At 43.7% G+C, this 500,839-nt stretch overlaps 2 protein-coding genes and 2 long non-coding RNA genes across 6 annotated transcripts; 3 read left to right on the forward strand and 1 right to left on the reverse strand.

The window, feature by feature from the left end:
* Window positions 1-62,839: 62,839 nt before the first annotated feature.
* Window positions 62,840-229,173, forward strand: LOC113876652. Its single transcript, XR_003506550.1, has 4 exons — window positions 62,840-63,056; window positions 130,996-131,071; window positions 214,377-214,514; window positions 228,260-229,173. It is a non-coding gene; the product is annotated as an uncharacterized LOC113876652 (long non-coding RNA).
* ZFHX3 (zinc finger homeobox 3) lies at window positions 220,339-464,359 on the reverse strand. Of its 3 annotated transcripts, none has more exons than XM_027516108.1 (10): window positions 464,039-464,359; window positions 385,385-388,176; window positions 380,039-380,535; window positions 321,198-321,429; window positions 263,994-264,101; window positions 246,600-246,733; window positions 246,246-246,446; window positions 236,674-236,776; window positions 230,039-235,474; window positions 224,322-225,979 (listed from the first exon to the last, which is right to left on the reverse strand). In XM_027516108.1, exons 2-10 carry the CDS (start codon window positions 388,128-388,130, stop codon window positions 224,322-224,324), a joined length of 11,115 nt encoding a protein of 3,704 aa, XP_027371909.1. In that variant the 5' UTR covers window positions 388,131-388,176; window positions 464,039-464,359. The 3 variants fall into 3 exon arrangements, with proteins under 3 accessions (XP_027371912.1, XP_027371909.1, XP_027371910.1); XM_027516109.1 differs by lacking the exon at window positions 464,039-464,359 and adding an exon at window positions 408,060-408,536; XM_027516111.1 differs by lacking the exon at window positions 464,039-464,359 and having other exon boundaries at window positions 220,339-225,979; window positions 385,385-388,130.
* LOC113876653 lies at window positions 246,017-250,522 on the forward strand. The gene is made up of 2 exons (XR_003506551.1): window positions 246,017-246,290; window positions 246,579-250,522. It is a non-coding gene; the product is annotated as an uncharacterized LOC113876653 (long non-coding RNA).
* Window positions 463,952-479,541, forward strand: LOC113875338 (spidroin-2-like). The gene is made up of 5 exons (XM_027513663.1): window positions 463,952-464,217; window positions 464,531-464,940; window positions 474,040-474,477; window positions 474,788-475,164; window positions 479,293-479,541. Exons 1-5 carry the CDS (start codon window positions 463,952-463,954, stop codon window positions 479,539-479,541), a joined length of 1,740 nt encoding a protein of 579 aa, XP_027369464.1.
* Window positions 479,542-500,839: the final 21,298 nt, after the last annotated feature.

A 500,839-nucleotide genomic window follows, 5' to 3' on the forward strand; every position in this document is an offset into this window, starting at 1 on the left:
ACTCCGAGGTTGAGGTAGTTCAGGGTAAGGATATGGCCACACTGCGAGTCTTGTGGTATCCTAGCTCCCTGACCAGGGACTGAACCCAGGCCCACAGCAGTGATAGTGCAGAACCCTAACCACTGGACCACCTGGAAATTCCTAGGATATGGATTCTATACCCACATGTACTTTCTACTACCCACTCCCCTTGCCTATGACTAACATCAGTTAGGACTCTTCTGGTCATAAGTGACCAAAACTATTTTGAACTGGTTTAGCAAAATTATACAGGGAAGAATTGTACAAAATGAAGATACACTGGAAACTTATAAAGGTCTTTCTCATTATCTCTTTCCACAGGCCAGCTTAGTTTTCTATCATCACTGCAGTCTGCCTTTTTCCACATAAAGAAAAACATGGCTCCTATAGTTAGAGAGTTGTACATTTCACAGCTTCAATAATGGTACTTTAGTCCTAAATTCAAAATTATTAGGGGAGGTTCTCATTGACCTAATTAATGAGTCATGTGTCTATCCCTAGACAAATTAACTTTGCCTGGGTAGGTAAGGAACTGTGTCCAAGCTTGGGCAAATAGTCCCTAAACTACACATCTGGGACCAAAAGTCATGTTAGGCATATGAATGGGGAGAAATTTTTCCAGAAGAGATATGCTGGACACATTATCCCACAGATGTTTCCTACCCTAAAAAAAATCAAATTCTCTAGAAAAAATGCATATTAAAGGTTATTAATGTTACTATGCATTTTTTTTCCTACTGAACTAAAAACAGTGACAACAGAGAAAACAGAACTGATCTCATTTTATTTGGCAGTTCTACCAACTTAAATGTCTGCGGGCAATGCTATAACTCCTGGGTTTATTTGTTTATATCCTCTCTTGTTCCAGAAAGAATTTAAGCCAACTCAAAAAAAAAAAAAAAAAAGCATTATATAATGGCAGAACATAAATTAAATGTGACACAAAAGAGCGAAAAGCAAGGGTGGAAACAAAATGGAATCATAAATAATGTATTCTGTATTGCAGAGATACACATTCACTACAGGTAGATTATAAAGTTTTATAATAAGTTTCCTAATAACTAGCTGAGTTTTCTAATAACTTCATCAGTTACATAATTCTTAATTATACATTAGGCAATGAACCAATTCTTTTGTTGTTGCTCAGTCACTAAGTCGTGTCCAACTCTGGGACTGCAGTCCACCCCATGGAATGCAGCATGCCAGGCTCTTCTGTCTACTACTGTCTCCCAGAGTTTGCTCAAATTCATGTCCACTGAGTCAGTGATGCTATCTAACCATCTCATCCTCTGTTGCCCTCTTTTCCTTTGGCTTTCAATCTTTCCCAGCATTAGGATCTTTTCCAGTCAGTCAGCTCTTCACATCAGGTGGCCAAAGTATTGGAGCTTCGGCTTCAGCAACAGTTCTTCCAATGAGTATTCAGGGTTGATTTCCTTTAGGACTGACTGGCTTGATCTCCTTGCAGTCTAAGGGACTCTCAAGAGTCTTCTCTGGAACCACAATTCAAAGGCATCAATTCTTCGGCATTCAGCCTTCTTTTTGATCCAAGTCTTACATCTGTTGGAGAAGGAAATGGCAACCTACTCCAGTACTCTTGCCAGGAAAATCCCATGGATGGAGAAGCCTGGTAGGCTACAGTCCATGGTGAAGAGTTGGACATGACTGAACGACTTCACTTTCACTTTTCACTTTCATGCATTGGAGAAGGAAATGGCCACCCACTCCAGTATTCTTGCCCGGAGAATCCCAGGGACAGAGGAGCCTGGTGGGCTGCCGTCTATGGAGTCGCACAGAGTCGGACACGACTGAAGTGACTTAGCAGCAGCAGCAGCTTACATCTGTACATGACTACTGGAAAAACCCGTATCTTTGATTATATGGACATTGGTCAGCCAAGTGATGTCTCTGCTTTTTAATACACTGTTTAGGTTTGTCATAGTTTTCCTTCCAAGGAGCAAGCGTCTTTTAGTTTCATGGCTGCAGCCACCATCCACAGTGATTCTGGAGCCCTAGAAAATAAAATCTGCCACTGCTTCCACTTTTTCTTCTTTTATTTGACATGAAGTGATGGGACAAGATGCCATGACCTTAGTTTTTTTAATGTTGAGTTTCAAGTCATCTTTTTCACATCTCTTTCACATTTTTTTCTTCTCTTTCATGCTCATCAATTGGTTCTTTAGTTCCTTTTCATTTTCTGCCATCAGTGATATCATCTGCATATCTGAGGTTGCTGAAATTTCTCCCGACAATCTTGATTACAGCTTGTCAGTCATCCAGCCCGGCATTTCACATAATGTATTCTGCATAGAAGTTAAATAAATGGAGTGACAATACACAGCCTTGTTTTACTCCTTTCCCAATTCTGAACCAGTCAGTTGTTTCATATCTGGTCCTAACTGTTGCTTCTTGACTCGCATGCAGGTTTCCCAGGAGACAGGTAAGATGGTCTGGTACTCCCATCTCTTTTCCAGTTTGTTGCAATCTACATAGGCAAAGGCTTTAGCATAGTCAATGAAGTCGAAGTCTTTGCAAAACTCCTTCGCTATCTCCATGATCCATCAATTTCTTAAGAAGCATAAAATCCACACTTATATAATGTACATGTGCACCTCATATGTGATCAGAAAGGGTCTTCTGCTAGAAATCCTCACTTACCCTCACTTATATTCTTGATGTCTCTCCTCATTTATTATGGACAAAGAGCTACCTTTCTATGCTAGCAAGGGGGCAAAGTGGGAGAGTTGCCACTTTAAAAGTGTTTGGTGATATGGCTCTGAGGAGAGATTTAAGTAAATAGATGATGCCAACTTTGAGAATATCTGGGAGAACATTCAGGCAGAGGAACCAATAATAACAAAGCCCAGAAAATGGAGCATGCTCAGCATGTTCAAGGAAAAGACAGTGTGTCTGGAGGAGAATCAGTGAGGGATAAAATGGCAGGATGTTGAGGTAGAACCAGATATGCAGGGCACTCTATACCATGATGAAGACTGGCTGCTACTCTAAGCATGAGGGGAAACCATTAGAGGGTTTTGAGCAGAGAAGTAATATGATCGACTTTGATTTTAAAAGGATGACTCTGGCTGCTGTGTAGAGAAAGACTTAGGAGGTAAGAGTAAAAGAAAAGAAACAGGTTAAGAAGTTACTAGATAGAAGCTAGATAAGAGATCAAAATATTTTTACTAAGGGAGGGTACTAGAAGGGAAGAGAAATGGTCAGACTCGGGATATATTCTGGAGGTAAACCTGACAGCGTTTGCTGATAGATTTAATATAGAGTGAGGGAAGACTGGCAGTTGAAGAACAGTGTCCTAAAGTTGATGAAAGTAAGATTGGCTAGTATACAGTTCTAAAGTTATTTCTCGACAGTAAGAGATAAAAAATATTAACTGTAAAATAGGGAAATGAATTTTGTGTAACTTGAAAACTCCTCCCTTAACTTTCCTTTAAGGCCTCAACTGCTCATGTACAAGAACAGAACTGTTGATCACTGTAGACAATATTAGAATAAATTTTAAATACACTTCTACTAGTCTTTCAGAGTGCCTTTTCATGCCCTGCTGCTGCTGCTAAGTCACTTTAGTCGTGTCCGACTCTGTGCGACCCCAGAGACGGCAGCCCACCAGGCTCCCCCATCCCTGGGATTCTCCAGGCAAGAACACTGGAGTGGGTTGCCATTTCCTTCTCCAATGCATGAAAGTGAAAAGTGAAAGTGAAGTCGCTCAGGTTGTCTACTTGAAAGTTATACAGTCATGTCCGACTCCTAGTGACCCCATGGACTGCAGTCTACCAGGCTCCTCTGTCCATGGCATTTTCCGGGCAAGAGTACTGGAGTGGGGTGCCATTGCCTTCTCCGTTCATGCGCTAGTGTTGCCTTTTCTTAAAAAGAGCTACACAGTCATCCCTCAATATCCATGGAGGTGGATATTACTTCAGGTCTCCCATGGATACAAAAGTCCATGGATGCTCAAGTCTGCTATAAAATAGCATAGTATTGCATATAATCTACACAGATCTTCCCATATACTTTATTATTTTTAAAAATATTTACTTATTTGGCTGCATTTGGTCTTAGATTGGGCACATGGAGTCTTTGTTGTGTCAGGTAGGATCTTTTGTTGCAGTGCACAGACTCTTCAAGTGTGGTGTGCAGGCTCAGCGGTTGCAATGCAAGGGCTTAGTTGCTCCACAGCACGTGGGATCCTAGTTTTCCAACCAGGGATGGAACCTGTGTCCCTTGCATTGCAAGGTGGATTCTTAACCAATGGACTACCAGGGAAGTCCCCAACATACCTTAAATCATCTCAAGATTACTTATACTACTTTGCAATGTAAAAGCTATGTAAATATTAATAGTTGCAGTATGTGGCAAATTTAAGTTTTACTTTGTAGAGCTTTCTGAAATTTTTTTCAAATATTTTTGATCTGTGGTTGGTTGAGTCCACTGATGCAGAACTCACAGATACAGAGGGCAGACTGTAGTGCAATGAAATGGCTAGGTCTACCAGACCAAATCTTAAAAGTTGATGGGACTAGAGAATTTCTAAGCAGGTCTTCTACATTAAATTTGACATGTACTGGTATTCCTAATAATAGAATTGATAAAAAGAGGAAAGAGGCAGTGAAGTGACAGTTAAAGAAATTATCATCTTCCAAACTGTTTGACAGACTCATCTTGTAATTTGGAAGTGAAGCACTTGCCTTCAAAGGGAGCTAGGAAAGAGCACGGTAAAGGTAAGCAAATAAAATAGGTACTTTATCTAGAAGCATATCTTTAGCATGTTGTCTAAAACTGTAGTTTGATTAAAATGGCTTTTTAAGAATTCCATATCCCAGACAAACAGAAGCTCAGAGCATTTGTTTTTAGAAGATTTGTACTACAAGAAATGTTAAAGGAAGTTCTTCAGGCTGAGGGAAATACCAGATTTACACAAAGAATGAAAAGCTTTGCAAATGAAAAATTGTATGGGTAAATATAAACTACATTTTTTTCATATCTTAATTTCTTTAAACATTGTAAAATTGGTTTATAATATGATATAAAGAAAGTTTAACAAAAACAAATAGAAGGGGTGTCAAATTATATGTGATATAGTATATTATTTGAAGGCAGACTGTGATAACTTGAAGATGAAATTACAAATTCTTGACTAACCACTGAGAATAATAATACAAAAGATACGGATAATTAGCTGAAAGAGGGAAAAATCGTATATTAAAAACTATGAATTTGAAAGGCAGGGAAGGAAGCCAGAAAAAATACATAAAAAAGAAGAGGTAAGACAAATAGAAAACAAATAGCAATATGGTAGGCTTAACCCAAGACTTATTCAAAATTAAATTATCAATAAATGTAAGTGGACAAAATATTCTCATTAAAAGTCAGAAACTGTTAGCCAATAAAACACACAAGAACCAATACTTATAAGGAGCACACATTATAAAAATACAGATAGATTACAAGTAAAAGAACAGTAAAAAAAAAAAAATACCATGCAAGAATTAAGCATAAGTAAGCTAAATTGGTTATATTCAGATCAGACAAAATAGACTTCAGAACAAGGAATATTATCAAAGAAAGACATTTCATAATAATAAAAGATCAATTCATTAAGATGACATAACAATGGTAAACATGTATCCATCTCTTAAGAGAGCTTCAAAATACATTTCTAAAAACTGACATAAATAAAGATATAGACAAATCTACAATCGTAAATAGAGATTTTAATATATCTCTTTATTAATAGTTGATGAGAATATGAGACAAAAAATGAAATAGAAAACTTGGAAAACCAAACTGACCTAATTAACAATAATAGAAGAGTAAACTCAAAAATTACAGAATATATATTCATTTCAACAGAAGGAATGCCCACCAACTCATAGGTTGTGTCTCAATGAATTTTTAGAAATCACATAAATTTCAAAAGATTGAAAATATACAGTTTGTCTTGTGACCAAATCAAATTATAAATCAATTACAAAAAGATAATAGCCAGGACATGGAAGCAACCTAGATGTCCATCAGCAGATGAATGGATAAGAAAGCTGTGGTACATATACACAATGGAGTATTACTCAGGCATTAAAAAGAATACATTTGAATCAGTTCTAATGAGGTGGATGAAACTGGAGCCTACTATACAGAGTGAAGTAAGCCAGAAAGAAAAACACCAATACAGTATACTAACACATATATATGGAATTTAGAAAGACGGTAACGTAACCCTGTAAGCGAGACAGCAAAAGAGACACAGATGTATAGAACAGTCTTTTGGACTCTGTGGGAGAGGGAGAGGGTGGGATGAAATGGGAGAATGGCATTGAAACATGTATAATATCATATATGAAACGAATTGCCAGTTCAGGTTTGATGCATGATACTGGATGCTTGGGGCTGGTGCACTGGGATGACCCAGAGGGATGGTACGGGGAGGGAGGAAGGAGGGGGGTTCAGGATGGGGAACACGTGTATACCTGTGGCAGATTCATGTTGATGTATGGCAAAAACCAATACAATATTGTAAAGTAATTAACCTCCAATTAAAAAAACAGAAAGATATCTCAGAAACCCCCATGTACTGACAATTAAAACAACGTATTTCTAAACAACACTTACGTCAAATAAGAAATTACAGGAAAATCATAAAATATTTTGAAATAATAACAAAAATAACATATCAAATATTTATGGTGCAGCTAAAACAGGGTTTAAAGGGCAATCCATAGCTCTAAGTGCTTTAATTGGAAACAAAAGATTTACAATCAATTAAGCTTCTATCTGAAAAAGTGAAAAAAAAAGCACACTAATTTAAATAAAAGCAAGCAGAGAGAAGGAAATAATAAATATATGAGTGGACATCATCAAAATAAAAAAACAGCAGTAAGACAGAAAACCAGCAAAATACACATACATTTTAATCTTGTAGTTCCTAGATATATACATATAAAATCATCAAGTAGTAATAGCCATCATACAGAATTTATAATTTAAAAAACCTGAAAACAACTTAAATGTTAGAAATGAAGGAACTGCAAAGACATCTATATAACAGGGTTGTTCAGTGGTAAACAATCTGCCTGTCAATGCAGCAGACACAGGAGATGAGGGTTCTGATCACTGGGTCAGGAAGATCCCCTGGAGTAAGAAATGGCAACCCACTCCAGTATTCTTGCCTGGAAAATTCCATGGACAGAGGAGCCTGGTGGGCAGGCTGCAATTCATGGGGTCGCAAAGAGTTAGACACAACTGAGCATGTATGCAACACAATGCAATTCTGCCTAAACAATCTGTATAAAATTTCATTTGTTTTTTAATGTGGCAACTTTTTAGCAACTATTGTAGTATGATCTGAGATGTCTGAATTTAAAGAAGCAAGGTAAAGAATAAAATAAAAGGAATACTATGTGTAGGTGTATGCTTTTTAAAGAATGTGTGTATGTGCATGTATTTTTATATATTTACATACACATAAAAATATCTTGGAAATACACACCAGAAACTGGTGATTGTAGTTGCTTCTGAAGAAGAGACCTGAGTGGTTTGAACATAAGGGTAATGTTATGTTTCACTCAGGACTGTTTTGCCTCTTAGAATTTAATACTGTGGAAGCATTTCCTATTCAAGTATAAATATATATATTTTTGGCCATGCTGCGTGGCTTATGGGATTTTAGTTCTCCAACCAAGGGTTGAACCCAAGCCCTCGGCAGTGAGAGCCCAGAGTCCTAACCACTGGCGTACTGGGAGATTCCCTCCAAAATATTTTCAGTTAAAAAAAAAAAAAGGTAATAAATATCCTGAAATAATAAACAAGGAAAAGAAAGGCAAGAAGGATTGAAGTCAGAAGTCCTTGATAGGTTACAGATTTGACTTTCTATATATGGAGTCTCCTTTGAGGAAACAGGCCATTGTTTAGATAGGATAGTCAAAAACAAACAGGAGCTTCCATGGCCTTTTCTCTTTACCCTTATAGTTGTGCCTAAAGCAAGCATGGAAAGTCCTTTGCTATATACCTAAAGGGATTAAAAAGATACAAATGAACAAGCTGTTCATAGAAGTCTCTATTTAGTGATAAAGTTGCCCAAATTCAGGCATCTTTCTTTGAGCCTGCCGATTCCATCCAAGGTTCCATGTATCCTTTGCTCTGGGTCTATGATGACTTACCTGGTGGCTCAGATGGTAAAGCAATGGAGAATAAAAGGAATGGTATACTAATTGTCTCATGACTACATATATGGTGTAGTCACAAAAATTAACAGTCAGAACTACAATTGTGGTGTTTTCACTGTGTCAAGAACCCATATAAAATACTTTTCAGGAAGTAAAATAAAAACATTGACCTTTCCTTGTATAAAATGTGTAAATTCTCCAGATTTTAAAATTAAAGTTACCCTCTGTGTTCAGAAGTATAGGAATAGTGTGACTCTACATATAGTTCTCTAAATAGCCAGGTTCTATTTTATCTTCTAGAATAACTTCACATCTCTGATTACCTTCTTCTGAAATAACTTTTATTTTTAACTGAAGTACAGTTGACATAATCAAAAGATTTTAGCATTACTGACTCAATGGACATGAAGTTAGGTAAACTCCAGGAGATAGTGAACGGCAGGGGAGTCTGGCATGCTGCAGTCCATGGGGTTGCAAAACAATAACAAAAATGGATGTATCAATACAATTTACAAGTGTACCATATAATGATTTACACTTTTTAAAGGTTATACTCTATTTCTAGTTATAAAATATTGGCTAAAATGCCTTTGTTGTACAATATATCCTTGTACCTTATTTTATACATACCAGTTTGCACCTTCGTCTCCCACCCCCATACTGCCCTCCCCCTTTCCTCGTCCCTCTGGTAACCACTAGTTTTTTATATTATGAGTCTGCTTTTTTTTGGTTATGTTCACTAGTTTGTTGTATTTTTCAGATTACACATATAAGTGATATCATACAGTATTTGTCTTTCTCTGTATGATTTTCTTCACTTAGCATCATGCCCTCCAACTCCACCCATGTTGTTGCAAATGGCAAAATTTCACTCTTTTTTATGGCTGGATAGTAGTCCACACAAACACATCTTCTCTATCATTTTCATCTACTGACAGACATGTAGGTTGCCTCCTTATCTTGGCAAGTACAAATAATGCTGCCAAGAACACCAGGGTGAATGTATCTTTTCAAAGAGCATTTAAATATTTTTTAAATTACAGGATAATTTATTTACAACATTTTGTTGGTTTTTGCCATATAATGTGAAGCAGTCATAAGTATACATATATCCCCTCCTTCTTGAGCCTTCTTCCTACCACCCAATCCCATGCCTCTAGGTCATCACAGAACACCAGGCTAAGCTCCCTGTGTTAATACTTCCCACTAGCCATCTATTTTACACATGGTAAAGTGTATATTCCAATGCTACTCTTTATTTGTCCCACCTTCTCCTTCCCCTACTGTGTCTACAAGTTTGTTGTGTCTCTATTCCTGCCCTGCGAATCAGCTCATCAGTGCTATTTTTCCAGATTCTATAAATATGTGTTAATATATGATATTTCTTTTTCTCTTTCTCATTTACTTCACTCTCTATAACAGACTCTAGGTTCATCCTTCTCAGTTTGACTCAGATTTGTTCCTTTTTATGGCTGAGTAATATTCCATTGCATATACATACTACAACTTCTTTATCCATTCATCTGTTGATGGACTTCTAGGTTGTTTCCATGTCCTGGTTATTGTAAATAGTGCTGCAATGAACACTGGACTACATGTGTGTTTTTATTTTTTAACTGGAGGAAAATTGCTTTACAATGTTGTATTGGTTTCTGCCATACAACAATGCAAATTAGCCATATTTATACATAAATCATCCCCCTTTTGAGCTCCCCTCTCCTCCACCTTCTCACCCTTCAAGGTCATCACAGGGTGCCAGGCTGGGCTTCCTGTGTTATACAGAAACTTCTCATTAACTATCTATTTTACACATGGTAGTGTATATATGTTGATCCTACTTTCTCCATTCGTCCCACTCTTTTCTTCCCTCACTGTGTCCACAGTCCATTATATATATCTGCATCTCCATTCCTTCCCTGCAAATAGGTTCATAAATGCCATTTTTCCAGATTCTACATACATGTATTAATATACTATATTTGTTTTTCTCTTTCTGACTTATTTCACTTTGTATAACAAGCTCTAGGTTCATCCATCTCACTAGAACTGACTCAAATGTGTTCTTTTTTATGGTTGAGTAATATTCCATTATATATATATAATGTATATATATATATATATATATACACACACACACCATATCTTCTTTATCCATTCATCTGTTGATGGACATCTAGATTGTTTCCATGTCCTATTGTAAATAGTCCTGCTATGAACACTGAAGTACATGTGTCTTTTACAGTTATGGTTTTCTCAAGGTATATGCCCAGCAGTGGGATTGCTGCGCATATGGTAGTTTTATTCCTAGTTTCTAAAGGAATCTCCATACTGTTGTCTATAGTGGCTGTATCAATTTACAGTTCTACAACGGTGTAAGAGGGCTCCCTTTTCTCCATATCCTCTCCAGCATGTACTGTTTATAGGTTTTTTGATGATGGCCATTCTGACCTGTGTGTGGTGTACTTCATTGTAGTTTTAATTTGCATTTCTCTAATAATGAGCAATGTTGAGCATCTTTTTATGTGTTTGTTGGTCATCTGTATGTCTTCTCTGGAGAAACATCTCTTCCACCCATCAAATGAACATTTTTGTTTTTTCAGATATATATCCAGCAAAGGACCTGCTGGGTCATATGGCAGTTCTATTTTTGTTTTTTGAGATACCTTTATACTATTTTCCACAGTGGCTCCACCAATTTACATTCCCACCAACAGTGTATGTGGGTTCTCTTTTCTCCACTTCCTTGTCAGCATTTGCTATTTCTTTTCTTTTGGATAGCCATTCTGACAGTCGTGAGGTGATATCTTGTTGTGGTCTTGATTTGCATTTCCCTAATAATAAGTGATGTTAAGCATATTTTCATGTGCCGGTTGGCCATCCATATATCCTCTTTGGAAAAATGTCTATTAAGATCTTCTGCCCACTTTCCAATTGAGCTGTTCTGTTTTTGTTTGTTTTTTTTTTGATGCTGAGTTGCATGAGCTGTTTATATAACTTGGATATTAACCTCTAATCAGTCATATCATTTGCAAATGTTTTCTATCATTCAGTAGGTTGTCTTTTTATTTTGTCAATGATTTCCTTAGCTGTGCAAGAACGTTTAAGTTCAATTAGGTCCCGTTTGTTTATTTTTGCTTTATTTCCTTTGCTTTAGGAGACATATCCAAAAAAATATTGCTATAATTTATCTCAAAGAGTGTTTGGCCCTTGTTTTCCTCTAAGACTTTTATAGCTGCCAGTTTCACATTTAGTTTTTAAATCCACTCTGAAGTTTCTTTTTTAAAAAAAATATGGTATTAAAGAATGTTTTAATTTTCTTTTTCTGCATGTTCAGTTCAGTTCGGTCACTCAGTCATGTTCGACTCTTTGCGACCCCATGAATCACAGCACACCAGGCCTCCCTGTCCATCACCAACTCCCAGAGTTCACCCAAACTCATGTCCATCGAGTCAGTGATGCCATCCAGCCATCTAATCCTCTGTCATCCCCTTCTCCTCCTGCCCTCAATTTATCCCAGCATCAGGGTCTTTTCCAATAAGTCAACTCTTGGCGTGAGGTGGCCAAAGTACTGGAGTTTCAGCTTCAACATCAGTCCTTCCAATGAACACCCAGGACTGATCCCCTTTAGGATGGACTGGTTGGATCTCCTTGCAGTCCTAGGGACTCTCAGGAGTCTTCTCCAACACCACAGTTCAAAAGCATCAATTCTACAGCGCTCAGCTTTCTTCACAGTCCAACTCTTACATCCATACATGACTACTGGAAAAACCATAGCCGTGACTAGATGGACCTTTGTTGGCAAAGTAATGTCTCTGCTTTTGAATATGCTATCTAGGTTGGTCATAACTTTTCTTCCAAGGAGTAAGCGTTTTTTAAATTTCATGGCTGCAATCACCATCTGCAGTGATTTTGGAGCCCCCCAAAATAAAGTCAGCCACTCTTTCCACTGTTTCCCCATCTATTTGCCATGAAGTGATGGGACCAGATGCCATGATCTTTGTTTTTTGAATGTTGAGCTTTAAGCCAACTTTTTCACTCTCCTCTTTCACTTTCATCAAGAGGCTTTTTAGTTCCTCTTCACTTTCTGCCATAAGGGTGGTATCATCTGCATATCTGAGGTTATTGATATTTCTCCCGGCAATCTTGATTCCAGGTTGTGCTTATTCCAGCCCAGCGTTTCTCATGATGTACTCTGCATATAAGTTAAATAAGCAGGGTGACAATATACAGCCTTGACCTACTCCTTTTCCTACTTGGAACCAGTCTGTTGTTCCATGTCCAGTTCTAACTGTTGCTTCCTGACCTGCATATAGGTTTCTCAAGAGGCAGGTCAGGTGGTCTGGTATTCCCATCTCTTTCAGAATTTTCCACAGTTTAAGGTGATCCACACAGTCAAAAACTGGCATAGTCAATAAAGCAGAAATAGATGTTTTTCTGGAACTCTCTTGCTTTTTCGATGATCCAGTAGATGTTGGCAATTTGATCTCTGGTTCCTCTGCCTTTTCTAAAACCAGCTTTAACATCTGGATGTTCACGGTTCACATATTGCTGAAGCCTGGCTTGGAGAATTTTGAGCATTACTTTACTAGCGTGTGAGATGACTGCAATTGTGCGGTAGTTTGAGCATTCTTTGGTATTGCCTTTCTTTGGGACTGGAATGAAAACTGACCTTTTCTAGTCCTGTGGCCACTGCTGAGTTTTCCAAATTTGCTGGCATATTGAGTGCAGCACTCTCGCAGCATCATCTTTCAGGATTTGAAATAGCTCAACTGGAATCTTCTGCATGTAGCTCTCCAATTTTCCTAGCACCACTTATTGAAGAGATTATCTTTTTTCCATTGTATATTCTTCTTTTGTTTTAGATTAATTGACCATAAGGGTGTGGGTTTATTTCTGGGCTCTCTTTTCTGTTCCATTGACCTATGTGTCTGTTTTTGTGCCAGTACCATGCTGTTTTAAATACTTTAGCTTTGTAGCATAGCCTGAAGTCAGAAAACATGATTCCTTCAGTCCTGCTTTTCTTTCTAAATATTGTTTTGGCTATTTGGGATCTTTTGTGTTTCCATACAAATTTTTCAAAAATTATCTTTTCTAGTTCTGTAAAAAATGCCATTAATTTTCATTTCTTTTTCTTAATTAATGAAAATTTCTTTCATTAATTTTCTTTTCCTTTGAAAGATGTGTATTTGTGTTTTTTGTAGTTTTTTCTTTTAGTTGATTTCTAGTCTTATAATGTAGTTGGAAAATGTGCTTGATATGATTTTGGTTTTCTTAAATTTACTGACCTATCCTATGAAGCAATTAACTTTTGGGGGCTGTAGTTTAAACATCTTTTCTATTTTAATAAACAGAAATATGAATTCTATCATTCTTGGAGCAGCATATCTTATACAAGGCTACAAAAACTGAATTACTATCTAGATAAATCTTTGCATAAAGCACTTACACTTGTCTTATCAAAATCACCCATAAAATAAATAATCCTTGTTTGACTCATTTGTTCTAACAGTATCATTAATACAGAAAAAGTGTTGTGATAGATGTCTTAGTATTTAAAATTTATCTTATGTTTAAAGTTCTCCTTGAAGTACTCCTTTTAAATTTCGCATTGATTTCCTTCACCCATGGGTAAATTATTACACTGTTTTCAGGAAGGACAAAATTAGTCCTTACAGTTATACAAATAAGCATGGATTAGTAGGTAACAAAAGCAAATGTGCATCTATATGTCATTTCCTGAACATGGGTTGATATTCAGCTCTAAGGAGGAGGCAAAACATCACTTGAATTTGTTTAAACTTTGAAAAAGCATAAATCCATAATTAGGGAAAGCTGAATGTGACTTATAAATGAATCAAGAAATTCTTTAATTTACTTCCAGTCATTACAATTATCCAACAAAAAAAGTGACTATTTATACCTTTCTTCTCTATCATCAGTGTCAAAGCTAAAGTGAAAATTTATATGTAAAATCATGCTGATCTTAATTTGGGGGACTTGGAATATACTATGTAGGTTACATTTTATTTGTTTATCATTTATTTATCCTGTCCAAGTGTTTAAGAAATGGGGCTATGGGTAAATCAGGCAAGAGTCAAAGATGCCTAAAATCAATGGCAGCAAAATTTCACCTCATTGAGTTAGAGTTAAAATAATTAACTCAAATACGTCTCATAGGAAATGGAAATGTCAGTCCAAAACATACATGATTATGCTCAAATATATTCCTTCATTTGAAAATTTTATACCTTCCTCTCCCTAGAGCTTTCTCAAAGAGAAAAACAGTATGAGTTCCAAAGATGTAATGTTTTAGTGAGAACCCTGGAGAAAAATAAGAATGACTAATACTGTAGGTAGAAAGACCTTCTTTACAGACTACTTTCTACTAATATAATAATATTAGAGTACTGTTTTAATCAAAGACATCAAGGCTTTTACATTACAAAATACAATGATACTTTATATTGCTAACAAATATATAAACGTGGTGGAAATATAAAAAAAATGTATAAGAATCATAACACTGGATTTGTGAAACGCTAGAGAAGGAGGGAGGGAAGAGAATGAGATAGGAGAGGAACACAGTTGGAACAGTAATTGTATTTATAATGTGTAATTGTAGGAGAAAGAGCAGCAGTGGGAAATCAGCCATAGTGCTAATACTTTGCAAAGCTGGGAATAGGTTCATAGGTGTTCATTACATTATTCTCTATTCTTATCTGTATATTTAAAATATTTCCCAATAAAACAAACCATTTCCAATGGCAACACAAGAAGTATATGTAATAAATATAACAAAATATATAAAAAATTTATTAAAAATTATTACTTTGTTAACAGACAGTAAGATATAAATGGAGATAATAGCAAATGCTTAAAGACAGAAAGGTTATATATTTTAAAGAATATAGTTCTCTCCAAATTAATCTTTAAATGTAAAACAATTTTTTTTAATGGTGAAATATTTTATATTTTGTCACAAGACACTCAAATCAATAAATAGTCATTGTTTTATTAGCCATTGATGTAAAACAATTTCAATAGCCTTTTCCTTGAATTTAACAAGTGATGATAAAATATATATAGAAAAGGAAAGAGCAAAGAATGGCCAATATATTCATGAAGAAGAACAAGTTAGGGGGATTCTCCTACCAAAAATCCTCTCCCAAATACCAACACTTATTAAAAGCCAAGATAAAGATGCAATAGTATAGGGACCAACAAACAAAAGAGAGAATTCATAAACAGACCCACTGATTATAAAACTTCACTTATAACATAGCTGGCATTCATGATCAATGAGAAAAGGTTAGACTAATCAGTCCTGCAATGGGGCAGTTGGGTTTCAGTATGGGAAAAGGTTAACCTGGTTTTCTGTTTCTCGCCATATACTGAAATCACTGCCAGGTAGATTATAGTCCGAAATGTGAGAGACAAACTACAAAAGTTTTAGACGTCAATTTGTAAAAACATTTTTATATTACACTGGGAAAGATTTCTTAAACAAAAGACCAAAGCACTATTAAAAAAAACAAACATTGATAATTGGATCACATTAAATTAATAACTTTCATAAATCAAGGCACAATTAAAAAAAAAAAACAACTTTAAAAGTATGCCATAACCCAAGAAAAGATGTCTGTAATATGTCAAAATTCTCCAAGCCAGGCTTCAGCAATACGTGAACTGTGAACTTCCAGACGTTCAAGCTGGTTTTAGAAAAGGCAGAGGAACCAGAGATCAAATTGCCAACATCCACTAGATCATCGAAAAAGCAAGAGAGTTCCAGAAAAAGATCTATTTCTGCTTTATTGACTATGCCAAAGCCTTTGACTGTGTGGATCACCTTAAACTGTGGAAAATTCTGAAAGAGATGGGAATACCAGACCACCTGACCTGCCTCTTGAGAAACCTATATGCAGGTCAGGAAGCAACAGTTAGAACTGGACATGGAACAACAGACTGATTTCAAATAGGAAAAGCAGTACGTCAAGGCTGTATATTGTCACCCTGCTTATTTAACTTCTATGCAGAGTACATCATGAGAAACATTGGGCTGGAGGAAGCACAAGCTGGAATCAAGATTGCCGGGAGAAATATCAATGACCTCAGATATGGAGATGACACCACCCTTATGGCAGAAAGTGAAGAAGAACTAAAGGGCCTCTTGATGAAAGTTAAGGAGAGTGAAAAAGTTGGCTTAAAGCTCAACACTCAGAAAACAAAGATCATGGCATCTGGTCCCATCACTTCATGGCAAATAGATGGGGAAACAGTGAAAAGAGTGTCTGACTTCATTTTTGGGGGCTCCAAAATCACTGCAGACGGTGATTGCAGCCATGAAATTAAAAAATGCTTACTCCTTGGAAGGAAAGTTATGACCAACCTAGACAACATTTTAAAAAGCAGAGACATCACTTTGTCAACAAAGGTCCGTCTAGTCACGGCTTTGGTTTTGCCAGTAGTCAGGTATGGATGTGAGAGTTGGACTGTGAAGAAAGCTGAGCACTGAAGAATTGATGCTTTTGAACTGTGGTGTTGGAGAAGACTCTTGAGAGTCCCTTGGACTGCAAGGAGATCCAACCAGTCCATCCTAAAGGAGATCAGTCCTGGGTGTTCTTTGGAAAGACTGATGTTGAAGCTGAAACTCCACAACTTTGGCCACCTCACGTGAAGAGCTGACTCATTGGAAAGGACCCTGATGCTGGGAAAGATTGAGTGCAAGAGGAGAAGGGGACGACAGAGGATGAGATGGTTGGATGGCATTACTGACTCAATGGACATGGGTTTGGGTGGACTCCGGGAGTTGGTGATGGACAGGGAGGCCTGGCGTGCTGTGGTTCCTGGGGTCGCAAAGAGTTGGACATGACTGAGCGACTAAACTGACTGAATATGTATACCTATACATCCAGCAAAGGATTCATATTCAGAATATTTAAATAACTTCCAGAAATCAATCCATATTGCCAGTGGGAAGTCAGTGGACATGATTCAAACAGAGACTTTAAATGGTTTGCATTTCTAGGCCTGGGCTCTATACTCCTGCTTTTTGCCATGGAGGATCACATTATTTGGTAATCGACTGGTGCCAGAAAAATGGGAGAGACAAGGGCTATACCTGAAACTGAGCTATAGACGGTTTATTTCAATCTCCAGAAACCCACAGACATGTCTGGTGTTGAAAGGTCACTGCTTTTTAGGTGGTTTGATATAAACACTAGTGTGAAAATAGCGAAGACAAAGTGAAAACTGTCAACATCCAGGTGATCCTCATTCCTTTTCCTTGTTTATTTTCCTCACAGAAGTACTTAAGGTTAAACTACTATATATTTTACGTCTTTGTTGATTGTTTGTACCCCTGCCTACAGAAACGTACATGCACAAATGCACACAGATAAAAGCTCCATGAAGGAGGTAATTTTTGTCCATTTTGTCCATCAGATCACCCCTGATGGCAAAGGATCTGGCACATAACAAGTATTCAACAAACATTTGCTGAATGAAGAAATAAACAATACAAAGTTCCGGCATTCATGAAACTTATATTTTAGTGGGAAAAGCCAGAGAATTAACAAGAATTAATGAGTAGGAAGACATGTACTGTGGCCAGGCCCAGGATAGAGATGATGGAGACTACGAGGTACATGCGGTATCTTCTGAAGGTAGAGTCAGTAGGAATGACTGACTTAATGGATGTGGCGTACAAGAGAAGGGGACGCATCTGGAAGCAGGATAAAAAGGAATCAAGGATGACCACTTAGTTTCTGGTCTGAATAATTTACCAAATGGTAGCTTCATTAACTGAGTTGAAGAGGAACAGTTATGGCGTAAAAGATATCATGAGCTCTATATTATACATTTATTGATCAACTCCTCTATATAGGGTTGTGCTACACGGATGACACAGGTATCTTGTTGTGAAGAACACTTATGCCTTTGTCAGTTGCTAAATAGAATCAACAGTTTTACAGCTATCTGTATAATACTGGACTCAACTCAGACGAAAATAAATGCATAAAATAGTCCATGTAAGATGTTATTAGTCCCTTTCCTTCTTTATTAGAAGAATACTGGTTTGTTCTTTTGGTTTAGTTTCGTTGAGACAGCTATGTGACCAGTTAAAAATACTTATTTCACATACTATTTATGATTTTTAAAAAGGAGAGGAGAAAAGAACATATATTTGAATCATATACAGTTTTTAAACTTCTAGAAGGATAAAAAGACTATTATCAATGGTTACCTGTTTTGGGGGGGGAGGGGGAGGAGGGATGTATATGAAGTTGGAAAATGAAGGAGATGTGATTTGAAAGAGAGATTCTCACTAATATACCTTCCTATACTTTGATGTTTTAAGTTTGAGACTGTATTGTCTATTAAAAAGTAGAAAAAATAATTTTTTAAAATTACTCACCTTCCACAGTATATACCACATCTTCTTTTGTGGTGTATGTGTGTATACACACACACACACATTCACATATATACACTATGGAATACAAGTCAGCCATTAAAAAAAAGAATGAAATTTTGTCATTTTCAATGACATGGATAGACTTGGAGGGTATTATGCTAAATGAAAGAACCCAGACAGAGAAAGACAAAGACTATATTTTATCACTTATATGTGGATATATAAATATAACAAAAAAGAATAAGAATCACAGATACAGAAAACTAGTGGTTACCAAAGGGGGAAGGAGCAAGACATAGAGGATTAAAAGGTACAAAACTATTGTATGTAAAATAAATAAGCAACAAGGATATACTGAGCAGTACAAAGAATATGGCCAATATTTTATAATAATTATAAATGGAGTATAATCGTTAAAAGCTGTGAATAAGTATGCTATATACCTGAAACTTATTTAATATTGTGAAGCAATTATACCTCAATAGTACAAAAATACTCACTTCCTCAGGTTCCCTCCCAACTAGGAGTGATCATGTGACAGTACTGGCCAATGAGATATAAATGAAAGTCCCTGAGACAGAGGGTGAGATGGTTGGATGGCATCACTGACTCAATGGACATGGGTTTGGATGGACTCTGGGAGTTGGTGATGGACAGGGAGGCATGGCGTGCTGCGGTTCATGGGGTTGCAAAGAGTCAGACATGACTGAGTGACTGAACTGAACTGAGGACAGTTTCACGTTTTTGATAAACACAAGCCAGATGAATTTTGCTCTTTGCTATTTCTCCTTTCTTTGTACTTAGGATGTAGATATAATGCCTGCAGTCGGAAGAAGTATTTTGACTGGAAAAACAAGAGCTTCACACTAACAATGGAAGAAGTGTGAACTTCTAAGAATAGATAGAATTAACATCATTGCAGGCAGATTCTTTACCATCTGAGCCACCAGGAAAACTGGATTGGGTAGCCATTCCCTTCTCCATGGGATCTTCTGATCCAGGGATAGAACCTGAGTCTCCTGCATTTCATGCAAATTCTTTACCATCTGAGCCACCAGGGAAGCTCCATGGTATTAAGTAATCATAATTTCCAAGTCAAATAATTTACCCATTTCAGTATGTGTCTGTTTTGCTGGGTTCTTCACATAAGCAATGTGTAAATGTCTTTACTGGTTTCTTGTCTTATGTAAGTCATGGAAAGACACTGTGAAAAACAAAGGTCTGAGGATCTAAAGAGAGTTCTGATTATTGGTCATATCTAACCATACCCTTTAAATATAGCTCAGGATTTGGTTTAAAATCACTCTGTTATTGCATTTTTAAAATAAGCATTGCAGAATAATTTTTATTGGAAAGCCTCAAGTCTTACTATTTTAATGTAGAGGAACAGTTTAAGGTGATGACAATGAGGATATATTTTAAGATGAAAATGAAGATATTTTAAGAGTTAGGCTTGTAATAAGAATTATTAAGTTCAAGTTTGATTTCCTATTTTAAATTTCCTTTATAGAATGTTATCTTCCTAGAGCACTTATAAGAGGAGAAAATGTTTGTGTTAGAGACATCATTTCAACCCCTCTCTGCTCTGGAATTAGGTATGTTATTCAGTGTAACACAGAGTTTAGTCCTTCTATTTATAACACCACAGATATAAAAAGAAATACTTTTGAGAAATAGAACTAGCATAAAAATCAAATACTGCAGTGATAATAGGCACATTTCCTTCCAACTAAACATAGAAATAAATTTTATAGTAAAGATTTTAAGTCATGTTTCTGATGTAAACTATCACATGCAAAAACTTCAAGAAAACTGAACTGATGAAGAAAATTTTTTAAAATATTTGGATAAGAAAGAAAAGTAGAAGATTCTTACTCTGTTCTGAGTATGATTGCTTACAATAGGTTGATCTTAACTATTAAGACTTGTCTGTGGAATTCATTTTGATGAAATTGACCAGATAATAGCAAAAAGTTTGGAATAAGCAAAAATTCTTACTTATTCAGGAACATATATTATTTCTGTGCTGCAAGTAGTCATATCAAATGAACGCCAATTGACTTAGGCAATTTTGGAGAAGATTTTTATATCAGAACTTAGACTGGTATGTACAGCTTTGAAATCACATGTTCTTGGAAATAAAAATAGATAGTCAAATCCAGACAGGCTTATAATCCAGGGACTTATTTAATCAAGATTTACTGATATGTAAAATATAGTCAATCCAAATTTTATTTCTAACAGGAAAAGAAAGACTAAATTCAATAAAAAAACATTTTAAAAGCGTGATCAAAATGTTAGAAAGTAGTAAAAGTTTATTAACTAGGAAATGAGCGTTCTCTAAATAGTTCTTTGGGGAAGGATTTTGTTTTGCTGATTGTGTTTTTCTTAGGCTTTGTGGCTAGGAAGATTTTCTTGGCTGATTAAGTCACATGTATAGACTGACCATCAGCTTTTGGAAAAAGCAGTACAAAATGCTCTAAGACTATTTGATTTCCTTTTGATAAAGCCACATATATAAGAATCGAAGTATAAGATTTGGTTAACTAAAGTAAATAGTCATTGGGGGAAAAAAAAGTACATGCCTATAATTATCACATCTACGATGGATGACAAATCCTGAAAACAATTTCATAGATGATAATACTCACTATATTTCTGAGAAAATATGAATGATATACATTGGTCATACATTCCATTCTTCTAAATGTATTACAGATTCTTAGATTTGGTACTCAAAAGGAATATACAATAATGCTGAAGAAAAAAAAATATCAAAGAATTCTAATAGCCCTTCTAGGCCACCTTTCCACAGAAGTTCCAACCTATAACCTCTGAAGCAAAAATTACTATTAGACTCAACTTCTACACTTTGGTTTCTTAGTTTTCTTTATTTCAACCTAAAACAATTGTCAATATCCTTAAGATCTGTAGGGAAAGAAGCAATCAGAAAAGGTACTTTAAGTTCCAATTTCAGTCACCTCCATGAGAATATTGAGAGAGAGGTCACATATTCCTAGTTAGTACCCTTTCACTCTTCCTAGCTTTTCACTTTCATGCATTGGAGAAGAAAATGGCAACCCACTCCAGTGTTCTTGCCTGGAGAATCCCAGGGACGGGGGAGCCTGGTGGGCTGCCATCTGTGGGGTTGCACAGAGTCGGACACGACTGAAGCAACTTAGCAGCAGCAGCAGCAGCAGCAGCTTCCTGAGTAGTAAGTGAAAGGACACAGAAAGGTGCATTAACTCTTCCTGGCCGCTTGGGAACTATTTGGTATACAGCTATGGAAAGGCACTAAATGTGCCCTTTAGCGCATGGCTGACTGTCTCAAGTCACTCAAGCAATTGAGAGAAAACTCTCTATTGCTGTTTAACATTATGTACTAGATTTTGCTGCAATTTTAACTGGGTCTATGCAAAAAGTTTTAGGAGGTGATATTCAAATGGAAATATATATACCATAGGCTCAGAAAATAATACCGCTATTAGGCAACCATGAAGCTCAAAATTCTATTACACATTGATAATGCAGTCTTCTTCTCAAATGTTTTCATGCAAAATGAGACCATTTGTTTAAGCCAATTGTGACACTGACTTTTAAAAACTGAAGAGGATGCGCATGCACACATACACACATGCATATATGTATAGACACACATTTATATGACATCCAGTTTAATATAGGTGAAATGGAGTAAGTAAATATTTCATAAAGCATTGAATGTATATACAAATGTGATTAGAAGACACAGAATATGAGATCAAATATCCATCTTAAAATTTAACTGTTTTGGTAGTTAAAACTGTAAGAGAAAAGCAACATTGTTTTACACTTAGAAACCTGTTTCTAATCAACTGAGCTACTCCTATGGGGTCAAATAAAAATGATTAGCTTATTAAAAGCATAGCTTTGCTATTTAATAAGCAAAAATGATTGAAAATTCTGTTCCAGATCCTGATAATTTTAGTGTTTCTAGTTAAGCCTGCAAAATTGCATTCATTATTAGTGTCTAGATTCATTAACAATTCAATTTATAGATATTAATGCTTATAATGCATGCTTCGCTTGCCAAAACTTGAAGAGAAATTGTTTCAATTAGCTTTCATGGATCATGAATCCTACCGGCTGGGTATTTTTAGACAAAAGATACAAACACATCCCCAAGCAATGCTAATGCACAGCTGGGACTCATGTGTAAGGTCACTTGAGCTAACAGTTTAAAAGGAAAAACAGTAAATGAGTTTTACCCAGATGAGCAAGACAGGAATAGTCTTCTATTTTCAACCAAATATTTGAAAGGCATATACACACCTTGAGAAAAATGGCAACAGAATTATTTGCTTTTGTGATTTCTAGAAGATAAAATCACTGGAGAGAAATTGGTAATCTTAACTCAGCAAGCAGTAGCTAGCACATAAGACAATGTAGGAAGCCTCAGTGATCTTAAATCATTCTTTTGTAGGAAAGAAAGGGAATCTCTGGGTTGTCTCAATCTTAACAGAAATACAAATTCTGTCTCTTGCACAAGAGCCATGCTCTAGGTAGAAGAATAAAAAAACAAACAGATTTATGTCCCAAAAGATCTAGGCAACAATTCAAGTTTAGAGAAAATTATTAATTTTCCACTTCATTTTGGGCAGCACACAACTAGCTCAAAGTTGCTAATTAATGTCAATAGCAAAGGGTACCCTTTAGGTAGAAGAAAATTTTTGGACGATTTCCACCTCCTCCAGGTACGTTTCTCTCACACAAATCTTCACATAAATTGACGACAGCAGCCTATCCTTGCACTTTTCACTTACTGTAAAGTAGTGCAGTGTAGTGTAGTGAAACCTACCATAGCATAACACCGTATCTCCATCCCTATGTGGGCTCTCATTGTTCGTAGCTTGGTATTTAGCAGAGTATGAAGACAATGGGGTGACTTTCACCTTAAAACGAGATAGTTCACTTGTCTTCAATGAAATGAAATGCTGACTCACATCACATACTTTCCTGAGTGCCTCAAGAACAATTCCAACTCCCTCAAGCATCCCTTGAGAGAAACTTGGAGAAGGTTAAACTAGTAGTATGAAACAAAAATTAGGTTTGAGAAAACCATGAGATTCCAGAAAAATGATGAGACACTAAACTCTATGAACATTAATGTCAGAAAAGCACATCTGGGAGAGAGAGTATAAACTCTTCAGGAACATTTTAGATGAGAAGGTATGAAAAGATGTAAAATGTCTCTTCTAAAACTAACTGAACTTTGGATTAAATATTTGATATTGGTCTGGAGGAACAACAAATACATGTCTAGAACAAATGTTCATTTCATTATTATATTTCTTAGCCTTAATAGTGTTATAATATCTCCAATGACAACTGGGAGTCTGCCACAAAAATCACCACAAAAATCATTACTGCCACAAAAGACACTTAATAATACTCACAAATATAAAGATTAAAATCTAGATTTCAGGAAAAATGTATACATAAACAAAGGGAAATATGATTGTCTCTGGAAAGTTATAAAAACTAATGTATGAGAATGAATTAAAGGATGATGGGAGAAAATGGAAAAAGAATTTAGAGGGAAAAGTAAAAATTTCAGTTTCTGAAAGAATAATTTGGAGAAAGATCTTAAAGCCTGATAGAAAAAGGACTAGGCTAAAAGCAGTGTGTTTAATACATGGGAATAAACACAAGAAATAATGATGTAACCTATTCGTTTATTCAGTCAGTATGATTGCAGAAACATATAAAGTCCATTTCCCACACTGCCAAATTAATAAGTAAATTATTCCTGAAAAACTACAATTTATTTTTTAAGCCAAATAGGTTATTTAATAAGTTAACTGGCCCAAATGCACACACACAAACTCACATATACCCAAAATGGAATGACAAGGGCCATGGCCACTGATGAAATCATTAGCACTACCACATTACTATTCAGGCCTATAATTCATTCTTTAGTATTAGAGTCCATAGGGGCCTGCTTTGCTTTGCCACACTGAAAATAGAGAACAGCAGGGATCCCTGTTACAAGAATATCACTTCCCCATTCTTTCATAAGCTTCCTCCAGCTTTTAAGTGCTCTGATTATTCTTCTGTCTCTCTCTGGCTAACCTATTACTTAAGGTACTTCTTCCACCCTGCTCCTTCCATACCTCTGTAATGGATGTAAAGGTCAGTGACCCCCTCAGGAATAGTAGTATTTTCCGTAAGGAGCGTGGTGAGGTAGTCATGGGATTCCCATTACTGTTAACAGGGTTTGAAGGCTATATTCCTTTACTAAAAATCCAACCCAGGCTTCTGATGCTGAGAATTATGTTTAAACATAATCTGTACTACCTACAGAGCCAATGGTTGTAAGACAACAAAGGATTTTTAGAGAATGACAGTGTACAGCAGTAAATATAACCAGGTATACAGATGATCAGAAATCCAAATGGGCATATATATTAACATTATGGAGCAGTTTGTGAAAGTGGCTAAGTGTAGAGGTCTGGAGCTAACTATATCCATAATTTTGAGGAAACCAATTGGGTGGTGGGGTGACAGTTTATACTATTTCACTCATGAGATAAACATTTCAGCGCTTTTCCTATAATGACTTCCCAAAGGAACAAAAAGGAAATTAGTTCAATGTAGTGTTATACAGAACAAATAACATAAATATTACAATTCCATGAAGGCAAGCATACCATCTTACTCACCAGTGTACACCCATGGTCAACCTTAAAATAATGCCTGCCACATAGTACACTCAAATATTTGTTGAATTAATAAATTACTCTTCACAATGTGGCCTAAGCTGCTTCTTACAGAAAACAAAATAGTAGCTTCTTTCAAAGGTTGTGTGAGGATTAAAAGAAACCAAGGAGTAATATGATAACCTGAGGGGAAAGTGAAATCTGGTAAGAGGTATACTCAGACTCTGTACTATCTTTGCAACTTTTCTGTAAATCTAAAGTTATTCAAAAATAAAAAGTTCAGTTAAAAAAAAGTATCAAGCAAAACACTTGAGCCAGGCATCAGATATTTGGCTGGTATGATCAACAAGTGTTTCCTGATCTTCCTCACAACATCACCCATTCATGCAGAGGAATCAGGAGCATGCTAGTGATGTTGACCAAAAGGACTAACCAACCAACTGACAAATCACAGTAGAGATTTGCTGGCTTTATTTATTTGTTGGTTAGTGCCTGAAACCTGTGAAGTAATGTGAAACTTGCTCAGTCGTGTCCGACTCTTTGTGACTCCATGGACTGTAACCTGCCAGGCTCCTCAGTCCATAGAATTTTCCAGGCCAGAATACTGGAGTGGGTAGCCTTTCCCTTCTCCAGAGGATCTTTCCAATCCAGGGATTGAACCCAAGTCTCCCACATTACAGGAGGATTCTTTACCACTGGGGAAGAATCCTTGTGCCACCAGGGAAGCACAAGAATACTGGCGTGGGTAGCCTATCCTTTCTCCAGGGGATCTTCCCAACCTAGGAATCGAACCAGGATTTCCTGCATTGCAGGCAGATCCTGAAACCTGTAATGGCCCTAAATTATTTTGATTATTCTCACTAGATACAACTGAAGGACTCTACCATTACCATCTCTCATTTTTTCTTTTTTTCTCTTATATTTTTTTATCCCATGGCAGTTTTCTTTGTTGTCCTCCCAACGGTACCCACTGACACTTACTGGCATTTCTTGGTGGTGACTCCCATCCTAAAATATGGTCACTAAAGCTACTGCTTTTGGAAGAGAAGAGTTAGACTTTATTAAAAATCTAACTCTGGTTCCCAGATGTTCCAATGCCTTAAGCCTGATATTCATGAATAGGATAGCAGCTAAGTTAAAATATTAAAAATAATCATTCCCTTGAAATGCAAAAATAATGTTTCCATAGACAATCTTCCAAATAATGGTAAAATAACTGCCAAATCTCTATATCTACATATGAGGGTTCTGGTGGGATATTTATTCCTACAACTGATAATTATATTTTTAAAGTTATTTCAGAAAAAAATTGGTTCTTTCTAGAAGCAATCTTTTTTTATATATCAAAAAGTTGGGAAAAAAAGATTTAACATTGATTATCAGTTTATCTGTCCCATTTTTAATGAATATACAGAATCACTGCTGAAGGTTTAAAGGCGAAACAAATACTTAAATGACATCAATTTCCTCATGCATGTGTGTGCGCTAAGTAGCTTCAGTCGTGTCCGACTCTGTGATCCCATAGACTGTAGTCCACCAGGCTTCTCTGTCCATGTGATTTCCCAGGCAAGAATACTGGAGTGGGTTGCCTCCAGGGAATCTTCCTGACCCAGGGATCAAACCTACATCTATCTCCTGGGTTTCCTGCATTGCAGGTGGATTCTTCACCACCTGCAATACAGGAGACCCTGGTTCGATTCCTAGGTCAGGAAGATCTGCTGAAGAAGGGATAGGCTAACCCACTCCAGTATTCTAGGGCTTCCCCTGTGGTTCAGCTGGTAAAGAATCCGCCTGCAATGTGGGAGACCAGGGTTCAATCCCTGGGTTGGGAAGATCTCCTAGAGAAGGGAAAGGCTACCCACTCCAGTATTCTGGCCTGGAGAACTCCATGGACTGTACAGTCCATGGGGTTGCAAAGAGTCGGACACAACTGAGTGGCTTTCACTTTCACACTCTCTATGGGTGGGTACCAGAAATCCATACTTCTTGAAAACTTTCCTGGTGATTCTAACATAGCCAATCAGACAAGCTTTTTGATCCAAACAGTGCTGCTCCAGAGTTAATAGACAGAAATCAATTATAGCATAGGTTTTCATATCAAAATATATTTTTCTTTAAAAAGAAAAACTATTAAATTAGTTAAACAAACACAACTGACAACTACTATGCTCCTTTTGGTTCCTTGAACAGTACAGTTCATCCTCATTCATTTTGCTCTTGTCTCTGGCTGCAAAATTCTTTTTCATCACACTCACCATTCATCCAGTTTACTCTTCCTCTCAGCCTACTGGTCTCAGGGTAATCATTTTACTTTCCTAGACTTCTTTAAGGATTCCTTGCCCCCCATCACCAGCATCCCCTTCCTTTATTAATCTCACTTCCCTGTTACTTCCTTCATGCTACTCATCATAACCTAGAATTATATTGTCAATTTGTCTTTTTGCTCAGTGTCTCCCCACTTAACCTTGTCTTTCTTGTAATAATCCTACTGCCTAGAACATTTGGTGGGGTTAGGGGGTGGGGGTAGGTTATATTAGCCGGGTTTCCCAGGTGGCTCAGTGGTAAAGAATCTGCCTACCAATGAAGGAGATGTAGGTTCTATCTCTGGGTCGGGAAGATCCCCCTGGAGAAGGAAATAGCAACCCAATCCTTTATTTTTGCCTGGAGAATCCCATGGACAGAGCAGCATAGCGAGCTATAGTCTTTGGGATCGCAAAGAGTTAGACATGACTTAACGACTGAGCATACACAGTACACAGGTTATATTAGCCAGGGATTTTGGAAGTCAAAAAACTGACACCAATCCCAGTTAATCAAGCACATAGGTTACCCAGTCAGAAACAAAGCCCAAAGAACACGTCCAGTAGGATGAGAAAACTACTGTCTTTGGTTCTGGGTGTTTATACTGCTGACTCCACTAAAGTAGAGCTTGTTGATGAAAACACGGCCATCTCTGGAAAGTGGATAAGGCTTTACTCACTGTTCTGCTGGCACAGCACATCATTGAAAACAAAGTCCTAGTCCTTCACATCACCAGGTCTGATTACAAAATTTGTTTGTTTGGCAGAGCTTAGGTTTGATGCCTGTACCCCTAAGGTTGCATTTTCAGCCTCTACTGTGGTAGATGAGCTTGGCCTCATACAGAAGGGGTTCAAATATAAGAAGGGGTTCATATACACCTAAATATAGGTAGGTGGCCAAAATGAAGAATGCTGCTGCTGCTGCTGCTGCCAAGTCGCGTCAGTCGTGTCCGACTCTGTGCAACCCCATAGACAGCAGCCCACCAGGCTCCGCCATCCCTGGGATTCTCCAGGCAAGAACACTGGAATGGGTTGCCATTTCCTTCTCCAATGCATGAAAGTGAAAAGGGAAAGTGAAGTCGCTCAGTCATGTTCCACTCTTCATGACCCCATGGACTGTAGCCCACCAAGCTCCTCCATCCATGGGATTTTCCAGGCAAGAGTACTGGAGTGGGGTACCATTGCCTTCTCCAAAATGAAGGATAAATGTGCCCATTTATCTCAGATATTTCTTCAATGAATAAATCCTAAAATATATTAAAAATATTATTAGACTAAGTTTTAAATAAATACATGTAATTATGAATGTTCTCATATTTAACTGCTATCAATTACTCTTTATTCTAATTCTGATTTCCTCCTTCCAGACTTGAATAAAAAACACCTATGTTTCCAAGCAGCTTGAATTTCTTTAACAACAATGTGGGAGAAAATGTGAGAATCTTTTCAGATTCCCCTTAGATAAAGGACTTATTACCCAGCTGCTGGGAGAGTGATCAGCCATCATCTGGCAGGCCCTTCTACAATGGCATCAGCTGGAGGAAGCCATATTCCCTAAGGTTGGATCTCTTCTCAGGGTGGCTTGCATCCAACAGCTGATCAAAATGGGAATATAAAGGCTTGATCCTTTGGCCCCAGCTCCAGATAACTTTAAAAGCCAATCAAAGCTGAGAGTTCCTCACAGGGTCAGTCCAGGCTGGCATTTGACTTTCCAAATGCTTGACTTCTCCTGCTACCCAGCTCTGCTCTCTTCCCCTGCCTTCACAAATATTGACCCCAAGGGCACTCCTTAATAAACACTCTACAAGCTAAAAGGCCTTTTGGAGTCTACATCCTGGGGAACAGCCAGGGATAGTTAGTACCACTAGTGATCCAAGAAAGCAGGCATTCAGGTGGAACTGAAACACTCACCTCCTGGCTGACAGGAGGTGGGAACTTTGTGATGTAATGTAAGTATTCTATATGTAAATTGGGTTAATATTTACATTTGTGTACACAAAATTTGTGTAAGTTTGTTTAATAAACAATTTTAAATAAAAATAAATAAATTAAAACATGTATATGTAATTTGTTTAATAAAATTTATTTTACCTTTTATAAATTATACCTCAATAATATATAAAAAGAGAGAAGGCAGAAAATTAAGAGTGTCTTATTGATTAGATGGCTTCCAGTTCCTTTCACAGTGGGCACTGACATATGATGTAAAAAAGATAGCTGCTGCTGCTGCTAAGTTGCTTCAGTCTTGTCCGACTCTGTGCGACCCCATAGATGGCAGCCCACCAGGCTCCCCCGTCCCTGGGATTCTCCAGGCAAGAACACTGGAGTGGGTTGCCATTTCCTTCTCCAGTGCATGAAACTGAAAAGTGAAAGTGAAGTCGCTCAGTCGTGTCCGACTCCTAGCGACCCCATGGACCGCAGCCTACCAGGCTCCTCCATCCATGGGATTTGCCAGGCAAGAGTACTGGAGTGGGTTGCCATTGCCTTCTCCGAAAAAAGATAGCAGATAATTCCTATTAAGAAAAATCAGCTAATAGGTAGTCAGTGATGCCTTCTGGTCTTTAGTTGACAGTGTTAGTAGTTTGGAGAGCAGGCCTTTTGTGAGACATTCTCATTGTGAATATATAATTGACACAAATCTATTAAAGATGATTAGGTTCAACTGACAAACTGCTAAAATGAGATCATATGCTAGCTGCCATATTCTATCTGAATAAGTTAAATCATTATCAAGACAGTACAGATAAAACAAGGTAATTACAGGATATTATAATTTTCTCCCTTAAGCTAAATAGCTTTTCAACATAAATACAAATAGCAGGTATTGCCTGAGAAACTATTTAGTGTTTAGCACCCTTTTGATTTTGCTTCAAAATTCCAGTGAACACAGACCAAACAATTAAATTTGAGGGCAATACATAACTAAGTCTTTATCTAAATAAGTACCTAAACATCTCAGGATCAAAATTTGAACACTTTGGTGATCTTTCATTTACATATGCAGAGAAACTGATAGAACATTGAATACCCTCAACCAAAAGTTAAATGAAAACCAAGAAATACCACTGAGAACACTTTCTCTAGTTTTATTTTTAAATATCACTACTACATAGAAGTCTGGAAAATAAAATTTTTAAATTAAATTTGTACTTTTCTTTCCCTGTAGTTTCCCCTCCTCCTCACTGCAAAAAAAATTCCCTTATTTTAAACAAGTAGAATATTAACACTGAAGTTACCTCATAGCTATGGTATCTTTAATTATTATTTTCAGAATATAGGTAGGAAAATGGAACTGAGAAATAGCTTGCCTCAAGGAACAATTCAGGTTGTAAAGCACTGAATCAACCAAAGCAGGAATTCTCAACCTTACCATCCTACTAACAGATTCTAGGTTGTAGCCTCAAGAAAAATATGTATCCGAACATCCTACGCTGAAAAATCATTTAGCTTAGAAAATAAGTTAAACCTCCTTTATGCAGAAGCAGGTTTTTTGGCGTGACTTCAGGTTAGTGAGAGGAATCCACTCCCTTATTAAGACATACCCAACTACGGAAATAATGTGCAACTCCAAAATTAGTAACAGTTTTATTATTACCATGGTGTGGAAATAAAGTACGTTCTTTTGCTCTGTTATTCAGTCTGGTTAATTATCCATGTAAAGTTATTCCTGGCAACTCCAAAGCCAAAATTCTAACTTGAACGTTGTTAGTGTTAAAAGAGAGAGATTTCTGCTAAAGGAAAAGTCTTGCTTAATTCTAATATATATGCTATACTTTTCTGACTCAAAGGAATGTGATCCAACAACCACTAACACTGAACACTCTGGTTTCAAGGCTAAATAGATAACATACTTTTTTTTTTGCTAATCAGACCACTCACATGATATGAGGCACATTGGTTTTATATATCTATACCCAACAATGGCAGCATTCAAAATGCTAAAATAGGAGCAGGAAGAGGAAGAAGGTCAGAAAGTACTCAATATAAAGCTTCCATGAGCACCAGTGTATTTAGGGGGTTTACTTAGGCAATGAAGCATAAAACAACAATTTACAGCACAAATACACTATTATAAATCATGACAATGTAGAGACTGAAAAAACAAATATACTAAGAGTGGAAAAGGGAAGGACATTAGAAAGTTGGTGCTATATCCCAAAGATGCCTGAACTAAGGCAATAGGAGGTGTGATGGGAAACATGAACCAAATTTGGAAGACATTAAGTGAATTAATGGGACTCAGCAGGCAATGGAGGACAAAAGGGGAAAAAAAGGAGGAGTCATAGGAAGCTCCTACTTCTGTGGACTCTACTTGGGCATCACCTTTTCCAAGAAGCTTTTCCTGAGTCCACTATTTGAGTTCTATGTTCTTTTTTGTGATATAAATGTCTATGGCAGACACTTCTACCATTGTGTTTACTAAATCGTGATGTTATTCTCTGTTCATGTGTTTTCTCTCCTATTAGTCTCTGTGATAGAGGGCAAGGAACTTATCTACCTCTCTAACAGCTCTGTACTCCAGAACTTAGTGCCCGGCACAAAACATTTAAAAACAAAAAGAAAAAACTTATGAAATAAAGAAGGATGCAGATGATGCCACCAACTAGAATAGAAAATACATAACAGAAGCAGGTTTATTCTGGGGAAGGAATATGCTGAGGTAAAATAATAATGTTAGGTTTTCCTTATGTGACTATGACATGTCCAAATACAAACTATGAGTCTGAAAGTTGAAGATCAAGAGAGAGATTTAAAATAGAATTAGTAAGTATCAGAAAGTAGGAGGTACAGGCAATAACTAAAACCTTGTGCATGTGGACCAGATTGTCCACTAAATGCATAAAATAGAAGTAAGGCCAAATAAAGGCCGAATCTTGGAAAACTCCTACATTTAAGGGACAGGGAAAATAATCGAGTTCCCAAAAGGAGTCTGAGGAGGGATTAGAGAGGAAGAAGGAAAAAAAGATACCAAAGAAGAAAATTTAAAAACTGGTGATTCTGGCAGAAGCAGTTTCAGTGGAGAAAGGCCGGTAAAAAGCCATCCCACTGTTGAGGAAGAGCAAATGAGAGATCAGAAGTGGAAACAGTGAGAAGAGTCAAGAAGCTTGAGTGTGAGGTAAAGAAGAAAGGAGGGTGGTCCAGGGTCAATGGCAAACTTCATATTAACTTGTTTATTTAATTGAGACATCTTAACCATGTATATACACTGAGCAGAAGTCAACAGAGAAGCTAAGGGGGAAAAAGGGAATAAGTTGATAAAGTGAATCACTGAGAAGATCAAAAGGGATGTAATCACAGTTTCAGACAAAAAGAATGGATAAGGGTATATAAATACAGGGGAGCAATGAGAAGGTCACAGAGATAAGGGAGCTCCCTTCTGAAGGCCTCAACTTTCGTGGTAACCTAATAGGTGAAGTCACACGCTAAAAGTTTTTTTCATAAGAAAGAAACTCTGAGGACAGTGACAAAAGTTTGAAATAACTGTTGAAAGAAAAAGAAAACTGAATTGGAAACACAGAGAGCTGCCACATACTAGAGGTTCCAAATGAAGTTAAATCCAAAAATCTACACCAAGTATAGCAGTCTTCAATATTACGTGATTTTTCCCTCCAGCCATAGAAGATAGAAGTATAAAAGTTAAATAAAATGGAAGTGGGAAAGAGAGAAATGAGTTACATATATGCAAAAATTCATTTAAGCTGTAAACTGCTGATCTGTTCACTCAACTTTTAAGTTACACCTTAATATAAATATTAATTTTTTTAAAAAAGAATTCTATTATACATCTCAGTTCAAGTATCCTATTCCTTTCACCTTCAAATCAAGAGCCAAAAAAGTACCTCTAAAACAAACAATATCTATTTAAAACAACAGGTTAAAAAAGAAAGTAACAAAAAGACTAGAAATAAAAACAAACAAAAACCTGGGAAAAGACCCTCCTCCCCTTCAAATGCTTGTTTTTAATCTGGAGTAAATTACAGACCACCAAGTATAGTCTGACTTGGATATCAAGCACCAGTTCCCACGTGAAAATTGTTATTGTTGGCTTTAGCACTTTAATCCAAAGAGGACACAAATTCTGCTCATGTTTGAATAACCCTTGCCAACAAATTGATCCCATAGCAGCAGGGCTGCAAGGAATAGTTTCAAAGATTGAAGGGAAACATAAATGGGGAAAAATTCAGTAAATATATTTCTTCCTACTTAGAACCTAGGCTAGATTCCTTTAAAAAGAAAAAAAAAGAAAGAAAAAAAGCTTTAAATCTTTCCTCTTTTTTTCAAAAGCAACCCAAAAGGGCATTAGAGAACATCTGTAATTTACATAGAAGGGAGCAATGCCAAAGAAATACAGATTCCACAGCTGTTAACCCAGGGGACAACTCAAATCAAGCAAATCTCTAAATAAGGTCTGAAAGGCAGATGATCTGCTAGAGGGCAGCCAACTTCCAAAACCATGAGTATGGAGTGGGCACTTGGAATGCTAATGTCTGCCTTTCTGGAAAGCTACCTTTTGTCTTTATACGGGCAAGCCAGAACAATTCATAATTCCTTTGCCAGTTAAGATATACCCAAAGAAGACTAGAAATTTTGCCTGGCCAGCATCTAGCACATGAACATAAGAAAGGACTTTCCTTGTGATTTTACTATTTATCTTCTTCATCTATTCAATATTACATGTTGGTTTAATAATGTAAAAGCTCCTAAATGTACAATATCGAAGTTGATAAACTTTCAGAAACTCTCAAAAAGAATAGGCTATAGAACCAAACTCCATGGATTCAAAATCCAGCTTCTTCATTTCCTGTGTTGCCTTGGGCAAGTTACCTTACATTTACAGGCCTCAGGTTACCATCCGCAAAGTGAAGATGATATTATATTACCTATTTATAGAGCTATGTAGATTAGACAGTCAATATATCAATACATATAGACACATAAAATGTAATTTCAGATACAGACAAGTGTTCCCTTAGTCTTAGTTCTTTTATTAAGTCCCTATCTTATCGGTTTGCAGCAAGCCTGTCTCTTTACTACGACTTCTAAAATTTGCATGGCACCCAGCATTAATTAATGTGGCTTATACTCTGTGAATTGGAGAAGGCAATGGCAACCCATGCCAGTACTCTTGCCTGGAAAATCCCATGGACAGAGGAGCCTGATAGGCTGCAGTCCATGGGGTTGCTAAGAGTCAGACACGACTGAGCAACTTCACTCACTTTTCAGTTTCATGCATTGGAGAAGGAAATGGCAACCCACTCCAGTGTTCTTGCCTGGAGAATCCCAGGGACGGGGGACCCTGGTGGGCTGCCTTCTATGGGGTCGCACAGAGTCGGACATGACCCAAGCGACTTAGCAGCAGCAGCAGCAACAGCATACCCTGTGATTGCCTGATAGGTAGGAAAAGAGTCTCAAGCTGTGGCATGGTTGGTGAATTTTCTAGCCAATAACTGCTTAATCTCTCAGTCATGTCTGACTCTTTGCAACCCCATGGGCTGCAGCTCGCCAGGCTCCTCTGTCTATAGGGATTCTCCAGGCAAGAATACTGGAGTGGGTGTCATGCTCTCCTCCAGGGGATATTCCCAACCAAGGGATCAAACCCAGGTCTCCCACATTGCAGGCAGATTCTCTACCAGCTCAGCTACCAGGGAAGTCCCCACCACTACTTAGCAAGCAAATATTAATGACTCCATTATAAAAATAAATACATTCAGACCTGTGATTTGAAGGTTAAAGGCTCAATACACTAACTCCATTTCCCTTGACTAGTAGCCCTCTTCCACATATTATATGTGTTTACTGTTATGACCAACTGACTGCCTTTTCTACAAAATATTAATATATTTAATATTAATGCATTAATTAATAAATATTAATATATGCATACACAGCATCTAGAAGGATTAAGCAGAACATTAGGAAATTAAGAGATACAACTGAGTGAAAATTAAGAAGGAAATAGAAAGAAAAATGGATTCTAAATCCCTAGAAAAGAGTTTTAGTAAGCTTTCGTACTTTTTCCCCCCTTTTCTGTTAGGCTAATATTAAATACAGTCTGTCCCTTTAACTGTCAAATGGCTTTCCAGCCTACAAGTAATCTTTCTCCACAGAGGAGTCTTTTAAAAGTTATAAATAAAATATCCCAAATATTTTCTTTTTCCCACAGATGAGAACATTAGAACACTGACATTTTAATCTGTTCTGTACAAGAATGAGTTGTGTCAACACAGTGCTCCCAGCTACAGCACTGAAAAAAAACAAGTTTAATTAAAGACAGAGAAGAAACTGCATGTGGAGCCTAAGCCACTGAGATACAATGAAGTGTGTCATCTTCAGAGTCAGTTCTCTATGAACAAATCTCTTTGTCAGTGTCGGGAAGAAAACAAAAGACATAGCAAAGTAAAGGTCTGATGCTATAAACGAAAAACATGGTGGTATCAAACTTTAATATTAAGACTAAGAATTGAAACTTAATATTTGTGCAGTACTTGCTACTTAATTCCAGAGTCTGAACACTACTCCTAACATCATAAAACATTTTTGGATATAAATAGGTATCTATCAACTATATATGTTGTACAACATAGAGCTGAAGCACAAAAAGGGAGAGAAGCTTAGCCAAGATCAAAAGGTAATGGTTTAGCAAAAATGAATAATGCTTTTACTGGGTTTATTCCAGAATATTGGTTATATTCCTTCCTCAAATTCTAACTTGAAGACAAAAAGTACCAAGATCACAGCACTAGTTTCCATTATTAAGCACAGCTCTATTCTAACAGTGGCTTGTCTGCCCGTCTCCTGCACTTCTGCTAGGGCACCCTACATCAGAGAGGCAGGGCAGCACAGTGAAGAGAAAACAGGGTACACAGGCCCAGGTTCCCACCTCAGCTCTATCACTTCCCAGCTCAGTAACTTTTGGGCAGCCTACCTATTTTTGATTCTTTTTCCTCATCTATAAAATAGAGATGAAGCAACTAGTCAATACTGTCGTGGTAAGGCTTCAATGTGATAATACATGCAAAGTACCCAGTTCATTTCTTTTCGTATATACTTGATGCTCCATAAATAATATTCCTTTTAACTCTAGATTTTTATAACACTGATCATTTGCTAATTGTATGTTATAGATACCATCCTTTCCAGATCATATATTTCTTATGACTATAATCTCTTTTCTTATCTGTAATATTCTCTAACACACGACAGTGGGAATATTTAGCATTAGGTATAAGTATCTTCTGGTCTGTTGTTTGGTTGTTGTTTAGTTGCTAACTCATGTCTGAGTCTGCCACCCCCTGGTCTATAGCCCGCCAGGCTCCTCTGTCCATGGGATTTTCCAGGCAAGAATACTGGAATGGGTGGCCATTTCCTTTGCCAGGGGATCTTCCTCATCTAGGGATCAAACTGAAGTCTCCTGCATTGGCAGGCAGATTCCTTACCACTGAGCCACCAAGGCTCACATATATATAACTTGGTTTTCTTGCAGCACAGTATTACAGAATAGTTATCAGTATGGGCTCAGTGTCAACACTGCCCATGGTAATGAATTATACTTCAGTTCTGCTGTTGATATTTAATACTGATCAACTTCTGGTAAATTAATTTACCTGTGTTTCAATTTTCTCATTTGTAAAATGGAGATACAGCATTTTTGATTTATAGGGCTGCTGTGAAGATTAAATACATTCAGTGCAGTTCAGTTCCATTGATCAGTTGTGTCTGACTCATTGCGACCCCATGGACCACAGCATGCCAGGCTTCCCTGTCCATCACCAATTCCTGGAACTTACTCAAATTCATGTCCATCGAGTCTGTGAGGTCATCCAACCATTTAATGTATATCCAATCATCTTATGTATATTAAATACATTAAACAGACATAAAGGTATTAGAATAATGCCTGGTCCAAATATGGACTTGAAAAACATTTCCTATTACTTGATAAAAACATAGGTATAACGAACATCATTTTGTATGTATTGTAATAGTATTAAATACCTATCAGAATTTTTTTCCAGTAGTCATGTATGGATGTGAGAGTTGGACTGTGAAGAAAGCTGAGCACCGAAGAATTGATACTTTTGAACTGTGGTGTTGGAGAAGACTCTTGAGAGTCCCTTAGACTGCAAGGAGATACAACCAGTCCATTCTGAAGGAGATCAGCCTTGGGTATTCTTTGGAAGGAATGATGCTAAAGCTGAAACTCCAGTACTTTGGCCACCTCATGCGAAGAGTTGACTCATTGGAAAAGACTCTGATGCTGGGAGGGGTTGGGGGCAGGAGGAGAAGGGGATGACAGAGGATGAGGTGGCGGGATGGCATCACTGACTTGATGGACGTGAGTCTGAGTGAACTCCGGGAGTTGGTGATGGACAGGGAGGCCTGGCGTGCTGCGATTCATGGGGTTGCAAAGAGTTGGACACGACTGAGCAACTGAACTGATCTGATATGATATAAAGTTACTGGGGGGAAGGAGTAGGGTAAATATCATCTTAAGAACAATAGGAATATATATAAAGGGAAAATACTGACAAATATAACACAGAAAGTAAGTGAATAAGAATTAACATAAAGAAGGAATCCAGGCTTTACAGAGGACACCAAACTTGAATGAGTTAATGATGTAATCAAATGGAAAAGAATACAACAAACAAAACTGCCATATTTTAACTGTATTAGGGATAGCATCAGAGAAGACAGAAGATTCATATAGATGACAAAGGAAACACAAGTTATTCAAAAACAGTAAAAGACATGAGCAAAGGTATGAGAGGAATATGGAAGTCCCATTGGGAGACCAGTAAACAGATTTGTTTGCCTGGAACTGAGGTCTCATGTAGAATACCTGATACAGTGCTCTCAATTCCATTCCCCAGAGCTTAGCATGGACACAAGCAGTACTCATTAAATATCTATGTAAAAAAATGAATTCCAACTGCAGTCTGTCTATCATGATAGATTAAGGGACTTCTCTGGAGGTGCAGTGGCTAACACTTTGTGCTCCCAGTGTAGGGGGCCTGGGTTTGATCCCAGGTCAGAGAACTAGATCCTACATGCCGCTACTAAAAAAGATCCCGTGTGCCACAACTAAGACCTAACACAACCAAATAAATAAAATAAATATTTTTAAAAGATAAATAAGATTAAGCAGTGCTTTCCAATAAGTATACCAAGGCATACTGGTGTGTCCAAATTAGGTAACTACTGTACTGAGAGGGTGATTCAGCCTTTAGAATAAAACCCTCCAGTCCTAAGATGGCTTGCTTCCTATCCTAGTATACCATATTAATATCATCATTTTCTAAGTGTAGTATGCCATAAAAAAGTTGGGAAACATTGAGTTTAAAACTTGTCTATGAGGATGTATGCAATGGGATGAAGATGAAGATTAAATTCAAGAGGGTATACTGGTGCTAGTGGTAAAGAATCTGCCTGCCAATGGAGGAGACACAAGAGATGCAGGTTTGATCTCTGGGTTGGGAAGATCCCCTGGAGGAGGGTGTGGCAACCCACTCCAGTATTCTGGCCTGGAAAATCCAATGGACAGAGGAGCCTTGTGGGCTACCATCTGTAGTGTCAGAGAGAGTCGGACATGACTGAAGTGACTTAGCACACGTGCATACATACTATACAATAGTCATTGTCTGGTTTGATGGTTCTGTGGAAGATCAAGAGAGAAAGACAAGGAGAAGAAGGAGTCATTCAAAACTGCTCTAGTAGCCAAGGCACCAAACATATAGGCCTAAATAAGAGTAGCTACAAAATACATGAATTCAAAACAGATTATGAAAGAATAAGTTGCTTAGAAGTAAGTTTAGTTCAGTTCAGTAAACACTGCTGCCTGTTAAATATCAGCCATTTGTCAGGGACTAGGGATTTAAACTGAAGAAATAACTCCAGTCATTAGGGATTTATTTTTAGTTGTAGAAACAGAATTGCAGGTTTTCCTTAATACATTCTATTTCACATTAGCTCTAAGGAGAAAGGAAATATTACAAGGTATTACATATTGCACTATAAATCAAAGGTTGCTTTTGTTCAGTCGCCAAGTTGTGTCCAACTCTTTGCCATCCATGGACCACAGCACACCAAGTTTCCTTGTTCTTCACTATCTCCCAGAGTTTGCTCAAACTCATGTCCTTTGAGTCAGCGATGCCACTCAACTATTTCATCTTCTGCATCCTTCTTTTCCTCTTGCCTTCAACCTTTCCCTCCTGCCTTCAACCTTTCCCAGCATCAGGGTTTTTCTCAATGAGTCAACTCTTTGCACCGGGTGGCCAAAGTATTGGAGCTTCAGCATCAGTATCAGTCTGTTCAATGAATATTCAGGGTTGATTTCCTTTAGGATGGACTGGTTGGATCTCCTTACTGTTTAAGGGACTCTCGAGATTTTTCTCCAGCACCATAGTTTGAAAGTATCAATTCTTCGGCGCTCAGCCTTCTTTATAGTCCAACAGTCACATCTGTACATGACTACTAGAAAAACCATAGTTTTGACTATATGGACCTTTGTTGGGAAAGTAATGTCTCTGCTTTTTAATATGCTGTCTAGGTTTGTCATAGCTTTTCTTTCAAGGATCAATCATCTTTTAATTTCATGGTTGTGGTTTTAACTTACTTATTAAAGTTTCCAAAAGTAAGCCTTTTTCAGTTAAAAGGTTCAGGTACCAGGAGTCAGAGGGCTATAAACAGAATCCTGTGGAACGGTCACATAAATCCAATGGCTGTAACAATCATTCTTAATATATTTGTACCCAATCAAGTGTTAGAATGCATGCTATTGACAAATATCTTCTAGCCTTTATGAGACGATAATACCAGCAATCATTTATTAGGGGATCGCTATTTATCAACATTGTGCCATTTTACATATATTATCTCATTTATTCTCCAAATATCCCAAAGGGTAGATATTATTATTCCCACTTTGTTCATAAAAATCAAAGCTTAGAATATTGTCACCTGTCCAAGGTTATCCAGCTAGTAAAATGGCAGAGCCAGAATAACCCAGGCCCATACTCTCAAGTCCATGTTCTTATTAAATGCATTTTGATAAATAAGTCATTCAAGAAAGGGCTTTGAGGAGGACACCTGAGATATAAAGGAAGAGCTACTGAGGCAAACATGGGCAAGGCCCACCCACGCAGTATTCTAGGAGACAGTGTGCTTGCCCAAGGCTTACTGACTAGATTCATATTATAAGAAATCTAGAGGTCTGTGTTTTAGGTTTTCATTGCTGCTATAATCAAATAATTTAGTGGCTTAAAACAACACAAATTCATTACAGTACAGTTTTATAGGTGAGAAAGCTGACATGATTCTCACTGGTCTACGATGAGAGTCAGCAGGGCTCTATTCCCTTCTGAAAATTCTAGAGGAGAATCTACTTCCTTGCCTCTTTGAGCTGCTAGAGGCCACCAGCAATCCATGGCTATGGCCTCTGGTCACCATCTTCAAAGCCAGCAATGGTGGGTTGAGCTCTCCTCTGACTGCCATTTCTATTGTTCTTCCATTATCCCATCACCCTTTCACCACAAAAGAGTTCTCCAATTATAAGAGAACAGGTGATTAGATTGGACACACCTATATAAACCATCATAATCTTCCCATCTTATATACTTTAACTTAATCACATCTACAAAGTCCCCTTTGCTGTGTAAGGTTAACAGGTTCCAGGGATTAGGACAGGTATCTATGGGGATTGGTAGGGAGCATTATTCTCAGTATGATTAAGAGAATAGTGTCACTCAAAGTTTAAACCATGTAACTAGCCTCCTTATTCTAGTTTCCCAAGTGTGAGGCAACTTACTGACAACACTTTAGCTTGCCCTAAAACCTACTTATAGGAGAATGTGCTGTTTGCTGGGGGTGGAGTGGGGGAGGTGGGTACGATGTCCTATGCCCTGAGCATATACATTTTATATTATATTGACTCATTTTTTTCTGAGTCACACATTAGTATCTTTTGAGTGCTGTCAGAATGAGCCAGAACATTTTGGCCAGGAACTGTAGGATTTTGACAAAATCAATATTCTGAATCTTTAAGTTAAGGATCAGAGTTGGGGTATATTTAACAGGTCTATATCTATGATAAAAACAACCATTTGAAAACCATGTTTAAGAAACTATATCTATGAATGCAGTTATATGCCACCTTCTTTGGGCTTCCTGGTGGCTCAAATGGTAAAGCAGCTGCCTCCAATGCAGGCAATGCAATGCAACCGGGTTGATTCCTGGGTCGGGAAGATCCCCTGGAGAAGGGAATGGCAACTTACTCCAGTATTCTTTCCTGGAGAATTCCATGGACAGAGGAGCCTGGCGGGCTCCATGGGGTCACACAGAGTTGGACATGGCTGAATGACTAACATTTTCACTTTTTGATTTACAAAACTTAATTCAAAAAAAGATAATTGTGCTTTTCTGATTGTACCAGTGTAATCAATCAATTGGCTTGAAGTAGAATGTCCTTGGAAGGCAGGAGGGAGTTTCAAATCAACAACTTTTAAAACTTGGATCGCAAAGATAAGTGGTTGCCTAGAGCTGGGAGACTGAGGGAGAATAGGGAGACACTGCTAATGAGTATGGGGTTTTGTTTTGGGAAAATAAAATGTTCTAAAATTGGTTGTGGTGATGGCTGCATAACTCTGTGAATAACAAAAAAATCATTGCACTCTATATTTTAAGTGAATGAATTTTATGATATTGAATTATATCTCAAAAAAGTTGTTAAAAATGGGTCACAAGGAGAAGGCAGTGAAAGGAAGATCCGATTAAATACTAGAATGAAATGCGGGGGAGTGTCTTACGCAATTTATGATCTTAATGAAAAATCTTCCTTAGCATCTGCTACTTTCCTCATTCTGTTCTCTACTCTAGCTTTTTAAAGATTCTGCTCTTGGAAAAGTCACAACTTTCCACCTCTTTCCTTTTTTGTTTTTTAGTTTACTAATCAATTAATATACACCAACATACACAGCAAACTCATTCCAAAAATTATAAACAATATAGAATGTGATTCCAATGTTAATTCCCACTGCTAATGTATGGATGTGACAGTTGGACCATAAAGAAGGCTGAATGTTAAGGAATTGATGCTTTTAAGCTGTGGTGTTGAAGACTCTTGAGAGTCCCTTGGAATGCAAGGAGATCAAACCAATAAATCCTGAAGGAAATCAATCCTGAATATTCATTAGAAGGACTGATGCTGAAGCTAAAGCTCCAATACTTTGGCTACCTGATGTGAAGAACCAATTCACTAGATGCTGGGAAAGATTGAAGGCAGGAGGAGAAGGGGACAACAGAGGATGAGATGGTTGGATGGCACCACTGACTCAATGGACCTGAGTCTAAGCAAGCTCTGGGAGATGATGAAGGACAGGGAAGCCTGGTGTGCTGCAGTCCATGGGGTCATAAAGAGTCAGACACGACTGAGCGACTGAACAAAAACAAAGTATGAATAAAGGAATGTTCCCATCATGATCCTCTTTTAGATGCTCATGTTTTATTATCCTTGTTCTGTGTTGTGTGCTGATTCTCCATATTCCCTAAATCATTCCACATGCCACAATAGGCCTGTGCAAGATTCACGTGTCCTTGTATCACAATTCTCATATTAAATTCAAAGAATTATTGCTCTGTTTTACAGTTGTTATTACAGTGCCTAATAGTGACTCCACTGATGTGTACAAAGTTACTGAATGAGCACTCTGCATTTCTTTTTATCTTCATTCTCTTTCTCAAGAGCAATGATACCCCCCTTATCCAAACACCACAGCAGAGGAAAAACTGCTTGTCAGAGGTCACTAGTAAGTTATGCTTAAAAATGGAAGGTCAGGCAAGGTTTTTCATGAAGCTTTCTTATAGTTGATATGAAAATAATCAACTACTTTTCAAATAATCACTTTGAACAAGTGATGAAGCCATTTCAAAGAAAAAAAACCTTCCTGAAACTGACACATTAAATTTATAGTTTATTTAAATTAATAAAATACCATTACCCAAACCATAAAAAGGGGTTCCTTCAACCATGAGATGAAATACTTGCCTCGTATGAGCTTAGATGAAATGATTGTTACTTTTCTATATGAACATTATAAGAGATCAGCCTCCATTTTCTGACTATCAAAAGAACTGAAGATGCAAACCTTGAGTGTAACTGCGCTTATATATACTGGGTTATCCATAAATCACCAGTCTATCACATTCTGTCATATGACTCCATGAAATTCAATTTATTCCCACATCATAGTATACCTAGTTGATATGCAGAAGGAACTTATGCTCTAAGAAGTGAAGATCAATATGTACAATTCACACTATTACTCTTTTAAATATGAACAACTGACCTTGTAGAACTAAAATACCAAAAATTCAGTTCCTGATATAAACCCACTACCTTTGTCAAATAGTTTATATTATTCATTTTTACAGGTTTCTGCAAAAAATAAATATTATAGTTGAAACTGAATACCACTGAATATTGTTAAAAAATACCTTCAGTTCAGTTGCTCCGTCATGTCCAACTCTTTGTGCCCCCATGGACTGCAGCACGTCAGGCCTCCCTGTCCATCACCAACTCCCGGAGTTTACTCAAACTCATGTTCACTGAGTTGGTGATGCCATCCAACCATCTCATCCTCTGTCATCCCCCTCTCCTCTCTCCTTCAATCTTTCCCAGCATCAGGGTCTTTTCCAATGAGTCAGTTCATGACATCAGGTGGTCAAAGTATTGGAGTTTCAGCTTCAGCATCAGTCCTTCTAAATGAATATTCAGGACCGATTTCCTTTAGGATGGACTGGTTGGATCTCCTTGCAGTCCAAGGGACTCTCAAGAGTCTTCTCCAACACCACAGCTCAAAAGCATCAATTCTTCGGCACTCAGCTCTCCTTATAGTCCAACTCTCACATCCATACATGACTACTGGAAAAACCATAGCCTTGACTAGATGGACCTTGTTGACAAAGCAATGTCTCTGCTTTTTAATATGCTGTCTAGGTTGGTCATGACTTTTCTTCCAAGGAGTAAGCGTCTTTTAATTTCATAGCTGCAATCACCATCTTCAGTGATTTTGGAGCCCCAAAAAATAAAGTCAGCCACTGTTTCCACTGTTTCCCCATCTATTTGCCATAAAGTGATGGGACCGGATGCCATGATCTTAGTTTTCTGAATGTTAAGCTTTAAGATAAACAATTTATAACACATTTATAAGTTGGTCAAGATAGTGTTTTAATATACACAGAAATTCATGTTTATGTTCTGAGAATCCTTTTACATGATCAAAGGCTGAATTTTCCAAGCAGGCAGATGTAGCTCATTAGATTTGCCATGGACTGTGAAAACCACTTGCCAATAGCATCAAAAGACTATTATTCATTTTAATCTCTCAAAGAGGACAGATCTTTCTTTGACAAACATTAGTGAAAAAGCTAAGTTTGGGGTTTAGTGACTGGAATAACTCAGCACAAGGAAATAACAGTGCAACTAAAGCCAAATGGAGACAGACTGATGTTCTAGCTTTTCACCTTCAGAGACCAGAGCTTCCACCTAGATTTCAAGGAAAAAAAAAAAGAAAACAAAACCAAAACACCCGTTCCCCACAAACCCACATAGCAATAACAGTGCACTTGCTGCACGCATAATGATCTTACCATCTGACCTGACAGAACTGTCAGTCTGAATGGCAAATTCTCTGCATATGATTGAGTTTTGTAATCTCAACAGCTCAAAATAGAGAACTTAAGGGGCCAATCAAATCAGTTTTGACTGTCAATCACTGTCCAAGCAATGTAGTTAATCAGAAAAGTCAGGATGACATTCAGAAATTGTCTAAATCCTTGTTCAGCAATCATAAAGACAACTAAGAAAACTCTAGACATTTAAAATTCTGTAGATTTAAACTGAATACTGACATAGCTAGTATATCAAAGATGAAAATGTAACTATCTGGATAATTTGTGCAAATTAAGTAGTCTTGCTCTTCAGGCAGTTTTAAATCTTAATAACTAAATATTCAACTAAAAGTTTAGCTGAGTAAATAAAACCTGATGTTAGGTTTAGAAGTTATCGCTAACAGGGGTTCCAGGGTGCAGCTGTTCCATTACTTGATCAAGGTGCTAAGTTACATAGGTATCATCAGATTATAAAAATTTACTGAACTATACACTTACAATATATGAATCTTTGTGATCAAAGAAACACCACATCCTCTAGTCAATTGCCCCATGAATTTAGTCTCTGAGAATTTGGTATCAAATTCCCATCTTATCTAGATGCTCCCTGCTTTATACTTACTTGTTTTTTAGCTTTTCAAGCTAAACAGTTTAAGGATAAACTCAAGTTAGATATATTACACCAACAGAACATATTTCATTACATTTGGGCCAATTATCTTTTAACTTATAACAATGAAAATGATTTCTATTCTAAAGACTTGGGAAGGTATTTTTTTAAATAGTCTTGATAATCATGATACTTTATTCCTGAGAATATCTACCAAACCACAATTCATGCATATTACTCTTTAACAGTCACAAAGTAGTTTGTGAAAAATATATACAAGATTGAGTACAATACTTCAGTAATAGAGGGCACTCAAAATATTTGATATCAATGACAGAGGTAGATCAAGAGATATACTAAGACACTGTCAAAAGTATTTAAGGAATATCATGATGGGAAAAAGAATGAAACCCAGGTATGAGTTTCAATTATGCAAAATACTAGTCTTAAAGTTAATTCCTTAAAATCCTATATTAGCTTATTATTTTTCTAAGGTAGAATCATTGCTCAAGTTGGTTTAGTCCACTGTATGCACAACTTGGAACCATAAAGGGATCCTTTCCCTTTTATGAGGCAAGTGTTATACAAATGTGGGATGAATGGGGCAAAAGAGAAAAAAGTATGCTTTTAATATAAAAAATTAACATGTACAATTTTATACATATCACAAGAATCTCAAAATTATGATAGTATATGCTGCTGCTGCTAAGTCGCTTCAGTCGTGTCTGACTCTGTGTGACCCCATAGACGGCAGCCCACCAGGCTTCGCCGTCCCTGGGATTCTCCAGGCAAGAACACTGGAGTGGGTTGCCATTTCCTCCTCCAATGCATGAAAGTGAAAAGTGAAAGTGAAGTCGCTCAGTCCTGTCTGACTCTCAGCGACCCCATGGACTGCAGCCTTTCAGGCTCCTAGTATATGAGGCAAAGATAAATAGTAACTGGCTACATTTCTTCAAAAAAAAAAATTAACAGTTACATCCTGTGTTTGTTCTAGAAGCTAAATAATCCAAGAAGGCTAATCCGAAATCAGACTGTCGAAAAGGCACAGAAAGTAATCTTATTGGTTGATATTTGTTTCTGTTAGTAATACAGCAACAATTTTAAATCAAATTCAATGAAAGGAGCACTTTTCTTCCAAAAAGAAAATTTACATTACCCACTATAGCTTAAAATTAATCAATGGGTCAAAATTCTGAGAAAGAAAAGTGGTTAAAGTTGGTCTTAACCTTTGGTTAAAATAAATTTTTAAATACCTGTCTAATATTAATGGCTGTGCAACACTCAGGTTTTCCACATGAGTAATACTTTTTAAAACGTAATTTTAGCAAATTGGCAGCATAGAGTAATAAGTCCAAAGTTCATCTCACTTCCTCCATAATATTAACCAGGGTTTCAATGGAATACTCTGCTTAGATTTAGATTAGCAGCCCAATGTTTTCACATAACCAAAAGCTGAATTAAATATTAGTTGGGTCATATGACGATGCCATTGCTGTATCTCAAAAATAGCCAAATCTTGGCAATTTCATGTGTTTTAACCTAATATGAGTGTTTTAGACAGTTCAAACTTCAGAAAACAGCAAATACACACAAAAAATTGTTTACATGATGTGAAAATACATGTAAAAAATGTTTCCAAAGGAAACAATTAAATGCAAGGTATAAAGAGAAATAAAGATAGTGGGCTTTATGAGAAGGGGAAAAAAATCAGGCAGTTCAACAGGTTACTGAAATCCTGGTAGTGATCGATAAATTGACTTCTGCTTCACCTTTTATGAAGAGGCTGTACTTAGCAAATCACTGTGTAAGCTGCCTCAATAACAGGACTCCTGCTATCAAGTTTATGTGAAATGATTCCAACAAAGAAATTAATTTCTTCATGACAAGAAAAGGTTATCCGAAAAGGGGAAAACACAGGAGACTGAGCTTTCTGCTAATAAAACGGACAAATATCAGTTTAGGCACTGAATTCAAAGCTGTTTTATGCTCTGCAAAATCTGAATTCCTTGTAGCTCATCTACTACATTGCTTTAGAGATATACACACACATATACATACATGCATATATAGATACATACTTGCCTGTTACCTTTTTTTTCAAGTTTCCTAGTTTTAGCACTGAAATTTTCATGATCTAGAAACTCAAGCCTAGGCAAACTGGGAAGATTAGTTACCCTAATGTACAGCTCCCAATCCATGCACCTTGCATGTATGTGCTTATGTGTATAACCCCCATACACTCACCATCCCAAGCCCCCCAAAATGGTTTCCTATAACTTACAATGAATTTATTATCTCTTTAGAAAATAAATTGGTGTTATAAAAATAATCTAAAAGCTGTTACTTGTTTTGTGACTATATTAATAAAATATGTAACCAGCAGTGATCAAATCTGAGAACTTACAAACAGCCATTCATCACAAGCCATCAGACCTACTCTTTCCTAAAAAGTTTCATGTTTCATTCATATGTTGATAAGCATAAACTTCTTACAATTATGCTCCGTTTTATAACTATGAGGAAAAACTCAGGCATTCTATAGGTTCAAATCTCAGCTTCACCACTTACCAACAATGTAGCTTTAAGAGAAATTACTTGACCCATCAATTCTCTACTTTCTATTATAGGGTTTTCATGATTATTAAATGATGCTGCTGCTGCTGCTAAGTCACTTCAGTCGTGTCCGACTCTGTGCAACCCCATAGAAGGCAGCCCACCAGGCTCCCCCGTCCCTGGGATTCTCCAGGCAAGAACACTGGAGTGGGTTGCCATTTCCTTCTCCAATGCATGAAAGTGAAAGTTAAGTCACTCAGTCGTGTCTGACTCTTCGAGACTCCATGGACTGCAGCCTACCAGGCTCCTCTGTCCATGGGATTTTCCAGGCACGAGTACTGGAGTGGGGTGCCATTGCCTTCTCCTATTAAATGATGCAATATATATAAAATGCTTAGCATAAAATTAATTCCCAATAAAAGTTACTTATTACTATCATTGCTATCAGTATATTGTACGGGTAAGAACTTGCAAGTGCACTGAAGGAGGCAGTCACCCATTCCTGTCTTCTTTGATGGAAACATTTTCTATTAAAAACAATTTATTTCCTTTTATAATATTAAGATTTTCAGAATTATTCTTTCTGAATGTAAAAACTAAGAGAATTCTCAATAGTTTACAAGGTTGTCCTTATAATAAGATTAATTACTTCTTTACATGGAACTTCTTTCAATTACTGAGTTTCAACATTGGATATAATAGTAAAAGAAGAGAATAAAAATCAAAGCTCCTTGCTCTCTAACTTTAATAAAGTATAATATTTAATGGGCTAAAATACAGGTGGTAAAGTTCTACCTGTACTAAAAAGAACAAGTAGAAACATTAAATCAAAATAGAATCAAATTATATTTTAGAGTTTGAGGAAATCTTTAAAATCATCTAATCCAATGCCCTCATTTTATAAGACCCAGAAAAGGTGATTTGTCCCATGTTATATGGCCAGAATTAGAAATAATACAAGAATTCAAATCTCCTGACACCTACTGCAATTATCTGTTAATATGCTTCTCTCCAAATCACAAGTGAAAATCATAAGACAAATTCCTTTTCCAAAATTTCTAATAAAAATTATCTTCGAATACACAAAGATAATTATGGGGGAGTGTGATGAGAAAGAGGAAGGAAAAATAACTAGTATTGGGTTGGCCAAGAAGTGCCTTTGGTTTTTTTAGGTAAAAATAAGAGACACATTTTTTGTTTTCACCAAGAACTTTATTGAACAACGTATTCACCGTTTTGTTCTACTACTTTCTACCATTATCAAGGCAACTTAATAATTCCATCTTCCCAAAACCTTTTTATCTTTTTGAGCAAAGGACTATTCCAGGTGCCTTTTACAATCTTCCAGGAAACTGAAATTCTTCCACTAAGAGACTTCTGTAAAGATAGAAATAAAAAGAAATCCAAAGGTGTGATTTCTGGTGAATATAGCAGATGAATCAGAAGTTCCTAGCCAAGTAACAGTTTTGCTTGGTCATCAAAGAAACATGCAGTCTTGCATTATCCTGATGGAACATGTGTTTTCTTTTGACTAATTTCAAATGCTTTTTGTCACGTGCCGCTTTCATTTGATCTAACTGGGAGCACTACTTGTTGGAATCAATTGTTTGGTTTTCCAGAAGGAGCTCATAATAGAGGACTCGCTTTCAATTCTACTGTAGATACAACATCACCTTTTTTGGATGAAGATTGGACTTCGATGTGGTTGGTGGTAGTTCATTTTGCTTGTCCCATGATCTCTTCAGTTCCACATTATTGTACAGTATTTACCTTCCATTACCCATCACAGTTTGTTTTAAAAATGGAGCATTTTCATTAAGTTTAAGTGGAGAATTGCATGCAGAAATGAGACCAAGAAAGTAAGAAGGTCTTTTCACTTAACTTATGTGAAAGCCAAACATCAAAGTGAATAACATAACCAAGCTGGTACAAAAGATTTTCAATGTCTGATTTGGATATTCTGAGTATATTTTGAGAGCTATCTCCTCCGTAGTGTAACATTGACTGTTTTCAATTAATATTTGAGTTGACTGCTATCAACTTCAACTGGTCTATCTGACAGTGGAACATTGTCCAGCGAGAAATCTCCAGCATGAAACTTTGCCACTTCTGACATGTTCGACCAGTCACAGCACCTTCTCCATACACTGAACAAATCTTTTTTTGTGCATTTCAGTTGTGTTTTTATCTTTCTTGAAATAATAAAGCAAATATGCCAAAAAAATTTTTTTCTTCTACCTTCAATATTAAAACAGCTATACAAAATTCACCAGTTTTGTGAAGTTTTTTTTTAAATGAACACTGATATGACAGCTGTCACAATACAATCTAACAAAATTGTTTTACATGAAGTTAAAGACAACTAAGCACTACTAGAGTTATCTTACAGAAAAGCCAAAGAAACATTTTGGCCAACCCAATACTATGTCATAGAATATACTTTGAAGTCTAACAGAGAGCCACCTCTGTCATTTCTCCCTTCTGCAACAACAGCCAAAGTACTTACTCTATCTGATCTTCAGGTTCCTCATTTGTAAAGTGGGAATAATATCACCTAGAACAAATAACATATAAAAATGGTTAGAACAGTACAAGTTGGGAGTCACACTACCAAACGCAGAATTTTAAAACCACAACCTACTTGTTTGACCAAATTATATAACCTTTTTGAGCCACATAAAGTACTTTAGCACAGAATATGACACATAAAAATTGCAACAAGTTTTAATTTTATCAATACTGTATATAACTCACCAGGCACTTAGTGGGCAGTGAATAATAAAAATAACTACCACCACCAAAACACCTGCTTTTAAAAGTAAAATAGATGACAAAGGTAACATGCTTTATAATATTCAATATCATCTATCTTAAAATATGCCTACATATATAAAGTTCATTAGACTGGGATTAAATGTCAATTTTTATAAGTACATTAAGCAAGAGAGTTCCAGAAAAACATCTACTTCTGCTTTACTGACTATGCCAAAGCCTTTGACTGTGTGGATCACAACAAACTGTGGAAAATTCTGAAAGAGATGGGAATACCAGAACACCTGAACTGCCTCCTGAGAAATCTGTATGCAGGTCAAGAAGCAACAGTTAGAACTGGACATGGAACAACAGACTGGTTCCAACTCAGGAAAGGAGTATGTCAAGGCTGTATATGGTCACCCTACATTTAACTTATATGCAGGGTACATCATGTGAAATGCCAGGCTGGATGAAGCACAAGCTGGAATCAAGATTGCCAGGAGAAATATCAATAACCTCAGATATGCAGAGGACACCACCCTTATGGCAGAAAGTGAAGAGGAACTAAAAAGCCTCTTGATGAAAGTGAAAGAGGAGAGTGAAAAAGTTGGCTTAAAGCTCAACATTCACTTCATGGCAAATAGATGGGGAAACAATGGAAACAGTGACAGACTTTATTTTTTTGGGCTCCCAAATCACTGCAGATGGTGACTGCAGCCATGAAATTAAAAGACACTTGCTCCTTGGAAGAAAAGCTATGACCAACCTAGACAGCATATTAAAAAGCAGAGACATTACTTTGTCAACAAAGGTCTATATAGTCAAAGCTATGGTTTTTTTCAGTAGACATGTATGGATGTGAGAGCTGGGCTATAAAGAAAGCTGAGTGCCGAAGAACTGATGCTTTTGAACTGTGGTGCTGCAGTCCCTTGGACTGCAAGGAGATCCAACCAGTCCATCCTAAAGGAAATCAGTCTGAATATTCATTGGAAGGACTGATGCTAAAGCTGAAGCTCCAATACTTTGGCTACCTGATCCGAAAAACTGACTCATTAGAAAAGACCCTGATGCTGCACAGACTGAAGGCCGGAGAAGGGAATGGCAGAGGATGAGATGGTTGGATGATATCACCAACTTGATGCACATGAGTTTGAGTAAGCTCCAAGAATTGATGATGGACAGGGAAGCCTGGAGTGCTGCAGTCCATGGGGTCACAAAGAGTTGGACGCGACTGAGTGACTGAACTGACTGACTGATATTATAAGTATCAAGTAAATAATTCTATAGTGACATATTTAAGAAAATCTGTGGCTTTCAGAGTATTAAAATTTAAACTTCTCAGTTCACAAGTCAGAAAACACGACATAAAGTCAGAAGTTAGGTAAGAGCAGAAGTATTACAAACAATGAAATAAAGATAAAATTATAGCATCAGTACATTTGAAAATCTGTAGTAGACTGCATATAGAAGAAACCATATGTTTATTATGACATGGTTTTCATAAATTCCTAATCAAAAATATAATAAAAGGAAAAGAAACAGTAGAAAAATACATTCAACATATCACCATTTAAGAGAACCAATTCCCTGGTGATTAGAAAAGATCTATCTCTGAACTGGGTGGAAAGGCATGATTCCTAAATCCAAAGGGAAATTAAAACCACAAAGTTTAAACAAAACAGCATGAAAAAAAAAATCAATACCTTACAAAATAAAAAGGAATCATTTAGTTTTCAGCTTTCTCTTTACAAAAATTCTATTTTTATATCTGATACATTGGTTTAAGATAATATCATGTGTTCAAGCTCCAGTTGTAGGAAAATACCTGTTTATCTCTGCTACTTTTAAAGGTAAATAGGAGATTTTGTATTTAAGTTACAATGTGGAATACTTCAGAGTAACCTCATGCCAAAATGGCACATTTCTGAGGGATGCAAAGGTATTCAATAAAAAGCTTTTAAAGGCATATTTTTAAACTTGCAGCAGGAAAGCTTTTCTGTGTCAAGACAGTAATTCTTTTAACAGCATTGATCAAAATGTCATTCTTTTATGAGTGTACAATACCTTTTAATGGCATACAACAAGCCATTAGGGTTATACACCTCTGTACAGCAGACAGCTTACTGGAAAAAAGGGAACACTGGCCAAGATACAGTCAGTAGGTTTTACGCTTCTAACAGGCAACCTTTTCCCCCCTAGCTGCTTCATTGTGAAATCCACAACTGAAATTATCCAAAGATTAAGTGTAAGCTCTCTTCACTTCCGTAATTTGGAAGCATTTTCACAGAGGCATAAACTGCAAGGTCTAAACTGTATCTCTGTAGATACCATGAGATGGCCTTGAAAACTGCCTCTCACCAAGGGCCAGTGAGAAATTATTCATGAAGATTAGAAAAGAATGATGGTTTTATTTACTTTGCTACTTTCTGGGGAAAGAAGAAAGTGAATTTAAAAAGTGTTATGAGATAATTACTTTTCATATTTATTTATAAAGCCAAATAGTAAAGGAACATTAAAGTTACATAATATTTTACCATAAAATATCTATCTTCATCAACTAATGTTGATTAGGTAATTTTTCGTAAAGGAAACCTATTTAAAAATCATCTTAAAACAAGTCCTTGTCTTTGGGACATTCAGGCTTTAAGAGAGAAAATAAATTCTGAAACTACTTATAAAACTTAATCACATGATTATACAAACTCACACAAAAAAACTTTTTTCAATTTACTAAATTTCTAACCATGCAGGAAATGAAGAGCTAAGGGACAGAACATAAACAGAAAGGGAAATTATTCCTGCTTTTCATGTTAAACCTTTATGGGTTTTTCACTGTTAAAGCTAATATGACTTGAGTGTAAGTAAATTCTTAGCATAACAGAAATATCCCAGATATTAATATATTGACTGTAGCCTAAATCTCCACCTTCTGAAAACTATTCAAGGCCTTTACAGAGCTTAAAAAAATGTTACTGGTAATAATTACAGTCCTGCACCAAAAAGTAAAATTCAACCTTACAGACAATATCAGATGAATCTCATAAAGCTTTTCCCTAAAAGAAAGTTTAAAAAGTAGAAGAATCTATCTCCTTTTAAAGGTGTGAATATGTAGGTGAGGGTGTGGGTATGTGGATGTATAGTGGAAAGACAATGGTAAGAAAATAAGAAAGCTTTCTTTCCAAATTTTATCAAATTTTCAGGCAATGTAGAGAACAAGTGTATCTGCACTGACTCCATCATTGTAAAGTCGCTCAGTTGTGTCCAACTCTTTTTGACCCCATGGACTATACAGTCCATGGAATTCTCTAGGCCAGATTTCTGGAGTGGGTAACTTTCCCCTTCTCCAGGGGATCTTTCCAACCCAGGGATCGAACCCAGATCTCCTCAATTGCAAGCGGATTCTTTGCCAGCTGAGCCACCAAGGAAGCCCAACTCTTTGTGACCCCGTGGACTATACTGAAAACAACTGAAATGCAAAGTAATAAACAAAAACATTTTAAAATCATACCAGTTGATAAAAATAGTTAAAAAGAAAAAAGAAGAAGAAGTACCAATACAAAAATCTAAATGAAAGTGGAAATTCAGAGAAGGCGGTGGTGTGCTGAATCTGCTTTTGCCCATTTTAAACAGAGTTAAGATGTACAGATCTGGTTTGGAACGAAGGAGAGAAGACAAATAAAAATATCACCTAAGAGTCTAACAAGAGGTTGTCCATCCAAGAAGCTGAGAACTCGGTTACGGTGATCCAAGAGTCTGGGTTTAAGGGACTATAAGGAAAGCTATCTTGGAAATGAGCAAAACAGGGGAAAAAAGAGCAACAAGTTGCAACCACAATCTAGCACTCAAGTAAATGTACACACCAAATTCACATTACCTGAATGGGTCCAAATAAATAAGTAAACATAAAATGGCACGCAACTCTTCATACCCCAAGAAGCCAGAATGCAACAAACACGAATGTTAACTGGTGGAACAAACTTATTAAATACACAAATAAACAAGGCACTGTGAAAGAGAACCAGTAAAAACAAACCTATAAGGATTTCATATCTTGGAATTATCACAAAAAGATTATATAAAATCCAGTTTAATATGTTTATAATAATTTTTAAAGTGAAAAAACATCTTCATAGAACAGGAAAAAAAACAACATATGACATAAAATGTTCACAAGACATTTATACAGATTAAATACACAGTAGTTGAAATTTAAAAACCCAGTCAAGAGGTTTTCACACATTATCTCAGAAGAGACTAACCTGCCCAACTAAAAAATAGCTAGAGAAAGTAGGTAAAATATGGAAAACAACAATGTGAAGGTATTAAAGAGCTACCAAAGGCAGTCAAGAAGTATAAAAGAGAAGTTCAGAAAGCTAAGCTCAACTTTCAGCATGGGCTTTATTAAGTCATTTGTCAATCCTCAGACAGGAGGCAGAGAAGCTAAGCAGAACTGTTAGTAGTAATCACATATAGGGGAAAAATATTTTGAAGTTTCAGCACTCGGGCTTCCCTGGTGGCTCAGTCGGTAAAGAATCCACCTGCAATGCAGGAGACTGCCTGCAGTGCAGGAGATAAGAGTTCAATTCCTGGGCGGGTGGGGAAGATCCCCTGGAGGAGGAAATGGTAATCCACTTCATAATTCTTGCCTGGAGAATCCTATGGACAGAGAAGACTGGGGGGTTACAGACCATGGGGTCGCAAAGAGTACACATGCACACATGTCTTAGGGAAGCACTGCTTCTAGGGGAGAGGACAGTGAGTGACTTAAAAGTGACACTATTTGGATGTTTAGTGGTAAGGAGAAAGAAGAAAACAAGAGAGAAATAATAAATGATCCTTCAGAAATAAAAGGAAGCACAAAATTAAAGAAAGGAAAACTTCACTTTCCAAACAAACGCACCATAAATTTAAAACACTGCCCTTCATTATAGTAACAGAATAGGGTCCTTTTGAACTAAGAAACCTTGTAAACTCTCTCACAACTTTCTATATAAACTAGTATCACTGGTCAAGAAAAATAAAACTTTTAAAATGGATCAGAAAACAGTAGGCAACAACTGTAAAAATTATTATGAAATAATATAGAACATAAGAACAAAAACTCTTCAGCTGATGAACACTCCTCTCCAAAAAGAAAAAGGGAAAAAGAAACCATAAAGAAAACTATAACAATGTCTCAAATTGAACCATATATTGTTAAACCAGTATTTACACATATTTTTCAAAAACCTTAAATCAAACATTCAATAATTCAGAACAGAAATAGAACAGAATTGGGCAAAAATCTTCACTTTAGGAAGATGTGAAATAAAAGATAACTGGTCTCATGAAAGAAACTGAGAAGACAAAAAATATTTTAGAAATAAAAAATCAATTATAAAGTACTCAAGAGAGAAAGGGATTGAATGAAAATACAAGGGGCACTGAACAAAAGACTGAATATAACCAAGGGAATAAAACAAAATGAAGGAAGATTGTAATAAGGATCAGGGAAACGTTATAACATACCAGAGAAAGAAAGAGGACCCAACATATATAAAATTAAAGAGCTAATATTTAAAACTAATTAAAAAATAACCAAAATAAGAAAACACATGAATATTATAAAGGTCTAAGAAGGGCCTGGGAAAACTGATACAAACAATTCTGAGATCTATTAAAAACACATAATTAGACTTTAAAGATAGAAAAAATTATCTGGGATCACTTGCAAAGAAAGAAAAATCAACCTGGGATCAGACTACTGAGCAGTAACCTACAAATAAAGATAACAGGAAGGTAGGAATCAAATTATTTTATTTAAACTGATGAAATTGAACAGTGAAATCTTAAGTAAGCAAAAGAGGGACAAAAATAAGGGCATTATAAATAACAATATAAAGACAACCACTAGAACAAAAATATAAACCTTCCAAAATGCCAAGGAAAATACAAAAAGGGAGGAACATAATACAAAATGAAAGCGAGGAAATGTAGTAACATATACATGTGTGCGTACGTGCTCAGTCACTTCAGTTGTGTCTGACTCTGCGGCCCTGCAGACTGTAGTGCGCCAGGCTCCTTTGTCCATGGGATTCTCCATGCAAGAATGCTAGAGTGGGTTTCCATGCCCTCCTCCAGAGGATCTTCCCCACCAGGGATTGAACCTACTTTTGTTACATTTCCTGAATTGGTAGGCAGGTTCTTTACCACTAGCACCACCTGGGAAGCCCCCTAATATATGAGAGTCCCTTGGACTGCAAGGAGATCCAACCAGTCCATTCTGAAGGAGATCAGCCCCGGGATTTCTTTGGAAGGAATGATACTGAAGCTGAAACTCCAGTACTTTGGCCACCTCATGCGAAGAGTTGACTCATTGGAAAAGACTCTGATGCTGGGAGGGATTGGGGGCAAGAGGAGAAGGGGACGACAGAGGATGAGATGGCTGGATGGCATCACTGACTCGATGGACGTGAGTCTGAGTGAACTCCGGGAGTTGGTGATGGACAGGGAGGCCTGGCGTGCTGCGATTCGTGGGTCACAAAGAGTTGGACACGACTGAGCGACTGATCTGATCTGATCTGATTAATATAATATTTTGTTAGAATTGTGTCATATCAATAAATATACACAGATTTCCTATTAGAAAAAACCTACAATGTTGAATTAACTCACAAAGCCAAACAACTCTAAAATGTATTAGAGAAGCTCATCTAAAATAAAGTAATTCAATTATTAAAAATACAAGGGCTAGCCAATGTATTCTATGCAAACAGAACAATAAGAAAGTAGGTATTGCAATTCTGATATCAGATACAGTAGAACTAACACCAAAAGCACTGCATACTAAAAGGAACATTTTATGATCTAAAAGCCAATTCAAAATAAATATAGAATAGGAATATATATGTGGCAAATAATACAATGAGTATCATGATAAAATAGAATCAAGGAGAAGTAAAGATGCAAAAAAATAAAACAAAAAGAAGACATCAACATACCAAACTCAATATAAGTATTCAAAAAATATAAAAGGATGAGGAATATATAAACTAAACAAGCTATGTCAATATCTTTATCTTTAAACTCCTATAAGAAGTAATTTCTTTTTTAAGTACATATGAAACTTTCATAAAAATTAACCAAATGCATGTGTCTCAAAGAAAGCTTCAATATGTTCCATAAAGTAGAAACAATATAAAAATACTTTGATCAAATTAAAAACAAAAGATTATTTCACCATATAGTATTAAAATTTTGTAGCAATGTCTTTGGTGAAAGGGGAAATATAAACTGACATACTGAATGGAATGGTTAGATTTTAAACTACTAACAAGACCAAGAGCTGATGTGAATGTAGAATAACTAGAACTGTCATATGCTGCTCATTGGAAAACAAATGAAAACTTTGGGCAAAAGTTTGGTAGTATTTTAGGATGTTAAACATTTATCATATAATTCCTAGGTAGTCATCCAGCAAAAGTAAAAATCTATGACCACAAAAAACCTGTAGGGAAATGTTTATGGCAGCTTTATCACTAACAGCCAAAAACCTGGAAAAATCCGAATGTCCATTAACTGGCTAATAGATAAACAGATTATGGTACATATGTACAATGGAGTACTACTCACACACAAAACATAATAAACTGATACATGCAACAACATGAATAAATCTTAAATTCATTTGCCAACTGAAAGAAGTCAGATATAGGCCGCATACTACAGAATTCTATTAACATGATGTTCTCAAAGTACAAACCTACAGTGGCAGAAAGCAGATCAGCAGTTGCTAGGGGATAGGTATGGGACCTGAGAAATGATGATAAAGGATCATGAGGTAACTTTACAGACTTACAGAAATATTCCATATCTTGATTCCATATCTTGATTATGGCAGTAGTTTACAACTGTTTATATTTGTCAAAACTCATAGAACTATATTCCTAAAAAGTGAATTTTACCATATGTAAATTAAGCCTCAGTAAAACTGACTTCTAAAAGAGAAGCAATCAGGGAGTGGGGAAAAAAAAATTACATCCAAGAGAACAAAGATCAGAATGACTCCAAATAATCTTACAACACAAGGCAGAAGGCAATAGAATATTAAATTAGTACTCAAAACACAATTATATATCCACGTTAAAAATAAATCTTTTGGGCTTGCCTGGTGGTCTAGTGGTTAAGAATCTGCCTGCCAATGCAGGGGACATGGGTTCAATCCCTGATCTGGGAGGATTCCACATGCTGGGGAGAAACTCAGCCTATATGCCACAACTACGAAGCCAGTGTTCTAGAGCCCGTGGGTTGCGGCTGCAGCTACAGAGCCCGCAGGTCCTAGAGTCCATGCTCTGCGCCAACACAAGCTACTGCAATGAGAAGCCAGTACATCTATCTCAATGAAGAGCAGCCTCTGCTCACCTTAACTAGAGAAAGCCTACACACAGCAATGAAGACCCAGTGCAGCCAAAACTAAATAAATCTTTCAAAAATGAAAGTTAACCAAAAGCATTTTCAAGTAAAAACAAAACAAAACAAAAACAGAATCCATTTCCAACAAGCCATCCCATAAGCAATGTTAAAGGAAAACTTCAGACTGAAGAAAAGAAATGAAAATTTGGATCTACAAGAAGAAATGGGCTTCTTTGGTGCCTCAGATGGTAAAGAATCTGCCCACAATGCAGGAGACTCGGGTTCAATCTCTGGGTGGGGAAGATCCCTTGAAGAAGGGAATGGTTACCCACTCCAGTATTCTTGCCTGGATAATTTCATGGACAGAGGAGCCTGGTGGGGTCGCAAAGAGGTGGACAACAACTGAGACACTGACACTTCATAAGAAGAAACAGAGTGCCAGAAATGGTAAGATGTAGGCAAATATTAATAAAATTTATGCTCATTTTCTTAATCCATTAAAACCTCCTCACAAATAAACTGCTAGACTTGGATGGATGCATGCTGTTTTCTATCAAATCTTTAACAAAAAATAATACCAATCCTGTACAAAATTTTTTAAAAAATAGAGAAGAATATAACACATCTCAGATCATTTAGATCTGAGTCATTTAGTCAGACAACATTGCCATAATGCTAAAATCAGAAAATCACAATAAAGCAAAACAAAGACCAATCTTCCTTATGAACACTCAAAAGAAAAAAAAAATTAAGATCACATTAAAAGACATAAAAACAATCAGGATATACTATATTCATGGATGGAAAAAATGAATATGGTAAACATGACAGTTCTTCCCAAATTAATGTAGAATATACAGACTAATTCCTATCAAAGCAATTCCTGTCAAAACCTAAGAAGATTTCTCATTAAAATTAATATAGAAAATCAAAGGGCCAAGAATAAATAAGAGAACAGCTTGGTGTGGGAGTAAGGGGAGCAGTTTAACCTACAGAATATTGTCTTCTTTCAGATATAAGGTAATTAAAACACCAGAGGCAAATGAAATAGACTAAACGAGCTCAAAAACAAAGGCAAACATAAATTTATACAAACTGTATGGGAACGTGACATTACCCATTCAGTCAAGAAAGGATGTCTTATTCCAGGGCTTGTAAATTTTTTCTATCAAGGGCCACATGGTTAATATATTAGGCTTTGAAACTCATATAGTTTCTGTCACAACTACTCAATTCTGACCTTGTAGACAACACGAAAACAAGTGGATGTACCTGTGTTCTGATAGAATTTCATTTACATAAACAGATAGTGGACCAGATTTGGCCCGTGGGCATGTTTTCCAAAAAGCAACAAAACAACAAAAAATTTTTTAGTTAAAATCATTTTTCACACATAATACACAAAACTAAGTTTAGTGTGGGGGAAAAAAAAACACTTGATGATGTAAATTACAATCAGGACAAGCTACTGGAATTTCACAATAAAAATCTTTTTAATATAAGGCATCCAAAACATTAAGGCACAAACCTTACTTTAACTCTTTAGGTTGATCAAGTATTTTCCTAATTAATGTAAAAAGATACAAAATCTCAAGTGTGAATGACCTTTCTACAATTCTAGAAAGCATTTCAGTGACTTCTCTAAAATTCTTAACCCAGTGCTCATTTGAAAGTGCTAATACAATTGCTTCTAGGTTTCTCACTTTCCCACTTCCTTCAGAACAAGTCTCAATTCAGAAATTAAATGACGGCCATTTAAAAGAAGTAGAACATTTAGCTGCTTTGGCTGTTTCTTTCTACTTTTAAGAAATAGAAACACACTTCTAGAATACTGAACTGGAGTTCTTCGGTACAGATTTAAAACTCCCTGAAATTGATACAAAAAATTTGCGTATTATGTGTCATACTGTACACAAAAGCTTCAAGGTTTTTCTTGCTTCTTAAAGGGGACTATGCCCTCACATATCCCCCAACCCCAAGAAAGTTAAATTCTGTTAAACCTCGGTTCCAGAGACTGGACATACAGAAAATCAAGTTGAATTATCAAATTAGAAAGAAAAGAGGATTTTCATAGTTATAGACAGGGATGTCAGACAAAATGTTCATTCATACTATAGAACTCCTTAAAGTGGTTCTGAATCTCAACTTGAAATTCAATAGTGTGGTGTGGTGAGGGGAGTCAGATCATAATAGACACAGAAGGTTAATGAAGAGAAGACTTTTCAATGGGAGTTATTTTGTTTGTTTCGTTTTTTAATGTTTCTGATCAAGCCTCAGAATTTCATTTTATTCCAAAAGGTCTATTGGGTTTCTTCTAAGATCCAGACAGTACTCACAATGCCAAAATGAAATGTGTCAACAGGGTCCGACCAAGGACAAAGTAATCATGTTTTCGACAGGAATCCGCTCATTCAGAATCAGCAACGGGGTCAAGATCTTACATTTCTGTAGCGTTTTATACAGAGCTTGCACTTGCCGCTTTCCACGGGACCTTTATTGAGTCTCAGTTGGGAGCAAGTGGACAGCAGCATCCTATTCCTTTATAAGGAAAGTTCTGGACTCAGTTTGTGAGATGTGGGGCGCTCCCCAGGACGCTCGGGAGTTTCCCACCCTATCACGGACAGGTATAATGTTCCTGACAATGTGGGTGATGGAGAGCAGACTATAACTAGGAAAGAGGTGGGAGGGTAGGAATGAGCCGGGAGTCAAGTATGCTTGGGGGAGGTGTAAGCACGTCAGAGTTGGAGGGTTGCTACTGAGGAGGGTTGGAAGGTGAGAGACACCCGTTCGTGAAAAGAAAAGGGAGGGGAGACTCCCTCCTGGAGCGACAGAAGCGGGGCGGGAGCGTCGTCTCTGAGATGAGAGGAAAACGTCGTGAGGGAAGAATCTAGAGGCTGTGAGGAGGGGAACAGTGAGCCTGCCTCAGGAAGGGAAGTTCCAGCCCGACTGAAGTCCCCCATCTCGAGGCGACCGGTTTAACGCAGCGCCCCTGCTCCTCGGCCGCCCTTTTCGTCATTCTCCCCTCAGGGTCTCTCACCACCGAGTTTGTTGGCTCCTGCAAGACGCCCAGCACCATTGTCACCTCATGAACTGTCCGCGCCACAAATTCAAATCAGAGTTCCAGAGCCTAGCGCTCCGAACTTCTCCCAGAGTGAAGGACAAATGGACCAATGGAAGCCCCGCTGGCCACAGACGTACAAGACGGTGGGCGGGACGAAGGGTCGGGGTGGGCAGAAGAGCGTTGTCTTGACGACGGCTTCCGGTGCTGCGGTGACTTACCGCCGGAAGGCGAGAGTCCGCGGGAAAAGCGATCTTGTTAGGTGGTTACTGTGGCTTGGGGCTGAGGCGGTCCCCTCAAGAGTAACCGCGGGCTTGTGCCACGGTCATGCCACTGGCCTTCGTTTCCTTTAGCCTTCTCGCTCACCAAAAGATTTTCCCGTCCAGTTATAAAGTGCAAGTTGTTTGCCAAAGGTAAGCGTGTAGTATAACACCATTCCCTTGTTTTTTAGAGGGTAACGGAAACTTGAGTCCACTTTGTCACCAGGGAGCGGGTACTAAAAAAAAAAGAAAAAAGTGAAAATTTGGATTTCTAAACATTTAGTAAAGTTTTACCGTGTGCATTTTTACTGTATTGTACGCAGTTTGTAGTCTGAAATATTGGGTGCAATTTTATATACAATTAAATTTAAAATTCTGGTTCTTTAGGACCCGCAAATTTCATCTGAACCGGGTATATTAAAGACCTTTAATTTTAAAATTTTATGTAACCATCTAGAAGCTTCTCTAACTTAAGTTCTTAATCTCCCGTAAATCTCAAGTTAGATGGTATAAGATGGACACGTTCTCTGAGTCCAGACCATTACAAGAGTCAAACTAATTCGGCTGAGGTGCCTCTTTTCATACAGAATCACTTGAATCTAAAATAATTGAAACCAGATGCTAAGCATGGCTCCTTTAGTTCAATGTGTATCTCTTGGCGATAATGGTCTCACTTCAGTCTCTCCTTTATGGAAGAAAGTAAGCACTGTTGAAATGAAGGAGGAAAAATAAGGCTTCTTACAGACAGGTATTAAAAACAAAACAAAAAAAACTTAGGAGCTTTGAAACACATCTTTTAACAAAAGTCGTTAAATTCTTGTCACCAAAATCTAAAAGAAAAAGTTCATAATTTATCTGCTTATCAAGAAGAATTTCTTCCTTTACACTTAAGACAGGGAAACATTTATGAAAGCTTAGATCTATATGTTTAGGTCCCTGCCAACCCTTTTCTTAAAATTCCAACTTCAAAACTCCCTGCTAATGAGCACTTTTCCAGCAGCTTGGATGAAACGTTCTGAATAACTTCTTCCGCCTGGAGGTTAGAAATTTCATTAAATAAAAAATTAAATATATTAGAATACTTAGGTATGAAACATTAACGAACTGAGTAACATTCTTCAGAAGAAGAAGCACTTAAGAAAACATAGGCCACCTGCATTGTGGAGCCATCTCAAATGATGAGATTTGATAGATAGGCGAGAGATCAAAAAATGGCCAGATTTCAAAAGAGAATGTTCTGTGAGCTGCTTATTGCCCTCATAGACCATTCAAAAATAAAACCAACTCTCAGCAGAAGCCCAAGAGGCATTAGAGATGAACTAGAGTATCCTTTGGATGTCAGTATTGTACTGAAAAAGTCAGTTACACTGTTATTTATCTGCAGGGGGAAATGCCTAAATTTTATAAGGATTTAGAACTTTAATTTAAAAGTGTATAGTGACTATAGAGTTTAGAAAGGAGACTTGAATCTAAGTTAGATGAACTTGGGAAAACAGTGTTGTCTGAGGTAGCATCTGACTTTGTACTCTCCATTCCTCTTACTTAAATGTTCTCTTATTCCTGCTTTTTTGAATCTTATCTTTGAATACCCAGGCCAAATTCTGAGTTTTTCTGAGCTGTAACTCATAGTTAACTGTCTCAGAACACCTATAGAATTCAAAATACACTGTTTATTTGGCTTTTTTCTTTACATTTAGGCCTGGTAGTGTTTTTCTCATTTATGTTGATGAATGTATCTTACATATAACTTGCCTTATCTGTTGGATTCTAAGCTACTTAGAATTGTATTCACCACTGTACATGGCAGATGACTTGAACATGGTAAACATCATTCTTTTCAATCTCTTTTTTTTGGCTGTGTTGGGTCTTAATTGCAGCATGTGGGATCTTCATTGCCGAGTGTTGGATCATTATTGCCAGGTGTGGGCTCTTCGTTGCAGCCGGTAGGATATAGTTCACTAACCGTGGATTAAACTTGGGCCCCCTGTGTTGGGGGCACGGAGACTTAATCACTGGACCACCAGGGAAGTCCCAGTAAACATAATTCTGATGTAAAAATGCCACTGTTAAGATTAATATTAAATATAGTGGCAGCTGCATTAGTTTGCTAGGTTTGCTATAACAATACCACAGACTGAGGGTGTAAACAACAGAAATTTATTTTCTCACAATTCTGGAGGCTGGAAAGTTCAATACTAAGGTATCAGCGGGAATGATTTCATTCTGAGGCTTCTCTCCTTGACATGTAGTTATGCCTTTGTGTTCACATGGTCTTTAATTCATGCCCATCTGTGTCCAGATTTCTTCTTATAAAGACATCAGTCATACTGGATTAGGGCCCATCCAAAAGACCTCATTTTAATTTAATTACCTCTTTAAAATCCTTATCTCCAAGTATGGTTGCATTCTGAGGTACTGGGGATTAGGACTTCAGAATATGAATTTGGGGGTACACAGTTCAATCCATACAATAATCAACATTCAGAAAGCAGAAATGATTGGCAGTAGTTGTCCATTAGCACTCTCATCTTCAGACCTGTAGATAACATAATTGTGTACATCAAGTTTGTTTAAGATAATAGGGAATGGAAGTGAAAGTTGCTCAGTTTGTGACCGACTCTTGGCGAATTCTCCAGGCCAGAATACTGGAATGGGTAGCCCGTCCCTTCCCCAGGAGATCTTCCCAACCCAGGGATCGAACCTAGGTCTCCCGCATTGCAGGTGGATTGTTTCCCAGCTAAGCCACAACGGAAGCCCAGGGAATGGAAGAGCCTGTGGTAAATCAGAGAATATTTGCCAAAGACTTTCAAATTGAAATTTGTCAAAAAACAGAAAACACAACCCACACACATACACCAGCATGCCACACAATCCTGGGTCATCCAAACAAATAAACAGCAACAACAAAACAAGCAGGCTGATTGGTTTTGGCTCACAGGGGGCTGGTTTACAAAAACACCAGCATATTTCATTTGGAATCTGTAACCTCTTAAGTGGATACTGGACATAGTATGTTTTTCAATATCCAAAAGACGTTTTCCCCAGACCCGATTGGTTCACACATAACTTTAAGTACCTCCTTTGTTGAAGGAATTGTACTAAGTGCCTCACTGAGATTAAATCCATAAATTTGTCCACATATATCTAATTGTTACAAGGACATCCAGTTTTTGATTAAATTTATAAAATGTGTGGGCTTCCCAGGTAGCTCAGTGGTAAAGAATCTGTCTGCGAATGCATGTTCAATCCTTGGATTGGGAAGATCCCCTGGAGAAGAAAACGGCATCCACTCCAGTATTCTTGCCTGGGAAATCCCATGGACAGAGAAGCCTGCTGGGCTACAATCCATGGGGTTGCAAAGAATCGGACACGACTTAGCGACTAGACACCACCACCACCATAAGATGCACAACCATGCATAATTTAGTATTTTGAGTGGTACAGGTTTATCCTATAAGTGAATTAGAACTCTTGGAAAAAAGTCTTTATGAGATTATGTGCTCTGATAAGGTCAAGGCTCTGATCTTAAGTACAAGTGGAGACGACAGGACACATATAAGAAAATAATTATAGTGCAAGATAAAAGTGAGACCATAGAGTTATAAAGTACTGTGGGAAATTAAAGGAGGAAAAGATTTCTTCAAGGTTGACGTATTACTAAAGGTATTTAATGCAGGTAGGATTATTCTTTTTTATAGCACTTGGTACTTCGAATATAGCATTAATCAATGTGTTGTATCTGAAGAAACAAGACTCCAGGATTCTTGCCTGGAAAATCCCATGGGCAGAGGAGCCTGGCAGGCTACATTGCCATGGGTTTACAAAGCAGTTGAACATGACTTAGTGACTAAACAACAACAAGTGTCTTAGATGTTATTTGCGTATGTTCACATTTCCCCAGTACAATCTGAAATACTCAAGAATATTTTAATCTTTATATGCTCCAGTCTAGTGTTGTTTAGGGAGAAGGCAATGGCACCCCACTCCAGTACTCGTGCCTGGAAAATCCATGGACGGAGGAGCCTGGTAGGCCACAGTCCATGGGGTCGGGAGAGTTGGACACAACTGAGCATCTTGACTTTCACATCACTTTCGTGCCTTGGAGAAGGAAATGGCAACCCACTCCAGTGTTCTTGCCTGGAGAATCCCAGGGACGGGGGAGCCTGGTGGGCTGCCACCTTTGGGGTCGCACAGAGTCAGACACGACCGAAGTGACTTAGCAGCGGCAGCAGTGTTGTTTAAAAGTATCAGGGTCACCTGGGTAACTTTTTTTTTTTTTAATTAGAAGATAATTGCTTTACCATGCTCCGTTAGTTTCTGCTATACAACATGAATCAGGTATCAGGTCAGGTCAGTTGCTCAGTCATGTCCAGCTCTTTGCGACCCCATGAATTGCAGCACACCAGGCCTCCCTGTCCATCACCAACTCGCGGAGTTCACTCAAACTCATGTCCATCAAGTTGGTGATGCCATCCAGCCATCTCATCCTCTGTTGTCCCCTTCTCCTCCTGCCCCCAGTCCCTCCCAGCATCAGAGTCTTTTCCAATGAGTCAACTCTTCTCATGAGGTAGCCAAAGTATTTATAGGTGTACATATATTCACTCCCTTGTGAACCTCCCTCCCCTGCCTCATCCCACCTGTCTGGGTCATCAGAGAGAACCAAACCGAGCACCCTGTATTATATAGGAACTTTTTAACAGTAAACTTTTTTCAACTCTGGCTCTGTAGATTCTAATTTAGTAGGCCTAGGGAAGTGGTAGAGAATCTCTGTTTTTAAAATGTTTCTCCCGCTTAATGATTCAGATTATCAGCCCCACTTAGAACCTTCTGCCTTGAAGCACCTGGTATATAGTATGCTCTCAATAAGTTCTTGTTACATTAAATGAGTGGAGCTGTGATTTAGTAAGATTAATAAGGCCCCTGTGTGTAGGAATGAATTAGAGTGGAAAATATCCTAGAGGCAAGGAAATCCTATTACACAAGTCCAGTTAAGAGATGAAGCAGCCTTAAACTAGAGTAGGGGCCATAGAAAGGGAGAGAAATAGATGAGAAACGTTGAAAAGGTAAGAGTCTACAGAACTAGGTAAACTTTATATAAGGCACTAGTTCGCAAAACAGTGTAGCTAAAATTTACATGAGGTGTTTATTTCATAAGCAGGTTGCCAGACTCTGTATGAACTCCTGTTTGGTTGGTCCGGGGTGAAGCACATGAATTTGCATTTTTTAAAAATTTATACTGGAGTATAGTTGATTAAGGGACTTCCCTGGTGGCAACAGTGTTGTGTTACTTCCAGGTATACAACAAAGAGATTCAGCTATGCTAATTTATGTATCCTTTTCCCGTTTAGATTATTAAAGAATATTGAGCAGTACTGTGCTATTGAGTAGGTCCTTGTTGGTTATCTGTTTTAAATATAACTGTCAGTCCCCAATTCCCAATCTGTCCATTCCCCACCTTTCCCCTTTGGTAATCACAAATTCATTTTCTAAGTGCATCTGTTTCTGTTTTGTAAATAAGTTCATTTGTATTAATTTTTTTTAGATTCTGCATACAAGTGGTATCATACAATATTTGTCTTTCTCTGACTTCACTTATTAAGATAATCTCCAGGTCCCTCCATGTTGCTGCAAATGGCATTATTTCATTCTCTTTTTTTTTTTTATGACTACCATGCTTTTGTATATATGTACCACATCTTCTTTACTCATTCATCTATTGATAAATATTTAAGTTACTTCCATGTCTTGGCTATTGTAAATAGTGCCACTATGTATATTCTGTTGCATGCATCCTTTCAAACCATGTTTTTGTTTTTTTTTTGATATGAGCCCAGGAGTGGGAATGCTGAATCATATGGTAGCTCTATTTTTAGTTTCTTAAGGAACCTCCACACTTTTCTCCATAATGGCTGTTTAGTTCAGTTCAGTTGCTCATGTCCAGCTCTTTGCGACTTCATGGACTGCAGCTCACCAGGCTTCCCTGTCCATCACCAACTCCGGAGCTCGCTGAAACTCATGTCCATCGAGTCAGTGATGCCACCCAACCATCTCATCCTCTGTCGTCCCCTTCTCCTCCTGCCTTCAGTCTTTCCCAGAATCAGGGAAAGATTCTGTGAGTCAGTTTTCCAGTGAGTCAGTTCTTCACAAAGTATTGGAGCTTCAGTATCAGTCCTTCCGATGAATATTCAGGACTGATTTCCTTTAGGATGGACTGGTTGGATCTCCTTGCAGTCCAAGGGACTCTAAAGAGTCATCGCCAACACCACAGTTCAAAAGTATCAATTCTTTGGCACTCAGCCTTCTTTATGGTCCACCTCTCACATCCATACATGATTACTGGAAAAAACCATAGCTTTGACTATATGGACCTTTGTTGGCAAAGTAATTTCTCTGCTTTTTAATATGATATCTAGATTGGTCATAGCTTTTCTTCCAAGGAGCAAGCGTCTTTTAATTTCATGGCTGCAGTCACCATCTGCAGTGATTTTGGAGCTCAAGAAAATAAAGTCTGTCACGGTTTCCATTTTTTTCCCCATCTATTTGCCATGAAGTGATGGGACTGGATGCCATGATCTTAGTTTTCTGAATGTTGAGTTTTAAGCCAATTTATTCACTCTCCTCTTTCACTTTCATCAAAAGGCTCTTCAGTCCCTCTTCGCTTTCTGCCGAAGAGGGTGGTGTCATATGCATATCTGAGGTTATTGATATTTCTCCCTGCATAATGGCTGTACCAATTTACATTCCCACCAAGAGTGTAGAAGGGTTTCCTTTTCTCCACACCCTCTGCAGCATTTATTGTTCTTAAACTTTTTGATGATGGCTGTTCTTACTCCTGTGAGGTGATATCTTACTGTATTTTGGATTTACATTTTTCCAATAATTAGTGATGTTTAGCATCTTTTCATGTGCCTCTTGGCCATCAGTATGTCTTTCTTGGAGAAATGTCTCTTGAGGTCTTTTTTCTAATTTTTTGATGGACATGAACTGTTTGTAAATTTTGAAGATAAATCATTTGTCGTTGCTTCATTTGCAAGTATTTTCTCCCATTTTGTGGGTTATCTATTCTTTTTTTGCCATCCTGGGATGTAGTCAGGATGTGGGCTCTGCTGCACTCTTTTTTTTTTTTTTAATTAAAACTTACTTTTGGCAGTGCTGGGTCTTTGTTGCTTTGTGTAGGCTTTCTGTAACTGCAGCAAGTGGGGGCTACTCTTCGTTGCCTTGCGTGGGCTTCTTCTTGTGGTGGCTTCTCTCGTTGCCGAGCACAGGCTCCAGGCACTCCAGCTCCAGTAGTTGCAGCATGCAGCTCAGTAATTGCACTCACGGGCCCTTGAATGCACGGGCACGGAGGCTCGGTCACTACGGCAAAAGGACTCAGTTTCTCTATAACATGTGGAATCTTTTCCTACCCGGAATCAAACCCTTGTTCCCTGCATTGGAAGGCGGTTTCTTATCCACTGTGCAACCAGGGAAGTCCTCTCTCTTTGTTTATGGTTTCCAATGCTATGCACAGGTTTTTTAGTTTAATTTGGTCCCATTTGTTTATCTTTTGTTTTTATTTCAATTACTGTAGGAGATAACTGCTGCAACTTAAGTCGAAGAGTGTTCTGCTTATGTTTCCCTGTAAGAGTTTTCTCTCTTTCTTTCTAGCTGTGCTGGATCTTCATTCCTGCATGCAATTCTTTAGTTGTGGCGAGTGGCAGCTTCTTGTTGATGAGCTCGGGTTCTAGGCGTGCAGGCTTCAGTAATTGCAGCACGCGGGCTCAGTAGTGGTGTTGAATGAAAGTGAGAGTGGACAGCCGTGTCTTGTTCCTGATCTTGGAGGAAATGCTTTCAGCTTTTCACCATTGAGAATGATGTTTGCTGTGTTTGTCATATGTGGACTTTATTATGTAGAGATAGGGTCCCTCTATGCCCACTTTCTGGTGAGTTGTTCTTTTTTTTTTTAATCATAAATGGGTGTTGAATTTTGCCAAAAGCATTTTCTGCATCTATTGAAATGATTGTTTGGTTTTTATTCTTCAATTTGTGGATGTGGTATATCACACTAATTGATTTGCAGATATTAAAAAATTCTTGATTCACTGGGATAAATTCCACTTGATCATGGTGCATGATCTGTGTAACATATTGTTGGATTCAGCTTGCTAGTATCTTGTTGAAGATTTTTGTGTGTATGTTCATCAGTGATATTTGCCTATAATTTTCTTTTTGTGTGATATCTTTGGTTTTGTTAATGGCTGGTGGTGACCTCATAGAATGAGTTTGGGTGTGTTCCTTCCTCTGTGGGGATTTTTTTTTTTTTTGCGGGGGAGGGGAAAGGTTCAGGATAGGTGTTAATTCTTCTCTAAATTGTGGTTTTATTCTCATGTGTTCTGCTTGGGGTTTGCTGTGCATCTTGGAGCTGTAGACTTATATTTTAATCAATTTTGGGAGGTTTGTCTAGTATGTTATCAAACATTTTTTCTGTACTTTTCTCTTTTTCCTTTTCCTCTGGGACTCCAATTTTAAGCATGCTAGATTGCCTAATTTTGAACACATGCATCATTAATGATCCGCTACCTTTTTTCATACTTATTCTTTCTGTGTGCTTTGGTTTAGGTAATTTCTGTTGAATTGTCTTCAAAGTTATCGATCCTTTCTTCTACACTGTTCAACCTGCTATTCTGTTCAGTGATTTCATTAATCATTTTGGATATTATAGTTTTCAGTTCTAGTGTTTCCATTTGATTTTTAATTTTTGTTTTTATATCCTGACTGGAATTCCTCATGTTTTTACTCTGACTCATCATCACTCAAAAACTGCTGAAATTTCTACTTAGTTCCTTTAGTCTTTTGTCTGTAACTTTCTTCTAGGTTTCATGGATATCATTCTGTACATGCACAGTTGAGGAGTCAGCCAAGGATCTGAGGAGAGAGATTATGCAGATTTTGCTACCTTTCCCTCTTAGCCCCCAGTGGCTTCCCCTTTATGGAAGCTTTCTGTTTCCACTTCTAGCTGCTCCTATAGCCTCAAACTCCAAACTTTTTATCCCTCAGTCCCCCAAACTGTTGCTTTCTGTTTAAGTACTATTCCATGTACAGTATGCAGACAAGGAGGTAATCTTAGCAGAAAAATTAGAAAAATGTAGATCTTATTTATTGGCTACTCTTCTTTCAAGGGTCATATCCCCTTCAGCTTCTACCTGCTATTGATTGCTCCACTGCTGCTGCTAAGTCACTTCAGTCGTGTCTGACTCTGTGCGACCCCATAGACGGCAGCCCACCAGGCTCCCCCCTCCCTGGGATTCTCCAGGCAAGAACACTGGAGTGGGTTGCCATTCCCTTCTCCAATGCGTGAAAGTGAAAAGTGCAAGTGAAGTCACTCAGTTGTGTCCGACCCTTAGCGACCCCATGGACTGCAGCCTACCAGGCTCCTCCATCCATGGGATTTTCCAGGCAAGAGTACTGGAGTGGGGTGCCACTGCCTTCTCCTGATTGCTCCACAGTGCCTTCCAATAGTTGTTTTCTTTTAGTCAAAATTTATAATTGTCATTGTCAAGAGTTATTGAATTGAATGTACTTCAGTACTTAAGAGTACCAAGTATCATTACATCTGTATTTATACATGGAAAAAACAAAGGTATGGTTTCTAATACATTGTTGGCTGTTATTCAGTCGCTCAATCATGTCCAGCTCTTTGTGACTCCCATGGACTATACAGTCCATGGAATTCTCCAAGCCAGAATACTGGAGTGGGTAGCCTTTCCCTTCTCCAAAGGATCTTCCCAACCCAGGGATTGAACCAAGGTCTCCCACAGTGCAGGTGGATTCTTTACCAGCTGAGCCACAAGGGAAGCCCAAGAATACTGGAGTGGGTAGCCTATCCCTTCTTCAGCAGATCTTCCTGACCAAGGAATTGAACTGGGGTCTCCTGCATTGCAGGCAGATTCTTTACCAACTGAGCTATGAGGGAAGCCTATTTCTCGGAGTATATATCCAAACTCATATCCATTGAGTCAATGATGCCATCCAACAATCTCATCCTCTGTCACCCCCTTCTGCTGCTTTCAGTCTTCCCCAGCATCAGGGTCTTTTCCAGTGAGTTGGCTTTTTGCATCAGGTGGCCAAAGTATTGGAGCTTCAGCATCAGTCCTTCCAGTGAATGTTTGGGGTTGATTTCCTTTAGGATTGACTAGTTTGATCTTGCTGTGCAAGGGACTCTCAAGAGTCTTCTCCCAGCACCACAGTTGGAAAGCACTGATACTTTGGCATTCAGCTGAAGCATATTGTATATGCAGCTGTATTTAGAGAAGTAAAAAGACATCTCCTAGAATGGGGAAAGAATTAGGTAATATTCTTTCAAAACTAATTTCTGGTATTTTAATAGTGTAAAATTATGGGCTGTGGTGGGCATGAAAATGTCCTTTCTTCAGGGACCATAATTGACTGGTGGATCCAGGTACTCGTATGTTTTGGAACCCATTCCCATATTCATGTCAAGGCCATGATTCCCAAGTGATCCTTCCAGGCCATGAGTCCATATGGTGCCGATTGTAATCCAGGTTCTTTCCTATAACATAAGGGACTGTATTAATGGAATATTTTGTCAAAGGGCTCCCATTTGACTGGTCCAAGACCTTAGATGTTCAGCAGCCTGAGACTGTTCCTACCCAGTTCTCCCTCTTTCCATTTTCTCCTTCATAGGTGTCCTAAGGCTTCTTGCCCTCCTTTGCTCCCTCTTTGTTGCCTTTCTCAGGTAAATCCTTTAGTTCATGCTCAATCCCATCTTTGCATCTGCTTTTTGGAAGACCCAGACTAATACATAGACTCAAACTATCAACAGAAAATTGACCAAAGTTGACTTTTTAAAAAGAATATTTTTTAGAGAAAAATACCAAATAGCATATGTAGCAGACACTCCCTCCTCTATGAGGTAGAACTTTATTTCCATCTGCTTGGATATGGGCTGGACTAAATAATTTGATCCTAATGAATAGAGAGGAATTTGCCAGTCCTTTTTTTTTTTACTACCTCCTCCCCCACGCACCAACACACACATAAACATTTTTCTTTACACTCTCCCCCACACTCCTGATGAAGTTTTAATATCACAAATATACTTTATGTATTATATGAATATCAATGTTTAATGCATAATAGAGTAAAATTTCCCCCCAAGATCAAATTTTTATTCCTTTAGGGGCATTGTAATAACCCTCACAGAGAATGCACAGGGTAGAGTATAGATAGGGAAAATTTCTAACTTATTCCAGAGGAAGCTGGCAAATGATCAAACAAGTTATCAGAGTTTATATCACCAGTGGTGATATCATCTTAATACCCTATACCTCAAGTATGATGAAATGCAAAGGGTATTTTTAACCTCTGTGATAGTCTACCCAAAAAGCTGTAACCCCAGTCTTATTGTGAGAGAACATTAGACAAACCAAAAATGAGGGACATTCTATAAAATATCTGACCAGTACTCTTCAGGAGTGTCATGGTAATGAAAACACAAGACTGAAAAATTGTCAAATATAATTGAGATTATGGAGACATGACTGCTAAATGCAGTAGTATGTCCTAGATCATATAAGGGAACGCAGTTTATGATCTTTGTAACTTTTCTGTAAATTTAAAATTATTCTAAAATTAAAAGTTAAAAGCACATGACAAAAGTAAAAACCATAGTGTCATCAGTATTCATTATATGAAAATAGTGATTCTAATATTAAAAGCAAAGTAAATACGTAGCAATTACTACAACTATAAACATTGAGCTAAACTGAAAATATCAGTTTTCTACATATAATACTAGTAAATGAAAAAATATGGTACATTTATCAAATTTAGTGAAGCCTATGATGCAGTGTCTCATGACATCTATGCACAATTAATTCAGATTGTCCTGGATATAAGCAGAGTCACACAGATTCAAAACTGGCTGCAGAATCATAAAAAATATTGATAAACCATAAATGGAAATGGATCAAGTTGGGGAATATGTGTAGGTGCTGCCGAGATCTGTATTTTGTCCTATCTTATATAGCAGCTGCATTAATGATGTAGAAGAGGGTGTATAACGAATGTTAATGAAATTCACACATGATATTAAATTGGCAGGTGATGCAAATAACAGTAAGAGCAGCAAAGCAATATAAAGGTACCCAGAGAGCTCAGAAATATGGAGTGGAAACAACAAAATGAGATTCTGCCCCTTCAAAATAGAAACTACAACTGCTTTAGGAGAAAAACAATAAAATAGGTATTCAAAGGGAGAAAAATCTGAAAGTCATTAAATGATCAAAAGGCCTAAGGGTGAAAATGAATTATAAAGTAGATATGAATTTATGACGTAGTGATTTTGAAGATTATGGCTATGTATACTGCTTGCTACAGAGAAAGAAGAATCTGTTCTTCATACTAATGGTAAAATGACATCAAAAGACAGAACTTGTTCTGTGTCAAGTTGGTACCCAACTGCCATCAACACAATAGGAGTAGTAATAAAAATGATTAAGCTGTGAACCCTCCAGAGAAGTATATTCACCATCAGCAAATTATACTGAGCTATTTGACTAGTCTTGCCATTTGTAGTTGCTGATTCTACTTCATATCCCATGTAGGTGACCCTTCCTTCAAGATATATAACTTAGGCTAAACCTCAGAGCAGTTTACCTAACTGTTTAATCCTCTCCCCTCTATCCCAAATTAAATTTACAAACTGCTTCTTTCTAATATGTTCTTATTTTAATTTATATTCAGTTATGTATAGGATTCCTTGATTGCTCATTAAAACTGACTTCTGCCTTTGTCACATCTTCATCTAAATGCTGCACACCTTATTTGCAAATACATGCATATGCCCCTACCAGCAGCCATAGAACCAAAGAGCATAAGCAAAAGTAACATCTGAGGAGATTATTGGAATTAATACCTAAGTAAATAACAACCAAAATAAATAAACCACAGATCAGAATTCCTATAGCAATGCAATATTCTAATGATCATAGCATGAATCAGATTGCCCCAAGATGTTATCATCCATTGGCAAGAAGTCATATAGAATAATAAGAAATCTCTTCAGGATGGCCATATATGCTTATAAAGTGTTATAAAATAGATGCTTTTTTTTTCCATTTGGTGTCTTTTTAAAAAAATAATTTTATTGGTGTATACTTGATTTACAGCATTGTGTTAGTTTCAGCTGTACAGCAAAGTGGACCAGTTATACATACATCCACTCTTTTTTAGGTTCTTTTTCCATATAGCCATTACAGAGGTACTGAGTAAAGTTCCCTGTGCTATACAGTGTGTCATCATTAGTTATTTTATACATAGTAGTATGTATATGTCTCCTGGAGGAGGGCATGGTAACCCACTCCAGTATTCTTGCTTGATGAATGCTGTGGATGGAGGAGCCTGGCAAGCTACAGTCCCTCAGATCATACAGAGTTGGACACAACTGAAACGACTTTGCTTGCATGCATGCATGTATATGTCAGTCACAATTTCCCAGTTTATCTCTCCCTCCCTTAACCCTGGTAACCATAAGTTTGTTTTCTACATCTGTAACACAGCTTCTGTTTTGTAGATAAGCTCAATTGTACCTTTTTAAAAAAAATCCCATAGTAAAAAATATAATAATTTGCCTTTTTTTGTCTGACTTCACTCATTATGATAATCTCTAGGTCTATTCATGTTGCTTCACTGGGCATGTTTTGTTCATTTTTATGATTAATATTTCATTGTATACACGTACCACATCTTTGTCCATTCCTCTGTCAGACAAGTTGCTTCCATGTCTTGGCTATTGTAAATAGTGCTGCAGTGAACATTGGGGCACATGTATCTTTTTGAATTTTATGGTTTTCTCTGGATATATGCCCAGGACTGGGATTTCTGGATCATAAGGCAGTTCTATTTTTAATTTCTTAAGGAACCTCCATACTGTTCTCAGTAATGGCTGTACTAATTTACATTCCTACCAACAGTTATATAAGAGTTTCCTTTTCTCCACACTGTCTGTCTCCAGTATTTATTGTTTGTATGTTTTTGATGATGGCCATTCTGACCTGTATGAAGTGATGTCTTATTATAGTTTTGATTTTGTTGCTGTTGTTGAGTCACTCAGTTGTGTCCAACTTTGCAGCCCTATGGACTGCAGCACGCCAAGCTTCACTGTCTTTTACCATCTACCAGAGCTTGCTCAAACTCATGTCCATTGAGTCAGGGGTGCCACCCAGCCATCTTGTCCTCTGTCATCACCTGCTGCTCCTACCTTCAATCTTTCCCAGCATTAGGGTCTTTTCTAGTGAGTCAGCTCTTTGCATCAGGTGGCCAAAATAACGGAGCGTCAGCATCAGTCATGATTTCCTTTAGGACAGACTGGTTTGATCTCCTTGCAGTCCAAGGGGCTCTCAAGAGTCTTCTCCAACACCATAGCTCAGAAGCATCAATTCTTTGGTGTTCAGCTTTCTTAATGGTTCAGCTCTCACATCCATACATGACTACTGGAAAAACCATAGCTTTGACTAGATGGACCTTTGTCAGCAAAGTAATGTTTCTGCTTTTTAATACGTTGTCTAGGTTTGTCATAGCTTTTCTTTCAAGGAGCAGGTTTTGATTTGCATTTCTCTATTAGCTTTTTAGCCATCTGTATGCCTTCTCTGGAGAAATGTCTACTGACATCTGTCCATTTTTTCTTTGGGTTGTTTTTTTGTTGTTGAGCTACATGAGCTGTTTGTATGTTTTGGAGATTAATCACTTACCAGTTCAGTTCAGTTCAATCCCTCAGTCGTGTCTGACTCTTTGTGACCCCATGAATGGCAGCACGCCAGGCCTCCCTGTCCAACACCATTTCCCGGAGTTCACTCAAACTTACATCCATCGAGTTGGTGATGCTTCCAGCCATCTAATCCTCTGTCGTCCCCTCTTCCTCCTGCCCCCAATCCCTCCCAGCATCAGAGTCTTTTTCAGTGAGTCAACTCTTCGCATAAGGTGGCCAAAGTACTGGAGTTTCAACTTTAGCATCATTCCTTCCAAAGAACACCCAGGGCTGATCTCCTTTAGAATGGACTGGTTGGGTTTCCTTGCAATCCAAGGGACTCTGAAGAGTCTTCTCCAACACCACAGTTCAAAAGCATCAATTCTTTGGTGCTCAGCTTTCTTCAGAGTCCAACTCTCACATCCATACATGACCACTGTAAAAACCATACCCTTGACTAGACAGACCTTTGTTGGCAAAGTAATGTCTCTGCTTTTCAATATGCTATCTAGGTTGGTCATGACTTTTCTTCTAAGAGTAAGCATCTTTTAATTTCATGGCTGCAGTCACCATCTGCAGTGATTTTGGAGCCCCAAAAAATAAAGTCTGACGCTGTTTCCACTGTTTCCCCATCTATTTCCCATGAAGTGATGGGACCAGATGCCATGCTCTTCGTTTTCTGAATGTTGAGCTTTAAGCCAACTTTTTCACTCTTCACTTTCAGTTTCATCAAAAGGCTTTTTAGTTCCTCTTCACTTTCTGCCATAAAGGTGGTGTCATCTGCATATCTGAGGTTATTGATATTTCTTCCAGCAATCTTGATTCCAGCTTGTGCTTCTTCAAGCCCAGCATTTCTAGTGATGTACTCTGCATATAAGTTAAATAAGCAGGGTGACAGTATACAGCCTTGACGTACTCCTTTTCCTATTTGGAACCAGTCTGTCGTTCCATGTCCAGTTCTAACTGTTGCTTCCTGACCTGCATATAGGTTTCTCAAGAGGCAGGTCAGGTGATCTGGTATTCCCATCTCTTTCAGAATTTTCCTCGGAGAAGGCAATGGCATCCCACTCCAGTACTCTTGCCTGGAAAATCCCATGGATGGAGGAGCCTGGTAGGCTGCAGTCCATGGGGTCGCTAAGAGTCGGACTGAGTGACTTCACTTTCATTTTCTACTTTCATGCATTGGAGAAGGAAGTGGCAACCCACTCCAGTGTTCTTGCCTGGAGAATCCCAGGGACGGGGGAGCCTGGTGGGCTGCCGTCTATGGGGTCGCACAGAGTCGGACACGACTGAAGTGACTTAGCAGTTCAGAATTTTCCAGTTTATTGTGATCCACACAGTCAAAGGCTTTGGCATAGTCAATAAAGCAGAAATAGATGTTTTTCTGGAACTCTCTTGCTTTTTCAATGATCCAGCGGGTGTTGGCAATGTGATCTCTGGTTCCTCTGCCTTTTCTAAAACCAACTTGAACATCTGGAAGTTCACGGTTCACCTATTGCTGAAGCCTGGCTTGGAGAATTTTGAGCATTACTTTACTAGCATGTGAGATGAGTGCAACTGTGCGGTAGTTTGAGCATTCTTTGGCATTGCCTTTCTTTGGGATTGGAATGAAAACTGACCTTTTCCAGTCTTGTGGCCACTGCTGAGTTTTCCAAATTTGCTGGCATATTAGTGCAGCACTTTCACAGCAGCATCTTTCAGGATTTGAAAGAGCTCAACTGGAATTCCATCACCTCCACTAGCTTTGTTCATAGTGATGCTTTCTAAGGCCCACTTGACTTCACATTCCAGGATGTTTGGCTCTAGGTGAGTGATCATACCATCGTGATTATCTTGGTTGTGAAGATCTTTTCTGTATAGTTCTTCTGTGTATTCTTGCCACCTCTTCTTAATATCTTCTGCTTCTGTTAGGTCCATACCATTTCTGTCCTTTATCGAGCCCATCTTTGCATGAAATGTTCCCTTGGTATCCCTAATTTTCTTGAAGAGATCTCTAGTCTTTCCCATTCTAATCACTTATAGGTTATTTCATTTGCAAACATTTTATCCCGTTCTGAAGGTTGTCTTTTAATTTTTTTCATGGTTTCCTTTGCTGTGCGAAATCTTTTAAGTTTAATTGCTGCTGCTGCTGCTAAGTCGCTTCAGTCGTGTCCAACTCTGTAAGACTCCATGGACGGCAGCCCACGAGGCTCCCCCGTCCCTGGGATTCTCCAGGCAAGAACACTGGAGTGGGTTGCCATTTCCTTCTCCAATGCATGAAAGTGAAAAGTAAAAGGGAAGTCGCTCAGTCGTGTCCGACTATTAGCGACCCCATGGACTGCAGCCCACCAGGCTCCTCCGTCTTTGGGATTTTTAATTAGGTCCCAATTATTTATTTTTGTTTTTATTTTCATTAAGAGGTGGGTCGAAAAATTCTATGACTTATGATGAGAATATTTATGTTTTCCTACAAGAGTTTTATAGATCTGGCCTTTAGGTTTTTAATCCATTTTGAATTTATTTTTGTGTATGGTGTTAGGGAGTGTTCTAATTTCACTCTACACATGCAGCTGTCAGTTTTACCAGCACCACTTATTGAAGAGATTGTCTTTTCTCCACTGTATATTCTTGGCTGCTTTGTCGTAGATTAGGTGACCATAGCTGTGTGGGTTTACCTCTGGATCTTTTTATCCAGTTTCATTGATCTATATTTCTGATTTTGTGTCAGTACCATACTGTTTTTTAAATGTTTTAAATTAAGTAATTATTTTTGGCTGCACTGGGTCTTCATTGCTGCACGTGGGCTTTCTCTAGCTGTAGCATACGGGCTCTGGAACATTCAGGCTTCAGTAGTTGTGGCTTGTGGACTGTAGAGTGTGGGCTCAGTAATTACAGCACACGGGCTCGATTGCTCCACGGCATGTACAACCCTGCCGGACTAGGGATTGAACTCATGTCCCCTGCATTGGCGGGGGGATTCTTAACCACTGGACCACCAGGGAAGCCCTGTTCAAAGATTTTTAATCACAGTTTCAATTGCAATACTTTTAATTAGTCTGTTCATTATTTTATTTCTTTCTCCTCAATCTTGGAAGTTTGTACCTTTATAAGAATTTGTCCACTTCTTCTAGGTTGTCCATTTTATTGGCATATAGTTGCTTGTACTAGTCTCTTATGATCCTTTGTATTTCTGTGGGGTCCCTTGTAACTTCTCCTTTTTCATTTCTAATTTTATTTATTTGAGTTCTCTCCCTTTTATTGGATGAGTCTGGCTAAAGGTTTGTCAATTTTGTTTATCTTGGACAACCACCTTTTAGTTTTACTGATGTTTTCTATTTTCTTCGTCTCTATTTCATTTGTGCTATAATTTTTATGATTTCTTTCTACTATGGGTTTTGTTTGTTCTTTCTATGTGGCTTTAGGTGTAAGGTTCAGTTCAGTTCAGTTGCTTAGTCATGTCTGACTCTTTGTGGCCCAAGGAACTCAGCACGCCAGGCCTCTCTGTCCATCCCCAACTCCCAGAGTTTACTCAAACTCATGTGCATTGAGTCAATGATGCCATCCAACCATCTGGTCCTCTGTTGTCCCCTTCTCCTCCCGCCTTCAATCTTTCCCAGTATCAAGGTCTTTTCTGATGAGTCAGTTCTTCGCATCAGGTGGCCAAAGTATTAGAATTTCAGCTTCAGCATCAGTCCTTCCAATGAATATTCAGGACTGATTTCCTTTAGGATGGACTGGTTGGATCTCCTTGCAGTCCAAGGGACTCTCAAGAGCCTCCTCCAACACCACAGTTTAAAAGCATCAATTCGTTGGTGCTCAGCTTTCTTTATAGTCCAACTCTCACATCTATACATGACAACTTGAAAAACCATAGCTTTAAAGCTATGGTGTAAAGTTAGGATATTTGAGATTTTTGTTTCTTAAAATAAGATTGTATTGCTATAAATTTCCCTCCCAGAACTGCTTTTGCTGCCTCCCAAGGATTTGGATTGTCATGTGTTTGTTGTCATTTGTCTCTAGATATTTTTTAATGTCCTCTTTGATTTCTTGAGTGTTCCATGGGTTATTTGGTAACATGTTGTTTAGCTTCCATTTTTTTTTTAACAGTTTTTTTTCCCTGTAATTGATTTCTTCGTTGTTGTTGTTGAATTGTTTTTTTTAATTTATTCATTTTTAATTGAAGGATAATTCTTTACAATATCGTGTTGGTTTCTTCCATACATCAACATGAATCAGCCATAGGTATACACATGTCCCATCCCTCTTGAACCTCCCTCCTATCCCATCCTACCCCTCTGGGTTGTCACAGAGCACTGGTTTAAGTTACCTGTATCATACAGCAAATTCCCACTGGCGATCTATTTACATATGTGTAATTGATTTCTAATTTCATAACATTGTGGTCAGAAAAGATGCTTGATAAGTTTTCCATTTTCTTAGATGTACCAAGGCAAGTTTTTTGACTTAAGATGTGATCTGTCCTAAAGAATGTTCATGTGCATTGAGAAGACAGTGTTTTCTGTTGCTTTTAGAGGAAGTGTCCTATAAATATCAATTAAGTATCTGGTCTAAAGTGTCATTTAAGGCTTGTGTTTCCTTATTAATTTTCTGTCTTGATGATTTGTCCATTGATAAAAGTGGGGTGTTAAAGTCCACCGGTGTTATTGTGTTACTGTAGATTTCCCCTTTTATGATGATTAGCATTTGCCTTATATATTGCACTCCTATGTTGGGTGCGTATGTATTTGCAGTTGTAATACCTTCTTCTTGGGTTGATTCCATGATCGTTAAGTGGTCCTTCCTTGTCTTTTATAACGGTCTTTATTTTAAAGTCAGTTTTTTCTGAGAAGAGTATTGTTACTCCAACTTTCATTTGATTTTCATTTGCACAGAGTGTCTTTTTCCATCCCCTCACTTTCAGTCTGTATGTGTCCCTAGATCTTAAATGGGTCTCTTGTAGACAGAGTGTATATGGGTTTTTTGTATCTATTCAGCCATTTTATGTCTTTTGTTGGAGCATTATTAATTCTGTTTATATAAGGTAATTATCAATACATGTGATCCTGTCGCCATTTACTTAATAGTTTTGGGTTTGTTTTTGCAGGTCTTTTTTACTTCCCTTCTTTTTTTTTTAAAGATTTATTTATTTAATTTATTTTTGGTTGTGCTGGGTCTTTGCTGCGGTGGACTTTCTGGTTGGCGGCAAGTGGGGGCTGCTCTTTGTTACTGTGCACAGGCTTCTCATTGCGTTGGCTTTTCTTGTTGCAGAGCATGGGCTGTAGGCTCGCTTCAGTAGTTTTGGCACACAGGCTTAGTTTCTCTGCCGCACGTCGGATCTTCCCAGACCAGGGATCAAACCCATGATCCTTGCATTGGCAGGTGGATTCTTAACCACTGGGCCACCAGGTCCCTTCTTGTGTTCTTTTCACTTATAGTTTGATGACATTTTTAGTGTTGTGTTTGGGTGCTTTTTCATTCTTGTGTGTTTATCTATTGTAGTTTTTTGGTTTGTATTTCTCATGAGGTTTTAAAAAAGCAAGATTGTAGTTTTTGCTTCTGGTGTTTGCCTTTTGGTGACTGCGGTTGGTCCAGAGGGTTGTGCCATTATCCCTTTGATGGGGGTTTGACTGGTGGTGTGATGACCAGAGCCTGCCCTGAATATTGAATGGGGCCTCCTCTTTGCTCTGTGGTTGTAACTGCCCTGCTAGGGGCAGTATCTGCTCCTTAGATGTTGGAATAGAGGCCCCCATACCTGTTTTTAGCTGTGTTTCTGATCTGCAGTGTGAGCTAGGCAGGATTGGAGCACTCCCTCTAGGAGGGAAGCCACTGAGGATTCCTTCTCTGGAGCTGTTCACTTGTGACTGTGCTCTGTTGTGTCCCCTTTCACCCCTTGTGTGGGCTAACAAAATACATTGTTGTTAGCGGTGTTTGCAGTCCCACCTTAACTGTGCATGTGTCGGCAGTTGGCCCTGGTGACTCTCAGGCCTTGTTTTCACCAGGCCACTGGTGCAGATCCGCTGAGGTCAGGTCCCAGGGGACTGCAGTAACCTGCACCTGGACCTGCAGTGGGAGCTCTTATCCAGGCAGCTCAGACTCTGGCCTTGCTCAGCCTCTGTGTGTTTGTGCCCATAAAGCCGACAGCTGCTCAAGCCAGACCTGTCTCAGCTGCAGGAGTACTTGCTGTCCTTTCAGATACTTCACTGGTGGTGAATTTAGGAAGCCATTAGCAGAGGTGTAACTCTGCGATTCGTGCCACAGCAAGGAGAGATTTCAGCTCTCTATCCATAATCACATGGCTCTTGGGTCTCAGCCATGATTTCAGCCCCACCTCTGCCTGTATTCCTCCCATAGGGGTTTGTTCCAGAGGTTGCTAGGGCAGATAACCCCATCAGGCAGGTAGGATCCTGGGCGAGAAGGTGCTGGTGTAACAATTGGAATCCGTGGGCCCTCACGTGGCAGTCTGGGCAAGTGGACCACCCTAGTGGGATGGTGCTGGGCAGAAGTACTGGGTGGCAGGAGTGTGATGTATGTGTGTGAAGGAGGTGATAGCAGAGGCATACAAGCTGCCTACAGTCAAAGCCCTTCCTAATGCAGGTGGAGGCAAGGGCCAGCATGTGAGGAGAGAGGCTGCAACGGCAGCCTGGTGCTTTGTACCAGTCAACTATGGTGCTTCGCTTCTTTCGTGGTCTGGGATTACTCCATGAGCGTTTCTGGTTGAAGAGCTCCTCACCTCCATCCACTCAGGCTGTCTCCTTGCAGCCAATAATAGCAGTCCCTCCCTGGGTCTGCTCTCCAAACTACACATTCCAGCACCCAGCCCCTGTGTGCATTGGTGCACAGGAGTTTTAGGCTGGGGCTCTTGGGGCTGTGGCATAGACCATCTGTGTCACTCTCACTCTGTCCTGCCTGCTACAGGAGGACTGCTGGGCTCCCCTCTGAGCTGAAGCTGCCTTATGTCCCAGCTGATCTCCCTGCTGGTGAGGGGGCTTCCCCAGATGCAGGAACTGCTCCCCACCTTCAGATCCTTGCCAAGGGTGCAGGTCCCATCCCACTTCCTCTCCCTTTTACCTTATTTTCTTTCATCCTACCTAGTTACATGAGGATCTTTCTTGTTCTTTTAGGTGTCCATGGTCTTCTGCTAGTGTTCAGCAGATGCTCTGTTAGAATTCTTCATTTGTAGCTGTTTTATTGATGCGTTTATGGGGAGAAATGAACTCCATGTTCTACTCTTCTGTCATCTTGGAAAGCCTCTATGCTTTTTAAAAATTTTCTTAACACAAAAAAGTATATGAATCTTCATTTTTTATGGCTTAAAATAAGAATACTTATTTCTTTAACTTTCACACTTAAATATTCAAAAAATACTCATAATCATGAGAGTAAACATAATGTTTAAGCTCAATAAGTTCCAGGTGGCAACAAATATGAGAATCAATGAGTTAAAGAGGATATTTGAGATTTTGTCTCAATAGGCTCACAGACTTGAAGAAAAGACCACCCTCACAGAGTTAGTGAAAGAGTGTTGAATGATAAAATAAGTTGGTTTCTTGTGTGTGTTTTTAAGAAACTGAGGATAATGCTACATTGGATGGAGGATTGGATCAGATCTTTTCTAAGGTCCCTTCTCATTCTTTGAGAATATTTTGTGTTAATCATTTGGCTACTTGAATGCCTGTAAGTACAGACACAATTTTTGTTGTCTTGAAATCTGTACAAAACAAAATAGAATATCACCCATTCACTTCTTTCAGTAAACCTCCCCACTGTTGAACAGCTCTTCAAAATAAAATATAGGAAATTTCACATGTATCATAGTAAGAATATATAAAGTACAATAAGAACACCCTTAATTTGGGTTCTAGTTGCCTAGGTGGTATGTTTGGTTATTACATTATTCATTATTAGACAGCCTAATCTTAAGTCTCATAACATTCAGAACTCCAAATACCAGAAGGATGGAGAGATTAAAAGGTTAGACATAAGCACTTCTAAAATTAATCTTTTTAAAAACTTCATGATGACAAATAAAAAGGGGCATAATACTTCTGTACCTGAACAGTTCATACTGTTCATTATTGTCTTAGATATTTTTATAGCAAACTCCAAGAAGCTGCCTCTTTTATATTCTTGGAGTAGTTGTCATAATTTTATTCTCACCCATCTGTCATAGGCATATCTGATATTTCTACAGTCACTTCAACAATATAATGTAAACTGATCATGTCCACAAATTTAAAGTATAGAAGAATCTGATTTACTAGTTGTGCTTGTCTAGAATGTAATTAGTTTCTTTAGAAAGCTTCATATTCCTCAGTATCCATGTCTCCTAGATGCCATTAGTTTACTATTTTAAAATTCTTATTTAGGTCTTAAGATCTGTATCTCTTCCTTAGAAACTAAGACTGTTCCCTTGACTGTGAGTTCTTTGCTGCCCAGCATATCTTTTCATCTTTCACCATGTTATAGTCAAAATATTAGGAACCATTTTGACTATTTATAGTTTGGAAGGGCTCCTTGTCTTCAGTTCAATTCAGTCGCTCAGTCATGTCCAACTCTTTGCAACCCCATGAACCACAGCACTCCAGGCCTCCCTGTCCGTCACCAACTCCCAGAGTCTACCCAAACCCATGTCCATTGTCTTAGGTAGGGTCAATTATGTTTCATTGTAATCATTTTCCAAATATTCTTCATTAGAATGACAGCCTTGATCTGGCTTTTACCAGCTTCCTGTATTTCCATCAAATAATTTTTATGATAAATTGTAAAACAGAAAAACTGAGCAATAAGATGTTTGTTACAATGAAATGCAAACTTGGTTAACCAGTAGTGAAATTAAATTGTTGGCTGTTTCCTTTTCTTTTTACAGGAGCAGGATTTTATTAGCCCATTCATTTTGCAGATTTCCAGATTTCTCTGGATTTTTCTTTAATCTTTGTATCATGGTGGGTGGTGGATTTCTCTTGCTGGCTTCACCACCTGGAAGCACCTTTGAAAAGATATGGCAAATATACTCCCCACTCTTCAAATTTTATCCTGAGACCCATTGCCTTAACCTGTGACTTTTGATCCTCTCCATAATAAATGAGTCAAAATCCATATCCACCCTCTAAGAAGTCTTAAGGTATTTGTGTGTTTCATTCACTCTGAAGCTTAGCTATCATGGTCCCTTTTCATCATCCTTCTTGCTTTACTCCATCTGTCATCACCTGTGATATATTGGCCTTTACCTAGCCATGGATTGGAATAATCCCATGTAACTCTGGCATCTTTAAATGAACTCTGTGTTGTTAAAATGTATTTTATATTTGTAAACTTCCAGATAAGTTTTGGTTAAATGTAGAATATGTTTATTTCCAATGTCCTTACTACTGCAAAAGTATAAGACAAACTGGATTCTTTATAATGTTCACAAAGGTGAGAAATGCTTTCTTTTTGCTACTGTAGTAACTCTGAAGTTATAAACCTTCAGTCTTGACAACAGTTAAAATATTCAAACACTTGTATGTACATCTATAATTTAGAAATAGCTCAGGGGAAAAGGAGTTGATGTGATATAGCTCAAAAAATTTGTTGCTAGACCTGGAGTTTTGGTAGAATATGTTCCAACTTTCCATTCTGAATATAATCAGTATAGTGATAATAGAAGATAAAGAGTCTTTTTATGATCTAAGAAACATAAGACTTGCCATACTTTGTCATGAGTGAGTGAGTGAGAAAGTCGCAAAGTTGTGTCCGACTCTCTGGGACCCCATGGACTATACAGTGTATGGAATTTTCCAGGCCAGAATACTGGAGTGGGTAGCTTTTCCCTTCTCCAGGGGATCGTCCCAACACAGGGATGGAACCCAGGTCTCCCGCATTGCAAGTGTATTCTTTACCAGCTGAGCCACAAGGGAAGCTCATACTTTGTCATACTCATTGCTCACCCAGAATGGTACTGAGCTTCCAGATGTAATGCCAAAGTATGTTTTGTGGAAGTCAGTTAGCTGTTCACCACGCTTCAAATCTCAGAAGGTTAGAGATTTCTAGGAGTCCTTATAATTTACTATGTCTCTGACATTTATGATGTGTAAAATGACATTTACACATTTATGATGTGTAAAAAAATTTTTTTTTTTTAATTTATCAGGTTCTACTGCTTTTAGGTAATGGGTCACCGAAGTTTGGGAACCATGGTTATTACCTACATTTGCGTTATCCTACCATATCGGTTTGTCTTAGATTCTAAAAAGTATTATCAGGGACCACTTGGAAGATTATGGGGGATATTTTCTTGCTGCTTCTATGAAAAGTAAGGTTAGAATTACTGATTGCCTCAGTTTGCCTAGTTATTTCACAAATTCATCATTTTAACAATATGATTACTATTTCACTTTAACAAATAGGTAATTTATTCTGAATCTGACTCTTCAGTTTTTGTCTTGATCTTTTACATTACTCAGTTGTTCTGTCTCTTTAGAGAATTTCCCTATGAATTTTTTCCTAATTTCAGATTATTGCCCCTTATTTTTCATACTTTTATTTAGACTAACCAAATATTAAAACATTTACAGAATTGTCCTAATTATGACACTAGATTTCCGTTCCGTTACTATTGTCATTCACATATTCTAGTCATGAGATAAGATCTCTACACACTTTTTTGTATAATTATAATCCGCTTCCTACACTATATAGAAAAAAAAGCAAGTAATATGCTAAACTTTTTTGAGTTACACAATGTAACAACATTTAGATCATTTGCAAAACTTCATCTAGTGTTTATCTTCTAATTCTTTCATTATAATTTGAATTCACTTGAGTTATTGTTACTTTCCTTTATAGGGATGTTGACATTTATAGAGGTATTCATAATAGAATCTACAATATCTTTCAAACTGATGTCCCTGTAGGGATTTCTGAAGCATCCCTGAGTACTGCACATATCTCTAGATGTCAGTTTAAAATGTTTTCTCTTTCTTCCCAACTCATTTTGTCCCATATTACTCTTTTCCACAAAATTTTGATAGGAGATTTCAAAAGTCACCATTTTTTCCTTGTGCATAAAATCTAGAAGTCAGATATGTATTCCATTAACTTAAAATGAGTCAGTGCTTAGTTTAGACACTGATAAAAAGGGAAAGTAATGGGGAGTTTAACTCCGTTTCTTCTAGTTTTTCTATTATTATTCCTTTTACCATAGATAACTATTCTTTATCCCTGAGTTATTAATCAGACTTGAGCATATACTATGATGAACTTTTAGTTCACCTTCTTTTGTACTCAGTTCATTACAACTGCATGTAATCAGGCAATATTTGACGAAAATGAAATACTGGGACTTCAGTGTCACCTTTACAGACTCTGTCATACAGAAATCAGCCCATGATAATTTTATGTTTTTGGAATCTCTTCCTTATCACAAGAGATTTTTAAAATAATAAGTAGCTATTGCAAAATGCCTGATGATATCCAAATATTCTTGCTCTCTCCATTCTAAATTGCCATTAGGTAAATCCTAAGTTTTATGAAAAGCCTATGTGATTTATTTGATAAGGATTATTTAGGAAAAATTAGGGTTGCTAGTAATCAGTCATCTTTCTCTTCACTCTTTACATATGAATTAGCAGTGAGTTTATCTTTTCCATGGAGCTTATGCCAGGTTATGTAACACAAGGTTTCTAATTCTGTTACCTTGAGAATGTGGAAGTAGAATCTTTTTGTCTGTTTGTTTTTGTTTGTCCTTTGATAACGGATTTAACCCTGGACTCCAAGCTTTATTATGAGTGTTCTATAGTTTTTCATTCTTGAGATTACTTCATACAAAACTGTAGATTCAAATAAAATTACAGAAACTGTTCTTTCCAATTTCTTTATTAACCCTTTAGATTTGTTTTTTTTTTTTTCAACTTTTGTCTTCAATTGCTGGTGTCTTATATAATGTTCTTTATTTTCTTATTATTAACCTTTTTGCAGAAAGTTAAGAAAAGAGCTATTTAACATTCCTGCCAAATCTCCTTTGTTGTTCTTTGTAGTGGTCCTCTCCCAGTCTTTTCTGAGTCTATTTTTAATCCCTTTTGATTTCGTTTAACTGCCATACTGAGCATTAGTTCATTTTGGTTTTTTGTCTATTTTAAGTATGCCTTCCTTGATGATTAGCATATTATACCCTTTTCAATTTCCTATACACTTGTTTTTAAAATTCATTTCTCATTTATTCATTTCATTTATAATAGTCCTCAATTTAACCATATGCTTTTCAAAAATGTAGTGTCCCTCTGTGTCTAGTTGTAACTGCAACCTTCCTTTACATCATAAATTTGATTAACTTGTGGCTGCAACCCTCAGGTTTTTTCCTACCTTTAAATATGCTTTCATTTATCTTAAGAGGTTAAAAACTCAAGATCAAAGACAAACCATGGGTAACTAATAAAAGGAAATTTATGCCAATTTGGGAGTGGCAGAAATTGGGGTGGCATTATGGTTTCTCCCAGGGCTACTTGGTGGGTTTGGTTAACCCAAACAGTTATTTAGTACATCACTTAGACTGGCACTTATATCTGCCTGTGCCCTTTATCACAACTCTTGCTCTTAAAACTGGGTTTTAGGGTCCATTGTATATTCCTCTATAAGCGTATCTCAACTCCTAAAGGTTGCTTAAAAGGAGGAAGGATTGGACGTACCCTAGTCATGACAAGCAGTTTAGATCTGAAAGATACACAAATTCGAAATGCTTCACTACCTTTCTGAAACACATCTATGATCTCATTAGAGGTGGATTCAATAAAGCAAAAATGCTTAGGTTTGCTTCTCTCCATTGTTTAAGACTAAGTCTATAGACTTGGTATCACATTGTCAGTGTTCTGTCCTTGAACCACAGCTGATTGTGCTTCAGAGTCACCTAGCAATATGTTCAGCTTCTTAGCTGTTCATGTCTCCTCCTATCCTACATTTTACTTTGAGTGGGCTATATCATTTAAGTCCTATTATTACTTTATAGGTTCACTTTAATTTTCAGTTACAATATAAACATTTTCATTTACCAAAAAAAATTATCTACCCAGATATTTAAAGCCATATTGATAACTGGGGTGTATTTTTCCAAAGAGTAAGAATTCTTGAATAAAATTTTGAGAGAATAAAAACTGAAATTCTGCGATTCTGTTTATATAATACCACTCTCATGGACAAACAGAGAAAAGTGAAGAGAGAGAAAATAGCAGCTTTTAAAGGAATAAATGATAAGAGTAAAATCTGAGGAGAAGACAAAAATCCAGAACAGTGATTTGCAGAGTTAATCTAAAGCCTTTAAGTAGAACTGAGGACACCTGATATATTAAAAGGATAAAAAGCAAAAATAATATTTTACAATAGGATTAGTTCACTTGGCAGGTACCTACTGCTTGTGGAAAGTGTTAAGGAGATGGAGGAGAGAAGACTTAGAGAAAACGCTAAATTATCTTTCAGTCTTTTAAAATTCTTTCTGCAGATCCTATTACAGTTATTATTGTTTAGTTGCTAAATCATGTTGGACTCTTTTGTGACCTCATGGACTGTAACCGTGCTAGGCTTTTCTGTCCATGAGATTTCCCAGGCAAGAATACTGGAGTGGGTTGCCATTTCCTTCTCCAGGGGATCTTCCTGACCTAGTGATTGAACACGCATCGCCTGCATTAGCAGATGGAGTCTTTACGGCTGAGCCATCTGGGAAGCCACCTGTTACAGTAGAGGGTTTGAAGCAAGGCTGCAAAGCAAATCATAAGAATGCCTGTATCCACCATTCATGAAAGAAAACTGGGAGAGGAAATAAAAGATATATTCATGTCCCATTCATCACTACATCAGCTTCAGTTTAGTTGGTCAGTTGTGTCCGACTCTTTGTGACCCCGTGGTCTGCAGCATGCCAGGCCTCCCTGTCCATCACCAACTCCTGGAGTTTACTCAAACTCATGTCCATTGAGTTGGTGATGCCATCCAATCATCTCATCCTCTGTCGTCCCCTCCTCCTCCTGCCCTCAATCTTTCCCAGCATCAGGGTCTTTTCAAATGAGTCAGCTCTTCGCATCAGGTGACCAAAGTATTGGAGTTTCAGCTTCAGAATCCGTCTTTCCAATGAACACCCAGGACTGAACTCCTTTAGGATGGATTGGTTGGATTGCCTTGCAGTCCCCTGGACTCTCAAGAGTCTTCTCCAATACCACAGTTCAAAGGCATCAGTTCTTCGGCACTCAGCTTTCTTTACAGTCCAGCTCTCACATCCATACATGACTACTGGAAAAACCATAGCCTTGACTAGACAGACCTTTGTTGGCAAAGTAATGTCTCTGCTTTTTAAGATGCTGTCTAGGTTGGTCATAGCTTTTCTTCCAAGGAGCAAGCGTCTTTTAATTTCAAGGCTGCAGTCACCATCTACAGTGGTTTTGGAGCCAGCCCCCCCAAAAATAAAGTCTGTCACAGTTTCCATTGTTTCCCTATTTGCCATGAAGTGATGGGACCGGATGCTATGATCTTAGTTTTCTAAATGTTGAGTTTTAAGCCAACTTTTTAACTCTCCTCTTTCACTTTCATCAAGAGGCTTTTTAGTTTTTCTTCACTTTCTGTCATAAGGATAGTGTTATCTGCATATCTGAGGTTATTGGTATTTCTCCCAGCAATCTTGATTCCAGCTTGTGCTTCCTCCAGCCCAGTGTTTCTCAGGATGCACTCTGCACATAAGTTAAATAAGCAGGGTGACAATATACAGCCTTGACATACTCCTTTCCCTTTTTTGAATCAGACTGTTGTTCCATGTCCAATTCTAACCGTTGCTTCCTGACCTGCATACAGATTTTTCAGGAGGCAGGTCAGGTAGTCTGGTACACCCAACTCTTTCAGAATTTTCCACAGTTTGTTGTGATCCACACAGTCAAAGCCTTTGGCATAGTCAATAAAGCAGAAATAGATGTTTTTCTGGAACTCTCTTGCTTTTTCAATGATCCAACAGATGTTGGCAATTTGATCTCTGGTTCCTCTGCCTTTTCTAAAACCAGCTTAAACATCTGGAAGTTCACGGTTCATGTACTGTTGAAGCCTGGCTTGGAGAATTTTGAGCATTACTTTACTAGCGTGTGAGATGAGTGCAATTGTGCGGTAGTTTGAGCATTCTTTGGCATTGCCTTTCTTTGGTACTGGAATGAAAACTGACCTTTTCCAGTCCTGTGGCCACTGCTGAGTTTTCCAAATTCATTGGCTTACTGAGTGCAGCACTTTCACAGCATCATCTTTTAGGATTTGAAATAGCTCAACTGGAATTCCATCACCTCCACTAGCTTTGTTTGTGGTGATGCTTCCCAAGGCCCACTTGACTTCACATTCTAGGATGTCTGGCTCTACGTTGTTGATCACACCATCATGATTATCTGATCTTTTTTTTAAATTTCTTCTGTGTATTCTTGCCACCTCTTCTTAATATCTGCCTCAGGGGCAGGGGCTCTGGGTGTAGCAGACCTGGGTGTGGCATAAGCCCTCTTGGAGGAGGTTGCCTTTAACCTCACCAAAGAGCTGCCAGAACTTACACAGGACTGGGAAAACAGACTCTTGGAGGGCACAAAGAGAACCTCGTACACACCAGGACCTAGGAGAAAGGAGCAGTGACCCCACAAGAGACTGACCCAGACTTGTCTGTGAGTGCCAGGAGTCTCTGGCAGAGACATGGGTCAGCAGTGGCCTGCTGCAGGGTTGGGGGCACTGAGTGTAGCAGTGATTGCATGGGACCTTTTGAAGGAGGTCACTGTTATCTTCATTACCTCCACCATAGTTTGGCCCCAGGTAAATAACAGGAAGAGAACACAGCCCAATCCATCAAAAGAAAATTTGATTAAAGATTTACTGAGCATGGCCCTGCCCATCAGAACAAGACCCAGTTTCCCCCTCAGTCAGTCTCTCCCCTCAGGAAGCTTCCATAAGCCTCTTAGCCTTCTCCATCAGGGGGCAGACAGACTGAAAACCACAATCACAGAAAACTAACCAATCTGATCACTTGGACCACAGCTTTGTCTAACTCACTGAAACTATGAGCCATGCTATTTAGGGCCACCCAAGACAGATGGGTCAGGGTGTAGAGTTCTGACAAAATGTGGTCCACTGGAAAAGGGAATAGCAAACCACTTCAGTATTCTTGCCTTGAGAACCCCATGAACAGTATGAAAAGGCAAAAAGATAGGACACTGAAAGATGAACTCCCCAGGTCAGTAGGTCCCCAATACGCTACTGGAGATCAGTGGAGAAATAATTCCAGAAAGAATGAAGAGACAGAGCCAAAGCAAAAAAAAACACCCAGTTGTGAATGTGACTGGTGATGGAAGTAAAGTCCAATGCTGTGAAGAGTATTATTGAATAGGAACCTGGAATGTTAGGTTCATGAATCAAGGCAAATTGGAAATGGTAAAACAGATGGCAAGAGTGAACATTGACATTCTAGGAATCAGCGAACTAAAATGGACCAGAATGGGTGAATTTAACTCAGAAGATCATTATATCTACTACAGTGGGCAAGAATCACTTAGAAGAAATGGAGTAGCCATCATAGTCAACAAAAGAGTCCAAAATGCAGTACTTGGATGCAATCTCAAAAACGACAGAATGATCTCTGTTCGTTTCCAAGGCAAACCATTCAGTATCACAGTAATCCAAGTCTATGCCCCAACCAGTAACGCTGAAGAAGCTGAAGTTGAACGGTTCTATGAAGACCTGCAATACCTTTTAGAACTAACACCCAGAAAAGATGTCCTTTTCTCTGTAGGGGACTGAAATGCAAAAGGAGGAAGTCAAAAAATACCTGGAATAACAGGTAAATTTAGCCTTGGAGTACAGAATGAAGCAGGGCAAAGGCTAACAGGGTTTTGCCAAGAGAACACACTGGTCATAGCAACACCCTCTTCCAACAACACAAGAGAAGACTCTACACATGGACATTACCAGATGGTCAACACCGAAATCAGATTGATTATATTCTTTGCAGCTAAAGAAGGAGAAGCTCTATACAGACAGCAAAAACAAGACTGGGAGCTGACTGAGGCTCAGATCATGAACTTCTTATTGCTAAATTCAGACTCAAATTGAAGAAAGTGGGGCAAACCACTAGACCATTCAGGTATGACTTAAATCCCTTATGATTATACTGTGGAAGTGAGAAATAGTTTTAAGGGATTAGATCTGATAGAGTGCCTGAAGAACTATGGACGGAGGTTCGTGACATTGTACAGGAGGGAGGATCAAGACCATCCCCAATAAAAAAAAGTGCAAAATGGCAAAATGGCTGTCTGAGGAGCTCTTACAAACAGCTGTGAAAAGGAGAGAAGCTAAAGGCAAAGGAGAAAGGGAAAGATACACCCATTTGAATGCAGAGTTCCAAAGGATAGCAAGGAGAGCTAGGAAAGCCTCACTCAGTCATTAATGCAAAGAAACAGAGGAAAACAGCATCAGATGCAGATAATGTTTAACAATACTGCAGAGCTAGTGAAAGTGAAAGTCACTCAGTTATGTCCAACTCTTTGTGACCTCATGGATTGTATAGTCCATGGAATTCTCCAGGCCAGAATACTAGAGTGGGTAGCCTTTCCCTTCTCCAGGGGGTCTTCCAGAGCTAGAATTTGGTACAAATTAACATGTATTTTCTGATTTCTAATATTTTCCCTTCCACCAATTCAGAATAACTCAGCACTTTTCCTTTTATTTTCCAAAGCAAAACATCACGTGATTCATTTTCTTTTAGACAAATTTTCACAATGTAAGAGTGAGTTTTTGTTCTTGTACCAGAGTTAATACTGAGTTTGTGGTATAATTTTTGAAAGACCATAGCTGTTCTTCCATTCCATTGCTTCTTTCTTCAGTAACAAAGTGTCACAACTTCTCTGACTTGTTTTTAAACTGCTCTACTTTCATTCTTAATATTTTGGGCTTCCCTGGTGGCTCAGTGGTAAAGCAGGACTGCAATGCAGGAGATCATCTACAATGCAGAACATGTGGGTTCGATCTCTGGGTCAGGATGATCCCCTGGAGAAGGAAATGGCAATCCACTCCAGTATTCTTGTCTGGAGAATCCTATCGACAGAACAGCCTGGCAGGCTATAGACCATGGGATTGCAAGAGTCAGACATGGCTTAGCGACTAAACCACCACCACATTTGAGGGGTACTGAGCAGAAAACAATAAATTAGTGGTAGAGTTGAGTGTAAGCTCCAGTATAAAGTTTGTAAGGGGTGTGTGTGTGTGTGTTCTGAACCAGAGACTATGACACATAAGAAGAAATTATCAGATGAGTATTAATTGTCAACGGTAAGTAAGAATCCCAAACCCAAACGATAAGTTGAGTTAGTAAGCAAGAGCTATTTGGGATAATTTAATGGGCAGGAATAGAAATATCTACCTATTTTCCCATTCAATTTAATAATACTTTAATAGTTACAGAACTAAAATTTGAAATATATTTTTGCTAAGTGAATCCTTTCCCCTTACTATCCAGGGTTTTTGCTCAAAGCAAAATTTTGAGAGAAGAGGTCAGAAAAATGTCATTGATACAGTCTCACTCATCATGTGGTTAAGGCAACAATAACTTCATTTCATGTACTTCAAAAACAGTTTTTTGAGTCCTTGAATTATTTTATCAATATGTGGTTTCTCTTTCATTTTTGTATTAAGTTCTAATTCCAAATGTCCAAAGTAAGAAAAAGTATTTAAATATTTTATACTGAAGAACATGCCATAAAACTAACATTTTATGAAACAAGCCTGTGATCTCCTGGATGAAAACCTAAATGATAAATATATTAATTCATCAGTGTTTTTCCTAATTTTATTTATTGTTGGCTTCTTCCTTTTCTGCCCATTTCTGTTTTTAAAAAATAATTTTAAGTTTGGCTGTGTTGAGTCTTTGTGATCACATGGGCTTTTCTCGAGTTGCAGAGAGGAGGGCCTCTCTCTGGTTGTGTGCGGGCTTCTCGTTGCAGAGCACAGGCTCTAGGGTGCTCTGGCTTTAGTAGTTGCCGCACATGGGCTCAGTAGTCGCAACTCCCAGGCTCTAGAGCACAGACTTGATAGCTGTGGTGCACGGGCTTAGTTGCTTTGCAGCCTATGGGATCTTCCTGGATCAGCTATTGAACCCATGTCTCCTGCATTGACAGGCAGATTCTTTACCAGTGAGCCACCAGGGAAGCCCTGCCCATTTAGCCTTTATTTTGTCTGGCCAGGAGTATAGATATTTATCAAAACTTTAATTTTTATCACTTTTGTTTCATTTTGGTTAGGTAATCTGTAGTGCACTGGGACGACCCAGAGGGATGGTATGGGGAGGGAGGAGGGAGGAGGGTTCAGGATGGGGAACACATGTATAATTTTTTTTAATTAAAATTGAAAAAAAAATAAAGAAAAATGTAAGCATTAAAACACACACACACACACACAAAAAGTATATTTGGCAACAAGGCAATCTTGCATCCAGTATTATGGCTGTAAGGAATATGGGAGTCACAGAGATTGAGTTTACTGTATTTATTGAGATTGAGTATTGTATTTATTGGTTGGTCATTGCTTCTGTGAAAAATTAGAAATGTTTAAAGGTTTGCAGGTTTTGAAAATGTATCTGTGAGCTTGTTAAATACAATGATTTCCGTATTTGAAATGATTTATGTAAAATTCCTTTAAAATACCATATCAAGCTAAATGTTTATTATAAAATCTGATTTGGTTATTTGCATAAACCAAGTCACTTAAATGGTTCTGTATTTCATGGATAGCATTTTTTTATGTTGTTGTTCAGTTGCTAAATCATGTCTGACCCCATGGACTGTAGCATGCTAGGCTTCCCTGTCCATCAGCATCTCCTGAGGTTTGTTCAAACTCATGTCCATTGAATTGGTGATGCCATCCAACCATCTTATCCTCTGTCGTCCCCTTCTCCTGCTTTCAGTCTTTCCCAGCATCAGGGACTTTTCTAATGAGTCAATTCTTTGATCAGGCCAAAGTATTGGAGCTTCAGCTTCATCATCAGCCCTTCCAAAGAATATTCAGGACTTTTCCTTTAGGATTGACTGGTTTGATCTCCTTACAGTCCAAGGGATTCTCAAGAGTCTTCTCCAGCACCACATTTCAAAATTGTCAATGCTTCGGTGCTCAGCTTTCTTTATGGTCCAACTCTCACATCCATACATGACTATTGGAAAAACCATAGCTTTGACTATATGGACCTTTGTCAGCAAAGTGATATCTGTGTTTTTAATACACGGTCTAGGTTTGTCATAACTTTTTCCCCAAGGAACAGGGTCTTTTAATTTCAAATATTGTCTTTTAGTTCCAAAATATCGAACACAATACCCAGGTTATTTTAAAAAGACTTAATAGAAGAAATATGCAATTATGAGATATGTAGACTAATGCAATAAATCAGGTTTTTCACAAATATAAAGTCAGTAAAGTTGGTAGGACAAATTTTCTGAGCCTCAAGTTTCCTACCTGCTTCTACTTTATTAATTTATATGAAAAGATATATTTCTGAAGCAAGATTCTGACAGTTTGGTAGATACATTACCTGAAAACTGTTATCGAGTATTTCTAGGTAAACTACTTTAAAAATCCTTTTGAATGCATAAATGGGTTAATAAGAAAATAAGAAAAATCATTTCCCAGGAGCCCAAAACAAAAATAAAGAAATTGAGTCAATGAGAGCTAACATCTAGCTGCCTGGAGGAGTTTGCCAATCTCTATACCCAAGGATCTCAGGTTTCAAGTCCAGGACTTAGAGCTACAATTCAGAAAGCACAGAATTGTAGGTAAGATTGCCATATATAAAACCAAAATCCTCCAAAGACTACATCTCAGGTGAAAGGGAGGACATTAAAAAGTCCTCTTTGGGGGACAATAAAAGCTCAAGAAAAGTTGTCTAACTAGCCCTGGGCTCTGGATTAAGAGGATGGGGAGAGAGAGAGAAAGAAACAAAGTGAAAACAAGTTATTTAGTTTCTCCTTAGTATTCACTGCCATGGGCCTGCCCTCATTCTGATTTGGGATCAGATTTACCTTACTTGCATTGTTCAGGGGTTCCCAGGCTAAAAAACTGACATAAAAAGTCAACCTAAGCTGGAAAGATCCATGTAAGCACCTATAAAAATCAAAAGTAAAACTTTTGAAGAGATACACCCTCATCCAACGATTCCCACAGAGAGAACCCCACCAAAAATAAGTGCATAACCCAAAATTAGAAAATATAGAAAGTAGTCCATCTGAGGAATCAACAGACATAACATAGCAATAGTAGATTCCCAAGAATTTCCAATAATAGCATTATCAGAGAATATAAATAACTTTTAAATACTTAAAGAATAGAAAACATGAGATAAGAACAGATAGTATCAAATATCCAGGCAGATTAAAAAACATTTTTTTGAGATTAAAAAAATTGAATTTGTATATTTTAAAAAAATATGTTTATTGAAATCAGAGGATTTATGTTCAGATACAAATATTTTTTCTCAGGGTGGGGAGAAAAAATTACTTCTGAGTTGAACAATGAGATTCTTCATAGACACTTTTTTTTTTTTTTTAACTCATACAGCATGCCATTTTGCCAGTGACTTCTGGATCTTTCCATGTGACTCTTATAACCTCTGAGAGCTAGCTTACTGAGTTCTAGCAAATCCTAAGCCAGCATGCTATGTGTTAGTTACCCTGAATAGCCTCTTCAAAATAAACCACACAGTAGTGATGTTGATCCTGTTAGATTAAGACAAATTAAAAATCTAATACATAGTTTTGCTGTCAGGTCCTAAAGGTCGAAGGTCAATATAGTATATTGCATTAAGGCTATAGGTTACCCATGACCCAATATTTTACCATAATAAACCAAATAGGGCTGAAACACCCAGCAGTAGCCCATAAATCTATTAGCAGTGAACTGTCAATGTCCTATATACCAGGGTAATTTGTTAATTCAGAGCTGGGTCTCTTTTTTCACTAGACCTTGTAAACTCCTTTCTGAAATATCAATAAACCATCTGCTTTGACTTGTTAATCAAATGACTTTATTCAGTCCAAAGCAATTTTTTCCTAATAAAAACAGAGTATTTATCTCCATGGCTATAAAAGAGGATTGTTTTCAACTGTTCACTTACAGTTAAGAAGCACATTTAGTTTGGATTGATTTCCAATGCTTCGGTCATATCTTGTCACTTTCCATTTCTTACACACAGCATCTCAGTTTAGCCATTTGCAGAAGGAAAAACAGTCAAATTCTAAATTGTGGTACAGGGCTAATGCACAAAAACTGAGTAAGTTTGAGAGAGAAAAGAATTCACCCAAAATAATTGTAGACCAACATTTTAATATCACCATTTCCTTCTGTTTGGAAGTTTCCTTATCATTCTAGATAAAGTATTTATACTAGCCACTGTTTCTGCTTTAACTGAGGTTCCAGATGTTTGCCTTTTAGTTAGTGTTGCTCTGTTCTGAATCGAAGGGCAGATAATGTTTATCCATAACAGAAACTTTTTTATCCTCTTAAGCTTTATTGTGCTAGTGTAAAATAAAGTCGCTTGCAGTGAGATGGGATCATAGCATGTGAAGCTCTGCAAAGCTACTCCAGAAAATTGACTCCCTTTTCTCCCAACCCACCAAACTGAGATAAAATGAGTATTTCTGAGGTATCCGTGGGGATACTCTCTATGCTCTGTGAATGAGCATCTTGAGGAATCGTCACGCTTCTTGCACCCTCTGTCCTTGGAGCTTACTGCCAGCTGGCAAATGGAGCACAGTCTATGACCTCTGACCTTGAATCAGCTCCTCTTGGACTGTTAAAAATGATGTCTGGGGAGAGGTCTGGGCGTTTGAGTTATTACTGGATTCTGCTCTCTTAAAAAACAAAGAAGAAACTCATAGGTGTTCTTAATGAGCAGAGGCCTCAAATGCAGCACAAATCATGGTGCATACTGAGAATTCTTTCTCAGGGGGCACAAGTTCCTTTCCCACTGCAAGTCCCTGAACAAAGGAAAAAATATGCAGCAAACAAAAAGTGTAATTAAAATGCTTCAAGTGTCTTACAGACTTGTTTTGATTTTCTTTACTCAGACATTCCTTGGTGAGCCACCATCTAGTTTTTTATGTTGAAGGTGGCATCATAGAGAGAAGGGAGGACACAGTCTTGTTTCTCTCTACCTCTTTTATCTCCTCATTTTCAGAATGGAGAAGAGAAAACCTTCTAAGCCCTTAAATCAAGTCTTAGGCTCTTTTTTGAGCATAAGAAAGAAAATGTGAGACATATGAAATTTCATGGCCATATCAATGGGTTTCTCACCTAGCAAGTTTTTCTCAACATTTTAATTTCATTGATTGTTAACAGTATCCCCTTGAGATTTTCCTCTTAATACTATTTCTCTAAAAAGTATGAACCAAATACATTAAACTTAACTTCCCCTCAGGCATGAAGTTTTTACCAAATCAGATATCAGCTATTTTTTACTTAATGATTTCATTTATTGACTCTTAGCCTTCACTCCAGCATAAGGTCTTCTCACCCACTTCATATCATAACTAGGAGAGATTACTCTGCTAATGTTCTCTACACTGTAGTGTTCTCCCCAGTGCAGGTTATTTTCATGAGGACAACCAAAGACTGTTACTGGAAACCTTAGTAAATACAGACCTTCAGGTATGGTTGAGTGATCCAGTCTTTGCATGAAAGGACCTGATAGATTCCCTGACTTTAATATTCAGAAGCATAAATTGGGCTGGAATGAGAATGGGAGTCCCAGAAGTACAAGAAAATTGAGTACGTAAACTAAAATATGTGTTAAGCAACATGAAATTTTTTTAAAACCCACACTGTCATCATCAAACTCAGTGTTGTAGATGCCTAGATGCTTCTTAGGATTGATTTATGGATTCAGGAGTAGTAGTTGCGGGATAGAGAGCAAAACATGATACAAATTATACATAGAATTCAGAATCAAATAAACAGCCAATTCATCCTATTCATCCCAAAGCAAAATACGCTTGGCCTGAGTAAGTTGGATTGACCATCAGTATGGTTCCAAATTCCCTCAGTAGTTGAGTTGTTTTCTTTTAACCTTGTTGATTTGCTTTATTGGCTTTCTCTTTTTCCCTAGTAACATATAGTTTGGATTTGGATTTTGTAAAAATTTTCATAGAAAGTTTTATTAAAGAGATCAGTTACAGAGCAGAGAGGGAAAACACATTGGTTTTAAGAGGCAGACTGTCTGTGACTCAAAGTCCCACGAGAATTGGCAGCACAATTGGAGATCATCTCTCTTTTTTTTTTGTTGTTAGAAATGAAGATTCTAAGAGGATGAATAGAGTGCTGGGAAGTGTTATAGATGGACTGGGTTAAAAGATCAAAGACTATGCAGAAACTTTATGAAAATGACTAATAGGTAGAAACAGGTATTAGGAAAATAGAAATTGATTAAAATGTTCCTACCTGGCAAAATAGTAAGTATATGAAAAATCATGTGGCATATAACTGGAAGGAATATAGTTATATGCTTCTATTTCTTTTAGCAGGACTTTACAAGAAAAATTGTGTTGCATTTTGAAGATGTTAAAAAAAATTAATGACACCATATTTTCAGACACTGAGGAGTTAAAAGAAACTCATATCTCAGTCAGGTTTAATAGAAGTTAATGTATAAGGCTTGGCTAAGCAAAAGCTAAATGAGAACTGGCTATAAACATTTAAAATTTCAAGGAGAAATATAAGGTGTTTAACGTTCCACTGGGGGTTACATATGTAAGACAATAAAATTGTTTATCATTTTTTCCTAAACATGAAATTTTAAGCTTACCATTAGGAAATTTTAATCAAGATTTATTAGGCTAAGTTTTAAATATGTTCTGTAAACGTTTACCCTTACCATTTATCTTCATCTTATAATTCTTTGATCTAACAATTCACTAAATAAGAAGCCTGAATTAGTATAGAAAAGATAAAATGGTTTCAGTTATTGGATAGTTTCTTATTATAACACACCTTGATCTTATTAATGAGAAGAGCTTGTCTTGATTTGTATCTTTTCATTTCATATTTTACACATAGTTACAGATATCCTAATCATGTTTTAAAATAAAAGTTTACATTTAAGTAAAAGGTCAGAAAGATAACATTTTTTTTAAGTGCAAATTTGCCAGTATATATTTGCTTACCCTTTTAAGAAAAATTGTTTTGAAACTATGGACGTTTGCTTAGTATTTGTCCTTCTTTTCTTCTAGTAACATTTTAAAGAAGTAAACTATACTAAGAGCTTTTGTTTAGGGGACAAATACTTCCCTTAGCTCTTCTGTAAAGTAGTTACTTTATGACTGGAGGATCAATTATCATTATATAAATGAAAGTCTCTCCAGTTAGTAATTTTTAATACACATATAGATACTCAGTGAACCAAGATGTGGGCTAAAAATGTATTTCTGACTCAGAGATTTAGGAATTTGCATTTTATTTTTTTAATATATATTTATTTTAATTGGAGGCTAATTACTTTACAATATTGTATTGGTTTTGCCATACATTGACATGAATCTGCCACAGGTGTACACATATTCCCCATCCTGAACCCCCCTCTCACCTCCCTCCCCATCCCATCCCTCTGGGTCATCCCAGTGCACCAGCCCCGAGCACCCTGTATCATGCATCGAACCTGGACTGGCGATTCGTTTTACATATGCTAATATACATGTTTCAGTGCCATTCTCCCAAATTATCCCACCCTCACCCTCTCCCACAGAGTCCAAAAGACTGTTCCATACATCTGTGTCTCTTTTGCTGTCTTGCATACAGTGTTATCGTTAACCATCTTTCTAAATTCCATATATATGGGTTATTACACTGTATTGGTATTTTTCTTTCTGGCTTACTCCACTATGTATAATAGGCTCCAGTTTCATCCACTTCATTAGAACTGATTCAAATGTATTCTTTTTAATGGCTGAGTAATAACTCCATTGTATATGTACCACAGCTTTCTTATCCATTCGTCTGCTGATGGACATCTAGGTTGCTTCCATGTCCTGGCTATTATAAACAGTGCTGCGATGGACATTGGGGTACACGTGTCTCTTTCCCTTCTGGTTTCCTCAGTGTGTATGCCCAGCAGTGGGATTGCTGGGTCATATGGAAGTTCTATTTCCAGTTTTTTAAGGAATCTCCACACTGTTCTCCATAGTGGCTTTACTAGTTTGCATTCCCACCAACAGTGTAAGAGGGTTCCCTCTTCTCTACACCCTCTCCAGCATTGCTTGTAGACTTTTGTACAGCATCTATTGCTTCTATAGCAGCCATTCTGACTGGCGTGAAATGGTACCTCATTGTCATTTTGATTTGCATTTCTCTGATAATGAGTGATGTTGAGCATTTTTTCATGTGTTTGTTAGCAATCTGTATGTCTTCTTTGGAGATATGTCTGTTTAGTTCTTTGGCCCATTTTTTGATTGAGTTGCTTATTTTTCTGGAATTGAGCTGCAGGAGTTGCTTGTATATTTTTCAGATTAATTCTTTGTCAATTGCTTCATTTGCTATTATTTTTTCTCATTCTGAAGGCTGTCTTTTCACCTTGCTTATAGTTTCCTTTGTTGTGCAGAAGCTTTTAAGTTTAATTAGTTCCTGTTTGTTTATTTTTGCTTTTATTTCCAATATTCTAGGAGGTGTGTCATAGAAGATCCTGCTCTATGGAGAGTGTTTTGCCTATGTTCTCCTCTAGGAGTTTTATAGTTTCTGGTCTTATGTTTAGATTTTTAATCCATTTTGAATTTATTTCTGTGTATGGTGTTAGAAAGTGTTCTAGTTTCATTCTTTTACAAGTGGTTGACCAGATTTCCCAGCACCACTTGTTAAAGAGATTGTCTTTTCTCCATTGTGTATTCTTGCCTCCTTTGTCAAAGATAAGGTGTCCATAGGTGCGTGGATTTATCTCTGGGCTTTCCATTTTGTTCCATTGATCTATATTTCTGTCTTTGTGCCAGTGCCATCCTGTCTTGATGACTGTGGCTTTGTAGTAGAGCCTGAAGTCAGGCAGGTTGATTCCTCCAGTTCTTTTCTTTCTCAAGATTGCTTTGGCTATTCAAGGTTTTTTGTATTTCCATACAAATTGTGAAATTATTTGTTCTAGCTCTGTGAAAAGTACCGTTGGTAGCTTGATAGGGATTGCATTGAATCTATAAATTGCTTTGGGTAGTATACTCATTTTCACTATATTGATTCTTCCAATCCATGAACATGGTATATTTCTCCATCTATTAGTGTCCTCTTTGATTTCTTTCACCAGTGTTTTATAGTTTTCTATATGTAGGTCTTTTGTTTCTTTAGGTAGATATATTCCTAAGTATTTTATTCTTTTCTTTGCAATGATGAATGGAATTGTTTCCTTAATTTCTCTTTCTATTTTCTCATTATTAGTGTATAGGAATGCAAGGGATTTCTGTGTGTTAATTTTATATCCTGCAACTTTACTATAATCATTGATTAGTTCTAGTAATTTTCTGGTGGAGTCTTTAGGGTTTTCTATGTAGAGGATCATGTCATCTGCAAATAGTGAGAGTTTTACTTCTTCTTTTCCAATTTGGATTCCTTTTATTTCTTTTTCTGCTCTGATTGCTGTGGCCAGAACTTCCAAAACTATGTTGAATAGTAGTGGTGAGACTGGGCACCTTTGTCTTGTTCCTGACTTTAGGCAAAATGCTTTCAATTTTTCACCATTGAGGATAATGTTTGCTGTGGGTTTGTCATATATAGCTGTTGAGGTATGTTCCGTCATATATATGTCATATATAGCAGTTGAGGTATGTTCGGTCTATTCCTGCTTTCTGGAGAGTTTTTATCATAAATGGATGTTGAATTTTGTCAAAGTCTTTCTCTGCATCTATTGAGATAATCATGTGGCTTTTATGTTTCAATTTGTTAATGTGGTGTATTACATTGATTGATTTGCAGATATTGAAGAATCCTTGCATCCCTGGGATAAAGCCCACTTGGTCATGGTGTATGATCTTTTTAATGTGTTGTTGGATTCTGTTTGCTAGAATTTTGTTAAGGATTTTTGCACCTATGTTCATCAGTGATATTGGCCTGTAGTTTTCTTTTTTGGGGGCATCTTTGTCAGGTTTTGGTATTAGGGTGATGGTGACCTCATAGAATGAGTTTGGAAGTTTACCTTTGCAATTTTCTGGAAGAGTTTGAGAAGGATAGATGTTAGCTCTTCTCTAAAGTTTTGGTAGAATTCAGCTGTGAAGCTGTCTGGACCTGGGCTTTTGTTTGCTGGAAGATTTCTGATTACAGTTTCAATTTCTGTGCTTGTGATGGGGGTCTGTTAAGATTTTCTATTTCTTCCTGGTTCAGTTTTGGAAAGTTGTACTTTTCTCAGAATTTGTCCATTTTTTCCAAGTTGTCCATGTTATTGGCATATAATTGCTGATAGTAGTCTCTTATGATCCTTTGTATTTCTGTGTTGTCTGTTGTGATCTCTCCATTTTCATTTCTAATTTTATGGATTTGATTTTTCTCCCTTTGTTTCTTGATGAGTCTGCCTAATGGTTTGTCAGTTTTATTTATCCTCTCAAAAAACCAGCTTTTGGCTTTGTTGATTTTTGCTGTGGTCTCTTTTGTTTCTTTTGCATTTATTTCTGCCCTAACTTTTAAGATTTCTTTCCTTCTATTAACCCTGGACTTCTTCATTTCTTCCTTTTCTAGTTGCTTTAGGTGTAGAGTTAGGTTATTTCTTTGACTTTTTTCTTGTTTCTTGAGGTATGCCTGTATTGCTATGAACCTTCCCCTTAGCACTGCTTTTACAGTGTCCCACAGGTTTTGGGTTGTTGTGTTTTCATTTTCATTCGTTTCTATGTATATTTTGATTTCTTTTTTGACTTCTTCTGTGATTTGTTGGTTATTCAGCAGCGTGTTGTTCAGCCTCCATATGTTGGAATTTTTAATAGTTTTTCTCCTGTGATTGAGATCTAATCTTACTGCATTGTGGTCAGAAAAGATGCCTTGGAATGATTTCAATTTTTTTTTTTAATTTACCAAAGCTAGATTTATGGCCCAGGATGTGATCTATCCTAGAGAAGATTCTTTGTATGCTTGAGATAAAGGTGAAATTCATTGTTTTGGGGGAAATGTCCTATAGATATCAATTAGGTCTAGCTGGTCTATTGTATCATTTAAAGTTTGTGTTTCCTTGTTAATTTTCTGTTTAGTTGATCTATCTATAGGTGTGAGTGGGGTATTAAAGTCTCCCACTATTATTGTATTATTGTTAATTTCCCCTTTCATACTTGTTAGCATTTGTCTTACATATTGTGGTGCTCCTATATTGGGTGCATATATATTTATAATTGTTATATCTTCTTCTTGGATTGATCCTTTGATCATTATGTAGTGTCCTTGTCTCTTTTCACAGCCTTTGTCTTCAAGTCTATTTTGTCTGATATGAGTATTGCTACTCCTGCTTTCTTTTGGTTTCTATTTGCATGGACTATCTTTTTCCAGCCCTTCACTTTCAGTCTGTATGTGTCCCCTGTTTCGAGGTGGGTCTCTTGTAGACAACATATATAAGGGTCTTGTTTTTGTATCCATTCAGCCAGTCTTTGTCTTTTGATTGGGGCATTCAACCCAGTTACATTGAAGGTAATTATTGATAAGTATGATCCCGTTGCCATTTACTTTATTGTTTTGGGTTCGAGTTTATACACCCTTTCTGTGTTTCCTTTCTAAAGAAGATCCGTAGCATTTGTTGGAGAGCTGGTTTGGTGGTGCTGAATTCTCTCAGCTTTTGCTTGTCTGTAAAGCTTTTGATTTCTCCTTCATATTTGAATGAGATCCTTGGTGGGTACAGTAATCTGGGCTGTAGGTTATTTTCTTTCATCACTTTAAGTATGTCCTGCCATTGACTCCTGGCCTGAAGAGTTTCTATTGAAAGATCAGCTGTTAGCCTTGTGGGAATCCCCTGTGTGTTATTTATTGTTTTTCCCTTGCTGCATGTAATATTTTTCTTTGTGTTTGATCTTTGTTAATTTGATTAATATGTGTCTTGGGGTGTTTCACCTTGGGTTTATCCTGTTTGGGACTCTCTGGGTTTCTTGGACTTGGGTGATTATTTTCTTCCCCATTTTAGGGAAGTTTTCAACTATTATCTCCTCAAGTATTTTCTAATGGTCTTTCTTTTTGTATTCTTCTTCTGGGACTCCGATGATTCGAATGTTGGGGCGTTTAACATTGTCCTGGAGGTCTCTGAGATTGTCCTCATTTCTTTTAATTTGTTTTTCTTTTTTCCTATGTTTCATTTATTTCTACCATTCTATCTTCTACCTTACTTATCCTATCTTCTGCCTCCATTATTCTACTGTTGATTCCTTCCAGAGTGTTTTTGATCTCATTTATTGCATTATTCATTATATATTGACTCTTTTTTATTTCTTCTAGGTCCTTGTTAAACTTTTCTTGAATCTTCTCAATCCTTGTCTCCAGGCTATTTATCTGTAACTCCATTTCGTTTTCAAGATTTTGGATCATTTTCACTATCATTATTTGGAATTCTTTATCAGGTAGATTCCCCATCTCTTCCTCTTTTGTTTGGTGGGCATTCATTCTGTTGCTTTACCTGCTGGGTATATCTCTGCCTCTTCATCTTGTTTATATTACTGTGTTTGGGGTGGCCTTTCTGTATTCTGGCAGTTTTTGGAGTTCTTTCTTATGGAGTTTCCTCGCTGTGGATGGGGTTAGACGGGTGTTTTGTCAAGGTTTCCTGGTTAGGGAAGTTTGTGTTGGTCTTCTGGTGGGTAGAGCTGGATTTCTTCTCTCTGGAGTGCAATGAAGTGTCCAGTAATGAATTATGAGATGTCAGTGGGTTTGGAGTGACTTTGGGCAGCAGGTATATTGAAGGTCAGGGGTATGTTCCTGTGTTGCTGGAGAATTTGTGTGGTATGTCTTGCTCTGGAACTTGTTGGCCCTTGGGTGGTGCTTGGTTTCAATGTAGGTATAGAGCCATTTGATGAGCTCCTGTCGATTAATGTTCCCTGGAGTCAGGAGTTCTCTGGTGTTCTCAGGATTTAGACTTAAGCCTCCTGCCTCTGTTTTTCAGTTTTATTCTTACCATAGCCTCAAGACTTCTCCATCTATACAGCACCAATGATACAACATCTAGGTTAAACATGAAAAGTTTCTCCACAGTGAGGGAACTCTCAGAGAGGTTCACAAAGTTACATGGAGAAGAGAAGAGGGAGGAGGGAGATAGAGGTGACCAGGAGGATAAGAGGGGGAATCCAAAGGGGCAAGAGCAAGCTAGCCAGTAATCATTTCCTATGTGCTCTCCACAGTCTGGACCGCTCAGAGATGTTCATGAAGTTACACAGGGAAGAGAAGAGGGAGGAAGGAGATAGAGGTGGCCAGGAGGATCAAGAGGGGAATCAAAAGGAGAGAGACAGATCCAGCCAGTAATCAGTTCCCTAAGTGTTCTCCACAGTCTGGAACACACAAAGAGATTCACAGAATTGGGTAGAGGAGATAGAGGGTACCTGGTGGAGAAAAAGGAGAGTCCAAAGGGGGAGAGAGCAGTCATGCCAGTAATCTCACTCCCAAGTAAAAATGGGTACTGAAGATTGGGTTCTTAAAGGTACAAAATTGATAACAAATACTAAAAAGCAAAGATTAAAAATCTAGAGTAGAAGTTGGATTCTCCAAAATATAATTTTAAAGGAAAAAAAAAGAAAAAATTATAGAATATATATATAAAATTTGCTTTAATAGGGTCTTTTTTTTTTCAAAGTAATAATAGGTTATAAAAATGAAAATTAAAGGAGTAATAGAGGACTTAAAAATATTTTTTTTTTTTAATTTAAAGAATGATAGTAAAAATATATCTAGGACTTTCTCTGGTGGTGTTGTAGACAGTGTGGGGTCAGTTCATTTTCAGATAGTTCCTTGATCCGGCTTACACTTCTCAAGGCCTATAGGCCCCTTCCTATGTAGTCGGTGCTAACTGCAAGGTTTTAATCTATTGCACCTGTCACTTCCCAGGCAGTTCCTTCTGTTTTAACTTCTTCTGTTTGCTGGTCTCTTCAGTGTCTAATTTCCGCCCTGACACAAGGGGGGCTTTGGTGAACACTTTTTTAGCTCACTTGTTCAGTTGTGCTGTGGGTAGGGAGGAACGCTGCAAACAAATAACACTGGTGTGTGTGGGGAGTGTTGGCAGTGTCTCAGCCACACTGGGTTTGCCCCCGCTCACGGCGTGTGTGCTTTCCCTGTGTATATTGCTTAGGCTCTAGGCTGCTCTGCTGGGAACTGTCTGAGGCCAGCCCTTGGTTGTAAGCACTTCCCAGGTCTAAGCCGCTCAGGTTCAGGCACTTGGGTAGTCCTCAGAGGTGCAGACTCACTTGGGCCTGCATTTTGTGCCCTTCCAAGGTTGGAGCAGCTCAGGTGACCAGGTGTTTGGTGAGTGCGGTTGCTGTGACTTATCACCTCCCCCGTCCCTGCCGCTCGGTTTTCTGGGTATACTACTGGCGCACCTTCTCAGGTGGATGTCAACCGTCCAGAATCCCAAGACGTCTTGGTTAGCAATGAAGCCTGCTTGCAGTTTGGTAGATGATACCTCTCTGGGGCCGCGATTGCCCCCTTCTGGCTCTGGCTGCCCTCACCTGCTTGTCTCTGGTGGGGGATGGGCTGGTCCATAGCCAGCTAGCTCTAGTCAGTCCTTTGTTCTGTGAGCGGGCCTGGCGGTGTCTTAGTTTAGGGCTTTTTGTGGGGTAGCTATCCCATAGTCTGGTTTGCTATCTCGAGTTAGTTCCCTCAGGTTGCCCTTGGGGCATTCAGGCCTGGTCCTTACTCTAAGCAATGCAGCCCACGCCTCCATGCCCAGCTCCCGCTTGCTAGTGGTAGATGCAGGCCTCTGCGCTGCTTCTCTGCTGGGAGTTACTGTTGGGCATGTAATCTGTGGTTTTAATTATTTATTTATTTTTCCTCCCTGTTACGTTGCCCTCTGAGGTTCCACGGCTCGCCACAGACTCGCCAGTGAGAGTGTTTCCTGGTGTTTGGAAACTTCTCTCTTTTTTAAGACTGCCTTCCTTGGACGGATCTCCATCCCTACCTCTTTTGTCTCTCTTTTTATCTTTTATATTTTTTCCTACCTCCTTTAGAAGACAGTGGGCTGCTTTTCTGGGTGTCTGATGTCCTCTGCCGGCATTCAGAAGTTGTTTTGTGGAATTTACTCAGCATTCAAATGTTCTTTTGATGAATTTGTGGGAGAGAAAGTGGTCTCCCCGTCCTGTTCCTCCACCATCTTAGGCCGATTTCCTCAGGAATTTGCATTTTAAACCAGCATCATAGATGATACTTATATAAATGATCTGCAGACCAGTTTGTGAAAATTTACTTTGACAGTTAAATGTGCTTTTAAAAAACAAGGTATGGAGTTTGGCTTCTTGTAATGATGGCAGACAAAGTAATTTGGACCATCCCCCCATCTAAGAATAATTAGAAAAGCTGGATGAAATAGAAAAAAAAAATCTGTTGAAGGCCTTCTAATGCTAACGATATAGTGGAAACCTATGAGACCACCTCAGAGTTCATGCAAGAGTGATAAATCTGGCATTTAGAAGTGCTTTTCCCCAGGCATGTCTGCCATTTTCTGCAGATCCAAGTTATCTGTCATTTCTAATAAAGATACTCAGAATCCTGAAACCTGTGGGAAAACCTGGAGTTCAAGCCTACAAAGAGGGGGAGCAATACTTGATTAAGTCTACGAGGAAAGATGAACCTGAAGTAGGCCAGCCTACCCAGGGATTGAAAACCAGCTTCACATTATTTCAAATTTTGTTCTGATTTAGATGACACAAAATTGCTAGTGTCTTTACCCACTCCAAAAAATAAAGTCAAGTCTTTCATAGTGGAAGATAAAATAATCCTAGTTTGCTAACTGTCTCTCTGCAGTTGTTTATATACACTGACTGGTGCTCATTCAGAATAAAAAACAGGGACAGGAAAAGATGATAGAAAATCAAGAGAAACAACACCCAATAGAAAGAGACTTACACAGATGAGTCAGATAATAGTTTTTAGACAGAGATTTCATAATGAATATCCTTTTCTGTAGGCTGAGTTTTTAGTCTGTTGATAGTATCCATTGATGCACAGAAGTTTTTAATTTTCATAAAGTCCAGTTTGTTTATACTTTTATTTTCTGTACCTTTAGTGTTACATCTAAGAAATCATGGCCAAATCCATGATCGTGACTCTTTTGTCATATATTTTCTTCTGACTTTTATAGTTTTAAATTTTATGTTTCAGTTTTTGATCCACTTTGAACTCAAAATTTTTGGATATAATATTAAATAAGGTCTAACTTCATTCTTTTGCATGTGGATATCCAGTTTTCCCAGCATTGTTTGTTGAAAAGATTGTCCTTTCCCCTACTGAACAATCTTGGCACCCTTGTTGAGATCATTTTACCATTGTCTTAGTGAGCTTGGATGCCAGGACAAAACATGATTTTGTGTTGGGTCTTTTCTATGCCTGCATCTTTTGCTGGGCCTATGCCATAACTTTCTAAATTCTGTATATACAGTCAGTTTTGAATTTCCTAAATATGTGGTTTCCAAAGGGGATAAAATAAGGGGGGAGAAAAGTGTGTGAGTCCTTTAAATCCACTGGCAGTCACTTCATGTGGAGGAAAAGGCTTACAGTAGTGGCTACCTAAATCTTCATCTGTCCTTCCACTATGAGGAGCACCAGACAGCAATTGGAGCACATGTCCCCAATATTTGAAGACAGGTTCCCTATTGCCCACTGTGACTCTCACAGGCTACATAAAAGCTGCTATGTGGAACATAAGCTAGGCTGCTTGCCATGGGGCTAGGGAGTGTGGGATGGCTACTATAACAAAATTAACTGCTGTTTTTTGTCCAAGCCTTCATCTGAAAGTTACTAGCCTTCAAATAGACTCCATAGTTCCAAAATTGTTACATTAGACATATTCTGTCACTGCAATTGTCACCTAGGTGGGGAGAGAGATTCCTGGTATAGTATTTTCAACTCATTATCTTCCTAGAATCCTTTTGCCACAGAAGTCTTTTTTTTTTTTTTTTTTTGAGACCTTTTACTTTTTAGAACAGTTTTAGGTTCATAGTAAAATTGAGAGGAAGGTACAGAGCTTTCTTATTATAACCCTTCCCTACATGCATACTTCTACCTCAATATCACTGTCCTCCACCAGAGTGGTACATTTATTACATCTGATGAACCTACAGTAACATAGCATTATCACAAAGCCCACAGTGTACACTAGGGTTCATTCTTGGTGTTGTCCATTTCATAGGTTTGGTCAAAAGTATAATAATAGGTATCTACCATTATATGTACAGAGTCTTTTCACTGCCCTAAAAAGTCTCTGTGTTCCACCTGTTCATTCCTCCTTCCTCTTCTCCTGGCAACCTCTGATCTTTTTGCTGGTTCCATCATTGCCTGTTCTAGAACGGCATACAGTTGGAATCATATAGTGTGTAGAAAGCCTTTTCAAATTGTCTTCTTTCATTTAATGATTATCCATTTGAGATTCTCCATATCTTTTCATGGCTTAATAACTGATTTCTTTTTAAGCACTGAATAATATTTCATTGTGTGGATATACCACAATTTATTTATCCATTCACCTAATGAATGACTCTTGGTTACTCGAGGTTTTGGTAATTATGTGTAAAGCTGCTATAAACATCTGTATCACACATTTTTCTGTAGACATGGGTTTTCAACTCCTTGGAGTAAATACCAGTGAATACAATTGAGTCATACAGTAAGAGTATGTTTAGTTTTGTAACAATCTGTCAAACTGCCTTCCAAAGTGGCTGTACCATTTTGCATTCCCACCAGCAATCAGTGAGAATTTCTGTTGCTCCACATTCTTGCCAGCATTTGGTATTGTCACTGTTCTGGATTTTTGTCATTCTGACAGGTGTGTAGTGGTGTCCAAAAGTCTTTTTACATCTTGTACATGCAGTTGCTCAGTCCTGTCCAACTCTTTGTGACCCCATGGACTTGAGCCCACCAGTATCCTCTGTAGATGGGATTCTCCAGGCAAGAATACTGGAATGGGTTGCCATTTCCTTCTCCATTTTACACCTCACTATATAATTGTTTTTTTTCAAGATGGCAGTGCTTCTACTGATTTATCTCTCTCAAAAACTGCCTGGAGTTTCATATTAGATTCTATTCTGATCAACTATATTCCAAAAACAACACTCACAATTTTTTAAAAAACATTTTTACTGGATTATAGTTGATTTACAATTTTGTGTCAGTTTCAAGTATACCCCAAAGTGATTCAGTAGTATTGGGATGGCCAAAAAGTCCATTCGAATTTTTCAATAACATCTTACAAAAAACTCAAATGAACTTTTTGGCCAACCCCATACATAATATTCATTCTTTTCCAGACTCTATTTTCATATAGGTTATAACAGAATATTGAGTAGAGTTCCCTGTGCTATACAGTAGGTCGTTGTTGATTACCTGTATTATATATGGTAGTTGTTGTTGTCTAGTCTCTAAGTCATATCTGACTCTTTTATGATCCCATGGACTGTAGCCCACAAGACTCCTCTGTTCATGGAGTTTCCCAGGCAAGAATACTGAAGTGGGTTGTCATTTTCTTCTCCAGAGGATATTCCAAACCCAGGGATTGAATCTGCCTCTCCTGCATTGGCAGGCAGATTTTTTTATACCAGTGAGCCACCAGGGAAGCGCCATATATAGTAGCATGTATATATTAATCCCACCTCCTGATTGATGCTTCCTCTCTCCACATTTCCTCTTCAGATCAGATCAGATCAGATCAGTTGCTCAGTCGTGTCTGACTCTTTGCGACCCCATGAATTGCAGCACACCAGGCCTCCCTGTCCATCACCAACTCCCGGAGTTCACTGAGACTCACATCCATCAAGTCGGTGATGCCATCCAGCCATCTCATCCTCTGTCGTCCCCTTCTCTTCCTGCCCCCAATCCCTCCCAGCATCAGAGTCTTTTCCAATGAGTCAACTCTTCACATGAGGTGGCCAAAGTACTGGAGTTTCAGCTTCAGCATCATTCCTTCCAAAGAAATCCCAGGGCTGATCTCCTTCAGAATGGACTGGTTGGATCTCCTTGCAGTCCAAGGGACTCTCTAGAGTCTTCTCCAACACCACAGTTCAAAAGCATCAATTCTTCGGCGCTCAGCCTTCTTCACAGTCCAACTCTCACATCCATACATGACCACAGGAAAAACCATAGCCTTGACTAGACGAACCTTTGTTGGCAAAGTAATGTCTCTGCTTTTGAATATGCTGTCTAGGTTGGTCATAACTTTCCTTCCAAGGAGTAAGCGTTTTTTAATTTCATGGCTGCAGTCACCATCTGTAGTGATTTTGGAGCCCAAAAAAATAAAGTCTGACACTGTTTCCACTGTTTCCCCATCTATTTCCCATGAAGTGGTGGGACCGGATGCCATGATCTTCATTTTCTGAATGTTGAGCTTTAAGCCAGCTTTTTCACTCTCCACTGTCACTTTCATCAAGAGGCTTTTGAGTTCCTCTTCACTTTCTGCCATAAGGGTGGTGTCATCTGCATATCTGAGGTTATTGATATTTCTCCCGGCAATCTTGATTCTAGTTTGTGTTTCTTCCAGTCCAGCATTTCTCATGATGTACTCTGCATATAAGTTAAATACGCAGGGTGACAATATACAGCCTTGACGATTAACCAAAAATTAGTTTTTCATATCCATAAGTCTCTTTCTTTTTTGTAAATAAGTTCATTTGTATTGTATTTTAACTTAGATTCCACATATGAGTGATATCATATGATATTTGGCTTTCTGTGACTTACTTCTGACTGACTTCATATAGAATGATTATCTCTAGGTTCATCCATGTTGCTGCAAATGACATTGTTTCATCCTTTTTATGGCTGAATAATATTCCATTATATATAAGTACCACATCTTCTTTATCCATTGCTCTGTAGAGGGACATTTAGGTTATTTCCATTTCTTAATAGTGCTACAGTGAACATTAGGATGAATGTATCTTTTTGAATCTGAATATTTTGCACTCATCTCACACGCTAGTAAAGTAATGCTCAAAATTCTCCAAGCCAGGCTTCAGCAATATGTGAACTGTGAACTTCCATATGTTCAAGCTGGTTTTAGAAAAGGAGAGGAACCAGAGATCAAATTGCCAACATCTGTTGGATCATTGAAAAAGCAGAGAGTTCCAGAAAAACATCTATTTCTGCTTTATTGACTATGCCAAAGCTTTTGGCTGTGTGGACCATAACAAACTGTGGAAACTTCTTAAAGAGCTGGGAATACCAGACCACCTGACCTGCCTCCTGAGAAATCTGTATGCAGGTCAGGAAACAACAGTTAGAACCAGACATGGAACAATAGATTAGTTCCAAATCGGGAAAGGAGTATGTCAAGACTGTGTATTGTCACCCTGCTTATTTAACTTATTTGCAGAGTACATCATGAGAAACGCTGGGCTGGAGGAAGCACAAGCTGGAATCAAGATTGCCGGGAGAAATATCATTAACCTCAGATATGCAGATGACACCACCCTTATGGCAGAAAGCGAAGAAGAACTAAAGAGCTCTTGATGAAAGTGAAGAAGAGAGTGAAAAAGTTGGCTTAAAACTCAACATTTAGAAAACTAAGATCATGGCATCCAGTCCCATCACTTCATGGCAAATAGATAGGAAAACAATGGAAACAGTGACAGACTTTATTTTGGGGGGCTCCAAAATCACTGCAGCCATGAAATTAAAAGACGCTTGCTTTTTGGAAGGGAAGTTATGACCAACCTAGACAGCATATTAAAAAGCAGAGACATCACTTTGCCAACAAAGGTCCTTCTAGTCCAAGCTATGGTTTTTCCAGTAGTCATGTATGGATGTGAGAGTTGGACTATAAAGAAAGCTGAGCACCGAAGAATTGATGCTTTTGAGCTGTAGTGTTGGAGAAGACTCTTGAGAGCCGCTTGGACTGCAAGGAAATCCAACCAGTCAATCCTAAAGGAAATCAGTCCTGAATATTCATTGGAAGGACTGACGTTGAAGCTGGAACTCTAAAACTTTGGCCACCTGATGCAGAGAACTGACTCATTAGAAAAGACCCTGATGCTGGGAAAAATTGAAGGCATGAGAAGGGGGTGACAGGATGGTTGCATGGTATCACCAACTCAATGGACATGAGTTTGAATAAGCTCCAGGAGTTGGTGATGGACAGGGAGGCCTGGTGTGCTGCAGTCCATGCGATTGCAAAGAGTCGGACACGACTGAGCGATTGAACTGACTGGGATAAATCCCACTTGACCAGAATATATAATCCTCTTAATGTATTGTTGGATTTGGTTTGCTAATTTTATATATATATATTTATGTTTATATATTTGACTGTTTTTGCATCTTTAGGATTGTCACTCCTATTGCTTCTAGGGTCTGCCCTCTGGTGGATGAGGTTAGTCCTGAGGCTTGTGAAGGCTTACTGGTGGTATGGACTGATGCCTGTCCACTTGTAGATGGAACTGGTGTTGTCCCTCTGAGGGGCAGGCCTGAGTCAGTGGGTATGTTTAGAGGTGTCTGTGAACTCAGTGTGGCTTTAGCACCCTGCCTTCTGGTGAGCAGGTCTGTGTTCTTGTCCTGCTGTTGCGCCTGAGGTGTTTTAGCACTAGAGCCTTTAGTTTTTTAGGTGGGGCAAGGTCTTGCATCCCTTGATGACAAAATGGTGACCTCTAGGAGAGCTCACACTGAGCAGTATTCTCTGGGGCCTCTGCCCTCAGTGTTCTTGCCTGCACGGTGAGCCACAGCTGACCATCACCTCCCCAGGAGCCTCTTCGAGATTAGTAAGTAGATGTAGCCTTGGCTTCCATGGAGTTATTGCTCTGTATTGTGCTGGGTCCCAGTACATGTGTAACCTTGTGTGCACCCTCCAAAAGTGGAGTCCCTGTTTTCCCCAGCCCTGTGGAGCTTCTGCACTTAAGCCCCACTAGCTTTCACATCCAATTGCTCGTGGGTTCCTCCTCTCAGTGTCAGATCCTCGTGCTGGGGAGCCTGATGTAGGGCTCAGGACTGTCTCTTAGGTGGGAACACCTCTGTGATAGAATCATTTTCTAGTCTGTGTTGCCTACCAGATGTTTATAGGATTTGATCATGTCGTGAAAGAACCCTCTTGTTTTGGCTTCTTTTTTTTCTTTGAATGTAAAATATGTTTTTTGGTGGATTCCAGTGTCTTTTGCTGATGGTTTTTCAGTAGTTAGTTGTGATTTTGGTGTTTTTGTGAGAGGAGGTGAGCTGGAGTCCTTCTATTTGGCCAACTTTTCTAGAATCTAGAGGCTGTTTTTAGTTTGGATGTTTGCAGCCTCTTTCCTCAGTATCTGCTGGCCGTGAAGCTCTTGAAAAGGGATGGGCAGGCATGGTGGTCCTTGTGTGTCCGGGACCGCAGGGACAGTGCTTGGTGCCTGCTCACGCGTCTCATGGTGGCTGCCTGTGTCTGCTCCTCGAGCCCACAGTGGTGGCAGTGACTTGCGCCTGCTCCCAGTGCTCCTGTAGGTAGTGTCCTGTTGACTGGGAGTGCTCACAGGGAAAGAACCTCTTATGGTAGTTGCCCCTCTCCTCATGCACCCCACAGTAATGATGCCTTGCCTCTCTGGTGGCCCAGGCTCCTTCTGAGCACACCCTCAGTTGCCACATTCCAGTGTCTTCGGGTTTCCTCAGCACAGCCAACTCTGGTTCTCTCCATGCACTGGGAGAGGACCCAGTCTCCAACCCCCATCCCCACTAACAGATGAGTCTGTCAGGCTGGGGAGTCCAGGGCAGTGGTGCTGACCTTCTGTGCAGATTACTCCCCATTTTGCCTTCTGCAGACAGTTGTTGTGCTCTCCTCCTAGGCTCCAGAGTTCCCCCTTCATCCAGGCTGATCTCCCTGCATATGAGGAGACTTCCCTGGGTGCTGGAACTATCCCCCTTCACAGCTTCCTCCCTGGCAGGCAGGCTGTCCCAATTCCTTCTTTTTTTCTTTTTCCTCTTGTTGTACCTGGTTATATGGAGGTTTTCTTGCCCTTTTGGAAGTCTGAGGTCTTCCTTCAGTGTTCAGTAGATGTTCTGTGTCAATAGTTCCACTTATAGATGTATTTTTAATATTTTTGTGGGAAAAGATGGGCACCATGTCCTACTCCTTCCCCATCTTGATCCTCTCCCACCCCCAAAATTCTTTTTGAGACATGTTCTTCTCTCTGTATTTGAATTACAGGTACTCGGTATGCATCACACTTTTGTGGGACTGTGCCTTTTATATTTCTAAAAGTCACCTTTTTCTCCCCCAGTAGAGATGACCTGCAAGATAACCACCTCAGTTCTTCCAGGGGTCTTACCATAAGATCTAATAGCCATACCCTTGATTTATTCTTTACTTGGTACCCTGGATTTGGTCTTTTCCCTGAAGCCGTTTCTTAATGGCTTCAGCTTTTATTTGATAAAGTTTTATTTTCTAACCTTGAAATGTCTTCTCAATTTGTAGTCTGTTTAATTCTACCTCTAAAGAGACCACTTCTTTTCATCAAGTTACCACTTTCTCATCTGACCAGATACAACTAGAAACAAGACATTTTGTGCATTTAATATTTTCCCTCAAATTATACTCCCCCAGTCTTTTATTAGCTACCCTATGTTTATTACATAATTTTCTGTCAGGTAATCTTATGCTGCAATTTTACAAAATATTTTGCCATTGCATGAGTCATAATTTCCCCAGTTTTCACTAAAGATTTCCTTGCTATTTTTACAGCTTCTTCTTAAAGTTTCCTCACTACCTGCTTTCTGGTTCCAAATCTACTATTTTATATTTTATTAGTAGATTTTTACTCCTGGAGCACCCACTTACATCTTACCATCTATATAGGTTCACTTTTGCCACAATAATGCCCCTGATTCAGTGGCTTGAAACAAAAGTATTTCTTCTCATACATCTTTGGATGAGTTGATAGACGTAGCTTGGCTGCAAACTGGAATTTGAGTCCAGATTAGGTCCTCTTCCTTGGACCAGCAGTACAATCAGGACATATTTTTGTTTTCTTCTTTTTATTTTTAAAAACATGTATTTATTTGGCTGTGCCAGGTCTTAGTGGCAGTCAGGATCTTTGTTCTTCCCGCAGGATCTTTAGTTGTGACATGAAAGTGAGAATAGCATTGAAACATGTATAATATCATGTATGAAACGAGTCGCCAGTCCAGGTTCGATGCACGGTACTGGATGCTTGGGGCTGGTGCACTGGGACGACCCAGAGGGAGGGTAGGGGAGGGAGAAGGGAGGAGGGTTCAGGATGGGGAACGCGGGTATACCTGTGGCGGATTCATTTCGATATTTGGCAAAACTAATACAATATTGTAAAGTTTAAAAATAAAATAAAATTAAAAAAAAAAAAAAAGAAAGTGTTAGTTGCTCAGCCGTGTATAACTCTTTGTGATTCCATGGACTGTAGCCCGCCAGGCTCCTCTGTCCATGGAATTCTGCAGGTAATAATACTGGAGTAGGTTGCCATTCCTTTCTCCAGGGGATCTTTCTGACCCGGGGATCGAGTCTAGGTCTCCCACACTGCAGATGGATTCTTTACCATCTGAGAGTTGCGGCATAAGAACTTTAGTTGTGGCATGTGGGATCTAGTTTCCTGACCAAGGATTGAAGCCAGGTCCCCTGCACTGGGAACACAAGAGTGGTAGCCACTGGACATGACAATGGTAGAAGCATGAGCAAATTCTACTGAACAAGCACATTTCAAATCTCTGTATGCAGTGTAGCTACGAACATCTCAAGGCCAAAATAAATGTTATGACTGAACCCAAAGGTAAAGCTCAGGGAGGTACTCCACCTCTAGTGGAATGAAGAGCAGTCCCATGGCAAAGGATGTAGACACTAGAAGGGGTGAAGAACTAGGGTCAATAATACAGTGTCCCCCAAAATTTAAACAGTAACCAAAAGAAATATGTGAATGCTGTATTAAGATCATATGAAGTCATTTAAAGTATCATTAGTTGTAAATAGTGACATTTCTTGACGAAATACTTAATTTACCTGGAAGCTAAAATAATTCTAAGTAAGTATGTCCCTAATAACACAGCCTCAAACTGTAGAAAACAAAACTTTATGAGACAAAAAGGAGAAATACGGAAACTCATGATCACAGTGAGTGATTTTATCACACCATTCTCAATGACTTTTAGAATAAACAGACAGAAATTAATAGAAGGAAAATGTGAACAACTCACTTAACAGTTGTGACTTGTAAAACTTCAGAATTCATGTTACAACTACATAATACCCATTTTTTAAAAAACTGAAGTATAGTTGATTTACAATGTATTAGTTTCAGGTGTACAGCAAAGTGACTAGATACATTTAGATACGTGTTCTTTTTCAGATTCTTTTCTGTTATAGTTTATTGTAAGATACTTAATATTAGATTCCTATGTTATACACTAGGTCCTTTTTGTTTATTTTATGTATAATAGTATCTGTTAATCCCAAACTTGTAATTTATCCCCTTTGGTAACCATAAGTTTGTTTTCTGTGTCTGTTCCGTTTTGTAAGTAAATTCATTTGTATCTTTTTTTTTGTAGACTCATATGTAAGTGATATCATATGATATTTGTCTTTCTCTGTTTGACTTTTAATACCCATTTTTAAAAAATGCACACAGAATAGTTTAAAAACTGGACTGTAGTTCTATCACTAGAAATTACAGAAAAAGTCAAAATATTGAAAAAGAACAGTATATTCTCAGATCACTATGGACTTAGACTAGAAAAGAGTATCATGCTTAGAAGAAAAAGAGAACATTTTTAGAAGGAAAATTTTGGCTATAGAAGTGTATATTAGAAAATAAGAAAAGCTGAAAACTCAATGATCTAAGCATCCATCTGAAGAGGGTGGAGAAAAAAGAACAAAACCAAAGGAAATTAGAAGAAAAAAAATAATAAACAGACATTCAACAAATCAATAAAGCCAGCAATTGTTCCTTTATATAATAAAATTGATGCTTATTACCAGGCAAGTTTCACCATAAACTCATCATTTAAAAAAAAAAAAGAAAAGAGATAACTAGCTAAAATCAAGCATTACAAAATGAGGAACCTTACTCTACATCCTAATTCAGTATTTGGCAACCTGTAGTAATATTAACAGTATTCTGCTTGTGACATAACTTTTCATTGTTGCATGAATAATCTATACTACTCATGTATATAATTTAGAAAAATGGATAAAATAAAATATAGTCCCACTACTTAGGAAAAAGTATTTTCAATCCTAGATGCATGTTGGAAACACCTAGAATGCATTATTTAAAATATTGACACCTAGGCCCCTTAGAGAATCAGTTAAATCAGAATTTCTAATTGTGACCCTATATCAGTTTATTATTTCAATTCCTCTCTTGGTTTTAATATTTAGTCATATTTGTGAACAACTTGATATAGGAAACGATGACATTTTGATGTTATCCTTCCTGTCATTTTGCTTATATAGACATACACTATGGAGTTTTTTCGGAGAAGGCAATGGCACCCCACTCCAGTACTCTTGCCTGAAAAATCCCATGTACGGAGGAGCCTTGTAGGCTGCAGTCCATGGGGTCGCGAAGAGTCAGACATGACTGAGCGACTTCACTTTCACTTTTCACTTTCATGTGTTGGAGACGGAAATGGCAACCCACTCCAGTGTTCTTGCCTGGAGAATCCCAGGGACAGGGGAGCCTGGTGGGCTGCCGTCTATGGGGTCGCACAGAGTCGAACACAACTGAAGCAACTTAGCAGCAGCAGCAGCATGGAGTTTTTTTAATAACTAGATTCTTATTAAATATGCAACTTTGAAACCTTTTCAAGTTTAAAATCTAAACAGATTTACCAATGTGTCATAAACATCTTTCCAAACTAGTGAATGTACTTCTTCTGCTGCATTTTTAATAGTTATATAGTATTTCATTATAGGGATTTATTATCATTTATGTAACTAATCCACAATTATTGGGCACTTAAATATTCAATAGTATAAACACAGTGCTAAGAAATATCCTTATGAAAGTACATTTCACACATCTATAAAAATCATTTATTCAAATACTTTTGTACCAGTATAATGCAAATAGTTTGTGACAATTGGTAACTAAATTTTCATCTTAGGTGCTCACCTAGATATCATGTTGGTTATTTAGGTTGAAAGAAATACAGTAATATATTTTATCTTACTAACTTTATCATCCCTAACCCAGTGCATGATATACAGGAGACATATAGTACTTGTTGAATAAATGAATAAATTTAATTTTTGGTGCTAACTTGAATTCCTAGAGTATGTGGACCAGTCACATTCAAAAGAAAGGTACCTTGAGAGCATATCCGGTATGAGAAGCCAAACTTGGAATTTGTAACCCAAAATCTTTTACTTTCAAATTAAGAAATGAACTAGTTATTGAGATCTTTGCTCACGTAGCCATGACACTTTAAATATGGCCATTTCAGCATATATGTTTTAAGCTACCATTTGTTGAATGTTTTATATCCATTATCTTATTTAATCTTCCCAACCATCCTATATAGTGAATACTACTGTTATCTTCATTGGAAAGGCGCAGTTCAGAGAGGCAAGGTGAGGTGGCATGCTTAAGGTCACAGAACCAGCAAACTTCAGAATGAGGAATTCATCTCTGGTTTGTCAGGCAGGGAAAAAAAGAAGCACTCTTATTTTTAACCACTGTGAAAAGAGAAAAGTCGCTTAGCCATGTCCTGCTCTTTGCATCCCCATGGACTATACAATCCATAGAATTCTCCAGGCCAGGATACTGAAGCCTCCAGGCCAGAATACCAAATACTGAAGCCATTCCCATCTCCAGGGGATCTTCCCAACCCAGGGATTGAACCCAGGTCTCCCACGTTGCAGGCAGATTCTTTACCAGCTGAGCCACAAGGGAAGCACTTTAACCACTGTACCTCTTAAGAAGTTTGGCTTTGTGATGCATTGAAGTATAATTTTTTATGTTGCAATTAAAAAATAACATCCTTACAATACCAATGCATGATGATGGAGAAATACTTGAAAATTCAGATAAATAAAAAGAATACAAATTATGCCTAAACTAATTATAGTATCTTTTGGGAGAGCAGTGAAGTGAAGTGAATTCTCCAGGCCAGAATACTGGAGTGGGTAGCCTTTCCCTTCTTCAGGGGATTCTCCCAATTCAGGGATCAAACCCAGGTCTCCCACATTGCAGGTGGATTCTTTACCAGCTGAGCCTCAACGGAACCTCAGGAATACTGGAGTGGGTATAGCTTGTCCCTTCTCCAGGGGATCTTCCCGACCCAGAAATTGAACCGGGGTGTCCTGCATTGCAGGTAGTTGCTTTACCAACTGAGCTGTCAGGGAAGCCTAATACTTGGGAGAGCATTACTTTTTTTCAATCTAAAGTATTTCACACTCTGACATCACATTTCCCATCATTCATTTTTGCTTACTATCTATAATCTTAAAATTTGGGTACTTAACATGCACGGAAGCAGCACAAACAGCATGTATATTTTAACTGACCATTGGCTATTTTTCCCCCAAGCATTCATCCATTGATAATTCAATCATAGATTTTTATTAAACTCCTGTTTTGTTCCATGCATTCTGCTACATTTTAAGAATTCATCAGTGATCAAAAACAGACATGGTGCCTGCTCTCATGGAACTCTCAGTGGATATGAAGAGTGTGATATGAATAAAAAATGACATAAATAAATGTAAACCTGTCATTATAATAAACACTATGCAAGAAAAGGATGTGAGTTTGTAAGAGGAGAATGTGACCTAGTCAGAAAAGGCTTTCTTGATGATAAGATAATAAATAAGCTGATATTTGAAGGAAAGGTCTTTAAGGAAGGAGGAGCCTTCCAAGGAAAGGTAATATTTGCAAAGCCCTGAGGGGCCTGGTGGGCTGCAGTCCATGGTGTCGCTGGGAGTTGGACACGACTGAGCAACTTCACTTTATTTTTTCACTTTCATGCATTGGAGAAGGAAATGGCAACCCACTCCAGTGTTCTTGCCTGGAGAATCCCAGGGACGGGGGAGCCTGGTGGGCTGCCGTCTATGGGGTCGCACAGAGTCGGACACGACTAAAGCGACTTAGCAGCAGCAGCAGCAGAGAAAAAGGAAACCTGGAAAATGAGGAATATAGAAAGAAAACTGTTATGGCTAAGAATACAGACAGCAGCTGGAGACTGTTATATGTGACTGGAGAGGAAGGTGTGGAATAAACTATGCAAAGGTCCTGAGGCAGGATCATACCTGGTATACTCGGGGAGCAACAAAGATCCCAGCATGGCTAGGATGGTATAAACAAGGATGGTAGAAAGTGAAATTAGAGCATCAGTAAGGTGCTAGATAATCTTGTAATGCTCCCCAATAGCAGTTTGTGCAGTTATAGGAATGTTCTATATGTGCTGTCCACTGATAGCCACTGTTCACTTGAAATTGAGCACTCAAAACTATAGCCAGTACAATTGAACTCAATGCTTAGTTTAATTTAAATTTTAATAGCCTCTAGCTGCAATGATGTCCAATATAGTGGCTGTTGAACACTGAAAGTGTTGCTAATGTAGCTGGAGAACTTAATTTTAAATTTGAATTAAAATTAAATAGGCTAGTGGCTACCATGTTGTACAGTACAACTGTAGCCTTCTGGCCTTTGACTTTTACTCTAAAATTAATTTAAGTTGCCAAATTTGTCTTTTGTTTTACTTTTAAGTAAAGTAAGAAAATTTTCTTCTTTGATAGGATAAATGCGATGTGAAGGTATGCTTGCATGCATGCTCAGTCACGCCTGACTCTGCAACCCTATGGACTGTAGCCTGCCAGGCTCCTCTGTCCATGGGATTCTCCAGACAAGAATACTGGAGTGGGTTGCAATTTCCTCCTCCAGGGGATCTTCCCGATCCAGGGATTGAACCCTCATCTTAGGTCGCCTGCATTGGCAGCTGAGTTCTTTACCAGTAGTGTATAAGTAAACCTAAATAAATACATCATTTTCCTGACACTCGTATTTAATTGATATCTTGAGATGTACCTCAGAAGATGAAAATGTAATTAGAGCATATCTAACTTTTTCTTTCTGGGCTTAGCTTAACTGTCTTGTCTTCATTAAAGCCATCCCTGACCCCCTGCTGAGGAGGTAGGTCCTACCAGTTAATATTCTCATAGAGCACTGCTCTTTCTCTTCATATCTCTTGCCAGATGTTTATTTATGTAGATATTTGTATAACTATGTAATATCTTTACCACCACCCCTAACCACATATAGAATTATTATCTAAGGCAGAATCTTAGTAAGCCCTTAATGAATATTTGATAATAGAGTAGATGAATAAAGAAATGAATAACTATTTAGCATTCTTTTCTCTAATATTGGAGAAGGAAATGGCAACCCACTTCCCTGCAAAATCCCATGGACAGAGGAGCCTGGTAGGCTACAGTCCATGGGGTTGCAAAGAGGCAGACACAACTGAGCGACTTCACTTTCTTTCTTTCACTTTCTCCAATATACTGATCCATCGGTACTACTAACCCCTACCTCTGAACATGTAGCTTTAGGGGACTCCCTTTAACCATTTATTCATCCCATTTGCTTAAACCTTTGATAAGCATAAGTGTCAATATCATCCTAATCCATTAAGCAGTCTTTATTGAGAGATTTTTTTCCTACCCAGTTAGAAGGAATTTAACCATCTTAAAGTAAGATCCAAAAGAACTTGTAAAAGGTTGCTTGGTGAACTGTGTGGCTCAGAACTGAATTACTCTACAGTAACAACCCACAGTCTGTCCCTCAGCTTTCATGTAACTGGTATGATTCTACTTTATTTCAAATGAATTGCCCACTTTGAGACAGGGAAGTAAGGTGTATGACAAATGGCAGTTACCTCATGACATTTTGTTTAGCTAGCTTTACACAATTCCATCATCTTTAGGCTGCTTAAGCATGTATATGCCCTATGTTGAGTTTGTCTTTGGAATTCAGTCTCACCAAGAACCCTCAGTTCTGGTTCTGTAGCACCTGACACTGACTTTCAGTTACTTTGGTTCGCAGTGGGACTGCTTTCTCTACTACATTTGAGAGTAGGAGGACTGTCAGAACATCTTAGAATAATTTCTGAATTGTACTAAAAAATAGAAGCATATCATTGAGTCATTTCCTCTCATGAAACATACGTGATAGTTAGGCCTGAAGTGAGCATCCAGTGACCTGGGTTTCACTCTTAGCCTGCCTCCAGCTTACTGTATCACCCTCATATACTTAATCACTCTGTGCTTCCACCTAGAACTTGCCAAGAGAATCTCTTTTAATCCCTACCTCTTACAGTAATATTAGAAATAATAAAATGATTCACCTCTCTGAAGCTTACTAAAATCCTTCAGAACAAAGTCTGTACAAAGATTGTTGAATATATATGTATAGCATTACTGCTATTTCAAGCCAGGAAAAACAGTAGCATCTATTCAGGTCACCACCTCAGGAGGCCTCTTAAAAACAGGTTGACTCAGCTATGTGATAGCTTATGATTTTTTATTGATATATGGTTCTCCTTTTCTGCCAAAGAAAAACCTTGAGTCTGGAAGGAAGAATTAAAAATAGGAGCTTCCTGGGAAACTAGTGTCACAACGAACTGTATATCAGTTTGTTCTTTAAGCAGGTATGGCAATTACCTTGGAATAGTAGGCCTTTATATTTTTTCTTAAGTGTTTTTCTTTATGCTTCATCATTCCTGACGAAAGAAACAAAGTAGTTAAGAGAAAAGCTATAAGTTGTTCTGAAAAGACACCAACTTCCTCAGGAAAGTAGTTGTCTCCAGCAATGCTCTGACCACAGGGTTGAGAGCTGCACTGGTCCAGTGAGTAAAGCATGGCCTTTTTGAATCATAACATGCTGTATGTTTTCTATTCCCACTGCTGCTGCCAGGATTTATTATCTCCTGCCCTGGGAAATCATAGCGCGCACGCGTGCACACACACACACCCACCCCACCCCACACCCTCATCCCTGTCCAGTGCACCCAGTGGGGGGGAGGGGACAGAAAAGACAAAGTCATTTATATAATGTGTCTCCCTGCTGAGCCCCTAATGGCCGAAGCTTTTGTTCTGCATTCAGTGGCTGCATGTGATGGGCAGGAAGCCGCAGTCTCCCTTTGTTCCATGGCCTTATTCAGCAATTTAGATCCATCATAAAAATCAAATATGCATGTTGCAATCGCCTTGCCTACAACAGCTTCAATTTTCACCTTTCTTTAATTTGAACTCCACAGGGGAAGAAAGAGAAGGAAGGGAGAAAGGGAGAATGAGGGAAGGAAAAAAATTGCTTTGTGTTTTTGCTCAGTGGACTGTGAAAATAGGCAGTAATGAAAAAATATATTTTAATCTCATGATGCATCCCATTCAAAACAACATATACCAACCAAACCAGGCCAGTAGAATCCCTTCTGAAAATGCCCTCAAACCATACCAGTTGGCTAAAGTTCCAAAACTGGATGTGAAATGATAGGAAAAGAGAAAAGCATGAGAGTATTACAAAAGATTAGAAACAGGAAGACTGAGAAGGCTGGCTTTTGGGCTTGAGAAGTCATCCTGTTCAGGGAGGTGACATCTACACCACTTTTAATTATAGCCAGAAAGACTGTTTTACGTTCATATGACTGTCATGAATTTCTTTTGTAAAAGAAATGATTTGGGGAAAGGGTTCATAGAGGGAGTGAGAGTTTACATTTAAAGATATATTTCCTCTCCAAATAAAAATGAACACATTGACAGAGATGTTTTTGTCCACTTATTGATTTGCACACTGTTTTTAAAAATTTCCCAGAATTTCAAAGGATATGTTCCCTGGGGTTCAAATAAATTTGCATCAGCAGCTTTGATATTGATTATTTAGAAAAATACAGAAAATCTTCACCTATTTCATTATTAAACTTAAGTGGTGACTTTACAGAAGACTTTGTGCCCTAATGTAAACAATATGGCCAATATTTATCTTACTTATTAAAAAAATAAAAGATATGAAGAACTATGCCTCTTTATGCCTGGTTTCACTTACTAATACAGATTTTGAAGGCTTAAGCTAAAGTTGAAGCTGACCAGTTTTGAAGAGTCTTTGCCTGTTCTAATAAATGGAGCTCTTTCAGGGTAATTCCAGGGAGATTTGCTGGAGGCAACATTAGACAGACATTGAACATAATATAGGATGGATGCACACTGAAAGAGTGATCTTGGTGATCATTCAAGGTTGAAAAGCCTTTGATTGTCTTGACTGGAGCTTCTAGAAGATGTACTGAATGAGTCTGGGATCAAAACCAATTTCACAAGTTTGATCCAGTTGTAATATGGAAATCCACCAGATTCTGCCATGACTAATTAGAGATGTGTGAAGAAGGTTTCTCTTTCCCAACATTATTGATTTTCCTTTCAAACCCCCCAGTTTCACAGAGAAAATCTCTGGCATTTAAAAGTGTTCAATTTAGTACAGTTCACTGATGCATGTAATCTTTGCTAACTGCATCCCATTTTCTCTGAACTTGGTTTTTCAGGCCCTCTCATGTTCTGAATGTATTTTAAATTTGCTTTAGGTTTTGAGTGAAATAAAAAATGTGCCCAGGACATGTGAGCACTGAGAATAAATTTAATATTGGTTTTTATTTTAGTTGTAATTTTCCCCTTCCTTCCGTTGGAAATACAGGAAAATTTTCATGCCCATAAAAAAAGTGTAGTTTTAAAACATAGATTCTGCACAATTTAAGCTTACATATGAGTCAAGGGATTTATGTCTTGAATCTTATCTGTTCTGGAAAAAGTGAGAAAATTAAGATGGCTAATAGTACTTGGAAATTTTTAACATTGGAGGAAATCTGTGATTGAATAGTATAACTCAGGCAAAAGCTATGGCTATGGCCATAACTATGGCCTTAACTCCTCTCTCCCCACCCCATCTTTTAACACTGCCCCACATCTCTTAGAATATTGTGAACAGATAGACTGGAAGGAAAGTTATGACCAACCTAGACAACATATTCAAAAGCAAAGACATCACTTTGACAAAGGTCCTTCTAGTCAAGGCTATGGTTTTTCCAGTGGTCATGTATGGATGTGAGAGTTGGACTATAAAGAAAGCTGAACACCAAAGAATTGATGGTTTTGAACTGTGGTGTTGGAGAAGACTATTGAGAGTCCCTTGGACTGCAAGGAGATCCAACCAGTCCATCCTAAATGAAATCAGTCCTGGGTATTCATTGGAAGGACTGATGTTGAAGCTGAAACTCCAATACTTTGGCTACCTGATGCGAAGAGCTGACTCATTTGAAAAGACCCTGATGCTGGGAAAGATTGAGGGCAGGAGGAGAAGGGGATGACAGAGGATGAGATGGCTGGATGGCATCACTGACTCAGTGGACATGGGTTTGGGTGGACTCCGGGAGTTGGTGATGGACAGGCAGGCCTGGCGTGCTACGGTTCATGGGGTCACAAAGAGTCAGACACAACTGAACGACTGAACTGAACTTATACCCTGTAACTTCTCATTAAAGTCCGGTCCATATGCCATTTTGTGTTTTCAACTTCTCTCATATGAGGAAAGATGCTTAGACAGATGTATCAAATGATAAACACTGCATATTGGAGAGTGAAGCCTTTTCTCTTTGAATTTAAGATTATTTAATGTGTAAGGTTTATCTTTAATTGAACATTTTCCTCTCCTCTTTCATATGGGAACTTTTTAACTTTTGGTCCTTCGTTTGTTCTTCTTAAATAAATTGTGGAAGCCATAGAGGTAAAAATTGTTTGACTATTTTCTTGACCAGTCTTCCTTTTCAGGCCACCTGGTTTACATTTCAGGTCATTCCAGCTGCTAACATTATTCTTGCCTATGCTTTAAACATAAATGTTAGATATCTTTTCCCTTTAAGATCTTAGAGTCCTCACAGTGCCTCTTTCCCCTCCGTGTTAAATACATGTTGAACTAATGACAAGTCTCAACATAAACAGTCTGTATATATAGATTCTGTCTCTATATATACAGTTTTATAGAAATTTAGGGTATAACCTCTAGAATTATACTTCTCTGTTCAAATTCTGTTTCCATCCTTGACCAGCTCTATGACCTTGGGAAAGTTAAACCTTTGTATTTTCGTTTGTAAAATGAGTATATGAGAATAATAGCGTCTGATTCATAGGATGGTGAGAGTTAAATGAGATTCTGTGAAATGTTGTTTCAGGTTGGGTTCCTAGGGAAACAAACTCTCAGGTCAAAGTTAACATTCAGGATGTTTCTTATTTATTAGGGATTACTCTTTGGATTAACACCTGTAGGAAATGAGCTGCACTGCATCCCAGCGAAGACCTCAGCCAACCCCACAGGTAAGTTTTTTCAATGAGACCTGGTAGTTGAGGGCTGTCTTCTTTTGGAACTCCCATCAACTAGTCCAATAAGTCCTTCATTCCTGAGGGGGATCTAGGTCACATGTTACAGTGTCTTCCAGAAGTTATTTAGTGAGTGTTCAACAAGTATTAGTTATATGGCAGTACCAGCATATATTTACAGGTGAGACCATTCTCATTTTTCATGACCCCAGTCAGTTGCTCCCATTATATATTTTGATTACAAGGGGCAATATAGTGTTGTGGTAAGAGCATAGCTCTGAAACAGGACCTCCTGTGTTTGAGTTGCATTTCCCCAACTCTTTTAATAGTGCCTACTAGCATGTGATATACTCTATTGTGCTTATTGTTGTTAGTATTTTCTTTTTTCTCAAGTTAAACATGTAGTCAGAAAGTACTTTGGAATCAGAGAATTCTTAGTTTAAAACCCAGCTCTTTGACTTACCAACTCTTTTGATCATGGGCGAGTTATTTAATGTGATACTCAATTTTTACGTGTGTAAAATAGGAATAATGATGTCCTTAAAAGAATGCACTAAGAATATAAAGGTGTTACAAGCCTCTGTTTCAGTTCCTTATCTGAAATACGGAAATATCTTATACTTGCGATGTTGTAAAGACTGTACATTACGTGAGTTCATATATGAAAAGCACATAGAATGATGCTTGACATGAGGTACACATTCAGTTAAGTGTTAGCTATACGACAACTGCATAAAGCCCTCTACATAGTGCCTTGCAAATAATGAGCACTCAGATACTATTTTTGGAGTCCGTCAAGGATGTTTAATTCTTTCCATGTAGCCTTTATTTCCTATTTTATCTGGCCTGCTGTTCCTTTGTTTTTGATTTGTTATATATATATAATATATTATTATATATATTATAATACTATATTATTATATAGTATTATATATTATATAATAATATATATTATTATATTATATATTATAATAATATAAATAATATGTATAATATATTATATATATAAACCTTTGTTTTGATTATTCCTTTCCTCTTCCCTCACTTCCTTAGAGTTCTAGGATGTTACATGTAGATCAACATTAAATCATATTTTTGTAACACAAAAAAAGTTACTTTTTTTGTTCTTGAGATAAAAAAACTGATCAGGGATTAAACATTATCTTCAGGTACAGGAAGGCTCTTGTTATGGAGATGATGGTTGCCAGTTCTTGTCCATCTTCAGGACAGAAGAGAAATAGACTTAAATGTAGCATAAGTACTGTATGAATGACAAAAAAGAATGATAGAAAAAAAAGAATGATAGAATCTCCAACCCTAAGAGAGACTAAACATGAAGAATGTTCTTAATTTACCTACAATGGCTGTGTATATGTGTTCCCAGCCAAAGGAAGGAGATTAAGTTTTTCCTATGCATAATGAAAATGTTATTTATTTTTAACATTTAAAATTTTTATTTTATATTGTTGTATAGTTGTTTTACAATGTTGTGTTAGTTTCAGGGGTACAGCCAAGTGATTCAGTTGCACATTCATATATATATATATAGTTTTAGATTTTTTCCAAAATAGGTTTTTATAGACTATTGAGTAGAGTTCCATGTGCAATACAGTAGGTCCATATTGATTATTTTATATATAGTAGTGTATTAATCCAAAACTCCTAATTTATCTTTCCCCCTTCGACCCTTCCCCTTTGGCAACCTTAAGTTGTTTGTTTTTCAGTCTGTTTTTAAAATAAATTCATTTGTATCATTTTTTAAGATTCCACATAGAAGTGGTATCATGATATTTCTCTTTCTCTGCCTGACTTCACTTAGTATGATAATTTCTAGGTCCATGCATTTTGCTGCAAATGACAATTTTTCATTCTTTTTTATGTATTTATTTACCATATCTTCTTTATTCATTCCTCTGTGGATGGACATTTAGATTGCTTTGTTGTCTTGGCTATTGTAAACAGTGCGTCAAGAACATTGGGGTACATATATGCTTTCGAACCATGTTTTTTCCCAGATACATGCCCAGGAGTGGGATTGCTGGGTCATATAGTTGCTATTTTTAGTTTTTTTAGGGAACCTCCTTACTGTTGCCCACAGTGGCTGTACCAGTTTACATTCCTACCGACAGTATAGGAAGGTTCCTTTTACTCCATACCCTCTCCAGCATTTATTATTTGTAGACTTCTTGATGATAACCATTCTGACTGGTGTGAGATGACATATCATTGTTTTGATTTGCGTTTCTCTAACAATTAATGATGGTGAGCATCTTTTCATGTGCCTCTTGGCCATCAGTGTGTCTTCTTTAGAGAAATATCTGTTTAGCTCTTCTGCCCATTTTTTGACTGAGTTCTTTGTTTTTTTTTTTTAATATTGAGCTATATTAGCTATTTGTAAACTTTGGAGATTATCATTTGCAAATATTTTCTCCCATTTTTTCTGTTGTCTTTTCATTTTCTTTATTGGTTTCCATTGTTGTGCAGAAGCTTTTAAGTTTAATTAGGTCCCATTTGTTTATTTTCATTCTCTAGGAGGTGGATAAAAAAGATGTCACTGTGATTTGTGTCAAAGAATGTTTTGCCTATGTTTTCCTCAAAGAGTTTTATAATATCTCGTCTTATGTTTAGGTCTTTAATCCATTTTTAGTTGATCTTTGTGTATGGTGTTAGAGAATATTCTAATTTCATTCATTAACATGTAGTTGTCCAATTTTCCCAGCACTGCTTGCTGATGAGACTGTCTTTTCTTCCATTGTATACTCTTGCCTCCTTTGTTATAGGTAAATTGACCATAGGTGTGTGGGTTTATTTTTGGGCTTTCTATCCTGTTCTGTTGATCTGTATTTCTGTTATTGTTCCAGTACCATACTTTTTAAAATGACTGTAGCTTTGTAGTATAGTTTCAAATCAGGCATCCTGATTCTTCTAACTTTGTTTTTCTTTCTCAGGATTGCTTTGGCTATTTGGGGTCTTTTGTGTTTGCATACAAATTGTGAATTTTTTTTTGTCTAATTCTGTGAAAAATACCATTGGTAATTTGATAGGGATTCCAGTCAATCTGTAGATTGCTTTTGACAGTATTGATTCTTCCAATTTAATAACATGTTGTATTTTTCTATTTGTCTATATCATCTTTGATTTCTTTCCATCAGTACCTTATGCTTTTCAGTATAGGTCTTTTATCTCTTTAGCTAGATTTGTTCCTAGGTATTTTGTTTTATTTTGATGTCGTGGTAAATGAGAATGTTTCCTTATTTGAGTATTGCTACCCAGCTTTCCTTTGATTTCCATTTTCATGAAATACCTTCCCCCTCACTTTCAGTCTGTATGTGTTCCTTGATTTGAAGTGGGTCTCTTGTTAACAGCATATATACTGGTTTTGTTTTTGTATCCACTTAGCCATTCTGTGTCTTTTGGTTGGAGTATTTAATTCATTTTCATCAAAGCTACTTATTGATATGTGTGTTCTTATTGTTATTTTGGGATTTGTTTTTGCAGGTCTTTTTTCTTGCATTGGTCTTTTGTTCTCTTGTGACTTGAGGACTATCTTGAGTGTTAGATTTAGATTTTGTGTGTGTGTGTGTATATCTGTTGGTTTTTGGTTTGCAGCTACCATGAGGTTTTGATACAGTAGTCTATAATCATACAAAATTGTGTTAGGTTCCTGGTCTCTTACTTTCAAATGTGTTTCCAATAACCTGCATTTATATTCTTGAAATATGTGTGTGGATGATTTCCAACCTTTCCTGTATGTTTACCTTTACCAGTGAGCTTCCCCATTTGTAATTTTCTTGTTTCTAGTTGTGGCCTTATCTTTTCCACCTAGAGAAGTTCCTTTAGCATTTGTTGTAAAGCTGGGTTGGTTTTGCAGAATTCTCTTTTAGCTTTTGTTTGTCTGTAAAGCTTTTGATTTTTCTGTGAATGAGAGCCTTGCTGTGTATTCTTGGTTGCATGCTTTTCTCTTTCATCACTTTAAATGTTTCATGCCATTCCTTTCTGGCTTGCACAGTTTCTACTGAAAAATCAGTTGATAACTTTAGGGGATTCCCCTAGATGTTATTTTTTTGCCTTGACTTGTTGATTTTAACATTTTCTCTTTGTCTTCAATTTTTGTTAATTTGATTAATGTCTGTCTTGGCATAATCCTCCTTGTGTTTATCTTGTATGGGACTATCTGTACTTTCTGGACTTGAGTGAGTGTTTCCTTTCCCATGTTAAAGATGTTTTCAGTTATTATCTCTTCATATACTTTCTCAGGCCCTTTCTCTTTCTCTTCTCCTTCTGGGACCTCTATAATGTGAATGTTGATGTGTTTAATGTCCCAGAGATCTCTTAGACTGTTCTCATTTCTTTGCATTCTTTTCTCTTTTTGTTCTGTGGCAGTGATTTCCACCAGTCTGTCTTCCAGTTCACTTATCCCTTCCTCTGCCTCAGTTATTCTGCTGTTGATTCCTTCTGGTATATTTTTTAAGTCATTGTATTGTTTATCTGTTTGTTCTTTAAATTTTCTACCTGTTTGTTAAACATTTCTTAAATCTTCTCATTCTGTGCCTCCATTCTTTTTCTGAGATCTTGTATCATCTTTATTATACTTATTCTGAATTCTTTTTCAGGCATATTGCCCATCTATACTTTACTTAGTTGTTCTGGGGTTTTATCTTTCTTTTTTTCAACCATATTTGTCTCCCATCTCATTTTGTCTAGCTTTCTGTGTCTGTGGGCTCTTTTCCATAGGCTGCAGGATTGTAGTTCTTACTTATGGTGTCTGTCCCCTAGTGAGTGAGGTTGATTCTGAGGCTTGTTCAGGCTTCCTGATATGAGGGACTGATCTCTGTCCACTGATGGTGGAGCTGGATCTTGTCCCTCTAGTGGCTGGGTCATGTCAAATGGTGCATCTACAGGTGACTGTGGGCTTAGAAGGACTTTAGGCAGCCTGTCTGTTGACAGGTGGGGCTGTGTTCCTGCCCTTCTGGTTGTTTGGCCTGAGGCTTTTCAGCACTAGAGCCTGCAGGCTGTTGGATGGAGCCAGATCTTAGTGCCAAAATGACAGCCTTCAAGAGAGCTCACACCAATGAATATTCCCAAGGGGCCTCCACCACCAGTGTCCTTGACCCTGTACTGGGCCATAGCCAACCTCCACCAACCCCAGGATGCCATCCAAATCCTGTAGATAGGTCTGGCTCAGGCTCCTGTGGAGTCACTGCTTTGCCCTGGGTCAGAGAAGAATCTGTTTTTTCCAGACCTGTAGAGTTCTTGTACTCGAGCCCCACTGGCCTTCAAAGCCAAATGCTCCAGGGGCTCCTCCTCTTGATCCCAGACCGCCAGGCTGGGTGGTCTGACATGAGTTTAAGAACTCTCACTCTTGTGGGAGAACCTCTGTGGCATAATTATTTTCCAGTTTGTGGGTCACCCAACTGACAGGATTTGATTATATTGCAAAAGCACCCCTCCTATCTTGCTGTGGCTCCTTCTTTGTCTTTAGATGTAGAGTATCTTTTTTGGTAGGTTCCAGGTTTTTTTGGTGATGATTGTTCATCAGTTGTGATTTTGGTGTTTTCGTGAGAGAAGGTGAGCTCAAGTCCTTCTATTCTGCCGTCATATCTACAGTCCCTCAAGAAGATTCTAATGAGTCCTCTTCTAACTTCACAATCCTGTGATTCTTTTTTTCCTAAATATTTTAACTATAGGATGGGGTGGGAGGTAGGAGGGGGGTTCAGGATGGGGGACACATGTACACCCATGGCTGATTCATTTGAATGTATGGCAAAAACCACTACAATACTGTAAAATAATTAGCCCCCAATTAAAATAAATAAATAAAATTTTAAAAAAAGATCAAGGTGTGTACCTTGCTTGAGCTATAGTCTTCTGTTTTCATGTTGTCGTTCCTGGTTTTATAATAACTGATGCCTCTTATAAACACATCAGAAAGGATCTTGGTTTGGCACGGCCATCTACTATTTCTAACAACTTATAAACCTTTCCTCTTTACAAAAGTGTATCAGTTCAGTCAGTTGAGTTGCTCAGTTGTGTCCAACTCTTTGCAACCCCATGGATTGCAGCACTCCAGGCTTCCCTGTCCATCACCAACTCCTGGAGCTTGCTATAGTAGTAAATAATAAGGTAGCCATAACTTTCATTTGCATTCCAGCAAAAATAGCCTGAATAAATTCACCTTATTCCCACACAGGTTTTTAAAAATTACTACATTTTAGAGTTAAACAGTGCCAAGTGTTAAGATTTTGCATTAAATTGTTGTTTTGAAAGAATTTGATAGTATAATTATGGCCTTTATAGTCAATCATATAGAAAATCATCTTAATTAAACAAAAACTGAAAGAAAAGAAACATTTTGATTTTTATTTCATAGGAATAAGAGGAAGAGTAGCTCAAAATAGATGCAAGATGCAGGCATCTGTAGAAATAAAAAAAAGAAAAATTCTCAAAAACTTAGACTTGTCTTTTGCCTATGGTGAATGTATTTATTTTCATGATTTCACCCATCAGTGCCGGAGAAGGCAATGGCAACCCACTCTAGTACTCTTGCCTGGAAAATCCCATGGTGGGCTGCAGTCCATGGGGTTGCTAGGAGTCGGACAGGACTGAGCGACTTCACTTTCACTTTTCACTTTCATGCATTGGAGAAGGAAATGGCAACCCACTCCAGTGTTCTTGCCTGGAGAATCCCAGGGACAGGGGAGCCTGGTGGCTGCCGTCTCTGGGGTCGCACAGAGTCGGACATGACTGAAGCGACTTAGCAGCAGCAGCAGCAGCACCCATCAGTAGTTCATTTATTTCAATTGTAGCAATTGCCTGCCAGTCTTCTCTGTTAGTAACTGACACTGAAGGGGGCCAGTGAAAGTGAGAAATGGTTCTGCTCCTGCAAGTTATAATTTAGCAATGTATGTACAAATAGTACAAAATACAGTGTTGCACTATTTGTAGAAGCATCTCAGTGAGCTTCCTGGAAAAGATGATATTTCAGATGGAACTTGATGGATGTGGATAGCCAGCGCAGAGAGAATTGTAACCAGTACCCCAAAGCAGAAAAGCATTTGGTTTAGTCAGAGAAGGATGAGTCATAGTTAAGCTAGGAAAAGAAACAAGCAGGTAGAATCCTGGAGCCAGAATCCCTGGGTAAAACTCTCAGTACTGAAGCCTATTATCTGTGTTCTTTGACAAGTGACTTGAACTCTGTAAAATGGGGATAATACTTTATCTGTAAAATGGGGATAATATTTTTACCTTCCTTACAATGAAGAATAAGTATAACTACCTAGAATAGTGCTGGGCACATAGTGTGTACTTTGTAAGTGTTAGAAGGTGAGAGAGTGGAGAATCTTCCCTGGAAGCCACTGAGCATTTGTGACCAAGAGGGTAAAAGACAAAAGAGTTATGCTTTGAGAAGATGATCTTGGTGGTAGTGTGCATAATTGATCATCAGAAAGACATTACTTAAAAGACAGAGGTCTGGGAAGGGGAAATGAGGATTTGGGCTGGGGCATTGACTGCAGGAATGAAAAAGAAAAGATGGATGCAAGAGATGATATAAGGTCCCCATGACACATGTACTAACTTTTACAACTCTTGATAGTATCTTTGTTTTTGAAACAGGAGTCATTTGGAAATAGGTCTAGTAACCAAGGTGGGAGGTTTTTGGTTCTATAAAGAAAAAGATGAATTTTTAAAGTAATTAGATGGATTTTGTCTGTCTTCCTAAAATGATACTAAAGCCCATTTCAAAAGAACTTTGCTAGAAAACAAAAAATGTGCAGTACACTTATCAGTGGAATAGACATATAATTTTCCCCACAGTAAGGGAAAATCCTCACTTAGTTGTATGAATGTTAGTGTCCTTAATCAGTAATATTGCATATACTAACTTTTTAGTGAAAACATTTAATAAAGTTTAAATTCTATGAGGCCACCATCACCGTGATACCAAAACCAAAGACAATGCACAAAAAAGAAAACTACAAGCCACTATCACTGATGAACATAAATGCAAAATTCCTCAATAAAATTTTAGAAAACAGAATTCAGCAACACATCAAAAAGCTCATACACCATGATCAAGTTGGGTTTATTCCAGGGGTGCAAGGATTCTTCAATATATGGAAATCAATTAATGTGATACACCATATTAATAAATTGAAAGATAAAAACCATATGATCATCTCAGTAAATGCAGAAAAAGCCTTTGACAAAATTCAGCACCTATTTATGATTAAAACTCTTCAAAAAATGGGCATAGAAGGAACCTACCTCAACATAGTAAAGGCCATATATGCTAAGCCTAAAGCAAACATTCTCAATGGTGAAAAACTGAAAGCATTCCCTCTAAGATCAGGAACAAGACAAGGCTGTCCACTCTCACCAATATTATTCAACATAGTTCTGGAAGTCCTACAGCAGTCGAGAAGAAAAGAGAAATAAAAGGAATCCAGATCAGAAAAGAAGTAAAGCTGTCACTGTTTCCAGATGACATGATACTGTACGTAGAAAACCCAAAAGATAGTATCAGAAAATTACTAGAGCTAATCAGTGAATTTAGCAGTTGTAGGATACAAAATCAATACACAGAAATCACTTGTACTTCTATATACTAACAATGAAAAATCAGAAAGCAATTAAGGAATCAATCCCATTCACCATTGCAACAAAAAGAATTAGGTATCTAGGAATAAACTTACCTAAGAAGACGAACTGTACACAGAAAAATCTAGGAATAAACTTAACTAAGAAGATAAGATGACATAAACAGATAGAGAGATGTTCCATGTTCCTGGGTAAGAAGAATCAATATTGTGAAAATGACTATACTACCAAATGATCTACAGATTCAATGTGATCCCTATCAATTTACCAATGAAATTTTTCGCAGAACTAGAACAAAAAATTTCACAATTCATATGGAAACACAAAAGACCTAGAATAGTCAAGGCAGTCTTGAGAAAGAAGAATGGAACTGGGGGAATCAAACTTCCTGACTTCAGATTATACTACAAAGCTACAGTTATCAAGAGAGTATGGTACTGGCACAAAAACAGAAATACAGACCAATAGAACAAGATAGAAAGCCCAGAAATAAACCCATGTACCTATGGATACCTTATTTTTGACAAAGGAGCCAAGAATATACAATGGGACAAAGAAATCCTCTTCAATAAATGGTGCTGGGAAAAGTGGACCACTACATGTAAAAGAATGAAATTAGAACACTTCCTAATGCCACACACAAAGATCAACTCAAAATGAATTAAAGACCTAAATGTTAAGACCAGAAACTATAAAACTCTTAGAGGAAAACATAGGCAGAACACTCGATGACATAAATCAAAGCAAGATCCTCTATGACCTACCTCTTGTTGCTCCTGCTGCTAAGTCACTTCAGTCGTGTCCAACTCTGTGTGACCCCAGAGACAGCAGCCCACCAGGCTCTTCTGTCCCTGGAGTAATGGAAATAAAAACAAAAGTAAACAAGTGGGACCTGATTAAACTGACAAGCTTTTGCACAGCAAAGGAAACTGTAAACAAGGTGAAAAGACAACCCTCAGAATAGGAGAAAATAATAGCAAGGGAAACAACTGACAAGGATTAATTTCCAAAATATAAAAGCAGCTCATACAACTCAATACTAGAAAAACAACCCAATAAAAAGTGGGAAAAAGACGTAAACAGACATTTATCCAAAAAAAACATACAAATGGCTAATGAACACATGAAAAGACACTCAGCATCGCTCATTGTTCAGTTCAGTTCAGTTGCTCAGTCATATCCGACTCTCTGCGACCCCATGAATCACAACACGCCAGGCCTCCCTGTCCGTCACCAACTCCTGGAGTTCACTCAGACTCACATCCATCAAGTCAGTGGTGCCATCCAGCCATCTCATCCTCTGTCGTCCCCTTCTCCTCCTGCCCCCAATCCATCCCAGCATCAGAGTCTTTTCCAATTGAGTCAACTCTTCACATGAGGTGGCCAAAGTACTGGAGTTTCATCTTTAGCATCATTCCTTCCAAAGAAATCCCATGGCTGATCTCCTTCAGAATGGACTGCTTGGATCTCCTTGCAGTCCAAGGGACTCTCAAGAGTCTTCTCCAACACCGCAGTTCAAAAGCATCAATTCTTCGGTGCTCAGCCTTCTTCACAATCCAACTCTCACATCCATACATGACCACAGGGAAAACCATAGCCTTGACTAGATGGACCTCTGTTGGCAAAGTAATGTCTCTGCTTTTCAATATGCTATCTAGGTAGGTCATAACTTTCCTTCCAAGGAGTAAGTGTCTTTTAATTTCACGGCTGTAGTCACCATCTGCAGTGATTTTGGAGCCCCCAAAAATAAAGTCTGACACTGTTTCCACTGTGTCCCCATCTATTTCCCATGAAGTGATGAGACCAGATGCCATGATCTTCGTTTTCTGAATGTTGAGCTTTAAGCCGACTTTTTCACTCTCCACTGTCACTTTCATCAAGAGGCTTTTTAGTTCCTCTTCACTTTCTGCCATAAGAGTGGTGTCATCTGTGTATCTGAGGTTGTTGATATTTCTCCTGGCAGTCTTGATTCCAGCTTGTGTTTCTTCCAGTCCAGCGTTTCTCATGATGTACTCTGCATAGCAGTTAAATAAGAAGGGTGACAATATACAGCCTTGACGGACTCCTTTTCCTATTTGGAACCAGTCTGTTGTTCATGTCCAGTTCTAACTTTTGCTTCCTGAACTGCATACAGATTTCTCAAGAGGCAGGTCAGGTGGTCTGGTATTCCCATCTCTTGAAGAATTTTCTACAGATTATTGTGATCCACACAGTCAAAGGCTTTGGCATAGTGAATAAAGCAGAAATAGATCTTCTGGAACTCTCTTGCTTTTTCCATGATCCGGCGGATGTTGGCAATTTGATCTCTGGTTCCTCTGCCTTTTCTAAAACCAGCTTGAACATCAGGAAGTTCACGGTTCACGTATTGCTGAAGCCTGGCTTGGAGAAATTTGAGCATTACTTTACTAGTGTGTGAGATGAGTGCAATTGTGTGATCGTTTGAGCATTCTTTGGCATTTCCTTTCTTTGGGATTGGAATGAAAACTGACCTTTTCCAGTCCCGTGGCCGCTGCTGAGTTTTCCAAATTTGCTGCCATATTGAGTGCAGCACTTTCACAGCATCATCTTTCAGGATTTGAAAGAGCTCAACTGGAATTCCATCACCTCCACTACCTTTGTTCGTAGTGATGCTTTGTAAGGCCCACTTGACTTCACATTCCAGGATGTCTGGCTCTAGGTGAGTGATCACACCATCGTGATTATCTGGGTCATGAAGATCTTTTTTGTACAGTTCTTCTGTGTATTCTTGTCATCTCTTCTGAATATCTTCTGCTTCTGTTAGGTCCATACCATTTCTGTCCTTTATCGAGCCCATCTTTGCATGAAATGTTCCCTTGGTATCTCTGATTTTCTTGAAGAGATCTCTAGTCTTTCCCATTCTGTTGTTTTCCTCTATTTCTTTGCATTGATTGTTGAGGAAGGCTTTGTTATCTCTCCTTGCTATTCTTTGGAACTCTGCATTCAGATGCTTATATCTTTCCTTTTCTCCTTTGCTTTTTGCTTCTCTTCTTTTCACAGCTATTTGTAAGACCTCCCCCGGCAGCCATTTTGCTTTTTTGCATTTCTTTTCCATGGGGATGGTCTTGATCCCTGTCTCCTGTACAATGTCACGAACCTCATTCCATAGTTCATCAGGCACTCTCTCAGATCTAGTCCCTTAAATCTATTTCTCACTTCCACTGTATAATCATAAGGGATTTGATTTAGGTCATACCTGAATGGTCTATTGGTTTTCCCTACTTTCTTCAATTTAAATCTAAATTTGGTAATAAGGAGTTCATGATCTGAGCCACAGTCAGCTCCCAGTCTTGTTTTTGTTGACTGTATAGAGCTTCTCCATCTTTAGCTGCAAAGAATATAATCAGTCTGATTTCGGTGTTGACCATCTGGTGATGTCCATGTGTAGAGTCTTCTCTTGTGTTGTTGGAAGAGGGTGTTTGCTGCCACCAGTGCATTCTCTTGGCAAAACTCTATTAGTCTTTGTCCTGCTTCATTCTGTATCCCAAGGCCAAATTTGCCTGTTACTCCAGGTGTTTCTTGACTTCCTACTTTTGCATTCCAGTCCCCTATAATGAAAAGGACATCTTTTTTGGGTGTTAGTTCTAAAAGGTCTTGTAGGTCTTCATAGAACTGTTCAACTTCAGCTTCTTCAGCATTACTGGTTGGGGCATAGACTTGGATTACCGTGATATTGAATGGTTTGCCTTGGAAACGAACAGAGATCATTCTGTTGTTTTTGAGATTGCATCCAAGTACTGCATTTCGAACTCTTTTGTTGACCATGACGGCTACTCCATTTCTTCTGAGGGATTCCTGCCCGCAGTAGTAGATATAATGGTCATCTGAGTTAAATTCACCCATTCCAGTCCATTTGAGTTCACTGATTCCTAGAATGTCGACATTCACTCTTACCATCTGTTTGACCACTTCCAATTTGCCTTGATTCATGGACCTGATGTTCCAGGTTCCTATGCAATATTGCTCTTTACAGCATCAGACCTTGCTTCTATCACCAGTCACATCCACAGCTGGGTATTGTTTTTGCTTTGGCTCCATCCCTTCATTCTTTTTGAAGTTATTTCTCCACTGATCTCCAGTAGCATATTGGGCACCTACTGACCTGGGGAGTTCCTCTTTCAGTATCCTATCATGTTGCCTTTTCATACTGTTCATTGTTAGAGAAATGCAAATCAAAACTACAGTGAGATATCACCTCACACTGGTCAGAATGGCCATTATTGAAAGGTCTACAAACAGTGAATGCTGGAGAGGGTGTGGAGAAAAGGGAACCCTCTTGCACTGTTGGTGGGAATGTAAATTGATATAGCCACTATGGAAGATGGTATGGACATTTCTTTAAAAACTAGGAATAAAACCACCATGTGACCCAGCAATTACCCAACTAGGCATATAACCTAAGGAAACCAAAATTGAAAGAGACACATGTATCCCATTGTTCATTGCAGCACTATTTACAATAGCTAGAACATGGAAGCAACTTAGATGTCCATCGACAGATGAATGGATGAAGAAGTTGTGGTATATATATACAATGGAATATTACTGAGCCATAAAAAGGATTGCATTGAGTCAGTTCTGATGAGGTGGATGAACCTGGAATCTATTATACAGAGTAAAGTGAGTCAGAAAGAGAAAGATGAATACTATATTCTAATACACATATATGAAATCTAGAAAAATGGTGCTGAAGAATTTACTTACAGGGCAACAGTGGAGAAACAGACGAAGAGAATAGACTTATGGACTTGGGGAGAGGGAAGGAGAGGGTGAGATGTAAGGAAAAAGTAACATGGAAACTTACATTACCATATGTAAAATAGGTAGTCAACAGAATTTGCTGTATGACTCAGAAAACTCAAACAGGGACTCTGTATCAACCTAGAGGGGTGGCATGGGGAGGGAGATGGGAGGGAGCTTCAAAAGCGAGGGGATATATGTATACCTATGGCTGATTCATATTGAGGTTTGACAGAAAACAACAAAATTCTGTAAAGCAATTATCCTTCAATAAAAAATAAATTTAAGAAAAAGTTTAAAAATAAGTCTTAATTTATAATTTTTTGCAGACATTCTTATGAATTAAGGTAAAAGTACTCACAGGATAAGGACTAAAATTTGGCCTTTTATTTATTTTCTGGTAATATATGTTCCTCTTGGATGTTGCCACAATTTGTTGATTTTCTTTCTGTTAATATTTGTTTTTATATTCTTTTTAAAATATACCAGCTACTTAAAATGGAAAAAGGGAGGGAGAGTGTTCAAGCCAGGATTTGTCAACTTTAGTGACTACTAAAGCTGGGGCTTTTATTACACTTAGGTAATCTGAAAGGTTTTGCACAGCTATTCAAAAGAGCATTCTTACACAGCTATTTTTCTATATTCCTTTGCAATCCTGGTAACAGTGGATTTATTATGGGTCTCCTTACCATATTGTTTGCCTTTATGCAGTTCACTAAATATTGCCCCATGTGCTGATTCTATCAGCTTTCTCACTTTACACCTGCCCTGGAATGATAATAAAGGGCCAAAAGCTTTTCTAGGAGAATTTCACATGAAGCATTGAACATTATGTTTTACTAAAGACATCCTTTTCAGATATATGAACCACAATGCAAATTTTTAAGGTGAAATTGCTAGAAATGTTTCGAAGATAAGCATACAACTTATAAATCTTTAAAAAATTATCAGTTAACAAATACATAATGGGATATACATTTTCACAGTAACCCACAAAATAGAATGATTAGTAATGTGCATTCTTGTGACTGGAGACTATTCCGGACTACAGTAGGAGTGGGGTTTCTTTCCACCAGGTATGTCCAAGGATCTCAACATCTGTTTTCACTTCCATAGTGAAAAAAGGTTTGAAACAATGTGATATCCTAAAAATGAAACAAAACTCCTTGATGAATAAAGAGCAGAAATCTTGATGGAAGTCTTTGTGAACCGTGGTTTCTTCCTTTGGTTGAAAAGAGAAGACAGTAGAAAAAACTTTCAGTATCAGTTTAACCAAAAGCATCAAGACTTCCATTGGAGATAATGGAAGGAACTGGGTTCTCTTTGTCAATTCTAATATAGAATTTTCTTCTTGATACTTGTTACCTAAGCCTCATTTGCAAATGAAAACATAGAAAAAATCATGTAGCAGCAAAAATGCCAGTGATTGTTTTTGAAACATAATTGCTTCTCAGTTTAAGGTTAACCATTTGCTACCTATGCTGCTGCTGCTGCTAAGTTGCTTCAGTCATGTCCGACTCTGTGCAACCCCAGAGACAGCAGCCCACCAGGCTCCCCCATCCCTGGGATTCTCCATGCAAGAACACTGGAGTGGGATGCCATTTCCTTCTCCAATCCATGAAAGTGAAAAGTGAAAGTGAAGTCTCTCAGTCATGTCCGACTCTCAGCGACCCCATGGACTGCAGTCCACCGGGCTCCTCCGTCCATGGGATTTTCCAGGCAAGAGTACTGGAGTGGGTTGCCATTGCCATCTCCGCTTTGCTACCTGTATCTTCTCCGAAATCCAAATACGGGTTTTTCCAAGCCCAGAAGTGGGAAATTGAGAAGCAAGAGACAGATCCAAGCTGTTAATCTTTCAGTATAACATCAGGCCAGTGAAAATGGAATGGGATGGAACCCATGAGGGCACATTGCAAATTCCTATATAAATCATCAGAGGAAACATATGAACATCCAAAGTGTAAGACTGAATTCTCAGCCCTGGTTACCATTCTCTCCTTGAATATTCACAAAATTCCAAAGTAACTCGGGGTTATAAACAAAAAATTACCTGATCTGACTGGCTAGCTTTCATTTCTTAGCTGTGACATCTTAGTCTGTTTGGGCTGATAAAAAAAATACCATAGACTAGGTGGCTTATAAACAATACAAGTTTATTTCTCACACTTCTCAAGACTGGGAAGTCCAGGATCAGGTTATCAACAGATTTTGTGTCTGATGAGAACCTGCTTCTTGGCTCATCACTGGCTGCCTTTTCTGTCTTCACATGGTCAGGAGGAGTAAGGGGTTTTTGGGGGTCTCTTTTATAAGGGTACTAATCACATTGATGAAAGCTCTGCCCTCATGACCTAATCATCTCTCAAAGGCCCCAGCTTCAGATGCTACCACATTGAGGGAATAGGTTTCAACAGTTAAATTTGGGGGGAACACAAATACTCATTCTGTAGTACATGATGTTACCTTGTAGCTACTCTGGGCAGTATAACTTGTACTAGTCCAAAAAGCAGAAGTAAAAACCTCACTTTTTTCAGGGACATTTTTGGCAAATGAAAGCAGAAACTTTAATGTCTGTTGGAAATGGCAATAAAAACTTCAAAACTCATTGAAATAACACATTTTGTTACTCTGTACATTCTACTGACTGTCCTTCTTAAGCCATTGCTTTGAAAGGAATTTCAGCAGTAACTGGTCACACAGTTATGCCAAGCATTTAAGTTGGGCTGAGGGCCTTCAAGCAAATAAGACTCCTGATAGAAAACAGAGTTCCCTGCATTATAGGTGTTTTAATATAACTAGTTGGCATGCAGTATAACTTCCTGTAGGGTATTGATTATTGATGAATATGGGTGCACTTTCTAAGTTGTGAAGCATGACCAAACATGTCTCATTTAGGATTATCCCATTCCCACTGACTGATACAGTGGTATTCATTCATTCAGCAAATGTTTACCAACTACATAGTATATACCAACTAATTTTATAAGTACTTGAAAAGCACTAATGACTAAAACACACAATTTTATACATAACCATGTAAATAAAGCATAACTTAAAAGTGGATTAATTAATAAAGACCTTCTGAAAGTGGTGTTCTGAGGAGAAGAAAGCAGGCTCTTGAAATAGAGTGTGAGGAAGATTGAGTTGTGGATAGGGAAAAAAGAGAAACATCTTAAAATAGGTTAGTCAGTCAGGAAAGGTCAACCTGAGGATCTATAGCTGAACAGAGCCGTGGGTGTTGAGAAGTTTGCCGTAAATTCCAAGTGGAGGGAACAAGTATTGTGAAAATTCCAGGTGATCGGAACAAGCCTGACTTAGTCAAGAAATGACAGGCAGGCCAGGTCATAAAGTAAGTAAAGCTCCTTGGAACTTGTAATCTTACAGTCACAGAATAATAAATGACTGAGAGAAGAAAAGAAATGCTAAAATCTTCTATGAATTTTTATTTTTATGTGTCCCTTCATAGCTGAAGAGACAAGATGAACCATTTTGAAGAACAAGAATTATCTTCACTGTTTTACAACTTTCCTTTAGTGTCCTAAGAAATCTTTACCTTTGAATATCATACCTCCATTCCACTTCCTTTGACTACGCAGAAATATTCTGCCCAGCGATTACTTTTTGATAAAATTTACACAGGAACTGAAGATTATTTCTTATATGTCTTTTCATTATAATCTTATCAGAGGAAATGGAGGAGAGGAAAATGCTGACGAAATCCATACTATAGTAATTATGTGTTTGAAGTAAATTCTGCCTTTGTTTTAATAGATTCAGGTCATTTGTGTTCCGTCAGGTCTATGTCACTTACTATGTGGATTTGGACAGGTTATGTAACGAACATAACTTGAACTCTGATTTCCTCATACATAATGTGTGGAGGTAACTACTCTTCATCTTGGGTTGTGAGGATTACATGAGGTCATGCACACGGTGTGTTTATAATAGTACTGGGCACATAGAATAGCTCATGTTTACTGTTATCATGTATTTGTGAACATCTTCATTGCTTCCAGTCACCTCCCAGTAAACGTTTGCTGCAAATTTTTCAAGGAGCACCAGTAAACTTTTATGTTGGCTTTTCCCCTAACTCATGCCACTGATCACATGTCTTTCTATTTGGTGTCCAGCTGAAAGAAATTGTATATTTATGAGACCATCTATGCTAGGAACCAGTGCTTTGTTAGAAACCTAGTATTAATTCAGGCTCCTGTCAAGCTCCTGACAAAGCTACACATACTGTGTAACTATGCCAAGGATTCCAGAGCATAGGTGAAAACGTGTGAGTACATAGCCCTTGATCTCCTGAGATGCATTTGGCAAATAATCCAGTCATTTGTTTCTGTCTAATTAATGACATTCCTGGCATACAGGGATAATATAACACAGAATGTGTTCATACTATGCCTGGGAAAGCCGACTTTGTTCTGTACCTGCAAAAAAAAAAAAAAATTTGGCAATGTCTTTTTGCTTCTTTATTATGACATTTTGAATACAATTGTTCTCCTTTTCTTTCTCTCCTTTCCCTCCCTCTCTCTCTCTTCCTCTTTTTTTATTTTTCCCCTTCCTCCTCTCCCATCCTCCCCTGACACCCTCCTATCTTCCCACATCTTCCTTCCCTCTCTCTTTCTCTCTTTTTTTTCTAGTAAAAGGAGAATAGTAGAACCTTTGTTCAGTTGAAGGCGATGGTATAATAGGAAGAGACTAACATCATCATCTGAATTGATTCAAAGTTTTCTTGAAACTCAGGAATGGTTTGCTTCAGTGAAGTTAACATTATCATGGTCCTTTGGCAAGACTATGACCATTCCCACTGCCCCATTTTAGCATCTGCTATTTTCCTTGCCTAGATGCTTTTTTCTCTTCTCTTCTTCATCCTTCAAGACCAATCTTAAATCTCATGCCTTCCAGTAAATCTTACTATCTTTGGACTTGATTGATCTTTGTTCTCCCCCCACCACTAGGCTGGTAGATACTTTTGGCTATTTAATAAAAATGATTGGACCTTGCGTGTAAGTTTAAAGGCTTGTTTCCCCAGTTAGATTTTAAGATTTTTTTTAGAGCAGTGATCATGTCATAGTCATTTTTTGTTTTTCATTGTCTCCATTTTCTTCCACCCAGCAATGATCATGCTTTTTAAAATACCTGAACATTCCTCCTTCCAAGGAAAAGGCCATGTTAGCAGACTTTTAGACCTTCTGAACGGAATCAGAGACAACTGTTTATAACATTATAGATACTACACAAGGCAAAACCTAGGTGTTCTTGTAAGAAGCCTATCTACAGTAACAGACAGGCCAATTAGAATGCTTCAGGGCATACATGTATATCCTGTTTCACCCCAGATTTCTTTTTTTTTATAATTTTTTTAATGAAGGATAATTGCTTTACAAAATATTGTTTTTTTCTGTCAAACATGAACAAGAATCAGCCATAGGTGCACCCATGTCTCCTCCTTCCCAAACCTCCCTCTCATCTCCCTCCCCATCCCACCCCTCTAGGTTGATACAGAGCCCCTGTTTGAGTTCCCTGAGTCATACAACAAATTCCCATTGGCTATCTATTTTACATATTGCATTATAAGTTTCCATGTTACTCTTTCCATACATCTCACCCTCTCCCTCCTTCCCTCCCTGTGTGTCCATAAGTCTGTTTTCTATGTGTGTTTCTCCATTGCTGCTGCTGCTAAGTCGCTTCAGTCGTGTCCGACTCTGTGCGACCCCATAGACAGCAGCGCACCAGGCTCCCCCATCCCTGGGATTCTCCAGGCAAGAACACTGTGCTACCCTGCAAATAAGTTCATCAGTACCATCTTTCTAGATTATATATATTAGTATACAATATTTAACTTTCTCTTTCTGACTTCACTCTGTATGATAGGCTCTAGGTTTGTCCACCTTATTATAAGTGACTCAAATGCATTCCTTTTTAAGGCTGAGTGATATTCTATTGTATATATGTTCTGCAGCTTCTTTATCCATTCATCTGTTGGTGAACATCTAGGTTGCTTCCATAGTGCTGCAGTGAACATTGGAGTACTTGTGTCTTTTTCAATTTTGGTTTCCTCAGGGTATATGCCTAGTTAGGGCATTGCTGGTCATATGGTGGTTTTATTCCTGGTTTTTTAAGAAATCTTCATACCGTCTTCCATAATGGCTGTATCAATTTACATTCCCACCAGCAATTCAAGAGGGTTTCCTTTTCTCTACACCCTCTCCAGCATTTGTTGTTTGTAGACTTTTTGATTATGGCCATTCTGACTGGTGTGAGGTGGTGTTTCATTGTAGTTTTGATTTGCATTTCTCTAATAATGAGCGATGTTGAGCATCTTTTCATGTGTTTTCTAGCCATCTGTATGTCTTCTTTGGAGAAATGTCTGTTTAGGTCTTTTTTCCACTCTTTGATTGGGTTGTTTGTTTTTCTGGTATTAAGTTGTATGAGCTGCTTGTATATTTTGGCAATTAATCCTTTGTCAGTTGTTTCCCTTGCTATTATATTCTCCCTTTCTGAGGGTTATCTTTTCATCTTGTTTGTAGTTTCCTGCTGTGCAAAAGCTTTTAAGTTTAATTAGGTCCCACTTGTTTATTTTCATTTTTATTTCCATTACTGTAGGTGGTGCGTCATAGAGAATCTTGCTTTGATTTATGTCATTGAGTGTTCTGCCTATGTGTTCCTCTAAGAGTTTTATAGTTTCTGGTCTTAACATTTAGGTCTTTAATTCATTTTGAGTTGATCTTTGTGGCATTAGGAAGTGTTCTAATTTCATTCTTTAAATGTAGCTGTACAGTTTTCCCAACACCACTTACTGAAGAGGCTGTCTTTGCCCCATTGTGTATTCTTGCCTCCTTTGTCAAAAATAAGGTATCCATAGGTGCATGGGTTTATTTCTAGGCTTTCTATCTTGTTCCATTGAACTATATTTCTGTTTTTGTGCCACTGCCATACTGTCTTATGACCGTAGCTTTATAGTATAGTCTGAGGTCAGGAAGGTTGATTCCTCCAGCTCCATTCTTTCTCAAGACTGCCTTGACTATTCGAGGTCTTTTGTGTTTCCATATGAATTTTGAAAGTTTTTTGTTCTAGTTCTGTGAAAAATGTCATTGGTAAATTGATAGGGATCACATTGAATCTGTAGATTGCATTTGGTAGTATAGTTATTTTCACAATATTGATTCTTCCTTCCCAGGAATATGGAATATGTCTCTATCTGTTTATGTTGTCTTTAATTTCTTTCATCAATGTCTTATAATTTTACATACACAGTTCTTTTGTCTCCTTAAGTAGGTTTATTCCTAGATATCTTATTCTTTTTGTGGCAATGGTGAATGGAATTGATTACTTAATTTCTCTGATTTTTCATTATTAGTATATAGGAATGCAAGTGGTTTCTGTATATTGACCTTGTATCCTGCAACTTTGCTAAATTCACTGATTAGCTCTAGTAATTTTCTGACAGTTTCTTTTGGGTTTTCTATGTATTGTATCATGTCATCTGAGAATAGAGTTTCACTTCTTTTCCAATTTGGATTCCTTTTATTTCTTTTTCTTCTCTAATTGCTGTAGTTTGTACTTCTAAAACTAGGTTGAATAATATTGGTGAGAATGGACACCCTTGTCTTGTTCCTGATCTTAGAAGGAATGTTTTTCACCATTGAGAATAATGTTTGCTGTGGGCTTATCATATATTGCCTTTAGTGTGTTGAGGTATGTTCCTTCTGGGCCCATTTTTGAAGTTTTTTTTTTTATCATAAATGGGTGCTGAATTTTGTCAAAGGCTTTTTCTGCATCTATTGAGATGATCATATGCTTTTTATCTTTTAGTTTGTGTATCACATTGATTGATTTGCATATATTGAAGAACCCTTGCAAACATGGAATGAACCCAACTTGATCATGGTGTATAAGCTTTTTAATGTGTTGTTGAATTCTGTTTGCTAGAATTTTGTTGAGAAGTTCAGCTTTCTCTGTTTTTTTCCCTATAAGTCCTAGCTTTGTCCAGCTTTTTGAGATTCTGCAACTCCCCCTTGGGACCCCCAAAATAAAAAGCTCCCTGTTAGGGAGCTTCTCAGTGCATGGGAACTCTTCCAGCTTCATGACTCCCTCCCTTCCTCCCTCAGGGCACAAGCTCTCATGCAGAAGTTCTCCATCTTTTCCCTTTTTATGTGTCCATCCTCTCTCCTATGTCATTCCAGGGAGCTTAGCCTGCCCCCCGGGGGGCCTGGGGTCTTCTGAAGTTGCCTAGAGGTTGCTTTGTAGGAGTTGCTCCATATCTTGATGAGTTTTTGACGTGTTTGTGGGGCGGCTGGCAGTCTCCCCGTCTCACTCCTCCACCATCTTCTTCTACCTCCTCCCAAATTTCTAAGTGAGTTTAGAACATCTGAGTTGGAGCATCAGAGTCACCTCTGGAGAACTCATACTAACCCCCCCAATAAGTTAAAAATCCTTGAAGGAAAACTAGGTTTTTTGTTTCTCCAGTTACATGTCTTTGATTCTTCTAGCTTCTCATTTATGCCACCACTAGAAGATAAAAAATGAACACCAGTCATTCCCATTTTAAAATATTTTGTTAATAGCCTTAACAATTTGGTTAGAGAAGTTAGGGAAAAGTCTGGAGTAAGAAGAGATTTAGAGGCTATGATTTTCATTTATCCACTCCTTCATTTCATCAGTTAATGGCAAACCATAAGAACAGATCAACAGTTAAAATGAAGGTCAGTGTATTTCTTCAGAAGGAAATACTTGTTGAAGTTTATAAAAAATGGAGATTTCAAAATAAAGAGAATGGTAGCTAGTCAGCTTTATTAAGTAAACCAAAGAATGTCATTGGAATCCTGAATAAACAGACCATCTAACAGAGGAAGCCACCTCTACTTGGTAACTGGATCCTGCTATGTAGTTTAAAAAGGAAGAAGAAAAGACAGTGCTGAGGTGCCATGTATACCTGGATGTGCTCTATTAAAAGAGGCGCCTGATTGCTCAGTAATTGCAGAGCTAGGCTCTTGGGGAGGCCTTTGTCATCCCTCCTTTGCTGACACCAGACGATGGTGTGACTCTGTGATAAGAAACAGAGGACCAGTGTCTCCATGGTAACTAACCGAGCACTATATATTACACCTCATTACAAATGCGGATAGATAGTAAAAAATATATGTATATAAATAATAAAAATATTAACACAAAGAGGGACTATATATGTACATGCATGTGCATGTGTGTATTGTCTTCTGTCTAGAAAGTGAATAAAATAAAAATGTGATTGCTTGAAAGGACAAGTTTGATAGGCCTTTTCCCCCACTTCTGCAGGTAAATATTTCATTTTTCAGTTCCTCTGATGGTTTTGTTCTGAATCTACCAGCTGTAGCTTGAAAGATTAATGATGAGCAGCAAAAGAACCCGAGAAGAGGCAGTGAGTGAATAGAAACCAGCACTGAGAAGAAAAAGCACCGCCTGGCCTTTTGGGACAAATAAATAAGGATTTACTAAGTCTGCTAGTTTCATCCCCTTAGCAGGAAAACCTGGAACCCATTAGAACGGAAACCTGGAGACTTTTATAATATAATGATTCTTAGAGTTCCAAACTTGTACAGACTATTGAGTGACAGGAAAGAAGAAAAAGGAAAGGAAAACCAGCAGTTTCCTTTCTAATTTTCTTTTCTGTAGGTATTGATTTTACTTTAACACAACTAACTTTACCGTGTCTCGCCTCACATAAGACCATTACACCTATGTGTAGATCTTTACAAGGTTAAACACATCTCCTGAAAACTCCGCCTGTGTCATGCATTTTAAAGAAAAAGATCAAATTAAAGAAGTCATCAGTGAGTAAACTGTTAACACTAGAAATTAAAAGTTTTGATTCAAGACACAGAATGCAAATATTTGGTCAAAGGACAAAGACCCAGGAGCTTTTTGCAGCTGTTATACTAGCTTTGATATATTAGTCCATCTGCTTTTAAGTGAATGACTTTAAACTCTGAAAGGATCCTTGGTAGCCCAGCAGGGATTTTTACTGATCCTTAATGTTGGTTCTTCCCTACCTAGTGTCTCCTCAAACACTTTAATTTCTGAACAGTTACTTGGGTCATTGCTAGAAAGGGAATAAATGTATTTTTGAAACATAATAGCTATTTCACTTAATCTAAGTTACACAGTTTTCTACTTTGAATCCTTCTTACTTATTTCTTGCTCTTCTACAAAGGCTTATGAAAACTCTTCATTAAGGTCTTCTAAGGTAGGGGTGACAAAAAGGGAGGTGGCATTGGTATATACCTGAGAGGAATCAAAATATATGTCCACACAAAACTTCAACACAAATGTTTGTAGCAATATTATTTTTAATAGCCAAAAAGTGGAAACAGCCCAAACATCCATCAACTGATGAATAAGTAAATATAAAGTGGTATATCCATACCATGGAATGTTATTAAACACCGAAAAGGAACCAAGTACTGATACATGCTACAACATGGAACCTTGAAAACATTATACTAAGTTACATAAGCAAGTCATAAAAGACCGTATATTGTATGACACCATTTCTAGGAAATTTCAAGAACAGGCAGTTACAGAGACAGAAAAGAAATGAATAGCTGCTTAGAGCTTGGAAAGGAGCATGAGGGATAAGGGTGACTGCTAAAGGACACAGGGTTTCTTTCAGGGATGATGAAAATGTTCTAAAATTAATTGTGGTGATTATTGGAAAACTTAGATTATATTCAAGTAAAAAAGTATGTTGAACATTTTAAATGGATAAATTGTGTGATACATGAAATATATCTCCATAAAACTGTTACAAAAAAAAAAAAAAAGGACCTAGGTGGAGATGAACATAGTGATCTATATCCTGAATGACCATATGTTCTGATTGGTCCAGAAATGACCCAGTTTTTGCCAGTTGGGCAAGTGAATTAATAGCCCTGCTTTTCCTTTTGAGAGTGTCCTATTTAGATGGTAAACTATATGGTCACCACATATTTAAGTCAGAATTATTATGACTTTTTTCAGTTTGTCCTAAAGTCACCTAGTGAAAATATCACTTGGGGTTCCTATTAAAAGTAAAGATTTTCAGAGCCCCTCTCATGGATTCTAATAGGTCACAGGTAGAAACTGATGTTTCTAATAATTATCTAGTGATTCTTATAAATTTTTGGTGTTCACTGTTCTACTTTTTTAAAAAATAATTTTGTTGCACTGGGTCTTAGTTGCTGCTCAAAGACTTTCTCTAGTTGCAGCTGATGGGAGCTACTCTGGTGCCATGCATGGGCTTCTCAGGGCAGTGGCTTCTATTGTTGCTATGGAACACAGGCTCTAGGCATGTGGGGTTAGTAGCTGTGGCTCTTGGCCCTAGAGCATGCAGGCTTTAGTAGCTGTGGCGTGCAGCCTCAGTAGCTGCGGCTCTTGGGCTCAGCACATGGGCTTAGTTACTAAGCTCCATGACATGTGGAATCTTGCTAGATCAGAGATTGAGCCCCTGTCCCCTGCATTGGCAGGCAGATTCTTATCCACTGTACCACCAGGGAAGTCCCACTGTCCTACTTTTTATTAAAAAAAAAAAGAGAGAGAGAGATGACTTAATTACCTTTTGGGACAAATGAAATTCCAGGGAGCTATGAGAAGGCTCTGCAGGAAATTTGCCAGTCACAGAAGGCTGGAAATGAATTCTGTGATGAGGATCAGGAGAGCAATGGGAATAACATACAGTACATGTGATGCTTCCAAGAAATACTTGGAATACTTTTCTTTTTAGAAGAAGAGAGATATAGCATCCATTGTTCTGTAAGAATGAGTGAGAGCGAAACTAGTACCAGTTCATCCGAAAGTTTGATCTCTAACAGGCTCAAAGTAGAGGAATGTGGATTCCAGGAAGGCTGTCACTGGGCAGTGCTGTCCTACCTCAGAACCTTATATCCACTGTCATCAGTCAGACCCATCTGGCTGGTTGCATCCTACTCATTAACACCAGTGAAAGTGTCAGTTGCTCAGTTGTGTCCTACTGTTTGAGACCCCATGGACTGTAGCCCACTGGACTCCTCTGTCCATGGAATTCTCCAGGCAAGAATACTGGAGTGGGTTACCATTTCCTTCTCCAGGGGGGTCTTCCTGACCCAGGGATTGAACCTGGGTTTCCTGCATTGCAGGGAAATTCTTTACAGTCTGAGTCACCTGTAATCCTGGTGGCTCAGACTGTAAATCTCCAGGGAGAACCCCCTCCTGCTCCGTCATTCCCACCGCCCGAGATTCTTTACAGTCCAGGCCCTTAGGGTCAGAGACAAAAAGAAGAACCCTCAGATGAGATAGAGTAGTATATTAGAAACTAGGAAAATGTAAGAAACTTGAGCCTCAGGACAATTTTTTTTAAATTTTTGTAGACTGAAGTCTTATGTTCCCCCAAAGTTTATGTGCTGGAACTTAATCTTTAGGGTGATGGTACCCTGAGGTACCATCAGTACCCAAGGTGGGAGATGGGAGATGGGAGATGGGAGATGGGAGATGATTAGGTAGTGAAGGCAGAGTCCTCATGAATGGGATTAGTGCTCTTATAAATGAGACCCCAGAGAGGTCCCTCATCCCTTCTGCCATGTGAGGACGCAGTGAATAGACAGCTGTCTGTGAATCAGGAAGTGAATTTTCAACAGACCCTAAATCTGCTGGTGCCTTGATCTTGGACTTTTTAGCTGTCAGAACTGTGAGGAATAAATTTCTGTTGTTTGTAAGCCACCTAGTCTATGGTATTTTGTTATAGCAGACTGAGCAAACTAACACAACAAAGAGGAACAAAGGAAATTGGGCCATAGGTTTTAAAAATAAACATGAGCATTAGGATATATGGCACAGTGTGAACCAAACTTTGAGAAAAAGCAATCTGTCATAATATGCATGTATATAAAATGTATATTATTGAATCTTTGAAATTATTTGTGACTTACTGTAATGCATCATTAACTTCTGTTTTATCACATGTTCTTCATATAGATGAGCTCTTTAATTTCAAAATCTGAAATGAAAGTGGTGCTAAAGAAGCCAGTATATTCCCACATGTGCAAAATGGTCATGAAATGTCTTAAGGAAAAGGAAAAAGTCATTATGAACCTGTTTTATCATTTGTCCAGATTGCTTTAATTCTTAGCCTTATTTGCTTCTTTAATCAATCAAGAAATAGCTCTCTCACAGAGTCAGAACTTAAAGGAAAGTGTCTCCTTGCTCCTATCCGTGTCCAAGCCTCTTGATCTCCAGGGAAAAAGTTGATGTCTGGGAACATTTCTTTGTTTCACTTTGTTCCAGCAAACTGAAATATTCAGTACTTTTATTGAAATTTGAATCTTCTTTCTCTCTTTAACATCAGTGCTCAGTCATGTCTGACACTTTGTGACCCCATGGACTGTAGCCTGCCAGGCTCCTCTCTCCATGGAATTCTCCAGGCAAGAATACTGGAGTGGGTTGCCATTTCCTTCTCCAAGGGATCTTCCCACGCCAGGGATCGAACCTGTGTCTCTTGCATCCCCTGCATTGGCAGGCGGATTCTTTACCACTGACAACCTTCTTTTAAAGAGGAGAGTAAAAAAGTTGGCTTAAAGCTCAACATTCAGAAAATGAAGATCATGGTATCCAGTCCCATCACTTCATGGCAAATAGATGGGGAAGCAGTGAGAGACTTTATTTTTGGGGGCTCCAAGATCACTGCAGGTGGTGACTGCAGTCATGAAATTGAAAGACTCTTACTCCTTGGAAGGAAAGTTATGACCAACCTAGACAGCATCTAAAAAAGCAGAGACATTACTTTGCCAACAACGGTCCGTCTAGTCAAGGCTGTGGTTTTTCCAGTAGTCATGTATGAATGTGAGTGTTGGACTATAAACAAAGCTGAGCACCAAAGAATAGATGCTTTTGAACTGTGGTGTTGGAGAAGACTCTTGAGAGTCCCTTGGACTGCAAGGAGATCCAACCAGTCCATCCTAAAGGAGATCAGTCCTGACTGTTCATTAGAAGGACTGATGGTGAAGCTGAAACTCCAGTATTTTGGCCATCTGATGCGAAGAACTGACTCATTTGAAAAGACCTTGATGCTGGGAAAAATTAAAGGCAGGAGGAGAAGGGGACAACAGAGGATGAGATGGTTGGATGGCACCACTGACTCAATGGACATGAGTTTCAGTAAATCCCGGGAGTTGGTGATAGACTGGGAGGCCTGGCATGCTGCAGTCCATAGGGGTCGCAGAGTTGGACACAACTGAGCGACTGAACTGACTGACCGTCTTTCTCTTTGGAACTGTATAAAATTTTTCAATGTTTTAAAAAGGATTCCTGAAATGTTTTAAAAAGGATACCTAATTAGTTGATTAGACCACCAGGGTGAATATTACTATTATTATATAACACAAATTAAGCTTTCATTGTTTCTAAACTTGCTTTTTAATGGAACATTCCATGCATGCCTTTTAGGCTCCAATATGATATTAATAAGATATGTTAACTGAACAAATCAATGTGGTAATATTAATTATCACAAGAATGTTTACTTGCCCAGGTTTGGTGCTTCTGTATGATTGGACTTCCATCACTAGAAAGGAAAGCATAAATTTAACATTTTCTAAAAGACAAAGATTTGGAAAGTTTTAAAAGGTTTTTACTACAAAGATTACAAGTTTTAGGATTACAGTGATGCAGATTTATTGGATCCTGATAAGCAACAGAAATGAATTTTTTCATTTTATTTTATATTGGATTATAGTTGACTTACAATGTAGCATTACTTTCAGGTGTATAGCAAAGTGAATCAGTTATATGAATACATTTTTTTCCAAATTCTTTTCTCACTTAGGTTATTAAAGAATATTGAGTAGAGTTCCCTGTGCTATATGGCAAGTCCTTGTTGATTTTCTGTTCTTTAAAAGATTTTTATTAGAGCATAGTTGATTTACAATGTTGTTTTACTTTCAGGTGTACAGTAAAGTGAACCATTTATACATATATGGATATCCATTCTTTTTTAGATTATTTTTCCATTATAAAGTATTGAGTAGAGTTCTCTGTGCTATATAGTGAATTCTTATTAATTATCAGTAGTAGTGTGTATATGTCAGTCCCAGTCTCCCAATTTATCCTTCTCTGTTTTGAAAATTAGTTCGTTTGTACCTTGTTTTTAGATTCCGCATATAAGCAGTACCATATGATATTTGTCAGGTTCTTGTGAGAGCTCTATTCCTGGCTTTCAGATCTCAGCCTTCTTGCTGTGTCCGCACGTGGAAGAGAGAGTGCTGTGGTGTCGCTTCCTCTTCTTTTAAGGGTACCAGTTCTGTCTGATCAGGGCTTTACATTTATGACCTCATTTAACCTTAATCGTTCTTTAGAGGCCGTATTTTTAATTCAGTCATATGAAAGGGTAGGGCTTCAACATATGAACTTGGAAAGGGGACACAGTCCAGTCTGTTACAGCCATACATGTGAGGCTTTGTTTCTGGACACTCTATTCTACTCCTTTGGTCTATATTTATGTCTTTATGTCTGCACCACACTATTTTGATTACTGTAGTTTTGTGGTAAAATTTGAGATCATAAGTGTGAGTCTTACAACTTTATTGTACTGTTTCAAGGTTTTTGTTTTTGTTTTTTTTTGTAGCTAATCTGAGTCCCATATGAATTTTAGAGATTCCAATTTTGAGATTTCATATGAATTTTAGAGTCTTTTTTCTCCAAAGTCATTGAGATTTTGATCAAATCTATTGATCACTTTGGATAGTATGGACATCTTGGCAACATTGTCTTCCAGTCCATGAACTTGGGATGTGTTTCTGTTTGTTTATGTCTTCTTCAATTTCTATTTTTTCTAGATATAAATATATCATTGTGTAAATTTAAGATATACATGCAATGATTTGATATATGTATAATTGCAAAATGATTACCACAGTGAGGTAGTTAACACACCCATCACTCCACATAGTTACCATTGTCTGCGTGTACAGTGGGAATTTTTAAGATTTCCTTTCTTAGCAGTTTTCAAGTATAGAGTATTGTGAACTGGAGTCACTATGCTGTACTGGATCCCCAGAACTTATAAATGGAAGTTTGTACCCTTTACACCCTTCAGTCATTTTCCTGCTCCTGACAACTACCAGTCTATTCTGTTTCTACAAGTTTGGTTCTTGTAAATTCCATATATTAGTGAGATCATAGAGTGTCTTTCTCAGTCTGACTTATTTCACCAAGTATAAGGCCCTTGCATGGTAAGATTTCCTTCTTTTTATGATTTGAATAATAATCCACTGTGTGTATCACATTTTCTTTATGTATTCATCTGTTGATGGACACAGGTTATTACCATATCTTGCCTATTGTAAACAATGTGGCAGTTAACATGGATGTACAAAATACCCCTTTGAGAGTGAGTTTGTATTTCCTTCAGCTAAATACCCAGAAGTAGAATTGCTGGGTTCTATGAGAGTGAAAGTGGAGAGTGAAAAAGTTGGCTTAAAGCTCAACATTCAGAAAATGAAGATCATGGCATCCAGTCCCATCACTTCATAGGAAATTGATGGGGAAACAGTGGAAACAGTGTTAGACTTTATTTTGGGGGGCTCCAAAATCACTGCAGATGGTGACTGCAGCCATGAAATTAAAAGACGCTTACTCCTTGGAAGGAGAGTTATGACCAACCTAGATAGCATATTCAAAAGCAGACACATTACTTTGCCAACAGAGGTTCGTTTAGTCAAGGCTATGGACCTTCCTGTGGTCATGTATGGATGTGAAAGTTGGAGTGTGAAGAAGGCTGAGCGCTGAAGAATTGATACTTTTGAACTGTGGTGTTGGAGAAGACTCTTGAGAGTCCCTTGGACTGCAAGGAGATCCAACCAGTCCATTCTGAAGGAGATCAGCCCTGAGATTTCTTTGGAAAGAATGATGCTAAAGCTAAAACTCCAGTACTTTGGCCAACTCATGCGAAGAGTTGACTCATTGGAAAAGACTCTGATGCTGGGAGGGATTGGGGGCAGGAGGAGAAGGGGACGACAGAGGATGAGATGGCTGGATGGCATCACTGATTTGATGGACATGAGTCTGAGTGAATTCCGGGAGTTAGTGATGGACAGGGAGGCCTGGCATGCTGCAATTCATGGGGTTGCAAAGAGTCAGACATGACTGAGTGACTGAACTGAACTGAACTGATGGTAGTCCTATTTTCAGTTTTTGAGCAACCTGTATTCTGTTTGGAACCAGTCTGTTGTTCCATGTCCAGTTCTAACTGTTGCTTCCTGACCTGCATATAGGTTTCTCAAGAGGCAGGTCAGGTGCTCTGGTATTCCCAGCTCTTTCAGAATTTTCCACAGTTTATTGTGATCCACACAGTCAGAGGCTTTGGCATAGTGAATAAAACAGAAATAGATGTTTTTCTGGAACTTTCTTGCTTTTTTGATGGTCCAGCGGATGTTGGCAATTTGATCTCTGGTTCCTCTGCCTTGTCTAAAACCAGCTTGAACATCAGGAAGTTCATGGTTCATGTATTGCTGAAACCTGGCTTGGAGAATTTTGAGCATTATTTTACAAGCTTGTGAGATGCGTGCAATTGTGTGATCGTTTGAGCATTCTTTGGCATTGCCTTTCTTTGGGATTGGAATGAAAACTGACCTTTTCCAGTCCTGTGGCCACTGCTGTGTTTTCCAAATTTGCTGGCATATTGAGTGCAGCACTTTCACAGCATTGCCTTTCAGGATTTGAAATAGTTCAACTGGAATTCCATCACCTCCACTAGCTTTGTTCATAGTGATGCTTTTTTTTTTTTGCATTTTTTAAATTATTATTATTTTTTTTACTTTACAATATTGTGTTGGATTTGCCGTACATCAACATACATCCACCACGGGTGTACACATGTTCCCCATCCTGAACCCCTCTCCCACCGCCCTCCCTATACCATCCCTCTGGGACAACCCTGTATGTGAGACAGCAAAAGAGACACAGATGTAGTGATGCTTTCTAAGGCCCACTTGACTTCACATTCCAGGATGTCTGACTCTAGGTAAATGATCACACCATCGTGATTATCTGGGTCGTGCAGATCTTTTTTGTACAGTTCTTCTGTGTATTCTTGCCACCTCTTCTTAATATCTTCTGCTTCTGTTAGGTCCATATCATTTCTGTCCTTATCGAGCCCATCTTTGCATGAAATGTTCCCTTGGTATCTCTAATTTTCTTGAAGAGATCTCTAGTCTTTCCCATTCTGTTGTTTTCCTCTATTTCTTTGCATTGATTGCTGAGAAAGGCTTTCTTATCTCTCCTTGCTCTTTGGAACTCTGCATTCAGATGCTTACATCTTTCCTTTTCTCCTTTGCTTTTTGCTTCTCTTCTTTTCACAGCTATTTGTAAGGCCTCCTCAGATAGCCATTTTGCATTTTTTCCTGGTTCCAAATAGGAAAAGGAGTACATCAAGGCTGTATATTGTCACCCTGCTTATTTGACTTATATGCAGAGTATGTCATGAGAAACGCTGGGCTGGAAGAAGCACAAGCTGGAATCAACGTTGCTGGGAGAAATATCAATAACCTCAGATATGCAGATGACACCACCCTTATGGCAGAAAGTGAAGAGGAACTAAAAAGCCTCTTGATGAAAGTGACAGTGGAGAGTGAAAAAGTTGGCTTAAAGCTCAACATTTAGAAAATGAAGATCATGGCATCTGGTCCCATCACTTCATGGGAAATAGATGGGGAAACAGTGGAAACAGTGTCAGACTTTATTTTTGGGGGCTCCAAAATCACTGCAAATGGTGACTGTAGCCATGAAATTAAAAGACGCTTACTCCTTGGAAGAAAAGTCATGACCAACCTAGATAGCATATTGAAAAGCAGAGACATTACTTTGCCAACAAAGGTCCGTCTTGTCAAGGCTATGGTTTTTACAGTGGTCATGTATGGATGTGAGAGTTGGAGTGTGAAGAAGGCTGAGCACTGAAGAATTGATGCCTTTCAACTGTGATGTTGGAAATCTCTTGAGAGTCCCTTGGACTACAAGGAGATCCAAGCAGTCCATTCTGAAGGAGATCAGCCCTGGGATTTCTTTGGAAGGACTGATGCTGAAGCTGAAACTCCAGTACTTTGGCCACTTCATACGAAGAGTTGACTCATTGGAAAAGACTCTGATGCTGGGAGGGATTGGGGGCAGAAGGAAAAGGGGATGACAGAGGATGAGATGACTGGATGGCATCACTGACTCGATGGACGTGAGTCTGGGTTTTAACTCTGGGAGTTAGTGATGGACAGGGAGGCCTGGCGTGCTGCGATTCATGGGGTCGCAAAGAGTCGGACACGACTGAGCGACTGAACTGACTGACTGTATTCTGTATTCCCATAGTTTCCAAACCAATTTACATTTCCAAGAACAGTGTACACGAATTGCCTTTTTTCCATATCCTTGCCAATACTTGTTATTTCTTGTCTTTTTTATAGTGGCCATTCTAAAGGTATGAGGTGATAACTCATTGTGGTTTTGATTTGTATCTCCCTCATGATGAGTGACGCTGAGCATCTTTTGATGTACCTATTGTCCTTCTGTATATCTTCTTTTGAAAAATGTCTATTCAGGTCCTTCACCCATTTTTAAAATCAGATTGTTTCTTTCCTGTTGAGTTGTAGCATTTCTTTATATACTTTGTGTATTATCTTCTTATCAGATATATATTGTTTGTAAATATTTCCTCCTGTTCTATAGGTTTCATTTTCATTTTGTTTCTTTTGCTGTCCAAACCATTTTTAGTTTGATATATTAATAGTGTCACTTGTTTATTTTTGCTTTTGTTTACTATTCTTTTGATGTTATGCCCCAAAAATGATTTCCAGGATCAGTGCTAAGGAACTTTTTCCAAGCAGTTTTCTTCTGGGAGTGTTGTGGTTTCAGGCCTTATTACATCCACTGTGTGGTAGTTTTTGTGAGCTGTATAAGATATGGGTCAAGTTTCTTGTATGTGTGAATATTCAGTTTTCCCAATAAATTTTTGAAGAGATTATCCTTTCCCTACTGAATATTCTTGGTTCCCTTGTCAAATATTAGCTGACCAATGTATACCTCCATTTGTTTCTGGACTCTCAGTTCTCTCTCACTGGTCTATCTGTCTGTCTTTATACCAGTACCATACTGTTTTGATTGTTGTAATTTTGTAATCAAGAATGTAATGCCTCCAGCTTTGTTCTTCTTAAGATTATTTCAGCTATTTAGAATTGCTATATCAAACACTATTAATATATGAAACTAAAAAAGCTTTGCACAGCAAAATAAAAATAAATTCTTTATTTTCAGCAGTGTTTTATAGTTTTCAATGTACACATTTAACCTTCTTAGTTAATTCCATGGTGTTTTATTCTTTTTGATGCTGTTGTAAATGGAATTGTTAATTTCCTTTACAAATTCTACATTGTTAGACTGTGGAAACACAACTGATTTTTTAATTTGATTCTGTATCCTGCTATTTTGCTGAATTTGTTTATTCTGACAATTTTTTGGTGGAATATTTTTGGCTTTTACATATGTGATTACATCTTGTGGGAACAGAGATACTTTGACTTCTGCCCTTTTAATCTGGATTTCTTTTTCTTGTTTAATTGCTCTAGCTGGAACTTTCAGCACTGTGTTTAATAGAAGTGCCCAAATATGGCACTTTTTGCTTTGTTCCTGATTTTATAGGAAAATCTTTCAATCGTTTATAATTGAATATGATGTTACTGTGGGTTTTTCATGTATGATATTTATTGTGATAATTTCTTTCTATTCCAGGTTTGATAAATGTTTCTTAACAATACAGGATGTTGAATTTTGTCAGATATTTTTTCTGTATCAATTGAGATCATCATGTGGGTTTTTCCCTTTATTCTTTTAGTATGGAATATTAATTAATTTTCATATTAAGTTAGATTCCAGGGATAATTTCTACTTCATCTTGGGGTATAAGCCTTTTAATACACTCAGTTAGATTTGCTAGTATTTTGTTGAAGATACTTGCATCAGTGTTCATACAGAGTTTTAATTTTTAGCTTTTTTGTAGTGCCTTTTTTGGCTTTGGTATTAGGGCAATGTTGGCCTCATAGAATGTGTTAGAACATGTTCCTTCCTCTTTAATTTTTGTAAAAGTTTGAGAAGAATTGTATTAAATCTTTTAATAATGTTTGGATGAATTCACTGGTGGTATAATCAGATGCAGGGCTTTTCTTAATCTGGAAGTTTTCATTACTGATTGACTTTCCTTACTAGTTATAGATCTATTCAGATATTCTATTTATTCATGACTTATTCTTGATAGGTTTTGTGTTTTTAGGAATTTGTCCTTTTTATCTAGGATATCCCATGTGTTGACATCCAGTAGTTCATAGTATTCTCATATAACTGTTTTTATTTCTGTAGGATTGGTAGTAATGTCCCCACTTATATGTCTGATTTCAGTCTTCTCTCTTTTTTTCTCTTTAGCTAAAGGTTTGTCTGTTTTGTAACCTCTTCAAAGGACCAGCTTTTCATTCATTTTTCTCTATTTTTCTATTCTAATTTGTTTATTTCTGTACTAGTCTTTATTATGTCCCTCCTTCTGGTAGCTTTGGGTTTTAGTTTGTTTTTGTTTAAACTGTAAAGTCATTGATCTGAGATATTTTTTAATAGACACATTTGTAGCTACCAGTGTCCCTATAGCACTGCTTTCACTTTGTGACATAAATTTTAGTATGATATGTTTGGGTTTTCATTCATCTTTAAGTATTTTCTGATTTTCTTTGTAATTTCTGACCCATTGGTTAAGAGTGTGTTGTTTAATTTCCGCAAATTTGTGAATATTCCAGTTTACCACTGATTTCTAAATCTTCCTGTTGTGTTTGGAGAAGATACTGTATTTGATATCCACCTCCTGTCATTTTGTTGGTTATCATATGCCTTATAGCTATGTCATCCCTCGTTTCTCTGTCGTCTTCTCTGTATTATTTAAAGTAAAATTTCCTTCTCATTTCTTTTTGTGTATGTTTTATAGCTGTTTTCTTTACGGTTACCATGAGAGTTAAATTTAACATTCTTAAATTATAACACTCTAATTTGAATTTACACCAGCCTAACTTAGAAGGAAAGTCAAGAGTAGGAAGGCACAAGTAAGAAGTCAAGAGATACCTCGAGTAACAGGCAAGTTTGGCCTTGGAGTACAAAACAAAGTAGGTCAAAGGCTAACAGAGTTTTGCCAAGAGAACTCACTGGTCACAGCAAACACCCTCTCCCAACAACACAAGAGAAGACTATACACATGGATATCACCAGATGTTCAAACTGAAATCAGATTGATTATATTCTTTGCAGCCAAAATTAGAGAAGCTCTATACAGTCAGCAAGAACAAGACCAGGAGCTGACTGTGGCTCAGATCATGAACTCCTTATTATCAAATTCAGACTTAAACTGAAGAAAGTAGGGAAAACCACTAGACCATTCAGGTATGACCTAAATCAAATCCCTTATGATTATACAGTGGAAGTGACAAATAGATTCAAGGTATTAGATCTGATAGAGTTCCTGAAGAACTATTGATGATGGTTCATGACATTGTACAGCAGGCAGTGATCAAGACCATCTCCAAGAAAAAGCAATGCAAAAAGGCAAAATAGTTGTCTGAAGAGGCCTTAAAATAGCTGAGAAAAGAAGAGAAGCAAAAGGCAAAGGAGAAAAGGAGAGATATACCCATTTGAATGCAGAGTTCCAAAGAATAGCAAGGAGAGATAAAAAAGCCTTCCTCAGCAATCAATGCAAAGAAATAGAGGAAAACAATAGAATGGGAAAGACTAGAGATCTCTTCAAGAAAATCAGAGATACTAAGGGAACATTTCATGCCAAGATGGGCTCAATAAAGGACAGAAATGGTATGTACCTAACAAAAGCAGAAGATATTAAGAAAAGGTGGCAGGAATACACAGAAGAACTATACAAAAAAAGGTCTTCATGACCCAGATAACCATGATGGTGTAATCACTCACCTAGAGCCAGACATCCTGGAATGTGAAGTCAAATGGACCTTAGGAAGCATCACTATGAACAAAGCTAGTGGAGGTGATGGAATTCCAGTTGAGCTATTTCAAATCCTAAAAGATGACACTGTGAAAGGGCTGCACTCAGTATGCCAGCAAATTTGGAAAACTCAGCAGTGACCACAAGACTGGAAAAGGTCAGTGTTCATCCAATCCCAAAGAAAGGCAATGCCAAAGAATGTTCAAGCTACTGCACAACTGCACTCATCTCACAAGCTGGTAAAGTAATGCTCAAAATTCTCCAAGCCAGGCTTCAACAGTACATGAACCGTAAACTTCCAGATGTTCAAGCTGGACTTAGAAAAGGCAGAGGAACCAGAGATCACATTGCCAACATCCATTGGATCATCGAGAAAACACGGGAGTTCTAGAAGAACATCTATTTCTGCTTTATTGGCTACATCAATCAAAGGCATTTTGATTTTGACTTTGTGGATCAAAATAAACTATGCAAAATTCTGAAAGAGATGGGAATACCAGACCACCTGACCTGCCTCTTGAGAAATCTATATGCAGGTCAGGAAGCAACAGTTAGAACTGGACATGGAACAACAGACTGGTTCCAAATAGGAAAAGGAGTACGTCAAGGCTGTATATTGTCACCCTGCTTATTTAATTTATATGCAGAGTACATCATGTTTGAAATGCCACGTTGTCTGAAGCACAAGCTGGAGTCACTTACTCCAATATGGTTAATGAGGTTAATATCAATAACCTCAGATATGCAGATGACACCACCATTATGGAAGAAAGTGAAGAACTAAAGAGTCTTTCTATGAAAGTGAAAGAGGAGAGACAAAAAGTTGGCTTAAAACTCAGCATTCAGAAAACTAAGATCATGGTATCTGCTCACATCACTGCATGGCAAATAGGTGGGGAAACAATGGAAACAGTGAGAGACTTTACTTTTGGGGGCTCCAAAATCACTGCAGATGATGACTGCAGCCATGAAATTAAAAGACACTTACTTCTTGGAAGGAAAGTTATGACCAATCTAGACAGCATATTAAAAAGCAGAGACATTACTTGCCAACAAAGGTCCATCTAGTCAAGGCTGTGGTTTTTCCAGTAGTCATGTATGGATGTGAGAGTTGGACTATAAATAACTGAGCACCAAAGAATTGATGCTTTTGAATTGTGATGTTGGAAGAGACTCTTGAGAGTCCCTTGAACTGCAAGGAGATCCAAACCAGTCCATCCTAAAGGAAATCAGTCCTGAATATTCATTGGAAGGACTCATGCTGAAGCTGAAACTCCCATATTTTGGTCACCTGATGCAGAGAACTAACTTATTGGAAAAGACCGTGATGCTGGGAAAGATTGAAGGTGAGGGGAGAAGGGGACGACAGAGGATGAGATGGTTGGATGGCATCACCAACTCAATGGACATGAATTTGAGTAAGCTCCGGGAGTTGGTGATGGACAGGGAAGCCTGGCATGCTGCAAGTCCATGGAGTTTCAGAGCTGGACACAATTCAGTAACTGAACTGAACTGAATTTCAATAACATATAAAAACTGCTTCTGTACAACTTTATTCCCATCCTCTTTTACTTACTGATGTTACAATGTTATATCTTAATACATTCTGTTGGAAACATTGACTAATGATTTTATGCCTTAGTTTATTAATCCAGGAAAGAAAGAAAAGGTGGATTTATAAACCAAAATTATAATAATGCTAACTTTTAGACTAGTAATTGTTTTCTTAAAATAGGTTAATTATTTTTGTCTTTTGTTTTAGTTTAAATTAATAGAATAAAAAAATTTTAAGTTAATATAAAAAGTGTTAGTCTCTTAAATTACATCGAAAATAAGTGGAATTTCAAACCATAGTTAAAATAATGCTAGATTTTATAATTGCTTGTGTTTTTAGTATTGTAGAGACATTTATTATTCTTTATAACATTTCATATTTCTGTCTAGTGTCAGTTCATTCCATACTGAAAGAATCCTTTTAATATTTCTTCGAGCAGATATAGTGGTAGCAAACTGCTGTTTGTTTATTTGGGAATGTCTTATTTTTCTCTCAGTTTTGAAGGACAGAGTTACTGGACATAGGATTCTTGATCAACAGTTTTCTTCTTTCAGACCTTTGAATATATCAGTCCTCTGGCCTCCAAAATTTCTGATGCTAAATCTGCTTATAATCTTACTGAGGATCCTTTATGTGTCATGAGTTACTTCACTCTTGCTGCTTTCAAGATTTTGTCTTTTGATTTTAACTATTTGATTAGTGTATGATCCTCTTTGAGTTTATCCAACTTGGAGGTAGCTGAGCCTTATGAATAGTCTAGTTTGGCTTCATAAGCAGGGAAAGAAAAATGAAAGTGGGGAAATGGGCCCACCCTTTAAATCTCCTAGAAGCCACTTCAGCTGGAGAGGATGGGCTTGCAGCAGTGGTTGTGAAGGTTGCAACCATGACTACACATTTCTTTGTCTATACCCTTGCATGTAAAAACAGAAATCAGTGATCAGAGCGTAGGTCCCTGATAGTTGGAGGACGGGGTTCTTATTGTGTACATTGACTCTTGGAAGCTTCTGCAAGCTGTTCCTGGAATATGTTCATGGCTGTCTGCCACTAGGTTTGCTTGTCAGCTAAGAACTGAAGTTGGCCTAAATTAATTTACTGGCAAGTCTTCCTGTGGAAGTTGTAAGCCTTTGAATAGACTCCAGAGTTCCAAAACAGTTATACCAAGCAGATTCTTCCAGGACAAATGTTGTCTAGGTATGGAGATGAATTCCTGGTGCTTCCTACTCTATCATCTTACCCGCTTCTCCTCCCACCTTTAGTCTTTCCCAGCATCAGTGTCTTTTCCAATGAGTCAGTTCTCTGCATCAGGTGGCCAAAGTTTTGGAGTTTCAGCTTCAACATCAGTCCTTCCAATGAACACCCAGGACTGATCTCCTTTAGAATGGACTGGTTGGATCTCCTTGCAGTCCAAGCTACTCTCAAGAGTCTTCTCCAACACCACTGTTTAAAAGCATGAATTCTTCGGCTCTCAGTTCTTTAAAGTCCAGCTCTCACATCCAGTTCTGATTTGTCTTTGTTTAACGATTGTACTTTTCACATATCTCTCTGTTCTCTCATTTTGTTATAAATAAGCAAGAAGAAATTAGTAATCTCAGCAGATTGTTTGAAAATCTTAGGTAGATCACCCAGTTCATTCAACACATATCCTGCTTTCCATGTTAATGAAGGCAATAGTGTTGCTAAGCTTTCCACCACTGCATAACAATGATCCGTCTTTTTCTACATAATCACTAACATGTTCTTCACTTCTTTTTGTGTCCTTAATGGCAGTATCCTTAAAGTCCATATTTCTACTAATAGTCTACTCAAGGCAAATTATGTCTTCTCTAACATGCTTCTTAAAATCCTTCAAACTTCTACTCATGCCAACTTCTAAAGATAAAACAGCACCCCACTTCCAGTTATGGAAATGCATGTTAGTCATCTATTGCCATGTAACAGAGTGGCTTAAAGCTCAATGTCTTTTTAACAAACATTCATCATCTTCCAGGTTTTGTATGTTGGGAATCAGGTGTGGCGAAGCTAAGTCCTCAGGCTCAGAATCTGTCATAAGGTTGCAATGAAATTGTTGGCTCGTGCTGCGCTTATCTTAAGGCTCAGTTCTGGAAAGATCTACTTCCAGGCTCACTCACATGATGTTGGCAGGCCTCGGGTCCTTTGGGCTAGAAATTCCAGCTCCTTGCCTTGTGAGCCTCTCCAAAGAGCAGCTTATAGTGAGTTTCTCAGAGTGACTGAGGGAAAAATGAAAAGAGTGAACAAGATGGAATTTACAGTTATTTGTAATCAAATCTGAGAAATAATATCTCATCACTTTTGCGATATTCTTTTGGTTTAAAGAGAGTCATTAGGTCCTGCCCACATTTAAATGGGGAGGACTACAAAAGAGCATCAATACCAGGAAGTAGGGATCATTGGGAGCTATTTTAGAGTTTATTTACCTTTCTTTATTATAAAGTGCTCTTTTTAATTTAATACTTTTTGCTCTGAGTGCCTCTGTCCCACAATCTTCACATAATACACCATATATAAGGTGTATTAGCAAATTTGAACATAGTATGTCAAATTTTTATTTTCTTTTAAGAGAGGTTATGTATATTTCCTATAGCATACTACTGATGAATAAATTCAGTTCAGTTCAGTCTCTCAGTCATGTCACACTCTTTGCCACCCCATGAACTGCAGCGTGCCAGGACTTCCTGTCCATTACCAACACCCGGAGTTTACCCAAACTCATGACCATTGAGTCGGTGATGCCATCTAACCATTTCATCCTCTGTAGTCCCCTTCTCCTCCTGCCCTCAATCTTTCCCAACATCAGGGTCAAATGAGTCAGCTCTTCACATCAGGTGGCCAAAATATTGGAGTTTCAACTTCAACATCAGTCCTTCCAATAAACACCTAGGACTGATCTCCTTTAGGATGGACTGGTCCTAAATCCAAGGGACTCTCAAGAGTCTTCTTCAACACCACAGTTAAAAAGCATCCATTCTTCGGTGCTCAGCTTTCTTTATAGTCCAACTCTCACATCGGTACATGACTACTGGAAAAACCATAGCCTTGACTAGATGGACCTTTGTTGGCAAAGTAATGTCTCTGCTTTTTAATATGCTGTCTAGGTTGGTCGTAACTTTCCCTCCAAGGAGTAAGCGTCTTTTAATTTCATGGCTGCAATCACCATCTGCATTGATTTTGGAGCCCCCGAAAATAAAGTCAGCCACTCTTTCCACTGTTTCCCTGTCTATTGCCATGAAGTGATGGGACCAGATGCCATGATCTTTGTTTTCTGAATGTTGAACTTTAAGCCAACTTTTTCACTCTCCTTCATCAAGAGGCTCTTTAGTTCTTCTTCACTTTCTGCCATAAGGGTGGTGTCATCTGCATATCTGAGGTTATTGATACTTCTCTTGGCAATCTTGATTCCAGCTTGTGCTTCTTCCAGCCCAGCGTTTCTCATGATGTACTCTGCATATAAGTTAAATAAGCAGGGTGACAACATACAGCCTTGACGTACTCCTTTTCGTATTTGGAACCAGTCTGTTGTTCCATGTCCAGTTCTAACTGTTGCTTCCTGACCTGCATATAGGTTTCTCAAGAGGCAGGTTGGGTAGTCTGATATTCCTATCTCTTTCAGAATTTTCCACAGTTTATTGTGATCCACACAGTCAAAGGCTTTGGCATAGTCAATAAAGCCGAAATAGATGTTTTTTCTGGAACTCTCTTGCTTTCTTGATGATCCAATGGATGTTGGCAATTTGATCTCTGGTTCCTCTGCCTTTTCTAAAATCAGAAGATCACACAGAACATAGCTTGTCTAACTCAATGAAACTAAGCCATGCCGTGTGGGGCCACCCAAGAAGGACGGGTCATGGTGGAGAGGTCTGACAGAATGTGGTCCTCTGGAGAAGAGAATGGCAAACCACTTCAGTATTCTTGCCTTGAGAACCCCATGAATAGTATGAAAAGGCAAAAAGATAGGACACTGAAAGATGAACTCCACAGGTCAGTAGGTACTCAATATGCTACTGGTGGTCAGTAGAGAAATAACTCCAGAAAGAACAAAAGGATGGAGCCAAAGCAAAAACAAAACCCAGTTGTGGATATAACTGGTGATAGAAGCAAGGTCCGATGCTATAAAGAGCCATATTGCATAGGAACCTGGAATATTAGGTCCATGAATCAAGGCAAATTGGAAGTGGTCACACAGGAGATGGCAAGAGTGAACATCAACATTCTAGTTGTCAGCAAACTAAGATGGGCCAGAATGGGTGAATTTAACTGAGATGACCATTATATCTACTACTGTGGGCAGGAATCCCTTAGAAGAAATGGAGTAGCCATCATAGTCAACAAAAGAGTCCGAAATGCAGTACTTGGATGCAATCTCAAAAACAACAGAATGATCTCTGTTTGTTTCCAAGGCAAACCATTCAGTATCACAATAATCCAAGTCTATACCCTGAGCAGTAACGCTGACGAAGCTGAACAGTTCTGTGAAGACCTGCAAGACCTTTTAGAACTAACAACCAAAAAAGATGTCCTTTTTCTTATAGGGGACTGGAATGCAAAAGTAGGAAGTCAAGAGATACCTGGAGTAACACTCAAATTTTGCCTTGGAGTACAGAACGAAGCAGGGAAAAGGCTAACAGTTTTGCCATGAGAACGCACTGGTCATAGCAAGCACCCTCTTCCAACAACACAAGAGAAGACTCTACACATGGACATTACCAGATGGTCAACACCAAAATCAGATTGATTATATTCTTTGCAGCCAAAGATGGAGAAGCTCTATACAGTCAGCTAAAACAAGCCTGGGAGATGACTGTGGCTCAGATTGTGAACTCCTTATTGGCAAATTCAGACTTAAATTGTAGAAAGTGAGGAAAACCACTAGACCATTCAGGTATGACCTAAATCAAATTCCTTATGACTATATAGTGGAAATGAAAAATAGATTTAAGGGACTAGATCTGAGAGAGTGCCTGATGAACTATGGACGGAGGTTCATGACATTGTACAGGAGACAGGGATCAAGACTATCCCCAAGAAAAAGAAATGCAAAAAAGCAAAATGGCTGGCTGAGGAAGCCTTACAAATAGCTGAGAAAAGAAGGGAAGCGAAAAGCAAAGGAGAAAAGGAAAGATATACCCATTTGAATGCAGAGTTCCAAAGAATAGCAAGGAGAGATAAGAAAGCCTTCCTTAGGGATCAATGCAAAGAAATAGAGGAAAATAATAGAATAGTGAAAGAGTAGAGATCTCTTCAAGAAAATTAGAGATACCAACGGAACATTTCATGCAATGATGGGTTCGATAAAGGACAGAAATGGTATGGACCTAACAGAAGCAGAAGATACTAAGAAGAGGTGGCAAGAATACACAGAAGAACTGTACAAAAAATATCTTCACGACCAAGATAATCACAATGGTGTGATCACTGACCTAGAGCCAGACATCCTGGAATGTGAAGTCAAATGGGCCTTAGGAAGCATCACTATGAACAAAGCTAGTGGAGGTGATGTAATCCCAGTTGACCTATTTCAAATCCTAAAAGATGATGCTGTGAAAGGGCTACACTCAGTATGCCAGCAAATTTGGAAAACTCAGCAGTGGCCACAGAACTGGAAAACGTCAGTTTTCATTCCAGTCCCAAAGGAAGGCAACGCTAAAGAATGCTCAAACTACCGCACAATTGCACTGATCTCACATGCTAGTAAAGTAATGCTCAAAATTCTCCAAGCCAGGCTTCAGCAATATGTAAATTCCATTAGTAATTTATTTTTCCTGTACATATCTTTGGATTGTTTTGTGTTATTGGCTTTTAGGTTGTTTTTGTTTTTTGTATTATGTGAGGAAATTAACCCCTTGTCTGCCATCAGTTCACTCACTCAGTCATGTCCAATGCTTTGTGACCCCATGGACTGCAGCACATCAGGCTTCCCTGTCCATCACCAGCTCCTGGAGCTTGCTCAAACTCATGTCCATTGAGTCAGTGATGCCATCCAGCCATCTCATCTTTTCCAGCATCAGGGTTTTTCCCAATGAGTCAGTTCTTCACATCAGGTGGGCAAAGTTTTGGAGTTTCAGTTCAGCATCAGTCCTTCCAATGAATATTTAGGACTGATATCGTTTAGGATTGACTGGTTTGTTCTGTTGTCTGTAATATATGTGGTTAATATCTTTCTCACATTGTCACTCATCTTTTGATTTTGTTTATGATGGTGCCAGGTAAATTTTTTTATTGAAATATAGTTGATTTACATGTTGTGTCAGTCTCTGCTGTACAGCAAAAGGACTCATATATACCTTATGCACATACATACCTTCTTTTTCTATATTCTCCTTGTGGTTTATCCCAGGGGATTGGACATAGTTCCCCGTAGTATACAGTAGGAACTTGTTGTTTCTCCATTCTAAATGTCATTGTTTGCATATACTAACCCTAAGCTCCCAGCCTATCCTTATTCTTCCCCTGTACCCCTTGGCAACCACAGCTCTGTTCTCTATGTCTGTGAATGTGTTTCTGTTTTGTAGATAGGTTCATTGGTGCCATATTTTAAGTTCAACAAAGAAGTGATATCATACAGTATTCATCTGTCTCTTTATGTCTTATTTCACTTAATGTGATAATCTCTAGTTGCATCCATATTACTACAAATGGCATTTTGTAATTTTTAATGGCCGAGTAGTATTCCATTATACGTATACCTCATCTTTTTCCATTCATCTGTCAATTGATATTTAAGTTGCTTGCATGTCTTGGCTGTTGTGAATAATGCTGTTATGAACATAGGGATGCATGTGTCTTTTGGAATGATAGTTTTGTCCATATATATGCCCAGGAGTTGGATTGCTGAATCACATGGCAATTCTATATTTAGTTATCTAAGGACCCTCCATACTGTTCTCCATAGTGGCTGCACAACTTACATCCCCACCAGCAGTGTAGGAGGGTTCCCTTTTTGCCACATGCTCTCCAGTATTTGTTATTTGTCGATTTTTTAACGATGACTATTCTGACCAGTGTGCGGCAGTACCTTTTTGTAGTTTTGATTTGCATTCTCTAATAATTAGTGATGTTGAGCATCTTTTCATTTGCCTACTGGCCATTCATGTGTCTTCTTTGAAGAAATGTCTATTAAGGTCTTCTGCTCATTTTCTGATTGGGTTGTTTGGTTTCTTGTTGAGTTGTATAAACTTTGTATATTTTGGAAATTAAGTCTTTGTCTGTTGCATCATTTGCAAATATTTTCTTCCATCCTGTAGGTTGTCTTTTTTATGATTTCTTTTGCTGTGCCAAAGCTTGTAACTTTGATTAGGTCCTATTTGTTTATTTTTGTTTGTTTTTATTGCTGTTGCCTTGGAACACTGACCAAAGAAAACATTACCTTGATTTCTGTCAGAGAATGTTTTGCATATGGTCTCTTCTAGGATTTTTATGGGTCATGCCTTATACTTAAATCTTTAAGCCATTTTGAGTTTATTTTTGTGCATTGATTTACATGCAGCTGTACAACTTTCCCATCAGCATTTGCTGAAGAGACTTTTTCCCCATTTTATTTCTTACCTCCTTTGTCAAAGATTAATTGACCGCAGGTGTATGGGTTTATTTCTGGACTCTCTATTCTGTTTCATTGATCCATATATCTGTTTTTGTGCCAATACCACACTGTTTTAATTACTGTAGCTTTTGTAGTGCTGTCTGGAGTCTGGGAGAGTTACGCCTCCTGCTTCACTCCCCGTCCCCCAAACCATGCTTGCTTTGGCAGTTCTTGGTCTTTTATCAGTTCAGTTCAGTCGCTCAGTTGTGTCCAACTTTCTGCAACTCCAAGAACTGTAGCACACCAGGTCTCCCTGTCCATCACCAACTCCCGGAGTCTACCCAAACCCATGTCCATTGAGTTGGTGATGCCATCCAACCATCTCATCCTCTGTCGTCCCTTTTTCCTCCTGCCCTCAATCTTTCCCAGCATCAGGGTCTTTTCAAATGAGTCAGCTCTTGGTATGAGGTGCCCAAAGCAGTCTTTCATGGTTCCATATAAATTTTTGGATTATTTTAGTTCTGTGAAAAATGTCATGGGTAATTTGATAGGGGTCACATTAAATCTGTAGATCGTTCTGAGTGGTATTGCTCTTTTTACAATATTAATTCTTCCAATCCAAGAGCATGAACTATCCATTTGTTTGAATCCTCTAATTTCCTTTATTAGTGTTTTATAGCTCTCAGTGAATAAGTCTTTCACTTCCTTAGTCAGGTGTATTCCTTAGTATTTTTGGTGGGGGAGTGTGATTTTAAAAGTTTTTTTTTTTTTTTTTTAATGTTCCTTTATGATGTTTCGTTTTACTATAAAGAAATACAACTGACTTCTGAATGTTAATCTTGTATCCTGCTACTTAACTAAATTCACTTATTAGATCTAGTAGTTTATGTATGGAGTCCTTGTGGTTTTTTATATATAGTATCATGTCATCTACATATATTGACAGTTTTATTGTGATTTTTGACTTCTCTTTTGTTAATGTACTATATTACATTGATTGATTTGCATATGTTGAACCACCTTTGTGAACTTGGGATAAATCCCAACTTGGTTGTGGTGTACAGTCTCTTATATGTGCTGTTGGTTTGGTTTGCTAGTATCTTGAGAATGTTTGTATTTATATTCATCAAAGCTATTGGCCTGTAATTTTCTGTTTTGGTGGTATTTTTGTCTGGTTTTGGTATCAGGGTGATGGTGGCTTTGTAGAATGACTTTGGGAGTGTCCTCTTCAGTATGTTGGGAGAAACTGAGAAGGCTTGGTATAATTTTTTGTATTATTGGTAGAATTTGCCTGTGAAGCCATTTGGTCCTGGATTTTTGTTTATAGGAAGTATTTTTGTTTTTTAGATTACAGATTTTATTTCACTTCTAGTGATTGGTTTGTTCAAATTATCTATTTCTTCTTGACTCAGTTTTGGTGGGCCTCCTTAAGGCCTTTGTTTCAAAGTCTGTTTTGACTCATACAAGTATTGCAGCTCCTACTTTTGTGTCATTTCTGTTTGCATGAAATATCTTTTTCTATCTCCTTCCTTTCAATCTGTGTTGTGTCCTTTGTCCCTCCAAGGTGGGTCTCTTGGAGGCCGCATGCTGTATGTAGGCTTTTGGTTTTTTATCCAGTCTGCCACTCTGTGTTTTGATTGGAGCATTCAGTCCATTGACATTTAAGGTAACTGATACATATGTTTCTCCTGTTTTCACTAATCATGATCACATACTCTGTGGCCCAAACCAGACATATTTGAGTCATCATACCAAGCTTTTTCCTTTTCTCTAACCTCTTAGATAAATTCAGGCCTGAAAATTTCTGTTTTTCAGATTGAGGTTCATGTGTGTATACATACTCAGTCATGTCCAACTATTTGCGACCCAATGGACTGTAGCCCACAGGGTCCTCTGTCCGTGGGATTCTCCAGGCAAGAATACTGGAGTAGGTTGCCATGCCCTCCTCCAGGGGATCTTCCCAACCCAGGGATCAAACCCACGTCTCTTATGTCTCCTCCATTGGCAGGAGGGTTCTTTACCACTAGCACCGCCTGGAAAAGCCCAATATTACTCTTAGTTACCTGTGTGTTATGTGTGTTAGTTACTCAGTCGTGTCTGACTCTTTATGACCCCATGGACTGTAGCCCACCAGGCTTCTCTATCCTTGGAATTCTCCAGGCAAGAATACTGGAGTGGGTTGCCATTTCCTTCTCCAGAGGAACTTCCCAACCCAGGGATTGAACCCTGGTCTCCTGCATCGAAGGGAGATTCTTTACTGTTTGAGCTACAGGGTAGTCCTATTTATTTCCATTTTAAATGTTTTCTAGTTGATTCTGTGGTTTTTCTTTTTACTTTTTTTGTGTGTGGTTTGATGATTTCCTTTTATGCTTGAGTTAGATTTTTGTTTGTTTTTGTAGATCTATCATATGTTTTAGTTTGTGCTTTTCAAGTATGTTAACTCCTTCATATTAAATATAAGTGCTTGTTTTATTTAGACTGATAGTCATATAGGCTCAAACGTGTCCTAAAAAAAGAATTTTCTTACATTTTCTTACTGTCCTTCCCCACATTTTATGATGTTGATTTCCTTTTTCACGTCTTCGTGCTTATCCTTTAGCCGTTCTTGTCTTTATCATCACTTTCACAAATATTTTTTTTTCCCTTTTTGATCTGTATACTGGCTAATTTAAGTGATTTAGTTTCCAATTGTGATTTTCTCATTCCTTTATGTTCCTGCTGCTTTTCTATTTAGAGAAAACCTTTCAATATTTCCCTTAGGGTAGTTTTAGTATTGCTGTATTCTTTTAGTTTTGCTTATCTGGGAAATTCTTTATTTCCTCTCCTGTTCTAAATGATAATCTTGCTGGGTGGAGTATTCTAGGTTTCAGACTTTACCTTTTCAAGACTTTGAATATACTTTGCCACTTCATCTGGCATGCAGCATTTCTGTAGAGAAATCATATGATAACCTTATGGGAATTCCCTTGTAATTAACACTTTGTTTTTCTCAAGCTGCTTCTAGAATTCTCGCTTTAACTTTTGCCATTTTTATTATAATAAGTCTTGGTGTAGGTCTGTTTGGGTTCACTTGTTTGGGACAGTCTGTGTTTCTTGCATCTGGATATCTGTTTCCTTATATAGGTTTGGGAAGTTTTCAGCCAGAATTTCTTCAAATACATTTTCAATTTTCTTTTCTTCTTCTTCTGGAATCTCTATTAAGCATAGATTGGCATGCTTTATATTATCCCATAGGTCTCTTATATTGCTTTCCTTTTTTCTTCATTTGGTTTTCTGTCTACTGTTTTGATTGAGTAATTTCCATTATTCTGTCTTCCAGATCACTTATCCTTTCTTCTGCTTATTCATTCTGAGCCTTTAGCTCAGCTTTCATCCCGGCAAATGAGTTTTCTAATTTTTCTTGGCTCCTCATAGTTTATAGTTCCTTTTTACACTAATCTGCATTTCTGTTGATAGCCCTTCTTAATGCTTTCAGTATTTTCATTGCCTACTTTTTGAACTTGGTGTCTGTTATACTGAAGAGGTCTGTTTCATTGTTTGTTCCTTCAACAGAATTTTCTTGGTCTTTTAACTGGGAGTGCCCCCTCTGCTGCTTCATTTTGGTTTTATTTCTCTTACTCTGTAAGTCTAGGAGAAATAATTATCTACCATAGGCTTAAAGAGAGCTATGTGTGTTAGTATTCCTGCATAGCTTATGTGGGTTTAATATTTTTTTTTTGGTTTGAGGCTGTTTTTGGTTTGGATGCTTGCCATCTATTTCCTTAGCTTGTGCTGGGCTTTATCCCCTTGATAGGTGGTGTGCAGGTGCCCAGCCTTTGCATGCTCCCAGGGAGGCAGGGCCTGTGGTTGCCACCCAGTTGTGGGATCCTCAGTGGTGGCAGTGGTCTGTGCCTGCCTTTGGAGATTGAGATGGCAGTGGCATCTCATGCCTGCCACTGGAGCCTATGTAGGTAGTACCCTGCCTCCTGAGAGCACATGAAGAGAAAGGAACTCCTATAGCAGTCCTGTCTCTCTCCTCCTGTGCCCCACAACAATGGCACCTTGCCTCTCTGGTGGACCCAAGCTTCTTTCCTTATTCCGTTGCTTGTGGTGCACCATACCCTAGCCCCTCAGGCTGTCTCCAGGCAACCAACCCCAGTCCTTACCCTGTGTCTGACCTCCAAAGCTCGAGCCTCAGTACCAGCTCCTGCCCACCCCAGCCAGGGAGTGTCTCAGGCTGGGGAGTGTCTCAGGCTGGGGAGTGTCTCAGGCTGGGGAGTGTCAGGTGGCAGCACGGACAGACCAACTATGCAGGTCTCTCTTCGCTTTGCCCCCTGCAAACTGGTTGTTGCACTCTTCTCCGAAGTTCCCCCTCTGTTCTGGTTGATCTCCCTGCCAGTGAGGGAACTTCCCAGCATGTGGAAAGCTTTCCTCTTTCACAGTTCCCTCACAGGGGCACAGCTCCCATCCCAATTCCCTTCTTTTTTTTTAAATCACCCATTTTATTTATATTTACTTATTTAATGTCTGTGTTGGGTCTTTGTTGTTCCATGAGCTTTTTCTCTAATTGTAGTGTGCAAGCTTCTCATTGTGGTGGTTTCTGTTGTTGCTGGATGGAGCACAGGCTCTAGGGCATGAGGGCTTCAGTAGTTGCAGCTTCCAGGCTCTAGAGCACAGGCTTAGCAGTTTTGATGCATGGGCTTAGTTGCTCTGTGGCATGTGGGATCTTCCTGGGTGAGGGATGAAACCCATTTCTCCTGCATTGGTAGGCGGATTCTTTACCACTGAGCCACCAAGGAAGCCCTCCCAATTCCCCTCTTCCTTTTCTTTTTTTTTTTATTTTGTCCTACCCAGTTATGTAGAGATTTTTCTCACCCCTCTGGAAGTCTGAGGTTTTCTGCTAGCGTTTAGTAGATGTTCTGTGAGAATCAGTCCACATTTCAAGTATTTTTGATGTATTTTGTGGGAGAAGGTAAGCTCCATGTCTTATTCCTCCATCATCTAGATGCAATCTATTCACCAAGTAGATTTTCACAAATATTTTCATATGGTCAAATTGATGAAGCATCTCTTTTAAAGAAGGATCATAGCCTTAAAAATGAAATCTATTTATGTTATTTCTTAATTTATCTTTGGTATTTCACTATTGCCTTTTACTGGTTAAATTTGAATCTTCTTATTCTGACATATAAGATTTTTTTTTATCCCTTTTCTACTTCACTTTTCTCCTTTTGTCTGCCAAACAAACTCCTTTTGAAAGTCTCCCTGAAGTTCCATGTTCATGCATATTGGTGTTTTTGTCTGACTGCTTCACATGGGAAGATACACAAAGACAAGTCCTCTGTTAAAGGTGATTTTGTAAGTCCAGAGTCTTGTACAGTATCTGGCATGCTTACTTTGTTGATTAAATAAATGATTGGAGGGAGGAACTAAGATGGTGGAGGAGTAGGATGGGGAGAACACTTTTTCCCCCACAAATTCATCAAAAGAACATTTAAATGCCAAATAAATTCCACAAAACAACTTCTGAATGCCGGCAGAGGACATCAGGCACCCAGAAAAGCAACCCATGTCTTCAAAAGGAGGTAGGAAAAAATATATAAGACAAAAAAAGAGACAAAAGAGGGAGGGATGGAGCTCCATCCCGGGAAGGGAGTCTTAAAAAGAGAGAAGTTTCCAAACACCAGGAAACCTTCTCACTGCCGAATCTGTGCCTAGCTTTGGAAGCACAGAGGGCAACATAACAGGGAGGAAAAATAAATAAACAATTAAAACCCACAGATTAGGAGCCCTACGGTAACTCCCCCAGCCGAGAAGCAGCGCAGACGCCTGCATCCGCCATTAGCAAGCGGGGGCTGGGCAGGGAGGTGCAGCGCGGGCTGCATTGCTTAGAGTAAGAATCTGGCCTGAATACCCCGAGTGCTATCTGAGCAAAATAATTTGGGCTAGCAAACCAGACTGTGGGATATCTACCACGCGAAAAGCCAGCCCTAACCTAAGACACCGCCAGGCCTGCGCACGGAACAAAGGATTGTACAGAGATAGCCGGCTGCAGACCGTCCCCCTCTGGTGACAGGCAGCCAGAGCCGGAAGGGGGCAATCGCAGCCCCAGAGAGACATTATCTACAAAACTGTAAGCAGGCTTTTTTGCTAACTAAAACTTCTTGGGGGTCTGGACAGTCAACATCCGCTTGAGAAGGTGCGCCAGTTGTACACCTAGATAATGGAGGGGCGGGGAGGCGATAAGTCGCAGCAATCGCGCTCGCCAAACACCTCATCACGTGAGCTGCTGGGACCTGGGAAGGGCACAAAACGCTGGCGCAACCGAGTTTGCGCCTCTGAGGACTACCTGAGTGCCTGAACCTGAGTGGCTTAGACATGGGAGGTGCAAGCAGCCCAGGGCCGGCCACGGATGGTTCCTGGTGGAGCAACCTAGAGCCTGAGCAGTGTGAGCAGGGAGGCTACACCTGCCGTGAGCGGAGGCAGGCCCAGTGTGGCTGAGGCACTGCGAGCACACGTCAGTGTTATTTGTTTGCAGCGTCCCTCCCTCCCCACAGCGCGACTGAACAAGTGAGCCTAAAAAAAAAAAAAAAAAAAAAAAGTGTCCACCACCGTCCCCTTTGTGTCAGGGTGGAAAACAGACACTGAAGAGACCAGCAAACAGAAGAAGCTATAACAGAGGGAACCGCCTTGGAAGCTACAGGCAATAGATTAAAACCCTGTGGTTAGAACTGAATACATGGAAAGGGGCCTATAGATCTTGAGAAATATAAGTCGGACCAAGGAACTAGCAGAAAATGAACTGACCCCACAATACCCAAAACAAAATCACAGAAAGTCCGAGATATATTTTTACTATTTTTATGATCATTCTTTCTTTATTTTTTTTTTAATTTTTAAAAAAATTTTAAGTCCTCTATTATTCCTTTAATTTTCACTTTTATAACCTACTATTACTTTGCAAAAAAAAAACCCTATTTTTTTTTTTAGAAAACAAACTTCATATATATATTTTTCATAATTTTTGTGACCTGGTTTTTTTTTTCTTATTTTCTTTAACATTGTATTTTTGAAATTCCAGACTCTACTCTAGATTTTTAACTTTTGCTTTTTGGTATTTGTTATCAACTTTGTACCTATATTTTCTTTATAATTTTTGCGACTTGGTTTGTTTTTTTTCTCTCTTTCTTTTCCTTCTTCTTTTCTTTAACACTGTATTTTTGAAATTCCAAACTCTATTCTAGATTTTTAATTTTTGCTTTTATGTATTTGTTACCAATTTTGTACCTTTAAGAACCCAATCTTCAGTACTCATTTTTCACTAGGGAGTGAGATTACTGGCTTGACTGTTCTCTCCCTCTTTGGACTCTCCTTTTTCTCCACCAGGTCACCTGTGTCTCCTCCCTAACCCCTCTCTACTCTATGTAACTCTGTGAATTTCTGTGTGTTCCAGATGGTGGAGAACACTTAGGGAACTGATTACTGGCTGGATCTGTCTCCCTCCTTTTCATTCCCCCTTTTATCCTCCTGGCCACCTCTGTCTCCTTCCTCCTTCTTCTCTTCTCTGTATAATTCCGTGAACATCCTGAGTGGTCCAGTTGTGGAGTGCACATAAGGAAGTGATTACTGGCTAGCCCGCTCTTTCCTCTACTGATTCCACCTCATCTCATTCGGGTCACCTCTAACTCCCTTCTCCCTCTTCTCTTCTCCGTGTAACGCTGTGAACCTCTCTGGGTGGCCCTCACAGTGGAGAAACTTTTCATTTTTAACGTAGATGTTTTATCATTGGTGCTGTATAGAAGGAGAAGTTTTGAAACTACTGTAAAAATAAGACTGATAACTGGAGGCAGGAGGCTTAAGTCCAACCCCTAACTCCAGGGAACTCCTGACTCCAGGGAACATTAATTGACAGAAGGTCATCAAACGCCTCCATACCTACATGAAACCAAGCACCACACAAGGGCCAACAAGTTCCAGGGCAAGACATACCAAGCAAATTCTCCAGCAACACAGGAACACAGCCCTGAGCTCCAAGACACAGGCTGCCCAAAGTCACCCCAAAACCATAGATATCTCATAACTCATTACTGGACACTTCATTGCACTCCAGAGAGAATAAATACAGCTCCACCCACCAGAACACCGACACAAGCTTCCCTAACCAAGAAACCTTGACAAGCCACCTCTACAAACACACACACAGCGAGGAAATGCCACAATAAAGAGAACTCCACAAACTGCCAGAATACAGAAAGGACACCCCAAACTCAGCAATTTAAACAAGATGAAGAGACAGAGGAATACCCAGCAGGTAAAGGAACAGGATAAATGCCCACCAAACCAAACAAAAGAGGAAGAGGTAGGGAATCTACCTGATAAAGAATTCCTTATAATGATAGTGAAATTGATCCAAAATCTTGAAATCAAAATGGAATCACAGATTAATAGCCTGGAGACAAGGATTGAGAAGATGCAAGAAAGGTTTAACAAGGACCTAGAAGAAATAAAAGAGAGTCAATATATAATGAATAATGCAATAAATGAAATCAAAAACACTCTGGAGGGAACAAATAGTAGAATAACAGAGGCAGAAGATAGGATTAGTGAATTAGAAGATAGAATGGAAGAAATGAATGAATCAGAGAGGAAAAAAGAAAAACGAATTAAAAGAAATGAGGACAATCTCAGAGACCTCCAGGACAATATTAAATGCTACAACATTGGAATCATAGGGGTCCCAGAAGAAGAAGACAAAAAGAAAGACCATGAGAAAATACTTGAGGAGATAATAGTTGAAAACTTCCCTAAAATGGGAAAGGAAATAATCACCCAAGTCCAAGAAACCCAGAGAGTCCCAAACAGGATAAACCCAAGGCGAAACACGCCAAGACACATATTAATCAAATTAACAAAGATCAAACACAAAGAACAAATATTAAAAGCAACAAGAGAAAAACAACAAATAACACACAAGGGAATTCCCATAAGGATAACAGCTGATCTTTCAATAGAAACTCTCCAAGCCAGGAGGGAATGGCAAGACATACTTAAAGCGATGAAAGAAAATAACCTACAGCCCAGATTATTGTACCCAGCAAGGATCTCATTCAGATATGAAGGAGAAATCAAAAGCTTTACAGACAAGCAAAAGCTGAGAGAATTCAGCACCACCAAACCAGCTCTCCAACAAATACTAAAGGATATTCTCTAGACAAGAAACACAAAAACAGTGTATAAATTCGAACCCAAAACAATAAAGTAAATGGCCATGGGATGATAATTATTAATAATTACCTTAAACGTAAATGGGTTGAATGCCCCAACCAAAAGACAAAGACTGGCTGAATGGATACAAAAACAAGACCCCTACATATGCTGTCTACAAGAGACCCACCTCAAAACAGGGGACACATACAGACTGAAAGTGAAGGGCTGGAAAAAGATTTTCCATGCAAATAGGGACCAAAAGAAAGCAGGAGTAGCAATACTCGTATCAGACAAAATAGACTTTAAAACAAAGGCTGTGAAAAGAGACAAAGACGGTCACTACATAATGATCAAAGGATCAATCTAAGAAGAAGATATAACAATTATAAATATATATGCACCCAACATGGGAGCACCGCAATATGTAAGGCAAATGCTAACAAGTATGAAAGGAGAAATTAACAATAACACAATAATAGTGGGAGACTTTAATACCCCGCTCACACCTATGGATAGATCAACTAAACAGAAAATTAACAAGGAAACACAAACTTTAAATGATACAGTAGACCAGTTAGACCTAATTGATATCTATAGGACATTTCATCCCAAAACAATGAGTTTCACCTTTTTCTCAAGTGCACACGGAAGCTTCTCCAGGATAGATCACATCCTGGGCCATAAATCTAGCCTTGGTAAATTCAAAAAAATTGAAATCATTCCAAGCATCTTTTCTGACCACAATGCAGTAAGATTAGATCTCAATAACAGGAGAAAAACTATTAAAAATTCCAACATATGGAGGCTGAACAACACGGTGCTGAATTATCAACAAATCACAGAAGAAATAAAAAAAGAAATCAAAATTTGCATAGAAACGAATGAAAATGAAAACACAAAAACCCTAAACCTGTGGGACATTTTAAAAGCAGTCCTAAGGGGAAAGTTCATAGCAATACAGGCATACCTCAAGAAACAAGAAGAAAGTCAAAGAAATAACCTAACTCTACACCTAAAGCAACTAGAAAAGGAAGAAATGAAGAAGTCTAGGGTTAGTAGAAGGAAAGAAATCTTAAAAATTAGGGCAGAAATAAATGCAAAAGAAACAAAAGAGACCATAGCAAAAATCAACAAAGCCAAAAGCTGGTTATTTGAAAGGATAAATAAAACTGACAAACCATTAGGCAGACTCATCAAGAAACAAAGGGAGAAAAATCAAATCCATAAAATTAGAAATGAAAATGGAGAGATCACAACAGACAACACAGAAATACAAAGGATCATAAGAGACTACGATCAGCAATTGTATGCCAATAAAATGGACAGCGTGGAAGAAATGGACAAATTCTTAGAAAAGTACAACTTTCCAAAACTGAACCAGGAAGAAATAGAAAATCTTAACAGACTCATCACAAGCACGGAAATTGAACCTGTAATCAGAAACCTTCCAGCAAACAAAAGCCCAGGTCCAGGCTTCACAGCTGAATTCTACCAAAAATTTAGAGAAGAGCTAACACCTATCCTACTCAAACTCTTCCAGAAAATTGCAGAGGAAGGTAAACTTCCAAACTCATTCTATGAGGCCACCATCACCCTAATACCAAAACCTGACAAAAATGCCACAAAAAAAGAAAACTACAGGCCAATATCACTGATGAACATAGATGCAAAAATCCTTAACAAAATTCTAGCAATCAGAATCCAACAACACATTAAAAAGATCATACACCATGACCAAGTGGGCTTTATCCCAGGGATGCAAGGATTCTTCAATATCTGCATATCAATCAATGTAATACACCACATTAACAAATTGAAAAATAAAAACCATATGATTATCTCAATAGACACAGAGAAAGCCTTTGACAAAATTCAACATCCATTTATGATAAAAACTCTCCAGAAAGCAGTAATAGAAGGAACATACCTCAACATAATACAAGCTATATATGACAAACCCACAGCAAACATTATCCTCAATGGTGAAAAATTGAAAGCATTTCCTCTAAAGTCAGGGACAAGACAAGGGTGCCCACTTTCACCATTACTATTCAACATAGTTTTGGAAGTTTTGGACAGAGCAATCAGAGCAGAAAAAGAAATAAAAGGAATCCAAATTGGAAAAGAAGAAGTAAAACTCTCACTATTTGCAGATGACATGATCCTCTACATAGAAAACCCTAAAGACTCCACCAGAAAATTACTAGAACTAATCAATGATTATAGTAAAGTTAGAGGATATAAAATCAACACACAGAAATCCCTTGCATTCCTATACACTAATAATGAGAAAACAGAGAAATTAAGGAAACAATTCCATTCACCATTGCAACGAAAAGAATAAAATACTTAGGAATATATCTACCTAAAGAAACTAAAGACCTATATATAGAAAACTATAAAACACTGGTGAAAGAAATCAAAGAGGACACTAATAGATAGAGAAATATACCATGTTCGTGGATTGGAAGAATCAATATAGTGAAAATGAGTATACTACCCAAAGCAATCTATAGATTCAGTGCAATCCCTATCAAGCTACCAACAGTATTCTTCACAGAGCTAGAACAAATAATTTCACAATTTGTATGGAAATACAAAAAACCTCAAATAGCCAAAGCTATATTGAGAAAGAAAAATGGAACTGGAGGAATCAACCTGCCTGACTTCAGGCTCTACTACAAAGCCACAGTCATCAAGACAGGATGGTACTGGCACAAAGACAGAAATATAGATCAATGGAACAAAATAGAATGCCCACAGATAAATGCATGCACATATGGACACCTTATCTTTGACAAAGGAGGCAAGAATATACAATGGATAAAAGACAATCTCTTTAACAAGTGGTGCTGGGAAAACTGGTCAACCACTTGTAAAAGAATGAAACTAGACCACTTTCTAACACCATACACAAAAATAAACTCAAAATGGATTAAAGATCTAAACGTAAGACCAGAAACTATAAAACTCCTAGAGGAGAACATAGGCAAAACACTCTCCAATATACATGACAGCAGGATCCTCTATGACCCACCTCCCAGAATATTGGAAATAAAAGCAAAAATAAATGGGACCTAATTAAACTTAAAAGCTTCTGCACAACAAAGGAAACTATAAGCAAGGTGAAAAGACAGCCTTCAGAATGGGAGAAAATAATAGCAAATGAAGCAACTGACAAACAACTAATCTCAAAAATACACAAGCAACTCCTACAGCTCAATTCCAGGAAAATAAATGACCCAATCAAAAAATGGGCCAAAGAACTCAATAGACATTTCTCCAAAGAAGACATACAGATGGCTAACAAACACATGAAAAGATGCTGAACATCACTCATGATCAGAGAAATGCAAATCAAAACCACTATGAGGTACCATTTCACACTGGTCAAAATGGCTGCGATCCAAAAGTCAATAAGTAATAAATGCTGGAGAGGATGTGGAGAAAAAGGAACCCTCTTACAATGTTGGTGGGAGTGCAAACTAGTACAGCCACTATGGAGAACAGTGTGGAGATTCCTTAAAAAACTGGAAATAGAACTGCCTTATGATCCAGCAATCCCACTGCTGGGCATACACACTGAGGAAACCAGAATTGAAAGAGACACGTGTACCCCAATGTTCATCGCAGCACTGTTTATAATAGCCAGGACATGGAAGCAACCTAGATGTCCATCATCAGATGAATGGATAAGAAAGCTGTGGTACATATACACAATGGAGTGTTATGCAGCCATTAAAAAGAATACATTTGAATCAGTTCTAATGAGGTGGATGAAACTGGAGCCTATTATACAGAGTGAAGTAAGCCAGAAAGAAAAACACCAATACAGTATACTAACGCATACATATGGAATTTAGAAAGATGGTAACAATAACCCTGTGTACGAGACAGCAGAAGAGACACTGATGTATAAAACAGTCTTTTGGACTCTGTGGGAGAGGGAGAGGGTGAGATGATTTGGGAGAATGGCATTGAAATATGTATAGTATCATATATGAAACGAGTCACCAGTCCAGGTTCGATGCACAATACTGGATGCTTGGGGCTGGTGCACTGGGACGACCCAGAGGGATGGTATGGGGAGGGAGGAGGGAGGAGGGTTCAGGATGGGGAACACGTGTATGCCTGTGGCAGATTCATTTTGATATATGGCAGAACCAATACAATATTGTAAAGTTTAAAAATAAAATTAAAAAAAAAAAAGATTGAGGTGATCAGAGAACAATAGCTCAGAACCAAAATATAACCATCATTCTATTACCTGTTCTTCTAATTTTCAAGTTTCCAAGAAAACAGCATAGTTGTGCTAGTACAGTTTATAACTCTCACAGTTTCACAATACCCATAGTTATCTGAAACAAAATGCTAAGCAGGTTTCTGTGGCAAAGAAGACCAGCGGCTGAAGAATTTGTGTCCTAGTCTCCATGACAGCTAACTGTGGCCAGGTGATTAGGTTCTGGCCAGTAAAATAGGAGAAGTACTAAGTACAACTTAATACTTTTAAAAAGGGAAGTGCATGCCCTCCCCTCACTTTTTTCCTTTCCTGCTAGCAGGAATGGAAATGTGAGGACAGGAACTGGAGAAGCAATCCTAGACTAAATGATGGAAACTGTGTGTTGAGAATAAGAAAGCAGTAGGAGAGAGGGAGTCAGGGTGTCTGAGATGATGGTGCCTCCTTTTCAGCCCCATGCTGCTCATGCTTGGACTGTGACATGACACAAAAAGTAACTACTACCTTGTTTAAATCATTGTTATTTTGGCCTTTGTTACAGAAGTCATATTTGTATCCTAGGGAAATACAGTGCCCTTGGGTATCACGTCCCATCCCTGGGATTACTCCTTGCTAATCCTGTGTGACAAATTGGTATCAGGCAGTTAGGGAATTAGCAATGTGGATGATTTGGATCAAGGAAATGGTAACAGTATTATAAATTGAAAGAGGAAGAGGAGGAGAGGGAACAAGAGATGATTGTCAGCAGAGGTCATTGTTGAAAAGCCGCTTGTGAGGAGGTAAGCCTGCTCTCCATGGCTGTCGTGTAGAGTCACTCATGAACCTTTTCAGGACCAAATGGGCATCCCAGAAGAAGATGAAAGGAAGATTGTATGGAATAATACAAGGAAACACACTAAAAGAGTAGGCTAGGCTCTAGTCTGTGGCCATAAATTAATGAGGCCTAAAGCCTATGATTGTTAAAATGAAAGTCAAAAGTACCAATGCAGTAGGGAAAGGGCAAAAGATATGGTTCTGGCAAAATGGACCCTGGGCTCCCATTTCAGGCACCTGGTTCCCATTAATCTCTCATCCCTATAGACTTACAGAGCCTTCTGCCTGTCCCTAACTTTGCCTGAGCTGGTATGTAAATTAAACCAACAGCTTTAATCTTTATAACATTATAGCAGAAAAAATGAAGATAGTAAAAATCGAGGATGGAGCCAGAATCCATAGGATTCAAATATGTAGTAGCAAAATGCCCCAACAAGGGAACTGGGACAAAAGAACGAACCACCATAAAACCAGATCTTATTTCTTCTTTGAACCCCTATCTTCCCTTTACCCCTTTGCAAAATATGCATACATAGGCCGTGTTAAGAAAACCTTTTCCAGTTGGCCTTTTTCCAAGACAAGGGTACAGCTGGGCTGAAGGGCCACATGTTGAAGTTATTAATATGCCTATGCCCTTCTCCCCCACCGAGTTCACTGATCAAAGGCCCTGCCAGAGTAGCAATGGATAGCCTCGCATAATGGGAACTGAAATTCTACTTAAGAAACCAGCTTTGCCAAAACACACTACCTTTTAAAGTGAAACATTCCATGCACATATTAACCTGATTACAGAAAGGAAGGGGGCTCTTTTTTCCTTCTGTACCCTGCTAATAATTTTCTGTCAAGTCTGATTTGGCTTTAGCTATACTCCAAGTTCTTGTGATGTGCCCTGATCACCAGTAAACTGAAAACAGAAGGTGCTGCACTAACTCTGAGACAGGATGCTCTGGCCATGAATTCAGACGCTGCAGAATTCAGTTCTTTGCCAACAAGGAAGGCCAGTGACTTTTTCAGTCTCTGACAACCAGCAGGCCTGCCTCTGATTCACACAGCGAAGGAATCACATGGAAAAAATGGTGGAAATAATTAAGGGTTCTTAGAGTTAACAGAAGCATCAGCTCATTACATGGGGCCCCTGCCTCCAAAGGGAGTGAACCATTGTTGCTGCTTAGGAAAACAACGACTAACAAAGCATTTTGAAGTCTCAATCAGTTCCAGCCCCATGTTGAAGAATTGGTTAGGTAACAGAAATGGGAAACAAACCATATTTTAAGGAAGCAGTGTCATTTTTTTCTGTCCAATAAGCAAAAAGAAATACTTCATGGTTTATTTCACTGTATTACAGGATAACCTGGTACCTGCACAGCTGAGAAAATTTTGTCCCTAGACGGAGTATCAAAGATTGCAATATTGTGCAGCTGTCCAAATAGAGGGCCAGTCCACAGAGGGTCTGCACACGATGGCCACCTTTCTTTCCAACACATCAGAGGACAGTTCTTGGTGGAAGATAGGCAGATGAACTACATGGCTGCTTTGGGAGCCTCAAGCACTAGAATGTGGCAGATTACAGACTCTGTCAAGTTTTACAGTCTCTCAAATCCCAAGCTCCTTTGCCTACAATTATGAACATAAAGAAGCACAGACTTCTCTGGGAAGAAATATGTTTTATAAGAAAGATTTCTTGTAGGGCTCTGTCCTTATGTTTGCACAAACTCTAAGGTGTGGAGCAGTTGCTATATCCTCAAGAGAGTCCAGCAACACCCTAGACAAACAAGAAGTAAAGAAAGGGCAGAAGTGGTCTAAGCTAGTCATTTTCTGTTTGTGTTCAGCAACTAGAAAATTATTTGCTAATAAGGACCAAGGTCCTTTTCAGTGATGTCCTGTAACTTCAGGCAAATGTCCTGTCAAAACATATTAAAAACTTGAGGTTTTATCTGAATGGACCACTGGATAAGCGTAAATAGACATGCTATTCCATTGTCCCTGGTATGTCTGCTGGCTTCCTTTTCTTTTTTTGATATGTTCTCCTATTGTGAAAGCTAGAGGACTAATCCAGAGTGGATGTTCTGGATACCTTGCCTGGGTTCAGTGCTCCTCTTGACAGCCCTCCAGCTGTCTTCTAGAGTCCTGAAAGATCTGTTGCTTATAGATCAGAATATCTTATTAGCATGGGATTTATTTTCTCTTTTTCTTGGGCAATCAGAGGAGGCCATCTTCTAGATTAACATTGTTCATAATTTCTTATAGTTATGGTAGAGAAGACAAGAACAAGGTAGTTACTTAAAAAAAATACACTTGGCCTTTCAATCTCGCTTTTCTCTAAACAAGGAATGACCACTGATGAAATTCTCAACCACATGAGCCAAGAATCTGCAGTGATTCACTTCTTGGCACTCAGTAAAGAAGAACATGGTTTTAAAGTGCTGAGTCCAAACCTAAAACCGAATAAACGGGGATGCTTTGATCTTGAGTGCTTATCTTTATAAATTGTAGCTGCAGTGGTTGTAATTAGGTACCAAAATGTAGGAAATCATTTGTAAATTCTTGTTAGAGATTCACATGCAAGAGTATGTTATTATAGGCAGTCTTTATATCTAATGAACCTTTAAATTAAAAAAAACTACAATATAAATTATTCTTTAGAAAGAAAGTGAGGTTTCAGAAAATATTTCATTTCCTTTTGTAGATTTCTTTCATTTGTCTTTATCACACTATGATATGGTATGTTTTACCAAGAGAACATTTACTAAAAGGGTTGAGCAGCATGACTACCTTACTTGAATTTTTAAAATATAGAAAAAGAAATGAGTATCCCTCAGTGTATTGTAAGGAAAGCCATTATAACCAGTCACTATAAATGGGATCCCAATGCACATACATGGAAGGAAAGGAAGGAGGGAGGGAAAGAGAAGAGGGTGAGAAGGAGTGGGTAGAGAGGGAGGGGAGAGGAAAAGAAAGAAAGTAAAAAGAAAGCATGCAAGCTGAGGAGTGTGTACATATCAGTTCAGTTCAGTCGCTCAGTTGTGTCTGACTCTTTGCAACTCCATGAACTGCAGCACGCCAGGCCTCCCGGGCATGCTCCGACTCCCGAAATTTACCCAAACTCGTGTCCATTGAGTCAGTGATGCCATCCGACTATCTCATCCTCTGTTGTCCCCTTCTCCTCCTGCCCTCAATCTTTCCCAGCATCAGGGTCTTTTCATATGAGTCAGCTCTTCACATCAGATGGCCAAAGTATTGGAGTTTCAGCTTCAACATCAGTCCTTCCAATGAGCACCCAGGACTGATCTCCTTTAGGATTGACTGGTTGGATCTCCTTGCAGTCCAAGGGACTCTCAAGAGTCTTCTCCAACACCACAGTTCAAAAGCATCAATTCTTTCGGCACTCAGCTTTCTTCACAGTCCAACTCTCATATCTATACATGACTACTAGAAAAACCATAGCCTTGACTAGACGGACTTTTGTTGGCAAAGTAATGTCTCTGCTTTTTAATATGCTATCTAGGTTGGTCATAACTTTCCTTCCAAGGAGTAAGCGTCTTTTAATTTCCTGGCTGCAGTCACCATCTGCAGTGATTTTGGAGCCCACAAAATAAAGTCAGCCACTCTTTCCACTGTGTTTCCCCATCTGTTTGCCATGAAGTGATGGGACTGGATGGCGTGATCTTCATTTTCTGAATGTTGAGCTTTAAGCCAACTTTTTCATTCTCCTCTTTCACTTTCATCAAGAGGCTCTTTAGTTCTTCACTTTCTGCCATAGGGGTGGTGTCATCTGCATATCTCCCGGCAATCTTGATTCCAGCTTGTGCTTCTTCCAGCCCAGCGTTTCTCATGATGTACTCTGCATATAAGTTAAATAAGCAGGGTGACAATATACAGCCTTGACCTACTCCTTTTCCTATTTGGAACCAGTCTGTTGTTCCATGTCCAGTTCTAACTGTTGCTTCCTGACCTGCATACAGGTTCTCAAGAGGCAGGTTGGGTGGTCTGGTATTCCCATCTCTTTCAGAATTTTCCACAGTGTATTGTGATCCACACAGCCAAAGGCTTTGGCATAGTCAATAAAGCAGAAATAGATGTTTTTCTGGAACTCTCTTGCTTTTTCCATGATCCAGCGGATGTTGGCAATTTGATCTCTGGTTCCTCTGCCTTTTCTAAAACCAGCTTGAACATCTGGAAGTTCATGGTTCACGTATTGCTGAAGCCTGGCTTGGAGAATTTTGAGCATTACTTTACTAGCATGTGAGATGAGTGCAATTGTGCGGTAGTTTGAGCATTCTTTAGCATTGCCTCTCTTTGGGATTGGAATGAAAACTGACCTTTTCCAATCCTGTGGCCACTGCTGAGTTTTCCAAATTTGCTGGCATACTGAGTGTAGCCCTTTCACAGCATCATCTTTTAGGATTTGAAATAGTTCAACTGGAATTCCATCACCTCCACTAGCTTTGTTCATAGTAATGCTTTCTAAGGCCCACTTGACTTCGCATTCCAGGATGTCTGGCTCTAGGTCAGTGATCACACCATGGTGATTATCTGGGTCGTAAAGATCTTTTTTGTATAGTTCTTCTGTGTATTCCTGCCACCTCTTCTTAATATCTTCTGCTTCTGTCAGGTCCGTACCATTTCTGTCCTTTATTGAGCCCATCTTTGCATGAAATATCCCCTTGGTATCTCTAGTTTTCTTGAAGAGATCTCTAGTCTTTCCCATTCTATTGTTTTCCTCTATTTGTTTGCATTGATCACTGAGGAAGGCTTTCTTATCTCTCTTTGCTATTCTTTGGAACTCTGCATTCAAATGGGTATATCTTTCCTTTTCTCCTTTGCTTTTTGTTTCTCTTCTTTTTCCATAGTCCTTATGAAAAGATTTCAGACAGGAAGTTAAGGAGTAGGCAAGAGAATGGAGCTGGATGGAAACATAAGATATAATGGGCCTTTAGAAAGAGGATTAAGTGAAGTATTCTCAGCTATATCAGCTTTAACTATTGTTTAAAATTTTCTTTCATATTCCTTGCATTAAAACCTTACTGAAATTATTAAATTTTTACTAAATTCCTAAACAAAATAGTCTCATTTTTTTCACTTTTTCCTCCTGTGCCTATTGTCATCCAGAAAAGTTTTTCTGAGGGTTTAAAAAGCACATGATAATTCACTTACAGTAGTCTGAAAGAACAGAACATTCTAAGAAAAATTTAGAACTGTTTTAAGTTCTGTAAGTGTGCCAGGCACCTCATGATTCTGGGTACTTGCTTCAGTGGATTTGCTTTGCTGTGATGTCCAAGTGATAAGGGTGGGAGTAAATCACCAGGCTTATGGGAGAGAGATACCTTCGTCCCCCAGAATATCAAGATCAAACCCAAAATAGGTCAGTGACACAATTTTAAGCCTCAAAGTTCTTAACATTGATACAGGTTCAGGTTCCATTGTTCCCAGAACCACAGTGACTTTTTCATCACTAGTGTGATGTGTGATGGAGCTCATCACAGTGTCACTGTGCCAGAACATGCAAAACCAGGGCTGTGAGCTGGCTCTAGGCTGACAGAGGCACAGTGTGGCTGCACGAGACAGTGTTTGCATCTGAGCCTCTTCTCCATTGGGGTGCACCTGACATGGACCCACTTTTCTTGGCCCACTGTAATACTAAGCTCATTTGGTATAAGGTGTGATTTTTCTTTTGTTGTTTGTTATGTTTTAAATAACATTTAAAACACATTTTGTAAAAGTAGTATATTTGGGATAAAATTCAAACAGTTAAAAGGGAATACAATGAAAATTGTCTGACTCCCACTTTCCTCAAAACCAACCACTGTTACTAGTATCTTTTGAATCCATCAGATACTCATTGTGCACATACTCACATTCTTGTACATATAGATTTATATATGTATAAAGTAAAAAGGCAATGGCACCCCACTCCAGTACTCTTGCCTGGAAAATCCCATGGACGGAGGAGCCTGGTAGGCTGCAGTCCATGGGGTCACGAAGAGTAGGACAGGACTGAGCGACTTCCCTTTCACTTTTCACTTTCATGCATTGGAGAAGGAAATGGCAACCCACTCCAGTGTTCTTGCCTGGAGAATCCCAGGGACTGGGGAGCCTGGTGGGCTGCCGTCTCTGGGGTCACACAGAGTTGGATACGACTGAAGTGACTTAGCAGCAGCAGCAGCTTATTATATAACCTCTGTTGCATCTTGAATATTTAAAAACCCATCTTGTTTATTTACTGTGAAAAACACACAAGCAGAAAAGGGCTTAAAGAACTTAAAAGTCGAGTTTAACTGAATCATATAAAGGAAAATCTTATCACCCAGGTTAAGAAATAAAACCCCAGAAATCCAGAAGCACCTTCTTTTTTCCACATGCCCCTTTCTCATCACACCCTTAACATAATCACTGTCCTGACTTTCATGGAAATTCCATTCTTTGTTTTCTCTAAAGTTTTACTTTGTAAGTATGCTGCTGCTAAGTAGCTTCAGTCGTGTCCAACTCTGTGTGACCCCATAGATGGCAGCCCAGCAGGCTCCCTCGTCCCTGGGATTCTCCAGGCAAGAACACTGGAGTGGGTTGCCATTTCCTTCTCCAATGCATGAGAGTGAAAAGTGAAAATGAAGTCGCTCAGTCGTGTCCGACTATTAGCGACCCCATGGACTGCAGCCTACCAGGCTCCTCCATCCATGGGATTTTCCAGGCAAGAGTACTGGAGTGGGGTGCCATTGCCTTCTCCCCTTTGTAAGTATAGATATATAAATAAAAGAATTTCCAGTTTGGGGTCTTCACAAAAAGGGCTGCTAGAAGAATGCTTTTGTGTTGCAAGTGAGTGCGTATGGATGAGTTTCTTTAGGGTATACAAATATGAGTGGAATTGCTGAGTTATATGTCCTGCATATCTCCATCTTTACTGTATAATGCCAGAGTGTTGTCCAGTTCACATGCCCACATTAGTTTTTAAGAGAATTCAAAATCTATAGCAACACTTGGTATTGTCAGATTTGTAGCTAATCTTGTGGATATGTGACATCAGCATCATTTTTTGCCTTTAATCTCTATCCCCCTGAGATTATGTTTTCACATGTTAATCAGCCTTTTGAATTTCTTCTTTTGTGAAGTGCCTGTTGAGGTTTTTGCCCATTTATCCACTTCCTGTTGTTTTATTAATGACTTTAGTGGGAGTTCTTTGCATATTGGAATACTAGTACTCTGCTTCATTATACATGTTGCTTTCTCTTCCTCCATGGCTTACATTTCATATTCTGCCTAGTGTCTTTTGATATGCCAAGAAGTTCTTAATGTTAATACAGTCAAATTTGTCAGCATCTCCCTTTCTCATAAATTATTTTTTAAAAAAGGAATCTCCAAGTTCATGAAAATATTCTTCTGTATTATCTTCTAAAATTTTAATATTGATTCGCTAAAAGAGATTTTAGGTCAATTATACATCAGAAAATGATGCTACAGAGGGGTCCAGTGTCATATTTTTTACCCTTGGATAGCCAGTTTTTCTGGTACCTTTTATTGAAAGGACCATTATTTTCCTACTCTGAATTTTGTCATAAATTAAGTATCCAAATATGTGTGGGTTTGCTTCTGGGCTCTCTCTTCTTTGTTCTCTTTGTCCATCTATGCACCTGTTCACATAGTTTTCACTGAAAGTGAAGTCGCTCAGTCATGTTCAACTCTTTGCGACCCCATGGACTGTAGGCTACCAGGCTTCTCCATCCATGGGATTCTCCAGGCAAGAATACTGGAGTGGGTTACCATTTCCTTCTCCAGGGGATCTTCCTGACCCAGGGATCAAACCCAGGTCTCCCACATTGGAGGCAGACGCTTTAACCTTATAGCTCTATAATAAGCCTTTATATTGATAGAATGAGATATTCTATATGTTTATTCTTCAAGAGTGTTATGGTTCTTCTTGGTCTTTTGGATTTCCATATGTTTTAGTCTTCTCAGGCTTCTATAACAAAATATTCTATAACTAGATAGCTTACAAGGAGAAATTTATTTCTCCTAGTTTGGAATGCTAGAAATCTGAGATTAGAAAGCCCTTTTGGTCAAGTGAGAGCCCTCTTCCATGTTGCAGACTTCTTGTATCTGCATGTGGCAAAGAGTGAACTAGCTCCCTGGGGTCTCTTTTATAAAGGACACTAATCCAGTTCATGAGTATTGTGCTTTCTTGACCTAAGCACCTCCCAAAGACCTCCACTTGCTAATACTGCCACCTTGGGCATTAGGCTGTCAACATATGGACTTTGGGAGGAGACAAAGATTTAGACCATAACACCACATAAATTGTAGAATTAGCTTATTGAATTGGCTACACAGTGCAGCCTATTCAGTTTTTGGTGGGTATGATATTGAATCATATACATCACATTAGAGGGAACTGACAATTTTGAAACAGAAGAAAGCTAGAGGACTTCTGGTACCTGATCTCAGGACTCAGGACTCTGAAGCTGTACTAATCAAGACAATGTAGAGCTGCTGATTTGGATAGAAGTAGAGATAAATGATGCAGAATAGGAAGTTCAGAAATAGTGCCATACGTATATGGTCACTTGAGTTTCAACAAAGATGCCGAGGTTATTCAATGGAGTAATGATAGTCTTTCCAACAAATGGTACTGGAACAACTGGACATCTGTATGCAAAAAAAAAAAAAGAGAGACCCCCCACCCATGCTTCACATAGTATACAAAAATAGTAACTCAGAATGAATCATAGATTTCAATGTAAAATCTAACATTATAAGACTTCAAGAAGATGTAGGGGGAAATCTTGAAAAGTCTAAAGTGACCTTAGCACAGATTTCTCAGCTCCCAGAAGGTACATATTATGGAGGAAAAGTTGACAAATTTAACTTGAAATTTAAAGCTCTTGTATTCAAAATACAATGTTAATAAAATAAAAAGATGGGTGGCAAATAAGCAAATGAATAGATTGTGCAAGTCATTAGTCGTAAGGAAAATAAAAAATTGAAATGAGATACCAATACACATTTTAGAATGGTTATAATTTAGAAAAATGGATACTACTGAGTACCTGTGGCTATGCAGAGGAATCAGAACTGTTTCTGGTGGGAGTGTAAATTGGTATTATCATTTTAGGAAACAGGCAGTGTGTTAGTCACCAGTTGCTACATAGATTATACATATTTAGCAGTTTAAAACAACACACATGCACAAAGACAGAAATATAGATCAATGGAACAAAATAGAAAGCCCAGAGATAAATCCATGCACATATGGACACCTTATCTTTGACAAAGGAGGCAAGAATATACAATGGATTAAAGACAATCTCTTTAACAAGTGGTGCTGGGAAATCTGGTCAACCACTTGTAAAAGAATGAAACTAGAACACTTTCTAACACCATACACGAAAATAAACTCAAAATGGATTAAAGATCTAAACGTAAGACCAGAAACTATAAAACTTCTAGAGGAGAACATAGGCAAAACACTCTCTGACATACATCACAGCAGCATCCTCTATGACCCACCTCCCAGAATATTAGAAATAAAAGCAAAAATAAACAAATGGGACTTAATTAAACTTAAAAGCTTCTGCACATCAAAGGAAACTATTAGCAAGGTGAAAAGACAGCCTTCAGAATGGGAGAAAATAATAGCAAATGAAGCAACCGACAAACAACTAATCTCAAAAATATACAAGCAACTCTTGCAGCTCAATTCCAGAAAAATAAATGACCCAATCAAAAAATGGGCCAAAGATCTAAATAGACATTTCTCCAAAGAAGACATACAGATGGCTAACAAACACATGAAAAGATGCTCAACATCACTCATGATCAGAGAAATGCAAATCAAAACCACTATGAGGTACCATTTCACACCAGTCAGAATGGCTGCGATCCAAAAGTCTACAAATAATAAATGCTGGAGAGGGTGTGGAGAAAAGGGAACCCTCTTACACTGTTGGTGGGAATGCAAACTAGTACAGCCACTATGGAGAACAGTGTGGAGATTCCTTAAAAAACTGGAAATAGAACTGCCTTATGATCCAGCAATCCCACTGCTGGGCATACACACTGAGGAAACCAGAAGGGAAAGAGACACGTGTACCCCAATGTCCATCGCAGCACTGTTTATAATAGCCAGGACATGGAAGCAACCTAGATGTCCATCAGCAGATGAATGGATAAGAAAGCTGTGGTACATATACACAATGGAGTATTACTCAGCCATTAAAAAGAATACATTTGAATCAGTTCTAATGAGGTGGATGAAACTGGAGCCTACTATACAGAGTGAAGTAAGCCAGAAGGAAAAACACCAATACAGTATACTAACGCATATATATGGAATTTAGAAAGATGGTAACGATAACCCTGTATACGAGACAGCAAAAGAGACACTGATGTATAGAACAGTCTTATGGACTCTGTTGGAGAGGGAGAGGGTGGGAAGATTTGGGAGAATGGCATTGAAACGTGTAAAATATCATGTATGAAACGAGATGCCAGTCCAGGTTCAATGCACGATACTGGATGCTTGGGGCTGGTGCACTGGGACGACCCAGAGGGATGGTATGGGGAGGGAGGAGGGAGGAGGGTTCAGGATGGGGAACACATGTATACCTGTGGTGGATTCATTTTGATATTTGGCAAAACTAATACAATTATGTAAAGTTTAAAAATAAAATAAAATTTAAAAAAAAAAACAAAAAAAACAACAACACACGTGTGATCTCACAATTTCTATGAGTCAGGATGCTGGGCTTTACTGAGTCCTCTGTTTAGGTCTCTTAACAAGACTGCATCTGAGGCTCAGTTGAGGAAAGGTCTGATCTCAAGCTCATGTGGTGGTTGGGAGGATTCAGTTCCTTGTGGGCCATCAGATTGAGAGCCTCAATTCATTGTCGGCTGTTGGTTGCTCTCAGTTTCTTGCTAATGGGCTAAATCATATGGTATCTTACTTCATCAGAACCAAGAAGAGAGAGAATAGAGGAAGTCTTCTAATAAGACAAAAGTTAAAATTTTATGTAATGTAATCATGGAAGTGACATTCTGTCACTTTTTATGTGTTTTGTTGGTTAGAAACAGGTTCCACCTACACCTAAGGAAAGCATATTACACAGGGCATGCATACTAAGAGGCTGGCATAACTGGAGGTATCTTAGACTCTGTCTACCAGAAGTGTCTTCTTATAAAATTGTATATTACACTTACCATTTTTGTTGTTTTTGTTTAGTTGGTAAGTCATGTCTGACTCTTTGAAACCCCATGGACTGCAGCACACCAGGCTTCCCTGTCCTTCACTATCTCCCAGAGTTTGCTCAAACTCATATCCATCAAGTTGGTTGATGCCATCCAACCATCTCGTCCTCTGTCATCCCTTTCTCCTTCTGCCCTCAATCTCTCCCAGCATCAAAGTCTTTTCCAATGAATCAGCACTTCGCATCAGGTGACCACACTATTGGAACTTAAGCATCAATCCTTCCAATGAATATTCAGGGTTGATTTCCTTTGGGATTGATTGGTTTGATCTCCTTGCTGCCCGTGGGACTCTCAAGAATCTTCTCCAGCAACACAATTCAAAAGCATTAATTCTTCAGTGCTCAGCCTTCTTTATGGTCCGGCTCTCACATCCATACATGACTACTGGAAAAACCATAGCTTTGACTGTACGGACTTTTGTCTGCAAAGTAACATCTCTGTTTTTTAATATGCTGTCTAGGTTTGTCACAGCTTTTCTTCCAAGGAGCAAGCATCTTAATTTCATGGCTGCAGTCACTGTCTGCAGTGATTTTGGAGCCCAAGAAAATAAAGTCTGTCACTGTTTGCATTGTTTCCCCTTCTATTTGCCATGAAGTGATGGGACTGGATGCCATGACCTTAGGTTTTTGAACGTTGAGTTTTAAGTCAGCTTTTTCACTCTCCTCTTTCACTTTCATCAAGAGGCTTTGTTTCTCTTTGCTTTCTGCCATTAGGGTGGTATCATCTGCATATCTGAAGTTATTGATATTCCTCCCAGCAATCTTGATTCCAGCTAGTGATTCATCCACCCTGGCATTTTGCATGGTGTACTCTGCATATGTTAAATAAGCAGGGTGACAGTATACAGCCTTGACATATTCCTTTCCCCATTTGGAACCAGTCCATTGTTTCATATCCAGTTCTAACTGTTGCTTCTTGTTGTGCATACAGCTTTCTCAGGAGGCAGGAAAGGTGGTCTAGCATTCCCATCTCTTTAAGAATTTTCCAGTTTGTTGTGATCCACAGTCAAAGGCTTTGGTGTGTGTAGTCAATGAAGCAGGTGTTTTTCTGGAATTCCCTTGCTTTTTCTATCATCAAACGTGTGTACATGCTGAGTCACTTCAGTCACATCCAACTCTTTGGGACCCTATGGACAGTAGCCTTTTTTGTACAGTTCTTCTGTTTATTCTTGCCACCTCTTCTTAATATCTTCTGCTTCTGTTAGGTCCATACCATTTCTGTCCTTTATTGTGCCTTTTGTTGCATGAAATATTCCCTTGGTATCTCTAATTTTCTTGAAGAAATCTCTAGTCTTTCCCATTCTGTTGTTTTCCTTTTTCTTTGCATTCCTCACTTAAGAAGGATTTCTTATCTCTCCTCGCTGTCTTTGGAACTCTGCATTTAGATTTAGTATTTCTTATCTCTCCTCGCTATTCTTTGGAACTCTGCATTTAGATCTTTCCTTTTCTCGTTTTCTTTCTTTTTTTTTTTAATTTTATTTTATTTTTAAACTTTACATAATTGTTTCCTTTCCCTTCTTTTCTCAGCTATTTTGTAAGGCCTTCTCAGACAACCATTTTGCCTTGTTGCAATTCTTTTTCTTGGGGATGCTTTTGGTCACGGCTTCCTGTACAGTGTTACAAACCTCTGTCCATAGTTCTTCAGGCACTCTCTCTGCCAGATCCAATCCCTTGATTCTGTTTGTCACTTTCACTGTATAATCATAAGGGATTTGATTCAGGTCATACCTGAATGGCCTAGTGGTTTTCCATACATTATTCAATATAAGTCTGAACTTTGCAACCAGGGGCTCATGATCTGAATTACAGTCAGCTCCTGGTCTTGTTTTTTCTGACTGTATAGAGCTTCTCCATCTTGAGCTGCAAAGAATATAATCAGTCTGATTTCGGTATTGACCATCTGGTGATGTCTGTGTGTAGAGTCGTCTCTTGTGTTGTTAGATGAGGGTTTTTGCTATGACCAGTGTATTCTCTTGGCAAAACTCTGTTAGCCTTTGCCCTGCTTCATTTTGTACTCCAAGGCTAAACTTGCCTGTTACTCCAGGTATCTGTTGACTTCCTACTTTTGCATTCCAGTCCCCTCTGATGAAAAGGACATCTTTTTTTGGTATTAGCTCTAGAAGGTCTTATAGGTAGGTCTTCATAAAACATTTACCATATAACCCAGCAATCCTATGCCTAGGTATTTACTCAAGAGAATATAAAACATACGTCCACATAAAAATATACAAGAATGTTAATAGCAACTTTATCAAAAATTGTCCCAAACTGGAAAAAACTCAAATACCCATCACCTGGTGAATGGGTAACTACATCATGGTATAGCCACTGCTGCTGCTGCTGCTAAGTCACTTCAGTCGTGTCTGACTCTGTGTGACCCCCATAGATGGCAGCCCACCAGGCTCCCCCGTCCCTGGGATTCTCCAGGTAAGAACACTGGAGTGAGTTGCCATTTCCTTCTCCAGTGCATGAAAGTGAAAAGTGAAAGGGAAGTCGCTTAGTCGTGTCCGACCCTTAGCGACACCATGGACTGCAGCCTACCAGGCTCCTCCATCCATGGGATTTTCCAGGCAAGAGTACTGGAGTGGGGTGCCATTGCCTTCTCCGATGGTATAGCCACAGTGGAACACTATTCTATGAAAAAAAGAGATGGAACTCTTGACACATTTAGCAACATAGATGAATCTCCAAAGCCTTATGCTTAGTGAAAGACACCAGACGCAAAAGTGTACGTACTGTTCAGTTCAGTCACTCAGTTGTGTCCGACTCTTTGTCACCCCATGGATTGCAGCACGCCAGGCCTCCCTGTCCATCACCAGCTCCCAGAGTTTATTCAGACTCATGTCCATTGAGTTGGTGATGCCATCCAACCATCTCATCATCTGTCATCCCCTTCTCTTCCCGCCTTCAATCTTTCCCAGCATCAGGGTCTTTTCAAATGAGTCTGTTCGTCGCAATAGGTGGCCAGAGTATTGGAGTTTCAGCTTCAACGTCAGTCCTTCCAATGAATATTCAAGACTGATTTCCTTTAGGATGGACTGGTTGGATCTCCTTGCAGTCCAAGGGACTCTCAAGAGTCTTCTCCAACACAACAGTTCAAAAGCACCAATTTTTTGGCGCTCAGCTTTCTTTATAGTTCAACTCTCACATCCACACATGACTACTGGAAAAACCATAGCCTTGACTAGATGGACCTACATACTGTATGAAAGTGAAAGTGAAAGTTGCTCAGTTGTGTCCGACTCTTCGTGACTCTTTGTGAATTCTTCAGGGCAGAATACCACAGTGGGTAGCCATTACCTTCTCCAGGCGATCTTCCCAACCCAGGGATTGAACCCAAGTCTAGACCCGGGTTCACTGGTGGTGCCATAGTTAAGACTCCATGCTTCCAATGCCAAGGGCAGGCATTCAATCCCTAGTCAAGGAACTAAGATCCCACATGCCTCATGGAGCGACCAAAAAAGAAATATTAAACCCATCATTCTTAACCTATAAAAAGCTAATAGGAATTAGTACTCTTCACTTGCTCCATGGACAGTGTAAGAAGTATAAAGGATTTTAACTCCATTTACTTTCTCCTAACCTAAATGCTAATGTTGTATATTTAAATTCTATGTATTTTTTAAAAACTACACATCTGTTTTTTATACCATCAGTATTTATTTTATTGAAATGTAATTGATACATAATGTATTAGTTTTAGATGTGCATAATGATTTGATATATGGATAGATTGCAAGTGAATGTCACAGAAAGTTTAGTTAAAATCCGTCACCACATGGTTTTTAACTGAACTCCTGTGGCATTCACTTGCAGTATATCCATACAGCAAATCATTATGTCCATCTAAAACTAATACATTATGTCAATTACATTTCAATAATAAAAATAAATAAATGAATACTGATAGTATAAAAGAAATCCATCACCACACATAGCTAGGACTTCCCTGGTGGCTCAGTCACTGAAGAACTTGCTTGCAATGCAGGAGACACAGATTCAATCCCTGGGTTGGGAACGTTGTGTGGAGAAAGAAATGGCAATCAGCTCCAGTATTCTTGCCTGGGAAATCCCATGGACAGAGGAGTCTGGTGGGCTATATAGTCCATGGGGTCACAAGAGTTGGACATGACTTAATGACTAAACTGCCACCACCTCACATAGTTACAGATTTTGTCTTGTGATAAGAACTTTTAAGATCTACTATCTTAGCAACTTTAACATGTACAACACAGTGTTGTTAATAGAACTGTAGTCACTATGCTATACATTACATCCCCAGGATGTAATTATCTTCTAGCTGGAAGATTGTTCCTTTTTACCACCTTCACTTAGTTCACTTATTTCACCCACTTCCCCAGTCTCTAGCAATCACCAATCTATTCTCTGTATCTCTAAGTTCGTTTTTTTTTTAATTCCACCTATAAGTTGGAGCTTAATTTTATTTGTCCTTCTGCTTACTTAGTATAATACCCTCAAGGTTACCGAACATGTTGCAAATAGATTTCCTTTCTTAAAACTGAGTAATATTCCATTGTATATATACATCACATTTTTGTTTTTCATTCACCCACTGAGGAACATTTAGATTGTTTTCATGTCTTTGGCAATGCTGCAGTAAGTATGGGGTGCAGATATCTCTTTGGGGTAGTGATTTCATTTCCTTTGGATAAATACCCAGAAGTGGAACTGCTGACTCATATGGTAGTTCTGTTTTTAATATTTTGAGGAACTTCTATACTGTTTTCCATAGTAGCTGCACCAATTAAAAAAATCATTAGAATATAGTTGATTAACAATGTTGTGTTAGTTTCGGATATAAAGCAAAGTGATTCAGTTACACATATATACATTTTTTTTTAGATTCTTTTCTCATATAGATTATCATAGAATATTGAGTAGAGTTCCCTGTGATATACAGTACATCCTTGTTGGTTACTCTCCATGGGCCAAGGAGACACAAGGGACAGGGGTTCAATCCCTGGGTCGGGAAGATCCCCTGGAAAAGGAATTGGCAACTCACTCCAGTATTCTTGCCTGGAACAATTCCATGGACAGAAGAACCTGGTGGGTTACTATCCAGGGGGCCACAGAGTCTCAGACGTGACTACACAGACAAGCACATATACAGTTGTATGCATATGTCAATCCCAAATTCCTGATTTTACCCTCCCCCCTGCCTCCCCCTCACACTGCATTTCCCTTTTGGTAACCATAAGTTTGTTTTCCATATCTGTAAATCTGTTTCTATTTTGTAAATAAGTACATTTGTAACATTTTTTAAAACCAGATTCTACATATGAATGATGTCATATGATACTTGTCTTTCCCTGCTTGACTTATTAACCTAGCATGATAATCTCTAGGTACATTCATGTTGCTGCAAATGGCATTATTTTGTAATTTTTAATGGCTAATATTCCTTTGTATATTTGTATCACAGTCTTCTTTATCTACTTCTCTGTTGATGGACATTTAGGTTGCTTCCATGTCTTGGCTGTACACAGTGCTACAATGAGCATTGGGGTGCATGTATCATTTCTTTTTTAAAAGATTCTTTTAATGTGGATTATTTTTAAAGTCTTTATTGCATTTTTTATAGTATTGATTCTGTTATGTTTTGGTTCTTGGCCCTGAGACATGTGGGATCTTAGGTCCCAGACCAGGGATTGAGCCTGCACCCCCTGTATTGAATGTGAAGTCTTAACCAGTGTACTGTCAGGGAAGTCCCTCATTTCTAGTGATAATTTTCTCTGGATATATGCCCAGGAGTAAGATTGCTGGATCATATGGTAATTCTATTTTTGGTTTTTTAAGGAACATCCATACTGTTTTCCATAATGGTTGTACTACTTTACGTTTCTACCAACAGTATAAGAGGGTTCCATTTTCTACACACCCTCTCAAGCTTTTATTGTTTGTAGACTTGTTAATGATGGCCATTCTGACCAACCTGAGGTGATACCTCATTGAAGTTTTGATTTTCATTTCTCTGATAGATAGTGGTGATGAGCATCTTTTTGGGTGTTTTTCAGCCATCTGTGTCCTCTTTGGACAAATGTCTGTTTAAATCTTCTGCCCATTTTCTGATTGGGTTGCTGTTTTGTTTTTGTTTTACATAGAGCTGCACGAGCTGTTTGTATATTTTAGAAAGAAATCCCTTGTCAGTCACTTCGTTTGCAAATATTTTCTCCCTTTCTGTGACTTGTCTTTTTGTTTGCTTATGGTTTCCTTCATTGTGCAGCTTTTACTTTTAATTAGGTCCCATTTATTTTTGTTTTTATTTTCATTACTTTAGGAAGTGGATCCAAAAAGATATTGCTGCAGTTTGTGTCAGAGAGTGTTCTGCCTATGTTTTCCTCTAAGAATTGTATGGTATCTCAATTGACCTCTAGGTCTTTAATCCACTTTGAGTTTATTTTTGTGTATGGTGGTAGAGAATATTCTAATGTTGTTCTTTTATATGTGGTTGTTTAGTTTCCCAGAACCACTTATTGAAGAGACTTTTTTTCCCATTGTAGATTTTTGCTTCCTTTGTCAAAAGATTAATTGACTATAGGTGTATGGATTTATTTCTGGGCTCTCTATTCTGTTCACTTGATAATGTTTTTGTGCCAGTTTCATGTTGGTTTGATTACTGTAGCTTTGTAATATTATCTGAAATCTGGAAAGCTTATGCTTCTAGCTTTGTTCTTTTACCTCAAGATTGCTTTGGCAATTCTCAATTCTTTTTTTCCTCTACGTTTTTTAAAAAATTAAAGTATGGTTGATATACAATGTTGTGTTACTTTTGGGGATAGAGCATAATAATTCAGTTATACGTGCATATATGGTATATGTAAAGTATGTATATATTATATAAATTCTTTTTCAGATTATTTTTCCTTATAGGTTATTATAAAATATTGAGTATAGTTCTCTGTACTATATGGTAGTTCCTTGTTGGTTATTTTATATATCAGTTCAGTTCGGTCACTCAGTTGTGTCCAACTCTTTGTGACCCCATGAATCACAGCACGCCAGGCTTCCCTGTCCATCACCAACTTCCGGCATTCACCCAAACTCATGTCCATTGAGTCGGTGATGCCATCCAGCCATCTCATCCTCTGTCGTCCCCTTCTCCTCCTGCCCCCAATCCCTCCCAGCATCAGGGTCTTTTCCAATGAGTCAACTCTTCGCATGAGGTGGCCAAAGTATTGGAGTTTCAGCTTTAGCATCAGTCCTTCCAAAGAACACCCAGGGCTGATCTTCTTTAGAATGGACTGGTTGGATCTCCTTGCAGTCCAATATATATAGTAGTCTGTCTATGTTAATCCCAAACTCCTAATCTATTCCTCACCCCCTTTCCCCTTTGGTAATCATAAGTTTGTTTTCTGTGTCTGTGGGTCTATTTCTGTTTTGTATATAAGTTCATTTGTATCATTCTTTTTAAGATTTCACATATAAGTGATAGCATATGATATTTGTCTTTCTCTCACTGCACTTAGTATGATAATCTCCAGGTCCATCCATGTTGCTACAAATGGCATTATTTCATTCTTTTTTATGTCTAACATTCCACTGTGTGTATGTGTACACACACCACGTCTTTCATCCAGTCATCTGTTGATGGACATTTAGATTGCTTCCATGTCTTGGCTATTGTAAATAGTGCTGCAGTGAAATTGGGGTGCATGTATCTTTTCAAATTACGGTTTTTGTTGGATATATGCCCAGGAGTGGGATTGCTGGATTATATGATAACTCTATTTTTGGTTATTTGAGGAGTCTCCATACTGTTTTCCATAGTGGCTGTATCAATTTACACCCCCAGCAACAGTGTAGGAGGGTTCCTCTCCAGCATTTATTATTTGTAGTTTCTGATGATGGCCATTCTGACCAGTGTGAGGTGATTGTAGTTTAGATTTGCGTTTCTCTAATTAATTAGTTAAGGCGTCCCTGGCGGCTCAGATGGTAAAGAGTCTGCCTGCAGTGCGAAAGACCTGGGTTTGATCTCTGGGTCAGGGAGATCCCCTAGAGAAGGAAAAGGCAACCCACTCCAGTATTCAAGCTTGGAAAGTCCCATGGATAGAGGAGCCTGGCAAGCTATATAGTCCATGGGTCTCAAAGGGTTGGACACAACTGAGTGACTTCACTTTGAACTTTAGTGATGTTAAGCACCTTTTCATTTGTTTTATTTGCCATCTGTATATAATTCTGGACCTTTTTTTGCTTCCATATAAGTTTTAGGATTATTTGTTCTAAGATTCTGTGGAATTTTTTCTAAAGTTCTGTGGAAAATGTCATGGGTAATTTGATAGGGATTGCATTAAATTTGTATATTGCTTTGGGTAGTATGGCCAATTTAATAATATTAATTCCTCCACTCCAAGAATATAGGATATCCTTTCATTTCTTTGAATCATATTCAGTTTCCTTTATCATTGTTTTCTATTTCTCAGTATATATGTCTTTCACCTCCTTAGCTAGGTTTATTCCTAGGATCTTTTTTTTGGGGGGGGGGTGTGGTTTGATGTGATTTTTAAATGGGATCATTTTTTTACTTGCTCTTTTTGGTATTTCATAATCAATATAAAGTAACCCAACAGATTTTTGTACTTAATCTTATATCCTGCTACCTTGCTAAATTCATTTATCAGTTCTAGTATTTTTTGTGTAGAGTGTTTAGGGTTTTCTATTAGATTATCATGTCATCTACATATAATGACAATTTTACCTCTTCCTTTCCAATTTGGATACATTTTCTTTCCCTTATTTGATTATTATGGCTATATCTTCCAACACTATGCTGATGAGAAGTGGTGAGTGTGGGCATCCTGTGTATCATTCTAATTTTAGTATATATGCTGCTGAATCAAGTACATCACTCCCTCAATATTCAGTGGGTACTCTCAATTGCCCTCATGCTAGCTCTCTCCCATATGCTTTCTCTGTCTCTTTCTTCCTTTCTCCTTACATTCCCTATTCACCATGTCTTGCTGTGTGTGCTTTGTTTAGTTGTTCAGTAGTGTCTGACCATAGCCCGCCAGGCTTCCCTGTCCATGGTGAAAATCTAGGTAAGAATACTAGAGTGGGTTACCTCCTCCAGGGCATCTTCCCAACACAGGGATTGAACCCAGGTTTTGCACATTGTAGGCAGATTCTTCACCATCTGAGCCACCAGGGAAGCCCATCCATGTCTTGCTTACTTTTAATCCTTTTGATTAGTTTCTCCTAAATGTGGCATTTTAATTGCAGCCCTTTCAGGTCTTACCTTGCCTTGCTCCCCAGCTCCCTGACCCCATAAGGAGAACATGTAAAACCTCTCCTTGTTTTAGCCATTCTCATGAGTACTGGTTGGCTATTTTAGTGTTTCCCTTTTCTCAGGCTAATCTGATTCCTCTTCTCAGATACTTGTTGATGCTATGCAGGGCATGTAGCTTTGATGGTTTGTCCCTTTCTACTCATATTTGGGGTTTGTGAAGATACTGTGTTTATGGATTTTGGTTTTGTTATTCTAATCATTCTGTTTTCATGGGGTGATTTTGAGAGATTTTAAGTTATCTTCCATTACAATTTTTCTAGAATTTCTTTATCCTTACTCTTGAATAGTTTAGCAGGATATAGAAACCTACATTGTTAGTTCTTTTCTCTTAGTACCTTGTGGCTATACTCCATTGTCTCCTGTGCCTGTTCTTAATGATTAAAAAAAAAAAAAAACTTCTCATAGTCAAATTGTTTTATCTTTGCCAAATGTAAAGAGGAAATCTTAAAAGCCATCAGGGAGAAAAGTAGCTTACAGAGTACATGTAATTTCACTGGGGTGCATCTTAGTGTGGGGTTAGTTCGTTTATCTTTCTTGGTATGTCATGTGCACTTTCAATCTGACAATATTTTTCCATTCTGGAGAACGACCATATCATTGTGTTACTGATTATCACTTATTACTGAATTAAATTCTGTTACTCTATTTTTCACATACAGGATTTTGTTTTTTTCTGGCCATACCATGTAGCATCTTAGTTCCCTGACCAGGGATCAAACCCTCCCCCTCTACATTAAGGGTTCAGAGTCTTAACCACTGGACCACCAGGCAAGTCCCATATATAAGATTTTTAATTAGATTATTTTCTTCAGTCATACTTAATCTGTTTTTGTTTCAGAAAGAGTAGTCATTAATATCATAGGCCATTAGATTTTAAGTAAATCCATCTGATTATTAAGTTGTTAATTATCTTTGTAAATTTTTTCATGTGATTGGGAATTTTAATTTTGGAGCTTATGTGAAAGGTTTCCACTCCCCCCCCGCCCCCCGCCCAAATCTTTATAGTCCATTATTCTTCTCTAGTGGCTTTGAAATTGCCTCTGCACTGGCCTTAATGACTTGGTAAAAGTTATCCATGAAACATTCTGGACCTGCTCCTTTTCCTGGGGAAAGGGGGAATATTTATTTGTATAGCTCTTTGATGGAAGACCCCCTGGAGAAGGGAATGGCAACCCACTCCAGTATTCTTGCCTGGAGAATTCCATGGACAGAGGAGCCTGGTGGGCTATAGTCCATGGGGTCACAGAGAGTTGGACACGACTGAGGCAACTGAGCAAGCACTCATGATTAGCTCTTTGATAACAAAATAGTCTTCAAAGTTAGAGGGGTCCCTTATATAGCTCAGCTCATTAAATGGAATTCTGGAAGTCTGCATTTCTTTTTTCTGTACTCAACTTCTTTCTGTTGCACTTATACATGAATGACACATGGAAATATCTGTACTAGTATGAGATTTTTACAGATAGAAAATCATAAAAAATATTCTATGCATCTTTTTTCTAATGAATCAACCAAAGAAACCAGGTAGGAAAAACTGAAAACAAATTTGAAATTTCATAATTATCTAACTGCATTAGGATTATATTCTGATTTTTTCCCCCAGGTTTGGGGTGAGGCCTAGCTTTCAAATATTCTATAAACATTTGCATTTACTTAAAAAAAACAAAACAAAACCTTGTAACTCCTTTCAAACAACTGTTTAATACCACCCTTCAGTTTGGAGACAAAGATACAAAGGGTTTCAACTAGCACTTCCAAATTCCTAGACTGTTTTTTTTAACTGCAATTATTTTCTCTCCTAGAAAAACCATTTGTCTAGTATAGTTTTTATCCTGTCCAACCTAATTAAAAAAAAATTGATTTCTATTTTCCATTTCTCTGTGCTGAAAAATGTCCCTCCCCCTTTACTTTGCAGGAAGTTTGGGGACTGAAAAAATTTTGAATTTTTCCATCGTCATTTTATAAAATTCTATTAATATCTGTACTCACTCATTTGAGACCTTGCCTCCCATGAAAGTGAAGGATGAGGATGAAGATGAGGATGAATACCCTTTGCTTCATTCTTTAATTCATTTAGTTGGTCATTCAAATTGTAAATGTAGGATAGCAGGCCATCTACATTTATACCTACACAAATCAGTGCCACACAAGGCATGTGCTGCTGTGAGGGGTCAGAAAAGGGACTGGACAGATGTGATAGCATAGATGTCATGGAGTGAATGACACTAGCTAAGCCTTTAAATATAGAGGGAAGAGTACAGGGTGTGTTTTGAAGGTGGACTGGTTAGTGGAGCAGATCTGCAGATCAGTACAGTGGGAAAAGTACCCTGAAACAAATCTTGAATTTTTAAAAGTAGGTAATGAGTTAACACTTGAAGCTTTTCATTTATCATAGATGTATTATTGTATTCCCAATTTAAGTAGGATCAAATTTCTGTCAAAATAGTAAACAAAAACATGATTTGACTTTAGCAAGAATGACTAGTGTCTGCTGAAGCCTGATTTTTATCATTCTTCTGTATTACTTAGTGCAATGAATTCATCTCAGAGTGCGAATCATACTTCCACATTAATGGATTTCCTTGAGCCACATTTGGTTAGCCTGAAAAATTATCTGTGTGAAGGATGTCATTGAAATGAAAGTGATTTTTTTTTCTAAGACTGGAAATAACTTTATGAATAGTGATAACCCTTATATCAAGGGGGAAGAGCAGAAATAGTGTTTCTACTGTCAGTCATACCTCTGCTCTATGGGCTGACTTACAACTTCAAAACCTAGGAAGTGGTTTTTCCACTCTCCATGGCATTATGGCAAGGTAAAAAGTGGCTACAATTATGCATTTACCTACCTTTCTTGTAACTCCCATCACATAATTAAGCAAAAGGATAAAGTAGTTGCAACCTTTGATTCTAAGAGTGAGTCAGCATCTATCATGTCCAGGGAAGTCTGTTGGGGAGATCAGACTCCTAAGTTAATTCAGACCTTTTGGGAAACTTCATAAACAAAGGTAGCAACTTAGAAAGTTACACAGAACTCTTACACACTATCTAAAAACTAAACTTGACTTCTGCTTTCAGCTGAGATGGAGCAGTAGCAACCAGATGTACCTTTCCCAGCTGAAAGAACTAAAAAGACAAAATAGATGAAAGAATGGTTCTTGAGACACTGGACACCACACAGTGAAGAACAGCAATCCCTGGGAGAGGAGAAACAAGGTAAGCCCTTTGATTATCTCACCTTACCACCTTAAGAGAGTTTCCAGCCTGCAACACAGGGTGAGGAACATAGGTGGAACCCAGCAGATGCCCTGAGCTGAGGGAAAGGGAAGTCTGGGGAAACCAAGGCAGCTAGAATTTGCAGGACAGAGTACCAGAGAAGCGAGCTCTGGAGATCTTCACTGGGTCATTACGCGTGCATGTTAGCAAACTACTTCAGGTTGGGGAAAAGTTCATGGAACATTTGAGCAGAGATCTCAGAAGCATCCTTCTTCAGTAATGGGGAATAATTAGCCCTTGATTAGTGTTCTGGTCCTGCCCAACAAAACTTACATGTAAGATTTGAAGGGATCGGATTGGTTTGTTTTTCTGTAATAATTATTTGGCTCTGCCAGGTCTTAGTTGCAGCATGAGGATCATAGATCTTTGTTGCGGCATGTGGGATCTTTGGTTGTGGCGTATAAACCCTTCGTTGCAGCATGTTGGATCTAGCTCTCTGACGGGGGATCCACCCTGGGCCCCCTGCAATGGGAGTTTAGAGTCTTAGACACTGGACCACTGGGAAGTCCCTCAAACTTGTTTTATATACCATAAGTGCATCCCAGAACAAACTGGAAGTTTATAGGAATATAAAAATATCCAGCACCCAACCAGGTAAAATTTACAATAACTGGTATCCAATCAAAGATTACTAGTCTTGTAAAGAGGCAAGAAAACACAATTCATAATAAGGAAAGTAATCAAACCAACTTAGAACTTACACACATCTTAGGATTAGCTGAGGATGACAGTAAAGCAATTATTGTTACTGATATGTTCAGAAGTTGAAGTTTAGATATGAAAGATCAAAAATGAAGCACATTTGTTCCCTGTAGGAGCCACCATAGAGGGGTGGGAAGCGCACAGAGTAAAGAGTACCCTGCCCCCACACCTTGCCAGTGAAAAAGTAACCTCACCAGACCAGAGCCTCAGTAAGCTATGAGTTAATTTCAAATGACCTAATACATATATAATTGGAATCCCTGAAGGTGAAGGAGAGAAGGAGGGAAAGAGATGGAAAAAAGATTTGAAAAATGTTTGAAGAATTTCCAATTTTGACAAAAAGTAGTATTTCACAGATGCATGAAGCTCCCACAAATCCCACATAACTAAAACTACACCAAAGCACATCAGGACATGATGTGATGAAACCAGTGGTGGGAGAAAAATCTTCCCACTAGCTGTCTCTTTTACACACAGTAGTGTGTATATGTCAGTGCTACTCTCTCTCACTTCGTCTCACCCTCTTCTTCCCCTCCTGTGTCCACAAGTCCATTCTCAACGTCTGTGTCTATTCCTGCCCTGTAAAGGGTTCATCTAGAGAAAAAAAAAATACATTAAAAATAAGGATGGCAGCAAATTTCCTACTGGCAACAATTCAAATCAGGCAACAGTGGAACACCATCGTTACACTATTTGAAAGAAATAAGTTCAACTGATTACAAATCAGACTTTGAAAACTACTCAAAAATCAAACTTAGAACCATATAACAAAGAAATCAAAGCAGATACTATATAATAATGTCCTATCTACAGGCAGTATACCAAAGCTTCATTTATATGTTGTTATCCTCAAAGAATCCAACCAGTCCATTCTGAAGGAGATCAGCCCTGGGATTTCTTTGGAAGGAATGATGCTAAAGCTGAAACTCCAGTACTTTGGCCACCTCATGCGAAGAGTTGACTCATTGGAAAAGACTCTGATGCTGGGAGGGATTGGGGGCAAGAGGAGAAGGGGACGACAGAGGATGAGATGGCTGGATGGCATCACTGACTCGATGGACGTGAGTCTGAGTGAACTCTGGGAGTTGGTGATGGACAGGGAGGCCTGGTGTGCTGCGATTCATGGGGTCGCAAAGAGTCGGACACGACTGAGCGACTGATCTGATCTGATCTGATCTTCAAAGAAAAGGAAAAATGGCTCACCAGCCATCTACCATAGCCTTTACCAGCCCTCATACCAATATCAGCGATCTTATTTCCAATACCATCACTGTTTCTGACTAAAAATGGAGAAAGTTCACAGAGCCATAGCCTCCTAAAACCTGTGTCCCTGAGGAGTTCATATATGCAGAGGCTATCATAGAAATAGCCTACTCAAGCCTTTTCTCTGTGCTAGTGTAGTTTTTACTCAGTTGTTCCCATGCCTCTTCCTGATGTTTATTTTGCTGGATACTAGAATAATAGTATTTTTTTAAAGCTCTTCCTGTGTTTTGGGCTGGAAAGATCTTGGTGCTTTCCTTTTTCAGTTTTGTTTCATGTACAATTCATTTACTCTTACAGTCTCGTTTTAGATACTACTGCTCCCAACCTGTGTATTCAAACCACCTCAAAAAAGGCAATGGCAGTGGGCAAGTTGTGACAACCTATTCCTTTGCTTCTAGTCTGTCTCTGTAACCCCAGACATTTAAGCTGTTGACCCACCAGCATGGCGAGGCAGGAATGCCTATTCTGGCAAACAGAAGCCAACTACAAGCCATCCTTTTCTGTGACCACATTAATCACTAGAAGCTGGGCATGGAGAGAATGAAGCACAGACTCAGTACAGTCCTCCTGTACAAATCATGGGCAGAAACACCCTGAAGAGTCTCTATGCCCTCTGAGATATGTACAGACAGGGACATATCAGCTGTAAACATTCATCAAGCAAAGGCTTGATGGGATCGCAGTCCCTACATTCTTGAAATAAAGCAAGAGTTAAGAGAGCTGTGATTCCAAGGGATCTACAGCAAACAAGTGGAGAGTTAATACTGACAATGATAGGAGCAACAGATACTCAGCACCAAGTATGCACCAGGCAGGGTTTGAAGCATTTTATGGATATTAACTTATCTAATCTTCACAAGAAGCCTGTGAAGCAGGTACCCTTATCCTCATATTAGGGAGTAAGTGATGCTGTCCAGGTCACGGTGGTGAAGCCCGTCAGACTGAGTCCTGCTCTCTCAACCCCTCTCCCCGAACTGTGGAGGGAGGAGGAACACCAGACAGAGACTGAACACATGGTCAGTGCCTTCTCCCCTCACTCATTACTTCACCATCCTGAACACCTGGCATCGATGTCACCCACTTTGCCTTCCTTATAGATCATTTTGAGGAACAAGCAGGAAGTAATTTTGCAAACCTTCACAGTGTATTTTAAGTGCCATGCTAACAGAAGGGGTTACAGAGAGGGTCTAAGAGGCAGTAGTGATGCACCAGGGGGCTGTGCTGGAGGGCAAGGCAGTGTGAGTGTCCTAAGCAGCTTTTAGTGTTAGAGACGGAGAGTGTCTGCCATTCTCATACGCTGGGCTTTGTTGTTTCTTAGCACTCATTTCTCAGGCCAGAGGATCTTGCCCCAAGAGTAAAACAGTTTATCTGAAAGCTTTCATTCTTATATTAGTAAGAGATCCCTAAATTCGATTAAACAGCTTCTTTGTTCCATATAGATAAGAAATGAAACAGTCATAAAGGATAAAGAACAACTTTTTTGTATCTGGAATTTAAAAACTCCAGAAGATAGCTTGAGAGGAATCTAGAGTAATTGGCTAAGACATTTAAAAAACATATGCCTCTCTCTGGAAAAAAAAAAAGAAGAAGAAGAGAACAAAGAAGGAAGGAAGATACCCACCATCTTTGCTATGAAATAAAGGTAATGGAAAGCTTTGGCTACTTTAATGGCCCTGAGAGCACTAATTTTGCAGTTTTTGCCAGAGCCTTGCTGGTCCGCACCCAGCAGTAATATACAGAGACTGAGCAGGCATGTCTGTCCTGTAATTAAGGCTACAGAGCAGAGCAGCAGGTGCAAACTTCTCATCCTTCAGCTCGACTCTTAAACTGCTTGTGCTCTTGTAACTTAAACTCTAAACTTGTTAAAAGTGAGATTTGTAAGATCATTTGTCTATAACAGGAGCTAGGCACTACAGACATTTCTTTAAAGCAAAATTAGAAACAGCTACCCGACTAACACATATCAGCCATTCTAAGATGTTGCCATTTCACATTTTCCGGGGGAAAAATGTTAATTCCAAGTAGATTAATATCCACATGAGCATGATATTGAAGCCAGATTGGAAGACCTCTTTTCCCTTTTGTGTTAAAACTTTTCTAGTAACAAAAGGAGTCCCTCCTTACCCAGCCCTCTCTCAATGTAATTTAGGTGCTTAGAGGTTTTTCTGATACAAAGGCCCTAACCATCACCAAGGTTTTGCTTATTTTCTTATTAAAAATTTAAGAATTTGAATTGTAGTCACCTTCCTGCAAAGAGCTGAAGCAGCAAAAACCTCACTGCAAAACTGGTTCCGTTTAAAACATTTCAGTGTGATCATGCCATATCTTAAAATAATTATAGCCTAGGAAGGCAAAGGTGGCTTTGGGTTTGAACAGTTTTTATCATGCTGTATGTACCTTTCTGTGGGGTCAGAAGAAAGATCAGTGACCTAACTGTGTGCCAAGAACACGTACTAAGATGGAAGCCACGTGCCTCTGCAGGAACACCCAGGAGAAAGTACAGTGCCTGGAGAAAAAGCAGGGTTTCCTTAGGGACAGTGACACTACCTGCTTAGCACAGAGGCTCCAGCTACCAGTGAGGGAACCAGCTTCTAGTGATGCCTGTACCCACTGTAGGATTCTTTGAGATGTTGAGTTAATAGGGTCACTGATGCTTCTTGAATGCCTGTGGTAGGAACTAAGAAAAAAGACTTGGTAGACAATGGCTGTCTGAGCCAATAGAAGCAGGTTTCATAGTTCAACTCCTGGTGTAGCAAAAAAACCCTTGTTGGCTGAGGACAGATGGTGCAAAACTTGCAAGAAGACAGCTCTTTTGCAGTGCCATCCAGGCCCACTGCTGGAGTTCCGTAAATTATTTATGGGCTTTGGCTATAAATTAGAGATGGGTGGAAGAGCCTTTGGGTCTGATCTTGGATGTAGTCCTTATTAATGAATTTCACACCTTTTCTGCTGGAAGGGAGGGTTTTTGATAAGAGGATGAAATTTCCTCTTATATATAGGAATTACTAGTGCTATTGCTGTTTTGAAGACTGTTCTTATTTCAAATTCTACTCTAACAGAGTTTAAAAGCCCTTTGCTAGGAAAGGTAAATGTAGTCAGTCATTCATTTAATTCAACTCACTTTTTGTATCCTTGCGTTGTAAACAGTGGATCCAATTCCCATTTCAGAGAAGTTAATCTTACCTCTTTCCTCGCTGTCAGCAAAACTTCCTTGCTTGTTGTTGTCCCAGGTACCTAAAATTTGCATATAAACATGTGAATTAAAAGTATCAATGCTATTAGAACTCTCTGGGGCCAAATATCATCCAAGCTGGCAGGCTTACCCTTCTCAAGGAAATAAGCTAGTCAGTCAGCTCCATCACCAACACTTCCTTCACCTTCATAAGTGCCAGGAGAGACAAGGACACCTAGAAATATCAAAGAGCTGTGTCCCCTGGAGTAAGTGTCCTTGCTCACACAACCTCAGGATCAGCCATCCACCTCTCTCTCACACACAAAATCTGGTGACAGAGACAAGAACTTTTGCTCATATTTTTTTTAATGTATCACAATGAGCAGGAAACATACTTGATGAAATATTTTCAAAGGAGTATATTCAATTACCATCTACAATCAACTTAACTATGACAACAAAGTTTTTGTGACAAATTTTTTTCAGTTTGAAAGTTCCATGTGGTTCTGTTAGTCTCCATGTATTTTGGTACAGTTCGAGATCAGCATTGTTACAGTAACAAAAAAGCTAACAAGACTACATTATAGAAAAACACCAAGAACATCATTTTTGGTTTCACTTGCTCTATTTTTTTTTTTGTTTTTTTTTTTTGATTTTTGTTTTTTTGTACATTGCAAAGGCTGCTCATATACCTCTTCACCTCAGGGTCACGTTCATGTATGCTTTCTTTCCTACCCAAACTTGCCCCCCTCCCCCCCGAAGGAAGTAAATAAACAAAAAAACTAGTCAAAGCTTTGTTTCACAGTGGGCAGTATCTCAGCGCCAACAACCAACCAACTCAATTTATGCTTCTATTTAAAATGTTTTAATTTAATTTATTATTTAAAAAAAATATATGTCCATGAACATCAAGTGCACTGGCTTGGGTCACTGCCTCTCTCTCCTGCAACTTCCTGCCATGCCTGATAAACTCAGGTTTAAACACATGCCGTCTGTTTTACTTTATTTTCAATTGTGTAAAACTTTGGCCACATTCATATCTTTAAATAGTTTTTAATTAAAAAAAAAAACTTCCTAGATTAAACTTTTCCGTGTGTGTGTGTTTCCTTCTTAAGTTTCTTTTTCGAGGATGGAAGAAATAACTCCCATTCTGTGGGCGCATTTGGTGCTGTGACTGAACAGTGCCCAGCACCAACCCACACTGTGGAAAGTCAGAAAAAAACCAACCAACCAAAATATGAAGTGTTAATGGAGATGAAGAACTAATTTTAAAAGTGAGTTGAGATCTCCTATTCAGCTACCTACAGGAGTAAATTCTCTGAGTGAGACCAGTCTAAACAGTTGAGCATTGTAGTGAATTCATGCTTTGTAAATGATTCTGGTCACAGCCATGGTGGATGTCAGCCCACAAACATCAACTAGCTCATGTCTGACCTCTAAGCTTTACCATCACTGACTGCTTTGCTACTTCTGGGTTAATGTGGAGAATTATTATTTTTTCTTTCTGAATGAACATACACGTGGGTGGTACAGTTGTAGAGAAAAGCATTAAGCATGCAACCCACTCCAGGCTAAAACACTCACATAACCCCTCTGGGGAACACTGGTGGGTGGAAGCAGGCTTAGCCACTCTACCCAACCACCTTGCTGTTGCCAAACACACCCACAAGTCGAGGCATGGCATACCAAAACACTGACAGTCACTCTGCCTCACAGAGGGAGGATGGCATAGTAGCTCAAAAAAAAAGACAAAAAAAAAAAAAGCCATTGGGGAGAAGGTGGCAAAATTACAAGGAAATGAACTTAAAGTTGAGGGGGGGAGGAAAAGGGGTAGAAATTGCACTATTACCAAGCAGTTATCATTTTTAAAAACAAAGTTTTCAGAAAAGACCTAGCAGAATTTGATAGGTAAAGCTAGTATTAAATTGTTAATTGGTATCACATAGAGAACCAAAAACAAAAACAATTTTTTTTTCTATATGATACAGACACAGAGTAACATACAACAGTTAAATGGCAAAAAATATATATATATTTCATAGAGTTACAAACAAGATAAAATAATGGAAAACAAAACTGTACAACTTCAAAATTTAAAAATGTTCATCTCAAACACAGGGAGAAATACAAGAATTCTTGTCAAAAGAAACAGCTTGCTAAAACAGCAAATATTTTGCGTACTTGTTTTTGACACCTTATGCTACAACTGGATACTGGTATGAATAGTTAGATGGTATTCTTTAGTATTTCTACTTAAAAAATTAAAAAAGGAATTTGCACTGTGCATCAATCAGCCTAGTTAGAAATATATACAACAGTTCAGAATCTACTCTTTCATTAAACTAAAAACAAATTCATAAAAATAAAATAGTCCCGGCTAAAAAAGAAAAAGAGAAAAAAAGAAATCCATTTTCAGATCTTGGAATGCTCCAGTCTTTTTGCAAAGTCGATGAGTGGCTTCTGCACTGGGGAAAGAAGCCCAAAAGGTGACCAGATGGAACCTGCATTCACAGTCTTCAAAGTTCCCTTTTGAAACATAAGGAAGAGAATGAAAGGGAGAAGGACTTCAACTTTCGGGGTAAGGGGAGATTCTTTCGGTTGATGTTTGGCTATGAAAGTGAAACAGCAAAGCATCTATTTGTCTCCAAAATCTACGTTATAGCAGCACAAAGTTTTCCTTTCAAAGTTCAGACCGCTTTTTTTTGTAAGATGAGAAAGGGTGTATGTTGCGTTGTGTTGCGTGTTACAGGAATATGGATATTAACATAAACACAAGTGCCTCACACACGGTTCCTTTTTTGCTCTCTGTACGTACAAGTGCTATCTGCTTCTTTGTTGGCTGCGCTCTGGATCACTCACCGCTCAGACTGCCTAACACAAGGACAAAACTTTGAAGTGAAAAATGTGTCTTTTGGTATATGGAATTTCATTAACAGTTGCCTCTCTGCTTGCAGAAGAAGCACATAACAACCTGGGAATCTTTTGTTTTACTCTTTCTTTTATTAAACTAAGTCTTGTTTGTTTAAATCAGAAACAAATTCTCAAGTAACAAGAACCCTTTCCCTTTTTTCTGCCTCAGCAGTGAAAGGGTGTGTCTTTGGATTTTATTTAAAGCATGAAATTTCTTTTTCTGAGAGAGGAAAGAAAACAAAACAAAAACACAGAAACCAAACCCCTAACCAAAAACTTTTTTAGAAAAGAAAAGCACACAGCCCAATTACACAAACCGAAACGAATGCTTTAGTTTAGGAAAAGAATATTTGAAGCATCTACCAAACAAGGAGGGGGAAAATCGGGTGAAAAGAAAAACCAAAAGAAGGATAAATAAAAACTAAATGTACAAGGCTAACAGACGTAGATAACTAGAATTATATGCCTTTAAAAAGTTTCAACTCCCCAACCAAAAATAATCTGTGAGGATCCTAATGACCCCTAGAACCCTTTGAAATTCTTTCTTTAGTTTTATAAAATAATTCTGCAGCTACCTTCTAAGAAATGAAGGCAGCTACCTTAAATGGGAGATTATAGGGTGGGAGGAGGAAAGAGTAAGTGGAATTAAGGGGCAAAGGGGAGAAAAGCTTAGGCGAATCAACGGATTGCAATCTATCTGCTAGGAATGAACAAGACAACATCAAATGAGGAGCTGTCAGCTGGACCATACAAAAAGCTAAATGTACACAAAAGGGTTTTTTTTTTTTTCCTTTTAAATCTACCATACTGCTTCATTTCCAATGCAACAATCTACTCAACACCGAAAATGGTCATATCTATCATAAATACAGAAAGTCAGTTTTTAAAACTTATTTTTTTTTAAGCTACAAGTCCTCAACACTCTGTGTGGGTTTTTTTTTTTTTTCTCTGAAAGTGGGAGTGCTTAACTTTTCCCCTTGAAATTGGCTTCAGCAGAAAAGCTATCCTTAAAATCCCCAGAAAGCTAAAGCAGTTCACATTGTTTTTCTCAAATACTTTCTGCCCGTTTTTAAATTAACAAAACAAAAAATCTTTTCTGGAACGAAAATAAAAACAAACCAAAAAAGAAAAAACAAAAAAACAAAAAATAATATATATAAAACAATGATTCTGAAAACAGAACAAAGTGTGAGCGATTGACCTGAGAATAAAAAGACATTACATTTCTTTTTTCTTTTAGCAAGCCATTGGTATCTGAATGCTAAGATAGCAAGAAATTTTTTAAAACTGTAACCAGGTGGACTGCTTTCCCATACAGTGCATGCCGGGCTCCTCTGTGCTATCGACGTGGGGCGTTTATTGGAAAGGGGCAAATATACAAGGGGTTTAAGCTCCAAAGACATAGGGAGGCCCTGTGGACTTCTGTTTCCCAGACCAATAGTACCTTCAAAAGGACACAATGTAACAGGGTTAAGGGTTTTTTTCTTTTTAATATTAAAAGAGAAAAAGAAAAGACAACAATGTAAAATCACCGGCATAGATAGGTATATGGGAAAACAACCCACGCTTTTTCTTTTTTTTCCTTTTTTTTTTTTTTTTTTTGGTTAGAAGCTTTGGAATTGCAGTTAGTCTATTTTTGAAATTGGTTTGTTATTTTTTTTTATTTAAATTCATTTGTGTATATTGTTCATCTTCAAAGCTTACAATCTGAAGGTGTCCGTTCCTACACTGGTCAGACCACTGTCCTTGGGGCAGCTGGGGTCTTTGGGACCCTCCACCGGGCTCGCCGGTCCGTCGGACTTTTGGCTGAGATCCGTGTCAGACTCCTCCGAATAGTCGTCTGTTGGCATCGAGGGCTGAACCCCTGAGGTGCTGCATGAACTTGAGGTAACCGTTGAAGATGAGGAGAGAGGAGGAAAAGAAGGGGGCTTCGCGGCCGAAGCCCGGGAGACCACTTGCGGCCAAGACTTCCTGGAGGCGTGGGGGGAAGCGGAGGACGAGGAGGGGGCGGCGGCCGACGGGGGAGGGGGGCTGTCGTTTGAGTGAGCGGCAGACTGCGAGGTAGATGCGGTGCTAGGATCGGGGAAGCAGGCAGAGTGAGGTAATAAACTAGGGTGCTCTTTGGCGTTTCTTGCTGCTCTCGTGATTGTTCTGTGTTTGTGCAAGGCCGACTCGAGATGTTGACTCAGAGCTTCCTCCCCACACAGCGCGCTCTCGCACGCCAGGCAGTGGTACGAGCCGCCACCGCCGCCGCCGCCGCTGCCACCGCCGCCGCCGCCCGTGGGGACGTGAAGCACCATCTCTTGCAGGTTCACCACAGACTGGCCGAAGAAGCAGAGGGACTTCAGGTGGCTCCTCGCCGCCTCCTCGTCACCGAAGCCCGCCTGGCACTTGCGGCAGACCAACTTGTACTGCACCTTTGGAACAATGAAGGGGTCGTAGAGGGAGTCCGCACTTTTGCTTTCTGCTTCTGGCTCTTCGGGGGGTTTCGGCAGGAGGGGGGACACCTCACGGGGTGCGTTTTTCTGCTCTTCTGGTTTGGGGGATTCTTTGGCAGGGTCTTTGTCTGGGGAAGCAGCCCCCGGGGGGACTGGGGTTTGGCTTGCTTTGGGCTGCTGCTGCTGCACTTTTTGCTGCTGCTGCTGTAGTTGCCGTTGCTGCTGCTGCTGGAGGGCCTCCTGCAGACTCTGCTGGTATTGCTGGTACTGCTGCAGCAGGGAGCCCGGGGACAGCCCCATCAGGGCCTGCGATAGCGCAGGGCTGTAGGGGAACAGGCCTTCCATGCCATACATCGGCTGCAGGTACCCGCTCTGCAGGGCGCCGGGGATCTGGGGGGCGTAGTAAGGAGAGAAGCCTGGTACAAAGTAAGGGAGGAACTGGCTCGTGAGCAATGCCGTGGGGTCTGAAGTCAAGGCCGCCTGCAGGGCCTGCAGCTGCGCGGGGTCCACCGCATACTCCATGGCGGGCAGTGGCGCTGAGAGTGTGGCTGCGGCCGCCGTGGGGGCCTCTCCTTTCTCCTTCTTGGGGACAGGCAGGGGTTCCCCTTTCCCTTTGTGTGCCTTCTCCTTCTCCTTGACCTTCTCACCGTCTTTGTCCTTGCGCTGCTGTGGCTGCTGCTGCGGCGGGAGCTGTGGTGCAGGTGGTGGCTGGGCTGCTGGCGGCGGTGGCTGCACCTGTGGCTGCTGCTGCTGGGGTTGGGGGGCTGGCTGAGGGGCCATCGCCATGGTGGCTTGTGCTGGGGTCGGGGAGCTCAGCGATGCTGAGGACGGTTTATTTGGTAATCCAGATGTGGGGAGGCCAGGGGAAGGAACTGTTGTGCTGGGCAGACCCATCAAGTTCGGTTTAGGAGACGTTAAAGCTGAAAGGAATGGAGACAGAAGTCATATGTCAGTCTGGGTGGCGAGGCTGAAGCTTGGGAGGTTTTGCTCAGGAGGTTTCATCTGTGTCACTGGCACAGGGTCTAAGAGCTCAGAGCTTGAACTTAAAGGATCCTCTCTGTTGATTTAACGTTTTCAGCAGAGCTTTCTTACCAGGCCCCGGGTTGGCCAACTTGTATTTTAAACCAGACCCCACCCTGGGTCAGCTCCCATACTGTCCCTATCAGCTAAACAACTCCTAACACCTTCCTGCCCCTTGTGCCATACCCAACCCACTGGGTCATATTTTCTTTGCCACGCTCCCAGCTACCATTCGCTCTGTTGTTTAGTTGCTAAGTTGTGTCCGATTCTTTGCAACCCCATGGACTGTAGCCCACCAAGTTCCTTTGTTCATGGGATTTCCCAGGCCAGAATACTGGATTGGGTTGCCATTTCCTTATCCAGGGGATCTTCCAGACCCAGAGATCGAACCTGCGTCTCCTACATTGGCAGGCAGATTCTTTATGACTGAGCCACCAGGGAAGCCTTTCCATTCACTCTACCCAAGGCAATTAGTCTGGAGGCCCTCAGACTAGCTGTTGCCAGCTGGGACCCATTTGAACCAATGGCATTCAACAAAATCCCTGTAGAAGTGATACAGTATGTACAGTATGGAGAAGAGAACAAAAGCAAGGAACCCAGTTAGGCACCAAGACCACATGAATAAACACAACAGGCTCTACACATGTGCCTCTGTGACCTCCACTGCTGCCACTGAATGGACATGTTAGGAGGCAGAGAGAGGAGGAGGGAGGGGAAGAAATGAAAACCATCCATCCATTCAAGGTAAACAGAGCCACTGCTTTGACTCAGCTGGCCTGCTTTAACAAATCTGTTGAAAAATATGACCATCTAGGAGTAGGACTCTGGAGTCCAATGGAAAAATGAGCCTTTTCTTCTCCTGCCCCTACCTGGTTGACAGGAAGGTTTGGAAACCAGACATAGAATGAGGGAAAAGCAATGTCAGAAATGGAACAGCCCAAAGTGCTGGCACCAGCAGTTCCTGACACATCACAACCTAGGCTCCACTGCTTATGGGTGGCAGGCCATGGCACTAGGCCCATGTAGGGTAGAGCTGCATTCTCAGTCACACTCAGGCCTAAACTACCACACCTGCAAAGCCTTCATCGGGCCCAGAGATTGCCATCCTCCCTGACCCTTAGTCATCTCCTGGTTTGACTCTTCTGTTCCAGGGTGATGGAAGGCTGCTGCTGGTTCATGTAGACTAGCGAAGTGCTGGAGGACAGCACTGACCACATCCCAGACACTAGGCAGCAGGCATCCCTTCTCTTCATCTGGACCACCTTCAGCAAGAAAGTTGGGGCGGGGGGTTCCAAAGAAGTCACTGTTTTCATGAGAGTAAACATTCCCGAAGGCCAGACCCAGGTGAAGACAATGTTGATTTCTGGCTCCAGTGGTATACAGTTCCCTGGGCTATCACACTGCATTAAAAACCCTCAAATTTCAGGTGAGGAGAACAAGGTTGCCTCCAGTTACCACGCAGAAAAAACATGCATTAACTTCAGGATAGCGAGGAGGATGCTTCCCTCAGCATCACATGACATCATTAACTGACACTTCTAAAATTACAGAAAGGGACAGCTGAGATTAAGTCATCCAGTTTCCTGAATGCAGTTAAGGGACCAAAATCAGAGGAGAAGATGTGTCTCACTAGAAAAACCCAGTAAAGGTTAGTTAATTAAGGTAGCACAAATAAGGCAGGGACAGACCAGATAATGAATTCTACACTTGGGACATGGCTCTGTCTACTTCGAGGCAACACACTTGCTCTAGGTTTTAGGTTGGAGCTGCAGCCAGAGCCAGGTGCTCAGCACGGCAGAGAAGAAATGCCTCCTGATGGCCCCGTCCCTATGGCATCAGGCTCCCAGAGAAGAAGTGATAGGACAAAAGAGAGTCAATTTTAAGGAACATGTACTGAACCTCTGCTATTTACCAGGCTCTGCACTAGGCATGTTCACTCAGTAAAGTAGCTCAGCACATTCTCAAAATAATCCTGTGGCTTTTCTCATCTGTAAGGTCAGAACCAAACAAGCCACTTCACCCCCCTGAGGCTGAGTCACGCACTCCTGGAGTGGCTGAGTCCACTCCTGACTCGGTGTGGACACATCTGCCATGTGATGCTTGGGTGTGGGGAGGAAATGGAAGGTCATGGAAGGAGCTTACCATTGGGCCTGACATACTCCTTTCTTTCCTAATTCCAGATGCAGTACTCCTGGGAGCTGTGGTTCAGTCGGTGGTGGTAACTGGGGCATGCCTGGCTGCCTTGAATGATTAAGAGCATATCTTCCTACCTGGAGTCCACTGTAAGTGATCAGAACCTGAGGAGCACTAAGCATATACCCGTTGACTGACTGTCTCCTACTGGGTGCTGTGGAAGGAGTACAGTACATAGCACTGGGAGCCTGGAGGCCTGGGCGGGAGCTCTGGCTCCTGCCCTAGCTTGCTGAATGGTCTTGACCTCTCTGGGCCTCAGTTTTCTCATCTGTAAAACAAGGGGAACAGATCAGACATTCTAATTCTTTCTCATTACTATGAAATGTTGGGCCTGCCCAAGCCCCTCTGCCAAGGTCCCAGGCTGCGGGAGTAGTTCAGTACTCAGCCACTTCCCATCGCCTGTTTCCTGCCGACTCTATCTAGCTGACTCTTATCATCCTGTGACACTACTTGTCAACACAGGTAAGCAGCAACTTCTACATCTGAATGCTTTCTTCTCTTAGGATAAGAAAGTGGGATCAGGAATGAGGTAGCTTCATGTCCTGTAAAACCACTGCCAAAATTATAAACTTGTATTTAATTCAACCAGAAAGCAGGGCCGCTCTGGGAAGCAGCTGAACCACTAGAGCCCCTGGGAACTGGGACATTCTGAAGGAGGCACACTGAGGGTCTCTGCTTTGGTGAATGTGCACTGGTCAATACAGGCTGTGGGGGACTTACTAACTCATGCTAAGCCTCACAGGATCCTAGAGGTGAGGGTCCTGTTTAGGAAAGACAGCTGGATCCAGAGAAGACAGGTGAGGAATGAGGAGGAGGAGGAATAAGAGAGGCACACAGGAAGAACTGTGGAACTCCCTATGAGGTAGAAAAATGAGTACCAAGTATGTGACTCTGCATTAGAAAGGGAAATGGGCAGAAGGAAATGAAGAGGTGATTGAACACCCCTAAAAATAAACATTTTCAGTTTAGACAACTATAAAACACATCGTAATTCAGAACCACGTTGCCCGATTCAAGTTCCTGGTCAGTGCATTCCAGTATAGAGGTAGTCCAATTAGAAACTAGAGGGCGGTCCAGTGGTTAAGACTCCATGCTTCCACTGCAGGGCGTGTGGGTTCAGTCCCTAGACAGGGAAGTACGATCCCACATGCCACATGGTGCAGCCAAAACCCCAAAGTAACACACCACTGTGTTTCTGACTGAAAGGGAACCCCAGAAGTAAGCCTCCACCTTGTGAGAGCTACTTCCTGGTAGCATCTCTCCTGCCAGAGCAGGTCTCTGAAACAGGAGGCGGGACCTCAGGGGACAGCAAACAGTTTATTTAAATTCTCTTGAATCTGTTTCCAGAGGGCACAACCCAGAATTAGCTAGGATGTTCAAATGTTTTATATTTTCAATAGATTTCTAGATGCGATCTGCATTTCCACAAAAACTGAATGGAAGGGTCCATAATGGAAACTGCTGTCTCAAAACACCCCAGGATCTAGTACACCAGAACCCTCCAGTTCATGCCCACAGCATACACCCTGGTCTGTGCTGAACACCAGGCAGGAGTATGGTTTCAGGAGATCATTCCAACTCCAGGGTCCCCATTCTTAGAAGTGGAAGGGTCATGTACATCACAGCTCTAGGGAGACTCAGTGGAAGGGACCTGAAATTCTGTTGCAGTTAGAGAACTAGGAATGTGGAGCCTCCCACCTGCCCAGCACTCAGGTTTTGTGTGGTGGCTCTTTACTACTGGGAGAATCATTGAGAGCAGAACCCACCTGTGTTGGATGGAGTGAAGCCTGGCAGGGAGGGGCTGTTGAGGCCAGGGAGCAACACAGGAGGAATGCCCTGGAGCGCCGGGTATGCTGTAGGAAGGTTGAGAGCCTGCAGAGGGGCGTTGTCGAACATCCCTTGCTGCTGAGCTGCCAGTCCAAGGACCTCATTGGCCTTTTTAATCCGGTCCAGCTCTTGTTGAGCCATCAGCTGACGTACAGTGGCTGGGTCAAAGTATTCTTTCTCCTTGTCTAGCTGGCTTCCAATGGTGTCTTTAACTTTGGAGATATGCTGTTGGGAAAAGATATGGTCACGTACAGACAGCCGAGCACTGTACTTGATGCCACACAAAGTGCACTCTGTTTTGGGTCCCTCGTAACTCGTTTGGTTTATACCAAAATGCTTGGCCATGCTTAACTTGGACTTCTTTTCTTTTGCCCGGGCATTCTGGAACCAGACCTGAACAACTCTCTTTGGCAGTCCAATGTCATTGCCCAGGACTTCACACTCCAGCATGGTGGGTGTCCGGTAGTCATTGAAGCATGACTTGAGGACCTTCAGCTGCAGATTGGTCATTTGAGTGCGAAAACGTTTCTGCCCGGGCCGATCCCCACTGTCTCCAGATTTGCCTGCTGACCCACTCACACCAGGGCTTGGAGAGCAGGGGTCTGCAAGGCTTGAGGTTTCACTGTAGTCCACGGTACCTTCATTGTCATATTCCTTGCTATAAAAGCTGGGAGCTGGGCTGACCAGGCCAGATGACAACCGATCTTCATACTCAGACATTGCCATCATGGCCGCTTTGGTCAACCCTTCACTGGGCGCAGAAGAGGATTTGGTTTCAGTTGCTATTCCCGTTGCACTATCGTTATCTGCATTGCCCTCGTCTCCAGTAGTGGTATCTGTGATCGCTGTGTTGACTGAGGAACAGTCATCGTTGTCCAGCTTAGTCTGGTCAAAGTTTAGATTAACTGAGGACATGGAGGGGCTTTCAAAATCTTCCATGCCTTCCACCTTGATGGAAGAAGGGCTCAGAAGAGTCCTGGGAGACAACTCCATGGTTTTGCTCACAGGTGAGAGGGGAACACCTTGGCCATCACTACTGCTTGGGGGTAGGTGGGAAAAGCTAGTTCCATCAAAAATATCTCCCTTCATCTGCAGTCCCCCATCACAGTCTAAGAGCATTGCAGACAGAGTTAGGTTGTAGCCAGCTCTCTTGGCTTCATGCCAATGACGGGACCGGATATGAGCTTCCAGGGCCGTCTTGGCTTTGAAGAGTGCTCTGCAGAAAGGGCACCTCCTATGGGCCTGCGCTGGGCCCACCGCCCGGAACTGTCCTTTCCTTTCCCGGGCCCGGGTGTTCTGAAACCAGACTTGGACTACACGTTTCTTCAAGCCCACCTCATGCGCGATGTGATCCAACATCTTTCGAGTTGGATTGGAGTCCAAGAGATACTTTTGGTAGAGAATTTCTAGCTGTTCTGGCGTGATAGTTGTCCTCAGACGCTTGTCTCTCTGAGGTTCTTCTCCCCCCGTCCCACTGTCGTTTTCTCCAGGGCTTGCACTGGCCTTTTCCTCCAGCTTCCTCTTCAGAGTGTTCATCGTGGAGGTGGGAGTTGAAGGGGAAGTGGCTGAGCTTGCGGGAATCTGAGGTATGGCCCCAGAGAGCAGCTGGCTTGCCAGCAGTGGGTTACTAGGGTCAAACAGCATAAAAGGCATATCCAGTGACCTGTCCAAGAACTGGGGGTGGATGAACTGGTTCTGTGCACTCAGGAAGTGAAGCTGCTGATGCTCCTGCCAGTGCTCAAATGATGGGAAGGCCAACTTGCACTGATCACACTGGTAGGGGATTAGCTGAGGAGGTAGGTTGGCCAGCGGCTGAGGAGTTGACGTATGGAGGGGCTTGAGGGGCAGGTGGGAGAGCTGGGAGGGGCTGGGGCTTGACTGGGGCAAGGGGCACTGAGGTGGGGGCGCTTGTGGAGGAGGCTGCGTCGGTACCGGCGCGGGGGACGTCAGCTGTGGGAGCTTCTGCTGGGCAGTGCTCATCTTCTGCTCGGGCTGGTCTTGCTGCTGCAGCTCTGCCTTTGGTTGTCCTTGCTTATCTTGGGTTTGGTTCGGCTGTGCACTGGGAGGTTCAGCCTGCTTTGGTTTTTCATCACTCACCTCTGGTTTTGCACTGAAGGTGGCCAGCTCATCAGCCTCTGATGGAAGCTGCAAGAACGCAGAGGATGCTGTACTGGCTGCAGGTGCTGGGGTGCTGTAAGCCTGGGAGGGCATTGGGGTGCTACAGGAGGAACTGGTGGGTGTCAGGATTTCCATGGCATCCATGGAGTCCTCATTCTGGCTGTCATCCTGCCCTTCCTCGTCCTCATCCTTGTAACACAGCTTCTTCTGGTGCTTGATGAGATCGAAGATGCGCTGGAACACCAGGCTGCACTTCTTGCACTGGTAGTTCAAGTTGCTCGTTCGAATATACCTATCGTTTGTAAGCTCACGCCGCTCTCCATCTTTGCCCTCTCCCTGATTCTCATAATTTTTCCTGGCCTTCTGTCGAGCGTTTTGAAACCAGACCACTATGACTCGGGTTGGAAGGTTCAGTAAATTAGAGAGTTGCTCAAATTCATCGTCCTTTGGGTAAGCGTTGGCATCAAAGAAGTCCTGCAGGACCCTCAGCTGATAGTCGGTAAACCTTGTTCTCGAAGACCTCTTGCTCCCCCAGTACTCCTGCTTCTGAGGTTCTGGCGAAGGGGGCCGAGAGTCAATCTTGAGCTCCTCCAGGCTGGTGATGGGAGGATTGCTGAAGTTGTAAGGGGAGTCCTTGTTCCGCTGCCGCTCTTTGAAGAGTGTGTTTCTGAACCAGTGCTTGATCACTTTCTGGGGCAACCCAGACTTGTCTGCCATCTCTTTGATCTGCTCTTCACTGGGGGAGTTGTTAATGTCAAAATACTGCCGCAGGACTCGGAGCTGGTCATCCGTGATCCTCGTACGAGGCCGCTTATTCTGCTGCTGGAGCAGACTTGGATTGAGCTGATGCTGGTACAGCTGGGCCAGGTCCGCGGGCAGAGGCTCCACGGGTCCAAGCTGAGGGGGCAGCTGAGCCGGCAATGTCTGCAGCGGCATCGTCTGCATCATGAGTGGCGAGAAGATGGGCAGCTCCATGGGCATGGAGAGCTGGGTGAGTGGCACGGACGGCTGGGCTGGGGCAATCGTAGGTGAAGTGATGGGTGGGGCTGACGTGGGGATGGCCGGGGTGGATGCTGGCTGGGGCGGCGCTGCCGGCAGTGGGGGTGGAGGCGGGGGTGGAGGCGGGGGCGGTGGCTCGGGGGTCTGAGGCCTCAGGGGGTACAGCTTGTCGTAGTGCTCACGGTACTGTTTGGCAAATCTCTCTAGCTGTTTAAATGGAAAGTAATTTTGATGAACGTGCTCTTGATGACTCTTTAAAATCAAGATGTTAGAAAACAGCTTGCCGCAGGAGTCACACTCGAGCTTCTCTGGGTTCTCGCCCTGCTCCATCTTCCCATTCTTCTTCTGCACCTTCTGCTTGTTCTCGTTGTACTGGATGACCAGCTCAAAACCAAAGTTCTCCAGCAAGGCCTTGGTAGCATTCCCTCTGGCATCCGAGGCAATGCGTGGAGGGAGCATGGAGGGCTCAGAACTAACCCCTGGGGCCAGTTCTTTCTTCTCTTTGGCCTTCAAAGCATCGGGCAGTGATTCCTTTGGTCCCGAGTTGATCTCTCCCCCCTCGGCACCATCCCTCTCTCTCTGGCTTTCTTTCTCCTTCTCTTTGATGACCAATTTGTTTTTCTTTTCAGCGTGCTGGCTGGGCTGTAGGAGAGCAGGGTGACTCTGGGGCAGAGGGAGCTGGCTCTGCTGCTGCTGCTGCAGCATCTGCTGGTGGCCCTGCTGCGGGATCTGAACCTGGGCCTTCAGGTCTTCCAGCAGGCCTGGGCCCGTCCCAGTCAGCGTTAGAGCCCCACTGGTCACCGGCAAGCTCACCTCCGGGTTGAGCTGGAATTCGGCACTGGGGATGTAGAAGGGGAAGAGAAGATGCTGCTGTTGCTGCAGCTGGAGCAGGGTCTCGGTGGTCATGGGGAAGTGAGGCAGAAGGGTGGGGTTGAACAGCTGGGACTGGATCAGAGCTGCCTGCTGCTGCAGCTCCTGCTGCAGGTGAGCTTGAACTTGGGCCTGGGCCTGGGCCAGTGTCTGTGCTTGTTGTTGTTGTTGCTGCTGCTGCTGCTGCTGCCTGGATGCAATCATGTCTGCCAGCTTCTTCCGGTTGGCTTCCTTGGGCTCTGCAGGGGACACAATGTTGGCACTGATGGGATTCCCCAGGGGTGGCATTCCTACACTTTCAGCGGGCACTTGACTCAATAAGCTGGAGCTCGCAGCGATGCCAGCACTGCTCGGGTTGGTGGTGGTAAAGGTGTTACTGCCACTGGTGCTCACAGGACTCGGGGTGGAGGAGCTCAAGGGGGCTGTGCTGCTGCCCCCAGTGCCATTGCTGCTGCTGCTTGCCGCCTCCAGCTTGGCTGCCCGGGCCTTGGTCTGATGCAGCACAGAGCGCATATGGATCTCCAGGGTGGAACTCTGGCTGTAGGCCACATTGCAAGTGTTGCACTTAAAAGGTTTGTTGTCAGGGCTGCTGGTGGGTTCTGGCTGACCGGTGGCCGACTCTTGAAGGGCTCTCTTTAACTTGTGTAGGTGGGAGACAGAATTGTAGTGCACGAGCAGGATGTTCTTTTGAGTGAAAGATTCCTTGCAGACGGTGCACTTGTAAGGGCGAGAAGGGTCCAGGAATTTTTCCATGGTGAAGTTGGGGCCTTTGCGGAAAGGTAGGGCTCTCTTTGGCTCTGAGCCCGAGTCCTCTTGTACCGACCCAGAGTCACTGCCCGTCGGGCTCTGTTTATCCTCCAAGTCACTCTCTTCCTCCTTGTCTTCCTCCACGATTATGGTGTGGTCCTCGGCCAGGGTGGGGTCCCCCATTGCCAGGAGGTCCCCGTTGGCCAGAAGGCCACCATAAAGCTGCTGGATGTCAGCCTCACTCAACTCCAGGTGGCTTGTCTCAAGGTGTTTTTTCAGAGCCTGGAAAGTTCGGAAGCTACGCTGGCAAAGACAGCACATGGTGGCAGCTCTGATCACGTGGTACTGAGAGTGGAGCTGCAGCTTCTCCACCGTCTTGAAAGCCAGACTGCACTGGTTGCAGCGGTACTTGTACACATGGCGATCTGACACTGGCAGCTGAGGCCTCTTGGCGTGAACCTCGTTGAAGTGTGTCTGGAGGGTGGCGGAAGTTTTGAAAACCTGGTTGCACCCCTTCTTCCAGCACAGGAAGCCTGAGTCTTCTCTCACAGAGCCCGAGTCCACAGGAGAAGGTTTCAAATCTCCACTGTGTTCTGTGCTCACAGAGGGTAAGATGTTCTTTCCCAGATCCTCTGAGGTTTCTGTAAAGAAAATAGAAATCAAGCCCAATGATAAAGAGGGCTTCGAGCTGCCTACCTAACAGGGCCTCGTGATCACAGAATCTGATGATGAGGGAAATACCCAACCTGCAGACACACACTCTCCATGGAGCCCCACCCACCCAGAGAGCACATGCTATATGAGCAGATACACAGGAAGAAGAGGAAATACAGAGAGTCTCAACTCTTAGTAGGCCTATACCATCACACAAGTCTGTCTTTTAAACAATATTCGTTTCAGTTTCTCAAGAAATTAAAGGATACCCCTTTTACATGGATCTAAACTGTAGAATATGTGATTTAGTGCCCTGCTAAGATGTGGGGCATTTGTAAGGACTGCTGTCCGTTGTAACAAATTTTGGATATATTTCTTCGGCATTAAATTTCCTGTTACAGTGTGACTTCTGACTGTCCTCTCTATTCAATAAGCAATGAATGTTCAAGTGGCCAATTATGAAAATAAAATACATTAAAATTTTTTTCTACAATGAGATCATCACACCCATAAATATTCTGACCCTTTTTCAGGTCAGTGGTATACTGCCTAGTATGGAGACATCACAAGGGAGAAGGTGGGGCAGAGCTCTTCCCAACTTAGGTCTTAGCTGCTGACAAGATGTCAGTGATGAAGGAGAAACTCAAAAACAGAGGTCCCACCCATCGAGGACTCACCCCAGGGCACCACCAGCATCTATATCTACAACATCGTCCCTTCCAAATGCTCCTTTCTGCTGCCTCCTATGAGACAGTCCTGGAAGTCTCAGAGAAGAGTTCTGTGCAGATACAGCGCCTAGAAAGATACCTAATCCAGTGCCCTGAGATCACCTGTGTGCTCCACAAGTCCCTCATGTTTAAGTCCTCAGAGAGGGAATATGTAATGGCTTAAGATGGTAAGTTATGAGTGTACTGACTGAGTCTCTGGTCATTAACTTCCTCACTGTACAGTCTAAGGGGACATGTGTCCACCAGAACCTCACTGGTTCTCACCTGAGCTTTTCTCACTTCAAACCACATGAAGAGCAACAGATACCCACTAAGAGCCCGAGTATCCAGTGCTGACAACAGCGCCCCTCGTCCCTTGAAAAGGTACATCCAGCTTAGGAGTACAGTAAGGAATCTGCAGCACTCTTGCCCTATGAACGTTCTGTTTCTCTTCCCAAGGTCAAGAGTATGACACTAACCAGGTTGCTTTCCCGCCTCCTCCACACTGGAGCTCCCGTCTCGATCTGGAACAGCCGCTGGGAGGAACATGCTGCTGGGCATCACCATCTCAGGGGTGGTCACCTGAAGAGCAAGCGGCAGAGACATGAGGCAAGTCAAAAGGAGAGGAAAGAGATCCAAATAGGAAAATGTGTAGAAATTATTTAATAAGCAAAATTAGCCTTCACCAGTGTTAAGGCTGGAGGTGTCACTTTCCATAGCTCACTGAAGATTCATGTTTATTAGACAAAGCTCACATCAGTCAAAAGTGTTTCTACGGTTACATTCTGGACATAATTAGCAGTGCACACTTGAAGAATAATCTTATTATTAATATTTTTCCTTTATGCAGAATTTTGACTTTGATCACTGACAATGTTTTGTCATGGGCTGTGAAACTTCTTGTGCAACCAATTAGGTAGATAAGTTGAAAGGCCCACCTTAAGCTGCTGAAAACATAATAAGGGCCCTAATTAAATCATACCTAGTAAAGTACACTGTAATCTTGAAGCAGGGAGCATTGTAGTACTATTTTCAAAATGTATTCAGGCAAGAAGAGGAGGGGAATGAGCGAGAGAAAGGGTAAGAAGAAGAGAGGAGAACAAAGGGAAAGCTAAGGACATGCAGACACACTGGCAGATTTTCTAGGAAACAACATTGTGTAACCCTTTATAAACTGAGATCAAGTGCAAATGAGCATTTCTTATGACTCACTTCAGTCAAGATTTCTCCCAGGGTCTCTGCCTGAGGTACACAGCATTGGAGGGAACTTCCACCTGTGTGGTAGCCCAGAGGGTGTCCTGCCTCCTACAACAGGGCAGCCCCACCTTGGCCACGGCTATTGCTGCCCAATATTAGCAACCTGGGTCAAAAGAGCTACAATTTAAGGTCAGATTTTAGGGATTTATTTCTCCAGGCTGTCCTGCCATCTGGCCGGAAACTTGTCCAAAAACATTATCATTTGCCTTCCATTAATATGATAAGAAGTCCTCAGTATGCAACATAAGGCTAAAAGCCTCCTCATTTAAAAAGAAGCAGTGCCCCTTTGCCTGCTACAGGACAGCAAGGTAGTTGAGGATATGCCCAGATCAATCAGAAATCGTCCCGTTTGAATGCAGCCTGAGACATAAATTGACCCCGAGGTAACAGGAACAGAAACGTAGGCTAGTCACCACTAGCCTTTCTACAAGGCACCCAGCCCACGTGGAGACATTGTTTCCTCATCAAACATACCACTGAGATAGTATCTTCTCTTGCTATTGCAAAGACCGGAACATCTAGATTACTGTTCAAAATTAAATATTTAAAATAAATTTTACTATTTTTAATGGTTTGAGGATTCTGGCCTTGTTCAAAATCACTGCTGATGCATTCACTAGAATCATCAGTGGTAGGTTCCTCCTCAAGGGGAAACTCGGACAGCTGTCCCCATAAATACCAAAAAGGTAACTCCCCCTTACGTTTCAGGGTGTTAGGATAATCTCAGCAACCCAGATGCCCAAAGGTGCAAAAATTAAGCAACAGGCACTGTGGAGAAGGACTCTGAGGAGCCCCCTGTTTATGAACAGCAGGTGCATGGTAGGTGCACGTGAGTGACACAGAACCCCTCTTGCACAGACATTGCACCCTCACACAAAGCTTGCCAGCAGCTGGTTAAGGCTAGCTGTTGATGAATCGTTAGGAATGGAGCAGAGATTGCCAAACTCATTCCATCTATTTTCTTTTTAATAGAAAGCATTTCTGACCAGTGTGGTTGGGGAGTCCAGCGGGAATCCAAGAAGTGAAAGGTCACCGATTAATTTATAGTCCTCAACCAAGGGGGAGCACGAGGTTGGGGGCAAGATGGGGAGAAAGGGAAAGGAAAAAAAGACTCCCCACCACCACCTTTCTCAGTTGTAGCTGCATGATCAGTCCTTTCCTGGGATCTTTAGGAATTATGAAAAATGAATCATGAGAAATAAAAAAAAGCCCTACAGAGTAAAAAAGAATAAAATTATCTAACACCTCAGCTGCACATCATTATAGAAAACTGTGGGCTCTTTATACGCATTACAGTAAGGCAGACATCCCCTCTAACAGACTCAGTACGACGGATCAGTAATTGTTTTCATACACTTTAATTAGAAAAACTCAGATGGCTATGAATAATAATGGAAAAGAGAGACTTTTGCACTTGAAAGGTTGAAGTCAATCAAGTGTGAATGACGGCAAAAAAGAAAAAAAAAAAAAAAAAGACACCAATTCATCAGCCCTCTGTTGTCTCGCTGAGACTTTAATCATAATTCCTGATTGGGATTCAAGAAGGCAGTAAGCAGCGGTTCTTTGTCTGCCTTCACCTTCCATCAATTAACTCTCCCCGAAATATAATCATCAACCTCACATGCTCCTCTGCATCTTAATCTGGGCCTCCAAACCTGTAAGTCTTGCCCCATATATGTTTAAGTAATTACTTTTATCTACCTGCATCTTCTCATCTATAGTGTACCCAACCTCTCCCTGAAAGCAAACCAATGAAAAAGATTCAGCATATAAAATCTTAATGGACAAGAAGTTCCCAGGAGACTTGAGAGGAAGACTCCTGAAGGGAATCCTAAGGATCTAGAAATTCTGACGGGGTCTATCTGCCCATGTGTCTGAACAGAGAGATTGCAATGGAAGCCGCTTTGCTATGCAGGACACTGACAGACCCCATGTCAGCTCTTGGACGTTAAATGTTCTTGTGTCTGTGTCCACTCCTCTTTATCCTACCAGCTTCTCAACCCTGTCATTCACAGTTTCCACACTTTTTTGGTCAACAGCCAAAAGTACGGTCCTGCCAATGCCTCACTGAGGCGCTGTGCTCACAGAAGATGACGTAAGTTGGCCAAGGGCAGAGTTCCTTCAGCACCCCTTGTTTCCCAATCAGATATGGCGGCCATGCAGCCAGGCTGGAGGTCCCTGGGAAAGGCGGTCACTCACCAGTGCCAAGCACAGTTCTGTAAAGGCCTTCCTTTCACAAGGAGCATCAGAGCACACTGGCACGCGAAGGGACAAAACCTGCCCACAGTATAACCAGGCCCCACCCTCCCCCACCAAACGTGTCCAAGCCGCAGACCCCCCCAAGCACTGGATGCCACCATTACACACTCAGCCCCAGCACCCCCAACCATAGACTCAAATGCCGAACAAAGAGATTAAGGTTTGGCCAGACCACACTCAGTCCAAACACCTACTCGTGCCACATCAACATCCATGTAGATTGATTCTTCCAGTAACCTTACACTCATACACAATGAGTATGTTAAATTACATTCTCCCATACTTGACACTAATGTATAAATGGGACTTAAGACTGAAAACAGACGTCTGACTGAAAGTCCAAGTTTTTGAGGTAAGAAAGTTCAATCTGTTAGAGCCATGACTTCCTCAAAATTTGAGTCTCTCTTGATTGGTGGCAGTCTGGATAGCACATGCCTTCTTCCTGCCTCTCTGAGCCAAGTCAGGTATGCAGAGTTGATGGGAACACAGGAACAAAGTATCATCTGAGCAGCAATAGAACCTTTCAGAAAGGTAAACAGGTCTCACATAGAGTGAGAAATGGGGAGTTGTGCACTGATACTGGAAATCTTCAAGTTTCAGCAATTTTCATATATGACAATAGAAGTAGAAGCATTCTACTTCACGTGAAGAAAAATCTTCATGCTTAAGCAATTCCAGAACAACTCAGTTGATGAGAAGGGAGGGCCTCAAGTGATTCTGCTTGTCCATTCATTTGACCATCATTCACTAAACTTTGTACAAGGTCCCTATGCCACTTGCTTGTGAGACAGAGCGAGACCGGGTCCCTGGGCCCAAGAAGCTCACATCCAGAATAATTAACCTTTTAGATATCATAAACTCATTAGGAAATCTGATGAAAGTGGCAGGCTCCTAGAAAAAATACTTTCAAACAGACTATTGCAGATAATTTCAGGAAATCACAGGCTCCCTAGAGAGAAATTCCTGGACTCAAGTTAATTGCCCTTGAACTACTAGGAAAGGTGATATGGCTTTGTAAATACCTCCTGTTTGGTTCACCATTATTTAGGATTATGATTTAATGCCTTTCAAGTTTCTATGACATGAGTGGGCCTGAAAGCCTCAAGGACTCATCTTATAAAAGCCAGAGTCTTAGATATAGGCCTGGTCCCCACTGTGACATTCAGGAGGGGCTGCTGATGTTTACTCTTTCTCAGTGGAAGAAGCTGGATTATAAGGAGCCGCCACACTCTTTGCTTTCTTTGGGTCATGGATGTGAAATGGCCAAATACAACACCTTGAGCAACCAAGGGGTATATAAGTTTTGCTAAATTCTTAACGGGACTGTTCATGCAAGTTCATCCCTCAAGGCCACCCTGAGGTTAGATCAGTGCAACCAACAAGTTCCACATGCTGGCAAGCAAAGGTATCTTCTCAGACCCAAGTACTGCACCTCACTTCTCTGAGACTTTCATCCCCACAGCCTTGGCAGTGCTCACCTGAGTAGAGTTGCTTTCTGAAAGGCTCCCTATTCCAAGTGAAAGGACAGGTTTGCCAAAATTTAGACTCCCAAAGAGACTGAAATCCTTCACATTTCAGTAAAAAATAAACAGACTGAAGAGCCTCAGATGAAGGGAAAGAAAGAGGAAATGATGACAGAGGGAAAGACAGGACCTCAGACACAGGCCTTCCCAGCAGACCTGGCTAGTCTGTACACCTGGTGAATGAGGTATTGGTCCTATTCTTTAAAAGCCAATGCTTCTAGACCTTAGCATTTTAGCTAGTGGGGGATCTAGAGTTGATGGTGCCAGTGAGGGTCTAGCTGCTCACGTTCTCCTCTGACCTCAATGGCTGCCAGGATGCAGGAGCTGTCCACACGCCTGCAGCCAGCAAGCCAGGCACAGCTTGGCAGCAAAGCCTCAGAGTTTTTTTTTGTTTGTTTTTGTTTTTAACTACCTTCCAGTTGTGCTAGGTTGGGCGCTGGACCCTGGTGTCGAGAAGGCCATGTCTCTGTCTCGTTTCCCTTCTAAAATGTCATCTATGTGGCTCTTTTTTTTTAACCTAAAAGCCATGAGGAAAAATTATAGAGCAATATTAACATTCATATGGGCCAGAAACAAATGTAGCCCTGAACCAGATTTTAAAAATCTAAGAATCAGAAAGAATGAAAAAAGGAGATAGGTAGAACAGGAAACACATGAACAGTTGTCTCTCTCTCACACACAGACACACACACACAGCAGAAGAGAGAGAGAAGAGAGCTGAGAAGGAGACTGAATTGGAGAGAAAAGCTTCATTAGACTCAGAGAGGCAAGCAGTGGCAGTATACCAAGGTCACTTCTAATTTAGACCATCTAATTGGCAAACAGGCTCCAAATGGCTATCATCTCACAGGACTTGGAATTAATGAAGCCCGATTATTTTCATTACCTTCCTCTGAGATGGAGACAAAGTGAGAGCTGGTGCCCAAGTGGGTGCCACAGCCTCAGGGCCAGTGGCCACCCGAGAGCCCTGATACAGGGGGGCCAAGCGGCCAGCCTGGTCTAGAGACTCAGATGTACGGGCACACGGGGAGCACAGAGAGAGATGCTGACCGAAAACATCACAGGAGTCAGACAGCTGTGGGGTGGGGTGAGGCGTAGGGGGTGGGAGCTGTGGAATTGCAGGCAGCGTGGGTCCAGGAGCTGTGAAGGGGAATCAGTGCATGTACAAAACATACAGGATAATTAGGAACTACTAAAGGGAACAAAGATGAAGGGCTAGAGAAAAAGGTGTTCCTGGCTGCTCCAGACTTAGCCCCATTCTCCGCCATGAGGTCACACTTTGCTAAGTGATGGAGGAACAAAGACAGTTTCCCTGTGTTAATGCTTTCAATCCCAGTGGTGTGTCCTGCCACTTAGAAGGACAGTGATTAGTTAGAATAATTCAGGACCACTGAAAATTATTGTAGGTGGTCTTTCCTATTCTCATTTAGGGGCTAGAAACCTGGCCCCCTTGCCCTCAACCCTCCTCCCCTAGAAAAGTGAGCAAAAAGAGGTGGCACAAGCAGTGGCTCCTTTACCCCCATCACTGACTCAGACTCTCGACCTTCCCTGTCACTAGGTGAGAGTGCTGTATGACTGGCGTTGGGGGCCAGCCGCTCAGTGGGGCCTGGAGGGGCACTGGTCTCACTGCCTTAAGCTTTATGCATTTCCTTCTTTCTTACCATGTGTGTAAAGACAAGCTTCAGAGCTCTGTTTCCCACAGGCCCAGCAGAATGAACTGCTGTGGGTGCAGTTTCCATAGCAGAGGGCCAGAGCTGCAATTGTTCCCAGTGGAGAATATTTTTCAAGCCCCTTCATCGGTAAAAAGAAGGGGGCCCATGGAGGACACAGATATGAGATGCAGAGCATAAGCAAGCAGCTGTTACCATAGCAACAGACATATTAGACACTGCAGGTTCCTGAAAGCTGTCTGATAAGGTATTATTAAATGAAGCCTCCTCAAAACACTCTCCATTTACAACTGAACGGAAAGACATTGTATAGAAAGTAATCTATTTCCATTTATCAAGGTGGAATTTACTTTTAGAGAGACTGAAACCCAATTCAAGCCAGATCCTGAGACCTTGGGCCCAGACAGCAAAAAATATTTACCAGAATTTACAGCTTCAGATACCATGGACACACCCCCCATCTGCCAGGAGGTGTCTGTTTGGTAGATTTTGCCAGGTTTTCCTAGTCTGAACCAAAGGCAGTGCATTCAGTCAAACCATCTGGCAAGGAAGAAGATTCACTCCTCTCACTGCCATTCATCCGGGCCACTCAAAGATAAAGCAGACATAACTTTTCTCCTCTGGGAGGATGAATGACTGGACATTGACCGTTCCTTAATGATACAGTTTAGAAAATGGAGCTCTGATTTGAGAGGCATATCTCATCATGCTGTTTTCAGAGTTTCCTGCTCTAGATGGCCAGGAACAAACAGATACACCATCAAAAAGTCTAACCAATACTTCCCCTTGGACAGTTTTCTAATAAAATTGCCATAAAAATAGCCTCCAGGGGCATGATTTTAACCACAGGTTCACTATAAACAGTTGTAAAACAATTTCAAAATTTCATTTTAACACCATACTTTTCAGAGGGAGGACAGTGGCAGCTACTTAATTGTTAGGGTCAAGACCAAGATGAGCAGTCCAGCCCTCAAATAGGGTGCCTGGGTTCACCCCAAAGTATGGCCACAAACTCCCCTCCAACCTTGGCTACTTGTCTTTTTCTTGCTGATCCTGATAAAGGATGGAGATGGAACTGCTTTCTTTAGCTTGACACAACACATCCTCATGACTTAAGAAACCAGTTCAACCGACAGCCATGCAGTGACTCCATCTTCATGCAAAGAGAGGGCATCAAACTGACCTTACAGACACCTTTAGTCAAATGTAAAACCCTTACATGATTACAGTTCCCACAAGTTTCAACTTTATTTCTGAATCCATTAACTGTCTCCCGTTGCTAGCAAATGAACTTCCTTATAGTCAGCACATTTCCCACAATTTACACACTTTTTCAGAAATGTCTAGAAAACACCTCCATTGTGTGCTGTGGGAAAATGAGGTAGGTTTACAGGGGTTTCTGAACAGGTGCCAAGCACAGCCCCTTTAGGGAGCGCATTTCTCCTACACAATTATGTTCTTGGGGAGTTTTCTCAAACAGGGATTATTAACCTGGCTCCATGGGTGAACTGTGGGTATCCTTATGCTCCCTGGCATTATACACACAATTTTGTACATGTAGGGATGTACCTGGTGGTCCCGTGGCTAAGTCTTATTGCTCCCGATGCAGGCGGCCTGGGTTTGATCCCTTGTCAGGGAACTAGATCCCACAAGCCACAAATAAGAGTTTGCATGTCGCGACTAAAGATCGCACATGCTACTCTGAAGACTGAAGATCCTCCTGCAGCTAAGACCCAGTGCAGCCAAGTAAATTTTTTTTTTTTTTTGGTACATGCAGAATACTTGAAAGAGTTCTTAATAACGGATGTCAAACTAGCATGCATAGAATACCCAGTAAGGCTACTGAATCATATTTACCAGTCTCCCCCAAAAAGGATTTGAGAATCACTGCTTGAGTAACACCTCCTAAATTCTTAGGAATTTAGTACCCAAGCAAACACAGCAGTAACATCCTGTTGTTAAATGAAGACTCAAATGACCACCAGACTTGCTACCTTGTACCACACTGTTGCTGTTATAAAAGAACTAATATGACAAACAATGGCTATAGAGATAAAATTTATATACTGGCCCTTAAGAATATATAAATGAAACACTGTCTAATGTAAACCAATCATACAGATTACTACAGGCTCATATTTCCTAGACCAATGTGATATCAAACAGGAAAAATAATCACCAGAGCCAAAGAACAATGTATTGAAAATGCCTCCCTCCTCACATCTCTTCCTGCTTCTTTAGGCTCCCACAGTTCCAGGTCAGCTGTGGGAAGTCCTGGGTTGGCCAAAAAGTCCATTCAGCTAGGAAATATGTTGTTCATTAGTTTTTGGTGAAAATGGGAAAATGTGTCTTTTATTTTTACTTAGACCCAAATGAACTTTTTGGCCAACCCAGTATGACAGCCTGAGGAAAATCCCAAGGCTGGAGAGAATTCCCAGGAAACTCGTAACATAGAAACCCACCATCCACAAAAGTAAGTTTCCACTTACAGAGAATCTTTCAACATGTTCACCAATCTATTTGAAAATACCCATGGAAAGTTACACTTGCAGCACAGAGGTCACCGTAGTTTCTCATTGGCTGCTAAAGTTCCCCTGACGCAGCACCGAATGTATATTCCTCATGACGAAACATCACTTAGGACATACATTAGTATCACCTGCAGTATTTTGAAAAGTTTTCACATTATATTTAAGTCTTTGTACTAATCTTTGGGGCCATGTTTACAGTGGCCACTTAGAGACATGCCCCACAAGTACAGCAACTTCATGTTCAAAATGCAAAGCCCTTGTTCATGATTCAACACGTGCTACCCAAATGAGCATCTTCCTGCCTTGAGAACGAAAGCATCCACCCAAGGGACTCCCCTGTCACGGGGCTGCATTCCTAGAGTGGGAGAATCTGGGGTCAAATCTCAACTTTGCCACCTAAAAGTGGCATCACAGCAATGAACTTCTCTGAGCCATAATGTAAACGTGTCAAGCCTTTTTTTAAATAGAGTGGCTGTGAGGATGAAATGAAACATAATGAATCTGAGAACAACCTAGAATATGACTTGCTCAGTAAAGGCCTGGAGAACCTGAATGACAACTTGCAGTTAACTCCCTGCAGGCCTCTGCATCTGGAGGGGAGAGGATGATGAGGAATGCTGAGAAACACAGAGCCCTTTGGGTCACCATCATGCCAAGACTAAGGTTGACAGTGGTCATAGGACCATCTTTGACATTTCCAACTCTGTCCTGCCTCTGGCGTCCAGCAGCACAGCCTCCTGCCCATATCACAGTGCCACCCTTGACCCCTGGGGAGAGAAGAGCCCTGAGGAGCTGCTCCCGGCCGCCTTACCGTCATGATGAGCTTCTCCACACAGTCGGGCGCCACGCTGTGCAGGTGGGTGAGGTGCAGCTGGAGGTGGATCTTGTTGTTGAGCATGTCCTGGCAGAGGGGGCAGCGGAGCATGGGCTGCACCGAGTGCTGCGTCATGGCGTGCACGCGCAGCCGGTTGACGTCGGCATTGCTGTACTTGCAGTAGGGACACTGGTACATCTGTGGGGGACACAGCCACCCCGCCGGTTGACTCTTCAGTTCCCATGGCAACAGTGTCTGTCCCATGCCCATCCACTCAAGACTTCACTCCCCATCCCACTCCCCCCAGGTAACTGAAATACTCTCCCACAGCACAGCCCCTCCGGGCCTCACCTGCTCCGGCTTGGTCTCCTCTGATGTTTTTGGTCGCTTTGAAGAAAGAGGGGACTCCGAGCTACCTGGGAAGGAGATGCGTTTGGAGGTTGCGGGAGAATCTGTCAGCTCCTTCTCTGCTTGGCTTGATGATGCTGGAAGGAAAAGCAGAAGATGTAATCCAGCAGCCAGGCCAGGCCAGCTCCCAGAGGGTGCGTGCTGGGTGAGAGTCAACATTCATTCATAGCTCAGGGTGTTTGTGAAACACCCAAGTTAAAGGAGGATGAGCATCTGGATGGGTTTATCAGGCACAGTGGGAAAGAAGCAGGCATTGGTTTCTGTTGCCTATGAATTTCTGTCACTACACAACTTTAACAACTGAACACCAAGGAAAAAAGGTGAAGAAATGGACTAAAAAGCTCTGAGTTGGATAAACCTACATTCAGTCTGTTCTGACCCCCCTCCCCGCCGATCAAGACACAACCTGCTGGCTCATGAGGGTGGCTGGGGAAGTCTCACCAACTGCTCTGCCAAACACGAGTCAACCCAAGAACCAGACAGACTTTCATAGATGTAATCAATGGTATGCTCCCAACTTTATTGTCACAGCTCTTGAAATCAAAGGAGACCTAATCAATGTGAACCAAAGCTTGATTTTTTGCATGTATGTGTTCACATGCAAAAAATCAAGCTTTGGTTCAGCAACTTGCTTTTGGCGGGGAGACGTAACTTAAGAGTGGAACTAGGCAGGGCATAAATCCAACTTATAAACAAGCCAGTGCTCCAGACACAAGAATTTACTCAGAGTGGGTGGTTCAGAGAGAGAGTTTCCTATCTGCTTGCCCAGACCATGCCCTCTCACCCCCATGTCACCAAAAAGACAAAACTCTGACGAGGGAGGAGGACCACCTGAGGCTTAAGCAGCAAACAGTGGGCACAGAGCAGTGGCGGAAGGAGTTCTCTGAGTCACGGAAAGAGACCTGCAAGATCTGGATGAGAAAACAGTTGGGCTAACAAGGTTTAACCAGGATAAATAAGCAGAGCTCCTCTGGCATAAACACAAATCCTCAAGTGGTCAGATCTGGTTATTCCGAAACCTGGTCAGTAGCTTAAGGCTGGCCTTCTCACTTGCTTTGGATGGGGAACTCCATTTTTCAGAATCTCATTACAAGAGGCAAGAAGAAAAATCCTAAAAATGGTAGCGAGACAAGACATACCCACTGTGCTCTGCCCTCACTGAAAAATCATTTGACTCCATGTAGAGGTCATTGGTATGGAAAGCCTCATTTCTACTCTTCAGTCAGACTGCTTTCTGTCTCATCCAGTCTAGTTACCCAGCACGTGTTTCCAGCTTTGAGATTTGTTCTGATGTGGATACACAAGATGCTGTCATTACAGATGTGTGCTTTAATAAACAGTTGTAAAAAATCAATTTTGTTCATTAAAATCATAAGGCCACACAATAATTTTGAGGGAAAAAAAAGTGAAATGCAGGAAATATTCCAGGAAGTGGATGCTCTTCCCAGAATGCACATCTTGTGACCTTTAACCCCAGTATCTTGGTAACCTGGTCTACATAAGTTTGTAGAACATCTATTATTTAAAAAGTACAAGGACAAGCATATTACATACAGACCCCTCCTCCTCCCAACACACACATTCATAACAGTACTTTAATCTGTCTCGAATCGACTTCAAACCCATTTTGCTCTTAATGGGAGTTATTCATTTTCACTTGAAAGGTAATACATGACGGCTGGATATTTAATGTGATGGACTGGCTGCCGATTAACTAGGTGCTGTAACATTCTAGTCTGGTTCCCCCATGGCCCACTTCCCATTTCCCAGACTCCCTCAGACCTGATCCCTCGAAACCCTGTGTCACGGGTTTTAGACCTCTGAGTATGATGGGCTGCTGCCTGCACACTCCCACAATAAGAGTCTTTAATTAATGTTTCAAGGACTTGAGATCTTCCTTTCCCCAGAAGATTCCTTAATCTCCATCATTTTTCATTTTTGCTTATTGGTTGTCTTCCATGTGTTAGCTCTTCAAATTCCTCCTAAAGATGGGGTGGCGGTGGTGGAGGCATTAGGTGATAGCTACTTCAGATGCCTGTTTGTTAGAGCCATCCTCTACCTTGCTCACTTCCAGCCCCAGTCTGTAGGATTCAGGGCTTACAGTTAGGAAGGAGCTGCCATATGGCTCTCCCTTCCTCTAGGGGTGAGCCAGGATACAGAATTCTCCTCTCAACACCCATCTCCATCTTTTTAGTTAGTCTGCCTGACCTGAAACAACACTTGCTTTTAAAGGACCATGATGCCACCTTGTCAGTGCCCTCCATCTATGCTACCCACCCCCCTGCCCTGCCCAGAATGACTGTCAACCCTGCAGTTGACGGGCAGTGTGGGTGAACAAGTCGGAGGCTGAGGCTCCAGACTCGTCTCACTCACTGAAAAAAGCAAACCCAGCGCAGCCCAGTGCAGCACTAGTTTCCTCATACGACGAGGGGCCCATCCTCTGCCTCCAGTGCCGAACGCGTGATGATTGTGAAGAGGCTGCAGAGATGAGAATTCTGGTTTCAGAAGCCACTCTTCTTTTCCCTGGATGAAGAGGGGCACTTTTATCATCCTCCCCCAAACCGGCCCTGTCACCGCCATACTCTCATATTGCTCTGGAATTCTAAAGGCTTCCTTTGTATGCTCAAGCTAAGGAGTCCTTCTAAAGTGTTTTTAAAAAATAAAATCAGCACTCACGCACTCATTCCTCTTTCTCTGGAGCAGCACAGCAGCCCTGCTCTAATGCGAAACCCTGCATCCACCGGTGTAAACACTCCAGGGCTCATCGCACTTCTCTCTGGGGCAAGCTGCATTTTTATTAGATCAGATTTGTGTAGAGGTGGACGTTAGCCACCTAGGCTTCTTTAAAGATAAAGCCATGCCTTTATCATATCAGAGTCTGTTAACACCCAGTTACAATTCCATTGTGCCTCCCTGGGTGATGTGGGGACTGCTCCAAAGAGTTAGGTTAACGAGGCTGACAGGCCTCCTCCTAGCCTGACCCCAGACATTAAAATGTCAGTCCCTATCAAACATGGTGCCAAAGCCTTTATAAAATTTCTGTAGATGGGCAAACAGCTATGCAAGTTCTCCATCAGTAGGCTGGAACAGGATTTACTCCTGGCCATGACAGTCTAACCTTTTCTCAAGCTGCTTCTCTCTGATCAACTTCTCAAGGGCCAGAGTCCTAAAGTCAGTTCCTACTTCAGTTCTGTCCCTAGCATACATTGTAGGCCATCAGTAAATGAGGTAGTACAGACACCAAAAGGGAAAGCAATGTGGTTTGAAGACTTTCTACAAGTCTAACTTAAATTCTAAGAGATGTCACAAGTCTAGAAAACATTTTATTTGTTAAAAAATTAGTCGTCACTTGAAGGCCACTCTGACACCACAGCAGTAAAATACAAATATGCATCCAGAGACAAGCCATAATTTTAAACAGTGCCTGGAACCACTGGTTTATACTGGTCACAGCTTGAAGGGTTACAACCTATAGTGGCTTCTTCAATGAAGACAAACTGAACAGGAGTGGATGTTAGCCACCTGTTCAGTTAGCCAAACTGAACAATCTAGATCTTTTACCAAAAGTCATGGTTAAGTAAACCATGGGACAGCCTCTTCACTATTAGATGAGGTTACGTATGATAGCTGTGCAGCAATGTGGAAAAGTCCTTGAGAATGTTAATCTGAAGGAACAAAAAAGATAAAATGTGCATTATACCATGATACAGCTCTGTAAAAAAATAGGGATTGGGAAAAAAGACTGAATGAAAATGACTGCTGTATTTAGGTGATGGCATCATAGAGCATTTCCCCATTTCCTCAGTTTGTCATGTAGTTATATTATTTTTAATATTATAATTAAAGTGTTTAGAATTTAAATTCAACTGTCCATGAAAATGTGGATATTTGGATCCATACTGTGCAAAACCTCGGGTGGTATTTTTTACTTTGCCGGTTAAAGCAATTTTTCCTCATTTTGGCAGCTGTGTCATATGAAAATATGTGTTAAATCTCAATGAATCTTCCATAGGCAACATGCTGGGCTCCTGGCACTTCAAAGGGTTTAAAAACATGGCCAGGAATCACGCGAGCGCACACGTCGTGCATGACATACTCTGTGAAGCCAGGCAAGAGGGATGCTGGGACAGCGAAATGCTGGGTCAACCCCCAGCCACAGCCTGACAGTGTGAGCTGTGGATTCCTTACCATGCAGACTTTCGAAGGAGTGAACAAAATACTTGTTCATCTTGTCAGGGGTTGAGGCTGCCCCACCCAACCGACTGGTGAGGCACAAAAAGGAGCTGCACGTGGTGGTTATGGAGGACAGAAAATTCAAAATCAACCTTCTGGGCCGAAAGCCACCATTCCCCCGTAAACTGGGATGTGCTGGCCACTGTATCTGACAAAGTCAGATGCTGAGGGAGGCAGACCTGATCCATGACTCTCTGTTTTATTCTCTGAGGTTCCTCCACATTCCAGGCAGAAGAATTTCATTTCAAAGGGAAAGACAGTAGTCAGTGCATGGCTTCCTCAGGAAAAACTAAAACCACTTCTGTGACATCAACAAACAGGTATCCTTTGTTTGTAACATATCTGCTTAGGGAGTGTTTAACTTCTAAAAGTAATTACTTAAAAATTTACTTCTCCTGTCATATTAATTAGAGGGAGCAAGGAACAGAAGAGAGGTGATCTGAACTCATGCAAGTTTTATTTGCAGTTTTGAAGATATGGTCTTACTCTGTTCTAAGCACACAGAATAATTAAAACAAGCTTAGTAAGGGGCTTCAGGCAGGAGGTGACCAACTGTGAAGAACAGGCAAGAATAATATCATGTAGGGGGCTTATCAAGTGGTCAGGTATGGTAGAAATACACAGCCCTTTAACTTGACTTGATAAAACCACTCTTTATAGAGCAAATTCTCACCCAATTCCAATCCTCACTAATAAACTAAAATCCAAGTCACTGAAATTTTGGTGGCAGAAAACTTTAGAGTTGTACTCACGAGACCGTGGACAGCCTGCAGACTTTCTCACCTAGTGAGGTGGCTGTACAACTCAAGCCAAGGAGGGCAGGGATTTGCTGCCTCCTGAAAAAGAAACCTGAAAAAAACTGGCAATGGAACAGAAATGGAACCTTACGGTATGCAGTGCTTGGTTTTCTCTAGTCATTACCCAAGACATTGACTCGCCCTCCAAGATGATCAAAAGTACCAGAAATTATAGTTTCATGAGTAAAATTCACCTGCTCATCACTCACCACATCAGTGGCGCTGTTCGCATGGTAGACATTCTCTGTCACAGGCCTGCACTTGGCCAGAGTCCTCCCTTGAGGAGATCAGGGCCTGTGCTGAGCGTCCACACTGCTGGACATCTGCTTGCCATCTTGCCACCTGCTTGCAATTCCCTCTCCAGAGCAGAGGCTAGGATTTTGTGTCACATCTTCCATGGAGGTACTACACTTGATAAGTGGCCAGAGATCTGGTTAAACTCTCCCTTTCCTACTGTAGAGAACGATGGTTCCTCTAAAGGGTCTGCTCTGCTGCCAACTTGGTTGTTGAACATGCACAGCTCTCCTTCTGCCTCCAGCTGACCACTTAGTCATTTCAAAGAGGAATCGGAAGTCTATGAGGTGAAGGTGAGCACTGGCACAGCCAGCTGGGGTCTTCAGGCTCATTTCCTCCCTTCTTGGCATGGTGGAAGTGGTGTTCCACTGAAGTGCCAACCCTCTTCCTTCTGGTGAAGGCCTAGGAGGCTGCCCGAAGTGTCATCCTTGTGAAAGACCAAAGGCAGCTACTACCCCCACTTCTCAACCATCAGACTCTGAGCTAAAGCACCACTGACAGCCCCTCCATCTAAACTTCCATCTCCCAAACCAGCAACATAATGGAGGAGCCAATTAAATGATTATTAATTCATGCTACTTTCCGTAAGCCAGAGGTTCTCATCGCCTTGTGTTCCGTAAACCAGCTTGCCACCTGCCCCAGAAATTTACAGCAATCTTTTCTATCTATCTCCATTGACTAAGGAGAAAAAAACACATTCGTACAACTCCAGACTTGAAGCTTGAATTTGAGATAATGACCCCAGCATGCTAGTCACAGAAGCTTCACTAGACCTGAAAATGGTCATTCAGCTCATAACAAAAATGCAATGCAAGGGGCAGTGAGCTCTCTCCACAGCCAACCCCCCACCCCCACCCAGCTTTTCAGAGGCCCCACACTCCCCTCTAGAAAGCAGAAATGCATGGTTTCCAGAGGATGCTCTGTGCTCTATGGTCCTCACTGTCGTTGGCTGTGGGGCTGCTCTTGCCATCTGCTTGCAATTCCCTCCCAAGAGCAGAGGCTAGGGTTTTGTGCTGGATCTCCTGCGGAGCTACTACGCTTGGTAAGTGGCCAGAGATCTGGCTAAACTCTCTCGCTTCACTACGATAGCGAACGACGGTTCCTCTAAAGGGTCTGCTCTGCTGCCAACATGGTGGTTGAACATTCATGGTTCTCATTCTGCCTCCAGCCAAGCACTTAAAGTCATTGCAGAGGAATCAGGAGACTGTGTGAGGCGAAGGTGAGCACTGGCACAGCCAGGGGGGTCTCCGTGCCCTGGCCAGTGCCCTTCCCCAAGAACTCTGTCCTAGAGTCCAGCCTGGTGAGGTGAGAAGCCTTCCATTCAGAACAGTCCCAGTCTGCGTAACTGCAGGCTACACTGCTTCTGCACATCTCTAGATAGAGAAGTTCAGACACCCGCTCAAAAAGGGAGCCGAGCACCCCTAGGTAGGTGGAGTAAGACACAGGCCTCATGGACTCATCACGTATAGCTTCCCGTTTCCATGGAGCATTTCAAAGAAAACTTGAGCTCTACTACAGATGGGTGTGACTGCTGCTGGGGAATGGCTCATTAGTTTTCTCCACCAACTCGAAGGTGAACCAGATAGCTCGGCACTTTGAAAACCCAGAAACTCTTTGCTGTTGTTATCTTGATTTTTATTTGGAAATACAGATTCATAGTTAATTTCAAGAATAGTACAGGGAGGTCTGTTTCCCCTTCACCAAGTGTTACTTTTTAACCAACCAGGGTTGAGATAAAGAGTGCTAGGTCTCTGATCACTCCTCAACATGACCACGTCTCCCCGCTCCCATTACTACGATCTAGATTCCCTTGGCCAGACCAGGACTTGTGTCTCCTCTGCACACTTCTGTCTTATAGGAAAGCTTAGTCCCTCCCTCATATGCCAGGGACTCAGAAGTCTGCCATCCAGCTAAAGGAGAAATAGGTCTCAAACTTCATACCTGTCACAGAGACCAGAGCCCCAACATTCTCAACTTCAAATGAGTCCCAGAAATCCCCCAGAAAACTTGCTAAAAGGCAGCCCCCACCCCCTGGAACAGGTCTGATTCAGAGAACCTGCATTTCCAGTGGGTTCCCAGGTGATGCTGATGGTCCCCCCACATTCTTGAGAACCACCATCAGAGCTGAAGCTCTCTGTAATCGGCAGGGACCATACCACTTCTCGACTGGACTAGAATGAAATACGGGGGCCTGGCAGGTGCGGGCGATCAGGGAGTCCACTTTCAAATAATTCTTGCTGCAAATAATACTCTCATCATCCACATGTGGGGATGAGAGCCAGGCCTGTCTCAAAGCTCGATGTTTTCCCCCTCAGGCCAAAGGTGAAAGATTAAATATGGCTGTCCCTCAGGGAATGTGCCTGCTCTAAGCCAACACAAATACACTTTCAAAGCCAGAAAATCAGAAGGAGTAACCTCCACGTGTTCTGTCAGCTGTGTAACCCAGAAGGACGACAGGCTGCCTTGCTATCAAAGACTCGGTCTTTCCACGTGTCCTGGAGAACCTCTGTGAACAGGACAGACACCTCTAGGATCTCTCCACTCTGCAGAAGGAGGCAGCATCTTTTTGGTCTTGGCACGTGCAGGCCACACCAGCCAACACTCCCTTGGCTTGGACCCTGGGAAGGGTACAGAGGCCCACCCTGGCCCCTGTGTCCTCAAGTCAGCACTCTGGGAACGGGTGTCATGCCACGCTTTCCCAGCAAGCAGCCAGGGTACAATGGCGAGTCCGTGCTGAGTGCCGGCTGCTGTGGCTTGTCTCCATCTTCGGGGAAAAAACTGTGCTAAGTCCCACATCAGAGGCATCAATCTGTTGTACTAATTCCATGTTGAAATATGCTTAAGGCTGCTTAACTACACTGATTTGCGCTCCCAAAAGGCCATCCCACAATTCGGTTTCAAGATACCTTGTACCCTCTGTGTCAAGTTTCTGAATGGAACCACCAGTCAAAACAGAGCCACCAGCCACCACTTCATTTAAACCAACAGCAGCTGTCGGGGTACTTAATAATAACTTCTGAGCCTGGGGCTGCCACCTGGAGCCTGGCTTGGGCCAGCAGGCAGGGACGAAAGAGGCCAAGACCCAATTCCTCACTTAGAGGTATCAAATCTGTCTGCCTGCCTCTGGGCTCTGGTCAGCTCTGCCCGTCTTCTCCCAGCAGAGCCCGCTGGGCTGTGCACAGATGCCCCCTGCAGCTGTGGTCACAGTGCCCAGTTGGGGGTACCCTGGGCTCTGCATCATCACTCTGCCCTCTGGCTTCATTGCAGATTGTGACAACCACGGACTTAGAAAAAAACTAGAACAGGAAGAACCTTAGAGACACTTGAATTGACAGCAAAAAGTCCAGAGGTGTGAGATGTAGGTCAAAACAGGAGGCGATGTGGGTCATGCTGGGACCAGACCACAGTTAATTAACAGAAGTTCATCCCACCCGTATCAGATCCAACCTTAATGAGGTTAGTTAGGGCCTCTGAGCCCCAACGCAGCACAGGCTCCCAGAGACCAGGCTAGAAGGATACTCTTCCAGGCTCTTTCTCCATTTCAAACCTATCTATATCTTCATAAGATACTTCACTAAATTTTAAGAGATGGCACTCATGCAACACACACAATCTGCGTCCAGCATAGTGACAGACACCAAGAGTCCCGCACTTCAGTTCTCTGCCACCCCCTCGACAAATCAACCTGCTTGGGACCCACCAGGGATTGCTCTTGGTTCATCCAGGTTTGGCAGGAGTTTGACAGTCTGCACTGGAGGAGAAAGACATTGACTCAGATCCCTGGAAGGCCTGAAAAATGGGAATAGCAGTCCACTTTCCCCTGTGGGTTTCAAATACTGAGCAGACTGGAGATGTCACCCCCCCCTGGAGTTTGTACAGCAAGGGCGGGGGAGCCCATACCGAACAGTTTCTCACTCTCCACGTGGCCCCCAGCTCAGTTTGCGCACAGCCTCCAAGGGCCCAGAAGGGACAGGGTGTGTGAAGGGGTGGGCAGACGGCTCGAGAGCACCTCAGGGGACTCCTTGAGAACTCTTGTCTTCCCTGGCCAAGTTTTCTTTACACAAAGGCACCAGCCCGCTTGCTAAGGAACAGAGCTCACGGTCTGCAGGGCTGCTACGACCTGGCTGGAGTCCTGCTGTGTGAACTTGGGCATTTCAACTGACTACAGTGGACTTCCAGCTTCACGTCTGATGGTCGGAGGACAGTGTCCACTCACAGGGCTTCTGGGAGGCCAGGAGGAGAGAGGAGGCGCATGAAGCCCACCAGAGCCAAGCACATGGTGAGAGTACAAACATTTGTCACTATGGGTTTCATCTTTAGAAGCATCTCTCGGAAATATACAGGTGCACGTGCAGCCATGGAACCACAGGGTGAGGAGAGAGGCCTGGCTTTAAGGACAAGCACAGGCATCCTACATCCATCTTTTCTGTAAATCAACACAGGAGAATCCTACTCACCCTGTGGGCTTAATATCTAAAAGGCATAAAACCGAATAACTTGCACTTGAAAATGTTTATGGTTATGCTATTTCACCAGCTGATTGTTAATGAAATATTCAGACAGTATTAAGCGCTTGCTAGGAGATTACAAAAATGCATATGTGGGGTTGGGGACAAGTGAACAGGTAGAGCACAGAAGATTTTTAGGGCAATAAAAACACCCTGTATGATATTATAGTGATAGCCAGATGTCCAAACCCACAGAATGTATGTCAAGAGTAAATCATAAGGGAAACTGTGAATTTTGGATTATTAGGATAGATCAGTGTAGGTTCTTCATTGGTTAAAAAAAAGTGCCATCCTGGTGAGTGGTGTTGATAATGGGGGAAGCTATGACTGGGGATGGGGCAGAGGGCATATCAGAAATCTCTGTCCCTCTCAATTTTGCTGTAAACCTAAAGAAGCACTAAGAAATGTCTTTAAAAAACAAAACACAAAAATATGAATGAATGCCATGTGCCCCTAACCATAAAGAGCTGACAATTCTGCTTGACAACTAGAGAACCAGGACCTTCAAGTCTCCTCCAATCTTCATACAGTTAAGAGAATGCTCCTATGTCATGTGGGTCTTCAGCTTTATACTCCAGGGAATGTACCCCGACCCAGAAGGCAAATCACCGTTTGATCACAAATCTGACAGCCAGGACTTCCCCACTGATGAGTTTTGGTTCTCTAGCCTGACAGGTAAGATCCTGTTGCACCCGGGGAAGAATGTGAGAACCTAACGGAAGTGCTCTGACATCCCCTGAGAAAGGCACTACAGTGTGCTTTGTTTTTTTTTTTTTTTTAGATCTTGGTCATGATTCTAATAACTGAGGACAAAACCTAACACTGAAACAACAGGAAGATTAACATGGCCAAGTTCCAGAAATAATAGGCAAACCTATAAGTTATTTTCTACAGCCATGGAAACAATCTACTCCTTCATGTCCAGGTTCACTGCCTTCTAACTACACCTTGATAATTCTCATCACACCATTAGCATAGTTATATGCTTGCATATGATGTCCTTTCTAGAAAGTGAGTTCCAACTACTTTTTTTTTTTTTGCATATCCCACATCTGCACAAAGAGTACTTGCTCAATCAATGTGGTATCTATCTCTCTTAAGACTTTATATAAATTCTCAAAGCTGAGACCTTTGAATTACTGGAATTCAGGCAAGTCCAGATATACGCCATACCCTGTATCTATTTTTGCTTCTCAACATAAAAATAGTTCAAATGGTTTGTTTTCAACTGTGAGACAGAAATCTGCCTGCAGTGACTTAAGCCTTCAAGTTATACTGAATGTGGCCAGGAAAAAAAAAAAAAGAGGGTGGAGGAAGGGAAAAGCTGACTTAGTCACACAATTCCCATCTGCGTGTGGAAATGTAAAACCAAAAACGGATACCATCAGCAAGGATGGGAACCACAACGGGGCCATGCAAGCCAGGCTCCCAGCATTCCCTTTCACATACCCTACTGCAAAGACAAATTTATTTTAGGGTCAGGTAGAAAGATGGAACAAGATTCCGAAAGGACACAGAATTAGACCAAAATGATTTTCGTAGAGGCAGTGAAGGGCCTGGTTTCCAGCCCGCAACAGGTCTGGGACACGGGATCCACTCAGAGGTAACTCGAGAGTCGCCGAAGATTCCCCCAGGGATATCGTCATCACCGGCTCTGACAGTTTGTGTGATATGCCCAGTAACAGGGGCCAGGTGAGAGCGACAGTGTTCTGTTTTTGTCATTCAGTCACAGAGTCTTGTCCAACTCTTTGCGACCCCAAGAAAGGCCTACCACAGAAAAAGACTAAGAGGCTGTGTGAACTCTCAATCCACCCCTGATCCATGCTTTCTCCACTAGCTGGAAACCAGAAACATCCTCGCAAGTTATGAGCATTCTGACCTTAGAAGTGAAGATTCTCCAAGATTCTACACCACTGTACAGCTGTCCCTCCTCCACTCACAGTTTTAAGAAGTCCCAGAAACGCAAGAACCCACTGAGTCCAAACCGGCTGCTCTACAGACTGTGGAACGGAGGTCCAGAGATGAGAGGCCACACAACTGAACACTGGCAGGACCAGGCAGTGAGCCCAGGCTTCTGCCTCCTTGTAGCACAGAGCCATTCCTCTCAGCACATACCTCCTTTTGTCTTTATGAACTCAGTTTTTTTTTTTTAAGTATTGTTTCAGCCTCTTTCCTTTCTCTGCCACAGATTACATTTCAAGCACTCAGTTCCCCATACAATGGCATTCCTATTTATACAAAGCTGTAAACAACAGCGAGAAGAGGGGGAGGGCTGGTAATAGATTTCCACCAGGATGTGCCTGACCTGCTTTTTTTCAACTTCAATAATTAGAAAGGCAGTGGGTCTGCAGGAATTATTCATACGCAGCAAGAGCCGTACACTATACATTTATGTTAAACATGTCAAATCCGATTGAAATCATGCCTGCCAGCACCGTATTCCATAAACACACTTTTCCCCAACAGTCGTCCAGACCTTGCCAGCCCATTAATACCCCCCTTTAATAGCAATCTTCCATAGATTCAAATCAGGGATGCTCCACTGCACTAATTGCTGTGTGTTAGGTGAGCATCATGGATTGAAAAAAATTAATAAAATAAAATCCCTTCAGGCCATTCCCCTTGAAGAGCAAAGCTCTAACTACAATTCTAACTCCAAATGTTACAAAAATGCAAACATGAACTTCAGTAAGGGATTTCTGAAGTGTTACCATGTTGTCATTTTAAGTTGGATTGTTGCCCTATCTTTTGTTTGTTTGTTTCTTTAAAGCACTAATACCCCGAGTCATCCTGTCTCAAATTAGCTTAACTAGACCCAGCCTAGTGCTCCAAGCCTGGAAACCATGGCGGCTACAAGGTTTAAATAACCATCCTGCCATGATTCTTTGCCAAGAGTTCAATTTTTTCTCCTAATTATTGGTGATAAAGCATCACATTAATTGTATATCACTTAATTTATAGCAATTAATGATTGATTGGATAATCACTGCATTAATTATTGTTCAGTTGCTGACACTGGGGGCTCTTCAGTCTACAGCACGCACTTTCAAATCCACACTGCTGAGAGAAAAAGCGATCACTTTCACATTTTAAAAGAGAAAACCACAGAGTTGGATGGTGGAAATGGCTGTGCATTAGGCTCTGCTTCAAAGACCCTTCCTGCATGCTCCAGGGACCCAGAGGAGCGCTTCACACTTGCTTTGAGTAGATGTGACTCTCAAGTATCTACCAAGGGCTTGTCGATGTGCCACCACATCCCATCATGGAACCCAGGTTGCAGCTGGTGGGTGTCACTTGTCTGTGTTTTCAAGGGGAGGCATCCAAGCCTCCCAAAGGCCAAAGTCATTCACTAACTGGTGGGCTTCCTGACTCCAAACGTATAGAGGTCTTTCCATTTCACCAAACTGCTCTCAGACTGAGCATCACGCTGTCTTACTACAAGGCACATTCATGGTCGACAGCCCCACTCAAGCTGAACATACAGGTGGCGGTCATGTTACTATTTTCCGCTGCACCACTTTAGAAGAGTGAGTGTTACTCTCTACACTCAGAATGGGGGTGAAAACTGGATCAAATGGTTAGACTGAAAAAGCGTTCTTGGAGAGGAGTATGGCAAACTTAGCACCCTATATTAGAATATATGGAAGAGCCCGTATGCAAACCCAAACCATCTGGCAACTTGCTAGAGCTCCCTGGGACTCCACTTACTTATCTGGAAAATGGTGGAAGGGGGCACAAGGGAGTGGGTCCTTCCAGTATCCATTGTATTTCATAGAGGAGGGGGTGAGAATCAAATGAAATAATGTATAGAAGGCAGTGCTGCCTAATTCTTCCTCACAAGGCAAGAACACACAGAAAACAATGGCAAGTTAGTATCAACAGACGAAGGTGCACCTGCCTCTGGCCTGAGCACGGCCCCCTGCCTCCAGGGGCCAACCCGAGGATGGTGGAGATGGGTACCTGTGAGCCATTCACTGGCTGGGCATGACGCTGGAGACCAGTGCCTGCCTCACAGTTACAGCTTAACATAGCCTGAGGAGTAACTGGAAAGTACAGGGAGAACTGGGACACAGTCTTTCAGGGTTAGTTTTGCTCCTCCTGAGTATCTGTAGGCTGATACGCTAGCTGCTAGCCACAGGCTGTTGAAACTTAAGTTCATTGAAATGAAGTAAAGTGTAAAGCTGAGCTAGCTCCTCTGTGGTACTAGCTACGTGTCAAGTACTCAACAGTCATAGGTGGCCAGTGGCTGCGGTATTGTACAGTGCAGAGCAGAGCATCTTTATCGACACAGGAAGTTCCAGGCGGCAGCACTGATCTAGAGTAACACTGTTTGATGACTGGGCATTCCTGTGGAGTGTTACGCTCCCTGAAGGCAAGGCTCATAATCTCAAGGAAACTGGGATCAGTGGGACTCTGCTCAGCGCCCGGCACATGGCAGAGACCAAACCACTGACTGTAGGATTGACACTCCTGTGATTCAAGTCACTCTCCTCCTTGTCTTGCTCCACTCAAGGTAAAAGACCTGATTCCTCAAGGAAAGAAGCTCAACAGACATCAAACAGGAAATCAGGAGTCCCATTCCAAAGTAAATAACAAATTTTAGTAAAGATTATCCGTTCCTGCGCAAACCCTTGAATTACATAATCAATAGCTGAGAAAATGCCAATTATCCAGGCCCATTTCAAATATGACTAATCTGCATCCTGAGCAGCCACTAATCTACAGGACAAATTGTGAAATCGCTACTTATTTATTTGCTGGGAGGAAGCACTCCCCATCCCATTTAATCAGAGAGGAACAGCTCAATTTAGGGAGTAAATGGAACAAACAGACATTTTTTATAAAATACTAAGGATCCCAAAGAAAGCTCAGGAGAGGCTGCTGGCACCTGTATTGATTCCAAGATCAAATTGGCCCAAAGCACCTTAATAAAGCCTGTCATTACACACGCAAACAACAGAGACAGTATTATGCTTCAGGTCAAGAGAGAATCGTTTGCAGGAGTCACAGAAGAATTTTCCCTTCTTTCTTTACTTCTGTGCAACTGGCAACATGTGTCTCTGACTTATTCATTCTCTCTCTGTCTTAGAGATAAAGATTAAGTATGGCCTGTTGCTTGAATGACTGAATGAGAAAGTAGAGTCTTATTAAAGACAGTGGCACTTTTCAGTGCTCATTTCAAGTCTTCATACAGTCTCGTGACCGCCCAGCATTGTCCACCCGTGCTGTGAAGACATATTCCTACTGAATTACAAACACTATGTTGTTTGTTGCTGTTCAGTTGCTAGGTCGTGTCCGATTCTTTGCAACCCCACGAACTGTAGCATGCCAGGCTTCCCCGTCCTTCACCATCTCCTGGAGTTTGCGCAAACGCAGGTCCATTGAGTCACTGATGCCATTCAACCTTCTCATCCTCTGTCTCCTCCTGCCACCAATCACTCTGAATGAGATTTAATGGAACTGCCCTCAACAAAGGTTACCCTAACCTGGTCTAAGGATCAGAGAAGCACATACCAAGTGCCTGCCTGGCACACAGTAGGAGCTTTGCAAATGGTTCTGTTGTTCTCTCAGGGTCCTTTGCTCACAGAATGCAGGAAGCACGCACCACCTGCCATTTGCACAAGCCCACTGAATCCTATGTTACTTCCCCCAGCTTCCAAAACAACTGCCTGGCAACAGTTCTACATTCAAATGGGAGGATCCAAGAGAAAATGCCGCTAGGTTTCCTCATCTTATTTAACTAAACTACAAATGAAACCAAAAAAAACCCCTCCTGATACTGAGTTACTGTATGCCAGGCACTGTTCCAAGCTTCCCAGATTCAAGTAACCCTCAGAGCAATGCTATGGAAATAGGGGGTTTTCTTAATGCCCATCTCACAGGAGAAAACTGAAGCACAGAACGGTGCCTGGAGCAAGGTCACTGAGCCAGAACACCCCAGGGGCGGGATTAGAAACCAGGCACCCAAATCCTGAAAACAAAGGACGGACCGGCCTGGACGGCAACTTAGACTTCAGACTGTGTCGGCAAAATCCCCCTAACCCAGCTCACTTCCTCCGGGCAGATGTGTGTTGGCCAAGTTTGTGTAGACCTCATCTGAACATTACAGCAGAGTCTGCGATCCTGATCCCTGGGAGGCACACAGGACAACCCTCCCCGCATGCTCAGGGCCTCCGAGTGTGGATGCCCATGCCCTAGTCCCTGGTCCTACCTTCCAGACCATCCTAGGGGGCTCGCCCTGGCCCTCGGCTTTAGCTTGAGCACAGGCCTCTGGACACCACAGAGCCCAGTGCAAAGGGGGAGGGTGTGCAGCATGGAAGGGAAAACCATGGAAACAGGAAACAGGACAGTGACACATCCCTCTCGATACCTAGACGCTGTCACACTCAAATTTCTCTTTTCTAGGCTGAACAGCCCCGATTCCTTCAGCCTCTTCTCAGGCAGTATTGCTCAGCTTTCAGTCATTTTCATTGCTCTCCCCTGGCCTCCCTCCAAGATTCTGTATCTTGTTTAAATAGTAAAGGCCAACACTGAACGTGATTTAAGAACAGTCATGCCTGGAAAAGTAACAAAGGCCCAACCAATACGGACTCCAGAAGGCAAATATTTTCGCAAAAGAAAAAAAATCGAAGTATTACAATATTAATAATGGAAGGCAATAAGAACCAGGTTGACCAAATACAATGATTTCTGTGGCTTGTCACATCACATCCTCTAATTACAGTGGTGTTTCTGGGAGACGTCTCTGGCCTGATAAGTCTTCTCAGAAACCATCTGCTCCTCCTCAAAAAAGAACCAAGATTTTCCTCTAAGTCTCATCAAGTCTCTCCCTCGATACAGACACCCTATCATCCTGAGAAGGCCCCTCCCCACTTCTCTCAACACCACCTTTTCCAGAAACAGCACTTCCTTTCCTAACTTCTTCCATTTCCTCTGCTTTTGCGTAGACGTCCCCCTGCCTCGCTGTTCCATCTGCCTCCCCTTTGGCCAAGGCAGGACACCAGGGATACAAAGAGGCTGCCTGGGACCCCAAATGCAGGATGAAGCCCACCCTCCACACTGCTGACTCCTTAGAGACTTGGGGGTGACCCTGATCAAGTTCCATGTGGCAAGTCCCTCCACTGGGTTCATGAGCAGTGGGACAGGGCCCCGGACCTCCCATGGAGGAAGAATCACACCAAGGGCAAAAACAATAGGGAGGAGGCGCGAAGGAAGCATGACCCCAAAACACAGCAGCCCCCAGGACAGCGCCAGCCACCTGGATGCCTGCTCGATCAATAAGCTGGCTCTGTGGCCATTTCAAGCAACTTTTAAAATTCTTAATATAAAGTAATAGGAGAAGGAAGGTGACCACTGCAACACAGCAAGAATACAATCCTTCTCCCACCCGCAGAGAACCAGCCGAGCCGTTCCGAGCTGACCAAGCCTGCGCCTGCTCCCTGGCCTGTTTGCCGCCCTCCTCCAGGAGAGGAACATGGGGGCTGGAGGGCAGCCACACACGCTACCTGTCCACTTGCTCTGGTCCTTCTCGCCTCCACTCTCCTGGTCTTTAGCGAGCTCCTCGGGATCAGCAGCCGCTTCACTGGGCCCTTCAACATCTTCAATGGCTTCTTCTGCAAGAGAAGAAAACGAAAATGTCAAGGACTAAAAGTAGACAGAAGATGGAGGACTCTTGGCTGCTACTCCAAAGAAGTACCCGCCACAAAATGCAGGCAGCCAACGACTGTCCCCCAGCCACACGGTGAGCCCCGAGAGGCCAGCCGCACTAGGGATGCACGGTCTGGGGCGGTGGTGGGAACTTTCCTTCCTGCCCACTGGCAGGAGACTGCAGCTTGGTCTAGACGTGCACACACTCAGTATTCTGAGATGGATTCCAAATACCTCGTTTGAGCTTTTCTTATTGAAAAGCCAATCCTGTTGAGGAAATAACTCCAACTGAGTTCTGAAATCACATGCAAGTCTTTAACACTTGCAGATGCAAGAAGTGCCACAGGCTTGCTTCTTGCCTAGCTCTGACCACACTGAGAGCTGGCATTGAACTAGACCTCGCATAAGGCTTCACGGTGCCTGAGCACCTGCCAGATCGTGGTGTTTTTTTTTTTTTTTTTAACAGTCATTCATATTCTGAAGAGTCACAGAATATCAGTGATATGATTTCATCAGTGTGAAGAGGTCCAGGAAACAAACATCTATGGGTTCGCCAGGCATCAGTGGTGAGAAGCTAGATCTGTAGAGAAAGGGAAACAATTCCTTATCCAAATCATACACTCCCCGTTTGAAGTCATTCCATTCTCTACCCGCCACTGGCTTAAAACAAACCAAGGAAAGTCTCTCCAGCTCAACACACACTAGTGAAGGAAAAAGAATGGTCGTTTCCAACATGAGGTTAATCACAAAGTAAGATGCCACTCGCTTGCCGCAGTGGGACGAAGAGGGTAAGACACCCTGGATGCTGAGGGAAAGGAAGTGGGACATCGCTCACTTGTTCTCCTGGACCTATGGACCGTTATTTAAAACATTCAATAAGAACAGGCTAAACGAATGAATAAGGCGAGCAAACCAAAGTAGGTTGATGATGAAATCGTTAGACTTTGAAGAGCACAGCTTCCTGGGGTGGAGACACTGAAGCCCACGTCTGTCACCCAAGGCCATTGCCAGACGAGATCCATGGGACTAAGGCTGTTGGCCCATGGACCTGGGGTTATTCTGACATCACACTGGGTCTCTCTAGCCCCAACTCCACTTTTCAACATTTCAAGGAGTGACACTAACGACCCTCCAGAAAATAGTGTCTGAATTTCATCTCATAAAAGGGAGTAAAAAGAGTTCAAAGTAAACTGACCTCAGAGGATTTATGAAACACTTGAGGAAGAAAGTATCTGTTTAGAGCCAGATTTTCCTAACTCTTCCCAAAAAGACAATGAAAGACCAAGAGCTGGAAGATGGAACTAGAGGTCGGGGAACATTTCTTCATTACCGCCAAGAGGGCATGTAAGAGTCAGTCACGGGGAACACGTATGAGAGGAGATACTGCTTGTTTTCCTCTTCAACTAAGAGGCTTCCGCAAATAATTTCTATGTCGCCTTTCTGTCTCACTGCACAGTCAAGTTAATATCAAGTCTTCCCACGCCCACCCCTAGTTCAAACAAAGAAAAAGCATGCAACCATGGTTTGAAGTCAGTCAGACATACAGCACCATATTAACATGCTACAGCCTTTAGTGGAGGAAAAAAACACAAAGTGTTAGCTGAGCAATAATAAACAAGGTACACAGCATGCTATAGGTGCCATCTTAATTCAGGCCAAATAGTCAATGCATACTTTTGGCTTTTGATTAAACTGTTTAGCACTATAATTATAAAATCCATCTCTGAAAGGTGATACCAGCATTCAGTGGATCAGAATTAAGTTGGGTCTACCCAAAGTAGCTAGGTCTCTTAAAATATACTCATTTGCCCAAATATATCCTGCGATACAAAATCCCTGCAAGTGCCCATACGTTCATCAAATGCGATTATGCAGAGATGGCCCCTCCTCTCTGGGGCACACACACCACCCCAGGTGGAGCAAGTCTGACACCTACACACGGGGGACACCCCGATGTGATGAGCAGTGTCGGGAGGTGCTGCTCTGCAGAGGTGGGAAGGAATTTAGCCACTGAGAGGCCGGCTCCAAGGCCAGCGCCTCTCTCGGTGTACTATGTGGGCTGAGCCATCCAAGCAGAGAGTTAAGAACTCACGGTCACTCTGGCACTGACCCCAGCTCTTTGAACCTTTTCAGAAAAATCCATTCAGAGACAGACTGAAGAATGAGCACGTCATTCGCTCAACAAGCAAGGAACCCACATGGCGCTTTGTGGCTGTCCCAGGCCCTCGGTCTACGAGCCCGCTTGGTCCTCTGCTTTCTTCCCTCCCTGCCCTGCCAAGGATGGGAAAGTGACGGTGACCAAGCTCCAGTGAGAAGGTGAATGATCAAGGTTGGCTCAGGAATTTCTTTTGCATCTCTTTTTCTTCTTAAAGATTTAAAAATCAAGTCCTCTTCTCTTGAAAGGGATTCCCTAGTGGCTCAGACGGTAAAGAGCCTGCCTGCAATGCAGGAGACTCGGGTTCAATCCCTGGGTTGGGAAGATCCCCTGGAGAAGGAAATGGCAACCCACTCCAGTATTCGTGCCTGGAAAATCCCACAGACAGAGGAGCCTGGCAGTCTATGGGGTCGCAAAGAGTCAGACACGACTGAGTGACTTCACTTCCACTTTCCTCTTCTGAGTTTTTAGATTTAATATTATAATTTCTGATATATTAAACACCCCAAATCTGTTGTATACTTTGTGGAATAAGAAATGATTAAGAAACTCTGGGACAAGCCAGCTTCCTTTATGGGCAGATCAGTGTCCTCACCCCCAGCTAGAAAACCAGGTCCCATTCAGCCTGGTAGGCGCTTCCCTGTAGTTCTGCATGTGACCTACAGGTGTCGCCCTCTGCAAGGCGAGCCCTGGAAGGGCAGCTAGCTGCAGGAGGCAGACACTGTCTGGGCCGCCTAACCTGAGCATGTGGAAATAATATATGTCTTCAAGTGAACTGTCTGGTCCTGGGGAAATAAAATAGGACATTCATAAGCAGTTACACCATCTGTCTTTATACCATCATCATCAACAGCAAGAGGAAAAATAGCTCTTTAAAATGGATGAAAGCCCAGGCTGACAGTAACCAGAAAACTGTGAGCTCTGAATACCAATAAAGGTAGAGATATGATTAAAAAACAGAGATGTAAACTATGAATTCGTCTGGATAGCTCGGCCCCACAGTGCTGTGCAGACAGGGCTGTTTTGTTGGTCCCAAAAGTCCCCACCATTGTCACTAAGACCGGGCCTTGGGCACCCACGGGCAGGGCCTGGGGCTCTGTGCACTGGGAGCGCGTGGGGCCAGGGGCAGGATGGCGTCCAGCTCTGAATCCCTGGGGCTGGCCGGGTAGCCCACGCTCCCTTCAGGAATGTGTATTTGATACCCACATGCTCACAGAGCACAGAGCAGAGGGGACGTGTTCAGGGAACGCATTTCTCCCCCACAGTTAAGTCAGTGGCAACTGGCCGGGGTCATTACAGAAGTTGTTTTTCCCCCCTATAATGTCAGCTACTGACAGATGGCGGGAAGTGAAGACCTGATGGACGACGATCCGGTTTTATCTGGGAAATCCTGTCTTTCTCTCAGAAGACAAAGTTACTTTTCTTCCCCAAGAAACACAACAGCCACTGTGCCATTTTTAAGGCCAAAAAAAAAAAAAAGACAAATCAAAACCATCTTCTCCCCAAAGAGTTGAACGCTATTTCAGAATCTAACCAGAACACACCAGGAATGCTTTCTCAGGGGCACAGCCAGCGCCTGGGTGAGGAGGTCATCTCTGCACCCCATGCCTGGCCTGTTCCAGCCAGAGCAGCAGGCCCCGCACGTCTCAGACAGATGAGATGGTCTATTGCTCACAAGACTCCAGAGGTCGTGCCTCCAAACCCCTTGCGGACGCCCACCCTCATGGATACAGTCCACAGCAGCCCTCAAACCAGAGCACCCCTCCTGTTTGGGTGTATTTTCATGTTAAAGGGTTCAGGGAAACAGAAGCAAATCTCCAATAATGGCGAGGTCCTCTGGTGTCCCTTCCATCTTCAGTTTCCACATAAAACACTGGCTGAAGGCCTTTCAAAAACCTATTTCCATCACTACCTCTTTGTACAACTGCTTCTCCCAGACAGCACTCACTCATGTCTGCTGGTTAAGGGCTGAGCCCTCAGGTATGAGGGTTTCAGCAAATGTTGTTGTTTGCTCACTCAGTCGTGTCCGACTCTTTGCGACCCCATGGACTGCAGCCTGCCAGGCTCCTCTGTCCATGGGATTTTTCAGGCAAGAACACTGAAGTGAGTTGCCATTTCCTTCTCCAAGGGATCTTTCCAACACAGGGATTGAACCCTGGTCGCCTGCATTACAGGTAGATTCTTTACCACTGAGCCACCAGGGAAGCCCCATTTCAGCAGATAATACATTCTAAAAGGGAAGGGTTCCCAGGGCAGCATAGATTTGGGAGGTGGGGGGAGGTGATGATACCACAGCCCCAGAAAATGTCCCTTCAATTAAGGTGGCTTTCTTGCCACAAATGCACACTGTTCTCTCAACACACCTTACACTCATCACGTTGGTAAACATGACTGTACGATTTCCCAATTTATGGTAACATCTGCTTCTGAAGGAGGGGCGTGTGCCAACTAGCAACCCCATGTGGATTCGCAACGATTTTATGAACCACTTGGAAACTGGTTTGTGGAAGGAGCATGAGGCTGAAGCAAAAACAGAGGCGGCACATCAGCACGAAGTCAGCACCTGCCACCACGCGCTGAGTGTGTCACCAAGATACGCCCTTTGCTGAAAAAGGACACTGTTCACCAAATAACTAGGGCCAAGGGGAGTACTTTACAAATCACAGGCTTGAAGGAAGGGGAGTCCATCAACACCTGAGACTAGTCCTAACTGTTCCTGATTCTTTAACAGGATAACGTGGGCTCAGTCAAAGTGAAAGTCACTCAGTCGTGTCTGACTCTTTGCAACCCTGTGGACGATACAGTCCATGGAATTCTCCAGGCCAGAATACTCGAGTGGGTAGTCTTCCCCTTCTCCAGGGGATCTTCCCAACCCAGGGATCTAACCCAGGCAGGTGGATTCTTTACCAGCTGAGCCACAAGGGAAGTCCAAGAATACTGGAGTGGGTAGCCTATCCCTTCTCCAGTGGATCTTCCCAACCCAGGAATCAAACCGGGGTCTCCTGCATTGCAGATGGATTCTTTACCAACTGAGCTATCAGGGAAGACTAAGTCAAACCTTCCTCCAAACCTGACAAAGCCCTGCCATGGGGCCTTGATGATAGGAATTTGGAAATTCTCCTAAGAACCAGGGTGCTGTTCCCAGAACTCAGGCGATCACATTACTTAAAGAATACACTGATACACTGAAGAATGAAATCATTCTTCCCTTTTTCTTTGGGGGGAGCTACGTTTGAGGGTGGGGGTGAACTAAAGTGCGTTTGCCTGTCGGCAGGCTCAAGAGCTGAGAAACATTAGCTGTCATGAACCACAATCAAATCAGGTTTGAAATATTTAGCAGTGGCTTGGAAAACGCGGCAGTGCAGCTCTGACAGGCGAGATGTGCAGACACCCACTTTCCATTATAATGGAAATATCAGGCCTGTTCTGAATATGTATAACCCAGAAAAATGTATTGATTTTTCATTCGGCATTAAAAAAAATGAAGTAGCCTGCAGCTGTCAAAAGCCTTTTGTTAAAAGCTCGTCTTTCCTGGAATGAGGGTTACCAGAAACAAGTTTTAATTGTATATTGGACCTCTTCTTTGAAAAACAAAATAACCAATCTGCTTACTTTGAAGATAGGGTTCAAGCTTTTCCTTTCCCCATTTTCAACCTAATTAACCAAGGACAAGCGCCGACGCGGACGGGTAAGGCCCGGCACGCTCTGACCAGCAGCATGGACGCGGAGGGTGGCAGCCACTTGTGCTGGAGCCTCCATGGTGGGTGGCTAGGGGATTCCATCACCGTGTCTTGCCCCCTTGTACCTGTAACGACAGACTCACCCCACAGGACACCTTGGCCGACCCCTGTCCTCTTGTAGGGCCAAATGGAACAACTGGAGAATGAGGGCGAAACAGTCCAGCTTGCCCAACCCTCTCGGCCCCTTGTGCTTCCACAGGAAACCTCTAACGGCTGGACATATTCTACAAAAGTATGCACGCTTTATTTTGCAGACAAGAGGTCAAATCAAATCCTACAATATGAAAGATGATGGCTAAGGTCTAGACCACTTATTTTGAATAATATCCAGTGCATTAAAATTCTGCTGCAAGAATAACCTGTAACAGGATGTGACCTGCAATGCTGACGGATGGATGCTTCTGCTGCCCCCAGCTCGTCACCCTCTCTAGGCCGCAGAGGGAGAGGTGGCCGCACTCACTGGGGCAGGTGGCTAACTGAGCCAGTCTCCCTCTTGACACTTTGGCAAGTGCGATCCCACTGAACAGTGACCTCAGGTCCTACAGTAGGTGACACTCCATGTGCCCTGGGCTACACCTCAAACGCACAGTGACTCCCAGACTCAGGATGCAATATTCTACTCCACAACGTCCCCAAACGCGCTTTTTCAAATGTTGATGCTGTGGTTTTACTCCATGGGGTCTTTCTAGCCCTGATGACATGGTTGGAAACTGCCTGAGAGGTAGTTCAAGCAATTAGGTCTTCTGAGTGACAATACCACACCCCAGGAAATTTCCCTTAAATCGGGTTGTTTTCTGCCTACCACAATGCAAACTCTTCTTCTAACACCCCAGTCCTTAGACCTAGCTTTGTGGTAGAGGTGACCACACGTTCTCACTCTGCCCACTAAAGACGGAACTTCCACACCTCCCTGGAGGTCCTCTGTGGGTAATCCGTCTGAATATTATTGTTAATTGTTGGCAAACTTTGGCCATTCTGTTTCCTACATCTTAACAGGGTAGAGATTACTTGAGGAAGAAGTCCAATTGCAAGACGAAGGGTCCACGGTCTAAATCAAAGCTGGTGAATGAAACATTCTGAGCGACTGTGACAGTCCAGGTGGGAATCCTTACAGGGGTGAAGGATGAGAGTAGGAAGGAAGAGCAGGCGGGGGCCCCAAGGCTAGCATGCTGCTTTATGCATCCAGGACCTGGAATGTTTTCCCACCTCCTCAGGGTATGTTGCCATTTCTTTTCCAGAGACAGGAGAATCCAGGACACTAACAGAGACTAAGGTGTTTGGTGAAAAGTACGTTCTCGGAGCAGATGCCAAGCACTCAGACTTCCTGCACCCCAGCCTGCCCAAGTCTGGAGCACACAGCACGGGACAGGTGTGGGGGAGTGTTGTCTCCCCCTCGAGGTCACCCTTGTCCTTAGCGTTTCCCATTCTCCCCCCCATCTAAGCTCTCTGCCGGCCAGGCCATCTTGCTGAAGACCCTTTTCCACCCGCTGGAGTGAAGGGTCGCCAGTCAGCCACAGGTATCTTCCCACCCCAAGGAGCTTTAAAAAAAAAAAAGTGACCAAAGTGCTAACTAGCTGTTTTAAATGCAACTGCCCTCTGGAAGATGATGTTTATAAAAACAAGTTCCGGTCCTCTGAGAGATAAGAGGATGTGAGGAGGAGAGGAACAGAGGACATGGAGAAGATCAGACCCACTCCCGCCCTCCACTGACATATTCTTTTCCTTTCAGTGATAATTTTTCCACAAGAATTTTTTCATTGCTGGGTTCATTCACCAAGTATACTGGGGGCTGCTGGGCCCAGAGTCTCTGGACCGAGCCTGCGAGGCGGTGGAGGCCCAGCAACCTCAACATGGGCCCGGGAGAGGCTCTGCAGGAAAATCCACTAAACTCAGGCACACTAGTGGCGAGGAAGCAAGCGGCCCCCTCAGTCAGGCCCCTCTCTCCCGCCCCTGCCCCACCACCCCTGGCTTTGGCACCAGGCTGCAAGAGTCAACACTGAAGGCAATGCCGGGTATTATTAAAATGACTAATTGGAGAATAGAGACCATTTATGCTTTTGTATATTTGAAGATCTTGCCACTGTTTATAGAAACAAGAAAAATGGGGCTTGGGCAGCCTGAGGGAGCCTGGGAAGCTGCAGCCTGCGTGCACAGCCCCTGCCGGAGAAGGTGAGGCCCCGAAGACTCGCCTGGGGGAGCCCTGCGCCCACGTGTTTCACCTCCAACGTGAGTGTGGACAAGAAGGGGCCATAGCCCCTGCTGGAGAGGGTGAGGCCCCGAAGGCTCGCCTGGGGGAGCCCCGCGCTAGCGTGCTTCATGTCCATCGTGAGCGTGTATACGAGGCGGCATCTCCTGGGCCATTTGGAGCACACCGCCCGCCCTGGGCTGCGCACACAGCACCGTCACCCGCCAGGGTCCTACCAGCTTCCCACTTCCGGGCCAGGCCATTCGGTCATTTGAACAGTTTGTCAAAACCTCGCTGGAATTAAGGGGGTGGGTGGGGGTCACGAGAGGAGAAAAAGGGAGGAAACGCCTAGAGCCGGGATTGCAACCGGCTCCATTTATCTGTGTTCTCAGCCAAAGCACCTGGGCTGCCCCCTGCGGAAACGCAGAAAGGATGAAAGCCGCGTGCGGTGACAAAGCACGCCGGAACGAACGTGTCACTGACTCGCCTGGTGGCTGTTCCCAGGAAGGTTTTTTTTTTTTTCTTTTTAAATACTGAAAGATGTGCATTCCGGGTTTTAAAATACCAAACCCAGCCCTGACTTGGTTGGGGAACCTGCGCTAAACCAGAAACCCAGCTCCATGCCGGAACTCTGAGGAACACCGGGTTCAGGGGGATTAATCCCCTTGGGTTTCTACGGAGCCCTGGCTGCTGCTGCGACTTCCACACACGAAATGTAAAAAAGGCAAACTCCCCAAGCATGTTTGTAGCGGAGCGTGATGTGATTGTGTTGTCATTTATGGGAAATAATCGCAAGCCCATCTCTCCCTTTCCCTCCCCCCCACCATTTTCCAGTCCAAATAACCATGAAAAATTACACTTCAATGTCAGGGCGACGACAAAGGAGGCGCGCTCTCTGGGAGCTCAGCGCATTTGCAGGGGTTTTTCCTTTCGATGGACAAAAACTACCTTCAATTGTACTTCGTTTAAAACGTGATCTAACAAATGCATTTTGACAAGCCTTTTTCTCTTTCTCTCCCTTCTTTCAAACAGTATTTTGCACAGTTTAACCTCGCACCAAACTGGAATGTTCTGGAAAGAAGGGGGCAAAGAAAATAGAAAGGTCCTTGAAACCAAGAAGGGTGGTTTTCCCCTCCTTCCATTAAAAACAAAGTCATGGAGAAGAATAATGATTCTAACTCAGTGGACTACTACTGAGAAAGAGGGTGGAGAGTAAACGGCCTGTCTTACGGGCAGAATCTTTGATAGGCAAAGGTGAGAAAAGCCAGGGTGAGCAGGAGGGGAGGGTCTTGATGGAGGAAAAAAGCACCCCCTCCCCAAGCTCATTCTTCGGAATAAACCATTTTGTGGATTTGAAAGCATCCTCTGAGGGTGTGGATGTAAGTCAGAAGTGGGGGTGGGGTGGGGGGGTCATGACCACGAGGCTGAGGAAGGGAAGCTCTCAGGTGGGGTACTGCTTCCCCCTCCCCCATGGAAAGGGACGTTTTTCAACCCAACTGATCTGCCTGAAAGCTTTTTAGCATTCCAGGTGTGAGGCCTGAGCAGTCCCTTCGAGCATCTGTCTTTCAATAACACCCTGTTTGAAATAAACACTGCCAGGCTCCCATGGTTGGAGGGTGAAGACAAGATAGATAAACACACATGAGTGATAGAAAGCATGTAAATAAAAAAAGAAAAAATTAACAGTTTCCATTAAAGAAGGCTGGTATCACCTGAGTCAAAACTGACTAGGCTTGTCAGAGAGAGATCTTATGTTTAATGTAAAAAAAAAATGTATATACATATATATGATGTGCTTCCTAATTTATTTATTTTTACATGAAAAGAATGTTGGAATTACATAGATTAAAAAAAAATCAAGGCAGGCCTATAAATGTACTTAAGTATCCATATACAAATGAAGGTGTATGGGAAATGAACAGGATATACCAGAGTGATAGTAGATGATGGTGATTAGAACCTAATGGGTGTAAGTGAACCTTGTGGGAGGGCTCTCATGACGGGAATGCCCTCGCTGACGGACGCAATCTATACGGGAATGAAGGAAGCGGGTGGGGGGTGACCATGCAGACCTGAGGCGTTACAGCTCGGGGAAGACAGAATTGGACAACGCTGAAGGCAAAGAGGGAATACTGGGGGCCTGGACATGCGAAAAAGCAAACCAAAAGCAACACAGGTGAACATTTTGTTTCTGGCCACCAAAACAAATAGCAGTCGACTGCAAAAGATGAAACCATGACGCCAGGGGCTGGAGTCACATGACACACAAATGAAGGACTTGCGTTTCCAGCCCCTTTGTGGCTTCACTCTGATGTCCATGCCGTCCAAAGGGGCTCCAGCCTATTAAGGAAAGAGCTGTGCCCTGTGAAGCACAGGGTGCACACAGAAACATTAGTCTCTGCTTGTCTGTGGAGGGCGGTGTGAGGGGCTGATTGTCAATGAGCTTCATTTTGCATGATCATAAGCCACTTATATGCACAGCTGGGAAAACCAGCTGATTCATAAAAACAAAGCACAAACAAAGGCTTACACTTTCCAAACCAAATCTGGGAAACAGACATCGGGCCAACTTCAGACAATGCTGTGTCCAGAAAAGCACTGACTCGCCCTGCCCTCTTTTGGCCAGACCCAAGCTGTGCAAAGGTCGCTGCATGTGTAATGGCCTGGCATGTCCCAGAATGCAGCCTTAAACACGCACATGAAGCCGGCGGTGGCTCACGACAGCTTCACCCCTCCTTTCACGCTGGGGGTCCCCGGGTGCCTACCGCAGGCTCACAGCCTGGTACAAGCGGTGAAGAGCCTGCCTCTGCTGTGAGCACTTACAGTCACACTCGAGATATTGAGGGGTGCGCCTCCATGTGGAGAGTCCAAAACTGGGCCGGCCCCCCAAAACCATCAAGCCCCCAAACATGCTTCAGTCTGAGACAACTGGGTGACAGAAGCAACGTGTTTGAGTTGACATCTCCTAGGAAACTGCAAACAAAGTGAAGCGGGAAGTCGAGGTGAAGGGAAAACCCAGAGATTTATGTTCAAGAGCTTTCCTGCATTAACGGGAGAAAAAGCAGATGGAACTGCTAAATTGTGGTCATTTTTTTTTTTTTTTAAAGCTTGCTATTTTATTATGCCAGCATAACGTTTATGACGAAACTTGACAAAGGCATTACGGGGAAAAATTGCAGACAAATCTAACTCATGAACATATAAGCAAAATTCGTAAACACTGTATTGGCCAGCCACACTAGGAGTAATCATCATCATGCATTTTTGACGTGCACCTTGTACAGTTCTTTTGTGTCCAAAGGGAAAAAGAAAATCCTTGGATCTTCTTCCTCCTTTTGAGAAACTTCCAAAGGTATGCCAATGGCTGAATACAAAGACTCCATATTTTAAAAATCTGGATCCTATACAATGAAATGGTCCTTTTCTAGGGTTTGACAACACCCCCCACCACACACACACACACACACACACACATACCTGCCTTCTCACAGTGATTTTAGCTACAGCAACCCATCCAGGAATCTGCCAGAGATACTAATTGTATTTTAGTCTCAGCCTTAGGACCCTGTGAGCATCTATTCAGCTTTACTTCCCGTTGGATGTTTCTTAGACCTAAGAACAGGCTGGTATCCTTTAAAAAGCAAGGCACCCACTACACACCCCCAAGTTTATATGGCAATATATCTCAAGGCACAAAGACACACAGTTATGGTCATTAAGGCAAACAAAGAATTCAAATTCTAGACTCACACCATTCTCTTTAATGGTGGGAACATTTGTAAACAACTAAAACACGAATTCAGAGAGAATCAAAATGCTGCCATGACATGAGAATGTCAACAAGGATCTGGGCAGAAAGCACGATTCTGTGACAAATGGTTTCTGGGACAGTTGGGATAAAGTCTGCAGCCCACAATCACATTTTAAAGAAACAATTCTGGAGGTTTAAGTTCTTCTGTGTATACACTGCAACTGGAGAAAGTACCAGAAGGGGAAATGCTTAAGTTAGAATCCTACCCAAACCTTCAGAAGTGGATAATTTTTTTTAACTGAATTATGGATCCTATGCAGAGCCAATAAGGAAAGGAACCCTCACCAAGAAAAAAAATTTTTGCTTCATTTTGTAAGTATAAAGTAGTAAAAACCAGTCAAAAGTGTGAATGAAAAGTAGTCAAAAAGCAGTGCAATATTAAAGATTAGATGGTCCCATGATTAGGAAGAAAAATCAAATGATTCCTCAGTTAGGGAGCAAAATCTTTAAACACAGAAAGGAGGAAGAGTGAAGAGGAGGACTTAGTAACCAATGAGAAACGTAAAAAATAAATAACCTAGGTAACCAATGTTCACTGCAGCACTACGATAGCTAGGACATAGAAGCAACCTAGATGTCCATCAGCAGATAAACAGATAAAGAAACTGTGGTACATATATACACAATGGAATATTACTCAGCCATTAAAAGGAACACATTTTGTGTCAGTTCTAATGAGGTGGATGAACCTAGAGCCTATTGTACAGAGTGTAGTAATGACAGAAAAACAAATATCATATTAACACACATATATATGGAATCTATAAGGTTCGTACTGATAAACCTATTTGCAGGGTAGGAATGGAGATGCAGACATAGAGAACAGACTTTTGGACACGGGGTCAGGTGAACGGAGAGAGTACTATGGAAACAAATACATGTATACCGTGTGTAAAACAGACGGCCAGTGGGAATTTGCTGTATGATTCAGGGAGCGCAGACTGGTGCTCTGTGACAACCAGAGGGGTGGGATGAGAAGGGAGGCGGGAGGGAGGTTCAAGAAGGAAGGGATATATGTACACCTGTGGTGATTCATGTTGACGTATGGCAGAAATCATCACAATATTATAAAGCAATTATCCTCCAACTAAAAATGAATGAATTTTAAAAATAACCTAGGTGAGAGCATATCTTAAATACATATTACAGCAGGAAAAAAAATAAATTTCTGAAAAGAGTCTATGAACTGACTCAACTACTAAAAACCTTTGGTGACAAGTTGGAAAGCACAGGAGCTGTTCTAGGAGAAGGGAAATGACTGAAAACCGGGCCTTAAAGAGAAATAAGTGGAAGAATGGAGACAAAAGCAAGAAAGACAAATGGGTTAATGGACTAAAAAATCAAGGCGTGTAAAATTTATTTTGATACCATTAAGGTGGTTAAATAAAAAAATCTGTGTTTTAGAAATTCTAAAAGGATATAAATGTAAATGTGTAAAATATGATAGGTGGGGAGTCCAAACAAGAGAAGGCATAAAAGCACGAACACGGTAAAAGCAGGTTCAGGAAAGAGAAATAATGGCGTTTGCAGCAACGCAGTCACCAGAAGGACCTGCCTTTGCTTGGAGGGATCTGGAGGAGCTGCAGCACCTCAGTTCTACAAACTAGGAGACCAGGACCTGGAGAAGGGAAGGGCTCCAAGACCACTCAGTGAGGCAGACCAAACGAGGGTCTCCAAGTGAGGCGTAGGGGCACCAGCCACAGGCGACAAGCGGTCGTGATGACACTTGCGCAGCCAAACATGAGGAGGAGTGGGCAGCGGGCTCCTTGGGAACCTTCCTCAGTTAAAGCTGTGATGTTGCAGAAGATGGATTCTAATAGTGGTACCACAGTGGTTCAAGCGACTTCCAGTTGTCCTTTAAATGATGAGACAAAAGACACAGCATGGATAAAATGGTCTCACCCTAACCAAAAGGAACCACAAACCAGCCCCTAAGAACACAAGTATCCATGTTTCTAAGCAGATAGTGCCCTGTTAACTTCTTGTCAGTGGCAACATGGTACCTAAAGAAAAACATCACGTTAAAGACCAGACGAGCCTGCCTCTGTCTCCTCCCGTTCATTCATCTTCCCTCTCCTTCTTTATCTGTCCCCCCACGATGCTCTTTCTGGAAAAGGGGGATCCCAGAAGCACTGTCCCAAAATGGCTTAGGGTGGGCGCCCAGCTAAGAGTCTCTGGCTCCAGGGGGAGGGCCAAGGGGCCACCGCGGCCCCAGATCCTTGCCAGAGAGAACTAGCAAAAGCCAAGTAATTGCTTTTTCCCCTTCCACTAATAAGCTTTTCAGCAGAGGAAGAATTCAGCTTCCTGTAGTCAACAAACCCTTTTTCCCTGCCTCTCCTCACTCCAAATAATCTAAAGTGACTGCAATTTCAGTCCTGACTCTCCAGCATTCAGCTCCACCGGCTGAGGTCAGAGGGTGTCAAGTGAGGGCCCTCCATTTCTCTCTGCTCCGCCTTCACGCCACCCGAGCTTCTTCGTCACTGAGGCAACCAGCCACCCCAGCGCATCACCAGTCTCTGGCACACACACCGACTTCACTCAGGATTCCAGGAAACGCTTTTGAAGGCCCAGAAAACACTGGGGGAGATGAAGAAAAATATCTTTGCTGTAAACAACTGATTAGTAATGACCAGCTTCAGATGCCCTGGTGACCTGAGCCACTAATTCCCTGGTTTTGAGAAAATGCATTACAGTAGGACTTTTTCTTTTTGTGGTGGTGGTTAAAACCACGTGGCTGGTTATGTGGTTTTTAGTTTAGTTTTATGCAAATGGCTCTAGTTCCTAAATTCTTTTCCGAGATGTGCTGTGTGTTCGTGGGCTGCTTATCTTCAAGCCTGGCCTCCTGTCGAATCGGCTGCCGGTGGAAAAGCGCCCCGCCCCCGCCTCTGCCTCATTTCCCAGATGAATGAAATGCGATTTCAATTAAGAAGGGCAGGCCCATAGCTCCCTGCTCGCTGTCTTCATGGAGATCTAAGCAGAGAGCGCAGACAGCGCTGAAGGTGAACAAACAAACGGATGAAGGGAGATGGATTGAACGAGAGAAAGGACAGGTGTGGGAACAGGTGGCCCCCCAGCCCCCCGGCAGGCTCGCGGGTGTGTGAACAGGCGCCCCCCCAGCCCCCAGGGAAGGCTCGCGCCCCTGAGGGTGATGCAGTGACTGCGGCACAGGACGCAAGAGGCTCCAGGCAGGGGACACAGAGGCAGGGCCACTCACTGGGCCCACAGGCAGTGCCAGGAAGGTTCTGGAAAGGAAGGAGGGCAGGGGGGTGCATCCAGGGAAGAAAGTGAACACCTGCCCACTCACCCCCATACACGCACGCACACACACACACAGGTGGACACTCACTTCTGGCTGCAGCCAGGCCTGTGATGGGAATTTATTTCCGTCAATTATGCGCTCTTGTCCCCAGACTCAGTTCATCAGCACAGTGTGGCCGAGTCAATGAAAGACTCCGTAATGAAGGAATCACATGCACAGGGACGGCCCGGCACCTGCCACCAGGCTGTGGGGCTGCAGCCACACCTGGTCCCGAGCCTAGTTGACGTGGGCCCTCCCGTCTCCCCTGACCCTCCACCTACCCCACCCCGTGGGCTCCCGGGCTCCACGTCAGGTCACCCCCATCCTGCCCCAGGAGCCCCTGGCCAGGATGACATCTTCTGTGACATGATCACAACGGCCCTGACTGGAAGGAGGAGGAGGAAGGGACTAGCCAAATGGGAATGATCAGCACAGCATGCCAGCTGCTTTCCTATTCTGCTGCCTGGACAAAACCCTTCACTGCAAAGAGCCTGAGCGTGGAAACCAACAACAGCCACCTCTGAAAGCTCCCATGTGCTCGTCGTTATTATCTAACAATAATCATAATGGCAGTGGGACAGTCATCGCTCAACCAAAGCAGATACGGTTACTACCCCCATTTCCCAGATAAGGAAACTGAGGCTCAGCGAGGTGGAAGACCTGGCAAAGGTCACAGAGCTGAGACTAACTGGGCTTCCCTGAAGAAGCTACACTTGTGCCATCTGCCCACCCACCGACCCACCAACATCCACAGAGCACCTGTTCTGGGCACTGGATACAGCTGTGAACAAGACCAGAGGCACTGCGAACACATGAGGTACTCGTGTGAAAATCAGAACAAAGCCGCCCCCCCGGTACTCCTCCCTCTGGGCAGATAAGACTCTGGACTCACTGTCTTGCTTGTTGGGTCGAATCTAGGGTGGCCTGGGTCCTCACTCATCCCCTTCAGCAGAGCAGAGGGCTGTGCATGTTGGACCATCTATACAGCTTGACGGCTGCCCTGAGAGGGATTCCCAGCAGAAAAGCTACCGTATTTCTCTATGTGTATGTATAATACATAAATGCAGACAGAGATAAAATCTCCTTGAGCCTTTCCTTTCCTGAGGAGTGGGGAGGAGCTGACCTTGCGGTGGGGCAATGCCACAAAGAGAAAGGGAACACTGACCATCCCTTATGCGGCAGCACGAGGGCGGGCCCGAAAGCCGTACACCAGGGGTACCCACCACACCAGTGTTGGCCAAAGCACCTCCCTGTGAAGGTGAAGGAACAGCACTGGGTGAAGGGCTCAAGGCTTAGAAGGGCTGCAGCGCCAACCTGGAAATTTGACATCCACCATTTGGCATGCCCCTTCTCTGAAACTGTGTTGCCCCTTCACATCCATGAATTTCGATGCATTTTGCAAACTTAATAGCCATCTAAAGCTCTGCCACCTTGACAGGACTGCTATTATAATGCTAGCTCTTCTCAGTACCAGATGAATTTGGGGGGCTGGGGTGGGGGTGGGAGCAGGGCTGTTGTGGAAGAAAGTCTGCTCCCCTCACCACTCAATAGGAGGTGTCTCCCCCTAGTGACCACCACCCGCACCACCACCCTCCACTGTCTTGGGGCTGGAGCCAGGTAGCCAGGTCCAGGCAGACAGCCATCACCCGTCTTTGCAGGTTGCCTTTGGCCCCCAATCCTCAGACCAGCCTTCTCAAAGTACCCCGGGAGCGTGAAGAGAGAATCAGTAGTCGGGCTCTCAGGTGTTCTGAGCTTTGCTGTAAATGCTAATGGGGGATCCTCAGCACCCACAGGATACCATCCACACTCTGCTTCTATGGCCAGGAGACAAGAGGAGCCGGATACGGGCCAGAAGGAGAAGAGAGGAAAACACAAGAGGCGAACAGGGGACAGGTGACAGGGGTCCACCTGGAGGAGCACCCTCCAGGCCTGCTGGGGACCCACGGGGCACCCAGGGACGGACCAGAAAGGCAAGACCTGATGCCAGAGCAGGACAAGAAGACTCGAGGCAGGGGACAGAGGTAAGTAGTGGGCGAGGAGCCCAAAGCCAGAAACTGGGAGGTGAACAGAACAGGATGCAAAATGGGGCCGAGCACATCACTGCCTAAAGTGAGCACTAACTCAGGCTTCCGGGAACGGGAAGACGGAGAAGGAGGCTGGGTGGAGAGAGCCCCATCCTCAGGTCATTCTGTTCAAGTCTTGCAGAGAACTGTGTTTTGGGGAAGGGGCCGGAATAATGACTGGAGCCTTCACTTGGCTGCTGCCTTTTACAGTACGCTTCCCAGAATAAACTGCCCCAAGACTTCATCCATCACCAAAAAAGGCAACCATAAAAACACTCGTGGCCAGCCCTTGTCTCGCACCAGCTCAGCCATCTTCCCCTCTGCTAGGGACCGGGTGGCTTGGGGCGAGGGGGGCGGCCCAGGCCCCGACTAATTGCTCTGGCCAACGATGCTGTGTGGTGTGGGGCCGCCCCCCGCGCTGAGCAGTGAGGAACTTCCCGAATCATTAACCTCTCGGAGTGCATTGTACTGGGAGGCGCTCCCTCTGCAGCCTGTTCAGGGGCCCTATTGATCTGCAGCACACTCGCTGCCTTCAAAGTTGTTTATGATCAATATGCAAATTGCCCATGGCATTGATCTAGTATTAATTTTCAATTAGGGAATCCACAAGGGGTCTCGGAGGGTCAATACCTAACAATGCAGAGGAAACTCCGCTGAGGAGTATCGGCCTGATGCCGAGAAGACCTTCCCTAAGCCTCCTCCTCAGCAGTTCCAGGCCCTCGGGGCTGTCACCTCCGCTTTGGCTCATTCGCTTCCCTCTGAAGTCAGACCCCTCTGGCCACCACCCAGGCTGCATGTGTGGCTGTTGCCCTCCCCTCCCCCCTGCCTCCACCCAGGGCCACAGGGACAGTCCCTGCCAGTGCGCTCCCCCAACACCCGCCCTCCTGACCGGATGCCCCCGCACGTGCCTCTACATCTCCCCACGCCAACCCGGCCCCGGGACCACTCTCTCCCCCGGCTCCCCAACCACACATACCTTCTTCCTCCCTCTCTCCCTCTCCCTCGTTTCTGCTTAGTCACGGAACGTCACCTTGGCACGCTGCCACGGCTGGAGCTGGCGAGCTGCACGGTCCCCAGAAATCTCAGGCAGTCAGGCAGAGCCGCCAGGCTGCCAGGTTATGCTTGGCAAACAAGCCACTGATGTCATTTCAAAAAACCAAGGTTGGGGGGGGTGGCAGGAAAAGAGGCACAGCTTCAAATCGTCTGTTTTTCCTTCTTTCTTCTAGCAAAATGTTCCTTCCTAGTGAAACACGGAGGCAGGGGCTGGGGTTGGTTGGGGGGGATGTTAATTACTTCACCACTTGTCCATGGTTTTCCCAGAAGAGGCCACGGCCCGCCCTCCAGGAGCACAGGGCCGTGCGTGTGAGCCACTGACAAGGGGTGTCCCTGGGGAGCGCGTGCCCAGCTGGGACTGGAGTGACCCGGGAGTGCAGTCATTCCATTACGCCCCTAACAGCCCCTGAGAGGCTCGCGTGGGAAAGCTCTAAGACCAAAGGAGTCAGAAGAGACAAGTGTGGCCGACTCTCTGCCCAGCAGGTATGGGGACGAGGCAGGCACAGCTGCGCCCAGCCTGGGGCCCAGCAACGACCCCATCTGCCTTCTCTGCTCAGCCAAGGCTCTCAACGCTCCAGGTCTTCTTTTCTTGCTCCACTGGGAGAAAACCTCCCAGGGCCTCAGGCTCCCTCACACAGCCCATGACCCTGCCTGGAGGCCCATGTGGAACTCCACACGGAACAGGGTGTTTGCCCGGCCACTTTTGGCACCGCCACTCATGGCGCGAACCAGAGCGTTGGCTAGCCAGGCTAACTGGTTTATGGATAACATTAATTACCATGTTGCTCATTAATGGATGAAATCTTTATTGGTGCCATTGATCAGTGGACTTGTTAGCTGGCCTCCTAACCAATGGCGGATGTAACAAGCTCTCTTATTGGCATATCAATTAATGCAATCAATTCCTTGCCAGCGGCTGCCGTCCGCTCCCTGGGCTGTTCAGAGGTAGGAGACAGAGCCATGTCAAGAGCAACCCCTCACTCAAGAGTCTCTGGTTCTCAACTGACCTCCAAGTGGTCTCTCTGCCACTTGGAGCTCAACTATCAAGGCAAAACAAAACAAAACAAAATCACACCTACCCCCGCCTCCACTTCCATCTGAAAATCACCTCTCCATGTTCTAAGGTGACAGAAGTATGGCTCTCTTAGGACACATGAGACAGAACGACCGGTGTGAGGGGCCAGGGACTGTGAGTGCAGACGAGAGGACTGCAGGGGCCACGAGAAGCTTCTAGACGAGGCTCCGGCAGAGGTGATTAGGTCTCCAGACTGGACGCTAGACAACACGCCAGACAACGATGGGACCAGCCGATGGGTCCCAATGATGGGAACAGCCGAAAGACACAACCACCATCACAGACCCACTGCTCACCTGGGGAAGCCAGCCAAGGCCCCTGATCCACAATCCCACCTGCCGACCACACCTAACGGCATCCCCATTACTCAACACCTACAAGAGATGGGCTCGATAGGAAATCATGACCCTGACCTCATAACCCAAGCTCCAGGTATGGGAAGGACTTGTCGCCTAGGAATCATCACCCTACCATCACCCCACTCCACCCCATCACCTAACTGACGTCCACGCCTTGCATTCTGAAGTTTGCTGAAAGGCGTGCAATGGATTGTTTAGACAGCATTAATATCACTGTCAAGTCACAGCTGGGAAAAAAAATTTCCCTGGCGGTGACATGTCTTTAGGCAGGTTATATTAGAAAAGGCTCGGGGAAGGGGAGTGTGCAGTGGAACAGACCATGGATCCAGAGCTGGAACACCTCCGAGGAACAGTGATCACCAGGGCATTTACTGCAGAGGGGATGAGCTGGGATGCCTACGACTGTGAGAGGGTACTCCGGGAATGCCTGACCCCCAAGATGTGCTTAAAGGGATTAACTGGAGTTTGCCTCAAAAGGGAGCAGCTTGAAATATTCTTGCAGATTTGTTACTAAAAGCCAAAAATAAATTAAATTAAAAAGGGGAAGCAAATCACTATTCCACTCAGCGGTGCTGGTGCTATTAATAAACTTTGCAAGCACAAACATTTAACTCGAGGAGAGAGGGTACAGGCAACCAGAAGTGGTGAAAAGCAGAAGGGGGGTGGGGGGTGGGGAAGAAAGCAGAGCGGTGACAGAGCGCAGGAGGCCAGTGAGGCCACGGCTGAGAGACATAATTCTCAGAGTCTGAAAGCGCAGCTCAGGGCTTCTAGCATAAACAGTAGAAATATTTCCTCTCATTTATAAATAGAAAGTGACATTTTTCCACGTGGACCATTAGTACTCCCATAGTCACAGGACGGAGGCAAGCACTGAACACACTGACGCAGAGGCCAGAGAGAGAAGGCCCTGACGGGCGACCCTCTCTGAGGATGGAGACGCACAGACAGCAGAGAGAGGAGGGCAGAGGCTGCAGAGCCAAGGCTGAGATCTCTTTCACCCGTAAAGCCACTCCTCACGTGGGACAGAAGGCTGCCTTCTACGTGGCAGCCGTCATCCAATCCAAGGGACGGGGAGACACCCAGTCCGGAGGCCCTCCATCAGTCATTCAACACCCCCATGCCTTAGGCTGCTACAACGTAGAGACCCAGTGTGTGTCTGAGGTAGACTGCTGTAGTGCAGCGGTGCCTGAACTGCCTCCGGGGAACCCCGGGATGCTGCAGGGGTTCGGCAAATTCTGATTCTAGTTTCATTTTAAGTTGGTGATTAAATTACTGGTTATTATTAAATGCAATAATAAAACATACTCAACTGTGACATATGCCAAAATTTAACACATTGGAGGCCAGGGCATTAACTTGCACAGCTAAGTTAACTCGTTTTTGTGTAGGCCTCTGAGTCAAACAACGTCTGCATTTAGACTACAAGGCTAAAAGGCTGCTGAAAACTGTTACATTTGGAACTACTCCTCCATATGAAGATTTGAAAAACAATGGAACCAAACAAAATACACAAAACAGAAGCTTCGTCCAGACTATCTAACTAGCTTCCATAACTCTTAATTTTGACCAAAGGGTTGATCAGCTCTGCTTTATTATTCTTTTGACACAGAAATGCTGCTAAGTCACTGCATTCGTGTCTGACTCTATGCGACCCCACAGACGGCAGCCCACCAGGCTCCCTTGTCCCTGGGATTCTCCAGGCAAGAACACTGGAGTGGGTTGCCATTTCCTTCTCCAATGCATGAAAGTGAAAACTGAAAGTGAAGTTCAGTCGTGTCCGACCCTTTAGTGACCCCATGGACTGCAGCCTACCAGGCTCCTCCATCCGTGGGATTTTCCAGGCAAGAGTACTGGAGTGGCGTGCCATTGGCTTTACACATCTAAACTCAAATCCTAAAAGATGAGGCTGTGAAAGTGCTGCACACAATATGCCAGCAAATCTGGAAAACTCAACAGTGGCCACAGGACTGGAAAAGGTCACTTTTCATTCCAATCCTACAGCAAGGCAATGCCAAAGAATGCTCAAACTACCGCACAATTGCACTCATCTCACACACTAGCAAAGTAATGCTCAAAATTCTCCAAGCCAGGCTTTAATAGTGTGTGAATCGAGAACTTCCAGATGTTCAAGCTGGATTTAGAAAAGGCAGAGGAACCAGAGATCAAATTGCCAACATCCATTGGATCATAGAAAGAGCAAGAGAATTAAAGAAAAACATCTACTTCTGCTTCATTGACTACAGTAAAGCCTTTCACTGTGTGAATCACAACAAACTGTGGAAAATTCTTGAAGAGACGGGAATACCAGACCACCTTACCTGCCTCCTGAGAAATCTGCATGCAGGTCAAGAACCAACAATCAGAAGCAGACATGGAACAACAGACGGGTTCCAAATTGAGAAAGGAGTACAAGGCTGTATACTGTCACCCTGCTTTAACTTATATGCAGAGTACATTATATGGAAATGCTAGACTGGATGAAGCACAAGCTGAAATCAAGATTGCAGGGAGAAATATCAATAACCTCAGATATGCAGATGACACCACCCTTATGGCAGAAAGTGAAGAGGAACTAAAAAGCCTCTTGATGAAAGTGGAAGAGGAGAATGAAAAAGCTGGCTTAAACTTCAACATTCAAAAAACAAAGATCGTGGCATCTGGGCCCATAACTTCATGGCAAATAGATAGGAAAACAATGGAAACAGTGACAGACTTTACTTTCTTGGGTTCCAAAATCACTGCAAATGGTGACTGCAGTCATGAAATTAAAAGATGTTTACTCCTTGGAAGAAAAGCTAAGATCAACCTAGACAGCATATTAAAAAGCAGAGACACTACTTTGCCAACAAAGGTCCGTCTAGTCAAGGCTATGGTTTTTCCAGTAGCCACGTATGGATGTGAGAGTTGGACTATAAAGAAAGCTGAGCACCGAAGAATTGATGCTTTTGAACTGTGGTGTTGGAGAAGACTCTTGAGAGTCTCTTGGACTGCAAGGAGGTCAAACCAGTACATCCTAAAAGAAATCAGTCCTGAATATTCATTGGAAGGACTGATGCTGAAGCTTACCAATACTTTGGCCACCTGATGTGAAGAACTGACTCATTTGAAAAGACCCTGATGCTGGGAAGGGTTGAAGGTGGGAGGAGAAGTGGATGACAGAGGATGAGATGGTTGCATAGCTTCACCAACTCAACAGACATGAGTTTGAGCAAGCTCTGGGAGTTGGTGATGAACAGGGAAGCCTGGCATGCTGCAGTCGATGGGGTTGCAAAGAGTTGGACACAACTGAGTGACTGAACTGAACTAAAACTCCTAAAATAACTATAGTTATCTATAGTTATTTTAGGAGTTTTAGTTCAGTTCAGTCATTAAAAATTATCCAGTGGGTTCAAATCAAGTTTTCATTTTTTAAGAAAGGGGGCTCCACTAATAAAAGTGTACAAACCACTGCTTCAGTTCAGTTCAGTTCAGTCGCTCAGTCATGTCCGACTCTTTGCGACCCCATGAATCACAGCACGCCAGGCCTCCCTGTCCATCACCAACTCCCGGAGTTCACTCAGACTCATGTCCATTGAGTCAGTGATGCCATCCAGCCATCTCATCCTCTGTAGTCCCCTTCTCCTCCTGCCCCCAATCCCTCCCAGCATCAGAGTCTTTTCCAATGAGTCAACTCTTTGCATGAGGTGGCCAAAGTACTGGAGTTTCAGCTTTAGCATCATTCCTTCCAAAGAAATCCCAGGGAAGATCTCCCTCAGAATGGACTGGTTGGATCTCCTTGCAGTCCAAGGGACTCTCAAGAGTCTTCTCCAACACCACAGTTCAAAAGCATCAATTCTTCGGTGCTCAGCCTTCTTCACAGTCCAACTCTCACATCCATACATGACCACTGGAAAAACTATAGCCTTGACTAGACGGACTTTTGTTGGCAAAGTAATGTCTCTGCTTTTGAATACGCTATCTAGGTTGGTCATAACTTTCCTTCCAAGGAGTAAGCATCTTTTAATTTCATGGCTGCAGTCACCATCTGCAGTGATTTTGGAGCCCCAAAAAATAAAGTCTGACACTGTTTCCACTGTTTCCCCATCTATTTGCCATGAAGTGATGGGACCAGATGCCATGATCTTCGTTTTCTGAAAGTTGAGCTTTAAGCCAACTTCTTCACTCTCCACTTTCACTTTCATCAAGAGGCTCTTTAGTTCCTCTTCACTTTCTGCCATAAGGTGGTGTCATCTGCATATCTGAGGTTATGGATATTTCTCCCGGCAGTCTGGATTCCAGCTTTGTCCCCACTGCTTCATCTGCCGTATAATTCTAGATCAACAACGGAGGGCACTCTTCAGACAATCTCTCTGGGAAACAATGTGGAAAACTTGAAGTTTCTGGGACGATTTTAAAAACCCATAGCTCTGCATTGACAAAACACTCTGATGTACGTGTTACCTGCCAGTCACACCAGCCTAGCCTGAGAAAGACACTGCAAGAAGATGGAGGGTGCTATGCCTTGGTGTAAGATCACAGTTGACGTAAAAGTACTGTTTCATGTGCATTTTCTTTGTAAGAAAAAAAATAAAAAAATCAAGGAGCAGAATGTCCTTTGGATGACCTTCCATGGAAGTAAAAACCGAGTCCCTTTAAGAAAGGGCTGTCTGCTTCCTCTGTGAGAATGTATGCTCAGAGAGGTAGTTGATAATCTAACCAGAGAGAAAGCTTCCCTGGTGGGTTTCTCCCCCTAAAGACAAGAGCTTAGAAGCTGTCTAAGACAGAAAAGAAAATCTGTCTATTCATTTACTGACTCATCAAGTCATGAAACATATCCATTAGTTTGTACCTACTACATTCCAGGCATTGTGGATCCAACTGGACAAGGAGATATTCCTGGCCTCACGGAAATTATGCTCCAGCAGACCCACGCTGGGTGACACAGGATGTCTGTGTCACACCCAACCTGGTCACTGAACCTGCACGTCAGCATGCTACTCACACAGGAAAATCACCTCCTTTACTAAGATTTCTGCTTGCTCGCTGTCGAGGTTGGCCAAGACTGGTTTAAGCGGGCTCCCATGTTAGGGTCCCAGGTTGGCCACATTCAATACTCTCAGGGAACAGTAGGAATCTTGAAAGAATCAAATGCCACTTACTCTAAAAAGGCTCTTCATTCCCAAGGCTCCAATCCACACTTTCCTGAGTCTTCACCTGAGTGATTTTGTATCAAGATTCTTCCACACCAAACACGATAATAAATCAAATTTTATCAGAATTGAGCTATAAATCTGTGAAGACTCCAATAATTTCTAGCCGAGGGAATAACACCACAAAAGTACTTTTTAAACTAATTACTCTGATTCCGAAGTGCTGCCCTAATGAGCCTTCTTTCTGCCCAGAACTTACTAAGAGGAAAACCTACCTTCTGGTGAAGTAATTACTGCTTTCCCCTTCAAACTTCTAACTGGAGATCGATGCTGCATTTTAAGACCCATTGATTTACAATTAGCCTGGCTTTCCTGCTAAAGTGTTTTTTAAGCAGAGTTTACTTTTATTTTATTTTGAAATCTCTGAGATCTGGTTCTTGGATTTTTACATCCTCATGAGGGGGACTGGAAATCTCAAAGAGGAAGATACACATCAGAAGAGAGAGGAGGAGAGGGATGCAAATAAGATTCAGGAGGGTGGTAAGGGGAAAAGGGAAGTTGGTTGGTTCACAAGATAAATTCAGAAGCAAAAATTAAAAAAAAAATTTTTTTAATCTTTTTTTTAAAGCTCAGAAGCATACTGCATAGGAGGGAATGAAGAAACCCAGAGAGAGGAAGCAGAAGGCAGGGTGGCAGGAGGAGAGAGTGAGACGCACAGCCTAATAAGTGGAGCTGCTGTCAGGGTGGCTAGAGCAGCCCTTTATTGCCTCTGCTGTTTATTAGCATCCTAGGGAAGGGGAAAAAAAAAAAAAGGAAAGAAAAGGCTTTGTGCATCTTTGCAAAACAAAGCACTAGTTAAAAATAGTGTGTGCAGTAGGGACAGTGCGCTAACATGAGGGTCCTGGCAGCTCCGGCATTTGCACAATCTGTCCCATGAGGAGAGCAGAAGTAAGCGAAGCAATTAAGAATTTCACGCTGATTGCTTCAAGCATGTTTCTCGACGCCATAAAGATAATAGCATAAAGGATATGGCCTTGCTTCCCCTGCCCCCTCCCCTGCCTGGCAACTCTGTCTCTTGCACTCTTCCTCTCCTCCGATTCCTGTGGCTGAGAACTCCAGATGCTGGTTAGCTGACCTGGCACCTCTGGGTGGAATCTGTCACTTCCGGCCTAGAGAGACAGCGGCTGTGACGCCCCCTCCCGCCTCCCTGACCCAGAGCAGACCCTGGAGCGGAGACATAAGCTGAGCTGCCTTATCAAAGTCCCAAAGATGGGAGGCTGAAGAAACGGGGAAAACTGCCCGTGAGGCCTGGACGTCAGGCTCTCTGTAGGCCCCCTCCTGACACTCTATTCTGGGCTCTTCACTTACTGCTGGCTCCCAAAGGTGATGGGTGGAAGATGGTCTAGAGAGATAAACAGGGAAAATAAAACTCCCAGCAACAATAAAAGAGGGGAAGAGAAAAGCTACTAACTTTCTGCTTTAAAAAAAAAAATGTTATTTTATAGCAAGATTGTATAGGCCAATTTCAAAGACTAATACGAAAAAAAGTGCAATTAAATCCTTGAAAAACTGACAGATCAGCAAAACAAAACCACCCGGAGGAGAGCCCGATTGAGCCTCATTAAGAAAGAGTTCAGCCTGTTTTTAAAACCCTTCTTAACACTTAGCTGGGTACCTCCCAGCAGTGAGGGCTCCCAATGAGGCTGGCATAATTAGTGTCAGAATAGAAAGGAAATGGGGGGGAATCAACCTAGGAATTAGATATTAAAACACAAATTTGAGGGGTAGGGGGAGGTCCAAATGGAAAAACCATCCCCAGGTTCAACAACAAACTGCCATCTGTTCATCTGAGAGTAACAGGGAGATGGCAAAGCCCTCCACCATCCACAGAGATAAACATGTTCCAATTAAACACAGGACGGGCTGGGGCAGGGTGAGAAGATTTATGCTTCAAACCTCCATCTTCGACCTCTCTCTTCCCCCCAAAATACATTCTACATTGTGGTCACATCAACTCCAGGAGGCTGGGTTAATGACGGACGGACGACAAATCGCACCGACCTCTACAGCAATTACAACCATTACGCCTGACCACAGAGAGGAGGAGGGCTGGTGACACGTTTCCACGCCTTCAGCCACCAGGATCCCCCAAAGCTGGCGTGTGCACACACGTGTGACACTGTGCCCGCCTGAGAGTGCAAGGGAACACACGACATGTGAAACCGCTCTCCTGCAATGAGGAGATACGGTGCTGAGATCCGTTATAGAGGAGCAGGCCACTACAGAAGGAATACTCTGGAGATGGGGGAGACGGCAGGGAGATGAAGCCATTTTATTAAATCAGGCAAATTCTAATTTATTCTGCAGAGACAGAGGAAAGAAAATGGATTCATTCTCAGTATATCCTCTGAGCCAGCTCCTATCACCTCGGCAGAGAAAGGAGGGAGCAGAAAAGGTGCCAGGACTCATCTGGAAATCGAGGAGGGGAGGTTTTCTCCTTTAAAGAGCAAACGTGAAAACGTATCTGTTTCAACTCCTAACCCAGGAATACGGAAAATAATGCTTATGCCAGAGAAACCTGGGGGGTTTGCTCTCTTTCTGATTATTCCAGCAGGTATACCTAGAAGGGGCTTACCGATTTGATTCGTTGCAACATGAAATCAGAAAGGCAACCGCGGCCAAGAGAAGATGCTGACCAGGACTGACAAAAGGAATTCTGGCACATCTCCCCCAGTGGTGAGAAACACCACCTGCCAGCTCCCCACGGTGGGAACTTAAATGGCGATTTTCAACTTGGAAAAAATAAAAACAGGGATGAAACGCTGTGCACAAGAGCACCAAGCACAGAGGGCGGCCGTTCACGAACAAAAGGTGTGTGCGTTTAGACTGCAATTAGAAAACCAAGGTTTTAATTAAACAATTACATAAAGTTCGTGTGGCTCCCCATATGGGCCAACACTTCCCCGGTGTCTTGGGGTGAGCTTGGCGACGAGCATTTACAGCTCTGGTTGCTGTGAAGAGGAAGAAACCCAGGACGGCCTCCGTGTAACTGCAGAGCTGCACTGGGCCTGTCTGCCTGTGGCTCCCTGCCTCACTCTGGAACCAAGAAGCGCCAAGACTGACAGAGCGCCTGCCCTGGGCGGACCACCCCGTCAGCAGCCTGATCACTCAAGAGTGTCTGGGGGTGGCATGGGGGGCTTCCGGTGCCCCCAAATGGTGAAGGCCCTCTACCAAAGCACAGGCCAGATGCAGCGAGCTCACCACGAGGCGTCTTTGAACTAGGAGAAATTCTCAGGTGCTTAGAAACCTTCAGATTCCCAAACCCCCTCTGGGAGGGAAATAGAAGCCAACTGCTTGTTCGTTTGCTGCTTTTGCACCGCTGGGTGGTGGCTGCCCACGGCAGAGGGAAGGTGCATCTGGGTCCCAGGGCCCAGATTCCCAGGGGAGACTGAGGTGTTGATGATGCTCCCTAAGCCCAGAGACAACCCCTCTGTGGCTCCCAGTTACCAACGCTCTGAGCCCAAGAGCTGCAAACTGACCTAAAACTGGTTCTTCCAGCATCCGCAGGAGCCTGGAGAGAAAGAAAGTGGCCCGCCTCTGCTGGGCCCCGTGAATGAACAGCTCAGAGTAAAAGCTGTTATCAGGTAACAGCTCTGGTATCTGGTTAACAGCTCCTTAGTAAAGGAGATTTCACCAAGTCTTGGAAGGACAGACAGGCCGACCGACCAGCGTTCATTCCCCACCAGGGCAGCCGATCCAGGAGCTCCACACTGGCACCTGCAGGCCACGCTTCAGACAGCACTTCCCTCAAGCTCAGTGCAGCCTACATTTCAGAATTCCGCCTTCCCCTGGCTTCCCAGCCTCCTTCAGACACTGTTTGGAAATGCCTCCAACTCCGCAAATGGTCACGTCAGATGCTGAAGAATCCAAGATGGCCAATCAGCTGACATGAACAGACGTCCTCAGACATGCCCAGTGCAGGGCTATCTTCCAGACAGTTCTCATAAGTCACTGCAAGAAACCTCAGGAGAAGCCCATTAGTTGGCAAAATGCTCTACCCTACAGAATACTCACAGCTCCCCAAATTACACGGCGATCAATATGCTCTAGGTCTCAGAGCCCACCAACACCATTTTGGTTTTTTAAGAACAGGAAACTCTCCAGACTGCCTGGATAATGGAAAAATTAAAACAACAACAAGTATAACTAAATATACTTAATTTGAGGTTAAAACAAAAAGCAGAGGAGTTCTTTTTCCCAACTGCAGCCTACTGCCCTGCTAGGTTTGTGAACGACTGGGAAAGTCAAGGGTGGCTCTCAAGCCTGGTTAGCTAACTCATCCCACTGAACTCGAGAAGCCCAGTCACCTTCCAGAATCCTTCATCTTCCAGACAAAGAAAGGTCTTTCTTGCTATTTCCACCACCTGATTGTATGAACTGCTTTGAGAGTGAGGAAGGGACCACAGCGCCTCAGCCTGAACGTGAGGCAGCCAAAAAGAACTGACCTTTGCTCCAGAAGTACATTCTCTGCCGTGGTTCCCTGATCTGGTTCCCAAGAGGGCTCAGGCAGTGGGGCTGGACGTGTTTCCCTTTACCCCCTCCCAGCCTGTACCCCTCCCCAAAACGAACAGGCGACTTTCTGGGCAATGCCCTTCAACCCAATCAGCCATGGAAGACGTTAGTTTAGATCGGGTCCAAAACTAAATCCAAACGATGAACTTGACTTTATGACATATATTTACTTCTTCCTTCGTGAACAGAAGGTTAATGTAAGAGCAACTCCTTGGCAAACCTTTAAGGGTAATTCAAGCGACACTGATGTGAATCAATGTTCCCTTTGTGAACACATTACTTGGCAGAAACTGGCTTTCTGTAACCCCCTTAAACCTAGCCGGCAAAACAAAAAGAAGGGGGAAAATGTCCTTCAAACAAAAGGATGAGGTGAAAATACAGAGAGAGTCGACTGCACTTTATTCTCTTTCATAGAAGCAAATGGGTCTGGTGCTTTTATACATTAATCAATCAATATCACTGACTGTACATCAGCAGGGTAGCCAAGTTATGAATGACCTTTCTGGCAAAGAGGACACTTTTAATGCTCATAAGACCGCTCATAGCTTAGCAACTTTCCGAATTTATGCCTGCATGATTACCCCTTAGAGGCGAGTGGCCGTTAGCGCTGCACTAAATATGGCAAGGTTAGTCGTTTCCAATTTGTGCAGAGGCAAGGAGAGACGTGGACAGGCTGCCCCCTTTATGCACCAGCTGCCCCAACCCGGGCGAGGTGGAGGGCACAGGCGTGCACAGTGCAGTTCTTGCTCGGCCAGCAGGGCAGGCTTCCCCTTCCAGAAAGCCGGCTGGCCTCCTGCTCAGCCCCAGGCCAGTCCACACAGGGATATTTGGAGGAGCTAATCTAGAAAGCTACGCCCGGCTCAGCCTCAGCCTGTCTGCTTCTCACAGTAGGTTCCCGAGGCCTCCTCTCTGGCAGATGGGCGGGGCTGCCACGCGGGGCCATTCCCAAGCCACCCCCACGCTGCCTTCTCCCTGTAAGCACCCCCCACCCCATGCTGACTGGAGACTCCAACCAGATAATGTAACTTCATGTTTCCAAAAAGGGAACTTTCACCTTGAAGTTGCTTGTCTTTTTTTTTTAAAGCAGCATTTCTACCAAAAAGATGCTGACTTACTCTCTCCAGAAATATCCAACTCAGATGAATACATGGCTGGACCAATCCTCTTTATTTCTCCCTCTCACCAACTCAGCCATTCTTTCCATTCCAGTCCCTGTGGGTGGAAACGGGGCAAAGGCCTATCTGTGGGTGTAGGTTTCCATGACAACCATCATCCTCTCGCGAGGCCACATGGGGGCACGAGACGAAAGCCCACCGCCCATCACCACCTCAGCTTTCTTCCTGCAATTTCCCTTCTACGGTTGTGGTGAAAATCTCTGGAAATCTGCTGGTCCACCAACAAGGCCCCTCTTTTTTTTCTGTATCCCTTGGAGGGAAATGTAGACACTATGAGAATTTAAAATATAGCTTTAACTTCACGTGAATTTCAGTGCATGAGACCATAGGCTGAAGCTCACCATCTTCATAAAAACCCAGGCAGAGTCCAGGGCACCATTCTGCAGTCTACAAAGAGCTGGCCAGTCACACGAGAACACACAGGACACTGGTCAGATGGAACAAGGCACTTTGATTACAGCCACTTCTGCTCAGGGATGTAAGAACCCATCTCTCCAGCTGCTGCTTGTTCATATTCCTGAAGTCAGGAGGGTTTATTTAAGGAGGACCCAACCCCAGTGGTGGTACTGACCTGCAGACAAGAGGCTCAAAGCCTAGTGTACAGAAACAGGTGATGAATAACAACACCCACCAGGAAGACAGAAACTTACTTTAAAGGCCCTAACTGGGGGCCCCCATCGGGGCTGAGAGTTCTTACTTGCCTGCCTCTCCCATGTGACAGACATTTGCAAACCCTCGCAGGGCGGGAAGAACTCGATTCTCCACCAGCAGAAATTTTTCCTCTTCTTTCCAGACCAAGTCCCTCCCTCTCAGCCTTCCCTACTTAGATAAATCATACTAGGCTCTCTGTCCATTATTTTTAACAGATTCAGATTCCCATCTAGAAAATCTACCTTCTGTCAAAAACTGGGGAGACACGGAGCCCATCTGAGCAGGGCACCCTGAGGGAGTAGGTCAGGGTGGTGCTCAGAGAGCTCTTCTTGATTCATCCTGGATTAGTTCCAAAGTCTCCGTTTTCCTCTGGGAAGCTGCACATCCACAATTTAACAACTCTAGAAGACTTGCTAAGTTCACTCTGGCTTTCCCTTTTCATCACTTAACCAACGAGAAAAACTTGTCCCTCTCTGCATCCTTCATAATCTGCAAACTTTTTAAGTCACCCTTGGAGCGGCCAGCCTGTGGATCTCCCTCCTGCACAGGACAGGCTTGGTTAAACCCTCAGCCGCCCTTCCTTTCCAGGTCTTTACCCAAGCCTGGCTGTTCCTCTGACGTCTCTCAAGTTGCCTTTATGGCCGTGCAGGGTTTCCCAAGTTACAAACACCACCTGCGCTTCTTTTCCTCACCTTCTCTTACCTCGCTGACAGCAACTAGCCAGCTGGCTTTCTCTGCTCCCCACCAATTCTAACCCACGTCGGGCTGGCAGACACATTAAGTCCCCTGTGCTGTGAACATCTACATCGCTCTTCTGGAAGCGCCTTGGTAGCTACAGGTCCCTACAGTCACAGGGCCGTCTTGTCACAGACTGTCTGTCATACATTATGCCCCGCTTCTGCAGATCCAAATCTACCAAGAGTAATATCAGCAAAGATAAAGGGACATTAAGGTCTCTCCTCCAAGAATGTGGTGGAGCCATTCACATTAGTAGCAGAGTGAAGTGAATGTCACCCCCCAGGACGAATTCAGTTCAGTTCAGTCACTCAGTTGTGTCCAACTCTTTGCAACCCCATGGACTGCAACATGCCAGGTTTCCCTATTCATCACCAACTCCTGGAGCTTACTCAGACTCACGTCCATTGAGTTGGTGATGCCATCCATCTCATCCTCTGTCAACCACTTCTCCTCCCGCCTTCAATCTTTCCCAGCATCAGGGTCTTTTCAAATGAGTCAGTTCTTCACATCAGGTGGCCAAAGCATTGGTAAGCTTCAGCATCAGTCCTTCCAATGAATATTCAGGACTGGACCGATTTCCTTTTGGATGGACTGGTTTGATCTCCTTGCAGTCTAAGGGACTCTCAAGAGTCTTCTCCAACACCACAGTTCAAAAGTATCAATTCTTTGGCACTCAGCTGTCTTATAGTCCAACTCTCACATCCATACATGACCACTGGGAAAACCATAGCTTTGACTAGACGGACCTTTGTTGGCAAAGTAATGTCTCTGCTTTTTAACATGCTGTCTAGGTTGGTCATAACTTTTCTTCCAAGGAGCAAGCGTCTTTTAATTTCATGCCCAGGATGAGGGCAAATAGCAACTGAGATGCAGACAGGCTCATGTGTTGTGGCTGGCACGAGCAAGCCACGCAGGCATCCGTGCAGCCCCAGACACGAGAACAGGTCCCGAGTGGGATCTCAGAATACTCTTCCAAGTCTGAAAAACGAGACCACTCCCCACTCATACACGTTTCCTTACACCGGTGAGGTATTTCAGTCTCACAAAAGCAGGAGAACAACCTGATACCCACGAGGAAGCCCCATATGCTTCCCTGCAAAGCAGAGACTGGGACCAGAAGATCACATCAAAGAAAAACCCGATCTGAAAAAGTGAAGTCAGCAAGAGGCAAAAGAACACGGAAGTCCATATGTTTTAAAACTTTGGCACAAGAACAGATGTAACTAGTTTCTGTCTCATTTTCGGTCTTCTCTGGAGCAGTAAGCTCTATGAGGACAGGAATGTGTGACAAATTGTACACTAGGTAAACTCTGAGCAAGTCCAATCACATCAGGCCACTTTTCAACATCTCCTTCCATAGCCCTTCAACCCCAAACTCAGGACCTGCTTATAAAAGGCAGGTCCAATGACCTTATGCCCTCTGCCTCTCGCCTCCCCAGGACATAGCAGCTGCCGGGTCCTTAGCCTGCCCTCCCATGCTCACCACCACGTCCCAGGGCTCTGAAGGTGCCTGGCCCCGAGGAAGCTGCATGAAATAAACATCAGAAAACAGACGGGCGCGGGTACAAGCATGACCGTAAAAACCACTGGACATCATTTCACAGCACCACACTCCCGTGTATCCGTACACAGTTCTGAGGGGGCATTCACCCCACACCTTGGTAGGACACGAAAGTATTCCCCTGCCATTTCGACTCAGGATGGGGAACACATGTATGCCTGTGGCGGATTCATTTCGATATATGGCAGAACCAATACAATATTGTCAAGTTTAAAAATAAAATTAAATTAAAAAAAAAATGATCTTGGCAGTAGATTCCTGTATATCAAAAGACATAAAGTATTGAAACCTTCCTATAATCTTGCAAAGGAAGCACCAAATTGTGCTGGCAGAGAGGCAGCCGACCTTGCAAATGGCTTCAGTGTCACCAAGTCACGTTGGCAGGTGCGCACCAGGACTACCAGCTCCCACCACCGCGGCCTGAGCTGGATTCTGAACCAGAATGAAAGCTGTCAGTCCTCCACAATGGGGCGTCCCTGGTGGTCCAGCAGTTAAGACTCTGTGCTCCCAATGCAGGGGCGTCTGCGTTCCATCCCTGGTCAGGGAACTAGGTCCCATCCGCCACAACTAAGCATGCACGGCACCCCTGGAGAGGCCACGCACTGCCACGAGAGAAGGGCCCAGTGCAGCCCAAATACATTAAATAAAAATGTTAAAAAAAAAAAAAATCATCCACAGGGCAAGCTTTTTTGGAAATGTCAGACGCTACAGTTGAGGTCAGGGTCACCTTCAACCCAGAACAAACAAGTGTTCCCGTTGCTGGGACGGGCTCTTCCCAGTTCCACCAGTGAGCCCGCATCTCCACTGCTCGGTGGAGCCCAGTGCTCTGTGGGCCAAGGTCACGGTTACACTATTCATGCCTGTTTGAAGCATGAAATCTGGAGCAGGGCTTCCACTGCCCTCAAGGGTGGAGGCAACGCCACCATGGGGAGTCTGCGTGACTCCAGGACAGTGGGAGTGGAAGAGGCGGACGAGGAGCTTCTCTGAGCTCAGCCCCCTCCTGCAGGAAAGAAATGGGTATGAGAGAACTGCAGACCAAAGAGATAACGCGATGCTTCCGGCCGTGAGATGCCCTAAGAGGAGGCAGGGAAGAAAGGAACAAAGAACTCATTGTGGACAGACCAAAAAAAAAAATCTGGCAAGGTTCTATCCTAACAAATGATCCAAAAATGAAATGAGACTAACCCTCCCATGGCCAGTGTACTGGAGGCCAAGGCACAGAGGAGAGTGAGAGTGAACGAGGGACAAAGGAACGGAGGTGCCCGAGCTGTGTGCTGGACTTCATGTGAAGGATGAACCTTTTATATATCTTCTCTCACTTAACTGCCACGAGAGAATTAGAGACAGACCCCATACTGTGAATGAGTGCCCCCCGCTTGCAGATAAAAGAACTGATGCTTCAGAGGCGTGCTGTTGGGAGTCCCGAAAGTAAACACACAGAATCTTTCGTATTCGGGCATTCTTCTGAGCCGAGGGACCACTTCGTGTATCAGGTTACCCAGAAGGGTGAAGAATGCCTGGATTATGTAACTTGACCAAAGTCAGCCAGCTCAGAAAAGCTGGGATCTAAACCACCGTGCGACTTCTAAAAGGTCTTGAAACAGGTCTGATCTGAAAGTCCCCCGTGTTTGCTGTTGAGAGGGAGGACGAGAACCTGGGTGTTTCCTTGGAGTTGAGGAGACGCAGAAGGAGAGGAGGTGGGCGCTGGGTCAGAGTAGGAAGGTCAGGGTCACCCCCAACTCAGAACGAATGAGTGTTCCCGTTGCTGGGACGGGCTCTTCCCAGTTCCACCAGTGAGCCCGCATCTCCACTGCTCGGTGGAGCCGAATGCTCTGTGGGCCAAGGTCACGGTTACGCTATTCACGGGGCCTTTTCACCCCATCCCATGCTTTGCTTCAAAGCGATCTCATCTCTTTGAAAACATTCAGTGTCCAGGAGAGACTTTTGTTTCATGGAACCCACCTCCATTCCCCCCCTCCCTCATGGACACAGGTACAAACCCACCAACTGTGGCCCAGCTCTACCTGAAATCAGAAAAACGACCTGGAAATGACAGACTAAGCATTCGATATCAGATTCCCTAAATTACAGTCTCTCTAGAAGGAAATTCTGAAAAATATGAATAGTTATTGTCTTTGGAGGGAGGGGGTCTCATCCTTAAAGCTGTGGGGTTTCCCAACCCCTTATACAGGCATTGCAATTTTAAAAATAATAAGCGTGTCTTGCTTTCCTTAGTTTGGAGGGGGGCTGCTTGTACACTAAGACTGCATCTCATGACACGAATTCATGTTTCCCAGCTACAGGCTGAGCCAAAGTGGCCTGGTAGGTTCAGCATCAAGTCTCAGGAACACAGCGTAAGACTGTCAGGTCGGGATTCTTTGCCCCAGCCCTAAATGCTCCGGAGCCCTGTCATCCGTGACTCTGCTGAGAGAAGCACACCTTTGGGTGGTTCTACTCCACACAGTGAATGACGGCAGGGTAGCATGTTATGTGACAGAACCCCGAGTAGCTTCACTAAATTTAGAAATAGCAGCCCTCCTCAAGCGGGGTTGGGGGAAGTCGAGAATGGCACTGCCCAGATGAGAGGACAATGGAAACAAGACCTCATCAAAGCAGAGTGGCACATTCCAGGTCACCCTGAGGAGGAGGACAAGCACTGTCTCTCAAGGGTGCCCCCCCTCTATCAGAGGGTGTGGGAAGAGGCAACCTTTGGAAGATAAGACATGCCCAACTCCGAAGACCGTAAGGAGCAATGCCGTGATGCTGCTATGAGCTAGGGCCCCTGGAGCCAACGATCAGCTCTTCTTCGGTTTGCTGCTGACAGCGGTTTAAACTTGTAATCCACGTTTGTTCTGGATGGATCATCTGTTTTGGCTCGTGGAGTCATGTCCTGCCCAATTTCTGGCCAAGGTGAAGAGCAGTGGACCCTGCGAGAGGATGATCGTTCCCAGAAACAAAAAGATGCCGGACGTGATCGGGAGGTACTTCTTTCTCAAGGTGGCAGCCTTCCTCTTCGGAAGATGCCCCCGGTCAGGGCACAGACCTGGTGAGTTCTCACTAATCGTAGAAAGGGGGCGCCGCTTAGAGATGTAGGGAAGAGGCAGGAGCAGTGAGAGCACTGCAGAGCACGTGTAGGGTGGGGCAGGCTTGCAGCCAGCCACAGGACCCGAAGCGCTCGAGCAAGGAGGACACTCACTGGCTCAGCTCTCAGCGGGACAAGCCCCAGCCCAGGTGCCGCACAAGCAGCAAGACGCAGGCCCGTGTTACACAGACGTCTACAATTCTGGGGATGAACAGTAAGCAGATATTAAATAATCAGCCAGACAAGGCTGTCAAATCTTTTCACAACAGTATGAGATAAATAAACAGTACATAATTATAATTATGTGAAAGGTTCTGAAGTAGAGATTAAGAATTATATTCATTATGTTCATTATGAAAACTGGGAGATGAGGCAGATGAAGAGGGTTTAACGATAACTTCTTTTTTCACCCACACCTCCATCTCGACTTGCTCTCTCCTACTTGAAGTACCAGCGCCCGCCAGATACCGTACAACCATCCTGAGCTGCTTTCTCTCCCAGATGGAACCACCTCAACAGCACTAAGCATTCACTCGTGCCACCACCCCCACTCCCTGTTTCCGCTAGCTCAGAGCCTCATCTGTCATGGCACGTGAGCTTTGCTTTCAAACCCTTCCATCTTCCACCCAGGAGCCAGTGTTACTTGCCTAAAAGAGGGTGAGGTCATGTGACTCTGCTAAGCATCTCATGGCTCAAGGCTCTCCTAGAGGGAAGTCTGAGCTCCCTTTCTCGTGGAGAACACGGCTCATGCAGGTCCCACTGGGGGATTACTTCTGCCTTCTCCGTCTGCTCACACTCAAGATACAGCCACAGACAACAGCCCCACGCCCTTCACATTATCAGCAGGGTTCCGGGCCCGTGGCAGTGGTCTTTGTAAGAATCTTTTTCTGTTAGACAGTGAGCCACCTGGGGCATAGAGCGCGTCCCGTCCAGCTTCTCCATCTCCCTTGTTCCACTAAAGGCTCACTAGACCTCCGTTCACTTAAGGGGTTGGGAGGCAGGGCCCTACTGTTCGTACAGCCTTGAAGATGAGAGAAGGAATAATCACCTATGGAAAGGAAGGCAAGTAAGAGTGGGACAGGGATTCTAACAATGGACAGGAGGAAAAGCTAACCGCAGTTTGATACATGAAGAAGAAAAATGAGGAGGCTGTGGTTCCACCAGAGCCCTTCAGAGGAAAGAGCAGAAGGTGAAGAGGAGGCTGTGCTTTCAAGACACCCCAGGGCAAAGAGGGGCCTTTTCCCCTGCACCCCTCAGAGAGAGGAGATGGACAGCAGGGAACCAGGACCGAGAACTTTATTAGGCTTGGCTGAGAGGAAGTGAAAGCTCATCAATGTCCTTCCTGGGCTTACATTAAAGCATTGTGGAGCGGAGGGAAGCAGAAACACTGAGCAGCAGGTGGACACAGAAGCCCCCCTTCCCTTCTGCACTCTGCACGTGCCTACTGACCCTGTCCTGACGGGGACACCCGGGCCAGGGCCCACTTACTCCTGAGCACACTCATGCGATCAAGAGGTGCTCACTCTCCTTAAACAATGGGATAGGAATTGAATTAAGATTTATCATAGCCCCAACTTCCACATTCCTAAGGCCCTGCTCTTCAGGATCTGGCCAAGCTAATGCTACACTTCCTTCTTTCACCAGGATCACTCCTTTAGTTACTTTCCATGCTTCTCATTCACTTCTACCATCAAGTGACACTTCTGAGAATTCTTTTCACTCCTTCAGTGTTTTGGATTATTGAGTTACTTAATCATCGAGAAATTGATAAATTATAAGCTTTAAAAGTCAACTTTAATGACTATACTATTTTTTGCCAAACATTTCTTCCTATTAATGTTTATTAGCTATATATTTTTCCAAACAATTCCATTTAAAAATTCAATTCCTTATTAAATATACTCAGTGGATCCTTCCACTAGATCCTCATTAGTTACAAAGAGGGAAATAGTAATTTTACAATGGATAAATAATCACTGTTAACTACTAATTCTTCACTAATGTAACTACTCAGTATTTGTCACCACATCTAACTGATCAAAGTTGACATCACCAATGAAGAGACAAATCAATACCACGTCCCTCCCGACACAGTGTACTAGAAGAAAAGCAACACCACTTCTGGGGAACTTCTATCAACATGCAAACCCCAATTCGAATCATGAGGAAACGTTAGACACACTCAAGTTGAAGGGCACTCTACAAATTAACTAACCTGTCCTCACCAGATACGTTGAGTCTGTAAAAGACAAAAAGAATGGGAAACTGTCCTAGATTATAGGACTCTTTTAAAAAGAGTTGGACATCCAAATACAACTTGTGGTCTCTGTTGGTATTTTTTTTTTTTCATATAAATAGTATAACTGGGAAAACTGGGAAAATTTGAAGACAACCTGCAGATTACCTAGTGCTTCTGTATTGATGTTAATTTTTTTATTTTGATAACTTTTCTGCAGTTATGTAAGATAATGCCCTTGTTCTTTAGAAATATACACGAATATACATTTCCAAATATACATTTGGAAAATACACTAATATATTTAGCAATCAAGTGGCACCATGTCTGAAACTGACTCTGAAATGGGCAGAAAAGATAACAATGAATATCTGTGTGTGTGTGTCCTAAGTAGGCATGTAGAGAGTGAGAGCGTGTGAGAAGGAGAGAGACTGATAAACCAAATGTGCTAAAATGTTAACATTTGGGGAATCTGGGTAAAGATATACAGGAATTCTTTCTAATCTTAACTTTTCTGTAAGTCTGAAATTATATAAAAAAAATTTTTTTAGGTACAAATTGAGAGGCGGAGACAAGTAGGAGGAGGTAAGCTCACCCCCTTTCATGAAAACACCAAATCACAACTGCTGGAAAACCATGGACCAAAAAAAAAAGTACAAATTGAAAAGAAAATGCAGTAAGATTCCTAACCTTTCTAGTCCCATCATATATTTTCTGTATTCTTTAGTATTGGCAATTACACACGTTATTGCATAAATATTTTAGACTGTATGTAAATTTCATTCACTATTTGTTTTCAAGTTACCAACGAAAACGTTGGATGAAAACAGAAATCTTGCCAGCACCAGCACGTCCAGTTCCCCTCAACACAAATAGCCTAGAAATCAAAATATTATCCCTGCTTATCAGTCTTTCTTGTAGTCGGAATTCAACACATATAAAAATTTCTCTTTAGGCTCAGAATTTGATTAGGAGGTTTTGGGAGAAACAGTAGTTTTGAGGTATGGTTTTGTTTGTTTGTTTTTGTGTTTTGGGTAGCACCAGGTGGCATGCGGGATCTCGGTTCTCGGACCCAGGAAGGAACCTGTGTCTCTTGTATTGGGAACATAGAGTCTTAACCACTGGACTGCCAGGGAAGTCCTTGATGTATTTGTTTGGAATACACCTATGATATTCATACTCTCAATTCTATCTGCCTCTCACAGGGGCATACTGGTGTGGGGCAGGGGAAAGTGGAAGCAGCTAGATACGATCAACGGAAGGAGATGGGTCTGCAGCCCGTGGTCCTTGCCCAGGGCTCCTTCTCCAGCTGAATGGCCTGCTCCCTGGCCCCGACCAAATTCCTGAACTTGCCCAGAACCCCAAGCATCTTACTCTACCTGCAGCTACCAGGATTGGGTTCACCTGCTCCTTGGAGCTGCCCCAGTGATTTCTCCCAAGAATTCCTCACACTTCGGAAGGCCCAGGGTCTTTACTGTCTTGCCCACTATCTGGTGATTACCACGGACCACCCTGAACTGTGTTAATCATGTGCATATGTGTGTGTGTGTGTGTGTGTGTGTGTGTGTGTGTGTGCCTGCACGCATGCATGTGTGTGTGGGGGTGTGCCTGCACGCATGCATGTGTGTGTGTGCCTGCACGCATGCATGTGTGGGTGTGCCTGCATGCATGCATGCGTGTGTGTGTGCCTGCACGCATGCATGCATGTGTGTGGGTGGCTGATATCCTCCCAGAAAATGATAGGCAGGGGTCATCTCTCTTATTCTGTTATATTTTTCCACAGTAACTAGTGTTTACAATGAACTGGAGCTTGAACAGCTGCAAACCTCAACACCCCCACCCCAAATTTCCAGAGTTAAAATAGGGCAAAGAACAGCCCCTGCCTGAGTCACCTTGAAAGCAGGCTTGGAGATGGCGGAGGCCTCTGAAGTACATTTACAGCCTCCAGAATATAAGTTTGCATTTGCACAATACAACTTCCCTTTGCAATGAGAATTGATGTACATTATTTCCTTTTATCTTATTAGTATGATGGGATTTGTTCTTCATGAATCCATAGCACTACAGTTACTCATCATCATTCCATTATCACTACAGGTTTATAGATTTTCCCCTTTATTACTCATTTTATTTTTTCCATCAAGTATATTTCATACTCGAGATAGTAATTACCAAGTTCTCTATTCCTTACACTTAAAGTTTGCCTTTTCCCCCCCGATCATAAAAGCAATAAGTGCCTATTGTTGAAAATCTTGAAAATACAAAAAAGTGTGAAGGAAGTAAAAATTGCCCATAATCAGCGATAACATCTCAGTATATTTATATATACTTTAAAGGGAACTAGGGCAATTATATGATTTGGGGTCTTGCTTCCCTGTCTATTGAGCTTTCTTCCATGTCCTTAAATATTAATCAAGAACATTATTCCTAATGGCCACCCAGATTTCCACTACATTTTCATAACACAGTTTACTTAATCCTTCCTCATCTTTGAAAAGATGGGTGGCAGAGGCTCCTAATTGCCTTCCTAACAACTGCTCTTTCTTGAGAACTGAGCACTCACTTTATTCGGGGCGGCAATACCCCCTAGTTAAAATCAGTATCTCCCAGTCTCTTGTGAGTCCAGAGAGAGTCATGTGACCAAATTCCGGTCAATGAGATGCAAGTGGAAGTAACGAGGTGCTTGGGGAAAGCTCTTGGAAGGGGCAGGCTTGGAGGGCAAGTGTGCTCCTCCCCTTCCTGATTCCTCTTGCCCAGGGCACAGATGGAGTGCGGTCATCCTTGAGACCATGGGGATGGCCGAGAGGAAAGACGGAAGGAAGCTGGGTCCCCGCTGACCTGTGGGGCCTTCACTCCTGCACTAGACTGCCCTCGTCCCAAGTCTGCTTATGTGAGGGAAAACGGAACCCCTAATTTGCTTAAGACACTTCTGGGGTTGCTCTGCGGCTCACAGGTTAAAGCTATGAGATAAAAGAATATACACATTTTTTGTTTCCCCACCTTCTACTATCTTCATAGCCTATACAAAGCTTTGAATATATGAGATTAAGCCCGCATACACAAACCAGAAATTCTGCAGCCATCCAGTCCAATCTGAGACAGAAGTCCAGCTGAGGGAGTATCTGAGTCTCTCCTCTCCTGGAGGGCAGCTTAGCCGGGGGCGGTAAAAGCCTTCAGGGAATGACATGGGCCTGCATTTGTGTGAGCAGGAAAGCTGCCCCTCACCAGTTCAAGGAATTCCCATAAAAGAATTCCAAAATGCCAGGCTGCTGGGCTGCTGGCATTCTCTCCAACATGGAGCGCACCAGCGAGGGCACGGCAGAGGCCTGAAAACCTGGGACAGCCTTTGAGCTCTGGGTTTCTTTCTCAGAAGGGAGGCTTGTTTTTGGAAGCCTTCCACCCACCACGCTCCTCACAGAAGCCCCTAAGGGAACCTGTATGGAGCACGTGCCTGCCCACACGGCCTGTGTGGGGCCCAGTCGTTCACTCTCACACAGCGGGTGAGGCAAAGCCGCCTCTCTGCAGTTTCTACTTGATTCAGGAAGCGGAGGTGCAGCCACCACTAGAAAAGCTGCTTCTCTACTGATGAACCGACCACCTTCCACAACAATGGCAGAGAAAGTGCTATAAGGACGTAGCCCAGAACTTCAGGACTGGTACGTATCCCAGGTTAAGTGAGCTATCTGCTTAAGTCAGGTTTAACAAGATGACAGTGCTTTCATTTTACTGCTTTAAAAAGTGGTTCGGGTGTGCGGGAACAATTTCCAGCCTCATGAACACAGGCATGAACACCATTTCCTCGTTCTCAGACCGTGCACCATCCCGCCTGGTCTAGGTGCTGGGAATCCAAATACCCCTGCCTCCATGGGGTTTTCCAGCCATGGAGGAGAGGGAAGGCAGCGCTGAGGTCACAGACACTCCAGTCCACACCCAGGTGATTTGGGACAACTGACTCTGACATAAGCTTATTTTTACTGCCCTGAATGGAAAACGAGCCAACAGCCCTGTTCATCTAGGATCCTAGCTGCTCTGTTTCACCATCGTGTATAGGACGGTTTTCCTACCCCAAAACGAAAGACTATTTTTATCCCAACTTTGCTGTTCCATAAAACACACACAGACAAGATCTGAGGGATTCTGACCTAAAGTAAGTCTTCAGGATATCCAGGTTCACATATTTTCATTGTTATGGTAAGGGGCAGAAGAATCTAATGGAAACAAATTCTATTATTCTCTACAAATTCAGGTTTCTTTATAGCTAGAAATGGCTTGAGGATCCAGTCCACTTGAGGATCATGATAGAATAAGACAAGAGTTAAGCTTCCTCTCTCTGCTTAATGAAAGCCTTGAGCTCCCCGTGGCAAGTATCTGCTGGAGAGGGGCCGGAACGCTTAGGAGATGCCGACCACGTCTCTAGGGTTGTCACGGCATGCCCGGGTCAGCACTTGTCCCCAGCCAGCCAGCCACTTCCTCCCCACACGGGTCCGCCCCTGAGAGAGTTTATTAACCAAGTGCTTGGGGGTTTGTGTGTATTTATATTACCTCCTCTTCTCTCCCTTCTGTTCTACCAGGGCACATTGGAGGGGAAAGTTATGATAAACTTTAATAAAAACAAAATTAAAATGATTAAACCTTTCATATCCGTTAGAGATAATCTCTCTTCTGCTGGCTAGTCAAATCTGGAAGAAAACAAATGCAAACCATCACTTTGTTGCCTCTCTTCAATCCCCTGCTCACTCCCCCACCCCAGAGAAACAGACAGAAAAGGCTGCCTGTGGCCAAATTTTTAAAATAAATTACATTTGTCCTCACACACGGCAGCCAGGTGTGGCTGAAACATTCTTTCCAAATATCCCGTGATATATATAACGGACGTCCTTCCCTCCAGGGGCCTTTCCACGCGAGCCTGACAATCCCAGAAAGACTAGGACCCTGAGGGGGCAGGCATGGCCCCTTTTTATTGAAAAAGAAGCACCATTTCCCAATTAGCCATGTAATTCTGACTCATGGAAGGGAAAGAAGGCTGTGTGCCTGCACACCATCTACTGGAAATGCACACACCCCAGTCTGCATTCCTGATTACAGCAAAGCCCAGAGAAAACAGACCAGTGGGGCACAAATCTCCCTGGTCGTACGTGTTCTAAGGACGTCTTCAGACCTGCCTGGGGTCTGGGCACATGCCTACGGAGGGGAAAATGGGTGCAGAAATAGAACAGGCCTGTCTGTCAGAGGCTGGCCAGACACATAAGTCAGAGCAAGGTCTTCAGCCCTCCCACAGCGGGATAATGACCTCTGACACGCAGCATCTGGGACGCCAAGAGAACACAGGTGCCTGGGAACCGAGCACTTTCTGCATTATGATACTATGTAGTGGAACGGAATTCAGGTCCGGGAAAAACCGCATCGCCCTCTGACACACCAAGGCGCTGCGTGGAATGTGGAATCGCCCATCGACAGGTGGAGGGGAGGAGCAGGAGAAAGGTTCTTACTTCACTACAGTCAGCCTGACACACACCCCCAGCAGAGCCAGCTTCCCCTTCTTCATCTCAGTTGTTTACGCTGTAGCAGAGACAACGCATCCTCAAGTCTAAAGGACGCAAGTCTGTCCTGCGCTTCGCACTTGCGTCATGAGTCACCAGAAACAGATTTTGTTTTATGAGAAAACCACTGACCCCTGGGCTAAACCAGAGGGCTCCAAAGAATGCCACTGATCCCAGAAAGTGGCTTCTCAGCAGTGCAAGGTCAACACAGCCTGTTCTTCTTGCAGTCATCCCCCCTCGCAAGGACCCTGCCCACACTGCGCCTTGCGGTGGCCCTCCCATCCCTGCCTGAGGGGCTCCTTTTCCTGGGGGCGATGGGGAGGGAGACCAGTCACCCCTGTACAATAGGGGTCGTGCAGGTCAAGTTCCCATGGAAGCCTAAACAGTGGAAGAAGTCACACTGTCACTCCCCTGCTTCAACCTTCCCATCCTGATGGGAGCAAAATCTGATCCCCCTTCCCCTGCAGCCTGCCAGCGTCCACGGCGGCCCCTGCCCACCTTCCCGCTGCCCCTCCAACTGGCTGAGGGGCTGTGCACCCACTGGGCCTCTGCCAGGGCCGCTCTGCTCAGCTCCAATGTCACCTCCCCAGGGAGACTTCTCAGATCACCTTATGTAAGACGACTGACCCATCTCGCCCTGCCCTGCCTGGCTCTGTATTTATAGCACCTTGCACACCTGACATCCTCTATTTGTTTATCTGGCTTCTGTCTCCCCCTCACTGGAGGGAAAAGTCCAGACTTTTTGCTCACTCCCTGCTGGCAGCTTTCCCAGAGCCCAGAGCGCCATGGGGGCCACACTCAGGACACTCCATGTCTGCAGGGCTAAAGAACTCCACGCCTGGACTCAAACCAGTCATTCTTTCCCCAGCCGTGGTTCTCGTCTAAAAGAGGCAGGGGAAGTCAAATACATCTTTCCCCAACTAGTGCCCCATCTCTGCCTCTTCATTTGTAAACTCTTCAGCACGTGCCCCTCTCCTGAGCCTTGCTCTCCCTCCTGAACTCCAAAATTAGCCCCAATTTTTATTTTGCTCTGAATTTAAGTGCCTACACAGTTTTGAATTTTTTGACAGTTTTGTTAACAATTCAAGACTCATATCTACTACAAAATTAGCATGAAAACTTTGGGGTGGAAGCACCCTCATCCTGAGTGTCTCACAAGGCCAGGAGTCACTCCAGCACAGACCCCCAAGCCCAGCCCCCAGAGCAGGGCTGCCCTTCCACACTGCGGGGTTTCCAATGCCACTGGGACTGCCTTGAACAGGAAAATCATAAAAGGGTTTTTTGAATATTAGGAAAACCACTTAAATCACTGCCAGTTTTCAGAGAAGACTGAGGTTTGCACTCGATGGGCTGGAGAGTCACAAATGACCGCTGCCCCTTCTTGCCCTGCCTTAGAGGTTTCCTGGTTTCTACCCAGAGAGGATCCGGCAGTGGATCATAGTCCTTTCTGGACATGAAGAACCCTGTCCCTGGGGAAAAGTGCTGCTGGTCCTTTGGGTGAGTTTGTCAGCCCCCAGCGAGAAGGCAAGACACTGCGGGAAGAGTCTTGACGGAAAGCAGCAGAGCACAGGAGGACTTCGTGCAGCGAGAGACATGCCCTCCATCTGCAGCGTCTAGTATGGCAGCCACGTGTTACAACAAGCACACAGTCTGGGAACCTGGAGACTTGAGACCTATGATGGCTGAGAAGCCATGAACATGCCCTTGCTTTACACTCTCACAGAGGAAGGCCCTTTGGGAGGTCAGCTGTGAAGCCTGTGTCCTGGGCTCGCATTTGAAAAAGATGAGGGTTGGGGGTGAAGATGGACCTGCCCTAGGGATACACATGAGGGGTGGGCCCTAAATGAAGAGGGTGAAGGCTTACACACCAGGGCCCTTCCACAGTGTCAGGCCTGGAGGACTCAACACAGACACAGGAAAACCAGGGAGTCAGAATCCTTCAGTACTTGTGGTAACTGGGATCCTCTAGACGGAAGCCCAACCAATGGACACGGTATAGAATTCTCTACCAAAGCAAGTCACAGAAGGTGACAAGGGGCGTGGCATTTACTCTAACCAGAGCAAAAAAATCACCCCCAAACAAACAAAACACGAGACCACTAAACACCATCCACAAATCCACAAGGGGGTTGTGCTTATTCTTAAAAGTGCCAGTGGGTAACAGAGGAGAGGCTCCTTGTGTAAATCCTTGCACTTGAGCCTCATACACGAAAGCGTCCTGGAGAGCTGCCATAACCAAAAGCCATAGGCCGAGTGCCTTAAACAATCCAAGTTCACTTTCCCACAGTTCTAGAGGCTGGAAGTCCAAGATCAAGGCGTTGGCAGGTTTCGTTTCTCCTGAGGCCACTCTCCTTGGCGTACAGAGGGGCAAGCTGTCCTGAGGTGTAGGTCACCAAGTTTCACAGGCACGAGAATGTCCCTCCACAGGCTGGCTGTGCCCTTGGGACTCATCAGTGGCAGGTCTGGACGGAGGCTGTGTTAGGACAGGCCAGGCAGAGCGCTGCTCCCCATCTGATGAGCTCAGCGGGCACAGTGCTCTGACCTCTTTTCTGACCTAAGCAGGGGGCACTTCCTCCAGAGCCCCCTGCCAGGGAGCTTGCTCTGCTTCTTCACAGACCACGGCCCACACCTAGAACCGAGATGTGGGAGCAGGAAGCTGTGGAGGGACCGGCAGGTACCAACCCCGCGGCAGGAAGGTCTGGGGTTGCCTCGTCGCCCTCCACCTTTGCCTCCTGTCCTCCTTCCACATCCAAAAAGGAACAAGACACTGAACTCAGATGTCAGAAAGTGGGTGGTCACGGCCTAAAATGTGTTCCCCAGATTCATATGTTGAAGCTCTAAGCCCCCAGAACCTCAGATGTGGCTGTATCTGGAGAAAGGGCCTTTAAGATGGTGATTAAGTTAAAGATGAGTGTTAGACTGGATTAGGGCACCCTGGCTGGCATACTTATAAGAAGAGGGGATTACGACACAGAGAGAGAGACAGACAGGCCTGAGAGCAGAGCGAAGGCTGTGAGAAGAGGAGAAGACAGCCCTCTGTACGCCAAGGAGAGTGGCCTCAGGAGAAATGGAACCTCCCAACGCCTTGATCTGGGACTTCCAGCCTCTAGAACTGCGGGAAAGTGAACTTGGGATGTTTAAGGCACTTGGCCTATGGCTTTTCATTAGGGCAGCTCTAAGCAAACTAAGGCAGTCTGAAAGGAAAAAGCCTGTCCCAGGCAGAGGACTTTAAACCAAGCAAAATGGTGAGAGGAAGCACATAGATTCTTTTTCTGTCTTCGTGAGATGACGACAGATCTGGATAAAGCTGAGTGAAGACAACAGACAGGCTTGTTCCAATAAAAATCACATACTATCCAACCTCTAATATTCTGATTAGAGCAGAAGTCAAGTATCTTTTAAAAGTGATAAACAGCTCTTTTTTTATTAACAAACATACAAAAGGTCTCAAGATAGTTTGGAAGTGTAAAACTATAAAAAGCCCTTTAACATCCACTCTGAAGGCTACATCTTGAGAAAGTCCTTTCCAACTCCCTCAAAACTGCTAATGGATTAGGCTTAAGTGGCAAAACCAAAAGTAAATGCCTATTTGAAAACGTGCTTCTCTAATATGGAGAAAAATTGAGGTGGGGGGCAGTGGTAAATAGCAGAAACAGATAGGAAGGCGCGAAAGAAAACACCTTACTCAGCCTGACAGAAAGCAGGAGGCACGTGGGCACCACATCCGTTTCTTTAAAATGGAAGTCAAAGAGTTTTATGGAAAGTGCGGCCCAAATCCAGGCCAGGCCAGCGGGATCCCAGTGAGGAACCAGCACCAGGGCAAGCGTATCGCGTGCCCCGCAGCCGGCCAGCACTGTCCATTAGAAAGTCCCGAACTGCTCGAGGAATCTGGTCCCTCCCTCAAGGCAGCCGTGAACCACACGTGACTAAGAAGCACTTGAAATCTGGCTGGTATGACAGAGAGACTGGATTGTAAATCTTTATTCAACTTTAATTAATTTAAACTTAAACAGCCGCAGGGGGCTCGTGGCTGTCGCGCGGAACAGGCCAAGAACCTGGAGACGCTCCCTTTTCGCTCTCAGACGGTCGAGAAACCCCAGAAGCAGGAGGCTCTGGACCGTGCCTACTCCAATGTGGGTGGTCAGAAAACTTCCCACTGCTAGTCAGTGTTTGGGGGAAAAAAAAATCATGCAGGACTATAATTCTCCTAATTGGGTCACAGTTTGAAGGGGGTTCCTTAACATCCGTGACTCTGAGAAGAAGGCTTTGAGCTATTTCTGTGAGCAGAGAGACCAATGCATGCTCCACTTTTCTCCCGGACCCCCTACCAAGGTCAGGAGCAAGTTTATTAATATAGAGTGTAAGTGGCCCAAGAAACAGATTCTTTGGGCATGTCTGAAGGCGTAAGAAGTTCAAATCATTGTTTCTCTTGAAAAATTACATTTGAGCAGCACGGGATGGTGTGAAGTGAAGAGGCTGTAATGAAGACGTGCCCACGAGACAGGGGGCAGTGGGTGATGACCACCATCCCCAACCCACCCAGGTACAGAGCCCCGACCCCAACTCGCTGGCTAGCTCCCATGCTCACCTGAGGGACAAGTTTCCCTCGTTCAAGCTCCTTGGATCCCCCCTTTCAAAGGGACCCCCCCATAAGTGTTCCCCTGACATAGCAACTGGTGGGACATGACATTCTCTGTCTGCCGTGGGATCCCTATGTTTCTGAGCTCTCTGGCATGCTTACAGCCCTAAACAGGAGACCCCTAATGCTCACCCTCAATACCCACCCCCCTCCAAAAGGACTCACAGTCTCCCCTCTTTATGTTCATCTACATTTTCCTGGGCCACTCGGTATCACCCCCTCTGGAAGGCAGCAGCCACAGTGTTGGCACCTCTCAGAGTGGGCAGTGTGGGGTGGCCATGAGGGAACCCCCCACTACCTACCGAGGGGACAGAATGCAAGACAGCTCGAGTGCCCAGATGAGGAGGACAGGCAATGTATAGTCATACATACAGCCCAATATATTATATAGGGGAACATACACTCCAGTGTCAAACACTGAAATTAAACCCAAAACCCTGACAGCTTTGAACCTCCCATAAAAATAAAGCAACTACTAAATGGTGGATCCAGAAGACAAATGGGCAAATGAATGATAATCACTGTAACTCAGGCTACTGCAGCCAGATCTCAGATCATTTCTAAAAAGTGGAATGTCTTGGTGCATACGCTTATCTCTTCTGGAGAAGACAGAGAGGAAACAAGCTTGGTGGGAATTTTGATTGGAAGGAGTGATGCTAAAGCTGAAGCTCCAATACTTTGGCCACTTGATGCGAAGGGCTGACTCACTGGAAAAGACCCTGATGCTAGGAAAGATTGAGGGCAAGAGCAGAAGGGGGCGACAGAGGACGAGATGGTTGGATGGCATCACCGACGTGATGGACATGAGTTTGAGCAAACTTAGGAAGATAGTGAAGGATGGGGAAGCCTGGCATGCTGCAGTCCACGGGGTTGCAAAGAGTCAGACACAACTTAGGGACTGAACAACAACAATGACTCCAGTCAAAAAAGCTCCTGGATAATGGCTCTCAGAGGTCTTCCTGGTATCCATGTAATTGCCCTGACTCTGGCTTCAGGACATTCCTAACTTAGAAGCAACAGCCTCTCCAAGATGCTTCTTTATAACACACTCTGACATTGCAGGGAAGGCGGTGCTATCACTACAAAGCTGTCTTGTATGAAGAGATGGAGCCTTAGCTTCCACACTGGTCAGGGGGAGGGGTGGGTGTGTGTGCGTGCATACACGTGTTTGTGCATGCATATGCACGCACAGATGTGCACACACATGTGTGAGAGGAGGAGCAGACATACTGGCATATACTTAGAGGAAGGACTTAGAGAAGGCGATGGCACCCCACTCCAGTACTCTTGCCTGGAAAATCCCATGGATGGAGGAGCCTGGTCGGCTGCAGTCCTTGGGGTTGCTAAGAGTCAGACACAACTGAGCGACTTCACTTTCACTTTTCACTCTCATGCACTGGAGAAGGAGATGGCAACCCACTCCAGTGTTCTTGCCTGGAGAATCCCAGGGAAGGGGGCGCCTACTGGGCTGCCGTCTATGGGGTCGCACAGAGTTGTACACGACTGAAGCAACTTAGCAGCAGCAGCAGCAGCAGCTGAGGAAGGACTAAGACAAGAAATATGTAATCAGAAGCCATCACAATTACAAATGTAAATGAACAGGCAATTGGCGCTGACCTTTGTAGATTGTTAGAGGACTAATTAAGGCAAATCAGGAACTCTGTTCCAACAAAAAAACAAGACTGTAGACACCCTAAGAAGTACTCCTGTCCTCTTCATGTGGATGCAAAATGCAAGCGAATCAAACGGTAATCAAACTACATGTGCTTTACACTGACAAAAGGAAAACTGTCTCCATGAACAAAAGACAAGCAAGATTCACCCCTTGGTTTCCTGTGAGTAATTTTGCTAGTATCTCCGTCAACGAGCTCAGCCACTATTTGAGCTCTTGCCATGTGGCTGGCACTCTATTAGATTCCATACAAACAGATCCCACCCATGAAGCAGTCAGAAATGCCAATTACAAACTTTGCTTTGAATGGCTATTTTAAAAGCTGTAGAAAAAAAAAAAGAACAGAATCAAAGTATACATCATTCAGCAAACTCCATTTTTCATTCAACAATATTATATTCTCTCTTCATGTCAATATATAATGAAGTCTCTTTAGCCTTGCATTGAAAAGCTTTCTAAAAAAGCACCCTGAAATTCATAATTCTCATCCCAGTAGTCCCTCATCAGGAAATGGATTTAAAACAGATAAAGTCATGTTTTCTCTATTCCTTCAAGAGTGCTCAAATTTTCAGTCACCCCAATTTGTTCAGATGCCCTTTACACATTAAACTTTTCTGGCAGAATTACTTTATCCCTATGCTTCCCCAAGCCTCATGGACAAGACATACAATCAAAAGGAAAAAGGAGAGAGAAAAAACTCTGGTGGTTTTACGAAAATAATACTTTAGAACTGCAGAACTGGTCACACCATATTTTAGTGTTAAAAGAAAAATTGTACTGAAATTGCGTATAATTTAGCTATTTACAAAAAAACCAAAACAAACAAAAAGAAAACAATGCTCTTAATACTCCGAGGGCAGCTTTATGCCAGTTTTGAAAAATCAAAACCAAAACAAATGACAAACTGGAAAACAGTGCATTTTCTTATTCTCTTAAATTGTACAAGTAGAACTCCCCGGAACTTGCTTCAAAAAAATCATCCATCGAGTGGAGCCGGTGAGTGTCTCAGTAAAGGCTGTCGTCTAAACCACATCGTCACTTGGCCAGCTCCCTGACCCCAGGAATTCACTACCTTGAGCGCCGAAGATGTGTCAGTGAAGGAGGCTGCCATCTTCTGCTCCAAGCAAAACACTCCCCTCAATTTTGAATGAGCACACCATCTGTAAGCTGAGCCATCATCCGGTTGCCCTGAACGCATGAGCCGGCGTCTAGAACAATGTATCCACACCAAGAGCTGAGAGACGGCATCAGCCGTGCCCCCAACTCAAAGTCTTGCCCAGAGTAGGTGCTCGATGAAGAGTCATGTCATTACTTATGTGCAACGTTTGGAGGGCTACGTCCCCATGTGAGAAGTAGTTAAGGGCAGGGTAAGAGAAACAGGAGGAGGAAAACAGAGGAAGGCCGAGGGCAGAAGCACAAAGTGGCTCTTGTCTTCTGAAGCTCAGGGCACTGATAGAGCGAAATTAACCACAGTTTCACCCGGGAGCCAGAAATGCCTTTTTAATAAGCAAACAGGGAAGCTGATCCTACACATGATCCACCTACGGGTGCATTCCATCTTCCAAGGGCTTCTGGTTAACTAAGGGGAGGCAAAGAGCCGAAGCCAGCCACTGGGAGATATGACCCAGGTGCCGCTGCAGCAACGAGCTTTGTCTGCCTTTATCTGTGTGCATGTGGGAAGGAGTGGGAGTGAAACAGGAAGGCCAAATCCCAAAACCGTCGAGAGAATACTTGGTCCTGCAGAAAATACATTCAAGCCAAAATCAAAAGACCAGGTCACACACAAAAAATGTTGGGAAGGCACGAACCTTGGTAGTGTGGTCACCTTCTCTTCTGTGAGATGTACATTTCCAAGACATTCTTTTTTAAATGGGAAGGCCGTGTGTGTGTATGTGTTTCTAGCACAGAGGTGAGGGCGGCAAGCATAACCACAAAGACCATTGCACTTGGTAAAAAAAAAAAAAAAAAAACCAATACACTACGGGACTCACTGATGTAAGTAAGGGTGACGCTTGACCACAAGCAGGACTGTGTCGGGGAGGGTGGACTAGGTATTAGCATGTGGTCAGCAACCAAGACTCAGCCCTTTGGTGGAGCAGGGCAGGACCTCGATGCTTTAAGACTGGTCAGGAGGGCTCTCAAGGGGCTTAGGGAGCCAGTGGTGGGTATGAATCTTGGCCACTGCTACAAAATTCTGAAGGCAGAGGAGCTTCCACCATTTCTCCTTCTCTGCACTTCCATGTGGGACTGAGCTAACAAGTAAGGTTTGAAGAAGTGGCATTTCTGTCACCCTCAGGCGAGAAGCCACAGGAGAGTCCACTCCATCAGCCTCGGCAAGAGAAGCCCCGCCACTGCAGAAGGTGACAGGAGCTCTGAGCCCCTGGGCTCACGGAAGGGAAGGACGTTATTTCCGGTGGCTTTTGTATAAATCTCTCTGGTGTGCGGACAAGACAGGAGGAAAGGAAAGGAGAGAGAACACCGTCTTTTAACCAGGTGATGACAGAATGCCAGGAAGGAAAACCCTAGACAGCACCACTGTTTACACGCGGCTTAGAGTCAGAACGCAGGGCTCCCGACAGGTGCCCAAAGACAGCCCTGAGGCCTCCTCACACCACAAGGATGACCTTGCCAGCTGAGGATCAGTGCCCCAACCTTTATGTCCCAGAGGAGAGAAGTGGGAATTACAGGCACACCTCATGGATGTTGTGATAAATCGAGTATGACAACAAAGTGAGCTAACGTGATTTCTGTGGTTTCCCAGTGCGTATAAAAGTTACATTTACACTACATGGTAGTCTATTAAGGTCGGGGAAAAAAAAAAAAAGTATCTTAACTATCTTAATAAAAATAAATAAAAAATAAATATCTTAATTAAAAAACATTTCAGTGCTTAAAAATGTTGATCATCATCTGAGCCTTCAAGGGGTCGAAATATTTTCTGCTGGTGGAGGGCTTGAAATAACGTGAGAATTACCAAAACATGACACAGAGACGCAAAGTGAGCAAATGCTGATTGGAAAATGATACCCACAGACTTGCTCCAAGTGGGGCAGCCACGAACCTTCCATCTGTAAAAGGATGATGCAGCGTCTCTGAGCGTGGCAGAACAAGGGACACCTGTTTTATGAAGTCTGTGTTTACAAAACCAGAAGATGATGACTTTCAGTGTCTTAATTCTACCAGGTCCATGCAGCCCTTCTCTTGAAGACATTCTTCCAAGAAGTTAATAAGTCTATCCCCAGTGCAAGGGAGGAGGATATGTTTTAAGATGAGTTTTCTTGATGGAGTTTCTAAAACAGAACTGAGTTACTGTTCATGTCAATATGAACATTACCTAGGAATTTATGCCTTTGTCATTAGTAAAGAGTATACATTTAACTAGAGCGCATGGGTGGAAGGGCAGTGCAGGGTGGGGAGGGAGGTGGGTGGAGAGTGAAAACATGACTCCAGGCCGAAGACAACACAAAAGGATTCTGAAATACAGAAAGGAAGTCTATCATCTAGATGAAAGTTGCTCATACACTTCGGAGAGGGAGGAAAAGAAAAAAAACACTAATACGCATTAAATGAGAGAAACCCAGAAGGCAATGGTGTAAGAACGCAATTCCACAGCAACTGCATAAATAGAAGTATTACATTATAAAACAGGGGACTGTTTGTTCCAGCTCATAGACCCCGGGTGAAATGGCAGCTGTACACTATTTAGTTTGGGGCACCTCATTAATAAAAAGGGAATTCTGAGCAGAGTGAAAGAAAGAATTGAGGGGCAAAAGGGACCAGCTTTTAGTGGAAGATTAAAACAATGACGTATGCAAAGCTGGTTAAAAAAAAATTAAACCCTGAAATAAATAGGTCTGAGTATACTGGTAGAGGAAGAAGAACCCCGTGAAATGATTTAACAGCAGAATAAAGAGACTGGCAGGACAAACAGGCCAAAATGCCATCGTGGGGAGTGGGGACCCCCACAGCCGGATGGCACAATGGTCCCAGTCTTGGGGCCCTGGCGTGTATGTGGGTGCTGGGTCCCATCCCAGGGCAGAACCATGGGGTCAGACATGAAACACAAGCCCCAGAGGTGGAGAATGATGAACTTTAAACAAAAGAGGCATCCATGATACATGCAGGAGGGCACAGTCCATCTTGCAGTGCCCTGGGGGTGACAAAAATCACCCTGATCCCCACGCAGGACTTTCCCAAAGCGACAATTCAGGCTGACCGCGAGGAGGACTGGCCCCTCCTTTGTGATAACCCTACTCGAGCAGAGAGGAAATGGTCTCGAATTCTGGTGTATCCCATCATTGGGGGATCGAGCTCCACCCATACAGAACAAGGGGGAAGAGAAGCAGCTGGGTGATGGACACAGAAGCTGTAGGCAGAGAGGTCCATGGGGGCTCTGGAGCGATGCCTCCAGTAGGAAACGAAGCTGACAGATAAAGCAATACAGCAGAGCCTTCAGAGCAGAGAAAACGTCTACTCTGGCAGAGGGCTAGCCATGAATTAATCATAGGTACCTAGAAAACCAGAGAAAACAAAAAGTTGTACAAGAAGGTAAATGAAATTATAAAACTCTACATGGCTCAGCTGTGATTAATATTTATAGAGTTAGAATAATGAAAATACTGAATATTAATATGCCCCCAAATTATTATTTAATCATAACGGAAGACAGATCGGAGGGTAAGACAGAATGTGTTGAGGGGCTGGGGTGTGTGGGTACCGAGTCTGTGTGCAAGAGGGTGTGTACGGAGTGGGGGCAGGGTGGGAATGTGAGTTTGTGGATCGGGTGTGTGTGAGTAGGTATGAGTGTGTGGGCCTGCAGAATGGCGTACTAGTAAAATCCTTCTTTTCCCATGTAGAAAGCCGACAGGTAATGTCTAACACTTAGCCAAAAAAAAAGAAAATTTCAAACAATAGTAGAGGCTATTAAGAAATATGGCCATGAATAACAAAAGGAACAATTAAACTTGAAAGCCAGGGCTCTGGGGAATGGCACTGGGGAGGGCCGTGCCATTTTTCACAGTAAGGTTTATATAACTTTTTGCCTTTAAAAACTGTAAAAATGTGCAATCTGATAACATTAGGATTAAAACCCCACACAGCCATGACAGCTCCATGGCTGACAGGGTGCTGCAGGCAACAGAGAGGCCAAAAGGCCCACCCGAGTCTGCAGCCTGGCCAGGTCGTGCGGCAACACGCCATCGGAATGAGCAAAGGGGTTTGTCTGCAGGAGAAGTCGTGAACCCGGGCCTGTGAGGTGGCCCCAGGGAGAAACCCAGGGAGCCGCCTGAAGGGCACGTGCCAAAGGCAGGAGAGCCAAGTTTCAAGAGGTCGGGAGCCAAGGGCCAGGCCTAGTGCCTGGCGATGCTGGCCTGTGGGGCAGACCAAGGACCACGAGCCAGGGAGGGGCGTGGAGGATGGTCCAGAGCAGCGGAAGAACAAGACAGAAACACGGCCAGGCAAGGGCGCTTCCAGAAGGCATTAGGCAGCAACCTCAAAGACCAAGCAAGAAGCCCAGCACGTGGCCACTGGGCTGGGTACATGCAAGGTCAACGGTTCCTTCTCAAGCACGGTTTGATGACGAGAGGAAACAGGCTCTGATAGTCTGATGGGAACTGGAGATGGACCAACACAGACTGTTCTTTCAAGATCTGAAGATTCTGTTGTAGACAGACAGCGGAACCCAGGATTAAGGGAGTGCTTCTGCTGTACGGTTTTTAAAGAGACAGGTGACTGTCCTATGCTCCCAAGTGGAGAGAAAGGGATTGGGAGGCTGAAAAAAGTAAGAGAGAGGGGACAGTCTAATGTACGAGGTTCCTGCAGGAGTAAGTCACATGGGAAAGACAGGAGAAAGGACTGCAGGCTAGAGGACAGGCGGGAAGCAGACATGGGGCAAGGGCTGCGGCAAGGTCCCCACACTCTCTGTGAAGGAAGGGGCAGCTCTGAGCCGGGAATAGCCCGGGCGCTCGGATACAGTCACGATGTTTTTAATAAGCACTCACTCTTCAATCACCTCTGAAGTTCATTCTTACAGACCAGACTCGAGGCCACGAACTGCCCAATCTCAATTCTGAGCAAGACATACTTCAGCATTTTCTTTATGTCGATCTGAACCCAAAGACTGAATCTAGAATGCACGCTGGACGCACCTGGGGAGAGGGGACAACACACGGTCTGTTGGCTTGCTCACTGGGCAGTGGCTTGTGACGTGCAAAGAAAAGTGGTGCTAAGTTCCTCTAAAAAAATTTAAAAGTAAGAGGAAAGTGACAGTCCCTGCGTGTCCCCCACGCCCAGAGCACAGCGGCCACCTGTGGCCCACGAGACCACTCACCAGGGTCGGTGGAGGGGCACCTGCGGATGGTGAAGATCTGCCCCAGGTCCTCGTCCTCCTCAGGGAGGCCCTTCTGCAGCCGCTGCAGCTTGCGCAGGCTCTCGCTGCGCTGGTGTTTCATGGAGCGCACGTGCTGGATGAGGTTGAGCTTGGCCTTGGTGGAGTAGCTGCACAGGACGCAGTGGTAGTAGCAGCTCTCGCCCTCCACGCCACTCTCGTGCTGCTGCAGGTGCTGCGAGGGTGAGAGAGAGGGACGTGCCCTGGTCAGCCGCACCAAGCCCAGCTTCGCCGTGAGCCCGCCCGCCCTGCTGGCAGCCCCACAACCCCTTTCCGGGGTGACTCGGTTTTCCCAGGGGGCCCTTCCCCCAGCAGCTTGATGAGGACAGGGAGCAAGGTGATTCTTGCTCCTGCCTCCCCCAGGTGTGTCAGAGTGCTGAAAATGCTGATGGATCCGACAATCCCAGTGTAAAATTGGCTTCCTGGCACAATAATCCGAGGTTCCTCTTTCCGCTTATCTCCAAAGTGTTTGCTCTATGTGGACAGGGGTTGGCAAGCTATGGCCACAGGCCAAGTGTACCCTTCTGCCTGGTTCTGCAAACAGGGTTTCGGTGGAACACAGCCACAAACTGTGCATCATCAGTTTGTGCATCATCAATGGATGCTTTCTGAACACCAGATGGAGTTCAACAGTTGCAAAAGAGATTACATGGCCTGCAAAGCCCAAAATCTTATTATCTGGACCTTCATGGAAAAAGTGACGAGCGCCCGCTTTAAGGGATGGCCTACAGGGTGGTCACCTTACCTGCACAGAATCTTAGGTCAGTAAAGAAGCGCCAAAGCTGCTGTGTGGCTATTTCACAAGAAAGATGACTCACGCTTTTGTATTTAGAACTGGTCTATTAGGAGAACCTGAAATTACATTTTCCCCTAGATTAGGAAAAAAGGAAAAATAAATTTGTCCAGACCAGTTCTCTCTCAACATCTCAATGTCATTTGGCTTAGAGCTCAGATGGTCAAAATTACACTCTGGGCTGTGTTTGTGTCGATACAGAACTTTGATTCCAGAACATGGAAGCCCAGGCATCAGTACGAAGCAGACACGACAGGGATAAAAGTATGGTACACAAACCAGAGGAGGCCATGGGGTTAGCAGAACCCAGACTTCTGTATCTTGAAGAAGACTTGTATCGAAGCACAATATTCACATCCTTTGGGGTCCCTGTGAGAACACATGGAAAGCTACGGACCCTTTTTATTAAGAATTAGAGAACTGACATGCTCCTGGTATAGAAAGGCCACTTTCTTCATTTCAAATGACTCATTTTAGGCGACGAGGGAATTTTTCTATTGGGTACACATAAAGCAGGAAAAAAAAAAATCCCAAGAAGTTTTAAGTGGTTGACTCGAGGTAACACAGCTAGTTAATGGGAGAAAGAGAACTAGAATCTGGCAGCATCTGCCCCCAGTATCCTTCTGGAGGAGTAAACTGACATCATGGATTTTATGGGCTCATGTTACCACCTGTCCTTCCCTCTTTCTCCTCACCCCAACTCCCACCTCCAGTCCCCCGAGCCTGGCCCAAGGAACCACAATAAAGCCTTGGGGCTGCTCTGTGCTGCTCATCTCCTTTCTGACCACACTTGTTCTATTTGACTCCCATGCCCGGTAACCATCTCTGGTCCTGCTTGGACCTCTGTCCTGTCCTGATTATACCGTGGGACACTCAGGAAGCGCAGAAGTCAATGTCCTGCACTCTGCTCAATGCTAACAAGAGCGGCCCAGCTGTTCCTACTGGATGACACAGCTTTGAGGCTCATGTGTTCACATGCACACATCCTACGTTCACAGAAAAAGTGTGAACATCCCAGAAGCAGGTCTGGACCTCATTGGAAGAGGAAATATGAATGCACCAACAGAGGGCTGAAGAAGGGGAGGGGGCGCAGGCCCTCGACCATGTAAGCTGGCCACACGACGTTAACTTTTGCTCTGAGGCCAACCTGCAGGCAACACAGTAAGGGCTTCACAGGTATCAGCAGAGAACAATCCCTTCTTTCCCAGAAATGGGTGATTTAACACACTCAAGTACAGAGCCTTGGAGCAAAACGATATGTCTTCCCCTGGCCCTGCCTCCAGTAAGAGCTGGCCTACAGAAATCACCACCAGAAAGAGATTGAAAAACAAGCAAGCTCAATGTTAACTGTCAGAGTATAACCACCAAAACACAAAGCTACTTTTCTTGAAATAAATTTGAGCTGTTTCTTTTTTTTTTTTTAATGGTTTCTCTTCAGTTTGCCCCCTCTGACTTAAGTCTCCTTGCCAAGGATGGAAAGCTCCAAAGCTACATTTTTTGGAGGGTGGGACTCTGGGGAGAGAGACTGACGGGCTAGATGGAAAGGAAAACACAATGAGCTTGCCCATGCTGATTCTCCCCAAATTCTCCATGCTGCTGCTAAGTCGCTTCAGTCGTGTCTGACTCTATGCGACCCCATAGATGGCAGCCCACCAGGCTCCGCCGTCCCTGGGATTCTCCAGGCAAGAACACTGGAGTGGGTTGCCATTTCCTTCTCCAATGCATGAAAGTGAAAAGTGAAAGTAAAGTCGCTCAGTCGTGTCTGACTCTTCGAGACCCCATGGACTGCAGCCTACCAGGCTCCTCCGTCCATGGGATTTTCCAGGCAAGAGTACTGGAATGGGTTGCCATTGCCTTCTCCAAATTCTCCATAGGGACCCCCGAAAGCCAAAAATGGAACCTGGGTATTCCCGGGAGCAAGCGTTAGGGTTGGGACTGAGGAACAGGGAACTCATACAGGAGCCAGGAATGGCCACCTTGGATCACTAAGACCCAACAAATTACATTTATTAAAGTTTCAACAAAAACTGACTGAATGAAAGGTAACAGGAAAATAACCATGGAATTCAAAGTGATAAGTCCTATCAAGGGATTCTGGTGGTATTGTAAAATACGAAATCACAGAAAGGATCACTGAAGCCTTAACCCCGAATTCCCATTACCTTCCCATGAAACAGGATTTCCTGGCAGTAAGGCTCTGAATCTTAAACATGAAATTTTAATATGGATGTGAGGGTTCTTTTCCAAATGTCTGGGGTTTTTAGTCTCTGAGCCAGAAGAGAGGATAGCACGGCCAGAAAGAGTTGGATGGGAGCTGAGATATGAGATGTCTTTCATCCTCAGACTCAGGCGCTCTTGGGTGACAGGGCTGTATAAATCCTCAACTGAAATAAACATCACACTGGGGACTCCTGCTGGAAAAATAACTGATACAACGATGATGCCCCTACACCACCACACTTGACTCCTGGTAGTCACTGGTAATCTCTGCTGCCACCAGGAATCCTTTTGGTCTATGTGAGAACCGTTTTGGAAAGAAAATGGGTACCTAATGCAAATGGTAGAGACAAGAATAAAAACAAAAAATGTGGAAAACAGAGCCATGGCCTCTCCCTCTGAGCCCGGTGTAGCGGACAGTTAGGGTCCCCTCTCAGACTTGCACAGAAGCTTAATTCAAAATTCCAAGCTTGCTTGCGCACTCCAACTTCACTCTCCAAGACATACACATGGAAATCCAGAATAAACGATTTTTCCATTCCTAGGAAACACCTGCTCATAAAGGTTATACCCCAACCCAAACTTCCACTCACAACTGGAGTCTCTGGGGGTCCTCCTGCACGTGAGAGCTCCTGTTCTCACCACATCTTACAGGCTCCCGCTTGGGCAGTTTTCAGGCTGTCCAACATGGAGCAAACGGGGGTCCAAAGCCAGCAACAGGGCCTTGACTTCTCCGCACCATCTGGTCCCTTCCCAGGCCTTCGGTGGGTCCAGGCCCTGACCCTGGAGGCCGAGCACCCTCTCCCTCCCATGATGCCCTGGCCCATCCCCGGAATTCCACCCTGGGAACCTGCCTAGTAAGAAGCAGCAGGAGGGGGCAGGACTGGAGAGACTGACTCCACAGGGCCAGCCCGTCACCCCGGAAATGCTTTCCCTGCAGGAGAGAGTAGATGTTTTCATCTGGAGAAGGAGGGAGAATGATTTGTTCCTGACCCAGCTAATTAGGATACCCTCAGTTGGGATCACAATGTATTTAATTAAATTCACTGTAATATATGAAGAATCCACCGAGGCACAAACCCCAGTGGAACACTCAGTGAAGGGGCTGCCTCCTCTCAGAGTTCCTGCTCTTCTCGGCAGGCAGGAAATTCTTCTCCCACACAGATACTGGACTCCCCCAAGCCTCTCCCCTTCCATCACAGAGCTCGACCATCCTTAGGTAGGAGAACCCACGTCTTGTTCGGCTGTTTCCATTTATTTCTTTACTTTGTGCTCAAGATTCTGAAGTCTATGCTCAAGATTTCTTTATGCTCACCTCTAGCAGGTCAGTTGTGCAGTCTAAAAAAGAAAACGGGACTTTCCTGGTGGTCTGCTGGTTAAGAATCTGCATTCCAAGACAGGGGATATGCGGGTTCCATCCCTGGTTGGGGAACGAAGATCCTACATGCCACAGGACAACTAAGTCCATGCATCACGACTGCTGAGTCTGTGCGCCTCACCTAGAGAGTCTGCACGCCCAAAGTAGGGAAGAAACCCACACACTGCAACGAGAGGCCCCACACGCCGAAATGAAGATCCCGCGTGCTGCAACTAAGGCCTGATGCAGCCATAAATAACTAAAGGTTTTTAAAAATACAAAATAAAGAATAAGAAAACAGAACAATAACTTCAACTGTGGCCAGTGTGCTATAAGACACGTGTGCTACATGTGGACCCAAAGAAAAATGGTCACTGAGCCCACTGGGCAGGGTTTGGTTCGATGCTAGATGTCAACAACACATGAAAACACACACTATGTAAACACACACACACACACACACACAAAGACACACACAAAGACACACAGACTACGCCCCACCCACGGGCCTGACCCTGCAGTGCTGGTGGTAACCTGGCAGACAGGCCACGAGATATGAGGAGGGCAACCTTCTGGCGTAAATACCATCGTGAGAACACTTCCTCCGGTGGCACAGGAAAACCAGTGGATCACTCAAGAAAAACCAATCAGTGAGTAATGAAGAAGCAGGACCAATAGTCAAGGAAGGGCGACTGACTCAGCTAAAGGAAGAGCAGAAACCAAGGTCCAGTCCAGCACTCCGTCCAGCCAGCCTCTCCTACAACCTTGAATCCTGAACCGCCGAGGGCTTCCCTGATTTCCCCGGTCTTACTCTCTGGTTTTAAAAGTGCCTGCAAGGGCTTCCCTGGCAATCCAGTGGTTGGGACTTCTGCCTTCTAATGCAGGGGGTGCCGGTTCCATCCTTGGACAGGGAGCTAGGATCTCACATGCCTCATGACCAGAAATCCAGAACATAAACAATGGAAGCAATACGGTAACAAATTCAGTGCAGACTTTGAAAAACGGAACACGTCCAAAAAAAAAAAAAACTTTTTAAAAAAAGTGCCTGCAAAACCCTGGCTTATAGGAACTGCAAGTGTGCAGTTGTTCTCACTGAAGGAAAGTTCTACACGTGGCAACAGGATTTACTTCCTGAAAGCACAAAGAAGTACAAGGACCCACAAAAAGGAAATAAGTACCCGGTCTGACTCATAAATGGAAGCAGGGAAAGAACTCTGCGAACTCCAACTTCTCCAAATGACCACAGTGCAGCAGAAAACAGATGGCCCTCAGCACGTAGGCGCTGGACTGGCACACGCTGCGTGAGCAGCACCTGCGCTGGAAATGAGCGAGGGGGCTGCCTCGTGCTGACCAGGGACCCTGTCCTGTCCACCTGTCCAATCCTGTTGGAGCACTTATATTTTATCAATAAAATGCTGGGCTGGGTTTAGCTGGCAGGTGACACTCCCGTGCCCCTGACCTGGAGATGTCCAGGGTCCCCTGTCTTTGCTTCTGGGTCTGGTTCTGGGGGAAGAACTTGGAAAAGACAAGACTTCAATACAGTAAAAGGCATCTCGGATAACGAGCCTGGCACGTGAGGGCGGGTATGAAGAGGAAATGAATAATTTAAAAAGAAAGGAAAGGAGCCGGCTGGCATTATTTGTGGGATTTCACCCCATTAGTATGTTGGGCTCATCCACCCTGGCCAGCGACTGAAAGTCAAAGAGATGAGAAGAGGGCTCTTGTTAGAAAATAATTCATCGCAAAAATCAAAAAAATGTGTTCCTGTTACTTGTTTCCCAGGAAAACTAACCAACTTCTGTCAGAGACCATCGATTTCTATAAATCTGGAGGGGCCCCGGCTCCCTCCTCCTCCCCAACAAGAGGAAACTTCTAACATCTGGTTCTTCATGCATGGAATGCAAAATATTGATCAGGTTTTGTCAAAGCCTCCCCTTTAAAGTAGAAATGGACAAAGTACACTCTGACACACGCACACACACTCTCACACACGGAAACACACAGGATTCACGAAGGAGGCTTCCTTGGGGAATAATACCTGTTATGAGGAACACACAAAGGCCCACCCCTGCTCACCACGCTCTCCCACGGATACAGTGCAACCGCACCCGGAGGGCAGATCAAACGCTGAAGCTCCGTGATGGGTAAAGCAGCTCCCAGGGAGCCACCCCTCCTGGGGCACGTGGGCGACCCTGGGGGAGACCCACGCCTAGGGGGGAGGGCCCCACAGCCCACACACGGAAGGCCTTGGTGGAAGAGGCTGCTGTCCCATCAGGCCTCTGGAGGAGAAAACTGTTAACCAGAGCAAGCCAGGGGCTCAGGGAGAGGGCTGCAGAAGTCTCCCCAACAGCTCCGGTGAGACGGGACAGGAAGATGAAGGTCCGGAGTGAGACCGCTAATTACCCACTAAAACGGAATAAGGAAGACGTGAGGGGGGTTAATTCACCATGGTAACCCTGCACGGCAGGTACTGCTGAGGACGCGCCTTCACACACTTCATTTTCCCATTACAGCCCGAAGTGTTTGGCTCCTGTCCTTGGAGAAACCCAAAGCTTCGAGAGGTCATGTGACTCCTCCCCCCGACCCATGAGTTCCCACAGAGTGTGGACAAAACAGGACTGGAACCCAGGGCTGCAGGCCGGGTCCATGGTCGTTCAGCGACGCCGTACCGACTGCAGGGGGCTGTCATGGGGCCGGAGACGCCCCAGACCCAGGTATTCACCTTGAACATCTAAAGAGGAAACTGTTTCAGGTGTAACTCAACCTGGAAGAGGGGTGGTTAATTTTTTAATCAGGGGTGGTGTTACCGTTCCAGATTTAATGTCGCATTCTTAGGAAGGCTTCCGGAAGGTCAACCTAAATATATATGTATTTTCTGTTTCATGTTGGCTTTTCACCCACTCAAGCCCTCGACCTTGGCACATGTTAATTTAGTCCTATTTCACTGCAGGAGCCCAGCAGACAACGTTAAAATATAAGCCCCGACCACAATTTACAAGAGAAAGTGAAAGGAAGTAAAAAAACGTTCCCTTAGATCAATCTCTGACCTATTTTCTGGTTTCTAGGCCAGACTCCTCACGCCCTGGAACAAGCCCTGACTGTTCGCTCTTGGCATCCGAGTTCCAAGGCTGGAGTTCTGGCTTTCCAACCCTGGATCTCTTGGCTCGCAAGAATGACATCTCCTCATTCAAAAGTCTCAAGAAGATGAATGGTCCTTAGAGAGAAGCACAATAAATTTTAGAAGTAAAATAAGCACGAATCTGCAACCATTGAGAGGGTGTATCAGACTCGGCTTTGAGTCTTTTCTAGAAAAAATCCAAATGTGGGCTCTTGTGGAATGCTGGTACTAACAGATTTCGTTTCCCTCTGTTGGGAAAACTCCAGAGAGGGGCATGGCGTAACCACACAGAGACGAACCTTCTCAGGGTATGCAGGCATCTTTCCTAAAGGAGGGGGCCCATCAGAGCACAGGGTCTCAAGCAAGATAAGGGCTAGTTTCCACGCTGGTCAAGTGAGCACGTACATCAGCTGGGAAGCCAAGGGAAATACACGGTGAGGAAAAGAGTCGGTCCCCAGGCTAACACCAACCTGACCATTCTCCAGGGACGAGCCCAGGCTCCTCGAGTCCGAAGGTCACCCCTTGTTAAGACAGGGCATGGGGAACGGTGACTTTCTTCATTTGTGAAGATACGCTTCCTCCCTGGAGCGACTCTTCAGCTCCCACGGGTTTAAGTCCCCACAAGAAACAAAGGCCGCCGTATTCGTGCTACTCAAGCTGGTCCCCATTCAACTCCAGGTCACACTGCTGCCATAACGGTGGTTTATGAAGCACTCTGGATTAAGGCAGGCCGGGGAAAACCCTCCCTCTGTGCTACTCTGGGCAAGACATACACATGGGTTGGGGCTCGGTTTCCTCGTCTGCAATACAGGGCCCCTCTCACAGCACCAGTGGGAGGGGTCAGTGGGATAATTCATACAAAGGTGCTTAACATGGCACCTGTTCTATGGTTTGCCTTCATAATTAATAAGGTTATTATTATTACTATCATTACTTTTCAAGCTGGTTAGGCTTTTGGGATTAGGGATAGGAATGAATGTTACTGATTTTACCTATTTGACATTTCCCTCCTCAGGCCCAGTCTGTCCTGCCCCCTCCCTGGGAACCGCCACCCCACACCCCCAGTCCCAGAGCAGGATTGCTTGTTGACAGTAAAGAAATTTTGATGTGCAGAAATTATGAAACAGAGGGAAAACTGCACATGCACGGGACTGACTTCTTCCTTACAAGAGGCCCTTAATTATTCTTTTTAAGTCATTTGCCCATAGTCACACAGCTGGTGTGGCAGAGTCAGGACCCTCGCCCCAGGCCCAGGCCCTTGCTCCAGAACCACATCTGTTTCCCGGATCTCTCTGTCTGTCAGCGCCCAAATAGTGAAAAATCAGAAACCTTGTTCTTTAGCACATCTGCCAACACCCCAGGTGAGGACCAGGGAAGAAGAACTGAGCTGAAACAGACACATCCCTGGTTTCCCAAATCCACGCTGAAGGATTTGCTTATTTGTATCTCCAATCCCATGACAGTCAACAGAGCAGAAAGAAAAAAAAAAAAAAAAGAAATACTTGTCTGGTGGTCAAAACAGGTGCGTTACTTCATCTGTGAAACACAGACGTTTATACTTGCCCTGTCTTCCTCGGAGGCAATTTGGAAACTACGTGAGCAAACAAATGTGAAAAAGATTCAGAAGGTGGGAAGGATTGCCCAAACGTCTGGCACAGGCCTCATCTTTCTACCTCGAGCCTGGACGGTGCTTCCTCACCTGGCTGGCAGGCACACACCACGGGCTCAGCAGTTAAAGACACAGACACGTCCCCGCGCTGCGGTCCTCTGGCTTGAGCGTGCCTCAGAAGCACCTGGGGCGGGAGGTGGGGTGTCCCGCTGCAGAGCGTTGGGGCCCGCCCTGAGGGTTTCTAATTCCCCAGGTCCGGGTTCGGGGTAGGGAGGGAGAATTCCTGACCGTCTCCCTGATGCTGGTGGTCTGGGATCACACTCCTGAGAACAGCTGCTTGGGACAGCGACCGCCACGGAGGAGAGACCCAAGTTGGAACCCCTGAAGGTATTTCCTTCTAAGAAGGAAAACTGCCCAGGCCTAAAATCTCCGCATCACCCACCCTTTCCCAAAGAGCATTTCAGATGCTAGCAAACTGCACTCGATAAATCACGCAGTGCCAGCACTCAAGAATTCACCTCTTTAATGAAAAAGGCCCACGGAAGCAGCTGCCTGCTACCGGCCAGCTCCAGATACTTTATAAAAGTCGGAATTGGCTCCATTCATCTTCCTCTCCCCTTTCACACCTGCAGTCTCAAATTTCCTGGGGCTGGGGCTGAAAGCGTGCCTCTTGATGGCGAGGCATGAGGCATCACTTTTTCCTCGTGAGCTCGGCACCCCACTGAGCACACCTGTCCAGATGTCTTGCTGGAACCCAGCCCACCAGAGTTTCCACCAAATATGAGAAAAACAAAACGGTCTTTAAAATTCCTCCCGTGCTCTTGAACTTTCCAGCTGCTGCTGCTGGGAGTCTGAGTGTGGTGCTCCAACCTGGAGGCACCTCTCGAGCTCCCAGCATCTGTTGACCAACACCCTCACCACCCTCGTTATGAGAGGGGTCAGTGAGCACGTGCAGGGCTTTCTTCCTCATAAGTGGGGCTGGGGTGGGGGGGGCGCTTCATTTTTTATTTCATTTTTTTCCCCTCGAATCAGAAAATGGGAAAATGACTGCATGGAAGAGAAAATTTCCCTTGACACAAATGCCTTTCATGTCGCTCCTTCTGGGTGCTAAGACGTTTCACCCTTTCTCCTTAAATTCTGTGGGTTTTGTTGATGGCCGAGGAGGAGAAGTTACACTTGTGGGAAGGGGACAAGGGACTGAGAGAGTGGAAAGAGAGAAGTGCTTCTTTGAGGAAGCGGAGTCGAGAGAGCAGGAGACAGCTGGCAAGAGGGGACACAGGTCTGTGAAAGATGACACGCGCGCTTCTCTGCCCTGCCTTTGGGTCCCCCCATAAACAGCCCCGACAAACACCCTGCACACTAGGTTTTGCTCTCCTTCCCCCGCTTTTTAAGTCTCATTAAAAGCCGATATTGTTCGGCCTCAAGATGGAGAGCTCCGCATGGATTTTACTGAACGTTAAATCAACCAGCAAGCGTAGCCAGCAAACTCTGTGGCACTTTAACTTTAAATAATGCAATAATTATTGAATTTCCTTTTTATAACTGAAGTGCTGGAATGTAAACAATGGAGCTGTAATTGCAGGAAGGGGGGATCAATAGAGGCAATCGTTTTCAGCCATGTTAATTGTAAATACAATTGCTCCAAGATGTCAGACTTGTTCTTCTTGCTCCCAGAATCATCCTAACGGATGACAGAGTCCAACTTTCCCATTACAGCTGTTCGTTTCTTTAAGAGGTTCTCAATCAGGTCTGATCAATCTGTCAAGATAATGCATGGAGTAAGTAAGACTCTTCCAAACACAGGCTCCCAATCAATAGCCTGGACCAGCTTAATGAGGTGGGGCTAAGGCCCAGAGGGAGGCAACGGCCCCCAGCTTGCGCCTAGGTTTGGCAGGCTGGCTTCCTCGCCTGGCCTTGGTAAACAGATCAGCCCTTAATGAGGACATTAGTTATGCATGCTTCAGCAAGCAGCAAGGCACCCGTCCCTGGGGACAGACGGACAGAAAACAAAATAGATTAACAGAAAACAATATGGTGCCAAATTGGGTCCAACTGAAGACCTTTCCCTCCTTCTCCTGCGCTCCTTAATTGTCCAGCAGAGTGGAGGACGCCAATTAATCATTCCAATGGGCATGAGCTCAAGGACGGGGAGCATCCGTTGAGAGCTGGAAGATCTCCGGGTGTCTGCTGGCCTCCCTGGGGCTGTCGCTCTTAGCGTCCGCATCCCCAGCATGACATCTCCGGGGTACAAGAGGGGCCTCTCACAGAAGGAGACAAGGGAGACCACACTGGGAGGCCATGGACCCAAGCCAGATGAGAACAAGTCTGGTACTCTTCACAGCTGCCGTCAGTTTTTGAGATTGAGTCTTGGTCCTGGGAATGGGTGAGCCCTCATAGACGGGGAGGAAGTCAAGAGTCTAGAATCCCACTTCACCCATCCCAGCACCTATGCCATTTGCACAGGCATCACAGGAGTCTGGATTTCCAAGAGATAACCTGGAGGGCTCTTGGGGAGTCTGGAGAGCCGTCTTACCTCCCTCGGAGGCCGCCGTGTGTGCGTGTGCACACCTGTTCTTGCTGTGACTGGCCAGGAAGACAGACTGCTGGGAAGTCCTCCAGAAAGGACCATGTTCCCAGGTGGCACTGGTGGCAAAGCCCCCGAACCCCCCTGCCAGTGCAGGTGACATAAGAGACACGGGCTCGATCCCTGGGTCGGGAAGATTCCTGAAGGAGGGCACGGCAACTCATCCCAGTATTCTTGCCTGGAGAATCCCACAGACAGAGGAGCCTAGTGGGCTATGGTCCATGGGGTCACAAAAAGTCAGACACGACTGAGATCCAATAAGGGGATGAAGGTCCAAGCAGGGATGAGCAAGAAAAAAAAGAAAATAAATATACAGCTGGAGAGATCAGAGCCCTCCTCTGCGCAAAGGCCACACCTTATCTGAAGCCCTTCCCAGCTCCCAGCTCCACGCCTCCTTCCTCTGGGCCCGCAAAGCCCGCTGTAGCAGCATCCACTCTGGACTTATCTGTGCTTCAAACCACCTCCAACTCCTCTGCCACACCATGGACCGCACCTCACAGGCGGGGAGAACTTTCAATCCTGGTTCAAGGCATAGCTCCTGGCCCACAGTAGGGACTGAAAGATGGCTGGCTGGACGTCTGAAGAAACTGAGACACTCCTCTAATGCTCTCCTGCCGCTCTTGGTCCTCGGCTGTCACTCCAGACCAAGCTGGCCGCATCCGATTCCCTCCTCCATCTCAGATGTCCAGCCTCCACCCCACAACACACCCCACACACCATGAGACGCCTGGCTGTTCCCACCTTACCCACCAGCCCTGGCCTTTCTGGTCTTGGTCCATCTCCTGCTTGGAGACCCTCCCCAAACCACCCTCCACCTGCTGACAAGCTGCACGGCAGCTAGGGCAGGCGAGGGGCACCCTTCACACTTGGGCCAGAACCCCATCTGCCCGCCTCTGGGATGTCAGAGCACAGGTGGTCCCACCCGCGCCCACCACGTGTCATTCTTTTCAGCAAATGCTGCACTGGACTCCCACGTGGGAGTCTGCAGTCCAGGTGAGATGCCAGGGCTGAGGAATAAACACGTTCGCTAATATACACCGTTTGTTTAAATAAGATTTGGGGGGCTGGAGATAATTATTTTAAATGGCTGTGTTTAGTGACTTCATTATTTCAGCCTATGGATCGCAGAAGTGCTGTCCTTTTCCCAACAAACCAGCCAAACACTCCCCAGCCAGAGGCCAGCTCAGTCACTGTCATTCCACCCTCTGCTTCATATATGCCCTCTGCTGTGTTCACCTGGCTTTAGCATGGCCATCCTCTTTCACTACTAGACTGACAAGGGGCTGTGAGACTTGGGGATACTAAAAGCAGCCAGAACACCCAGCCGATCACAGAGACGGGGGCGCAGAGCACACAGAACAGACGCCTCTGCAGGCCAAGTAACTCGGCCGAGACGGCTGCAAGGATGAGTACGGGTGTCGACGGCATCTTTGTAGGTGAAAACAGCTTAGTACACAGGTTAGTTCTAACAGAAAATGTCCGCAAGCCAACGGAGTGACATGACAGTGCTCGGACTTCTGGAAGGAGGTGGCCGCGTGGGAACCCCCACCCCACGTCTGACAGAGCAACTCGACTGTCTCCAGATTCGAAGCACCAGGATGAGGATGTGTTCATTTGATCACAAACGCACACATACATCTTTACTTTCTTCCCGAGTTTCCTGTCCTCCTATATGCTGAGACCCGCTGCTATCCGGACCCCGAGGAACTGGTTATATGTTACACTTTCATGAGTTTTCAAGTTCTGAGACCTTTGAGGGAGGAACCATTCTCCATCTGGGCTCAGACGCTGAATACCTGCATGTGCCCCCCTCCCTTTCCAGTTTATGCCCGAGCTCCAGGCTCCTCAGCCTTCTGACTGGCTGGCCCCGCTTACAGCAGACCCTTCCCAGGGTGACTTGGTCCAGAGATACCACACCTCTTGGCTCCGCTCTCAACCTCCCAACAGAATGCAGCTGTGAGGCCAGTCAGTGAGTTATATTTTTCAAAACATATTTCTAAATGGTGAAATACAGGGAGGGTTTTCGCCAACCAGCCCACATTGACCAAAACATCCCTTCCTCATTTTCAGCAAGTTCACTCTGGCCAGCAGGGCCAAGAGCCAGTGTGAGGTGGGTGGGACCCACAGGAGAAGGTCTGCTGGGGGCATGGGTAGTTTCATTCTGGACAGATTACGGTTCACAAAACCTGCTGGAGAACTGCGAGGGAGCTTCTGCAGTAAAATCCAAGTTTCAGAAAACTGCATCTATAAAACTGGCAACTGGGGAAATTTCCTTGAGCAAAATGATGGGGTGTAAGGGGCAGGGGGTGTTGGGGGAATGTTGAAGAAGGCAGGACTAGGGAGAGGATGGCTGAGATCCTGCCAGCCCTGGGGCACCAGGGCGCTCTGATGCACACTGCACATTAGTAGGGACTGTGCGACCGGGGCACGGTGACGCGCGGACACAGACCAGTGTGCGGTTGCTTCCTGGGGCCCCAGTATAAGGATGTGGCTGGTCACTCCCCACACCTCAACGTGCTGGGTGGCAGCTGTGTGGAATCTCAGATCCAGGAGTCTGCTCTGTATTAATACAGACTATAGATCATTCTTTTAAAGGCTGAAAGTATTAAAATAAATATTTTTCAATGATCTTTCCAGATGACTCTGTAATAACATGAGGCCAGAGGAACCAACAGCCAGTCTGGTTTCTGGTGACACATATGTTTACAGTGGGGGTCTTTCTGCCAGCTTTGGACCCATTCATTCCCCATCTGTCTATCTACATTCCTGCTTCCTGTTTCCTCACACAACAATCAGAGGTACTATTCATCTTCTCTAATCACTGTCTCCATCATTCTCTGTACATGAGAAAGGTCCTCCGTTAGAGCATCTTCTCACCTTCTCTGCTGCACCACCCCCTTCTCCAGCCAGTTCTGCTGTCTCCTGAACTTGATCCCTCAGTGGCCTCATGTGTGTGCAGGCGAGTGTGTGTGTGTATGAGAGAGACAGAGAGAGATACTGGCTCACACCACTCCCTTCCGTGCATACTTCCCTCCCAGCTCCAGCTCGTGTGTGTGTGTGTGTGTGTACACGCGCGCGTGTGTGAGAGAGAGAGATACTGGCTCATGCCACTCCCTCCTGTGCATACTTCCCTCCCAGCTTAGCCAAATCCTGCTCCCCTTTCTGAGTATCACACCTCTGCCCCTATTTCGCAGTCCACCATGATTCTTTCTCCTCTGACCTCAAAGCCTCCACCTCACAGCACATCTTTTCCCACTGAGACCCTGAAAGCCAGTTACCAGCTTTACGTCTGTGGCATATTCCCCACAAGACTGGAAGGCTCCTGAAGGCAGGGACCATGTGCCTTCCTGTGGACGCATGTCATTCAGGTCATTCTGCAACAAGAACACAGGCTTGGGAGCTGGGGGCAGTGCTGGGGAGTGGGGCTCAGATGCCGAGCTCTCTCCTCAGGTTGTCAAATGGAATAAGGCCATCATTTGACACAGGGCCATGAGGATCCAGAAAGTAAATCAATAGGAATATACTTCATAAACGGTCAGGCAAAGTTAAAAGAAAAAACATTTCTGGGTGACGAGAATCAGTTGGAGGGGGGCATGTCAAGACGTGGGAAGCCTTCCCCCTCATCCGATTTCACTGGGTTCCTAAGTCTAGACAGAGACGAATTAATTACTGGATCACCCGCTCACTCACCTCGCTAATGAAATCGTCGGCCTTGCTGGGCAGGAGCCGGTGAGGAGGACCGGCTAGCCCCTGGGCGTGAGTCCCACTGGTGCCAGCTTCATTTCCCAGCGCCAACATGACTCACGAGATGACACAAATTGCCAGTGGGCTTTCTCATTATGTGACCTTCAGCAAGCCACCCTTTCCCGCTCCGGTGATAAAATCTGGATGGCGACGTGAAGAACCTACTTCACGGCATTACGGTGAGGAATGATGGTGGCGCACAGCTTGTAATGACCGGGAAGCACTCTGTCTTTGTGGACAGCTAGATTACTTAACGTTTAGAATAATACTGCCTGTTTCAGGTTGAGAAGGCATTCAGATTTTAGCTGAGCTGAAGGCTGAACATGTTCACTAATAAGCAGTGTCCTTCCCATAGAAACACCAAAAGCTACTCAGTCCACTGAATAAAATGACTAGCAGTACATTAGCGAGAAGCTGATGCAGGCTTAGCTACCACGAAACCAGGGCCACTGCATCCAGCATCTGATACGCAACTTCCTGAGATCACAGAAATAAACCAGAGCAGACCGAACTGACAACTGCATTTTTAAGGATGAACAGGGATAAAACAATTTCTTAATCCACAAGTTCCCCGGAATTTATAAAAAAATACAACTTCTTAAAAGACATATTTTTATCATGTAGATCAGCTGTCGGCCAATTTTTTTCTGTAAATATCTGGACAGTAAACATTTTAGGCTGAGGGCCATCTGGTCTCTGTCATCACTGCCTAACTTGGCCACCAAAGCACAAAAGCAGTGACGGACTGTGTTCCAATAAAACTTTATTTATAAAAACAAGTAACTGGCTGGATTTGTCCATCTAGTAGCCATGTGCTAGCCTCTGATGTAACACTTTGTAAAAGCTTTACCCAATCATTCAGAATATCAGTGAAGAGAGGTCATGTGTACAGAGTCATGTGTACACACACACACACTTTTTTAAGCAAAATAAGTTCCTTCCAACTCGTCAAACCCCAGTAAGAGCCAGACATGCAAACTTGTTATAAAAGTAAGCTGTTTCAAAGTGAAGGTCAACAGTAATTCAAGTACCATTTAACTTGGAATTATGAAGTCACTCCAGAACAATTCATCCTTGTTTTCAGACATCTGAACGTAAGAACATGTGTGTAAACGTGCTCTGCAGTTGGCAGTACCTGTTCTCAAGTTCCACATGTCAGTCTATAGCCACTGTGAACAACACCACACAACAGTTAAGGTTATACATTTATTCAGAACTAAACAATACCTGTAACTGATTCAAATTTTAACCAACCTATGATGGAATTACTAATGACAATTAAAAAAAAAAAAAGTAGGCATCCTCTGTGCCCTTTAGCAGCTGAAAACAACCTGTGTTTAAAGAGCCCAGGGAGCAAAACGAAAAGGTGAAAGGTCACGATCGTCCCTGTGTATCTTCCTGCACACCACACTTCTGTTTCCTAAGCATCTCTTAAAAGGAGAATGCCAGCAATGATCTTGACATCCAACAATGAGTAATCAGGAAGTCTGGATTTAGAGGAATAAAATATTTAAACATTCTCTCAATAACACCATCCATGTTTATCTAGCCTTGCACAGACTTCAAAGGGCTTGGTCCTTCATTAGCTCAACTGGTTCTCACAACTACCTTGTGAAATAAGGGACATACAGATGCCTTTCTTCACTGTCTCATGGACAGAGGAGAGCATTAGGTCAAAGATGAGAAACTGGCCATAACTGAGGAGACTGTGGGTATGACCTTCAAAACTCCGAGTTTTAAAAAATTCTTAACTTCAGGACTAACACATTATGATCGGCAACTCTGCTGTACAATCAAGACTTACAGACTGTGTTTCACAGTTATCTGGGTAAGATCGGGCAGGCGCTCTCCAGCCAGCACTAGCACCCACAGAAGATGCCTGCACGGCTCCTGCAGGCTCTTGGGTTTGTCTCTGCCACTTAAATGAGAATGGGGCTTGTATGCGGGGGGCCACGCAAGTTGACCCCCAGTCTTCTCATCCTGGATCTGCACTGGTGGTGCCACACTGCGCTACGCTGTGAATAACCCAGTGCAAAGATCCCCCGAAAACCAGTGCCTCTACTGGGAGCACTGGACTGAAAAAGCCAAAGGCAGAAAGCTAAGCTGCACCACGCTCGGGCAAGAAGCGTGTGCAGGATGAAAGTGGCTTCATGAGGGAAGCCAACTTAATTCTGCCACTGGAGTTAATATTTGTTAATTGGTAGGAAAAGGTAAAATTAATGAGGACATTAACATAGCTATTTAAAAACAGCTCCATGTTCCTCCCATTGTAACACATGGAACTATCAGGAAGTAATTGAGGGAAAAGGACACTGTCAATTCTCAATTATCTGCATGAATGAAGCGCTCAGTGACACGGATAATCCAAGTCATTTACATTTGGATTTAGAAAGTAACATCTTTTTCCCTTGGAAAACTTACCTTCCTAATTACAGCTTGCCGAATGTGATGGAGAAATCAGTTCACCTTCTCTGCCAGAGAAGAAAGTTGTTGGGGAGGGTATAGAAACTGCCAGGAATTTCAGAGCTGCCACAGATAACCCAAGGCAGATTAAAACAGAAGTACCCAGTGCTGGTCCAATGTTGCAACCATTAGCCACCTGTGATGATGTATGTCTGAACTAACTTAAATACAATTTGAAGTTCTACTCCTCAGCCACGCAGGCTGCGTGTCAAGTGCTCACAGCCACTTGTGGCCAGTGGCTACCATGTGGTAGCAAATACAGAACATGTCCATCATCGGGGAAAGTTTCAGAGACAGTACTGAACTCTAGGTTGAGGACAACCTCTTTACTTTCTGGATCAAGTATAAAGTTGGGGGCAGGGAGATGCTCTGCTGCCACTTTTATAGAAAACAAAAGGGAACTGTAATTCTTGACTCTCTCAGCCAGTTTAATTTCAGGCCCGGTAATATAGACTCTGTCCAGGGAATACCACACACAAAAATAAGCATTCCATTCTAAGTAAAACGAGGCTTTTTAATTAACACAGCAGAAAAACGGGTGGATAAAAGGTGAGGCAGAAGAGCCCGGTTTTGGGCAAATTTTGGACATCTGTACTGCACCCAGTGTGGCCACAGGGCTGAAGGTAAACAAGAGGGAGCTGGCACCCCCGAGGGGCCCACCCGGGGAGGTGGCTGCTCAGGTGCCACTCGGGAGCCGTGTCGGGCCTGGTGTCACTTCACATCCTCATTAATTATCTTGAAAGGAGAGGGTTAGTAAACAGCAAGTTAATTAAATTCTCAGATGATGCTAATTCGGGAGGCTTTCTCAAGACTGGCAAGGGCAGAGGCAATATAAATGGGACCTGGATGGGTGAGAAGTCAGAGTGGAAAATAAAATTAAGCGCTGGCTAAACAAACGCCGCTTTAAATAAATCTTTCAGAAGAGCCAAAATGTGCCCGAAAAGGAATCTGGAAAATAGTTGTACTAAAATGAAAAGGTTTCCAACAGTCTAAGGCATATAAGCAGAATGGGAGCTTTTTTTTTTAAAGGCTTTTTTACGATTTTTAATGCAAACATTTACATGCCCTTGGGATTCCCTCGTGGCTCAGCTGGTAAAGAATCTGCTTGCAATATGGGAGACGTGGGTTTGATCCCTGGGTTGGGAAGATGCCCCGGAGAAGGGAACAGCTATCCACTCCAGTATTCTGGCCTGAAGAATTCCACGGACTGTACAGTACATGGGGTCACAAAGGGTGGGACACGACTGAGTGACTTTGACTTGACTTTACACGCCCTCAGGAGGAGGTCTATAGGAGGAGCACGCCTGTTCACCGTCACTGCCCTTGAGAGGCGTGGAGACAGAACAAGGGGCAGTGCAGGGCTTTCCGCTCTTACTTCATATTCTTTAAAACTCAAGACATTTTTCAAACAAGCAGGTAGGATGAGTTGAGGTTTTTTTTTTAACTTGTTGTTGTTGTTGTTTTTAAGTTTCTTAGTTTGAAATAACTTTAGATGTACAAAAGAACAGCAGAGATGTGGTACAGCGTTCCCACGTGTTCTCACCCAGCCTCTCCTGCTGTTAATGTCCTGCCTCTTAACATCCGGGACATTTGTCAAAACCAAGAAACAGACGTGAGCTCAAAGCTGTTACTGAAGAACAGACTTTGCACATTTATGGTATTTCCCACTCATGCCCGTTCTCTGTGCCAGGATCCAAAGCAGGATGCCACCCAGCATTTAGATGTTACGTCTCCAATCCCTGCCGCTTCCTCCCTATGTCTCTGGTGATTTCATCACTTTTGGAGAGAACTGGTCAGGTGTCTGTAGAGCTTCCCTCGATTCTGATTGGTCAGATGTTTTCTTACAGTCTGACTGAGGTTACTGCATCACTTCCGGGGAACATGACGTCAACATGACTGACTATTCACCAGTCAGGGTTAACTTTCATCACTCAGAGAGGGTGGTCCTGCCAGGCTGCCTGACTGGCAAGTTATTCTCTTTTCCTTTCCATGCTTGATTCATCAGAAGTGAGTCACTAAATTCAGCCCATGGTCAAGAGGAAGGGAATGAAGCTCCACCTTCTGGTTACTATGTTGTTAAATAAAATTTAAAAATTTTTCTAATTTTTAGAAAATTAAAAATTTCTCTTCATTTAAAAAGAAGTATCTAAGGACGATGTCTATCTAGAAAGTTAGAATTGTTGTCTTCCTGTTGAATACTTAGATTCTCAACAACACAAACGAACATACGCCCACAGCTGCAGAGCCCTCATCCCGTGCCAGGCAGTCCCCTGCCCACTTAGACATATTAACTCATTTAATCCTTAAAACAGCCTGATGAAAGTGGGACTGTGACATTATATTAATCGACCCCAAGTTACAAGTGGAGAAAGGTGGCACAATCGCTTGCTCGTGTGAACAGTTATTAAATGGTGGGGCGGGATTTGAACTCTAGCCTCCTGGCTCTAGAGGTCATGCAGTCTAGAGAGCTCTCTGTAATCCTGCTTCTCAACATACAATTCCACAAGTTCAGGACAGTCAAATGGGTAGCAAAGTGTAATTCACAAAGAAAAGCGACCCGGGGCAGGATGTCTAGACCAAATGAGAGACAGAAGCACAGTCCCAGTGGCTTCTGAGGATCCGCACTGCAGGGCTAAGCGGCCCAACAAAACCGAGATGCTCTGGGTGGGAAGAGGGCAGGGTTTCAACAGAAGACAGTCCTCCTCTACCTTTAGAGTGAGGCAGGGAATGCCAGACACCCAAGCAGGTCAGAGGAACTCTCTTCGTCCCCAGGTACAGAAGATGCTCCAAATCCACGGACCACGGTGCTTACTGACACCCCAGCCCATCTGTCACAGAGACCAGCTTGGAATTGCCTCTTCCCAATCACATTCACTTTTCCTCCTCTTCTGAGGGTTCACTGTGACACCCTCAGAAAACACTTCTGGAGTCAGCAACAGAGCACAAAGGTCAGGGCTGGAGCAAGTCTGTCTGTCTGGGGGGAGAGAGGATGTCAGCTCACAAAGAGCCAGCCACCCAGATGTGCGGTGGGTGCGTGGGGAGGGAGACACTTGGGCCCATGACCTGCCTGATCTACAGCATGGGCTTGTTTAATCCCAGCCATTAATGATGTGATATCCTGACACCAGAAAGAAATAGGGAAATGCACTGCTTCTAGAAAAACAAGAAAGGAATCAGAAATGTGTGGACAGCTACCTCTCTCCCCCGATCGCCCACGTTACTCAAGTTCCCACACTGATCTTCATCAGTACCCTTCATCACTGAGAAAAACGATGAAGTGAGCAGGGAGCAATTCCTTTCCCCCCTTGCTGGGTGCCCACCCCACACCACTGCCTTCTCTAAATATCCCCTTCATTTCTTCTCCATCTAACTCTTGCTTATACTGTTCTCCAACTGATTCATCTGCAAAAGTTTGCCTTTAAGATTGACATTAACATAGAACCACATCGATTCTAACACCACCCTGATCCCATCTCACACATGGACAGAGAGCAGATCTTTCATCAACACCTAGAATCACACAACAGGGAAGAGAAGGCGCCACCCCTGATGGCTGTCTAAGTGTAGGTTTTCCAGATCAGCATGGTTGGCTTTAGTTTAAACACATCCATCAAGCTAGATCTTAAGGGGAAAACAGAACACCTCCTCTCAAGATGGAGTCTCAGTGTGCATTTTAAAGGCATGTCTACACATTTTATTAAATGCAGAAGAGTGTTAACAGCAGATATCTGGATGCTTACTACGTGCAAGCCATGGTCCTCAGGCCTGTTCTAAAATAAAACAGATATATCACCAACCACCCTAGAGGGAACTGGACACTTCAGTGTATTCTTTCTCATGCATTTCAATGCTTTATTTTGGTTGGAAAAAATAAAATCCTATTCAAGAGGGGCACATTTCCCGATTTTTAATGGCCCCCAAATCTAAAACTTATGGACTGGAGCATGATGTTGGCAAACATCGAAAGTCACTTAAGCAGATGTTTGTAAGCACTTAGAAAAGTAATGAATCACAAGAAGCAAACATACATTCATCAAGTACAGAACAAGAAGCCAACATCTTTCTTTCCTTGACTTTCTGCTTTATCTTCCCCTCAAGAAATGAAAGTCACTACTGCTCTTATTACTAATACTGCACTGGTGGGTCATCAGAAATTAATGACATCTGATTTGTCTCTCAGGATATCCTTGAGAAAAATCTGGAAACAGGATGATCTGATTCTAATATGGTAAGGTGTCTCTGCGCTTAGGAATGTGGCAGAAAGGACAATGACCATAAATGAAAGCCCACCTGGAAAAAAAATATCCACAGGAAATCACAGTGACCTCAGTGGACCTCTCTCATCTAACATTTCCAATAGGATATGCATAGAGATACAGGTTCTGCCCATCAACAACCCCCCACCGCCCCCACCCCACCACCACACGGTCTAAAAGCCACAGAAAACAATAAACAAGTGAGATTTTAGACACTTTAAAAAGATGACTGATGAGGATTACGACACTTTAATACCAGGCAGTATTTAGTTATATTTAGTTACACAACTAGAGTAACTAAAATAGTTCGCTATGGGCCCAAGTCAAGGCAAATTAATGAAACAAGAGAAAGTGTAGAAACGGATCCAAATAAGAATTTAGTGTGTGACATGGTGGCGCGTGTAAATGCAGAAGCAAAGGATGGGTGGGCTGCTTCGTACGTGGGGCTGGGAAGATAACTGAGAAATAAACATGGAGGATCCTTGCCCCGTGACATACACCAAAATAAACTCCAGATGGATGACCGTGCTCAGTGTCCAAACACCATGGAAAAACCAACAGCAAACGTTCACGCGGACGTGGTGTGGGCAGGGGACAGGGATTCCTAAGCGTCACAAAAGCGAAGGAAGCAGAAATGAAGAGACGCCACTATATAAAAATCTGTAACCTGGGCATCTCAAACATATCAACAGTAAAAGATAATGACGAATTAGGGTTGCGGGGGCAGAATGAAACCGTAACAGAGAACACACACATGTTTAGCATTTTTTATACAGAAAGAGCTCTTCTAATCTGTTTATTTACATTATACCCTTGCCAAAATATTATTTACAATAGTGAGATACTAGAAACAATATGAATGTTAAGTGGAGGAGAAGCTGAATGAATCGTGGCATCTTCGTGTGGCAGCGTCTCATCCAGTTGTTAAAAATCATGTGGTATAAGCATATTCAGTGACATCAAAAAAGCAAACACTGGAAAGTTAAAAGCCAGTTACAAGACAGAACATCATTCAAATTCTACAAAATACTAATATCCCACCTGTACAGAAAAAGCTAAAATTATGTATGTCAAAGTGCTTAAAATTAAAACTGTCTTTGGGTGGTGAAATTAGGGGTTTTTCTCTTTTGTACTTCTCTGCATTTCTAGAAGTTTAAAAAAAATAGACAAGAAATACTTTTGAACTCAAAAATAAAACTTAAAAAATACCTATAGAAGAGGATGACTTTACGGTCACATTTCCAGATACTATACATGTGGGATGGTGACCAGCAGGGCTGAGAAACAGAATCAAAAGGATGAAGGAAAACAGCCTAAGTGTCAAGTTTTGTCCTCAGGTTTGGAAGACAGGGAGGCCTGCTAACTGTCAGCTCCATGAAAATAAAAACAGCAGTAAAACCTGCTGCTTTCAGGAGACCCCATGCTCCACAGAAGCGAAGGATTTGATGTGGCTCCTTAAGAAAAGGACAGAAAGTTAATGACTCGGTATCTACATCAAGGAAGGAGAGAGACTCTGCAACCAACCAGTGAGGTTCCACCAAGAAGACACCCCACAATAAGCCTTGTCACCCTGAAGAAGCGTCCACAAGCAAACACGTCAGAGGCAGGTGACGGGGATGATAAAGAGCTTGGAAACCATGTCATGGGAAAAATTAGAACATCAGAGATGTGTACTCAGTTGAATGGAGAAGGAACACGCGTGGGGCCAAGTGACGAAATGAGGTGGGAGGACAAAGCTCAATTAAAACCGTGGCACCTTCATGCTGGGGTGCCCTGTGCACCTACTGAAAAACAAGTGGCAGAAAAACACTTAGTGGTGTAAGAGAAAGCAGATGTGGCTAAGTCTGACAGCAGCCTGTTAGGAGACGCACACAGTCGTCATTTACAATCTGTTAACATGATTCACATTCTAGGAATCAGCGAACTAAAATGGACTGGAATGGGTGAATTTAACTCAGATGACCATTATATCTACTACTGCGGGCAGGAATCCCTCAGAAGAAATGGAGTAGCCATCATGGTCAACAAGAGAGTCCGAAATGCAGTACTTGGATGCAATCTCAAAAACGACAGAATGATCTCTATTCGTTTCCAAGGCAAACCATTCAATATCACGGTAATCCAAGTCTATGCCCCAACCAGTAATGCTGAAGAAGCTGAAGTTGAATGGTTCTATGAAGACCTACAAGACCTTTTAGAACTAACACCCAAAAAAGATGTCCTTTTCATTATAGGGGACTGGAATGCAAAAGTAGGAAGTCAAGAAACACCTGGAGTAACAGGCAAATTTGGCCTTGGAATACGGAATGAAGCAGGGCAAAGGCTAATAGACTTTTGTGAAGAGAACGCACTGGTCATAGTAAACACCCTCTTCCAACAACACAAAAGCAGACTCTACACATGGACATCACCAGATGGTCAGCACCAAAATCAGAATGATTATATTCTTTTAAGCCAAAGATGGAGGAGAAGCTCTATACAGTCAGCAAAAGCAAGACTGGGAGCTGATGGTGGCTCAGATCATGAACTCCTTATTGCCAAATTCAGACTGAAATTGAAGAAAGTAGGGAAAACCACTAGACCATTCTGCTGCTACTGCTGCTGCTGCATCGCTTCAGTTGTGTCCTACTCTGCGTGACCCATAGACGGCAACCCACCAGGCTCCCCCGTCCCTGGGATTCTCCAGGCAAGAACACTGGAGTGGGTTGCCATTGCCTTCTCCAATGCATGAAAGTGAAAAGTGAAAGTGACGTTGCTCAGTCGTGTCCAACTCCTAGCAACCCCATGGACTGCAGCCTACCAGGCTACTAGACCATTCAGATATGACCTAAATCAAATCCCTTATGATTATACGGTGGAAGTGAGAAATAGATTTAAGGGACTAGATAGATCTGATAGATAGAGTGCCTGATGAACTATGGATGGAGGTACATGACATTGTACAGGAGACAGGGATCAAGACCATCGCCATGGAAAAGAAATGCAAAAAAAAGCAAAATGGCTGTCTCAGGAGGCCTTACAAATAGCTGTGAAAAGAAGGGAAGCGAAAAGCAAAGGAGGAAACGGGAGATATAAGCATCTGAATGCAGAGTTCCAAAGAATAGCAAGGAGAGCTAAGAAAGCCTTCCTCAGCAACCAATGCAAAGAAATAGAGGAAAACAACAGAATGGGAAAGACTAGAGATCTCTTCAAGAAAATCAAAGATACTAAGGGAACATTTCATGCAAAGATGGGCTCAATAAAGGACAGAAACGGTATGAACCTAACAGAAGCAGAAGATATAAATAAGAGGTGGAAAGAATACACAGAAGAACTGTACAAAAAAGATCTTCACCACCAAGATAATCACGAGGTATGATCACTCATCTAGAGCCAGACACCCTGGAATGTGAAGTCAAGTGGGCCTTAGAAAGCATCACTATGAACAAAGCTGGTGAAGGTGATGGAATTCCAGTTGAGCTACTGCACATCCTGAAAGATGATGCTGTGAAAGTGCTGCACTCAATAGGCCAGCAAATTTGGAAAACTCAGCAGTGGCCACAGGACTGGAAAAGGTCAGTTTTCATTCCAATCCCAAAGAGAGGCAATGCCAAAGAATGCTCAAACTAGCACACAATTGCACTCATTTCACACACTAGTAAAGTAATGCTCAAAATTCTCCAAGCCACGCTTCAGCAATACGTGAACTGTTAACTTCCTGATGTTCAAGCTGGTTTTAGAAAAGGCAGAGGAACCAGAGATCAAATTGCCAACATCCGCTGGATCATGGAAAAAGCAAGAGAGTTCCAGAAAAACATCTACTTCTGTTTTATTGACTATGCCAAAGCCTTTGACTGTGTGGATCACAATAAACTGTGGAAAATTCTGAAAGAGATGGGAATACCAGACCACCTGACCTGCCTCTTGAGAAACCTGTATGCAGGTCAGGAAGCAACAGTTAGAAGTGGACATGGAACAACAGACTGGTTCCAAATAGGAAAAGGAGTTCGTCAAGGCTGTATATTGTCACCCTGCTTATTTAACTTATATGCAGAGTACATCATGAGAAACGCTGGGCTGGAAGAAGCACAAGCTGGAATCAAGATTGCTAGGAGAAATATCAATAACCTCAGATATGCAGATGACACCACCCTTATGGCAGAAAGTGAAGAGGAACTAAAGAGCCTCTTGATGAAAGAGGAGAGTGAAAAAGTTGGCTTAAAGCTCAACATTCAGAAAATGAAGATCATGGCGTCTGGTCCCATCACTTCATGGCAAACAGATGTGGAAACAGTGTCAGACTTTATTTTTGGGGGCTCCAAAATCACTGCAGATGGTGATTGCAGACATGAAATTAAAAGACGCTTACTCCTTGGAAGGAAAGTTATGACCAACCTAGATAGCATATTCAAAAGCAGAGACATTACTTTGCCAACAAAGGTCCATCTAGTCAAGGCTACGGTTTTTCCAGTGGTCATGTATGGATGTGAGAGTTGGACTGTGAAGAAAGCTGAGTGCCAAAGAATTGATGCTTTTGAACTGCGGTATTGGAGAAGACTCTTGAGAGTCCCTTGGACTGCAAGGAGATCCAACCAGTCCATTCTAAAGGAGATCAGTCCGGGGTGTTCATTGGAAGGACTGATGCTAAAGCTGAAACTCCAATACTTTGGCCACCTCATGCAAAGAGTTGACTCATTGGAAAAGACTCTGATGCTGGGAGCGATTGGGGTCAGGAGGAGAAGGGGACGACAGAGGATGAGATGGCTGGACAGCATCACTGACTTGATGGACATGAGTTTCAGTGAACTCTGGGAATTGGAGATGGACAGAGAGGCCTGGCGTGCTGCGATTCATGGTGTCGCAAAGAGTCGGACACGACTGAGCAACTGAACTGAACTGAAATGAATATGATAAACAGCATCAGCAGGAAGATGTTCCTCTTTTGGGAAAGAGGAACAGGAAACAACTGGCTCTCCCCTTGCAGGTAACAGAGTAGACAGTATCTCAACAGAAAGGATTCTAACAATTAGTGATGGCCCCTAGAGTCCTGCACGTAAAGAAAGTGGAACTATTCAGAGACTTCCATGATCACTGGTCAGAGGTATTTCTACAGGACATTCCTTCAACAGGGTCAGTACTTCCTAAAGGCCCTTCAAAGACCCAGCAGCTTGTTAGAAACACAGATCCCTTGTATTAATATTTCTCCAACTCAGATGCAAAGAATCAAACTCATGGGCAAAACTCCTGAAACTATACTTGAAAGGATTCACCAGCTGATTCTGATGCACAACAGGTTCAGAAACCCTTGGTGAGGTGAAATCTTTAATATGTTTTAAGAAATATCTGGGGTTTTTGAAGGCAATATATTGAAAGGAACAAAAAAAAAAAAAAACACCAAATTCTGTCATTAAGATTAATCTTTCCCTGGTGGTTCAAACAGTAAAGAATCCGCCTGCAATGCGGGAGACCTGGGTTTGATCTCTGGATTGGGAAGAGCCCCTGGAGAAGAGAACAGCAACCCACTCCACTATTCTGGCCTGGAGAATCTCATGGATGGAGGAGCCTGGCCGGCTATAGTCCATGGGGTCACAAAGAGTCAGGCACAATTGAGGAACTTTCACTTTTAGCCAATATCCATCTAAACATCTCTAATCCACACGCAGAATATTCACAATTTCACATAAATGAAATAAGCTACATATATAGCATTTTTATATTATGTTGAGATCATCTTTCCAACTGAAGATACACACCATCATTTTTAACAGCTGCATAGTAATCCACAGCAAGGACTTACAGTAATGACTGTATACAGTCCCAATGACCAGTTTACCAACTTAAAAAAAAAAAAAAACAAAAAAAAACAGAAAACCTGAAATAAGCAATGACGTAATGAGGAGCATTTCAATAGCATATCAACAACCAGAAGTCAGAGTGCCTCATCAGAGACCTAAGGCCACTACACATCTGCAGAAAATCACACTCTTCTGCATGCTTACCGACAGGACATGCAGGCCCCTAGGTCCCCTCACAAGTAGGAAGATGATAACCATTTAGAGGGAAAACGGCCAGTCTGTGTGCAGGCTGCAGACCAGCTTCCCCAAGTGGAAAAAGACAACTTTCTAAAATTTTAAAGCAAATCCATCAAAGATCAGAAGAAAACCTCCCTGAAGAATGCACGGACACTCTTTGCCTCTGACTCCAGGGCCAAGGTCTCAGTTGCAGAGCTGGTCCTCTCCTCCTGCCCCTGTGCCCAGCACCAGGCTCAGACACAGGGAGGTAACAGGGCAACAATCAGCAGAGCGTCTGGGAGATGTGGCTGCCAGGGACTTGCACGAGCCCTTCACAGAAATGTGACCAGTGACTTCCCTCCAGGACTCCATGGCCCCAACTCCTGCAGCTTCTCTTTCCTTTGGAAGGAACGAGGAGCCAGAATACAGGGGGCTCTTGCAAGAGGCAAGAGAGAGACATGAGGCAGTAGAGACAGGGAGACAGGGCTGAGGGGGGCTGGACTGTTCAGGTGTGACCTGAGAAAGACCTTAGAAAATGCTTTAGAGGGAATCTCACTGTCATTTGGATTTAGGGCCACCCTTGCTCCCTGATAGAGCATCTGAATACCAAGGAGTCAGGCATGACAGAGATGGGGGAAATAGCCTGGCCCCTGCCGGATGCTTCTATGCTATAAAGGCTACCACGTGCAGAAAGGAGGTGAGGTGTCTGGAAGGAAAGGACCAGGGCAGAGAGGGGCCATGTATCCAGTGCTGTGATGTGTGCTGATTCCAGGCCCTGGGAAGCTGGCTAAGGCCTTGTCCTAAGGAAGAAGATGGGTCTCCGCCGGTCTCCTAGCAACACTTGCCAGCAGCAGGCAGTGTCCAGGAAAAAAGTAAAATGGCCACAGGCACAGATGCGAAACTGAAGTAGGCCTAGCTCCCAGTTAGGCACGGGGAGACCCAGAGCCCCTGGCCCCCAAACCAAGCTCCGCCGAAAGGCATTTTGGGGCCCCAGCAACCGAGGTGGTCTCTTCTCCTCAGCCCTGCAGCGGCGTCTGCAGAACTCCACTACACCTGCTGCCTCATGCTCTGCTCCCACGGAATAGAAAGGTCGGATTTCCTCTCCACGTCAGTGGTGTGATAACTGGAAGTGCACACCCCATTGTCCTTGGGCAGTGATGCCCAAGACACCCACGTCTTGACTTTTCTCTTTGCACCCCGGTTCTTCCCTCTGCAGTTGTTTTGACAAGCCCGCTCCACTCGGCGACCCCTCTGCTAAACAGGCTGAGCTCCCATCATCTCCCAACCATGGCACCAGCTCAGGACCATCCGCGCTAGAGGACCTTCCCTCTGGCCACTGTCAACTGTTCCTTCTATCAGCCTAAGTTCACCACATTCTACTTAACCCAACATGCCGATGAAAGCCAAGCGGGAGGCATGATGACTAAAATGAAACTGTGGAACTGTTTTGTGTGATTAGATACAAATCATAAGAAATTTGCTTTCAATTGCTATGTTCTGTACCATTTTTGGAACTCCTTCACTCATATTTATCTCCTTTATCAAATTTATCACATTTATCCATTCCTAATAACTGGGAGGTGGACGGTCCATTTTACAGATGCTATTAAGGCACCTGTGCAGGGTCTGAGGCTGGACCATGTCATTTTTGTTATTGTTTAGTTGCTCAGTCGTGTCCGACTCTTTGCAACCCTATGCACTGTGGCCCGCCAGGCTCCTCTGTCCATGGGATGTCCCCAGCAAGAATACTGCAGTGGGCTGCCATTTCCTTCTTCAAGGGATCATCTCAACCCAGGGATCAAACATGCATCTCTTGCATCTCCTGCAGTAGCAGGTGGATTCTTTACCACTGCGCTACCTGGGAAGCCCAGTACATGTCAGAACTAAGAACAAATAGAGTCCCACTCCCCAATCTAGTTCCCTGCTCTGTCCATACCAAGTCACTCAGATATGAGTATTAAGCTCATATATGGTGAAGACACTACAAGGACTAATTAATTTAGAAGTATCTAAGGTACCACACTGTACATAAAAATTACAGCAAATATATACACGTGTGTATTTACATGTGTATCTATTTACACACTAAATACATATACATAAATGGCACGCATCATCTATCCATTCAACCAGGTATCAGGGACATAAGGGATATACTCGTAACCCTGATACAGGCAAACTCCTTGTTCCATTTATGAACGCAGGTATTGCGTTCATGATTTTCCAGGGTCTTCACGTCTAGGGCCCTGATTCAGGCCAGGCGGTCAGTCTCCAGGGTCGTTTCAGACACGCAATGAAAAGAAGCACCAACACCCCCAGGAATGAACATTATCCCACTGCCAGCAGTGCTGTGCCCCAGATCTCTGTCTCGACCTCATCAATCTCAAGTCCCTTCCCCCTGGTGGTAGACGAAGTGGGAGATAATGAAAAAGCACTACTAAGAAAATGCCAATACTCATTCCACATCAACATCAACAGTTGACCGTTTTTATCCTCCTCAGAGCAGCCTCGTCCTTCCTGGACTGCCTCCCAGGCAGCTTCATGTCGGTACGTTCCCTGTAATGCCTGCCTCACGGCCCTGTTACTCAGGAGGCGTCATAATAATAATTACCCCAATGGCAAATTCACAAGTGGGTTAGTCATCAGTGCTGACAGGGCTGGCTCGCACTTGCCCTGGGCTCTCAAGTTCAGCCACCAGAGTGTTCTGAAACAGACTGTTCATTCTTCTGGTGGTGATTCTTTTTTCTCCTTTAGAATTGGTTTCGATAGGTCAAACCTCTTGGAACCACAGACGACGATTTTCAACTTAGTAGCGCATGACCAAAACTAGAATGACTTTAGATGTGACTGTACTCTATACAACACTTCAACCCAAGGCGTCTTTTTGTGGAGGCACCTCTAAAGCCAAACGGCAGGAGCTTCCTTGGAGCGTTTCAAGAAAATTATCGCTGCCTTCCTACGGTGGCAGTCACTGCTGGGAAAACTATGGCGGAGGCAAGCACCAAACGGTTCCTAACCAATCACTTGCTTCCTCCCTGACTCTGTTCCTCCTCGAGAAGCAAACAGTTGCCACTGGCTGCTGGGTTTTGCCGTAAGTTGTTTCAAGTCAGCAGAGGGGATGCTGCTTCAGTGCCACCAGAGCCGTGCTGGGGATCTTCAGGCAGAATGGGGGGTGGTGGTCGGGGCACCGAGGCAGCAGCCTATGGGCTGGGGCTGGAGGGTGTAACGACCACGCCAGCCTTAAAAAGCCAACAGGCTGTTGAATGCCAAGCCTGCAACTATTAATTTGCATATGACATTAATTTTGCTGTCAGTGTGTTAATGTGTGATTAATTCTGTCATGGGTTAGAGCAAGGAGAATTAGTTAATTGTCAGAAACTCTTCTCATTCACTCTCTCATGCATCCCCCGCCTCCCTTGAACGTCCGTTTTTTTTTTTTTTTTTTTCCTATCTCTCTTAGTGTAATAACTAACCTCCTGGGTTTTCTTCCTCAGGGCGCTTCTTTCCCCACAGGATTTTCATCCCATCTCCTCCCACCCTTTCTATAAACGCATTTTCAGAAGTGAGAACGCCGATGGGTTGGGCATCCCCCCCCCCCATCCCCCAGCAAGTCTGGACTCTGTCCAGGCAGCCATAGGGGTGGTTTGGGACGGTCTCACAACAGGGACACACAGATCTCATTCATGTCCGTGGTCCATTGCCAAGGCCGGCGATACCTGTAATGCATTGTACAATCCGCTGTTTGTGTGCTATGCAAATAACCCGTGGGGCTGGAACGAGCTGGAATGTGGAGTGAACACAAAGCCATTGCTGTGCTATAGAAATGGGTCAGTCACTGCCCATTTTCCCTGGCTGCCCAGAGACTGGCCAGCTTCTTCCTTCGGAGCAAGCCTCAGCCACTGTGCATGAACCTGAGTTCAGCTCGGTCATCAAGGGCCCACTGCATTTTCATTCGTCATTATTCCATCAGCTAGCTAGCTAGCTAGACTTCAAAAAAAAAAGAAAAAAAAGGTCCAATAAAAAGAATCTCAGGGCTCCTAACTCTATTATGGGCATGAGAGTTCTACAGTCTACAGAGAGTCAGAAAATTTCATGGGGTATGAACATGTCGCGGGTCAAACTGAATTGCCCCAACCACAGTGGCAATGTCAAAGACATGAGCCATTGGTGAAGGACTGGCAGTTCTGAAGATGACAGTTGCCGGCTATGCCAAAATACGGCCCCCGACTCTTAACCCATTCTTGGTCCTTCCATTACACTGGGGGCTGCCTTGATTTTTGAAGAACTAAGACTGAGGAACAAGAAAGAAATGAACAAAAGTAAATTCACTGACGCCCTCAATTGCAATGCTATGATCACCCAAAATTCTCATTTACAGGCTGAGAAACCAACTGTCTTCATGTGGCCTAATCCTTTCCAGATCAAATCCTTTCTAGGGGGCTGGAATGGGCACCTTCCAAGGGCGGGCAGGGATCGTAAGTTTCACATCCACTGGAAGACAAGAAAGACATGACAAGAACCACAAGTTCCAACCTCCCTCTTCAAGACAAGCTATAGAATACATGTCAGGTTGTTGAAAAGGGCCCTAAATTTATGTCTCAAAGCATGTTTCCAACATTTCCCATATAAACAGTTAACTGCAATATAGAGGAAGCAGGTAACCAAGACAGATGTACCTGTTGTAAACAACATTTTATGATATTTTTACAAAGCACAGGGCTCATTTTAAAGACTGGAAGCCACTGTGTTTTTTATTTTTATTTTTAATTTGGAAAAGAACACCAATTGGGACTTTTTTTTTTTAATTAGGAAAGAGTAATGTTCTTACGGGCCATATGATTATAATCTCTTGTCATTTTTTTCACATATAGTCTTACCGCTAAACTCTAGCTAGATGTTGGAAGGGGACCAAGTATGATTTCTCATGATAACCAACTGAACAGTGCTCCTAAGGAGTGTACGTTTCTCTTCCTTTCTCACTCACACACACTCTCTTCCCTGTCTCCCTCATTCCATCCCACCCTCTTACTCACATCCTTCACCAAGTAATAAAAGCCAGATAAATCCACAGAGGAGGCAAAAGAAGGCATCTCAGCAGCAACTCCACTTTCCAATCACTTGTTTGTGTTACAACTTTCCAAAAATGAATTAAGATCTAGAATCCAAAGGGGGGAAAAAAAAAATCAACTTTCCCCAGCACTCAGGGAAGTTACCAGAGAAATCAATGAGTTGCAAGTGTATGTGATCAACAGGAATTTGGGTCCCTTTCTCCTCTTCAGATTATGTGTAGCTGAAATTGCTTTAATATGGGCATTATTCACACATGAAACTGGAATTACTCAGCACGTGGGAAATAGGTCCCGACCACCCATGGCCATGAAGGATCCCATGACATTTTTGTAAGTCAGCCAAACAGCAACACAGACAGCAGGCCCAGCAGTTGCTGGATTCGGAGGAGGAATGATTGCATTCAAAGCAGAAACCACCATTCCTCCTTCTGGTCCATCCTCAGGGTCTATCAGTGACGTCATCGTGGCCAATCTCGTCCGGGCACAACACGTCCAACCTCAAAATGGCTAATTCTGGCTTTTGTGAGCACTGACATACTACATACAAAGCACTGCCAAGAAGTCAGCTCCTCTGGGGTTATTAGTTTTAAAGGAAAGTCTCAAGTAAGGAGAGCTCAGAAGCTGGTGTCAAGCACAGGGGGCTGGAGCAGAGTTCTAGCACAGGGTTTCTGGACTGTTCTTGCAGCAGAATGGCCTCTTAAAATCCATTTCAGCATTTTGTCCCTTGGTTTTACTTTTGGGATTTTTCTTAACATTTGGTATCTCCCATTCCCTTCCCACACAAATGGCCAGTCTGCCCCTTTCCTCTCTATACCTTAATAATCCTCACTCTACACATTCTCTCCTTCCTCAGCTTCACAATCTCTGTCAATCATTTCTTTAAAAAGCCTTCTGGAACCACTTTCCCCATGGAGCAGTGGAGTTCTCTCCAGGGGAATGCTTCCCTGCCCTCCTGATCTGCAGTTACCTAGAACAAGCTGGCCCTTCTCCAGGTGCTGGGGGCATGGGGAGCGGGGGAGGAGACACGCCACGCAGGAGGGGCCGAGCTGCATGGGGACTTTGGGGAAGCGCTCGGCCATCCATGAAAGATACCCTGTGACTTGGTCCCAAAGGCAGTGGTGGCCCTCCTGGCAGCCTGGAAGCGGGGTGGGGGGCAGGCAGCGGCAGGGCGCTGGGGCTCCTAGCAGGGCCCCTGCACGCTCGCCCGCCCACCCACCCTCCAAGCCGCCCAGGGTAGCTTGAAAGGCTTTCCACGCCGGGCAGGCTCCCAGCACTGCGCGCTCCGCAGTGCTCTCTCCCCCACCAAAAAGCCTGAGGCCTCCAGAGTGTACACTAACCACAAGCCTTTCAGTGGCTCATGTATTTACAAACTGAGGCATGTCGAAATCAAAGGGGATACCACATGACATAATTCGCATTAAAATGTCAACAGGCTGACAATTTATAGAGTCAATCCACGGAAGGTGGGGAGGACTAAGACTTAGTAATTGTTTAATTCCTGCTGAAACCCAGGGCTGCTGAGCCTTTGGGAAGCTGGGGTGTGCTGGGGGCCTCCAGCCGGTGCAGTGCCCCACGGGGGCTGGCACCAGGCCAAGGCCGGGGGACAGCTTTAACCATTTAGGGCACTTGACTGTGAGAGGGGGGGGGGGGGGGGGGGAGAATGGGAGTGGGCGTGGGCAGCCGAGCTGTGTCCTTCCTCAAAACAGCTCACTAGGGGTCCCGGAGGGAAAGGTCCTTGCTGCCGCCCCCACTCTCGTACTCCCTGTATTTCCCACGTGCCCAGAGGCTGGAGATTTGAATACATGCAAAAGGGCCCCCAGCCATGGTTTCCTGACTGCTCTGCGGCAGCAGTCTGCTCACCAAGCAGAAGGCGGGTTGGTTGAATCTGCACCTGTTGAATATGCCAGCCCCCAAGCACCAGGGCCCCGCCTCCCAGAGGAATAAATGCAAAGTCATGACCCAAACCAGAACCCTGACTCACAGAAAATCACCCTAGAAGTTTCTTCCACGTCTCCCACCGTCCCTACCAATAGCACTGTTCTGACCTATGGCTCATAATACACAAATTCTTAGTGCCCGTTTTGGACTCAATATTCCCTGCCCATAGGCGTGGATGCTCTTGGACTTCTGAAAATAGTTTCACTTGCATTATTTCTAATGAACTGATTGCTACCTGGGGAAGGATCCACCTAGGGTTATGGGGCTGATGGATGAAACTTGGAGTTTAACAAAGTTTTTTGGTGGGCATGTATGTGCTAAGTCGCTTCAATCGTGTCCAATTCTGTGTGGCTCCATGGACTGCAGCCCGCCAGGCTCCTTTGTCCATGGGATTCTCCAGGCAAGAATACTGGAGTGAGCTGCTGTGCCCTCCTCCAGGGAATCTTCCCAACTCAGAAAATCAAACCTGTGTCTCTGTGTTGGGGGTGGGGGTGGGGGGTGCAGTATCAATGCCCTTGAATGCACCCCAAGCTCTGAGACAAGTTATACCTTCTCCTCATGACACATGAGAGACACACCAAGAGGCGCCATTATAAAGAGTATCAGGAAATCTTATAGCTAATGATCATTATCAGCATTAGCCACAAAAAAAGACATGTTCCAAAAAGGAGGCTTCGCTCTGTGGGACCTGCCACTGAGGACGCCTGGGGCCATATGGGCTGTGGCGGGGCTCCCCGTACAAACTCACTGTCTGCGTATAAACAGTAACACCTCGTTCTCTCTTCTACCTCATTAACTGAAACACATTAAAACAAGTGTGCACTGGGAGCAGAAAATGAGACTGTTAAACCAAGCTGATATAATCCTCATCACTGTGGGAAATGAGACTGCATCAATTATGCTGAATCAACTACAGTCACAGGAATGTGCTGGGCTCTGAGACCCCCAACACAAAAAGGGGGACAACAGGAAATAAACCTTCACTTCAGTTCAGTTCAGTCGCTCAGTCGTGTCCAACTCTGCGACCCCATGAATCGCAGCACGCCAGGCCTCCCTGTCCATCACCAACTCCCGGAGTTCACTCAAACTCACGTCCATCAAGTCAATGATGCCATCCAGCCATCTCATCCTCTGTCGTCCTCTTCTCCTCCTGCCCCCAATCCCTCCCAGCATCAGGGTCTTTTCCAATGAGTCAACTCTTCGCATGGGGTAGCCAAAGTACTGGAGTTTCAGCTTTAGCATCATTCCTTCCAAAGAACACCAGGGCTGATCTCCTTTAGAATGGATTGGTTGGATCTCTTTGCAAACAATGCAAAGAAATAGAAGGAAACAACAGAATGGGAAAGACTAGAGATCTCTTCAAGAAAATCAGAGATACCAAGGGAACATTTCATGCAAAGATGGGCTCGATAAAGGACAGAAATGGTATGGACCTAACAGAAGCAGAAGATATTAAGAAGAGGTGGAAAGAATACACAGAAGAACTGTACAAAAAAGATCTTCATGACCCAGATAATCATGATGGTGTGATCACTCACCTAGAGCCAGACATCCTGGAATGTGAAGTCAAGTGGGCCTTAGAAAGCATCACTATGAACAAAGCTAGTGGAGGTGATGGAATTCCAGTTGAGCTCTTTCAAATCCTGAAAGATGATGCTGTGAAAGTGCTGCACTCAATATGCCAGCAAATTTGGAAAACTCAGCAGTGGCCACAGGACTGGAAAAGGTCAGTTTTCATTCCAATCCCAAAGAAAGGCAATGCCAAAGAATGCTCAAACTACCACACAATTGCACTCATCTCACACACTAGTAAAGTAATGCTCAAAATTCTCCAAGCCAGGCTTCAGCAATACGTGAACTGTTAACTTCCTGATGTTCAAGCTGGTTTTAGAAAAGGCAGAGGAAAACAGAGATCAAATTGCCAACATCCGCTGGATCATGGAAAAAGCAAGAGAGTTCCAGAAAAACATCTACTTCTGCTTTATTGACTATGCCAAAGCCTTTGACTGTGTGGATCACAATAAACAGTGGAAAATTCTGAAAGAGATGGGAATACCAGACCACCTGACCTGCCTCTTGAGAAACCTGTATGCAGGTCAGGAAGCAACAGTTAGAACTGGACATGGAACAACAGACTGGTTCCAAATACGAAAAGGAGTACGTCAAGGCTGTATATTCTTTAACCTTCACTTAAATATATATATATAAACATCTATTATATGTATATATACACACATACGTATGTTGGGGGGGGGCTTCCCTGGTGGCTCTGGCAGTCAAGAATCTGCCTGCAATGTGGGAGCTGCTGCTGCTAAGTCGCTTCAGTCGTATCCAACTCTGTGAGACCCCATAGACAGTAGCCCACCAGGCTCTCCCGTCCCTGGGATTCTCCAGGCAAGAACACTGGAGTGGGTTACCATTTCCTTCTCCAATGCATGAAAGTAAAAAGTTAAAGTGGAGTCTCTCAGTTGTGTCCAACTCTTAGTGACCCCATGGACTACAGCACACCAGGCTCCTCTGTCCAGGGGATTTTCCAGGCAAGAGTACTGGAGTGGGTTGCAATGTGGGAGACCTAGGTTCAATACCTGGGTTGGGAAGATCCCCTGGAAGAGGGCATGGCAACCCACTCCAGTATACTCTTCTGGAGAATCCCCATGGACAGAAGTGCCTGGTGGGCTACAGTCCATGGGGTGCAAAGAGTAGGACACGACTGAGCGACTAAGCACAGCACAGCACACTTATATATGTATATATAACACATTTTACACCTACTCCCCTTACGAGCTCTTTCTTGCTATCATCCCATGAGACAGCAGTGCTATCTGATGAAGTACTCCTTTGAGATTGTTTAAAAACTCAAACTATTTAAAATTGGAGGAAAACAAAGAAAAACAATGGTAAATTTATTTTTTAGATGGTAGGGTGAGGGGCGGTGGATTCCGTGTGATCTACTCTTATAGAGGGGCTTCCGAAGTCCAAAGTATGCGGAAGCCAACAAGTCCTAATACCCAAAGTGACCAGGACAGCAACTGTGTAAGAAACAGCGAGCGTGCTTCACAACGGAAATAGCTAGGAAGACAACGGCAATTCAAGCTCTCCAGCAACAAAACCAAACTGCTGTCTGCCTTCACCTGCTGCTGCCAACTGTGAGAAACAGCTCAGGATCAATAACATTTAGAAATACCCATAAATCCTACTAGAGAAGAAAGTAAAGATAACATCTGTATGTTTCCAAAAATAAGGAAGGTTATGATTACATTGAAGATAAGTGACGGAGACATCCCCTACATCCGAGTGTGTAAGAAATGCAAAAGATCCACATACGAGAGTTATAAAATGTAAAATTTCACCCAAGGAGTAATAATTGTGGCGCATGATAATGCCCCATGTTCCACGTATTAGAATATCGCATTTGGTGGCAATAATCACCACATGTGAAGTGAGTGTTGTTATGCAAAACTTCCTTCTGCATTTCCTCATTTGTGTCCAAATTTGCAAACTTGGCATGTTACTGCCATCGATTTGCATTCCGTTCCATTGGTCTTTCCTAACATCAGCCATGGACACCTTCCTCATCCGCCTGTGGACACCAGCATGAAACTCAACGTTTCACAAGTTCAGTCCTCGGAGTAGTCATTCAACTCACCATTCAAATGACAAAGAGCGGCTCTGTTTCTCAAGTGTACTTGCCAGGTCGGCTCATGCTGACCAACCATCAGGCAGGCAATGAGCTTGGTGAGATCGTTCTGTTGCACATACTTTTTTGCACATTGTTTTCAGCTGTTAAAGACTGTTTCATATTAGGTCTTGCTTCTTTAAAACCAAGGAGGGCGGCCTCTCCTCCCGCTTACTGACTCAGAGCTGTAACCAGAGGTCCAGGTTTACTCATTTCGTTCATTAAACCAAAAAAAAAAAAAAAAAAATCAGCTTTCAAAAGAAGAGAGGAAGGGAGAAAACATTCATAACTTGAGTAGCCAAGGAGATTAACTTCCAATATACAAATAAGGGGAGAGGAGGAATGCACAGTTTAAAGGGAAAAAAAAGTTTCAGCTGAAGAAAAATTTTGGAATATTGTAAATTAATGGATAACAAATGGTTGCCGTGGAAACGGTTTGCGCATTTGACTGCAGGTGTTTGCTGCGGTGAATGGAGACGGGACGGTAGAGCCATAAGCACGGCCATGAATGTAAACACTGAAGGAAGACTCCTAAAGCAACGTTAAGCCATCCGTGCCACCAACACGGTGGTTCTCAATAGAAACGAACCCACGTAGGCAAGGTGGATAAAGCGGCTCTGCAGCTCCGGCTAATACTTCATTTGTGCTCAGAGGTTGCTCCCCCTTCACGACAATCTGTGGTATCGCCAAGGTTACGAAACACAAACAGACACAAATACAAGACATCAGAGAGACGCCAAAACCGAAAACATTCCCGTTTAGCTAGAATGTAACTTTCACTTTTCAATCTTCACGCTCTGTGCGGTGCATTACTGTATTATAATTTCTTTAGTGGGAATTTGCATTAGCCTTTTAATCTGAAAACCATATATATAAAATATATGTACAGATATGCATACATATGGGCTTCCCAGACGGTGGTTATGGTGAAAAACCAGCTTGCCAATGCAGGAGACGTAGGAGACAAGGGTTCGATCCCTGGGTTGGGAAGATTCCCTGGAAAAGGGCATGACAATGTACTACAGTATTCTTGCCTGGAGAATCCCCATGGACAGAGGAGCCCGGTGGGCTACAGTCCATGGGGTTGCAAAGAGTTGACCACAACTGAAGCGACTTAAGCACACACATATATATACATACACAAATGGGAATGGGGAAAACTTCAATTCTTACTTGAACCTAATTCTGATCACATAAGGGAAATGTGGGTCTATTGGGGCTAGTGGGGTAGCCTTGCTTTAAAAAAAATCAAATTCTAAAGTCCCCAGGTTAGGCAGGATATTACTATAGAATTATGTCAGTAAAAGTAACTTTACTGCTTATTCCTCGCACAGCTCAGAGAAGGGGTCAAAGAAGAAGTAGCAAAAATAAAGCTGTACTTGGACCACTTTCTAACTTTGCTAAGTACTTCACTAGATAACTTCTTGCTCCATTACAGAGGAGAAGAGATCAATATATTCTCAAAAAAAAAAAAAAAATTACTGCAAACACACTCTCTCAGTGCTGAAGGGGAACTCAGTGGGCTCTCGCAGCCCCTCACGGTGGATCACCCGAAGTTAAGTAACTTGCCCAAAGTCTTCACTACACATTGGTCACATCTCTTAAGATAAATGCTTTTTCCCTTCTAGAAAACTGAAGCAATCCACCAGCCTTTCTATTCCCCAAACCCAAGGTGTGCCAAGTTCAAAACTAATGAAAACCAATTATAAAATGACTTCCCTATGTGGCCTGCACATGCCAATGGAAAATCTAAAGCAGGAAAGTGGCATTCCTAGAGGAGAGCACACTGCATTGAGCTGTGCACGGACTGCACTGCTCGCGGGTACATCCCAGGCAGGATCACACGGAACTTGCTCAACAGTCCTGCCAGGCAGGTCACTTCAGGAGCCTGTTTCACAGCAGAAGAAGACAGAGGGATTAAGTTCCATGTCCAAAGCCGCACATCTGTGAAGGGCAGGGGTTGAGATTCAAATCCCGGCAGCCTACCAGGGAGCCTCTTTCTCTCTTTAAAACCCCAAGAGCTACGTGGGTTTCCCCTAAGACACGTGGGCATCCTACCTTGAAGTTTTCTAGCACCTGGTATTTAATGAGCATCTGAAACTTCTGGAACAGACACCAGGGAGCCTATCTCTCTCTTTAAAACCCCAAGAGCTACCTGATTTTCCCCTGAGACAAATGGGCATCGTGTTTTGAAGTTTTCTAGCGCCTGGCATCTAGTGAGCATCTGACACTTCTGGAATGACCAAGAGCCTGTTCGACTCCCATCGCCTCTCCTGCACGGTTTGATATCTATCAGTTGGGTGTGTTTCTGTCTTGTGCTTCTGTTCTTCTGCAAAAAAGCAGAAATCCCTGAGCCCAATCTTCAGAGACACAACAGAACATTCTCGTAGGAAGCTGGAGGGGAAGACAGTGTGGGTGAAGAAGAGAACTCACAGCAAACCTGCAGCTTCCATGTATGGACTTCACAGTGGAAATACCACCTGGCCATCAGGTTTTAGTATTCTGCACTCAAAGTTATATCATGAAAATTTCAAAAATACAGAAGAGTTTTATTCAAAAAAAAAAAACAAAAACCATAGAGTAGATGCCTCTCACCCTGACGCTAAAACTAATATAATACAGGACTGCCCTGGTGGTCCAGTGACTAAGATTCCACGCTCCCAATGCAGGAGGCCTGGGTTCGATTCCTGGTGAGGGAACTAGATCCACAACCAAGACTTCGAGTGCTGCAACTGAAGACCCCACAAGACACAATTAAGACCTAGCACAGCTAAATAAATAATATTTTTTTAAATAACTTAAAAAATAAAATGTTATATATATTGTATATCCATCCTTTTATCCATCTATCAATGATGATTCCATTTTGGTGCATTTCAAAGTCAAGTGCAGCCGTGAATAAACTTTACCACCCCTCCCCAATACTTTAGCACACACAGTACTAACTACAGTTCAAGATTCATTTATGGGGTCAAAAGTGAAAGTCACTCAGTCGTATCCAACTCTTTGCAACCCCACGAACTACACAGTCCATGGAATTCTCCAGGCCAGAATACTGGAGTGGGTAGCCTTTCCCTTCTCCAGGGGATATTCCCAACCCACAGATCAAACCCAGGTCTCTCACACTGCAGGCAGATTCTTTACCAGCTGAGCCTCAAGGGAAGCCCAAGACTACTGGAGTGGGTAGCCTATCCCTTCTCCAGCGGATCTTCCTAACCCAGGAATTGAACCGGGGTCTCCTGCATTGTAGGTGGATTCTTTACCAATTGAGCTATCAGGGAAGCCTATTTATGGGGTACTTTTAAAAAAATAATTTTTTATTATCTGAGCAGATTATTTGAGTGGACTTTCTTACTAGTAAAATACTTAAAAGGCCCCAATTCCACTGTGTTATCAGTATGAAATGTTTGGCTCACAACTAATTTTTTTCTTTCCTTTTTTTTTTTGAGAAGTTACAGTAACCACAAGCGCATGAAAGGAAGTGCTAGTCACTAAAATCAGTTTAGAATTACAGCCTTGGGTTTAGTATGTAGAAGAAATCAATCTGCCTTTGTCCTCTGTCTGGCTTGCCCATCTAATGTGATCACTCCCTCTCCAAAGCTGGTCCAAGCACACTCCAGCCTTCCTCCTTCCAGGAGGTGTGTTCTGATCTGACCACTGGAGGTGATTCCTTCCTCCCTCTACCTCCTTCCAGACTTGGGTAACTTTCATGTACACATCTGCCAGCACCCATCAACTCTTCTATATATCCTGCATGACAGTGTTTTTCAAACTACAGGTCCTGATCCTTCAGGGTTGTGGTTCTGAATCTGGAACTACACATTAGAAACCCACAGTCAGTGAATCAGAGTCTCTGAGGGTTGCGCCAGGCAGTCCCCCTCACTCCTTTTCTAAGATCCCTTGCTCTGCTATGCTTAGTCACTCAGTCATGTCCGACACTTGACCCCATGGACTGCAGCCCACCAGGCTCCTCTGTCCATTGGGGAGTCTCCAGGCAAGAATACTGGAGTGGGTTGCCAGGCCCTCCACCAGGGGATCTTCCCCACCCAGGGATGGAACCCAGGCTTCCTGCATTACAGGCAGATTCTTTAATGTCTGAGCCACCAGAGAAGCCCTTAGGGGATCATAAAAATCAGTGTCCTAAATCCAATCAGCATTTGTGTAAAAACCAAGGGAATAGGATAAAAAGGAAAGTATCACAATGTAGCTCATATAATAAGCATAAAATTATTTTGTAAAACTTTTGTTTCAATTATATATACAAAATATCACTCCCACACATGCTTAGTCACCTATTAAAATGTATCTCTTTTTGGACACTAGTCAACAAAGTTTACAAAGTTTAGAAACACAGCCATAAAGAAGTTAGTACATTATCCTGCTCCTTAAAGGAACTCCAAGATGTATGGCTTGAACATGGGGCAAGAGGAGAGGGAACTGGAATTTCTCTCTTACTGAGAATACATTTTGACACACGGTTCTCCTGGGGCTAACTAGCATGATTCAGAAGCAAAGAGTTGGAGAGTGAACAGTGCAGATTTGAAGGAAACAGAAGAACCTAGTCTTTAAGTTTCTATATTTAAGATTTTTGTCCTTGGGGACTGGGAAGGATACCAAGTTGGGTAAGAATAAACAGATCCTGCTATGAGTGAGTGAGTGAGTGAAGTCGCTCAGTTGTGTCCACCTCTTTGTGACCCCATGGACTGTAGCCTATCAGGCTCCTCCTTCCATGGGATTTTCCAGGCAAGAGTGCTGGAGTGGATTGCCATTGCCTTCTCCAGGGGATCTTCCCAACCCAGGGATCAAACCCGGGTCTCCCACATTGCAGGCAGACGCTTTACCATCTGAGCCACCAGGGAATATACAGATTCTGCTGTAAAGGATCTTGCAATTGAGTAGAGGAGACAGACCACTATAAAAATTGGCTATACTATGAAGCAGGAGCAAAGTACCATCACTTTTTCTACCTCAACATCAATCTCTATGACTGCTGATAGAAAGAATTGTGATTTTGGCTGATAAAACATGGGGGGACACAGAGCCAAGGCCAGCTGCAAGTGAGAATTTTCAAAATACTTGGACACAAGCTAATTGTCCCAGGACTGTTTCTCAGTGGGTCAGTAAGGAAAAAAAGCTGCACAAAACTGACAGCAAATAGCATGGTTATAAACAGCTCTGGAAAGCTCTGGTCCACACAGGACATCCAGTTTATTCTGACGTACACTTTTGGACTGACAACTATGTAAAGTCAGGGGTTCAGACCAGGCTGCTACACTAGGTCTTACAACTGAAGGAAATCGTAGGCACATTCTGCAAGTACTTTTGTCATTCAGTAAGTATTTATTGAGCTGGTGTCAGGCATTGTTCTAAATGCCAAGGATACAGCCATTAATAAGACAACCGAGGTCGCCGATCTTCTGGTAGACAAATAAATAAATGAACGAACAAGAAAAACAGATAATAACTGTCAATGCAGAGAAGCAGGCTCAGATGGAGCTCCTCTCAGTAACTACTTGGGAGTGGGTGGTCAAGGGGCTGCCTCTCTGAGGACCAGAGCTGCGTGTCAAGGTCAAGGATGCTCACTCCAGGCGGTGGGACCTCCAGTGCAAAGGTGCAGCAGGAGGTGCAGGCTTGGCCCGCTGAAGGGACAGAAGACTGGTGCGGCTGAAGTGCCACGGGAGGGGAAGCGGGATTACAACACGAGGCTGGCGTGGTGGGTGGAGTCTAGGTCACGGAGAGGTTTATAAGCCAGCGCTGAAAGGCTGGCTTGTCTTTTGAGGGATGGAAAGCCATTGCTGAGTCTTTGCAAGGGAGTGATATGACCTGATTTTCCTCTTCATGAAATTACTGCGTGGAGAGTGGACAGTCAAGGGCAAGAGGCACAGCAAGGAGGGAGCTGACACAGGGAGAGATAGCAGGGAAGGTGGTGGAGACATGTTTTGAAGGTGGAGCCAACAAGGCTTAGTGATGATTTGGCTAGAGGGGAGTGAAAGAAAAAGGGGGCCACAATAATTCCCAGCTTTCAGGCTTAAGTGAACCGTAGATTGGCGACAGCCCTGACTGAGGTGGGGGAACCCAAGGGAGAAGGGGCTCGGCAGTAATATGGTCAGCAAGACTTCTCTTCAGACCACACTAAGTCTGGGGGTCAGCTATCAAACATTCGACCAGAAACGCCCAGTACAGAAGCAGACGCAAGGAGAGTGCAGGGCTCAAGGGCAGATTCTGGTGTCACCAGAAGCGAGATGTTGTTGGGGGAGAACTATCAAAGGAAAAAAGAAGCAGGCCTGAGCCAAGTTCTGAAGTCTTAAGCGTTTACCGTAAATAACAGAAGTGACGCCAGCAAGGAGACCAAGGAGACAGGCTAGTGAGGGACCAGAGAAACCAGAAGACTGGTGTCACAGAAGCCAGGAGGGGACACAGTGATTTCACTCACAGGTGGGCACGACCACGGGAGGGCAAGGGGATGTTAGCAGGGAGAACTGTCATCACGGCCTTGGGCGGGGGGCAATACCCGCCCCCCCACTAGGAACTAGTCAGCTTCAGCAGGCACAGCTGCCAGCCTGAGGTTGAGGACAACCTGTGAGGTGCACAGTACCCCCAGGTCACCTGCAGAAAAGCAAGCCTTGCAGTCTGCCGGATCCATTCCTATCACTGAGTGGCGGAGGAACCACAAACACTGCCTTGCTCCTGCTTCCCAACATCCCTCCCCGACTCCAAGAACCCTTTTTGATCCTATCTGTGCGTTGTTCCATTTCACTCGCCCAATTACGGGTGTTCTATACGTTTTCACCATCCGATATCAAAACGGCACCTTTCAAATACTCTTCAGCTACCTTCGTGGCAAACCAACTTGCTTTTGGGAAAGACAGGAGAGTGGTGGGAAAGAAATCAGTAACCATCTGTGGGTGTCTCCTTGTCTTGTGGGGCATTCTCAACAGATACTTGCAAGTTAAGGCAGCCTGTATTCTGCAGAGGTTTCCTGGAGAAACAAATTGACACGTAACACAGAGACCGAGCCTGGTGCCAAATGGTGTGACACGCACTCGAGGAGGAGAAACCGTCTGTGGCTGCAGTAGCAGGAGAGAGCTCTCTGGAAAACCAGGGATCTGTCACCAGAACATAAAGGCGGGCCAGGAAACCTGCTATCCCTTAAAGTCTGAATTAAAAAAAAAAAAAAAAAGACTTTCATCAGGGCCCAAAGCCTATCTCGGAGATGTAGATCCAAATTATAAAGAAACGAGCATTTACGGTGACATCTGCTGGATTAATTAGCTGTGTAATTAGTCTCCCTCGGTGGAGCTGGGCTTTGTCATTGCTGTCTGAGACTTCCCCAGGTGAGACTGGATTCCAGCTGCCACGTACCAAGAGGAAGAAAGAACAGGCCAGGAAAGTGGGAAAAGCACACGACACTGTTTGTGGGTGGTGGTGAGAACGGAGGAGTGTCTCAAGGACTCTGGAGGTCCTCTGGGTCCTGGAACATCGGAGAGGAAAAGTCAAGAAGGAAGAATGACGTGAGGACTCACTACCTCGTAACAAACCCACAGATGCCCGAGGCTGGACTTCGGATAAACTCAAAGGACCAAAGGCCCAGAAATGCAAATATGATCACAGCAAGAGGACAGGGATGAGAAGGGTAGGCGGGTGTGGATTCAAACTTGGACACGATGAGCCTGGACCAAGCTTACAAGCTTACAGAACTCCGGTCCCTGGAGAGACAGTTGCATCTTTCCACACTGGCAGCTGTGGCCATCACTAACAGGAACTCAGACTGGGCAAAAAAAAATAAATAAATACAAATCATTGGATCCTAGTCCAAGAACCAGAAGTGGAAGAACACACGCAAGCAGATGCCTCCAGCCAAATCTTTCCCCGCAGTGCTTCCTAAACCACAGCTGGCTGCGGAGTCACACTGGCTGACTCACGTCTAGGACACTGAGGAAACGGCAGTGCCGGGACCCACGCCTGCTGGCTCGGCTGACTGGAGGAACCAAGGAATGCTCCCCAGGCTCCATCTTTGACGATTTTAGAAAATGAGAGAGCTGGTAGGAGAAGGGAAATACAGAAACGTGAAGGCCCAGCAAGAGTGGGACAATTACCCTGAAAACCATCCTGGTTTCGAGGTGAGCAACTAGGGTGACCTTTTATCTTTCCGAACCCTACAAGCCCAGGGTGCAGGAGAAACATGTGACAACTTGTGTGCCCTAAGTTTTTGGAACAGTGACCTTCTCCTAATTCAGAAGTACACGTGGTGTCTGTTCGTATTCTCTGGGCACTCCTCCAAAGGGACGAAGACTCAGAAAAAAGAGCAACGTGAAAGGCAGACAGGAACTGGGATCCTCGTCAGAGTACAGACTCTGGAGGTGAAACATACTCCCACTGCCTGCCGCTCACAACAAGCTCCCCACCCAAAAGAGGTGATAAGCAACATGTCACAAGACTTATCAGCTTGAGCCAAAAATTCTACTTCAGGATTCAGCACAAAATCAGACAATACAAGCTGCTGACCCACAGGAAGGAAAACCCTTCTCATTTATGGGTGTCCTAGAGATGAAGCCAGGGGATGGTGCCCTACGTGCTGGGGTCCAAGCCCACAGCAGGAGAGGGCAGCAAGGTGACGGGTGCAGGGACACTCCCAGCCTAGAACCAGGGGCCCTGGGGCCTCCTCTCCTGCAGACAGACAAGGACAACGTGGTGTGGCAGGGCACCCAGACAAGTCCGGGGGTCGGCTCAAAAGTGACTACAGGGGCCCAAAAGCTTCAGGAAGGAGCCTGTGGTCAGAGAGAGAGAGAGACTCAACAGGGACTGCAAGGAGACGAGAAATTCTTCCCACAGTTCCAATGCGCAGGCCAACAGGCAAATGAAAACAGTGGTTCCAAGTGTTGACCTAAGAGACCAGGTATGCTTTAGAGGCCCCGTCCTGGGCCTGGGAACCTGCTCCGCTAATTAACAGGTTACAAATCAAATATTATCAGTAGATAAACATTTCTAACCTTCCAACTAGTTTGGCTTTTACAGAATGAGGACACAGACCCTAGAGAAGGTTTGCTACTCACACCTGATGATTAGTCCCGATTCAAAGCCGCTTTAGCATCTCCTATGAGCATCCCGCATGTGGGAGGCACACGCAAAACAGCCGGAGCTCAAGGGCTGTGAATTTTTACCACCTACATACAAGTTACAGCTGCAGGAAGAGGCCTGAGGAGTCAAGCAAGAGCAAGGACAGTGGAAGCACCGGACAAAGCCGCAAAGCACCGAACGGGGCGTGCTGTCATCCATCTCGCCGTGTGATGTGAGAGCACTTCAAATAGAAGGGAATAATGAAAAAAGTATTGAGAAACAAATTTTAACAAATAGCTCTGGAGAAATTTTCAGATTTCATTATAGGAAAAGCACTTTATTTAATGTAGAAAATGCGAAAATCTGATATGACAGTTTTCTATAAATAACAAAAATTGGAAATCATCATTAGAGGCTTCTGTAATTTTCCTCTTTTGTGGGGACCCATTAAAAAAAAAAAAAAAAAAAGGCTTTACCAACACGGAAACCACTTATCTCTCTTCATGCTCCCGTCGGGCCAGTTGGTAGGACTGTGAGAGAATTTCTTCATCATCTGGAGGAAAGGTTGCCAGCAAAAATACAGGGTGCCCAGGAAAACGTGAATTTCAGATAAGAAATAGGATTATTATTTTATGGAACATACTTAGAATAAAAATTATGTGGCTTTGTCTGAAATTTACCTTTAGCTGGGTATTTCATACTTTTATTTGCTAAATTGGCACCTTGACCTTGTGTTTGCTGTGGTATTTTTAAAGGTAAGTCATATATACATATATGTATATATATGTATATATATGTGTATATACACACACACACACACACATATCAGTTCCATTCAGTCGCTCAGTCATGTCTGACTCTTTGCAACCCCATGAACTGCAGCACGCCAGGCCTCCCTGTCCATCACAAACTCCCAGAGTTTACTCAAACTCATGTCCATCGAGTCGGTGATACCATCCAGCCATCTCATCCTCTGTCATCCCCTTCTCCTCCTGCCTCCAATCCCTCCCAGCATCAGGGTCTTTTCCAATGAGTCAACTCTTCACATGAGGTGGCCAAAGTATTGGAGTTTCAGCTTCAGCATCAGTCCTTCCAATGAACACCCAGGACTGGTCTCCTTCAGGATGGACTGGTTGGATCTCCTTGTAGTCCAAGTGACTCTCAAGAGTCTTCTCCAACACCACAGTTCAAAAGCATCAATTCTTCAGCACTCAACATATATGGATCTAAGTTCCCCGACCAGGGATGGAACCAATGTCCCCTGCATTGGAAGGCAGATTCGTAGCCACTGGACCTTCAGGAAAGTCCCTGTGCTATTTTCAGTGCTCCACGGGGTCACCAGTCTGATGTTGCTGGTTTCAATAACCTCCAATATCTCTGTGAGCAATAGAATTTTTTTTTTTGGCTGTTAATATTTTTAACTTTCACCCTACAACCTGGTTGCTTAAAAAAAAAAAGCACTGGAAACCTAAGTTTATTAAATATTAAAGTATAAAATGACTCAGTGCTACCAAAATGGTTTTCATAGCAACAGGCTTTCCTACTCTACACTTAAATAGTATTTGTAGTTTCATGTTATGTTGAAAAAAAAAAAAGACTCAAGGCTTCGGTTCAGGTGTATTATGTAATTATTTAAAAACTCTTGCCTTCCAACAATGTTCCTGACAATGCTTAATTGTTCCCTTATAATTTCCCTTTCAAAATAAAAAACCAGAAACACCTGTTGGGACTAAATGTATTCAAATTTGCCCTTTTAGTCCAAGTCGTGGGCAAGTTGAAAGGACTCAAAGTTGGGTTTACACCTTTGCCTGCTATGAGCTGGCACAGCTTTCCTCCAGACGGGGTTTACCTGGAGCAACTGCAGCACATGGAATTACTCTGGAATGTAGAGGCAATGGAATATTCACAGCAAAATTCTCCTAAGGGTCACAGACCACCCCTAAGATGGCAGATGGCGTCCATGAAAAGAATTCCACTGGGAGTATGGGGCTGGGGTGGGGGTGGGGGATGGAGAGTTTGAAATTCTTCTTTCCCAAGAAGGTCTAGGGCTCACTTAAGGATTTGTGGGGGTGAGGGAGAGGGGAGATGGGAGGGTTAAGTGTTTTGACAAAGTGGTATAGTTCCTAGACTACCCAACTCCTCAAGCTGGGGTGAAGGGTCGTGGCCCATCTTCTCTGGAACCCAGAAGGAGACCTGTCACCAGTAGCTGAAAATAGCCCCTCCTGGAAACCTGTAGACACAGCAATGCCATCTCCAGACTACCCGAATAAGAACTTCGGAAAAGCAAACTTTTTGGACATTCAGTATTTGTTCTTTCTCTATTAAATGGTGAGACCCATAGTCTTCACTGCTGCTGCTGCTGCTAAGTCACTTCAGTCATGTCCGACTCTGTGCGACCCCATAGACGGCAGCCCACCAGGCTCCCCCATCCCTGGGATTCTCCAGGCAAGAACACTGGAGTGGGTTGCCATTTCCTTCTCCAAGGCATGAAAGTGAAAAGTGAAAGTGAAGTCGCTCAGTCGTGTCTGACTCCTAGCGACCCATGGACTTGCAGCCTACCAGGCTCCTCCATCCATGGGATTTTCCAGGCAAGAGTACTGGAGTGGGGTGCCATCGCCTTCTCCGATAGTCTTCACTAAGAAACAAACAAACAAAAAAATTGCCCCCTCTCTCAAGCCCCCTTCTCTCCTAGAGACTCCCTCATCCCGGTGAATTTGATGAAGGTAATTAATCCAAGAAATTCCACCCCGGAGGATATATGGGAGAGGACGAGGAAAAGGGGCGAGGAAGAAACACCATCTGTGGGGCTTCACAGGCCTGGAAAATAGAGCATCTGTCTCCATTACCTCTTCTTGCACCTCAGTGCTTCTGACAGCAATACTTGGTAAACATGCCCAGACTGACCCAATCTGCACAGTACTCAGGGCTGCTCTGTAAGATCTACAAATGGGGGACAATGAACAGGGCTTCTCACATCAGCAAGGGAAGAAGAGCTATTTGAGAAACTGCTGACCAACCAACCATCCAACCTGAAGGAAAACGTAGTTCTAAATCACACAATATAGAGTCCTACAATATACCATATGTATCTCTCACAGAGGAAAGTCTTAAATGTGGGGAGAAAGTACTGAAGAAACTATCCATCAAGTGGTGCCAACCTGCCTGGGTTTGAAGACAGACTCCAACAACGCTCATTTGCTGGTGACTTACATCGCCCTCTGCCTCGGTTCCCCCACGTGAAAACAGGTGGGTCAACAGAAGAATAAATCGATGAATACCTGTAAAGCAGGTATGACAGTACCTGCTAGTGGTAAGTGTCATGCAGGAGCTAGTGATTACTTTTATTATAATATTAGCAGCAAGACAGAGCCCCCCTGGGAAAAGAGTCAGAACCATAAAGAAACAGATGTGCAGATTGGACAGCACGTAGATGAGAAGTTCCTGTAGGTTGAAGCATATTATAAGCTAAGTGAAAGATGAATAACAGACCCAGAGAAACTACTGCAATATCCACGGCACAGAAGGAACTGGGGCCCCAATAAACCAACGGTTTTGCAAATCCATCAGAAAAAAAGACCAACCCACCAAAATAGATGAAAGAATGAATGAAAATGGGGCAAAGACTATGAACAGAAAAGCCACTCAAGAAATTCAGATGGACAATAAATGCATGAAAACATCTTCACCCGAACAATTGAAGAGATGCACACTGGGACAAATTCACAAATGGGATGAAAACAGAAAAATAAGACTGTGTTGGTCACCATGTGGGAGTTTGAACATCATCTATTAGAGGGAGGGGATAAAATGTTCTTAATAAAACTTGAAATGTTTAACAGTTAAAATACTTAAAACTTAATATTTGAAATATTCCTAATAATGTTAATAATATTCTGCAAGGGTCTTCTTTCTGAAGGGCCATTAGGGAGGACTCTATCTATGGGCACAGCACCCTAAAACCAGCAGGCCTTCTTCTTGGAACAGCTCGAGTGTGCAGAGACTTCCCTACCATAAGCTCAGAACCGCAGGTAACATGAGGGCACATCAGCAAGGGCCTGGTCAGTGAGTGGAAAACTACACAGCCACTAGAAAGAGTGACCTAGATCGATACATTATGACCTGAAATCATTTTCAGGATGACAGGTTACATGCAAAAAGCAAACCAAAAGCACAGTGTGTGGCTAAGAGATTTCATACGGGAATAAAATGTATGTATACACTCACACACACATTCTATCACTATAAGCATAGGAAAAAAAAAAACCAACAACCCCAAAAGAGATAATTAGATAACTTGTGATCCATATCTTAAGAGAAGAGTTGGAGAGTAGAAAAAGGACTTCCACTTTATAGAGTTTTGAAAAGCACTTAAAGGTATGAGAAAGGGCTAAGGTGTAATACTGTATACATGCAACATAATTCCAATTTTGTAAGATGCCTGACCCATCTTGTTAAATCAAAAAGGAAGAAAGAAAAATATGTTATCCTCTTTGAAGGGATTAGGCAAATAATTATATTCTCTTATACTTATCTGGATTTCTCAAAATTTCTACAGTGAACACACATTACTCATACTAATAATTTTTACTATAAAAAATAAGGAATCCACATTTTATTATTCATTTACACTTGAGGTAAACTCGGAATGCTAGTCTTGTAACAAGTAAGAATAATAATATTCTGAAGGAGTCTCCTCAGTTCTTTACCATCCACAAAAAGGATTCAGGAAGGGTGAGAGAAAAGAAAAATATTAAAAGTACTTGGGGGAAAAAAAGGAGGAACTGTTATGGAAAATGATTATGCAACCGGTTTTTCAATAGGTGGCATATTTAGTTGTTTATTTTGACCATGCCGTGCAGCATGCGAAACCTTAGTTCCCTCACCAAGGATCAAACCCATGCCCCCCGGCATTGGCAGCACTGAGTCTTAACCACCAGACTGCCAGGGACTCCCAAGGTGGCATATTTACTACTGGACATATTAAAAACAGGCATACCTAGTAAGATTCCGATTCCATTATTCGGTATCTAAAGTGTGGAGCCAAATGGTTACCAGGGATCCAACCTTCCTGACGTAAAGTCTGTGTAGCCCAGTGACCAGAGGGCAAAGCCTGGCTTAGAGCCAATCAGCTGAGAGATCGTGTTGAATCACATGGTACACTGGAGGGATTCGCAGATGCAAGATGGTTCTGGAGGGAGGGCAAGGCTGCAGTGAGGTGTCGACCTTCCACACAGCACCCACTGGCCATCTGCTGGGCAAGCACTCCTACATCACGTGTTGGCCGCAGTTCCTACCGCACTGAAGGGGTCAATCTGTCCCAGTATGAGCCCTGCCTCTAAAAAAAAAGATTCAATCTTTCCACCTTCCCAGAGCCCCCCTGAAGTTAGCTGGTGGCCAGAACCACTGCCAGGGCTCACCCAGCTCTCCAGGAGTGACCAGGGGCCCGTGTGTGCAGTCTCCCAGTCTGGCCCCAGGAGTCCCCACCTCGCGAGCCTAGCCATCAAGTGAGGGAAATGAACTTCAGGCCCCCAGCTGTGCTGGGAGATGGAAGGCATGAAGGCGAAACGTGCTAAGATTTACCAAAACATCTGGCCTTTCACACCTTCTAAATCAGCCACAGGAAAACACTCCCCGCCTTTCATTTTTGGTTGAAGGCACCAAAGTATAGAGAGAAGAAGGCAGAGGTATGCACTTAAAAAATAAATAAATAAACAGTCGCCCTAATGAGAAAACAAGGTTTAAGGAAACTGGTTCCAGAGTGACGATGTAAACCAGATGACACCTGTAACAGGGCTTCAGACGCGAAGCCACATCAGGGCGGCGAGGAGGAGGAGGGAGGCGGGAGGGGCAGCTTTTTGTTTTCCAGGCAGGACAAAGGCTGCCAGTCACCATCTGTGGGCACAAAGTGTGCAGCTGCATGCCTAAGACCCCCTGTGCTGAGCACCCATAAAAGGGCATGAAGAATGCAAACTTCAGACCAAATCTCTTTGTCTGACTTGTTGTACATCTGATCTGTCCATCCATCCTTTGGAGAACTTACGGCCCTGCTGGGAGAGTGAACCATGAGTTTCTTACACATCAGGAAAACAACTGAGAAGATAGATTCCAAAGTAATGCAGAGTCTGGTGGAGGGTTTCTTCCTTCCTTCTACCTCAAATAATCCCAACACCATTGAAGTCCACTATGTAGAGAATCTGGGTACCTGTTTTTCAGTCAATTGGTACCATACTCTACTTCTTAGTTTAGGCCAAAGAGACTTGGTGTCTCCCCCTCGGTTTGCCTGGGGGGCCCTACACATCCCACATGGGGTCCAGACTCAACTCTGGGGGAAGACAAGCTTCTTTGTGTACAACTTAAGATTAATATGAAAACTTGGGGCTGGGCCCAATCAAAGGCAAGTCAGCTGGGAACTGTTGGAGTAACAGATTCTGGTGGGGGTCTTAATCTATCTGCTCAAGTTGATGGATTTCCATCCCAATGACTCTCAAGTGAAGAAAAACATCAAAGTGAAATCCAGATTCTGATAGTTGGCAGGTGTGCACTGATCTCCAGCTGCCCTTTCAGCACCTTCCTCCCCAAAGCAGAAAACACTTCAATGTTCAGAGAGCTCGCCAGGGACAGCAGGGAAGTCCAGATAAATACAGAAGGGCTCGTGTGAGCCCTGAACCCACTCCCTGGCTCATGACCTGCCTAGCACAGAGGAGAGTGGAGGGCAGACATTATCAGTACCTGCTGCCCTCCCCTCCCCTACTATTTAAGACAAGCAAGGGCACCCTGCATTGCTATAGGGGGAAGGAGTGGGAGACTGGGGCTCAGGAGCAGGTCCTCCAAGATAAAAGTGAAAACATTTATGTGGGAAAGCAGTCAGGGATTCCCCTTCCAGCCCTCAAGCCCTCATGAGAGACAAGCATCTTACCCACAACACGCTTCCATTCTGGCTCTGCTGAATCGCTATAGACAAAAACCAAAAAAAACAAGAGTTCGGCTTCTAAGCCTGACTGGGGTCCCTGGCCTTCCCGCTGCGTTGCAGTGTCGCTCAATCACAGTGCCCATGATGGCAACCATGAGGGTATGGACATACGACCACTGGGGGCTGGACCAGAGCCACCACGACAGTAAGTCCGCTATCACGAACCTTCAAGTTGTGAACTTTCAAAGATGTGAACATGTATTCCATCAGTGTCAGGCGTGAGGGAAACGGCAGCCGGCCCTCCGTCTCCTATTGCTGATGATACTTCAGCCCTACCATCTCCCGCCTCCTCTCCCTCCTCCATCAGTAACTCTTCTTGCCTGTTCACTCGATGTCCGCCCCTGTGTGCCAGATGGTGTACTGTAAGAGTACACTGTTACAGCTTGTACTATATAAGACTGTACTATAGGATTAAAAATGTTTTATTCTTGTGTTTTTTTAAAATGTATTATTGTTTGCGTGAAAAAGTATTATAAACCTATTACAGTACAGTACTATATCACCAATTGTGTTAGTTGGGTACCTAGGCTAACTTGGTTGGACTTACACACACCCTCTCAGAGTGGAACTAGTTCGTATGTAGGAGGACTTAATGCATTTAAAGACTCAAGGAATTCAATCACAAGCATTTCAGAAAATTAACCTGGGAGCCAAGCAAAAAGGAAACAGCTTCCATCTGATGCCAGGGGCTCTCCACCTGAACCCTACTTTCTTTTACTTCCAGGAGGCAGGAAGAAGTCGATGAACATTAATCTTGATTTAAAAACCACTCTCACACAATAATCCCAACTAACCAGACAATCCCAGGCAAGGGAGATAGAATCACCCGTTTCTCCATTTTGCTGATCAGCCCAACCCTCTCCTATGTCCGGATAAGAAATTATCTCATGCTTTCAGACGGCTCAGTCCTAATCCAGCAACGTACGCGCCAGGATTTATGACACCAAGAGGGAGAGACTCTGGACCTGAGACCCAGTGACAGACTGGAAAGCCACACTTCTGCCAGTGTCCCCTGAGCCCGCTGGTCTGTCTCCTCAAGCATGGAAAAGGAAGAGGAGAGGGTGGGTAGAGAGGGTGGGAGACCCACGAGGAAGTCAAAGACATCACGGCCACTTGAGCAGATGCAGCAGAAGGCAAGTGTGGGCATCTCCTTGACCAATCCATGAGCAATCTGCCGGGGAACCAAGATGGGGTGAGGTGGGGTGGGGGCAGGGCAGGGGCGAGGGTGGGCCATGGGGAAGGGGGTAGTGAGGAGGGCCGTGTGTGAGAAGCTGGGGGCCCTCCCCGGGTCAGCAGCATCTGGAGCTGTTTCTCTAGCAGACAGTAAAGAACTCGATTATATCCAGTTAACTGTGCTCTAAACTGATTATGCATGTGCTGGGCTAATGGATTACATTAGCAAGAGGAAAAATAACATGCAATCAATCTCCATTTACCACAGGCCACACCAGGGCCTACAGAAAAGCTGACTCTCGAACCACCTCCAATCCCCATCCCAAATCCCAGGACTGACAAGACCCTGTGCTAGGGACCCCCTCGGTGGCGAGAGAAGTTTATCTCAGTCACATCATGGGGCAGAAAGGCCTTGAGGCAGGCACTCAAATGGTAAGGTTCCGGGTCACATCTGGGAGTGGGTAGAAGAGCTCCCCACCCCCTACAGCAGAGTCATGGGGACATTTGTTACCCAAGCTAATGAAACCAGACTAACGACCTTCGGCTCCTGACCCAGGGAATTCTGTCCTGAATGTGGGTGGAGGTCACCCCTGGCGGGTGCCAGCCATACACACTGCCTGGGCACCTCTCTTCTGAGCACTGGTCCCCGCATCTCACCCTGCATTCCAGCATCTTCATTTCTGCAACGCTGCCTTTCCTGAGCAGGAGACTCCTCCATCTTTACTAAGGAAAAAAGAGGAGAGAACTACGGCCGGGGAGGATGAGAGTCCGGGGCTAGCTGAGCAAAGCACGAAGGGTGACGCTCGAGTCGCTTCCCTCACATCCGTCCTGAACACCACCTCTACCCGATTCTCAAGGTGCGCCCAGAGGACAGGGAGTGAGGACCAGCAAGGGATGCAGTCAGCAAATCCCCCAAGTTCCAGGCCCTTTGGAAGGAAGCAAACCCAAGGCTGCTCTTACTGGAGGCCGCAGTGTGGACAGTTAATGACCACCCCACGCGTTCTATAACCTAAAAGGCAATGTTTCTCCTCAGATGGAAGAGGCCAGCTTCATGCCACCTCTAAAGGACCGCATTCAAAGCTGCATACGACCTTCTAGGGCCACACCAAGTCCTTCGTACTAATTTTTGCTCAGTTGGGTCGTTTAGAAACTTTTTTTTTTTTTCCCACGGATATCTCCATCAGGTTTTCGCGACCACACTGGCACCACCCTGTGGCCAGTGAGAACCTCTGATTTAAACTGATGGCCAGGAGCCTCTCTTTCCAAGGGTGGCACTCAGGGAAGCCAACCAGTGAGGGTCCAGCTCACGGAGAACAGGGCGGGCTCGGCTGTCTGGTGTCCAGACCCTCCCCTCCACACCGCTTGAGCCCATTCATGCCTGAGTCAGCACTCAATTCCAGAACATTCTATCCCCACCACCTTGTGCCTGCTTTCTCCTCCTTTCCTGAAAATGGTTTCTCATCCATGTAACACAGGCCTCTAGACAAGCTGAGAATGAACGACTATAAAATGAATTGCGCTTATCAGTCTCAGCAGAGGCCAATGTGGGGCCAGGATCAGGGTCTTCCTTATTTGGAGTTTCCATTTAAAATCACTGTAAGCAGAGAGGGGATTCAAGGAGCTCAGGGTGAGGGGCAACCCAGCGCACACTGGCCCACAGATGTGGGAATCGGTGTGAACGGAAAGAGAAGAGGCTGATAACAAGAGGGAGGGAAACGGAGAGACAGGGCGAGGCCGTGGAAGGGACGTGGAGGGAGGCTGGGCAGATTTATGGCGATTTGTACCTGATTGTTCATACTAAAGCCATTATGGGATGATTAGAGAAAAAGGTGAGGCTTTAAGTCCAGTGAAAATCAATAGAAACGTCTGGAGCAATTCTGCCGTGCAAGTGGAAGGACTATTACAGTATCCGAGCACCTCCTCCTCGTTACCGTCTATGGACTGAGGGGAAGAAGGAAGGGGGCAGGGAGGGGTGAGCAAGGAGGGCTGGGGTGAGCAAGGAGGGATTGGAAGGAATGAGAGGTGGAGAGGACTTAGGAGGAGGAGGAAGGCAGAAGCCCAGCAAAAAAAAAAAATACGAGGAAGAGAACAGAGGCAGAGAACACGGCCAACAGGAAAAAAGAAAAAAGCTGCCCCTCATTTGACCATGTGTTTCCCCACAGCACTCACCACCTTCTAGCCTACTGTATAATTTATTTACTTTGTCGATCACCCATCCCCCAAAAGAATGGACGCTATGGGAGGGCAGGGACTTTTTGTCTGCCTTGTGCATGGATGCAGGCTCAGAACAGGCCTGGGTTATGGGAGGGGTTCAATGTGTATCTCCTGAATGAATGAATGAATGAACAAATAAACAAAGCACCCCAGGGGGCATTCAGGGAGCAGAGGCTAAAAACAGGGGGGGGAAAACCAGACGGAAAAGGAGAACAGAAAGCCTACAGAGAAACATGTGAGCACAAAGGTAAAGGGGGAACTAGGGAAATGGCAATTGTGAGTTAGGAAAGAAGTCAGTTCTAAGGAAGGTAGGTGGAACAATGCATAGTACTGGGCTGCTATAATACAACCTGGCCCCTGAGTGAGGCACCCCGCAGAGAGATCCTTCAGTTCCCAGCTGAAGCCCTCCACCGTGTCACCAGCTCCCCTCCCAATGCCAGGGCACCAGCCAGCCACCAGTCCCTCCAGTTAATGGCATCAAGTGTCCGTCTGCCCCCAGCCTGCTGGTCACCCGGGGGATCTGCTCCACTCCTTCCAGAGACAGTCCGGGGCTTACCTTGTACAGCTTCAGGCTGGCCTCGTGCCTGGAGTTGACTGTGTGCAGCCGCAGCTTCTCCAAGCTGTTGGTGTAGTAGTCGCAGGCGTTGCACTTGAGGTGGACGGGGTTGCCGATGGCCACGCACTTGAGCCGCCACTCGTTGGCCTTGCCACCCTCCTTGATGTGGGCCACCAGCTGGTACTTCTGCACGTGCTTGTCCGTCTTGCAGTGCAGCTGGAAGTTGGCCTTGAGCTGGGTGTTGTAGCGGCAGAGCTTGCACTGGTACGAGTCCCCCATCACCGCCTTCCACTCCTCCTCCGGGAGGCTGCGCTCCACATTCATGTGCAGCCCCAGCAGGTCCAGGGTGTCCGTAGTGAACTTGTTGCAGACGGCGCACTGGAAGAGCTTGAGCGACGGGTCGTTGGTCTGGATGAAGCTCTCGCCCAGGTTCATCAGCTCCTCCGACACCAGCTGCCCGCCCCCGAGCCGCATGTCTAGGGGGATTTCACCGCCCACTGCGGGGAAAGAGAAGGGAGAGAATTAGAGGCCGGGCTCGCAGTGTTCCTACCTGAGGCACTGCCCACCCTCCACCATCCCTGAGCCAGGTTCCAGCAGAGAAAAGATCACATCTCAAGCATCACAGCGTGCTATCCACTGGGAAAATTTACAACGAAAATCAGCTTGATGTGGTCAGATCTCTCTCATGGACATTCTGAAATTCGTGGAAGGTTGTGTTGTTACGTTTGTTTTCTTCCCTTTGTAAAAGAATGCCTAGAAGAAGGTAGGAACCATATAATCTCTTGAATGTTTGAATTCAGCTCCTCACTCAGATCCCAGAAAAGACAGACATAAAAGCATCACTCACTGGACGTAGGAGAATCTGAGGCTTTAGGCCTCAAACTGAGTCACAGCTGCATTCTAAGACCCCAAGCCTTCACGGCAAATCAGAACTGGGCTGAGCAGCAGCGCTGCCCAGCAGAACTTTTTGTGAAGAGGGAAACTCTGGGTATCTGGACTGTCCAATGTGAAAGTCACTAGTCACGTGTGGCTATGGGGCACCTGACACGTGGCTAGGATAGAGCTGGGGAGCTGCATTTTTCATTTTTACTTCATCTACAGTTAGGTCAGTGGCTACCGTAGTGGACAGCGTGGCTCTAAATCTGAGATTTCCAGAATGATCTCCTTATTCCTCACCACACCTGCCTGTCAGAGGCGCTGGCTCCTCCCACATCTCCCCATGAGTACAATCATTTCTTGTCCATGAGCCCCCACACGGCGTGGAATGTAAGTCTACTCTGGGACCTGTCATGTTCCCCTCTGGCATTATCTCAGCCATTCAATACAGGTGCAGCCTCTTTAGGACAAGGATCCAATCTTCTCCTTGCTGAACCTCTAGAGGGTATCCAGCTCTCCACACAGGGGCCCAAACATCTGCCATGCCAGTCAGGGTACAGAGCAGCAAAAATGTTACAGGTTTAGCAAGCTGGGTGGAGATAAGCAGTGAAACGCAAAGGTCAGCTCACAGCCCTGGAAAATCGGGGTCTGAGACGGCTCTGCTCCTCCCTCTCCAGCCCGGCTTTCTCAGTCCATCATGGCCCTGCATAAACCAAGGGCTGGCTCTCACTCACCAACGGTAAGTTAATACTGTGAGCTCTTATTTCTGTCATGAGAAAGGCTTGGAAAGAGCAGCCTTCCCTCCGTTACCTAGAAGCCTATAGTCGAGCAGAATGCCGAGCGTCGGCTTCTATTTTTTGCTTCTCCCCTAAACACATACACGCTCAAGCTATGTCTCCCGGTGCCACTCCCCAACTGATATTTAAACCTGACCTTTCACATGTGGTTGGGCTGAAGGTTTTTTGTTTTTGTTTTTAATGACTGATTAGAATCCAACGTAATAGCTAATCAAAGAAAAGATGTTACTATTTAAAAAATTTTTTTTCTTATTTCTGCTGTACGAGGTACTCTGAGTGAGGAGCTCAGTCCAGGCTTGACTGAGCAGAGTGGCTGGATTTGAAGCCTGCGGACAGTCTAGCAAGCCACAGAAATCTTTTGCATACACGTGCCAGAAGACTCTGGAAGCTTTCTGCCTGTCTTCTCTCTTGCCATCTCCCCTGGTGAGAGGAGCCATAGCTATGACATTCTTCTTAGGACAAGAGAGAAAAAGAGATGGGGGGAAAAAAGCCTAAAAGCTCCATCCCTTAATAGGGATGCAGGCCAGGCAGCAACCACAAAACACATTCGATGTTCAGTGAAAGCAGAAACTGCCTGGAGGGTAAGACAAGGAGCAAACATATATTTGTTTCTGATGCCGACCACCTGAAGCATCAAATCTTCTTCAGTTTTAAAATTTAACCTCAACACATCAATACCACTCCAAAGAGAAATTCAGCTGTCACTTGCTGGGTGCCTGAGTGAAAGTGAGAAGTCCTTGGCACACGCAAATGAAATAAGTCCCTGTTGCCATCCCAAGCTCTTAAAGTGAAATGCAAATCCAAGACAGAAGCAGAGAAGCAGTGAAATGGGGGTGATGGGCAAGCCAAAACTCCCTCTGAGAACTATACCCTGGAGAACCACACACAGGGCTTGTGCTCCCACACATCCACTGGGCTGGAAGGAACAAATTCAGTCCCCAAGAAGTGGAGGAACCTCACCCAATTCACAGGCGGGTCAGGTGTTGAGGGAGAGAGCGCGCACTGAGAACTTAGCTGGTGCCTACTCTTGAGTCACGTCAGATGGATGGTCTTGAAGAGGACCCCATCTGCCCCCACATTTAACTTTAAAGCTGGAGACTGACACCCTGGCACAGAGTTCTGCCCTGAGCACATCCTCAGAGAGACACAGGGATTAAAAGACACCACTTACAATCAAAAGCAGAATCAGAGGAGTTCTTAAACCTGGTGCAAATGTCCCATGGCCAGCTGGCTACTTAGGAAACAGAGGTGCCTTGGCAAGCCACCCATTTCTCCATGCTGTGCTAAACTATAATCCAGACAGATGTCTGGAAGGATGGTCATCTGGACTCAAGCCTAACATCTCACCTACAGATGGAGGCAAATTCAAGCAGACCAGATCAATGATGCCGAGCTTTTCCTTGACAGTGTCTAGAACGCACACGTCCCCAGGATCAGTGGAGGTTCCATCAAAGGGAGGAAGAGAACACTGACTTTGTGAGGAGGAGTGCAGTTCACAACTGCTACTTCCCCTGCAGAGCCCAGTAATGCCTAGTAACGCCCACAGCCTTCTCCTAGCGCGCCTAAGGACCAATCAGCTGGGCTGCACACGGAACTGAAAGCTACGCTCTGTTTCCTACGCTGCCTTATGCTGAGGTCCCGCGACTGAAATAACAGGTCCGGGTGGACACATTCTATCACTCCCACAGGCACGCAGGCTTCTGGCATCAAGTATTTTTGTGACTCTCACCCTCATCTCAACAGTGCTTGTGGCTTAAGGCAGGCATGGGAGGTGTTCAGGGACTCACCTCGATTGCCAAGCAGTGATGCTGGAAATTCAAGGGCCCTCCGTGACTACCTGGATAAGGTCTTTAGAAGGAAGAACACTATTCTCTTTAAGAAATAAAGTCTGGATCTTCTATGTATGTGCAGAACTCAAGGATCCGTTTCGTCATCTTTCGCATCTGCCCTCTGCTCATGATGTACAGTGTCCCGCAGATTCACAGACAGTGGGTGCTAAAAGCAAACCATTTATCTACCACTCAATTCAAGCCTCAGTCAGAATTACTGGTTTTCAAGGTAATTAAAAAGTCTTCACTTTGACCCAGTATGAACCCATACATTTTCTGTGTCTTCGTTCCACTTACATTATATTTGATTTACTCCAAGACCTGCTTCCCCAAGATTCTAAATCTCCAGATGAAGAAAACCCCAACCGCCGTAGGCTTTAAAAGCAGTACAATCTTTGTGAGTACCAATGCCACTCATAGGTGTGCAACCCCCATGGTCACTCTTTGGACAAACAGAATGACTGATCCCTGTGCATCCGTGAGTGACCAGTGGGTAAAACATCTTCAAACTGCTTGGTAAGAAAGGATCAACCAGTCAATGTTCCAAAACGGAGAAGAAGATTAAAGTTGCCAGAATTCAAATTTAACTGCATGGCAGGAAAAACAAATTAAATGCCGTGAAATATAACTCATCAGCAGCAATTAGCACTGAAAGACCACACAAATAAAGATGTGCCCGCTGGGGAGGTTCAGCCCTCTGTGTGAACCTGAGCCATTCTAGGATAAAGGTGCTTGTTCATGCTTTGTTGCCGAGAACGACTTACTCCCATGTCATTAAGGGGGTCCTGTGTCATTCAGGACGTTGCTGCTGGTCTCAAGAGGTTAGCTGGGTCAGGGAACAGAGACCACGCTTGTGTAGTTAGGGCAGGCAGGGCCTGACCACCACACTGGTGCTCATGAAACTGGTTTGTACATTTGCTCGCTATAGAAGCTCTTCCCTAGAAGTGGTCACAGTTCTTTTTAGATGAAGAGTCGTGGCTTTTGGCATCTAAATCCTGTCCTCTTGGTCCCATTCTGGCTCAACGAAGCCAACGGGTGAGACGGTTTTCCAACAGGAAGCCATGTACTCCATGGCAACAAAGGCTCCGTTAACCAGGACCTGATACTAAAATCAGGCTTTCTTTAATGTGCAATTTTAGAACTTATGTATTACTCATCTATCACATCACTCCTCACGGCGCCCCCCAGGTCAACCGATTCCCAACTATACTAATCACTGGCAACTCATGCAAGGTAATAAAAAGAACCCGCCTCTTTAAAGCATCAAGATCCCAGGAACAACGCTGGAGAACTTTGGAAGACATATCTGGGTGGCTCCTGGTCTGCTCACAATCAGACCTGGCTTATTTAATTAAGTTACACCACAGTCCTCAGATCCTCTTTCAGAGGTGACCGTCCCTACTGAAAACTACAGCGATACTTTCCTGCACATCTCAATAATTGTTTAATGAACCCGAAAGTCGAGAGGAAATGTAGCGATTTTTCAAATCAAGAAAGGGACAGATAAAGGGGGGGATGGGAACAGGAAGGAAAGTTGACCCAGAGCCAAATACTAGAGGAAACACTCAAACTTCACTACACCTCCGTGGAGCTGGAGGGCACCTGGGTCTCATATTGAACCCAAACCACTGTCCATGGGCTCAACACAAGAGTTCAGGGGATTCTAGAGAAAAAAAAGAAGGGACGACTGGATGCTCGAGCAGAGTGCAGAACGACTCTCAAGAGAGCAAAGGTTCATGAGATCCACGGGACTCAACAGAGTCAACGGGGACCGTGGCCTGCGCGCGTGTCCTCCCCGGTTTGACTCCCATCGCTCAGGACAGACACACACGGGGCAGCCTCACCTAGAGCAGGCGTCATGGCGGCCACGGGCCCGGCGGGGTCCAGCTGGAATCCGCTCATCACGAACGGGGCGTCCGGGGCCGTGCTGTCCACCTTCAGGTTGGGCAGGTTGACGTTCTGGGCCAGGTAGTACTGGTAGAGCTCAGCCTCGGCCGGGGAGGGCAGGCCGCCCAGGCCCAGGTGGCGGCTGTGCTGCATCTGCGTCATGTTCTGCTGCAGCAGCATCATGTTGTGCATGTGCTTCTCGCTCGTCATGTGGATGCGCAGGTTCCGGGCCACGTTGGTCTCGTAGTCGCACACCTCACACCGCCAGGTGGGCTTGGTTTTTGGTTTGGTGGGCGAGGGGGCCCCACAGGAGCTGCCCATGTTGGCCGCGGCAGCGGCCGCTGCAGCTGCGGCTGCCGCCGCCCCGGCCGTGTGGCTGAACACCTGCTCCCCCCCGCCATTCTGCAGGTTCTGCATGTTGTTGAGATGCTTGTCAGACTGCATATGGATACTGAGGTTGCCTTTGGTCGTTGTGGAGTAGTTACACACCTCGCAGCGGAAAGGCTTGTAACCGCACGTGTAGCTCTCACCTCGTGCCAGCCGGGGGTGGGGCTGCCCGCTCTTGCAGTAGACGCAGGAGCCCCCCGGCTCCGGGTGCTTCTCCTTCATGTGCGCCTCCAGCGTCTGCTGGTACTTGTAGTGCCAGTTGCACTTGGGGCACTTGAGTGTCTTGCACGAGTTGCGAGAATGCATCATGGTCATGTGGCCGCCCAGCGAGCGGGAGGAGCCCAGGACCGTGTCGCATTTGGGGCACTCCACGCCGCTCCCCGAGGGGCACTCCCCCACCCCGAGCTCGCAGAGGGAGCCAGCGTGCTGGTGATGGGGGACGAAGCCCCCCTCGTCCCCCTCTGTGCTTTCATTTGGTTCTGGTGCTGTGGCATTGTCTTTATTGGCACTTTCATCAGCAAAGTCCAGCCTCCTGCCGCCCTCTGCCACGTTGGCCCTGACGCCCTCACTGTTAAAGCTTAAACGATTCCTCCTGTTCGCACCATCAAAGACAACAAAGGAAGAAGCGGAATTAGAACTAGTAGAAGCTGCGCCCCTCGACAGGGTCTGGAGCACATTAGGCATTAAGGGGGAGTTAGAAATGCTTTGGTTTGAGAGAGCAAGGTCCTTTTTGCTGCTACTACCTGCAGCGGCCCCAGACTCCTCAGGGGGCCTGTCCTCCAGCTCGTCGTCCAGCTCGCTTGGAAAGAGTCCTTTGCAGCCCTCCTCCTCCTCTTCTTCCTCCTCATCTTCCTCCTCCTCTTCCTCTTCCTCCGCCTCCTCTTCCTCCTCCTCCTCCTCCGCCTCCTCCTCGGCGGGCTCTGCCTTCTCCGAGAAGCAGTCCGGATCACCCACTTCTTGCTTCTCTCCTTCTGCTGCCCCAGAGTCCTTGCCCTCTGAGGATTTGGTAGGACTGGAGGCCAGAGGCCCCAGGGGGACTGAGGTAATGGGGGTCTTCAGGACGGAGCTGGTGAGCCCGCCAAGGTTCAGGAGGGTGCTGGGGGTCAGGAGACCCGCCTGGGGCTGCTCGGGGCCCGCGGTGGGGCCGGCGGGGAGAGCCTCCTCCCCTTCCATTCGAATGCCACTGAATTTCCCATAAAAACTGTGTCCGGGGCCTATGAGGTTAGCGGTGGAAACTAAAGGGAGTTGAAAGTTTTTGTTTTTTGGTTCCAGAAAACTTACAAGGGGTTCCTTGTCTTTGCCGATCCCTTGGATGATGGCGGAGATGTTCTTATTGCTAAGAATCTTCCGCTCCTCTTCACTCAGGGTCATTCGATGGTCGTGCACCGCGTGGGTCACAAACGAACGGACGTACCCGAAGGAGAGCTTGCACAGGAAACACATCAGGATGGGCTTCCTCTTGCCGTAGAGCACGAAGCCATCGAATTTGGACAGGTCCACGTTGTTGGGAGCATCTTTGGATACGCAGGAGCTTTTGGCAGAGCCGTCGCTGTTTAGGTAATCCTTGCTGCTTTTGTGTCGCACGTCGAATACGCGGAAGCTGTGCAGGACGGGGCTGAGCCCCGCCAGGGCTGAGGTATTCGGGAAAGCCTGGTCTGGGCCCTCAAACCACTTCCCGAAGGATGAGGCTATGTGGAAAGTGTTGATGATCTGGGGGTAGACGGGTGCCGCACAGGAAGGGTCCCCTTGCTTGCCCCCCGAGGCGGCGGCGGCGGAGGGGAGAGAGTTCAGGAAGAGCGACGGCAGAGGCCCGCCGCCGCCCACGCCCCCGCCCTGGGTCAGCTGGCTCAGACTCTCGACGATGTACGCCGAGCCGTCGGGCTGGAACACGATCTCCCCGGCCAGGTTCTCCACGTCGCTCTCCTCGTCCCCCTCCTCGCTGCTGTCGCTGCCGCTCTCCTCCCGCGGGGGCGGGGGCGGCGGCGGCGGCGGGGGGCGGGCGCCGGGGCAGTGGTGCTCCATGTAGGTCTGCAGGCTGGCGAAGGAGGCCGAGCACTCGTTGCAGCTGACCTCCTTGCCGGCGGTGGCGGCGGCGGGCTCGGCGGCGGGCCCGGCCGGGGCGGTGCTCTCCGCGAGGCGCTCATTGAAGGGGGCCCTCAGGCCGTCCAGGGGCCCGTGGCTCTCGCTTGTGGGCTGCTCCATGCTACTGGGTTTGTCGGGGAGGTGGGTGCTGTTGAGTTCAGTCCATTGCTGGTGCTGAGGGATACCGCACCCATTGTCCTTCCCCGAGACGACAGGCGAGTCACAGCCTTCCATGGTAAGGCCTGCGTGGAGCTTTCATTGCACCCAGTACGGATCGGACCTGAAGGGCAGAGGCAAGGGGGAGAGGAGGGAGAGAAGGGGGAAGAGAGAGAGAAAGGAAAGAGGTTAGGAGGGCCGAGGCTGAGGTCCTGCACAGAGCACTCTGCCCTGGCAGGCTTCTGTCTTCCACACCCACAACAGAGACAGCGGGGCAGCAGTGACCCCGGCCGTCGCCCCACCCCGTCCAGGCTTAGCGGGCGGGCGGTACCCCTGGGTGTCACAGGAGGAGGGGGGTGTCGGGGAAAGGGGCGTCAGGAGAAGCCCTTTCTGTCTTCAGACTGTCAGCTGCTGCACCCCTGGAGACCAGTTTGAGTTTGAGATCTTTGCAAGCACAGCGTTAGAGTCAGGGCCCGGCGATCAGGCAGGGATCAGGAGGAGGCTTGTTTTCAACTTTCCGGGACACAGAACGGTGGTCCCACCACATTCAGAGGGCAACACAAAGCCACCCCTGTTGCCCACACTGTCTGTGGGCCAGGGGAACACCTGGGACAGAGAGACAGGAGAAAGACAACTTTGCAGCCCTAGAGAAAGGATGATGAACCTGGGTGGGGACATGCCGTTTGATTTAGAACCGAAGTTGTGCCCTTGCTCTTACTGACCACACTTTTAGTTTGAGAAATTCACGGAGAAGTGTTTGAGGGCGCAAGGGTCAAGGGCATGTGTGCAGGCCTGGGCAAGCTCTGTGAAGCCCCTCAAAGGCCCCATGGCTGCAGTCACCCTGTCCCAGTCTTGAAAACACTGTCTCATTTTACAAGTAGTAAAACTTGAGGCCCTAGATCTAAGAAATGACTCCAATGCCACTGGGATGCTGAGAAAGGTGGTGTTCTCAATTCCTATCTCCTCCCCACAACCCACAGAACACACTTGCTTGTGACTCAGCTGGCTTCAGACTCAAAATACAGAGATGCAAAACATGAGCGGGATGTTTCTAGGAAGATCCACCCAGACTCTCAGTGGGCTGAGTCCGCCGCCTGCAGGGAGGATCTCGCCCTGCCTGGATGGAGCGCGTTCACCACTGACTAGGGGGGTTCTGCTGTCAAGGATCTCACAGCGAGCCGAGATGGCAGCTGGGCTCCGCCAGCCCCAGTTCCACACCTGCCTCTTACTTATTAGTCGTTACCCAAGCAGCTGTCCTTCAGCCCTGGGGCTTTTCCGTTTCCGACTCCAAAGTGCCACTGAGCTCAATCTGCCCTCTGAGACCTCATGTCCCTGGGGAGGGAGACATTAGATCGCTTGCCTCTGCTCTGCTCCTGTGGCAACAATATCACAGGAGCGTTTCTTCTGTCCGGCCCCGCTCCTACAGGAGACTCAGCGCCTCGCAAGGTTTTCAAGAGTGCTCGCTGTGAATCCCAGGCCACCCTCCCTGCCACGCCTCCTTCCTGGAGAACACTTGGCTGCTTCTCCACCCACCATCTCATTCACACACAGCATGAAGATTTTGGCTAGGTTTGTTCCCCCCAACCCCCGCCTCCATCTTCCCATTCTTTTTTTCATTGCTTGATTCTCGACTGCACAGTGAACCAAGAGCTCCCTCTCGGGAAAAGATGGGGAAAGCAGGTTTACCAGAAGTTTCAGGAGAAACAACTTTTTGGAAGAACGTGTCATATTTTGTTTGTTAACACACAAGCACGCACATGCACACACACCAGCTCTTAGCTTATAACCTCAAATTCCACTACAACAAAGTTTCGTGTGCCTTAGAAAAGATATATTGATTTTAAACAAACACAACTACACTAAACCAAACCAAACAGCAAATGCGATAAGACATCCTCATAAGGCTCAGTTGGGATACAGGTGAGAATCCAAGGTGGCTCTTCCCTAAGGACGTGTGTGATTGGCTGGATGATATCTGATTGACAGCTTGGGCCAAAAAGGTTGGCAGGCCTGAAGAGGCGGGAGGGTTAACAGCCCGATTGTAAAATCAATGTCATAAATGCTTGGTAAGTTACAGGAACATGCGGGAAGGGGAGGCCACGATTGATAAAGGAGAACAGCTTTGATGCTTCACCAGGGACTTGTGTATTGACAGCAAAGCCAATCTCTTCTCCAGCCTGGACTGGGCTGAGAAACCTGCAAAGCGTTTACCAATTAATTGGTGGGCTTTTCTTGCTCTGCTCTCTTCTTCCTCCTCCTCCTCCACAAATCATCTGGTTAAGGGACTGGGACTTTTAAAAAGTCACCCAACTTTGTTTTCTATTCCTCAGCAAAAGATGTCAAGAAAAGATGACCTTGTGGGCAAAGACAGATATCCTGTGGCAGTGACACTTGCCCCATGAGGGGGCACATGTAGGGGACCCCTCATTCGCAAGGGGGCAACAGCCCACTGAGATGCTGATGGGAAAGACGGAGCCTGCTCGGGATCCCAAGCACCTGCTCTGGGCTTCCTGTCAGTGCCTGCTGGCCAGGGTAAGCAGGCAGCTCTTGCCACCTTGCTAAGCCAAGTGTGGTTCGGGGCCAAAGAGCCTGTCTTCACCAGGGAGCCTGTGAAAAATGTAGGCTCTCAGCCCTACCCCAGATCAGAATCTGCATTTTTAATACCATCCCCAGGGGCTGTGCATTACTGAAGCTTGAATGAGACACTCTGCTTTATGACAGATCACTGCTCCTCTGCGCTTGGAGCCTATGCTGCCAGGTAACCAGGCAGGGTCAATCTTGGGCTCACTCACCAGTCCCTGGGAGGTGCAGGGATGGGTGGGGGGGAGAAGGGGACCAGAGCACAGAGATGCAGGAATCTCTTAACGCTGCCCCACCTTTGGGCCCCAGGATCTGAGGCCTTTCCCACTGGGCCAGCAGTTCCTTTCGCTCTGTTTATCAGCCAGTCAATAAGAAAAAGGTAGTTCTTACTTAAGGAGACAGAAGTCAACTCGAGGTCGATCAGCACTCTGTCTGTAAACATGGTTTCCCGTAAAATCAATGATCTTCAGTTATAGAGGGCAGCCTGGGAACCCAGCGGGTCCCTGTGCTCTTATAGGCGGCCCCCCATCCAGCTCTGCACCCCTTCCTCATCCTTCGGTATGGCTGGGGCTGGCTCACACACCATAAACCCTCACCCCTTCTGGCTGCCTGCTCCTCTCCAGCCATCTGCACCCTCGAATCCCCTTTAAACACAAGACCGCCAGTGTTGGACTCAGCATGGGTGGTTCTTTTTTTTTCTTGGTGGTGGTGGTTTTAAGAATTTAGTTAGATTTCAACAGAGCACATCCTCTTCAGTAAGAGAGTTAAAGGGAGGGACCTAGCACTCGCACTCTCTCTGCTGAGCACCTTCGTCTGCCATTTGAGAAGTCCTCTTGTGGAGAAAAGTTCTAACATTTTCATCAGGAACCCCTCCCCCATTCTTGGTCCTCTCACTGTTACAGTTTCCTCAAACCTACCTGTAAAACCTCTGCATTTTTGCCAGTCTCAGTCTTTTATTTTTTAAAGACGGTTAAAAAATGGTAAGACTCCACCCTGTTATCCCGGGGGCCCCCCATTAACAAAGTCATCCATCTCCCTCTTTCAACTGAGAAGACGTGATGTGACAGCTTTATCACTCTCCCTTAAGGAGACAGGCCAGGGCTCCATGCAACAGTTACAGGGAAGCTGGTGAAGTTACAGGGGGTGCAGCTATGAGGAAGGGGAGGGGGCTCTGCTGTTGCTCCAGCTCCTGGAGAATTAAACACCAACAGTCGCACTGTGTAATTTTAAATTGTTAATTAGCACAGGGTTAATTAGGCGGTCCTTTCACAAAAGGCTGTCTGGCAGAAAACCAAGAAAAGAAACAAAGGGGGAAAGAAAAGAAAAACAGAGAGAGAGAGATGGGAGAAACTGTTGCCTCTGTGAATAACCCATGCAGCATCACCAGAGAGAAGTGAATGGGCGGGCTCCTGGGGGTTCCCTGCTCTGCTGGAGGGGGACTTCAGTGAGCACCACCTTCCTGAAAGCGATTTGGCAGTGGGTGTCAAAAACCTCAAAAATGCACGTGCCCTTTGACTCAGCAATTCCCCTGTTTCAGGAAACAATCCAAGATACGCAGAGATAGAAGATTATTCATCACAATGTTTGTAACAGGAAAAAAAAAGATGGCAATAATCTGGAGAAACAAGGTATTTTCTAAATTACAGTGCATAGCATTCCATAGGATGGTATAAAATATCACTTTTAAAAGAAACTATGTACAGGGGTGGGTGGGAAATGATCACACAGGATGCTGAGTGAACAAAGCCTAATTAGGTTCTGCATGTGGAAATCCGTGAGATTTATGCAAAAAAATTTTACAGAGGTAATTGCTAGGGGATGAGGTTATAGGCGACCTCATGTCCTACTCTGTGCCTTTTTTCCCAAAGCTTTTTAAAAATGAAAACCATCTGAAGGGAAGCCATCACTTCTTGAGTGTGGCATCATGGTAAGGCCTGTGGGCCCAACACCACCTGGACGCTTAGAACATTCCAGAAGATGGGTGCTATTTTTAGCCCCATTTTGAGGCTGGGAAAACTCAGGTCGCTTGACCTAAATGACAAATGACATAATGTTTGTCAAATAACAAATGAAAGCCTAAATGACAAAACCATAATCTTGCTGTAGAGCCTGTGTTCTTAGCCATTCTACTATGTTTTCTTGTCTTTTTTTTTTAGTTATTTCTCTTTTTTTTCTGCCCCACCATGTGGCATTCGGAATCTTAGTTCCCCATCCAGGGATCTAACCTGTACCCCTTGCATTGGGAGTGCAAAGTTTAACCACTGGACCACCGGTGAAGTCCCATCTTCTCTGTTTTACTTTAATATCTATTTCTCAAAGAGAACTTCAGCACATCTGACAGTCGCATTCAATCTTTAGGTACCAGGGTCTGTTCCAAGATCATGGGCTATCAGGATGACTGTGGAAAGGAACACTACCAGTTCACAGACACATTTCTCCCTCCTTTTTTTTTTTTTTTTTTTAACTTGGGAATGATAGAGGAGATGAGAGTTCAAAATGCACTCTCCTACTTGGATATCTTCACACAGGAAAGAAGGGATAAAAGGCCCATTATCTTGACTTCTTTCAAGGAAAAAAAAAAAGGCAGTTCCAGAAACTATAGATCAAAAAATGTATTCATCCATTAACTCAGCATTTACTGTCCACCTATTATATGTCAGATACTCAGAGAATCAACAATAGGAATCAGCTTACATTCTTGTGGGGAAAGACCGCAAACAAATAAATATAATGTTAAATGGCGAAAAAGCACTCAGAAGTAATATAAAACAAGAGAAAGGAGAGGAAGATGTGTATCATCATTTTGGATTAAGTATATATATTAAGTTTAAAAGGATGTGTTATAGACTATATACTGCAAGTTCCTCACAGTTTTAGAAGAAGAGTCAACAGTTGTTGAATAGCATCTGGGGGACAAAAGGTCCTGAGGACTCAGCAATTAGCTGTAGGTTCAGTAAGAAAATTCACATAAAATAAACTGGAGAATAGCTTCACTTAGACTCAACGATCTGAGAAACGCAGTAGAGGGTCCTTTTTGATTTTAATAATGTATCCCAAAGTTTATCATTTCTGTGTATCTAGGGGATGAAATGTCTTTCAGATAATAAAGTCTGCCCGCTCTTATAGCTGGAAGATGTTATTACCTAAAGTACCCACTCAAAGGTCAATGTGTCTAGGGACATGCCTTAAAGTCCTGCCTTATCCCTGGTTCCCTTCACTTAAATCGACAACTTTAGGGGTGGACGAGACCAAGCACATACATCAATTGAGGGGACTAACATGCTAAATGGTGGAATCAAGACTTTTTTAAAACAAATCTCGGTAAGTTGGAACAACAGGCTGAAACAAACAAGATGAAATTTTGAAAAGAGAAATAGGAAGACTTGTATTTAAGTTCAAGCAAGCAGTAAAACCAACAGGGAATTAAAGGGACTTGGATTAACAGGAGTTCATGCAAAAAACAAAAAACATACCTGGAGGTGTTCCTTCACTACAAATTCAGCAGCAGCCTAAAGCTGACACAGTGGCCAAAGATGTAGATGCGGCCTCTGGGCTACAGGGGTGCCTCTATCTGTTCCAACTGAGCAGAATCACAGCCCTCTCGTTTTCTCTAACTGCATGAAGAATGTTATGAGCCATGTGGGGGAATCTGGTAAGAGGTGTACTGACTAATGAATGGCTGACCATGATCAGCTCAAGAGCAAAAAAAAAAAATCAAGGTTCCCATTGCAGGGCAAGACAACCATCTTCAACCATGCGAAGCCCTGCCTGCCACATACAATGAGGATTAGTTCCATGTCTTCTACTGAGCTTTAGGGTTTAACTAGGAGTAAATGAGGGGTGATTTATTTAAAAAATAGAGTTCAATTCAATATAAACAAAAATCTTTCTCTGGATTAATTAGAGTTCCCAAGTGGAATGCTGACCCTGGTTTCATGCGTGGAGAAGGGCATTTTGCTATAGCCAGAAGGTTCCACATCAGGCAGCCTCTTGGGTCATTTGAAAGGTGAAGATTCTACTCATTCCTGGTGACCCACTGGGTTATTCAGTCAGCTTTATCAGCTTTAACCTCCTCCTCTGTGATCCTAGTTTTGCATATGGTGACACACTGCAATTCTAGAGTTATCACAATGCTGTAATGATATGTTGACTTGTCTATTTCTGCCATGAGGCTATGAGCAGTTGGAGAGCAAGATCCCTGTCTCATTTATCTCTGTATCTTTCACATCCACAATGTAACAGGTGCTTAATAAAACCACGGGGGAAATTAACGTATTGGGAGAAATGATAACACTTTGAGAGAGGAAAAAAATAAATGATCCCTGGACACACTCCTTCTTTTCCTCTAAACTGAAGAAATGTCTGGTGCAACCCTCCTCCTCTAAATGGAAGCAGGTCTCCTTGGAGAGCCGGCCAATTTTTGGGCTGGGGCAGGGAGAGCGCAAGATGAGTGTGGAGCACCTCTCTGAGGCAGGACATAAGGAAGTGCTCTAGGATTGAATGAAGAGTGTGCCCAAAGGCTCAGGAGCATCTGCAGGGGCTCTCACTGCCCGAGCTTGGGACAATTTCAGCAAGAAAGTTACATGAGAGTAAAGGATTACAACCCAATATATAAAATTAGAATCCATGATTCCATACTTTGGTAATTTTTTTTTTTTTTTAATGTGGCAGAAAGCAGAGTTCTTGCTTAGGGTGGAAATCCCACTAACAAATACAGAGGGAATGATAAAGTTAGAACAATACCATCTGGTAACCATCATCATAGTAGTAACCCATTCAGCAAAGAATCAATGAATACGAAAAGCAGTGGGTGAAAGTTTGAGTAGTTACAGGAATATTTACAGTCTCAAAGAATCTCCCCACAAGACACTTATTAATTACAGAAGGAAAAAACAGTGACTTTACACTGGAGAAGCCTGGCAGCACCACCTGCCTTCATCACGTGGTCGAAGTGAGGCTCACCAAGAATGAGACGAGTAGCCATCCTGTGCCTCCTGAGAGGATGCACTAAGAAGAACGTGACATCTCTTCTGTGACATGCCTGCCGAAAATGCAAAACCCAAGTCTAATCACGAGAGAACAGCAGGCAAATCCAAACCGGGGACAGTCTAATGGCCTAGGCTCTTCAGAAATGTCAGTGTCAGGAGGCAGAAAGACACACTGTTTCAGATTAAAGAGTTAGACTAAAGAGACGTGACCAATGAACAAAACACAGAATCTGGACTTTTCCCAAATAAAGGGCACGGTTGGGACAACTTTGCAAAATCTGATTAAGGTCTGTAGATTGGGAAATAGTGGTAGATGAATGTTAGTTACTAATTTTGATAACTGCAGTGTGGTTATATAAAAGAGTATCTTTGTTTTTAAGAAATAGGCACAGGTCCATTTAGAGGTAATGGAGAAGGAAATGGCAACCCACTCCAATGTTCTTGCCTGGAGAATCCCAGGGACAGGGGAGCCTGGTGGGCTGCCATCTATGGGGTCGCACAGAGTCGGACACGACTGAAGCAACTTAGCAGCAGGGCATGCTGTCTCCATTTTCGAACTGCTTAGCAAATACATGTTTGAGAGCGTGTCTCTGTGCAAACATGCATGACGACAAACACACAGAAGGGAGAAAATGGTATTAATAACATGGGAGAGGACTGGATGAAATATATGTGAGAATTCTCTATTCTATCTTTATAACTTTCTTGTACATCTGAAATTACGTTAAATGAAAAAGAAAAAAAAATTGTCCAGTGTGGGAACTCTATGTGTTGAATCTCCCCAAAATACTGACAAACAGCCAACCCAGCCTGATCATCCACCCTTATCTTCATTTGAAATCCATTCCTGGCACAGCTTCATGACAGGAGGGAGGCTTCGACGGGGAGGTGCAGACAGATAGAGAAAACTGGTCTTCCCTTTCTTCACCCAAAAGGTTCTAGCTAGAACTCCCTGGTTGGAGAAGACAAATGGCCATTCTAATTCAGGCAGGATTTCAAGTAACACATGCTGAAACCTATTTACTGAGGCATCCTGATTCAAGACAGATTTCCCTAACCTGGTGAAGAGCAATTCTAAATATAATGGTAAGGATAGCCACCACGGAAAGCAAGAAATCCAGCAACCTACAGAGAGTGGGTACCGCTTAACACAGACTACAACATGTTAGCAAGATACACAATGATGAATAAACTATCCCCACGGTCTAAGAAAAAAAAAAAGAGCGAGCACCAAGGGTAACCTAGGTTTGGAGATAAGTAGAAACCACATTCAAGGGGCAAAGAAATAATACCCTCAACTGTTTAGCCTGGAATCCACTGAAGAATCATATCCAATTCCATTCTGTGCTTTACACAACAGTATTTGTATATTGCTGCTGCGTGTAAGTCAGTAAGTGTTAAACCATAAATAGGCGAGATTCCATCCTCTTGGTAGCTATTTCCCTGTAGCCTTGAGAATCATTCTGTAACTATGGCGAGATCAGGGAACACACACGTGCTGGAACAGGTCTCCTGTGTTGCAAGAGGACCACTGCCCGGAAGGCCCAGAAAATCGTCCAGGCCCTGGGCTTCATGTTTGCTAATAACTGCATCTGTGCTCTTTCCAGCGTGAACATAAATCAGCCTAGAAGTGAAAACTGCTAGCTCAGTCCATTCTGCAGGGAATCCACAACTACCGCGATATTCTGGCTCTGACAGAGTCATGCAGGGGAGGAGGAGAGAGTCCCGAGATCCGCAGCAGAGCCAGGTCTAACAGGCCAGGCTGTGGGTGTCTGGAGAGAGGAGCTGGTATTTACTGGAACAGATTTGTTACTATGTATGGAGACACACCCAAAGTTCAAAAACGACCAAACCCATAATACAGTAATGAAAAGTGAAACCACTCAGTTTTTACTGATTCTGTGTTTTTCTTTAAAAAAAAAAAGGGGGGGGGGAGGCAGAATTGGGGGCATTTTAACCAGCTATATGAATATTTTATCCAACACTTAGGTACTTCCTTCAGTGTCTACCCTGAAACCTCTCTCCCATATCCTGAGAACAACGGGCCAGTATCCTTTGTCCATTACTGGCCTGAATGGTTCTCTCCTGACCTGAATTTATTCACCATAATGCATGGATCCCCCTCCCAGATGTGAAGCAGCCCCTCCTTCTAGCAAATACAGCCCCTTGAACTTCCCACTTGGATCATCTGCCCCTCCATCCTCGCCCAACCTCCAGTGCTTTCTCCGCAAACTGGATACCTTCCCCACTAAGTGTGAACATCTACTTCAATGTCTTCTGTGCCAGCGCCCAAAACTTTTCAATTCCAATTTCCTAAAAATCCATCTCGAAAGATCCCGTTTCTGATCTCTCCATTTCTCCTATTGGGCTGTGGAGCAAAAGTTAGGAAATGATGTAAAATGTACCATCTGGCCCGTTAAGAGTTTCAATCTGGCGTTTCATGATGTTAAGACTTATTTTAAATAATGTCTTCTGACTAAAGCAGCATGAACACACTATTTTTAAAAACTTGGGGTATCTGTAGAAAAACTCAATATCTGAAATAAAAACCACCTACAGTATTACTGGCCAGAGAGCCACCGGGAGGTATGAAGTTTTTAGGTTTTTTCCTTCTTCATTTTTATAGTTACAGATCTTTACCAACCTCAGATCACACTGCTCCTTAAGTAGACTGCCCCTTTAACTTAATTTAGGCATTGAAGTGCTCCTAGGACATGAAATATCCTTCATAGGTTAGAATTAATGGCTACATAGATATTGCATCTTACGGACACAGCATAATTCATAATTACTGGACATTTAAGCAATCCTTAATATTTTGCTGTTTATGCTGCACAGCAGTAAACTCTTCACAAATGTTTCTGCACATATAATAACAAAATAATAAAAATAAGCAGTAGCTCAATTACTACCCACTTAGTAGGGCCAGGCACGGTTCTAAGAACTTTTTAAAAAGACATTATATCCTTCGATCCTTTCAACAGCCCATTTTACAGATGAGGAAATTGAGGCCTAGAGGGTTAAATGTTAATACCTTATACAAGTTACATACTACCAAAGTCAACCTTTGAAACCATAAGCCTTCCTTCCTACTTTAAAACCTAGGCTTTCACCCATAACGTTCCATCTCTATTTCCGTGGGACATATTTCTGGAAGTGTAACTGCTGGCTCAAAAGCTAGGAATATTTCAGGCTGCCTGGCATAGGCCAAGCGGCCCTCTAGGAAAGCCTTTCCAACACATGCTCACTGGCACAAGAGCCTCAATTTTCCTGCACCTTCATCAATAGTGGGTATTATTTTGCTTTAAAAAAAAAAAAAAGTTGCCAATTTGGCAGGCAAGAAATGGCATTTCATTCTCACTTCCATTTTTTGCCAGTAAGAGAACCCATCTGCAGATACTTACTGGCTATTTCTTTTGTAAATTGCCTGTTATTCCTACAGCAGGGGTGTATTGTCCTTTCCATGATGATTACTAAGAGGGCTTCGTAGGGTTTTGCTGGCCAATCCCCCTCCCACTTGCCAGGCTACCACATTCCACGCCCACGTAAGCTTCTGAACGGGAACCTGACTGTTCACATCGTCAAGGCACATGACACTGCTCTGTCCTTCCCTCAGGGCTCAACTCCTTTCAACAAGTGGACTGCGTCCACGGCCTCACTTTCCCATCACTGATCTTCTAAAGCCAGGTGACTCCACCAGCTCTACGTGCTTACAGAGAGCTAGACTGCATCGTATTAGCAGTTCTCAAGCTTTGCTGCACAGCAGACCCAAACGTAGACCCGAGTGAAGATACACACAGAAGCCAGCCCACCCCCCGACCCCAGAACACAGGCTCAGGCTCTCTGGAGGAGGTGCTAGACACTGTTTCTGCAGGAAGGGGTGTTAGAAGGCCCCGTGTCTCCAAGATGCAGCTCCCTCTCCAAGGTCACCAATGCCCTTCTCAGGGTAGCCTCTTTTCCTCTCATCTTCTTCCATCTCCCCTGCATTCAGAACTGCTGACTGTCCCCTTGCAGTCTTTTCCCCGCCTTGCTTCTCTGACATGGCTTTCCAGCTTTCCTCCTACGTCTCTAACCACATGTGGGTGCACTTGTCCAGTTACTTAATAAAATGCCGTACTATGTTAACCCCCAGAAATCTCTCCTCTCTGTTCTATAGAATTAACCAGCATCATACTTCACCACCTCCCTTGGTTCTCTGCTCTTATCTCTGTGTATCAACTACCTTAACTACTTCTGTGGTTTCAATTACTGAAATTATGAGTTGATTCCCAAAGCAAAACTCTCCATTCCTGACTTATCACCTGAATGTGCGTCTCAGACTTTCAGTGGACCACAAGATGTCTGCAAGTGGCTGGCCTCCCATCACGCCACACTTGGCGTGGCTCGACATGTCCAAGCGGTACTGCCCCTTGCCGACTGCCCTGGGCTCTCTGGATGGAACTCTTGGTACCATCTTTGATTCCAGAAAACAGAAAGGAAAGATCATCCCAGTCTTCTTGCTGTCATCTTCACCCAGTGCCTTTCCCACGCAAAAGACAGTTGCCAAAATATTCAAACAGATGCTCCCCACACTGGTTTTAACACACTCTAAAATCAACCCCACACTATGAATCAAGCCAGCTCTCACTTCTCCGACAGCAGAGTCTCAACCCCATCAACACATTCTTGCCTCCGTTTCTGCAGCCCCTCACCCTGTGGATGGCCTCTCTCTTCCTCAACATTCATCCAAACCTTGGACGTCCCTTAAAAAGCACAAGCTCCAGTTTCACAGAGGCAATAAAACTCCCCTCCTATCATTCAAACTGCAGTCAAGAAATTAAAAGATGCATGCTCCTTGGAAGAAAAGCTATGACAAACCTAGACAGCGTAATAAAAAGCAGAGACATAACTTTGCCGACAAAGGTTCACGTAGTCAAAGCTATGGTTTTTACTGATAGTCATCAATGGATGTGAGAGTCAGACCATAAAGATGGCTGAGCACCAAAGAATTGATGCTTTCAAATTGTGGTGCTAGAGGAAGACTCTGGAGAGTCCCTTGGACAGTAAGGAGATCAAGCCAATCAATCCTAAAGGAAATCAACCCAGAATATCCACTGGAAGGACTGATGCTGATGCTGAAGCTCCAGTACTATGGCCATTTAATGTGAAGAATGGACTCACTGGGAAAGACTCTGATGCTGGGAGAGATTGAGGGCAGAAGGGGAAGGGGGCGACAGAGGACAAGATGGGTGGATGGCATCATCAACTCAATGGATATGAGTTTGAGCAAACTCGGGGAGACAGTGAAGGACAGGGAAGCCTGGCGTGCTGAAGTCCATGGGGGTCGCAGAGTCAGGCACGACGTAGTGAATGAACAACAACGACAGATCACTCAAACCCACCAAAGTATTTCTCCTTGCTGAACTCCAACAGTAATCACCAGGACACTGACACTAAAACAGTTTCTCCTTGTACCACCTGGGTTACTTCTATCTCTACCAATGGACTATAAGCTGCTTGAAGGCGAAAATCAGCTTATAATTCTGTTCACCTCCCAGCACAGTGCGAAGCAGGTAGTAAAAACTTGATTAAGAGCACTCTCTCTGAGACATCTTAAATAGTATTAGTGGGAGAGCGCTGATCTCAACATTACAAATAATTGACCACCAAAGACCCATTCCTCCTCATTTGGAGGTTCAGGTACAACACTTGAGTATTTCAGTATTTTGTGGTTTATTATTTCCTATTCCAAATAATCTGGGAGATTTGAAGTCTACAGGGGCAGCCCTCATTCCAGTCATCCTAAATAGACTGGTCAAGGAGACAGAAATCCAGAAAGCCAAGCAAACCCCTAACTATCTGGGTTTGGGGGACAGAATGAGGGGAGTCGGGTATGGACAAAGTGTTTTCCTTGTGGAAAGGGTTATAAAGCCATCTGTGCTCTTGAGTAGAAGAGGACCATGAGTCCACTGGTTCCTGAATTCTTAGGAACTAGTGATTGATCAGCGGAACTTTTAATTTGAATCACAGGAGAAACTGCAGGGGTTCAAGGCTGCACAGACGCAAGAGAGACTGACTTGGGCAGATTCTCTGCACGTGCTGTTTCTGGGACGGGATAGAAGCAGCCATGGGCCTCGAGCTTTCTTCTACACAGATCTGATCTGTGAGAACAAAGGAATAACCTGTGAGCTGCCTTTCTCTGGTCCTGCAGCAGCACCTGGGAAACCCCATCCAGCCTTCCTGGCAGAGGAACTTCTGCTCTCCACAAGCTCCACACCGGACATGGTCGCACTGGGATGGTCAGGAAGCCAGGCGAGGGCAAGGGCTCCACACCGGACATGGTCGCGCTGGGATGGTCAGGAAGCCAGGCGAGGGCCAGGGCTCCACACTGGACATGGTCGCGCTGGGATGGTCAGGAAGCCAGGCGAGGGCCAGGGCTCCACACCGGACATGGTCGCGCTGGGATGGTCAGGAAGCCAGGCAAGGGCCAGGTGAGAGGTGGCCTTGGGGAAGGAATGTCCCCCTCGACGTGCATCTCCAAAATGACTCTCTGAAAAAGGAGTGTGTTTTCCTCTCAGCAGGAAGAAAGCCACATGGCGGGCTCCCCATCGGCAGCGCGCTCTGGCACAAGGCTCCGGAGTTGGCACCAGGACAAAACAAACAAGGGTTGCCCTTCGAAGACTCATTAATGGGGCAACACACACACAGAGCCTCTCACCAGTGCAGGCACCGCGCGGGCTTCAGATCTTCCCTGGCTCGTTAGCATAAACAGCTTTTCAAGCAGCAGGGAGCAAGAGGCACCACTAAATGGAGCAGGGATGGAGGCTGTCCGGCCTGGCCCCTGGCAGTTCCTTCCCTTACGGCCAAGTGGACCAGCAGCCATGGTGACCTCGGCGGACTTCAAGACGGACTGAAGAGGGTACGGGTTCTGTTCGCCCTCTGAGTGTATGTGAAGAACTTCCAAACTCTGAAGCTTAAAACCCAACCGGGTGTTGGGTGGCGGGGTGTGTGGGTGGCAGGGGTAGGGGCAGTGAAACTGACATGTGTGCCCTACTCTTCAGAGCCCCTTCTCCATCCCAAGTGGTAATCAGAAAGCCAATTATTTGCACCATTACTTTTAATCAAGAAAAACGGATTGAGACGTATTTACCACTAGCCACTTCAAAAAGTGGCCCTGGGAATGAGGCACATCAACAAAGGAAAATTCCTTCTTCAAACGTAAGGATCCAAAGAGTTTGCGCTGCCTTAGCCTTCCAGAAGCCACCTGAAGCGGGTAACAATGACGCCCTCACAAGCTCAGCACAAGTGGCCCAGATGGACTTTCTCTTCTCACTGCTCCAGGCACTGCTCTTGGGTCAGTGGCTGCTGTGAACAATCGTCGAGGCCACGTTAAATAGGACGTGGCTTAATCATGCTGGAAAGTCTCTTATCCAGGCACTGCTACGACCAAACAATTGAGTCTGGGAATGAGTATGGTTATGTATTTTTCCTTAATGGTTTCCTGAACACCCTGGTTAGGTCTGATCCCTGGCAGGGAATTGCCAGTTCAAGTCATAAAAAGTGATCAATGTAGATCAAGACCTTGTGCTAAGTGTCTGAGATGAGAGGATAGAAATATAACTGTACAACAAAATTCTATAAAGCAATTATCCTTCAATTAAAAAATAATTAAAAAAAGCAAAGAAACATATACACAGACACATGAAAAACGCATGTTGACGTCAAGAACTTCAGCATCCTTCTGAAGTGACACCCTCTGTCCTCTCCCCCCTAGAGCTCGGGTTGTCCCCTCAAAACTTCCAGCCAGCAGCCCTAATCCCAGGCAGTGCCAGAATAAGTTGACGAAAACTGTTCCCACAGCTCCAGAAGGCCCCAGCGTTAAGCCATGCTGAGATGGGGGTACCCAATCTGGCTGGTTAACAGGCCCATCTCTTAGGCCATGACAGTGAAGAGGCTGCTGGGGTTCTGGCCCTGGTGCTCTTAGCTTTAAACCCCTGTGAATCATGCTTGGCCAAAAACTCGCTGGCTGCTCTAACGATTTTTATCCGTTCACACAACAGATGGTCACCAAGTGCCTACAATATGCACAGCGGCCCTCTTATCGATACAGACTCCCAACTAGCTTGCTCTCATTAGAGGCCAGAAATGCAAAATAAGAACCTGGACAGTGGTGACCATCCAGGCAGGGTGCTAGCTGGAGGAGGCGCAGAACTCCACGTGCTGCCGGATTCACAGTATCAACACAGTTATCCAGGTTACCACCGCTCCCCACATTCCTGAGCCTTCCTGCTCTAAGGCCAGAATCCGTCCTTCTATGAACCAGAGGCGGCCTGTGACGACCTCTGATGTCCACTGCATTTAAAAACATGGTTCAACTGCTGCCACACATGGTTTGGCAAGTTGCGCAACTGCCCTAAGCCCCTTGGGTGCTGGGGATACCATAACCCCTCCCCACACCCCTGCCATGCTCATCTCTCTCAAGGGTCTCATCCTCAACCTACATGGGAGTCAGGAACCTAAAGGGAGTCAGATTCCTAAAGGAAACTTAGGAATGTCTGAGATTTCCTGATGACCCAGGAGGAAAGCATGCTGTGCCCCAAACAACTTAAGAAAAACTGCCAGAACCACTGAACCAGCCTTCACACGAGCACTGCTTCTCCTCAGGTACTTGGGTTCACCATCCCCAAGCCTTACCCAGAGGTGTTAGGACTGGCCTGTCCCACACTCCTGCTTCCATGTGACCAAGCCATGCCCCTCAATAGACCCTCCTTTTTGTTCATGACATGGTCCTGGGAGTTTTGGAGAATAACGCAGAGGTGGGGAGTCTGGTTCTTAATGGACTGATAATTGAAGCATAAAGTCTAGGAATTAAAATAAACCAGCTCTGAGAAGCCTATTTACCAACCTTAACTCAGCTTCCAGTTGTCGCCCACCCACCCCCAGCCCCCCTTGCAACCATCTGGTTTCCTGTCACAGGTCGGTGGGAGAAACTGAAATTTCTGAAACTCATTTGGTGTTTGTCTGGGGTGGGAGGTGGGCTGGGGAGAAAGAAAAGTGAAAGCCCCCTCCCTCGTGTGTCCCTCTCACAGCTGTTCTGCTGACCTCACCTGGAGGGCAGGACAAACCTGTGCACGAGTTTGAACCATCCACACATGAAGGGTGGGGGCCAGAGTTCAGGGGAAAAGGGAGAAGAAAAGGACCAGGAATCTTCCTTCTTTTATTTAAAGGAATCTTTCCTAAGCGTTCACTCCCTGGCCTTCTGCCTCCGGCATGGAAAGTGTTACTCAGCTGCAAGGCCTCTTGCTAATTGTGGGTTTTTATTTTTATTTCCTATTACCCTCTTGCACGCCTGATGAGATTATTTTACCGGAACTGACACAGCTGGAAGCAGCAGGCATACGTGGAGCCTCTGAGGAGGTGATGCAATTTCATTTTCATTGATCAGAAATCAGCAGGGCAGTAAGTGATGGGAAATTCCATTAGAAGAAAACTTGCAAGCCATGAGCCTCAACTTCCTCGCCACACCCAGGACCCCTCACCCAAGGGTCTCGCCTTCCCTCTGGACTAGGTCTGCATGGAGCAGAGGCTTGGAAGCATCTCCTCGGTGTGGGAAGGAGAGAAGCAAGGCCAAGCCGCTGGCCTGGGAGGGTGTCTGGCTGGGAGAAGAACATGGGGAGGACTCCGTCAACCAACAAGGGCACCTCGGTTCTCTGTGGTTGAGACAGAAGTCATCCGGGGACCCAGAACAGGAGCCTTCAAAACCACAGCCCCTCAAAACCAGCGCTTAGAGGACTGCCTTCCCAAGTGGCAGAAACATCAAAAAAGGAGGCCCCTAGCAAAGGCTGTAAATATGTCCTCTGATCACTTGAAGAGCTGCTCCTGAAGGCACCCCCCTGTGTTTACTGAGCACCTACTGTGTGCTGGGGGCTCAACAAGCACAGACTCAGACCCTCCCCTAAAGCTGCAGGAGGAACGTCCCCTACTGGGCAATCAAGGAAGCAGAGGTCCTGGGTGGGGGGGTAAGGGAGAGAGTCCATCAGAACCATGGCCTTACTGAGGAGAGCAGGCACAGCCTTCCCAAGGCCAAGGCAGGCTGCTGGAGAGCCAAGAGGAGAACTTGCTCACCGACTGCCTAGCCTGCCTTCTCCCAGGGGTACATCCACCTCCATCACCCTGTGCATCTCCACAAGGGCGCTCCCGGTGTCCAAGGCTGGAGCCAGAGGTGGACTCCAGAATACGTAGAATGGCTACTGTTTCAGGATTTAAAACCCCCTGTCCCCAATGTTTGCCCAGCAAATACTGCTTCACTCATCAAAAGCCTAGGGGGAAAAGGTAGCAAGAAGCTATTGACAAAGGTAAGTTCTACCGAAAAATAAACATCGTCAGCCAAATCCACTGCATTTAAAAACTGCCAGACTTCCTCTGGCAGTTTTGCCATAAAAAGATGAATCCAAGAAGGACTGGGGCCACACTCAAAAAAATCAATACTGCTCCCAACAACTCTTCACCACTAAAATGGGAAAAAATGTAAACGCACAAGTGATGACAATATGTCCGATTTAAACTCTATTGGTTAAGTTTTTACTGAGCACCTAATGCGTGGCTCAACAAAGCAGAAAACAGTAAGACAGGGACCCTAGGTGAAAGAGCTTGCAGACCAGATCAGAGTCACACGAGAATACCCAGCATGGAGTCATTTATTCACGCTGCTTGCAAGAATACACAACACAACATGATCGCATAAATTGAGGCCAGGGCAGAAGAAGAAAGAATGAACAACAGTGGAGGAAATCTGAGCCAAAAATGAGGCTTAAAATGCATATAACAGGGACCTCCCTGGTGGTCCAATGGTTACGACTTTGACTTTCAATGCAGGGGGACAAGTTCGATCCACTATTGGGGGACTAATGTCCCACATGACTCATGGCCAAAAAAAAAAAAAAGATAAGGTATAAGCAATGGTGTAACAAATTCAATAAAGACTTTAAAAAACGGTCCAGATTAAAGAAGCTTAAATTTTAACATTTCAGAAAAATGCATACAATAATAACCAACACGTTGAGGCATAAACTTGGCTCTAAGCTTTTTGAAAGTTCAGAAGGAGAACATAATAACCTTGTTTAAGGTATACTATTCACAATGTTCAAGAGAAAAAGAACAAGTTAATCACTCAGGATTATTTAGCACCAACAATTTCTCAATCACAAAAACTGGGATAAGGAACAGGTAGCAAGTGTTCCCTTTGAGGAGGTCATAATAAGAAGGCTTGAGTCTAAGGTCATTCAGACTCACTGTCTCCTTTGATGGACAGGAATAATGACCCCAGAGGGTGTCGGTGGCTTGTTCAAGGTCAGTGGCAGAGTTAGAAAGGGGATGTGAGTATCTTCACACCACGACAGTGCCTCTTCTGTGACATGGACCTACTCCCCATCATTGTTCTAAATCCATGGGATGGTCAGCGGGGAGGCACATGTGGAGGCCACAGTGAGGGGTGAGGGGACTGATCTAGATTTGAGAGCTAAGAATCGAACACCTAAATGCACTAGGTAGACCTCGCTTGGAAACCCCTTCAAACAAATCAACCTAAGAAGCCATTCTGGGGACAATCAGGTAAGTGTGAAGAGCAATCTGATATTTGATTGCGTGCAAGAACGTGTTACTTTTGTTATGTTGACATAATGTTACTACCACCTAAGAAAATGATGAAGCCTCATGATATCTTTGATGAGCTCTAAAATCAAAGCCCATGAACAAAAAGAGTAAAGAAATCCAACAAAAAGTGAATTGTTGTCAAGTGTAAGTGATGGAGATCATCACTTTTTTTTACATAATACACTTTTTTTTTTTTTTTTTTTTAAAGAAAGCTCTGTCTTTATCCAGTTCAGGAGCACCTTCTGAGAAAAGAATGGCCCTGGCCAGAGCCAAGCTTCTCAGCCTTGAGTTGACATATTCATGGCAAGCTAAGCCTTTTTTCAAGGAAATATGGATTCTTCTTTATTTAGAAGAGCTTAAAGACTTCCAAAGAAGTACTTTAGGCCCCAGCTACCTCTAAATCTTGTTCAAAACTCACCATTTGCTGACCCCACCCTTACTCCTACCCCTGGAAGGTACGAGGCACCATCCTACCACCAATACAGGAAGGGGTAATAGGCATCACGCGTTGGGCACAGTCCCTGACACGTTTATACATGGCCACTATCAATACCACTGCTGAGAAAAAAAAATGAGCCCAATGTAACAGCCTAAGATTACATAAGAGCTTGATTTAGAGTCTGGAGTCAAACTCATGATTAAGAAAAAACACACCCACTGATAAGTGAAAAGCCTCCACTGGTTGATTTAGTGGGTTAAAAAATAACTTTAAACACTTCCAGTGAATTTACGAAATAAGGCAATATTTACCAACCATTGTTTTTGAGCTCATTGTCTTTCATCTCAGTATGAATGTTTTATAAGTCACCTTAATTGCTTTGTAAAGTCTGAACGGAGCTGGTTCCCACTGGGGCTGGCTCTTTGTGCTCATCTTCAAGTAGGCTGAGCCAATGATAAGTGGGCTTCTTGCCGCATGGAGGCCTTTACACGCCCATCGTCATGCTGCAGCTTCCTGGGAAATACTCTTTGCAAAGCACTTTTTCACAGCAGCGTTGGTGTTTGACCAAGAAAACAGTCACACCCGGCACCAACTTCCCTAGGAACAAATAACAATGCTCCTTCAATTTATACGGTGGTTTATACATTTTGAAACACTCATATTCATTTCTCACTTGACCACCAACAATCGTGTTTTGTTAAGTAGACAGAATAGGAACCATAACTCAGATTTTACAGGTTCAAAAAAAAGTCTAAAACAGGAGAGTGACTACTATGAGTCATTCTTTCCCAAGGTCACCAGCTGGTGAGCAGCAAATCAGGAACCAGGATCCATTCTCCAGTTTCTACTCCAGGGTTCTTTTCTCTATGAAGACACCACTTCCTGAAAAAGAATCATCTTTCCAAACCCTTCAAAGACAACATTTCATCTTCTAAATAAGAAAGAAAGAAAAAAAAAAAAAAAACCTGAGTATACCAAAGACCCAAAAAAAGATATTTCACTTCTCTGCTCACACCTAAAAAGCAGAACTATAAATAATACCAAATACCGGGTTGCTCCACACAGACAAGAACCTTGATGTGAGACATCAAATCTTAAAATTTTACATAGAACATGATTCCCTCTAAAACATCCTCTACCACATAGACAATACTGCTGACCAGAAGTCTGACCATGTGGCTCAAAAAGCTATTGGTGAAAAGAACTAAGTAAAAAGCTGTCAACATCTAGGAGCTCCTCATGAATGAGGTCAAACTTAGAAGAGCTAGTATCAATGCAGAGCTCAATTTAAGACCAGTGAGGCAACACAAAGGGTGATTTGGGCCACAATATTATAACCCAATCCAAATGCACACATCTACATAAAACTAAAATATGGAGGTATCATCCCCATCATGAATGTTGCATAGTCTACAGTGGCAAAGTAAGGGCCATCTGATCTACCCTCTGCTGTCACAGTGGAGCCCTTTGAGCTACTGTCCCTATCATAATGGAAAGTAGTGGAACTTGGGTCAACTTAACCACTGCCCATCCCCTGAGTCTGACTGACTGATGTAGCTAATATGTAAGGAAGAATGTTGTTCTTGTGTAGTTGCTAAGTAGTGTCCAACTCTTTTGCAACCCCATGGAGTGCAGCCCACCAGGCTCCTCTGTCCATGGGATTTACCAGGCAAGAATACTGGAGTGGGTTGCCATTTTATTCTCCAGGGGATCTTCCCGACCTACAGATGGAACTCACATCCCCTGCCTTCGCAGGCAGATTCTTTACCACTGAGCCACCAGGGAAGCCCATTTAGGAAGAACATTATGCTTAAAATAAAATTTACCAACTTGTGGAACCAAGGTAGCCTGGGTACAGGGAGATTGAGGACAAAAGTAGGTGGGTACAGAAAACAAGACAGTGATGGGGATCCCTTGACATCCCAGTGGGAGAGACGGTGACCTGGTAGGGTGGGGTCAGGAGGGTAAGCTTGGCCCTGGTTAGGTTCCCGGACCACACCTAGAGAACCACTCCCACCAACTTCCCACCGTTACTCCCTGGGGCCATTCCCTCACCTGCACAGGCCTCTGTCTCCTCAAGACCATCTGTGGGCTCAGCCCTGCTTGTCAAGCCTTTGGCTGGATTCTGCGGTCATGTCTCGCTATTTCTCCCCTAGACACCACCAGATAAGAGTCTACAGCCTTACATCTTGCTGCCCAGACTCTATGACCTGGCATTCTGACCCTCTCTTATATGGACCCTTGTTTGCTGGGACTTGAATTCCGTGATCTGGAATCCCATACACCTGGCACCCCCTCTTGCCTGTTACCTACTTACACTCCTCCAAGCTCAGTCTGAAGCCAAGGCCCTTGCCTTCATCACACACCTACTGGCCTCCTCCCCATCTGATAAACTTTCATTTCTGGATCCTCTTGAGGGATTAGGAAGCCAGAGGCTGTAGCCTGGCAGGGAGGGCAGGATAGTGTCAGCTGCCAAAGCGATTCACCCTCCCCCAGTCCAACTACTGCCACTCCTTCTCCTCCTCCTCCGCTCCCCAGCGACTCCATGAAACTCACCAACTTTAAAAACTGACTCCTAGATGTAGCTGCTGGCTTCTCACTAGAGGTCGTCACTCTGGTTGAACAGCATACCTGTGTTGTTTGGTTTAGAAAGGTAAAGACCCCATGGCAGTTTGCACTAAAATCGGTTTAAAGGGGTTATGTTGCCAGATATGCTGTGCAAGCTCACCCCCAGCATCATTTATACTCATTCTATATGTGAATACACACACACACACACATATACATACAGACACATATGCATACACACATACACACATTTCTCATTTAAAACAGAGTAGTTATTAAGAGAAAAACGACATAGACAAGTCAACACACACACACCATCGTCCCCACTGCTGCTAGAAAGACCTTGTCCTTAAAGTTTCTGGATGACTATCACTTAGCACTGCCTAATTCTTAACTACTGGCTGCGTCTGGGGACTCACTCCATCCCTTGCTCCCTAGAGCTAAGTATCCATGTTGCTTTTGTTTCATCAGGAGAAAAGGGGGGTGTAAACATGAATCAGACCAGAGACTGGGGACAGCCAGTCAGAGTGATGTAATCTAAAGGGCACCAAAATTTATCTCCAGCATTCTGTCATCTTATGATCGACCATTTCACTTCAGACACTCACTGGTCTGGAGGAACCTGAATCCTAGAATGAGATGTCCCCAGGTAAGTGGTTACTCTCTAAAAGCAAACTGTGGATCTCAAAGCAGAATGCTCCAAATGTCCCAGGAATGCCTGTTACATAAGGGCCTCAGCACTGTAGTGCTCAATTCCATCACGGGGGCAAGAGGGATGGAATGGACATGACCACTGGACACGGCCAAGGCAGAGAAAAATCAGGATTTTTTATCTTAACATTCAAATTCCTAAGTATCTGTTGAAATCCCACTGTTACAATTATTTTATACACTGTCTACACACACACACAAACACACAAACAAGATGCCTTTAAAGACCTGCATTAACTTCCCTTTTTAAAAACCTTCCTTCTGTTGGGTGCCTTGAGATAAAAGCTGTGTTTGACTCTGGCCAGCCTTTGAATTCTGGCACTTGCCTGGTCTGGGACCAGAGCAGTTTTCCATCCAACGAGGGAAAGCACAGACCCTGCCGGTAGAGCAGGGGTTAATGGAAGCTGACCGCAGCACAGTTGTTAAGGTAATCAATACCACTGAGATACTAAAGCAGCATAAGCCACAATATTGATTGCCAAGCAGATGATAAAACTGTTTATTATGATAATTGCAGGGTCCCTGCAAGATGCTCCCAGTGCTTCCTAAAGCTGTTTACAAAACTAATAAAGATTTGCCATTTCAAGGTCTTCCATTTAAACCACCCTTCCTCCCCCAAGCTCCTGGTCCACCACCAAAAAGCAGGCCACACCCCTGGGCTATGAACATGTTCTTTCCTGGGGCAGCACCAGAGCCTGTCCTGGGTGTATCATGACCCTCGGGGGCCTCTGAGGAAAGGGCTGACCTTCCACACCCTCACCCTGCCCCCAACTTCAGGAAAGGGAGGCCGGAAGCCCAGCCGACTAGACACTCAGGGCGTGAAGATTTCCTCCTCAGAGCCCGCCATGTGATAATTATGGGGTTTTATTGATGGAGGGGGCTGCTCAGGGCTACTTGAGCTAACATCCATTTGTTATAGCACATTTAAGAAACCACATCACCTTGGTTTGTAATTAAAATTTCTCTGGAGGACTTGGTGGCCATGGAACTAACTGAAGATGTTCAAACGCTGATTCTAGAATGCATTCCTGCAGACACAGCTCAGTGGTGACTTTCGCTGCTACACTGGACTCATGTCTCCAGTTCTATCACACCCAACACAACAGGTTCATGTTTACTGACAGTGGAATTAACTCCTTGGTTATAAATACAGCCATCTGCCTTGAGACCCAAGTCTTTAGATTAACAGCACTGTTAATGATGACTGTAATAATATTTTCACATGCTATGATATTATTTTTCAAGATGAACTAGACGAATGTGGAAATGTTTCTCAATAGAAGCAAGCATCTCACAGGTAGTTGTGAATGCTCTTCAAATCGTTCCAGGGGAAATTTTACTGGGTCCTGAGGATAAGTATGGTAGCTTCAGGACACCAAGCCTGCCAATAGACTAAAAGTGTGTTTGCAGAATGTGCAGGAAGAAAAAAAGGAACCCGAGTTCTGAGAAGAAGCCAGCAGCCATTCCATTAGAAGGAGAAAGTAGAGGCCCCATCCTTCACTCGACCCTCGACAACGTTGGCTAGGCCCACAGTAACCAGCAGGATTTTCCCCATGACAGAATATGACAGGCCTTCAAAACCACATTTGCTACTTTCAGGAGCACTACTCTGAGAGGTGATGGGCCAGAGAACTATGAGATGGGGGTAGCTTCTTTATTTTCCATTAAAGCATGGAGAAATGGTTAACCAACGCCCCTGCCTTGACCATGCACCAAGACCTCAGCTCCGGCACTGAAGCCCTAACTCTCTCCCGAGTCAGCTGCGCCGGCAGCCTTTGGAGCTCACTGCCCGCGTAGCCTGCCTGCGTGTGCACACCACAGTTCAGTTCTGTGGACGAGTAGAGACACGCAGCTCCTCTGTAGACACCTGTCTGCTCCGCCTACTCACAATCACACAGAAACCAGGAGACTGGAGCCAGTTTTATGGGGAGTATAATCCCCTTGCCAAAGACCTTGCCATGAACTCACAGATACCACAGCATGGCTGGAAGGGATGCACCAAGATCAGTTTAACCTGGTTACCCGCTCTTACAGGAACTACTTGGCAACCAGGAAAGGCAGGAGGAAATCTGAGGCGTCCCTATTACTGCATTTCACGAACAATACACTCCCAGGGAAAGTGGCAGAGGACAATCATCAACTACTACATGCCCAGCTGGACGCCCTGGTCACACACCATATGCCCATGGGGCCCGTGTTCAAAAACACATCCCTGGACCTGATACCAAGAGAAAGTAGAATATTAAGTGTGACTAATTCTGCTGTTACCTTTTAACCTCACTCACACACATAGAGTTATCAACAGTAACTTCAACAACAACAAAAAATATACCCTCGGAATGATATGGTCCACACTTGGAAACCCGCCCACAATGGCCAGCCAAGTCCGCCTAAGTGCTAAGAACCATTTAGGAGCATTGTAAACCATTAGGGCCATTAGCACTAATTTGACCTCAACAAAATAAATCAAACCCACTAGGAACAAATTTAGAAGCTTTCCAAAGTCAGGTTCTCAATCCTTGAAAGGCTCACAAGCTCAATCCATGGCAGGGACCAGCCAGCCAGCCTCTGGACTACTCTCCCCACTTCTACCTTCCCTGTAGCTCACAGAGCACGCTCACCTGGGACCGGGGTTCTGGGGGGTTCTGGATCCTTCTCAACCCACTGGATCAGGAAGCCGTGCCTATCAAGATTTAAGGGATTCACTCTTCTCCTCTCTCCAAGTTCCCATCAGATACAATTTTCCATCTGTACTGCGCTAAACGTCCTCTTTCAAAGTATGTGAACATTTAGATATATTTTCAAGATATCCTGATTGGCTTTCAACTATGCTGGTTCTCTACTCTGGGTCAGAGTTCACCCAGCCTTTTTTATCTTTCAATAGGCAGGGTTCATGTATATTAAGAACTGCGATTCCCCCGTCCCATTAATATGTGTCAACATAGTAAGTAATTTCTCCAACAAAACAGAACCACCAGCATACACTCTAAATTTAAATTGCAAAATCGTCCTAAGTTTTCATCTTTGTTCTTCCCTGATAATTACTTAGCACATTTTTTAATACTGATGGTGCTGCCCTGACAAAGAAACAGGAAGTGAAATAAACTATGGTACCCCTGAATTTCACCAGTCGATGGGAGAAGATAGTTAAGAACACGTTGACTAGAGAAGCAGGCAGTCTATAGCCCTTCAGTTGTTAGAATGATTGGAAAAAAAAAAAAAACATATTGTGTCATTTTTTTTTTTTTTTTAATTTTATTTTTCCCCATCCTAAACCCTCCTCCCTCCCCATACCATCCCTCTGGGTCGTCCCAGTGCACCAGCCCCAAGCATCCAGCCATATTGTGTCATTATTTGCACTCATCTTCAAGGAGGGGGAGGGCAGAAGGAAGAATTAAGTAGCAAGAATATTGGCAAACCAAGTTAGTAACAGGAGACCCAGGACACGGCACATGGCGTTCTATAAGCCAAGAGTCTGAATTGCTAAAAGCTGAGTAATCCTTTCCAGCTCCACCCAGCATGAATTTCCAGGTATCAAATTATATGTTAATTACACAAATGTGAAGTTATATGAGGGGAAGTGGTGTTAGCACCCAGGGGGTGGCAGTTAAGTAAAATGGTTTTCTAAGGCATGTCTCACACGCAGGCCGGAGGCTCCCCGGGCTCGGGATGAGAAGAGGAATCATGAACCTCCAAACCGTCTGTGGACAGACCTTCTAGAGCCCTCTCAGTAGACAACCCCACCTCCCCACCCAGCCAAACCTCCCTAACATACAAAATACCCAGGGGCCTTTTCCTCTCTGCACATTTGTTCTATAAATCAAAACGTGGTGGGACTCCTTTCAGATTCAGCCAATCGAGAGAGAGGACCTGAGCCCTGACCACAGTGGTGAGAGGGGCAGTGGTGGCACTCCAGGTGATGGGAGGGCCCCCAGTGAACCCCCGGCACCCACCGCCCCTTGACTGTTGCGGAGGGTCAGGACAGCACAATGTCCTCCTGGGTCCTGGCAGTGCCAGAGTCTCTGGTGCTGGGGAGACGCTTTGTATCTGCAGTGAGACTGAACACGGAGTTCTGGAACGGCTCCGAATCCCAGGGCTCGGGCTGCAAAGCCCTTTATCAACGAAACACATCGTCCCCCTCTGCCTGCCAGGCCCCTGCCGACCGCATACTGATCTGGCCCTGATTTGAAGCGAGGTAGTTACAGTGAAGCCCAGGCCTGTCCCAGCCAGTGAAGGGTTGAACAGATGACTGGGACTGAGCACTCAGGACTTGCCACACCTGAGCAGGGAATATATAGAGATCCGCCCATGAGGAGGAGCAGAACGCTCTCTTCTTTCCACTCGTCACTTCAAACGATTTTTCTCTAATACTGCCCCCCACAAGCAGCTATCAGAGAGGCTCTAAACTAACACCTTGAAGTGGGTCAATGACAAAAAATAAAATAAAGAAAACCCATATATATAGCTTAGTACAGTATAGCATAGTATAGAACAGGCTACAAGCATGTGCCCTGGGCTGGCATTTCAGCACGGAGGCCACTGAAAAGCTGCAAACTGTTAACTTTGGGTTTCTCATACCTATAATGGTTGTAGAGATGTCTGCCCCATACGGTTGTAGGGATTAATAACCCAAGTATTTATTTAGCACAGTAAATGCTTAGTAAGTGTCAGTTATTAATCTTTATACACACATACATATACAGACAGAATCTGTATAAAATCGTTTCACTTGCATAAAATCTAACGGAGGCCAAATCCTCATTTCTAAGGCTCAGAGAAGCAGGGGAGACTCCCCCATAGTCTCACATCTCATGAGAAAGTAAGGCTGGCCTGGAAAACAAGTGCTCACACTTCCGGACTGGTGTCTTTTGCACCATTATTTCCCAGTGTGTGCAACCAGCACCGCTGGCCACAGGCAACTTGATGAGTGGGTGGACATTTTCAATTCAAATCGTTACCTACTTAACATTTATTTGAGCCAATATGATTAGCCCAAACCTGTGATTCCCCTGCTATCACTGCTTGGGATGATGCTAGAGCAGGTATTTATGGTTTTAATACAGGAATTCATGAAAAAAAATTTAAGTAAATAATGCAATTTGGGTGGTAAAAAGACAGAAAAAGAATACCCAGGTGCTCTCTCTGAGGCCCTGCATTCCCTCTCAGAAGCTGGGGCTGAATGGATCTTTCTAACAGAGTCAAGCATGAGAAGCCAGCAGCGGGCACGTCCTGGTTCCCTGTGTGCCTGCCTGGCCCTCTCTAAAGCACAGCCTTTCAATGAAAGGGCTGCGCCTTCCTCCAGGCTCTCTGAGAAAGGCTGTGAGAAGGGTTATCAGCCTCCGTGACCCCTTTAGTCAGCCGTGGCTCTTTTCCCGCTCCCATCCCCCCCACCCCACCCAGCGAAGACCCTGCAGCCCGGATCTGGTACCCAGTCTTCCCTCTTAATGCCTTTTTCCTTGTACAGCTATCACCAAGAGGGCTGTTTAGTGAGAGGACCTCAGGCTGACCTTTGCTGACAGGCTCCAAGCTCCCTCTGTAAACTGATCTAATGTGAGGCCCGGTAATTAGCGACCAAGTAGTAATTGCAGCTTCTAACTATGCTGGACCAAGATTGCGAAAACTCGCCCCCACCCTGTGGAGGTGGGGGATGGAGTGGGGGGGGGCGCTGCTGAGGACCCCAACCCACACACAGCATCTGCTCACAGCCGAAAGGAGGGACTCAGCGACATTTCTGAGGGAGGCCAGCACTTTTTCAGGTTTTAATGAAAAGTGGGACAGGTAAGGAGACAGCTACACAAGGAAATCAGAAAGTAAAGAAGAGGGGAGAAAAAAAGAAATCCAGGGCCTGCCTGGAAGAAGAGCCCTTTCAGGAAAGCACCAGCTCTGGAGGCGGATGGCCCCGAGCAAGAAACTTTCATTTCAGCCTCAGGAGGAACACAGCAAGTCGCCTTAAAGAGGCAGCAACAAGAAACACACACGGGCAGGAGGCACAGGGTGGCTCTGCAGCTCCTACAAGCACCCCACCCCACCCCCCTCCACTCAGCTCAGAACCATTCCCCTCCCCAGACAGCTTGGGTGCCCCACCTCAAACTCAGAATATTCGAGATGCCAGGCCGCTAGCCTGGTTCTGCATGATCATCTGCTTGTAATTCAACCAGACCCATCCAACAGGCCATCCCCACTAGCAGCCCACACACGTATGTAACATGTGTCAGAGTAGTGTGCAAAGGCCCTACTGAGAACTTTCAAGAGGCAGTGTGTTCGTGACTGGCAGGGTGCCCTCATTGTGACTCTAAAAATAAATCTAACAGCACAAAAGATAACATGGTCAGAAAGACTGAAAAGGTGTCCCTCCTTTCTAATGCAGCGAGCCAGTGAGACACCGCACAGCACAATAGCCTGCTTCGTCCTTCCTAAGGAAACCCTTTATTTTTCAGCCCCACCCCATCCCCATTTCCTCTGTCTGATCCAAAAAGGCCACTTTGCTGAACTGCCGTTGCCCTTGATGGCTTCTGAACCTCTTTCCTCAGGAGAAGCGGCGAGTTCAGGGGGCACTGCACCCCGTCTGTGTGGACTGGACTTTCTGCCAATCTGAGCTACGCCATTTGTTGTTGTTGCTTAGCTGCTAGGTCACATCCAGCTCCTTATGAACCCGTGGACTGTAGCTTGCCAGGCTCCTCTGTCCATGGGATTTCCCAGGCAAGCATACTGGAGTGGGTTGCCATTTCCTTCTCCAGGGGATCTTCCTGACTCCAGGATTGAACCCGCATCTCCTGCATTGGCAGGCAGAGTCTTTACCATTGAGCCACAAGGGAAGCCATAGACTTAGGCCACAGACTTCCGCAAACTTCATTTCCCTGCACCGCCTCTTCCCCCAATAGGTTCCAGGCAGTATGGACTCTCTGGGTTGAAACCAGTGACAAAAACCAGGTTAGCAGCAGCTGACTGCACTAATTCACCCTCCGTTTCCTTCTCCAAACAATTAATGCACTTAATAACTCCAGCCCCAACAACAGACTCCTCAGGCACCCCTCTATTAACCTCTCCCCACTCCAAGCAGTGGGTCTCCACCGGAATTCTTCTGTTCCCTATCACTTAATCATTTTTTAATCCACAACAAGGACTTCGCGCCACACTGTGGTTTTGTTCTCTCTTAATCTTTTATGAGGGACCTTATCAAAAGCTTTTAGAAAATACCAGTGAATTTTGCCTACCAGGTCATCTTCATTATTTTAGAATTTTTTATGAAGAAATTACAGACCTTAATGTTGTAAATGAATACTGAAGACTCAGCACTCACTTAGGCATGCAAGTCTGACTCAGGTTACACTTAAGTCGCCGTATTACCTCCCTTTTTAGAAACATTCTTGTCCAGCTGATAGTAAGGAATGAGGCCCCTCCCCAATTCCCAGGTGTGGGATTCCCCTGAGACTTTCTGGACCAGCCAAAACAGAGTACCCACTGAGTACCAAAAGAGATACATGGTATGGAACACAACTTCAAACCAGGGAACAACGTGCACGGAGTCAAGGAAGGCCGGGATGTGGCAGTCTATCCCACCTCCACCTTCCCTACCGTCCCCCGGGTGGATGGAGGTAAGCCGTGAGCTCTCGGCATCGCCACTGGTCCACACAGGGCACCAGTGACAGTTTCTGGATGCTGACACCATGTACGATCCCTCCTAATCCCTGTTTGGCTCCTACCATTCCTCATTAGTACTCTGCCCACAAACCCAGCCCTGAATGGAGGGGCAGGTGTCCCCATGACGGAACAGTCACAGATGCGCAACAGGAGGGGTGTTTCCTAGTCACCTCAAATTATTTTCTTGGCAAGTTTACAGGTAAATCATTTAGTCAAATACACATCTTTTCAAGAGTTGCCTAGGAGCAGGGTTCAAAAGTCGGAAAGCAGTTCTGAAACCCTTGTCGGAAGCCCTCTTCCACGGATAATAGTGGGGGCTAAGGGAATCCACACTTAAGCCTGACTCGTATTCCTGATGACCAGGGAGATCTGCAGCCTTCACTGTACACACATCAGCTCCTAACGTCACATTTGATCACCAAAGATGTAGGCAAGGCCCCCATCCTCTAGCCAGATGAGACCGGCCTGCCTCTTCTCCATAACATAATGGTGGGATGGACAAGTTCAGAAAGTAGTCTCTAGGGTCCAGAGTACAGGTTAATTCTGTATCCTTGAGGGACACCATCGACACTGAGTCATAACTGGACATCTAGTACAAGGGGCAGGCTGCCAGGGCTCTCCTCCATCCTCTGTGTGTCCTTGCCACCGTGGGGGCCCTAGCGGACAGAATGGGAATTGCGGGTCCGGTTGCTCCATGACGGGGAAGCTGCAGCTCCGCCTGGACTTAATGAGCTCTTGCAAGGAAACAGGAAGTCTATAAAGTAATTTAAATAACTTCCAGTTCTGAAATAAAGGAAATTAAACTGCTGGCACAAACCTCTCTAATGGACACCTTTTTTGTCCCTCCAGTCGCATTCTCAACTACAGCTGTCACAGTCTTCCCCCCGAGGTCAGCACCCCCAATTCCTCTCACGTGAAACTCACAGAGGCTACCGGTCAGCCTTCAGAGCGCACCAAGCTTCTGCAGAAACCACAGGTGAGGGTCGTAGCTTGGGGCGTAGTGAAAACACATGCATCAGCCCCCCCAGCCCCACATGGAGTCCTGCCACTCCTGCACTGTGGGATCCTGGGTGAAATCACGTTAACTCCACAGGGGCCCCAGCAGCTCACCAGCCAATACCAGGAATGTCTTGGTCTGACCAAACGACCTCCGAGATTATTAAGAGGGTCAATGGGCACAGTGGAGAACAGTGCAAACTGAAAACGCAAATAAACGTTGATATTATTCCGGCCGCCAAAGCCCTTAGGCTCCGGAATTTCTCAATTTTCTGTTCAAGAGGCACTGTGCTAGCCTTGCCTTCCTCTTCACTATGCGTATTTATTCACAGGTTCTTCTGCTCCTCCTGTGCCCCTAAATATGCATAATTATTTGTGTGGATAATTATCAATCCAACTAGACACGGTTTCCTGCCAGGCAGGGATTGCGGCTTTATACCTTCTGCAAACCAGTATGTGCAGACCACCAGTCAGTACCATGGAGGTTCTCCATACACGGCTGGAATAGACAGCCCACACAGTTACCCATTCATTCTCAAACACCAATAGCTAACAACTATCCGTCAACCCTCTATGAAAAGAGACCAACCTCGTGCAAGACTTGGTACTGGCAGTGAGTCGACAAGAGGGATGGGGGTTTGGGTCCCCCCCTTCTCTGTGGGGAAACAGTGGACCCAGCTTCTCACATTTAAGAGGCACTGCCCTTCATGAAATGCAAACCTGTCACTACGGCAGTTTCACCAGGTAAATCTAAGCTGCTGGATGCCAGAAACTTTCTGGCCACAGAGTTAAGTTTACTTTATTGATAATAATCAGCCAGATACGGACTGGTTTGACCAGTACTCTGGATGCAGGATTACAAGAGAGACAAACTTAAAAGCAGCTTAAGGTCAACCTCGTTTTGCTAGCCCTCTAGATATTACCACTGACAACTGGTATCGTGAACCCTTGACCCCTTGACTGGTAGAAGCCCATAGCAAGGCTGGACATTCTGTGCCAGTGAGAAAGCCTGTCAGGCTCCCTCCATCCAGGAGGACAAGCCCAGGCACTCCACAAAGAGAGCTGGTGTATTCTGCTCCCAAAGGGACCCTCTGCAAACATGCTGAGAAAGGGAATCACCCACGGGAATCCAGTTTTACTTTACATAAAGGCACAACTTCACCAGGAGGCTCCGTCCCAAAAGTGGGGTAAGGTCTACCACCACGGAAGGACTACCCAGTGCTGCCTTGCCTGTGGGCCTGTGCAACTGGAATGATTGGATTCAGAGGTCCAGAGGTCCGTTTGAGCAATAGCTGTCTTCTCTTAAAGGTCTCGCCATTGAGCAAGAGCTCTGTGCCCTGGAGGGCCACTCCAGCTCTTGAGTAATCATCCCCCTACCCCTCTGAGGGCTTGCCATGGTTAAGACCCACTGCCTCTGCTCGTCTCAGGGCACCCAGGCCTCCCCAGGTACTTGGGGAGACTCATCCTCCCTGCCACAGACTCTGCTGCACTCCTTCACAGTCCGACCACAGCCAGGAGGACAGAATCTAAAAGAATTTCTGACTAGGATGGGTTAACCCCCAAATGCAAACACAGGTCGTCTCCCACAGCATTACTCACGGTGCTCCCAAGTGGAGCCGGCCGTGACTTTCCTCAGAGCCTACTGTCAGAGAACCCAAACCAGCACATCTCTGGGTCTCCCTTGTTTAGCCATCCTTCCTCTAAAACCTGCATTGAAAATGGGAGCCACAAAGGTAATTTTAAATTTCCTAACAGCCATGGTAAAAAAAAGAAAGAAAGAAAAGAGGAGGGGTAAATAGGTACAAATTGAAATATATCTTATTTAATACCAGTATATCCAAAATATCACTTCCAGGGAATTCCGTGGCAGTCTAGTAGTTAGGACTCCGTGCTTCCCCTACAGGGGGCATGGGTTCACTCGCTGGTCAATGAACTAAGCTCCCACATGCCGCGTGGGTGGGTGGGTGTGATCGCTTAGTCGTGTCCAACTCTGCAACCTCATGGTCCATACAGTCCACGGAATTCTCCAGGCCAGAATACTGGAGTGGGTAGCCTTTCCCTTCTCCAGGAGATCTTCCCAACTCAGGGATCAAACCCAGGTCTCCCACATTTCAGGTGGAGTCTTTACCAGCTGAGTCACAAGGGAAGCCCAAGAATACTGGAGTGGGTAGCCGATCCCTTCTCCAGTGGATCTTCCTGACCCAGGAATCGAACCAGGGTCTCCTGAATTGCAGGGGGATTCTTGACCAATTAAGCTATCAAGGAAGCCCACATGCTGTGTGGCATGGCCAAGAATAAATAAATATCACTTCCAGTGCAATCCATTGAAATGTTACTAACCTATCTCCCCCTTCACCACCCCTCCATTCTCAGACTAAGCCTTGAGAACCTGTACATGTTTACTTACAGCACAGATCAACGCCGAGTGGCCACATCTCAAGGGCTCAGTAGCCACACGTGGCTGGTGGCTACCATATTGCAGGGATCTCAAGAGCACTGCCTTCCTCTGCCGATGAGAACCTAAAGCAGAACTCTAATCTGGCTGTGCTGTAATAATTCATGCTTGTTTTTCCCACTCACAGACTTCACAGAACTTACCCCTACTCAAGATTCTTTCCCACGGCATTTACAATTACATTTGGGTGACATGTCAAGAAGTTAAGCTGCTGGGGTTGGAGTGAACAGATTTTCAAGGAATCGCATACAACTTATCTGGTCAATCAGATCTTCTCTCCAGGGCTTGTCCACCATTCAAGTAAACCCCCAGGGTTTCTTAATTTTAAATCCTTGTAACCCTGTAACTTGAAAATCCACCATCTTCCGGGTGATGTATATTTAACTCCTTGGTGCCCACGTCCATAGCTCCTTGTTGATGTGTTCTCCACTAGGACAGACCCCATCTCTAATTCAAGATCACACTCAACGGTTTCTGCCCTAGTTGCAGATGATGAATCTACACAAAATTTAACAAAATTATGCAGAATAAAGGACTGAGGTCATGTCTGCAGAATCCTAAGGCACAAGGAGGCGCAGGACAAATCCAGAGGTTTGGGAACTGCCTGTAAACAGAAGGAAAATTTTTCACAGAAGGTAAGATGTTGAGGCTGTGTTCTCTGCAACTAGTAACCAGAAAACTTGCTAAGTTCAGTCCAGATCTATGCAGGAGGGTCACAGAGCTACTTAAAATACAACAAATAGCTCAGAGATCTGAACCCCCAGCCTGTAGAGACACTTAGCACAGTGTAAGTGGGTCTGTGACAGCATGCTTCCTAGTGCCAGGGCGGGCCGGGGCAGGGTCCCACTGAGCCACCAGCCACACTGACCCCGCAGCAACTCCTCAGTCAGCCCCCTTAAGCCATTGCTGGGTCAATGGTAGAATCCTCGCCTCCCCATTCAGCCCTGTCCCCTGCATTTACATCAGCCCTACCCAGAGGAATAGAGGGTTGATCTAGAAAGAACTACTAGAAAGCCAAAGACTTGTTTGTTTTTTAATAGGCTCTTCCATCTAGATTCAGCTCTAAGAGCAGGATAACCAGGGGAAACCTGAAACATACAGAGAACAGTTCACTTCTGGCTCACTGCTCTGGCTTTAGGCAAGAGAAGGTGTACGCGGAGCTTGGAGGAAGGGCTGGAACAGGCTGAGGCCGGGACTCGTTCCAGGAGCCCCCAGGGGACAGGCCTGGCTCCTGAACCTGGAAATGCAGAGGGCTGCTCTCCAACAGGTGGAGGGCCCCCCATCCAAGTACGCCAGGCAGGGGCAGGAGGGGAACCCTCTCAGCCAATGCTACTCCTGGCATCCTCCCATCCCGAGTGGCCCTCAACCTGTCCCCAAGGCGCTGGGGAGAGGAGCAGGGGACGAGCATGAGGGGAAAGGAAGGAAGGAGGCGGCTCTTCTTGGCGAGCTGATGGGTGTGAGTGGTGAGCATTAATTAAAAAGCCATCCAAGGAACAATGGTCTTTTCATATTTGGAGCCTGTTCTGCACAAAGCTCAGCTTGTTCTAGGGGGAGGTCTCTGCTTCGGATTTTTTTTCTTACTCATTTCCGAGGGCTGTGGCAATGTCTGGCACCCAGCGCAACCCGCTGGAGCGTCCCTCACCCAGAGGCCATGCCAGGCAGACCTTCTTGACTCCAGAGGTGGTGGCATTCAGACACAAAGAGGGGCAGCCCTGGAGGGCTTTTATGTTTTGACCCACAGGCTCCCAAATTGCTCCCGGGCGTTCCCCCGAATGGCTGCCTAACCTGCGGAAACACACACTGGAAGTTTTCATCAGCCAAATACCCATTTCCCTCTCAAATTATGCTAGATGCGCCACACCCAGCAGGCTCGGGGTGAGGAGTCATGGGTCTGACAGACATTTCAAGACTTCAGCGTAAGAAGACAATGAGTGGACGTTAGATCGTATGATGAGACGCCCTCCTGGTTTTAACCTACTCTGCTCAACCCCACAGACTACCCTTAAGAAAAGCAGTTTTTAAACCAGAGAGACAGATAGGAGCATCTAAGACATTCTTGACACCCTACAAAACCACCTCCACTCTCAATCTTTACAGCTTCTGGTGGTCAAGCCCCTCTGATCCCAACTCTTGGAATCCACATCCTTGAGGAGTCCCCTCCCCTTTGGCACAGGCTGTGCACAGTGACTCACCTCTACTGTGAGTAGAGGTCACTTCTGAGATGTGGTTACAGAGACACTGTAGCGTCTGTCTCCTGCACACTCCTCACTCTCCCTGATGGAAGCCAACTGCCATGCTGTGTTCTGCTCTAAGGAGGAGCCTGTATGGCCAGAAACTGAGGGTAGTCCCCAGCCAGCAAGGAACAGAGGCACCCTGTCCAACAGCCCACACAGAACTGCATCCTGTCAACAAGCGCACGGATCAGACATGGATCCTTCCCCAATGCAACATTCAGATGAGAGCGTGGCCCTGTTCAGCATCTTCATGGCAACCTCACGAGAGATCTGGAGGCAGAGGGTCTAGTTTTGCCGCACCTACGTTTCTGACCCATGGAAACTCTGAGAGATTAATAATAACTGTTGTTTTAAGCCACTGAGTTCAGGGGTAGTTTGTCGCACAGCAGTAGATAACAAATACACTCTCCATGTTAAAATGAAAAGGAGAGAATTTTAGCCAGAATGTGGCAGGGCTGAGATTCTCACTTAGGCCAGACTGATCCTTTACTGCCAGCTTTCCTCTCACCATGCAATTTCGGCTCTCATACTCACATCTGGGCCCACACAGCTAGGAAGTGACAATACTCACTGGGCCTCACCATCACCACAAATGGCACATGCATACCTAAAATACATGCTTTAATATCAAAAGACACAAAAGTCCTGCAGAACGCAGATATGAAAGTAGAGTGAAGAGAGGAGCTAGGCTAATCTCCTTTTACCAATAAAGAAATTCACACTCACAGTCATAAAGCAGCAGAGATGGAAGTCAAACGCTGGCCAAGATGACATGTGACTCTTTAAGGATCTGGGAAACTTCAGCCCAAACATTCTGGACACACTTTTGATCTGCTGGCTAGGAAAATTCCATCAGGAACGCTGGTCTTCTCTTTTCAGCACCACTGTTAACACTCTGTGGATCTTGCCCCTACCTTGACGTTTCCCCTCTAACCTGGCAGCTTCCTCTGTACCTGTCCTCCAAAGTCCTTCCACACTGATGGGTCACAGCAGGTAGACTGTTTGCCCCTTGGTTAATGTGGGAGTTGAAAATTCTCAGCCTCAGCTCACGCCCAAGTGCAATCCAAGTGTACTTTGAGATTCCATGACACACCAGGAAGACAACGCACCATTTCCACCAAGAAAGTTAAACAGGCAGAGGGATTCTTGAATCTCCAGCAGGACTCCACAAGCATGCACAGCACTGACTAAGACTTCCACTATTTTTACAAACACATACCCTAGACACTTACAGTAAAGATCATAAATAATTAAGACCAAGTAGCCTGAGGACATTGTGGGAAGCATTCTTGCTGATTTTTTTTTTAATTAGGATCTTGCTAATTCGAAAAATTTTTAATCCCTAAAATATTTCTAGACATAGCCACAGACCAGCAAAATTCAAGTGATCCTACATTCTCACTAACATTAAGACATTTTTTTTTAATTATGAAACTAACAGATACTCACTATCCTGGGTTCTGAAAACAGTATTAAAAGCAGCCTGTACTTCTACCGCCTGGATGTAACCACTCAAGTTAATATTCTGTTACAGGTATCCTTCAATCTCATCCTTATGCATATTTTTAAAAGTTAAACTGAAGTCCTATAGTACACACAGCCTCCTTTCATTTAACACCACTGTTTTCCCACATTCCTAACCATGAGACAAGAGTTTTAAATAACCACATTAAGAATCAACCATATGGATGCACCACAGTTTAAATCAGTCCCCTGTGAGAGAATTAGATGGTTACTATTTTTCACTATTATAGACATCTGTAATGACAATCTTTATTTATAAATATCTTCTGTACAACTGGAGATCTCTATATTATACATGAAGGTACTGGGCTACCAGTCTTATTCTAGACATTAAGGATAAATTTGTGAAAATGCAAAGATCCTTCCTCCTTGGGAAGCTTACATTCTTAGCAGGAGAGAAAATCAAGGGTAATAAATTCAAAGAATTCTTTAATATTATTTAGTATTTTATTAGGCAAAAATAGGCTATGGTAGAAGAAGTGGGACAGAGTAAGGAGAATCAGGAAATTCATGGTGAGACAAGTTACAAATTTATATAAATCTTATTTTAAAGCTTCCTGACAAGCATTATCAAAGTACTCTCCAGAAAGAGTTTACCAATTTTTTTACCAGTTTTACCAATTCCTTCATCATAACCACTCCCTTTTTGCTCTATAAAAAAAAAAAGAAAAGAAAGCACAATCTTCCTAGTAAACAAATAAGTGAAAATAATGAGCTATCATTTGGCTCTTCAAATGGGCAATCTGAATTTATTCTTTATCTAAGTTTGCTTATTTAGTATTCTTTGCTCATTTTCTCTCTTTATCTTTTTCTATTGTTGATTTTAAGAGCTCTTTATATATTAAGGATATTGAAGACAAACTTTTTTGTGTGTTTTCAATATCTTTTCTCAGTTTGTCATATGCCTTTAAATACCAATTATCAGTGCCCAGGATAAAGAACTTTTTAAAATGTAGTACATCAGTCTTTTTGGTTATCATTTCTTCACCAGAAGAGCCGGGCCTGATGTCCCTCCCTGCTCCATATACAGATTAACATTCACCTATACGTTCTACTATGGGCTGAAAGTAGAATCTGCCTGCAATGCAGGGGACCCAGGTTCAATCCCTGGGTCGGGACGATCCCCCGGAGAAGGGAATGGCAACCAGGCAATCCAGTATTCTTGCCTGGAAAATTCCACGGAGAGAGAGCCTGGTGGGCTACAGTGCATGGTGTCATAAAGAGTTGGACAGGACTGAGTAACTTTCACTTTCACTTTTCACACTTTCTTCTGGCTTCCCAGGTGGGGTTCAGTGGTAAAAACTGTGCCTGCCAAGCAGGAGACACGGGTTTGATCCCTGGGTCAGGAAGATCCCCTGAAGAAGGAAATGGCAACCCCCTGCAGCATTCTTGCCTGGAAATCCCACAGACAGAGGAGCCTGGTGGCCTACAGAGCATAGGGTCGCAGAGAGTTGGACACAACATAGCGACTAAACCACAGCAGCAGCAGACTTTCTTTGAGCTCTTTTGTGATTTCAGGTTTACTAATAGCTCTCTAACTCATGTAGATATATGATAATATACACTATGAAGAATAGCTCTAACTCAGTTTTCTCTATTTATCTAAGTTAATTTTTTCCTATTTACTCTATAATTATTCACTAGAGACAGTAAAGCACAGGGAGGGAGGTCACTGGTTTTACCGCCAGTCAGATCAGTGTTCAATCCTTCAGGAATCTGGGTAAGTTATGCAACTCTCTGAACCTCAGTTTCCTCATCTATAAATTGGAACTATAGGTAGTGCTGACCTCATACAATTCTTGTGAAGATTAAATGAGCTGCTACTATTTTAATTCCTCTCATTTATTTGAAATGCTACCTTTCCCAGACACATTTCTATTTGATTCCATTCCACTGTGTGACCTCTGGAATATTATCCAACCAAGTTTTCCTGGTATATGAGAAAACTAATGATTTTTGAAATTTTACTTTGTAACTGAACTCCATACTTAATTCCATGTAAATGTGTCCTGGGTATTTTAGGAAGACAGTAACATCTGCAAATAATTTTCATTGTTTAACTATTATTTGACTTTGGTTTGTATACCCTGGCCAATTCAATAAGGCAGGAAAAAGAAATGAGTACAATGGGCAATCTTTGCTTTATTCCAATTTCATTATGCTGCCTCTTTTGATTTGCCATTAAATCTCCAAGTGTTGTGGCTGCTGGTTTCTTGATCAAATTAATGCAATCTCTCTGTAGCAAAGTTGTTTTGCTTTTTAAAATTCTAAGCAAAAGAATAGAGATCTACCAAATGCCATTTTTGGATATATGTTTTTCTTCTTTGTTCTACTTACACGACGTATTTGGAGACTAGACATTCTGATCTTAAGTCCCTCTTACATTTCTGGGATAAACCCTATGTGGTCACAATTCTTTTAAAATACTGCTGAATTCAATCTGTGACTGTTTTATTTGGCATTTTTGCATCCGTCCTCATGCCTGAGCTAAATCTTCAGCCTTCTTTTTGTGTAATCTTTGTAATAATGTTGGTTCCCAGAGTTGTACTAACTTTGTAAAATCAACAATTTTCTACACTCTGAAACAGTCTACTGAGCAACGAATTATTTTGTCCCCCAAAGTTTAAAAGAATTCATCCATGAAACTGCTTGCATCCAGAGCCCACTTTGGAAGTATTAATTTTTTTAGTGCTTAGTTTCTTTCCTAGTTCCTAGTTTAAAGACTCAGACTTCTGAGTCATCCAGAACAGACACGTCAACTGAGATTTTTCAAAAATGCTGTATTTTAAGTTACTAAATTTGATTTGTATAACATAAAATAATTATCTCCAGTGTAACTTTTAATTTGTTAACTCTTTCTTCTAACATAACAACTTACTTCTGGTTTTACTTGGTTGTATTTCTTTTTAGATATGGTACATGCTTAGTCTATCCCCTTGACTTTTTCCCCAAACACACAGCTCTTAGGTTGATCGCTTTAACGTTTCTGTTTTCTAATTCATTAGTATCACTTGCATCTTATTAGGCTTGCTTTATTCTTTTCAACTTTAAGTTGAATACTTAATTATCTTCATTTTCTCGTATTTAATAATGAAAGGATTTAAAGCCATGAATGCATCCCTGAATAAAACTTTGTCATTTATTCATTTGAATAAAACAGTCATTTCACTTCCTCTTTGACCCAAGTGATTTAGGAGAGCTACTTTTTTATTTTCAAGTAACTGGATTTCATTAATATTTTTAATATTAAGTATTCTACAGAGGATAAATACATCTCTGAAATAAGATGGAGAAACTCTGATAAGGGGAGGAAATCTTTTAAGCAGAAAACACTACTTAATGCTTAGTTTTTTAAAAAAAAAAAAAAAAAGAAAAACTATTTCTATAATGCTGTGATGGCTGTATCCAAGTATATGCCTTACCCAAGGGATTTCATGGCAGGGGTTTCTGGAGGAACTGAGTGACTGAGGGACAGGCAGCACAGGAGGAGAGGGGAGAGGAACGCTCTCCTGTACCTTCTGAAAATTTTATTATGGGTATATTGCCTCTTTAAAAATTAATTTAAAAAGCAAAGCCATCTCTCAATAAATGGAATGAAACCATCCCAGATATACTCAGTACATAGCCAAGTAAATTTCCATACTTTCTTTGATAAAATTTAGAGATTGGTTTTATTAAGCAAGACTTGGATCCAAGATGATAAAACATCTGGACCTAGAAAAGGGAAGAGGAAAAAAAAATGATCCCTAATTCTGCAATCTCCAAGTTCAGAAGAATTAAGAGTTTCGAGACAAAGTATAAAGGGTGAAAAAAAAGTTCAGTCAGGTTTCTGTCAGGCTACAATTTTGAAACCTGAAATTCCTGAATGTATGGCCGAGAGGATAGCAGACTTCCTAATTTCCTCCACCTCCTCACCACGGCATTCCCATTTCAGGAATGCTCCATATTATGCATCTTGGTTGTTGCAGTCTTCTCCATTATTACTTAAAATGAATTCAAATCCCAAATTAATTCAATTAAGTGAAGTTTTTAAGCATTATGCCACTGTTGACTCATCTGCCACAAACTGAAATATCAAGTTAAAAAAAAAAAAGAATGAAAGGAAAAAGGAAAGAAAAAACGAAGTCTGTAAATCAGTTTTCCAATTTATGTGTAAGAAATCTGTTTTCCACTTTCTAATTTCTGCAACTGGGAAATTCTGTATATTATGTTACCATATAATGAAGGATGCCAGTAAACAGAAAGCCCACACGCCTGTACACACAACAGATTACACTGTGTGTAATTGCAAACACCACCACGTTATGTACTCCTGGGAGTATTATTACTGAGAGATGTTGTTATTTAATGCCTCATCTATTTAAAAAAAATTCATTCCATATGGATGAAAAATGAGTATACTAGCCTGAGTATGGGGGGAAAAATGTAATCATAGATCTCTTAAAATTCATACCGTTTTATACAAGCACAAGATGGTACAACCAAAACTTAGGAATTCAGAATATCTCAAATTACAAGATACGAGTTCACTGCTAGTTACTGGGATCTCCACCCTGGCAGTGGGACCAGAGGAGGCCCACAGGGGGAGTCACAGCCATCCTCTACTTTCCTGGACCACTGAAGGACCTCTTAAGGTGGGGGCACAGCACCCTGGGACCACCACAGACAGCACCCATGGAGGCGCAGCACTGTGGGAAAGGAGCGCTTAGCAAGACCCTCTGACAGCTACAAGGCTCTCCTTGCTGGGGACACGCCATCCAGACAGACACCCACAGAGCCCAGGGAAGAATGCCCGACTCCGGGGAAGGAAAGCGTCCCACCTCCGTTGACCGAGAACCAGATGGAGTTCAGGGCTCTACACGCGGCCCCAGCCACTCCCCTTTGACTTGGTGAGCACAGGAGGTTCAGCAGCCGTGGCTGCGCTAAAACAAAAGACAGATGACAGGAAAACCTCCTGCCCTTTGGCCGTTCAGAGCACAGGGAAGTGTAGAAGTGCAGGGGGAGAGCAGGCCAGCTGCACTAATCCCTTTTTGTCCAGCAGTAATTAATAGTATAATCCACATTTAAGATGCATTAAAGTGAAAATGCTGCATTATCAGAGAGCCAGCGCATTGCCCCAAGGCAGAGCCTCCCCTGCTGACCTGTGGAACCAGGTTACCTCATCTCGGCCTCCTCCTCTCCGGGGAGCTGACTCTAGACACCTCTTAAAAGGACAGAGCTGGCAGCCACAAGTCGCCCCTCAGCCCAGCGCTCTGTCTCTGGAAACCACTCTCCACACACAGGCCATCCTGCACCGGGGCTCCACACAGAATGAGGAGTCGTTTAAATCAAGTCATAGAGTCTCTGGCTAACACACAACACTTGAGTATCATGAGGTCCCTGACGGAATTTTAAGATTTCAGCGGACTCCCCAAAACAATGCTGGGATGATACAGGGGAATTAAGATGCCCTTCAACTCAATTTGGTGGGAAGCCCTTTTTGAGAGTTTCCTACAAACTATGGGGGCACCAGGAGAGATTGTATCAAGCAGCAGAAGCCGGCTGGGCTGTCCAGCCCCAGGGAGGATGCCTCCTCCATTGTGACTAAAATACTATCTTTAGAGAGAGGCATGCTATTAGCTCATCAAGCACATTCAAGCTACAGACGTCACCGCCGCTTAAAGCTAGAGGCGCCTGAAGGAGCGGTCCTCTCAACTACGCTTTGAAGCCACCGCCAACTAAGAACTTGATCTCAGGTCTCCAACACTGCCCATCTGGTGGAACAGGTACAGCCAACAGTAGGAGGAGAGCCCTGAACTCCTTTTCAACTGCTCTACGCATTGATGTCACCATCTCAGCTCCACCCGTCTCCACGCTTCGCTGTGGCCCCGAGCCCATGGCAGCCTTTGGATAGTGGCCCTGTGCTATGGCAGCAACTGGCCTCCATCCTGTAAGACCTCCCTGGAACTTGGTACAGCCACTCGTTTCTTAAACTTGGCAGCTGGATATAAAAAAGAGGAGTGAGACAGAAATCATTTTGACCTCAAGTGTTTGAGATCCTGGCACAGATGGTATGATAATGATCTGGGCACCTAATCACCTATAGTTGCTCCAAAAACTTTACCTTCAAGATCCTTACCTAGAACTTAACACATTCCTCCACGATGGTATTTAATTACTCCCCTGTAATCCAAAAAAGGGGCTTCTCAGGTGGCTCATGGGTAAAGTCGACCTCCCAGTGCAGGAGACACAAGTTCGATCCCTGGGTCAGGAAGATCCCTTGGAGAAGGAAATGGCAATCCACTCCAGTATTTTGCCTGGAGCATCCCATGGACAGAGGAGCCTGGCGGGCTACAGTCCACTGGATTGCAAAGAGTCAAACATGACTTAGAGACTGAGTGCTAAGTCCACACAATCCAAAAAAGAGCAATTCCAGGTAGTTTAAACTACCACTACCAGGGGCTAGCCAAGGAATGAAGTGCCATTTGCACTAACGCCTCTAGAGGAAAACGCATCCATGGCGGTTCGAAAAACATGTCCCCGTTCTACGCACACGCTTCCCTCTGAGGCTGCCAAAACAGCCACGGCCCTGTGACTGGGCACCAGGAGCAACCTGCAGCAGACCTGGTTCCCACGTAGGGGGGCACCCAGCCTGGGAAGCTGTGCAAGAGACACAGACAAGAGACCCCACCCCACCCACACCTGCGGTCTACTGTACCCCATGACTGACCTCTCAGGGCTGTTGGGTTCCCCGAACCTCTGTTCTTAGTCACACAACGTCAGGATTCTTCTGGAGGAACGCTCTCTAAACTCTCTCAAGTTCTACTCTTGGTGCCTCAACACAATATGCCAAAAACAGTATCACAATATTTGGGGAGGAGTGGTTGGTCAGTCACTCAGTCTCCCAAATCTCCATGACCCCATGGACTGGCGTCTGCCAGGTTCCTCTGTCCATGGGATTTTCCAGGCAAAAATACTGGAGTGGGTTGCCATTTCCTTTTCCAGGGAATCTTCCTGACCCAGGGATTGAACCCATGTCTCCTGCATTGACAGGCAGATTCTTCACCACTGAGCCACCAGGGAAGCCCTTGCAGAGAAGGGAAGCTACCAAATTTCACCACAAAGCCTTCCCCTTATACCCCAGGAAACCTCCTTTGCCAGAACAGGCTTCAGTTTTCACAGGGACACTGGTTGAGCTTTGCCATCAAACACCATCTGGGTCCCTGTGAGGCTTCCCCTCTTTGCAGACTGTATTGATTCCAGTGGTGGGCTGACTCAGAGCCCCCCAAATGTCCATGTGCTCATAGCTGGAGCCTTTGAAAGTGTTACCCTTTCGGCAAATGAGACTCTGCAGAAGGGACCAAGATTATCCTGGATGACCTGGGAGGGGACACCTGACGTAATATCAGGGCTCCCTATAACAAGACCGCAGGAGAAGTTCAGAGTCAGACAGGAGATGTGATGATGGAAGCAACAGGCGGTGTGACGTGAAGAAAGGATCATGAGCCAGGGACAGGGCAGCCTCCAAAATCTAGAAAAGGCAAAGAAACTGCTTCTCCCTCCACTCAGGAGTTCCAGAGGGAGCCAGCCATGCCAACACCTTGACTCTAGCTCACTGAAACTGATTTTGGACTCCTGGACTCCAGAACAGTTAAGACGTCAATTAAAGCTGTTTTAAATCACAAAGTTTGCAGTCATTTATAACGCCATCAATCGGAAGCTAATGTGACCCCTCTGGAGAAAGGGGACTGTGACAACACACACATAGAACCAGGAATGACCTGGAATTTCAAGAATGAGTCATCCTTGTTGGGATCCACACAACCTTCCTCTCTGGACTCAAAGAGCCAGCCGAATCCTCTCTTTCTCCATCACCAAAAAGCAAAAACCAAGGGTACCTGATGCAACACGTAAGGGTTATGACTTGTGGGTGGTGCTCAGCGGAACTTCTCAGCATTAGACAGAAGAACTCCCATCCCAGCCTACTGCGTTTGAGATTCACAAATAACCACAATGAACCAGGAGAACAACAGAAAAACAGCAGCTGACTCAAGAATACATGTGTAGGACATTCTGATTTGACACTGGGCTAAAAAAAAAATCTACAGGGAAGAATTAGGGTCAGATCCAAGGTTCTTTTATTGGACTAAAGGCAGGCCAAGTCGACCTTGCCCTACGGATCCCACAGGTGGGCCAGTCCAAAGCCCTGGAAAGTCAGGGCCATGGTCCATGTGACTCCTGGAGACAAAGAGAGGAGGAAGGCTCTGGAAGGTGGTGGCATCCTGCCCACCTCAGTGGTAGCCTGGGGCCTTTGGATCTCACCATCTCGCCAGCACCTGAGAGGTGTGAGCCAGGCAGCCAACCACATCAGAAGCTGGCTGCCAGCCGGCCCCCATTGCCCAACACCTCTGCAAGAGCCAGCTTTCCAGGATTGGGCTCTAACACTACACAGGTACAGGCCACTGCTGACCGAATGGAGGCATAAGCGCCTTGAAGAACTTCCCACACAGGGACTGGCCACACACGGACTGACTGCCTGCTGCAGAGTCAGGAAACGCATCTGCGCTCCACATGGGCCGTCATGCCAAGGACATTCTTCTCACTGCTTAGACCAAGCAGGGTCCCACCTGGGTCTTTTTCCTACTCCGGTCTACCCGGGCTTGCTTCAATCACAAGTCAGATCTTCCATCCCCTGAACACTCCATCCCATACACTACTTAATTCTCCCTATCCTCCAAACTGCTTATACTCTCCCAGTCTAGCCCACGTTGTTTATGCTTCACAAGGAATGTCTAGGACTATATTACGACGTTGAGGGCCAGGGTACCTAGGCTCCCTCAGTGGGACTTAAACACATGATTTCGGTGTACATGTGTACAAGGCGCTACTCGAAACAAAGTTGTCAACAACTAAAAAAAAAAAGTTTTACCAACCTTCCACACAAGGCTGTCATTCAGCCTTTGCATAATAAAGATGCAACTCTGAATATTCAAAGTCCAGGAGAAGGTGACTTGTGGCAAAACTGACATCTAATGTGCCCAAGATTCAAAATCTTGATGCTACTTGGCCAGATTCTCTTTACCTACTGCTTCTTCTGATGCCCCCACCCCCCTCACAAAATAAAGCAGCCCTAGGAATAGAATCCCATCTTCCTTAGTTCTTATGACTAATTTATGGCCTTCTTTGAAAGCCCTCGCACCAGAGCTCTGACTCCAGTAATTTCCTCCTCTTCTATACGCATGTCCATTTACAGCCATTCTGTAACCTCTGCGTGAACCGAGCATGTTCTCCGGGCCTCCCACGGATGTGGGATCCCGCCCGGGTGAGAGCAGGGTGGCTCAGGGGCGGCACCTCTCCTCTACAGTGTGAGCTCACTCGGCACCCTACCCACGTCCCGCTCCCCAGAGAGTTGGATGAGTATTCTTTTGCTTTAGGGTAGAGCACCTTTAAAAATGACAGAGCAAGACTAAAAAGGCTGGGTGGGCAACTAGCGTGTAAGCTTGAGACACTGTGGGGTTTTTGTGTTTTGTTCTTTTTTTTTTTCACTTGGATTAAAGGGAGTGGGGGGAAGGTCTTGATTTTGTTTTTATTGAGGGAGGGGGGATATGGGAAGATGTCCCAGAAAATATCCTCCACAGGCCACAGGAGGAGGAATACTTAGAAGGAATTTCTGACAGTGCTCCAAGGTGTTTCCAGGCCGCACCCCAAAGGCCCCCTCGCCAAGCCACACTGTCACCCACCACACTTCTCTGGGCCCCCCACCCACGGCTTGGCTGTCCTCCCATCTCAAAAATGCCTTCTCTTCTGTTCAGTAAGGCTGCCCTGAGCCTCTCTGATCTGTAGCTGGCTTCTCTGATGCCAGGGTGCTAGAAAACCTGGGCCCACACAAAGTCCTCCCAGCTCAGCACCCCAGGTCGGTGCCCGTCTAGAGAACGGTCAGTCCGTGCATGCAAACGTCCTGGTGGCCCCAGCGTGCCAGGGACTGCCCTGCGGGCTAGGGATGGGGTGAGGCCAACAGCAGATGCCTGCTGTCTCCACACAGCTCCCGTCCAGCTCCTCAGACCCTCTTTCTGTCCCTACTTTTACTCCCTTCTGTTCTGAGAAGGATTTCCCCATTGTAGCTGAAATTTTTCTTTTTTTTTTTTTTTAACGAGGGTTGGGAGGGAAAGACCTATGTTTTCATATTTAAATATTATTTTAAAAATTAATTTAGACAATAAATGACAAGAATTTTCTTTCATTGACATTTTCAGGGGTTCCTGAACAAATCAACCCACACTTGATTATGTGGTCACATTCTCCTCACCTTGGAAATCTGAAGTCGCTCTTTCCCTAGAAGACAGAAGCCCGTCTCCATACATTCTGAGCGCTGAACTCCCCAGTCCTCACCTGCCATGCTTTTATCCCCAAAGCTACAATTCTCATTCAAAGGCTATCCTCCTCAAGCCAACCCCAGGCTAACTTGGCCTCTGACCTTGCATGTGCCCTACTGCTCATGCCCGAGTTTCCAGCCCCCAAAAGACTCTTACCGTGATTTCCACCAACAGGCCCCTGGAAGATCTAGAGGTCCACTTGATCACACTCTCATGACTATATTTCTTTAGATGTGTCACCCAAGATGCCCAAGAATTATCACTGTATGTCAGAGCAAAACAGTAACTCATATGGCACTTTCTCATCCTGCCTCCAGTCAGAGCTGGGATTCACTCACTTGGGACCTTACAAAGCTAGCCCTATGAGGCAAGGATCCTGTGGCCAGTTCATCCCGGGAAGTGGTCCAATGAGCCAGAAAACATCTGTCTGGAGTCTTCTCCCATCAGCAACAGTGTATGTGTGTGTGTGTGCGCGTGCGTGCGCAGTGTGTGTGTGTGTGTGTGTGTGTGTGTGTGTATGCAGGGCCTGGAGTCTTCTCCCATCAGCAACAGTGTATGTGTGTGTGTGTGTGTGTGTGTGTGTGCGTGCGTGCGGTGTGTGTGTGTGTGTGTGTGTGTGTGTGCACGGCCTGGAGTCTTCTCCCATCAGCAACAGTGTGGGTGTGTGTGTGGATGTGTGGGTTTGTTTTGACAGGCCACTGCCATCTTCCTACCTCATCTGAACACACATACCCCTTCCCCACTAATGTGCCCACCGGGGGTCTCTACCTGGACCCCCACCCCCACCCCAGACCCCTCCCAGCCTCACTGCAGCATGGAGCGAGCGGCACTTTCCCGTCCAAACCTGAACTGACCCTGGGCTCCACACCACCCGCATCTTCAGCCTCAGAGTAGCATTTTCGTTGTGCAGACCTTCCTGCTCTAAAGGGCATGGACCTGAAGAGCATGAGTCATCAGTGCTAGCAGGAAGCAGCGCTCGGTCTAAGGCCTGACCCAGTTCCTGGAGAGACTTCTCTGCCTCCAGCCCTCTGCCCCGCGCCCTGGTTCTCATAACATGCTTGGGCTCAGCCACCCTGTCCCCTCTCTCTGCAGCCTTTTCAAGATCTCTCCTTCCACGGAGCCACAACCAGGACTGTTTGTTTGTTCAGTCCACTGGTAAGAAAAATGAGAGAGCTGTCTGCCATTCCTGGCAGGGCATAAACACTTTTTCAAGAAATGTATGTTCCAGCTCTGCTTGGGTCCAAAACTGAGCCCTTTAACCTTTGGAAAGAGCAGAGGACATTCCATGGGAACTGACTATCGCCGCTCCTTTTCATCGCTGAAAGACAAAATCCACTTTGCCCTGCCCCATCTCACATGGACCCCTCACATTCTTGGTCTGGGAGCTGAGCATGTGAGAGAGAGAGAGAGAGGAAACCCCAGAAACGTGGGAAAGGCCACTGTCGCCAGTACAAGGGCACCAGTGCCCCGATTACTCGTCAGAGATGTCAGGATACTTTATTGTAAAATTTGTTTAAATACATGTAATGACCCACAGACAAAGACTTTACATTGGAAGAATACTTCTTTGGTGATCAAGACCAAACTTCAGATCAGATCAAAATGGAGATTGCCCAGGAAATCATCAAGAGGCCTACCACTGCTATCCCTCTATTGAAAAGATACAGTTCTGATTTCTTACAAGGAGTTTCATAACAAGAGGTCTCTATCTTAACACTCTGAAAGAAAAACATCCATCCCCCCGGCCTCCCCAGCCTGGAAGAGCCGGGAGTGGCCTCACGGTGTGGTACAGCAACACAGAGCAAGTGGGAGGCGCAAGACACGTGGGAAGAACCACAGCGGAACCAGCTGCCCCAACTGGACCCCACCATGCTGACTGGCTGCGCCTGTCGGTTATCGAAACTGCAATCAAGTGGAACTGATCAGTGCAGACCCCCAGTGCTGGGTTCCACGCAATGGTTTGTCAATGTCCTGTGTGAGTCAGGCATTTCTCCACTCAAATATTGACCGGTTTAAGGGTAGGCTTAGGGAGTCACAGGCACGGTCATTGGTTCTTTTCTTTCTTACCTATCTCGTTAGAGCGGGGACAACATTAGAACTCATTAGGTACAACTACACCAATTGATGCTTGTTAACGCTGGGTGTCAGGAACTATGGTAAATCTTCTTCCTGCATACTTGGTTTCATTCTCTGGATGACCTGTGAGGCAGGCACTACCACGGCTTCTATTTTGCCCACAAGGAAATCAAGGTCCAGGGAGTCCCAGTTACTTCCCAAGGTCACACAGCTAGGTAACAGCAGAGTGAGAATCCAGTCCCTGGTTCCTCAAAACACCAGAGCTTTTGTGCACACACTGTCCTGCCAGGGTCGCCTGTATACCCGCCGTGAGCGCTGCCTGCAGAATGTCTGGTTCGCACATGGAATAGCCCCCGGCCAGGAGCGCCTCCATCTGTCCCTCTTCTCCACACACTGTGCTCGCTCTGGAAAAGCTGCCCCTCCCTCGTGCTCACGCTCAGTCGTGTAAGAGTCTGTGACCCCACAGACTGCAGCCTGCCAGAGTCCTGTATCCATAGAATTCTCCAGGCAAGAGTTCTGGAAGGGGTTGCCATTTCTTCCTCCAGGAGGATCATCCCAACCCAGGTGTCAAACCCGTGTCTCCTGTGCCTTCTGCACTGCAGGCAGATTCTTCACCTGCTGAGCCATGGGGCTGAGTTCCCACCGTGCACTCAGGTGGTTGCTTCTGAGGCCTCCCTCTGTCTGGATTCTGAGCCATCCTGGGGTCGGAGAGCAGAGAACATCTCCTTACAATCCACCCCTACTCCATCCTCCCAACACTCTTCCACTTGACGCCCTGCCTGCCCATTGGAGTTCAAAGTCAGATCTCAACCAACTGCTAGGCAATCCTCTTAAGGCACTTAGCCTCTCAGTTTTTCAAAAAAAGATGACGCGTCCCCACCCTACATACCTTACAGAACAACTGCGGGGATTAGTGGAACGGACACAGGCTCCAGGGCTTTGAAAAATGAAGCCACTTACATTCCTTTCCAGTCTTCCTCAGACAGATGTAGCACCTCTCCCTTCTATTCAGAATTTATTTAGAATTAAACCATTAAATATTTGGGTGGCTAACTCAGGGGCCTCAAGTGATACCCAGTACACATGTAGTAGCTCAGGAAAACATCGATGGGGCTTAGAGCTGAGGAAAGACACAGCCCAGTGGGTGGGGCTGGAGGCACTGGGGCAAGGGTGGGGGACGCTGCTGAGGAGGGGCCCTGGCCAAGCTCACAGCCATCCTTCCCGCCACCCAAAGCATCAATGTCTCCTCATCCCCTCCAGCCACTTCGATCCCACACCCACCTTCAAACCACACTCAGGGGGTGAGTGCTCACAGCGCCTCTCAGCACTTCCTGTCCACCCGGAACCCCAGGATGTGACCTTATTTGGAAACCGAGTCGCTGCGGGTATGACTAAGAAGAGGTCATAGTGGATGAGGGTGGATCCTAGATCCAGGGACTGGAGTGCTGAGAGTGGGAGAGGACCCACAGGGAAAAAGGCCATGCAGAGACCCAGGAACTGGAGGGATCCATCTACAAGCCAAGGAATGTGGAGGACTGCCAGTGCCTGATGGAAGCTAGGAAGGAGCCTTGGCTAAGACTTCAGTGGGACCGTGAAAAAACACAGTCTGTAAGCCACTCAGCTTGTGATACTTCCCTTCGCTCTGGCGGTCACAGCATACAGAAGTGCCACCTCTCACCCCTGCCCCGTTGAGGGCTCTGGCCAGAGCCACCTCTCATTGGGCCAGCCACAATCATCTCCCTGTGGTCTCCTTGCTCCCACCCTCCACCCAGCTCAGAACAGAAGGGAGAGCCTCGCCATGACCTCCCAGGCCTATAGGACGTGCCCTGTCCCCTCCCATGCCTGCTCCAGCCGCGCGGGCCTCCTGCTGCTCCTTGGACATTCTGACGGAGTCTCCCCTCTGCCCAGAGCTCTCTCCATCGCTTACTCCCTCCAGCCTCTGCGTTCAGGTCACCCTCCTCACCTGCAAACCACTGTCCTCCATGGTACGCCCTCTTCCCCTGCCAGGCTCTTTCTCTGTAGCATTTCACATCTTTTCAAACAGTGTGTTTTTCTTACCAATTACACATACTGAGGGAGTGGAGGGAGTATAAACTCCATGAGGACAAAGATGGCTTCCTTTTCCCCTTCCCCCAATGCAGTAGCACCAGCGCCTAGCAGTGCCTGGCACCCGAGATGTCCTCAGACATTTGATGAAAAAGTGGACACAAGGTCAAGGGGTGGGAAGGAGCCTGAGGTCAGGGGCAGCAACAGTGTGGAGGGCAGCCAGGACTCTGGGAGCTCCAGTGGAGTCTGCAGGCTGAGCACCAGAGGCTCCCCAGTCCTTGCAGGCAGATGGAAAGTGCTGGGCATCATGAAGCGCCTGCAGGCCCTGATCAGGAGAACAAGAGGAAGGAAAGAGAGCAGGGTCTCTTGACCTTGGCACTATGATACTCCACATATTCTTTACAGGGGTGGAGGGCTGTCCTGTGCACTGGAGGAGGCTTAGCTGCATCCCTGACCTCCCTCAACCAGCTGCTGGGAGCATCTCCCACCAGGTTGCAACAACCCCAAATGTCTCCAGACACTGTCACATGTCCCTGTGGGATGAGGGGGAGGCAAAGTCAGCCCCTTTGAGAACCAACAGAATGTGGTAGTGGTGTGTACACAGAGCAACCCATGAAAGCATGGACCTAAAAGGACCAGCCGGAAGCACAGGTGGGCGGGTTGGCCAGACACAGGTCTACCTGTGACAGGGCCCACCCCTGGTGACCGAAACAGCACACACTCCTTCTAAAAGCGGAGGTCACCATGCTAGCTGGCTTTTGTCCTCAAGCCCTAAGAAGTGCCAAATCCCCTCTGTTTCCAAGAGGAGGTTCCAGTCCAGAATCTTATGTTGAAATATATCTGCTTTTAAAATACCATATTGCTGAACCAACTCAACTCTAGCCCAGATTTTGCCTACAGGCCACGACTTTGAAATCTCCGGCACAGAGGCTGCCTAGAGGCAGAAGCGGGGGCAGCCTGGAGATTCCTTAGAACCTGTAGGAATTTAGCCACAAGGAAATAGGGCCCTGGACAGGGCCTGTGAGAATGAGCTGAAGAAAAGGGCCAAGTCCCAGAAACTTAAGTTGAAATAAGATAAGCACACCGGGACAAATGGCCACATGTTCCTGAAACACGGGTCTTCAGTGCAAGTGTCAGCCTAACAGTTGCTGACTTTGGAGAGTTCCTTGAAGAGGAAAGTGAATGCAAGGAGGTCCCACCCTTAATTCGAAAAAGCGTGTGAGCTTGCGCCCACATGATCCTATAAGCCTTAAACCCATCCTGGACAAAGCCAAGGCCTCCCCATCTTCACACTGCTCAGGAACTAGCCTGACCACTTGCGTGGACCTTCCCTGATGTTCAGTACATCCAGACCACCAGCCAAAGAGCAGCCGGATTCAGATCAACCTCCCACAAGAACTGGGGCAATGTCACTGTGCTAATGAGAACTCTTCCTGCCTCCCCAACCAGGTCTAGGCACCTTCTGGACTCCCTCCCATGATAATCTGGCCTCAGAAGGACCCCAAGGCATCCTTCAAGACAATCCCTCTGTGTTAAAGAAAACGGGGCTTAGGCAAGTGAGCATCGGGAAGCCTGGTGGAATCACAGCTCAGGTCCACAACCTCATACCACCACCAGCGCATTTTGAGTTGTTTGGTCCCCACCCACACCGGTCCCGGAACCTGGATCAACGAGAAGGTCATTCTGACAACACATACCATGGTGTTGGTTCGAAGGCAGTGTGGTCTCATTTACGTTAGACTGTGACAGAAATCAAAAGAGCTCGGAGTGACTTGTCCATTTCTGGACATGCTCAGGGTGGGGGCGGTGGTGGGTTACGACACCGGCGTTCACTGCCCAATCTGTAAACCGGGTAGAATGACCTCCTTGAATTGCTGTCATCTTCTCAGAGAGAGTTACCCTACCACAAAGCATGATCATAATTAAAGAACACCGTTCCCAGCATGGTGTGCCATCAAGCACAGAGGCAAAGGCTGCCTTGACCGGCATCAGATGTTCGGTCTGATCAAGGTCACTGGAGAGAAGGTAAGACGGTCAGAGGCCCCTAATCTCACCTCCACGCTGCTCTGCCTTGCTTGCTGTGAATGGAACACCCAAGGCTTTGGCAGAGGAAGGAGGCGGCTAGGTGAGCAGGGAAAGGGAGGGGAAGGGAGGGACAAGGAAGGAGGGAGGCAGGACTCTCTCCCACGGGCAGCACCGTGCAGGTGACGGCAGCAGACTCTGGGGAACCGCCGGCTGGTCTCCATGAGCCTCGTGACACCCCATAGGTGAGGACTCCCCACGTTGCCTTCCCTCCCGCTGCGCATGGCCACCACACCATCCACAGCGATGCTGATGGGGTTAGAGCGTCTCCAACCATCTTATCCTCTTACCCGACCGGCAAGAAGGGGCTGCAGAGAAGCCCATGTAAGACACGCAAGGAAAAAATCTCTGGGCTGGGGCCCGAGGCATGGGGACGTACAGACAAAACTCAGCAGCACCAGCATTCAGCGAGGCCGGAGCGGCCAGTGGGAGCCATGGACCGGCCACCCCCAAATCCTCGTGTGGTGGGTTCTGTCTCCCAGAATCCAGTTAGCCACACCCGTGAGCCGATTTCTGGGAGAAGAGTCCAGGGTCGGAAGGCGTCTAAGTGGCTTGGCCAAGTGAAGACTCTGTAAATCAAGCAGCCGCATACTCCACAGACAGACTCCAGACTCGCAGACGACCAGTTGCAGAAGGAACGGCGTGTTCCGCGGTGCCCCATCCCGGCAGCTCTGGAATCACACGTCCCCCCACCCAGCCTGTGGCATGGGGAGGCCCTGCCCCCCACCCTGGGTATCACGGGGTGTCTCTGCCCCCCAGCGTGGCATCCTCCCAGCCTTCCCCCAGATGGCCACCCATCTTCTGGTGACCCTGCTCGGCCTTCTCCCACATATGATTTCCTCATGTATCCATTTTTAGGAATCAATGTTTTTGTGAAGAAGAGGAGGAGAAAGTTCCCACATGTAGAAAGCTCACACCCTAGGGAGGAGTGAAGGGGGGGGGGGTCACTGAGCACTTGTTGAAAGCAGACGTGGACAAGAGCGATGAGGAGCAGAAGAAAACCTCTTGTCAGCTCTGAAAGTTAAATAGGAACATCTCGCCCATCGCTCCCCCACCCTGCTTCCTCCCGGCCTAGCCTTAGCCTGTCTTCTCCCCCCAGCCCAGGAGGCAGCACACTGGCGGACCCCCAAGGCGGGAGGGCCCCAGCAACGGGAGGCAGCTCCGTGGGAGTTTGCGGGAGCTCCACCTCTGGGAATGGATTTGATGTCAAGTGTCAGCAAGTAAATTGCTATTGGCTTCTCGATAAGCAGCAGTAGTGAGCTAAGTGTTTCCCCGTATTGTGCGGGCTCTCGCGGACTCAATACGGCAGTATTGACAGCACAATCACACAGTAATCCAGGCTCCACTAATACCTACACTTCCTCAATGAAAATACACTTTCCACTTGGACACCAGCCCATTAGCTTTGGGCTGGAATCTCCAGCCTCCTCTGCTTCCCCCAACCACCCCTGTGCCCTGGAACTGGCATCTCCCAGTTGGGATCGCCCCCAAACGCCCTGGCCGATGCGACCATCCCAGCCCGTGTATTGTCAGGGCCCAACCTGAAAGATAAACAGCCGGAGACCCACAGGAAAAGGCCTGCTCTCTCCATCTATAAATCACTGGTGGGCAGGAAAGAAAAGTGATCCAACTCTTTAAGGATAAAAATCTCAGCAGTCGCTGAGGAAAATTGATGTTCCCTTGCAAAGCAAGAGATGTTCACTCTGGGAAGATGCATGTCTTCAAGTTTTCGGAGACAAAGAAACTCAAACTTCACCCAGCATGACACAGGGATGGGACGAGCTCTAACAATCATGCCAGACTCTAGGTTTCCACAAGGTAAGTCCCCACGCCCTAGCCAGTCTTAGATAGATTTACATATTGAAGGGCCTGCTAATTCAAAAAATAAACACCACACAAACACAAGCTATTTTTCAAATCCATCTTTCATCAACCTTGACTTTCAGAACACCCTGGAGTAGGTAAGGGACAAGATTATATTACAGAGACAAACGAAACAGAGAAGTTAAGTGACTTACCTAAGGTCACACAGCTAGTCACCACTGGGTTTGATCTTAGAGGCTCGACTAGAGGTTGGCAAACTTTTTTCCATGGAAAGTCAAGTAAATATTTTCGGCTTTGGGGCCTTTCAGTGTCTATTTGCAACTGCTCAGCTCTTGTCACTGTGGCATGGGAGCTGCCACAGCCATGTAAAAGAACCAGCCCAGCTGTTCTCCAATAAAATCTTACTTACGGACGTAAGTAAGATTTTTTGCATATTTTCATATGTCATGAAACAACATTCTTCTTCGGACTCCCCCAACCATTCTGAAAGGTGAAAACCATGCCTACCTCGAGGACCATACGAAAACAGGCCTTGGGCCAGATGTGGCCTGCAGGCGTGTTTGCCATCTGCTGATCCCAGCCCACTGGGGGATGTGAAGTGTCTAGAACACCACACAGTCAACCAGAATGGGCACCACCATTCCCAGGCTCATTACAATGGTAATAATCCCGTCCAGTGAAACTGCTTGACCCTCCAGCACCAAACACAACGTCCAGCCCCCAGGTGTCCAACAGCAACACAGCTGTGCACCCATAACACACTGGCCAAGTCTTCAGGCTTCTGTAGAAGCACTACCTTTTGTTGGGAATTTCTGCACAAATTTCAAAGTTAAGAAACTTTCCACAGACGCACGACCAAGCCACTGCTGGGGTAATACACTAACGGCTGCTGCTGCCGCCGCTGCTGCTAAGTCGCTTCAGTCGTGTCCAACTCTGTGCGACCCCAAAGACGGCAGCCCACCAGGCTCCCCCGTCCCTGCGATTCTCCAGGCAAGAACACTGGAGTGCGGTGCCATTTCCTTCTCCAATGCATGAAAGTGAAGAGTGAAAGTGAAGTCACTCAGTCGTGTCCGACTCTTAGCGACCCCATGGACTGCAGCCTACCAGGCTCCTCCGTCCATGGGATTTTCCAGGCAAGAGTACTGGAGTGGGGTGCCATTGCCTTCTCCAACACTAACGGCAGAAGTCATTTATCTTCAAAACCAGCACACATATATTTAACATTGCCCTTAAATACAGTGCTGGGATGAGTGACCCGCCCTGCGCTACCATCCCCCCACCCCCCCACCCAACCCCAATCCCCCGCCCCAAGGAGGAGTTTCAGTCTCTCTGTGTTCAGGAAGAAGAAACCCGGCCAGAGAGGGGTTAAGGCCCTTCCAGGCTGTGATCTGATAAATGGCTGTGCAGAAAGCAGGTTCCCTCACTTTGAGATATGATGTCACTAACCTTTATTGATCCACTATCAGAGAACTTTGCTTATCTCTCTCCTGTGATATACTGCCCCTCCTGTGCTCAACTAGTGTTTAATACACTGCCGGCTGCCCCGCACTCCTCATCGCTCAACACCGCGGCGCGAGGCTGCCACGGAGGCCAATATTTTACAGCCAGGCCTCGCCAGCACAGACACTCCCTGACGCGGTGGGGAGTGCACACCCACTCCCACCAGGTTGCTGGGCCCCCGGTGCACCCTGACTGTGAGCCTGGGTGTTGGTGGGGGCCAGGGCCCCTCTGAGCATCTCCTGCTCACCCTTTTAAAAAGCGCACCTCCAGTCCCTTCAAGCTCGAGCTTCTTCACCTCCATCCTGAAAAGACAACTGCCAGCCCACCAGCTTCATGAGAACAGAAGCACCTCCAAGTGAAACCTCCCATTGGAGAAACGAGCTTCCTGTTTCTCCTTTTGCAGTCAAGACCTCAGCCTAATCAGGAGCTGGAAAACACTACCCCTGGAAGCGCGGGACAGTCATTCAGGAGGAATCACGCCAGGACCAGAGCCAGAAGACATACCCAGGTGTGGCCAGGCAGGCTCTGATTCCGAGAGATAACAGGGTTCCACTGCCCGGGGCAGGCCTAATGCTGGAGCAGCCACACACCGGGTCTGGGGTCCTCCCAACCCACAGGCGAACTGGGCACGGTGCACAGCCGGTGCCACACCCAAGGGCGGGTGAGCCAGCAAGTGCCAAGATTCAGGAGGAGACTGTTTCACTGAAGAGCTGGCATCAACCTCCTCTGTTCCCCACTGTCAACCTCAGATGCCTCGGAACCACTCAACTCACGGGACCCCACCTGTTGCCCCCGGAGGAGCCGGTGGACAAGACTGTGCCTCCCCCGCCCCATCCGGCCCAGCCGACAAGGGGCCGTGGGCAGCCGGGGAGAACCAGCAGGCCCTTCCCCTGCCCCGGGGCACCCAGAATTTGCCTAATTGAACATTAACAAGTTGCTACAATAAAGTTCCTCTGTTGTGAGCTAGGAACCTTTTCGGCAACAACAACAGAAGTCTTGTTACAAACCGCTCTCTAAAGCCAGGCCTCAGCCTCGACAGGTGTGAACAAGATTTAAACACCTCCTACAATACAATGCAATCCAAACAAAGGGGAAAGTCAATCCCAACCTCCTGGGGTGAACCTTGTCTAACATCTTCTTCACTCATGCAGCCCAAGGGAGCCAAGTGAACGCGTGGAGAGACTTTCTCCAGGCTGGGCAAGGAGACCTAACCAACCCTGAAGCAGGTCTCTCTGCCACTCCAGACTGGCCACCAGCCTGGTCACCCTCTAGCAGAAGACGAGGCTATGAATGCCTCACATGCAATCCTGGGCCCCCACACGCACGTTCCATCCACCCCTAACTCGGCCAGCTGGTAGACCATTCTGGCGAGCTTCCTACACTCCTGGCCCCTAGCTCAGCGCTCAGCTCTTCCATGAGACAGGTAAGCAGAGGAGGAGATCCCCAGGTCCCAGGGTCTGAGCCATTCTTTCTCCTAAAGGGGGCCTGGGCAAGTCCTAACGCATCCTCCTGCTGAATGTTGGGGAAGAGATGAGACTCTGGGACTGGATTTATCATTAAAATTTTTTTGAGGGCCACTCTGGGTAGAAACATAGGAGGGGTGTGTGTTGGACAAGGAGGAATTATCCCTCCCATTGATTTTCCGCTCTGGAGTATTAGAGAGAACACAGCATTTATCTGGAGATTTCTTCCCAAAGCCAACCACATCAACAGGACTTGAAAGGGCTTATCTGCAACCGCCATCACTGCGAAAAGTGGGCACCCCGGTAGGGAATTCGATGAGCCCCACAGTTCCATGGTGACACCTTGAAGCCCTTGTTATTGTTACTCGACTTCAAATGAGTGAGCGAGAAGGCAGAGAGGGGAGTGGCAGAGGGGACACAGTGGGCAAGAGTGACAAAGGACAAAGAAGGGAATTCTGTCTCCCCCAGGCCTCTGCTCCAATGAGAACACAAAACGACTCCGGAACAAAACCCGAAAAAAAGCAGCAAGCACATACGCAGGCCTCCAGCCATTCCTATTTTGGGCACCCGTCCTCTGTTCTCCTTTTCCAAACTCTTGGGCATTTTTTTTTAAAGTGATAAACACTAATAATCCAGCTTTTGATCCTAACTCTCCTCCTCTCCCAGTGCAAGAGAAAAGCTGTTGGCACTTTTTTCCCCCAAGTAAGAGAAAGCCGTGAAACGTGCCAGGGAGACCTCCGATGGCAGCTACTCTCCACTTTTTCTACCTCCAAACTCCAGGCAAAGTCAAGGGTAAGAGTGACCTGCAGGCTTGTGGATAAAATGTTCGTGACCACCATGATGGAATTTGTTTTCCAGAAATTTTTACTAATGAACCTTGGAGCACAAAAACCAATCCCAGGCAAGGAGTCAAGCTGGCTCGTTTTCCTCCGTGCTCCCCGTTCTCCGACCTGGCTAGGCAGGCAAAGGCCCCCAGGCTCATGGAAGGCTAGCAGCCTGCTCACAACAACAACAAATAAAGGTTCAAAGGCTCAAGTCCCCTTTCCAGGTAGCTGGGAAGATGTAATTGGTGAGGCAGGAGATTAGAAATATCGGCAGCCTCTAAGTAAGACTTTAATTTACTGGCAGATCAATAGAGCCGGGGTTATATTGGCAAAGTGTCTACAGCTCTATTGACTCACGCAATGCCTCTTATCAATTTATCAGAAATCTGGAAGTCAGAAGATATTGTTTGAAGGGAAAAGAAGAAAAAAAGAGACAGGCAGCAACAAGACAAGCGCCTGAGCAGTTAGAAAATGGGGTCCCCGATCATGAACTTGGTACCAAGAGTTTTTATATCAACCTGTCTTCTGGAATGGAAGCCGGTATAATGCGACTCAGAGTTCACCTGACCCCCTAACAGCCCCCTCAGCCTTCTCACATGATTCCATTTTCCATGAACCTTGGGTTCTGAGGGGCTAGAACCCTACCAAAGCAGATGCCATTTGTTTATTAGTCTCAGCAAGGATATACTCCTTCTGTGGGGTCAATGTTTCCCATCCAAGTTGCAGGCAATTCACATGCACCTCTGTTTTCTTCACATTCTGGTCCTTCTCCAGGTCTGCCTTAGCCAGAATTCTTCATTTTAGCTTCTTTCCCACCAATCCATAGAAAAGATTTTAAGTAAAGGGGATGTCTATCCTAGCATCCCAATCCTCTCCAGAGCTCATGAAGTACCAAACTAACCATGGCACTTGGTCTCAGAAGCATAAAGAAGAGAGACTCAAGTTCCAGCAATCACCAACAAGGATATACAAGTTTTCATGAATAATTAATCTTCACTGGAAAGGGTTTTGAAATACCCAGGTAGTGGAAAGACCAAGGAAGAAGAAAGTAAACATTAACACTTTACCAAACCTAACCATCCACGTCAGTGAAGGCAGGATGCAGGAAGACACAAAGGAAGTTTGTATTTCTGTCAGATAACCCTGGGTGAGGGGTGGGGTGGAGGGGCAGATATTGGAGAGAGAGGGGACTTGCTGCATTCCAGTTATCAGGAAGCGGAAGGGAAGAGCGACTTGACTTGGAGGACCCACGACCTGCTTTTGACAATCCATTTTGGTTCCTGCCTCATACAACAAATTTCTGCTTAATTGCTGTTTTGCATTTCGTTGAGACATCAAGTAAACAGTACTTAAGTGTTTCCAGACAAAAACAATAACTCACTAATGACTAAGGCCCTGCTAATTAAAATACCCCTGTGATGGCGTGACTGGACTCAGAGCCACCACAGGGAAGAGAACTGCCCCGGCCTTGAACGCATGAACCAGAAAGCAAACGCGTGGGGCAGGGGTGGAGGTGACGGGTGACTGCTCCTTCAGGTCACAACGCCCTCTGGTTGCAAAGAAGGAAGCTCCTTACTGGAAGGAGACGGGGTGGAGGAGAGGGGAGGGGAGGGGTAGGAGTTGGGAGTGGGGGTGTGAGGGTGCTCCCTAACAGAAGGTGCGTTCTAGAACCTTGTGGGTGAAGTAACCTGGCATGACCCTCAGGAGTCCACATGATCCCTTGAAGGGGCGGAAAAAAAAAAAAAACAAAAACGTGTCTGACCTTATTACAGGAGAAAACAAGATGTGTGAAACTGACCTGAGAGACCCTTCCCCAGAGACCACCCTTCTTACCAGCAGGAATGTTCAACTACACTGTGGGGGGGAAAAAAAAGATTCAGAAAGAATGAAGCAAAGGTATATGGGGCCACCTGATCTGTGAGAAAGTATTAACTTGACCAAACAGTCAAGATTCACAGTGCATTTGACAAAGCAACAGGGACGCAGAAAACGTCTCTTCCTCCCCAAATGAGAGATCAAAATAACCAGGCTTCCCCTTAACAGAAGCCGTGCTCTCTGCTCTCATCCACGTTCAGTCCTAGGGATGGAGGCCTCCCAACACCGCTCTTTAAGTCTCAGCATTCGAAACCAAAGGGAAAAAAAGAGAAAGGAAGCACAGAAGCCCTGGGGCTTGCAGAGGACCTTATCTTCCCCCGGGCAGGTTAAAGACCTGCTGGTTAGCAAGAGAGGGGGTGGGGACAGCCATTGAAACCGCAGGGGCCTAATACCCATTTGTATTCACACTCAGAGCCTTTAGGGATGTAAAATCGGAGAGGATGAACTGTTTACATTCACCTAATGCTCGAGTAAACAAATCAGGGCCTGAGCGGAGGGGTTTCCGGGCAGGGCTGTGGCCAGACCCCCTTCTGAGCTGGGTAGCAGGGCAGGGGGAGGGGAGGGAACGCGGCTGCCGCTGGCACATCTGCCATCAGGGGCTGGGCTCCCCTTCCCACCCCTGCTTCTCCCCACCGGCAAACCGGCACCTTCCTTGATCCCACGCAGCCCATCAGGATTGCACCCACAGAGGCCACAGAAGCTTCCAGAAAAGCACAGGGTGCCCTTGGTTCAGGACTGCCAGCAGGCACAGAGGAGGAGCGGGCTGCAGACCTGCCCCCGATGGGGCCCAGCAGAGCATTTTAAGCCACAAGACCAAGACGGGGAGCAGAGCCCCTCACTGGAGAAGGAGCCTTGCCCCACCCCCAACCGGGCCGGCCAGGGCCACCACACCACCCACAGTGGCCTTGGAGGAAGGAGGTCGAAAAAGGAAAGACCTGGCCAAGAGTGCCTGGGGAAAGGGCTTAAACACCCAGCACCAGACAGAGAGAAACTTTCCTCTCCTCCAGGAGCCTGGGGTGGGCGGGTGGGGGTCCCTCAACATCACTGGTATCCAAGAACGACACCTCAGGAGAGACCCCCACCCCCAGAGTCCCCACATCATCGGGCAGTGGCCGAAGGGAACCAGGAGCTGTTTAATGTCCCAGGGCAGGGCCTGACCAAATCCTCTAAACTCCAACAGTTTCAACTTGACTGGGGGGAAGGGTGGGGGTGGGGGGGTCCTGGCACTCCTTTTAAATGCAGATTTGAACTTTTCACCCGGGGTCAGACAGCTGCGCTCCTCCAGCCCCAGCAGAGGCCGGCGCCGCGGCCACTCAACCTCACACTTTCACAGTTTTTTTTTTTTTCCCCCCTGCCTGCACAGGAGGTCGGCCCATTGAAGGAATTAGATACCCCCCTTCCCTAAAACTCCAAACCCACACTTGCCTCTCAGCTTACCAGGGGCACAAATCCCACTGGAGGCCCAGGGATGGGCCAGGGCTGACTGGGCGCCCTGGACACAGTGACGGCGAGGGGAGAGGGTCCTTATCACACGCATCGACTAAGGAATGCTGAGATCAATAGTGAGGAAACCCCGGCGCTCAGCCACTGCTCAGCAAGGAGACGCTTCCTCCCCTCTGTGGGACAGGGTTCCCAGCTGCTCTCCTATGGCAGAAGCCGGATGACAGCCATCCTTGCTATTCTACTCATCGGGGTTGTACTGTTAGTCAGACTTATCTAACTTCGAGAAGAAATCCCTTCAGGAGCAAGCAAAAGAAAAATATGACCAACCTTTAAAAAAAAAAAAAAAGAGTCTAGGCTGGGACTCCTTGCCTCTATCATATCCCTTCCCTTATCCTCATGTGCAAGGCTGTTTCTGATTTTTCCTTATCACCCTCTGCCTCTCCCTTTCTCTGCCTCCAACCAGAAAGGCCCACTGGCCCTAGATGGTGAAAGAGGACCCTTCACTGTGTGGCCTTAAGATAACATGAGAGGGACTTCCCTGGCAGTCCAGTGGTTAGGACTCTGTGTTTCCAATAATGCAGGGGGTGTGGGTTTGATCCCTGGTTGGGAAATTAAAACCAACATGCTGCAGTATGGCCAAAAGGAAGAAAAGAAAAAGGTAATGTGAGAAATCCAAAATCTGAATAAAACCAGGGGAAGAGGAGGGGGTCTCTTGTTGGGATTGGGGACCAGGTCAATAGCAGTACATGGGCAGCAGAGGAGCCCCCAAAAAACAGGCCCCTCTAAGCCACACGCCACGTGGGCCCAGGCCAACTAACCCAGGAAGCCTGTGTGATTGGTGTCCGAGAGGAGAACGCAATGACTACCCACAAGTCCAAGGTCCCCTGTCCTGCCACTGACTAGTAAGCCGCCATGGACAGAGTGAACTGGATGGCTTCCAGAAGCTCCCTGCAGCCCTGCCATGCTGAGGGCGCAAACAAAGAGGGGGTGACGCAGGAGACAAGGCTGCTGCAGTAAATGCACCAGCGCTCACACAGCTACAAGCTGTCCTGCCCTCTCTCTGGGGCTAGGACCACCTTGCTGCCACTGCTGCCGTTCTTTGTTGGGAATGGCCTTCAGAGCCAGGTGGGTACCTCCACCGGCCACCTGCAAACCGAGAAACGGTTTAAGAAAGGTTTGCATGGCAGCATTGTACATTTTGCCTCCTAACAATCCCATGAGGGTGCCAGCAGACTTGGGTGACTTTTACAGAGGAAAGCATGTGCAGATGCAGCCTGCACCCCTTGAACCCCAGGAAACGGAGGCAGCCCCCCAGTAAACGGAGGCAGCAGTCACAAGAGACAGGCGGTGACTCAGTTCCACCAATGTAATGTCTCAGAAGAGCCCAGGGCGCCATCCTGCAATGCCAGCTCTGCCCTGTCTGATAGTCAGCCACTAGGCCCTCAGGGCTACTGAGCCGATGAAAGGGGGCTGGTCCAAAATGAGAGAAGGCTGCAAATATAAAATACACGTGGGATTTTCTTTTTTTTTTTTTTTTTGAGGATGCAAAATGTCTCACTCATAGTTTTCCTTATATTGATAACATGTTAAAATGATAACATTTCAGATATACTGGGCTACACAAAATATAATTAAAATTCATTTCACCAGTTTTTTTTTAACGTGGATACTAGAAACTTTTAAATTATGTACGTAACTCCTGTACTGTATTTCTATTGGACAGCACTGTTCTAAAACTTCAGTCTGGCTTTCAACTTCAGACTCAGCCAGCAGTTCCGTGTTTAGGACTAAGAATTTTCTCGTCTATTCTGAACATCCCCCCTAAAACTACAACGTTCCGACTCCCAAGTGATACTTCTAATTGTGCTGAAAAATCTTAGTATCCAAATCAAATCGTTTATACTGGCAATTTGGCAATGGATTAAGGGGTGGCAGGGTAGGGGAGGAGGAGGAAGAAAGTCAGCTGTGCATTAGAAGCTGAACAAGGCCAGTGGAGTGACATGCCCTCTTTCAAAATGTTATCAATTACGTCTGAGGCCGATCTTTTTGCTTTGAAAAAAAAAAAAATAATAAAAAGTTGTTTATTGTGGTTTGGTTCAAGGATTGCCCATTACAAGGCTGGCTGGCCTCCTCCTCCGGCTGAATTTCTCACTATGGAGAGCAGACTTCTCCCTTTTAACTGCTCTTCCTATAAAATATGCCCAGCAGGATGCTGGTCCCCACCCCCACACATACACACACACTGTAAAGTATGTGAGGAAGGGAAGGCGGAGCAAGGGGCAGAGAACACACAGACACGGCCCCTTTCCTCTCAGACAGTACCCGTCCTACCAGGAGGGATCCCGGGCCAGTCTCATTTCTCCATGTAAATGAACTTTTTGGCCACCTCCTCAGAGAAGAAAAGCTGCACAGATGCGGAAGGCCCATCCTGGGGCACACAATTACAGCCATTTGCATTCCTCCAGAGGCAGGATTAGCACAGGAATGTGCTTTGCAGCTTTGTGGGGGGAAAAGGAGTTTAGGAAGAAAGAAATGGGGGGGGGCCTATTTCTCCCCAGTCTGTCCATCCAAAGCTGGATGATACACTTCCAGTTCTCTGAGAGTCAGAAAGTGGAAATAACTCCTACTCAGGCTTACTAAAGAGGGGGGAGGGTGAAAAGGCCCAAGAGGAGGAGTGAGGGGGGGCACTGCGTGTATGAGAACTGCCCCTCCTGGTGCTTTGATCCCCTCGGTCGCTAGGAGAAACCAACTTTTCTCCTAGGGTTAATCAAAACCAAATTACTCAGGAATGTGGCAGGACAGGTCTGAGCTTCCAGGTCCCTTTGTCTTTGAGGATTTAAAATGAAAAAATAAAAACAATTTTAAAGCAGATGGCAGTGGCTTACAAGATAGGTAACGTGAAAATGTTCTGAAGGAACATTTGACCATATCCCCGCACTCTAAAAAAAAGGAAGCTATCTACAAACCTACTCCAATCTATCAATCAAGAGGTTATTTTTACAGATAGGTTCCAAACTCAGAAGAACTTTCTGTTTTCTTATCACCCCTCAAGAAAGAACCCCTCCACAAACCTGTATCTAGTCAAAGTGCAAATAAGAAATAAGCAAGACTTTACTGCCAGTGGGGCTGCAAACCTGATTATAAAATGTATCATGGGAAGTACAGTCCCTCGAACTTAAGAACACACATTTTTCCTGAACAAAGTCTGGGAGTAGTCTGCAAGGCCCTTCCTCGGAATTCTGGGGTAGGAAGGAGACAGCATCCAGTCGTGGGGACCTGGTAAACTTGGGGATCTCCTTAAGGTCTAAGAAAGGGGGTGTTGAGGGAATGGCTCGGTTCAGGGATGAAAGGACCTTGTAGGGTATCAGAAGATACTGCTGGCGCATCTGTGGTCCAGGAATGGCTGGGAACTCGCTGCCCAAAGCTGCCTTGTTTACTAGCAAAGTGTGCCGCCAGGGGTGCTGGCCTGGCCCGGCCCAGCCCAGCCACACCGGTTCAAGAACTCCAGAGGCAACAGGAAAAGGCTGACTGACCTCAGAGATGAAAAAAACCTGGGGCTCAGGCTATATTAAGGACTCCACACCTTCTGCCCGGTCACATCTTTGGCAGGCTTGTGTCACTGAGCAAGGTGTGGGCCCGCACTCCCGGGCTCCTGGAAACTTCACAGTGCAACGCCCGGCGGCGTTACAATTAGGGATGGCAAGGAGACACACACAGCGCGCCCAGGAGCAGGAAGACCAGTGGCTCTGCATCATAAAATGACACTAGGCTTCACTGCAGAACCTGACCAGCCGCCCCCCATGCCCTCCCCCTCCAAAAACTAACATAAACAAAGAGAGCACCACCAGTTAAGCTACAGAGCCTGGACTCAAAGATAAAATGAGGCCAACATCCAGGCCTGACTACCAGCTTGCCATAAACTGTAACTGGCCCTCGGCCTATGGTTATCTGGGAGGTTGCACTAAAGTAACTTTTAAAATACTCTTCACCTTATCTTCAGGCCCACTCAAACACACACATACATCACCCGTCTTAGATCTCTGCCATTAGTGCTCCATTTAGACTTTCCAAAACAAGGTCATCCCAGTAGGCCCGTCCCCTGTTTCCGGTCACAGCTGCGGACTTTCACCCCCTTCTCCAACAAAAGGGACCTTGTACACAAAATTAACCCGAACCATTAGTCTGTGCGGTGTGAGAGAGTACACTGAGCCCTTGGAATTATTTACCCTCCTCCCAGGCTGGCCCAGGGTGCTCCCCCACAGAGGCCGGGGGAGCTTCCCTAGAGATTAGAGGCCCCGCTCCCTGGGCCACAGCTCCACACAGCTGCATCTGTGCAGCCAAGGCCCCACTTTGCAGAGAATAAACACAAAGCCCTTTTTTTTTTTTTCTTTTTCTTTTTTTTTAAGAAAAGAAGAAAAAAAACTTGCTCCCGTGGTGTGATTCCACAGCTGGAAAGGGCCACAGTCATTCTGGATATTGTTGAGCTGTCCAACACGGTGGCCACCACAAAACCATCCCAGATGGGGCTGAGCTGTCCAATATGGTGGCCACCGCTCATCTGCCACTGCCGAGCACTGGCCACAAGGCAAGTCCCAACTGCTGCGGTGAGAAAGTCATGCCGATACTGTGTGGAAAAAGACATTTAAACTTCACTCCACCTGTTTCTTTTTTACTTTTCTATTAACGTGACTCCTAGCAAGTCTACAATTACAGATGGGGCCTGAGTTCTATTTCTACAGGACAGCCCTCCTGGGGACGAAAATGTCACAGTCTCAAACACCAGCCCATGGCCGTGCCCTTAAAGGAAAGAGTCTTAATGTTTCAATGCTAAAGTGACCATGAAATTAAGCAAATGGCAACAACTGATATCAGCTAGGTCAAATCACAAACTTAAGAGAACGCTCAACAAATATGTATAACTCAGAGGCGGCAGGAATCTACCATCTTTTTATCCAAGAGAAAACAAACACAGTCTCTAGCCCAGTGGTTCTCCATGCCTGCCAAGGAGACATTGGGTGATTCCCGGAGACATTTTTGATGGGGAGTCGGGGTTGGGGAGCAGGGACTCCTGGTATCTGACCTGGAGAAATGAGGGACACCCCTGACAACAAAAATTATCCAGCCTCCAATGTCAACCATGCCCCCACACACAATCGGACAAGGTTGATCTGAGGTCCGCACAGTCACACTTTTAATACTCAGATTTCCAGGGGTAGGGGGCTGGAGGCGGCATCTCTCTGCAGAATGGCTTCTCTGCAGGGCTCGGAAGTGGCCCAGGTTTTAGTGGTACCCACAACGTGGGAATATGAAAGTCATAATGATGTTAAAACAATATTCACTTTCTCACCAGACTGAGAACTGAGTTTCAATGGCTGAAAGGTCTGGACAGCTGTTTTTCAGGTTATTTGATAGAAAATGGGGTTTAAAAGCTCAGTGCAGTAAACTAACTATACTCCAATTAAAAAAAAAAAAAAAAGCTCAGTGCAACATGAGCCAGACCCCCCCACTCTGCACCCGGAGTGACACCTCCCATGGAGGCTCTGAATGAGGCGAGCCCCTGACGTGCTCAGCTCTCCAGCCCTGACCACACAGGTTCCTGGGCCGGGCCACAGAGCCGTGGAGGAGCTGAGACCGACCCTGCAGGGACAGGAAGAGGACAGGGCTGCGCGGAGAAGGCCAAGACAGGAAGAACCCAGGGATGAATGTGAACAGCCCCTTTTCGTGGAGCCAGGCTGGGAGGCTTGGCAGGAAGGGGGGTGTGGGGGGGGAGGGCACATGATAATTAACTCAGCAAGTTGATAGTATTTGCATATAAATGCCTCCACAAATCACTACAAACAAGCCAGGACAAGTCAGGCCTATTAGCATATACAAGCCAGCCCGGGAAGGCCTCTCTAGGTGGGTCATTGAGTGGGCTGCTCACTTCGAAGGCCGCCTGTCAGCTTGGGGTGGGGGGCACGTGAGGGGAGGACGGGGACACTGCGTCTATTTCAGACCCTTTCACTCTTGAACGCAGTTGCAGGATGTCAAAAGGAGTTGGCTTTATTCCCAGCCCCTAAGGGCAGAGCAGAAGAAATGCTGGACCTTTGCGTTTCTTTCTTCCAGGGTGTTGGGAAGCAGAAGGGAGCCAGGGCCATCAGTGGGCACAAAAGAAACACAAAGGGAAGGATATGCAGACGGGAACGAACATTCATGGACAGGCTACTGAAAATGCACCGGGAAGACTTGTTTTCTACTTCGTTTCATTCCCACTTGAGGAGTGAGATGTGCATTATGCCCGTTTCACAAAGGAAGGAAGCAGTAAGGCTCAGAGAGTTTGCATGGTGGGTGCACAGTCAAGCTGCCAGGCTGGAACAGAGCCGTGCCTCCACGCCTGCGACCCTGCGGAGGGGTCCGGGCTAGAGCAGAGTGGAGAACAGAAGCTGGCTTCCCAAAGAGCAGGCTCATTTGATCCATCTCTGCTTCTCCCAGGACAATGGAGTGTGGACACCAGCATGCCCACTTCAAGGGCTGACTCATAAGCGGCACTCTGATCCTGACCTGGCCCCTACCTGTCATACTCGTAATTATCTCACTCCTTCCACCAACAAGCAAGACCGCACCTCCCTCCAGTTAGACACTTAGATTTCCTTTAGCAGCCAGCATCTTCAATGTCTGGACAAATGTTAGATTCGCCAGTGAGAAATAAACCAAACGTCCTTTCCCCAAAAGTGTAAAAGTTCTCTGCTTTCTCCCAAAGACACTTCAACCTTTGGTTTCGTATCTGTTGCAAGAAAAATCAGCTTCGACCTCCTCTCTGAAAAGGCAAGGGGGAGGGGAAGCCTTATTAATTTCAAGGCTGCACTCTTCACCTGCGACTACCTTTTAAAAGTAAGGCAGGTGGGTCTGGGTAACATGTACTCGTGGGGTCAGGTACACAGACGACAGCCCTCTCTGGACAAGCATTTCGTATCTGGTGTGAAAGTGATGCCATCCGGGAACCTGGCAGAGCAGGGGCGGCAACTGAAACCAGTTGCTTTCGCAGCGACATCAACCTTCTAACACACAGGATCCACGGGCCTCCTCTTTATGTCCGCAAGTTGACACTTTAGCAACCGGGCAGATGTTTCACAGGGAGACGTGGCGATGTTACAGGGAAAGCAAAAAACATTCCCCCTACCAGCCAAATGCACATTAAGAACCAAGGCCCTGAGCCAAAGAGCCTTTTAGGAAGAGGGCCTGAAATGGTGGCAGAGGCTTGCATTGTTTCTTGAGCAGTTAAGAAAAACTGTTTAAAAAAAGAAAAAATGACAGGAAAAGTTGCTGAGAAGGAGGGAAAAAAAGGGCATACATGTGTTCCTTAGCATATTTTAATCAGGAAAAGTTGTCCAAAACAGGCTGCTGAGAAACCGTTTTGTGTGGAAAGCAAGTAAGTTGAGGACTACACATCTGCACTTTTTATAGGCTTACAGGAGTTTAAACTCTTTTGTAAAGAGCTTTTTATGTACTGAATCAAGGCTCCCATATTTGAACAGGGATCTATATGACTGGGGTTGGGTGGGGGGTGGGGGGATAGGCTGAGACCCGAAATCAAGGATCAAATTAAGCAACCCCAGTCTTTTCTTCACTCAGCTCATCTGACTCTGGCCTTTCCACTAAGGAGATTCAAAGAAGACAGAGAGCCTCCTGGAATTGTAACACAGAAATTCAGAGCCTACAGCAGAGGTGTGCATGGGCGACAGTTCTCATTCAAAATCCAGCTCAACCAATAGGCTCAGACGTTTTCTCCAGTCACATTCCTGGATAAAGTCGGCACAACTAAGAACACAGCAAAGCTGCTTTTTTTTTTTGCCCACTCCCAAAGACCCAAAAGTAATTGGTTCAGCCCTTCTCTTTAGCTAACACCCCTCCCAACACACACACACACACACACACAGAGTAGGAGGTCTGAGTAGTCACCAACTCCTGCCTCCAGAAGCACAGAAGTGGGGGGCGGGCGGGGGTGGGGGTGGGCAAGTTTCACTCCCAGATCAAAGGTTTGTGGCCGAAATCACTTTCAGGACAGCGCGTGAAATCGGCAGCAGATGAAAATTCCACCGTCTTTTCACAGCGTCCAATGGAGCCAGCTTCCCCAGTTCAGAGTCTGCCTACAGATGACAGAAGATACTCCATAAACTCCTAACTGTTGCCCCAAAAGACCCACTTAAAATTAAAGACAAGATAATCATTGAAGAAAGCCTTTAAAGCCATTATGTGATTAGCAGAATGGGAGGAGAGAGGGATCTCGGGGTTTCTCCATCTTCCCAAGGCACAGCCTACAAGGGGAGCTGACGGCTTCTGTTCCAAACCTGCAGCAGCCAGAAGGGGCAACAGGCAGGAGGGGAGTATATGGTTTGCACACCCCATTCCTCCCTTCCTTGGAAGCCTTAGACAAACTTCAGGGAGGGAAGAGGATGGCGAAGTCTTCGAGGCGACACGTGCGTTAACACCCAAACTCAAAGAGAGAGGAACTGAACCTTCTAAGACCCCACCCCCAGGACACAGGAGGCTAGCTAAGGCCCCTCTGGAGGGGCACACATCAAAACCTGTGTGCATTAATTCCGGTGTTGACAAGACTGCGTGGCGACCCTCCTGTGCGAAGGGAGAAGGGCTCACCCAAAGGCAGATTAAGCCCCAGTGTTTTGTTAAGAGGCCCCTGTCTGGGGTTAAAACCAACAACACAGCAGTCTTCTGAAATGAAGTCAAATTTGCCATCTAGCAAACTCTGTTTCTTTCCCTTTTTTTATTCAGACCCTTATTCTTGCAAAAGCAAGAAACTCCAGGAATTAAGGGTGAAAGAAGGGCAGCAACATCAAAGGAAACAAAAAATCACCTTTTAAAAGTGATAAATAAGCCAAGCCACCTTCCTTGGGCAAAGACTTCTCTGGAAACACACCCATCACTGCTATGACCACTCACGGCCTTGTCCTCACCATCTTGTCCCCTGGCCCCAAAGAATGAAAACCAGAAAAAAAGCATTCACACTGTCTCACTGCCTCTGAAGCTTTAGCACAATATTGCTGTCAATTCCCCAGTTCCTATCCATATAAGAGTCATTTACTTTATTAGCTAAAGAAAAAAAAAAAAGCCCTCTAACATCTGACTGTCAGTTCACACATGTTCAAAGAGAACAATCTGGCAGCCAACTTTAAATCATATAGAAGAGAAATCTGACAGTTGTTGATTTTGCAGTTTTCCTCCTTAATCTGGACTTTGAGAGTGGCCTGCCAATGAGCCAAGATTTTTGCCTGGGTCTCTCCCTTGGGGCAGTCTGACTCAATCTCAGCTTCTGTGTGTGTGTTCCTCAATGCGAGCAGTCTGAGGACTCGGCACACTGCTTTGGACAGAAAAGGCACCTTTTAATATTTGAATGAGACTAGCTCCTGCAGAGGGATTCTCTTGCCTGGATTCTATTAAAACTAAGTCCCCATTTCCCTGACTACAGTTTCTAACCCAAGCAGAGGATGGTGGTTCTGAGCTGTGCTGTGATTTCTAAAACAACCACCTTTAACAACCAAAATCTCATAGCAGAACCCTTCAATACCCCTATGAAGCCCACTGTAATGGAAGCTGCCTTCTTGCTGTGTTTTTAAGGTAACGCCCCATCCTGGTTAATTACACCAGCCTTGGGAACCAGAGAAGACCAGCAGGCTCAAGCACTACAGAAATAGGCCAGGCTAAGAGCAAGCAATGATTTTAATAACAAACGCAAGTATAAACCACAGCACATACTGTACTTCTTGAGGTTACTAATGTTCAGCGTCAGGTACATTATCTCTGGAATACCGGCAAGTGTGAGATGGAGCTTGCAAGTTTCTTCAGGCCAGAGTCACCACTGCCTCCCCTATAAGACCAGGAGGCAAACCCTTCCAGTTAAGAGGCAAGGTGAGCTCCTCTAAAAAGTGGGTATCAAGACAATTGACTTTTCCCTTAGAACAATTCCCTACCCTTTTATAAAATGTTGCTTAGTCACCTGAATATTTACTTTTTAACATGAGACGGTTGCAACCCTGTAAAAAAAATTATTTCTTGGGTGAAGATCTGCTTTGGGCCCTGGGGTATTTCTAGGCTCTCACACTAACACTTCAGAAGCAAGGGGTAAAAAAAAAAGCCCCAAGGTCCAAAAGGAACACTAACCCACCGTGACAGTAAGGACACACGCCCTGGACCCCACTAAGGCTAGAACTGAAGGAGCCAAGCTAAACCATATGCAGTCCCAGATAAGACTTTACTAGCAGTCTGCAGTCACAGATTTATTCTAAGGAACTAACAACCTCTGGGTCACCCAAGGTGAGCCAGGCTTGTCCAGGGAGTGTCTTGAGCCAGGGAGTGTCTTACTAATCATCATTTAAAGTTATAATGATGAAAACTGAAATCTCGCTTAGTTTAGCTCCTGGCCACTGGGCAGCCCAATTGGCACTGAACTGATATGGCAGTTAAATGCAACCCTAGAGCAGCAAGAAGGCAGGCGCAGCAGTGTCCTGTTGGGAAGAGTCAAACAGAGGCCTGCTGAGAATTCTGTTTTATTTGGGTCCCTTCCATCCTCCCTGAGTATTCGTTTGTGCAAATAAAAGACAGAAGGGAAGAAACCAAAATTAAAGTTTCAGGTGGCTGGGGAAGCAGCTCAGATTTTTTTTTTTTCTATTTTGGAAGAGTTAGCAAGTGTTTCTCAATAGTTTCCTGTCAATCAAAACTGTTCTCAGGAGAACTGGAAAATAGCAGCTCTATCCCATAGAAAATGCAGCCATTTCAAAAGAGAGTTGGGAAAAGGAGGTGACCCATGTCATCAAGACAGGAGGTCTCTAAGTCACTTAATTCCTTGTGATTCCAAAAGGACTGTTTTTAAAGTGTAAAAGTGCTTGCTTCTGCCTCTGCCTCATGTTGTTAAATAACACTTGTGTAATTAAATAAAAGAGCAAAATGTGACCCTAGCCCATTCTGAGAGGCACTTACATGCTCTCTGAAAACATGCTGTAAACTAAATGCAGACAACCTCCTTAGTCCTGTAATTTAAGGAAGAGAGAGAGGGAAAGTTTCTCTTGGCCTTCACAGCCACGTGCCTCTGAGAGGGGGCCTTCGGGGTCTCGGCGAAGGAGAGTGCACACAAATACAGGTGTGCAAATATCCAGGTATGGCCCTCTCTCTAATGACCCTGTTTTTGAAACACTTAGATTATTTAGAACCCTGTCTCCTAACTTCCCTTACATTCCACCATCTCTGTTCCCTAATTGCTTTTCAGGTTGGGTAACAAGAAGGATTCAGAACCTCAGGCTGCCAGTGACTGTTCTGAGAGCAAGGAACAGGCTCGTCTCGGCCTTTCTTGATCAGGTTGCCCTGCAAGGTGTATGTTTTCCTCTCAGATGCAGCCTCTGTCCTCTCACTCACGGTTCCCTCTCCAGCCCGGTCTACTGGAGCTCATGATTTTTAGGGTTTCCCCTTGAAACCTATCCAGAAACCACAGGCATTAAAAGAACATGAGGGTTTGACACCTCCTGAATTTAGGAATGAGGGGACTCCAGGGGCCAACTCTGAGAACTCACACCTGCTGTTTGATGGCAGAGAAATGAAGTTCCCCCGGCTAGCACGAGCTCGAAATTATACTCTTATTTAGTGACCTTTCCCCAAGGATCGCAAAGCATGGGATGAAGTAAGATGACGCGTAACTTTCTCACTATCTACCTTCAAGGCTCAAGGTTGTTTTCCTTGGTTTGCCTTCATGCATTCCACCATGGCAGGCCCTGGCCTGAGGGAGAGGCCTTCTCTCCGTGCCCAAGTGGGGCCATGTGCTCTCTCTGAGATTATCTGTCAGTGGCTTTCAGAGTCCTCAAGGCCAGTTAAATGACACAAACAGAAGGCAGGAGAGAAGACCCTCTTGGATTCTTCTGCTAGCTCTTTTCATTTAAACCAGTTTATATACCATGCACCACTGTGCCAGGCAAAGCACTCTTAAGACTACACCAGGCAAAGAACTGTAATCTTTGCCCTCCAGGCATGTTCTCATCATTATAACACAGGTATGTCCAAAGCAGAAAGCACCATTTTCCAGAAAGTTCTTTCCCTTCCAGCTCACCATAATTACTTTTTTTTTTTTTCCTTTTACTGACCTAACTTGGGCCTTCCTCCTCTTTTTCAACAGGACAAACATCTAAGTTTTCTCTCTCTCTTTCTCTCTCTCTCTCAACCACCCCCTCCCTACAGAAATGAAGGCTGCTCTGGTTTTTCCAGAGGGCCAACCAACTGAAAGTAGAGGGTGAGCTAGTCAGTCTCCAAAGGTGCCTCCCGCTCCAAAGCTCTGATTCTCCCTTTAATTACTCTCCAATAAGCGCACTGGTCACACTGTTTCCAACTGGCCAGTGACTTCTCCTGCAATGAAGAGCGTGTATTTTTCGGCGGCGGAACTCAAACTTCTAAATGACGCCAGCACCGCAAATATTCAGAAGGCAGGAACTAATCCAAAAGCAAAATTAGGAAGGCAAGAGGGAGGAGAGGAAAAGATGAACGGGAGGAAGGAGGGAGGGCTTTACTCTATGCCCAGCAGAATTCAGAGGCTCTCACCCCAGGTAGGTTCCAAGTAGAGTCTAGCAGTTCAGGTGTATCCAGCCTGCCCCTCCCCCACATGCCCCAAGAGAATGGGAAGTTCAGCCAAGACTCGCAGCACCTGCCCGCAGCTCCAGGCCGGCTGCGCGGACCGGCCGGGGGCGGGAGGCTGCACTCACCTGGCACACAAAGGCTCCGCACACCTCCGGAGGGAGGAGGCACTCGCAGGTCCGGGGGCCTCGGCGGGTGCGACAATGGGAAATTCCAGCGGCACCGAAGCCCCGAACTTACCCACCACTCCAGGCGGCCTTCTCCCCACCTCCCGCTGCCCCCGGGGCTCCAAGGTGGCTCTGGCTAGGTGCGGGGGGGCCTGGGGCAGGGGAGGGGGGCTCATGGTGGCGGCCGGGGCCGGTGGTCGCTCCTCCCCGGGAGGGAGGGTCCCCGGGCGCGCGGCGGGGATTCACCCACGGGGCGCGGCGCTCGCGTCCCCGTCCCCGGCCTGCCCGCTGCCGGCTCGCCCGCCCTCCCGCCCGGAATCGCTTTATGTAAATGAAGCTCAACTCGCAGTTTGCAGCGCGCACCGCCCGGGGAAGGGGGGCGGGCGGGGCGGGGGGCCTTCGGGGATCCACATTACACAGCAACAAAGCGGAAGGTTAATTTGAAACTCACAGCCCCGCCGCCGCTCGGCTCCCCGGGCAAAGCCTGACATCTACAGTCGTGCCGGGCGCAGGCCGGGTGCTCCGCGGCGGCCGCGCCCGCGGGGACACGGGGACACACACGGGCGCGCGAGGCCCCAGCGCTCGGCTGCGCTCCGGGGACGAGCCTCCGGGCAGGCCGGGCCTCGCGCCCGGAGACAGAGCTCCAGGCGGCTCGGCCTGCACCGCGCGAAGAACCAGCCCGGCGGGAACAAAGCCTGGTCCTCCCCAGGCGCTGACCCCTCACTCATCAAAAGTCAGGGGCCGGCCTAGAGTCGGGCGAGAAGAAAGGGACGCGCCCTCGGCCAAAACAAGAAGCCTGGGGCCTCCGAACCGGAGCCCTGGGTCTCCCGGCCCCAGCCACGTCACAGCCAGGCCACTCCAGCGTACGGACATTAGCCAATGTGGACAGGAATTTATTTGAAACACACACCCAACCTATTAACTGCTTTACAGAGCACTTCTGTTTTTCAGCTGCAGAAACTTATTAAAAAAAAAAAAAAAAACCTGCTCTCCATTGAGAGTTTAAGGATAGAGTTTTTCACGGGAGAGAAAGAAAGAAAAAGGAGACAGAGAGAAAAAGTCCAGTCTGCAATTAACCTTAGTGTCTTTAACAACATGCCTTAAAAAGCCACAGGTCATGTCCCTTCCTAGGGAGATTCTACCACCTGGGGCAGATTTAATGTGGCCACTCCAGTTGGTCAAAGCAGTCGCTGGACACTTTTCTATCTCCCCAGGTTCGTCTTCTCCATTCAGATAGGCAAAAGGCAGCACCACAGAAATCTCACCGGAAGTCCCCTGTCCTCCCTGCTGGAGTCCCAGGCTCAGTCTGAATTCACTCCGGATTCTCAGCACAGAAAGGCACCTGCTTTCGCCTTTTCTGAAAGCCACCCACCCCGGCTGGCCCCACAGCCCTGAGAGTCCTTTCTGACTGCACAATAATGAACCGTGCAAGTGTTAGAAATATAATAAGCTCACAAGGCGGAGGAGCTGTATGTATGGAATCGTATTAGCGTTAAGCACACACTGATGCAGGAGGGAAAGGGGCAATGAAAACTAGAAGTCATTTCTGCACAATATAATTTGGGCTCAAATTAATATAACTACCTTAACCTGTTGGGGAAGGACAGCCCCTCTCTACATTTTAGTTCAAAAAAAGAGCCTCAAAAAAAAAAAAAAAATTTTTTTTTTCCCAGCTAAAGTCCAGGGAGAAAAGACTGCCTCTAGGGAATCATGTCCGATTAGGGACAAAGGACAGCACAAGCCAAATTCTGTCACACATGAGAGAGTGAGGGGGGCAGGGGGACTGGAGATGGAAAAGGGACAAGCAGAGGGTGATTTTCTAAACCAAAGTATGGCCACTGCAGAGCTGTTTCCAGACCGCCTGACTTCAGGTCCAAGAACAGGTGGTATTTTCAAAACACTATTATTTATTTTAGCCACATAAGTTGAGAACACCTTAAAGAAAACCAATTAATAATTTAATTGAAAAAGTGACTATGAATAATACATGAAGATGATGATGCTAGCAATAATGCAAGTAACGTGGCACAGACAATTCAGAGATGTCTTTGGAAATGTCTTCAGGCGAGTGGAGACTTCAGGCCTCCATGTCTTACCTGGAAGCAACCCACAGCCCAGCAGATAAACACAATACAAAAATGTTTCTACTCCCAGAAAATCTAATTCTGCTGCTTTGTCTTAACTTTTATTAACAGGCAAAGACCTCCTAATCCGGTGACATCATAAACCAAGTGGGCCAACAGATAGGTATCTTCAACAAAAATAAAAGCTGGAAAGCCCAAAGATCCAGCCATCTAGACACCTGGAAGGATTGTGGAGGTCTGGGCAGTCTGAAACTGCCATTCCAAGCGGCAGACACTTGCATCTGCCTCCCAGACACCTCAGAGGCCTGACAGGTAGAACCAGTAAGGACCCTGAGTTCCTTCCCTTTAATTCGACACCAAGCTGCAGACAAGGTAAAGGCCTGGTCAGGCCTGCCTTTGCTACAGGCACAGATTTAACAGGTAACCCACAGGCAGGTGATCTATGGCCTCTGCATCATCAGAAATATAAAGGATTACACACAAGTTGGCATGTTACCGCAACCAAAACTTATTGTCATCGCTAACCAAAACAATACCTCTTCAGTGAGTTTTGCAAGTTTCGCACTTCCATATGGAATCAACAGTTTTTCTGACATACGTGTTGCAAATTCTGTCCCCCGGCTCTGAAAGGCCCCAGCTCTTCCCAGGGCAGCTGTCTGACGTGACACCCACAGCCTACTCAGCAGTGACAGGCGGGCACTCTCCTCGCTCCATCCTGGACACTGTTGACAAATAAACCCACTCTCAGAAAAGACAATTCTTCCCTTCCAGTTCTCCATAACTAGTCTTGTCTCATCTGGAAAGCGTAACTGGCAACAGCCAAAAGGACAAACATTTAAAAATAAATCAGGGAATGCTAACCCCTTTCCTACTCCTCCCCTTAGCCACTTTCCAAATCAGAGGCCAGTCCCCTGGCGCTTACTGAGCTGCCTGGTAAATTACAAAGACCCCATCCAGCCAAACTGGTTGTTTCTCTCTCTCTCCCCTACACACACACACACACACACACACACACACTCACTCACTCACACTCTCTCTCTCTCTCTCTCTCCAGTGCTGCTCCTTTTACTTCAGCAAAGGTAAATATGATCTCTGAGCTAAGAGACAGCGAATGTCAGCATTCTAACTTGTAGCTAAACCTGGGCTCTTGTCTTCACAGCACAACTGGGTCGAGGCAGATTTGGGTATTCTTCCAGAGCCTTCTATTTTTATTAAATTATACATACACATTGATTTTTAAAACTAGTGCTTAAATAACCTTGAGGCTTTAACAAAGAAAAAGCCAGAAGAGGGCACAAAACAAAAACAAAAGTCCCTCAAATAAGCAAGGAAACATTTGGAGCTGAACTGCACTGCATGCCCTGAATTCACCCCATTCTTTCTAGGCAGTTATATTTAGGGGCCTGGTACCCGCTGGGTGGCCAGGCCCTCCTGGGTATGGTACAGAATGCACGCTTTCCTCAGAACAGCCCACACTCACCTCCAGAACGAATAGAGGCTGGTGTGCCAAGGCCTAACAGATGTTCTGATTCACATTTCTCTGTCACAAACCTCAAGGCCTCCATCTCTTGCTACAATGCTAATTCCATGGATTAATTTTTACCCCCCAAATCGTAGGTGGGATGCTATCTGATTTACTTCCCCAACCTCCCCAGCTCAGAACCTAAGTCTATCAATGACAATTTTAAAAAGATATAAAAAAATAAATAAAAAGATATAAATGAGGAACCATTTAAAGGAAAAAAAAAAAAACTGTAATAGAGAGCTTTCTTCAAATTTCAGTTACAAAGCCCAAGTTTTCAGAAAGCAAAAATAAAGACCTTGCCTTAAAACAGCTTTAAAACATTAGGTGAGGAGCTTCCTCTTTAAAAAAAAAAAAAAAATATATATATATATATATATAATTTCTGAAAGGGCCAAGAGAATTTGCCATGCAAGACTTTTATACCCAGGGGGATTCTTACATTTGTGTTTCTAAACCTTGAAATCAAGAATTTTAATGAAAAGGCAGACAGATTCTTAAGGACAGCATCAAAATCAGGGTCTATATACATTACAGGAGAGAGGTGCTTTGTCTGCGCCCAGGAAAAAGAGGTGGGTTATTCTGCTCATGGGCCATCCCCACTGTCTGACCCATCCCTCTGCCAGCAGCCTGATGCAAACCGCTGAATTCTTGGAGGGGAAGCAGGTTGAAAGGAGAAGAAAGGAAAAAGGAAAGGAGGGAGGAAAGAAAAGGGGGAGGGGGATGTGGCCTTTCTATGTATAAAATCATGGTTTAAAAAAAATTCTCAACACAGCCTCAGTTTCACAGTGCATACCAACAGCGCCCGCCATACGTGCATTAAAACAGTCCCTGAAGCACCAGGAGCACAGTAAAACAGAACCAGAATTTTTTTTTTAATGAATCCAAATTGCATTTGGATTTGTGATTCCTTCCTATCAAGCGACCACTTCTTCGGGGCAGGATCCTAAGAGAGAAACAAAAGATGACCCTTTTCACACTTCCCCCGGATGATCCCAGAATCCCATTGTCTTATCTTTTCCTTTTAGTGCATTTTTTGTCCAAAATTTGTGGTAAGCTCACTTAAGAGCCCCAAGCTGAAATTTCACATCTCCTCCAAGTCAGCCGGTGTTTTTGAGAATCTGGATTTCTATTGAGGCCATTCCAATCGTCAGTAAGGCCTACGGTAAAATGCGCTTGCTTCATGCTGTTCCGTTTGTCTCTCTGCAGACAAATAGAAACTGTGAAATTTAAAGAATGGGTGGGAAAAAAAAAATCTAAAACAAAGAGGTTAAAAAAATAGGACAAATGTTTTTGCTTTTGTGTCTCCCTGGAGCAATTGTTTGGGGGAGTCTGCATTGACAATAACCATGAGAAGGCCATCTAAAGGCGATGCGCACACAAGGGGACTCCTTGCCTGCTGCCTTTGGTCTGGGAGAAAAAGCACCTTAGCTCCGTTCTCCAGGAACAAAAGGCCAGGGCCACGGAAGGGGGGAGAGGTTACTGGGGCTTTCACATGAAGCCAAGTGTCAATGCAGCTTCATTTTTCACCCGTCTTAGTTGGAAAGCAGCTCAGTGAACTTCCTAATGACTGCTTTTCCCTCTCTCCCTATTATTTCTAAAGCTAAAAGAACAAAACAATAATATTTTTTTTTAACCTAAAACCCATCATCCTATTAGAGGAACGCCTTGGGGGCCTACACACTCAGTTTTTCCTCCTTCCTCTCCTCACTCTATTTTTTTTTTTCTTTTGGAGGAGGGGTTCCATTCCGATTGTAGATCACATGGAAATAAGAGACACTGGACACTGCGGTCATTTTCAGTAACACCAGAATGGCCTTTATGTCTACAAAAAGGCCGGGAACAGAAAAATAAACGCAAAAGGAGAAAAAAAACTGAACAGGGATAGAAGGTGGTGAGGGAGAGACTGTGGGGCAACGCCTGGAAACGTTTTCTTTTTTTCACAGCATGAAGTCCCTAAAGTCAGCTTCAGATTTGCAACTGAATCAAAGTCATCATTATGAGATTAGGGGGTTTTTTTTGGAGGGGGGAGTTGCTGCATGGAGATGTGGACAATAAGGATGTACTAAAGACATAGACAAGGTGTGTGTGTATGGGGGATCCTTCAAAGAAAGAAAGCTGAGGTGAATGACTACATGCCATGAAAATACCAGGGCAAGTGGATGTCGGAGTGTTTAACCAGATTGGAAGCTGGAAACATCTTCCCCAGCGGGCAAACCCTAGGACGAAGCAGTGACACGAAAGCCTCAGCCTTTGAACCCAGACCTGGCAGCTTAGAAATGTGTCCCCTCTTCCCCAGGCAGCCACAGGCTCTGGCTGAAATGCGAGGTGGGGGTAGGGATGTGAGGGCCCTGCGAAGAAGCACAATAAACAACTCAAATATGAACGGAAATGACATCAGCAAAGTGAAGGGCCTGTTTATTGCAGATCAAAACAAAACAAACTTCCAAACCTTTTGTGTACACAAGATAACTCTATAAAAAGCCCTCCTAAAATGTCACCAGGGTCGACATATCAGCATGCCAAGAAAACAGATGACAGTTACCGTGGGGGGTGGGGGGGTGCCATGGGAGGAGGCAGGGATGATAAAGGGAAGACGATGGGAGGGGATATAAAACCAGAAGGGGCCAAAAACCCAGCTGACTATTTCCCCCCTCTGCGGATCCTTAATATTTATTGGTGTTTATAATCTGAAAGCCATGCTCTGTGTTTCACTTAATACAAGGCCAGACAGTGCTGTCTAATGAGGCAGCATTACAATCAGCTTGTAATACTGAATTTTTAATGCTGCCAAGGATTCTGTTACATAATAATATGAAAAACAGAAGCTGAAAGTGGGTTCATGGTGACAGGACACTGGAGGTCCCAGGCAGGCAAGTGCCATGGGCCTGCCTTCTCTCCCCTCTGCCCATCCCCACCTCCAGATTTGCACGCTGGCCCTCCATCCCTATACTGGAGGTGGGTATGAAAACCAAGAGGATTTCTTAGGAAATCTACTTTTAAAATTATTATTACTCTCCTCCCTGATCCAAAGTCTTATTTTAAGAGTCTGAATTCTACCTTATCTGGGGTTAGAGGTCTCAAATTTAAAAAAAAAAAATTGTGTGTGTGTCGGGGGGGAGGGCGGAAGGTGTGAAGAGAAAAGGAACACAGGAGTGGGGGGGATAGTTTATTTTAAGCAAACTGAACAATTTGAAAAAAAATCACAGAGGGAAAAAGAAATAAGATGCTGGGGGGCGGGGGAGAGATGAAGTCTGCCGACCATATTCACAGCCGCTGTACTCAGTTTACATGGGTGTAATTTAAAAGCATATATATACAGCCGCCGTTGCTTCTTTCTGTAATACCCCAAGACTGTAAATCTATAACCACTGCAATGATTTAGTGATTAAAAACATGATAACATATTGTGTAACTGCAAACCACAGAACCCCTGCCAACTCTCCTCTAAGATAAAGGAAAAAAATACAGAATATGTGTTGCTTGCAGCGATCTTCCTAAATCCAAAGATTTTAATAAAGGAAACTATACAATAGACAAATCGGGAAAGGGTGAGTGAATTCTGTGAAGCCAGCAAAGGAAGGCAGGGGGAAAAAAAGGCAGCTTTATGTGGGATTCTTTTCCTTGTACTAACAAATTACGACCTAAACATGCCTTTTCTTTTCTCTCTCTTTTTTTTTAATAGTTTGTTGTAACTGGAATAACTGGTCCTGTGTGCTGTCTTGCATATTCAAAGCTGCTTTGTAATCGGATCTGGAGATCCAACCTTATTTGCCTGAACTCAATAGGGTTGTTTTTTTTTTTTTTTTTCCCTCCCCCTCCTCCCTTGTTTTGTTTTGGATTTGGTATTGTAGGTTTTCTGTTCTTGCTGGGAGCAGACATCTATGCAGGCAGAGGCTCTGGTGCCTTTAAGCTACAGAGCAAACACCTGAGAGGGGGAAGGCCCAATTTGTAACATGGCAGGAGGAGCCTAAAATATACACACACACAAAATAAAATCAAAGCAGCTGTAGGGGTTTTGGCCTCTGAGCAGCTGACCTGACCCCATTCTGTATATTCTTTTATTTCCCTGTTGCAGGATTCCTGCACCTTGGGTCAGATTCAAACTCAATGTGACCCTGAGGAGAAGGCAGTCACCAAGCCCTGGAAAACTGCTCCATATTTAATGGGGGGCGGGGTGGGGGGGGAGTAGTGTAACTGCAATGCATTTAGACTCCCACAGTGTAGACACCCACACAGTACATAAACGTACACACACATTCGCACACACGTGCGTGCGTGCGCCCATGTGTCAGAACTGCCAGATCTTGGGGCCAGTTCCCACACAGAGGCCCTGGACTCTTCTTGCAGCACCCCAGAATCTTCATGTCTACAATTCTACCCATAAACACACGCGTGCACAGACCAACCCTCCTCCAGAGACTCTGTATGTTTAAAAAGTCCGCAGATCTGAATTGCCTCCTCTCTGGACCTGAGTAGGGCAGTTTATTCAGAGAAATCAATAGGAAAGAGCATTTGCAAATATTTATATAAGCCTTGTGCGTTTCAGCATTAAGTAATTAAAAACTAGAACTCAGGCAAGGGGGAAGGGAGGAGACACACAGACAGAGGAAGGCGGCTGGCCTACAGTGGGTTTTCCTGCCCACACCTCACCTCCCCAAACCGCAATCCTTTCAAAACTGACTCGGTGTACACTTTTTATGAAATCCTGCTCGTGCACCATTTGCTAGACTATTTCAAAATCATCTCCAAATATGGATTCACCTACCACCAAGCTTTCAAGCCTGACTGTAAGATAAGTGTCTGTATTCTCTCTCTCTCTCATATGCACACACACAGCAATCCTTACTTTTGACACTGCTTCAGTCTCTGGTGGAATACTCTCTCTTGGATTCTTCTCTCTAAATTCCTTGCACTAGTTAAAGATCTTTCACATTATAAGATAAGCAGAGGGCGGCCGAAGTGGTAATTCAATAAGTGAATCCCTATCCCTTCATTTCCCCCCCAATACTTTCCACTCCCAACCTATATAGGATACCAACACTTTGGGGGTTCAATACCGGAAACCCCCACATGTAAATAGATTCACCAAAAAAAAAAAAAAGTACAGTAAAATGAAGGAGTTCTAAAATAAGCCACAATCCAGTGGACTTCCTCTATATTATTCCGGAGAGCTGGCAGTAAATTCTGCTTGCACTGTTTCTAAATCTCCTCTAAGAAGCCAAGCAAGGCACTAGAGCACCCACGCTGCAGATACTGTAGAAATTTACAGTAAATGTAGGTACAAGATTGCAGCACGCTGCCCTATCGATTATGCAGATTGTGATCAATCTTCTCCCCCTCTCCCATTTCCCAAGCCTCTTTCCACAGACCTCCAAATAAGTTGGTCTGGAACTAGCCATTCTCCCAAAGTAGGGAGGAAAAAAGTAATTTTTTAAAATACATAATAAATCCTCAAGTGTCCCCACTGAAAGGGCTCGAGTCTCTTTTTTTTAATTTCAAAGTGAATTTATGTTCTGTAATTTGCATTACAGCCAAGCGATCACCGTATGTCATATTCTTCAAAGGTACTTAACAACCCCCCTTTTAAAAGTCACCAGAACTGGAGGCCAGAAAAAGGCAATCAGCCCCCTTCTTCCATATAGTCCTCAGATCAAGTTTCAATAATTGAGACCAATAAAAATTGTCATATTTACCTTGCTTCAAAGCAACAAGGGGGAAAAGTTGAGTGGGTGATTTTTTGCAAGCACTTGTAATCAAAGAATTTGCCACATTCGAAGGAACTGCACAACATTTTGCCAAAGTCAGAGTCTGAGCAACAGATTAATTTGCAAAGTAAAATGTATTTTTTAATAGCTCCACAAAAAGCCTACTGATTCCATACACAATTTAAATACCCGGCATAAAATACACTTAGCTCTACTCTCCAACAGATACGCAAAAAGATGTACATGAAAATGCGTAATGTAAAAATCAGGAACGTGTTTTTTGCATCTAATGGGGAAAATACATGGAAAAGAGGAATGAAACAGGACGAGGAGTAAAAGTGGGGAACGGAACGTAAACAATCCCAGACTCGAGTGAGCAAAAAGAGAAAAGAAAGAGAAAAGGGGGAGTAAAAAAAAAAAAACAAGCAGGGATCCTCTGATGTGTCTCAACTCAGCTCGGCAAGGAGAGGCCGGCCAGGCGACGTCTGGTCCCGGCCGGCGGCGCAGCCTCGAGCCCCCGGGAGCCCCTAGTGTCCAGGGCAGAGCCCCCTCAGGGCGTTCGCGGCGCTGCTAGTGGGGCAGGGCGGAGAGCGCGCAGGTAGAAGGTCGGGCGGCCACGTCGCCCCTTCGCCCTCTCTCGGACCCCAGGGCTCCGGTCTGGCGGCCGTGTCCCCGGCCAGTGGAGCACTGGCGCGGAAGGCGCCCGGCCAGCCGGCCGGCCAGCGGCGGCGGCGACGGCTCCCGGCCGGGTGCGCGCCCCGCGCGGCGGCTCAGCTCGGGGCTCCGGCGCCTCCCGGGGTGGGGCAAAGTTGGGGGCCGGGGGCGGCGGGGGCGGGGGCACTCGGCACCGCGAACCCCCCCCACCCCGCCCCGCGCCGACCGCCGCCTTTGTCTCGGCGCCCGGACCCCGGCCGCCCTCCCGCCCTCAGCCCGCGCCCGGGCCGGCCCTGCCCGGAGGCGCCTCCAAAGTCGCCGCGCGGGCCTCGCCCCGGGCGCCTCCACCCTCTCGGGGGGTCGCCGGCAGCCGGCGGCGGCGGCGCGGGGGCCGGGGAGGAGGGGGCGGCCCGGGACTCCGCGGCGGCGGCGGCGGGAGGAGGAGGAAGAAGAAGAGAAAGAGAAAGTTTGGCGCAGGGGGAAGGCGAGCGGGACGCAGCGAGCGAGCAGGGCGCGGGCGCGGGGAGCGCGGGCGGCGGCGGCCGGGCGCGGGAGCCGGGAGGGGGCAGGACGAGCCCCATGCAAAGCAGCCCCGGCGCCCCGAGGAGCCCCGCGTCCGGGCGGTGGCGGCGGGAGGAGGAGGAGGAGCAGGCGGCGGCGGCGGCGGCGGGAAAAAAAAAAAAAAAAAAAGAGGGAAAAGTTGCCACTTACGCGGTTGCTTCTCCGGCGGCGGCGGCTGCAGCGGCGCTGCTGGCGGCGGCGGCGGCGGCGGCGGGAGCTGGCGGCGCTTTTAATCCCGAAAAGAGGCGCTCGGGCCGCGGAGCCCATCAAGGCAGCAGCGGCGGCTGGCGGGGGTCGGCTGCGGCGGAGGACGCGCTGCTGGCGGCGGCGGCGGCGGCGGCGGCGGAGCTGGAGCGCGCTCGGCGGAGCCCGGGGCGGGAGGCGGCCGCAGCCGGGGAGCCGGAGCCGCCGCCGCCGCTGCCGCCGAGCAGCATGGTTGGCGGGGAGTTTACAGCCCCCGGAGCGGGCAGGGGCCACGGAGGAGAAGCGGCGGCGGCGGCGGCAGCGGCTCTAGGCTGTAATTGGGATGCAAAGCAGGCGGTGGCGGCGGCGGCTGCGGCCGGGAGGAGGAGGAGGCGGCGGCGGCGGCGGCGGCGGCGGCTGCAGCGGTCGGAGGGGACGCGCTGGAAGTGGGAGCTGATGAGTGAAAAGAAAAAAAAGTCTTTGGATCTTTATTCTGCTAATTAGTTTCCTGCAAAAAATGGCTGTGATTAATTCAGTGCGCATGTGCTTCATTACCCAGGCACGACGGGAAGGGCTAATTAGCCACCTTCTGGATCAATAAGATTCAGCAAAAAAGAAAAGGGGGAGGTGGAGGGAGGCAGAGGGGAGGAAGGGAGGGAAAAAAAAAAAAAAAACAGGGGAAAGTGATGAGCAGGGCGAGGAGAGCAGGAAGAGAGGATGGGAGAAGAGCCCAGGAAGAGGGAGAGAGGCACCAAAAGTTTATGCATGTATTAAAAACACATACACACACACACACACACACACGACACACACGCGCGCGCGCGCGCGCACACACACACACACACACACACACACACCGAGAAGTGAAATGCAGAGAACCAACAATAGGAACCTGGCTAAGATTTTTTTTCTTTCCTTTCTTTTTTTCTCTCTTTTCTTTCGCTCTTGTTTTTTCTTCCCCCCTTTCCTTTTCTTTCTTTCATTTTTTGGCAAACGCAGAAATGTTTAAGTTAAATAGGAAGAGAGCATCCTCAAAGAGGAAGGGGGGGGCATTAATGGAGTGGGACAGCTTAAAGCAAAGATTTAAGTGAAAGAACAGAGAAGGAGCAGAGACTTAGAATAGAAACCACTTTAAATTGCAAATCGGAGATTTTTTTTTAAAGGAGGAAAATTACCTCCCCCCCCCCACAATCAGAGGACAAATGGAGAAAATATGGAGAAAACTTTAACACGTACCATAGACTAGACAAAAAGATATAATATGTTAATTTTGTCTCCTGAAATAAGACGCAATCAATCTTCTCTGGTTCTTTAGAAGGAGGGGGAAGAGAGGAGTGATGATTAGAAGAAATAAAAGGGGGAAAGTGAATCAGAACTGAAAGGGGGTAACTTAAAGAAAGACTTGGAAACAAGTCCAACTTTCTACCTTTCTGGACTTAAGAGAAAAGTAAAATCAATTTTCTCGTGTAAAACCTGGAAAGCAGATGTTTTCAAAACACAGGAAGCTATTTTGCCATCAAAAGCAGGGATGTAATAAAGGCAGTGAAAAATAATTTCAGACTAAATTCATAAGAAAGAAAGCCAATATATTTAAATAGCGAGGAAAGGTCTAGAGTGTGTGTGTGTGTGGTGGTGTGGTGGTGTGGTGGTGTGGGGGGTGGGGGGTGGGAATTACATACTCTTTCCCTAAATGCCAAAAAAAAAAAAATCTTACAGCTACCTCCAAGAGTTTGGAGCAGAGTCTCAGAAGCCAAAGGGCTTGAAATGAGAGGATGGATTTCAGATAAAGACTAGGCGCGGTACATCCCACCAGAGCCCGAAGGAGATCCCTAGAATCAAAGACAGCATCCAGGGACCCTGCTACTGTACCGATTCCTAGTACATCAAAGCCATCACTTAGGCGGGTGCATGATACCTCCAAAAAGCAAGCAAACAAACGCAGGAAGAACAGGAGTCTCTCTCTCTCTCTCCCCCCCTCTCTCTTTCTTTCCCTTTTTTCTCTCCCCCCCCCCTTTTAAATCCTAGCCTTAGCGTCACTGCTACTGCAATAGATTTTTTTTAAGGACAAGTATGCATTCATGCAAGTTCTAAATATAAACTAGTACCATTGAAATTACAATGTCTAAAATAAAATAAAATGCAATTTGCACTTTAAATGATCTGCAAACAAATGTAAAAACATTTATGTTTTTGAAGGCATTATTCATGAACCCTGTAACATCAGGTAGAGAACGCACACTAAAACTTATTTTTTTGTAGAAAAAAATTTTTTGTCCCAGCCTTGCTGTATTATTTATTTTAGAAGGAATTGGGGAATTAATCGGGAAATCTGTTTGATTAGAAGGGAATTCTTCATTTTGAGAGATTTCCCAATGCTCTTAAGAGCGTACAGCTTCTTAGTCAAGACTAGGAGGAGAAAACCGGTTTAGGATTTTGCAGGGTTACCTCATCTAATCCTTCTGAATTCACTCTGGGAATAATGCTGTTTTATTTAGAAAAAAAAATACATTTAGAGAAATCGGGGGTTTCCTCTCTATGAGCCAAATCTGGATTGCCATTCAAACTTTTCCTGGCTGCTTTCCATGCGGGACAGTAGATCAATAAAGCCAAGTCCAGCCTGGCTTGCTACAGGTTTCACCAGTCAGTGCTTGCAAAACCTTTGTCATTTTCTAAAAATAAAAAAGCTAAAAGTTATTGTAGAAGAAGGGGCTTTTTTTTGTCCTCTGCACAATGTGTCTTTTGTGAGGTTAATGCCATTCTGGGCTCTCGATAGCCCTGGACAATGGGAACTCTCCAGGAGTCTGCAAAGACTCTGGCTTTCTTCTTGCTTGATTTTTTTTCTAAAGGGAAGGATGAAACATTCCTACAGTCCAAACACAACTTCTACTTTGATTAAATAAATATTTATCTTTATTGTAGCCATTGTATATTTTTACCTTCAGTTTGTCCAGTTTCTGATTATTATTTTAAATTTTTCATTGGCAACAGTTAATCTTTTTTTTTTCCCTTTCAGTCCAAAGTGCAGGTCAGTGTAAAATGTAGCTGACTGAAGGAAGACTGGTAAATTCTGAATTTTTCCATTATACATCAGGTAAGGAAAATTGTTCAGACCCTCAGGAGTATATTTGCTTCCTCTTTATCTGTCTTCACAAATCTTCATACATCTGTTTATTTTTTTAGGATGTATCAGAATTCAATTTCTCCTTGTAAATGTTGAAATCTCACTTAAATGCTATGTATTTGTTGTTTGTTTGTTTTTAAATGTAAGTAGTACTAGAAGCGAACTTGTAGCTTGTTTCTTATACAAAACGGCATGGAAGAAATCAGTCTCTCCAGTGGTACAGACGATTTGAGGGAAATTCTGGATATAAATGTATTTTGTGTTGCAGTATAGGAAAATGTCAGCTTAATCTGGTAAATACTTATGCTAATTTCACTGAGTGAATTCGTTATAAGGAGGAGAGGTACCAAGCTCGTATCACTGAATAATGCTTAGGCGATAATCCAGCATCTATATGGATTACTTTATGTACAGAATGAAAAAAGGAACCAAGAAATTCAGAATCTAAATCCTTCATTTAGCTGGCAAGGGGACAGAAAATTTTAGACCAATCTGTTTTTAAACAATTTACAGTAGGAAGGGAAAGTGGAAAGTGGGCTAAATATTTCATTGATGGGTATATTTCCCTGCCTCTCGCTCAAGTGCATGGTTGTATATATAAACACAAAGATATCTGCATACATGAGTACATAAATATACATTTGGATGACTTCAGATGTCTGTGCATCCCTGTGTGTGCATAAGTACATGTGCACACAGATATACAAGATGTACACAAATGTAGGTAGTGGAGAGGGGTGTGCTTTCGGGCTGGGGGGTTCCATTTCCAGATCTGTCTGAAGCTCCTTTTCTTGCAACTATAATATAGAAATGTCGGTTTAATGCTGAAGATGTGGATGGTAAATTTGATTAAGAATCTGCTCCCCTGCAATTTTCAGAGTCTGGGGTTGCAATGTGAGCAGCTGTTATTTGGTCACATTGGGCTCAAAGATGCGATGGGCCAAAGATGCGATGGGCCAGTCTTTTTTAAGGGGAAAGGGAGGGGAACGGGAATCTTAGAAGATTTCACTCCCAGAGAGCCTAGCTCTGGGCCCTGGGTTCTCTGCTGTTGGGGGACTGGGGACACAAAAACAAAAAAGGGAGGAGGAAGAAAAAAAGAAAACCTCATGTGGAGGCATGGGAGGTTGAAAGGACGCTTCTCCGTACAACTCCAGAGCTAGATCTAAGAGAAGGGTTGCAGGGTGAAGAATGTGCGGTCCCTTTTTGAATGTGTATTGTTATTCTAAGTCTATTGTATGTACGTGTTACTGTCCTTTCATTTGCCACGACAACATATGGATTCCATAAATGCAGACATGCCGAAGTGCATCTGTCTGGGTAGTTAACACGATCCAAACATCCCTCTTCGTTCCGCTAACTCCGGCTCTTCCTCCAGCTCTCAGGCAGCGCTCCGGGCCGACCGGCCTGTGCCCCAGCCTTACAGCGCCCCGCAGTCTTGCCCTTTTGTGGTCTCCTGGTGGGATCCAAGGTGCCGCGCGGAGGAGGCGGGCTGCTCGGCAGTGCCGAGGTCAGAGGCGCCACTGCTGCCGGCCCCTGAGCGCATGGGGAGGAAAGGGTTAAGCTGCCCGAGCCTCGGGAAGGGGCTGCGCTCATTCCGGAGCGAGGTGCAGCCACCAGCAGCTGTGATTTAGGGGTCAAGTCCGAGATCACCTTTCTCCTGCCTCTGGAAATGGCAGAAGATGAGGTAGGAAGGGAGAGACAGGAGAGAGAGACAGCCTGGAGCGGCACTTGGCGCTCCAGCCATCCGTTCCCTCCCCCCACCCTGCAGCCTACCTCCTGACCCCTAGACAAATCGAACGGTTCCCCCTTTCTCCTAAGGGTGCAGGGCGAGGTGCCTCTGAGCATCTAGAACGGCTCCACCCTCAAGTCTGTCCTGCGGTTAAAACCACCGTACCCTGAACCTCAACCACCGATAGAAAGTTTGCTCTTAATGCACCGGACAGTGAGCAGCTAGATATGGGTAGAAACTGCTCCCCGTTTATAAAAAAATCAGGGGTGCCCTTGGCAGAATGGGGGACTTTGGATGTTGGCACCAACTCCTCAGACTCGGGTTGCGCTCCTCACAGTGGAGGACAGATGTACACAGTGGTGCCCACTACTTGCAGCTTCTTGCTTTGTGCCCACATTCTTGGTCAAAGAAAGCTCCCCCCACCCGGCCCCAACTCAGGCAGCCTGGAGAATACTTTTGTGAAAATATTTGTCATGCCTGAAAGATAACCATAACCCAATTCAGATTTGTTTCTGAGGCATTTCACTGGAAAAGAGCAAAGCGACTGGAGTCCCCTTTTGTTTTGGCGCCCTGCAGGTGTGCCAAGGGGTGGGTCTCAGCACCCAGGTGGTGTCTGGGGACTGTAGGGGGACACATATGGTACCCAGAGAAGGATCTCTGACTGAGAAAGAGTTTCCCAAATCCACCCCGGCCAGGCTGGACTTCAGGACAACGACCACTCTTTTGGAAAGTTACTCCAAGAAAAGGAGTTTCTGGTGGGAAAAGAACTGGCTGGAAATGACAGGAAGGGGAACTAGATCCCTGGGGGACAGAAGGCAGGTGCGTGTCGGGGTGGGGGGGGGGGGGAGGTGTGGAGAGTAGCAAGGGAGAGAAGGGAGCTAGGAGGTCCACATACAAGGGCGCGGCCGGGGAGGCTCCGCGACTCGTTTTCCAGACACTCTTCTCCAGCTGCCAGAGCAGAGCGAGAGCGAATCACCCCGATTTCAGCTTCTGCTTCCAGGGCCAAGAGCGCGGACCAGCTGGTCCAGAAGGCAGCTGAGGGATGTCTTCAGAGCCCCACCGCCCCTTACCCCGCCAGAGCCTCCAAACCGCGGAAATCAAACCAAATTGGCCGCTAGAATCTAGAGAGGTTTCATCCCTGGGGCAAGGGGGAGGGAACAGACTTTTTTTTTCCTTTTGAACTTCCGATTCAAAAGAGACCACAACCTACTCTGGAGTGCCATCCCTAGTACATGGATTGTGGGTATATTTCATTCTTTCATTCTTTTTTCCCTATTTCTCAGAAGTAAAAACCTTTAAAGAATTAGCCCAAACTTGGAGCGCCCAGGTCCCTGAAAGAGTTCCAAATGATAAAGCCTGCCCTTCATTTCCAATACATGGCACATTGTAAAAATGCAGGGCAACCAGACAGTTCCAGGGTTTGAGTCGGATTCCTAGTTTCCCCAGCACCTTTGCAATGGAAATCTGAAATCCAGCCTTGGGGCAGGAGGCGCCTGGGAGCTGGTGGCTCCCCTAGGTTTTGCACCGCCCACACCACAAGCAAGCGCTGACTCCCCTTTTGGTGACCTGGTGCCAGAAGTTTGCAGTACATCTAAAGCCTGGGGCGGGTGAAGCGGAGAGAGAGAACTAACCTCTTAACGCAACAAAGTGAACAACTCGAGGACAAGAGACCCTCGGTCAGGCTATATTCGCTTTGGGGAATTCCAAGAGCATAACTTGGGCGGGGGGATGATGACCAAGGGTTCTGATTGCCAGCTGGAGGCAGGAAAAAGGAATCATTGAGAGGAACGTGAGGCGGGCTGGGGAGCAAGGCAGCGAGGGGGTAACAGACCTGGCACCTTTCCCCCCAGAGCCCGCTAGGACCGGTGTGGGGAGTCGGTGCCCATGGTAGCACGTGCATTGTTGACACGCAGACACGCAGGCATGCGCTAATGGAGGGATGCGCGGCTGAGCAATCCCCGATGCCTGCATTTCTTGCAGGCATGGCTTGTTTAATAGCCTGGGAATTGAGTGCCTGATATCCAACCCCCCCCCTTTTTTTTTTTGCTGAGAAATGTAAAAGGGACCTATACTGTGTATGTATTCTGAAGAAACATGTGCATTTTTTTTTGACAAATACGTAGCGCCATAATATTTCTGATTTAAGGGGCGAGGGAAATCTTTGAAGTGAAGGAAATCAGTGGGGGACGAACCATCTTTTCCTGATTTTTTTGTGCCTCTCCTCAAAGCCAGTAATGGGATTTAAAATGAGAGATTCCTAGTTCTCATCCTCCCTCCCGTTCCATTTCACTCTCTTTGCCCCAGAAAACATCTGTGGCAACCAACTGCACGTCTAAGGGGACGGTTTAAAGAGAAACAAGGTTTGGGGCGCGCATCAACTTTCCATTTCTTTTTCAAATGAAGCTGGAAAAAAATTCAAAGGACAATTTAAGCACCAAACGACATCGAACAGATATTTTTCCAAAGCAAAAATTTTCCAATTCGTTTGTTTCCTATTCTTAGAAATAGAGGAAAAAGGCAAACCTAATCTTCCTGCCCGAGGAGAATGGCACGAAATTTGGAGCCAGCGCTCGCTCGCTCGGTTAAGGCTGGCGGGCGGAGAACCAGGCGCGGCCCCACGGGTTTGGAAGAGTCCGGCGCACGCCAGACCGGGGGGGCGGGGGGCTCTGGCTAGCTAGACTTTGCGCGCACGTTCTGCGCACCCCCCGCCTCTTGCCCGGGCAGCGGGCAGGGCAGTGGTTCCCTGTGGACGCAGCCACCTCCCTGTTTAATTCCAGGGCCCAGCGGGGCAGCAGGGACATTCGACGCCACCTTCCTCTCGCTCTGGCATGGGGCGCACGCTTTTCGAGGCTGCTCTCCTCTCCTCGGGGCTCAGGATAGACTGAGCGCTGTTCCCTCCTCCCCATGAACCACAAACCTCGCGGACCGACAGTTTCCCGAGACACTGACCATACAGTTGACTGAGCCAGGGCTCGCGTCCCTCATGCTTGGCACACCCGGCCCCATTTCGGGGAAGCTTTATTCTCCTGCCGGCTCTGAGCTCCCGACAGGAAGCGCGGGGGGCTCAGGCCCCTGGAGAGGCCAGCTGGGGAACTTACAGCGGCGCAGAACCGCTGTCCCGGGCTGGGCAACCCTCACAGGTGTGCGCAACGCACTGCGGCTGGCTCTTCGGGGAAATGAATCCCCATGGAACAACTGGAGCACCCCATTGCCACCCTGGGGATGCCTCCATAAAACCAGCAGGCCGGGTGCTGGCCCCTGAGCCACCTCGGAAGGAAAGAGGTCAGCAGCGGGCACACCTCTTGCGCACGCACGACCTGAGATGCCCAGGCCCAGCGTCGGTTCCCATGACCTCCCATTCCCCATGCCGGCGCTCATGGTGGCACCCCCTCTCCACCGCCCTGGCCAGGCTGCCCAGCTCCTTCAGGACACAGGTGCCCTAAGCCCATCCTGTGGGGTCACCAAGGTGGGGGCAGTTGGGGGGTTCTGCATCCAGGAGGGCAAGGGGTGGAGTTCCCACAAAACACTCCCAGGGAGGCTTGGGGGACCAGAGGGTGGTTCTACACCCCCACAGTCCCAGGGGTCTGGGAGCCAGGGACCCCTTGGGAGACACTCAGGCCTGCAGAAACTCAGCTGGCCAAGGGGGTAGAACTGGATGCTTAGGGTTTGCCAGGGGTCCACTCGAAGAGTGCCCTGTCTGCATTTTGGGTCCTGCAGGTCCCCCTCCCTTTCGTTTTTGTCTGGGAAGAAAAAGCAAAGCTGGTGGATTTGCGCCGACCCCTCTTCCCCTAGTCTGGGAATGCTGCGGCAGGAAGAATTGCTCATAACGACACTTAAGCCTCGACACTTGAATGCTAAAGGTTAAACTTACAGTCTTCAGGGAAGGGCTTCCTGCCAGCTGGAACAGTGGTGTGGCCGCCACAGGCTCTCCTCCACCCACCCTGCCCCTACTCCAGGTACAGCCAGAGTCACTAATGCTTTCGGGGCCTTCCTGCACCTCAGGAGAGGCGGCCCTGGGTGCTAGCTCTTCCCATCCCTCCCCCACCTCTGGGGGGCTTCTTTCCTGGACTCCTGATCCTCTTGTCATAGTTGTTTATACCTCAGTTTGCCCTCAGCAGGCGGGACTTGCTGGTTCCAGCTAGTTCACACAGGTGGGTACTTGTCCCTCTTCCCTTTGCTGGGGTACTTAGTAGCCCCTGCAACTCGGTGCAGACAAAGCCAGAGCTAATACACTGAATGCAGTGCCCAGAATGGGAGGGAGCTGCAGGGAGACCTTGGTTATAACCGGCGGTGGTGGGGGAGGGGGTTGATCTTTTGGCTGCAAAGATTTCCCAAAAGGAACATCCACAGGGGCACAGGGGTCTGTATCCCAGGGACCCTATGCTGGTGTGCTGAGAGGTTGGGACCGAAAGCAGAGCATTTCTTAGCTTTTCCCCTGATCCCACCTCTGCTCCACACCGCCCCCACCCCCGCAACCCCCGCAGCAGCCTGAAACAGGGCCTTCCAAGGGAGAGGGACAGAGGGATGGCAGAGTGAAGGGGTTGGAGCTCTTAGGAACTCCTTAGGAACCCCGTAAACTGGCCCTCTCCTCTTCCCCTCCCTCCTCCCCTCCCTCCCTGAAGATCTGCACTTATTGAGCACCTACTGTGTGTGAGTCCCCTGGAAGATACTTTGTAGGTTTTTGGATTCCACTCTCCCAGTAGCCTTAGGAAATGGGTGTTATTAGTCCCATTTTATGGATGAGAAATCAGACTCAAAGATTAAGATCACATAGCTGTTCAAGGCTCAGCCTGAATGTGAACCCAGCTCCATCTGGCTTTAAAGCTATTTCTACTATACCGTCAGCCTCTTGTTAAGATAGAACGATCAGGGACCAAAGAGAAAATAAAAATGGGATGCCGTGCTGTGGGCTGAGGGAAGGGAAAGGAAGACACTATGGGATGGGTTCTCTGGTTTTGCTGTGGATTCCCGACTGGATCCAAGGCTGAGATAGGAACTGAAGGCCACGGAAGACACTGTCTCAGGGCCCAAAGGCAGGAGTGATAATGCAAGAGGACGGCATGGACAAGCCCCCTGGCCCCGCCCCTAGAAGAAGGCCGCGCACTGTGTGCTGCTGGGTCTGCTGGCCTGCACTGGCCACGCCAGGAGAAGCGCCCACCGGCCCTTTTTTTTCCTTTGTAAATTTTCTTACTGTGTCTGAAGCTCAGACAAATTTGTGACTTCTGTGAGTCAGTAGGTTAACAGGAAGGAGTGATCAGATGACCAGTTACTCATGAGCAAATATGAGGAAATCCCAAGACCGGGAAGAAGACTGCGCAGTGACATCCAAATGGCAGCTTTGGAGGCTCTCCTGGTCCCTCCAGGGCTGGCCCTGGAGCTCAGTGCTACAGGTGGGGTGGGGGTCGGGGAGCACAGGGGAGGGTCTGTGCCTCAGCTGGCCTGCAGCCCCCTCAAAAGAGGAGAGCCTGCTTCGTGGACACTGAGGTTTGCCGTGGGAGTGAGTCTTCCCTGACTCTGGCCACCAGGCACTAAAACATTCCTTCTAGGGGCTCTGCAGCAAGGGGATGCAGTGGGCAGGTCAATAGCGACAGCTGACATCTCTCCGCTGTCTTTCTCTGGGTTGACCCGGGCAGTTTCAACTGCACAAGAGTGAGTGTGTGTAACTGGGCAGCAAACTGGCCAGGCCCCCATGGAGGGGTTGCTGAAAGCCTTGTTAAGAAGTCCTCTTGACCAAGCAATCCAATTACATAATGCTGCAAAAATAACTCTGGGCTGGGAGTCTTGTCAGAGTGACGTATTTTGCTAACGGACAGGGGTATCAAATATCTATCTTTCAAGCCAAGGGCCAAAAGTAGACTGTGGCACCCACGGACCCCTCCCCTAGACACACAACGAGTGGGGGAGTGGAAGGCAGGGAGGAGGCAGAAGCAGCAAGGAGGCATCGTTTTTTCTTCCTTCCTTTTTCCAGGTGCAACTAAACCCAACTGCTCACCTCGGCTCCATCCTATCCAAGTCAAGGCCTCAGTCACATATCCTCAAATTTGTCTCACAGGGGTCCCTGCTCTCAAAGGATCAAGGAAGACGGAGGGGGAAGGGATGATGAGGGAGAGAGGAAGAAATGAGTAGAAAAAAAGTAAAAGAGTATTGCTTTGTTTGTTGATGGAACAAGGTGAGGATGAATTATGTTACTATTTCTATGTCCACTAGGCTAGCCTCCTACTACTGTGACCAACTGGTAGTCCCACTGCCCAAGACTGTCCTAGATTTAAAACTGCATCCTAGGAACACCCTCAACCCTGGAGAACTCAGATAGTTGGCCACCCTCCCTCTCACAGGCTTTGGCTAAATTTCCACAAGGACATAGAAAATTATGACCAAAATGAGGTAGTTCCTTTCACTTCAAAATTATTCAAAGAATGACCCAAATAAGCTATTCCAACATAGATGCAAAGGCCCTGTTTTCAGGAATTTGAAGAAAGCCAAGTAATTCTCCCCACCCCAGCCCCACTATGGATTCTAGAGCTTTCCAGGTGGGAAAATGACCTGTTTCACCCACTTCGCTTTTCAGATAAAGTTTCCAGATATGCCTTTGCCACTCTTAAGATGCTCTGCCCTGCTTTGGTCAGGAAGCAGTATTTTGAGGGGGAAAGAACTCTGTTTGAAAGTCACAGTAACTTGTCTTTTTTTTCACCTAATCTCTTTCATGGGGTCTCTATTACTCTGGTGGCACCACAGTCACATACTGAGCTGTATCAGACTCCTTTAATATATTCACCTTGAATCTGTTAGCATTTTCTTTTTCCTAATCTTGATAATCACAGCATCTGATCCTTTCATTCTAAACTGCAGCCTTCCAATCCATCCTTAATCTAGACCCATCTGACCCTCTTCCAAAGGAGACAAATGAGGATAAGCAATCCAGCCCCCATCAAGACACAGCATTGGAGCTTAAATTTATATTCATCTCCACCTCCATTCTTTTTAAAATCAAAATGTCTCTTTAACTCCTAGAGCTAATTATAAAAGCAAATAGCTTTCCCTCCCTGAGTCATATTCCTTAGCTTGTAAAAAGGCAGTTCCACTCAGAGACCACCTTGTCACAAACATGAAAAAACCCGGCTCGTTCAGGACTCCTCAGAGAGGAAAGGGTGAAGTGGCAGCGCCCTCCCCCACCCCCCGCCCCCCAGCAGGCTCGGCCTTTATGGAGTCTATTTCCAGTCTGTTTACCTGGCAAGGATCACATGACCAGTCCAGAAGGAAATGCTGACATCATTGTCTCTCTCACACATGTGCAGCCTCCCTCCCCTCCCTCCCAGCTCGCCCGCATTCCGACATCCATCCTCCGGCCTCTCTCCACCACCCAGCCTCCTCCCCCACCACTCACGCCTGCTCCCACTTATTTCTCTGTCTTCCTCGTGTCACACTTTCCTTTGTTTTCTTTTTCCTTGTAGGCTGTCTCCTAGACTGTGTTGGACACACACACACATACACACTTCTGGGTGCCCTTTTCCTTTCCCTTCTTCAACAAGCCTTTTTCTCCCTTTTATTCTCTCACAGATCTGTGGCTACTGAGTCTTCACTCTGGTTTAAAAATACACTTCCTCTTTCTCTATAGGTTGGACATTTCTTCAAAAAAAAAAAAAAAAAAGTCAGAAAGGCCCAGAAAAGCTTCCAGACCAAAGGTGGGGGAGGGCAGAGCAAGGCAGCTCCATCCAGCCGCTCAATTTCCTGCTCCAGTGGGCTTGGAGATTTAGGTGCAGGGACTTTGGTCAGACAGGCCTTATTTATTTATTTCTTCTCCATCTTTCCCCTCTGGTGTTTTGACCGCTGCTGCAGGCAGGGGCACCCTTCCCACCCCACAGTCAGACCACAGGTCCCAGCAGCCCTTGGCCTTGTGCAGAGGGAGCGTGAGTAACTGGCACCTGGGCTTCTCTAGGCTGCTGCTCTTCATTCTGCCCCAGGGCCCAGGAGGCGTCTCGCATTTTTTTGGCCAGCTGGGATCTGGGGGAGCTGGGAAGACCCAGGGGGCAGGGAGGAAGGCCAGCGATCAGCACAGGTGCCTCCTACCTCTTCAAAGGGCTGTTTTTACAAGCAACCCTGTCTGTGGCAAGGCTCTGGGGTTCAGCTGCTCCCAGAAACCTTTCTTGGTGCACATGGGCACAGAGCCAAAGCATGCTGCTTAGAGGAAATGTTTAATAAACACATGAGAGCCTCAAACTGTTTATCCTTAGAGACAGGTGGAGATGTGATGTCCCTGGAAACCGCCTCCAAAATAGACCATGAGGTGGGAAGACTGGAGGGTGAAACAGCTGGGGGGAATCACAGGGAAGGGCTGGCCTGGCCAAAGCCGTCTCCCCTTTTACTCCCACCTGCCACCCCGGGCTGTGCCCTCCTGGGTTCCCACACCTTGTAGGTTGGGATGGGGCAGTGAGGTAGAGGAGGAATGGGACAGTCATGCAAAGGTGAGGCCATTAAGTAATCATTACTTAAGGTGAGGGCATACAATCCCCAATAGGCATAAAGGTGGGACTCTACTGGAAGAACATGCTTTCGTGGGCAAGTTTACCACTAGGTTATATGGAAAATCAGAAATGCAATGTCCTGTTGGAAGACCCTAGTAAAATCAATACTAAGATACTAAAACAATATTAAGACAGTGCTAAAGCAATTAAGATACTAAAACAATATTAAGATAGTACTGGTCTTCAATGTTCAGATGCATTCCTATTTCTTGAGAAATAGGAATTTTCTTTCCAGTACTGTGGAAGTCATATCATGACCTTCTGGAGACCTTGTCACCAATAAAGGTGCAATGCTAGCAGAAGGGTCTACTGACAGATTTTGCCTCTTTGAAATTTACATCCTCTTCAGACATGCTGGAAATCCAGAACTTTTGACAAGCTTTCAATACATTGTAAAAGTTCTAATTTTAAACTTCTAAATGTTATAGGCCAAGAACTTGCTGTTTTGAGTTGTCAATTAGGCAGATGGCTCTGTTGGTCAATTAAATGATTTTTGTGGTTTTAAAACCCGCATAAAGTGGTGTTGAGAGTCTCAATGTCATTCTTATCATCTCCATGAATATTTGTGGAGCCCTTCCTGAATTAAAGTACAAAAGAGTAAGATGGAGCACAGGTTCCCAGCTGTGGATTTGAGATGCCTGTGGCAGGTTTCTATACTACCCCATTGAAGCCCACAGTGGTAGAGAGAAGTGACAAGCGTGATGGGAATTATGCAAAATATATATATATATATATAGAAAAGGGTTCTCGATCTTTCAACATGGCACCTTTCAACTTTGAAGGGATCTGGGAAAGGATTTCCCATCCTTGAGCCTAGCTCAGGCTCACCTCCTCGTGTGAATCCTGCCCCCTGGCCCAGTGTTAAAGCTGACCTCATCCAGTTTCTCAGATCCCCTCTCTGGGTAGACTTCCTGGATTAGTTTATCCAGGTGCCAAAATAGCATCCTTGAGATCCATTTGTTTCACTGCTCAGGACCTGCGGTGATGTGCAAATGCACCTGGGTTTATGAATAGATCTGCATTCTTTGTTACGGGTCGCCCCACCCTGCAAGGGTAGCATATGGAGCTTGCATTGAACACATCTCCATAAATGCCCACAGTGCTAATTGGTGCTCACTGATGTGCCCATGATGAAGAGGAGGATAATGATAATGTTGATGGCAATGATGACGCCAGTGATGACACTGAATTGCTAATGATTCCGGGAGGAAAACAGTTCTGGGCACAGAGATATGCTTAACAAAGACAGAATGAAGGCTTAATGTTTACGACTTATGCTACGACTTTACTGTGTTTTTCTGAGATCTGGTTCTTTATTTTTATTTTTAAAAAAATATTTATCCTTTTGATTATCAATACTTACTAAAAGAACTGACCTCAACAGCTGAGCCTATGGGCTGGACTAAAATGGCATAACAATAGTACAAAGTGGATTGGCAGTTGCTTGCCTTTTTTTTTTCACGATCCATCTATTTTTAAAAACATGATTTAGTTACCTAACATTTCTCTCTCTTAAGGCAAATGACCACAGAACAGAAAGTGTTTTGCTGGTACCTAAATCAGAGGCCCTCTCTCCTGATCTGCTTGGGGCAGGTCAGCAGAGACAGATGTGCCTTATGGTCAAGACATGAAGAAAGACGGTGAGCTAGAGACAGATACACCTTGCAGTGATGTGTGACACATAAATCAGTAAACAGATTTTAAAGCATACAGAAAAGGAAACAAATATAAGAAAGAACTCTTTAACCACCTTGAGGAACCAAGATCTTTTCTTAAAATGTAGATCACATAAGAATTGGGTCTTATGCCCACTCTGCCCACTAAAGGTTGGATGGCCTTGGGGAGTCAATCCTCAGAGTGTATTTTCTCCTTATAAAATGGAGATGACTGCACACCCGCATGGGGCTGTTGAAGGATTAAGTGAGATGGTACATGTCTAGTGCAATGCCTGACATGTGGCAGGCGTTCAATGCATGGCAGAAATGGGGAACATCATCCCAATACTATTTACCTGTCTGCACTACTGGGTTGGAATGTGAAGATCAAATGATGGGGAAAGTGCTGCATAAAATAGAGGGCCCTCAACAAAGGGGGTTTGAGTAGCCCTAAAATAGAGAGCTACTCTTTTCAAGATTAGGCTCTGAGTTAAATCTGTTGGTATTGGAAAATGAGGCAGAGATTAAGAAATCAAGGACACACTTTCTGTGTATACAGGTACCTGATATACCTAATCCCATCCATAAAGTTACTGAAATGTGAGGAACACCAGACTTCCTCACGCGGGGGCTTGTGAAGATTACTAGTTAAAAGTGACGCACGTTATGAAGGTAGCTGGGCGCCCTGCAGCAAGTGGGATATGTAAATCTGAGGACGAATCACCGGTGTAACATCATCACCATTTCTAGCAACAGACGCTTTCCTAGCCTGGAATAGAATTTCCAGAAGTATCTTTCCCTTTTTGGAATTACAGAGTCTGACAGATTTATTTCCACACATCTCACTTGCTTTCAGAGTTATTGTTTCCTCTTATTTTTTCCCCCTCCTCTTTGGTGACAGAGAAGCCTGAGAACCAATTCTGTCAGGAAGTTCTTGGGGAATTTTCAGAAGGATGTACAAAGCAGGGTGTATGAATGACTGTGAACAGCCAGCATCCATTTCACTTGATAAAAATATATATTCATAACCGATCTTCCCAGCACATCTAAATAATCAAAACCATGAATGACAAACACATCAGATACATTTTTTAGGGCTCAGAGGATCTTTTTGGAGTAAGCTGCCATCATTTCTTCCTCTTAAAGCGGATCAGGTAACTTCTCCCCTGCTGCAGAGCCTCTCAAAAAGGATGTGCTATTAGATCCAGACCCCAGGATGGGAGCTCAGCTGCCCCCAGACGTCTAATGCCAGTCCCCAAATTTTCTGAATTTATTGACCAAGATGTTGGATGGAACAGGTTCAAGCATCTTGCTAAATAAAATATAGATTACATTTATCATTTCCCCTCAATCTACTAAAATCTTGTTACTCTTTCATGGAAGGAAATGAATCAGTTTGACAGGACTAATTCTGTCAAGCGATATAAGTTCCCAATGCTGTATTCACTACAGATTATTCTAGAAATGATTTGGTGATTTTTTTTTCAGGTAAAGTTCCAGATTGGGACATTACGAACTTCCTTTTTGCTTTTTAAAAATAGAGTCATTAATCCTGCTTCTTTTCAGTCCTGCCAAGTTTTTAAAAACAACGTTACTCTCCCATGATTTTAGCCAATAATGAAATTCCTTTATAAAAAAACTTTTGCCCTGCAAAGAATCTACTTTTTAAAAAGAGAAGGTATTTCTACCAGCATTTAAGGACTATTTAAAAGTTGATCATGCAAAAACAATGAGGAACCAAATGGTCAAGGCTTAAGACTCCACTTTGACAGGCCTGTTTCCAGTCTCCCCACCCCACTACCGATTTAGGTATTATCTGAAGAGATTTCTATGTTGAATGGGTTTGAGGCCAAAGACAGCTATGGTGACTTTTCAGACTGTGTCAATCTTGCAAGTTTCAGGCAAGTCAGAGCCATTATTTTCCATAAATATATTTTAAGTCCACTAGGAAATACATGAGAAAACTAGAAGAAAACATGTAAGAAGTCTCGTAGCTTATCTCTCTTAACAGGAATTACAGCGGACATAGAGTCTGTACACTTCCTAAAATCTCAGGGCTTATAAAAGCCCAACATTTCTAGGACACATGCTGCATGATGCCATCTCCAAGTCAGAAGAGCCCCAGTTCTATAAAGATGAAGATGGAGGCACAGAGATGACACCCTTGAAATAAAATTCAGATACCTTGAGTACTTATGAGTAAGTATCCCTAGAGTGTGGAGTTTCTACACTTCATGAAGACAGGTGCTTGTTCAGAGGCTCTGAAGAAGAAAACCCCATTGCCCTGAAACGTCAAAGCTTGGCATTTACCAATCTTTGTGACCCTGAAATTCAAGTTTTCTAACCTATCCGGGTCCACCATGCCGATTTGCAGCCCAGGTTTCCCCCCACTGCCTGCTCACTTACTTAAGCCTCTGGATTGATCAACACTGCTGGGAATGCAAGGAACTTGAGCTGAATGTACTCAGTTGAAAGTTATACAATGCAACAGCCAATCAGGGATGGTTGTTGACTCCTCACTGAATTCCACAAACCTGCTACTCCACACTTCTCCCACATTCCTCAAGCCCTCACCAACCCTACTCTTTCTTAACTCTGGATAACATATTTCAACCCCTTGTTTCTTGAAACCATAATTGGAAAGACCCTCGACTTGCCCACTGCGTGACCTTAAGGTGCCTTGCAGGGCACCCTCTTTTCCTCCATAAAATGCCTTTGTATCCTTGTATCCTTGCTTCCACTGCAAATCTTTCCTGGGTCTTAGAGACCACCCTTCCAGGTCCATCCGATCCCCTGCTTCTTCATTTATTCATCTCTCTCTGCTCCTGTCCCCACTGAATGCCTGCCCTCATCACACTTTTATCTTTCTGTAATCAATCCATGTTTATCTGGAAATCTACACGTGCTCTATTCTCTTCTATGAAAAATGCAATGAACAAAACTTCCCTTGATCCTACCACCTGTTCAATGTCCCACTCTTCCTTTTATCACCAACTTCCTAAAAGAATTATTTAAATGTGTTCTCCAGTCCATTACTGAACACCTCCAGCCCTGTGCACCTCTGCCTGTTGGAGAAGTTGGTCATTATTCTGAGCTGAAATTGATGCCCTGACACTGATGCTAGTGTCATTCTGTGAGGCTGCACAGAGCAAGTTTGTGCAGATCACCCTTCTCTGCTTCTGTCCTCTTCCCTCTGATCTTTCTAGGCACTGTCGGTTCCCTCAACTATTCTTTGCATGCCCTGGTTCTGAGTCCCCTGCCTCCCTGTTTCTAGTTTGATTCTCTTCTTCCAGGGTCATGGCCCAAGATTAAATGTAAATTGTCCATGTCTGCTCTGCCAAGCCCAGTACAGCAAGGTTCCCACCTCCTTTGTCCTCCTCATTACACCTTACTCAACACTATTGTTGAATTCTCTTCCTATCAACTCAGACCTCTAAGATAGTAGTTTGCAAACTGTGGCTTCCAGACCTTCCACCACAGAATGGCCGAGGAGCCTTAATAAATGCAGATTCTTGGGCTCCACCTCAAACTCATTGAATCTGACAATCTGAGGGTGGCACCTGGGAACCCACATTTTACACAGGTATGCCAGATGATTCCTAATACACATAAAATCTGGTGATAAAAATGCTTTCTCAACATCTGTTGCCAAGCCTGGTCCCCTGCCCCTGCTTTTGTGCAGATAGGTTTTTGGATCCAAGACAAACCCTTGTATTTTCTTGTTTTTAGATTTCATCTCATTAGGTGTGGTGCACTGCCCCAGCCTATCAAAATTTGTTATGTTCTTTATCCTTAACGTATGACTTCATGACAACTACACATGATCAAGATGAAAAGCCTTGCAGTCACAGCACCAGATGTGACTCCCTCCACAGCAGGTGGTATCTCTTTCCACACCGACACCAATGACGATAGTCAACTAATTACTAACACACTCATACTTGGGTCTTCTTTCCCATGAGATAAATGGGCAACTTGTCATTTTCCAAATACCTCAGGAAAGCCCAGATATTTTTTTGCATTTTCCATATTCCATGAAATATTTTCCATATTTCCCTGATCCACTGCTCTGTACCAACTCTGTCCAAGATGGCAAAGACACATTCTCACAGGCCATTTACACAAGTATTCTGGAAACTGTGGCCAGGCAAAGGACTGGAGTATGCAGAATACATCTTCCCTTCCCATGGCATTTTCCAGAACACCTATGGCACTCACGTTCTAGGGCCCCTAGTTTGTATTGTGAATGTTCTTGTTCACATTGGACTCTATCACTGGACAAACAGTTCCTGAACTTTGTGTCTTATGTGTCTCTAATCACAGTATTTAGAGTAACTACAATAACTAGAGTAACTTATAGTAACTAGCACGATGGTAACTTTTTCTTTGGATGAATGAATGGTGACTTTTCTTTGAATGACTTGGTAACTTTGCTTTGAATGAATGAATGGATTTTGCATTTTATTCCCACTAGTTTACTTTCACTTTTTGTGCAGGATGGAAGCAGACCCTGCAGTGAATATTGGGAGACTATGCTTCTTAGACATGAAGGAAGCAGTGGGGCCTGGACAGATCTCCACAGGTCTAGTTCTTTCTCTTAGTTGCTGGTCATTCAAATGAGCTTGTTAGAATAAAGGCCTTCTTTGAAATGAAGTGTGTTGAAAACACTGAGAAATGATGACACAGTTTCTGAAGCATCGCAGATTTACTAGAATCTGTGGCAATGGCCAAGTGAGACACAGACAGGAAAGGGCGTTTCAGAAAACCCTTGGCTTACTGCAGCATAACAAGCTGATAAAGCTTCTTATGGGCTTTCTAATGAGACCTCTTGTGATTACAGAGACAAGTGTTTCCACAGGACAGGAGATGGCTGGACAAGAAGATCTAGCCACTGCCCCCGTTCCCCGCTCCGCATCAGAACTGCTGACACAACTGAGTAACTCTCATATAGAAGATATAAGACAGTGAGGGTAAAGAACTGTAAGTGAATGGTGCAAAGTCTTGTGGTTTCCTTGGGTCAAGTGACTTTCCCTGCGGTCATGTCTTGTCTTTCCTGTTTCTTATAAGCCAAAGAAGATGCCACAAACACTCTAGAACATTCCCTCCACTGGAAAAGCCACAAAGCCCCACACAGCATGAATTCTAGAGCGGTGATTCCCAACTAGGGGGGGTGAATTTTTTTTCCTCATCCCAGGGATATCTGGCAATGTCTGGAGACATTTCTACTTGTCACAACTGAGGGGCAGGTGCCACTGGCATCTAGCGGGGAGAGGCCAGTGATGTGGCTAAATATCCTAAATGCACACGACAGCCTCTCCCTGCCAACAAATAAGTATCTGGTTCAAAATGCCAAGAACAATTATCTCAGTAAAAAGTTTCAGGATGAACATGTACACATTACTGTATTTAAAATATCAACAGATAACCAACAATGGCCTACCTATTATATAGGACAGAGAACTCTGCTCAATATTCTGTAATAACCTAAATGGGGAAAGAATTTGAAAAAAGATACTCATGTATGTATAACTGAGTCACTTTGTTGTACACCTGAAACTAACACAGCATTGTAAATCTCAGGTGACGACACTATAAAAGATCCTCTGTGGCTCCATGGTAAGGTGAGGGTACCAAGGCTGGAAGGCCTTCCTAGCGCACTGGTTTGGACAGCAGCCTGAATGGAAGTAGAGAGGTTCTAGATAACTTCTGATAGCTATAAGTTTAACCCCAAAGTAGCCTGGAGAATCCCAGGGACGGGGGAGCCTAGTGGGCTGCCATCTATGGGGTCGCACAGAGTCAGACACGACTGAAGCGACTTAGCAGCAGCAGCTTACTGGAAAGGCCCTTGGTGAACTCCACTCAGGGCAACTTCCTCTTCCCCAGATGGAGGAAGGCAGGCTCAGTAGAAGCATACAAGAAGCATCAGTGAGCCATGCTCACGGTCATACAAGGGCCTGGAATGACAGCTTTAAAAGATGTGACTGGACATGGGAAGAGGCTCCAGGAATGTGAGGTAGACATGAAGCAAATGCACCAATTGGAAAGAATGCTGTTCTTATGCTGACTGCAGGAAAGCCCTGGTCCTACAGGAATGAAACGGGAACGCATTTTACCTGAAGCCCCCAAACCTAGACAGTGTATTAAAAAGCAGAGACGTCACTTGGCCAACAAAGGTCCACATACTCAAAGCTATGGTTTTTTCAGTAGTTATGTATGAATGTGAGAGTTGGACTATAAAGAAGGCTGAGCACTGAAAAAGACCCTGATGTTGGGAAAGATTGAAGGCAGGAGGAAAAGGGGGCAACAAAGGATGAGATGGTTGGATGGCATCACCAACTCAATGGACATGCATCTGAGTGAACTTCAGAAGATAGTGAAGGACAGAGAAGCCTGGCAAGCTGCAGTCCATAGGGTCACAAAGAGTTGGATATGACTTAGCAACCGAATGACAACAACCCAGATGATATATACATTTTCCCCAACTTCCTAGTATTTTTTATATGGCCAAGATTTTCAACATCACCAGTTTTATATATCATAGGGAAGCTGATAGATTTAAGGAAGCCTCCATGTGCCCCTTGAGAGATGATTGCAGTTCTAATTAAATGGAGGATGACCGACAAGAACCACATGGGGCTCTACAAGCAAGTGGCATTCATACATCTTCTTTCATGGGCAAGATTACTTTGTTCATGTCAATGCAGTCTTTGAACTCTTTCCAGTGGTAAAGGATGGTGTCACCAAATTCTAATACACTATGAGATTTAATGTGGTTCAAAGATCAGGAAATGTTTTAAATTGTAAGGGACAAGAAAGTTTTATTGGCCAAGCCAGACTTTAATTTCTTTCATTTCACATACCTATACTTACCATCTACATGATTACATATAGCCTATGAAGTCAGTGTCAAGTCTAGTCCATCCACTGTGCTTGTGTCGAGAAGCACAGAGGAGAAATGAATGGGGCAAATGAATATTAGGCCTCAGAGTAGGTTGTGGGGGCCACAAATCCAGGTAATCACATGAGATTTAATACATGAATAAGAGGGTCTTGAAGTTCAGGGCTGTCCAATCTATAAGCTCAGGAGGTCAGGGATATTGAGACACCTATTTCAGAAGATAGAACTGCTAATAGGAGCTTGCCTTATCACAAGAAGGCTGGTCTTCTGATCCCTAGAGTGCTGGCCATGTGGGCTAGTCATTGGAGAGTCTTGGACATACCTAGGTCCTAGAAGGGAGGTAATTCTACTTAATCTCCAAGGTAGGACTGTGCAGGTGAGGTGTAGGCAGAGACAGCCAGAGGCAGAATGTGGTTCATGGGAAGGCTTAGGGCTGGATAGGGCCTCTGCCTGTGGATATAATACAGACCTGGATCTCAGTAGCCTGCCTAGCCATACACCTACTTTCAAAGGCAAAGGTGATATTTCATCTTTACATATGCACTTGGATCTCTTCAATCATTGTCTATCTTTTAGCAAGGAGAGATCAAAAAGGAGAGAGATGGGCCAATAGGAAATCAACTATATCATTGAACAAAGGGCTAGCTGGAGAAAACCATAGTCCAAGAAGATACATGAACCCCAGTGTTCACTGCAACACTATTTACAATAACCAAAACATGGAAGCAACCTAAACGTTCATTGAGCAAGAAATGTTGATAAAGAAGATGGTGCATATATACAGTGGAATGTTGTTGTTATTTAGTCACTAAGTCATATCTGATTCTTTTGTAACCCCATGGACTGTAGCTCAGCAGGCTCCTCTGTCAATGTCCAGGCAAGAATACTGGAGCAGGTTGCCATTTCCTCCTTCAAGGGATCTTCCCAACCCAGGGACCCAACCCACATCTCCTGCATTGGCAGGTGGATTCTTTACCACTGAGCAACCAAGGAAGCCCAACAATAGAATATTACTCAGTCATAAAAATGAAATAATGCCACTTTCAGCAATATGGATGGACCTAGAGACTCTCATAACAAGTGAAGGAAGTCAGACAGAGAAAGACAAATATCACGTGATCACTCGTATGTAAACATCTAATTTAAAATAAAAGTTACAGACGAACGTATTTACAAAGTAGGGACAGACTTACAGATATAAAAAACAAACTTATGGTTACCAAAGGGGAAACGTGGCGGGGAGGAAAAATCAGGTGCTTAGGATGAACTGCATATAAGATAGATAACCAACAAGGACCTACTGTATAGCACAGGAAACTCAATATTCTGAGATAACCTACATACATGAGAAAAGAACCTGAAAAAGAATTTTAAAAATACATGTATATATATATAACTGGATCACTTTGTGTATACCTAAAACTAACACAACATTGTAAATTGATCACAATCCCTTAAAATTTAAAAAGAAAGCAAAGCAGGGGCGCTAATGCAAGAAACACCAAGGGCTCCGCTGTGATGAAATCATGCATATGGCGCCCACACTAACCATGGACCCTGGGCTGACGGCACTGTTAGCAGTCAGCATACAGGTCTTAAGACTCATTCCTGCACAGGACGCATGCACCAGGCAGAGCTCTCATCCTTACAGACGTAGCGTCTGAGGTGGGACGTCACTCTGAGAGAACGGCCTGCAGCCTTTGAAAATGATCGTCAAGCTTTTTACGAATGACAGGTCAGGGTCTGGATATTCCCTACTCCTCTCCTCACCAACGTCCAGGCCTAGGCAACTGTCTGCAGGGTATAAGTTGAAGAGATATCCCTGAACCCAGGCTGTGGTTGCTTTGAGGCTGTGTATCTCAAACTCATCCCCAGTGTGGATTCTTCTTTAAGTCTTGGACGTGAGCCAAAAAATACCCACCCCTGCTTTCTAAATAGGCTGTGTTTGCTTTGCTGGGAGTGCCTTGTTCCCCTCTACCGATATCCACCATAAACGTCTCTTCTGAGACCCTCTATAGCCTGAGCTGCTTTCTTCCTTCTCTGTGCTCTCCAGCTCAGTGTATGGAATTCTAAACTATACTTGTGATTATCTGTCTTGTGAGGCAGAAAGTACTTCCAGCTCAGACTCATTTGTTAGTACACGAGGACTGTGGGCCTCCCCTAGTGCCTGCCAAACAGTATGTATCCCGTCAGTGCTTGTGGAGGGAGGGAAGGAAGGAAAACGTTAGGCTAAAGAAGCAGTAAAGACCTCCAGCCAGGCAGATGTCCAGTGTCAGCCTCCTCCAGAAAGGATTTCCACCAGCCAGCGTGGGAGAGACCCCCTTCACAGAGATCTACTAAGGGGTGGGCCACAGCAGTCAGTGGCTGCAGGGCTGTGATTCTCAGTGAAGCTTCTGGTAGAACCCTGGGGAATCCCTCCTTCTTTGCCCAGCTAGTCACTTACCTTCCTGGAAGGCCAGCACACGGTTCTGTGCTGGTGACACTTTCACAGAGCCAGCCAGCCAGTGCCAGCTTGAGGCTGGCTGTGCCAGAGGGCTCCTAGCGTCCCAGAGGCTGGCCCTGGCTGGGTTCTGTCACTGCCCTACTGGTTACCTCTGAGGCCTCTGATAGGCAATGTTATTGTTGCTTGACCATTATTAGCAATGAAAAATAGTCAACCTTAGTTTTGGTGAATTGTTTCTTATCTATTTGCCGTTCCTCAGCCAATGAAAAGAGTTTTCAGAACTGGGTCCTCATTCAGAAACCTCCAATATATAGCTTTTGAAAATGCTTCTTACTTCTCCAAATATTATCCATTGGTGACAAAGTGTTTTGTAACTGACAATCCTGAGTATGACTGTAAGGATTTTTCAAGATCCCAGAACATGACAACACAGATCTCTTCTACTTTCCTCTTCTTGCCATTCACATCTGCAAAGCACTAACTTCAGCATTCAGGAGATTCAATAGAACATTCAGCACACATCCTTGACTGCTCTTAGAAATCAGGTCTGTCAATGGATAAGCTATTCAAAGAAAGTTCTTTTAAGCTTATTGTTGAACATGGTAATGTAATATCTTGCAATCACAGGGTCAAAGTATGTTTGAACTAGAAGCGATCTTCTAGGTAGACTTGTTTGAACTGAGATGCTAACGTCTTGCTAATATCCTTACTGAGAGGGTAAGTTAGTTGCTCAAAGAAACACAGCGAGTGAGGGGCCAAACCTGGTTTGAAAGTAAACATGATGATCTTAAATCACCTTTCTGCCACTCAATACTGGTGGTATGTATAGGTGTGTGTACATCTACATACATATATAAGAGTGAAAGTATTAATCGCTCAGGCCTGTCTGACTCTTTGCCACTCCATGGACTGTAAGCCCGCCAGGCTCCTCTGTCTGTGGGATTCTCCAGGCACGAAGACTGGAGTTGGTAGCCATTCCCTTCTCCAGGGGATCTTCCTGATCCAGGGATCAAACCGGGAACTCTTTCCCATCTATGAAAAAATATATATACATACAAACTAGGAGCAAGTCTTGCATCACATACACCAAATTGTCTATAGGAACTGACAGTCCTGCTAAAACAATAACCCATTTACAGTTTAGGGCAGCCCGGCCAGGAACAGGCCCAGAGCCTCACCAGCCCCCAGAACACAGGGCATTGTTTCCATTCAAACCTCGCACCGAAAGGCAAGCCTGTCAGCTGGCAGTGACCTCGTGAGACAACTTTGGGGAGAGCAAAGGGCTGAGAAGAGAAAGGCCTCATTCTCAAGGCAAACAGGAAAAGGAAAGAGAAAAAGAAAGCTCTGTCTCCGCACAAGGTTTGCTGTGCTGGCTATGAACTGTTCCAGTACGTTCCATCAAATAGACGCCTTCATAGAATCAAGCCAAGCCGAACAGCGGGTCTGGGACTCCCCATCCCCGGACACACACACTCCCGCGCTCTCGCACCCCGGGAGAGTGCTTATATGGGCTTCATGAAGCTAAGTAATAAACACTTTGTCTTCGCCCTGCTATTTATGGGTTGCTTGGGGCATCCTGTTCTCTCCACTGCCCTTACCTTACTCCTTCTAACGCCACGTTTAATAGGGCAACAGTGAATGTGAAGGGTTCCATGTGCCCCTCCCCACCCACTCTGGTTTTC

The sequence above is a fragment of the Bos indicus x Bos taurus genome, chromosome 18 (genome assembly GCF_003369695.1).
Source record: "Bos indicus x Bos taurus breed Angus x Brahman F1 hybrid chromosome 18, Bos_hybrid_MaternalHap_v2.0, whole genome shotgun sequence".
Taxonomy (NCBI): domain Eukaryota; kingdom Metazoa; phylum Chordata; class Mammalia; order Artiodactyla; family Bovidae; genus Bos; species Bos indicus x Bos taurus.

Bases quoted from the DNA above. Each gene is read 5' to 3' on its own strand.
- ZFHX3 (XM_027516111.1), bottom strand. From the start codon at position 388,130: ATGGAAGGCTGTGACTCGCCTGTCGTCTCGGGGAAGGACAATGGGTGC. The intron at 380,536-385,384 runs GTGAGGCTGCCC...CTTTCCCCGCAG, and splicing joins CGCCATGACGCCTGCTCTAG to TGGGCGGTGAAATCCCCCTA. The intron at 246,734-263,993 runs GTAGCGTGTGTG...TTTTCCTTCCAG, and splicing joins GGACCAGAGCAAGTGGACAG to CATCATCAAGCCAAGCAGAG.
- LOC113875338 (XM_027513663.1), top strand. From the start codon at position 463,952: ATGGGAAGTTCAGCCAAGACTCGCAGCACCTGCCCGCAGCTCCAGGCC. The intron at 464,218-464,530 runs GTGCGGGGGGGC...TGAAACTCACAG, and splicing joins TCCAAGGTGGCTCTGGCTAG to CCCCGCCGCCGCTCGGCTCC. The intron at 475,165-479,292 runs GCCGGGAGGAGG...TCCAGCTCTCAG, and splicing joins CGGTGGCGGCGGCGGCTGCG to GCAGCGCTCCGGGCCGACCG.